Below are 576,716 nucleotides of genomic sequence, written 5' to 3'. Positions count from 1 at the left end.
GAATCACAAGCACCTGGTATTTCTATAGAACCTAGTATGAGATCTGCAGAAGCACTGGCCCTTTCAGGTATGTCTATGCATGTGGCATTTGCACAGTAGAAGTACTTAATCTATGCCTTTGTTACCTCTAGGCTTGACATTCGATGCTATCTTGGCTGGCATCCCATCTTCCACTCTCTATACACTTGAGCTCATCCAAAATGTCTGCTGCCTGTAATCCTAACTCACACCAAGTCCCGTTCACCCATCACCTCTGTGCTCACTGACCTATATTCACCCCTACTTCGAAATGCCTCAATTTTAAAATTCACATCCTTGTTTTCAAATCCCTCCATGTCTTTGCCCTCCCTATCTCTGTAACCTTCTCTGAGAACCTTCCGAGATCTCTGTGCTCCTCCAATTCTGGACTCTTGCACATTCCCAATTTCAATTGCTCCACAATTGGCAGCCATGCCTTCAGCTACCTAGGTCCTAAATTCTGGAATTCCCTCTCTAAACCTCTCCAGTTCTCTACTTTTCTCTCTTCCTTTTTTAAGATGCTTCTTAAAACCCATCTCTTCGACCAAGCTTTTGGTCACCTGTCCTAATGTTTTCTCATGTGGCTCAGTATCAAACTTTGTTTGATAATGCTCCTGTGAAGTGCCTTGGGACATTTCACGACGTTAAAAGAGCTGTATAAAAGCAAATTTTTGTTGTTGTTAAATGCTTTTATAATACTACGGAATTGATCCATGTGATCTCTAACTACGGGAGTGTGTCGAATGCAGTTGCAAACGGATAGGTACATCTTGCCTATTACAAATGGGAATGAGAATGCTATGGGAGGTAGTCATTTTTTTTTTGAGTAGTTATGTGGTGCTAGTTTTGCATGTTTTTACCTACACTGATTTTGTACACTGCATATTGAACCACTACTCAATTTATTGAATCGAACACTGCAGTTTTGGTCCTAGAAAATTGTTAAGGAGCATCATATTGCAACCATATAGAATGACATGAGGCTCCAGTAAATGGTATTTCAGCAAAAGTGGCTAGTCAGATCATCTAATTAAATGTGGCAAGTTAAATCATCCTCAGTCTTTGAGTTGTAGTATAAAATGTAAAAGGCATTTTTGGAAACAGTAGTCTGGTGGGTTCCTGCATTTGTATTGTTAGGGTAAGAATTATTGTTGTGGATTAACCCTAGTCTGATACTTCAAATGATTTAACTTATTTCTCAACAGTTATCAGCTAAGCTTTTATTAGAGTAGAATTTGGGTTGTAGGTGTGTGAAAAGTGAGGGATAGTGTTTAATCGACAACAGGTATTTCCTTACTTAATTAAACTGCTTGAAGCTCATCGTGTACAATTTTAAGTTTCTGTTACTATACATAGGTTGCTTATAAACAATACAGTAACTGATTGAGCACCTTGAAAATGCACTAGTCATATTTTCTGGCTGGCTTCCTAGATTTCTTTTCTTGCTACATTGGCATTGTGATCCCCTCTATTATTTCACCCATGACTAATTGCATTTCATTTTGCCCATTATCAATTTTTAAATGTGGATCAACACAGTTAAAGATCTGACAATAAAGCCACTGTCCTTGTGTCCACTGTTAACTCTAGCCATGCGTCCAACCATACAGTGGATGGCAGACTCTTCAGTTGGGTGCAGAAAAAGGGATGAAAGCTTTCTAAATTGGACAAGTGTGACCTCTGATCCTGCCTGGTATTTCTAAGACTTCCTTCCAGCCATCTCCAAGCCCCTGAATGTCCCTCCCTTCCCCCAACCCTGGCCGCAAGATTGGCCTGAAGAAGAAAACACACAGAAGATGAAGAAGAAGGGAAGGATGATTTCATTCATGAACAAAGACACGAAGACAAAAATTGAAAACGAAAATTGAATCAAAATACAAGCACCCAGAAAATGAAAAGATTAAGATGTTATAAGAACCAAATGTTGATTATAAACAACTCATTTAAAAAAAGGAGGGAAAAAAGTCAAAGGGAAGAAAGAAAAGCTAAAAGAGAAAAAAACAAGAAAAGGTTGACAGGTGGAAGACTTGCCAAATGTATCTTTGGAATCCTGAGAAATGGACTTGGGAGTCTAAATTTGGACTCCTTGAATTGTAACCTTAGTCTTACCCCAGCTCATGTCCGAGATTGGCTTTGCTGGTTTTAGAGGTTACCAGGATCTTCTGAATTTCAGAATGTGAGTTCTGCCTTTTGAACTCTGAAAAGCTGCTTGCCATTGCCTGACCCTAATGAAGCTACATATTTCCATATTAACTGATTGATTCAGTCAATATGTGTGGACAAAATACTTGGACCTGACAAAGGAATACGTCCAAGCACCTTGCAATTCCATTATCTTTTATTTGCTGAGAATTATGTCAATGACTTTCGGCTTGCTGATATACTGAACACATCAATTTGATTTGCTTTTGCAGACTGTCGGCTACAAATTTTTTTGTATTATCGAGAAACCCTGGTGAGAGAAGTGACAACAACAAGCCCTGAAGGTTGTAGAATAGCCCATGGCCAAGATGATAAGCTATTTGCAACTGGCAACATAGATCAGGTGCTGTTTCCTTATCCGGATAGCAATGCACAACGCAAGGGTATTGAAAAGCTGCTCAGTCACTTGGAGAAGGGAGTCTTGCTGTGGATGACACCTGATGGTCTCTACGCCAAACGATTGTGCCAGAGCAGAATCTACTGGGAAGGACCTTTAGCACCATACGGTGACAGGCCTAACAAGCTCGAGAGAGACCAAGTCACAAAACTTTTTGACACGCAACAGTTTTTAGCAGGTAACAGAGAGAATATATATTTTGTATGTTTTCTAAAAACTAATCGATAAATTTAATTCTGTTATGTGAAGCCACTTCCTACACTAGAAAAATTCTAAAACTTATGAGACAAAAGTCTTTCCTTTGTAAGTTTGTTCAAGTCATTAAAATGATTTTAATTTTGCAACATTTGTGGCCATCTATGTGAATGTGCATAGGAGCAGTGAAGGGAGAAGTTTAGTTCATCGGAGTTATATCATAAATGGTTATCTAATATTATAACAACTATTTAAACATAAATCTGAAAATGGTGGAAGTATTTAACTTGCAATTAGAATGTATCAATTGAAGATAACATATGGCTTGGATGGGTAACATGATCATTCTTAATTGTACTAAGTTGGGAAAAAATAGTTATTTTTGGGTTATCGTTGAACAGGTCAGGCATTTCCTTGTATATATATTTGAAACAGTTTATTTATGGTTGATGAACTGCAATAATAAGACCTTTTTTATTCTCCAGAACTACAAAGCTATGCACATCATGGCCGGTCACTCATGCCAAAATTCCAAATTGTGTTCTGTTTTGGTGAAGAATTTCCAGATCCACAGAGATCAAGAAAACTTATCACAGCACATGTAAGTTCTCAATAACTATATAATGTGAAAGAAACAGTCTATAAGTGGGGAAAACGGCTGGCATCTAGGCATTTTACACTGAGAATTGGTGAGGTGATAAGCAGAATACTGGTAATCATCAGTTGAATTGTGTGGTCTATTCTCAGTATGAAGTTATGACTGATATCCCAGTTAATCTCACACATCTCAAAAGTTGCAATCATCCCAGTCATTACTGTATGTTTTTATTGGCTTTTGTTGAATCACTGGCCAATTCTTCTTTATGCAGTTATCTCAGTGACATCTCAACAGACATTGTAAATAATCACTTAAAAATGAATATAATCAATGTCTGTGTCTGTTACAGAGGAACTTCCATGGTAATTAAAAGGAATGTGGGACTAAGACTGAATGTCAAAGCTTTAAGTGACAATGGGTGAAAGTCTATGTTGCTGGTGGGGACCCTTGGCCACTGGAAATGCAAATTGGAAATTGGACTGCTCATTAATGGTCAGAAAATCATGGACAATGCACAGCCAAATTTCTGATTTGTGCTGTTGGCTGATGAGGCTTCCTGCTGGCAGTGCAGACCTGTAAAATTACCCTTTCAGGAGATATTTGACTTTTGAATGTTTACATGTCCATATGACGTTACTTTGACACTCCCTTTTATACTATTTTAATAGAAGTCAGAACTCATTAATGTTACTAATATGGACAAAATGATTTCAAAGTTAGGTTAGCATAGTTAAGATTGATCTTAACATCACTGTAAAATTAAAATGATGGACAGGTGGTGATTACAGCAATGGTATGAATGGGCATATGATTTGTCTGGAGTCGCAATACATATTTATGTGAAAGAATGTGATGATAAAAGTGAGTTTGGGCAACTAATATGTATGGCAGTAACAATACACAGTTTTATCCTCACTTCAAACATGCACATTCTGTTCTTTGTGTGTGTGATTTGGCCTCTAAATATAACAGTTTCATGGCTCAATGTTTTGGTAACTGTATAATTTAACTAAAACAGAAGCTATTTGATGATTGGCACCATATGCAATTTGTATAATTTTGCAGATTTACTTCCAGAAAGTGTTCATGGTTGCAGGTTGTTTGTGTGTGTTGCACATAATCTTTTGTGATAAGAACATACGATCATACAAAATAGGAAAAGGTGTAGGCCATTCAGCCCTTCAAGCCCATTCCACCATTCCATGAGATCATGGCTGATCTTCTACTTCAACACCATTTTCCTGCATTGTCCCCGTATCCCTTGATGATTTTAATATGCAGAAATCTATTGATCTCTTGAACATAGTCAACAACTATGCCCTCTGGGGCAGAGAATTCCAAATATTCACCACCATCTGAGTGAAAAAATTCCTCCTCATCTCAATCTTAACTGGCCTGCCATTCTGAGACTGTGTCCCTTGGTTCTGGACTCCCCAGCCAGGGTAAACATCCTTCCTGCATCTACCCTGTCGAAGCCTGTAAGAATTTTGTATGTTTGAATGAGATCACCTCTCATTCTTCTAAATTCCAGAGAGTAAATAGCCAGTCTATTTAATATTTCCTCCTAGGATAATCCTTCCATCCCAGGAAATAGTTTGGTGAGCCATTGTTGCACTCCCTCTATGGCAAGTATATTTTTCCTTAGGTAAGCAGACCAAAACTGCACATAATACACCAGGTGCAGTCTCACCAATGCTGTATATAATTGCAGCAAGAGATCTTTACTCCTATGCTCAAATCCTCTTGTAATTTGGCCAACATACCATTTACCTTCTTAATTGCTTGGTGTACCTGCATGTTAGATTTCAGTGACTCCTGAACAAGGACACCCTTTGAAGTTCAACACTTCCCAGCCTCTCCCATTTAAGAACTCCTCTGTATTTCTGTTTTTCCTACTAAAGTGGAAACCTTACATTTTTCCACATTGTATTCCATCTGCCAAATTTTTGCTCATTCGCTTAGCCTCTCCAAATCCCCTTGAAGCGTCTTTGCATCCTCCTCACAATTTACACTTCCACCTAGTTTTGTGTCATCTGCAAACTTGGAAATATTACATTTACTCCCCACATTCAAATAACTGATATAGATTGTGAATTGTTGGAGCCCAAGCACTGATCCATGTGGTACCCCACTAGTCACAGAGAAATGCGAATCAAAGATATCTTCAACACTCTTTGCAACAAAATCATAAATGAAATTGTAAAGAACAAGGTATGATATCAGGCCAAATATCAAATAGAGCATATTTTCTCCGGAGAGATTTGTTAAAGTGGTAATAATATGTGGCAATTGATAATTGCAGCAATAACACTGGAAGATTGTAATCCAAAATAGATTTGTCTTTCCAATTCCGACAGGATGATGGAGAGACCACTTTATAATTTTTACCTTTTACTTAAAACTGGATTATAGTATTTGCAATATCTTTCTGACCCTAAAAAGCTTCTCAGTGACTCATGTACATATTTGATCTCCATATACTTTGCAGAAGCCTATCAATTGCTCTGGTGTCTACCTTTTATTGCAGACAGCAACTCCAGAAGGTTGGATATCGAAGCTACATGGGTTGCTTGTTTCTCATTGCACCATTTTGTTTGGCTGGTATATACCCTTCTAAAGACATATGCTGCCCGTCGACCCCCACTCCACCATTTTATCCCCCGTTATTCCTAAGTACCATCAGTACTGTTTTTAGCTAGCTATTGGGATGTAGGTTTAGGTGAAGCTTCTCTGTTCAGTATTCCTACCCCAATCACTTCAGGAGATGCTTGGTCTATGGGAGGGGCCTACCTGGAGCAGACTGACTGAGATAAGAAACTCAGCTAAGTGAGCAATCAACCCTATGTTTCTTGGTAGGTATTGGTGGTCCACTATGCTATCCCTGTGATGCCAGTTTATAAATTACTGTGGCATTTATGACCAATTGAGTGTAAGTCACCAGTCTTCAAAAACCAAGAACTCTGTGGACTTCACATTAACAATAAAGGGAGCGTACAGCATCTGTGCCATTGAGCATGTCTTCTGTTATTTTCCAAGATGAAGTTCCCCTCGGATTACCTTTCATCATGTATAACATATGGCATCCAATGTCTGAGTTGCTGAAGTTACCACATGATAAGACCCCTCCCCCACCCCCAACACACTGTGACCTATTTTGGCCTCTTTATTTCTTCACCAAGCAGCTCAAGAATGAAGAGGACTACTTGAGGCTTCACTGCATCCATCCTGCAAAAAAATTCCTATGACCGATATTGTAAACTAATGTGGAATTTAGGTTTCTGCCATGACATTGTGATAACATTTTAGTGATGTCATATAGTTTGGATTCAGAAGCAGCCTAAAACAATATACATTGTAAGCTTTAAAACCACATTTTCGAGTAATACAAATGTAACTATCATTTGTCTTTAGATCGAGCCAGTGTTTGCCAGGCAGCTTTATTTCTTCACTCAACAGAACAGTGGACACTTGTTTAGAGGGTTTGAAATGCCTGATCATGCGAACAGTCCAGAGGATTATCACAGATCTATTCGACATTCGATCCAAGACTAAAATTTTGAAGACCAATAATTTTTATTGTGCGACTCAAACTGACTGAATGAAGCCTCAAATCCAGCACCTTGTTCTGGAATTCCATTAAAGAGAATTATATGTTTTCTTTTCTGCTGCCCCACAAACAGCATGGATATCAGAAATAATTGAGCCTACTGCTGAAGACTGTGCCACGGCACTGTTCTGACAATATTACATTGCGAGTGATAATCGACTGTGACAAATTGACTCCCAATAGATGATTGCATTGGCCATCTTGCTGTTTAGGAATGAAAGCTGATGAATATGTCCACTTCTCATTGGATTATACAACAAAGAGTGCTCCAATGTGTTTTATTTGCATTTAAATGTATTTATTTTGGAGTATAAGATTCTCAGGGAAGCTCATAATTTTAATTTTTTACATCAGATGTAAAACAATTCTGGGATATAATATCCTAAATGATTATACATTTTAATTTTTTGAATTTTCTAAGCTGTTAAACAGTTATTTTTTTCTATTAAAAATAAATCCATTAAAAAGTCTAACTTTTAAGGAGAGAATTTAAAAGGAGTTATTTTAATGGTTAGGTATGAGTGAAATTTATTATTTCCCTATTCATTTTAATAATTATGCAAATCTTTTGAACATAATTATGAACAAGTTTCTTAAAATGCCAAAGAAAAACAAGATTCCTCAAAATTCTGTAAGTAACAGTCTGCAACAAAAGTTGGTAACTTGATATAACAACTGGTTAGACAGCAATTAAAATTAGCATCAGACCAGTACTAAGACTTCCTGTTTTCATGTTAGTCAAATGACCTTTTTAAAGTCCCATGTTTACCAGCTGTCATCAAGTCACAGGGGCAATTCCAGGCATGATGTGCAGAATCTGTTTCTTCCTGGTACATACTGCTCATTTGCAAAGGATCTTATTATGCTGCGAACCATTGCAAGACATATGGCATAAAAAAGTAATGCAAATAGGCATAATTATGTCAAAGGTGCACTTGCATTTGTTGAGTGCTTCAGCCACAGGTCACAACTTGTTTTTTGTTTGTGGGCAGTTAGGGGTAAGGAATGAGGCTAAAGTAACTGCATGATCATGAAAAAAAATGGTAATGGGCCAAAACATTAATTTTTTGTATAGAAATGTGTGAATTATTGCTCTTGATTTCAATACTTATCACTGTTTGATTACAGTAGAAAGGTTAACCTTATAGATTGAATGAGAATTAATAGAGAGTCATCTAAAATTATTGCCCCCTTTTTAAAGATATATTATTGTTTTAGTGTGAACATTATCTTACTGCTTCAGATTGCAGTAAAATCAAACTTGCCAAAGTGAGACTATTGGAAATATTGTACCATAATTTACTGTAGCAGGTAATCTAACAGTGTCTACCATCTGTTAGACTTGCTCTTGCATGTTTAAGTATTAAATTATTTTGCGTCACAAGTTGCTGAATGTATGTGCTGATAACATTTGCAGCAAGGGAGACAGGGCATCTGGGACATGAATGAACAGGTCAAGCAGCAGGGTATCCCCTTTACCAATCAGACTGTAGGATTGTGTAATTAACAATGCAAGGACTGAGAAGGAGGTATACATTAGAGTGAGTGAGTTCAATGGTTGGATTAAGAGACAAAATGCTAAAGCCAAACAAAATCTTCAACAACAATTAAAACTTAAAGGAATAAGACTCCACACTTTTAATGGTTAATGTTCAGTGCCAGAGAGGTTGTTTGGCAGTGATTAACATCAAAAGGGTACTTAGACTGAAATGGACAAGATTATTTTTTTCTGTGTTGAGTTTAGTTCATGTCTAACATGCAAATGCAGCAACTTCATACCATTCAATGCATTTCCAAGGTGAACCAGACAGTGAGATGCTGTTGTCACGAAGCACCCAAACAGCAATTTTTGTGTTTAACTGCACACCTGCTCCTGGTCTGAAGTTGCTGAACCATTCGCGCATAAATAACGGTTAGCACCATTAGCCTCACCGTTATTTTGGCAGGAAAATCCAGGCCATTGTGTAGCAGGTTGGGTTAAGTCCACAATGTTGACTGTTTAACAGTGATAAACGAAAGCGTAGTTGAGAAGATAAAGCTGTTCTGTACCAAGAAAGTGGAAAATTATGTCGTTTGCCTGTTATTTTGGAGCAGGGCCCATTGGTCAGCCCATCATTGCAAAGTCTCACTAAAAACATTTCAACTGAAGTCGTAAAAATGGTCTTAAACCAGCCAGTGAATATTGAAAAGGGCCTACATGTATATTGGACAATCTCCCAAACATCTGCAGTGTCTGAAACATAGAGGCCTTAATGTGGAATGGGGAACCTTGGGCTGATTAAGGACAATATTAACTGTCTCATGTAATAATCAGCATATTTTCTCCTGTTACAGTGTAAAATTTGCACAGTAAGATACCATAGCTCGAACTGTCTACACCTAAGTGTTATCTTTTATATAAATGGAAAATTAGGGAAAAGCAATATGGTCGATTGCTATAATGACCTAATATAGACTTTTAAAAATTTAGTATCTATCAGTTGAAGTCTGGTGCCAGGACCATAAAAGTTCATTCTAAGATAAAGTTACATTGCAGGAGGTAGACATCATGAATATGGTGGTGTAACAGAGGATTTGTATGCTGTCTTCACTGGTTTATGTCAGTTCTGATCTACTGAGAAATTATGTCACTTCAGCAAGTGACAATAAATATGATTTACTTTCAAGAACTAAATAACTTGATATTAACATTCCCCTCTACTCCCAGTTTTTTGCTTTTCTATGAAATCACCTTCCTGAGAACAAATAATATTAAAAACAATTAAATGCTACCTGCTACTATACTGATAAACATGAAAATAAATACAATGTTGAAGCAAAACCCTTTTTACTCATTTGAAGGTGTGGTGTTTAACATTTACTGCTTCCAAAGCAGAAATTGATACATATAATTTACAATGAACTGCGGGGAATTTCAAATTTGGTGGCATTCACTCAAGTCTAGGGTAAGTTTTAGAAAAGGGTCCTCTGGTAGACTAAAATCTCTGGACAGGAGGGGGTGGGGGATGGGGGCAGATGACCTGTTCACTAATTTCCGTCATTGTACTTGGGTATCCAGCTGATAGCAGAAATAAGATGGCATTTATTTCCCCCCTTCTACCCCCCACCCGCAATCAGGATCAGGTGGGGCGGCACAGTGGCGCAGTGGTTAGCACCGCAGCCTCACAGCTCCAGCGACCCGGGTTCAATTCTGGGCACTGCCTGTGTGGAGTTTGCAAGTTCTCCCTGTGTCTGCGTGGGTTTTCTCCGGGTGCTCTGGTTTCCTCCCACAAGCCAAAAGACTTGCAGGTTGGTAGGTAAATTGGCCATAGTATAGGTAGGTGGTAGGGAAATAGAGGGACAGGTAGGGATGTGGTAGGAATATGGGATTAGTGTAGGATTAGTATAAATGGGTGGTTGATGGTCGGCACAGACTCGGTGGGCCGAACGGCCTGTTTCAGTGCTGTATCTCTAAACTAAAGGTATTCAGAATGCAGGAAATTTGAGTGAAACCTTCAGTAAAACCATCAATCTATTGCTCCGTACATTGGTACCTTGGTGTTAATGTATAAAATCCACGAGGAAACATTCAAAAAGGAAATGGACAGATTTCTGATTCCACATGGAGCTGAGGTAGGGATGAAATAAAAATCGGTAGTAATAGTCCTAAGTGAAGGCTTGTGCATTGGAGTGAGCTAGATGAGCGGAATGACTTTATTCCTACATGTTTTTTTCGGCGCTGCCTTTTTCAGTCCTATTACAAGTTAATTCCATTTGCAAACTGGAAATACCTGATGCCACTGCACCTTTAAAACATCAGCTTGTGCAGGGATAGATAGAAGTATTGATTTATATGACAAACCAGCAGACTAGGACCCTCAGTTTAATTAAACCATCACTGCACTGAGGGCATACATTTAAATTAGGCTGTAATTAATACAATAAAAAAAATTATTTTACCATGTAGGTAAATCAATTAAGAAATTCACATTTCCTAATGAGCAGTTTATTATATTTGTGGCTAGAACCTCTTAGGCTAGAAATTCATCTCAGGCGATAGCGCAAAATGCAGTATCAAATCAGATGCCTGTTCTATGTAGCCCCATGATGTTTAATTCATTGACTGCAGTGCAACTGAATATCAGGCCCTGCGTATAACGGGCGGCCTGTCCAATATCCTCCATTTTGCGCCGTTGCCAGAGACAAATTTCTCGCCCCGTGTCTGGAGATAAAATTATTCTGGTTTTATATTTCAAACTGGCAGAGATTAAGAACAATAAGAATTATAAATAAAGACCACAAGAACTAGTAAGAACCATGTCACATCTATGTTAAAAAAGGGACAGTCCCTTTATTTGCTGAATTAAGGGCATATATAAATGACATTTGATGACAGGCCCTTTAGAAATTCATATAGTTAATTCTACAGGTGAACAGTTTTAGTACAAGTAAAATGAAAAGGCAAATCAGTTTGATGATGCAGATAGAATATAAATGTATTTCAGTTACTGTTGAGCAACAAGATAATGACACTCTTATGGTGAAGGAAATGTAGTTTAATTCACTGTTTGTGTCTTTGCATTTGCTGTGTAATTTTACAAGTGGAATAATTGGGAATTAACAAACCTGTCATTACAATCTGTTGTTCTCTCCAAATCTTTCCTTTTTAGAATGGAAATTTTAATTGGCTCCCTAATCACACTGAATTGGTGCAATTTACGATAAAACTGAAACCACAAATGTTAATATACCACAAGGCATATTTTAACATATAGGAAAACAGGATAGAAGTAAACCTCATGCCCTTTAACAACTTGGTTCTCAGAGATGATGTTTACATCATTAAGTGTAGGAGCGAGTGGAGGTGGGGAAACACCAAATACATCCTGTACGCACAATGGACTGAACAGGAAGCTTCCACCATTCACAAAATCAGCAGTAGTAACATTGCTTTTATAGCGGGCCCCAATCTCCACATCCGACATCAACCAGGTTTGTTTTGCAGTAGTGGTTTTTAATATTTTGTTGAATTGATGTAGGGACTTTTCTGGTTAGCTTTAGTTTTTTTTTTCTCCACTTGTAGAGTCCTAACCACTATGCATCCTCTTCAAACCAGGGTTCTTGCTTCAAACCAAGCGACCAGAGAGTTTGCTTAGGCAATTGTACTTCTCTGTTGCTATATAATTGCAAAGCATTCATATATTCAACAACAGAAGAACATGTTTGAACTGCACATAGAAAGGAAACCAACTAGATCAGCTGGATTTTGACGCCTGTTTCTACTCTGGTACAAAACAGTTGTCTTAGATATTCATAAATTGAAATGATGTCTTGAATTGCTTGCATCCCCCGAAAATACATAGAAAAGGCCCACCATAGTCTGAAAGTAGTGCAAGGAGGCAAGTTAACAGCCAGAATGGTAGTACAGCATACTCCAATAGGCCTCAGTACCATAGGTCCCTGAGGAAAAGTCAGGCATCATCTGGCTTCTGATCACTATCGAGTGACCTGTGCTTGAAAGGGCATGCATGTGGACAGGATCACATGCTACTCTCATGCAATGGATAGACGGTCAACACTCACTGTTTAGGCTCACAAGAGAAGACTGGGTCACTTGAGCAAAGTACTAGTCATATGAGTCAGCACTTTAGGAGAAATGGGGAGAAAATTGGAAAGAAAACAGAGTTCTACTGGGTTAGGGTAGAGAATGTCCATTGTTAGCTCACATTCCCAAAGAATGGCCTTATCTTCACATAGTTCTCTGTTGAGAAATATAGTCAGTATTGGCTATGCTTCCCTTTTCTGTTACTTAGCAAGAAGTGTATAGGAATTGTTATTTAATTTTTGGATGGGAGGTGAAAGCTACTTTCCATTTTTTTCATCTTCCTCATCTCTGGAATTTCCTCATCATGCCAAGATTTGTGTGTAATATCTGCAACCAAAAGAAATCTGTCCCCAGCTGTCTGACAGTGCACACTTGAAATATCTTTTCGGAGGAGGAAGCATCTTCTTTATTTTAAATCTATCTTGTGATCTTGTAGATGCTGGAAAGTGAAGATGGTATGGTTGGTACTCTGGAAGAAAGATATCAAATGGAACAAGTGCATTCTTCAGCCTAACCTATTCTGTAAACTTGGGCAGAGCTGTCCAGTCCATAGTTGCAACCATTCTCCTGGACATTTGAGAATACCCCAACCAACATTTTTCACTCTGAGTGTCCTCATAGCACATCTTGGGTACCAGGAAGCTTCAGCAATGTGGTGTTGCTCATGGTAGGTCATTTGTTACACTATTTTAAGTGCTGGGATATGGGAGGGAGGGTGTAGAGCAAACCTTCACTGAATAAAATTGAAAAGAACGTGTAAAACTGTGAAGTAAGTGAGTTTTGATGTTTTCCTAAAAAGAATTCATGCCAGAAATCTGTCTCAGGCAGTGCACAACATGGGCAGTGTTGGATCAGCCATTCATTCTATGCAGTACCTGATATTGTTCCATTCCAAACAGATCGGTAAATAAATAAATCTCTTCATGTAATATGGAGGAGCACCTAGTTACTTGTTTGGGACTTTTTTTTTATAGTGAATATCAAGCAATATAAAAAAGTGGGAACATTAAGCTATTTTACAATTTTATCTTTTTTAAAACAAACATTTATTCAGAAATATAGCAAGATATTTTACTTCAATATATATGCTTCTTTGTGGACATGACGCTTGGAGCATACGCCTGATCACATGCTATAAAAAAGACCCCAAATTTGTGCAACATTAATTCAAATCAAATAGATGAGCTGCCAGTGCTTGATTTGGGGAGGGAGGTGGGCACAGCAAGCATGAGTGTGGGGGAGGGCAGCCATTGGCAATTTAGCATGTTCTTCATACAATTTACGGACAGCCTACACCTTCTTAAGGGGCGGTGCACTTTGGCGACAGGCAGCTATCTCTGGAGAATGGAAGGTGCGGGAAAAGCTTCAAGGGCTTTGCTGAGGTTTGCTGAAAGAGGTCAGCAGGAAGAGGACATCTGTGTGCACAACAAACTGACTCATGTTACTGAAGTCATGGTGACCTTCACTGCCACAAGCAGTGCAGTGCATGGCCTGGTGTTAAGCTCCAATGCAAACTACAAGAAATGGCACAGGTATGTGTCTGTCTCACCTTAAACTCCAGCCTTAAACACTGCTCTGTGAGGCCCAGGTATGATTGGTTCCTGAATATCAGCATGCTATAATGCCTCCTGCCCCCTAGCCTCCTTCACCCTCGTTTGTAGCCTGAGCAAGTTGTTACTGCCTTCCTTGCTGATCCTCCTCCTCCTGCCTTAAGGATAAGTGTAGCAGCATGCTCACATTCAGCAATTCTGAACAAGAAAATTCACAGTGCTCTCTGCCAAACTACTTAACAGACAAACGGTAGACAAAACAGTCAAATAGTTGACCCCAAAACACCCATGCAGCCGACAACAAAAACTGGAGACTTAAATTAATGGAGGTGAGGATCCCTTCAAAGCTACTTCTGAAAAGCCGCTTCCCGACTTGTCCCCACTATGATGTACTGGGAGGATTAAGGAAGTGATGTTTCAGGCGCACGCGTAGACCAATTTCAGAAAAGGGCCCTGATTAAGGCGCAGGACTCTGACTATAATATATAAATGATGTCTGTATTTGTTGCAGGCAGCCAACTGGGGCGTCTATCGAGAACCTGAGGCAATACAGCGTTTCACTCCCTTCTGCCGCTTTTCCAGCGTGTAACATTGCACCCCTGAATTTGACTTTGTGGCAGCCACTTTGGACTTCGAAAATGTGTGAGGTGCATCACCATATCCATCCAAGCATGTATATGTAACTTGAAACTGAACCTCATAGCCGTCTCTGATGGTCTCATGGATGGTTACACCACTATTTTGTCCTTGGTAAAATGGATCAGTAAAAAGTACAAAACAAGGCATTAAAAAGGGTAATCCCACTGTAAAGGGGAGATTTTGGGCAGGCCAGTTCCAGGAATAGTTTTCTCTGAAAACTCCACTTTGGTTGCCTGGGGACGTTCATGTTACAACAGATGTCATTTCAAGCTTTTGCAGTGCAATTGTCCAATTTTAAACCACGATTCTAATAAAACTGTGATTTAAAAAAATTACACTGACAAACAGGACGTTGCTTCAATTGTTTATGTTTTCCTCACTTTTCTATACAAACTCTATAAAAGTGTTTTCCTAAAGACTAGAAATTCCATGGACATTATGGATGACAAGTGCATAAAACAAGTTGAGGAGGATGAAAGCAGATGCCTCCCCAAACTGAGGGGCTTTCTTTGTTATGTCTCCACTCTTTACTTCCTTTCAGGAATGCACTCAAGCACAACACCATAACACACTTACTGCAATGTCCAGTAAGCACTTTTTGAAGGGGTAGATCGCAACTTTGTCACAGCAGCCATTGCACTCCAAGTGCCATGAAATCCAACGGTACCTTGGTGCACCCTGTGTAACTTACTGCACCTGCCACAAACATCAGCACAACTATCTCCTACTATGGAGAAGGAGTTTGAAGAAGGTAATGGTCGGGTAGAGGGAGTCAGTGTTGGGACCACTACAATTTCCAATTCACACAAATAGTGCAAATTGATCAAATTTTCAGTTGGTACTAAACTGGGAGAGGTAGTGGAGTCAGAGGTAAGCAGATCAGAAGCTACAGAAAACTGGCCAAAATATGTAATTGGGCAGAACAATGATAATGGAAATACAGACAAGTACTCCATCACAGAAGGAAAAATAAGCAAGACCTTGAATTGTGCTGTAATAGTTAAGAATGAAGTTGAAAGAGATCTAGGAATTTTGGTAGTCTTAATGCTCAGCATGTTCAAGCAATGCAGAGCCACACTCAACAAAGCCAATGGAATGTTGTGCTGAAACAGGAGAATACAAATCGGAGGAAGACATGATCAAACTCTACAGTGCTCTGGTCAGACCACACCTTTAATAAAGTTCTCATCACTGAGACACAAAGGGAACATTCAAGCATTGGAGAAGTTCCAGAGAAGAGCCACGAAGCTGATTCCTAGTGTTAGAATTCTGAACTACGAGGAGATACTGGAGAAACCAGGGTCCAGCAATTCCTGGAGGCTCCACTGGTGTAAGTGCATTGGAAGTGCATTGGAGCAGAACCACCATCCACCCTAACCCATAGCTGGAGACATGATTTCAAATCCCAGGCATAGAGTGAGTTGCATAAATGTGGCAGGGGATATCATGCTGGCGACGGCAATTCAGCAGTGCTCATCTGAATATGTCTGCCAGAATGCAGCATGGCTTAAAGCTATTTGCTGGACCTACAAACAAAATCTGAAGAAGTCTCTGTTTCTAGTGAATAATATAGAATAAGCTAATTGAGCCCCTCTGGGATTGATTACGTCAGTCTAGTAAAGGATTGGGGTGCTCAGTAGGCTTTGAATGGAATTTCAGCTTCTTCTCAGCAGGCCTATGAGTACCACACCAAAGAAGTCCAGGAACTCCTCCAGACATTCCTCTATGACATGGAAGGGAAGGGTGGAAGCTTGTTCATGTCTCCTCCCTGTCGGAATGTAAGGACCATAGCTGTCAGGTAGATTCACAGTGGAACTGGATTTTGTCCAAATTTCTAGCCCTGCTCCAAGGCAGAAATCAAGCTTTCCATCCTGCCTAGTCCTAGGAATCTCTGGGCCTTGGACTTTCCCATTTGGAAGACGGTGTCTCAGGTGATCATATAGAAGTATATAAGAGAGCAAATAGTAAATTTAGAAAGCTACTTTAAATTAAATTGTAAATAGGACTGGGGCCATAGGGTCAAGCTAGTAAAAGGCAAATTTAAGGCAAATATCAGGAAATTATTTTTCACAGGAAGAATGAGAAGCATTTGGAATGAACTTCCAGGCAGGCAGTGGAAATGAAAGCACTGGAATCAGTTGGTAACTGCATTAAGTGGAGAAGAATGTCTACCCTCACACTCTCAAGGGTAACATGGGATGGAGAATAAATGCTGGCCTTGACAGAGATGCCCATACATCGAGAATTCATTTTTTTAAAAGAGGAAGCTTGCATTTACATAGCACCTTTCACAACCTCAGGACATCTGAAAACGCAATACAGTCAACAAAGTACATTTGAATTGTAGGCACTGTTTTAATGTAGGAATTTCGCAGTATTCTGAGTGAATGAACTAAGATTTTTCTATTTCCTCATAGAAAGTGAGCATCGTTGGCAAGGCCACCACTTACTGCCCATCCCTTGAGAAGGGGCTGGTGAGCTGCCTTCTTGAACTGCTGCAGTCCATCTGCTGTTGGTACACTCACAGTGCTGTTAGGAAGGGAGTTCCAGATTTTCACCCAGCAACAGTGCAAGAACAGTGATATTGTTCCAAGTTAGGATTGTGTGTGTCTTGGAGGGAAGTTGCAGGTGGTGGTGTTCCCATACGCCTGATGCCCTTGTTATTCTAGGTGGTAGAGGTCATGGTTTGGAAGGTGTTATTGAAGGAGCCTTGGCAAGTTTCTGCAGTGAATCTTGTAGATGGTATACATTGCTGCCACTGTGCACTGGTGGTGGTGGGAGTGAATTTTTAAGGTGGTGGATGGGATACAAAGCAAGCAGGTTGCTTTGTCCTGGATGGTGTTGAGCTTCTTAAGTGTTGTTGGAACTGCACTCATCCAGACAAGTGGGGAATATTCCATCAGACTCTTGGCATGTGCCTTGTAGATGCGGGACAGGCTTTAGGGAGTCAGGTGGTTGAGTTACTTGCCACAGAATTCTCAGCCTCTGACCTGCTGCTGCAGCCACAGTATTTCTGTGGCTGGTCCAGTTAAGTTTCTGGTCAATGGTAACCCCAGGATGTAGATGGTGGGGCATTCAGCAATGGTAATGCCATTGAATGTCAAGGCAAGATTTTCCCTTATTGGAGATGATCATTGCCTGGCACTTGTGTGGCATGAATGTTGCTTGTCATTTATCAGCCAAAGCCTGAATGTTGCCCAGGTCTTTCTGCATTTTGAAACAGACTGTTTCATTATCTAAGGAGTCATAAATAGAACTGAATATTGTGCAATCATCAGCAAACATCCTCACTTCAGACCTTATGATAGGAGGAAGGTCATCGATGAAACAACTGAAGATAGTTCAGCCAAGGACACCAACCTGAGAAACTCCTGCAACAATGTCCTGGAGCTCAAATGATTGGCCTCCAACAACCACCAGCATCTTCCTTGTGCTCGGTATGGCTCCTCGGTATGGAGAGTTTTCCCCCAATTCTCATTAACTTCAAGTTTACTAGGGTTCCTTGATGCCACTCTTGGTTAAATGCTGCCTTGATGTCAACGGCAGTCACCTCGGAATCCAGCTCTTGTTAATGATTGGACCAAGGCTGTAATGAAGTCTGGACCTAAATGATCCTGGCGGAACCCAAGCTGAGCATTAGAGAGCAGGTTATGGCTGGGTAAGTACCTCTTGATAGAACTGTCAAAGACACCTTCCATCACTTTGCTAATGATTGAGAATAGATTGATGGGAGCTATTGGCCAGATTGGATTTGTCCTGTTTTTTGTGGGCAGGACACACCTGGGCAATTTTTCACATTGTCGGGTAGATGTCAGTGTTGTAGCTGTACTGGAAAAGCTTGGCGAGGGATGCAGCTAGTTCTGAAACGCATGTCTTCAACAGTACAGCCAGGATGTAATTGGCCCCCATAGCGTTTGCTGTATCCAGTGCATTCAGCCATCTCTTGATATCATGTGGAGTGAAGAATGGCATCTATGATGCTCGAAACCTCAGAAGAAGGCCGAGATGCCCCATCCATTCAACATTTCTGGCTGAAGATGGTTGCAAATGCTTCAATCTTGCCTTTTGCACTGATATGCCGGGCTCTGGCATCATTCAGGATGGGGATGTTCATGGAGCCTCCTCTTCCCATTAGTTGTTTAATTGAGATGAGCCAAATGGCTTTGATTATTTATAATTATCGTGTGTGTATGATCCTTCCCTAGTGATAGGCTTGCTAAGAGGTAGGCTTGGCCATGGCAGGAAACTTCTGAGACCTTAGGCCTGGAAAGGAGCAGGGCACTGTACAATGTTAGGCTAGAAGGGATGCATTCTATGGGCCCAATGGCACTTCTCCTTTTTTGGCTTTTTTAATGCTGTGTGGCCTAATACTTCAAGTTTTTTGCAATATACTCATGTTTTTAGAAGAAAGGCTGTACCCATTTTCGACAGCGTCCACTAGCACCAGATACAGGATTAAGTTTTGCCTTCTGCATGCTCGAGAATTATGGTGAAAATGCTGATACTGTTGATTATACCAGATGTGTCCTTCTCACGAGCGTTGGCGCTTTTAAAAGTACCCGTATTAGACGTTGCCTCACACTAACTGATACTGAGATTTGTTCTCTACCTGAAATTCATTGCAGTACCTTGCTACCTCCCATCTATTCATTCCAGTTCTTCATGCTGGCTAGACTCACCTTTCTTTTGGATCATAATGGGTTTTTATTATTCCGATCCTGTTGCTGTTGTTGAGGAAGAATCATCTTTGGATAAGATTTTTGTTTAATTGGCACTGCTCTGTGCATGCTAAAGTGCAGAGAAACTGAGACAAAATATGTAGCTGTGATTGTTGCTGGCGATTCATCTATTTGCAGCTCTCCAACTATCTCAGAAAAGAACTATTACTGTTTGTACAGGTATGGTGATATTATAGTTATGGTATTGGATGAGCAACTTGGCAAGTTATGAAACTGAATTCAATAAATCTAGTAGTTTATGGGCTCAGTGGCATCAGAAGAAATTACAATGAAAGCTGCTAGATTATCACAAAACTCCAACTCATTCACCAATGTTCCTGCTTGATCTGCTCTACCCATGACTGCACTATGGGCTGGATTTTACCCAGTTCCCAACGTCGGGCCCATGGCTGCACCCACACCACACCGCCCCCCCCCCCCCCCCCCCACCCACCCCACACCCCCACCGCCCCTGGTTGACGGGACCTGCATCTAAATATGTAAATTAATAAAATTAATACATTAACATACAATAACATGTGCAGGCTGCCATTTTGTTCTGGGCACCACACTTTAGGAAGGATGGCATGGTCTGAGAGAAGGTGCAGAAGAGATTTACCAGAATGGTATGAGGGTTTTCAGTCAACTGATGAGACTGGAGAAGAAGAGTTTGTTCTCCTTAGAGCAGAGAGGGTTAAGAGGAGATTTGATAAGGGTGTTCAAAATCATGAACGGTTTAGATAGGGCAAATGAGGAGGAGGTTTTTCCAGTGGAAGAAGGGTGGGGAACAAAAGGACACAGATTTAAAATGTTTGGTGAAAGAACCAGGAGTGACATGAGGAAAACATTTTTTTATGCAGTGAGTTGTTGTGATCTGAACTGCACTGCCTGAGAGGGTGTTGGAAGTAAATTCAATAGTAACTTTCAAAAGGCAACAGAATGTGTATTTGAAGGGAAAAGATTTACAAGGCTTTTGGGAGAGAGCAGAGGATTGGGACTAATTTGATAGCTCTACCAATGAAATGGACACAAAGGGTCGAATGGCCTCCTTCTGTGTTCCCCTCTTTATTTCTTTTTCTGTACTTGATCTGACTCTTCCTTCTCAGTTTTCCCTCTATTTCTTTCCCAATCCTTCAACCTTGTTGGATAAAGAGATGCACAGTTGTTTCCACTGGTCGCTGAGGTCCCAGATCCCCACAACCCTTGCTGCACCATTATCAACTTCCAGAAAGTTACAGCGCAAAACATCTTTGAGCTGAAGGGTGCAGAAAAATATTCTAACTAGTTCGGCAAGCTCCACTCCATCTTATGGGAGTGGAATATGGATATGGGCGTCCTCAACATTTAACCCCAGATGCCATGAAGTCTCATAGATTCAATTAAACTAAATCTTCATTTTATTATCAAATGGCCTACAATTTTTTTTTCATCTGTTCTTTGCAAGTTATTGTATTAAATACTGTAAACACTGCCATGGACTAATAGATTAATAATCTGAATGATAATATTTAGTGTTAACAAAACACTTCGAGGCATAAATTGTTACATGCAAAAATTCAGTTTGTTGCAGATGGCGACACTAAAATAGTATTATGCAGGGCTACATTTTCAGAAGAAAGAATGAAATCACCCACTTTCTCAGCAACTGTGTGTATGACTCTTTTCTCTCGTTCCAGTAACTGATAAATGCAAATGACAACATTGATTAACTATACTCTTCAATCCGAGTGCATACTGAATGGAAACTCCGCCATTAATCAAAAATAATGAATGGGGGACATATATCATCAACTTTAACATTTCAGTTTTATGTGAAGATGGTCCATTCATCTTTTCATCAATACAGTCCTCTCTATAGATTTTGGTGCAACATGTTCTGGGATTATGGAGAAACCGGGTGCATATGAGTCCTTCTTCTTCAGGCAATATTCTTCAGTTATATCATGACTCCAAGCATCTTCCAGAAGACCTACAACAGAATTTTGATTTAAAGAAAAGTACTAATCCATGATAATTTTTCCTGTTGGAAATTAAGGTTAGAAATCCTTCTCAAGCAGTGGCGCAAATTGGGCAGTTTCGGATCTGCCACCTGTTATATGTAGCACCTGATAATTCTATTGGCTGTAATAGATCTGAATATCTGATGCTGCACATAATAGGCTACCATTATCGCACAATTTGTGGGACCACCCGAGATAAATATCTGCACTTTTCCATTGGATTCTGAACATTCCAATTTACCTTCACAATCTCTGCTATTAATCTCCAATTCCAATCGCTTTCTCTTTATAACTTAATAATACGTTCTTTTTTTTCAAATCAGTCTAATAACTTTACAAAGAAAGTTTATTTGCCTTGGTTGTCAATCCTCTGTTTCCAGTTAGGAAAAGTGCTGTAGGGCCAAATAGTTCTTTGATGTATTAATGACGCCGAAGGTTGCACCTTGCACTTTTCTATTGGTATTGGAGTACAATAAACAAGAAATGAAGCTTCCTCTATAACAGTAAAGAGGAACTCAATCACATTTAGATATAGTAAGTTTGAATAGTTTACACACAAACATAAAACTCTTCCAAGCACCCTGAACCATGAGCTTCTCTGTTGCTATCCAGAAATCTAGCATAAACACTGCACTGCAATAATACTGAAGACCTGTGCTCCAGAACTTGCCGCGCCCCTAGCCAAACTGTTCCATTACAGCTACAACACTGGCATCTACCCGGCAATGTGGAAAATTGCCCAAGTATGTCCTGGACACAAAAAGTAGGACAAGTCCAACCCGGCCAATTACCACCCCACGGGTCTACTCTCAATCATCAGTAAAGTGATGGAAGGTGTCATCGACAGTGCTATCAAGCGGCACTTGCTTAGCAATAACCTGCTCAATGACACTTAGTTTGGGTTCCGCCAGGGCCACTCAGCTCCTGACCTCATTACAGCCTTGATTCAAACATGGACAAAAGAGCTGAACTCCAGAGGGGACGAGAGAGGTACTGCCCTTGACATCAAGGCAGCATTTGACCGAGTATGGCATCAAGGAGCCCTAGCAAAACTGAAGTCAAAGGGAATTAGGGGGAAAACTCTCCACTGGTAGGAGTTATATATAGCACAAAGAAAGATGGTTGTCGTTGTTGGAGGACAATCATCTCAGCTCCAGGACATCACTGCAGGTGTTCCTCAGGATAGTGTCCTAGGCCCAAACATCTTCAGCTGCTTCATCAATGACCTTCCTTCAATCATAAGGTCAGAAGTGGGAATGTTCGCTGATGATTGCACAATGTTCAGCACCATTCGCAACTCCTCAGATACTGGAGCATTCTGTGTAGAAATGCAGCAAGACCTGGACAATATCCAGGCTTGGGCTGATGAGTGGCAAGTAACATTCGTGCCATACAAGTGCCAGGCAATGACCATCTCCAACAAGAGAGAATCTAACCATCTCCCCTTGAAATTCAATGGCATTACCATCGCCGAATCCCCCACTATCAACATCCTAGGGATTACCATTGACCAGAAACTGAACTGGAGTAGCCATATAAATACTGTGGCTACAAGAGCAGGTCAGAGGCTAGGAATCCTGTGGCGAATAACTCACCTCCTGACTCCCCAAAGCCTGTCCACCATTTACAAGGCACAAGTCAGGAGTGTGATGGAATACTCTCCACTTGCCTGGATGGATGCAGCTCCAACAACACTCAAGAAGCTCGACACCATCCAGGACAAAGCAGCCCGCTTGATTGGCACCCCATCTACAAATATTCACTACTTCCACCACCGATATGCAGTGGCAGCAGTGTGTGCCATCTACAAGATGCACTGCAGCAACGCACCAAGGCTCCTTAGACATCACCTTCCAAACGCACGACATCTACCAACTATAAGGACAAGGGCAGCAGATGCATGGGAACACCACCACCTGCAAGTTCCCCTCCAAGCCACACACAGTGACACAGTGGTTAGCACCGCAGCCTCACAGCTCCAGCGACCCGGGTTCAATTCTGAGTACTGCCTGTGTGGAGTTTGCAAGTTCTCCCTGTGTCTGCGTGGGTTTCCTCTGGGTGCTCCGGTTTCCTCCCACATGCCAAAGACTTGCAGGTTGATAGGTAAATTGGCCATTAGCAATTGCCCCTAGTATAGGTAGGTGGTAGGGAAATATAGGGACAGGTGGGGATGTGGTAGGAATATGGAATTAGTGTAGGATTAGTATAAATGGGTGGTTGATGGTTGGCACAGACTCGGTGGGCCGAAGGGCCTGTTTCAGTGCTGTATCTCTAAACTAAACTAAACTAAAAACATCCTGACTTGGAACTATATCGCCGTTCCTGAACTGTCGCTGAGTCAAAATTCTGGAACTCCCTTTCGAACAGCACAGTGAGTGTCCCTACCTCACATGGAGCGCAGCAGTTCAAGAAGGCAGCTCACCACCATCTTCTCAAGGGCAATTAGGGATGGGCAATAAATACTGGCCTGGCCATCAACGCCCACATCCCATGAATGATTTTTAAAAAAAAATTCCTTTGGTGGTTTGGGAGGAGTCGGAGATGATGTTGTTTCTGCAGCTTATTCTGGGTAATATTCCGAACAAAATTACTTCATAATAAATAATTGAACATTTTCATTTAGATCTGAAATATTTACAAATGATACAAACTCCCATTGCTGGATTTCTTCCTTTCAATTCTCAAAACTCTGCATTCATTGTCTGCCTTCTCCTATTTCTTTTTCAGAAAGCATGATACTTCCTCATTTTTCTCTAATAAGCTGGATCAGTAACTCAGAGTATGTATGCTACCAACCTATCAACATGCTGATTTCCATTCCTGCCGACAAATTTCTGAGTTTCAACCTGCATAACAACATGTCACTGACTCAGGGATAATGGTTAATGGGTTTACCCAAGCTATTCACAGTGATGGCCAATTTAGCCTGTTGAAAAGCACTCAGCAATGCCCAAATGTTTTCACTCACTGAGCTACTTAGCTGTGTATCTAGGAGCCTTATGGATTGCATATAAACAACTTTAATACCTAAGTACCAAATTCATAAATTACTTTCGAACATAAACTTTTAAGTTATTATGAAATGAGTTTTTAAAAACCTAGCACAAGTATTTAATGCTATTTAAGGCACTTTGTCTTCTCATCATTGCTGGATGAACTTCAAAGTAAATTCTATTTATTGTTTTATATAAATTTATGCATCAAAATACATGAATTATGCTGACAGTATATACTATTCCTTTCTATATGTTATTTTCTAGACTGGCCACTGGCTGTCCTATTTTGTCTAAATTTGCGTCTATAAATATTGTAAACATTACACCAAGTCCTGTTTCCTGTCACCCCTGTGCTCACTGACTTACATTGGTTCCCAGTTAAGCAACACCTTGATTTTAAAATTCTCGTCCTTGTTTTCAAATCCCTCCATGGCCTTGCTGTAATCTACTCCAGTCCCACAACCCTCTGAGATATCTGCGCTCCTATAATTCTGGTCTCTTGAGCATTCCCGATTTTAATTGCTCCACCATTGGTGGCTATGCTTTCAAATTCCTTCCCTAACCTTCTCCTCCTTTCTACCTCTTCTTTCTCCTTTAAGATGCTCCTTAAAGTCCACCTCTTTGACCAAGATTTTGGTCATCTGCCCTAATATTTCCTTATGCGATTCAGTGTCAAATTTTGTTTTATTATCTTCCTGTAAAGGGCCTTGGGATGTCTTATTGCATTAAACATGCTATATAAATACAAGTTGTTGTGTTTATGTATATTTATCATCATCCTTTAAATATGCTTTAGTGCTGCTGTTTAATATAATATGCTTGCCGCCTTAGCCCTTGAAATTCTAACAGAGAAGACCAGCAGCAGACTAAATGCAAGCAAAAATAGAAAATGAGTTGCTCAGTCTTTGCAGGTTGTTAAATGCTATATGAAAAAAGAACTGAACCAACATTTATACCAGTGCACAATTTTTCCTTTCTGAAAACATAATACTTATTGTTTCTATCTGGTAAGAATGAAATGGCCCTGGATGAATATTTTGCTTTGTATCATAAACCACTTTCAGCCTGATAAAACCAATTTTGGTTAAAACAGAAAGAAAAATTATCAATACTTCTATTCAACTGCTACTACTTTGCAGCTTGATTCTTATCAGTGACAGATCTGAATGGACTCTAACCTTACTCTACCACCCACACCACAAACCTTTGAAGGATTTAGACTGTACAATATAAAGAAACTGCATTTATCTGACCCCTTACAAGATCCTCCCTTGACCTTAGATACCCTAGAAAGAAAGTTTCTCACTAATGGAGGAAAAATGGAATAAAACATCACAGTCTAAAAAAAGTAGCAGAAATGATCTCTCTGTTGGTTATATTTGAGGGTGGTGTCTCGTGCTGTTTACGCATGCTTTAGAAGCAATCAGCGTGTTTTATGTGGCAGGAAAATGACACAGGAGCTAGATGTAAGAGTGGTATTATCTTTACCTTATGTATACTGCACTTGTGTTGCTTAAATGTCCAAACTGATTACTGAATGTTATGATTACATCCATATTTTTGGAGTAGGCAGTCGTACAATGACTACACATCAAAATCATGTAATTGTCTAAAGTGCTTTGCGATGTCCTGTGGTAGTAAAAGGCACTAAATAAATACAAGTTTCTTTTAATATTGCGAAGGAAACAGCCTCAGAAGTTATAATATAATAGCAACGATGAGAGCAAGCATCCAAGCAAAACTGTGCATATATTAATGCGATTTCTTTTAATTCTTTTATGGGATGTGGGTGTCATTGGCTAGGCCAGCATTTGTTGCCCACCCCTAATTGCCCTTGAGAAAGTAGCCTTCTTGAACCGTTGCTGTCCACGTGGTGTAGCTACACCCATAGTGCTGTTAGAAAGGGAATTCCAGGATTTTGACCCAGTGGCAGTGAAGGATCAGCGATATAGTTCCAAGTCAGGATGGTGTGTGGCTTGGAGGGGAACTTGCAGGAGGTGGGGTTCCCATGTGTCTTCTGCCCTTGTTCTTCTAGGTGGTAGAGTTCGTGCATTTGGAAGCTGCTGTCGAAGGAGGCTTGATGAGTGGCTGCAGTGCATCTTATAGATAGTATACACTGCTGCCACTGTGCGTCGGTGGTGGAGGGAGTGAATGTTGAAGGTGGTGGATGGGATGCCAATTAACCGGGCTGCTTTGTCCTGGATGGTGTTGAGCTTCTTGAGTGTTGTTGGAGCTGTACTCATCCAGGCAAGTGGAGAATATTCCAGCACACTCCTGACTTGTGCCTTCTAGATGGTGGAAAGGCTTTAGGGAGTCATGAGGTGAGTTACTTGCCACAGAGTTCCCAGCCTCTGACCTGTTCTTGTAGCCACAGTATTTATGTGCCTGATCCAGTTACGTTTCTGGTCAATGATGACCCCCAGGATCTTAATGGTAGGGGATTCAGTGATGGTAATACCATTGAGCATCAAGGGGTGGTGGTTAGATTCTCTCTTGTTGGAGATGGTCATTGCCTGGCACTTTGGTGGCACTTGTTTGCACTGCCTCACACATGGTGATGGGAACAGATTCAATTGTAGCTTTCAAAAGGGAATTGGATAAATACTTGAAGGAAAACAATTGGCAGGGATATGGGGAAAGTGCAGGGAGTAGGACTAACTAGATGGTTCTTCAAAAGTGCCAGAGTAGACTCAATGGGAAGAATAGCCTCCTTCATACTGTACTAATCGAAGATTCTATGGTCTGCTTCATTAGTTGTACAGGAAGGATTGGGAGGGCTTCAGCCACTCATAGAATAGAATCATAGAAAGTTTACAGCGCAGAAAGAAGCCACTTGGCCCATCGTGTCTGCGCCAACCAGGCTAATCCCACCTTCCAGCATTTGGTCCGTAGCCCTGCAGGTTAAGGCACTTGAGGTGCATATTCAGATACCTTTTTAAATGAGTTGAGGGTTTCTGCATCTGTACCCTTTCAGGCAGTGAGTTCCAGACCCCCACCACCCTCTGGGTGAAAAAATATTTCCTCATCTCCCCTCTAATCTTTCTACCAATCACTTTAAATCTTTGCCCCCTAGTCACTGCCCTATCTGCTAAGGTAAATAGGCCCTTCACATCTACTCTATCCAGGCCCCTCACAATTTTGGACATTTCAGTCAAATCTCCCTCAGCCTTCTCTGTTCCAAGGAGAACAAAACCAGCCTATCCAACCTTTCCTCACAGCTGCATTTTTCCAGTCCCAGCAACAGCCTCGTGAATCTCCTCTGTACCCTTTCTAGTGCCTTTGGTTAGTGGGAGTAAATAATAATTTCTTTTCAGAAAAATTAACAAAATGAGACTGTATCCTGTCAGTTGTACCCTAATTCTGATATTTCAGCGTGTTGTGTTAGGCAGCACCAGCTCACATGACTGCTAATGTCATCTTCTTTACCACAATGGGGAAATGCAGCAAGGAAATTGACTAAGGTAATAGATGGAGAGGACTGAGATTCATCTGTCAATTTGACTGTTGACTCCATCAGATGGAGGTGAAATCGTTACATCTAGAAGGTGTGTCCACTTTGATAACAAAAAACTAAGAACTTAAAAAGGGACAAACCACTAAGTTCCAACAATTAGTACACATAATTTAAAAATAGGAGTAAATAGGGAATTCAGACAGAACAATTTCACTCAAAAAGTAATAGACATATAGTGTGAAATTTTCTCAACTTGGTCCCTGCCGAGCTAGCAGGACTCGGGTTGGGAAGCCGTTGATAGCTTCAGTGGGCTTTTCCATGTCTCTTTAACTGGGTCACAGTATTAGCATCCTGCCTCTGGGTTCCTTGGCCAATCAGGAAGAAAGGATTTGTAATTAAAGTGCCCAGGCCATGGGTCAAAAAGGCTCAACTGCATCTGAATTTTTGAGGCTGCAGCAAACAGAGGAATGGAAAGGAGACCTAGGAAGGCTGCTCCCTACACCCCCTCTCCTGCCTGGGTCTCTGACTCTTACCTGGAGGTCCTGCTGCAGAATCTGAGGGGTTGCGGTGAGGTGATCTTTCCCAAGGATGGGAGGAAGAGTCCACTCCCTGGGTAGAGTTACTCTCAATGAGAACAAAGCTTGGAGAATTGGATACAGAGATCATGCACCCAGCGCAGGACAACAACCTAATCCATCATTAAAACAGATGTCATAAATGCCCTTATCACAAAAACTACAAGAACTTGGTATCACTCTTCACTTTAGTACCTCCTGCACCTATCTGCCCACTGACATATGTACGGTTCAGGTATTTCCATATATAATCCTATCATCTCCACTTTGGCAATCCCCATAGTCTTTTCCCAACTGGGGTAGATTCCAACATCTGACTATACATTTTACAGGCATAAGGCAGGTGCCAAAGCATCCAATAGGGCAGGCGGCATGCGCAGAAGTGCACTACCTATCATGCCGGTAAAGGTTCCTGCCTACACATCCAGGACCCACACCTGAAACAGGTTTTAGACCCTTTCCATTACCATTTGCATAACCAAATAATTGGCGTAATGCCTATCTGAGGCCTCCTTTCCAATATTCGTTAATAACCGACTGCAGCATGCACCATGTAAATTGTGGTCAGCATTCTCAGGTGTTTGGCAGCTAAACCAGTGGTTCTTAAAGTCATTGCTCGAGGCTGCAACTCAATAGGTAAGTTTTTATTGTTTTACTTACCTAACCGTGGAGCCCTTCTGCTCCTCTCGGCTTCTGCCGAATACCTTTCTCTCCCCCCTCCCAGTTCCCTGTCCCCCTTTTCTGAATTCTGTTTATCACAGTCGGCACTGAGCCAACTGATCTTTGTGACAATGGTGGATCAATTTCCCGTGGCCCTCCTACCAGCCTTATTTAAGTGTGCTGAACCGGGATTAGACCCCAATTTGAACACAATCCTTCTAGGCCATTATACCTGTTGTCAGAGGTGACCTACTTCTACCCCACCATGAGACATGGAAAATACAGTACAGTTAAGCTCAGTTTGTTTATAGCCACTCTGTGTTGGAAATTTTATTAACTGAATTTATATAGGTATCCAATCTCAAAATGCATGCACTTTATGAATAAAATGCTCAGTAACGGTTATTTTTGAATGATTTTGCCTGTGTAGCAGCAAATTACAAGAACAGGGTGGGTAGAGCTAGTGGGTGGGGAAAAATGGTACTGGAGTAAACATGGTCCCATTTTTATTAATAACTCAAAACCCCTTATTTATGAAACTTGGAGGATTTATTGTAGCATTGTATATAATACAAAATGAAGTAATTCAATTTATATATGGGAGTGAGAGTAATCAGAAAATACATTCCCTAATAATTCCAAACATGCACATATTGTTTTTGCCTATGTGACAGAGAATGACAGAAAACAATAAAAACTGCGAATGATATAATTGTGGAAGGTTTTAAGATTTAAGGAAATATTAAGCAAATTAGGCTTGGTCTTGTTGGAAAAAGAGATTTTAAGGTAACCTAATGCAATTTTTCAAAATGATGAGAGAGGTCTGTACTAGCTGATCGATTCCAATTATTCACCCTGCCAAAAAGCTTGAAAACTAGAGAATATAATTTAAAAATTAAGAGTTAATATAAAAATCAGGCAAAACTATTTGACACAAACATTCATAGACATTTAGGGCTGAATTTTTGCGGCTCCTTGATGGCGGGCTTGGAGGCGGTGGAGACGGGAAAATAGTGGGAGCCATGTTGGGACTGCTCCCTGATACATTCCCGCTGCTGGGGAACTTTCCAAGAGGTGGGCTGGGAATCGGATGAGCTGCCCGTCCATGGAGGCAGGCAGCTAATTATGCTTGCTAAGGTCCCCATTAGGGGTGATTTTGTGGCCTTGCCGGCATTTTGCCACTGTCAGAGCTGCTCTCTGCCATGTATGGAGGCTGCCAGCTCAATGGAGGCAGCCTCTGTGTGGCAGGCTGAGGGGCCATCAGAGCAGAAAGCTCCATGTCCCATTGATGGGGCTGTGAGCATTAATGACTGCAATTGCAGCCACACAGAAACCAGCAGAGGGATTTCCCCTCCATCCCTGTGGACATTCCATCCGAGATTTTGTTTATTTCTGCACTGCTGTGCAGCCGTGTTCTCCTGGTGGGGCTGCCAAGGCTCCAGAGGTGCTGGCCCTCTGATTGGGCCTGCAGCATCGAGAGACCTTAAGGACAGAGAGATTGGAGGTGGACAATTACGAGGTCTCCTCCCAGAAGATTGCTGAGCTGGTCTTGCTGCTGGCACGTGCGAGCTCAGGACCCCCATTTGGTCCTGGTGTCAGTTGCCATAAGCCTGCAGCAAAGTCCAGCCCACAGTCACAAAAGAGCAAGCTTTCATTCCTAATGCAAAGCTTTGTTTGACAGAAACACAGGACAGAGAATCGGCGCACAGCATTCGCAATAAGATAGATGATTTGAACGCACAAATAGAGGTAAATGGCTATGATTTAATTGCCGTTATGGAGATATGGTTACAGAGTGACCAGGATTGGGAACCTAATATTCAGGGATATTTGCCATTTAGGAGGGATAGGCAGAGGAGAAAAGGAGGTGGGGTAGTGCTGTTAATAAGGGGCGAGATCAGTACATTAGAGAGAGGATCTTAGATCCAAGGAGCAAGATGTAGAATCAATTTGGATGGAGCTAAGAAACAGCAAGGGGCAGCAAACATTGGTGGGAGCTGTTTATAGGCCACCAAACTGTAATGGTAATGTTGGGCACAGTACAAATCAGGAAATTAGAGCTGCATGTAGCATGGGCAATACAGTAATAATGGGCAACTTCAATTTACATATAGATTGGGTAAACCTAATTAGCACTAATGCTGTGGAGCATGAATTCCTGGAGTGTGCACGAGATGGGTTTCTGGAGCAGTATGTTGAAGAACCAACTAGGGATCGGGCTATTGTACATTTAGCATTATGTAATGAGAAAGGCCTAATTAATAACCTTGCTGTAAAGGAGCCATTAGGAAATAGTGACCACAATATGATAGAATTCTACATTAAGTTTGAAAGAGATATAGTTCATTCTGTAACCAGGGTCTTAAATCTGAACAAAGGCAGCTATGAAACTACGGGGGCAAGTTGGCTATGGTGGATTTGGAAAGTACATTAAAAGATTCGACAGTAGACAGGCAATGGTTAGTATTGAAAGAAGTATTTCACGGTTTACAACAAATATACATTCCTCTAAGACACAAAATCCCAACAGGAAAGGTGAATCAACTGTGGCTAACAAAAGAAGTTAAAGATTGCATTTGGTCAAAAGAATTGCCTTATAAGGTCGCCAGAAAAAGTGGTAAACCCTAGGATTGGGAGTAATTTAGAGTCCAACAAACGAGCATCAAAAAACTGATAAAGAAAAGGAAAAGAGATTATAAATGCAAGCTAGCTAGAAACATAAAGGCGGACTGTAAAAGCTTCTTTAGGTATGCAAAAAGGAAACAATTAGCAAGGTCCATTGCAGCCAGAGACAGGAGAGTTTGTGGTAGAGAATGAGGAAATGGTAGAGAGAACAAACAATTACTTTGTGTCTGTCTTCACAGAGGAAGACACAGAAAACCTCCCAGAAATATGAGGGAACCAATGGACAATGATGAGAGGTGATCTCATTGTAACTTACAAAATTATTACAGGGCATGAGAGAGTAGATGTGGATAGGTTATTTCCCTGGCTGGTGAGTCTAGAACAAGAGGACACAGTCTCAGAATAAGGGACAGGCCATTTAAGACCGCAATGAGGAAGAATTTCTTCACACAGAGGGTGGTTAATCTGTGGAATTTTCTACCCCAGAGGGTGGAGGAAGGTCAATCATTGAGTATGTTCAAGACATAAATCGATAGATTTCTGGATACTAATGACATCAAGGGATATGGAATAGTGGGGAAAAATGGTGTAGAGGTAGAGGAGTTAGAACAAGTTTCCTGTAAAGCTCATTGAAGAGACTGCGTAAATAGGTTCAAAAGCAGAATAAAGTTTCTGGAGAAAAATGTGGGGGTAGAAGTTCTTGGATGTGCTTGATTCTGGTTAATATCAAGACCACAGTCCCTGTTACAATGGAGGAAAACAGGGCAGGCAATTTGCGCACAGCAAGGTCCCACAAACAACAGTAAGATAAATGAGCAGATAATTTATTTTGATGGTGTGTGTTGAGGGATAAATATTGGTCAGTACTTCAAGAAAAATAACCCTTTGCTCTTCTTCGAATAGTGCCATGGGATCTTTTAGGTTCACCTAAGAGTACAGGCAGCACCTCAGTTTAATGTTTCATCTAAAAGATAGCACCTCTGCCTCCCTCAGTATTGCATTGAAATGCCAGCCTAGATTATGTTCTCCTCAAGCAATGCTAGAGAGCATGCTGGGCTAGACTGGTCCACCAGTCACAGAGGTCTGTCGAGCTCCTAGAGGTGACCGATAACAAGCACCGTATGACTGAACCACAACAGCCTTCCAATTCTCATGTTGTAACTATTGGGTGAGCACTTCAAAGAAGCAAGTCGGTAAAGTATCACTTCAGTCAGGTACTGGAAAGTCACACTGGGGTGACAAGTAACTGTGTGGCCTTCCTTGTCAGACAATAACCAAAACTGCTGTTTGAAGGCTTTGTGTACAGTGAGTTCCTGTAGTACCTGATGATTTCGCAATGTGAGGTGTCCAAAAGGATGTTTTGATAGTTGAACAGTTGTTATTGATTGTAGGGTGGAATGATTGGGATAGATCTGACTATTGATGCAAGGGAGCAGAGATTGTTTGACTGAAATTCTCTCTTTTTCAAACATTTGTGGTGGCAGGTCACTGTTGGACCCTTTGTGCTTCTTAAGCTTACTCTTTATAATCAGTGTCCTCTCCATCATCATACTGAAAGCCCTCATCCAGTGGTCTGTTTGAAGAGGGCTTCAGTTGAATTATGGATCTTCTTATAGCAAAGCTGTTGAGTGTGGGTTGCCAGGAAGTGTCATAAACCAGGTGTGCAAAGGATATCCATTTTTGCCAAACAGTCATCCTTTAAACAGTGAGAGAATTATTGACTCAAGCAATATAAAATGTGTCTTGACAACCGCCAGGAAAGCAGGCATTGATCTGCACGATGCTCTGCGGGTCATCACACAACAGTGAACATGCATAAAACATGCCTTTTTCAGCTCATGAAGGTCACTGCATTGTGGGAAAGTCCCTGCAGGAGTATGTGTGTGCAGTCAGTGATGCCCTCAACTTGAGGGAATCCAGCAATCTTGACAAGCCCTATTCTACTACTTCTGGATATCCACGTGGAAAGTGGGGAGTCTGTGTTCTAGCAAAAAAGCCAGGAGTCACCTGTTTAATATAAGTAAAGACTGCAGATTGGATAGTGTGTATTATATCGCCCATGACAGCTTGGAAGTTCAGAGCTGCAGTGACCTCGACTGCGAAAGGTAGTGCTGTGCTGTTCTGGCAGTCGGCTGAAGCTCTTGGGAATATAACCCCTCGAGCCTGTTCCACCATTCAACTAGATCATGGCTAATCTTTATATTAACTGCATTTACCCACCTAGGGCTGTATTTTACAAAGCCCCCAACGTTGGGCTCCATGGTGGGAGAGGCCAAAGATCGTTCTGGCAGAGACCCGCCACAAAGCCTGACACCGGGAGGGCCGGGCCCAAACTTCCCAGCAGCGGCAAGGCTCTGTGGCGGTCCCCCACTGCTGGGCGATGGGCCCCGGGCTTTGCATATTGAAATGAGCACCATGAATATATTTAAATAAACTTACCTGGGATCTTATGGGCCTGCCGCGATCTCCAGTGCGGCAGCCGGCACTCCAGCGCCTTCACTTCCCCATCTGGGGAAAGCAGGGGTGATACTGGTGGCGGGTGGGTGGTGGGGGGGTGCGGGGGAGGTTAAGTTTTTTAGTTTGGGGGGAGGGGAACGGTGTCAAATAATCTTCATGAGTGTAGGGGATGGTGGGAAGGAGTGAACTTTAAACTTTGTACAGTATGGGGGAAGGACATATTTCAAAGGTAAGTGTTTTGGGGGGGAAGGGCAAATAGTTATCATTATTGTTATTCGAGGGTGGGAAAGGGGCGACAGAATTTTTATTGCAAAAGTGGGATTTTAGAAATTTGAATTAACCGGCAGCACTGGCTGCCCTTTAAAATTGCGCCAGCACCAGCACACAGGCAACTGACGCCATTGTCACGTCAGACAGCCCGCCCCCTCGACATGATTAGGGGTGTGGGCTGACCTGGGTATTTAAATGAGCCGCTGCGATGTACTGTGCAGTGGCTCTGTTGTATATGTATATATTGTTATACTGTCTGTAAAGTGTTAGGAAATAATTAGCTAGGAACTAGTTGTTATGTATAAGTGTTCCAGTAGGGGGGCCACATTCACAGCTGCATTGGGGAGTCATGTTATATGTAACGCAAGAATCAGGTTCTACAGTACAAAGCATGGTGCTGTAATAAACCAGACTGACGCCAACCTTTTTCCAAGATTAAAGTGTGATTCTTTCCAACATCTGGGAAACAGAAACAACATAAAGACGAAACAGGCTTGGTGGCGCTTTTTCACCAGCCGCCAGAAGCGGCAATGAGCTCTTAATGTCCAACCCCTAATTTCCAATACCCTTAATACCCATACCTAAGAAAGTTGTATCAATCTCATTTTTGAAATCTTAAATTGACCTAGCTTCAACAGCTTTTTGGGGGAAGAGAGGTTCATATTTCTACCATTCTTTACATGAAAAAATGCTTCCTGACGTCACCTCTGAATGGCCTAGCTCTAATTCTAAGGTGATGCCTTTTTGTTCTGGACTCTCCCATCTGGCATAGTTTCTTTTTACCTACCCTATTAAATTCTTTAATCATCTTAACCACCTCAATGAGATCACCCATTCATCTCATATACTGAAGGGAATAGAAGCCTCATCTATGCAACCTGTCCTTATAAGTTAATTCTTTGAATCCAGGTATAATTCTGATCAATCTGCACAGCACCCCACCCAAGGCCATTATACCCTTCCTGAGATGCGGTGCCAAGAAATGAATGCAGAGTTTTATATAACCGTAGCATAACTTCCACCCACTTTGAGATAAAATTTCCAGCCTTCACCCATCTTTTCCCCACTGGTTGAAAGCACTTTTGTCAGCGAGAATTTGTTGTTCAAAATGGCCTTCCCTTTTCCTAAACTGCTCATGTGCAGCCACTCAATCAGCCTGTCCAAATTCAAAATGGCACAATGGCCAAAGTGACACTTTGCTGATAATTAATGTAACTAAAAAAGATAAGATAGAGTATTGGCGGCATCACAGCATAAATGAATTTGCTGCCATTAACACTAATTAAAACAGGCAGTTCCTTTTAAGGCTGCAGTAGTTTGTGAACATATATCAGAGGAAATGTTATTTTTAAAGTTGCAAAGACATTTCATTACTTAAAGGGTTCATTCCAACTTAAGAGGTTATTTTCAGTCCATCCCACCTGCAGGTTTCAGACAAAATGTTTACATTATCTTCCTGCTTCATTAGACATGTTTTGAACTTTAGACTAATTTGGTATGGGGAGAGTTGTACTTTTGCAGTCATAAAATATTTTTCCTCTGAAATGTCTTCACATCTCCAAAACTGTGAGATAATATCAGGGCAGAACAAACCAACAACAACAACAAATAATTTTTTTTACACTGTGGAAGTTTTTAACTCTTTACTTTCAGTACGATTTTCATCTAGTGTTGATGATTATAACAGTGTGCGGGAGGGTTTGCATATTTCCATTGAGTGGTAGATTTGAGACTGACAGTTGCCTTAAAATGTTGTTCCATTCAATAACATTCAATAACATCTGCAAAAACAGTCTGCCACAGCTATGGCATTCCCCTCACATTCAGTAGTACTGCTTTGCCGTCATTCAGTGCTACAGGCATGCCAGCCCCATGCCCCTCCCCTGCAGGAAAATCCTGCCATGCGCTGTTGCAATTTTATGTTCTTATCCGCATATTCACTATTTTTTTATCTGCACCTTAACATTTTTCTTTCTAATTCACACATTCGAATGTTCAATACTTTTAGGATTTTTGCAAGCTAAGTTATTCAAAGGGGGAAATTATGGTTTATTCAGCGAATATGAAAAAGACAATTTGTGGTTTCATGCACTAAAAATAATTGAATTACTCATAAATGTATTGGCCCGTAAAAAATAATAGATAATTGAAGGCAGGTATGTTGTGAATATTATTGTATCTTTACTCCACATGTTGACATCTCAATGAACTGGTGTCATTCCCTGCTGAGAAGGTGAAGAGTTGGGATACTGCACTTTTTTATTCATTCCTGGGATGTGGACATCGCTGGCTAGGCCAGCATTTATTGCCCTTGAGAAAGTGGTGGTGAGCTGCCTTCTTGAACCACTGCAGTCCTTGGGGTACACCCACAGTGCTGTTAGGAAGGGAGTTCCAGGTTTTTGACCCAGTGACAGTGAAGGAACAGCGATATAGTTCCAAGTCAGGGTGGCATGTGACTTGGAGGGGAACTTGCAAGTGGTGGTGTTGCCATGCATCTGCTGACCTTGTCCTTCTAGGTGGTAGAGGTCACAGGTTTGGAAGGTGCTGTCGAAGGAGTCTTGGTGAGTTGCTGCAAATGCATGCTGCCACTGTGCGTCGGTGGTATAGGGAGTGAATGTTGAAGGTGGTGGATGGAATGCCAATCAAGTGGGCTGCTTTGTCCTGGATGGTGTCGAACTTCTTGAGTGTTGTTGGAACTGCACCCATTCTGGCAAGTAGAGAGTATTCCATTACACGCCATACTTGTGCCTTGTAAGATGGTGGACAGGAATTGGGAGTCAGGAGGTCAGTTACTCGCCGCAGAATTTCTAGCCTCTGACCTGCTGTTGTAGCCACAGTATTTATGTGGCTGGTCCAATTCAGTTTCTGGTCAATGGTAACCCACAGGATGTTGATAGTGGGGGATTCAGTGATGGTAATGCCATTGAACATCAAGGGGAGATGGTTAGATTCTCTCTTGTTGGAGATGGTCATTGCCTGGCACTTGTGTGGCGTGAATGTTACCTGTCACTCAAGTTGGTATAAGCAGCATCACTGCCAGTGCTGGCCTCTCAGCAAATTCATCTTGTCTGATGTAATTGCTGGCTGGCATGTTTTTTTTTTAGAGATACAGCACTGAAACAGGCCCTTCGGCCCATCGAGTCTGTGCTGACCAACAACCACCCATTTATACTAACCCTGCAGTAATCTCTGTACATGGTTTGGGTAATAATTAAGGATAAAAATATTCCACCTGTTTCAAACTGGCCATTATGTCCATATGGTACTTATGAAACATTCTGCAGGTACAGTCCTTCTTTAACCAATCCATAATGCCAAGGTAAGTGTCCAATATAAATGGACTCAAATTGAATGATCTGGTTCTACAGATTCAGAGGCTGGACCCTGTATTCCATCAACATTGTGAACAAAGTATTAAGTGAAATGCAAAATTCCATCTAGAATGGCTCTACTTAATTTTGGGAACTTGGTTTATATGATGATCAAACTTGAACCAATAAATCAAGTGAAATCATTATAGTAAGACTTCTGCTTTTCCTGTGAAGTACAAAGTCAGCAACAATATCCAGATAATGAGTTGAAATCTTTCAGCCTTTTTCTTACTGTGCGACGGGAACGCTCTGAAATTTTAGCCAGGCGAACTTTCATCACATGTGAATTTAACCAATGAGTATGGGCAGTAATTTGACGGTGGGGAATATTACAATCAAGCTGAGTCTGTCCTCACCCATCTTTCACATGTATAAAATGTTCATCCCTTGTTACTGGGTAGCAATGAGGATCAGGGACCCTAGCTGATTATTCTTCCTCTTTCTCCAGTCCAGGGGCACTGAGGTCAGTTATTGCATCTAAACCACAACCTTACTTGAGGTCAGATAATATAGCACAGACCAGGTTATCAAATCTGAGACCTTCCTGTTCTGTATGGTGTGAGCAGTGAATTTACCATCAGAGCCTCTTCTTGTTTCTCTTTGCACTGAGTGAGTGAACAGTTGACCAACTATGAACCAGTGATTAGAAGGTATGTGTAGGCATCTTTGGCTATTTGCCCTATCTCTTGAGTGAATGCCCAAACTCCATTCCAAAGCTTTTTTCTGATAAAGTGGCACAGATTGGGAATTCATTTGTTGAGGAATTATAGGTGGCAAACTCCATCAAAGCAGCATATAACCATACCACCACCCCCCTATTATGAACTTTAACTCTGAGCCCCAGCAATATTCTACAATCGCAAAATTACATCACTATTCTGTCTTTCACTATGATGATCATCTTCCAAGTTAATACAAGTTTAACGAGAACTTTGTGTTGTGTACGTCTGCTCAATGGTAACCAGTTTGAAGTGTTCATTTCATTCAACAATCTTAACAGCCATTGGGGACTTTAGACTTGAGGTAATTCTCACCTTCACCGGCTAGGCGGTAATCTGGCGGAATGGATTGCCTGCCTGTTGTAGAACCCGGCTGATTGGGCAATGCACTCTGCCCGATCACTGCCCAGGTGCTGAAGGTGAAAACCACTCATCCGTTTGGTTTGGATTCGGAAGGAGTGAAATGAAACAATGTGTACACACAGACACTTACCTCAGCAATTCTCTTTTAGTTTCACCTTCTGATACTAGTTTCACAAGTTTGGACAATACCAACCAGAAAGCTCTCTGTACTTGCATTTATTTAAAACCAGGTCCATCAGTGGAAGTTTTATTTTCAAATTTGATGAAACAGGCACCAAAATACATTTTGAAAGAAAAAGGCTTAAAATCTTTGTGTAATTAACTGGTGTTTGCTTACAGGTAGCGTGGGGCCTGCAACATGCTTGTGATCTTTGTCTAATAACCGGCACTTTCCCGACGACTGATATCAAGCTAACTGGCCTGTAGTTCCCTGTTTCTCTCCATCCTTTCTTGAGTAGTGGGCGAACACTTAAAATGGAGTGACTGCATTTCCCATTCCTGCAGATTTTAATGCTGCTGGTTTTAACTGTGGATGAGGCACCTGCTAATTCAGGTGGGAGCCTCATGCTTATATGTTACTTGGGGTCCTATGATACCAATAGGACTCCACTAGCATTTTAATCAGAGCCTGAGCGGGGAAGCTGCTGTGGCTTTCCTGCCAAGTTGAAGCAGTTCTGCAGACAAAAGAGGCCCTCCCAAGCTCAATGTAAAACTTTCCTTTGTGGGGCCAGGAGTGGTCCATCAGCATGACCACCCGTGCACCATCGAGTAGCCTCCAAACCAGCTGAACTTCCTCTCCTGTCCGGTGGGCAGTTGCTATTTTCTGCCCTATTTGGGCGGGCAGCTGACCAGTGGCATGACAATTAGGGCCGGGAGTTAAAACACCCTGAGGTCTAAGATTTCTGATGGGGACGAGTGTGCATTACTTTGGATCTGCCCAAAACCCGTTCAGGGTTTAAACCCATTCCTGTGTCTATAAATCTTAGGCATAGAAATTGTCATCACTCTGTATAGTTTTCAGCTGACAAGAATAAGTTGCAGTGTTACAACCAGGTAAGAAAGGTGTCTAGGGGTCACTCTCAGCTGGTCTTACCATAACAGGATTTAATTTTAAACACCCCATGTTTTTACCACCACCACCCCCCCCCCCTCCCCCCACCCCCCCTGGTAAACCCTGTTCACCGCTTTCCAATTATAAGGCAAAGAACCAGCACAAATAGGCTTTCTTAGGTTTAAAGAAGAAAAGTTGAAATTTATTAAACTTGAACTTAAACTCTAATTGGGGTAACGCCTACGGATACACGATGCGCCCCACACTAGCATGCATACTCGATACACACATGCAGTTGGAGACAGGACAGAGCATAAGAATTAAAGTGGAAAATTTTGAGGCAATATCTGAAGAGTTTTTGTTATGGTTCTTTAAGCTCCCTGTAGAGTCCTTCATTGTAGGTAGATCTTGCTTTACGTTAGGGCCCAGTATTCTTCTTAAACCTTGTTCGCTGTGGGAGACTTTTCTCTCTTGGTGTTCATGTGTCTTCAGTGGATTCAGAGGCTTGTGAGAAAGAGATGGGAGCAGACAGGAGAGAGATCTTCTCAGTTGAGGAGGAAACAGACACTCTGAGTTCAAACTGTTTGTACAATTCAGAAAAACCCAGGTTGCCAAGCAGGTTAGTCATGTGACTAACTGGTTTGACCACATCTTGGATTGTATCACCTTAGCAGTTTCTGGAATGCTCCTCTTATACACAATACCTGGTGATCAAGGTCCATTGTGAGTTGAATGTGTCAGGGAATGGTCCTTTGCCCTTCCAATCACCATCTGTTAATATACAAATGTCTTTTCCAGCAACAGCTGATCTGTTTAACAAGTTCTTTCTTCACTCCAGTAACAGTTTAAAATCAATGAGCATGACAAAATTAATGTGCCTCATTCTTGGCACGTAGGGCCTAGCATGACATGCAGTAAAATACAGCCCTTTTATGATGTAAAAAGTTCTGTAAAACGGCATGGGAATGAGATGGTCCTCCAAATTACTGTGGCAAGGTGGATTTAGCTCCTTGAATTCCACAGTGGTTTTCCAACCTGAACTCCGCCATCTGGACCACACAAACAAGAAATGTTCCGGAAATGTTCCCTGCGGGAAGGAAGAGAAATAGAATGTGAATCGTCTTGGCTGGTCCCAGGAACTTCCTGACTTGCTCAAGAGCAGCATTCGCAAAGCTTGGGCTTCCCTCTCTCTCAGCTTTGGGAACATTCAAGGTGTGAGGAAACTAGAGAGACAAGAAATGTATTGATTCAATGGGCAGTAGTGACAAACAGGTGATAATGAATTTTCAGTCTCTTTTCCATCTCTCCTGATATTTATTTCCATAGCCTTCATCAGGAGTGATGTAAAGCAGACTGCCAATTCACTATTACCCATTTCACACGCACACAAAGTCAAGATGTACCCCAGTGTACATTCAGTTGATGGATTTGAGCAACAGGGCTCCAAAACAGAGCAAAGACTATCCCTGAAGAGCAATATTGAGTAAGTTTAAAAATGCATTTTTAAAAATTATATTCTAGATGTACCTGCTCAACCTACATAGGTCAACTAAAGTACGGAAAGAAATGCCAAAAGTATGAAAATACGTGCATCACACAATGAATACCATTTTTAAAAATGTAAAATTCTTGGAAAAACAGGAAGTTATTAAATGGAACAGATGACTTGGCCAGTGGATTAAATCAAACGGCTTTGAGAAAATGCCCCTACTTGCATCTGATTTCACTATTTTCACCTGACTTTAATAAGCAGAAAAGTTATTTTAGGTATAACCACACTTCCTGCTTTTGCCAAATCAAAGTTCTCTAGAACTTTCTGCACACAACCATCTACAACTCACAGGCATTTTATAATAGACTGTAATTTTTTCACACTGTAGCTTGTCTTACGTTCAAATTGTGCACCCTGACTTTTTTTTGTTCCTTTATGTGGCAGGAGGACATCACTCCATGTGCTCTGGTTAACTAAACAAATTTCAGTATCACAGCAGCCTGGAGGAACTGAGTGAGTCTGGCTTCAAAATGATTCACAACTTGACAAAAAGTTCATTCAAAATATCCCACTTGCTAACTTTGCCTCATATCTAATCAATACTTGGAAAAACGATTACAGGATGTGTGCAGAGTAACTGTAACAACACCTAAAATTTTCAAGTTGCTGTTTTTTTAAAAATTGATGACACTGTATGATGCTTCTCTATTACTTTGGGATGATCTAAACCCAGAAAAGAAAGGATAATGCATAACTAAAGCTACTCTATTTTCCCCATTCTCCTGTTCAGTTCACAAAACACCTCATTGTTTATTGTTTCTCTTTTTGCACTGCACATATTGGCTGTCATCAAGCCACAATTAGAAGTAGCTGTATAATGCAGTAGTCATTTGGCAGACCTGAGTTATACTAGGGGCTACCTCTCCCTGGATACTGCATTCTTGCTAAACAGACAGAGTTCTGCCCTTAAATGTTTGTGCACATGTGCAGAGCTCTGTTTCTGGTTGATGCATTTTCAATGCTATTGGAGTGAGAGAGACAATCCCTTTTCTTCCAACAATGAAACGCTTCCATTTTAAGGTTAAAAATTTCCAAGGTTATGCAGCGGGCCAACTGGGCATTTAAACTTGGCTTTGCAGCCAAGGTATACCACAGCCAACCTAACTCCCAAATTATAATGGCACTATGCAGCCATCTGTATCTGGTACAAAAGTGACAGTAAAACGGCAGCTTTAGATAAGGAAGTTCTGATTGACTAAGCAAGATGTCGAACTGATAACCATTTTACAGCCTGGAATGCAGCTTTTAGAAAGTTATTCTCCTATGCTCTGTGTGGTTCTTCATTTAAAGCAATAGCATTCCATGGTTGCCACAATAATGAATATTTTTGTCATGTTCTTTAGAATTAGAGAAACACTCCAGGAAAATGTTGTAGCAGCCTTATCATTTTCTGAGCCCCATAGCCAAGTATTCCTTTTTTTAAAAAAAATTAACTTATTTAAGTAATTTCCTTGTTCCTTGACCTTCCTCATGATTAACAATATCATTATTCTAGTATTCCTCTAAAGAAAGGCAGAGAAGAAGGCTACAATATCAGATGTACAGAAGAGTTGAAATTGGAATTAGAATTGGAACTTACAGCACAGAAACAGCCCATTCAGCTCAACAAGTCAATGCTGTTGTTCTGGGTGTATATGCTCCACTCAAATCTCAACCCACCCCATTTCATCTAACTCTATCCACATATCTTTCATTCCTTGCTCCCTCATTTGTTTATTTAGCTTACCTTTAAATGCATCTGTGCTATTGGCCTCAATGACACCTGGTGGTAATGAGTTTCACAGTCAAACCACACTGAGCGACCAAACTGAGTTGGCAGACAGTCAATATGAGGTCTGAATTGTTAGGCAGAGCAGCTTAAGGAGCCCTCAAACTATCTCTTGGGCCAGCAGTTTGTGGATGCTCCTGTACTACCTCTATTTGCTCCTCTTCACTCTTGCTCAGTGATTTACCAGGTACTGCCTTCTGCAGCACACTACCTGAACCCTTCCAGAAGGAATGCACTTGTGCTGGTACTTGCCAGCATAAAAGGGTGCTTTGGGTGTTTGATTCAAGGTGGCATTAGCCTCTGTCATGTCCTTCTGTTTGACACCTGTAAGATCAGAAGATATTTTTTGAATACTGGCTGTAAGGCTTTCTTTTTCACAGGGTTTACATTCTAGCGTGTTATGCTGCAAGAGAGAGTGCATGAGATAAAGAATAGTGCGGCACAGTGGCGGCACAGTGGCGCAGTGATTAGCACCGCAGCCTCACAGCTCCAGCGACCCGGGTTCAATTCTGGGTACTGCTTGTGTGGAGTTTGCAAGTTCTCCCTGTGTCTGTGTGGGTTTCCTCTGGGTGCTCTGGTTTCCTCCCACATGTCAAAGACTTGCAGGTTGATAGGTTAATTGACCATTATAAATTGCCCCTAGTATAGGTAGGTGGTAGGGAAATATAGGGACAGGTGGGGATGTGGTAGGAATATGGAATTAGTGTAGGGTTAGTATAAATGGGTGGTTGATGGTCAGCACAGACTCGGTGGGCCGAAGGGCCTGTTTCAGTGCTGTATCTCTAAACTAAACTAAACTAAAATGAAAAGTATGGCCATGGGCTTGGTGGAGACCTTTGTATCTTGCATTGAAGTTATGATAATAGGGAAAGGGTGCAATGTTGGCAGAAGAGTCAAGTAAACTCACGTAGAAAGAGCAGTTTCCAGCAGTTACTATACAACAGATTTAAGTGAGTTGGCTAAAAATGTTCATAATTTTATGTCCTTACTTGCACTGGAAAACTGTTGCATGGGTGGCAAGTTAGGTACCTCACCCTAACTGTCAGGTGAGCAACTTGCAGAGTCAGCTGATTAGCTTGTTCACTGAACTCCAAACCTGTATCAGTGCAGATCACGAAGACCGATGCCGAGGGATGAGAGGAGGCCAGTGCTGGAAAGTATGACAGATCAATGCAATCAGCTTCAGTGGATACTGACAGTGTTCTCCAGTACTGTTCACTCATCATGCCTGTCCAAGCTGACCTTACCACCCTCCGTGATCACTGCACTCTTCTGATTCTCACCTCTTTGTGCATCCCCAATTTTAATCATTCCAACATTGGTGGCCACGCCTTCAGCTGCTAGCCCCTAAGCTTTGGAATTCCCTCCCTAAGCCTCTCTACCTCTCTCTCTTCCTTTAAGATGCTCATTCAAACCTACCTCTTTGACCAATTTCTCCTTTTGTGTCTCGGTGTCAAATTTAATTAGATAACGCTCTGTGAAGTGCCTTGCACATTTTATCACAAGGACCAACATAAATGCAGGGTGTTGTTGTCGTCCCATGTTGCCACAACTGGTCCTCATAGCCAGATGTCAAGGATTTTCCCTCTACCCTGGTGCAAGATGTTTCAGTGATTGTATCTCAACTCCCTACTCAAGGAACGTCTGACAGGGCATTGAATTCAGTAAAGTTTGTTGATCACATATTCTGATTCATTTATAAAGTGCATTATAATCATACATTGTGTTCCTCATCTTTTTCTCCCTCCCCCCATAATGTGTCAGGGTTTTAGCATTTAACAAGTTCGAAGATCTGTGGATGTGAATTGACTACTTTTGCTTTTCACGTGTGAGATACCAATCATGTGGCTGATCAATTCATTCTGAGTGCTGTCTCAAAAGTTTCAGGTGCTGAGATACAGCAGCTCTGGGATGTTTTTCTACATGACAGAAGTTCTGTAAATGAATGCTGTTATTGTTGTTAAGTACCAAAGACTGTCAGTTCTTAGTGCAGGTTTTTAATTAACGATATGCGATTGTGCATCAATTATTGCAATTATTATTTTGCTTCTGTGAATGTGTTAGCTGTGGCAGAGTTTGTAGCACTCTCATCTCTGAATTTCTGGGTTCAAGTCCCACTCCAGGGCTTGAGCACAAAAATCAAGGCTGATGCTCTAGGGCTGCACTGTTGAAGGTGCTGTCTTTTGGATGAGATGTTGAACCGAGGCCCCATCTGCTTGCTCAGGTGGATGCAAAAGATGCCATGGCACTATTTTTAACAAGAGTAAGGAGTTATCCCTGTTGTCCTGGCCAATATATATCTCTCAATCAACATCATACAAAAAAACAGATTAGCTGCTCATTATCACATTGCTGTTTGTGGGAGCTTGCTGTTTACAAATTAGCTGCTGCGCTTCCTACATTACAACAGTGACTACACTTTAAAAAGTAATTCATTAGCTATAGAGTGCAATGCTCATGAAAGGCGCTATATAAATGCAAGTCTTTTTTAAAAAATTATTACTCCACTGAGCAGTGAAAAGGCAGTTCCTTTCTTTAAAAAGGTAGATTCAGAAAATGGACAAAGGAAAATAATAGCATAGAAATCGTTGTTGATGAGCATTTCTTTGCTATACTTTGACTGTAGATATTTTTAATTTCTGTATTTTACAGTACTTTCATAGGTGAGTCTGTTCCAGAAAGAATGTTTTGAAATATCTAGATAAATTGATAGTATGCCAATGAAACAACAAGGGACAATTTATTGGAGTTCTTTGAGGGAGTTACATGTGCTGTGGATGAAGGGGAACCGGTGGATGTATTGTACTTAGATTTCCAGAAGGCATTTGAAAAGGTGCCACATCAAAGGTTATTGCAGAAAATAAAAGCTCATGGTGTAGGGGGTAACATATTGGCATGGATAGAAGATTGGCAAGCTAACAGGAAACAGAGTAGGCATAAATGGGTCATTTTCTGGTTGGCAAGATGAACCGAGTGGTGTGCCACAGGGATCTGTACTGGGGCCCCAACTTTTTACAGTTTATATAAATGACTTAGATGAAGGGACTGAAGGTATGGTTGCTAAATTTTCTGATGACACAAAAATAGGTTGGAAAGTAAGTTGTGAAGAGGACATAAGGAGGCTACAAAGGGATATAGATAGGTTAAGTGAGTGGGCAAAGACCTGGCAAATGGAGTCTAATGTGGGAAAATGTGAAATTGTCCGTTTTGCAGGAAGCATAAAAAAGAAGCATATTTTCTAAATGGTGAGAGATTGTAGAGATCTGAGATGCAGAGGGACCTGGGTGTACTAGTGCATGAATTGTAAAAGGTTAGTATGCAGGTACAGCAAGTAATTAGGAAAGCTACTAGAATGTTATCGTTTATCGCAAGGGGAATTGAATACAAAAGTAGGGAGGTTATGCTTCAGCTATACTGGGCATTGGTGTGAGCACATCCGGAGTACTGTGTACTGTATTGGTCTCCTTATTTAAGGAAGGATGTAAATGTGTTGGAAGCAGTTCAGAGGAGGTTTACTAGACTAATACCTGGAATGGGCAGGCTGTCTTACGAGGAAAGGTTGGACAGGCTAGGCACGTATCCACTGGAGTTTAGAAGAGTAAGAGGCGCCTTGATTGAAACATATAAGATCCTGAGGGGTCTTGACAGGGTGAATGTGGAAAGGATGTTTCCCCTTGTGGGAGAATCTAGAACTAGGGGTCACTGTTTAAAAATAAGGGGTCGCCCACTTAAGACAGAGATGAAAAGAAATGTTTTCTCTCAGAGGGCTGTGAGTCTTTGGAATTCTTTTCCTCAAAAAGCAGTAGAAGCAGAGTCTTTGAATATTTTTAAGGCAGAGGTAGATAGATTCTTGATAAGCAAGGGGGTGAAAGGTTATCGGGGGTAGGTGGTAATGTGGAGTAATCAGTTCCGCCATGAACTTATTGAATGGCGCAGCAGGCTCGAGGGGACGAGTGGTCGACCCCTGCTCTTAATTTGTATGTTCGTATGAACACTCGAGTTTATTTTAGCTATTGCTTTTATCATGTGATCTCACATGATCCTCCTTATCTTCAGAGACCCGGCATAACATTGTGCCAAACTTCGACTTAGGCTCCAACTGTCAAACAAATTGTATTAAACAGTAGAAGAACAAGAGGATAGAGAGAGCAACACAATATACATCTTTATTGTCTTTTTAAACGGCCAGCTTTTTGTGTAGTAGAAATACTAAATAGTTCACGATGCTGAGCCCAAACTATGGTGCGTAATACTGGACTCCATCCCTCAACACCCCGGCCGGCTCAGTCTCGGTGCTGCTCCAGTCCGCAGCAAGGTCGGGAAAGCCATTCAACAGTTGAAGAATGACAAGGCCTCTGGCCCTGCCAGAATCCTGAAGCATGGCAGAGATACACTCCTGGCACAACTGCACAACCTCATATCCCTCATCTGGGATGAGGCATGCTTGCCGCCAGACTCAGGGACGCTGTGATTGTGACTGTATTTAAGAAGGGAGACAAGACCGAATGAGGCAGAGGAATCTCCCCATTGTCTGTCACAGGGAAGGTCATTGCAAAGATCCTCCTCAATCCCTTTCTTCCAGTGGCCGAAGAGCTCCTTCCGGACTCGCAATGCAGTTTTTGCCCATTGAGAGGAACCACAGACATGATAGTCACTATGTGGCAAGACCAGGAAAATGCAGGGAACAAAGCTAACCACTGTACATGACCTTTTTTGAGCTCACAAAAATCTTTGATTCTGTCAACCACGAAGGCTTATGGAGCTTCCAGCTCAAATTTGGCTGCACTTAGAAGTTTGCCACCATCTTCCATCTACTCCATGATGACATAGCAAGTCGTGATTCTCACCAATGGAACCATTACAGACCCTATCTCAGTCAAGCCAGGGTCAAGCAAGGCTGTGTCATCGCACCAACCCTCTTCTCCATTTTCCTCGCTACAATGCTACACCTCACCCCCAACAAATTACCCACAGGTGTGGAGATAATCTACAGAACAGATGGGAAACTGTTCAACTTACACCACCTTCAAAAACCAAAATCACTTCAACCTCAGTCGTCATGCTCCCGTACACAGATGATGCTTGCATGTGCGTTCCGTCTGAAACTGAGCTCCAGATCATTGTTGACTCCTTCTCTGAACCATATGAGAAAATGGGTCTTTCACTAAACACTAGGAAAATGAAGGTCCTCTTCCAATCAGCTCCCACAGCACAAGACCCCCCCCCCACGGTCAATCAAGATCAAAGCCGAGATCCTGGAAAATGTGGACCCTTTTCCATTACTTGGGAGCCTCCTCCAGGTGAAGGCAGACATAGATGACAAGATTCATCATCGCCTCCAATGTGCCAGCTCAGCCTTCGGCTGAATGAAAGGAGTGTATTTGAGGATCAGGATCGCAAACCTGAGACTAAGATCATGATTTACTGGGCAGCAGTGATCCCTGCACTCCTATATGCTTTGGAGACTTGGACAACCTACAGCAGGCACCTCAAAGCACTGCAGAAATACCACCAGAGCTGCCTCTGCAATATCCTCAGTCCAACAGCAGCGTCCTCTCCCAAGCCAACCTGCTCAGCATCGGGGTGCGAATCACCCAAAACCAGCTCCACTGGGCAGGACATATCATTCACATGACTGACACCAGACTCCCGAAGCAGCTGTTCTACTCAGAACTTGGTCACAGCAGGAGACTCCCAGGCGAACAGTGGAAATGCTTTAGAGACGTCCTCAAAGCATCCCTGAAGAGATGAAACATTCCCGTCAACTCGTGGAAGTCCCTGGCTTGTGAGTGAGCTCATTTGGGAAGACATTGTACACCTCGAGGGACTTCATTGGGAGCATGCGGAGACAAAGTCAAAGCATCAGAGGGAACACAAACCTCCAAACTATTCATCTATCTGATCCTTTGAGCACCACCTGCCCCTCATGTGACAGAGTCTGCAAATCACAAATTGGACTCAGCCCATCAAACCAGAGTTTTTGTATTTCAATTAAACAGATTATCACCTTTCCTTAACCAAAGCAACTAATTAGTGCAATAATCGTATCAAGTCAATCTGAGAGATAATTTGTTTTTGAGTGAATTTGGCTTTGACCCTTAAGTTACCGTTGCAGAATTAAAGAAATCAATGCCAAGCTAAAACTTTGACAAAAATACTTCAACCCTGAAATTACAATTGCTTAGTAGGATGTAAGCCTGGCGGATTAACCTTGGGGTTTAGAGTTTGAGACTTACACAGGTTTTATCGCACCTTTACGGTTCATCTGAAATTCCCAGGAAGTGAGGAAGGTTGTGTGATGCACTTGCCTGAGCTAAAGAATAGCCATGCTGTTACAACCAGGTGAGAAAGCGGTCTCGGTTTCCCTTTCAGCCGTCACCTGGTCTTACTGTAACATGGTTTAATTTTAAACACACTGTGTTTTTAGCTCCTCCTTGGTGAATCCTTGTTCACCACTTTCCAATTATAAGGCAAAGAAACCAGTACAAACAGGCTTTCTTAGGTTTAAAGGAGATAAGTTGAAATTTATTAAACTTAAACTCTAATTCGGTTGATGCCTACGGATACACGATGCGCCCACGCTAGCATGCATATGCGATGTACACATGCAAATAGAGACAGAACAGAGCAGAAGTAAAATAAAGTGGAAAAGTTTGAGGCAATATTTGAAGAGTTTTTGTTACGGTTCTCCGAGCTCACTGTAGAGTCCTTCATTGTAGATAGATCTTGCTTTTCGTTGGGGTCCAGTATTCTTCTTAAACCTTGTTCACTGTAGGAGACTTTTCTCTCTTGGGGTTCATGTTTCCATCAATCAACTTTGTATTCATGCTGATACCTTTCCTCTCATACCAGCTACCTAAATTTTAGTACTTTAGTACTGAGTTTGGGGTCATGCATTTTAATAGATTAATTTAGAATGAGTACCACATTGTTAAACTAGAAATTGAAAGTGGTGGTGATGAAAGTGGTAGTATCAGCAATATCTGTGGTCAGTCCAGCATTGAGTCATTATCTAATTTTTTGATCACTTCTACACATTTTAGCAATCCATTCAATCCTCAAGCCTGCAATTGCTTTAGTAGCACTTTCGCTGTGAGGAGACTCGTAACTTGAGTGACAATTCTGTTTAATTAATCTTCTCAGTCCTTGATAAGCTCCAGGCTCCAGGGAAATTCAGGACCGACCACTTTTTAGTTTTCAGCTCACACCCTGTGATTGTGAAACAGTCACAAAGTAGCTCAGATGTGTGGAGTAGCCTTATTCCTCTTATGTTCACGCTATATATGTCAAAAATTTAAGACAATTGAAAAAAAAACACTTTCTAATTTCTTTCATTCTGCTCATCGCATTTCCTGTTGTCTCTCTTACTTTGATTATTTTTATGCTTTTAATTTTTTTAAGCTTTATTTTTATTTTATACAGCAGTTCCATTATTCTTCTGCTTAAAAATAAAGGTTAAATGAGTAATTTTCTACTTTTGCACTCCCAGAAGCAGCACATCGCATATAGGAGAATATTTCAGAATGTTAGGCATGGTGGATAGTGCACTCATTGGATAGTGCACCCATTACACAGCATGAACTATATCATCTCAGTAAAATTATTGGTGAAAAATTAGATAGATTCTGAAATGGTGGGGCTATTCTGCACATCTCTGGTATTCCAACATGTGAACCTGCCATGCACTGCTCTGCAACAGGACTATAAACGCAGAAAATCATCCCTATAACTACAAAAACCATGACTCCCTCCATATATTTTATAAATGGAACTGAAAACTGGCCTCCAGCAGGAAAGCAGTTTTTAAAAAAAAAACATTAAGGCTTAAAAGTCTAAAGATCAACTTGATCATAATCAGAAAAAATACTAGATCTGCATTCAATGTGATTCTCCTTGTGTCAGCACTACCAATCAATGGGAGTAATATTAATTTTGGGTGATGTGCACTATCAGTTAGGCCGCCTGTTAAACTTCTTCACTTACTTAATTGGAAAATGAAAATCAGGAGAGGTGTTTAGCAGGTGGTCAAGCCAATATTGACCATTTTACACTGTCATCCAAAATCAAAATTACGCCAATGGGTTACCTTGTCAGTAGCCAATATCTCTGTTGTGCCCCAATAAGAGTTAGTGCTCAATAGTCGGGTTAATCAATACTTGACATATGTCTGACAAGAATTGTTTTGGGAGATTACCTTAACACGAGTACTCTTTCCAAATTGAAATGTCAGGAATAGGCAACAATTACTGTTTACAGCCTGTACTTTACATAGAAATGACTACAAAACAGGTAAAACAAAAGCAAAATACTGCAGATGCTGGAAATCTGAAATAAGAACAGTAAATGCTAGAAACATTCAGCAGCCCAACCAGTTCTGAAGAAACATTAACTTTCTTTCTTTCGCCAGACCTGCTGAGTATTTCCAGCATTTTCTGTTTTTATTGCAAAACAAGTAAGCCAGTGGGAAGATAAACCAACTAATAGTCAAGCAACAGTAACAATCAGTTAATTACCAACACCAGCTGGAAATGTGGACTATAGCCTTTATACAGTGCAGAGCAAAACAAATAGAAGAGAATTTAAAGGTGTGTTTTCCAGTTGCCTGCTGGAACCACATATCATGAATTGCATACCTACACTCCATGATTTTCTGTCCACTATGAATGGAGGATTTTGACCTGCAAGCAATTTATTGACACACATTCCCAGCGAGGTCCTGTGCTAGAGCATGCAAGCTATAAATTTACTCTGTAATGCCAATTGGTTTGGGCTGTATGTGAGTGCAGGTCCCTCAGAGGAAGAAGCAATGCACAAATTCAGTGCAGCTCCTACTCTCCCAGGATTAGATTTTGTCTCCAAGTGAAACTGCCTTGATAGTAATGTATGCATTCTGTCCCTGCCAAGTCCTGCTCACCCATATGCCCATGGTCTTCATTGACCTCCAATGCACTGATTTCTTTTTCTTGTTTAGCTGTCCATTCATGGCCTCACTCCTCTGCAATCTCTATTTGTTCTATATTTCATTCCTCTGACTCTGGTTTTCACTATGGCACTCCTACTCCCTGCTGCTCGTCTATTGATGTTAGAGTCTTCAGCAACGTACTCTATTGGAATTGCATACCTAAAACACTCATGGCCTTGATATTTCTCTCACTCCATTTAGGAGCCTCCTCTAACTCTATCTTTTCAACCACATCTTTGATCATGTCTTCCAGTTGCATTTTACTATGTGAAATGCCTTGGGAGTCTTTATTATGCTAAAATAGAAGTTTTGGTTATTGTTGAAACAAAAAATATCATTTTTGTCTTTAAATAAGCCATTAAGAGAATGCTGTTTACTAGTGTGAGTACTAGAGTATACACACAGGTTTGAGCATTGTCAATAAATCAATAAAACACTGCTGCCTATTTTTGGCCAGGTAAATTGGTCTGCTTTCATAATTTTGTGTCTTTTGGCTTTTCATCTGTTATATGATATTTCTATAAACAGCTTATTCTTATATTGGTAAATATGGATGCTTTAATGCAATATTGCACAGTGACATTTTTCTCTTGAGTAACAGTCTCTGTGATGATACCCAGGAACTGTTCCTCATTATAGAGGGCCTCCTTTTGTAATAATAAAACCAAAGAGTGAATAGATTGTGCATATTATACAAAATAACATAATGATGTGATGACTTAAACACGTGCACATGTACACAGTAAATTAAACTTCTACATGTGCTTGTAACTTGTGCATACCCAAATCAACTCAAGACTGTGTGCTCTGTAATTCATCTCTGACTATATAGGATATAAATTACATTTATATACCACATTCCATGTTCTCAGGACATCCCAAAGTGCTTCCCAGCCAATTCAGTGCTCTGCACAAGCAATAGTTTGCATGGAATTTTCCTGAAACTATGTTAAATGATTTTTCTGTAATCTGATGGTTTAATTCCCTTTTGTATAATGCTCGGACACAATAATTCAGGACCTCTGCTGTTCGGTATTCTAGGAAAGACAGACAATCTTCAGCAAAAAAGTTTTTAAAATAAACCATGGCGGTGTGAAATAGCAAATACCAACTGAAGAACAGAGAACTATAACCTAATTGTGCATTTCAAATGATGTTCATGAACTTTATACCTAAATCCCTAAAATAGCTTACGTTAAAACTGGTTGATAGTAAGATGGTGAAAAACCTTCAGAAAAGAAGTGTGAGCCATTTTATGTACAAATGTTATCAAATTCCTTCTGTCTGAGGCATTGCAGTGGAGGTGACAACACACAATAGGGAGCAGTTCGAAGTATGCCTGATCTATTCCGTTAATCTCGAGCACCTTCTTGTAGGGACTTACCAAATAAAAGCTTGACATCTTTCGATGGGAAAGAAAGAAAATCAGGTGGATGAATGCAGAAATGGGGAAAGAAAACAGCAAGTAGTTTCTGTACTCACACAGTTCAGAATAAAATAAAATTGATATGCTCATAAAACAAAATTATGCTTTTTTGTACAATAACATTTTGTACCAAAAGTAGTGCTCACTAGGAAATTACTGAATATGGAATTTAGTGTTTTTACAACAAATAACCTGAGTTTTTTGCTACCCCCTCACATCTCTAGTTAATTGGCAAAATATTGGTGGTAAAAATAATGCTATTTAGGTGTAATGATTAGATTAGATTAGAGATACAGCACTGAAACAGGCCCTTCGGCCCACCGAGTCTGTGCTGAACATCAACCACCCATAATGCTTCCTTGAAATTATAATTTGTTATCAGAAAACGTGTTTTGGAATGAAAAAACATTTACTTACTTTGACCTCACTTAAATCTTGGGCATCCAATTATCTCCATATTACTGATTGTTTCCAAAAAAAAACGTAAGCTTACAATAATGTTGCTCTGTTTACTGTGGTTAGACATTAAAAAGAATGTGTTTTACAGCTGGAAAAACTTTAGTGACCTGGTTGTGTGTGTAAAATTTCCCTATAGTAAGAAACATTCTTATTTACAGTAAATAGCTGAGTGCTGGATTACTCACTGTTAGGACAATACTGAAGCCCCCCACCTTCAACATCAATCATAGAAGATTCACAAACAGCATCAACACCACTCAAGGACAATAAGAAAACCAGCAAATCTCAAAGAAACTACTTATTCATGTTTTTACCACAACAGTTGAAATGATATTGTATGAGCTTTTTTTTATAATTATTATTCAGAAATCTTATTTTTTGTTAATGAGACTGGACAATTCTATAAACCACCCACTGACTTTCATTTTGTCTGTTCCATGACATTGACTGTCTGAAAAATGATTAACCACCTCTTGACAATAACAGCACAGGTTTTATAAGATCTGGCTGTTTGTAAGGCTTAAAATAATTTGAATGCAAAACCTCTTCTTTCACTGAATGAAATGGGTGTGACAGAATTGCATGAATAATCAGGCACCTTCTACATGTTGACAATGAATTTTTATTATAGAATCATAGAGGGTGAATTCTGATATTCACACCATTTATCAGGGTTTCCATAGCAGTGCATAGTGGGAGGGTCACTGCAGAAATTCACCCCCAAAAGAATTTTGTAGCACAGTTGGACAATTAACCCTTGGCACCCGTGCTGGGTTTCTAGAAAGAGCTCTCCGCTAAGGTTCATTCTCTACCCATCCCCTGAATCCTTTTAATTCCTGTTTTTTCAAATATTTACCTCCTTTCCTTTTCTCAAATATTTATCTACTTCCCTGGATTTTGCTTCCACTATTGCTTCTGGCAGGGTTTTTCCAGGTCCTATAATTTTGTTGCTTAATTCCTTCTTTCATTCTTTTCGTGATGATCTTAAATTTATGCTCTCTCGTTAATGACTTATTGGTCAATGGAAATAGTTTTTCCTCATCTACCTTATCGAAAGCCCCACCATCGTAATTGGAAAACCTTTCTTGGATCTACCCTTAGCCTCTCTGTTTTTCGCATTCCTCTTCAAAACTAAAGCCCCTCATCCCTAGCGTCATCTTAGAAAAATTCTACCGCACTATCTCCAAATCCCTGATATTCTTCCTAAAGTGAGGTCCCTAAACTAGACACAATTGGGATATTGTTCACTTTCACTACTTAGGCAGTAATCTTCCAGATTAATGGAATGAAAATTGGCTAGGTTTTCCAATGGGCAGACAATCTGCTCTGCCAGAGGACCACCCAGGCAGTGAAGGCGAAAATTATCTCTATATTGTAACTGCAGCTTATCCAATGATTTGTATAGGTGTAGCATTGCCTCTTTGCTTTTGTACTGCCTGAACCTATTTTGCAAAACCTAGGATCGAATTTGCTTATTTTACAGCTTTATCAAAATCTTGGTCTTGCTTCTTCACTTGCTGAGAAACCTAGAGAAATAGCTGATGCCAACTGTGCTTGGTATCACATTGGAAAGAGTAAGAGAGACAATGAGGCAAGCCAATAAAAGAGCAGGGGATTTCTGTCTAGTGCCTAGGCCAACACTTATCCCTCAACTAGCACCTAAAATCAATTATCACATTGCTGTATGTGGGACCTTGCTGTGTCCAATTTTACCACTGACTACACTTCAAAAGTATTTCATTGGCTGTGGTTATGACTGGCAATTACAGTGTTATGTAGAGGTGACCAGGACATGGTTACAGTGTGACACCGTGTAGGAGTGTCCAAATTATTAAAGCAGTGGGCTGCATCATTGTGGCACAAACTAGTGAATGGGCTGTATATGCTTGTAAGTTGCTTTTGAATCAGTAGAATCATGACTCATAATTAAATCCAATGACAACAACACACTGAATATTTAGACTTTTTGTTTACATTTATTGGAGAAGCATTTTATTAAAGTCTCAGTTTTCATTCCAAGATCTTGGATGACTTTTGCTTCCCCAGTTCTTACATTAGTGGTTCTTGAGTGGAAGTGAAACTTTTACAGGTTCATTTTCAAAAATGTACACGTACGTGCTGATGGCCATGTGATAGCACAGGCCTACAGGCATCTCCAGAAAATAGTCAGGCATTGGCAGCATTCCTAGTGCTTCAAAGTTGCTCTGAGCTGATCATTGCTATGGACCATAATGAAGTCTATCTGAATCTCCAGTGGGCCACTTATAAGGTTTATGCCAAAATGTTTTCAAGCATCTTCGGGTGCAGTGATTTGTAATGTAAGGCTTTGAAATGGTTGGAAAATCCGTGTGCCACACTTCAGGCTGGAAGTGGAATGGTTGCAGATGATAACTCCTCTGTAATTCCTCCCAAAAGATAGTGCACAAACAGAAGTTGGCTTTGGAAGAGATGGAGTTTGATCTGCAAAGCGCACGTTGCTGATCAGCTCTGCTACAAACTATGTATCCTCCTTGAAGCTTCTTGTTGAGAATGCTCATGTGGTCTGTAACATTCACTAGAATTGCAAGGTCTGCCAGTCATGTCTTGTTGCATGGCTTTGGTAGTAGTCTTCCCTGTCATATAGCTGCAAGACTGTTCTTGCCATCTGCTTCCAGAACAGTTGTATTCCACGTAGCAAACTGAAGAACTGCTTCTGTATGTCATAAGTGAACTTGTATTTGGCATTATGGTACAATAGGTTGTTGCACTGTGTACTCAATATTTTTACATATTTTTTCTTGGGATATGAGCAACACTGATAAGGCAGCATTTGTTGCCCATCTTAGGTGCTCTGAGAACATTGAGTGGTTCACATAATATGGGTCACATGTAGGCCAGGCACAGGTAAAGCTAGCAGGGCTCCCTTCCATGAAGGACATTAATGAACTTCTTGGGTTTTTATGACAATACAGCAGCTTAGCAGATTTCTTGAATTCAATTTTTCAACTTGCCATGGTGGGATTTGAACTCGTGGATCTCAAAAATTCAATGGAACCACGCACGTATTTTGGGTGTTAAATAAGCAGTTACACCCCAATATGGTGGCCGGGAAGGGCATGCTCATTATGAGCCAGAGGTGTGCCATCTTCCATATTGGTATTGGCAAAAATAAGCATTCAGGGCCCAAAACTGCAAGAGGTGTTAGACCTTTTGTGGATGCAAATAAGGGGCCTCAAGCCTATTCAAAGCCTATCTGTCCTGAATGCAGACCTTGTCAGTCTGGCTTCATTCAGGAAAACCAGGTCTACATGTGGCCTAAAAGGTAAAGCTTAAATGGACCGCTACAGGCTGTTAGCAGTAAGGCAGGAGTGCTCCTCCTGACCACCACTTGTCCCCTACCCCTCAAATAGTAGGCACTTACACCATTTCCCATTGGCTGCGCTCCACACTGCACCATGTCCCATTGGCTGCCATACACACTGTACCATTTCCCATTGGCTGGCCTCCACACTGCACCACTTCTGACGGTGGCTCTCAACACTGCGCTGTTTCCTATTGGCTGTCCTCCAAACTGCACTATTTCCCATTAGCTGCCCTCTATATTGCACTGTTTCCTATTGGCTGCCCTCCACACTGCACTGTTGCTCATTTATTAATTTCCTATTTTCAGAAGTTATACTATTATGTACAATTTAAAAATAAAACTTAAAGATCAAAGCCCAATAATTACCCCTTTATTGTTCGAACAACCTTCCTTTTTCAAAACAGAAAGTCACTGCAAGGTAAAAGCAGTTCCTTCACTAAACAGTTAAAGTGGTTTAATTCAACCACCTGTTTAGGAACTGAGCTTTCCCCTGCAGCTCATATCCAAACTGATTAGAATACAGCTGATTAGAATCCAGGACCAGCATGTTCCTGTGAGGAAGAAAGACAAGTTTCGGGAAGCTTGGATAACGCGGGATATTGTGAGCCTAGTCAAAAAGAAAAAGGAAGCATTTGTAAGGGCTGGAAGGCTAGGAACAGACGAAGCACATGAGGAATATAAAGACAGTAGGAAGGAACTTAAGCAATGAGTTAGGAGGGCTAAAAGGGGTCATGAAAAGTCATTGGCATACAGGATTAAGGAAAATCCCAAGGATTTTTATACGTATATAAAGAGCAAGAGGGTAAGCAGGGAAAGGGCTGGCCCACTCAAGGACAGAGGAGGGAATCTATGTGTGGAGCCAGAGGAAATGGGCGAACTGCTAAATGAGTACTTTGCATCAGTATTCACCAAAGAGAAGGACTTGGTGGATGATGAGCCTAGGGAAGGGAGTGCAGATAGTCTCAGTCATCTCATTATCAAAAAGGAGGAGGTGTTGGGTGTCTTGCAAAGCATTAAGGTAGATAAGTCCCCAGGGCCTGATGGGATCTACCCTAGAATACTGAGGGAAGCAAGGGAGGAAATTGCTGGGGCCTTGACAGAAATCTTTGCATCCTCATTGGCTACAGGTGAGGTCCCAGAGGACTGGAGAATAGCCAATGTTGTTCCTTTGTTTAAGAAGGGTGGCAAGGATAATCCAGGAAATTATAGGCCGGTGAGCCTTACGTCAGTGGTAGGGAAACTATTAGAGAGGATTATTCGGGACAGGATTTACTCCCATTTGGAAACAAACAAACTCATTAGCGAGAGACAGCATGGTTTTGTGAAGGGGAGGTCATGTCTTACGAACTTGATTGAGTTATTTAAGGAAGTGACGAAGATGATTGATGAAGGAAGGGCAGTGGATGTTATCTATATGGACTTTAGTAAAGCCTTTGACAAGGTCCCGCATGGCAGACTGGTACAAAAGGTGAAGTCACACGGGATCAGAGGTGAGCTGGCAAGATGGATACAGAACTGGCTCGGTCATAGAAGACAGAGGGTATCAGTGGATGGGTGTTTTTCTGAATGGAGGGATGTGACTAGTGGTGTTCCGCAGGGATCAGTGCTGGGACCTTTGCTGTTTGTAGTATATATAAATGATTTGGAGGAAAATGTAGATGGTCTGATTAGTAAGTTTGCGGACGACACAAAGGTTGGTGGAGTTGCGGATAATGATGAGGATTGTCAGAGGATACAGCAGGATATAGATCGGTTGGAGACTTGGGCAGAGAAATGTCAGATGGAGTTTAATCCGGACAAATGTGAGATAATGCATTTTGGAAGGTCTAATGCAGGTGGGAGGTATACAGTAAATGGCAGAACCCTTAGGAGCATTGACAGGCAGAGAGATCTGGGCGTACAGGTCCACAGGTCACTGAAAGTGGCAACGCAGGTGGATAAGGTAGTCAAGAAGGCATAGGACATGCTTGCCTTCATCGGTCGGGGCATAGAGTATAAAAATTGGCAAGTCATGTTGCAGCTGTACAGAACCTTAGTTAGGCCACACTTAGAATATTGCGTGCAATTCTGGTCGCCATACTACCAGAAGGACGTGGAGGCTTTGGAGAGGGTTCAGAGGAGGTTTACCAGGTTGTTGCCTGGTCTGGAGGGCATTAACTATGAGGAGAGGTTGGAAAAACTCGGATTGTTTTCACTGGAACGACGGAGGTGGAGGGGCGACATGATAGAGGTTTACAAATTTATGAGCGGCATGGACAGAGTGGATAGTCAGAAGCTTTTTCCCAGGGTGGAAGAGTCAGTTACTAGGAGACATAGGTTTAAGGTGCGAGGGGCAAAGTTTAGAGGGGATGTGCGAGGCAAGTCTTTTACACAGAGGGTGGTGAGCGCCTGGAACTTGCTGCCAGGGGAGGTGGTGGAAGCAGATACGATAGCGACGTTTAAGAGACATCTTGACAAATACATGAATAGGAAGGGAATAGAGGGATATGCGCCCCGGAAGTGCAGAAGGTGTTAGTTTAGGCAGGCATCAAGATCGGCGCAGGCTTGGAGGGCCGAATGGCCTGTTCCTGTGCTGTACTGTTCTTTGTTCTTTTGTTCTTTGTTCTTCCTACAAGTCCTCAAGGCCAAGCCAAGCGTTGCATGTGTTTTCTGAGTTGATTCTGCTGCCCTCACTGAAGTGGAGGCAAGGAAGTAATGAAGCCTGGAGTGCTTACAATGAACCTGTGGCAAAACTGGTGAACACAGTTAACAGGGAGCAGAGGTCAGCCCAAGGGCAGCGAGTGGCTTCAGCACTGGCATAGCATTCGCACTGGTGTTGGTAAATCTGAAACAAACTGCCTCCTCATCAGTCAGCCAGCGTGCATGATTCAAGGAATTTACAATGGAAGACTGTAATGGGCTAGATGAGATGGGCTGGATCCAATTTGCCGAGGTTACCTTCAAGCTAGAATCATCCCTATCGATGCCTTTCTTACCTCTAGACTTGACTATTCCAATGCTCTCCTGACTGCCCTCTCATTCGCCACACTCCATAACCATCCTGTTTATCCCAGGATAAAGAGCTGTTTCAACTGTACCTCAATATTCTACATTAATCCAAAATGCACCGAACACCAGTGGTAATGCCTCGCCAGACAATGAACATCTTTCCCAGACAGTGTTGTTGTCTGAAGTATTGAATCACAGAGATAATTACAATTGGCTGAACTAGGATTGCTAGAGCACCCTGTGTGACTAAAAAGAAATCAGTGACTTTACTGTTCCTACTTCGAAACAGTTCATCCTTCAGAATTCCCAACAAATACCAAGATTGATGTGTGTAATACCTTTATCCAAGATGCAGTTGTCTTTAACTGCACCTTGTTGTTATATCACTAAATATAACAAAGAAAATTTCTGTTGACATTTTTTGCAAGCAGCAGATATTCTTCTCTTCAGTGTGAGCTGGGTTTGAAGACTGTGGCAGAGGGATGGATGGATGATCCGCCCTGCCTTCTCATTATCTTCTAATCCATCATTTTTCCTTTCTTTCAGTTCTAGTCTGCTAATTTTGTGCAAGTTTGTGCCTGGCATTCCATATAAATGTCCTGGAATCATTTGAATGCTTTCAATTCTCAATATACTCATCCCCTATCTAAGTCATTGCTCTTATTTTGCACTAGGTATGAAGAGAATCGCTCTATTTCTGAATCATTAAGACATAATGGCAGCTTCTTTTAATAATGCAATAGCTTCTCATTTACTATGATTTCAGAACAATTGACTGGGGATGGTGACCTTTACAACAGAGTAGCATGTTTCTTTAACTCTTTGGCATTACGGGCTTGAAAGCTCACCTTTCAATGGGCAATGTGATAGCTGATGTAAATAAAGTGGCTTCACAGCATGTCGTGATCAAAACCTGGAACCAGTTCCGGGGAGCCCCTCCAGATCAAAATGTAAATGAGACTTAACGGACTAAATGTGTTGGTTATCAGATAACAGCTAAATGTTCCACTTTTCTCACTGAAATTAGAGAGTTAAACTTTGATGTTGTCTTGGGGGACTGAAAGATAACCTGGACTTTTTCTTTTGCCAGTATCCATCTATTTCATCCAACTAAATATTGGGAAGACCAAAGCTGTTGTTTTCAGTCCCTGTCACAAATTACATTTCCTGGCCACCGACTTCATCCCTCTCCCTTGCAACTGTCTGAAATTGAAACAAGCCATTCGCAATCTTGATGCTGAGATGAGCTTCTGACCCCATATCCACTCCATCACCAAGACCGCCTACTTATACCCCTGTAATATTGCCCATCTGCACACGTACCTCAGCTCATCTGCTGCTGAAATACTCATCTATGCCTTTGTTACCTTTAGGCTAGACTATTCCAATGCACCTCTGGTTGCCCTCTCATCCTCCACCCTCCATAAACTTGAGCTCATCCAATACTCTGCTGCCCGTATTCTAACTTGCACAAAGTTCAGTTCACCTATTACCCTTGTGGTCCCTGACCTGCATTGGCTAGCAATTCAGCAACGCTGTGATTTAAAAATTCTTATCCTTGTTTTTCAATTCTTTCATAGTCTTGCCCCTCCCTATCTCTGTAACGTCCTCCAGCCCTACAAACCCCCAAGATCTCTGTGCTTCACCAATTCTTGGCCTCTTGACCATCACTGATTTTAATTGCTCCACCATTGGCAGCCATGCCTTCAGTTGCTAGGCCCTAATCCCTGGAATGTCCTCCCTAAGCCTCTATGCCTCTCTAAATCTCTTTCCTCCTTTAAGACTCTCCTTAAAGCCTACCTCTTCATCTGTCCTCATATCTCTTTATGGGGTTTGGTGTCAAATTCTGTTTGATAATGCTCCAATGAAGCAGCTTGGGCTGTTTTACTACATTAAAGGCGCTATATAAATGCATGTTGTTGTTGAAAGTTATACTAGCATTATATAGTAATTTTTATGTATTCTTTCAACAGTTAGAAGGGTCATAGTGTAAAAGCAAATGGTGATCAATGGTGAATCAGTAAAGTGGGTCAACAAGTATATAGAATGGTGAACAAGAGGCAGCGCTTGGAGTGGAGACTTGTTAAACTGGGAGATTGTGTTCCTCAAACAGGCTTTCTTACCCCACAGTGTAGCTTGGACTGAATTATGCTTATCTGCTATATCCTGGTCCTGGTGATAGTTGAAAGCCAGCTGTACCCAAGTACATAAAGTACACAATCCTGTCAATAGTTCATTAAATCAATGATATGATTCTAAAAATGGATAAGCTTATATGACAATCTTAAGAGGCAGAATTTAAAAGAACAACATGTAATAAAATAAAAAATAAGAAGATTAAGAAATTAATTTCCTCCTAGTGAATTTTTTTTCTAGTGGCATTGTATGGGATTAGAACTCACTGGATTGCTGAGTATCTCAGGGCAAACGTATCTCAAATGTAAGTAACTTTCAATGAAAACAAATACTTATAATAATGTGAACTTTGAACTCCCGGACAAACATTTCAGGTCCATATTTGAAACTGAAAACTTCCTTTCACCAAGGTTTAGGATCTTCAGTCTCACCTAAAACTAAACTGTGTGTGACTTGCAGATATGTAGTACAGGCAATAATAAATGAAACAGCACAACCCAAAGGATTTAAATAAAAACAAGAAATGCTGGAAATACTCAGCAGGTCTGGCAGCATCTGTGGAGAGAGAAGCAGAGTTAACGTTTCAGGTCAATGACACTTCTTCAGAACTGCAAAGGATTTAAACCTCTGATAACAATCATATCATTCAATTTATATCTAGTCATCTGGCCGAGTCATAGTATTTTATTACACACTCTTTAGATGAATAGGAGAGAAATGACTGCTGTTTGGCAGGCAATGACCTGCAATGGGTTGCACCTTTAGAAGTGTCCAGCAATGGGTTTGAAGCAGTTTAATCACCTCTAGATTATTGTAACATGCTGAGCACAACCACCAGTCTCATTATCCAGAAAACAAATGCAGGGACCCAGGTTGTTTGGCTCAAATGGTTATCTCTTACCTGCTGCAGTAAGGAGGTAAAAATAGAAAATGTGAAGCCCACCACTGAATTTATTGCAAAAGTATCCTTAAAAAAATACAGCTCCAAAGAGTCATCTACAAAATCACAGCTTCAACAAATTTTTCTATTAGAATATCTTTTTAAACCATGATGTACTCCTGATCAATCAGCAGCATCTATTTGCACTATGACAAATCATTGCATTTCATCCAGTTTTGCCTCGTCTATAATGATAGAAAAATGATATAACGAGATATCAGGTACTGTTCAAGTTTTAATAGTCGTCTTATCTAAAAATGAGTAATGATGTTTATAGTTGCACCTGCCTGTGGGTTTGCACCATTTTGAATCTAGGCTTTTGAAACCAGGAGCCATACAGGTCTCTGTGTTCAACTTTCAGAATATCAGTATTGCACACAAGCAGGCCAATTCTCTGACAGCTAGGATCATTCCCACTGGCGCAGTTCAGATATTTGGGACTGGGGGATGGTGCAAATTCCACTTTTACCTGCTTCCTGTTGCACTCATGCATAAAGTGCTCTCATGTGGAATGCAAAGAAGTTCAATTTACTGATTATGAGGTTGGGGAATTTCCTGAGGTTAATGTCTGGATCACATCAGACTGCCCACACAAAAGCCCCGCTCCTGGACAAACCCAGAGTCGAGCAAGCATGGCAGAAGGCCTCAACAGGGTACCCATGGGAATGATCTCCTCCAAGGTAGATGATAGAAATGGGTAGGGGTGGGGTCCCAGTCCAGGCAATTACATGAAGTCCAACGATTCCTTGTGGGAACCAAAGGTGCAGTTCCTCTCCTTCTGGCTCACCAGGGAACTCTTAAAAATAAAATAATTTTACCTTTTTGACACACTTCTGGGCCTGCTAAGATCATCACCAGGCTTTCCTGGTGAAGCTGGCACCAGGGGCCAACCTCACTGCTGCCAGTTAAATTAGCACCTGATTGGTTTCATCATACCCTAACTTTTGAATGTGAGTGAGGCCCTTGCCTGCCTGGTGTGATGGCCTGGCACGCTGCTCAAAATCTGATTGTTAAAATGGCGTGTTGGCTCATGGCTGTGTGGCTGTAATGAGTACCATGTCACAGATACTTTAACTCCATGCATGCCCCATTCCCATTGGGAATAGGGGGTTAAAATCGGGTCTTTCATATTCCAGGAACCCATCCTTCATCTGTGTTCTCCTTCAAGCAAAGAACCTGCTACCCTGCTACCAGGGAAGTAGATAATAATCTGCATCATCCTGCAGTGTTAGTCAATCACCACTTGAGCATTGAAAAAATGGAGGCCCTTGTGGTTCACCAACACCCTAGTATTTTTTCTAGGGGCCGTAATCGTCACATGAATGTTATCAATAACCCACTGAACGTTTGAGAATCTAGTGACTTGAAATAATTATATTTCCTTGCTTTCCTGCTTGTGAAATAAAGTTCCAACAGTGTATCACCTTATAAGTGATCTGTAGATGTGTGTTGAGTGTTTTTTTCTGTGTTTTTCTCCTTGGTGACAGTGCATGATGTGCATTTTCTCGAATCTATTTTAGTGCTACTTCTAGGCGTTTCTACAAAGGAATGATTAAGTGAGGTGATGCTACTGAGCTGGTCTACTGCTGCAATGGCTTGCTGGTCCTGCCCACTTACCTGCAAAATGACTCTCATTTGTCATCAAAAGAGTGGGAACTGTCTACTAGGCTGTATATGGCATCATACTAAGAAAGTGCAGATTCATCTGAACCTGCTCCACTCATTTCCCTATTGCTGAACACTCTCTCGCTATATCCAATTATCTTCATGGGAGGAGACCTCTGGGCAGGTCTGAGGGAACAGGTGTCATAGCTTTCTCCATCCAATCTGGCAGCATGTTGAAGAGTGGAGCCTGAGATCTATATTGTAGCAGTCTGAGAATCTACAAGAAATACTTTCACTGTGTTTGAGTCCTCCGCCACTGCCAACTTTGCTGCAAATGTCTGCGGAGTTGTCACGTACTCAATAGTGCACTATAGTGTCTATACGTCTTCCTGCATGAGTGCTGTCTCCACATCAATGTCAAACTTAACATGGTCCTTTGGACATGCTCAAATGACTCCAGAAGACAATTTCACTCATGTGCCAATCTTCTTTAGTAAGTAGGCCTCATAAGGATTGAATCTCTGAACTTTGCAACTGAAGCCACAGGCCAGTACTCTGGGCAATAGGTTCCTTCTCCTTCCCTTGTTTCTGCTCATCATAGTCAGTGCTTTCCCCAGCACTCATTCCTTGAACTCACCACCTCAATCTCACAGTTTGTTTCATTTTCTTGTGGACAGGATTCTAGTTTCCTCTTAAGCACTGAGATCTGCAATTGACTTATAGAAACAGAAGGGGGATATATATTAGAGAGCTGGCTGTATGATGTGCCTTCAAATATTATTTACATAGCAATTATATATGTATATACATATATATGGCTGTTTGAAAGTGAGGACATGTCCAGAGCAAGAAGAAAGAAATTCGAATAGTAATAAGCCACAGCTTGGACATGCCTGCAGGCACTATCCTCCTCTATTCCCTCTATGGTCTCTTTCCTAATTATTACCATGGTGAGCTGTTCAAAAGAATTATGTAGACTCATTAGATTCATTGAAAGGCTTGTAGTTGTGGAGTGCTACTTTCTATGCATCTGCTCCATATAGTTATGTGCCTCCTTGACCTGCAAGCAAAGTAGGAGTGTTGAGATAGTGGAAATGGCAAGAGATATGAAGTGTTCATGGTGTAGCCCATCATGAGTGTGAGTACATGAACATGCATCGTACAATTTGGTTTTGTTAGAATGATTGGGTGCACCCAATTTATATAAATTGGGCAAATATCCAATGAAGAAATCTGTCTGATGGCAAAACTCCCTTCTCTTTAAAAAGCTGCTTCAGCCCTTTAAATAGCTCCCAGCAACTGGCAGATTGCACACTTTCAGCACATACATAAATAGCCCACAAAAATAGGGCGTTAGAGCAGAAGCTCCTGGTGCTGAACTCAGGTGGGCACAGACCTTGTTGTCTGCCAGAAATACATGAATTAGAAAATGTATCTCAAGGAACCCAGCTTGACGCAGATGTGATGTTCTTTCTTTACTTATATCATAAAGCTGATGCATTGACATCTATTGCAGTAACCATGGTTTTCATTGCACTTGTCTCCTGTGTCACTTGAACTTTTGAAATTCTGGGCTGTTTAACTGGAATATCATACATTCATTGCACAGTTGATATTAGACCTAATAATGATACAGGTTTAGTTGCACAAGATGCAGGACTTCACGTGATGCTGCTGCATGTAAAATAAGCAGAGAAGCCTTAAACTATCTCTATAAGTCTCACTCTAACAGTGGCAGATTATTCAGCAGTGTGCATACTTTCATAGCACAGGATTGCTAATAGAAGGAAAAGAAAGACATGCACTTAGATGGTGCCTTTCACAATGTCAGTGCATTCTGAAGCATTTAACAGTCAATGCATTAGAGTGTAGTCACTGTTGTAAGTAGGGAAATGGAGCAGGAATGTTTCAAACAGCAAGGTCCCATAGATAGCAGAGATAGCTTTCCAGATAATCTGTTTCAGTGATGTTGGTTGAGAGATAAGCATTGCGCCTTTTTTTTTGCAGCTTGGTGCAGAATACTGCAAACAGAATATAGACAGCACGCCAAGGTTGCATAATTATGGCAATGACTAAAAAACACTAAACTGTATTTATTTTTGTTTGCTCCATTAATAAAATATACACACTGCTTTTTTTCCACAGATGGAATGTAGAAGATAAAGAGATTCAAGTCAGGGTTCTCTTCTGTGACCCTTGAACCATATCACTAGCCTACAGCTGGAGCCGTGTGAATTTACCAGTTTAATAGAATGGATATCCTGCAAGATGCCAATTCATTTTCATTGGTTTATAGTATCAAACACACAAAAAGCATGACAAGTCATTTCCTTAGGCTGAAAGTGCTCTGTCTGAGGCGGTGAACTGGAATTGCACCAATCTCAGGTAGGCAGAGGACTAGTGGGAATGAAGCAAAACTGTCTCACTACAAATGTGCTGCAGCGTTGCATCTGTTCTATTTGGTACTGCCACAAGTCCAAATCTGTCAAAAGCAGGTACTGCTAAATCGCTTGTCGCATTATGGTTAACCATTTGACTGCAAACATCAAAACACGAGTAGTGAAACTTTGGAAACAAATTCAAATGCAGGCCAGATAGGAAAAGAAGGTTATTGTGATTGCTATCTCTCTGCTAGCTGTTAAGGGTCACAAGTAAAATGATTTTGGAATCCAACCATAGTGGACATGAAATAACAGCACCAAAAGCTTTGTATGTTGGCTATCTTATAGTCAAGTGATCAGTCAAAACATTGGAGCAAAATGCTCTCATATGCATCATGGAATCACACTCTCTTCAGACTGAAGTAGAATAAAATCCATACTGCTCTACTTTACAAAAGTCCCTATTGGAGGAGCTAGATGCTTTTGCAATGAAAATCATCCTTTAAAACAGTCATGGCAAGACTTTCTTCCAAGAAAACCTTACTTGTCATTAGTCATGAGATAGTGATACACTCCATTCATTTAGCACACTGTACCAATTAATTTTCAGTAATTTAGTTTTTTTAAATCTTACAAATATTTTTAAGTTAGAAGCATTGTATAAACAATAAATCATTGAAGCAAAAAGGATTTATTACACAGATTCCTCTGAAACATTGTGTTGGGGCAAAGAAGCAGCTTCTTCAGGCAAAATATCATGCAACCATTTCATTTATTTGCTGCTGCTAAGGTGATTACAATATTACATTTGTTATTTTCTCTTTCATCAGTTTGTTTATCTTTTTATTCGAATGATGTGGCCTTTGATTCTGTGCATCAAAGTAGGATCTTCTCGATCAATAAACAATGATCATAGCCACAATACACTTCATGTTATTTCACTAGTCCATTGAACTAAGGGACAATGGTGTACTTTGCTACATCATGGATGATGTATGGTTTAAAGGTGATGCAACTGTTGGAAATTTTAAAGAGAATGTATTTTCCTCTCCTGAAGGTACTTACTCTTAGGGTATGGTTACATGGCCAAGACCTGGTGCTTTGCCCAGCTGTCCATTCTTCATGTGTGAGCCTAAAACATGAGTGTCGGTAGATTATAGTACAGACTGTTAAAGCGGAACATAATCCTCTCCTCACCCGACCTCCACACATGCACATTTTCCAGCAGAGGTCACTTGATAGTGACGTGAAAACCCTTGCTTTTTTTTTCCCGCTCCATAACTCCTCAAACAATCTGGCTGCGATCAAGTCCCACCCACGACCTTAAACATTCACTCCCTCCACCACCGGAGCACAGTGGCAGCAGTGTGCATCATCTATGATATGCACTTCAGCAACACGCCAAGCCTCCTTTGACAGCACCTTCCAAACTCGCAACCTCTACTACCTAGAAGGACAAGGGCAGCAGATGCATGGGAACAGCACCACCTGCAAATTTCCCTCCAAGTCACACACCATCCTGACTTGGAACTATATCACTATTCCTTCAATGTCGCTGGGTCAAAAACATGGAACTCCCTTCCGAAACAGCACTGTGGGTTTATCAACCCCCCCTACCCCCACCCCATGGACTGCAGCTGATCAAGGTAGCACATGGACTGCAGCAGTTCAACAAGGCAGTTCACCACCATCTTCTCAAGGGCAATTAGGGATGGGCAATAAATGCTGGTCAAACCAGCGATGCTCAGATCCCAAGAATGAATTAAAAAATACCTAACTTAGAAAAGACTGAGGATTGAACTTGGAATTCTGTGCTTATGACCTGCTAGTACTCACTGCGCAAGACACTCACATCTAGGTGGGCACTTGCGCACGAAAGCACACCAGGCAGCAGACTTAACCATAGAGCCATAGGGAGAACTGCAGGTAAAGTGATTTTATTATATTTAAAAGGATTCAGCTATAAAGTAGTTACGTTCATCAAAAAGGATTTCCAGAGTTGTCGGAGAGACCTTGTCGTGATGACCACGAACTGCAGTCAGAAGTTCCTCTATCCTGGTCGCATAATGATTGTAGAAAATTATAACGAGGTACTCAACATAACTAGGGTTTTGGGGTCAGCAGCAGTGCACAGATAGTTGCACCAAAGGATTAATTGTGATATTTAAAAGTGTATAGTTATATAAAATATTCATGTATTGTAGGAACAATTTTGTTATGCATGCGTAACGTTATAACCAGCCTTTAACAGAGTTGACTACCATTATGGAGCAAGGAAAGAATGATTTGATGCCAATTTGTGTATTGGCTCTGTGGATTTGACAAATTGTGAAATAAAAGGTGAAGTATCCATGTTGAACCACATTTAGAGAGTTTGTCCTTTTCTCCAATTCGCTCTATCCTCTTACTTTGACAAATTACTTGCATCTTATGGCCAGAATTAATTTACAAGCATTTTTAGCAATGAATGGCGCAGGCTTGGAGGGCCGAATGGCCTGTTCCTGTGCTGTACTGTTCTTTGTTCTTTGAATAGATCTGAGTAGGCAGAAGTCACTGGCTGACTGAAAACATAAATTGACCTAAATTAACAAGTAGATTACTGAAACAAAGACACAGCAATTTTAACATCTTTTTTTCTCTTGGTATGGCCAGTCCTTTCTCACGTACCAAATAACTCAAGTCACCAAGATGACTTGCGTGGTAGACATTAAGGATCAATTGTTGGGCATTTTATGATGCTGGTTGGCATAACAATCAGAACCTTGTGAAACACACAGGAGATCAATTCAACTGGAATGAAGAAAATGTTTGCCTTAAAGATGTGATTTTGCTGAGATATTATATAGATATTGGTGACGAAGATGTTATAATATCAACAATAAAGTAAAATAAAAACAAGTGGAGGCTTATTCTTTTTAACTGACTTTGGAAGGAAAAACTAATTGTAAAAATATAACTGGTCTTTCTCTCCACCTAGCCCACAATCTTTAATCTGTACTGTCTCTTAAGGTTTCAGCAGCTGTGAGTTCTCTCCATGCTGCAGCTTGAGACCATTCTCTTCTGTGACACCTGGTGGAGTGGCAAAATGGCATAGGCTCAGCACGACATTTCTATCTCATGCTATAAAGGGATGGAACTGACGTAATGGCCAACATGCTATGATTGGCATTTAAGCCATGCTGTTTCTCTAAGGTCTGAATTGATGGAGTCACAAACAATAACTGGGCAGTTTTCACCCCTCTCTAGTCAGAGAGGAGGTTCACCTACAACTCTGATTTAGGAAAGTGAATGCCTTGAGTTGAAGGTTGACTGACTGCAGTACGCAGCAGTTGTTTCGTGCAATTTACCATTCACTGACAGCAACCACAGTTCGTGAACAATGGGCACACAAACAGTCTAAATACATGCAGTGTTACTGTGTCACCTCTTTTGTGATAATATTTAACAGGAAAGATATGATGTTCATTCAGCACCAGAGTATGTGGACATTCTCATCACATAGTTATTGACAATAGACATTTTGAATTAGAATAATGAATCAGCTTTCTGAGTAGTTGGGTATCAAAGTTCAGACTGGTTTTCTCCCCTATCGCTTCTGGGAAAATGACCCAGTTATTTGATCTTGAGGGCTATGACTAAAGTAATTTTACTAGGTTTGAAAATCGATGACATTTAAAAATAAATGGAGCACCAGTTAAGATATGGGTAAAGCCAAATATTAAACAGTACTTCACTTTTCACAAAAAACCTCAATCATGTTGTAGAAACAATAGACAGAGACAGCTAGAAAAAAATCAGACTAAGATTAGGTTTTATAAGATCTTTGCAGTGGTAATTGGAAGTGTTGCTATTGGGGAGATCACCATCACGAATAGGGCAAGTCCCCCCCAGTTTCCGTTTTACTAATAACTGTATGAATGAATCATAGAATGGTCACAGCACAGAAGGCGGCCATTCAGCCATTCGTGTCCGTGGCAGCTCTCTGCAACAGCACCTCAGCTAGTCCCACTCCCTGGCCTTTCCCCGTAGCCGTGCAATTTTTTTTTCGAAAGCCACGATTGAATCTGCCTCCACCGCCCTCACAGGCAGTCCATTCCAGATCCTGACCACGCGCTGCGTGAAAATGTTTTTCCTCACGTCACCTTTGGTTCTTTTGCCATTCTCCTTAAATCGATGTCCTCTGGTTCTCGAACCTTCTGCCAATGGGAACCGTTTCTCCCTATCAACTCTGTCCAGACCCCTCATGATTTTGAACTCCTCTATCAAATCTCCTCTCAACCTTCTCTTCTCTAGGACAACAGCAGCTGCTTCTCCAATCTATCCACGGAACTGAAGTCCCTCATCCCTGGAAACATTCTTGCAAATCTTTTCTACACCCTCTTTAATACCTTCACATCCTTCCTAAAGTGTGGTGCCCAGAATTGAACACAATACTCCAGCTGAGGCTGAACCAGTGTTTTATAAAGGTTCACCATAACTTCCTTGCTTTTGTACTCTATGCCACTATTTATAAAGCCCAGGATCCCGTAAGCCTTACTAACCACTTTCTCAACCTGTCCTGCCAAATTCAACAATTTGTGCACCTACAACCCCAGGTCCCTCTGTTCCTATACCCCTTTTAGAATTGTACCCATTAGTTTATATTTTCTCTCCAACGTTATCAAAGCAGCAGTTTTTTCAGAGATTCATGTGCAACCTGCAGCCAAAACTCATGTCAGTTACAGAGTGACACAGCTTTGGCAAGAAAGGAGTTGAAACTATTATGCAGTACACCAGGTGTCCTTGTCTCAAGTGGCTTATATTCCTTACATCTTATGACTCTGGTAGATTACAAAACACATTAGGAGGCTCTTTTTTAGATTTAAGCTTCTAAGAGTGTGTGAGAGCTTTTACATTTGCTTACCAGATAATACTCCAACATCCACAAGAAGAAACGGCCCCACCCAAATGGTGAATTAGCAAAAAATGCGTATTTCACTAATGTGTGAACTTTGGTTCAGTGTAGCATTTTCACTTCTGACTCAGAAGATTGTGGGTACAAGCCTCATTACAAAGACTTCAGCGCATAATCTGGACTGGCACATTTCAGTGCTGTACTGTTGGGAGTGCTGCCTTTCAGATGGGACATTAAATCAAAGCCCTGGACACACAAGATCTCATGGCACAATGAGTTCTCCCAGTGTGCCTCAACCAGCATCACTAAAAGGTTATCTAGTAATTTATCTCATTGTAGATCATGGGACATTGCTGTACACAAACTGGCAGCCATGTTTCCCTACTTTACAACAGTGACTACGCGGTGGGCCGAAGGGCCTGTTTCTATGCTGTACGACTCTATGACTACACTGCGAGCATTTAATTGGCTGTAAAGCACTTTGGGACATCTTGAGGTTGTGAAAAGCTCTATATCCAAGTGTCAGCTGTGGGTCAGTTGGTAGCACTCTCACCTCTGAGTCAAAAGGTTGTGGAGTCAAGCCCACGCTAGAGACTTGAGCACAAAAATCTTAGCTGACACTTGAGTGCAGTACCAAGGGAGTGCTGTGCAGTCAGAAGTGCAATTTTGTGGATTAAACTGCCCTCTCAGGTGGACATAAAAAAATCCCATAGCACGAAAACAAAGTCCAGTGTCCTTGTCAATATTTATCCCTCAACCAATTGGCCATTATCACATTGTATTTGTGGGAGCTTGCTATGCACAAATTGGCTGGGGCGGGTTTGGACATCCCGGCAAAGGGGTTGGGGTCAGCTGCTGATGTGTAAGTAAACTTGTCGGGCCGGGGGGGAACATTCTTGCTTCTCCTTGGTTCCAAAGCAGTGCAATGGAGTCATTTACCTCCAGGATCCAGGCCTTTTCACCTTCTTTCACCTCAGGAATCCCAGCCTCAATGAATTAACAACAATAAAGCTGTTAAAATAGAGGCACTCAGCCTTGTTAAAAGATTTCAGTGATTGACCCGCCTCCCAAGAGCAGATTGATCACCCACCACCCCACTTCTGTTAAATCTGGAAGTGTACAGATTGGGCTTGAGATTGAGAATGTAAAAATTTTTTACCTTCCAACCCAGCCTTTGGCAGTTAAAAATTACCCCCTTTTCATTTCTCTTACAACAGGGTGAATGTATCTATACATTTGCATTCTATCTCCTCTTGGAATATTTCTCTTTCCAGCTGTTTTGCTCAACAGGCTCTGTGATGAACACAGAATGGAGTACCAAAGTTCATTAATTTTTGAAGCTATGATTAGATTAGATTAGATATACAGCACTGAAACAGGCCCTTCGGCCCACCGAGTCTGTGCCGAACCTCAACCACCCATTTATACTAATCCTACACTAATCCCATATTCCTACCAAACATCCCCACCTGTCCCTATATTTCCCTACCACCTACCTATACTAGGGGCAATTGCTAATGGCCAATTTACCTATCAACCTGCAAGTCTTTTGGCATGTGGGAGGAAACCGGAGCACCCGGAGGAAACCCACGCAGACACAGGGAGAACTTGCAAACTCCACACAGGCAGTACCCGGAATCGAACCTGGGTCCCTGGAGCTGTGAGGCTGCGGTGCTAACCACTGCGCCACTGTGCCGCCTATATTTATATATAATGAATTCAGGTGGGCTGCACTAAACTTGTCTCGTGGTGTCCTATCACACAGTATCTAAAACTCACATATCCAAAGGAATTCTCAGGAGCTCAGTGGGAATTGATGGTGTCACACATGCTGCTGTCTCTGCATCGCTGTATGTACAATAGCAGAATTTCTTCTTTCTTACATATTAGGTGGCGTAGAATAAGAGGACAGCATACTGACTAGTGGCTACTGAGAACACTAAACATCCTGGAGGATTTGTTTTTGGAGGGCGAAGGGATGGGTCACAGACTAGTCCTAAAAACTAAACACATGCTCTAACAGCCCTGGCTCAGATGGCTGGTGCAGCACTTAAACCTTTGCTTAGATCAGAATTCTGGAGTAGATTTCTAACTTGCTGTCAGTGTAAAACCTGCATTGGCGATCCACTGCCTCTTCTATATGGTCAGCTGAGCTGCAGTGCGGGTTTTATGCCCCAGTGCTAAGTTGCACACCTATCCCCAGGCTACAACACCGTCTAGGAAGGGAGTTCCACAGGCACATGTGATAGGAACATAGGAAATAGGAGCAGGAATAGGCCATTCAGCCCCTCGAGTCTGCTCAGCCATTCAACTAGATCATGGCCGATCTTCTACCTCAACGCCATTTTCCCACAATATCCCCATACCCCTTTATCTCTTTAATATCAAGAAATCGATCAATCTCTGTCTTGAACGTACTCAATGGCTGAGCCTTCACAGCCCTCTGGGGAAGAGAATTCCACAGGTTCACCACCCTCTGAATGAAGAAATTCCTCCTCCTCTCAGTCCTAAATGGCCTAAGTCTTATTCTGAGACTGTGTTCCCTGGTTCTAGACACCCGTCCACTCCCATCCAGGGGAAATCCTTCCTGCATCAACCCAGTTGAGCCCTGTAAGAATTTTGTATGCTTTAATGAGATCACCTCTCATTCTTCTAAACTCTAGAGAATATCGGCCTAGTCTCCTCAATCTCTCCTCATAGGACAATCCCATCATCCCAGGAACACGTTTGGTGAACCTTTTGTTGCATTCCCTCTGTGGCAAGTATATTCTTCCTTAGGTAAGGAGACCAAAACTGTACACAATACTCCAGATGCGGTCTCACCAAGGCTCTATACAACTGCAGCACGTGAAGCTCTGCTGCCAGCATGATGTACAACAATCAAAATTGATACCAACATCGAGATGCAGCTGCAACAACTCTTCTGCTTCTGGCAAAAATAAATGAGGTCTGGTATAAGCACCGAGCACTATCAGTGTGCTGCTCTGGTTATAATCTCGCAAAGCAAGGTAAATTGTGAGACTTTTGTATTGATTTTTGTTCAGACTCCAACAGTTGGTAGTGTAATACAAACATTGCTGTGTTTCGGTTTTTTTCCAAATGGTAGAATCAGAGAATCGTATAGCACAAAAGGAGGCCGTTCGGCCCATTGTGACTGTGCCAGCTCTTTGAAAAAGCTGTCCGATTTGTTCCCACGCCCCAGCTTTCCCCCCTAACCATGACGATTAGTCCTCTTTAAGTATATGTCCAATTGCCTTTTTAAAGTTCCTTTGGTATCTGATTCCACCACCTTTTCACGTACAATGATAGAGAGTCTTAGTTTGGGATGCTGTTTACAAAAGAAGCAGAGGGAAATAGAGTTTGCTTTGCTGGAGTTTTAGGCATCCTATTATAGAAGGATATAAAAACAATGCAAAAGGATGCAGATAGACTCTTCCAGGGAGGAGGAAGTGAGACTTGAGAGGCTTTTTAAACTGGGGTGGAGAAGCTTACAAATCTGCAACCTTATGAAGGACTATTATAAGATAAATAGCGTTTGTTTCCACTTGTGAGTAAGACAGTAACCAAAGGGTATAGATTTAAGATAATCATAAAAAGAACTAAAGGAGAGGTTAGAAATAAGGCTGAACAGCCTGTTTCTCTGCTATACCATTCTATGATTCTATGGAGCAACCTGTACTGTACCGACTAGGTAGGCCACTAAAAGGATCTAGCCAATCTCCAGAACATGGCACTTGCTTTGCAGAACACATCCGCCTGGAAATGATGACTCTTAATTTCCTATAGTATGTTTTGGTCAGGTTTATTTTAAATGCACTAAGTAAATGATAAATGATTAGAAACTGAAAAATGAAAAACATTTCCTTCACACATTGCATTGATTCCTGTTAATTTAATGTTTTAGAGTCAAATTCCTGTTAAGTGAATATTTTTGGTAACTCAATCATTAAGTTTGCACCTTTAGCTGTAAATTCTTATGAACTGCTCTTTGTATTAAGATGATTTCTTCACATTCTATTTCACATTTCCCATTATATATCAAAGTCCAATTAAGATTGAGCAGCAATTAGAAACCAAATTCTGCACTCCACAATGAAGAGAAACTCTCTTAGACAACAAGGTGTCTGGATTAGGGATATTATTCTATTGCATTCTGTTGCCTCATGACATCAACAGCTGACTTCTGATTCATTCCTTGGGATGGACAAGCACTATTCTGCACTGACGAGGACAGCTTGTATATAACCTAGTAATTGGTCAGATCACAATGTGTACGAATGCTGTCTATCATACCAGTGGTAATCCTGCCATTCACAGTTATAAGGAGAAAATCCTAGATCCTTGAAAGTTTTTCTGAAAATGCATTTTCTGTTTGCCTTTTCCTCTTGCCCTGATTTTCCACCCTTTCAGTTTGTGATCCTAGTTGTAGATTTATTTTATTTTGAACAAGCTAAAAATCACTTTTTTGCAGTAAACTTAGTGTGAGTCTTCATGGCATCCATGAGCTGAGAGATTCGGTGTTGTTTGTCAGAGCAAAGTAAATAAATGATTTGAGCCATCTTCCAATGCAAGTCACTGCTACCTTTTTCCACACCACTGTGTGCATGGCATCTCTGTAACCTACTTTGCATCCACAACCCTCCAAGAACTGGGCACTCTTCCAATTCTGGCTTCTTCTCCGCCTTTGACACAATATGCAATCCAAGATATTGACCAATCATAGGTACATGAACACATCATCCAGAACCTCTTCACTTCCCCACCTCTTTTTCCTCCTTTAAGATGCTCCTTATAACCTACCTCTTTAACCAAGTGCTTGATCACCTTTTGTAATGCCGTCCTCATTGGGTTAGTGTCAATTTTTATATGATTACGCTCCCGTGAAACGCCTTGTGGCATTTTACTCCATTAAAGGTGCTATGCAAATTTAGGTTGTTGTTGTTTATGTTGCTGACCCTAGTATAATGGTCGACTTATATTGCCTCCCACTGTTGATCCAAGATGATTCAGGGCTGATCAGTAGGTGATTTTGTAGACCATTAGTGTTAACAGGCCAGCTGAAATCTGCTTCACTTCATTAATGACACTATTTAGACACAAGTACTTGCTTTAGCTTAGAGCAGAGTTGACAACTGCTGGCTTTGCATTGTACTGTGTCAAGCAAAGCAGAGCACTAGGCCTGCATGCTTACATCCATGAACCAAGCTCTAATTACTAGCATTCAACTAAATTTTTAATCCCAGCAGAAAAGAGTCAAAATATTAAGCTCAAACAGTTCCCAAGCAATCCTCTGAAGTTGAGGTGAAGCCAGAGCAGTGTCAAGACTGCCATCTTGGTGACCTCATGAAATCAATGCAGCATCAGATTGCTGACTTCATTCTGTAGTTGTTCCTTAATTTTCATTTTGATGTGAAAACCATATTGTATTAGCTTAAAACTGCACTGTCACGGGCCAATGTATCTGGCATTTATACTGTCATTTTGAAACAGGATTATGCAAAAAATGGGAAGCTTTTGTTTCCAAATGACCATTTTAACTGAGCATGACATGACTCCAACCAAGAAGGAGAACATATGGTTCACACAGTCAGATTAACACACTAAACATTTCTGGAAAAAACATCAAAAAGCTAAACATCAAAAAATCAGGCCAAGAAGTTCCATGATTTTTGCAAAAACATTTGAATTTGCTCCTACAGTCTTTGGAGGGAAAAGTATTATTTATATTTACAAATAGAAATGCCCATATATTTTCCCATACTTAAGCAAACAAGTTTCAATATGCAAAATATTAAATATTGGTGAAGAGAGACTCCTATTTTTGAAACCCCCTATCACAAATCACTTAAGTCATAAGACTATATTTGACACAATACTCAGACCAAGATGTTGACCAATCATAGGTGCATGTGCACATCATCTAGACTATCATAGAATCATAGAATGGTTACAACACAGAAGGAGGCCATTCTGCTCATCATATCTCTGCCAGCTCTCTGCAAGAGCAACTCACCTTGCCCCACTCTCTTGCCTTTTGCCTGTAGCCCTGCAAATGTTTTCTGTTCAGATAATTATCCAATTCTCTTTTGAAGGCCTTGATTGAATCTTCCTCCACCACACTCACAGGCAGTGCATTCCAAATCCTAACCACTCGCTCCATAAAATGTTTTTCCTCATGTCGCCATTGTTGCTTTTGCCAATCACCTTAAATCGGTGTCCTTTGATTCTGGGTCCTTCCACCAATGGGAACAGTTTCTCCCTGTCTACTTTGCCCAGACCCCTCATGATTTTGAAAACCTCTATCAAATCTCCTCTTAATCTTCTCTTCTCCGAGGAGAATAGCCACAGCATCTCCAACCTATTCATGTAACTCATCCCTGGAACCATTTTCATGAATCTTTTCCACACCCTCTCTAATGACTTAACATCCTTCCTAATGTGCGGTTCTCAGAACTGCACACAATGGGCTGAATTTTACAGACACCTTGATGTCAGGGTTCGTGGCGAGGGAGCCGGAAAATGCCTTCGGGAGAGGTCCGCCACGCACTCCGATGCCGGGAGGGTCCAGCCTGATATTGCCGGTGACGGCGAGGCCTCGTGACGGCCCCTCCGCCGCTCAGCAACGGGTTCGCCATTTAAATATTAATACAAATTAAAATCAATGAATTAATTATACTGATGCTGCCGCTTTCCATCCCGCTGTGATCATCCTGCTGCTGGCTGGCACACCCGCACCTTTGGATCCCTGTCCAGGGAAACGAGGCAGAACACTTGTGGGGAGAGGGGAGGAGGTAAGTTTCTCAGTGCAGTGGGAGGGGTAAAAAGGGCCAAAGGAACATCATTATTGTAGGGGATGGTGGGAAGGGTTTTAGGTTAAAGTTTATGCACTTTGTGGGGGGGGAATGGGGGAAGGTCAGGTGGACAAGGTAAATGTTTTCGGGGGAGAGGGCAAGTAATTAATTTTATGGTTATTTGGGGGGTGGGAGAGGGGCAAAATAAATGTATTTAATTTTTTTTATTCACTGTCTCTTTAAATATTTAAATTTAACGGTAGGGCTCAAAGCCCTGTAAAATGGCGTAAGTGCCTGTGCACAGGCAGCTGACACTATTGCTGGGGACGGCCAGCCTGCCCCATCCATGTGATCGAGGTGGGGGGCTGCCCCGGCTATTTAAATGAGCCGCCACGCTTATCGTGGCGGCTCCGCGATATGTGGCCCATTGTTTTCACCCGAAATCGGCGGCGGGAGTATAAATTTCAGCCCAATATTCCAGTTGAGGCTGAACCAGTGTTTTATACAGCTTTATGATAACTTTTTTTTATTCATTCATTGGATGTGGGCATCGCTGGCCAGGCCAGCATTTATTGCCCGTCCCTAATCGCCCTTGAGAAAATGATGGTGAGCCGCCTTCTAAAACCGCTGCAGTCCACGTGGGGTAGGTACACCTGGGGTAGGTACACCTGGGGTAGGTACACCTGGGGTAGGTGCTGTTAGGAAGGGAATTCCAGGATTTTGACCCAGCAACAATGAAGGAATGGTGATAGTCAGGAAATTCAGGATGGTGTGTGGCTTGGAGGGGAACTTGTAGTTGGTGGTGTTTCCATGTATTTGCTGCCCTTGTCCTTCTAGTTGGTAGAGGTCGCGGGTTTGGAAGGTGCTGTCTAAGGAGCCTTCCATGTTCTTGTATTGTGCCTCTATTTATAAACCCAGGATACCATATGCTTTATTAACCGCTTGCTCAACCTGCCCCGCCACCTTCAATAACTTGTGCACATATATCCCAGCTCCCTCGGATCCTGTACCCCCTGTAGAATTATATCCTTTATTTTATATTGCCTTTCCTCGTTCTTCCTACCAACATGAATCACTTCATGCTTTTCTGCATTACATTTCATCTGTCACTGTCTGCCCATTCCACCAGCCTATGTCCTCTTGAGGTTTATCACTATCCTCCCGAGCTTTGTGTCATCCGCAAATTTTGAAATTGTGCACCAAATTCTAGGTCATTAATATAGATCAAGAAAAGCAGGTGTCCTAACACCAACCCCTGAGGAATTCCACTACGTACCTTCCTCCAGTAAAAAAAACAACCGTACACAACTACTCTCTGTTACCTCTCACTCAGCCAATTTTGTATCCATGCTGCTTCTGTCTCTTTTTTTCCATGGGCTCTAACTTTGCTGACGAGCCTGTTATATGGCACTATATAGAATGCCTTTTGGGAATCCATGTACACCACATCAACCTCATTACCTTCATCAACCCTCTCTGTTACCGGATCAAAAAACTCAAGCAAGTTAGTTAAACACGATTTGCCCTTAACAAATGCGTCTGGCTTTCCTTAACTAATCCACATGTGTCCGAGTATTAATTTTGTCCCAAGTTATCGTCTCTAAAAGCTTTCCCACCACTGAGGTTAAACAGACTGGCCTCTAGTTGCTGGACTTATTCTTATTCCCTTTTTTGAAAATGGTGTAACATTTGCAATTTTCCAGTCTTCTGGCCACACCCCTGTATCTAAAGAGGATTGGAAGATTATGGCCAGTGCCTCTGCCATTTCCACCCTTACTTCCCTCAGTATCCTTGGATGCATCTTATCCAGTCCTGGTAACTTATCAACTTTAAGTACAGCCAACCTTTCTAATACCTCCTCTTGATCAATTTTTATCCCATCCAATATATCAACTACCTCCTCCGTTACCATGACATGTGCAGCATCTTCTTCCTTGGTAAAGACATGAGACCATTGTTCCAACTTCACATCTGTGATAGGATTATCAGGACTGTTAATTCAAATCTTGGAGCTGACCATTTAAGAATAAAACAGAATCACAGCATCTTACAGCACAGAAGGAGGCCATTTGGCCCATCATGCCTGCACTAGCTCTTTGATAGAGCTACGCAATGAGTTCCACTCCCCTGTTCCTTATCCATAGCCCTGCAATTTTCTCTCTTTCAAGTATTCATTCAATTCTCTTTTGAACTTTACTATTGAAACTGCTTCCACCGCCCTTCAAACAGTACATTCTAGATCTGAACTCGCTGCTTAAAACAAATTCTCCTGATCTCACCTCTCACTCTTTTGCCAATTACCTTAAATCTGTGTCCTCTGGTTACTGAGCCCTTCTGCCACTGGAAACAATTTCTCGTTATTTACTCTATCAAAACCATTCATGATTTTGAACATTTTTATTAAATCTCCCCTTAACCTTCTCTGCTCCAATGAAATATAAATATATAAAGAGATTTCACCCACTGTGGTTGACAGGGCCCTTGACTATGTCCATCCCATTTCCTGCACTTCTGTTCTAACCCATTCCCCTCCCTGCCAGGGTTCCCCTTGCCCTCACCTTCCACCCCACTGGCTTCCATATTCAATGGATCATCCTCTGCCATTTCCACCACTTCCAACATGATGCCACTGCCAAACATACCTTTCCCTCCCCTCCCCATTTCACATTCCGATGGGACCATTCCCTCCTCGACACCCTGGTCCATTCTTCTTCACCGTGCAAGGCCTCAAACACTCCTTCCAGATGAAACAGCGATTTATGTGTTTTGTTTTCAAGTTAGTATATTGTATTTGCTGTTCACAATGCAATCTGCTTTACTTTGGGGAGATCAAACACAGACTGGGTAACTGCTTTGTGGAACATCTCCATTCAGTCCACAAGCATGACTCCAAGTCTGTCATTTTAATTCTCCTCTCATGCTGACCTCTCTGTCCTTGGCCTCCTGAGGTGTTCCAATGAATCTGAACATAAGCTCGAAGAGCAGCACCTCAACTTTCTATTCGGCACTTTACAGCCTTCCGGATTCAACAATATCAAACCATAATCTCTACCCCCATTTTGTTTCCTTTTTCTTTGCAGGTTTCTGTTTTATTCTTTCTTCTCTCGTCTTTGCTTTTGGATGACAGCTGTTTATCATTCTGCCATTCACACCTCCTCTAGAGAAATCTTTTCTTTCTTTACTTGTCCCATTACCACTCCCTTTGGCCTTGCACCACCAACTCTTTTGTCATTTAATCTCTCCTGCCTCCCATCCTGGCACAGCCCTTCCCTTTTGTTCTTTTTCCACCCTTCCCTCTTTGCTTAAAACCGATTGAATTTTTAACTTTTCCCAGTTCTGATGAAAGGTCATCGACATGAAACGTTAATTCTATTTCTTTCCCCACAGATGCTGCCAGACCAGCTGAGTATTTCCAACACTTTCCAATTTTATTAAAGAAGTTTCACGTTATCTATGACGAAACAAAGAAAAACCTAGCCTTGGGTGAGTCACCACTAAATTAGATTCTCGTTATTTTGGATTGTTGATGTTACTTTAATTTCTACCTACTTTCACCACTGGTTATTTCACATAATCTTTGTCTATCAAACCTCCAGGAAACATTATAACAAATTCCACCCATCAAAAACATGTACACAAATAATTTTGAAAGATCATCACTTCCCATAACATTAATAGGAAGTTGAATTGATCCACTTTCAGTGGAATGGCAGTATGCTAATGTTCTCAACATAGAAAAAATATTTTAGGAGTGGTTTTGTTCTATTGTGCTGTTTCCTATTTCTTTTAGCGAGGTGGGGTATTGTCTGAATAAAAGAACTCATCTGGTGACTGACTACCTGGATCTGGAACGTCACAAGAGAATATTTTTGAGAAATTATAATTTAATACCTTTCATCTATAATCTGATATATCATTAGCCTAGCCAATATTTCTGAAAATCAACTTAATTGTCTTCCCAATTCAAGGGCCGGATTTTGTGGTAGTATTGACAGCAAAACTACCAGCATTAACAAAACTAAGGACTGCATTTTGTGCCGCCCCAGCGGGTTGGTTGGTGGCGTGGGGCGGTGTAAAATCGAACGGGAGGCTCCAGGAGGCCTTCCCGCCCCGCTCACGCATCCGGACAACTTCATGGCGGTCGGGTGGGGGGGGGGGGGGGGGGGGAGTGGGCGGGTGGTGGGAGGGGGAACGGCCCACCTGCCCGAGGCCAATCAAGGCCCTTAAGTGGCCTCCTCGGGTATTTTACCCATGGCAAGTGGGCATGCTGGAGACATGAAAGGCCGCCCAGTGATAGCTGCCGGCCTTTCCACGTGCCGGGGGGTGGGGGGGGGGGGTGCCATGGCGGTTGGGCACAGGGTGCCCGATTGAGGGCCTCTCCCGCCTCCCAACACACCCCCAGGACACAAGACACCCCCCCTCCCCCAACCCTTGCCTTGGCGGCACGACCTATCACTACCCCCGTCAAGGCAAGCCCCACTTACCTGCACTCCTGGCTCCATGGTGTAAAGGTCTGCAAAGGAAACCCAACCGAGCCGGAATGCCAGGCTGTGAAGTCCGACTCAGACCTGGCACATGTCTTCGGGTCCCGTTGGGGTCGGGTCGGGTAACAGGCCTTTACATCAGTACATGGGTAAAGGCCTGCTACCCAATCCGACCCTGACGGGACCCAACGACATATGTCAGGTTCGGGTTGGGAATTTCCCATATAAGGCTATCCAGCAGGGCATTGCAGTGCTTTACCATGGTGTCAGCTGGGCTGCAGTCCCAGCAGTGGCCACTGCTCCCAGTGGCGCTGTGGGGACTAAGAGCTGCTGGCCCACTGATTGGCCGGCAGTTTACTGAGGCGGGACCACCTCCCTCAATTGGCTGGAAGTCCCGCTTCGGGACAATTAAAGCCCGGGAACCTGTAAAATGCGGGTTGGATCCCCAGGCTAGGCGGAAGCAGGTTCCATCCACTTATGTTAAAATCCAGCCTTAAGTTTATCCATTAGGATAAAAATTCAACATATTTTTAAAATAATATATATCTTTAGAGTTTGTTTTTGATATTTCAGTTTCTACCTTAATCCCATGCATATAGCCCAATCTTTATTTCACTCTCTGTCAAATGATCTTTTCAAAATTTGAAGGACAATCAATGCTTTTTACTTCCTGATTTGCTGTCTGTGAGAATACATCGGTGTGATTGGCTGCTTACCCTGTTTGACGACATCACTGTTGCTGCATGCTTGAAGATCCCTTTGACTTGGCATCGGATTCAAAGTAACATCAGGAAATGGGAAATCCACGCCACGGAGATCGCTATATCTTCAAACGCAGTTCCGTCACATTCCTGACTTGGGCTTTGTAGATGATGGAAAGGCTTTGGGGAGTCAGGAGGTGAGTCACTCATCACAGAATATCCAGCCTCTGTCCTGCTCTTGAAATCATAGTATTTATGTGGCTCATCCAGTTAAGTTTCTGGTCAATGATAACCCCCAGGAAGTTGATGATGGGGGATTCAGCGATGGTGAAGCCATTGAATGTCAAGGGGAGTTGGTTAGATTCTTTCTTATTGGAGATGGTCATTGTCTGGTACTTGTGTGGCACAAATGTTACTTGCTGAATGTTGTCCTGGTCTTGCTGCATGCGAGCATGGACCGCTTCAGTGTCTAAGGAGAACCGAATGGTACTGAACATTGTGCAATCATCAGCAAGCATCCCCACTTCTGACCTTATGATGGAGGGAAGGTCATTGATGAAGCGGCTGAAGATGGTTGGACCTAGGAATTCTACGTAATTTCACTTAACACACCAGCATCCAGTGTTACATCGGGTCTCTTATGGGACAGGGAAACAGCAATTTCCAGCATAGGAAATCCTCAAATTCGTTCCCGCAGAAGCTTCACCCCATGAAATGTCAACACTGAATTCCCAACTAAAGTTAGGACTCCGCGTATCTGAACCACTTCACCAGATTCCTGTTTTTTTTAGATTTTTCTTGGCCTTAGCTATAAAAAGTCATTCTCTAAATAGATAGATATTAAAGGCTAAAGCTGGTCTCACGGGATGAAGTGGACATAATTGTGAATACATCATGATCTATTGCGGATTAAGAAATGGAGAAATCCTACTTCTCTTTCTCCACCATGAGTGCTGACTGAAATTGTGCTTCATTTCAGTAATTATTTTGAAAGTAATTTTATCTACCAGTTCGTAGAATGAAAAGAAGCTAAACTCCTAATTATTTCCTAAACTCCTGTTCAAGAAACACAGGATGGTACAATAAACACCTGTTTAATCTCCCCTTAACTTTCTCTGCTTTGAGGAGAACCATACCAGCTTCTCTAGTCTCTCCACATAACTGAAATCCCACATCCCAGAACTGTTCTAATAAATCTCCTCTGCACCCTGAACAAGGCATTGACATCCTTCCTAGAGTATGGTGCCCAGAATTGTACACAATTATTGCCTCACTTGCAGAATAATTAGCAGAACAGTACATTCATTGTTCTGAATCATCTCCTTTGAAAGTGGCCCAATGATAAAGAGGAGTAATAGTGATTTCTAACAGCTGAAATAAACAGTGACATTTAAAGTTTTATAAAACAATGCAGGGAAAGGAAACAGCATTTTTGGGAGCCTGAGAGAACTAATCCTTGTCCTGAAATTGCCGTCATTAAGGTGAGGGATTTAATGCTAGAAGCTGTCATCCAATGTCAATATCAGCCATTCCCAGGTCAGGTACAGTATACTCAAGTACAGAGTATTGCCCTCACTACTCTACCCAAACAATGTGCCTTAACACTAATCTCACTTTGATGCACCATGATGGTTTTTTTTTCCATTGTCCACACTAGGTAGCCTTACAAACTCACTGGGCAGGATTTTCCTTGCAGGGTGGGAAACGGTCGCTGGAACTACTTCAGGGTCCTGAACCCGCCCCCGGGGGAAATAGTCACTGGCCACAATTTTGATGGGGGTGCCCACTTAATTGGCTTGGAGATGGGTTTGACAGCCAATTAGTGGCCATGGGGATGGGAAGGGAGGTGGGACTGTGCAAGTGCAGACCCGAGTTAAGCAGATAAGGGCAGCGGTTAATGTGCCTGCCATTTCATTGCATTACCTGCTGTTGGAAAGATGTCTCAGGAGAGGCAGAGGCCTGGAACCCAGGGTAGGGCAGCCCCTCAATTTGCAATGCAGACCTGATTCCGTCCTCAAGGCTGTGAGGAAGAGGATGGAGGTCCTCTTCCTGGAAGGTGCTAGGAGGAGGCCACCCTCTCAGACCAAGCAGGCCTGGAGAGAGGTAGCTGACACTGTGAGCAGACAGAGTGTGTTGCGCAGAAATTGGGTTCAGCGTATGAAGAGGTTTAATGACCTTCTTCGCTCTGGTAAAGGTAGGAAAGTAAGTTGTGAGGAGGATGTAAGGAGGTTACAAAGGGATATAGATAGGTGAAGTGAGTGGGCAAAGATCTGGCAAATGGAATCTAATGTGGGAAAATGTGAAGTTGTCCATTTTGGCAGGAAGAATAAAAAAGCATATTATCTAAATGGTGAGAGATTGCAGAGCTCTGAGATGCAGAGGGATCTGGGTGCTCTAGTGCATGAATCTCAAAAGGTTAGGAAAGCTAATAGAATGTTATCATTTATTGCAAGGGGGATTAAATACAAAAGTAGAGAGCTTATGCGTAAGTTACACAGGGCATTGGTGAGACCACATCTGGAGTGCTGTGTACAGTACTGGTCTCCTTATTTAAGGAAGGATGTAAAAGCGTTGGAAGCAGCTCAGAAGGTTTATTAGACTAATACCTGGAATGGGTGGGTTGTCTTATGAGGAATGATTGGACAGGCTAGGCTTGTATCCATTGGAGTTTAGATGAGTAAGAGGCGCCTTGATTGAAACATATAAGATCCTGAGGGGTCTTGACAGGGTGGATGTGGAAAGGATGTTTCCCCTTGTGGGAGAATCTGGAACTAGGGGTCACTGTTTAAAAATAAGGGGTCGCCCATTTAAGAGAGAGATGAGGAGAAATCTTTTCTCTCAGAGGGTTGTGAGTCTTTGGGACTCTCTTCCTCATAAGGCGGTGGAAACAGAGTCTTTAAATATTTTTAAGGCAGAGGTAGATAGATTCTTGATAAGCAAGGGGGTGAAAGGTTATCGGGGGTAGGCGGGAATGTGAAGTCAAGGTTACAATCAGATCAGCCATGATTTTACTGAATGGCGGAGCAGGATCGAGGGGCCAATTGGCCGACTCCTGCTCCTAATTCGTATGTTCGTATGCAACCCCCAATCCTCAGGACAAGCCTCTGGGTATTCACCCTCCAGCAGACACACCGGTTGAGGAGTCTGAGGCTGCATGCTGCTCCTAAACATGGGAGGAGTGTGTGCTCAGGGCACTCACTGAACCCTGAGAATGTCTCAGAGCCATAGTGCTATTGACACACTGCCAGCACTGAAACATGCAGCTTCTAAGAGCTGGCATTGGCCATAGAGGCAACAGTGCCTTAGGAGTCATGGCAGCTGTGACCATAAGATGATAGAATTTTACATTAAGTTTGAAAGTGATGTAGTTCAATCCGAAACTAGGGTCTTAAATCCAAACAAAGGAAACTATGAAAGTATGAGTGGCAAATTGGTTGCGGTAGATTAGGAAACTACATTCAAAAGTATGACGGTAGACAGGCAATGGCTAGCATTTAAAGAATTAATACACGGTTTACAACAAATTTACACTTCTTTGAGGCAAAACAAATCCCAGCAGGAAAGGTGATCCAACCATGGCTAACAAGAGATGTTAAAGATTGTATTAGATCAAAGGAAGAGGCTTATAAAGTTGCCAAAAAAATAGTAAGCCTGAGGATTGGGACCATTTTAGAATTCAGCAAAGGAGGACCAAGAAACTGATAAAGAAAGAGAAAATAGAATATGAAGGCAAACTAGCGAGAAACATAAAAACAGACTGTAAAGCTTCTATAGGTATGTAAAAAGGAAAAGAGTAGCAAAGGGAAATGTGGGCCCACTACAGGCAGAGACAGGAGAATCTTTTTTTAATTAATTTTTTGTGGGATGTGGGCATCGCTGGTCAGGCCAGCATTTATTGCCCATCCCTAATTGCCCTTGAACTGAGTGGCTTGCTAGGCCATTTCAGAGGGCATTTAAGAGTCAACCACATTGCTGTGGATCTGGAGTCACATGTAGGCCAGACCAGGTAAGGACAGCAGATTTCCTTCCCTAAAGGACATTCGTGAACCAGATGGGTTTTTTCAACAATTGTCAATGGTTTCATGGTCACCATTAGACTAGCTTTTAATTCCAGATTTTTTATCAATTGATTCAAATTTCACCAGCTGCCATGGTGAAAGTGAAAATTATAATGGGGAATAAGGAAATGGCAGCTAAACAAATACTTTGTGTCTGTCTTCACAGAGGTCGATACAAAAAACCTCCCAAGAACACTACAGAAGCAAGGGACTAGCGAGAATGAGGAACTGAAAAAAATTAGCATTAGTAAAATGAAGTACTGAAAAAATTAATGGGACTGAAAGTTGATAAATGCCCTGGACCTGATGATCTTCATCCCAGAGTGTTGAAAGAGGTTGCTTTACAGATAGTGGATGCATTGGTGATCATCTTCCAAAATTCTATAGACGCTGGAACGGTTCCTGCAGATTGGAAGGTAGCAAATGTTAGCCCACTATTTAAGAAAGGAGTGAGAAAAGGGGGACTACACACCTGTTAGCCTGACATCAGTAGTAGGGAAAATGCTAGAATCTATTATAAAGGATGCGATAACTGAACACTTAGAAAATAATGGTAGGATTGGACAGAGCCAACATGGATTTATGAAAGGGAAATCATGTTTGAAAAAACTGTTAGAGCTTTTTGAGGATGTAACCAGCCGAATGGATAAGGGGGAACCAGTGAATGTGGCATATTTGGATTTTCAGAAGGCTTTCAATAAAGTCCCACACGGGTTAGTAAGCAAAATTAGAGCACATGGGATTGAGGGTAACATACCGGCATGGAATGAGAATTGGTTAATGGACAGAAAACAGAGAGTGGGAATAAACGGGTCATTCTCAGATTGGTAGGCTGTTACTAGTGGGGTACCACAAGGATCAGTGTTTGGGCCCCAGCTATTCATAATCTATATCAATGATTGTGGGGACCAAATGTAATATTTCCAAGTTTGCTGATGACACAAAACTAGTTGGGAATGTGTGTTGTAAGGAGGATGCAGAGAGGCTTCAAGGGGATTTAGACAGGTTAAGTGAGTGGGCAAGAACATGGCCGTTGGAATATAATGTGGAAAAATGTGAAGTTATCCACTTTAGTAGAAAAAACAGAAAAGCAGAGTATTTCTTAAATGGGAAGTGTGGATGTCCAAAGGGACCCGGGTGTCCTTGTTCATAAGTCACTGAAAGTGTGTAGGAAGCAATTAGGAAGGCAAATGGTATGTTGGCCTTTACGGAAAGAGGATTTGAGTACAGGAGTAAAGAAGTCTTGCTGCAATTATTTAGAGCCTTGGTGGGACTGCACCTGGAGTATTGTGTACAGTTTTGGTCTCCTTACCTAAGGAAGGATATACTTGCCATGATATAAGTGCAACAAAGGTTCACTAGACTGATTCCTGGGATGGCAGGATTATCTTGAGGAGAGATTGAGGAGACTGGGCCTGTATTCTCTAGAGTTTAGAAGAATGAGAGGTGATCTCATTGAAACATACAAAATTCTTACAAGGATCAACAGGGTAGATGCTGGAAGAATGTTTCCCCTGGCTGGGCAGGGTGGTGGGTGTGTGGGGGGATAGGGTGCTCTAGAACAGAATAAGATGTAGGTCATTCAGGACTGAGATGAGGAGGAATTTCTTCACTCAGAGGGTGGTGAATCTTTGGAATTCTCTACCGCAGAGGGCTGTGGAGGCTCAGTCATTGGTTATATTCAAGACAGAGATGGATAGATTTCGAGATATCAAAGACATCGAGGGATATGGGGATAGTGGAGGAAAATTGTGTTGAGGTAGATCAGCCATGATTTAGTTGAATGGCGTAGCAGGCTTGAGGAGCTGAATGGCCTACTTCTGCTCCTATTTCCTTTGAACGTGAGCATACACTTGGACGAAGCTCTTTTTGTTGTCGCAGACCAGTTGAACACGAGGGAGCGGAAGCCCTTCCTGTTGATGAATCTCACTGGGCACTCAGTCGATGTCTTGATGGTCACATAGGTGCAATTTATGATGCTCTGCACCTCGGGGAATCCAGCAATGGAGGCGAAACTCATTGCCTTTTGTGCCTGCAAGGCCGTGTCTGTCTGGAATTGATTGTACTGTCCAGCTGTCACAAAGAGGGCATCAGCAACCTGCAAAATGCAGTGGTGAGCAGCCATTTATGAGATGCCACCAAGGTCAGCAGCTGATCCTTGGGAGGAGCCAGAAGTGAAGAAATTTGAGGCCACAGTGACTTTGACGGCTACTGGCAGGGTATGGCGAGCAGCGCTGTGAATGTGAGTTCTTCGCCGACAAGGGCACAAATCTCTGTGACCATCTGCCTTGAGAGTCGCAGTCTCCTGCAGCACTGGTTCTTGGTCATCTCAAGGCAGCGTTATTTTCGCCGGTAGATCCTATGCTGAGGGCATGGCCTCCATTGCCTTCCTGCCCCTCATCCTTCTCCTCTGCCCTCAAGATGCTTGGGGCTCTGCCCTTCCTGAAGAGAATGTTGCTCCTTATCGTCACTGGACCCAAAGTCTGAGAGTCATGTCCCCATTGCCAGCTTCAGTCTTCCTTGTGCTCAGGTGATCCCAATTGTGCTTGGCAACCTTGTCCCCCGCTATGCCAGCATGTTGATGACCCCTTGCACTGCCCGAGCACTTACTGACCATTTTGCCCGCAACCGGCGCTGACCCAATGGCACCTGTGTGTCAATAGCTGAGACCCTTCTGAACCCTTCACCCTTTCATGGGGCCCACCTAATTCCCTAGGCCAGCCATCACTGGATCTCCGCTGTGTATCTGCCTCCATGCACCTGGTCTGCCCCAGAGCCAGCGTGCAGCCCGTGTGCCCCCTTCAAAATCTGATCATATCCCTCAGAGCTCTCAATGTGCTGGATTAGGCGGGTTCTCAGGGTTGCCCTTGCCCCACCCTGTGGAAATTCTCAGTGCTAGGAAACAGGCACACTGGCTGGCGCCAGTATTTATGACCTCCGCCTCCGTTCCTGGCCCCGGAGGGACTGAAAATTCAGCTCTCTGAGTGGGATTGGGAAACAAGAATCAATTTGTGTATCCATGTACACTAAGAAGTGTGTTGAGACTTCTTGGACTGAGTTGAGAGAAGGAAGGACCCTTACAGCTGGCAGAGAGATGGCTTCCATCACTTCAACCTGGGCAGTGTGTTGAAAGAGATGCAGTGGTTTTTGTCGAGGTTCATCCAAACAGCTCTTTAACACAGGTGTCTGTGCTCTACGGGCTATTCCTAGGGACGCACACCAAGATAAATATCAACTGCTACTGGAGGACGATCAATTCGGTAAAAGGCACCCTTTGTTCTGCCCGAAACTTGCTGGTCTTCCAGTGCAAAGAGTTGTCCATGACCAAATGTTGTAGACTGGCACATTCCAAGGTCCAGGACTACGTGCTGAGGGACGCACTCAAGCTAGGGGCAGCCGCGGCAAAGGCTCAATGGGGAAAGACCACTGTGTAAGGTCCCCCCCACCAAGGTGAACTGAGGGGCTGGATCCATGGAAAACCCTTCGAACTGCAGCCAGAAAATTTTTATTTGCTGTAAAATGTACATGGCATGTCAAATGAAATGGAAGGGTTGTGAGGCAACTCACTCCTGTATTGAAGGGAACTGATCTCCTTTGCACTCTTTGTATTGTTTGACTTTGTGCTTTTTGGAACTGTTTTGTAATATATTTTTTTACAGATTTTTATGAATAAAGTATATTTTGGAAATAAAAAAACTGGGCAGTGTGTTGAACCATTGCACTACCTACTATCTATTCAGTTTTAAAAAGCAACTGCGGGCGAGATGTTTCACTGGCTTTAGTTAGTTATTTTACTACACCCTCTTTATAAAAAGAATAGTTCTGCCTTATTTTAGTTTTTTTTTTGCACCCAATCCATGTGGATAGTCTACTTACCTTGCGGCCTCTACATTTTATGAGCAATCAGGTAGAACAAAAGCAATCGCAAACTGATCTCTCCCTTCCCACATTCGCAGGTTTCTGCTGGACAGCTCTTTTGATGACCAGATTCAGACTGGAAAATCTAACTATAAAAAGCTGTGAATGTAAATATAATTATAGTTTTGTGGTCCAGTGCAATGGGGCCACAGACTTTGATGGCTTCTATTGTTTGGAATGATTGCACCTGATTGCTTGAAATTTAAACTGATGAGATGCTACTGATGTAGACAATGGCATAGAGATGTCACTAGCAATATCAGAATCTGCACAGTACAGCTGTCCTCAAAAAGTGCCAAAGAATCACCTTGGTGCAGGAAAATATTTGTATTACTTCAATTGGACACAGGGATTTCTTAAAGTCTATGAAAAAAAATATTTTATGTACAATAACTCACAACACTTTGCTGCAGTTTGGTTACTATGATGAACGTGTAGTGAATGTAATTTTAATTTAAAAATGACTTGAGCCCAAATGTACTTCTCTTTTTCAGGTCAGTGCTTGGAAATGATTCATTGCTTTTCACTACTTTATGCAATAAGCAGATCACTTCTCTATTCTTTAATTTTAAATCATGCTACATGGTGACTTTTAGCTTTTAAACACAGCAGTTAAGAGACAAACTGAAATGTTCGCAATAAAGTGCTCATTGAAAGTAGGGTCTGTGGTCAGACTGCTAAAAATGGCCTCAATGTTGATAGGTTATGGGAGGGAACGATGAAATACAAGGCATGGTTCCTGCTTCTGATCACAATTCAGTGACTCCTGATGGGAAGTACAATCAGGTAAGGAAGAATTGGACTTGCTCTAGTCACGTAGCCTCATTGGATAAGCCCACATGTGGAGAATGGCCATGTGGGTGTGGTAGTGAAGGACTGCGGACACCCGAACAAAATCCCAACTTGAGTCGGTGCCTTCAGGAGAAAACAATATATATTATAAAATATATATCTATGGGATAAAGTTTCCACTAGGTTGCACTGGTATTGCCAAAATTGGCCAAACCAGTGCACAGAAATGAGGAATTTCATGCACAAGTTGCGTCGGGCACAAATCGAGTTTCAGCAATCCTTGCCCTAGTTTAGAAAACATTGCTGTAGAACTCAGCCCTGCTGACATGACTGGCCATGCCCCAGATCAAATTAATCACTGGCAGGTTTTCGCTAATTGTGCCCATTGGCAGGCCTTTGAGCAAGGTCTTAAAATTAAGCTTTTCCTTTAGGTGCAAGGCTCCTAAATAGATTAAAACATACATAATTTACTACAAAACTGACTATTGTACATCAATGAAATTAGTAAATAGCTCTGTATAGATCTTTGTCATTTTCAGTTATTTAAAATTGGGTTACTTGAGGGTGATGGATTAGACACTGATTTAAAAAATGCTTATTTTTTCTGATAAACCTATTTTCAGCTGCATTAAATAAAACTGCGCCAGACAACCACTTATATCAAGGAATTTTTTTTGATGGAAGAAAAATATTACGTTCTAAAGTGCTGCCTGATTGCTGGTTCATGGACGATGTTACATTTGCATTCATCTACACGAGTTTGAGCAGTAACTTGAACTATAAAATCAATTCTGAAAACTAGCGCAATGTTGCACAGGGATTTGCAATTGCACCCAAAGTGAAAACTCTACGTGTACACGTGGACTCATGGCAGCCATCAAATTGGTTGGAATTCACAATACAGAACTTCGATGAGTAACAATCTTTCATGCCAATTCATGCACACAACATTCGGAATTACTGAATCTTTGGAGGGTTCAAATAATTTAATTACCCTAGTTACATTTGCAATGATCAAAGTGAGAATAGTAAGCTTTAAAAAAATCCCACTGTTTGAAGGTAATGCTATTATTACACTATCAGGAAATTACAGTAATTTAGGACTTTCCTAAAATAGCAGCCAAGTAGTTTATATCTGCCTTATTTTGAACCTTAAAAGACTGGGTTTTCATTTTTCCACCGCTATTGATTTTCTAACATATTCTAAATAACTTAAAAACAAAAAACCCCATGATGAGCATTGTAGTAAAACACAACAAAGATCAAAGAACTGAATACAGGAAACCTGTCTTGTTTACAGCATACTAAAGGAAATGGAAAATCGCAATGTATTATTCTGAGACACAAAACACAGACTGTGATACTGCCATTAAGAGGTTAACTTAAATATTATCAACCTGTGCCCATTTTAATATGCACTAATTTTATATCTAATATAGAAAGGGAGTATTGGTGTATTGAATGAAGGCAGTCGTTTCCAGCTGAGTGAGCCCAAGGGTTCTTAATTTAAATAATGGGAACTCCAAACTGTACAATACTAATAAAATCCCCCGCAAAAAGAGAAATTAAAGACTAAAATTGAGACAACTTTACGTGACTTTGTAAATTGCCAAAAAGCACCAAAGTTAACTGCAAAAGATTTCAGTAATAATATTAGACAGGTCAAGATCTTGGGCAAAGGTTCAAGAGTCTGGTTCAAAATGCTATGGTAAAGGTAGACATTGCACATGGTCTCTAGGAAGTTTCCATTGGCTGCTAAAATGCAAATATTGACCATCCAATGTCGGTCAGCGATTACAGGGTGATGGGTGAATGGGACTTGGTGCAGGTTCGGATATGGGAAGCAGTGTGGTAGATGAGCTCAAGTTGATGGAAGGTGGAAGATAGGAGGGCGGCCAGGAGGGCAATTGAATAGTTTGAAGGGAGTAAAAGCATGGATGTGGCAATAGCAGACACAGGCAATGTTTCAGAGGTGGAAGCAGGTAGAATTTGCGATGAAGAGGATATGGGGTCAGAAGCTCAGCTTAAAGCCAAATGAAATGGCGAGGGTGCGAGAGAGCCTGAGACAGCAACCAGGGAGGGCAACAGAATGGATCATGAGGGAATGGAGGTGTGGCAGGTGGCAAAAACAATGGCTTTGGGCTTCCCAATGTTTAATCGAGGAAATTACTGCTCACACTGGACTGTCTGCCTTGCTTTTCATTTTTTCTTCTAAGACACTGAAGGCTGCTTTTCTGTGGTATATCCTTTCACACCATCACACAAAACATCACAATTTTAGCGATTTAAAAACCCAGCCCTTCTGAGTTTATGGGAATGAGCCAAGGCAATTAATCTGTACATACTATATTCTAACGCAAGCAGTATCATGACTTTGGATGAAACCAGCCACCAGAGGAGTTTCATCTCAGTAGCATACAGGCAGGCAGCATTTTGGTGGCTTATTGCTCACTGGCAAACTTGGAGGTAAAAAGGAAGGAGAGAGATAGAAAGAGAAAAATTAAAAGGATAAGTTTTTTAAAATTCTTAAAGGTTATGTATTTGTCATCTGCAATGTAAAAATTTTAACTACAGACCACCCAGAGCCAGAGAGAACTGAGGTTGAACATAGTTGGTTTCTCCCTTTTATATGCATTCTATTTCTAAAATGACTATATTTGCTTGTGAAGGGCAGTTAAAAAGCCTCATTGCCTTTAATAGTTTCTAGTGGAAGTGTGTCAGAATTATATTTTTTAAAAACCCACTAAACATGGCATATAAAATGTGTTTGGATTCAAGTACAAACATTTGCCAAACATAATACCTAACTCTCCAGCTGCAGAACTGTTATAGTAACAGTATAATCTGGTGAAGCCTTCTTCAGTCTCATACAGAGATTATAGCAGGTTGATGTGGGATTGAGAATTTCTCTGCCTCACTGTGGCACTGACAACAGTCTGAATCTTTCAGCTTTTAAAAATACTTGACTGTGCTTGCAGCTTTGAAGAAACTAATTTCTAAAAATTGGTAGTAAAATCTGAGACATATCCACTGTTATCTTTTATTTAATCATTCACAGGATGTGGGTGTCACTGGCAAGGCCAGCATTTATTGCCTATCCTTAATTGCCCTCGAGTAGGTGATGGTCAGCTGCCTTCTTGAATACAACTGTGTGGCTTTCTAGGCTATTTCAGAGGGCAGTTAAGAGTCAGCCACAATACTGTGGGTCTGGAGTCACATATTGGATAGACTGGGTAAAGATGGCAGATTTCCTTTCCTGGATTGCCAGTCGAGTAACATAACCGCTATGCTACCATACCCCATGCTAACGATGTTTTATATACAAAAGATCAGTAATCCTGTACAAAGATATTCATTAACCAATGAGGGTCACGATGATGAACAGTTACTTGGTTTGCTACAAACCCAGGATAAAGCAAAAAAACATGCATTTATTTAAATTCTCTTTCTCTCCCTCCTTCCACTTCTGGCTCCAGACTCCATCAACATGCTTGAATTGGCATGCTAAGTATCTTGGCCTAGGTCTGCTGTGGTGTATGAATAATTTATTCCACTTGAGTATTTGATGAGGGAGAAATCATTCACCATTACCTGTGAATTGATGTTAGCAAGATAACTTCTAAGAGTCACGTTCTGTGTTTTCCCCTCAATGTTTTTAAGCACTGTGTTAGTCTTTTAACTGTGAATAATGATTTCCCAGAGACTGTAGGTGGTATCTTATGATGACTGACCTAACAAAATCATTCCTTCTTTTTCTCACTTAGCTCATCTTCAAAAATTTAGTAAAACTTGAATTCACAAACTTCAAGTCTGATCTATTTATGTGTGAATCATGGAGGAGTGTTAAGTATGTAAAGAGCTGGGAAAAGACATATAAAGCCCTTGAATCTAGTACCATTCCACAAAGACCAAAGTACTGTTAGTGTTGAGTGCAAAACACTTGATTCTACAGTGGCAACGTTGATGAAGGATGTAGTGAAATAAGGACAGAAAACTAGAAATACTGGTAAGGTGATGGATTAAATTGAAACAGATAACATATATGACTCTAACATTTGGTTCTCATTTAAATCTTAAATTTTAGCCTTATTGTTTCCTTTTCAAGTTACAATCTGAGCAATGTTTGAGTAATCATTGCCCATGTAATATTGTGGACAAAAGTTGCCTGCAGTGGTGGGCAAAAGTAGATTTCATACCACAATGGCCAGAACGTGACTCTTACAAGTTATCTTGCTATCAATTCACAGGTTATTTTAAATGGAGGGTTAAGCAGCCCATTTTTTGGGCTATTTCATTTGAGATTCTCTTTACTGTTTTCAGTGTTTAAAGGAAGGTACAATTACATATTCCAACAAAATGTTTGTGTAGTAACTGGTCAATATTTTAATCTTAATTTCTTAAATCTGTTAATATTTCTTTAATTGTGAGGAAATCCTAAAGTGTAACAGCTTTCTTTAAAGAGAAATCAGAGGTTTGGTAGTGTTGTTATTTTTCTGGACTACAGTAACTCGAGGTCTAGGCTAATAATCCAGAGAACGTGAATCAAATCCTATTGCAGCAGTTTGAGAATTTGATTTCAGTTTAAAAAGTCTGGAAGTAAAAGCTACTCGTTGGCCATGAAGCTGCTAGATTGTCGTAAAAACCCAACCGGTTCACTATTGTCCTTTAGGAATGGATATCTATATGTGACTTTCCCCCCACGCCAACATGTTTGACTCTTATCTGTCTTCTGAATTAGTCTAGTTAAACCAGTCAGTTATGGCAACTAGGAATGGGCCTTACATGTCAGCCTTGCCAGTGAGGCATACATCCACAGAATGAATACTAAAAAATAATTCTGTTGTTAATCAGTATTTGATCAGAATAACACTACCTCAAGCAGTTGAGCTCAAGTTTCCAGGACTGTATTGTTTCCCTGAGCATGATACCTCAGTATTGCACTTAAGTGCTGGCCTTTGGCTCTGTAACTTCAGAACATAATCTCGGCTGACACTTGAATGCAGTAATGAGGGAGTCCAGCACTGTCAGAGGTGTCGACTTTCAAATGAGGTTATAAACCGAGGTCTTGTCTACTCTCCCAAAACACTAAAGAATAGCAGCAGGGTTTTCTTGGTCTTCTGCCAACAATCATCCTTCAATAAAGTTTCCTAACAAAGATTTTCTTGTCACTTTTCTTATTGTTTGTGGGACTTTGCTGCTTGCAGTTTGGCTGTTGCGTTCTGACTGTTTCAGAAAGTATTGGCTGTGAAGAGCTTTGGATTATTTTTAAGTCATGAAAAGCACTACATAAATTCAAAATCTTTCTTTTTCTTTTCATTAAGTCATTGCCCTTATGCAAGCTTTAATGGTTACCATCTAGGGTTTTAGATAGAGACCCTCATGATGATCAAGTGCCAATCCTTGCTCGTTATGGAACATTTTCAGTTCAATAAAATGTGTCAATCAATTACAGCCAAATAGCTCTGCATAAGATTCTAACACACCTTTTTATCCCTTCCTGACTTGAGGATAGTGTTTGAAAGGCAGCATATAAAAGAGAAAACATTTAAGTTTTTTTTAATGTTGTAGATAGTGGCAAAGTCTTATGCTACTTTCACTCAATACAGTTACAGCTTATCAAATTTATAGTTCAATTGTCACACATCAGAGCTTACACTTTAGCATATCTTTTGACTCACTGAGCAGTACAATGAGAGTTAATTAAAGAAGCATTAACATGTTTAATAAACAGATTAAAATGCTGACCAGTTACTATACAAACATTCTGCTGGAATTTGTAATTGCACCTTCCTTCAGAAATTAAAAACTACCATCATAAATTACTATTTGAAACTGTAAAGCTCTCCACATTTTCAGTTTGTGAGAATATGATGATAATATTGCAAAAGATGTGATTTACAGATGCAAAAATGATTCTACTTTTGCAAAATGGTGCAACAGCCTCCATCCAATCACCTGATCTGACATGACTTCCTGAAGTAGGTAGTGGAACTCTTTGGATATACTTTCTTACGACTATCAGGAAGCTTTTGGCTATTAAAAACCATGGAAATCCAGGGAAGGACATTGGACTGGAGAAATTGCAATTTAAAAAAAAACAGGAGATAGTACTCACAAGAGATGTAGGATCAAAAATGGGGTTTTGAGTGGAGTATTGCAGGAATCATCGCTTAGACTCTTTTATCTACAGAAATGATCCAGATGCAAAAACCTATTACAGACTTGTTAAATTTGCAGATGACACTACAACAGGGAGAGAATTAGTGTTAGAGGATGCAGTAGAATGATTTAGATCAGACAAATAATTTTAATACTGATTAATGAAGAGTATTGTATGCTGGGTGAAAAATGAGTCACAGAATTATCTAATAAACAGAATCAGTACAGGCAGATTTAGAAAGATTAGAAAAGCTTCACAACAGAAAGAAAATAAAATGAAGGGAGACCTCATTAAGAAATATAAAATTCCAGGACTAGAGAGCTTAAACATAAATTAGTGAAAAGTAAATGCCAAACAATAACATGTCCTTACAAAAAGGATAATATATGTTTTGAATAATCTACTAGTTAAGGTGGTAGAATATAAGAACATAAGAAACAGGAGCAGGAGTAGAAATAAAAATATTAGCAATAATTCAAAATATAGTTAGATACCAGCTGGGTGAATTGGACTATTAGGAGGAGGGGCTTCAATGAGCTAAATTGTCATCTCTTGTCCTTGATTTTGTCTCATGTTTCACAGAATATTCTTGGTAACATTTATTGCTTATAAACTTACAAATAGTCAGTATAGAGCACATGACAAAAATGATCTCATCAACTACATGTAAAAAATAAAAAGTGACTTAAAAATTCCAGAGAAACATATTATAGCTCAAAGAAAAATCATGTTTTTCCACCAAAATACATTCCAAACATGATGACAGAAAAATGCCATCTTTGTCTAAGTGGGTGAAGGAAAGAGATGCAAATCCACCAGTAAATGCAGAGATCGCAACATGCAGATAACAACTCTACTCTGAACAATGACTCTGTGTCCAGTGCACGCTGTTTCGCAATACGTGACACCACGCTCTTGACACAATCTGAGTAGAGATTCAGATTTAAAAATAAAATGAAAAATGCTCAAAATTATTAGAACCCATAAATATAGCACTGTGTCTTTGAGTGTGATAAGCAAATATAAAATTATTTTACAAACGTTTTCCCACTTCCCATTCCGAAATCCTCTGTCTAAAATACAAGTATTTATTTAAATATACAGGCAGGCTCATACGACTGAAATTATTTTTCTCACTGGCCATTAACATAATAGCTACAAAACCTTTGGAATCAATAAAAAGATATTACTCCACAGAGGACTTTTGACGAGGTCCTACCTTCATCAAACAGTTCCAGAAACAGAGGAAGCATGGATCTACCTGAATGAAACATGCACGGTTACCTCACTGAGCTTGTATCAGTTTTGTAAATTGCACAGACGATCAAGAGATTTTAATACAGCTGAAGTTTAGGACATTCTGATGGATCAGTTGCTAAATGTATTCTGTGATGTGGGACTGAACCATCATGTCCAGGGAAGTCCAAATTTGATCCCTGGTACTGAGTTAACTGACCTCAGCTGCAGGGAGGGTGGCAGGTCACTCTAATTGGCCTCAGTATCTACGAGATAAGAGTGTGCAAAAAAAAAAGCCAGTATTCCTATTGCTGGAAGTGCATACCTGGATGTTGGGTGAAGAGATGATCAGGTTCAACTGCGATGTTCTCCACAGTTCTTGATAAGAAAATAAGAAAAAGGAGGAGTAGGCCATAAGGGCCCTCAAGCCTGCTCCATCATTTAATAAAATCACAGCTGATCTTCTACCTCAACTACACTTTTCCATCCTGTCACCACCTCCCTTGATTCCCTTTGTGTCCAAAAATCTATTGAACTGAGTCTTGAATGTACTCAATGATTGAGCATCTACACAAGGTGAATTCCCACAAGTTTCTGACAACAAAGTTACAGCAAATACTGGAATTGGCATGAAAAAGGCAATGTCCATCAAGAGGTACTGTTTCCACACAAAAGGTAATGGGAATCTGGAACACTCCTCCGTAAGTCTGTCAATGCTGGGTCAATTGAAATTTTCAGAATTGAGATTGATAGATTTTTGTTAGGTAAGGGTGTCAAAGATTATGGAGCAAGGGTGGCTAAATGGAGCTGAGATACAGATCAACCATGACGTAACTGAATGGCAGAACAGGCTCAAAAATGGTGAATAGCATACTCCTATTCCCATCTTCCATTGGTTATCAGTGATTTACTATGTTGCTGTGCTACTTTCATTGGTATCAACAATGGTTTTCACAATTGAAAGAGACTTATTATTACAACTGTTCTTCATTAAACAATTCTATTCCCAATTTGTAGGAGTGAGCAGATGATTGATTTTTGAAACCATTGTATATTCAATTCCATGAGAGGAAATCTGTTAATTCCAGAAACTGACTGCAATATTATACAGTGCAGAAGCACATTACTATGCAAAGGAGTGATGTAGTCAGTCTATACTGAGGTCTTTTTCATTTACAATGCTTGAGTGGTAGTTAGAGATAAGGGAGGCCATTCAGCTTACCGAGTCCAACCACAGTTCCTCCCATCACAGAATCTAACTGCTCCTTGAATGATTCTTGAATTTCCGTCTCAACTAGATCATTCCAGGTACTAATCACAAGATACATAAATAAGTGTTTTCCAACATCAGTCCTGAGCATGCTATTATAGCTGGTCTCCAATGCCCAAAATTAACAGCTTAACTCGAAGCAGTGCTCCAGATCAACTTTATTTAGTATCTTAAATGCTTCATAATATCTCTTCTCATTTGTTTTCTTTCAAGGTTGAAGATTCCGAGTTTTTCTAATCTTTTCCTCATAACTCAAGTAACCCGACACTCGGGATCAGCATCTCTGAACCATTGTATTTTTCTGGACATTTTTCTTGTGCTTTGCTGACCATAGGTGAATAAATTATTCAAGCGCAAAGGAGCTTCAAATTTACAAATCTACTGATCGATCAACATAGTTTAGCATTGCGTTTGATTTTTGCCTCTCAATATAGCGCGACATGGTAAGTGTTCAGTCTAATTACCAGCTCTCTTTCAGCCTTCCCCTCTAACTAGATCAACACCACTCATGAAGTATGTCCCCCATTTTTTGTTGGTCTTTTTTCATCCTAATTAGGCAGTTTTGCTCTGGCCACTTAGGCAATTTGTCTTGGTTTTACTATGCGTTTTTGGCTTCATCAGATACAACTGTCCCACTCGCCTCCCCTGCTGCTGTCTAATTCAGTTAATCTCCTCTGCTGAGTCTTCCATTGAGAACTTCATCTATTATACTGGTTCCGGTTCACATTATACTGTGGCTCTGGTCTCTGCTAGAACTTAATTATTGGTCCTACAGTATCCACCCCTGTAACTCAGACACATCTGGCAGATTTTACCCAGGTGCAAAGAGTTACAGAATAGCTGCCTCTATCAATCCACGATTAAAAGCTGAAACTAAAGACAAACCGTGGGTGTGCAGTGCCGTTATGCTCACTACACTGTATGTATGTGAAACCTGGATCCGATATCATTAGGACATGAAGCAGTTAGAAAAATTACACCAAAGGCATATATTATATTTCATGAAAATTAAGTGGTAAGGCAGAGCAATGAACTGCAAATTTGTGCAGCACGCCAACATAACTAACACGAAAGTCAAAGATAGACAGGTGCAGCTCTGGTGGACTGGACATGTCTGCAGGTCAGACGAATGGCTTCCCAAGCCATATTCTACAGCCAGTTGATGACAGAAAATATTTCAGTAATGCCCTGAAGCAAAGATTGAAAAGGTTATGACGTTAATCCAGAAACTTGCAAAAATTTAGTAAAGGAATCTGCCTAGAAATCTGTTATGAAGCATGGTGTCACGCACTTTAAAGCTAACACTAACAGCAAATACGTATACGATTGAGGTGGCTGTCGATGTGCGTTGTGCATTGGTCTATGAAGGCAGTCTCGGAAATACGGACTAGGATTTTTTTTCCTCACTACATTTATTGCTTAGAATCTGTTTTTCCCCTATGATTGTATGTTGTAGAATTATAAACGTTTATAGCAGGTGCCCATTTGGCCCAGTGCACCTGCACTGGCTCTTTGAGTTATCCATTTAGCTCCACTTCCCCATCCTTCCCTTGTACCCTTTTCAATATTTTCTTCTTCAAATATTTATCCAACCTCCTTTTAAAAAATTACAGATTCTGGTTCTACCACTGTTTCTAGTAGAGTAGGTCATGTGTTAGCACTTGTTCTTTTGGTGATTGTCTTAAATTTATACATTCTAGCTACTAACTCATTGGCTAGTGGAAATAGTTTTTCTGTATTTACCTCATCAAAACCCCTCATATCATTTTAACACCTTCAGTAAGATCTTCTCAATGTTCATGGTTCTAGTGAAAAGATTCCCAGTTTCTCTTGTCTTTCCACCTTGGTATCATCCTAGTGAATGACTTCTGCACTGTCTCCATGACTTTCCCATCCTTCCTAAAGTAGAACATCCAAAACTGGACAAAATATTCAAATTGATGTCTAACCATGGACTTGCAAAGTTTAATATTATACCTTTACTTTTTCACTCTACACCCCTATCTATAAAACTAAAGATTGCATAAAACCATTTTAAAAAACATTTTATCAGTATGTCCTCCCACATTTTGAAGTGTATAATGTAATTTATTGAAATAAGTTTCACAAAGCAGATCCCTGAAGTTACTATACAAATGAAATGGAGCCATCGATCAGATGAAAGAATTTTTATAAAGAGAGATGAAGGAAAGAATTCTAGATCAACAGATACTGCAAAGAGACTAAGATAGGAAGCTGAAGTGAAGGGTTTTCGCCGGGTGCTCCGGTTTCCTCCCACAGCCAAAGACTTGCAGGTGATAGGTAAATTGGCCATTGCAAATTGCCCCTAGTGTAGGTAGGTAGTAGGGAATATGGGATTACTGTAGGGTTAGTATAAATGAGTGGTTGTTGGTCGGCACAGACTCGGTGGGCCGAAGGGCCTGTTTCAGAGCTGTATCTCTAAATAAATAAATAAATAAAAAATGAGGAGAGATTATAGCAGGAAGACCAAAATGATTTAAAAATGTTTGAAACATGTGAATATTCTTTCTTTTTAAATAAAATTGGAAAATGTACTTGATAAACAATCTGGCATATTAGAATTGAGATAATGTATAATTGTTTATTTACTCAAACTACGTTCTTTGTGTAATGTTTTAGTTTGAATTTAATTTCACAACTTTGGTAATTAAAATATTTTATATTAGCTCGAAGATGACTAGTTAAGGCAGATGATGATTTGAATACATTGTCAGGAACAAATAGAACTGCAACCTTAAATTCGTCCCCATTTTTGATCACAATGAATGGGCATGATTGGGATTTTTATTTTTACAGATGACTTTTGGTCACAACCTGAATGATCAAGTTCTGACTGCATTAGCCATAACTCTATAATATGCTAATACTAGATGATGTCTGCTTTCTTTATTTGATGTTTGATTATTGTTTGTAATTTAATGATTAAAAAGTTATGATTATACTTTCATGAAGCTGCAAAGAGATCGGTGGAAAAACTTCAAACAAAACAAAAATGTTGCACGGTATTTATTTAGTTTTGATTATTCAAGTGTTGAATACATAAAGACTTCATTAGCTTCATATTTTGAACACATGTAAATTAGCAGAAAATGCTCCCGAATGAATTCACTTGCATCAAATTAAGTAATGTAGCTCTAACGGTGTTCACAATTCTTGTTGTTTAAACCTAATGATGGCAAAGAATTGCACAAATACCGTGTGTTTAGGTGCATCACATCTTCTAACAGCCCTAAAAAAAATCATATGGGAAACACTATGAAAACTAACCAGGACAGCATTCTCTATTATATCTGAACTCACTATTGCCTTTTTTTAATCTCTCTTGTAATTTGTTTTTCCATGTTTGCAATTTAATTCACAGTTTGCATTAACGGGTTCAGAATGCGGAATATGCCACAAGACTAAACTACTAACAATTACAAATTTCAACTTTTCAAAGTGTACTTCGCAAATATCGATGAAACTATTAATATACTACAAGTAGCAATCTTTTTGGGATTTTACATCAGCCTTTTTAAGCAAGAATTCATTTGTTGGGAGAAACATAGAAAGTAGAACCATTTTGTAAAGAGCATTATATTTCCTCAGGCTGTGTGGTTCTGCAGTATAAAGAATCCACACATCTCTAGGACCTTTTCACCATTATGTCTTTACCATGCTTCGTGAGGAAGGTTGAAAGCAGGTGAGCTGTAAGTGCATGCTGCTCTTGAATTTGTTGAGGAGCTCTTCAAGTAACCTATAATGATGAAAAGGCAGTTGGTTTATAATCCATTCCCCATAGTGAACAATCACATTTTATTTTAATAAAGTTTGTAATGAGATCAATTCAAGCAATTAAAAAACATGTTTAATCTTAGTTTGCAATTGAACATTTTAATTAATTAATCTTGGTTTTAACTGCACATTTAATTAATCTATTACTGCACCATCCCATCCAAATTTGTTTTTATTATAGATGCAAGTATTATTTTCATCCAAACAAAAACAACCCAAGCATAAAAAGCCTGTTTTCCTATTTCTGGAAAAGCAGCTTAAAATGAATGGAACTTGTTCAGGAAAATGTATATTTAGAGAGCACGGATTCGGGCTGTGACATGGTGGGGGGTGGGGGTGGTTCTGATTCAGGCTATGACAGGGAGGATGTACATGGATTCAGACTGAGACTGAGATCTGGTCGGGTCTCAGTCTGTGAGCTGGGGAGGGGTTGGAGGTGGGGGTGCGCCAGACTCAAGCTGTGACCGGGGGTGGGGAAAGTTGGGCATGGGCTCGGGCTGAGACTGGGATGTGTGCTACATATTTAGGCCGTGACCCAGGCACAGATATGGGCCGTACATCCAGTACTGAATAAGCCGAAATTTTCTCCAATTAAATATTGTGAAGACTGAAGACATTGGGCTGAATTTTACCGGCCCCTCGCGTCGGGGGTCGTGGTGAAGGGGCCCGTAAAATACTTGCGGGAGCAGCCCGCCACGACCCCCCCGACAATGAGAAGGCCCTGCCGCATTTTACCGGCGGCAGCGAGGCCTCGGTGTGGCCCCCCTTCATTTAAATAGTAAATACAATGTAAATTAATTTACATATACTTACCTTGTCCTGGCAGCCTTCCAACAACCGATATTATGGCTGCCAGCCGCAACTCGCATGCCTTCAGAACTCTGTACGCAGTTCCGAGGTGAGTCACTGGTGGGGAGGGGGAGGAGTGAAATTATCAGGGCGGGGAACGGGGAAAACCTTTTTTATTGGTTGTGGGGATGTTGGGAAGGGGTTGAGGGTCAAAGATTCCGAAGGTGGGTGGGGGGGGGGGTTGGGGGTGAAATGTCGGCATTTTCCAAAGTGGCTTTTGGGGGGAAAAGTTAAATTTATGAAATGCGAACTCAGTTGGGGGCGGGGGGGGGGGGGGGGGTGGGAGAAAGAAGAGGGTAATCAAAGATAATTTACAATTTTATTCACTTTCTACCGAAATGGCACCTTTAAAAATGTAATTGAAGGGCCTGAAACCCTTTGAAAGTGGCACCAATGCCTGCGCAATGACGCTGGAGGCCACTGCCGGGGACGGAGCCGCCGCTCCCTCTACGTCATCGGGGGGTGGATGCTCCGCCCTCTCCACTTAAATGAGACCCTGCGCGAAATATCGCAGGGACTTAGCAACACCGCTTCTGTGTCTGAAGGCCGCCGAGTTCAAAGCACACTGCCGTGACGTGCAGCGCACTAATAAAATTCAGCCCATTCTCTTTGGTCCCCGGCACAAACTCTATACCCTAGCCACCAACTCCATCCCTCTCCCTAGTAACTGTCTGAGGCTAAACCAGACTGTTCATAACCTTGGTGCTGTATTTGACACTGGGATGAATTTCTGACTACACATCTGTGCCATTACAAAGACTATTCCCACCTCCATAACATTGCCTGACTTTGCCCCTGCCTCAGCTCATCTGCTGCTGAAACCTTCATCCATTCCTTTATTACCTCTCGACTTGACTATTCTGACACATTTCTAGATGATCTCCCATCTTCTACCCTCCATAAACTTGAGCTCATCTAAAACTCAGCTGCCCATATCTTAACTTTCACCAAATCCCATTCACCCATCACTCCTGTGCTCACTGACCTACATTGGCTCCTGGTTAACAATGCCTCGATTTTCAAATTGTTCTCCTCGTTTTCAAATTCCTTCATGACCTCAGCCCAACTTACCTCTGTAACCCCGTCCAGCCCTACAACCCTCCAGGATATCTGCACTCCTCCAATTCTGGCTTGTTGTGTATCCCCAATATTTATCACTCCGCCACTGGTGGCAATGCCTTAAGCTCTGGAATTCCCTCCCTAAACCTCTCCACCTATCTATCCACTTTTAAGACCCTCCTTAAAACTTACCACTATGACCAAGTGTTTGATCATCTTCCCTAATATCTTATGTGGCTCAGTGTCAAATTTTGTTTGATAAAGCTCCTGTGAAGTGTCTTGGGACACTTTACTAAATTTAAGGTGCTAAATAAGTAAAAGCTGCTGCTGTTGTGATCAAGATGTGAGCATGCATTCAGGCTGTGATATTCCTCTGATCTGGTAACTTACATTTCCTACACCTCAAACCTAATGGTATGTTTGCCTGGGCTTACAGTTATATCCACTCTATACCCCCTTGTAAGAGACATATACTGAGATCATTTTTGGATTGACTCCATCTTTCATTATAGCAACCGAATTTGTTTTTTTTGTAACCTTGTTTATCTACAAGTCTCCCAACTTTGAAATTATATTCTATTGTTCTACATTCATTTTTTAATTCATTCTTGGGATGTTAGCGTCACTAGCAAGGCCAGCATTTACTGCCCATCCCTAATTACCCTCGAGAAGGTGTTGGTGAGCTGTCTTCTTGAACTGCTGCAGTCCATGTGGTGCAGGTACACCCACAGTGCTGTTTTGGAGGGAGATTCAGGATTTTGACCATGTGATGGTGAAGGAACAACAAAACATCACTTACCTTTCGGTGTAGTATTCCTCATACATTGATTTGTTATTATCCACACTATATGTATGATTCAGTATATCTAACAGGTGAACCTACCACTTTTCAGAGATTTTCAAACTGTACTGCCTGATAACTCTATTAAAGAACAACATGGTTCTTCATCAGTCTCTTGACCATTCTAATCAGCAATAAATTAGGTGAGAAAATCCAAAAAGCAGATTTTCCCTCGGTTTTTATTTACTGAAACTTCCCAAAATCAACAGGTTATGAAACGTTGTCTGTAATGTATTACTTCCAAACTGTACCAATAAATTCAGTTTCTGGATTGGGGTGGAGGGGTGGGCTTTCAGAAGTATTCCGTCATTTGTAATATTAAAAGCAACTGTTCTGAGATCTGCTTTTGCCCTCATTCTGTAACCTAGGCAGTTCACAATTCAAGGTTTCTGTACATCTAGACAAAACTCCTTTGGCAGGGACAGGTAGCTTGCTATCTAGCTCTAGTAAGAAGGTTCCATCTGGGAACCTTATCTTAATTTGCTAGTTAACAAGGAAATGAGGTGAAAGTATACAGTAATTACATATTTGTTTTACTCTGGTGAGGGAGTTGAGTCTTGGATCTAGTTGCACCTAGTAAATCACCACCCAATACACACATTATGTTCCTCCACTTTCTCAGCAGAATTTAGCTGTTTAATCATACAACAAGTTCACTGAAAGATGTTATGGCCAGTGACAGCATCTTAGTCCCTCTCTTATTAGCAAAGAAATGACCCTTCCAAGTCTGATTCAGCTTTTGAAGACTCAAAATTCTGGCCCCTTTGACCCATCCTCGGAATTAGAAACCATGACCAGTAGAGCTAAAAGGTCACTGATTATCTTGGAGAAAACTGCTTGGATTTACATCCTCCTGATCTGTTACCTCAAGTCTAGCTGCTTTACTGTTGGCTACTCCACAGAAATTTTACTTTTCTGCTGGAATATGTATAGTTCGCACATCTGATTTTTGTAGGAAAGCAGTCGTGTAAACAATTTTAAAGCAGAACAGAAGATGCAAGACTATGATATCAAATGCCAACCAATTGACATCTATTCTTAAAACTAAGTTCTCCAGGGTGAATTTCAAAGTACAACAAGCTGTAGACACATCTGAGAAACTTACTTTTTATCTGCTCCATTGGGAAGTTGAGGCAATGCTTCAAGGGCCTGTTTGAAGCTGTAACTAGAGACATATTTACATAGAATTTAGTGCAAAACCTTTGGAAAATAACATTAAAATAGGTACAAATTTTAATGCAGCAGATTCAAATCCCATTTAAAAGGAACAGTATTGATGAAATTGAAAAATATTTGACTAGATGAGGTCAGACAGCACAAGAATGAAACAATAATTTAGCAAATTTTGCCTTAAAGACTGTACTAGGCAAAACTATACTGATAATAGATTTTGGCAGAATTCTTATGCACGAATCTTCCTTAATGAACACCTATTTTATAATAAGCAAGTTGAACAGATTTGCTCAAGAGTTCAGTTTGTTCTGAACTGAAATGTTTTAAGAATTTATATTTTGGCCAATATGCTAGATTGTCTACTCTAGATATGGTCATCTTTATTCTTTGAATGCAGTTCAGCACTCCATCCCATCCCGAACAAATAATTCTGGCAGCAAATAGTGGATCACTTGAGATGGCTGATGTTTTGGTGCAACTACAAACAAAGTCCTTAAGTAGTACAAAAGGGGGAGAATTACCTCACCAAGATGGCTACTGTATACCATCAATGGTTAAAAGGACAGCACCAAAAATGTTTTCTTTACCAATTTGATGGTGGAGTGTCAAGTTGCACTTAAGACATTGAATGAATGTGCCAGGATATGCAAGTCCTTGTAACAATTTAAAACATTATTTTAATTATTTGAACTAACTTTTTAAAAGCTCTGTTGAAAGTTGCAATAATCAAACTGATAAAAATATGACTTAAAGTTCCTTCTTACTTGCTGTCAGGAGTCAGAAATGAGGCAACAGCATCTCTTAAAGCACAAATTTCCAGTCTGGCCTAAAGAAAGAAACACATTTTACAGATGTGTTCTCTACATGCCTTGGGGCTTTAATTTCCACTTAAAATTGTTGATCTATTATATTGAATAAAGTTATTGTTTTGTGTAAGAAACTTTTTCAAAAATAAAAGGATTTTCAACAATTGATAATTATAATACTGTTGAGTACTGTGACACACAAGTCATCACAAAGCTTCTCAATATACATAATCACATGATGCACGAGTAACTTTAAAGTTTAAAGCAAAGTTCCCCAACTTCGTATTTAGAATATACAGCTTGAAACAAAATTATTAAACCTTACTTTTCAATCTAATTTATTTAAAATGTGGACGAAGTGCCAAATTCATACTGCATTAAACAGATGCTTGTACATTGTCTTGTGATGGCTCTGCATAACTTCCATTGAAAAAGAGTTAGCATGTCAACAGATGGATAACTAGTTTTGAATCAAGTTGGCACAGCAAATTTGATGCCTAAACTCTGTACCAATTATTGGTGGCATGTAGGTTGCAGCTTCATTTCTCCAAAAGGGGAGTTCCCAATCTCAGCTGCACCATCAGGGAGTACAAAGACAGGTGGCTTCCCCTTAGAATAGAATGGAGGGAAGGAAGGAAACCAATGGGTAAGTTAGCCAGAGATGGCCTTGTACACTTCTAATGGTCAGTTCCATATATCTAATGAGTGAAAATGATAAACACCATTAACTGGTACAAGAAAAGGAATATGTAGTTTTTAATAAATATATACTTTTTACAAACCCCATCTATCCCTACTTTCTTCAACCTACCTGATACACAATGATTAATATTAGGCTTTAATATGACCCTTCTTAAAAAAGTTTTTGTCATGGATACAAGTTAAAATACCTTCTTTTAAACATCACTTCCAACAGTGTTAAATCAACAATAATTGTATATTCTGTCCCACATCAATCTCATTTGCAGATTCATTGTTTTTGCTAATTAGGTGTCAGCTTTAGCAGTGGTAGCACTCTCCAGTGCCCTGGCCAATATTTATCGCTCAACCAACATCAGTTTAAAAAAAAAATTATTGGGTCATTATCTCATCGTTGTTTGTGCACAAATTGGCTGTCATCTTTCATACACGATAAGTACAGTGACTAAACTTCAAAAGTACTGAATAGACTGCAAAATGCTTTGGACTGTTCTGAGATTGTGAAAGGGATTATATAAATCCAAGTTCTTTTTTTAAAAAATATAAATCTTCAAGATTGAGACATATATGAGTGTTCAAAAGTACAGCCAATTCAAAATGCAATTGATGCTTGTAAATGTGATTAATGACTTACATTCTCACTATAATCACTAAAAGAGGCAAGCATCGGAGTAAAATATCTGAACTTGCCACTTCTGACAGGTGTAGTAATTCCTAAATTCTTGCTACATATGCAGCTTTGAATACTATTCAGGCTCCAAGTCTCAATGATAGTGTCTGACGTGTAAATCATAAGCTAGCTGCTTTGTGACAACAAACTATCAGGCACTGTATTAACAGACCCTGTGAAGCAACATAGACACAAATGAGTTTTGGCTGAAACTGAAAGCAGTGCCAATTGGATACCCAGTGTTTGCAACATCTCCATGTAGCCAAGACTGAGTCTGAGCTACTTCTTTGGATGATAAGGCACCAGTGAAATGCATGCATCAATCTTATCTTTTCTGGGCTGTTGTACCACAGACCACATATACAAAGGTAACAGATGTCATGAACCGTTACTTACTGCTCCTAATTTCTGATGAGTAAAGAAGATTTTTTTTGCTAATTGACACTTAATGCTACAAGTACTTGTGTAAAAATAAGGTCCTGTTCTTAATTATATAAAAAAAAATATTCAAAACACCTGAAGTGGCTGACCTTCTGACTGTGGCGAATCTTTTCTCAGGTTTCCAAGACTTGGAGAAACACGTGCTTTGCTGATTACTCTTGGTTCCCTACAATCCAACCGCTTATAGCTGTGTTAAGCTTATTTTACTACAATTTTGTTTAGTTACTGTCACTTTCAGTTTGCCAGCCAAAACACGACCACATGTGAACTGATAAGTTTTTCTCACAGTAATTTCTGTCACAAACTGCTTTTTGTTAAAACCACCATAGGATACATTGGACACTTGCCACTGTGACTACTGATGGGGATAGGAGATGGTTTTCTTAAATTTGCTTTTTTTTTCATAATAAGAGTTCCAAATACTACAAGCTAACTAGTATTTCACTATTATTGTAATCGACCTTTCTGATAGAATCTGCATTCCTTTTGGGATGCCTTCCGGGAACTAGAGGACAATCAGCATTTCTCGAGGAATGATCAGAGGCAGGCCTGCTTGCACTCGAGACTAATTTTAGGCCAGCCATTATCTACTTAGATGGGACAACAGATGACACCAGAGCTCCTTGATCATGTCAATGAAGATGTGACTTCAGCACCTATGCTTGAGCGAGGGACCTTTCCCAGGTTCAGACTTTGCTACCTTGCTGTACCAGCAGAAAAGCAGTTGTCAGAGGTTGAAAGTTTAAAGAGCTGATGCATGGTGACGCACAGGCTGCTCACCAACCTAGATGTCTGGAAATGATTTGTAAATTGTAAAGCTGCATGATGCACAATGTGTTACTTTATTATGGACTTGGAAGATGCGAGTATGGCAAAGATTTCAATTGTAGATTGCATCTTGAAGGTATGCATTCCTGAGGTATGAATTCACATGAGATGCAAAGACGAGTTGTAAGATTGTGTGAGGTCTTGCATGGGTAAGGAGACCTTATGAAAAAGACACCTTGTAGCATGCGATCTTGGACCAGCCATGAGATACAAGGTAGTGTTGGTTAGTTTCCTTTGCTGATTCCTGTAGGTATGAAGTAGAAAATTGAGGACAGTCAGTTTGCGTCCTGAGCAAATGCACCACTTTGAATGTGGTACAGAGTCGCAGTGATTGGAGAGTCATAGGTCATGGATTCTGTTGTTCTCTTTTGTCATTTGGAGCAGCAGCAATTGGCCTTAGTGTTCTTTGATAAGCAAGGGGAATAATCAGCTACAATATCAGCTGCAGATCACAATCCCATGATTCTTACAGGAAGGTGCACATCTGGTCATCAGGTGAGGACTGTATCAGGCTCAACTATGACATGGCACAGATGGGTAAATGTTCTTTATCTGTGTTCATAGAAGAATAATGGACAAAAGGATGAGATACCAAAGAGTTGTCAGCATCAACTTTCAGGAGAAGGAGAATGAGAAAAATGGAAAATAAAGAGAGACATGTGGAAGCCATCAACTGTTCCAGTACAAGGATGATCATAATTGGACTATAATTAATGAATCCAAATTGAAATCAATTCCATTAGCATTCAGTAATGCCCCTTCTCCCTATACTAGTAATTTAGACTATGTTAGATAGAAGAACATAAAGCTTTGCAGCCATTTCAGAACTCACATTAAGTGGTGTGTGACTGTAAAATGATATTCAGCTCAGGACATTTATTTTCCTCCTGAGGCAGAGCTGGTTATTTATGCAGGGTGGGTTTCTAGCAGGATCTCAACACCAAAAAGGAGCCTGCTACTGCTGAGAGGGAAGATGTGATGCAGCACCAAAAAAATAGCAAGAAAGGAAACAAGGAAAAAGAAAAAGAGAATTTATAAAGTAATTTATATATGTCCTCAGGACAGCAATGTTTCCTCTAATTTTTCTTCATTGTGTGCAGCCCATTTGCTTCACCGCACGGTCCCTTTAAGATTGCTATGTGGTCTTGCTTATACATGTTAAAGGGAACGTTGGTTGTGCATGGACTGTTTCACTGCCTGGTATGTTGCAGACTGCTGAGCAGCCATACTGCTTAGAGGGAACAGTACAGGACAGTCCAAAGCACTTTATAGCCAATGAAGTACTTTTGAAGTATAGTCATTGTTGTTAATTGGGGAAAGATGGGAGCCAATCTGTGCACGGCAAGATCCCACAAACAGAACTGCTTAAGGGATGTTGGTTGAGGGATAAATGTTGGCAAAACACTGGCTGAAATCTTGTGCTCTTCTTCGAACAGTGCCATGGGATCTTTTACGTCTACCCAAGAGATCAGAAGGTGTCTCGGTTTAACATTATCTCCGAAAGACATACCTCCGTCAGACCATCAGCCCTTCAGAACTGCACTGAAGTGTCGCCAGAGAGTAATTGCTAATCGGTGCAACCACCAAGCCAAGGTTGACACAAGAATAGGGAACACAATTAAAGGGGTAGTAGGACTCTGAAGAGCACGCCGTTGTTTGTACTGAAGGCCTTGGACTGGAACAGAGGTCACCAAGTGAATTTATGGGGCATTATGTAAGGAGAGGAGGACACTACCAACAAATTAGGGGGCTTACCACTGCTACCCCAGGGGCTACTGCTAATCCTCTGATGGAAATCCCTCGTGTAGGAGATAACATGGACTGAAGTTGGGGAAAATAGTTGGTTTGGCAAAACCCATCTCCTTGCCTTCATTTACATGTGGCGGACAGGAATGGGGCGGCTGACGAGAGGAAGATAAAAGGCCTGGGCTGGAATGTGGCAGTAGGCCTCGTCACCCAATTCCTCTGTATTTTGTGCTGATTTTTTTTGCCTAATAGAAGAGGAAAATCCAAGCCACAGCAAACTATTTTAGTGATTATAAAGTAGTTGTAGTGGTAAATGGATTTGCAGGATTGTGGGGTGGGGGGGAGGAGAAGAAATATAAAAAAAAATTATATTGTATGAACTGATCAAAAAAAATCAAAGGTTGAATGGACTAATTAAAGTTTGCAAAAAAGAACTAGAACAGTACAGATGCACTTTGCTGTGGGTTTTAGGAAGTTTAGGTTGTGAAATCTGTATGCAAGTGCACAGTGCATGATAACTGCACCACTGCATTTAGACAGATACCTTTCTCCTCATCTGGTTGAGATCTGCAAGACAGGAACTCTGGTTTCATTTTGGATCAACTATTGAACATCTGAACGAAAGGCAACCCGCAGAGAAACTCTCTGAGGGATGGGGGCGGGGACGTGGTTTAACTCTTGGCAATCTTAAATGTCCGACATTATAACACACAAAATAAAAATCATATGCAGGTATCGAAACGACTCTCAATCTGAACTTGAAAATAGATTTATTGCTGGATTATTACCTTTCCAGACACGTATTTAGACCCTATTAGTTTCATATACTTACTAAATTTACATTGTATTACCTAGGGACAAGAGTAATAAATTACACAGCAACTATTGAACTTTACCCAATATGAAAGAGTTCCCACACTATAATAGAGTCTAAATCACTAATTAAAAATGAATGTCAAATGAAAGTCACAAAATAATGCAATTTAATAGAACCCTTTCTGAAATGACTGTACATGTGAAGAGCTAATGTGGATAACTTCAAAACTAGGCCAAGTGAACTAAAACATAGACAAGGCACCATTAATCTGATGAAAGGTCATTGACCTGAAATGTTAACTCTGCTTCTCTCTCTCTCCACAGATGCTGCCAGACCTGCTGAGTATTTCCAGCACTTCTTGCTTTTATTTCAGATTTCCAGCATCTGCAGTATTATGCTTTTATTATACCATCAACCATTCTGAGACAGTGATCATTTCTTTCTGATGCATTATGAAAAAAGTCAAAGTAAATTTGGAAAAAAGTCAATGAATGAAACTCTGCTAATGCTTTGATACCTGCAATGCTCCATTTCTGCTAAAGGAAGACACGCACTGCATCAGTCGGCTCATTTCTTCGGCAACAGCTTCTATAATTCGTGAAAGAACCCTTGGGACGAGTTCCTTAGAAATTGTAAACACCTGTAAATTCACAAAAAGGTTTTGTTGAAATAGGATGTTAGATTACTTGATGTTGTTATGGCCTTCCTTAAGAGAAGTTCAACTTCCAAAAACAAATAGAAAAATACTGTCCTAACATGGGCAGGAGAAAGATATGTATACAGCCTCTTTAACAGTGATACATCATGTGTAGTCATACTGAATAAGTTATCATCTTTCATTCTGCTACATTTAAAGTCCTGCCTTCAATTATCCATATTTTTGTTACCATTATCCATACTCTTAATACTGGACATGGTAAGGAGGAACTTGCCGCTGCCTCCTTATGAGCAGAAACCCCAGATGCTCCATCCTACTCTCTTGCTGACCTTCCCACACAGCACACCTGCTGGGGGCTAATCTAGCCACTTCTTCCTGTCCCATTCACCCCTCCCAGTGCTGACCCTGTCAGCCAATCAGCTATCACTGCCCCTCTCCACATCTCCTTCCAGAATGTCTGTTCACTTGTGAACCAGACCTTTGCCGTCTATAAGCTCATGTTAGATGACCGTATTGATATCATGGCCTCAATGGAAACCTGGCTGAGGGTTGATGACACCTTCCCCTTTAGTGAAGTCTCCCTACCTGGTTATGCCTTCCAAGTGCCCTGCACAAACTAACGCAGTAGCTGTGTTGCTGTTACCACCAAATCACACCTTGGTCTGTCTCCCTACTCCTCCTTTCATCATCTTACCTTGCTCTACCTCTCTTGTCTTAAAATCCTCGTTTTCTACCGCCCTGCGAAGTCCCATGCCAAAGTTCTGAGAGATATCTCCACTGCATTCCTCCCTCAGCCCCTGCACCAAGCACCTCTCATCCTTCTCAATTGCCATCTCAACTCATCATGCCCTCTGTCCTCTGAGCTCACTGTCCTCCTAACCTCCCCTCATCTCTCCCTCAATATAAACTGCCCTTTTCATACTAACAGCTACCCTCTTGACCATGGCATCTCATGTTAAAGGCTTGGTACCCAACCCGAACCCGACGACATTTGTCAGGTTCGGGTTGGGTCAGGGCCACACTTCTGGGTCCGGCATTCGGGCTCGGGCCGGATCGGACACGCTCTATCACCATCTCAGATAAGTGACTTTAATGTTAATTTACTTTTTGAACTTTAAAGGTGGCTTTGCTACAGTTATTTTAATCTTGTGCAGGTAAGGAATAAAGTGAAAAATGGAAGGTAGATTAACTAATGGTTGGGTCGGGTGCAGGAAGAAATGGAAGGACTCGGGCTGGGTCGGGTCTCATTTGCAGACCGGAACAGGTCTTTATCTCATGTGTCCTCACTACCCACATCCTGCCAATCCCAGATAAGGTCATCCTCTGATTACTTCCTTGAATTCTTCTCCATCCACATTCCCTTTTCTCCTCCCAACTCTACTTCTATTCTGTATCCACCACTATAAAAAAACTCTTACCCCAAGACACAACTGCACTTTCAAATTCTTAACTGTCTGACCTTTGGTCCTCCATTCACCATGATACGTCTCCAGCCACCAAACTGTTCAATCACACTTTCATCTCCACCTTTGATGCCCTTAAACCCATTAAAACCATTACTCATTCTCACCCTGGCCATTAACCTGGTACAGGCCTCATCTCCACTCCCTTCAGTCCAAGAGACACAGTCTTGAACACCTGTACCATTCAGCTGTTCATTGACAGATCTGGCTGGACCACATAAAACACCATCAGGCTCCTGCTCTCCTCTGCTGAAAATGCTCTTTATTCTAGGATCATCCTGAAATGCTTCTCTTCTCCACTACTCCCCGTCTTCTTAAACCAATCTCTCCTGCTTCTTCCATCTTCAGCTCCAACAAGTGCTTGGTACAATGTTCGCTATAAGCTGTGCAACCTCGCAGCAAGCCGCACACAAGTTGGCCCCTTTAAGTTACTGTGCATACCCAACTGCACAGAAAGGTTTAAGGTTACCATGCACTTAAATAAATCACCCGCGCACTACAAAAAAGAATTAGAGGGAAAGTCGGCGAGGAGCTCATGGGTTTCTTTGTAAATAAGATGGCGATCACCTGATTAGCTACCTATCATTTCCCTCCCTTTCTCTAGCCCATTGGGCCAAACTTCCCCAGCTCTAGCTCTGAACTTGCATCTTTCTTTAGCTTCTCTCCTGTCATGTCCTTGCTGAGTTCATCTTGCCCATGAGACCCACCTCCTGCTACCTTGACCCTTTTCCCACCAAAGTTCTGACCACCCAACTTCCCTTCCTGGTCCCATGTTAGCTGATATTGTAAGCAGTTCATGGTCATCAGGTGCTGCCTTCCTCCCCTTCAAATCTGCCATTATCATTCCTTTCCTCAAAAAATCCACCATTGCAAACTACCACCCTATCTTCAACCTCCCTTTCATCTCCAAAGTGGCCTCCCAAATTCAGGCCAATCAATCCTGCAACTCCTTGTTTGGACCCCTCTAATCAGGTTTTGGCCACTGTCACAATACCAAAATGGCCTTTATCAAAATCACACATGATATCCTATGTAACTGTGATGTGGTAAGCTATCCCTCTTCATGCTTTTCGACTAGCTTGCAGACTTTGACGTGGTTGACCACATCATCATTCTCCAATGTCTCTCCTCCGTCGGTCAGCTAGGTGGGGCTGCTCTCGCCTGCTTCTATTTTTATCTATACAGTTGCAGCCACAGATTCACCTGCAATGGCGTTGCTTCCTGCTCCCACACCATCATCTCGAGTGCCCCAAGGATCTATCGCAAGTTTGTGCAGAAAGAGGCCAGGACGCAAAGGACTTGTATCTTTGCAAGTCAATGCATCAATTTTTCTGAGCAATGAAATCATGACAATACTTGGAAAAAGTAGGAAAACTTCCCCAGTCTGCAAGTGTGACGGAGCTTCCAGTCACCTGTCATTATAATTCCCACTCTGACCTCTCTGTCCTTGGCCTCCTATACTGTTCCAATGAAGCTCAATGTAAGCTCGAGGAACAGCACCTCATATTTCGATTAAGTACTTTATACCCTTCCAGACTCAACACTGATTTCAACAATTTCAGACTAGAACTTCTGCCCCTTTTTTTACTTCTCGTGTTTATTTTGTTTCTGGACAGCAGCTGTTGGTGATAATTCTGTTTTCTCATTAACTCCTCCTCTAGACACATCTTTTGCTTCTTTCCTTGACCCATTACCGGATCCTTTGCCTTGCACCATCACTTATTTTATCATTTAATTTCTCCTTCCCTTCTCCATATCACAGACCTTTCCTTTTTTCTCCAACACATCCCGCACCCCCATTTTCCCTGCCTCTGCACTTGCTTAAAACCTGTTACATCTCTAACTTTTTCCAGTTCTGATGAAAAGTTATCAGTCTGAAATGTTAACTCTGTTTCTCTCTCCACAAATGCTGCCTAACCTGTTGAGTATTCCCAACATTTTCTGTTACTTCCCATGGCACCTGCCTCACAGATTGCCTCAAGCCAACTCCTTCACATGTTGGCCAATGAAGAGGGCAGCCCATGATTTGAATGAGGTTTATCTTTGCCTCATGAATCCTATCGTGTTAGAAAGAAACAGACGCAATTGATCTCTGCTGCTCAACTTCTGAAGCAAGACCTTTGATACATCAAACAAAACTGTCAAATAAATGGAGTGGTGAAAATATCTTGTCCCATGTACACTGAAAGTTAAAACTCTGTGTATATCAACTAATGGATGAAGTATATGGTGGCAGGTAAAATCTCAATGCTCTCAATTTCTGAAATAAATGAAACTCATATAGTCTTTTAGAAATGAAGATGGGACCTTTGAACAGTTTTATCCTGTACGGAGAGCAGCCACCAAATGATGCAACGCATTAAATAGTGCAGCACTGGCATCTAGACAAAGGGTGAAGAAACATACCCTTTGTAGCTTGTGGATGTATGATCCACACTCATATTCTACATTTAGGTTTCCCTATTGTAACAATAAAGGGGTCAAATTGTCTATGAGTTCTGACTGATGAAAGGTACATCAAAGCTCCAGGGTTCGTTTTGATTTAGTTCTGCTTGACAACATGAATGAGAAGCAAACAGTTTTGTCCATAGAAAGCTGTCTGATGATCCCTTGCCCTCAACTAAGTCCACTTTTTTATTTGTCCATGGGATGTGGCAAGGCCAGCATTTATTGCCCATCCCTAATTGCCCTTGAGAAGGGAGTGGTGAACCACCTATTTGAACTGCTGCAGCCCATGTGATATAGGTACACCCACAATGCTTTAGAGAGGGAGTGCCAGGATTTTGAACCAGCGACAGTGAAGGTGATAAAGTTCTAAGTCAGAATGGTGTGCGACTTGGAGGGGAACTTGCAGCTGGTGGTGCTCCCATGCGTCTGCTGCCCTTGTCCTTCCAGATGGCAGAGGTCGCAGGTTTGGAAGGCGCTACTGAAGGAGTTGCTGCAGTTCATCTTGTAGATAGTACACACTGCTGCCACTGTGTGCCGGTGGCAGAGGAAGTGAATGTTTAAGGTGATGGATGGGGTACTGATCAAGTAGGCTGCTTTGCCCTCGATGTTGTTAAGCTTTTTGAGTGTTGTTGGAGCTGCACTCATCCAGGCAAGTGGACAGTATTCCATCACACTCCTGACTTGTGCCTTGTAGGTGGTGGACAGGCTTTGGGGAGTCAGGGGTTGAGTTATTTGTTGCAGAATTCCTAGCCTCTGACCTGCTCTTGTAGCCACAGTATTTATATGGCTGTTTCTGGTTAAGTTTCTGGTCAATCATCCCCAGGATGTCGACAGTGGGGGATTCAGCGATGTTAATGCTGTTGAGCATCAAGGGGAGGTGGTTAGATTCTCTATTGTTGGAGATGGTTATTGCCTGGTACTTATGTGGCGCAAATGTTAACTCATGACACAGAAATTATATTCAGTGATATGGTAATCCAGGCAATGCAACTCCACAGCATCTCTCTAAAGAATGAAGAGTTGGAATGTTATGGTACTATCTTCACAAAATACCTTTGTAGTCATGGCTTCCCCTGAACCTGCTGTGGTGTAAATATAAAGAGCTTAGACCCAAAATGAAAATGCACATTGTATCTGTGCAAATTAGTTTGAAGACCTTACCTCTGCATGTACAGCAATGATGTTAACTAAAGCTTCTTTTAAGTAAGTTCTGACACCTAAGGAAATAAGAAACAATGCTGAGTATAGCATTGACTTGTAAAAACATTGAATAAATTGTTTAAATTAATCCTAGATACTGAACCAAATGTAATAAAAATTCCAGATAATCAAGAGGTGACATTGCCTTGTTATGAGGACAGACATCTTTCTCCTCACCGTTTCTGCTCAAGGGGCTGAGGCAGATAGGTTCCATCCACTACTTGCAATGCCATTCTTTCTTAGTGAACCACTAGAAAGCATACAAATTTGGTCTCACTGGAGATACGCATCCAGTTTAACATTCTTAATCCATGCAATACAGAACCTGTGGCCGTATCCATCATGATCAGGAACAATGGAACTGTTTTCATAAGAACATAGGAATTGCTGGATGAAAAAAGACCGAGGTATTTCTAGTTTGCCTTCTACTATTCTGGTAGTTACATGAAACAATGATAATGGAGTTGTTGACTAATCATGGCAATCAATCAATCTCTATCAATTAGTCTACAACAGACCTAAAAATTACACAAGGAGAACCCCAGAAGTGGAGAGCGTATCCCTTTTTTGCTGTGAATTGCTGGAAACTTTTAATGAGTGATTGTCGCCCCCCCCACCGCTGCCCTGTAATTTCTGAACCCCATTATGTCCCTTTTCCATATCATCTCCAAAAAAAACAAACGCAATTCTTTAAGCTTGCACCACAAAAGAGATGATGCATTGCGAGGCACCTTTTCTGGTTTGATGCCTAAAAATATGCTGAATATTTACCTCGTTGCATCTATGAAACAATGTGGCAATCGTTAGATTTGTGACAACCGATTAACTGCACCGCTGGTATTTCAGGTTGGTTTGAAGCCAATTTTATCACTGTTGCTTCCAACTATGAAATGGGAGACTCAAAAGGCAGACAATGACTTTTTAAATAAAAGTTGGTAAAGTTAAAAGAATAAAAGGACCTTACGGAAAAGATGCAATGGAAAATATTAAAACAATCTTATTAATTTATACATAGGCTTTTACAGTAAAGCTACCCAACAATGAATAACTATTACTGTACCATAACTACTCTCTGAACTCTCTCATTTGCATCAACAACCTTTTGAAGGTAGCATGCAAAACAATGGACTCAAGTTGGCCTGTTGCAAGACACCTGAAGCATTGGTCATTGCCATCAGAAGATCCAACGGCAAATCTTACAAAGGTTGAAGGGAAACTAAGAGGCAATTTTTTGACTTTGTGCATCCGGCAAATTCTTTGCACAGAGAAATCTTCAAGAATGTCTTCTGATGGAAGAAGGAATGAAATCAAGGGAGTAGCCCCAAAGTTAGTAATTAAATGTAATATGTGAAAGTGGGGTGGAATGGGTCACATGACAGTGCACATTATGATTTAAAAATGCCTTTAAAAGTATACAGTGGCGTTCCAATTTTGGTATATTCTCTGGTCCATGCAATGTGAAAATTAAAAACAGCAGCTTTTTTTATATTCATTCATGGGATGTGGGTGTTGCTGACTAGGACAGCATTTATTGCCCTTGAGGAGGTGGTGGTGAGCTGCCTTCTTGGACAGCTGAAGTCCATGTGGGATAGGTACACCCACAGTGCTGTTAGGAAGGGAGTTGCAGGATTTTGACCCAGTGACAATGAAGGAAGAGCGATATAGTTGCAAGTCAGGATGGTGCGTGGCTTGGAGGGGAACTTGCAGGTGGTGATGTTCCCATGCTTTTACTGCCCTTGTCCTTCCAGGTGGTAGAGGTCACGGGTTTGGAAGGTGCTGTCTAAAGACCCTTGATGCGTTGCTGCTGTGCATCTTGCCACTGTGTGTCGATGGTGGAGGGAGTGAATGTTTGTGGATGGAGTGCCAATCAAGCAGGCTGCTTTGTCCTAGATGGTGTCGAGCTTCTTGAGTGTTGTTGGAGCTCCACTCATCCAGGCAACTGGAGAGTATTCCATCACACTCCTAACTTGTGCCTTGTAGACAGGCATTGGGGAGTCAGGAGGTGAGTTACTCGCTGCAGGATTCCTAGTCTCTGACCTGCTCTTGTAGCCACGGTATTTATATGGCTACTCCAGTTCAGCTTCTGGTCAATGTTAACCCCCAGGATGTTGATAATGGGGGATTCAGCGATCATAATGCCATTGAATGTCAAGGGGAGATGGTTAGATTCTCTCTTGTCGGAGATGATCATTGCCTGGCACTTGTGTGGTGCAAATGTTACTTGCCATTTATCAGCCCAAGCCTGGATATTGTCCAGTTCTTGATGCATTTCTACACGGACTGCTTCAGTATCTGAGTCATCGTGAATAGTGCTGAACATTTTGCAATCAGCAGCCAACATCCCCACTTCTGACCTTATGATTGAAGGTCATTGATGAATCAGCTGAAGATGTTTGGGCCTCGGACACTACCCTGAGGAACTCCTGCAGGGATGTCCTGGAGCTGACATGATTGACCTCCAACAACCACAATCATCTCCCTTTGTGCTAGGTATGATTCCAACCAGCAGAGAGTTTTCCCCCTGATTCCCATTGACCTCAGTTTTGCTAGGGCTCCTTGATGCTATACTCGGTCAAATGCTGCCTTAATGTCAAGGGCAGTCACTCTCACCTCACTTCTGGAGTTCAGCTCTTTTATCCATGTTTGAGCCAAGGCTGGAATGAGGTCAAGAGCGGAGTGGCCCTGGCGGAACCCAAATTAAGTGTCACTGAGCAGGTTATTGCTAAGCAAGTATCTTCATACAGAGTGATGGTCTGAATGTACCATAAGCTTTAACATCTGCATTAATCTTTGGTTATATACTTCATAAATTATTTCCAAGTATTATTCAATACTGTTATATCCATCAAAGAGTTATAATTGTAACTGTAATTGTAATTAAAAGAGTAAAAATGGACGTATTCAATGATGAACAAACTTCAGTATTTTGTCTGGTACCCAAAGCTGCCAGGGCTCTGTCCATCAAGAGAATAAACACACTTCAATACAAGAAACAAAGAGTGTCCATTTTTTTTGGTTCATTTAAAAGGAAGTAGAGAATAAAAATGCTGAAAACTGCAATAGCAATCAGTTTCTGTTCCCATAAGTAAGGAATGGAGATCAGTTTCACATTTGCTTCCTGTGATAATTAATATGCAGTTCCTGGGCTGAATTTTACGCTGCCCCAGTGGGTCGGATGCTGGCGTGGGGGCGTGTAAAATTGAGCAGGAGGCTCTGGGAGGCCTAACCGCCCCGCTTCCACCTCCAGCCAAGTTTACGCCACTTAACGGCCCTCGCCTGTCTCGACGGGTATTTTACCCTTGGCAAGCGGGCATGCTGGGGACATGAAAGGCCGCCCAGCAATAGCTGCCAGTCTTTTCCCGCCTGGGGGTGTCATGGCAATCAGGCACAGGGTGCCCGATTGAGGGCCGCCCCCACCTCCCAACCCACTCCCCGGGACCCAAGACGGCCCCCCCCCCCCACCAAAGGACCAATCCAGCCTCACCAGGGAAGGACCGATCCTCCTGGTGAGGCAACCTTAACTTACCTTCCCTCCAGGTTCCTTGGTGTCGGCTGGGCTGCAGTCCCAGCAGTGGCCACCGCATCCGGTGGCGCTGCTGGGATTAAAAGCTGCCGGCCGGCTGATTGGCCGGCAGCTCACGGAGGTGAGACCTCTTCCCTCAAGTGGGTGGAAGTTCTGCCTTGGAACAATTAAAGCCCGGGAATCCATAAAATACGGGATGGATTCCCGGGCTAGGTGGAAGCGGGTTCGCCACCAAATGTCATGTCGGTGGCGAATTCCCGTCTGCCAAAGGTAAAATTCAGCCCATTTCTATGCTGATTAAATGTTTAGCAATAGTTAACCAAAAGAGTTTATTAACAGAAATAGGACCTTGTTGTGAATTGTCTTTTCTGATTTCTAGAAGAAAGCAGATATAATTTCTATAGAATAGCTTGCTTTTCAAATCTCTGCTAAATTGTAGAAATTTTGACCAAACTATGAATATTTAACATGTTCACATAATATTCCTGTGTGCAATGTTTTACACAGGTGTTAATTTGTTTTAACCAAATTCACACCCATGCAACAACAGTTTATATAGGAATGCACTACAAACATGTTAAGCATGTACGTGTGAAGGTTGCCAAGTCGAATTTCTATCCTTCGTGATCTGACGATGCAAGAGTCATAAATGTTTACAGCGCAGGAGGAGATCTGACCAATCACCTCTGCATCATCTCTGTGCTGGAGCAGTTCAAAACTAATTCCACTGCCTTGCTCTCCCCCTTAAACCTATCCCCCTTTGCTTCAAATCTTTGACCACTTTTTCCTTAATAGATGCCATAATCTCTGTCTCTACTACTCCTGGTAGCAAACCATTCCAAGCTCTAATTTTTCACAAACATTTTTCCTAACCTTGCTTTCCTTCTCTTAGTGACAACTCTTAAGTCAATGACAGATGATCACTGACTCTCCACCCAAAGTAAATTGTCTTTCCCCAATTGCCTATCAAAGCCCTTCCACATTACAAAAAAGCTTCTATTAATTGTCCTTAGCTTTCTCTGCTCCACTGGAAATAGTCTCAATTCTCTCCTTATAATATTTGATTCTCATCTCTGGTAGCATTCTAGTTCCACTTTATTAATAAGATAAAGAACGATTTGCTACTAATCTATACCAGCCCACCCCATCCATCTACTTATCACACTTTCAGTAAAGAACTTCTTGGGAAACTTTCTGCATAGATTAATGTCAAATAAAAATTGGTACAAAAGTATTGATTTTGGTGGGTCTCAGCCATTCCTACATAGGTAAAAGTTCAGCCTTTTGTTACGACCAGGTGAGAAAGGTGTTTAGGGGTCTTTCATTGTCTTCACCTGGTCTTATTGTAACAGGGTTTGATTTTTGATTTGAGCTTCCCCTTGGTGAATCCTTGTTCACCGCTTTCCAATTATAAGGCAAATAAATGAGCACACTATGTTTTCTTGGGTTTAAAGAAGAAAAGTTAAATTTATCAAAACTTAAACTCTAATTCGGTTAATGCCTAAGGATACACAACACGCTCACACTAGCATGCACACATGATATACACATGCAAATTGGGACAGAAAAGAGAAGAAAAACGGAGAGGTGTGAGGCAATCAGAAGAGTTTCTTGTTTACTGTGCTTCGAGCTCACTGTAGTCCCTTGTAAGTAGTCTTGCTTTTCATTGGGGCCCAGTATTCTTCTTAAACTTTGTTCACTGTAGGGGTTCATGTGTCTTCAATTCCATGAGAAAGAGATGGGAGCAGACAGGAGAGAGGGGTTCTCAATCCAGGAGAGAAAAGCTTTGAGTTCCAAACATTCTGTGCCAAGTTCAGATTGAAACAACCAGTTAGTCATGTGACTAAGCTGGTCTGACCAGGTCTTCTGTGTATTGGAGAAGCAAGGACTGGGTCTCCTTTATTCCAACACTGTCTGCTAGCATGCAAAAAAGGGTCTTTCCGGTGAGGGGCCTGGCAATTCCTTGTGATAGGCTCTCTTTTCTTCCCAGCACCAATTTTAATGTTCATGTGGCAAAATAATGTGTGCTTCATTCTTGGCAGGTGGGGGCCTGCATGACACTTCAAACAAAACAGTATTGCAGTAGCTGTGACTGTTGTGACAAGATAATTGTAGCCAGGTGTAAACATTCATGCTGACCAACAGTTTACAGCTCACAAGGAACAAACCAAGAGATACGGAGAAGCAATTCATTAGAACAGTAGATGACCAGAGAAAAAGAAATAATGAAAGAGAAGGCAATTTTTCCCCCCAAAAATATACATTAGTCATCAAAATTTGTAAAAATACATTAAAAATCATTCAAATTGGACGTTTCATGAAGTGCAATAAAGATCAGTTTCTTTCAATACCGAATGTGAGGTGTCCCACTACTCTTGCCATTCCATTTTATATACAATGTACATTTGCAAAACATACCACAAAACATCCTCTGTGCATACAGCCGGAGGGGTTTTACACAATTACCCTTGGTATACTATGACGGAAGGACCTTACATAGTGGCCTTTCACCATTGAGCCTTTGCGGCTGCCCCAAGTTTAGTGCGTCCCTCAGCATGTAGTCCTGGATCTTGGAATGTGCCAGTCTGTAACACTTGGTCATGGACAACTCTTTGCACTGGAAGACCAGCAGGTTTCTGGCAGACCAAAGTGCACCTTTCACCGAGTTGATGGTCCTCCAGCAGCAATTGATGTTTATCACGGTGTGCATCCCTGGGAACAGCCCGTAGAGCACAGAGTCCTGTGTTACAGAGCTGATCGGGGTGAACCTTAACAAAAAAACGACTGCATCTCTTTCCAGACCTTCTTTGCAAAGGAGGTGTATGACAGTCAAATCAAAGAAACAAAGAAAGAAGAAAAGACAGATAAAAGTAGGAGAGAGAAAAGATTGGAACCCTTGGAGGAGTTTCAAACTTCTTCACAGTTTCTGTGACGCATGGTCATAACACCAGAGCAAGTCTCATCAGTTTTTTCCTTCACTGTTATGGCTTGCTTGCCTCCCAAGATCCCATAAAATGTCTTCATCAAGGAACCATGATTTTAGATAATTATTCTGCTAAGTTCTAACTTTCTAATTAGGATTGTAACAACTGATTCATCAGCATGATATCTTATTAGCCAACGTATAAAAAGCATATGCTTTTCATGTGTCTTTATATCCTTTTGATGCATTTTGTAGTTTTATCACAATATGATTGTTCTCATTTGTTAAATTATGTTGTATTCTGTTACGACTGACCACTCAAGTCAAAGCCCCAATCAAAATATACAATTCTGATTATGATTCAGTCCAGTCTCTCCACAGATCACCTAACATATTTTAAACTTTCCAAATTAAAGACTCAGCCAAATTATACCATCTATTAACCCCTGAATGAGGCTAACCAAACCAGATGTCTTCAGATCAACAAATTAACTGTTCAATTATAAAAACTAAATTCTTTAACACTACTAAGATATAAACAGCATTTAAAATAGAAAAATTAGTGTCCTTGCATATTTATGCTCCTGCCAAAGTGAAATCTTCCAATCTGGAATAATCCAAGGTTGCTTGAAGTGCTCACAGCTGTCTCATGAGGGAAAAAATGGTTCCTCAACAGTAGTCCGTAGTCTAGTTCAGCAGTTGAATTGATGCTCTTCTTTTCCAACGAGGATTTTCAACAATTACAGTTTGGTAGTTAAAGGAATTGGTTATTTTCTTTTAAGAAATTAATCCGGCTTGACATCAGAATTCTGAGAGTATAATAAATAGGGTTTAAATAAACTGAGAGTGCTCTCCCATTTCCTTCAGTATATGCTGATCCAGCTGTCTGTGTTTCAGAGTTAGAACAGTGTGTTTCCACTATAAGCCAGTTCAAAATTAAATCATAACACTGTATCTCTCAATCTTTGGTCCTGAGTGGCTGCATCCTATGGCAACAAGAATGCATTTTTTGATCAGTCTCTGGAGCTTGTTGCCTTAAAGCAGTATTCTAGCCTCAAAGGCATTCTTCCCGGAAAAATAAACTACAGGATCATAACAATTCCACATATCGAACAGCCAAAGTTGTCAACAAGGAAAACAAAAGAGAATCCTGAAATCCACACTCAATGCCATGTGCTGCCACATGCACATTCCTGAGCTCTCTTAAGCCGCACCAACTCACTATCTCAGTGCTGTCCTGGTCCACAATTTAGTTTCATCCTTCACATCATCCAACACGAACAAAAACCTTTTACTCTTCCTTTCAGGTGTGAACGATCACAAACTTCAAACACACTTGAACACTAACACCCCTCTGGATCCTTCGTTCCCTTCACTTCCCTCAGTCCCAAACCCTTCTTTGGACATCACCCCTTGTGTGTATTCATGATGCACTCTGCTCTTCCTCTCTCTGATTCTGAATGATCTGTCCTTTGCAAAAGCCTCAGCTTCATCCCCTTATACCGCACCCCCCCCACCCCCCCGCCTCACGTTTGAGTTTGGCAAGATGCTGAGATCTTCTTCCTTTGCCTCTACACCCACTTCTTTGGCTAGATGTCTTCCCCTGGCTCAGTAAACTCTTCTGCCCATCCCCAGTATTCTCCCTCCACCTGGATCCCCTCCCTTTGGCGTCTTACCCTCTCTAGATCTTTTTATTGAAAACTGCTAGTGTGATATCAGCCATCTTAATTCCTCTGCTCCTCTCAATCACTCTAAGCTATCCCCCTCTGAACTTGCAGCACTCTTGTTCTCTGGTCCAATCCTAACATGGTCATCAAACCTGCTGAATAGGCTGGTGCTGTTGTTGTCTGGACAACTGACCTCTACCTAGCCGAGGTCGAACGCCAACTCTCTCGACACTTCCTCCTACCTTCCCCCGGGACCATGGCACCACCATCGATAATTAAGCCATTGTTTCCAGGACTGTCAATGACCTCATGTCCTCTGAAGATGTTCCCTCCACAGCCTCCAACTTCATAGATCCCAACCATGAATAGCCTGCTTCTACCTCCTTCCCAAAATCCACAAACAGGACTCCCTTGGTAGACCCATTGCTTCAGCCTGTCCTTGCCCTACTAAACTGATTTCTTATCACGCCTCCATTTTTTCTCCCCTTGTCCAGTCTCTTACTACCTACATCCGTGACTCTTCCGATGCCCTCCAGTTTCCTGACCCAAACCAGCGCCTTTTCACCTTGGATCGTCAATCATTTAACAACTCCATCCCCCACCAGGATGGTCTGACAGCTCTCCGCTTCTGCCTTGAGCAGTGGACCTAACACCACCCCCCTCCACCTGGCTGACTTGTTCTCACATTGAACAACTTCTCCTTTAACACCACTCACTTCCTTCAAATAAAAGGTGTTGCATGGGTACCTGAATGGGTCCTAGCTATGTCTGCCTTTTTGAGAGATATGTGGAACATTCTTTGTTCCAGTCCTACTCAGGACCCACCCTCATCTCTTTTTCCAGTACACTGATGACAGCATTGGTTTATGCTCTTGCCCTGAACTGGAAAATTTGACCAACTTTGCTTCCAATTTCCACCCTTCTCTCATCGTCACATGGTCCATCTCTGGCTCTTCCCTTCTCTTTCTTGACTTCTCTGTCTCCATTTCTGGCGATAGGCTATCAATATTCACTATAAGCCCACTGACTCCCACCACTACCTTGACTACACTACCTCACACCCCACTTCCTGTAAGGATTCTATCCCATTCTCCCAGTTTCTGTGTCTCCGTTGCATCTGCTTGGACGATACTAGCACTTTGATATGTCTTCCTTTCTCCTCAACTGAGATGCCCCACAACCGTGGTTGGCAGGGCCCTTGACTGTGTCCATTCTATTTCATGTACTTCTGCCCTCACCCCTTCCCCTCAGAACCACGATAGTTCCCCTTGCCCTCACATTCCACCCATCAGCCTCCATATTCAATGGATCATCCTCCGCTATTTCCACCAACTCCAGCGTGATGCCAATACCAAACACATCTTCACCTCCCCTCCCCTTTCAGTATTCTGAAGGGACTGCTCCCTTTGCAGCATCCTGGCTCACTCCTCGGTCAACCCCCAATATCCCATCTCTTTCCTACGGCACTTCTCCATGCAAGCGCAGGAGATGCAACACCTGCTCTTTTACCTCCCCACTTCTCACCATCCAAGGACCCAAAGACTCCTTCCAAGTGGAACAGTGATTTACTTGCACTTCTTTCAATTTATATATTGTATTCACTGTTCATGATATGGTCTCTGCTACAGTGGGGAGACCAAATGCAGACTGGGTGACCCCTGTGCAGAACACTTCTGTTCAGTCCCCAAGCGTGACAAGTTTCCAGTTGTCTGTCATTTTAATTCTCCACCTTGCTTCCACTCTGACCTTTCTATCCTTGGCTTGTTAGTGTTCCAATGAAGCGTCTGAACGCAAGCTCAAAGAACTGCACCTCATCTTCACAGAATCACAGAATCATACAGTGCAGAAGAGGCCCTTCGGCCCATCGAGTCTGCACCGATGCATTAAAACATCTGACCTGTCTACCTAATCCCATTTGCCAGCACTTGGCCCATAGCCTTGAATGTTATGACGTGCCAAGTGCTCATCCAGGTACTTTTTAAAGGATGTGAGGCAACCTGCCTCTACCACCCTCCCAGGCAGGGCATTCCAGACCGTCACCACCCTCTGGGTAAAAAAGTTCTTCCTCAAATCCCCCTTAAACCTCCCGCCCCTCACCTTAAACTTGTGACCCTTCCTAACTGACCCTTCAACTAAGGGGAACAGCTGCTCCCTATCCACGCCCCTCATAATCTTGTACACCTCGATCAGGTCACCCCTCAGTCTTCTCTGCTCCAGTGAAAACAACCCAAACCTATCCAACCTCTCTTCATAGCTTAAATGTTCCATCCCAGGCAACATCCTGGTGAATCGTCTCTGCACCCCCTCCAATGCAATCACATCCTTCCTATAATGTGGCGACCAGAATTGCACACAGTATTCCAGCTGTGGGCTTACCAAAGTTCTGTACAACTCCAACATGACCTCCCTGCTTTTGTAATCTATGCCTCGATTGATAAAGGCAAGTGTCCCATATGCCTTTTTCACCACCCGATTAACCTTCTGCCTTCAGATATCTATGGACAAACACGGCAAGGTCCCTTTGTTCCTCGGAACATCCCAGTGTCAGGCCATTCATTGAATACTTCAGTGTCACATTACTCCTTCCAAAGTGCATCACCTCACACTTTTCAGCGTTAAATTCCATCTGCCACTTTTCTGCCCATTTGACCATCCCATCCAGTAACCTAAGACACTCCACCTCACTGTTAACCACTCGGCCAATCTTGGTGTCATCCGCGAACTTACTGATCCTACCCCCCACATAGTCATCTATGTCGTTTATATAAATGTCAAACAATAGGGGACCCAGCACAGATCTCTGTGGTACGCCACTGGACACTGGCTTCCAGTCACTAAAACAGACGTCTGTCATCACTCTCTGTCTCCTACAGCTAAGCCAATTTTGAATCCACCTTATCAAGTTACTTTGTATCCCATGTGCATTTGCTTTCTTGATAAGTCTCCCATATGGGACCTTGTCAAAGGCTTTGCTGAAATCCATGTAAACTACATCAACTGCACTACCCTCATCTACACACCTGGTCACATGCTCAAAAAATTCAATCAAATTTGTTAGGCATGACCTCCCACTGACAAAGCCATGCTGACTATTCCTACTCAAATTTTACCTCTCCAAGTGGTGATAGATTCTCTCCTTCAGAATTTTCTCCAATAGTTTCCCTACCACTGTCGTGAGACTCACTGGTCTGGAGTTCCCTGGCTTATCTCCACAACCTTTCTTGAATAGTGGGACCACATTAGCTGTTCTCCAGTCCTCTAGCACCTCCCCCGTGGCCAGAGAGGAATAAAGAATTTGTGTCAGGGCCCCTGCAATCTCCACCCTCGCCTCCCACAGCATCCTGGGACACAAATCGTCCGGACCTGGAGATTTGTCCACTTTTAAGCCTTCCAAAACCTCCAATAGCTTGTCACTCCCTATGACAATTTGCTCAAGAACCTCACAGTCCCTCTCTCTAAGTTCCATATCTATATCCTCTTTCTCTTGGGTGAAGACAGATGTGAAGTATTCGTTCAACACCCTACCAATGTCCTCTGGCTCCACCCACAAATTTCCCTCTTGGTCCCTAATGGGTCCTACTCTTTCCCTGGTTATCCTCTTCCCATTGATATACTTATAGAATATCTTGGAATTTCCCCTACTTTTACCAGCCAGAGCTTTCTCATATCCCCTCTTTGCTCTCCTAATTGCTTTTTTAAGCTCCATCCTACACTTTCTGTACTCCACTAATGCCTCCATTGATTTGCTCTCCTTGTATTTGCTAAAAGCCTCTCTTTTCGTTCTCATCGTACCCTGAATGTTTCTGGTCATCCATGGTTCTCTGGGCTTGTTGCTCCTACCTATTACCCTAGAGGGAACATGTTGGGCCTGTACCCTCTCCATTTCCTTTTTGAATGCCCCCCACTGCTCTTCTGTAGATTTCCTGACAAGTAACTCTTTCCAGTTTACCTTAGCCAGATCCTGCCTTATTTTACTAAAATTCGCTCTCCCCCAATCCAAAACCTTTTTTTGCAACTTGTCTATTTCTTTCTCCATAACAAGCTTAAATTGTACCATGTTGTGGACAGTATCACCAAAATGCTCCCCCACCAACACATCAACCATCTGTCCGGCTTCATTCCCCAGAATTAGGTCCAGCACTGCACCCTCCCTTGTTGGATCCTCTACATAATTGAGCTAAAAAGTTCTCCTGTATACATTTTAAGAACTCCACTCCATCTAAGCCCTTAACACGATGACTATCCCAATTAATGTTGGGAAAGTTGAAATCACCTAGTATAATTACCCTATTATTTTTACACACCTCTGCAAATTGCGCACATATTTGCTCGTCAATTTCCTGCTGACTATCTGGGGGTCTATAATAAACACCTAGCAATGTGGCTGTCCCTTTTTTATTCCTAAACTCTACCCATAAAGCTTCATTTGATGCCCCCTCCAAGACGTCATCTCTCCTTACTGCAGCAACTGACTCCTTAACTAATATTGCAATGCCCCTCCTCTTTTACCCCCCTCCTCTGTCTCGCCTGAAGATTCTATATCCTGGGATATTGAGCTGCCAATCCTGCCCCTCCCTCAACCATGTCTCCGTGATGGCTACTATATCACAATTCCACGTGTCAATCATTGCCCTTAACTCATCCGTTTTACCTGCAATACTGCTGGCATTAAAGTAGAGGCCTTCCATCCTGGTCTTACTCCCTTGAAACTTACTTCCGCTATATTCCCTCTGACTTGTTTGCTTTCCTGTGTTTAGCTGTGTCCCTATTCTGCTCGGAGTCTGCATCCCCTCCCCCTGCCAAATTAGTTTAAACTCCTCCCAACAGCTCTAGCAAACCCGCCAGCAAGGATGTTAGTCCCCCTCTGGTTCAGAAGTAGACCGTCCCGCTTGTACAAGTCCCACCTTCCCCAGAAACGGTCCCAGTGGCCCAGGAATCTAAAACCCTCCCTCCTGCAGTAACTCTTAAGCCACGCATTCATCTGTGCTATTCTCCTATTTCTATACTCGCTAGCACGTGGCATTGGGGGTAATCCAAGATTACAACCCGAGAGGTCCTGCTTTTTAGTCTACTGCCTATCTCCCTGAATTCTTGATGCAAGACCTCATCCCTCTTTCTACCTATGTCATTGGTACCAACATGTACCATGACCTCTGCCTTATCACCCTCCCCCTTCAGGATGCCCTGCAACCGTTCAGTGACATCCCAGACCCTGGCACCAGGGAGGCAACACACCATCCTGGAGTCACGTTGACGGCCACAGTAGCGCCTATCTGTTTCCCTGACTATAGAATCCCCTATTACTATTGCTCTTCCTCTCTTTCCCCCTTCCTGTGCAGACAGGCTGCTTGCGGTGCCAGAAGCTTGGCTCTGTCTGCACTCCCTGGAGGAACCAGCCTCATCAGCCTCCAAAATGGAATACCGATTTGCAAGCGGGACCCCAAGAGACTCCTGAACTACCTGCCTGATTCTCTTGGACTGCCTGGTGGTCACCTTCCTTCCTCAAGTCCCTTCAGCTGCGGTGTGACCACCTCTCTATACGTGCTATCCAGAATGCTCTCAGACTTGCGGATGCTCCATAGTATTTCCAGCCGCCGTTCCAGCTCTGAAACCCGAGCTTCCAGGAGCTGCAGCTGGACACACTTCCTGCACACATGCTGGTCCCGGGGACTGGAAATGTTCCCCGATTCCCACATGCAGCAAGAGGAACAAACCACGGCTTCATGCTCTCCTGCCATGACTAAACCCTTTAAATTTAAAACTTTAGAAGATTATAATTTGAAAAAAAACAACTAAGTCTTGCTAAAACAATGACTTACAATTCAATCCACTTTGAAAAATACCCACCAGGACTTACTCACCAGTCAGCTGTGCTCTTTGGAAACTCTCGGCTCCCCTCACTCTGAGGACAGGTAGGAAATGAAAGGAGCTCCTCGCTCCCTCCTCACTGAACTTCCTCAGTTACCAAACTTCCACTTTAACACTCTAATACAACCCAAGTCAGCACTCCTGTGTAAACAAGGTCAGCACTGTAAGATGGCCCACTTTTATACTGACTGACTCTAGCCCCTGAAAACTGGTTTAAGCCAATTCTCTAATTAACAAGGTGCAGCTGCAAGCAGAGCCTGAGTGAACTCTGTTTAAAGCTGGTCTAAAACTCACCTTCTCCAACCTAAACAGCAACTGTTAAGTTAATCTGCTAAATAAAAGACAGAAGAGACTTAAGATAAAATTAACCCTTAATTATCCTCAGTCATCAAACTTTCACTTTAACACTCTAATGCAACCCAAGTCAGCACTCCAGTACAAACTTCTGACTGGGGCACTTGCAACTTTCTGGACTCAACATTTATAGAGTTATTGTGCACAGAAACAGGCTCTTTGGCCCATAAGGGCAGCACAGTGGCGCAGTGATTAGAACTGTAGCCTCACAGCTCCAGCAACCTGCGTTCAGTTCTGGGTACTGCCTGTGTGGAGTTTGCAAGTTCTCCCTGTGACTGCGTGGGTTTCCGCCGGGTACTCCGGTTTCCTCCCACAGCCAAAGGCTTGCAGGTTGATAGGTAAATTGGCCATTGTAAATTGCCCCTAGTATAGGTAGGTGGTAGCAGAATTGAGGGAAGGTAGGGAATATGGGATTAATGTAGAATTAGTATAAATGGGTGGCTGATGGTCAGCACAGACTCGGTGGGCCAAAGGGCCTGTTTCAATGCTGTATCTCTCTATAAGGTGGTAGGGGAATATAGGGGCAGGTGAGGATGTGGTAGCAATATGAGATTAGTGTAGGATTAGTATAAATGGGTGGTTGTTGGTCGGCACAGACTCGGTGGGCCGAAGGGCCTGTTTCAGTGCTGTATCTCTAAATCAAATCAAATCAAATCAAATTCTATGTCCATGCCGGCCATCAAGCACCTATCTATTCTAATCCCATTTTCCAGCACTTGGCCCGTCGCCTTGTACACTATGGCGTTTCAAGTGCTTATCTAAATACTTCTTGCATGTTGTGAGGGTTCCTGCCTCTACCACCCCTTCAGGCAGTGTGTTCCAGATTCCAACCACCCTCTGGGTGAAAAAATTTTTCCTCAAATCCCCTCACCTTAAATCACCCCTGGTTATTAACATCTCCGCTAAGGGAAAATGTTTCTTCCTATCTACCCCCCTAATAATTTTGTACACCTCAATCAGGTCCCCCCTCAGCCTTCTCTGCTCAAAGGAAAACAATTTATAATAAGTTCAACAATCTTAGATCATAACCTCTGCCCCCATTTTGTTTCATTTTTCTTTGCTGGTTTGTTTTTTTCTCGTTTCTCTAGTATTTCCTTTACTTTGTGTTTGGACGTCTGTTATCCTGCCATTCACACCTCTTCTAGTGTTCCCTTACTTGTCCCATTAGCACTACCTTTGGCCTTGTACCATGAAACCTTTTATCATTTAATCTCTCTTGCCCTACACCCTATCACAGACCTTCCCTTTTGTTCTTCTTCCCCACTCCCACCTTTCACCGTCTCAAAACCTATTACACTGCTAATTTTCCCCAGTTCTGACCTGTTTGCACAGTGAGGCCGTAAGTTGAGTGTGGGTATTTTTTCTGGCTGGGGGGGGTGGTGGAAGGTGCTCTTTGGTCTCTTTCTTTTCTGCCTTCTCATCCTCAAAGGTACAGGGGATAAAGCGGTTTGTAAATAGCTGATAAGTTAATACACTAGCAAAATTTCATTGTAAAGTTATGTAATGGCAGGGCAGCTCGGCCAAGTGTAATGTGCCTCCTGTGCAATGTGGGAAGTCATGAACGTGCCATGTGACCTTGGCAAACATGTGTGCAGGAAGCGTCTCTGGTTGTAGAAGCTTGAGCTTTGGATTTCAGAGCTCGAAAGGCGGCTGGAGTCTGTGGTGCATCCGTGAGGTGGAGGGCCACATGGATGGCACATTTCAGGAGGTGGTCAACCCGATGCCTGGGCAAGCACAGTTGGGGGTGGGGGGGGGGGGGGACTGGGTGGCTGCTGGACGGACAAAGAAATCCGGGCAGGTAGTTCAGCAGTTCCCAGAGGACATCCCACTTTCCAACCGGTATTCGGGTCTGAGTACCGAAGGGAAAGAAGGTTCCTCTGGAAAATACACCGACAGTCATGACCGGAACACCATGGGTGACTCAGCTGTGCTGAGATGGAGGAAAAGGGACAATAGGGCAATAGCGGTATGGGATTCTATGGTTAGAGGTACAGATAGGCATTTTTGTGGTCGCAGACGTGATTCCAGAATAGTATGTTGCCTCCCTGGTGCAAGGGTCCTGGATATCACCGAGCGGCTACAGAGCATTCTGGAGGGTGAGGGTGCACAGCCGGAGGTCGTGGTTCACTTTGGTATCAATGACATAGGTAGAAAGAGGGATGAGGTCCTGCAACAAGAATTTAGGGAGCTAGGTAGCAGATTAAAAAATAGGACCTTGAAGATTGTAATCTCTGGGTTTCTCCCGGTGCCACGGGCTAGTGAGTATAGGACTAGGAGGTTAGAGCAGATGAATGCGTGGCTGAAGAGATGATGCAGAAGGGAGGGCTTTAGTTTCCTGGATCACTGGGCCTGTTTCTGGTGAAGGTGGGATCTGTACAAATTGGATGGGTTGCACCTGAACCGGAACGGGACCAACATCCTTGCTGGGAGGTCTGCTAGTGCTGTTGGGGGGGGGGGGGGGGGGGGTGAAACTAATTTGGCAGGGGGATGGGATACAGAGTGGAGGTACGGTAGGGGGTGATGTACAATCAAATATAGAAGAGAAACTAAGTCAGTCTGGAGGGCAGAGTAAAAATAGACCTGTTAAGGCACAAGCGAATAATGCAAGGCTGGATTGTATCTATTTTAACGCAAGGAGTCTTACTAATAAGGCAGATGATTTGAGGACGTTAACACATGGGAATGATATTATTGCCATCACCGAGACATGGCTGAGGGAAGGGCAGGACTAGCAGCTCAATATCCCAGGGTATAGAATCTTCAGACGTGATAGGGGAGGGTGTAAAAGAGGAAGTGGCATTGTTGATTAATGAGTCAATTACTGCAGTAAGGAGAGATGATATCTTAGAAAGTTCCTCTAATGAGGCCATATGGGTAGAACTTAAAAACAAAAAGGGGGCAATCACTTGGCTGGGCGTGTACTACAAGCCTCCAAACAGTCAGGGAGAGATAGAGGAGCAGATATGTAGGCAAACCTGAGAGGGGTGCAAAAATAATAGGATAATAATAGTAGGGGATTTCAACTTCCCCCATATTAGAGGAGATAGTATTGCAAAAGGCTTAAAGGGGGCGGAATTCTTAAAGTGCATTCAGGAGAGCTTTTTGAGCCAGCACGTAGAGAGTCCTGCAAGAGGAGGGGCGGTACTGGACCTAATCCTAGGGAATGAAGCCAGACAAGTGGCAGAAGTGGCAGTGGGGGAGCATTTCGGGGATAGGGACCATAACTCTGCAAGATTTAAGGTAGTGATGGAAAAGGACATAGAGGGACCGGAAATAAAAGTACTGAATTGGGAGAAGGCAGATTTTAAGATGATAAAACAGGATCTGGCCAAAGTGGACTGGGAGCAGCTACTTGTAGGAAAGTCTACATCAGACCAGTGGGAGTCATTCAGAAAGGAAATAGAGAGAGTTCAGAGCCAACATGTTCCTCTAAAGGTGAAGAGTAGGACCAACAAGTCCAGGGAACCCTGGATGTCAAGGGATATAGAGGATTGGATAAGGAAAATAAAAAGGTTTACGGCAGATTCAGAGCGCTGAAAACAGCGAAGGCTCTACAGGAGTATAGAAAGTGTAGGGGGTACTTAAAAAAGGAGAGTGAATTAGGCATTAGGAGAGTGAAGAGGGGGCATGAAAAAACACTGGCAGACAAGATAAAGGAAAATCCCAAGGCATTTTATAAGTATATTAAGGGCAAGAGGATTACCAGGGAAAGAGCGGTGTCCATTAAGGACCAAAGTGGCAATCTGTGTGTGGAGCCAGAGGACATAGGTGAGGTTTTGAATGATTACTTTTCATCTGTGTTCACCATGGACAAGGACGATGTAGGTGTAGAGATCGGGGAGAGGGATTGCGATATACTTGAACAAACTAGCATTGAAAAGGAGGAAGTATTAGCTGTTTTAATGGGCTTAAAGGTGGATAAATCCCTAGGCCCAGATGAGATGTATCCCAGCCTGTTATGTGAGGCAAGGGAGGAGATAGCAGGGGCTCTGACACAAATTTTCAAATCCTCTGGCCACAGGAGATGCATCAGAGGACTGGAGGACAGCGAATGTGGTACCATTATTCAAGAAGAGTAGCAGGGATAAACCAGGTAACTATAGGCCAGTGAGTCTAATGTCAGTGGTAGGGAAACTATTGGAAAAAAATTCTGAGAGACAGGGTTAATCTCCACTTGGAGAGGCAGGGATTAATCAGGGATAGTCAGCATGGCTTTGTCAGGGGGAGATCTTGTCTAACAAATTTGATTGAATTTTGAGGAGGTGACTAGATGTGTAGATGAGGGCAAAGCAGTTGATGTAGTCTACATGGACTTCAGTAAGGCTTTTGATAAGGTCCTGCATGGGAGATTGGTTAAGAAGATAAGAGCCCATGGGATCCAGGGTAATTTGGCAAATTGGATCTAAAATTGGCTTAGTGGAAGGAGGCAGAGGGTGATGGTTGAGGACTGTTTTTGCGAATGGAGGCCTGTAACCAGTGGTGTACCACAGGGATCAGTGCTGGGACCCTTACTGTTCGCAGTGTACATTAATGATTTAGATGTGAATGTAGGAGGTATGATCAGTAAGTTTGCAGATGACACAAAAATTGGTGGTGTCGTAAATAGTGAGGAGGAAAGCCTTAGATTACTGGATGGTATAGTTGGGCTGGTAAGATGGGCGGAGCAGTGGCAGATGGAATTTAATCCTGAGAAATGTGAGGTGATGCACTTTGGGAGGACTAACAAGGCAAGGGAATCCATAATGGATGGTAGGACCCTAGGAAGTACAGAGGGACCTTGGTGTACTTGTCCATAGACCACTGAAGGCAGCAGCACAGGTAGATAAGGTGGGTCGGAAGGCATATGGGATACTTGCCTTTATTAGCCGAGGCCTAGAATATAAGAGCAGGGAGGTTATGATAGAGCTGTATAAAACATTGGTTAGGCCACAGCTGGTGTACTGTGTACAGTTCTGGTCACCACATTATGGGAAGGATGTGATTGCACTGGAGAGGGTGCAGAGGGGATTAACCAGGACGTTGCCTGGGCTGGAGCATTTCAGCTATGAAGAGAGACTGGATAGGCTGGGGTTGTTTTCCTTGGAGCGGAGAAGGCCGAGGGGGGAACCCGATTGAGGTATACAAAATTATGAGGGGCACTGATAGGATAGATAGGAAGAAACTTTTTCCCTTAGTGGAGGGGTCAATAATCAGAGGGCATAGATTTAAGGTAAGGAGCAGGAGGTTTAGAAGGGAGTTGAGGAAATTTTTTTTCACTCAGTGGGTGGTTGGAATCTGGAACACACTGCCTGAGGGGGTGGTAGAGGCAGGAACCATCACAACATTTTAGTAGTATTTAGGTGAGCACTTGAAACGCCATAGCATACAAGGCGACGGGTCAAGTGCAGGAAAATGGGATTAGATTGGATGGGTGCTTGATGGTCGCGTAGATCCGTTGGGCCGAAAGGCCTGTTTCTGTGTTGTGTAATTCTATGACTCTATGATGAAACGTCACAGACCTGAAATATTAACTACTTCTCTCTTTACAGATGCTGCCAGCATATTTTGTTTTTAATTCAGATTTCCAGCATCCGCAGTATTTTGCTTTTGCACCAAAGAGAAGGCTGCTCAAAAAATTATATATCCTTTTTAGGGCGCAACCATTCTGTAAAGGCCAAACTACAGAAACAAGCCAGAGAAGACTGCTCAGAAAATTATATTTCCTATGAACAAAGAATTAGCTTGCATCATACCAATCCATTAAATACATATAAAAAAATTCTCACATCTTGCCCTGTCACTGTTACAACAGCTGTTAAATACAAATTAATTGAAAAGCGTCAGTTGGAACCATTCCCTTTTGTCCCTTGCTAATGCTGTCCACTATAATGTATGTGAACCTCCTTTCCACTCTTTTCCTGATGGTACTGTTGTTAGCTCTCCCAAATGGCAAGCTAAACTTTTTGGCTCACTTTTCTGCTCCAACTCTCATCAGGATGATCTTGAAAAAGATCGCACTTTCCCAGTTTTATCTATTCTATATCTGTTTTCTGCATGCCAACAAGAGCTGTTCTAAAGTTCTGCAAATTGTAATTAGTTACCATATTATCCATCACTTTTAATTAGAATTTAGAATTAGAATATTACAGCGCAGTACAGGCCCTTCGGCCCTCGATGTTGCGCCGATCATCTGACCTACACTATTCCATTTACATCCATATGTCTATCCAATGACCACTTAAATGCCCTTAAAGTTGGCGAGTCTACTACTGTTGCAGGCAGGGCGTTCCACGCCCCTACTACTCTCTGCGTAAAGAAACTACCTCTGACATCTGTCCTATATCTTTCACCCCTCAACTTAAAGCTATGTCCCCTCGTGTTTGCCATCCTCATCCGAGGAAAAAGACTCTCACTATCCACCCTATCTAACCCTCTGATTATCTTGTATGTCTCTATTAAGTCACCTCTCCTCCTCCTTCTCTCTAACGAAAACAACCCCAAGTCCCTCAGCCTTTCCTCGTAAGACCTTCCTTCCATACCAGGCAACATCCTAGTAAATCTCCTCTGCACCCTTTCCAAAGCTTCCACATCCTTCCTATAATGCGGTGACCAGAACTGCACGCAATACTCCAGGTGCGGCCTCACCAGAGTTTTGTACAGCTGCATCATGACCCCGTGGCTCTGAAACTCGATCCCCCTACTAATAAAGGCTAACACACCATATGCCTTCTTAACAGCCCTATTAACCTGGGTAGCAACTTTCAGGGATTTATGTACCTGGATACCAAGATCTCTCTGCTCATCTACACTACCAAGAATCTTCCCATTAGCCCAGTACTCTGCATTGCTGTTACTCCTTCCAAAGTGAATCACCTCACACTTCTCCGCATTAAACTCCATTTGCCATCTCTCAGCCCAGCTCTGCAGCCTATCTATGTCCCTCTGTACCCTACAACACCCTTCGACACTATCCACAACTCCACCGACCTTCGTGTCATCCGCAAATTTACTAACCCACCCTTCTACACCCTCATCCAGGTCGTTTATAAAAATGACAAACAGCAGTGGCCCCAAAACAGAACCTTGCGGTACACCACTAGTAACTAAACTCCAGGATGAACATTTGCCATCAACCACCACCCTCTGTCTTCTTTCAGCTAGCCAATTTCTGATCCAAAGCTCTAAATCACCTTCAACCCCATACTTGCGTATTTTCTGCAATAGCCTACCGTGGGGAACCTTATCAAATGCCTTACTGAAATCCATATACACCACATCCACGGCTTTACCCTCATCCACCTGTTTGGTCACCTTCTCGAAAAACTCAATAAGGTTTGTGAGGCACGACCTACCTTTCACAAAACCGTGCTGACTATCTCTAATGAACTTATTCTTTTCAAGATGATTATAAATCCTGTCTCTTATAACCTTTTCCAACATTTTACCCACAACCGAAGTAAGGCTCACAGGTCTATAATTACCAGGGCTGTCTCTACTCCCCTTCTTGAACAAGGGGACAACATTTGCTATCCTCCAGTCCTCCGGCACTACTCCTGTCGACAATGACGACTTGAAGATCAACAACAACGGCTCTGCAATCTCCTCCCTGGCTTCCCAGAGAATCCTAGGATAAATCCCATCTGGCCCAGGGGACTTATCTATTTTCACTCTTTCCAAAATTGCTAACACCTCCTCCTTGTGAATCTCAATCCCATCTAGCCTAGTAGGCTGTATCTCAGTAATCTCCTCGGCAACATTTTCTTTCTCTACTGTAAATACTGACGAAAAATATTCATTTAACGCTTCCCCTATCTCCTCTGATTCCGCACACAACTTCCCACTACTATCCTTGATTGGCCCTGTTCTAACTCTTATCATTCGTTTATTCCTGATATACCTATAGAAAGCCTTAGGGTTTTCTTTGATCCTATCCGCCAATGACTTCTCGTGTCCTCTCCTTGCTCTTCTTAGCCCTCCCTTTAGATCCTTCCTGGCTAGCTTGTAACTCTCAAGCGCCCTAACTGAGCCTTCACGTCTCATCCTAACATAAGCCGCCCTCTTCCTCTTGACAAGCGCTTCAACTTCTTGAGTAAACCACGGCTCCCTTGCTCGACAACTTCCTCCCTGCCTGACAGGTACATACTTATCAAGGACACGCATTAGCTGCTCCTTGAATAAGCTCCACATTTCGTTTGTGCCCATCCCCTGCAGTTTCCTTCCCCATCCTACACATCCTAAATCTTGCCTAATCGCGTCATAATTTCCTTTCCCCCAGCTATAATTCTTGCCCTGCGGTATATACCTGTCCCTGCCCATCGCTAAGGTAAACCTAACCGAATTGTGATCACTATCGCCAAAGTGCTCACCTACATCTAAATCGAACACCTGGCCGGGTTCATTACCCAGTACCAAATCCAATGTGGCATCGCCCCTGGTTGGCCTGTCCACATACTGTGTCAGAAAACCCTCCTGCACACACTGGACAAAAACAGACCCATCTAAAGTACTCGAACTATAGTATTTCCAGTCAATATTTGGAAAGTTAAAGTCCCCCATAACCACTACCCTGTTACTCTCGCTCCTGTCGAGAATCATCTTCGCTATCCTTTCCTCTACATCTCTGGAACTATTCGGAGGTCTATAGAAAACTCCCAACAGGGTGACCTCTCCTCTCCTGTTTCTAACCTCGGCCCATACTACCTCAGTAGACGAGTCCTCAAACGTCCTTTCTGCCGCTGTAATACTTTCCTTGATTAACAATGCCACACCCCCCCCTCTTTTACCCTCTTCTCTGTTCTTTCTGAAACATCTAAATCCCGGAACCTGCAACATCCATTCCTGCCCCTGCTCTACCCATGTCTCCGAAATGGCCACAACATCAGGATCCCAGGTACCAACCCATGCTGCAAGCTCACCCACCTTATTCCGGATGCTCCTGGCGTTGAAGTAGACACACTTTAAACCAAGTTCTTGCTTGCCAGTGCCCTCTTGCGTCCCTGTAACCTTATCCCCTACCTCACTACTCTCAACAGCCTGTACACTGGCACTGCAATTTAGGTTCCCATTCCCCTGCTGATTTAGTTTAAACCCCCCCGAAGAGCACTAACAAATCTCCCCCCCAGGATATTGGTACCCCTCTGGTTCAGGTGAAGACCATCCTGTTTGTAGAGGTCCCACCTACCCCAGAAAAGCCCCAATTATCCAGGAAACCAAAACCCTCCCTCCTACACCATCCCTGCAGCCACGTGTTCAACTCCTCTCTCTCCCTATTCCTCTCTTCGCTAGCACGTGGCACAGGCAACAACCCAGAGATAACAACTCTGGTTGTTCTCGCTCTAAGCTTCCATCCTAGCTCCCTGAATTTCTGCCTTAAATCCCCATCTCTCTTCCTACCTATGTCGTTGGTGCCTATGTGGACCACGACTTGGGGGTGCTCCCCCTCCCCCTTAAGGATCCCAAAAACACGATCGGAGACATCACGTACCCTGGCACCTGGGAGGCAACACACCAACCGTGAGTCTCTCTCGTTCCCACAGAACCTCCTATCTGTTCCCCTAACTATGGAGTCCCCAATGACTAATGCTCTACTCCTCTTCCCTTCTGAGCAACAGGGACAGACTCTGTGCCAGAGACCTGCACCCCATTGCTTACCCCTGGTAAGTCGTCCCCCCCAACAGTATCCAAAACGGTATACCTGTTGTTGAGGGAAACGGCCACAGGGGATCCCTGCACTGCCTGCTGGTTCCCTTTCCTTCCCCTGACGGTAACCCATCTACCTACTTCTTTTACCTGAGGTGTGACTGCCTCCCTATCTTCTTCTTCTTTGGCCTCCTTGTCTCGAGAGACAATGGGTAAGCACCTGGAGGTGGTCAGTGGTGTCAGTCGCTGCGAGGCAACTATGAAGTGACCTCTCCATGGCGCATGCCTGGGCGAATGATCCGAAGTTCATCCAGCTCCAGCTCCAGTTCCCTAACGCGGTCTGCGAGGAGCTGGAGTTGGGTGCACTTCCCGCAGATGCAGTCAGCAGGGACACTCTTGGCGACCCCTACCTCCCACATTCTGCAGGAGGAACATACACCAGTAGAGTTTCAGGGATGACAATTTTGTTGTCAATTTTATGAACTCAGGATCTTTGCTTTTTTTAAAATCTGCTCTTGGGATGTGGGCGTCACTGGCAAGGCCAGCATTTATTGCCCATCACTAATTGTCCTTGAGAAGGTGATGGTAAGTGGCTTCTTGAACTGTTGCAGTCCATGTGGTGTAGGAGGGAGTTCCAAGATTTTGACTGTGAAGGAATGGCGACATTGTTCAAAGTCAGGATGGTGAGTAATTTGGAGGGTAACTTGCAGGTGGTGGTGTTCCTATGTGTCTGCTGCCCTAGCTGTTCTATGTGGCAGAGATCTCAGATTTGGAAGGAACCTTGGAGGAACTTTTGAACAGTTTGTTTAATCATCTGTTATTGCCATAGACATTTCAAAAGCCTCTGACCAAGTTTAGCAACATGAACTTCTGAACAAGTCACCGTATAGTCTCCCACTAATTCACATTCATGGGTAACTAATTTTCTCAGAGGTCTGACCTCTTCTTTTCCTGCAGCTCACTTCTTTTGTTACTTCAATGATATCGTGCACTCATTGGCCACCCTTATTTATGTTTTTTTCTGATAATTCTGCCCAGTCAGCAATTTCTTACATATTGTCCACCCTCAGCTACTTACAATCTCCAGTCCCTCTTAGTATATTGGCTGCATAGCTACAAATTGATCTTCTCCACATCCCTTAGTTAGCAATACAAATTTTATATGTCAGTCTTTAGTCAGTATGTTCATCTCTCTTGCAGGTATAATTCAAAGCTACTGCCTCACCATTGATGGTTCATCCCTACCTTCACCTTTCAACATTTGTGGCCTTTGGCCTCAAAAGGTAAAAATTACTATTACTAAAGCTACCATCAATAAACCCAGCTTCCTCTTCTGATCCAAAAGCATCCTTTTCCCTCAACAGGTCTCCATTTCCACTCTCCTAAAAGGCCACGTCTGCCGCAGATTTGAATAGTCTCCAATATCTGGCAGGCTCTTTCAACTGTCTTATTATGCTCCTGGACAGGGTACAAGAGCTTGTGGTTTGATGGGTGGTCCCTCTCCCATCTTTCGTCTCCAACCTCTCTCTTCAGTGCAATCTTCTTACTTTTTTGAATTATACCCCTCCAAATACTCTCCTCTTGCAACTCCTAACCTGCAAATACTCTGTCCTACACACTCTCCTTCTTTCTACATTTTCAGTGTGTTACAATCAAGAATCACCACAAAGTCTCCTACTCTAACTCATTCTTTCCCAGGGCCTCAAATTGTGCAATCCTTCAGTCGTTCCTTTTTTAGCCTTCACGTTTTTAAAAATTAAAACTCACTTATCCTGATACATGTCCGTGTTTTTTTTTTTATTGTTTTCAACCAAATAGGTAATCTGCACCATGGGCCGAGGTAATTTTGTTTAAAAAGGGCCTGACTTCTTGGGTTGCTATGATTTTCCTGGAATGGGCAAGATATCAGGCCTTTAAATTTTTTAAGGTATGAGCCTGGGCTTAGTGGTAGCACTCTCATCTCCAAGCCAGAAGGTTGTGTGGTCAAGTCCCACTCCAGGGATTTGAGTAATCTAGATCTACAATGTAGTGTTAAGGGAGCATTAAACGCTTTCAAAGTCAAATGGGCCAAATGGCCTCGTTCACTGCTCTATGATTCTATGCGGTGCCCTTTTTCAGATGAAACATTAAACTGAGGCTCTGTCTGCTCTCTTAGGTGATGCAAAAGATCCCATAGGCCTATTTGAAGAGCAGGGAGTTCTTCCCACTGTCCGGCCAACTTTTATCCCTCAAATGACTACATTTCTAAAGCACTTTGGCTGCAAAACAATTTGGGATGTTCTGAAGGTATGAAAAGCACTATATAAATATTAGGTTAGTTAGTTGCTTTCTTTCTCTGCATAACTAATTAGATCCATTCTTAGATCTCATGAAGAGAGAAAAAACAGCAACATGTTAGTGAAAGCATGAAACTTTCTAGGACTAGAGTGCAGACCACAAGTCACTTTGATGCATTATTTATAGTTCGGAATTGGGAAAGGATTACAGTAAAAATTTTTAAACTGCTGACCAGAAGATTTGAAAACCCAGAAAGTCCCTGGCATCAGATATTTTGACGTTGTGGTATTAAGTAATTTCCTCAAAACACTATTTACTGTCGAATAAATGTTTTTTCTTAAGTATTATGCAATTCCAGGCTCAGAAATTTATGCAGTAGAAACTTACATACAGAAGCAAAAGGCTTGGATATGAAGGGGGCACGTGGAAGTAGGTCACTATGTTCAAAGAGGTGGGTTTTAAGGAGGAGAGGGAGGTGGAGAAGCAGCGTAATTTAGCAAGGAAATTCTGGAGCATGGGGTCTAAGCTATTGAAGGCATGAAGGCATGGCTGCCGATGGTGGGGCAAAAGGTGGAGGGGGGAAGGGGGTACACAAGAGACCAGAGTCAGCAGGCTGCTGAGTTCTAAGGGGTTGTAGGCCAAGAGGAGCTTACAGAGATAGGGCAGGGCAAGGCCATGAAGAGATTTAAACACAAAAATGAAAATTTTAAATTGGAGACATTTTAAGTCATAAGGAAGGAGATGGATGGGCAGGAAAGAATTGGATGAACTGACAGTTACAGAGTGTAGAGAAAGAAAGAACATCTTGGAGAGTATTGGAATAATTGAGTCTGGAGGTAACAAAGGCATGGATGAACATTTCAGCTCTTACAGAGGTAGACAGTCTTTGTAATGAAAAGGAAATGGGGCCAAAAGCTCAGCTTGGTGTTGAAGTAGATGCCAAGGTTACAAACAAACAATCTAGTTCAGCCGGAGAGGGTGGACTGGCAGAGAAATAGATTCGGTGACTACCGAGTCTGTATAGTTGGGCACGGGAGGGAGGGAGGGAGGGGGTGGGTGAGGTGCGGCACGAAAATTATGGCTTTGGTCTTCCCAGTGTTACACTGAAGGAAACTGCAGTTGTCCAAGACTGTATTTTGGAAGCAGTAGTGGGGTCATAGAATCATAGCAACTTACACCATGAAAGGGGGGGAATTTAGCCCGACGTGCCTGTGTTGGCTCTTTCAAAGAACAGATGTGCTTAGTCACATATCCCTGCTTTCTGTTCGTAACCCTCTAAGTTCCTCATCCTCAAGTACCTATCCAACTCCCTTTTAAAACTGTTTATAGAATCAGCGTCCATCATTTTTTCAGGTAGTCTGTACCAGATCCCAACAGCTCTCTGAGTGGGAGGTCATGAGAACTTGATGTTGTGGGCTGACCCCATGTCGGAGGACAATGTCATTAATCATCAGCATGTAGATGAGATCATCAAGGATGGTTCTTTGGGATATGGAGGCAATGTTACAGAGTTGGGAAGAGAAGCCATTTCTGAGAATGTTCTACCCATGATCTAATAGGTAGGAATCGAATGAAGCAATGGCAGTCCCACTGAGCTAGACAACAGAGGTGTTAGAATAGGATACTGTAGTCTTAAGGTGGTAGTGGGCTGTTCCCAGACTGAGGTAGTATGACCTTTCTGTATTTTGCAGTTCTGCTAATAAAGTCCTTAAAGATAATTTGGTGATGTGAGTTTAATTGCCTGGTGGCCAAAACCATAAGCTATTTTTATCATTTGTCAACAAGTAGGGGGGGGGGGGGGAGGGGGAAATGAATACTGGTCGGTAAGTTCATATGGAGAGACAGGTTTCTGAACGATAGGCAGGCAATGCATTCAGAGAAAGGACAAAGAAAACTGACATGGAGATTGAAATCATCAGGGATGCGTTATTGCTCAGTACAGAGGTCTAGGAGAAAAGACGGGATGATATCTTGGTTAGAAACAGGTGGGATTTGGGAGGAGTGGGGCAGATGACTAGCATTTTAAAGGAGATGCAAGGAAGTTGGGACAATGTGACATGCTTCATAGAATCATTGAAAGATACAGCACAGATGGTGGCCATTTGGCCCACCATGCCTGTGCTATCTCTATGAAAGAGCTATCTAATTACTCCCACTCCAATGCCCTTTCCCTATAGACATGCAAACCTTTCCCCTTCTTGTATTTACCAAATTCTCTTTTGAAATCCCTCTGGAATTTTTTCCTCCTTTGAGCATCTCACCTTGTTCCACCCCTTTCGCATCGCATCTAAAATCAGCATCTCTACCGACCACCCAAGTACCATAAAAGTTTTCTCAATGAGATATCTTCACTGCTTTCCTTCCTCAGTCTCTACACTGAATGACTTTTCACCTTTGGTGATTTCAACTTCCATCTCAATTCATCATGCTCTCTCTCCACTAAATTCACTGCCCTCCTATCCTCCTTTAATCTCTTCCTCCATATAAACTGCCTAAACCATATTCATAGCCACTACTTGTTCTTGCCATCTCATGTAGTCTCACTACTCCTATCGTGTTAATCACAGATAAGGCCATCTTTGATCGCTTCCTTGTATCTCTCTCCACCCACATCCCCATTCCCTCTCCCAACCCTATATCCTTCTGTCGACACCCATGGAAAAAACTCTCTCCCAATTCACTTAAAACTGCATTTCTAAAATCCCAACTGCTGAGCCTTTGACCCTCCTCCACCATGACATTTTTGCAGCAACCAGTCTGCTCAACCAAGCCCCAACCTTCACTTTTGATACCCTAGTTCCCATGAAAACTAATATACTGTCTCGCCCTGGCCGTTCCCCTGGTGCAGCCCACATCTCCGCTCCCTTAAGTCCAAGAGACGCAGACATGAATGAATATGGCAGACAGTTGGTTTAGCCATTGGCTGGTTCTGGCTGGATGACAAAGTGCTATCATGCCCTCTTCTCAGTTCCCACAACTACTCACTATTCCAAGATTATCCCGCATCACCTGGATTCTTTTCTTACCTGCAAACTGTCTTCTTAAACCCCTCTCCTCAGTCTCCTTCACCTACAACTCCAACAAGTGATAGGAGCTCATGGACTTGCTCACCACTAAGATCGAAACCGTCTGATCAGCTGCCTCTTCTGCGTCCCTCCCTTCCCCAGATCCATTAGGCAAAACTTCTTCCAGGAGTCCCTTCTGCCCTAGCCATGAACTCATATCTTTCTCTAGTTTCTCTCCTATCACTCCTCATGCCCTCTTCAAGCTCATCTTGTCCTTGACACTCCCCTCCTGCTCCCTCTACTCTATTCCCACGAAACTCCTTACCACCCAACTTTCCTTCCTGGCTTCCATATTAGCTGATATTGTTAATGGTTCTCTCTCCTTCGGTCCTCCTCTCCTTCAAAAAAAACACTTGAGCCCACCACCCTCGCAAACTACCTCCCCATCTCCAACCTCCCATTCCTATCTGAAGTCCTTGAACATGCTGTCACCTCCCAAATCGATGTCCATCTTTCCCAGAACTTCAGGTTTCAATCCCTCCAATCAGATTTCTGCCCCTACCACAGTACCAAAATAACTCTCAATGTCACAAATTACATCCTATGTAATCGTGACAGTAGTAAACTATTCCTTCTCGACCTGCCTGCAGCATTTGACACGGTTGACTATAATGTCTCTCCACCATTGTCCAGGTGATTGGGACTGCAGTCGTCTAGTTCCATTCTTATGCATCTAGTCATGGTCAGAGAACAACCATCAATGGTTTCTCTTCCCACTTCCACAATTTTACTCCGGTGTCCCCCTATGATCTATCCTTGGCCCCCTCCTATTTCTCATCCTTGGTGACATCATCTGAAAACATAGCGTCAGTTTCCACATATACTTTACTCCAACAACACCCAGCTCTACCTCACCACCACCTCTCTCGACCCTCTGTTGTCTCTAAACTGCCAGTCTGCTTGTCCAACATAGGTACTGGAACAGCAGAAATGTGCTCCAACTAAATATTGAGAAGACCAAAGCCATTACTTCAGTCCTCACCACAAATTCCACTCCCTCGCTACCGACTCCATCCCTTTCTCTGGCAACTGTCCGAGACTTAAACAGACTGTTTGCAACCTTGGTGTCTTATTTGATCCAGAGATGAACTTCCAACTACATATTTGTGCCATCACTAAGACTAACTAATTCCACCTCTGTAACATGCCTGTATCTGCCCATCCATGCCTTTATTACCTCTGGATTTGACTATTCTAATGCACTACCATCTGTAAAATTGACACCATTCAAAACACTGCTACCCATGTCCCATTCTCCCATCATGCCTGTACTCGCTGACCTACACTGGCTCCTGGTAAATTAACAACTTAATCTTAAAATTATCATACTTGTTTTCAAATCCCTCCATGGCCTTGCTCCTCCCTATCGCTGTAATATCCTCCAGCTCTACAACCCTCAGATATGTGCATTCCTCTAATTCTAGCCTTATGAGCATACCCGATTCTATTTGCTCCAGCATTGATTGCCGTGCCTTCAGCTGCCAGGGCCCTAAGCTCTGGAATTCCCTCCCTAAACACCTCTGCCTCTCTACTGCTTTCCTCCTTTAAGATGCTCCTAAAAACCTCTTTGATCAATTGACCTAATATCTCCTAGTGTGGCTCGGTGTTAAATTTTGTTAACACTCCTGTGAAGAGCCTTGGGGGGGTTTTACTATGTTAAAGGTGCTTTATAAATATAGGTTGTTCTTGTCCCACCACCCTTTCAGACAGTGCATTCCAGATCATCATAACTTGCTACATAAAAAGATTTGCCCTCATCTCTCCAGTGGCTCTTTTGTTAATTATCTTAAATCGGAGTTCCCTGTTTATTGACTTGGCTGTCACTGGAAACAGTTACTCGTTATTTACTTTATTAAAAGCTTTCATGTTTTGAACACGTCTGTTAAATTCTCCTTAACCTTCCCTGCTCTAAGGAGAAGACCACCAGCTTCTCTAGTCTCTCCACATAACTTAAGTCCCACATCCTTGGTACTATTCTAGCAAATTTCTTCTGCTCCCTTTCTGAGGCCTTGATATCATTCCTATAGTTCGGAACCTGGAATTGGACAATACTTCAGCGGAGGTATAACCAGTGTTTTATAAAGGTTTAGCAGAACTTCCTTGTTTTTACACTCTATGTTGGTCTATAAAGCCAAGGATCCTGTATGCTTTTAAAAAAAAAAAACTGGCTTTTCAACTTGTCAAGCCATCTTTAAAAATTTATGTACGTACACCCCAGGTCTCTCCGTTCCTGCACCCCCTGTAACATTGGCCATTTTGTTTATATTGCCTCTCCTCATTCTATCCAAAGGTATCATTTTAAACTTCGCTGGATTAAATTTTAGCTGCTACGCATCTCCAATTTCACCAGTCTGGCTATGTCCTCCTAAAAATCTGTTACTACCCTCCTCACTGTTTACTACATTACTTCAAAGGAGAAGAAGGTACCAGATGAGTAGGTAAAGAAACAAAGGTACAATTTGGTGGTATGGGGCAAAGTGACAATAGTCAAGTGCATTTTTTAAGTTTTATTTAAAATTGCAGTTTTGGTATTTAGATTAGCTATACAGTGTTGTTACGAAATAAAGCTTACCGCTCCTAAACTGCGCCTATAATGTTCTCTAAATTGCCATTAGATGGTGTACTAATGTCCTGAACTAACATACTCCCATTTTCTCTGCTCCATTCTCTCAGGGAAGTATGTTGTCTGTGCTCAAGATCATAGACCCGGATCTTGCAGTCGTATTGACAATAAAACTGTCAGCATTTGCTGTCATTACTTCTCCGAAACTAACAGCAACTTCTGAAGTCTACACATTCGCAGTTAAACGTGGAAAGCCAGAAACTGCTGTTCATGATTCCATGCTTCTCTATAGGGTGTGTTGTTGAAATCCCTGCAGACTGCAATCAAGTCGAAATCACTGAACTGATGAGAACTTCTCCTTTTATGCTGTAATATCGCTGTTTAAAAAAAACCCAAAAAGTTACATCAGCTTAATGCTGGGTTTTTAACAGTGTACTAAGTCATAACTACTGAAGAACTTCTCTGGTATTGGAAAAATAATTTTTTTTATATAACGTCAAATATTTCCACTTGATAAAAATTCTAAGTTTTAAAATTTTTTTAAAGGTTTGTTTATGATATTTCCATTCCTAATGTGTATATCCCAATCATTTATCTTCCTCTCTGCAATGTTTATTAAAAAGTAAAGGATAATCAGTGTACTTTACTTCCTGATTTGCTGTCTATGAGAATACTTCAATGCAATTGGCTGTTTACTCTGCTTGATGACATCATGATTGCTGGATGTCTGGAGATCCACTTGATTTGATACCATATTCAAACTGTCAGGAAAAGTGAAACCCACACTACAGTGATTGCAAGATCTTTATGGGCTTCTTCAGATTTCTTCAAGGTCAGCGGTGATTGCAGTTGCTTTGCCACTGACCATGAAATCTGAGCCATTGTGACGGTTAGGATCACAAATTGACCATGTCAAAATTGCAAAGCAAACTTCTATCTCATTACATTAACACAACACATTACTACATCAACGTGCATGCCTTTTAATATGCATATAGACTGGATTAACCAAATCGGCAAGGGTAGCCTCGAGGGAGGATTCATTGAATGTATTAGAGATTGTTTTTTGGAGCAATATGTTGTGGAACCAACCAGGGAGCAGGCTATTCTAGATTTGGTATTATGTAATGAGGTGGGATTAATTAATGATCTCATAGTTAAGGATCCTCTAGGGAAGAGTGATCACAGAATGCTAGAATTTCAAATTCAGTTTGAGGGCGAGAAACTGGAGGCCCACACTAGCGTTCTGGAGTTAAACAAAGGTAATTACATAGGCATGAGGACAGAATTGGCTCTAGTGGACTGGGCAGAAAGACTAAAAGGTAGGACAGTTGATGAGCAGTGGCAGATGTTTGAGATATTCAATTCCTCCCAACTTAGAACTTAGAACAATCATAACTAGGGAAAAAGTACTGAGCAAACTATTGGGATTGCAGGCAGACAAGTCCCCGGTGCCTGATGGCCTACATCCTAGGGTTTTAAAGGAAGTAGCAGCAGAGATAGTGGATCCATTGGTTGTAATATTCCAAAATTCCCCAGGTGTGGGGAAGGTTCCAGTGGATTGGAAAAATGCTAATATAATGCCCTTATTCAAAAAGGGAGGGAGGCAGAAAGTAGGAAACTATAAACAGTTTAACATCTGTCGTTAGGAAATTGTTAGAATCCATTATTAAGGAAGTGATAACAGGACACTTAGAAAGTCAAAACGCAATCCATCAGAGTCAGCATGGTTTTATGAAGGGTAAATTGCGTTTGACTAATTTGCTAGAGTTCTTCGAAGATGTAACAAGTAAAGTGGATAATAGGGATCCTGTAGATGTAGTATATCTGGACTTCCAGAAGGCATTTGATAAGGTGCCGCACAAAAGGTTAATACACAAGGTAAGATCACATGGGGCTAGGGGCAATTTATTAGCTTGGATAGAGGATTGGCTAACCAACGGAAAACAGAGTCAGGATAAATGGGTCCTTTTCTGGTTGGCAAGATGTAACTAGTGGGGTGCCACAGCGTTCGGTCCTCGGGCTCCAACTATTTACAATCTATATTAATGACTTGGATGCAGGGATAGAAGGTACCATAGCCAAATTTGCAGATGACACTAAAACAGGTGGGATAGTAAGTTACAATAATTAATAAGAAATTTACAAATGGATATGGATAGGTTAGATGAATGGGCCAAAATTTGGTAGATGGAGTTTAACGTGGATAAGTGTGAGGTTTTCCATTTTGGTCGAAATAGAAAGGCAAATTATCTAAATGGAGAGAAACTTCAGAGTGCTTTGGTGCAGAGGGATCTGTATGTCCTCATGCATGAATCGCAGAAAACTAGTATGTAGATGATGCAGGTAATAAGGAAGGCAAATGGAATTTTGGCATTTGTTGCTAAAGGACTAAAAGTAGGGAAGTGTTGCTGCAACTGTACAAGGCATTTAGTGAGACCGCATCTGGAGTATTGCGTACAGTTTTGGTCCCCTTGAGGAGGGATGTAGTTGCATTGGAGGCAGTTCAGAGGAGGTTCACTAGATTGATTCCGGAGTTGAGAGGTTTGTCTTATGAAGAAAGATTGAGCAGTTTAGGCCTTTACTCTTGAGTTTAGAAGAATTAGAGGAGATCTAATTGAGGTATATAAAATGATTAATGGGATTGACAAAGTAGACGTAGAGAGGATGTTTCCTGTGGTGGGGCAATCTAGAACGAGAGGTCATAGTTTTAGGATAAGGGGTAGCAGATTTAAAACAGAGATGAGCAGAACATCTGCTGGATGGCAGACACCGGTGCACTTTACATTTTAAAAATCTATTAAGAATGACTGGAGATTCCTGGATCAGTTGCCAGCTTTTGTGGCAAATGGACAATTAGGTGCCGGTCCTGTATCAATACTCTTCTTCTTCTTTGGCCTCCTTGTCTCGGGAGACAATGGGTAAGCGCCTGGAGGTGGTCAGTGGTTTGTGGAGCAGCGCCTAGAGTGGCTATAAAGGCCAATACTAGAGTGACAGACTCTTCCACAGGTGCTGCAGATAAAATTGGTTGTCAGGGCTGTTTCGCAGTTGGCTCTCCCCTTGCGCTACTGTCTTTTTTCCTCCCAGCTGCTAAGTCTCTTCGACTCGCCACACTTTAGCCCCGCCTTTATGGCTGCCCGCCAGTTCTGGCGATCGCTGGCAACTGACTCCCACGTATCAATACTGTTGGGTGTAAATGACCAATAAAAGATGCACAAGACATTGGATTTGACCTTCACACTGACTCTGCCTTCCCGCAGGGCAGAATCTATCCCATCTTTAACAGCTCATCAGAAATCAGGGACTTTTAGCATAATGTGCCATGGGCACTATGCTTCCACCTTTAATAATATAGCCAAGTAAATTTCCCCTCTTTCCAGTATTCTAACTGCCCAAGTAGGTGGCACAATTTTGTTTGAAGTAAAAGAGGACAATGTGGGTGTGCAACTACTGGAGAGACAACAAACAGTTCCATACAGCAGTGGAATGAATTATGTGTCTATGATCCTTGCACATCTCACCCCTCTGCTGCACCCCCACATTAAAACTCCGTCCTCAGCACTGCTGGGTACAACATTTAAAGTAGATATCCTGCCCACTTTCTAAGAAGGAAAATTGTATGGAGTTCAAGGATAATGTAAAATAAAAACAAGTAAAGAAAAGCAAAATGAGGAAGTGGGCATTGGGCAGAATGAAACAACTCTTACAGGTGGCATGGTGAGATGGTACATTGGAACAATAAGCTCTGGAATGGTCATGATTTCCCCCCACCTCATCCCCACACACTTCTGGAGTTCTTCCTCCCCAACAGGTGCCAGTTATTTCTCCACAAAGGGAAAATCCTGAATTTTGCATAATTTCTGCAGTTCCTCCCTCACAGCCACCTCAAGATTGGCAGAAACCATTAAGGCAAGTTGTCTCCTGCTCTCTTGCGTCCAGTTTAGTATGTGTTCCAGACATTTAAAAAAAGGAGGGCGAAAAACATTAAACAAAAATAGCTTAAAAATACTGTGTACACAACCTCAACAACAAAGACATTAAAACAAAAATGTCACCCATCTCGCATCTGCTGTGAGAGTACTTGATACTAAGTGTCTCATGACATTTTATTACGTAGGCACCAGAGAAAGTGTCCCCACCCACACACAAAAAGAAAACGCTTAGTAACTTGCTATCTTTTATATCACATGAGTGCAGCAAACGAATCAAGCCATTGACTGGAAATTCCCTTTGGACATAGTAATACCTGTGTTAAAGATCATTAACCCAATGAATAAACCAAGTCAATCTGAAGGCTGCCCCTAACTACTACACTTACAGTAACAAGTGGTCATAACACCCCAACATCCAGTAACACACTAACTCACTGCCTCAACAAAACATGAAATGCAAAGAAAGTCATGATAGTATGATTAATACATGAAACTTGTACAGCTCTATCAAAGGATTTTTAAATGAGGAGTATGAATGAAAAGGTAGACAGGTAAAAAGATTCCTAAAGTGGGTTGATTATCATCATTTAAAATCTAACAAGATACATAATCAGTGAAAAAAAGACCAACTATTCATCATTAAAAAGTTCAAACTATCTTTCTGATCTATGAGCATAAAACACAGTATTCACAGATTAATAAGCACCTACAACCGTAGTTTTTAAATTTAGGGTCCATGTGAACTCTCTGTGGGAGTTTAGAGAGGTTCCAGAAGGTCTGTAAGAATTTAAAAATAAAGCTCCAATAAATTCTCCCCACTTTCAAGCAACTTGATTCAATTTACATTCCCGCATTGAACTCCATTCACACTACTATTCACTTTATGACCACGCAAACTACAAAGAAGTAGGAAGGCAGCTGCCACTATGTATAGTAGAAATATTAGTAAATTGGATTAATGAAGATTCCTCTTGAAAGGCACCATACCATTCTGAAAGAAAACGTAAAAGATCTTTGAGGTCACTGAGGTAGGTGCTGGGAATTAGATTATGAAGCAATAAATGACAAAGGAAAAAAACTAAATAAAAATAAATTCCTGGTTTACCAGCAAATAAATAGGAGATTTTGATGGAATGGCATTAGAAGTGTCAGCTTGAATCAGTTGGTAGCACTCTAGCATTGGAGTCGGAAGGTTGTTTGCTCAAGTCCCACACTCTATGACTTGAGCACAGAGCCTAGGCTAGCACTTCAGTGCAGTACCAAGAGAATGCTCCATTGTTGGAGCTAGTTTTTCCAGATGAAATGTTAAACCAAGGCCATGTCTACTTGTTGACATGGGTCAAAAAAAATTCCATGGCACTTTTCAGTATCCTGGCCAACAGTCCTCCTTCAACTACTATCACCACAATCAGGTCATCCCCAACATGGTTGCAAAGACCCGATGTTTCCTAGGTGCAGGTGTAGGTCCACCATTGCGTGTGTGGAGGAATGAAGAGGACCCTGGCACATTAGTAACCTGAGGACATAAGAGTAAAATACTGCAGATGTTGGAAATCTGAAATAAAAACAGAAAGTGCTGGAAATACTGAGCAGGTCTTGCAGGAGAGAGAAGCAGAGTTAACATTTCAGATTGATGACCTTGCATCAGAACCTGAGGAACTTCAGATACATGCATGAGTTGGAAAAGCTGGGTTTATTCTCCTTGGAGGAGAAGATTAAGAGGAGAGTTGATAGGGGTGTTCAAAATCATAAGAGGTCTGGACAGAGCAGATAGCGGGAAACTGTTCCCATTGGCCGAAGGATCCAGAGTCAGAGGAGACCGATTTAAGGTGATTGGCAAAAGAAGCAATAGCAACATGAGAAAAAACTTTTCTACGTAGCGAGTGGTTAGGATCCAGAATGCACTGCATGAGTGTGTGGTGGAGGTAGATTCAATCAAGGCCTTCAAAAAAGAACTGGATAATTATCTGAAGAGGAGTTTGAAGGACTATGGGGAACAGGCAGGGGAGTGGGACCAGGTGAGTTGCTCTTGCAGAGAGCCAGCACTGACATGACAGGCTGAACGGCCTCCTTCTGTACTGTAACTGTTCTATGATTCCTTCTTTAACAGCTGTCATGTTTACCTACATAAGTCATATTCCAAATGAAGTAATTAAAGCTATTCAACAAGGCAAGTCACCTTATAATTGCATGCATTTATTTCTTCCTATTTATCTTATTCTGCTGATTCCACAGCGAATAACCTGTTATAATTGCATTTTCAGATCTGTGGGGTGATCAGAAATGCAAAATCCAGCAAAGTGATGAAACTTTGGTCTGCAAAGCCTGCACCAACAACTGTATCCCCACACATTCCTGGTACACCAGTAACAGAGGAACATTTTCAGCATGGGTGACAAAAGATAGACTTGCCAAATTCTTTTTTTATTCTTCATGGGATGTGAACATCGCTGACAAGGCCAGCATTGTTGCCCATCCCTAACTGTCCTTGAGGTGGTGGTGGTGATCTGCCTTCTTGAACATCTCGTGTAGATACAGCTACAGTGCTGTTAGAAAGGGAGTTCCAGGATTTTGACCCAGTGGCAGTGAAGTATAGTTCCAAGTCAGGATGGTGTGTGGCTTGGGGGTGGGGGGGGGAGCTTGCTAGTGTTGGTGTTCCCATGTGTCTGCTGTCCTTGTCATTCTAGGTGGTAGAGGTTGTAAGTTTGAAAGGTGCTGTCGAAGGAGTCTTGGCAAGTTGTTGCAGTGTATCTTGTATATGGCACACAGTGCTGCCACTGTGCACCAGTGATGGAGGGAGTGAATGTTTAAGGTGCTGGATGGGGTTCTGATCAAGTGTCCTGTCGAGATTCTTGAGTGCTGTTGGAGTTGCAGTCATCCAGGCAAGTGGAAAGTATTCAATCACACTCCTGTCTTGTGCCCTGTAGATGGGGGCAGGCTTTGAGGATTCAGAAGGTGAGTTACTTGCCAGTATAACCCTGCTCCAGGATCTTCACCAGGTACTCTCTCTCCTTCTCCACCACTCAACAGCTTTAAAAATTCTGCACATTTTTATCCTTAGCCTAGACCTACCATGGGCCAAAGGATTTCAATACATGTGTTAAAGGTTTGCCACCATTGAGCTATACTTTGTGGAATGATTTCCCTCCACTATGTACCTCCCTGCCCATCCTTTCAGCTCCTCTGGCTGATCTCCCACATTGTGCCTTTATGAGGAAAGCCACAATAGACTGTGCAGCAGAGCCTTAATGACTTTATCTCGAGATACTGCAAGCAGCTTGACTCTCTTGAAATAGTTTGCATTTTCTATCTGTTCAGCCATGTTGCAAGGTGCTGACTGTACGCTTTTATTTCAAGTTTCATTGTGACAAACCCATGCTGAATGATGGTCAGAAATATCAAGAATGCATCAGCCCTTACAAAAGTCAAGAAAGAATTTGGTCCTGGAAGCTGTGCTTTGGTACATGAGCTCAAAGGGAGTGAAAAATCAAAAATCTAATTGGTAAAGTAGAGTTGGCTCCAGAGAAAATATCTTTTTCACTGAGAGGGGGGGGAATTGGGCAGAACATATCTTTCCTGTTGCTCTGCTCAGAGCAAAGTCAATGAATTCCTAGAATTAATACAAGATCAACAGTTTTTGGTGCTGCTTGAGCTCAAGTACCCATAGATTTAATTGGTATTGCTAAAAGCTCTATCAAACACTTGCTGAAACTTGTTTTTTTAAAGTGAATGAGGATTATTGATTAAAAGGGAGCTAAGTCTTCATGGGTCACATATGGTTTGGTTAAAGCTCTCCAAGTCTCTTCCCTTGATGAGAATCTGTGGAGTGTGTTTGAAAAAGTATGCAACTCAATTTATGTACATGAAATAAAATGGATGTCAACATGGACCTACAAGTACTGAGATCTTTCTATAAACCACAAACCTCACTTTAATCATTCTTTTTCATCCTATGGTTAATACTGCACAAGTGCTCCAGGATTCAGTTTCAACTTTCACATCATCAGATTGGCTTAGTGAACTATTCAGCCTGAAACAGCAAAGACAGTTTAAAGGAGGATTCTCATTGTTTTTTGAAAATAATTTCAATGATTTCTATTTAACAATTTTACTTTCTGTTGTCCTGGATCTAATGCATTTGAGGAGGAGAATAACTTTCTACTAAGCTGCTGTTCTTAAGTTGCTGCTAAGGGCACACAACAGTAAAGGAGGGGGTGGAGCAGTATTTGCCCTCTGCTGGGTTTCTCTCTAAAAATCTCCCCTAATATTGGAAACACAGTCGAGTGGTGGGCTGTGGTATGACCCAATGTTCTACAACACCATGCACTGGTGTCTATCTTGCTGTACCAGAGACCCTCTTTGCAAGTGATATCTTTTGCTCAAACTCTGAAGATGTTACCAATAGTGCTGTTGATTTAAATTGAATAGTCAGGAGCATAAAGTGTGAATGAGCAAAAGCCTTTGGCCATTCAACCCATCATGTTCACTGCTTTGAAAGATCATTTACAACTACACTATCATGGACTCTTTCACCCTCCACTCCCACCCCGTCTTAGTTAACATCCTGTGGAAAAGTTCCGCATTCATTTTTACTAAGCCCCAGACATAGTCAAGCATAATTTTGAAATCTAGCCATCTCTAACATAAGCTTAGCAAGTTGCTTTCTCTTTGTTGATGTCTGCAGCACAGCACAGAAATCACTGCACTGAGTATTTGACACTTCTGTGCAGAGTTGTCTCTTTTACCTTCAAATTTATCCAATTATTCTTCGAAGGAATTACCCTACACATCATTAACTATTTATGCCGAGTCTGTTTCAGTCTACGGCAGGAAAGTTTTTTAATCACTTGTGTCATCTAGATTTGCACTCAAGATCTAAAACAAAAAGCATGCTTGCATCAACACTATATACAGCCTCTGAGCAATTTAAAGACCTAGATCATGTACAATCTTGAAGTTTAGTTCGGAGACCCTTAAGTACTACAATCATCCAACAAACCAAACTCTAATGATTCAGTAGATTTGAGATCTTATCAATAGCCCATAGGAAAACAGGGTAACCATTCTCTTGACATGCAAATTGAGGGGAATGAGAAACTAGTCTTTGGGAAATTCAAGATGACTAGTTACTTTCCTGGTGTTCATCATGTACCCATTTACATTAATTATATGCCAAAAATATTTTATATAATTGGTATGACCTCAGGAATGGGATCACAATACTTCTTTACAGTCCATTCTCAACAGTACAAGCTTCATCACTTGATGTTAAGACACACTCCTATTATCAATCTAGGTAAGAACAGGAGTTGATCTTTCAGTCCTTTGAGCCAGCTCTATTTCAAAGGTGAATTTGAGCGCAGTATGGAGCCCATTAAGATATGTAAGGAAATTACTGCATGTAGCTGTGGATTCAAATATAGCAAACATATCATCTACGTATCGGAAATATGCAAGAGGTAGATGGTTAGGTGTCATTCCATCAAAGACACATTTCTCATGGAATCCAACAAAGACGTTTGCGAGAACTGGGCCTACAGGGGATCCCATGGCAACGCCATCTATTTGGGCATACATGGTGTCATCAAAACTGAACACAACTGCGCGAGTTTCTGAGTTCATACGTTCAATGAATACTGATTCACGCAATGGTGGTGAGTCTAGATCGCATGATATAGTGCTGCAGTGCAAATATCTATGGCTTCCTTAAAAGTGGTACATCGATGAATAAGCTAGCAATGTCAAATGAGCACATGGACACAGCATTGCTATCGATAAGCAAGTCGATATGCAAGATATGGTCTTCGCAAATGTGAAGGAATCCTTCACCGTGTACGTGGAGAATGTGCTCAAAACTGGTTCTAACAATTCGCCCAACCATTTGGCCAATTCATGTTGTGCAGAACCGGTCATAGATAAGATAGGGCGAAGAGGGACATCACCTTTGTGTGTCTTGGGCAGCCCATGCATATGCGAACGCAGCGAGCCGTGGGGACGAACCCGGTCATATACATCAGCCGACAGACAGCTCATTGCTCTTACAGAAGTCCAGCAACCATTTTTTATTTTAAAGCTTCCTTTCAAACAAGGCTGTTCTTTGTAGACAGAAAGAATATGTATTAACATTGCGCCTGTTTCAGCTGAAAAAAATAAGTGACAGCCATTTGCTGGTTCATTCCTCAGGGCAATGCCTTGACCAAGCTGCCTGGTTGAAATTTTAAACAAAGCTTGGCACTTAACTGTCAGTCACCACAAACTGTGGCATTCGCCATGGCAACAACTCTACATATTAGAGTTCACTTGCCAACCATCAACACTCTCTTCTCATGCAGCATAAGTTGTTGTTTTTCCTTACATTGGTTATTCTTGTGATTGTCCTGATGAGTGTAAGACGGAAAGCTTTGATAACATGTTTCTATTTTCAGCAATTTCTACTATCCTTTGTGAGAATAGGTGCTGCCAGACTTCCCTCTTAAATGGCCTGGTTCTAATTATAAGATTACACTCCCTCGTTCTTGCTTCCCCCATTAGAAGAACCACAGTGGCGCAGTGGTTAGCACCGCAGCCTCACAGCTCCAGGGACCCGGGTTCGATTCCGGGTACTGCCTGTGTGGAGTTTGCAAGTTCTCCCTGTGTCTAAGTGGGTTTTCTCCGGGTGCTCCGGTTTCCTCCCACAAGCCAAAAGACTTGCAGGTTGATAGGTAAATTGGCCATTATAAATTGTCACCAGTATAGGTAGGTGGTAGGGAAATATAGGGACAGGTGGGGATGTTTGTTGGGAATATGGGATTAGTGTAGGATTAGTAGAAATGGGTGGTTGATGTTCGGCACAGACTCGGTGGGCCGAAGGGCCTGTTTCAGTGCTGTATCTCTAATCTAATCTAGTTTCTCTCTATCTGGTTTATCAAATCCTTTGAAGCATCTCGATCAGATCACCCCTCAATTGCTATATGCAAGGGAATTTATTCTGAGTCTACATCATTCATATTTCAGACAAAGGCGAATTTAAAAATTTAACTTAAAAATACATTAATGATCTTTTTCAAAAATAGATGATCTATCCTTAGAAAAAAGTACAATATAACTTCAGAAGCTGTATTCAAAGACTTCATAATTTGCAATGCCTTAAATGAGCAAAAAAAGCATAATCACAACTTATAAAAGTAAGAAAAATCTCTCAAAATTTCCTTGTGTAAATAGACACCACACAGGTTTGTGTGTGATACCACTTTTAAACCCAACCTCGTGGTCACACCCACTTAGGAACCATATGATATCTTCTATTTTACAGATTTACAATGAATTGCACCATCATCTTCAGCAACAAAAATTAAGAGAATTTCAGGGACCACAGAAACGCCTGACTAACAAACAGCTTTTTCATTCTGCTATTAATACAATGCTGGGAGGAGTTTTTGAACTTCATGATAATGCAAAAATGAAGCTCAATAGACATTCAAAATGTTGACAAAAGCAAAATACTGCAGATGCTGGAAATCTGAAATAAAAACAAAAAATGCTGGAAATATTCAGCAGGTCTGGCAGCATCTGTGGAGAGAGAAGCAGAGTTAACATTTCAGGTCAGAAGAAGTTTCTTCAGAGGAAGTGTCACTGACCTGAAACGTTAACTCTGCTTCTCTCTCCACAAATGCTGCCAGACCTGCTGAGTATTTCTAGCATTTCTTGTTTTTAATTCAAAATGTTGAGTTCTGTTCCAAATTACTTTACAATTGCACATGGTCAAATCATAATAGTGACCATTTAAATTGGTCTAGTTAGCAAATTTGAAGAACATAAGCCCCACAGTGGTTCAGTAGGTAAGTGCACAACTTTCTATGGTGCTGAATTATAAATATGGTTTTCTCTTGCAAAGCCATTTTGTATTGAGATATCTCCATCAGCATACCATTAGGGATGAAAAGCATCAACAAAACCGAACATACTTGTTGCTAGAAACAAAAAAGGTACAAAGGTGTTGGAGCTTAAGGTGCAATTCGAGAATGTCCCATGCAGTATTCTGTAACTTTGGTTCAACAACTGATGGCCAACTCTGTAGTTGAACTTCTTCACACGAAGGAAAAAGTTCAAGAGCAGAAATAATATGAAAGGTTTTTCTGTGGATATTGTGGACAAACCTTGGGATCAAGAAATCATGGAATGGGACTGTACAACAGCTGTGCCCTAAGCACAAAGATGGAAATATGGCATAACTACTAATAAATCGTGCTTCTGCTCCTTGATTACTCTGGTGGAGGACTGTCAACCAAGCTGCAGCAATGTTGTAGAGGCTGTATTTTGGTCAAAGTATGCTGCCAATCCTCATCTCAGTCCTCTGGTCCTAATGGCTTTGTACTGTACTGAATCCAGGAACAAATGGTTTCTCAGTAGACTGCCACTAAACACTACATTCCAAAACTAAGGCACAATTATACTATTTGCAAGGCCGAGTTATCTCAAGAGTTGCCACTCTACTACCAGCTTTTCCACTCACCTTACTATTTGCTGCAGTGCTGCTTACATGTATTTGCACAAATAATGAGCTGGTGGTTGCAGTTGAACAGGTGGCAATATGATGCTCAAACTTTTTTGCTAAGAGTTATTGTGTAGATCTACCTAACTCTGAAGTTAGCACATTGATTTTGCCCATCATTTTTCAAGTAGAAAGAGCAATTTCATATTTCATAGCATACTTCATGCCCTCAAGATGTCCCAATGAACAATTTTTGAAATGTAATCATTGGTAATATACAAACATGGCAGCCATTTGCACACAGCAAGGTCCCACAGACACTAAATTAGATGATTGAGCAGATGATCTTTTGTTAGTGGAGGAATATTGGCCAGGATACCAGAACTCTCCTCTCTTCATTGAACCGTATCTTAGCATCTTTTACATCCACTTGAGTAGGCAGCTGGGGCCTCGGTTTGATGTTTCATCTGAAAAGGTGACACCTCTAATCATGCAATACTCTCCCACTACTGCAGTAAAGTTTTAGCCGAGATTATGTAAAGTCTGGAAAGGGGGAATCATCTTATTCAGAGGTGACAGTGTTGACACAATTGAGTTAATCACTCTCTAAAGGCACTGACAAAAGAAGAAAACAATTACTTTCCATGACAACTATAAGATGATTGATGAGGACGAGGAACAGAGCATAGCCATACATCATTTTGATGAATCCCTGTACAAATGTTGCAGTGACAAATTCTCTTTCAACACACTCGAGTGTTGGCATTTTTTGGCATATCTCATTTAACAGGTATCCTGGCCAATATTCCTCCACTAACAAAAGATCATATAATCTGGCATGTCATTTAATTTTCTTATATTCATTCATAGGATGTAGGTGTTGCTGGTTAGGCCATCCCTAATTGCCCTTGAGAAAGTGGTGGTGAGCTGCCTTCCTGAATCGTTGCATACCCTGGGGTGTAGGTACACCACAGTGCTGTTAGGAAGGGATTTCTAGGATTTTGACCCAGTGACAGTGAAGGAACGGTGATATAGTTCCAAGTCAGGATGGTGTGTGGCTTGGAGGGGATCTTGCAGGTGGTGGTGTTCCCGTGTATCTCCTACCCTTGTCCTTCTAGGTGGTAGAGGTCGTGGGTTTGGAAGGTGCTGTCGAAGGAGCCTTGGTGAGTTGCTGCAGTGCATCTTGTAGATGATACACACTGCTGCCACTGTGCATTGGTGGTGAAGGAAGTGAATGTTTAAGGTCGTAGATGGGGTGCCAATCAAGTGGGCTGCTTTTTCCTGGATGGTGTCGAGCTTCTTGAGTGTTGTTGGAGCTGCACCCATCTAGGCAAGTGGTGAGTATTCCGTCACACTCCTGACTTGTGCCTTATAGATCGTGAACAGGCACTGGGGAGAGTTATTCACCCAAGAATACCAAGCCTCTGACTTGCTCTTGTAGCCACAGTATTTATGTGGTTGGTCCAATTCAGTTTCTGGTCAATGGTAACCCCCAGGATGTTGATAGTGGGGGATTCAGCGATGGCAATGCCATTGAACATCGAGGGGAGATGGTTAGATTCTCTCTTGTTTGAGATGGTCATTGCCTGGCACATGCGTATTCAGGATTTAGGCTAAATGTGGAGAGTGTTCTGGAATACCACATTGAGTGTATCACAATGGACAGCCCCACATTTAAGCCAACTGACAATTGAACAGCAGTTCATAGCAACTGGGATGGTGCAAAAGCTTCCATTTCAGTAACCATTGTGGTCACAAATAAAATACGATTTAGAATAAATGATCTCTTTCACCAATAGAAGCAACATAAAAGCATCATATTATTGGACAAAGCATTGCTGACAGAGGAGTTTGGGAAGAGGGCCATCTAAAGCACACAGGACGTAGAGCAAAATTAAAATCTCTTACAGGCCAGAAGTACTTCCCTTCCCCAAAATCCTGGTTCGATTGCTTAATTTAGCAGTGATATAGAAATGATAGTAACTGAAGAACTGCAGCATACAGGAAAAAAATTAAATAGTTGTGAAACCAGAAGAATGCAGTACAATATGCAATACAAATAAATCATTACCCTTAAACCAAAAACATTTAAAATATTCTAATTACGAGTGGAACTACTAGAAAACCTTCTATAACACAATTTTTGCAGCTAGTTTCACAATGATGTGCTGAAAGGTTGGGAAAGAAACTGGTTAAAAAAAAACTTTTTGCAATATTATTTCCTTCTTAGTGAAAAAATACAAAAACAATTTTAAAACAATGAATTAGGTTTAAATGTTTTAATACTTGCTTTAATAACAGATTAATTAATTCATTCGATTTCAATCCAAGCTGCTCCATTGGCCCACAAGGACACCTAAATACAATTTCTTTTCAAAACTTGCCCTGCTTAGCATCTTCTTGCCCATGATTCCGTCTGCTGACAAGTTTGGCCTGATGGGGAAACCATCAGTGGCCCCCCTCTCAGACCTGCAACAAAAGTTAAGATCAGATCATGGTGCCAGTAAGGCCGGCAGCCTAAAATTAATTCCTGCCAAAGAATGAGCTGCCTGTGGAGTCGCAACAGGTGCCAGTAGTTGGCCCACATTATTTCAATTAGGCCTGAGACCCATTTCAGGGATGGCATCAGGTCTCGCAGTTCAGCCTGGGCAGCACTATTTCTGGGCCTGAAAACGGGCCAAAGCAAATTTCTACTGCATTGTGTTCATGTTAGTTTCCAATGGTGCCATTTCAGAGCCCTTACCATTTTTTTTTTTGAATTTCCATTTATATAACCAGCATATTTGAGCAATTAAGACTAAACCTCCTAGTATTGGAGAACCTGTGATGGGGAATCTCCATTTGATCAACAATTAGTCATCCCACTAGAGAAAGTTTTGAATGACAATATGCCACTACCCAATTTTCCCAGCAGCAAGGGAATTTTCAGGAGAATACATCATGTTGTATCAATATTAATAGCCACAGAAGGGCAATCAAACTGCAAGGTGGTGGTAAAATTGATCATTTCATTAATGGGAAGATTCATATAATAATGATGCTTTTCAGGCTCATTATCCACTCTTGTTCCATAAAAAATGACTGACTAAGTTACCATTAGATCATGTAGACACAACCAGACTGTATATGAACTTCCTCATGGGCTTTCCATATAACTGCATCAAGTCTTGTAAGTCCATGAAGGTTGACACGTATCTGGTGGAAATCAACTATCTGCTAAAGGTCATATTGAAATCAACACACTTCCTCTTAGGCAAATATTCTTCTGTGGAAAACGTGAATTAGAGATATGAAGTATGTGGAAGAATATGCAGATTGGCCATAACAATCATCAATGCAAAATAGATATGGTAAGTAACTATTGTTTGAGGCTTTTGTTTTATGTATTTGCATTGGTTTTATTTTATATGGAGAATGGAGAATGTTAAATGCTGATTGTAGCAAATATATATTTTGTCAATATTAAGCACTATTAAGCGTTAAGCATATTTCAAAGTAAGTTTGAAAGATAGTAGATTGACATTTTCTATTTTTAAACACTCAGCCTCATTTGATGCTTTAACCATCTGCTAAGGTAGCACAATGAACTGTTTTTTTTGCAGCCATTCACTGAGGACAACCACTAAGGTTATGTACAGAATTGTGACACGAGAAAGTCACGAGCAGTAAACCTCATGTGATGCTACCATGACAATGTGGGAAGAGTAGCTATTCAGACCCATTGTGGAAGACTTAGATGGTTTAAATATTGCCTTTTATGAAAGACTGCTCCTTAAAAAAATTGGTCTGTTTCTTTCTTTACAAGCATGCTGTATATTGCTTTTAAAATACACAGATATTTACATTTTACAGGCTTGGTGAGGGCCAGCGTGGACTAAAACACTTGCCTTGTAAGAAGGAGGCCATGGGTTCAAAGTGTCCCAGAATCAGACTCTGGGTCAAAATTTAGGAGAGAAAATAGATTATTTTTTTAAAATGTGGAATGGCTGTCCAAGGAGGCAGACAATATGGAAATATTTCAAAGAGAATTGGTGGGATATTTAAGGGCTGTTTGGAAGGTTTGTGGACTTGCTCAGCATTTTTCAATCCTGTATTTTTCCTATTTGCCTATGCAGTTTACATCTGACTTCAAATGTGAAAAATGTTTTTGTGAAACTATTCTTCAAATGTAATCTTGCTATTGTTTCCTTTATTATGGTGCTGATTTTGTGCGACAATGATAGAAGAAAAACACAACTAAAATAAAACTGATCACCTGGAGATCAATTTGGTAACATGAATCTGCTAGGTGGATGCAACTTATTCCATTTGTCATAGTTTAATCCTTTAAAACTAATATAATCCCTTCGTAAGACTGATTCAATCAGGGCTGTTTTCCTGTATTGTACTTCTTCTTTCTTTGGCCTCCTGCACTCAATTAATGGGTCCCTTCACCCCAGGTATAAATTGTTGCTCATGCAAGTGGTGAAATTCCTGTTCATGGAAATTGTGAGAATGCTTGAATGTTTTAAACCTCTGCATTCCCCTATTTTGCTGGTGAACTGAATTGTAGAGAAAAAAAGGATTTCAAATTCACGCTCATCTAGATGGTAAGCATTAAAATATAGGAATTCTAATGATCCTACTCTGTCTTTTTACTGAAATAAAACAAAAAGTGCTTGAAATATTCAGCATGTCTGACAGCATCTGTGGAGAGAGAAGCAAAGTTAACGTTTCAGGTCTGTGGCCTGAAATGTTAACTTTGCTTCTCCCACAGATGCTGCCAGACATGCTCAGTATTTCCAGCAATTTTTGTTTTTATTTCAGAATTCCAGCATCCGCAGTATTTTGCTTTTATTTTTGCTGTCTTTTTACTGACCTGACATCAATGTCTTAGTAAAATCTATTTATTTTAAGATTGTCTAATGCTGTAAATTTAGAAACTGTATGGGTTTAAAATGTATTATTTTGATAAAGTATCTCCACAGTTGTGAAGATGGTTAGATGATGCCAACTTTCAGCTCAAAATAGTGCTGAATTTGTCAAGCAAAATTCCAAATCATTTTAGATGCATATTTTTTTCCCTAAATATTAGATTAGTTTCAACATCCAGTGTAACATAAGTTGCATATACAAATCAATATGTGCAATTTTCCTTTCTGAATATGGCAATCCAGGAGTTTAAGGAAAGCAAGTAGCCTATTGTAAAAAAAAGAGGCAGCACTATAATTTAAATAACACATTCATCGTCAATAAAGTAATAGTACAGCAACTTCCCAATTGGCACCTTAAGGAGAATCATTAGGGAATTTTGGAGCTAATTTACTGCTTGCATTGGAGAGCTTTAGTTAATATTATTGTGACAAATTAACTTTGAGACTCAATAGTAATGTAATTATACTTACTGATAAATGAAAATAAAAGAAACATACAATCAGTGGGTTTTAATGATTTGTTCTGTTTTGTTGCTAGTAGATTCACAAGGAAAAAAGATCGAAAGCAAAGAGACCTAAAGCTACCTCTCTGACTTAGTATAACACTGGAGCATGACATGCACCAATGCTACAGAATGTACAATTTAGACTACTTTTGTTGATTTCAGTTTAGTGGCTGTCAGGATGAGCTTTTTCTTCTTTCTCTCCCTGTAACTCCCCAAAGTTTCAATACTGGCTATGGGAATATTCAATTTTGCCTAAATCTGATGCGTTTCTTAAAAATGTAAATACTGAACTCTAGTCCTATAAATAGAAATGGGAAGTTTAGGAGCTAGGATCTGAAGTGTACATACAGTTTTATTTTGTAATTTTTTTTTTTTAAAACATTCATGTGGTCTGCAGTCATATTCCAAAACAAGTCTTTAGATTTTAAGCAGGGCAAAGCTAAAATTTAACAAACCTAATTAGAACAAAATGATTGTAATCCATTTAATATATAAACCTGAAAGACGTTCACATCTTTGAAATAATAACTTTTACTAAGCACTTAGAGAATTTTTTTTTTTAAGAATCTCATCTCTGATGCCTATAGAAATTTGATGCTCCTCAGGGTCTTAATTCCTGATTCTCTTTTTGTAAATTTATACTACATCCACAGAAAACAAATTATTTGGAACTGGATGCATTTTTGACAATTTACAGCATTGCGCCCCGAAAATTATTGTCTTCCAACACTAACAGGAGTGTCAAAAGCAAGGCTGGCAGAAAAATATTGCCAAGACAGATAAAACCTCAAGCAATGATTAGCTACCTGCTGGAGTGATACTGCACAGCTTCATGGATGGAGTGTCATATCGAGGCCATAAATTACTTAGATTACTGTGGCTTAATTGGCCCTAAATAGCTGTGGCAGGAATAATTTGAAATAACGTTATATATCTGGCAAATTCACAGTTGCCATTAAGTAAAATAGGAAGCCTCACAGCAAAAAAGGATCTTTATTGGGTTTGGCGATGTTAAATGCATTGCTGCCAAATTGCCCAGGAATTTGCAACGAATTGGAACTCGCAACCTTTCTTTTTTCATGTGAAAGTCACTGAACTGTTTTACAAATATTAATGGCGAGCACTGTTAATGCATCATTACAATGGCACAGCCTCCCAGCAATTTCTGCCCCCTTATTTTGCATATGTTTGCTTAAAATGGCAAAAAAAAAATCAAATGTCCTTGGAGACTACAGTGCTGGATCAAGGGAGAAAATTGGGGGAAGAGGGCGTTGAGGGTGTCAACACTTTGGGTATCATCTGAAATCCAAATCTGAAACGTGCAACTGTTCAGTGTGGCAGGACCATATAATTAGTCAGTGAGTCAGATACATCTTCACAACCAGTTGTGAAGGATGAACATCTGCTTTGTACTTTTGTAATTGCGCAAACAAAAAAAAGAGCCTGCAAAACAGATTCAGCAACTGTCAAGGAGTGAGACATTTAAAAAAAATTTTCTTGGGACCTGGAGAGGGTACAGAGGGCACTTAGTAGGATGATACCAGGAATGAGGGAGTTCAGTTATGTGGAGGGAGTGAAGAAGCTGGAAATCCTCTCCTTAGAGCAGAGGTTAAGAGGAGACCTGATAGAGGTATTCAAAATTATGAGGGGTTTTGAAAGATCAATTAGGAAGAAACTATTTCCTCTGGCAAGTGCATCAGTAACTCATAAATTTAAAATAATTGGCAAAAGCACTACAGGGGAAAAGGTGGATAAAGTTCTTCACACTGATGGTTGTTAAGACCTGGAATGAACTACCTGGCGGTGGACTCAGATTCTTTAGGAACTTCTAAAAGGCAATTGAACATGTACCTGAAGAGGACTAATGTTCAGGGTAATAAAAACAAGAAATGCTGGACCCTTCACTGACCTGAAACATTAACTCTGCTTCTCTCTCTACAGATGCTGCCAAACCTGCTGAGTATTTCCAGCATTTCTTGTTTTTATTTCAGATTTCCAGCATCTGCAGTATTTTGGTTCCAAATTTCAGAGTTATGGGGTAAAAACTGGAGCATGGAACTAAATTGGATAGCTCTTTCAAAGAGCTAACACAGGCATGATGAGCTGAACGGCCTTCTCTTATGCTGTAAGATTCTGATTCTAGAATTTGGACACTGCTGGCACCTAGAATTAAGTAATACCAAACATTAAATGCAGCAAGAAATACTATAGCACAGGGCAGTACATTTTGGGCAGTAATTCCTTAATCACAGCTGTGTCAGGCAGAGCATGAAGCACAGGCTAAACTGGAAGAAAATTAAATAAATTTCAGTGCATAAGACATCCCAAACAACATCTCAAACCTCCAAGCAGGCAACTGCCCCCATGGAAGAGGTTTGACAGCAGTTTGCCCATCTAACCTCTCAGCCCTGGGAAATAAATCAGATTATGAAGAAAGCATTAATGGTACTTCATGAAAAAAAGCTTTCATAATTACGTGTGCTAACAACATTTCACCAGCACTATTTTTTAATATTGTATGGTTCTGGGCTTTATATTTTTGCATTTGCATTGGTGAAATCAAAATGATGTTGCCATAAATAATAAAATTGCAAGAGATACTTTGCAAAAATAAAACAGCACCATTAAAAATGTTTAATTTCTTTAAGTACTTGCTAAAATAAGTGTATTACAATTAATATGAAAAAAAAAGAGGAAGGGATAGACTGAGTAATCACAGGCCAGTCAGCCTAACCTTAGTGGTCAGAAAATATTGGAAAAAATTCTGAGGGGACTGTATAAATTGTTATTTGGAAATGCACAGATTAATCAAGGGCAGTCAGCATGGATTTAAGGGAAGGTTGTGTCTGAATAACTTGATTGAACTTTTTGAGGAGGTACCAAGGAGGGTCAATGAGGGTAGCACATTTCATGCAGTCTACATGGATTTTAGCAAGGCTTTTGACAAGGTCCCCCATGGCAGACTGGTTATAAAAGTAGCAGTCCATGGGATCCAAGGGAAAAGAGGCAAGTTGAATCCAAAATTGGCTGAACGGCAGGAAGTAAAGGGTAATGGTCAAGGAGTATTTTTATGACTGGAGGGCTATTTCCAGTGAGGCTCCACAATCCTAGGCCCCTTGCTTTACATGCTATATATCAATGATTTAGAATTAAACGCCAGGGACATGATTAAGAAGTTTGAAGATGATTCAAAAATTGACTGTGTGATTAATAGTGCAGAAGAAAGCTGTAGACTGCAGGAAAATATAAATGGACTGGTCAGATGGGCAGAAAAGTGGCGAATGGAATTCAATCTGGAGAAATGTGAAGTAATGCATTTGGGGAGAGCAAACAAGGCAAGGGAATGCACAAGAAATGGTAGGATACTGAGAAATATAGAGGAAGAGGGACCCTGGAGTGCATATCCACAGATCCCTGAAGATAGCAGGACAGGTAGATAAGGTGGTTAAGAAGGCATATGGGATACTTTATCAGCCGAGGCACAGAATATAAGAGAAGGCAGGTTATGCTAGGACTATATAAAACACTAGTTAGGCCACAGCTGGAGTACTGTTCTGGTCACTTCATTATGGGAAGGATGTGATTGCATTAGAGGGGGTTCAGAGGAGCTTTAGGAAGATGCTGCCAGGCCCAGAGAATTTCAGCTATGAGGAAAGATTGGATAGGCTAAAATTGCTTTCTTTGGAACAGAGGAAATTGAGGGAAGATTTAATTGAGTATAAAATTATGAAGGGCCAAGATAGAGTGACTAGGAAGGACCTATTTCTCTTAACAGAGAGGTCATTAACCAAGGGTCATAAATTTAAAGTAATTGCAAGAATGTTTAGAGGGGAGTTAAGAGACTTTTTTTCATCCAGAGTGGTGGGATTCTGGAACTCTATGCCTGAAAAGGTGGTAGAGGCACAAATCCTCATTGCATTTAAAAAATTACTTGGATACGCAGTTAAAGTCCATAAATTACAGGGCTACGGACAAGAACTGGAAAGTGGGATTAGCCTGAATAGCTCTTTTTCAGCTGGCACTGACATGATTGACCAAATGGCCCTCTGTGCCACAAATTTTCTATGTTTCTATTGAAAGGGCAGAGTGTTACACAAGGGTGATATCTGACATACATAAATTAGACAATGAAAATGAGACTGCAAAGTTGTAATTACATACTTATTTCAGGTAGCTATATCTTAATTGGGGGATCTGTAAAGAGAGTTGTAGTGTCATTACAGCACAGAAGGAGGCCATCTGGCCCATTGAGTCCATGCCCACACAGCTCTCAATATGTCCTGCCACTTTCAAAGAGCTCTGCACATGAACCCCCAAGTCCCTGTGTATGCACACTCTTTAGAACTGTGCATAGTACCCCTTCTGCCAAAATGCATCACCCCACACTTCTCTATTAAATTCCATCTGCCACTTGTCTGCCTATTCGGCTAGCCTATGTCCTGTTGCAATCAATTGGTATCACCCTCACTGTTTGTCAGTCCTCCAGGTTTGGTATTGTTGGCAAATTTTGAAATTATACTCTGCATTCCAATATCTAAGTCATTTATATATATCAAAAAAGTCCTAGCACTGATCCTTGGGGAACACCACTGTCTACCACCCTTCAGTCTGAAAAACAACCATTTACCATGACTTGCTGTTTTCTGTTCTTAAGCCAATTTTTTATCCAAGCTGTCAATGACCCTCATATTCCGTGAGCCTCAATTAAAGTTTAAACAACATTTAAATTGTGTAGAATATTCTGGCTAAAATTGAAAGAATACTAATTGTGCCAGCTTGGCTCAGTTAGTAGCACTTTATAGCCTTGGAATTAGAAAGGTGTGGGTTACAGCTCTACTTCAAACCAGTCTTGAAACACTGCTGCATTGTCGGAAATTGCATCTTTTGGAGACAGTTATCCAGGATCTGCCTGTTGCAGTGGCTCAAGAGAACGTTAAAGACCCCATGGCACTACTTTCCCAGTGTCCTAACCAAAATGTCTTCCTCAATTAATGCCACAATAAATATATCTGGTTCTTCAACGTAATGATACTTGACAGTTTGTGCTGTATGTAAGATAGCTGGTGTGTTTCCTTACATAAGAATCACTCCCCTTCAAAGCTATTCATTGTATGAAGTCCTTTGAGACTGAGTGACATACTAAATACATGCTTTTTTTCCCCTCTACACATCTCAATAACCAAATGTAGAAAATAGTGAAAGTGATAGCAAAATAATCATAAATTGATAACCGATGTATGCAGCAAAAGCTTTTAAAATCCCTCAAAGTTATTATTCCACTACAATCTTGCACAAGCATAATTGTCATACTGCTTTGTTTTCTGAAAATGCATTTTCATTTATTACCACTAGAGGACACTTACGAGTCCAATACGTGTGAAGTGTCCATTTGTAACGAGTTATGGTCACCAGATTACTGTAAATAGACTCCCACACATTGCTAATTGGTTCATGTTTCCAGTAATTTCCTCTTTCAGAATGGATGTACCAAAGTTATGCAGAATCATATTCACAGTAACATTTCATACAGAGAGCAGTGAAAAAACCATTGTAGCATATGAACATGAAATGCACAAGTTCTAGGAAGCAGAGAATCGTTTAATGTATGGAAAAAATGCAAAATGTGACATTCATGTTATTTGCCAGCAAAACAATCAAAATTGATAGCTATTATTTAACATATATTGTACTGTAGATATCTTATGCATAAATATCCTCAACTCAGAAGGGATAAATTTTCAGCTTATTTATGAATAAAAAAAAATAAATGTTGGGCATTTGTTTTTCCTCCAACACAATTTTCATTAGTTATATCCATACCCAAATGAGATTTTTTTTTGTATTAAAAAATTAAAATGCAAGAAAGTTGGACAGAGGCCTTTCTAAACTGCAACAAGACATGCCTCAAAAGAAAACCTCCATACTGAATCCACAATCAGTTAACAACATTATCAACTGAACAAATCTTACTGAAGTCCCTATAGATTTCCTGGGGGAAATCACAGATAAAAAGGTACTTTTACAAATTCACAATCTGGGCATGAAACACATACCAGAAATTTGGGTGCATCCTAGCTCACAGCTTTCTGTCCATTGAAATTAATGGTTGGAAAATTATGGAGCACATACTCAAATTCTCAATATGTTTTTGGTGTACAAAGCCAGCAACAGAAGCAGATTCATCAAATTCATAAAAGATCCTTTAGTGTACCAGGAGAATGGATATCGGACACACAATATTCTGCTTAATAAAATGTGTTTGTTCCATACAATAAAATGTAATTTATTTAGTATCTTTCACGACCAGCGCCTCAAAGCACTTTACAGTCAATTAAGTACTTTTGAAGTGTAGTCACTGTTGTAATGTCAGAAACATAGCAGCCAATTTGTGTGCAGTAGGCTCTCACCAACAGCATTGTGATAATGATCTTCTGTGATGTTGTCTGAATGATAAATATTGGTCAGGACACTGGGGACCTGTTGTTCAAAATAGTGTCTTGGGATTTTTTAATGTCCACTTTAGGGGGCAGATGGGGCCTCGGTTTAATGCCTCATTCAAAAGACAGCACCTCTGGCAGTACAGCACTCCTTCTGGACTGCACTGGTGTACCAGCCTTGATTTTTGTCCTTAAGTCCTGGAGTGGGACTTAAACTGAGAACCTTAGAGGCAAGAGTGCTACCAACTGAGCCACAGCGGTCATTAGACAGCAAATAAGAATAGCAATAGGCCCAACAAGTCCTGTGGAAAAATGCTGCTAACCTTGCAGTGAGACACTGTTCAAGAGTCAGGCTATCTGAACTGAGATTTAGTAAAAATTTTTATTTTCTACCCACATTAATCAGAATCAAGCCAAAATGGAGTTTATTTCCACAGCTTGGTAAGATAGAATTTATATTAACTTTATTGTCTAATGCTTTGAGTTTAAGGGGCTATATTTTCTGGGCCTGGTGTTTGGACTACAGTACTGCTCCACTGTAAGCTTTGTGTTTGCTCAAAATCTTCTCAGGGTCATTTTCTAATTGGATACGAGAGCTCCAATCTTGAATTGGTCTTTCTGCCAACAGCTTGCCAAGGAGGAGAAGTGAATATCTCGCAGAGTTGTAGATCTGAAAAGGAAACTGTGGGGTCAGCAACTTTAGGTTGTCTGTTCAAAGGCTGCTGAAAAGAGAGAGGCTGGGAAGAGTAAATGAAGAGGCAGAAAATGGAATGTATGGGCAAGAAATAGAGTGGGGTAGCATCCAAATGCTCTGTTTCATGGTTCGTGAAGTAGAGATACTGATGCATGTGGTGGTGCGAGGTTTGCCCTATGTGGCAATCCTAGACAACCTCATCAAAGGGCAGCAGTACAGTGCCCCAAACAGGGAGGGGGTAGACAGGAATTGCTTGCATGGTCATGCCTCTGGTGATCATAGAATGATACAGCACAGGAGACAGTGGCATAGTGGTAATGTCACTGAACTAGTAATCCAGAGGCCCAGACTAATGCTCTGGGGACACAGGTTCAAATCCCAGCAGCTGGTGGAATTTAAATTCACTTAATTAATAAATTCAATCAATTAATAAATTCAATCAATTAATAAAAATCTGGAATTGAAAGCTAGTCTCAGTAATGTTGCCATGAAACTATCGATTGTTGCAAAAACCCATCTGGTTCACTAATGTCCAATAGGGAAAGAAATCTGCTGTCCTTGCCTGGTCTGGCCTACATGTGACTCCAGACTCACACCAATGTGGTTAACTCTTAACTGCCCTCGGAAATGGCATAGCAAGCCACTCAGTTGTCAAGGGCAAACAGGGTTGGGCAACAGCCTTGCCCGCGACACCCACATCCCATTAAAGAAATTTTGAAAAAAAGACTATTCGGTCTATTGTATCTGTACCAGCTCTTTGGTAGAGCTATCCAATTAGTCCCAATCCAATGCTGTTTCCCCATAGCACTGTTTAAAAAAAAAATCAAATATTACTATTGAATCACCTTCCACCACCCTTTCAGGCAGTGCATTCGGATCACAACTCGCTGCATAATTTTTTTTTCCTTATGTCACTTCTGGTTCTTTTGCCATTCATAGGAACATAAAAAATAGGAGCAGGAGTGAGCCTTTCAGCCCCTTGAGCCTGCTCCGCTATTCAACTAGATCACGGCTGATCTTCTACTTTAAATCTGTGTCTTCAGATTATCTACTCTTCTACCACTAGAAATAGCTTCTCCTTATTTACTCTGTCAAAACCATTCAAGATTTTGAACATCTCTATCAAATCGCTTAATTGTCTATGCTCAAAGGGGAACAATCCCAGCTACTCCAGTCCCATCACATAAGTGAAGTCCCTCAATCCCAGTACCATTCTAGTAAATCTCATCTGCACTCTCTCCAAGGCAGTGACCTCCTTCCTGAAGTGTGGTGCCCAGAACTGACCACAATTACTCTAGCTGAGGCCTAACTAGTGTTATATAAACACGGCACAGTGGCGCAGTGGTTAGCACCGCAGCTCCAGCTCCAATGACCCGGGTTCGATTCTGGGTACTGCCTGTGTGGATTTTGCAAGTTCTCCGTTACCGCGTGGGTTTTCGCCGGGCGCTCCGGTTTCCCTCCCACAGCCAAAGACTTGCAGGTTGATAGGTAAATTGGCCATTATAAATTGCCCCCAGTTAGGTAGGTAGTAGGGGAATTGAGGGAAGGTGGGGATGTGGTAGGGAATATGGGATTAATGTAGGATTAGTATAAATGGTTGATGGTCAGCACAGACTCGGTGGGCCGAAGGGCCTGTTTCAGTGCTGTATCTCTAAAAAAAAATAAAAAGTTTAGCATAACTTTCTTGCTTCCGTACTCCGTGCCTCTATTTATAAAGCCAGTATCACATATGTTTTTTAAACAGCCTTCTCAAAGTGCCCTGGCACCTTCAAAGATGTATGTACATACACACCCCAGGTCGCTCTGTTGCTACACCCAGTTTAAAATTGTACCATTTAGTTTATATTGCCTTTCCTCATTCTTCCTAACAAAATGTATCACTTTTCACTTCTCAGCAGTAAATGTCATCAGTCATATACCTGCCCATTGCACCATTCTATGTCCTCCTAAAGTCTGTAACTATTCCCCTCATTAATTACTGCATTTCCAAGCTTTGGGTCATCTGCAAATTTTGAAATTATGTCCTGTACACCCAAGACCCTATCATTAATATATACCAAGAGCAACGATCCTAATAATGACTCCTCGGGAACCCCACTGTATACTTCCCTAAAACTATTCACCGCTACTCTCTGCTTTCTGTCCCTTTGCCAATGTCATATCCATGCAGTCACTGTTCCTTTAATCCTGTAGTCTTTAATTTTGCTTTATTGGCCCATACTTTTCAAGTGACAATTTTGTGCTCGATTATTGTCTGTAAAAAATTCCCCACCATCGATGTTAGGCTCACTGACCTGGTAATAGGTTTATCATTCTCCCCATTTAAACAAAAAACAAGAGTATAACATTTACGATCTTGCAGATCTTCTCCCCATATTAGAGGAGGATTAGAAGATTGTGGCCATAACCTCTGCAATTTCCACCCTTACCTCCCTCAGTAGCCTAGGATGCATCCCATCCGGACCAGGTGACTTTTGTACTTTCGAGTATTGTCAATCTTTTAAGTACCTCTTCTTTATACATTTTTATGCTATCCAATATCTATATAACAGCAACAACTTATATTTATATAGGACCTTTAACGTAGTAAAATGTTCCAAAGTGCTTCACAGGAGCATTATAAAACAAAATATGACACCGAGCCACAGGAGATGATGTTAGGTCAGATGACCAAAAGCTTGGTCAGAGGTAGGTTTTAAGGAGGTCTTAAAGGAAGAGAGCGAGGTGGAGAGACAGAGAGGTGTCGGGAGAGTTTTCCAGAGCTTAGGCAACGGATGGCGCAGGCACCAATGGTGGAACGATTAAAATCAAGGATGCTCAAGAAACCAGAATTAGAGGAGCGCAGATATCTTGGAGGGTTGTGGGGCTGGAGGTGATTACACAGAGAGGGAGGGGCAAGGCCATGGAGGGATATGAAAACAAGGATGAGAATTTCAAAATCAAGATGTTGCTTGACCGGGAGCCAATTTAGGTCAGCAAACACAGGGATGATAGGTGAACGGGACTTGGTGCGAATTAAGACACGGGCAACAGAGTTTTGGATGAACTCAAGTTTACGGAGGGTAGAAAGTGGAAGAACAGCCAGGAGTGCATTGGAATAGTCAAGTCTACAGGTAACGAGAGCATGAATGAGGATTTCAGCAGCAGATGAGCTGAGATGGGGCGAAGTCCAGTGATGTTATGGAGATGGAACTAGGCAGTCTTAGTGATGGCTCAAATGAGAGGTTGGAAGCTCATCTTGGGGTTAAATGTGACACCAAGGTTCTGAACAAACTGGCCTAATCTCAGACTGTTGCCAGAGAGAGGGATGGAGTCAGTCGCTAGGGAACGGAGTTTAGAGTGGGGACTGAAAACGATGGCTTTAGTTTTCTCAACATTTAACTAGTGAAAATTTCTGCTCATCCAATAATGGATGTCAGATAAGCAGTCTGATAGTTTAGCAGCAGCGCAAGAGTCAAGAGAAGTGGTGGTGAGGTAGAGCTGGGTGTCGTCAGCGTACAAATGAAAACTAACACTATGCTTTCAAATGATGTCACCGAGAGGCAGCATGTAGAGGAGACATAGGAGGGGCCAAGGATAGTTCTTCAGGGGACACCAGAGGTAACGATGCGGGAACAGGAAGGGAAGCCATGCCAAGTGATTCTCTGGCTATCATTAGATAGATATGAAGAGAACCAGGTGAGAACAGTCCCACCCAGCTGCACAACAATGCAGAGGCATTGGAGGAGGATGGTGTGGTCAACAGTGTCAAAAGCTGGAGAAGGACGAGATGGGAAAGTTTACCTTTGTCAGTCACATAGGATGTCATGTGTGACTTTAATATGAGCTGCCTTGGTACTGTGGTAGGGGTGGAAGCTTGATTGGAGGGATTCAAACATGGAGTTCTGGGAAAGATGGGAATGGATTTTGGAGGTGGCAACACATTCAAGGACTTTGAAGAGGAAAGGGAGATTGGAGATGGGATGGTAGTTTGCAAGGATGGTGCGGTAAAGGGTTGGTTTTTTGAAGAGAGAAAATCATTAACAATATCAGCTAACATGGGGACCAGGAGCAGACGTTGGGTGGTCAGCAGTTCAATGGGAATAGAATTGATGGAGCAGGAGGTGGGGTCTCATGGACAAGATGAGCTCAGAGAGGGGATGAGGATAGGAAACTAGAGAAAGATGCGAGTTCATGGCTAGGGCAGGGTGCAACATGAGTGGAAATTTGGCCTGGTGGGCTGGTGGAAGGGAGGGATGCTGCAGAGGCAGCTGATCAGATGGTCTCGATCTTAGTGACAAAGTACATGAGCACCTCGCACTTATATTTGGAAGTGAAGGTGTACAGGACAGGGGAGAGGGGTTTAAGAAGATTGTTTGTAGTACAGAAAAGTAGTCAGAGGTTACCTTTGCATTCCAGGATGATTCTGGAAGTGAGCAATGTCAGCAGACAAAAGCAGGACCCGATAGTGTTTTACGTGGTCCAGTCAGATCTGGCAGTGAATGGCTCAACCAGTTGTCTGCCATATCCTTTCAAGTCTACATTCCATGGACTTAAGGGAGCAGAGATGAGGGCCGTACCGGGGAACGGCCAGGGTAAGACAGAGTAATGGTTTTGCTGGGTACTAGGACAAATGCAGATGTGAGGATGCGGTTGAGCAAATCAGTAACTGCAGAAATGTTGTGCCCAACAGAGGGCCAGCTCCTACCACTGCCTGTACTGCGGCACTGGCAGCATCCTTATTGCTAGTGAAGACAGATGCAAAGTACTCATTTAACACCTCAGTCAACCCCTCTGCCTCCACAAGACGATTTCCCTTTTGGTCCCTAATCGGCTCCAACTTTCCTTTGACTACCCTCGCATAATATAAACATATTAGTATGTTTAAAAAAAACTTTTGAATTCCCTTTAAATCAGCCGCTAATCTATTCTCATACTTCTCCTTTGCCACTTTTATTTTTTTTTTAAATCTTCTGGGAGCTTTCTGCATTCAGCTTCGTTTTCTACTGCATTAGGAACTTTACGTTTGTCATAAGCCTCCTTTTGCTATTTCATTTTAATTTATATGGGATACAGTTACCCCTCGGCTGCACTGTATTTTTTGGTCCAATTTGCCCCAAATCGGTGTAATCTGTAAAACACTGGGGAATTTCAAGCGCAAATTATGTTCAGCTAAATTGAGTTTTGTGATCTCTTGTGCTAGTTTAAAAAGCATTGCGTTAGAAGCCAGCCCCATAAACACCCACCACCGCCACCCCCCTGCCAATGAATTAAACACCATTGGGGGTTTCCACTCATAGCGCTCGTTGGCTCTAAAAATTGAACTGGTTCTTTCGTGTGCAATGATACTAAAGGGCACTTTTTAAAAGTTTCTGAATGTATTTTTTTAAATTACTAAGAAATTGATCGCTGTACCCCAATATAACTAGCAAATGGTTCTGCATATATTTAAAAATGTATTTTCAGTATTTTTAAATCGGTTACTCACAGGTGGTGGATTGAGACTCTGATTAATGATGCGTTTTTTTGTGATAAACCCATTTTCAGCTGTCTGAACCAAACTGCACTAAGTCATCACTATTAAATATATCAAGGAACATTTTTAAAGCAAAAACTTTTTTTTAAATTACATTTTAAAACACTGCTTGTGCTGGGTTTGGCAGATTTTGCAATCAGCAATTTGGAAATGAGTTTGAGTGGAATTTTGAAGGGAAAAAACTAAAAACTGCTGATACTTTGGGTGTAATTTGTGCCCGGATCACCAATTATGCTTGACATGGAAACTCTAACCCATACATAAATCTTTAGTCATCCATGGGGTCTCTAGCTCTGGATTCCCATCTTTCCCCGCCTTGTGAGAATGTATCTACTGCGAAACCAAACCACCTCCTCTTTGAAAAACTCCCACTGTTCAATTACAGTTTTATCTATCAATTTTTGATTCCAATCCACATGGGCCAGATCCCTTTTAAACTTACTGAAATTAGAAACTGATGAACCCCTGAGCGATTAAGAGGAAAAGGAGAACCAATCAAGAAGTATTCCATAACAACCAGAACCAAAATTTCAATAATTGCTGTACTGTTGAGGTATTCAGCAAGTTCAAAATTGACATGAGTCAAACTGCATTGAAGCTTCCTGGAGAAGTGCTGACAGTTTGCCTGCTGGCAAAGAAGCAGTTTATGTTCAGCCTCTGAATGACACCACACACATGACAGCTGGGAGCAAAATGTGGTAGAAACATTGGAAAAGTTTTAAGAGTTTAGGAATTATTCTTCTCTTCAATCTTATGAATATAGAAGGTTACTTGATGGTCCACAATCAATTATTTGACCTTCAGCATCTGTTGCTTTTATAAATCTGCAAGCTAGTCTATGAAATTAAATTATTACTTTGCTGAAAACTGAATGTCATCCTTTCTTTAAAGATCACTCAAACATTTACTGGAAATATAAACAGAAGTAGTCACAAGCTGAATGATACAAAAGGTTCAACTTCTCCAAGTGTTTTAAGACTAAAGACCAATCTGCCAAACAAGAGTACAGAATTAGTCTGTGGAATGGATAAATTATAAATTCAGGAGAAAGGGTAAGGGGAAAAGAAAACACACACAATCTTAGAGCAAGATGAAACACTGATCCGGAAAAGCAGGTCCATATCAATTGGAAGAACCAAACGGTTGGTTTTGTCCTCTGTAATCTTATATATTTACAAGAACATTAGCATATTTGAAATTATATTTTACAAAAGTAATTATGACATGTGCAACAAACTTACAGCCTAGAGACGACTGATGTTATTGATGGATGAATACTTAACACATTCTTACACTTCTGTGCCCGCCATTTTAAATTTACTTTAAACTGGGTTAATGTTTGCAATAGTTAACAGAGAAACTTTACAAATTGTAAACACTTGTTTGGTGATATGGTCTACAATGCAGTAATTTCCAGGCTTTCTTAAGAGGTATTACACCAAGCACAAAAGATACTTTACATGAACATGCAGAAACAATCTTTTGCGCAGCAATCCTTTCTGCACTACCTTTGTAATATACTGAAGAAAAATTAATTAAAGGTAGGCATTTTACTGAGACTTGAAATATATCAGTTTTTACAGCTGCAGAATGAGGGAAGAATACAACATACCTGTTGGTGCAAGACAGTCTTTCCAATCAAAATAACCAGCATATATCCCAGGCTCCAGAGAGCCAACAACTGGATCAGCTTTTAGTTCAATGTACGTTTCAAAAAGCCTCTGATCCAAGTGCTTCACTGCATCAACGCTAACCTACAAATATGAAATTGGATGAGGTCAGAAGGTCTTCCAAAGAATAATAAAACATGGAAAATTAGAAACATGGAAAATTAGAAACATAGAAAATATAGAAACATAGAAAATAGGAGCAGGAGTCGGCCATTCGGCCCTTCGAGCCTGCTCCACCATTCATTATGATCATGGCTGATCATCCAACTCAGTAACCTGTTCCCGCTTTCGCCCCATACCTTTTGATCCCTTTAGACCCAAGAGCTATATCTAATTCTTTCTTGAAAACATTCAATGTTTTGGCCTCAACTGCTTTCTGTGGTAGCGAATTCCACAGGCTCACCACTCTCTGGGTGAAGAAATTTCTCCTCCTCTCAGTCCTGAAAGGTTTACCCCATATCCTGAGACTATGACCCCTGGTTCTGGACTCCCCCACCATCGGGAACATTCTTCCTGCATCTACCTTGACAAGTCCTGTTAGAATTTATAGGTTTCTATGACATCCCCCCTCACTCTTCTGAACTCCAGCGAATATAATCCTAACCGACTCAATCTCTCCTCATACGTCAGTCCCGCCATCCCAGGAATCAGTCTGGTAAACCTTTGCTGCACTCCCTATATAGCAAGAACAACCTTCCTCAGATAAGGAGACCAAAACTGCACACAATTTTCCAGGTGTGGCCTCACCCTGTATAATTGCAGGAAGTCTTCCCTGCTCCTGTACTCGAATCCTCTCGCTATGAAGGTCAACATAGCGTTTGCTTTTTTTACCGCCTGTTGCATCTGCATGCTTACCTTCAGTGACTGGTTTACGACAACACTCAGGTCTCACTGCATATTCCCCTCCCTCAGTTTATAGCCGTTCAGATAATAATCTGCCTTCCTGTTTTTGCTACCAAAGTGGATAAACTCACATTTATCCACATTATACTGCATCTGCCATGCATTAGCCCACTCACTCAACTTGTCCAAATCACCCTGAAGCCGCTCTGCATCCTCCTCACAACTCACCCTCTCGCCCGGTTTTATGTCATATGCAAATTTGGAGATATTACATTTAGTTCCCTCATCTAAATCATTAATATATATTGTAAATAGCTGGGCTCCTAGCACCGATCCCTGCGGTATCCCATTAGTCACTGCCTGCCATTCAGAAAAAGACCCATTTATCCCTACTCTTTGTTTCCTGTCTGCCAACCAATTTTCTATCCATCGCAATACACTACCCCCAATCCCATGCACTTTAATTTTACACGCTAATCTCTTACATGGGACTTTGTCGAAAGCCTTCTGAAAGTCCAAATAAACCACACCCACTGACTTCCCCTCATCAACTCTACTAGTTACACCCTTGAAGAATTCTAGTAGATTTGTTAAGCACGATTTCCCTTTCGTAAATCCATGCCGACTCTACCACTGTTTTCCAAGTGCTCTGCTATAAAATCTTTGATAATGGACTCTAGAATTTCCCCCACTACCGACGTCAGGCTGACTGGTCTATAATTCCCTACTTTCTCTCTACCTCCCTTTTTAAATAGTGGGGTTACATTAGCTCCCCTCCAATCTGTAGGAATGTTCCACAGTCTATAGAATCTTGGAAGATGACTACCAATGCATCCACTATTTCCAGGGCCACATCCTTAAGTACTCTGGGATGCATACCATCAGGCCCTGGGCATTTACTGGCCTTCAATCTCATCAATTTCCCCAACACTAGTTCTCTACTAATACTGATTTCCTTCAGTTCCTCTCTCTCACTAAGCCCTGTGTTCCCCAACATTTCTGGTATGATATTTGTGTCCTCCTTTGTGAAGACAGAATCAAAGTATGCATTTAGTTGGTCAGCCATTTCTTTGTTCCCCATAATAAATTCCCCTGTTTCTGACTGTAAGGGACCTACATTTGTCTTCAATCTTTTTCTCTTCACATACCTATAAAAACATTTGCAGTCAGTTCCCCGCAAGTTTGCTCTCGTACTCTATTTTCCCCTTCTTAATCAATCCCTTGGTCCTCCTTTGCTGAATTCTAAACTGCTCCCAATCCTCAGGTCTGTTGTTTATTTCTGGCAAATTTATATGCCTCTTCCTTGGATCTAATGCTATCTCTAATTTCCCTTGTAAGCCATGGTTTGGCTATCTGTCCAGTTTTACTTTTGTGCCAGACAGGGATAAACAATTGTTGCAGTTCATCCATGCACTTTTTAAAGCTTTGCCATTGCCTATCCACCGTCCTCCCTTTAAGTAACGTTTCCCAATCAGTCATGGCCAACTCACGCCTCATACCTTCGTTGTTTCCTTTACGAAGATTCAGGACCCTTGTCTCAGAATCAACTATATCACTCTCCATCTTGATGAAAAATTCTATCATATCATGGTCGCTCATCCCCAAGGGGTCTTGCACCACTAGATTGTCAATTATTCCTCTCTCATTACATAATACCCAATCTAGGATGGCCTGTTCGCTAGTTAGCTCCTCAATGTATTGGTCCAGAAAACCATCCCGTTATACACTCCAAGAATTCCTCCTCTACAGTATTGTGATTGATTTGATTTGCCCAATCTATATGCAGATTAAAGTCACCCATAATTACAGATGTTTCTTCATTGCATGCGTCTCTAATTTCCTGTTTAATGCCATTCGCAACATCACCACTATAGTTTGGGGGTCTATATACAACCCCCAATAACATTTTTTGCCCCTTAGTGTTCCTCAGCTCTACCCACACAGATTCCACATCAGAGCTAATATCTTTCCTCACTATTGCATTAATTTCCTCTTTAACCCGCAATGCAACTTTACCGCCTTTTGCTTTTTGTCTGTCCTTCCTAAATACTGACTACCCCTGGATGTTCATTTCCCATCTCTGGTCACCTTGCAGCCATGTCTCTGTAATCCCGACTGTATCATACCCATTTACATCTATTTGCGCAATTAATTCATCCACTTTATCGTGAATGCTCCACACGTTAAGGCACAAAGCCTTAAGGCTTGTCTTGTTAGCATTACTTGTCCCCTTCCCACTATTTTTCATTGTGGTCCCGTTTGATTCTGGCCCTCAATTTCTCTGCCTATCACTTTTCTTATTCCCCTTACTGTCTTTTGTTCTGGTCTTTGATCCCCCCTCCTCTGACTCCTTGCAAAGGTTCCCATCCCCCTGCCATTTTAGTTTAAATCCTCCCCAACCACTCAAGCAAATACTACCCCTAGGACATCAGTCCCAGTCCTGCCCAGGTGTAACCCATCCAGTTTGTACTGGTCCCACCTCCCCCAGAACTTGTCCCAATGTCCCAATAATCTAAAACCCTCCCCCTCACACCATCTCTTCAGCCACGTATTCATCCAACATATCCTGCTATTTCTACTCTGACTAGCAAATGTAGAAATGGATGGTTTCTGCCAAATAATTGGAAAGTGACACACATTAGTAGGAAACAAAGCAGGTCAGTCAGTATCTGTGGAGAGCACAGGCAGATGATAACGCGTACCCGTCTTCAAAATGAAAAAGTGAAAGGCCAGCATATTAATATAATTGAGAAAGGACAGGGAAGAAAGCAAACATGTCGGTTTGCTTTTTTTAAAAAATCTATATTCGTCCCTCTGCTACTTCATCTCATCATATTAACACGCCTATCTGCCTCTTATTTTTCAGTTTTTAATGGTGTACACCTCGATCTTGTCAAATAGAAACACAGAAAATATACGGCACGGAAGGAAGCCATTTGTCCCATCATGACTCTGTCAACTGATAAAGTGCAATCCAGCCTAATTCCACTTTCCAGTTCTTAGTCTGCAACCAATGATATTAAAGAGAGAACTATGGATTCCAATATACTAAATGATTAATTCAATACACTTTTGACTCAGGTCAACTTTTACACTAAAATTAACCAAGAAATGAATTTCTGCATCATTGAGACCTTTGAAAAATGCTTTTCCCAACCATTCATTAATGGAGTGTGTATATATTAATCGAACATCACACTAGAATGAAAGTGAGCATCCTTATTTAACAACCTAATATTAGAAACTGTTAGTAATATATAGAAATTCTTTCAATTCGTAATTTAACAAAACACAAACAATAATTATATTCACTTAAATATAAAGAAGGACCAGAGATAATAGAGACAGAAGTCAGTGCAGCGATCAAAAAGATGAAAGCAAAGAAAGCACCTGGAATCGATGAGATACCAACAGAACAAAAGCCCTGAATGATGTTAACATTGGGATACTGACAGACATCTGCAATACAATTTACAGAACAGGAATATATACCTGAGGATCTTTTGCAGGCAGTGTTCATTAAGCTCCCAAAAAAACCAAAAGCCCTAGTGTTTAGAGCACAGGACAATAAGCCTCATGAGCCATGTGATGAAAATTATTCTAATCATCATTTTGGAAATAAATGACCAGTCTATAGAAGGAGAGACAGATGACAGGATTCAAATCAAAGAAAGGAACAAGAGAGGGCATCTTTAACTTGAGAGTGGTCATTGAAGGATTCCTGGAGGTGCAAAAACCTGTGTATGTATGCTTTATAGACTATGAGAGGCATTTGATAGAGTCTACCATGAGAAAATAATGGAGAGTGTAAAAAAAACTAGAAATTGACAGAAATGATAAAGCAGTATTTCAGAATCTATATTAGAATCAATCAGCAGTGATGAGATTTGATAACAGCTTCCCAATCAAAAGAGGAGTGTGCCAGGGATGTGTTATGTCCCAAAAACTGCTCAACCTGTACAATGAAACTGTCTTCAGGGACACAGAAGATCTACCAGGTTGCAACATTGGGTTGAATGTCAACAACTTGAGATACGCAGATGACACTGCACTGATTGCAGAGTCAGAAGAGACACTACAGGAAATTGTGAACAAAGTGAAAGCAAAGAGAGTGGAACATGAATTAAGAACGAATGTGAAGACCACCAAGACGATGGTAATTAGCAGAGACCTGATCTCGGAAGCAAAAACTGAAGTAAATGGACAAGCCCTGGAACAAATGAAAAGGTTCACATACCTTGGGCAGATTATCACAGATGATGGGAGATGTGATTGTGAGAATGGAGATAGTCAAGACCAGCTTTGTCAGAATGAAGCACGTGTTATCTAAGAAACTGAACCTGAATCTTAGGAAAAGAATGCTGAGGTGTTACATTTTGTCATCTGTGTTATATGCCTCGGAGACACGGTCAACACGCAAAAGAGACTATGGATAAGCTGAATGCATTCGAGATGTGGACATCTAGGAGGATGTTCTGCATATCTTACACAGACAAAGACTAATGAGGAAGTGCTGAAAATGTTTGGAGAACAGAGGAAATTAGTGCATTACATCAAAGAGAGAAAGATAGAATATTTCAGTCATCATTAGAGCAGAAGGTAGGCAGAGACAATTATTGAAAGGAAAGACTGACGGAAAACGTAGGAGAGGAAAGCAGAGAAGAAAATGGATGATCGATATAATAGACTGGATGCAGTTGATCTATGTGGAATGCATAAGGCAACACAGGACAGACAGAGGTGGAGACCCATGGCAGGCAACCTTCTAGGAAGAAGACAACACCAACGAACAAATGTAAAGAGGGAAACATTATACCTACTTCTGACCATTTGCATAACTCACAGACATAGGTAGAAGCCTGGGAATAGACAGATTATACACTATTATTTTGGGACTCAACTAGATAATTTCCTGGGTTCAGCATTCCTAGTCACTCAAGTGTATCCTATATCCCTTACCTTTACAGCTCATTATCTAGCTACTCGGACAGGAACAATAAGATGCCTCAAAGTGCAGACTGAACTCTGTGATCATGCGCATACCCTTGCATACACTTCTGGCAATTGGAAGGCAGACTTATGAAACAATCGAGTGAGACAGACCAATGGGAAGCTAACAAAGTGGTTCATTTTAGATGAAATATATGAATGAATAAAACCAAAGAACTGTGTCCCACTATCCCTTATAACATTAACGCTAATAAACAAGCATAGCAGATAAGGGAATTTAAATTCAATTAATTAATTAAAAAAATGAAATAAAATGCTAGTTTCATAAATAATGATCATGAAAATATCAGATTGACATAGAACCCATCCGGTTCACAAATGTCGTTCAGGGAAGGAAATCTGCCTTCTTTGCCTGGTGCGGCCTAGATGTGTATCTACATGCACAGCAATGTGAGTGACTCTTAACTGTCCTCTGACATGGCCTAGTAAGCCACTCAGTTGCATCAAATTGCAACAGAAAGGTTTAAGGTTAAAACTGGACAGACTACCTAGCATCGACCTAAGCACCAGCAATGACAATTGGAAGTATAAAGTAAATGGCAGAACCCTTACGAGTATTGACAGGCAGAGAGATCTGGGCGTACAGGTCCACAGGTCACTGAAAGTGGCAACGCAGGTGGATAAGGTAGTCAAGAAGGCATACGGCATGCTTGCCTTCATCGGTCGGGGCATAGAGTATAATAATTGGCAAGTTATGCTGCAGCTGTACAGAACCTTAGTTAGGCCACACTTAGGATATTGTGTGCAATTCTGGCCGCCACACTACCAGAAGGATGTGGAGGCTTTGGAGAGGAGGTTTACCAGGATGTTGCCTGGTCTGGAGGGCATTAGCTATGAGGAGAGGTTGGAAAAACGCGGATTGTTTTCACTGGAACGACGGAGGTGGAGGGGTGAGATGATAGAGGTTTACAAAGTTATGAGAGGCATGAACAGAGTTTATAGTCAGAAGCTTTTTCCCAGGGTGGAAGAGTCAGTTACTAGGGGACATAGGTTTAAGGTGCGAGGGGCAAAGTTAAGAGGGGATGTGCGAGGCAAGTTTTTTTTTTTACACAGAGGGTGGTGAGTGCCTGGAACTTGCTGCCAGGGTAGGTGGTGGAAGCAGAAACGATAGCGACGTTTAAGAGACATCTTGACAAATACATGAATAGGAAGGGAATAGAGGGATATGTGCCCCGGAAGTGCAGAAGGTGTTAGTTTAGGCAGGCATCAAGATCGACGCAGGCTTGGAGGGCCGAATGGCCTGTTCCTGTGCTGTAATGTTCTTTGTTCTTTTTGTTCTTTTGACAAAGGCACACACTGCTCAGTCACTCCTCCTCACTAACGTCTGGGGACGTGTGCTAAAATTGGGAGAGCTGTCCTACTGACTAGTCAAGTAACAGTCTGACATAGATATACTCACTGAATCATACCTTTCAGCCAATGTCCCTGACTCCGTCACCACCATCCCTGGGTATGTTGTGCCACACTGGCAGGAAGACCCACCAGAATTGGTGGCACAGTGGTTTACAATCAGGAGGGAGTAGCTCTGGGTGTCCTCAACATTGTCTCTGGACCTCATGAGGTTTCATGGCATCTGCTCAAACATGCGCAAGGAAACTTCCTGCTGATTACCACCTCTTGCCCTCCATGTTGAATACCAGTACTGAAGGTAGCAAAGCCACAGATGTACTCTGGGTGGAGGATTTCAAAGTCCATCACCAAGAGTGGCTCAGCAGCACCACTACTGACCAACTTGGCTGAGTCCTGAAGGAAATACCTGTCATACTGGGCCTGCGGCAGGCAGTGCAAAAACCACCAAGAGGGAGAAACCTACTTCAGCTCGCCCTCACCAATCTACTCGTCGCAGATGCATCTGCCCATGACATTACTGGTAGTCGTGATCACCACACAGTCCTTATGGAGACAAAGTCCCAACTTCACAATGAGGACACTTTCAACCATGTTGTATGACACTACCACTGTGTTAAATGGGATAGACTCGGAACAGATCTGGCAGTTCAAAACTGGGCATCCATGAGGCGCTATGGGCCATTAGCAGCAGAAGTGTATTCAACCACAATCTGTAACCTCGTGGCCCGGCCTATCCCTCATGCTACAATTACCATCAAGCCAGGGGATCAAACCTGGTTCAATAAGGGAGAGGAGGAGAGCATGTTGTCCACCAATATTATTGAAGTATTAAAGAACCTAGAAATGACTACCAACCTAGTGAAGCTACAACACAGGACTACATGCATGCTAAACAGCAGTGTAGCATGTTGTAGAGAGAACCAAGTGATTCCAAATCAGATCAAATCAAAACCCTGCAGTCCTGCCACATCCAGTCATCAATGGTGGTAGACAATTAAACAACCAGAGGAGGAGGCTCCATGAACACCCCCATCCTCAAAAGACAAGGCTGAAGCATTTGCAACAATCTTCAGCCGGCAGTGCTGAGTGGATGATTGATCTTGGCCTCCTCCTGAAGTGCCCACCATCATAGATGCCAATCTTCAGCCAATTCAATATACTCCATGTCATATCAAGAAACAACTGAAGGCACTGGATACAGAAAAGGCTACGGCCCTGAAAACACCCAGCTGCAATACTGAAGACTTGTTCTCCAGAACTAGCCATGCCCTTCGCCAAGCTGTCCCAGCGCAGCTACAATATTGGTATCTACACAACAATGCGGAAAATTGCACAGGTATACCCTGTCCACAAAAAGCAGGGCAGATCCAATCTGGCCAATTATGGCCCATCAGCCTACTCTCAATCATCAGCAAAGTGATGGAAGATATCTTTGACTGTGCTATCAAGCAGCACTTACTCAGCAATAATCTGTTCACTTGATGCTCAGTTTAGGTTCTACCAAGGCCTCTCAGCCCCAGACCTCATTACAGCCTTGGTCCAAACATGGACAAAATAATTGAATTCCAGAGCTGAGGTGAGCATGACTGACCTTACCATTAAGGTAACATTTTATCCAGTTTGGCACCAAGGAGCCCTAGCAAAATTGAAATCAATGTGGGCGGCACAGTGGCGCAGAGGCTAGCACCGCAGCCTCACAGCTCCAGGGACCCGGGTTCGATTCTGGGTACTACCTGTGTGGAGTTTGCAAGTTCTCCCTGTGTCTGCGTGGGTTTTCGCCGGGTGCTCCGGTTTCCTCCCACATCCAAAAGACTTGCAGGTGATAGGTAAATTGGCTGTTGTAAATTGCCCCTAGTGTTGGGAGGTGATAGGGAATATGGGATTACTGTAGGGTTAGTATAAATGGGTGGTTGTTGGTCGGCACAGACTCGGTGGGCCGAAGGGCCTGTTTCAGTGCTGTATCTCTAAATAAAAATAAAAATTGGGGGAAAACTCTCCATAGGTTTGAGTCAAACCTAGTACAAAGGAAGATGACTGCGGTTGTAGGAAGCCAATCCTCTCAGCTCCAGGACATCACTGCAGGAGTTCCTCAGGGTAGTGTCCTAGGCCCAACCATCTTCAGCTGCTTCATCAACGACCTTCCTTCCAACATAGGATCAGAAGTGGGGATGTTCGCTGATGATTGCACAGTGTTCATTACCTCTGCAGATACTGAAGCAGTCCATGCAAAACATGGACAGCATTCAGGCTTGGGCACAAATCAGGAGTTTGATGGAATACTCTCCACTTGCCTGAATGTGTGCATCCAAATAAGGGGCGGCACAGTGGTTAGCACCGCAGCCTCACAGCTCCAGCGACCCGGGTTCAATTCTGGGTACTGCCTGTGCGGAGTTTGCAAGTTCTCCCTGTGTCTGCGTGGGTTTCCTCCGGGTGCTCCGGTTTCCTCCCACACGCCAAAGACTTGCAGGTTGATAGGTAAATTGGCCATTATAAATTGCCCCTAGTGTAGGTAGATGGTAGGGAAATATAGGGACAGGTGGGGATGTGGTAGGAATATGGAATGAGAGTAGGATTAGTATAAATGGGTGGTTGATGGTCGGCACATCCTCGGTGGGCCGAAGGGCCTGTTTCAGTGCTGTATCTCTTTAAAAAAAACAACATTCAAGAAGCTCAAGACAAACCAGCCCACTTGATTGGCACCCCATTCAATACAGTAAACATTCATTCCCTCTCCCACCGACGCACAGTGGCAGCAGTCTGTCCCATCTACAAGATGCGCTGCAGCAGCTCCAGAAAACCGCTTCAACAGCTCCTTCCAAACCTGTGACCTCTGACACCTAGAACAAGGGCAGTATGGGAACACCACGGCCTGCAAGTTCCCCTCCAAGCCACATACTATTCTGACTTGGAACCATATCATCATTCCTTCACTATCGCTGGGTCAAAATCCTGGAACTCTGTCCCCAGGAACACAGTGGGGATTAAATTAAGGTGCAAGTTAAAAGTTCCATGGAACTGTTTGAAGAGGACCAGGAATGCCAACATCCACCTTGTAAACATAGCATATTAACTGGTACACTCCCTTATATCTATTTTGGTCTTTTGTACAAATTGGCTGCTGCATGTGCCTACTTTACAACAGTGTTTGCACTTCCTAATCACAGCGACAACTACTTATATTTATTCTTCTTTTCTTTTCTTTTTCTTTTGGGCCTCCTTATCTCGAGAGACAATGGATACGCGCCTGGAGGTGGTCAGTGGTTTGTGAAGCAGCGCCTGGAGTGGCTATAAAGGCCAATTCTGGAGTGACAGGCTCTTCCACAGGTGCTGCAGAGAAATTTGTTTGTTGGGGCTGTTGCACAGTTGGCTCTCCCCTTGCGCCTCTGTCTTTTTTTCTGCCAACTACTAAGTCTCTTCGACTCACCACAATTTAGCCCTGTCTTTATGGCTGCCCGCCAGCTCTGGCGAATGCTGGCAACAGACTCCCACGACTTGTGATCAATGTCACACGATTTCATGTCACGTTTGCAGACGTCTTTATAACGGAGACATGGACGGCCGGTGGGTCTGATACCAGTGGCGAGCTCGCTGTACAATGTGTCTTTGGGGATCCTGCCATCTTCCATGCGGCTCACATGGCCAAGCCATCTCAAGCGCCGCTGACTTAGTAGTGTGTATAAGCTGGGGGTGCTGGCCGCTTCAAGGACTTCTGTGTTGGAGATATAGTCCTGCCACCTGATGCCAAGTATTCTCCGAAGGCAGCGAAGATGGAATGAATTGAGACGTCGCTCTTGGCTGGCATACGTTGTCCAGGCCTCGCTGCCGTAGAGCAAGGTACTGAGGACACTGAGGATATTTATATAGTGCCTTTAACATAATAAAACATCCCAAGGAGCTTTGCAGGAGCATTATAAAATATCGAAACACAAAAGGAGATATTAGATCAGATGACCAAAAGCTTGCTCAGAGAGGTAGGGTTCAAGGAGTGTATTCAAGGGGGGGAAGTGAGGTGGAGAGGCGTAGGGAGGGTATTCCAAAGCTTGGGGCCTAGGCAACTGAAGGCATGGCCACCAATGGTGAAGTGATTAAAATCAGGCATGCACAAGAGGCCAGAATTAGAGGAGTGCAGATATCTTGGAGGGTTGTGGGGCTGGAGGAGATTACAGAGATATGGAGGGGTGAGGTTATGGAGGGATTTGAAACAAGGATGAGAATTTTAAAATCAAGATGTTGCTTGAATGGGAGCCAATGTAGGTCAGCGAGCACAGGCGTGATAGGTGAACGGGACTTGGTGCGAGTTAAGACACAGACAGCAGAGTTTTGGATGACCTCAAGTTTACAGAGAGTAGAATGTTACAAACCAGCCAAGAGTGCGTTGGAATAGTCAAGCTTAAAGGTAACAAAGGCATGAATGATGGTTTTAGCAGATGAGGCGAGACGGGACAAAGTCGGGCGATGTTACAGAAGTAGAAATAGGCCGTTTTACTGATGCACGAATACGAGGTCGGAAGCTCACCTCGGGGTCAAATGTGACACCAAGGTTGTGAACAGACTAGCTTAATCTCAAACTGTTGCCAGGGAGAGGAATGGAATCAGTAAGTGGTATAAAGCACTTTGAGAAATTTGAGAGATGTCATGAAATGTAATATAAATGCAAGCATTTTTTTCAACTCCCACAGAGATGTTACAAATGTGGGTAGGAAGATTTCCTCATTACTTAATTTAGAAGTCTTTTTAATACGAAGACTGGCAACGAGGTACTTCAGCTTGTAGGAGGACGATTGTAATAAGTTTCAGGAGTTTTCACGCTCTATTACCACAAAACAGGAAATCTGGAACAGCCTTTTTTTAAACTAATTAAGATAAGCAGATATCCACAAGAAAGTAGGGTTCGTGAAGAATAGAAAGCTTCATTACAGACAGAAACAATATAACCTGATCAGATTGCAGTAGTGCAAGCTGTACTGGTTGAGTTATGTGAAGAAATATAATAGAATAGACCTTTAAAAACAAAAGCACAATGGCATCACAGAGTGATGGAATGATGGTTCTATCACCCCCAATCCATTACTCAGTCTTACAGTCTGGGCAACAAGTCTCCAACGATTCGCACCCTCATTCTCTAGCTATATGTACAGATTTTTTTTTTTAGAAATGTTACATCCGTAAGCATCTACAAACTTTACTTCCAATTGTCACGCATTTCTGGTGATACTTTTGACCCAATTTTTCCTATTATAAATTCCTTTGTTGGCATTGTTCATTGAAACCTGCAATGTCAAAGCTGACATGCAGGTACAGCAAGTAATGAGGAAGACAAATGGTATGATAGCCTTTGTTGCTCGGGGGTTGCAGTATAAGAGCAAGGAACTCCTGCTGCAATTATACAGGGCTTTGGTGAGACCACACCTCGAGTATTGTGCACGGTTTTGGTCTCTTTACCCAAAGAAGGATATATTTATCCTACAGGGGGTACAACAAAGGTTCAGTAGATTGATTCCTGGAATGAGAGGGCTGTTCGATGAGGGGAGATTGAGTGGAATGGGTCTATATTCTTTGGAGTTTAGAAGAATGAGAGGTGATCTCATTGAGATATATAAAATTCTTAGCATCTGCACTGTCAAATCTAAGACGGTTTCCTCCAGCCAGAGACTCTGGAACTAAGGGCTGGATCTTCCTGTCTTCCTGACAGCAGATTCAGAGAATCTGAGGGGCAGCGGCGCCACAGAACGCAACACAAGGATTACTGGGGGCAGGACAGGCCAATGACGGCCTTCCCACCCAGAGGCCAACTGAGGCTCTTAAGTGGCCTATTAACTGCCACATAACGGCCTCTTCCCGCCACGCCTGGGGTCTGACGGTGGGGGTGGGACCTCTGCCGCTGCGGGGAGGACACCTTGGAAAATGAGGCACCCTCCGTGCGGGCTTGGGGGGTGGGGCCCTCCTATGTGGGCAATTTGTGGCCCACGGAGGTCTCAATCGGGAACAAATGCACCCCCGGAACCCCCCACCCCTTGGATCGAATGCCCAACCCCCCCCCCACCCCCCCCAAGCTGGGGCCTTTTGGACTGGCCCCCAGCTACCCCATCTCACCTACCTCTTCTGAGGTTCCACCGCTGGGCGTAGGTCCAATGCCTCTAAAGTTCCAGCAGTGGCCACCGCTCCCGGTGGTGCTGCCAATACTTTAGTTTAGTTTAGAGATACAGCACTGAAACAGGCCCTTCGGCCCACCGAGTCTGTGCCGACCATCAACCACCCATTTATACTAATCTTACACTAATCCCATATTCCTACCACATCCCCACCTGTCCCTATATTTCCCTACCACCTACCTATACTAGGGGCAATTTATAATGACCAATTAACCTATCAACCTGCAAGTCTTTGGCATGTGGGAGGAAACCCACGCAGACACAGGGAGAACTTGCAAACTCCACACAGGCAGTACCCAGAATCGAACCCGGGTCCCTGGAGCTGTGAGGCTGCGGTGCTAACCACTGCACCGCCCTGTGGAGCTGCCAGCTCTCTGATTGGCAGGCAGCCCTTGAAGGTGGGATCCCCGTCCCTATTGAGTGTTTAAAGGGATGGGGATCCCATCTCCTTAAACTTTGACCCCAAAACACTGGAGGATTGCAGTTCAGCAAAAACAGAGGCGGGGCACCCCTCATCTTTTCTGCTTGGCACCGGGAGCCCCGCCTTCTGCATAACATCTAGCCCCAAGAGTCATTGGGCGAAATCTTACTACCTATGAAATTTTTATGCCGTCAGGAGCATCACAATCTTATAGGAGGCGGACAATTAAGAAGCCTTCTCTGCATTCACTGTTCAATTAAGGACGGCGGGTGGGTTTCCGAGGCGGGAGGGTGCATCAAAATGTAGGTGCGCTCTGAAGACTTCTGCAAATTAAAAAATAAGGAGTTGCCATAGCTGTCAGGCCATCATTGCGGATGGGGAACCCGTCCACAGGAGAGCTTGTGGCTGCAGCTGTCTCATCTCCGCTGTTCCATGACAGGTGGGGGGGGAGGGAAAATCTGGAGGAGGCTTTGATGGCCCCCTGGCCTGCCACTGGGAGGTTGCCTCCAGCTACCGGTTGGGCTTCGGCCTCAGTGGGGGGCCCTAAAGTGACCTAATTGGCCACCCACCAGGCTGCCAAGCAGGCAGCCACTGCGGTATTGACCCCGCCTCCGGCAACATCGCTTGCAAGTGGGAATGCCAATCTGACAGGCTATCTTCAAATTTTACTCCTGGTCCTGCCTCCAGTCCAGCCTCTGCGGGGCCAGGAAGATTCCGCCCATAGTCTCAGGGTAATGGGTTAGATATATAGGATTGGGATGAGAAATTTCTTCACAGAGGAGCCTGTGAATCTTTGGAATTTTCTACTCCAGAGGGACATGGCTGCCATGTCATTAATTATATGCAAGACAAAGAATGACATATTTTTGGACACTAAGGGTATCAAGGCATAGATGATAGGGTGGGAAAATGGAGTTGATGTAAAAGTTCAGGAATAGCAGAGCCATTCAGCTTATTCCTGCTCCTCTTTATGTTCTTACGTCAACTGTCACAATTTAATTTATAAGCAATGGCCACAAGGTGGCACCATGATAATGTTTGCTGCAGTTCGGCTCCCGTATTTTATTTATTTGTTCTTGGGGTGTGGACATTTATGGACCATTCCTTTGTTATCCTGATGGCCTTAAAAGTCACCATATAGTGCGGGATTAGAGTCACATGCAGATCAAACCAGATAGGGGTAGAAAACTGCCTTCCCAAAAAGACAATCTGACAGATTTCAACCCACAAAATATCAGATTTATGGAATTCAATTTCACAACTTACCATGGTGGAATCTGAACTCATGACCTCTGGATTGTCAGCACACTACTATAGCCCCTCGTCCACCACACTTGTTGAGATCTTGCTTCTCTCCCAGTTGATTTTTCTTATTAGCCAAGTTAATTTTGAACTTAAGGTTTAAATGTAATAATATATAAAAGCAAAAATAAAGTAACAGATTTTCATCTCTTCACCCAAGTTTTTAAAATGAAAACGTGATTAATTCATCTTTTGCATGTCAATTATATTTAAAAATAAATTTTGTGACTGGCACTGGAGCACATAGTAAGAGATTGATGGGAACTAGTGAATAGAGTGTTATAAAGTTCTAAGTAAGCTGGATTTGCTATAAAATTATCTTAAGTTAAAAAAGAAACTATGAACAAAAGAGGGATCAATATTATTCAATGTGAGGAAAGCAAAATTTGAAGAAAATATTCAAATCAGCCAACCTGAGCAGAATTAGTTGATAAAGGATTCAAAGGCAATCATAAAAAGGTAACTGCAGAAGGAAAATAAGGCTAGCAAAGAGAGAATATGTGAATAGAATGGCAGTTATCATAAAAGGGAACCCGAACGTCTTCTACCGACACAAATAGTAAGCAGATAGTTAAAGGCGGGTGGGTCCTATTAGGGACAACAAGGGTGATAGATGCTTCGAAGTGCTGGGCAAGACTAGAATACTTCATGAGTACTTTGTATCGGTGTTTACTCAAGAAAAGGATGATGACAAAAAAAATCGATAGGCAGGATGTACTGGAAAGGCTGGCTATGCTTCGAGTGGATAAGTTGCCTGGTCTAGATGACTTGCATCTCAAGTTGCTAAAGGAATTGGGGGTGGAGATAGCAGAAGGGCTTGCCATAATCTTCCAATCTTCCCAAGATATGGGGAAGGTGCCAAAGGAATGGAGAGTTGCAAATGACACCCTTATTCAAGAAAGGGTGTAAGGACAATCCTAGTAATTATAAGTCAGTCATCAGCGGTGGGTAATGTTTTAGAAACAGTAAAGAGGAAAAAAAAAATCAACAGGCACTTGGAGAGGCTGGAGTTAATGGAGAGCCAGTACAGATTTGTAAAAGGCTGATCATGCTCGATTAATTTAATTTTTTTTTGACAAAGTAACAGAGAAGGTTGATGAAGAGAAAGCAATGGATGTTGTCTATATGGATTTTAAGAAATTGACCACATAAAAGTACCACATAAAAGGCTGGTTAACAAAATTGAGGTTCATGGAATAGGAAGGTCAGTTTCAGCATGGATAAGAAAATTGACTTCAGACCAGAAAACAGTAAATCCTAATAGTACTGCCTGTGCGGAGTTTGCAAGTTCTCCGTGTCTGCGTGGGTTTTCGCCGGGTGCTCCGGTTTCCTCCCACATCCAAAGACTTGCAGGTGATAGGTAAATTGGCCATTGTAAATTGCCCCTAGTGTAGGGAGGTGATAAGGAATATGGGATTACTGTAGGGTTAGAATAAATGGGTGGTTGTTGGTCGGCACAGACTCGGTGGGCCGAAGCGTCTGTTTCAGTGCTGTATCTCTAAATAAAAAATAAATAAATGGTTGTTTTTCAGACTTGAGGATGGTAGACAATGGTGTTCCCTGAGGCTCACAGCTAGGACCACTGCTTTTTTGATATAGAAAAATATATAAATGGCTCGGATATTGGAGTAGAATAAAATTTCAAAATTTGCCAATGATACTAATCTTGGAGGTGTGATGAACAGCGAGGATGATACCAATTGACTGCAACAGGACCTAGGTGAGCTAGCAGAATGGGCAGACTAATGGCAGATGGAATTTAATAGAAAAGTGTGAGGTGATGCATTTTAGCAGAAGAGATAGGGAGACACAATACAGGCTTAATGGCACAGTTCTAAAGAGTATGCAGGATCAGAGGGACCTGGTGTTCAGGTGCACAGATTTTTGAAGATGGCAGGACATATTGAAAGAGTAATTAGCAAAGCATATGAGATCTTGGGGTTCGTAAAAAGAGGTATTGAGTACAAAAAGAGGCAAGTTATTCTGGTTAGATCACAACTAGAGTATTGTGCCTATTTCTGGACAGCATACTTTCGGAAGGATGTGAGGGTCCTAAGAAGGTGCAGAGAAGATTTCCCAGAATGGTTCCAGGGATGAGGGAATTTAGCTACAAGGTTAGGTTTCAGAAGTTGGGGTTGTCCTTGCAGCAAAGGAAATTGAGATTTGATAGAGGTGTACAGGATTATGACAGGTTTAGAGAAGGTGGAAAAAGAAAAGGTGTGCCCAACAGCTGATGGTACAAGAACTAGGGGACACAGATTTAAGGTTTTGGGCAAGAAATACATGGGGGATGTGAAGAATAACTTTTTTACGCAGCGGGTGGTAATGACCTGGAACTCACTGCCTACGAGAATGATTCCAAAACAAAATTGGATGGACACGTGAGGGAAATAAAGTTGCAGGGCTACAGGAATAGAGCACGAGAACAGTACTGACTGAAATGCTCTACAGAGCGCCGGCATGGATTCAATGGGGTGAACAGCTTCCTTCTGTGCCATAATGACAATGGCTAAGGAAAAAGATGATCCAATAAAAAATGATTTTAGATCTAAATTTAACGACAACTTACTAGATCATTCAATATATACAAAAATACCCTTAGAAAAACAGATCAACTCTTTTAATGTATTATCACTCATTTATAAGAATTTTAAATAACATGATAGAAAAAGATACTTTCAAAATGAGCCAATGACTATAAAAGGTCTTATCAAGTTCAGAAATTTCAATGATGGGTTAACATTGTCATATTCTGTTAAGTTACATACTTTAATCATTATCTTATACATCAAATGGCTGCAAGCTTTGTTTACATTTTATTGCTACAATTAAAACCATTTTGATAACCACAAGCAAACCCTGTATTCTATTTATATTATAGCACCATGCCATAACGCTTTTCTTGAAAAAAAATTCTTTCAAGCTTTATTACTGATTAAGTTAAGCAAATCCAAGGAAAATTCCACAGTATGTGATTGACCATTCTATTATTTAAAAATACACTTCTCCATAAAAAGAATTTTAAGGGTCAATATTCATTTGTTAAAAATATACAGGATCAGCACACTGGAAGTGTGTGAAGTATTCATTTTATCATGGAATGCTTTACACCATGTGATTTCATGGCATTGCAATTGGAATAAAAATTGGCCAAGATGTGCAGCATGGTCACTATGCTGAACACAATCTGGTAATCTAAAGCAGGATAAATCAATTTGACTGTAAACCAGAATGCAATTTTGAACATTTTACATAAACTGTTCAAAACAACTATTTTGGGGCTAACGTCTAAAATATAACATTAGTGATAACTGACTTCCCTCTCTGACAAAAAAGAAAATCACCGGTTCTCATGAAAAACAAACATATTTACTTGAATCAAGATATATTTCCAATAAAAAAGTAACCAATTGAACAGTCACACAGGATAATCAAAACCACAATGACTAAAGTCTGACCGAAAGCCATTTAAGCACTACGGTTTTAGCACAGCTAACAACCAAGTAGAAGCTGGGTAAAACCATATAATTGGCACAGTGAGGAGGGCACATTCCTAATTCTGTAGATCTGTTAACACACTTTGAATTGCATTCATATTCCATGTCTTTAAGGGTTTATAGCAATGAAGAATGTAACTGCCCCATCTAAAATCATGTTTACACCACATCTGTTGGAATCTAATTTCTACTGCACACTTTTTAGGATAAAAACTGATGGTTATTTACAACTGAGTGGAAAATAAATCCAAAACTGAAGTGTTACCATTAAAAATAGTTCCCAAACAGGAGAAATACAGTCACAAAACAATTTAGAACACGTTAAAAAGAAATCATAGCAGAATTTATCACAATGTGTTTAAACAGATCAATTCAAAATTTTAATGGATTAAAAATTTAAATTCAGTCTTTACTGTCATGTTGCAAAGTATTGTTTGAAAATGTAATGATTATTTTTGAAAGAAAAACAATGGTTTTCCAATGGCTCAGATGTTTATGCAGAGAGTAGTAAAGCTACACAGATCAGGAAGGGCACATGTTCAATTGCTGGTTTGTGCTCAGTTAGTTGTTCCCAGCAAGAATTGATGCAGAGGAACAACAATTAGCTTATGTCCTCAAGATAGGAAGAGGAAAATAAGTGCCAGAGTTCCTATTTCTGATCACTCTGCAATGATGTGTGCTGGCATGTGCGCCTGTGAATGTAGGAGGACAGGATTGAGTTCAGCCTTTAAAGCTCGCACATTAATAATGGCATGAGGTACCAGAACTATCTCCCAGCAGGAGTCAGCACTCTCAGGAGACAAGGAAGAATCTATGTAAATTACTTAATTCATTAGATACACTCTTCAGGGGGAAAAAAGGGGTAATGTAATTCCAAACAAACAAAAATCAGAACGAAACAGTAATATAGTACCTTGTAACATATCAACATGAATGAAACCTGAGGATTTCTTGGTCTATATGGCTAATACTTGCTGGATGAACTTGAGCCATCAGGGAAACTCCTTCTCTGTTCTTAAGCAATGATCTTAAGTGCATTTGGCTGCAGTTTATTGAAATTGAAATTTCTAGTGAAGCACTTAACCCTCCAGAAACGAGATGGTACTTTTATTATTGAACACATTACACTGAGAGCTAGTATTAGATCGAGCCATGCATTCATGGGTTCTATGGATTAATTTGGGTACCAAAGACAGGGATCCATGGTATCCAAATTTGAAAATCTACCAATACAATAAAAGAAAAGATCTTGCAATATCATGTTCTTTCAAATAGTATAAATCATATCACATTCACAAAGTGTGATAATGAAATTTCAGGCACAGTTTTTATTACTAGACCAACTCTTTTGCTCCTGATGGGATACAGGACTCCTGAAAACTGAATAGAGGTCTCAGTGGGCTTGTCATTTTAGAAACATAGATGGAATTCTCAAAATACTTCCTAACAAAAATAGTTAGATTCTGTTTTGTGAAAGTTTCAGCCAAATCAATGATTAAAAGCAAAGTTTCTGCTGTTTATCATTTATAGTGAAATTGTGAAAGCGTCTATAAAGAACACATTTATAATTTGCACTTCATAGCCTCGCCACCCCCTACCCCCAGCTCTGTAACGTCCTCTAGCCCTACAATCTTCTGAGAACTCTGTATTCCTTCAATTCTGGCTTCTTGTGCATGCCCAACTTCCTTCGCCCCAGTATTGCAGCTGTGACTTCAGCTGTCAAGGCTCCAATCTCTGGAATTCCCTCCCTAAACTTCTCCACTCCTCCCTCCTTCTTAAAACCTACCTCTTTCATCAAGCTATCCTAATGCCTCCTTATTTGGCTTGGTGGCAACTTTGTCTGTTTACACGCCTATGCATTAACTTTGGAGGTTTTCCTATGTTAAAGGTGCTTATACAAATATAAGTTGTTCTTAAGCTGTATTATACAGTAGATATTATACTCCTAAAAACTTCACCTCACACGGCACTAAAATAACAGAACACTGTATCCATGCCTTATCACATCACAATTGAATGTAATTTGCACCAAGTTTGAATGGCAACTTCTTCACAAATCCTTTAAATTCTTACATCACCAACTCTCCCTGGATGAAATGATAAAATATTAAATCAATCCTAAATCTTATTCAAGTTTCATAGCAATGTTTCCAACACTGTATTGATTACATTTTGTAAGTCCCATATTGCACATTGTGTTAAATAAAACAGAATTTTAGAAAACTCATTAAAATTGCATTAATATGTTAAAAGAACACACACATCGCCAAGTTAAAAATCAACACATTCAAATAGGATCTTGTAGGAAAAGTGATCTTATGATTGAGTCAATATTTTAAAATGCAAAAATCATTGAGATAAAATATTTGTCTGAATAAATGCAGTTGATTGCACAAAAGCTTTACTACGAATAATTACTTATTGCATACTTAAATTATTGTATTTCCTTCTTTTAAGTACGTATTGCAACGTTTACCTACACTAAGATGCTGCATCTATTAGTGATCAGTTCTTTGTTGATTTTTCCATATTAATATGAACTGACAAAAAGCAAATTTTCTTAATGATCAGAACAAAAGGGTAATCAAGAGGCTACTAAGAGTGAGGAACCGAAGGTAATTCATATTAGCAGTGAAAAAGTATGAGAATGTCCTAAAGAACTAAGGGCTGACAAATCCCCAAAACTTGATGGCCAAAATTCTAGGGTTCTAAAAGAGGTAGCTGCAGAGATAGTGGATGTGCTACTTATGATTTTCCAAAATTCCCTCGATTCTAGAACAGTCCTAGAGGATTGGAAGCTAGCAAATGTAATAATGCTATTCAAGAAAGGAGGGAGAGAGAAAACAGGGAGCTACAGGCCAGTCAGCCGGACATCGGGAAAATGCTAGAATTTAGTATTAAGGAAGTCTTAACAATGCACTTAGAAAATCATAGTATAATCAGACAAAGTCAACATGGTTTTATGAAAGGGAGATCGTGTTATACAAATTTATTAAGAGTTTTTTTGAGTATGTAACTAGTTGAGGAGGTAGAGGGGAACCAGTAGATATAGTATATTTGGATTTGCAAAAGGCATTCAATAAAGGTGCCACACAAAAGGTTAATATGCAAAATAAGGGCTCATGGCATTGGGGGTAATATATTAAACATGGATAGAGAATTGATTAACAGTCAGGAAGCAGAGAGTAGGGATAAACAAGGCATTTTCAAGTTGGGAGGCTGTGACTAGTGGAGTGCCACATGGATCAGTGCTGGGGCCTCAGCTATTTACAATCTATATTAATGACTTAGACAAAGATACCAAGAGTAATATTGCCTAAGTTTGCTGACAATACAAAGCTAGGTGGGAAAGAAAGCTGTGAGGAGGACACAAAGAGGTTGCAAAGAGATATAGTTAGGTGAAGTGACTGGGCTACAAAGTGGCAGATGGAATACAACGTCGGGAAGTGTGAGGTTATTCACTTTGGTAGTAAGAATAGAAAAGCAGAATATTTTTAAAAGGCTTGAAACTTGTAAATATTAATGTTCAGAGAGATTTGGGTGCACTTGTACAACAAACACAGAAGGTTAGCACGCAGGTACAGCAAGCAATTAGGAAGACAAATGGAATGTTGGCCTTTATTGCAAGGGGATTGGAGTACAAGATAAAGAAGTCTTGCTACAATTGTCTGGCGCGTTGGTGAGGCCACACCTCGAATATTGTATACAGTTTTGGTCTCCATAATATAAGGAAGGATATACTTGGAGGCGGTACAACGCAGGTTCATTAGACTGGTTCCTGGGATGAGAGGGTTGTTCTATGATGAGAGGCTGAGTAAATTGGGCCTTTACTTTCTGGAGTTTAGAAGAATGAGACGTGATCGCATTGAAACATAAAAGATTCTGATGGGGCTTGATAGGATAGATACTGAGAGGTTGTTTTTCCTTGTTGGAGAATCTAGAACACAGGCAGTGTCTCAGGATAAGGGGCTGATTACTTAGGATTGAGATGCGAAGAAATTTCTTCACTCTTGGGATTCTCTAGCCGAGATGGTTGTGGATGCTCCATCATTGAATATATTTAAGGCCAAGATAGACAGATTTTTGGTCTCTCATGGAATCAAGGGAAATGGGGAACATGCGGAAGAGTGGAGTTGTAGCCCAAGATCAGCCATGATCGTGTTGAATGGCAGAGCAGCCTTGACGGATCATATGGTCTACTCCTGCTCCTGTTTATGTTCTTATTGCTGTACAACGGAAAACTTCTCACAAACTGCTTTTGCATACTTATGCCACTGTTCACTTCTGAAAGTTATGAAACAACTTTTACTTAAAATGACACATAAAACACAACTAATAAGTATACTGTGTCAGCTTCCAGTCAAATAGATGTAGCAACGAGAGAATGACACAGCAGACAACTGGTATTTGCTCAACTGTTAAACTCAATTGGAAAGAATTAGTGGTGAACATTTGTGTTACGTGGGCTAAATACTGGAAGTTCTACTTCTGGGAAAAACAGTTCTCATATACAACAACTGCTAACAATCTGTTTAACCTACACCAGATCCTGTTATTGTCACTATGTTATCATCCATTACTTTGTTGAAAAGGTAACATGTTAAACCATAATTACTCTTGGTGGTGTGAATCAGGAAACCCACCAGCCACAAACTTCAGTGGAAAATATGCTGTGGGGGTAGAACCAGGGTTGTAGGTAGACCTGATTTTCTGGAGGGGAAGGGGGAGTCCCTCAATACTTCTGTTTACCCTAAAGTTTAGATATGTTCAACATCATAAATTAATTAATTCATTCATTCACAGAATGTGGGTGTCACTGAAAGCCAGCATTTAATGCCCATTCCTAATCACCCTCAAGGTGATGGTGAGCTGCTATCTTGAACTGCTGAAGTCCATGTGGTGAAGGTACACCCACAATCCTGTTAGGTAGGGAGTTCCAGGAATTTGACCCAGTGGCAATGAAGGAATAGCGATTTGTTTTCAATTCTGAATGGTGCATGATTTGGAAGGGAACCTGCAAGTGGTGGTGTTCCTACGCACCTGCTGCCCTCGTCCTTCTACATGGTGAAAGGTTGAGAGATTGGGAGACGCTGTCGAAGAAGCCTTGGCGAGTTACTGCAGTGCATCTGGTCGAAAGTGCACACTTCGGCCACACTGCGTCAATGGTGGAAGAAGTGAATGTTTAAGATGGCTGATGGGGTGATCAACTGAATTGTTTTGTCTTTGATGATATTGAGCTTCTTGATTGTTGTTGGACCTACACTCATCCAGGCAAGTGGAGAGAGTATTCTGTCGCACTCCTGACTTGTGCCTTATTGATGGTGGAAAGGTTCTGGGGAGTCAGGAAGTGAGTTACTCACCACAGAAGGTGGAGATTGAGTCGGTTAGGCCTATATTCGCTGGAGTTCAGAAGAGTGAGGGGGGATCTCATAGAAACCTATAAAATTTTAACAGGATTTGACAGGGTAGATGCAGGAAGGGTGTTCCCGATGGTGGGGGAGTCCAGAACCAGGGTTCTGGTCTAAGGATATGGGGTAAACCTTTCAGGACTGAGATGAAAAATTTCTTCACCCAGAGAGTGGTGAGCCTGTGGAATTCGCTACCACAGAAAGCAATTGAGGCCAAAACATTGTATGTTTTCAAGAAGGAGTTAGATATAGCTCTTGGGTCTAAAGGGATCAAAGGGTACGGGGCGAAAATGGGAACAGACTACTGAGTTGGATGATCAGCCATGATCATAATGAATGGCGGAGCAGGCTCAAAGGGCCGAATGGCCAACTCCTGTTCCTAGTTTCTATGTTAGAATACTTAGCCTCTGACCTGCATTTGTAGCCACTGCATTTGTGTAGCTGGTCCAGTTAAGTTTATGGTCAGTGTTGTTTCCCCAAGACATTGAGAGATTTGATGATGATAATGCCATTGAATAGCCAGGTTAGACTTTCCTGCTGGACATGGTCATTGCCTGGCACTTGTGTGGTGCAAATGTTGTGTGATGAAACCCACACCTGCCGAGAATGAAGCATATTAATTTCGTCATATGGAACATTAATTTTGAACTCTTACTGGACTGAAAACATGGCTGCACCAGCATTCCAACAGGACAGTGGCTGGAAACATATGCATTCTAAGAGACAGTTGCCTGGAGAAGACAATGGAACTGCTGCCTGATTCAATTAACCCAAATGGATTTTGATCCATGTGTGAAAGCCAGCATTCCAGCCCCCTACTGAGGATGTCTACTAAGATTGAAAGAATCCACAAAACCTCACTGGGCAGGCTGACCCGAAAAAAAGCTAGTCACATGACTGGCCTGCTGGCCCAGGTTTGGTTTGAATTGTGTTCACAGAACAGGTTGAGATCAGACTGCAACTGAACTTCAAGAGACAGTATCTCCCTCTCTGTCTCTCGAAAAGAGGAGACTGCAACTGGATTTCAAGACGACAGAAAACTATCAAAACAAGTTTGAAAGTGTGCACTGGGTCCCAATGAGATGGCAAGATTTAACTGCAACCAACTTCGCCTTTACATCGAACTCAAAAGACAGTTAACTTCAGCTATTGTTTCAAACTTTTCCCCTTGATTCTTTCTCCTTTTCTGTGTCTGTGTGTTCATTGCATATGCATGCTAGCGTATTTCTGTTGTGTATTTTTGTAGTTTTAACTGAATTAGAGTTTTACGGTTAATAGATTTAAACAAGAAAGGTGTAAGTTTAAGAAAACCTGTCTGATTGCTCTCCAATTGTAATGGCAAAGAAATCAATGAACAAGGATTCACTGAGGGAAGCTAAAAACACGGTGTTTTAAAAATTAAACCCTGTTACAGCCAAACCAGGAAAAGGCTGAGAGGGAATCCCCAGACCCCTTTCTCACCTAGTCATAGCAACTGCTTGACACTCATCAGCCTAAGCCTGAATATTGTCCAATTCTTGCTCTATTGTAGGCACTGACTTCTTCATTATCTGAGGAACTGTAAATGGAACTAAGCACAATGCAATCACTGAACATCCCCACTTCTAACCATATGATGGCAGGGAGGTCATTAAGCAGTTGAAGACTGGGCCCAGGACACTGCCCTGAGGAACTCCTGCACCAATGTCCTGCGGATGAAGTGACTGGCCTCTAACAATCACAACTATCTTCATTTGTGCTAGGAATGACTCCAGCCAGTGAAGAGTTTTCCCCTGATTCCCTTAGACTTCAATTTTACTAGTGCTCCTTAGTGCCACACTCAGTCAAATACTGCATTGATGTCAAAGGAAGGAACTTTCACCTCACCTCTGTAATTCTGCTTTATTGTTCAAGTTTGTACCAAGGATGCAATGCGGCCCTGATCCAAGTGGTCCTCAGGGAAACCAAACTGAGCATTAGTGAGCAGGTTATTGGTGAGTAAGTGGCACTTGCCTGGATGAGCGTATCTCCTATAACACTCAAGCAGCTCAACACCATCCAAGACAAGGCTGCCTGCTCGATTGTTCACTCCCTTCACCACTGGCACACTGTGGCAGCAGCATGTACCATCTACAAAATGCATTGCAGCAACTCGCCAAGGCTCTTTCAACAGCACCTTCCAAACATATGTCTTCTACCACCTAGAACAAGGGCAGTAGGCACAGGGACCACCACCTCCTGCAAGTTCCTCTCCCTGTCACATAGCAACCTGACTTGGAAATATATTGTCGCTCCTTCAACATCGTTGGGTCAAAATCCTGAGCTACCTCCCAAACAGCACTGTGGATATATATGCGCCAGATGGACTGCAACGTTTCAAGAAGGCAGCTCACCACCACCTTTTCAAGGGCAATTAGAGATGAGTAAAAAATGCTGGCCTTGCCAGCAACACCCACATTCTGTGAACAAGTAAAAAAAAAGCTGATGGACAGAAATTGGCCACATTGGATTTGTCCTGTTTTTTGTGGGCAAGACATAACTAGGCAATTTTCCACTTTGTGGAGTAAATGCCAGTATTACAGTTGTACTGGAACAGCGTGGCTAGTTCTAGAGCCTGAGTCTTCAGCACTAAAGCTGGGATGTTGTTGGGGCCCATAGTCTTTGCTGCATCCAGTGTGTACAGCCATTTCTTGATATCACGAGGAGTGAAATAAATTGACTGAAGACTGACACCTGTGATGTTGGGGAACTCAGGAGGAGGCAGAGGTGGATTATCCTCTGGGCACTTCTGGCTGCATCTAAGTTGCACCTTCACAGAAATTTTATTACCTGAAAAGTTTGGAGGTGAAATTTACACTTCATTGAGAGTGATTTTTGCCCTTGGAAAGAATTGTGTGTGCAAACACGAGTTTTCACAAAATATGCATCACATAAAAGGGTCGTTAACAAGTGGCTGTTGTGGCAGCTTGATTGCTGACTAGTGTCAAGACGAGTAAAGATGAAAGACCAAGTAGACTGGGACGTGTTTAGAGTAAGTTGATGAAAATAATGTTAACACAGTGGACAGAATAAAAATTAAAATTACATTGTCATGCAAAATTAACCTGTCAACTTCTCCTTGCTGCAGCTCAGCGGTGCTCCAGTTTTTGGATTCACCAAGTCTATACAGTGGCTAGCTCAGTTCTATAGATAGGAAGATCTAGGGTTTGATCCACAGTCTGTGTTGAGTCAGATGATCTCTGTTATCATTGTGAAGGATGCTAAAATTGGCCTTAGCATTCCTGAGTTAATTACAAAAAGCATTATATCAACTAAAGCGGTATTTAAAAGTACCATCAACTGCAGCAGAGACCACTGCTATGGTATAAAAATATAATTTGTTATCCAACCACTTTTGCATTGACTATTGCTTGTGATTTAATGGTATTCTTAGATTTTTAGAATCTATGTTGCAATCGATAATTTCAAAAAGGAAATACAATAACCTAACACAACTGGGCTACAGTAAAAGTGCTTTCCCAAAAGCTAACAGCAGAGGAAAATAGGGATGAATTCTCTGCTTTTTGCAAAGTTAATTTACCACAAATTGAGACTTATTGTATGGGAGTACATTTACTTTTAAATATTAAGGATGGCCTATTATTAAAGAATACTACTGAATTAGAAAGTACTGTCAATATAGTTTCCCACCCCCACCCCACCCAAATTCATCTTTGAGTAGGTCAAAGGCTTCCACAGCACCTGACAGACAGAAAATTCATTGAAGCAAGACACATCATCTTGACAGCCACTCAAATTCTTTCAGCATACATAACGTAGCTGCTAATAAGCATTGCTTAAAGATCATCATGGTGAGCAAGAGCAGAACTCCCATAAATATTTTAGGGGGGAAAAGTCAAAGATTGTTTCCTTATGGAATTTGAGGGACGTGGGGTACAGTTTCTAAGAACAGCCTTATGGAGGGGACTGAATTTGGATATTTCTTCCCATTTCAGTACTTTATCTTGTTCCACCCTGCTCACTTCTCCTTTAGCATCTTCATTGTCTGCCACTCACAATCTTTTGAGGGAAATTGTACATTTAACAGTTCTTCTTCACCTTCTAATGGTAACATCCCCTTGTATTAGTCCAAGAAAAATCTATCAAGACTTCACTCTTCACTTGCACTTTTAACAAGATCCTGCCAAACTTCACTGTATTCACAGCTAACCAACAGCAAAGGTTGAAAAGGCACCTTTTCTAATGGGTGCATTATTTAAAGACCACATATATGGCCACTTATTGGTATGTTACGGACAGGTGGTAAGGGGTGTGGATGGTTCCCACTATTTACCTCCCAACTAACCGCAATTGTGTTTTGTTAAAATAATGCTTTAGCCCCCCACCCTTCTCTTTAGGGTCAAATAAACAGACAAATGACAGGTTTTCTCATAGGTAAAAAAACACTTCATTTTAGACAAATCCTTAAATGATCACAACACCACCCACGCACGCATTCACTCTCACGTGCACTGTCAAGAGAAGACAGATAGAAAAGTGCAGGGTAAGAGATGTTCAGAGTTCAGGTTGTAAAATTCTGTTATTTCAGGAATAACCTGTGGGATCCCCTCAGGAAGTGGGTTTTGAAGTTGCAGACCAGTTTGCTAGTTGTGAGATAACCACTGGGCTGTTGCAGTCTCCTGGCAGTTCACTTTGGGTTGAAGACGGTGCTGATGGCTTAGGTCACTTCGTTCTTACAAAGACACTTTGTCTCTGCCATGGCTAGCTTCCAACTTGTCTCAGCAGGGTTCAACTGTATTGGCCGGAACCAATTTTTCTCTCTCTCTCTCAGCCTTGCTTGAATTCAAAATGCCTTTTTGTTGTTGTACTGTGTGGCTGCAGACAGACCAGACTGATGACGCTGGCTGTAGTCCTGTCCTGAAAAGACTCCCCCTTTGGTCTTCAAAACAATTACCTTTTAAAGGTGAATTTTACAAGGGTTGATTTCAAGGCCGGAATTTTACGCCACTCCAACGAGCGAGATGGTGGCAAGGGGGTGGCGTAAAAATGGAGCGGGAGGTTCCAGAAAGCTCTCCCGACCCGCTCCCGCCTCTGCCACCCTTTACATAGGACAGGGGGAGGGGCAAAAATGGCCTGCCCCAGGCCAATCAAGGCTCTTAAGTGGCCACTTAAGGACCTACGCCCGCCTCGACACGGATTTTGTATGTGGCAAGCGGGCATCCTGGAGACAGGAAAAGCCACCTGGTCTGATCATCCTGGTGGGGGGGGGGGGGGCGCCTGCTCATCAGGCACAGGGTGCCCAATGGAAGGCCGCCCCCGCAACCCCCAACTGCGGCCCGACCGATTACCCCTGGCGAAGCACCCAAATCTTACTTTTTTCTTGGCTTCACGGCTTATATCCTCGGTTGGGCTGCTGCTCCCGGTGGCGCTGCTGGGACTGAGAGCTGCCAGCCCACTGATTGGCCGGCAGCTCAATGAGGCGGGACATCTTCGCTCAAGCGGGTGGAAGTCCTGCCTCGGAACAATTAAAGCCTGGTGACCCGTAAAATACAGAACAGATCCCCAAGCTAAGCAGAAGCGAGTTCGTCATCGACTTTTACGTAGGAGGCCGGCTCCCGTCTGTCCACCGTAAAATTCCGGCCCAGGTTTTAGTCCTAGCTAGGCTGTATAATAGCCTTGATGATGGCCCCATTCTGAGGAGATGAGGGTGGTTCACACTCCATTGTAATGGAGGTTATTCAGAGATGGAAAGTCTGAGAAAGGTCGTGTCTTACATTGTTTTGAGTATAGCTTACCATCCAGGTGTGATCGCCTGTCGCACTTCCATGCAGATGGGGCTTAATTGGTTTTCCGTCTTAGTAGACATGGATGTGGATTTAGTGCAAGAGATGCTGAGGCTCATGTATCTTGCCCTCCATTTTATTGACAGCACATGCATCGGTCTCTTTAAAATTGCTCCAATTTTTCATAGCTCTTCAGTTTGGTTCCATATTTTCATCGCTGCACTTCTTGTGTGCGTGACAGGTACCATGCCAGGCAAATTAGACAGAACATCTACTTTCGTAAAATGTGGCTTGGCACATTAATCCTTAACTGCTCAATTAAGCCTGTTCAAAAACAAGTACTTTACAGTGACAGTACTTCCCTTAAAGGTCATATTCTATTGACTGAGATAATATCTGTCTGAACTGTGTATGCTTTTGGAGAGGGGATTTTCACTTACCATTTTAAGAAAAATGTGTTTTTCCCTGTAAGCGTTCTAGCCTTCCTTGAAAAACAGAGATTTCCAGCGTTAATTAGAACACTGATATCATAAAATAACAACCCTGTCCCCAGGTCCCAGCAAACCTAAAGAAAACAGGCAAACCTTTAACTTCAAATAGAACCAAAGTTTCAACCAGCAGCAACTCATTTGAGATCTACAGCCACACAAATTCTGTTTAATAAGCAAGAATTTCAGAAAATGTAAATATGAAAACAAGAAAGGGAGAACGAACACATTGCAATTCCTATTCAATCCCTACTCTTCCAGGCACCCATTAGGATGGTTAGCAGTAATATTATTCTAGGAAACCCCAATAGAAGACAGCAAGGAAAGGAATTTTTGTAAACTGTGGAAGAGAACAGGTTCAAAAATGGAGAGCTTGGCACATACTGCAAGGGTTAGGAGGTTGCTGAAATTTGACCAAGTCTAAGTTTAATTTATATTAACGATTTTTTTTTTAAATTGGAAAAACTATCCTTAAAGAAACCATCATTTTTGAAAAGACGTTGCATTAAGACATGCAAAACTCAAACTTCAAATCAGTTTAGGATTTGGTCATAAACTTGGGCAAGGGGCATTAATAGTTTATTGGGTTATACTGTCAATTTTGTATTAGTGGTTTCATTTGCAGTATAATTCCAGCCATGGATATGAACTGAGTTTACCATTGTGGGTGACAGGGGGTTCGGGTATTAAAACACATACTTGACAATGAACCAGTAAGCAAGTCCTCATTAAGAAGTCTTGAACATTCAGAAGAGCCTCAAAAATATATTATGATTCACCATGGAACTGGCAGGCTCTTTAGACCCCCCAGATATTGAACAGTTTCAAATAATCTCAATGTTTTCAGGTGAAAACCTTAAAAGATTTGGTCGCACTCCAAAGCTAGAGGCATGGATTCAAAGATTCAGGGACAGATACAACTTAAAATGTTTTAAAACAGATCTAAAACTTCTTCACAGTAAGAGGCTATGGTATCCTGCTTTCAAAAACTGACAGATCAACTTGACTACACCATACTGCTGCTTTTGAACCCAGCTCAGGTACATGGGATCATTAATATACAACTCATCTGATAGGTTGCTAACTTCCAAGGGTGAAGGATAGTAAACAATACTGATCAAGTCGTATTTCTAAACTAAGTTGATGAAAAAAAAAGTCAGTCCATTGAAATGCATTCTTCATGTATGTTAACTTTCCCATTATAGAATCCAGCTGCATTTTAAACCTCTTAATGTTTTTGCTTTTGGTAATCTATTGGACACATGATTCCATCAGTTTAGTTTAGTTTAGAGATACAGCACTGAAACAGGCCCTTCGGCCCACCGAGTCTGTGCCAACCATCAACCACCCATTTATACTAATCCTACACTAATTCCATATTCCTACCACATCCCCACCCGTCCCTATATTTCCCTACCACCTACCTATACTAGGGGCAATTTATAATGGCCAATTAACCTATCAACCTGCAAGTCTTTGGCATGTGGGAGGAAACCGGAGCACCCGGAGGAAACCCACGCAGACACAGGGAGAACTTGCAAATTCCACACAGGCAGTACCCAGAATTGAACCCGGGTCGCTGGAGCTGTGAGGCTGCGGTGCTAACTACTGCGCCACTGTGCCGCCATTACATTGAACAGAGATCTTCCCAATACCGATTTAAAATTTTTCTTTACTTACAATTTAAATTATATTCCCTGGTCTTAATTTTCAGGGGTAATTTCATGTTATATTGGGAGTCTGGAAAAGTGTAGACTTTAGAGAGAACTGATTGAGATACTTAAAATCATAAAAGGGACAAGGGAGTGTGTGCATGGATTATTTGAAATAGGCAAGTGAGGGAGAACTAGGCAGATGGACGCAAGTTATCGAAGCATTCAACTAGGTTAGATGTCAAGTGGTTTTCTTTTCACAGAGGGCCATTGATTCTGTAGTGAGTGTAGATTCACTGGAAACATTTAAAAGCTTAACGAGCTCCTGGGTCAGGCAGATATACTGTACAAACGTTAGGTGGGATGTTGGTGATAAGTCAAATGGTCACTTCACCATTGTCTCCTGGAATTCATTTTGCTTGTCTTTGGGGTTGGAGAAGAATTCACTAGAATTACTTTTTTTCTCCTGAATTGGCATAGTTTTTTTTTTTAACAAAGTCTCCCTGGAAATTACATGGTTGCAGCAGGTCACAGTTTAATTGCAACATGACTATATGGGACAGGCTAGATGAACGAGCTATCATTTCATGTACATAATTTTCATACTTTTACTGTATTACTACTATTATATATATATCTTAATGAGATTCCCTCTTAACTGTTGTATGTCTGGTCTAGAGTTACTCGAAACTATCTCACAGCTCAAGTCCATTATATTTGAGGTCAATCTTGGTTGCTGCTCTAACACACCACCAGTTGATCATCAATACTGGTGTGTAGCTTGACATCAATACCAAAACTGCAGTATAACATTTCCTGTTAGATATCTGACAGCAGCTCTTCAACAGATCACACAAAACCAAAATGCATTTGAGTATCTGGGTGCGTGGGTGAGTGTGGGGTTTAGTAATGGGATAGATCCAATCTAAAGAAAAATTCTCGAGTTGTTCATCTGTGAAGCATCAATCCAAAGGATTTTAGTAATATTAACCTGTGAAACATGCCAACTGATTCACACGGTGAAGTTAATGGTATGCAGCCAGAGATGCCCAATGACTATTATAAGCCTACTGGCATACTCCAAAACTACTACGTTTGCACAATTAAACAAATTAGGTTAATCATGACACCACCAATGGCACTAACACTACCTATATTGTCTCAGCATTCAAACGGTAATATCTTTAGCATGTTGACTCATTATTGTACAAGTAACAGAAATATTTGTCAATGAACTATAAAATGCAAGGAAAGGTTAAAGCACTGTACTGAAAAGGCCCATCTTACTTGTAAACAGAAATTAAATTTCTGGAAACTACAATGAAAGTTACAAAGACCGGATGGATTCTCATTGACCAGAAAATGATTCATCTTTAAGAAGAAGAGGGAAAACATCACCACCCACCATGACCTTTCCTTTCTTCAAAAAACTCCCTGAACAATGATGTTGGTGCTGCTGCTGTACTAAAAGCAACATGACTGCATGGGTCAGACTCATTGGATGAGCTAGTCATTTTGTGTTCATCATTTCCATGCATTTACCGTATTAATACTATCTAATACAAAACCTTGTTGAATGAGATTCCCCCCTTAACTGCATTTGTCTAGTCTGGAGTTACTCTCGTCCACCTCACAGCTCAATTCCTTTACACTTGGGGTCAATCTTGGTTGCTGCTCTAACACTGCACCAGACCTTCATCAATACTGGTGTCAATACCAAAACTGCAGCATAAAATTTCCTGATAAATGTTTGACTGCAGCTCTTCAACAGGTTATACAAGACCAAAATACATGTGAATATCTGGGTGTAAGGGTGAATGTGGGGTTTAATAATGGGATAGACCCAATCCAAAGAAGAATTCTAGAATCATTTATCTGTAAAGCATCAATCCAAAGGATATTAGCATTATTAATTTGTAAAATAATCGTAGTTATTCCCAGGCCAATAATCTCACAGGAAATTACTCCCTTTCACAATAATGTCGTCAAGAAAATAGTAACAGCATCCTGGAGCTTGGAGAAGAGGCAGAAATTTAATTAGACTCTTTTTGGAGGATGAAAGACGCTAAACTTGGATTAGAACAATATTATTCAATAAACGTAAGATTTCAGCAATGTTTAATTGCCCTATTAATGGAAATATTTGTGTAAATACAACATGACTGTATGGGTCAGTTATCAAACTGATTGCGTCAAAGTTAGGCAAACTGGGAGAGTATCTTGAGGAGTTGGTCTCAGTTTCAGCTTCACACCACTGGTGAATCACTGCAACTAGTGTGAAGCAAATTTGAGAGAGGATCTGGTTGGACTACTTGGGATCTTTCAAAAACTTAATTTTTTTTGGCTTCTCAGGAGGTGACGGTCTTAGCTTTTGACATATTAAAAATTAATCAGAAAATGCATAACAGATCAGTCAGTGTCTAAAAAGACAGATTAGCAATAACAGAGTATCTCCTACGTCAGAACCAGGATAGACAGGCAGGATAGCCATTTCTCCCCACTGTTTCTGATGAAGGTTTTACCTTTTCTCTTTTCTGCTGCAAACAGAAACAGTGTACATTTGAAGCATCTTTTGCCTTTATTTCAGATTTCCAGCATTTGATGTTTTTTAAAAATCCTATTGAGATTTGGATTCTGCCGAACGGGAGCTCTGCACCTCAGTGTGTACAAATGCATTGATCTTCTTGTGCCTGACCACGGAGAATGATGGAGACAGTTAGGACACCATGGCCATAGTCATGCAGGATGTCATTTGTGACTTTGATAAGGGCAGTTTTGATTGGAAACCTGACTGGAGATGTTGAAATGTGCAACTGTGGATAAGATGGGCACGGATTTGGAATGCTTTTAGTGTCTTCTACTTTGAAGACAGATACAAAATATTTGTTTCAAGTCTCTGCCATTTTCTGGTTTCCCATTATTAATTCCCCAGTCTCATCCTCGAAGGGCCCAATGTTTAATTCAGCAACTCTCTTCCGTTTTATATATTTTAGAAGCTCTGGTTGTCGGTTTTTATATTTCTAGCTAGTTTACTTTCATAATCTATTTTCTCCCTCCTTTTTTTTTTTAAAGTCATCCTTTGGTGTTTTCCAAAATTTTCCCAATCTTCTGGCCTACCACTAATCTTTTCAAAATTGTATGCCATTTCTTTCAATTTGATACCATCCTTTACTTCCTTAGCCACGGATGATTCATTCTTCTCATGAGAGTCTTTTTTCTCAATGAAATATATCTTCGAGAATTTTGAAAAATCACCTTAAACGTCAGCCACTGCTTATCTACCATCTTACCTTATAATCCATTTTCCCTCTTCACTTTTGCCAACACTGTCTTTATACCTTTGCAATTGCCTTTATTTAGGTTTAAGACACTAGCTTCAGACCCAAGTTTTTCATCCTCAAAATGAATGTGAAATTTTATCATGTTATGATCAGTCTTCCCTAGAGGATCCTTTACTATGAGATCATTAATAAATCATATCCCATTACACATTACCACATCTAAAATAGTATGTTCCCTGGCAGGTTGCACAATGTATTCTTCTAAGAAACTCTCTCGAATACACTCTATGAACTTGTCTTCAAGACTACCTTTGCCGATTTGATTTGTCCAATCTATACGATAATTCAAGTTGCCCATGATTATAACGGCACCTTTCCTACAAGTCCCCATTATTTCTTGATTTATACTTTGTCCGACAGTGTAGCTACTGTTAGGGGCCCTATAGACTACTCCCACCAGTGACTTAGTTCCCTTGCTATTCCTTATCTCCACACAAACGGATTCTACATCTTGATCTTACGAGCCAAGATAATTTCTTCTTATTGTACCTGATCTCAACCTTTATTAACAGAGATACACCACCTCTTTTTCCTTCCTGCCTATCCTTCTGAAAAGCCAGGTACCCCTGAGTATTCCGTTCCCAGCCTTGGTCACCTTGCAACCACATCTCTGTAATGGCTATCCGATTATACTCATTTATTTTTAGTTGTGCCATCAATTCATCTATTTTGTAACAAATATTGTGTACATTCAGATAAAGAGCCTTTAATTTTGTCTTTTTACCATTTTTCCCTATTCTGACCCTATTTGTTGGTACACGCTTATGTTTGTACGCTCTGTCCCTTCCTGTCACACTCTAGTTATCTGATTGTTACCCACATTGCTACCCTGCACTATTGCCTTGTACTTTCTCTTTAAATTTCTAAATTTCCCCTCATAGGAACCCCACTTCAATCCCCCACCCACCCAATATTTAGTTTAATCCCCTATCTAGTTATTTGATTCACATGTCACTGGCTCCAGCATGGTTCAGGTGAAGCCCATCCCAAATGAACATAGAAGCAGGAGTAGGCCATTCAGCCCATCGAGCCTGCCCCACCATTCAATACGATCATGGCTGATCATCCACTTCAATGCCTTTTTCCCCACACTATCCTCATATCCCCTTATGTCATTTGTATTTAGAAATCTGTCAATCTCTGCTTTAAACATACTCAATGACTGAGCTCCCACAGCCCTCTGGGGCAGAGAATTCCAAAGATTCACAACCCTCTGAGTAAGAAATTTCTCCTCATCACGGTCCTAAGTGGCTTCCCCCTTATTTTGAAATTGTGTCCCCTGGTTCTAGACTCCCCATCCAGGGGAAACATCTTAGCTGCATCTATCCTGTCTATCCCTTTAAGTATTGTGTAGGTTTCAATGAGATCACCTCTCATTCTTCGAAACTCTAGAGAACACAGGCCCAGTTTCCCCAACGTCTCTTCATAGCACAGTCCCGCCATTCTGGGAGCAAGTCTGGTGAACCTTCGTTGCACTCCCTCTATGGCAATAATATCCTTCCTAAGGTAAGGGGACCAAAACTGCACACAGTACTCCAAGTGCAGTCTAACCAAGGTGCTATACAATTGAAGAAAGACTGCACTACTCCTGTACTCAAATCCTGTTGTGATAAAGGCCAACATACCATTAGCCTTCCTAATTGCTTTCTGCACCTGCATGTTAGCTTTCAGTGACTTATTGACAAGGACACCCAGGTCCCTTTGTACAGCTACACTTTCCAATCTCTTACCATTTAAGAAATACTCTGCACATCTATTTTCCCACCAAAGTGGATAACCTCACATTTTTCCACATGATATTCCATCTGCCACGTTCTTGCCCACTCGCTATGTCTGTCCAAGTCCCCTTGAAGCTGTTTTGCATCTCCCTCAACACACATTCCTACCTATTGTTGTGTTATCCGCAAACTTGGAAATACTACATTTAGTCCCCACACCCAATTCATTGATATATATAGTGAACAGCGGGGGCCCAAGCACTGATCCCTGCAGTACCCCAGTAGTCACAGCCTGCCAACGTGAGAATGACCCACTTATTCCTACTCTCTGTTTGCTGCCTGTTAACCAATCCTTAATCCATGTCAGTGCATCACCTCCTATCCCAAGTGTTTTAATTCTGCTAAATAACCTCCTGCAGAGGACTTTATCAAAAGCTTTCTGAAAATCCAAGTATACCATGTCCACCGACTCCCCTTTATCAATTCTGTTAGTAACATCCTCAAAAAACTCCAACAGGTTCGTCAAATATGATTTCCCATTCATAAATCCATGTTGACTATGCCCAATCGGATCATTACTATCCAAATGTCCATTTATCACACCCTTGAGAATAAATTCTTGCATTTTCCTAATGACTGATGTAAGGCCAACAAGTCTGTAATTCCCTGTTGTCTCTCTCCCTCCCTTCTTAAAATAGTGGGGTGACATTTACGACCTTCCAATATTCAGGAGCCCCTTCAGAATCTATAGAATTTTGGAAGATGATCACCATGGCATCCACTATCTCCATAGCCACCTCTTTCTGGGATGTAGAATATCATGTCCTGGGGACTTATCAACCTTCAGCCCCATTAATTTCTCCAATTTCCTTCAATTCCTCATTCTCCCTAATTTCTTTGATCTCTAATTCTGGGAGATTTCTTGTATCTTCCTCAGTGAAGACAGACACAAAGCAATCATTTAGCTTCTCTGCCATTTCTCTAATCTCCATTATAAATTCTCCTGACTCTGCCTGTAATGGACCCACATTTGTCTTAGTCAAACGTCCAAAACAACTCCCTCTTTCCCCAATACTGATGTCAGTGCCCCATGAATTGAAAACCATTTCTCTCACACCAATCTTTGAGCCATGCATTCAACTCTCTGATCTTTATTTACCCTATGCTAATTTGCTTGTGGCTCAGGTAGTAATCCAAAGATCATTACCTGTGTGGTGCTGCTTTTTTACTTAGCTCCTAGCTGCTCATACTCCCTCAGCAGAACCTCTTTCTTAGTCTTACCTATGTCCTTGGTACTTACGTGAACCACGACAACTGGATCTTTCCCCTCCCATTCCAGGTTCTTCTCCAGCCCTGAGGAGATGTCCTTAACCCTGGCATTGGGCATGCAACACAGCCTTCGGGACGCATGCTCTCGGCTGCAGGGAACAGTATCTGTCCCCTAACTGTACTGTTCCCTACCACTAATGCATTTCCTTATAATCCACCAACTTGAGTAGTCCTCAAAACCATGGTACTGCAATCAGTTTGCTCATCTTCCCTGTAGTCCCTGCTCGTCTTGGTTGGCGATGGAGTGGTAGTTTTCAAGGAAAGGATAGCTTTTATGTGTAGGAAGGGTACAGTGACTGATTTAAAAGAGCAAGGGACACTACCAGAGGAGAGGGGATTGTTTACAATATCAGCTTGCCTTAGGTTATGAATGGAATTAACAGCGTATTCGACTATGACCATACCATGCCAATCCAAATGGATTGCAGTGGGGAGCATGGAAAATAACCATGCTACCTAATAACCTGTCTCATTCAACACATCCCATGAACTTTTTTTTTAAAAAGCACATCCATATCTAACAAATAAAGCAATGTGACGCTCACACATTATTATATTACAAAGAATAAGTCACTCCTCTTGTATTCAGGTGCTTTAACATGCCCATGGGTTAAATTAGCAATTACCTGGGCCTTCAGAACTTGACAAGCCCAGAGTAGCTGAAAAAAAGCACATGGAGGATCCCACAATACTGTAACCTGCACTCATTTCTAAAGTAAAAGCATGGTACAAGACAGTCCTTGTAACATATATGGCATCTTGTGGGAGATTTACATTCCTTTGACCAATCTTGTTTCAGTGTGACATTCAGTAAATTCAGATTGTATAATTAGGGGAACAGACAGGCATTTCTGTGGCCACAGATGTGAATTCAGGATGCTTCCCTGGTACCAGAGTCAGGGATCTGACTGAGCAGCTGCAGAGCACTCTGAGGGAGGTGGGTAAACAGCCAGTGATCACAGTCCATGTCGGTACCAACGACATAGATAAAAAGAGGGATGAGGTCCTGCAGGCAGATTTTTGGGAGTTAGGAAGGAAACTAGCAAGCAGGACTTCAAAAGGTAGTAATGCCAGGTTATTCCCAGAGCCACACGCTGTTGAGTATAGGAATAGGAGGATAGAGCAGATGAATTTGTGGATGGAGAGATGGTGCAGGGAGGAGGGTTTTAGATTCCTGGAACATTGAGATCGGTTCTAGGGGACATGGGACATGTACAGGCCAGAAGGGATGCACCTGAACAGAGCCAGGACCAATATCCTTGTTGGGTGGTTTGCTGGTGCTATTGGGGATGGTTTAAACTAACTTGGCAAGAGGGAAGAGAGGAAAACAAGGTACACAAAGAATTGAGAGAGGCAGATAGCACTAGAATAAGAAATAGTAAGTTATTAGGTGGAGTCAGAGTAAGAGGAAATGCAATAAGTCCTAAATTGGGTTTACTGTGTATGTATGTGAATGCACGGAATGCAGTAAATAAGATTGGTAAGCTGCAAGCACAGGTAGCCATGTGGGAATATGATGCTGTGGTGATGACGGAGACCTGGCTCAAAAAAGGACAGGACTGGGTACTAAATATTCCTGGATACAAGGTTTCAGGAAAGAAAGGAAAAGGGGTGGCAGTATCGATTAAGGATAATATTATAGTGCTGGAGAGAGAGGACACCCTAGAGGGGTCAAGGACAGAATCTATTTGGTTAGAGCCAAGAAACAAAAGAGGTAACTTTTCTTTATATTCTTTCATGGGATGTGGGCTTTGCTGGCATTGTTGCCCATCCTAAATTGCCGTCGAGAAGGTTGTGGTGAGCCGCCTTCTTGAACCGCTGCAGTCCATCTGGTACGGGTACTCCCATAGTGCTGTTAGGATGTTGTGTATTCTTTAGAGCACCAACTAGTGGGAAAGATAGAGGAACAAATTTGAAAGGAAATTACAGCGAGGTGCAGAAACTATACAGTAATTATAATGGGGGACTTTAATTATCCTAATGGAGTCTGGGAGGTAATAGCGTAAGGGCAGAGAAGGGCAAGAGTTTCTCAAGTGTGTTCAGGAGAATTTTCTACATCAATATGTTTCTGGTCCAAGGAGGAAGGAGGCATTGCTGGATCTGGTTCTGGGAAATGAGGTGGGACAAGCGTGGATTAACTAAGGAAAGTCAGCGTGGATTTGTTGAGGACAAATCATGTTTAACTAATCTGATTGAGTTTTTTTGATGAGGTAGCAGAGTTGGTTGATAAGGGTAATACAGTTGATGTGGTATATATGGACTTCCAAAAGGCATTTGATAAAGTGCCACATGACAGGCCTGTCAGCAAAGTTGAAGCCCATGGAATACAAGGGACAGCGGCAGCACGTAACTGAAGTTGGCTGAGTGACAGGAAGTAGAGAGTAGTGGCGAACGCTTCTTTTTTAGACTGGAGGACAGTATATTGTTGGGTTCTCCAGGGACCACTGCTTTAGGAATGTATTAGGACCACTGCTTTTTTTGATCTAGATTAATGGCCTAGACTTAGGTGCGCAGGCACAATTTCAAAATTTGCAAATGACATAAACCTTGGAAGTATTGTGAACTGTGAGGAGGATGGTGGTAGACTTCAAGAGGACATAGGCTGGTGGAATGGGTGGACACATGGCTGATGAAATTTAATGTAGCAAAGTGTGAAATGATACATTTTGGTAGGAAGTATAAAGAAAAGCTATATAAACAGAAGGATACAATACTAAAGGGTGTGCAGAAGCAAAGGGACCTGGGAACATACGTGCACACATCGCTGAAGGTGGCAGGGCAGGTTGCGAAAGTGATCCTGGGCTTTATAAATAAAGGCACAGAGTATAAAAGCAAGAAAGTTATGGTGAGCCTTTATGAGCACTGGTTCAGCCTCAACTGGAGTACTGTGTCCAATTCTGGGCACTAAACTTTTGGAAGGATGCAAAGGCATTGGAGAGGGTGCAGAAAAGATTTATGAGAATGGTTTCTGGGATGCAGGACTTCAATTACAGGGATAGATTGGAGAAGCTGGGGTTGTTCTCCTTACAGAAGGAAAGTTTGAGAGGAGATTTGATAGAAGTGTTCAAAATCATGAGGGGTCTGGACAGATTTGATAGGGAGAAACGATTCCCATTCGTGGATGGGTCAAGAACCAGAGGACATCAATTTTGTGTCAATGGAGAATAAACCAAAGCGTACATGAGGAAAAACTTTTTTTACGCGAGTGATTAGGATCTGGAATGCACTGCCTGAAGGTATGGCGGAGGCAGTGGCTTTCAAAAAGGAATTGGATAATTATCTGAAAAGAAAAGATTTTCAGGGCTAGCGGCAAAGGCAGGGGAGTGGGACTAGCTGAGCTGCTCTCACAGACAGCTGGCATAGCCACGATGGGCTGAATGGCCTCCTTCTGCGTTGTAACCATTCTATGATATGAAATGATTTAAAGACTCATTTCATATATAAATCTTGATAAACTGCAATTCACTGAGGGAAGGTAAGTGATCATGAGCAGGTGACTTTATCAGATATGATGCAAAAAATTCATTATATGTATTCTCCAAGAAAAAAAAATGAACAAAGTTGTTTTCTACAAGAAACCTGATGAGCTTAATATTTCTAAAGTAAAGTCAAGTTTTTAAATCATTTCATATCATAGAATAGTTACAACACAGAAGGAAGCCATTCAGCCCATCGTGGCTATGCCAGCTCTCTGAGAGCAGCTCAGCTAGTCCCACTCCCCTTATCTCCCTTCCTTATCACCATATCTAACTTAAGATTTCCTGTAAAGAAGGGCAATCATGTTTTCAGAAAACCAGAAATAAGAACTGCTGAACGTTACTTAATGGATTATTTTCCTGACATTAAAAATATCAGTATTTTTATAATTCATAGATCTGCATAACAAACCAGAGCTCCAAATAACGAAAGTGCATCATGAATGCGTCTGGAGCGTAATTTAACTCGTATAAAGTCACACATATCAGCAGTATGATTGCATCTAAACTTTGTTCAGAAAATAAATTTGCAAGGCTATGGGGAAAGAGCAGGGCAGTTTGACGAATCGGATAGCTTTTTCAATTTTTTTTCAACCTTTGTCAAAAGGTCAAATGGCCTGTTCTATGCTGTATGACTCTAAGTGCCCAAGTGGTTAATCATATGCAACACAGGAACTGCAGTGGGCCATTCAGCCCCTTGAGCCTGTTCTGCCATTCAATTAGATCACAGCTCATCTGAACCTCAACTCGGGTCACATGCCTTTCTTCCATATCAATTGATATCTTTACTTAACAAAAATCTGTCCCTTTCAATTTCAAGTTCCATTTGACTCAGCATCCACAGCCTTTTGGAGAAGAGAATTCCAGGTTTCTACTACCCTTTGGGCGAAGAAGTGTTTCCTGATTTTACTCATGAATGTCCTCAGTCTAATTTTAAGATTATTCCCTCTTGTTATGGATTCCACACCAGTGGAAATAGTTTCTGTTTATCTATCCAGCAAACCCCATTATCATTTTAAACACCTCCATTAGATCACACATCGATCTCCAATACTCAAGGGAATATAAGCTAACTTTATGCAACCTGTTTTATAACTTAACCCTTTTAGCCCCGGTACAACTCTGATGAATATTCATCGCATCTCCTTCCTGAGATGTGATGTCAAGAACTGAACACAATATTTTAGAAGCATAGCTTCCTCCCCTTGTAATCTAGCCCGATTAATATAAAGGCTAAAATTTCATTATCCTTTTTGATTACTTTTTGAACCTATCCACAGGCTTTTTTTTTAAAGCTAATTTGTGCACAAGAACACCCAAATCCCTTTGCTCCTCCAGTTTCTAGTTTTCAATGATTTAGACAAATCAGCATATTTTCTTTCTTGGATCCAAAGTAGATTACTGACACTTCCCCTCATTGATCTCTATTTGCCACAGTTTTGCCCACTCACTTCATCTATCCATGTCTCTTTGTAACTCCGTGTTAAAGGCCCGCTACCCGACCCGAACCCGACAGGACCTGACAATGTGTGTCGGGTTCGGGTCGGGTCGCGCTTCCGGGTCCGGCTTTCGGGCTCGGGTCGGGTCAGATCGGACACGCTCTATCACCACCTTAGGTAAGTGACTCTAATGTTAATTTACTTTTTGGACTTAAAAGGTGGATTTGTTACAGTTATTTTAAGCTTGTGCAGGTAAGGAACAAAGTGAAAAACAGAAGGTAGGTTAACTGATGGTCGGGTCGGGAAAAGATGGAAGGACTCGGGCCGGGTCAGGCTCAGGTCGGATGGGGTTCTGTCGGGCTCGGGTCGGGTCTCATTTGCAGACCCAAGCAGGCCTTTACTCTGTGTTCCTGTTTGCACTACATATAGTGCTTCTTGTCATCTGTAAACTTTGATACAAAAATTTATGTTCCTTCAACAGTCACTGGTAACTGTAGTGAACAGTTGAGGTCCCAGCATTGCCCCTGGGAACACCATTTGTTACACTGCGCCAATCAGAAGAAAATTTTAAACTTTTCATCCTTTGTCCCTTCTCTATCTCTGTAACCTCCTCCAGCTCTGAGCTCCTCTAATTCTGGCCTCTTGCACATTTCCAATTCTCATCACACCACCAGTGGCGGCTGTGCCTTCACATGCCTAGGGCCAATTCTGGAATTCCCTCGCTAAACCTCTCCACCTCCCTATCCTCCTTTACAACGCATCTTAAAATCGACCTCTTTGACCAAGCTTTTGGTCACCTGTCCTAATACCTTCTTATATGGTTTGATATAAAATTTTGTTTGATAACGTTCCTGTGAAGTACCTGGGGCTGTTTAAAGTGCTATATAAATGCAAATTGTTGTTGTACTCTTTATTTTGGGCTCTGTCTCCTACCTCCTAAACAATTTTCAACACATGCTACAAAGTTGCCTCCAATACTGTATGCTTTTGTTTAACCCGGGCTTGACCCTTTCTTATCTGTCAGTGGGGTGGGGGGGGGAGGGGGAAGAGTTTGTTAAAATTAAGGCCACAATACTTGAGATTCAATCTTCCTCAGAACATTCGCTACTTAAATGGCTAAATGCTTTGAAGTGAATTATTATAGTTTAAAATTGGGACTGAAGGAAAATAAGATATAAGCCAATTCACTCCACATAAAGATGGTAGCATTAAACATCAGTGAATGATACAAAGTGACACTCAAAACTGCAGATACAAAACATCCTGATTTCCACAGCTATTTCCTGTTTTTATGTAATAGTACCAAAACATTCACACCAATTCATAGAAAGTTTGAATGGATTCACCTTTTAAAATAAAAATCAAAAAATTAATCTTGTATACAACAAAAAATGCTAAGAGTCTACACAAAGAAAGAAAATAACTTGCATCTCTTATGACCCCAGGATGTCTCGAAGTATTTCACAGCTAATTACTTTTTCTTTAGAACTGTTGTTATATAGACAAACATTGCAAACCGTTTGCATGCAGCAAGGTCCCATGAACAGCAGTTAATTTGTTTCAGTGGTGTTGTTTGATGCCTGCACACCATGAAAACAACCTGCTCTTCTTCAAAAGAATGCCATGGGATCTTTTATTTTCATCTGAATAGACAATAAGGGTATCGATTTAACATTTCTTTTGAAAGACAGCTCCTCTTAGAATATAGCATTCTCTCAATATTACACTAAGCATCAGTCTAGATCACATGCTTAAATCTGGAGTTGGGCTTTTGTTGCATAGAATTTCACATGTTTCTTGATCATCCAGTTGGAGGAATTGGTAGAGCACCTATTTGCTATTAGAACTAGGTAAAATGTGCTGCAAGAATAGGTACAACCTCATTGGATCTATACAGGAATGATATGGAAGGATATTTTTGGTCAATGAGCAAGCTAAAATAACTAACATTCCAAAGAAGAAAAATCTGGAGTAGTTGAATTCTTTGAAGAGCGAACAGAAAGGGTAGATCAGGCTAATGCAGTAGACGTAATATATTTGGATTTCCAAAAAACCTTCGCTAAGGTACTGCATAATAGACTTATGACAAAGGTCAGAACATGTGGTGTCAGGGGATAGGTAGAAGAATAGATGACAAGATGAAAACAGAAAAGAGAGTAGAGATTAAAGTTACACAGATCAGCAAATGGTGGGAAGTGGTGTTCCACAAGGATCAGTACTAGAAACACTATTGTTCACCATTTACATAAATGATTTGGACTCTGAGATCAATATCAAAATTGGCAGATGACACCAAATTTAGGGTGTAGGTAATACAGAGGAGGACTGCTACAAAACACAGGAAAACATTAATAAACTTGCAGAATGGACATGTAATTAGCAAACGGACTTCAATATAGCTAACTGTACATTTTGCTAAGAATAACCACTGACCACCTCCAGGCGCGTATCCATTGTCTCTCGAGATAAGGAGGCCCAAAAGAAAGAACATTTTGCTAAGAATAAGGAGGCCAGCATTCTCCTTGAAAAATAGTGCCAAAATGGGGACGAGGAACAGGGGAATCTGGGAGTAGATACATATAACACTAACAGCAATGATGCAGGTTAATAAAGCCATAGAAAAGCAAACAAAGCACTGGGGTTCATTCCTAGAGGGGCAGAACTGAATAGCAGAGAAGTTACGGTAAACTTGTATGGAACCTTGGTTAGACTACTTTTGGAATGTTTGCAACAGTTCTGGTTTCCATATTATAAAAAATATAGATGCACTGGACAAGGTGTAAAAACAATTACAAGAATGACACCAGAACTGAGAGGTTAAACCCACCAGGAAAGGTTGAACAGGTTGGGACTCTTTTCTCTAGAAAAGAGAAGACTGAGGGGTAACCGCAGAGCAGTCATCATGACTGATTGGGTAAATGTAGGATGAAACCAGAACCGGGGCAATAAATATAAGATAGTCACAAACAAAACCAATAGAGAATTCAGGAGAACCTTTTTTACCCAGTGAGTAATTAGAATGCGGAACTCACTTCCACAAGTAGTGGTTGAGACAAATAGCATAGATGCATTCAAGGGGAATCTAGATAAGTATGAGTGAGATATGTTGATGAGGTTAGATGAAGAAGGGTGGGAGGAAGCTCATGTGTAGCATAAACACTGCCATGGACCTGTTGTGCCAAATGGCCTGCTTCTGCACTGTAAATGCCTTGTAATACTCTGCAATAGTTTAAGTGTAAGCATTAAATTGAGCAGCAGGTCTAAAACTAAAATGAATTACCTCTGTCTACAATTAGTCATTAATACTACTACTTGAAATCTTCCACATTACTCAAGGATCATATTGTGCCTTTCAACAACCCTTTACAATTACTGTACCTGAGCAATTTTCTCTGTGCCTTGGAAAGCATGTTTCTCGAAGTGTTCCGCTAAGTTGTTGAAGGTGTGACATGCCAGGTACTCACAGTTGCTGAGAACAATCAGTAGTTTTTGTTCCTAATAAATTTAAAATACAAGTGCTTAAAGTACTAACCATTAATATGTATTACTGTGTTTTGACTTATAATGCTCTATTCCCTCCTAACTCAAAAATTCCATTTTTTTTCTGTGTTCTAAAACTTGCAAAACTTCAGCGTTCCTAATGCACAAGGACGGAGTGCAAGAAGATTCACTCACATAAGACGACATAGGGGCTACACGTTCCCTGTCTACTGCCAGAAAAGAGTTACAGGTACTACTACAATTTGAAGTTTGCAAGTGCTTGAAATGTGAAAACCAACATACAATGGCCAAGTGCTAGCTGAATTTAAAAGGTTGCTTAAAATAAAAGTTAAAGAATCTACCCTGTCCTCTCCGTTATTCCACATTTCATATATCTGGTATCCTGCTCTATTAAGGGCACAGCACTTAACTTCTCTGCTATTCAGTTCTGCCCCTCTAGAAATGAACCCATGTGCTTTGTTTGCTTTTCTATGGCTTTATTAACCTGCATCATTACTGCTATTTCCAGAAGGAAATTACTTCAAAGAAAACTAATTTTCCAGATGTGCAATAGTAGGACTGCTGTTTTGACCCCATCAGCACATCCATGTAAAGCTGGAATTAAAATATCTTCCTTGCCTCTGATGAATGTATTCCACCCATTATCTTCCTAGTTCCCATTTGAGGACCCAATGGAAAAACAGGATCTGTGTACAACCCCCACCACCTTTTTTGAGAAATGTATGATTCCTCCGCTACCCACATTAAATCCTCCGAACACTCACTTACTTATTTGGGGTGCCTTGTGTACATTCTACAATAAACAGGCTGACCATATACTACTGCCAAATTCCTATCCATTAGCTCAGCAGCAATGATGGGGCTGAATGTTAACCATATACCCAGATGATGCTCTGACTTTTTTGAAAGACTCAGTTACTTTGAGTGGATAGGAATGCCAAACTATTCCAAATTCATTTTGGAATTTGTGACTCAGAGAATCTACAAAGATGGAGTTTTAAGAAGTGGCATACTGATGTAATACTTGGGACTTGTCTGAGCTGAGCTACTGAAATATTTAACCATTTTAACGTACTGAAAACATAAAACATAATAAAACACTGAATTCTTGTTGATTGCTCATTTAATTGCTCTGCTCTTTTGATTTCCTCAATCTTAGTTTTCTCTGTATTCATGTTTTTAAAAAGAACTTCACCCCCATGTATTTTCTAATCTGCCCTTTTGTTAAGGCATACGCCTTAACAGTAACTTTTCTTTCTTGCAATTGCAATTTCTGTTTTTTCCTTTACTTTCTATTTATATATATATATCTTTGTGTGCATCCAGTCTCCATTTGAATTTCTATCTTTTGCTCTCTTTTCCATATCAAGCTCTGCTTACTTTTGCTAGCAACAAACAGAGCAAGGCTGGTTAATGCTTAAACATCTGCCTGCTTCTCAGCTGTACTATATATATCACAATACTGCTTTAGTTTCTTTCCATATATTAGGCAGAATTGGTTGAGTGTGAAGTCATTAGAATAGTGATTGCTTTGAGGCTGAACTGAACAGGGTGCAAAAAGGATATTGCTTGGCTAGAAGCCAGACTGTAGCTTATGACATTTTTCAAATCAGGTCTGAACTGGGTCTTGATGGATATTTATCTATACTAGGTTTGCATCAGTGTATTTTAGACTGAAAATGGTATATAGGAAGTTTCTAATGCAAACAGATTTATTTTTTACTCAAAGCAATTGGATTAACTTTACTACCCTAATAATTTCATGATGTGATTATGTGTAATATATACACACAAAAGCAGGAGCAATATTGTTTTAAACAGGAATACATATTATACAAAGTGAAATGAAGATCACTTAATGGAAATGGCTGTGTATGCATACAAACAACATAGGTAATTTTTTCATTTATATGATTGAAAATCCCACTTGTTTATTGATAGACAATGAATGAATGAAGAATAAAGTAATAAGGATCTTTTGGAAATGCTTTTGAATTAGTCACTACCAACACTGCACTTTCTAGCAGATCTTATGCTAAAACAAGGTGCTTGTTAAATTGTAGGGTAATAACTAAGTGGTTTTATTAATTCTTTGCCACATTCCAGTATAAAGTACTCATACAAATGTGCAAAGCCTGTAAATTAAAACACTCTTAACAACTTTACATTTGTCTGCCAAATAGAACAGTCCAAATTCATAACAATTAGATCAAAGTTTACTCAGAAGAAAAAAATCATTTTATACAAAGTAATCTGCTAATGAATAAAAAATCTGGGATTGAAAGCTAATCTTAGTAATGGTATCATGAAACTATCAACAATTGTCATAAAAACTCATCTGGTTCACTAATGTCCTTTAGGGAATGAAGCCTGCCGTCTTCACCTGGTGTGGCCTACATGTGACTCCGGACCCACAGCAATATGGTTGATTTTTGACTGCCTCTGAAATGGCCTAGCAACCTATTCAGTTCATGGGCAATTAGGGATGGGCAACAATGCTGGCTGGTCTTGCCAGCAATGCCCACATCCCACGAAAGAATAAAAAAAAAGCCATCAATTTGGCAGACTTCAACCTGAAATTGGGTAGGCCCCCTAAGTTTCTGAAGCATTTCCAATTAAGGAAGAAAGTCTGGGTGCTGAGCTATTACATAATAATCACATCAGTTTACTTCTCCCCACCAGATTCCTAGATTCAAATCAGCTAGATTAGTTTGATCGCCTGAAGTTCCCAGACCAAGAGGGTCCAATCTAAAATATCTGGTAGAATCAAAATAAAATGTAAAAAAAAATCAAGTTAAATAAATAGAATTGATAAGAGCTGCACATATTTTTACAAATAAACTCAGTGAAGTGCCACAGTACTTACTGGGGTTGGATTGAAGTTTTCATGCAAGCTTCCAAGTAAGTCTGGGGATGAAATATCTACAGAAAGGCTAGAGAGGCTAGAAAGAGAAGAAAAAAACACTTTTGATCTTTTGTAATAACTGGAAAATAATAAAGAAGTCTTAATTTCCATGTTTAATTGCACATGTGGGTATGCCAGAATCTGCTGTCAGTTTTACACCGTAGTAATGACGAGCACCAACAACCTTATGTCTTGACAATGTCTTAAGCATTCCCAATTTTAATTGTTCCGCAACTGGTGGCTGTACCTTCAGCTGCTTAGGCGCTAAGTTGTGGCATTCCCTCCCTAAACCTCTCTACTTCTCTTTCTTTCTTTAAGACACTCTTTAAAACCTATCTCTTTGGCCAAGCTTTTGACCATCTGCCCTAATATCGTCTTATGTGACTTGGTGTCTAATTTTGCTTCATAACACACCTGTGAAGCACATAGGAACATTTTATCATCTTAAATATATTACAACAGCTAATTCTGGGTCATTATAGCCTCCATGCCAGCTTTTATTAAATTCTCTTTCTCTGCCTGCTGGTGAGAAATATGAGGAAAGGATAGGCAAGACAGCATGTAGAAGGTGGCCAATCCATATTTTTACTCTCTCTCTAATAATACTGCCTTCCATTGCTCATCCTGCCCTCTGCACTACCTGCAATGTAGTGCCTACAGTTACCAATGCCAGAGTTTGGACGGTGGTGTAGTCAAGCATGTTAAAGGCTGCAAGAGGTCGAGTGCTGTGGCAGGGGCAGAAACCTCACTGGACAGGGTTTAAACATGAAATTGTAACAAAGAAAGGCATGGATTTGGACATTCAAATACATTCAAAGACTCTGGAGAGGAAAGGGAAACTGGAGAAGGGGTCATAGTTTGCAAGGACAGAAGGGATAAGGCTACATTTTGGTGGGGGTGGGGGGAGGTGGTGGAGTGGTGTGGGTGATGACAGTGGTTTTCAATACAGAAAATAGCAGGTTCTCCATACTACTATTTTTGTTGAGTATAGTAATGATACTTTCCATGTAATGCTCAAGTTGCATATTTCTGAATTTTAAAAATAACTGACCAACTTGTAGGCATTTCAGATTTTATTCATATACATAGAATGCTTGAAACAGGATACTTTATTGAATGACGATCCTACTGTTTTCATTGGAAATATACAAAAACATGACTTACATTTTACTCCTTGGTTGCACTTTTTGGTGAACTAATAATGCAGATTTTTTTTTTTTAAAGAGAGAGAATAAGAAAGAACCTGCATTTATATAGTCATAGAATGATACACCACAGGATATAGTGCCTTGCACGGTCCCAGGAGATCCCAAAGTGATTTCCAGCCAATGAAGTACTTTTGAAGTGTAGTCACTATTGTAACGTAGGAAACACAGCAGCTAATTTGCACACAGCAATTTCCACAAACAGCAATGTGATAATAATCAGTCATCAACCTTGTATCTCACTCCACAGATGCTGCCAGACCTGCTGAGTATTACCATAATTTTCTGTTTTCATTTCAGATTTCCAACATCTGAATCTGCTTTAGGTGTTGGTTGATGGATAAATTTTGACCAGGTTACAAGGAAGAACTCCCCTGCTCTTTGTCAAAATAGTGCCACGAGACTTTTTACATTCACTTGAAAGGGCAGATGAGGCCTGAGTTTAACATCTCACCTGAAAGACAGCACCTCAAAAAGTGCAGTACTCCCTTTGTAATGCACCAGAGCATCAGCCCAAATTTTGTGCTCAAGTCTCGGATGAAAAAATGATGATGGTGCATTATAAAAAAACTAAAAAGAGGTAAACGCAATTCTTAATAGGAAAAGATTTTTGCTAATCCATATTTATAGTAAATTTGTAAACTTTTATCATGAATGCATTACTGATTGCAGTATCAATAGCAAAAGTGGAAATATTCCCAAATATTAATTTACATGAATAATATTTCCCTTATTTCCAAAAGGGTGATATACTCACTGTATACTGTCTGCATCACCATCAGCTTTAGTACTCAAGTACTCCAAGGAATCAATAAACACCTTTAAGATGAAAAGAAATAAAGTTATACATGCCAAAAATAATAGCTACAAATATGCTTGACAGTCTATCCTAAGCAGTTTGTACTTTTTGGTTTAACTTGGACAATCTATTATTTTATAACAAATTAATTACCGAAGTTTGCGCATCTAACTTATTTCTGTCTTCAACATGCTGGATTTATCTGAATGTGCTTCAACTGTTATTTAAAAAGTGTTCTATTTAAAGATCAATATTCATCAGTAGTGATATACCTGCATATATCTTTGTATACTGTCTTGTTACACAAGCCCAGAAATCATACATGGGGTGGGGGGTGGTGGTGGGAGGGATGGAGAACACACATTTACAAAGCGACAATAAATTCTGCATTTGAGGAGTTAGAAACATCTTTTGAACTTCTACCCACCTTCATGATATTAATGGATAGTTCATATGCATGCTGCTGGTTCTTCTCATGCTGAAATATCTGTAATAAACAAATATTTATTGCTGTGAAATGTGACAATTATAGGATTTTCTGGCCATGCAAGATAAAATATTATATGTGCACCTCTGAACACTTGCAAGCTTAGTTAACTAACTGATCTCCAACTGATGTCAATACTACCCTACAAGGGACTTTTAAGTGTCGAACATGTTACCCATCAAGTATTAACTTGTTACATTAAATCATAACCAAAATGCTTGGCAACTTTTCCATCTGATACTTGCAGCTGATTGCCCCATATAAATTTCTTCCATCTGCTTCAATCAATTAAAATTGCTGCATTTTTATAAAGGAAAATTCCAAAGAAACCCAAAATTTATAGGTCATTTATAACATAACAGATGCAAGAAAATATATCAACTTTAAAGGTCACTTACACACTTACTCCTGTACTGCTCCAAATCCCTTTAGAACATTTTGTCAGAGGCTGATTCCAACATCAGAAGTTTAAATGTCAATTTGCAACATTTTCTAATGCTTCCACATCTTCTGCCACACACCTGACAACTGGTCCAATCCTGTTTCCTTGTATACAGCCATCTATCACTCCTCTCCCACTCCTGGCTACCATCCAACTCAAAACCTACTCCTTTCCTGTCACTATCTCAATTGTTCCAACAATCACTTTAAGCTCTTCTGTCTGCTTCTTCTCATCCCTCTTGTGCACGCATCATCTCCACTGTCACAATACATTCCCACATAGCTCTAGCAGCCAATCTATAACAAAAGAATACCTACCACTGACCTGCTCTTGTAGCCACAGAATTCATGTGGCTGATCCAGTTAAGTTTCTGGTCAATGGTGACTCTTCCCCCGCCCCCCCCCCCCCCGCCCCCCCACAAGATATTGATAGTGGGAGGATTTAGTGATGGTAATGCTATTGCATGTCATGGGGAGGTGGTTAGACTCTCGCTTGTTGGAGATGCTCATTGCCTGGCACTTGTGTGGCACGAATGTTACTTGTCACTATCATCCTAAGCCTTGTTACGACTAGGTGAGGAAGGAGTCTAGGGCTCCCCTGTCCCTGGTTTGGCTGTAACAGGGTTTAATTTTTAAAACAGTGTTTTTAGCTTCCTCTCAGTGAGTCCTTGCTTACTGCTCTCTAATTGTAATTGCAAATAAATCAACCAGGCAGGTTTTCTCAGATTTAAACAAGAAAGGTGCAAGTATATCAACCTTAAAACTCAAACTCAGTTAAAACTACTGAAAATACGCGACACGGTCACGCTAGTATGCATACGCGATAAACACACACGCGAATAGAGACAGGGGAGGAGAAAGAATTAAAGGGGAATAATAGATGGAGTTCAGTTAAGGGCATTGGGTTGGATGTAAAGTCTTTGATTGAAGTTCAGTCTTTCAGCTCTCATTGCAGCCCAGTGCACACTTTCAAACTTGTTTTGCTAGTCTTCTGTCTTGAGGCTGAAGTTGCTTCCGTGGCTCCCTGGAACTTCACATGAGAATGAGAGTGAGAGAGAGGGAGATAGATGCCGTCTTGAAGTTCAATTGCAGTCTCTTCCAAAAACTGTTCTATAAGCACAATTCAATTAACTCCAGGTTGGTCAGCAGGTTAGTCATGTGACTAGCTTTGTGCTCGAGATAGCCTTGCCTGTGAGGTTTGTGGATTCCTCACAGCTTACCAGACACACTCAGTTGTGGGGTGGGGGAGGGGGGGAATGCTGGCTCTTACACATTCAATGACTCTCAATGTCTCTTGATCATTGCTATTGGCAAAACCCAACTGGCTAATTGAATCCGGGGGTACTCCCATTGTCTCTCGATGCCACTGTCTTTTAGAATGCAAATGAGCAGCCATGTTTTCAGCCACTGTGCTGTGGTCTTTTTAAAACAAGTCATGTTCAATGTCCAGCAACAGTTCAAAAATAATGTTCCATATGACGAAATTAATGTGTTTTATTTAGGCAGGTGTGGTTTCCATCACAGCCTGAATGTTGTCCAAGTCTTGCTGCAAGCAAGCACAAACTGCTTCAGTATCTGAGGAATTGTGAATTAAACGTAACATTGCACAATCATCAGTGAACATCCCCACTTCTGACCTTATAATCCAGGGGAGATTATTGATGAAGCAACTGAAGATAGTTCTGCCTAGGACACAGCCAAAGGAGTTTTCCCTTATTCCTACTGACTACAATTTCACTAAGGATGCCTAGTCAAAGACAGTCACTCTCACCTCAACCCTTAAATTCAGCTCTTCTGTTCATGTTTGTACCAAGACTGAATTGAGATCTGGCAGAACCCAAATGAGCATCTGTGAGCAGGTTACTGCTGAGTAAATGCAGTTTAAGAGCCCTGTCGATGATATCTTTCATCACTTTGCTGATGTTTGAGTGTAGACTGATGGGGCAGTAATTGTCCAGACTGGATTTGTCTTGCATTCTGAGAATAGAACATACTTGGGCAATTTTCCACTTGGTCAGGTAGATGCTAGTGTTGCAGTTGTGCTGTAACAGCTTGGCTAGAGGCATAGCTAGTTCTGAATCCAGTTTTCAGCACGACAGCCTGAATGTTTTGGGGGCCATAGCCTTTGCTGTTCCCAGTGCACTCAACTGTTTCTTGATATAATGTGAAGCGAATTGAAATTGTTGAAGACTAGCATCTGTGATGGTAGGGGTCTCAGGAGGAGATCGGGATGGATCATCCACTCAGCACATCTGGTTGATGATGCTTGCAAACCCTTCAAGCCTTGTCTTTTGCACTCACTTGCTGTGCTCCACTATCATTGAGGATGGGAATGTTCATAGAGCCTCCTCCTCCTCTTAGTTTTTCAACTGTCCACCACCATTGAGCAGAACTTTGATCTGATCCGTTGGCTGTGGGATTGCTTAGCTCGGTCTATAGCATGCTGCTTCTGCTGTTAAACATGGATGTAAGCCTATGTTGCAGCTTCATCAGGTTGGGACCTCATTTTTAGGTAGGCCTGGTGCTGCGTGCTGCTTCTACATTCCTCACTGAACCATGGTTGGGTCCCCTGGCCTGACAATAATGGTAGAGTGAGGGATATGCAAGGCCGTGAGGTTACAGGTTGTGATGGAATACAATTCTGGTGCTGCTGATGGCTCACAATGCCTCATGGATTCCCTAGTTTGAGCTGCTAGATCTGTTTTGAATTTACTTAATGGAAGCAGCCTCTTAATTGACACCTGTACAAACCCAGTGTTTATTTAATAGCAAAACAGTAATTTGGAGCATTAGAGGCATACACCTATACGTTAAAATAGAGTAATACTCCCAACCTTATAAAGCAGCCCATGCTCTGCCTAGTCTGTATGATGCTATTGCAGTTACGTTAATGTGCCCTTTACACTTCAGACAGCATACTTCTAATTGTCAAATAAAGCTAGTTATTTCCTACTTGTTTTCGATACTTGCGCAGCAGCCAGGAATGAACAAGCAACTACCAATTTGGACAAAGAATTCCCTTATAATTGACCTTAGCATGAGGTCAATTCAAGCCATTCAAAAAAATGCTTTCCATTAACTTTTGCTGATATTGTTTAAAAGACATTTATGGCTTCCATTTACTAAGCAGGGTTTCTATATGAGTAACCTGTAAGATTGAGACAGGAATGGATAGTAAGAGTTTCTATAGATATTTAAAAAGAAAAGTTAACAAACTGAGCACTGGTCCTATAGAAAGTGAGTCTGGGGAAAATAAGGAGATGGCAGATGATTTGAATGTGTATTTTGCATCAGTCTTCACTATAGAGGATACAAGTAACATCGCAGAAATAGCTGTGAATCAGGAAATGGAAGGGAGGGAGGAACTCAAGACAATTACAATCACCAGGGAAGTGGCACAGAAAAAATTACTGAAGCTGCGGGCTGACAAGTCATCGGGTTCTGAAGGACTTCATCCTAGGGTCTTAAAAGAAGTGGCTAGTGAGATAGTTGATGCATTGGTTTTAATTTCCCAAAATTCCCTAGATTCAGGGGAAGGTGCCATTAGGTTGGAAAATAGACAATGTAACTCATTTATTCAAAAAGGGAGGGAGACAGAAAGTAGGAAACTACAGGCCAGTTAGCTTAACATCTGTCATAGGGAAAATGTCAGAAGCTATTATTAAAGACGTCATAGCAAGGCACTTAGAAAAATTCAAGGTAATCAAGCAGAGTCAATATGGTTTTGTGAAAGGGAAATCATGTTTAACTAATTTATTGGAATGTCAACCTTCTGTGAAAGATAACTTCCAAGGTACTGGAAGTGTTCCACATTTTCCAGGCACTCATGATGAATCCTCATCAGCCCGGGACAGCAACATGGACAACATAGAGGAGGCACCTCAAAACACTGGTGTCATATCATCAACGTTGCCTGCAGAAGATCCTTCATACCAAGTGGGAGGACAGGCACACCAACATCAACATCCTTTCACAAGCAGGCACCACAAGCATCGAGGGTATGATTATACACCATCAGCTTCATTGGGTTGTTCATATAGTTCGGATGTCAGATACCAGGCTCCCAAAGCAGGTCGTCTTCTCCCAGCTCAGGCAGTGCAAATGCACCAGAGGAGGACAGAAGCAGCGCTTCAAGGATGTGCTAAAAGCCAACATGAAAAAATGCAACATTGACATCAACGCCTGGGAGACCATTGCCCTGGACCGAACCAGATGGAGGCAGATGCTGTGGGAAGGATCCCAGCATTTTGAAATCCAACGATGACAAAATGAAGAGGAAAAGAGAGAGTGGCAAAACGAATAAGCCATGACCCGAACTAATAATACACAACCAGACAGGCTCTATGTGCCATAAAATCTGTAGGTCCCGAATCAGCCTCATCAGACATCTTCGGACTCACGAAAGACAATTTGCCTCGCCTGCAAGCGATAGCCAATAACAATATATTACTATAATTGGGACAGGTTGACATAGAATCGAAGCTTTACAGCACAGGAGGAGGTAATTCAGCTCCATGCAAGTTTCCACTTCTCTGCTCTTCTCAGTCATTTAAATGTTCCTTTTTAAAAAAAATTTTTTAATAAAAGCACAAAAAAAAACTCAACTACCTTTGTCCTGTTGACTACCTCAAAATAACACCCTCTATTCAATGACTCACCAATCAGTGGAAATAGTTTATCCTGATTTATTTTATCAAAACTCCATATGATTTTGACCAGATTCAGAGTAGCTTCGATAAAGCAAATAATTCAGTTCTTAACTCTCAACTAAAACTTTTCAACTTCAAACCAGATTGCATCAGAGCTTGTTTGCTTTTGTTAAGCATAGTTCTTTAGATTATTGTGCAATCAGTGAATGGATCACCATGTGGAAAAGGTGAATACTTTAGTTCACTTGGCTGGAACAAGTCCAGGATCCTGACTGTTCCATTCTTTCAGCTGAAGAAATATGCATGGTCATAAATGACATTCAAAGGGACAAAGATAGAATCTGAAAAAAAAAGGCAAGGTAGGTTTCAAGTGGCTTCTCCAGATAAGCTCCTACACCAACATTCCACAGCAACACTGCAGGGAAATTACTGGTCAAAGCACAAAAATTAAGTCAGAAATGTGAGACTTACATTGGTTTCTCCAGGCTTGCAATCTATGGTTTCTTTGAGAGTTTGTAGGGTTTGCACAACAAGATGTTCAAACTGAGCAGGCTAGAAAAAAGTGCATTACATTTTTATTATTTAAACACCACAGTGTCTTAAACGAAAGAGGAAAATATTAATAACATATCACAGTGCTTTGGGTTAAATGGTAGTCTTTAAGGAAGGCTATGTTTTGTCTCCAGAGCAAGAGCAAAATACTCCCTGAATTTTATGTATTTATTTTATTTAGAGATACAGCACTGAAACAGGCCCTTCGGCCCACCGAGTCTGTGCCGACCAACAACCACCCATTTATACTAACCCTACATTAATCCCATATTCCCTACCAGATCCCCACCATTCTCCTACCACCTACCTACACTAGGGGCAATTTACAATGGCCAAATTACCTATCAACCTGCAAGTCGTTGGCTGTGGGAGGAAACCAGAGCACCCGGTGGAAACCCACGCGGTCACAGGGACAACTTGCAAATTCCACACAGGCAGTACCCAGAACCGAACACGTGTCGCTGGAGCTGTGAGGCTGCAGTGCTAACCACTGCACCGCCTATGACAGGGTTATTTATACCCAACATTAAAATGCAACCAAAATTATACCACACTGGTCTTGGAACAATAGCTACATTTTTTTGAAGACTGCTTTTTCTTCCAACAGTTACAATAAGTGGGGTTTATTTTTGTCAACAGCTTTGTGAAAAATCTAACATTATCTCAGATGACCACAATAGTTGGCGAAATTTGAATTCAATTAATAAATCTGGAATAAAAAAAAATGAAACCATTGTCGATCGTTGTAAAAACCCATCTGGTTCACGAATGTCCTTTACAACGGTAAGCAGATTGCAAGCTGACTGTGGAGAGTCGAGTTTGGTTAGTAGTGAGTTCAGTGAAGGGGGGGGGGGGGGTGGGGGAGGTGCTCCATTTTCTACTTTTTTAAACCCTCTAGTATTTGGTTCTTGCTTCAGTGCCGTGGAAAGTGCCGTTTGGCGAGTACCTGGTAAGCTATTCTACTTAGAATAAATAGTCTGTAAAGTTAAGGTATGCCGAGTGGAATGTACAGCCTGTGGCATGTGGGAAGTCATAGACGCACCATGTGTCCTGGACAGACATATCTGTAGGAAGAAGAGTGGAAGAACAGTAATGATTCGTGAGTTAGGGGAATAGATAGGCGTTTCTGCGGCAGTAAACGGGACTCCAGGATGTTGCGTTGCCTTCCTGGTCCCAGGGTCAAGGATGTCACAGAGCGGCTGGGGGAGGGTGAACTGCCAGAGGTCGTGGTCCATGTTGGTACCAATGACATAGGTAAGAAGGGGGATGAGGTCCTGAAAGCAGATTTGAGAGAGCTCAGAAGGAGATTAAAAAGGAGGACATCAAAAGCAGTAATCTCAGGATTACTCCCAGTCCCACGTGCAAGAGAGCAAAGGAACAGCAGAATTAAGCAATGAACACGTGGCTGGAGAACTGGTGTAGGAGGGACGGCATCAGATTTCTGAGAAATTGGGACCGGTGGGACCTGTACAAGCTGGACGGGTTGCAGATTAGCAGGACTGGGATGAATATCCTCGCAGGGAGAATTGCTAGTGCTGTTGGGGAGGGTTTAAACTAAATTGTCAGGGGGGTGGGAACCTGAGAGGGAACTCAGATTGGAGGGAAGAAAAACTGGTAACTTGTTAGGGGTGTGGGAACCGGGAACAAGTATCAGAGAGGAATACCAAGGTGCACAGAATACTGGGGGAGATAGATAGCACGAGAGTAGGGAATAGTACGTTATTAGGTGCGGTCAGAATAAGGAAGAAAGTAATAAAGTCTGAATCAAGGTTAATGTATCTATGTGAATGCACAGAGTGTGGTTAATAAGAGTGGCGAGGTACAGATGCACATTAGTATCCATGTGGAAATATGATGTTGCAGCTACAACAGAGACCTGGCTCAAAGAAGGGCAGGACTGGGTGTTAAATATTCCTGGATACAAGGTGTTCAGGAAAGAGAAAAAAAATGGGGAGCGGTGGCGGTATTGATTAAGGAGAGCATTGCAGTGCTGGAGAAAAATGATGTCCCAGAGGGGTTGAGGACAGAATCAATTTGGCTAGAGTTAAGGAACAAAAAAGATGTGGTTACATTGCTCGGTGTTGTCTATTGGCCACCAGCTAGTGGGAAGGACATGGAAGGACAAATTTGCAAGGAAATTACAGAGAGGTGCAAAAATTATGGGGTAGTTATAATGGAGGACTTTAATTATCCAAATACACACTGGGATAACAGTAGCATAAAGTGAAGTGAGGGGCAAGAGTTCCAAGTGTGTGTTCAGGAAATTTTCTACAACAGTATCTTGATAGTCCAACGAGAAGGACGCACTGCTAGACCTGGTTCTTCGGAATGAGGTGGGCCAAGTGAATCAAGTATCAGTAGGAGAGCATTTAGGAGATAGTGATCATTGTATCATAAGGTTTAGGCTGACTATGGAAAAGGACAAAGAATAATCTAGGGTAAGAATAATTAACTGGGGGAAGGCCAACTTCAAAGGGGAAAGAATGGAGGTGGGGCAAAAAAAATCGGAGTCAAAAGCTGGCAGGAAAACCGGTAGATGAACAATGGGCTTCCTTCAAAGAGATAACTCCGGCACAGTTGAGGTACGCTCCTGCGAAAGGGAAATGTAGGGCAAACAAATCCAGAGCTCCCTGGATAACAGAAGAGGTAGAGATTAAGATAAGGAATAAAGCGTGTGCTTATGACAGATGCCAGGTGGAAAATACGATTGAGAACCAGGCTGAATATGGAAGGTCCACTGGGGAAGTAAAAAAGCAAATAAGAGAAGCAAAGAGAGAGCACGAAGAGAGACTGGCAGCTAGCATTAAAGGAAATTCCAAAGTTTTCTATAGGCATATAAATGGTAAAAGGGTGGTAAAAGGAGGAGTGGGGCCAATTATGGACCAGAAAGGGGATTTACACATGGAGGCAGAGGGCATAGCTGAGGTATTAAATGAATACTTTGCATCTGTCTTTGCCAAGGAAGATGCAGCAACCCAGGCAACGTTGAAAGAGGAGTTAAGGCAGACACTAGAAGGGTTTAAAATTGATAAAAAGGAAATATTAGATAGGCTTCCTGTACTTAATGTGGATAAAGCACCAGGACCAGATAGGATGCATCCAAGGATACGGAGGAAAGTGAGGGTGGAACTCGCAGAGGCACTGGCCATAATTTTTCAGCCTTCCTTAGACTCGAGGGTGGTGCCAGAGGACTGGAGAATTGCAAACATTACACCCTTGTTCAAAAAAGGGTGTAAAGATAAGCCTAGCAATTACAGGCCAGTCAGCTTAACTTCAGTGGTGGGAAAATTTCTGGAAAAAATAATTCGGGACAAAATCAATAGTCACATGGACAAATGCGAGTTAATTAAGGAAAGCCAGCATGAATGTCTTAAGGGAAAATCGTGTTTAACTAACTTGCTGTAGTTTTTTGAGGAGGTAACAGAGAAGGTTGATGAGGGCAATGCTGTTGATGTGGTGCCCATGGACTTTCAAAAGGCATTTGATATGGTGCCACACAACAAACATGTGAGCAAACCTGTAGCTCAAGGAATAAAAGGGACAGTAGCAACATGGATACGAAATTGGCTGAGTGACAGGAAACAAAGAGTAGTGGTTAATGGATGTTTTTCGGGCTGCAGGAAGGTTTGTAGTGGAGTTCCCCAGGGGTCAGTGTTGGGACCCCTTGCTTTTCCTGAATAATATTAATGGCCTAGACCTTGGTGTACATTGTACAATTTCAAAGTTTGCAGATGATACGAAACTTGGAAGCACTGTGAACTGTGAGGAGGATCGTGTAGAACTTCAAAACAACAGACAAGTTGGTGGAATGGGCAGTCAGGTGGCAGATGAAGGTCATTGAAGGTGGCAGGATGGTTGAGAGAGCAGTCAATAAAGCACACAGTGTCCAGGGCTTTATTAATGGGGCATACAGTACAAGAGCAAGGAAGTTATGCTGAACTTGTATAAGACACTAGTTAAGCCTCAGCTGGAGTATCGTGTCTATTTCTGGGTGCCGCACTTTAGGAAAGACGTGAGGGCATTGGAGAGTACAGAAAAGATTCATGAGAATGGTTCCAGGGATGAGGAATTTCAGTTATGAAGATAGATTGAAGAAGTTAGGACTGTTTTCCTTGGAGAAGAGAAGGCTGAGAGGTGATTTGATAGAGGTATTCAAAATTATGAGGGGTCTGGACAGAGTAGATGGAGAAAAACTGTTCCCACTCATGAAAGCATCGAGAACAAGAGGGCAGAGTGTTACAACCACATGAGAAAGGTGTCTAGGGGTCTCTTTCAGCCTTCACCCAGTCTTACTGTAACAGGGTTTTGTTTTTAAACACAGTGTTCTGAGCTCCCCCTTGGTGAATCCTTGCTCACCGCTTTCCAATTATAAGGCAAAGAAATGAGCACAAACAGGCTTTCTTACGTTTAAAGAAGAAAAATGAAATTTATTAGAACTTAATTCGGTTAACGCCTACGGATACACGCCGGGCCCCACACTGGCATGCACATGCAATACACACATGCAAATAGGGACAGAAAAGAAGAGAAGCAAAGTGAAAAAGTTTGAGGCAATCTCTGAAGGGGGTTTGTTACTGTGCTTCAAGCTCACTGTAGAGTCCTTGATTGTAGGTAGTCTTGCTTTTCATTGGGGCCCAGTATTCTTCTTAAACCTTGTTCACTGTAGGAGGCTTTTCTCTCTTGGGGTTCATGTGTCTTCAATGGATCTTCTGTTCCGTGAGAAAGAGATGAGAGCAGGCAGGAGAGGCTCTTTTCAATTCAGGAGCAAACAGCTTTCCGAGTTCCAATACTGTTTCTCCAATTTAAAACTTCCCTAGTTGGCCAGTAGGCGTTCACGTGACTGACTGGTTTGACCAGGTCTCTTCTGTGTATTGGGGATCAGGGACTGGCTCCTTTGTTCCAACACTGTCTGCTAGTATGAAAAAAATGTCTTTCCAGTCAGGGGCTTGGCAACCCCATGTAATAGGCCTTCTTTTCTTCCCAGCAACAATTTTAAAATTTAATGTGCATGTAGTGAAATATACGTGCCTCACTTTTGGCAGGTGGGGGCCTGCATGACAACAGATTTAAAGTATTTGGTAAGAGAAGCAAAAGTGACATGAGGAAAAATGTTTTCATGCAGCGAGTGGTTAAGTTCTGGAATGCGTTGCCTGAGAACATGATGGAGGCAGGTTCAATTGAAACATTCAAAAGGGAATTAGACAGTTACATCAAAAAGACGAATGTGCAGGGTTATGGGGAGAAGGCAGGGGATTGGAACCGAGGGAATTGCTTCTTCGGAGAGTCAGTATAGACACGATGGACTGAATAGCTTCCTTCTGCACTGTAACAATTCTGTGATTCTGTGACAAACCCATTCCCCTAAAGTACTACTTTAGTTTTGCACAAAATCATTACAAAGTATCACTTAATGTCAGCGCACAGAATTACAATGATTAAATTATTGTGTCAGGGTAATAAAATCTCACAGCCAACAGGGAGCTGGCTATGATTTTACAGCAATGATCAGATAAATACTGTTTTGCAGAATCTTGAAATTATATTTTTAAATAATACAACACATCTTGACAAGTGACATGGCATAATCGTCAATTACTAGGTGCCTCACATTGAATGTTTCACCCTGATGGAAGCAGTACTGAATTTGTTTTTGAGGGAAGCCAATTTATACCACCATGCATAATGCTTGTGAAGTAAATAAACACTGCAACGCACTAAAAAGGATTTATAGGTCAATAACACAATAGAAAGATTAATTCAACATAAAGGGAGTTCAGGTAATGTGATACTTTCATGCAAATAGGGCCACTGAAATTATCTATAGGAGGAAGCTGGGCAAAATGCAAGAAAATTAGGTATAGACACCAAAGGCGAAAAAAATAATGCAAATTGGTCGATTAGATAAATTCTTGTAAAGGGGCTTGAGAATGTGAGAATAGATAGAATGGCAGCCATTCAAGCTATTAAGCACATTCCTTCCACGCAGTATGTACAACGTTAATCAATAATTGCTTTACACATGCTTTTTCTCCCAAGGGAAGGTCCTAATCAGACCACCATTAATACTAACCAAAGAAGTGGTTCCTTCATTGTCAACAACCCAGTCTTCTTTTTCTGCAAGTCTCTTAACATCTACAAAAGATTTTTTAAAAATTTAGGACATGCATTTCAATATGAGAGGGAGATCCAGATTAATCCTTGATTATCACAATCTCAACAACTGTACTTTTCAATGTAAAAGGTAAAACAAACTATTACATTCTCTGAAAACATATGACCTTTAAAGTACACATTTGTATTCATAGCCAGGATAAACAATACCATTCAAACAAGACCAATTATTTTGGGCTGAATTTTATTTGCATGGCGCCCTTTAATCACAGCGGCATGCCCGCATTCAGCAGCCGGTGCCGAGCCCCCGCGATATTCCATGCGGGGCTCATTTAAAGAGGAAGTGGAGTGGCCACCCCCAAAGACGTAGAGGGGGTGACTGCTGCGTCCCCGGCAACGGCGTCTGGCGCCACTGCGCCGGCGCCATTTTTAAAGGGCTTTAAACCCTTACAATTACTTTTACTTTTTAAAGGGAAAACATTATTGCTTTTTATTAAATATAAAATTAAGTGCCCTAAATGACCATCAATTGATTTTTCAAATACCCGAAATTCCACCCCCCCAACCTTCAATCTTTTGCCCTTCAACCCGTTCCCACCGTTCCCACATCAAATAAAAATTGATTTGCCCGCTCCTCCACCCCTCCCGTCCTGAAATTTTTACCACCCCCCCCCCCCCCCACAGGTTCTCGGGGTAACATGTGGCGGGCCCTTCTCGGCATCGCGGGTCGAGGCAGGCCTCTCCCCGCAGAATTTTACTAGCCCCCGCACTGCGACCCGCGGCATCGAGGGGCCAGGAAAATTCAGCCCTTTGTGTGTATCAGTTTTAGAAACAAAACATTACTATTTTATTTTGTAAACTAGAAATGAGACAACCATCTATTTTAATTTGTCAAAAATCTATTGAATGTATAGATTTAATATATAGACAGGAAACCGTTACTTTTTAGGCCTTTACTAGCTTGCTTATCTAAATTATTTTGGCTCTTGTATATTAAATCACTCTCATAAGTGAGAATAATTGTGCATATCTTTAACCGTACCTATCCTTGCTTTAATATCTAGGCAAACTTTCAGTAACACTCGAGTAAATGAACAACAAACCCCATGGAAACAACAGAAGAATTAATGGGTGTGGACCCTTTGTCAAAACTGTTTTGAGCTGAAAAGTTAATACCTCTATTTTCTCCATAGATGTTACCTGGCCTACTGAATGTTTCCTTCATTCTCTGTTTTACTCAGTTTATTTGCTTTCTGAACAATAAATCGTCTAACAACAACTTGCCTTTGCAGTAAAACATTGAGACACTTCACTAAAGCATTATCAAATAAAATGTGACACCAAGTCATATTATCCAGACAGGTGACCAAAAGTTTATTCAAAGAGGTAGGTTTTAAGGAGCATCTTAAATGAGAAGAGAGAAGTAGAGAGTCAGGGAGGTTTAAAGAGGGAATTCTAAAGTTTAGGGCCGAGGCAGCTGAAGAAACATTCAACAACGATGGGGTGATAAAAATCAGGGTTTCGCAAGAGGCCAGAATTGGAGGAGTGCTGAAATTGCAGGCAGTTATAGGACTGGGGGAGATTACAGAGATAGGGAGGGGCGAGGCCGTGGAAGGATTTGAAAACAGTGACAAGAATTTTAAAATTGCTATTGCTGGATTGGGAGCCAATGAAGGTCAGCAAGCGCTGGAGTGACGTGTGAATAGGACTTGGTGCGAGTTAGGATACGAGCAGCAAAGTTTTAGATAAGCTCAACTTTATGGAGGGTGCAGGTTGGGAGGTCAGCCATGAAGTGAATTAGTATAGTCAAGTCTAGAGGTAACAAGGGTATCCATGAGTATTTCAGCAGCATATGAGCCAAGGCGGGACAGAGAATGGTGATATTACACAGGTGGAAGTAGGTCATGGTGATGGAGAGGATATGGGATCATGGGCAGCGACAGAAGACAATGGCTTTGATCTTCCCAATATTTAATTGGAGAAAACCTCTGCTTATCCAGTACTGGATACCAGCCAAATCAGAGGCAGTGGAAGGGTCAAGTGAGATGCTGGAGAGGTAGATGGCCATGCGGAACCTGGCATGTTTTCATATGATGTCACTGAGGGCCCAAGGGTAGATCCTTGGGCGCCTACAGAGCTGACAGTGCAGAAGCAGGAAGAGAAGCCATTGCAGGTGCTTCTCTGACTACGACTGGATAGATAAAAATGGAGCCAGGCAAGAGCAATTCCACGCAGCTGAACAATGGAAGAAAAGCATTGGAGGAGGATGGTGTGGCCAAATGTGTCAAAGGCTGCAGACAGGTTGCGAAGGATGAGGAGGGACAGATTACCATGGTCAGTCATGTAGGATATTATTTGCAACTTTGATTAGGGCCATTTCAGTGCTGTGGGAGGGGTTCAATCATGGAGTTGAGGAAAAGGTAGGCACAGATTTGGCAGTCGACATTGGACAGGAAAGAGAGGTTGGAGATGGGCAATAGTTTATAAGTACAGAGCCATGGTCAAAGGTGGATTTTTTGAGGAGAGGTGCAAGGATGGCACATTTGAAGGGGAGGGGGACAGTATCTGAGGAGAAGAAACCATCAACAATATCAGCTAATACTGGGACGAGGAGAGGAAATTGGGTGGTCAGCAATTTGGTGGGAACAGGGTTGAGGGAGAAGGAGGTAGGTTTCATGGGCAAGATGATCTCAGAGAGGAAGATAGGAAAGAAAAGATGCAAGTTCATGGCTAGGGTGGGGTGAACCTTAGAGTTGTTTGGATTGGTGGGCTAGGGAACAAGAGGGAAGTGGCAGGAGCAGCTGAACAGATGGTCTCAATTTTAGTAACAAAGATGTCCATGAGCTTCTCGCACTTGTTAGAGATAAGTAGGAAGAGGCAGGGGAGGGGGTTTAAGAAGATGGCTTGTTGTGGAGTACTATGAGCTACTGGTTTTATCCAATACCTCCATAAGATCTCAGTCTCGTCTTTGAAAGCAGATGATTACATCAGACCTCATTTTAAGTTTAAAATATCAAGCAAATTTATTTTGATATTTTAAATATGATCAAATACATAAGGAAAGCTTCTGAGAGAGATCGGGAATGGGTGCCACAGGACTCTGATGGAGGACTGCTGCCTTGTACTGTGTACATCGATGATTTGGATGTACGGCTCGCTAAAGGGAGCAGCATCTAAATTTGCAGATGATACTAAAATATGAGGCATAGTAAACTATTCTGAGTACTAAAGGAAGCTGCAAGAAGATATTGAAAAGATTATAGAAGGGCAGTATAATGGCAGATAGAATTTTGGTTTTAGCCTTGATAAAGTTTGATAAATCGGTGCGGCTTGCTAAGCCACTTCAGAGGGCCGTTCAGGGTCAATTGCACTGGTCTGCAACTGGAGTCACATAACAAACCAAGTATAGAAGGCAGGTTACCTTCCCTCAAGTACATTAGTGAATGTGTTGTCTATTTCCAACAATGAAAAATGATGAGTTTAAAAAAAAAAGTTAAAATTCTCAAACTGCCCTGATGGGATTTAAATTCAGGTTTGGATCAATAGTCCAGGAGTCTGGATTACTAGTCCAGTAACATAATCACTATGCTACAGTACCCTAGATAGAATTTAATGTCAATAAATGTGAGGTGGTACCACTAGGTTAAAAAAGTTTAAGTAATAATTATGCTTTGAATGGGTGATGTGGAAGAATAGAAGTATTTGGGGGGTACGGATGCACAGGCGGCACAGTGGCGCAGTGGTTAGCACCGCAGCCTCACAGCTCCAGTGACCCGGGTTCGAATCTGGGTACTGACTGTGTGGAGTTTGCAAGTTCTCCCTGTGACTGCGTGGGTTTTCGCCGGGTGCTCCAGTTTCCTCCCACAGCCAAAGACTTGCAGGTTGATAGGTAAATTGGCCATTATAAATTGCCCCTAGTATAGGTAGGTGGTAGGGGAATTGAGGGAAGGTGGGGATGTGGTAGGAATATGGGATTAATGTAGGATTAGTATAAATGTGTGGTCGATGGTCAGCACATACTCGGTGGGCCGAAGGGCTTGTTTCAGTGCTGTATCTCTAAATAAAAAAAATAAATAAATAGCAAATGCTAACAAAATACTGGCCAATGTGTGTACATGTTTTTTAAATGTGTGTTAGCGTATGTAGCTTCCAGTACGCGCAAATAGGCCGCACTGCGAGCCCGACTGACAATCTTAAATTGGTTGTCAGCGTAGTTCTTAGCACACTGAGGATTATTTAGCAAATAATTACTTAGCGCCTGTTTCAGCTAAACAAAATAAGTGACAGCCATTCGCTGGTTCATTCCTCAGGACAATACCTTGATCAGTCAAGCTGCCTGGTTTAAATTTCAAACAAAGCTTGGCAGTTAACAGTCAGTCACCATAAACTGGTGCATTCTCCATGACAACGTCTCTACCAATCAGAGTCCACTTGCCAACCGATCAGCACTCTCTTCTCATACAGTATAAGTTTGTTGCTTTCCTTACATTGGTACTTTTGTAAATTGTCCTGATAAGCGCAAAATGAAAAGCTTCGACGAATGTCTCTGTTTTCAGCAATACTCAAATTCTGTACTACCAAACGACTAATTATGATAAATAAAAGCAAAATACTGCAGATGTTGGAAATCTGAAATAAAAACAGAAATGCTGGAAATACTCAGCAAGTCTGGCAGCATCTGTGGAGAGAGAAGCAGAGTTAACGTTTCAGGTCAGTGAACCTTCATCAGAACTCAAACTAATTATGATTGCCTTCTATTAAGCTTTCAACATAGAGCCACTGTATTATTTGGACTACTTATGTGATTTGCATCCAACTTACATATATTAAATATTTAGTACTTAAGTATTTTAAAAGTTCCCTTCTTTTCTGTGGGGAGGTACTTAGATTTGGAATTTCATTGGAGGTGCTGCCAGTCCAGTGCCATAACTTTGCCAAAGGTGTTGTGGAAACCCCCTTTATGTTTGTCACTGCATTACAGCAGCGGATGGGAGCAGCTGAGAAAATTCCAGGCCTTAATGTTTGCTCAGAATATGCCTCTATGATAGTCTGACTGAGGTCAGGATTTACTCAAGTAAGGAGTGGGAATAAGAATGGGATGGGGGAATTAAAAGATGTACTCTTTGTTCTTACCATCAGCCGTCTGCTGTAACGTAATGATCAGACAATGCACTCGTAAATCTAAGATTAGTTCCTGAATCGCTTGCAGGAGATCATTTGGTATTTCCAGTGCAGTCAAAGACTCATAGTTAAGTCTGTCATTCAATCAAAAATAAAAGAATTAGGAATAAGACAACAGCTTCGATTTTACAACAAATCTATAGACTGGAAAATTACAAAAGGTTGGTTAAGAACAATTTGCAATAAAGTTAAATTGCACAATGCTGTCAACCTAAAATGATTGGTCAAGTCAGAATCACAAAAAAAGGAATCCCAGCAGAAAAAACAGCAATCAAGCTGTAGCTGATGCCAATTTTAGGATTTAAAAGGCTGTAGATAATACAAGGAAGGATTGTCAGAGAAGTCAGGAGATTGAGAGCACTCAAAGAATCAGTTCTTTTCAACATGGGGGAGGACCAGAATAGAAAATAATGTATTTGAAGCCAAGGAGGAACAAGGTTAAGGGTGGAGAATGTTCAGAGAACCAATGAGCACAGAGGTATCATAAAATTATACAGCGCAGGTGGAAGTCATTTGGCCCACTGTGCCAACTCTTTGAAAGAGCTATCCAATTAGCCCTATTCACATGCTCTTTTCTCATAGTCCTGTATTTTTTTCTTTTTAAGCATATTCCCTTCTGAAAGTTACGATTGAATCTGCTTCCACCACTCTGAGGCAGTGCATTCCAGGTCATGACATCTCCCTGTGTAGAAAACCTTAATCTCATCTGCCCTTGGATTTTTTGCCAACAAATTTAAATTCTCAAACTGGCATGGTGAGATTTGAACTCACATTCACTGTTTATTAGTCCAGGCATCGGGATTACTAGTTCAGCAACAAAATTACTACACTACTACATCACTAAGAGGGAGAACAATAAAAAGGTAGAAATCTACACACAAAAGTTGCAACTAGAATCTAAATAGAACAATCTGTCCTTAATACTTTCAAATGTTGGATTGGCTTGAGCTTAACAGTTGGCATAAAATCAAAACAAAATTCCTTAGGGTACAGCTTCAGCAATGAAGATGTAATAATTCAATGTGATTATATCCTTATTGTGGACTTGAATTTTTTCAAATTCACATCGGACAGAATGGAAAAATTAGACTGTCATGTTTTTTGGAGTTAGAGGAATTCAGAGAGCACAATTTGGCTGGAAGGAGTAGCATGTAAATGTTAATGCATCCTGCTCATGCTGACCAAGCTACATGCACTACACACAATCAACAGTCTTGTTTCCTTTAAAATTGAAGTGGCCTCCATTGAATTATGGAGAATTTCATTGATCTGATTTCAGTGTTAGCAGTGCTAAGATACCATTTGGCCACTGCTTTGTGTAATTCTTTGTGGAACCTAAACATTCATGTATTGTGGATCCAAAGAGCTCTACAGGGTCAACATCCAAAATGTTGCATTTTCTATGAGTTTCCAGTAACAAGTTAGAACAATTAGGAGACCATACAGCATCGTAAGCGTTGGTTTCCTGGAAAGGCATATCATTTAGTGTGCAGTGTGTCTTGACTAGCAGGAGCAAGCTGCACTAAAAACTGAGGTCCTACTCATGGTGGGCAAGTTACACTCACAGAATTCCAGCATAGATGCCAACTTTGCAAGTGATAATGGGGCAAATTTCATTCAAAGCACTAAATCTGAGGACACTTTCTGTCTATGCTGCTTGGTGACTGTTCCACTGAAGAATTCAAGTGTCTACATAAGACATGATCTGGATCAAATTTGTAAACCTCTACATCAACCATCCTATATTCATAGATTGCTAAAGATACTAGTCTCTTTCTTGAATCTGCCTGGAAGCGTTGACAAAATTTGTATAAATCACACGAAACATAAGAAAGCTACAAGAAAAAGCCTTCCTATAGTTAATAAAAATTTCGAAAAATATTGGAGCAAATTTTAAAAAGGGCGGGGGTGGGCAAGGCAAAAACAAAAGTGAACTTGTAAAAGAGAAAATGAGCCAAGACCAAACTTTATTGCAGGAAAGCTCACTCACTAACAGAAGAGGCGTACTGTTCACTGATGCTGTAAGAAAAATTACACATGTTGATGTGGTTGTACTCTTATACAAGGAATGGAAGATTTCAAGGGTTGCATGTGAAAAATCTAGCAAGTATTGTCAGCTGCACCGTTTACGTAACACATAAACGTAAAGGATAACAAATAGCAAATAAGATTTGGCTACTGTTTGTGTGCTAACTATAGCATTCCAGCTATTGGGGAAACCGGAACTGGAGTATTTCATATGATCTGTGTCACAAACAAAAGAGTCACTGAAAAAGAAGTCAATGATAACATGAACTTATTTCATGTGACATTAACTTTATAAAAGCAAACAAACATATTTGGCAATCATGGGGGAGACTTAATTGCTTTTGCTTTAATTAATGAGAATTTTATATAAGAACATGATAGTTTAAAATTGGCACACACATACAGGTGTCATATTTCATATGTTAAAACTAGCTTTTCTTGTTTTCCTAGAAAAGAATCAAGCTGGTGTGAAAATATCACTGACTTTTAGACAGATAGATTGTAGTGTACAACATCCTCAAGCCATCCCGAAGTCATAATGTGTAAGTTTAATTTAAAGATTTTTCTTAGTTAGGTAAACCCTACAGAAATCCTGGAATGCATTTATATAAATTAATAGCTGTATATCTAGGGGAAATGATGATCAGAAACAAATTGTAACATTCCTTTTTTTTAAAAATGTAAAATTTACAGTGATAATGAAACTTTATTAAGCTTTTGACATTTCTTTGCTCTTCTGAAGTTAACAGAACACCAATATGCATGTGCCATTCTCAGAGATAGATGCTCAATCTGCCATGCCACTAATCTATCAATCTCAGCTCTCTGTTGTGAGCAGTTAGGCAGATGTTCACAGCACCTTCAATATCAAACTCCTGCACACATTTCTCAGCAGCTGAGTTGAGCATCCCTGCTGGCGGTCCAGGAACAGAATACCTACCCTCGCTCCCAGATACAGGTATTGAATGGTCTGGAGAGATCAGTGGGACTGGTGAGAAAATAGAGGGAACTACACTCTCATAGAAGTTAGTGCTAAATTGGATAATTTGAAACTGGATAGTTGTGGTTCTGTGGTGTGAAATTATTGACACAATATTTATCAATCCGCAGCCACAAGAGATTCAGAAAGTTCTGTTAATTGTGCAGTGCTGTACATCAGAATTGCAACATGTAGCAGAGAATGGGAATGATGTGCTCACACATTAATACTTTTAATTCCCCAATAATGCAGAGGTTATTAAAATTTAAATTCTCAAAAGTTCATGTTATTAGAATAGAGCAGCTTACGTGTATAATTTCACCATCAGACAGCAACATCACAGTATTTGCAAACCCTGTTTACCTCAGAGTATGAATAATGTGGGTTAGCCACTGGCCTGAAAGTTCCATTTTTGCTTCCCATCCTCCATATTGCCTCAGCTCTATCTCAGCTATGCTGGATGGCAGAAGAGCTCCTCGGATAAGTTTCACAAGCGAATTTATGACCTCTTGAATCATTTTCTATATATAAAAAGAAATTCAATGCATCACTTCTGCTAGTACACTAGGATTTTTCTCCCCTATTTAAAAAATAAAATGCTTTGGCTGCTCTTTCAGAAAATGATAAAAACATGTGAAAACAAACATTTTTTGTACCTTGAAGTCATTTTGTCGGGATCTGGCATTTTTCTTCAATTTCTCAACTGGACCTGATTTTTCACCTGTCTTTGGTCACCAGATGAAGATTAAAATTAAAATGCAATCCATATGTAAGCAATGCAAATATGAAAGCACAAATACAAGTAAAAGAAATCACTTCCTCATAGAAATAGAAGCTATTTTCAGAATATTGCATACCGTACTTCTTAAAGCAAGAAAAACTACAATAAAAACTGATGTATGAGAGGGGTCTGGTATAATATAGTGTTATAAAACCATAAACATTGTACATTAACAATACACAGTGACACCTACTGGTCATTTACTATTCTGCAGAAATTCCATTAACTGTTTTCTTAGCTCGATATGAACAAAAGAGGCAATACAAACCAAGCAAAATAATTGATCAGCATTTACCTTTTTTTCCCCCGCAGGAACAAAATTAAAGGGAGAAACATTTTAAAATGAAGGAGTTTTTTTTCCTGAAGGAGGAATTTTACAGAATGGTTAGTTATAGATCTAACTGGTTTATAGAGTGCACCTGAAACAAAATTATATCTTAGTTGCTCCAATAAGTTATCTCTAAGTTATCTGATATTCAGAACAGTTAGAAGAAAAGTAATCACACAATTCCTCAAGATAACTACAGGATATCAACTTAAAATCACTTTAAAGGTGCTGCGTGGAAACTTTAATTTGCTTTTATGTTAATGATTAATGGGTGTACGGTGGTCATAATATTCTATAATACCCAGCAAAACCAGCTGGTTATCTGACATGCAAAGAAATCCATCACTATGTTTAAAAATATCTGAATCAAGTTACTGAGAAATTGGTTTGCCCTAATAGAATGCACACTTCCTCCACACTGAGACACAGCTATGTCCAAAGAGCTGAGGCTGATTCAATCAAGGCTTAAGTAACCCTAAATATACACAGGGTTTAACTGGCCAAAATTGCTCAGCTTACCAGTATAGAGCATTCTGTGTTGCATGTCCAACTAGGACCGTCCCACCTGTTAAGCATGGGCTTACAGGGTTTTCTGAAGCTCATTGAGAAGAATCCCAGATCCCAGCACCAGGATCCACTCTTGAGCTAGCCAAGCTCATCAATGGTTAACAGTGCGCCACAATACTGCTAATCTCTCTGGTTCAGGTATTGGACTATCAAGTCTGTCACAGATGGGTGACTTGGCTTTTAATTTCCATTGCTATGTGCATCACCTTGGTACGTCTTGGGCCACAAACAGACCCCATCACCACTTCTCCCCAAGAGATAGTCACTATTTGGTCATGAGAAAGGAAGATGGCACGGATAGTAGGCTTAACAGAAAATGAAGTACCGAAAATGCCCTCATATTCATGCCATGTGGGGCTGACTGGGACACACACACATTTTGCTGCCAGCTTAATTATGCATCACTCTAAACACAATTGTTCATCATTTACAGGAATTTTTTGGTTAGAGCTTTCACTGCACTGTGGCAGCCAACAAATCCTAGAAAGCAAAGCCAAGGGAAATATATGAAAATGAAGAAAATATTACTTCTAAATCTAGAAGTTATACAATGAAGTGACAGTCCCTTCGTACAAGTTTTGAATTCCAGCAATATGTACAGATGATGACATCAGTTTAAAGCATAAACTTAATATTACAAAGCATGAAAGATCAAATCAGTTTGGTTTAAAAACAGCCAAAATGGTGTGGGAGGGGAGGGCGATCTATAACAAACTGAAGAGAAAGACAAAAATAAACAAGATCAAGAGAATAACTAATTCAAGAAGTTTGGACTCATGTTGCATTTTTTAAACTAAATGATGACATTGGCACATGTGTTTTCTCCATTCCACGTCCACCTGAAGAAATTTACTTAACGCTGTCCAAACAGCTTTAAAAAAAAAACATGAAGTTTACACTTCCCTCCAACATTTGCCTTACAAGATTTGCCGGCTGCCATCTTCCTCTTGTGTTTTATAACACACGTGTGCTGAGCTCTGTACAGTTCAGCCCTCTTGTCTCTGTTTTCTCAGGTGATGCCCACAAAATCCAAACAGGGCTCTTTATGGGTTTTGAAATTCTTCATCTAAAACTGCAGCTGCTTCCACATCATTAATGTTTTCAGTCAGTGAAGTTAAAGCTCTGACCAAAAAAAAATCCCACAAATGATAAATCTTTATGTTGAGTGTGTTTGGACTACCTAGTAACTTGTTGCAGCAACTCAATAGGTTACTGGTACAATGTACCAGTCTCTTGATGTGTGAATCAATCAGAGTGGGCTGCAGAGACGCAGGTCCTAGTTACAAATTAATTTGAGTACAAATGCAGCAATTTAATAAAACAATAGAGGTGCAATATATGCTATTAGATAAAATTATCTGCGTTTTTAAACTACATGGGATCTGGAACCGGAAGTATATTTTCTCATCTCATTTCACCTCTGGTCAACATCTATAGGGTTAAAAAGTTAATTTTCCTTATATTTGAAACATGCAACCAAAGATATGCCCACCCATGAAGCTCTGTGGCTTTGGCTTTGCTGCTAATGTGCTATCCAACCTGTCTCACCAGGGTAAAAGTGCTCCATATCTCCTTCTGGCGATAGTTCTACTTATATATATTCAGTGTAGGAAGATCCAATACCAATTTAAATTGTTATAGAGGAAAGAAAAACGAGTGGCTTTGAAGAGGAGAATCTGGAGATCAAACATCTGCTTAGGGTGGCACAGTGGCGCAGTGGTTAGCACCGCAGCCTCACAGCTCCAGCGACCCGGGTCCAATTCTGGGTACTGCCTGTGCGGAGTTTACAAGTTCTCCCCGTGACCGCGTACGTTTCCGCCCGGTGCTCCGGTTTCCTCCCACAGCCAAAGACTTGCAGGTTGATAGGTAAATTGGCCATTATAAATTGCCCCTAGTGTAGGTAGGTGGTAGGAGAATTGAGGCAAGGTGGGGATGTGGTAGGGAATATGGGATTAATGTAGGATTAGTATAAATGGGTGGTTGATGGTCGGCACAGACTCGGTGGGCCGAAGGGCCTGTTTCAGTGCTGTATCTCTCTATGACTCTATAACACAAAAGCAAAATACTCTAGATGCTGGAAATATTCAACAGGTCATACAGAATCTACAGAGAGAGAAAGAAACTTAAAGAAGGTTGATGGTTTTTCATCAGAACTGGAAAATGTTTGAGATGTAACAGGTTTTAAGCAAGTAGAGCAGCAGTGAAAGGAGTAAGGGGAAAAAAACAAATGGGAATGTCTGTGATAAGGTGGAAAAGCACGAAAGATTAAATGACAAAAGGGATGATGGTGGAAGACAAAAGATGATATTGGGACATATAAAAAAAACAAAAGATGGGTCTAGAGAGAGATGTACATAGGAATAGCAGAATTATCAACAGCTGCTGTCAGAAAAAATGGGGGCAGTGGTTATAATCTGAAATTGTTGAACTCAATATCAAGTCCAAAAGACTACTAAGAGTCCAATCGAAAGGTGAGATGCTGTTCCTCGAGCTTTATTGAAACAGTGTAGGAGGCTGAGTTCAGAGGTCAGTGTGGAAATGAGGCAGAGGTTTGAAATGAAAGGCAATCAGAAGCTTGGGATCACGCTTACGGACTGGACAGAAGCATACCGCAAAGCAGTCGCTCAACCTGCGATTGGTCTCCTTAATGTAGAGGTGACCACATCATGAGCAGGAAATCCAGTATATGATACTGAAATAATGAAAATACAAGCTTTCTGGACTCAACATCGAGTGTTACAATTTCAGATCATAACCATTGCCCCCATTATTCCAGACAGCAGCTATAAGCAATGATTCTGCTATTCACATTTATACCTCCTCTCGACCCATCTTTTGCTTCTTTACTTATCCCATTACCATCTCCTTTTGCATTGCACCACCATCCCTTCTGTTATTTAATTTTTCCTGCCTTCCACTCTATAGCAAATCTTCCCTTTTGTTCTTTCCTTCCTTCCCCTGCCTCTGTACTTCCTTAAAATTTGTTACGTCTCTAACATTTTCCAGTTCTGACGAAAGATCACGGACCTGAAATGTTAACTTTGTTTCTCTCTTCACAGAAGCTGCCTGACTTACTGAGTAGTTCCAACATTTCCTGTTGTTACTGCTGATTCATAACTTGTCTCCTGCTAATAAATGGAGCCTCCAGGATCATTATCATAGAAACGCAAAAAAAGAGTAGGCCATTCCTATTTATCTCCTATTTATACTGCATATAGATTTCATGAAAAGGGTGGGGGGAGGGGGATAGGGGAAGGGGAAAGCATCTTCACTGCCAGCCATCTGTCTGTATTCTTAGTGATTTTAACAGTGCCCATCTTCCCTTGTGATTATCCTTTCACCAGCAACAGAAGTAAGCATGCGTGTGGGCACAGAGATTGTGGGGGGAAAACATAAACACTCACTCCACACACACAATTTTACTACGGCAAAGAGTGACAGAAGGCAGGTTTCTCTTAACCCAGGCAGACGAGCAGCAGCAATTGCTTTTTTAAAAAATAAAAAAATGTTAGCGTTTCTGTTTGGGTGATTTTAATCATGACACATACCTCCAAAGATTCTAAATCAAGGTTAAATGGATGTGCATTTACCTCACTGAAAAGGCTGCCATTAACATAGGATATCCAAAGCTTCCAGAAATTGGGCAGTTGGCTTATAACAATTTCTGTCAGATTGTCAACAAAAGTTACAGGCTGAGGGGCTTTAAAACGCCAAGCTGCAAAACAAAAACAAAACAAAAATGCATATACGCACATACGTAGAATAACAATCACTACTTTTTTAGATAAAACTCTAAAATGATAACTGACCTTCCTATCAGTAAGTTATATCCAGAACCCACTCTTGCCACGTAATGTCACTTACGTACCATACGACCATACGAATTAGCAGAAGTAGGCATTCAGCCTGCTCCGCCATTCAACAGGATCATGGATAATCGGTTTCTGTCTCGAATTCCACACTCCCACCAACCCCCGATAATCTTTGATTCTCTTGCCTAACAAGAATCTATCTACCTCCGCATTAAAAATATTCAATGACCCCCGCCTCCACCACCTTCTAGGGCAGAGAATTCCAAAGTCACACAACCCTCTGAGAAAAAAATTCGCCTCCTCTCTGTCCAAAAAGGGCGACCCTAATTTTCAAACAGTGCGCCCTAGTTCTGGACTCACCCACAAGAGGAAACATCCCCTCCACATTCACCCTGTCATGACTGTTCAGGATCTTATATACTTCAATCAAGTCTTCCCTCACTCTTCTAAACTCCAGTGAAAACAAGCCCAGTTTCTCCTACCTTTCCTCATAGGACAACCCGCTCATTCCAAGTATCAACCTAGTAAACCTCCTCTGAACTGCCTCCAATGCATTCACATCCTTCCTTAAATAAGGAGACCAAAACTGCACACAGTATTTGAAACGTGATCTCACCAATGCCTTGTATAACTGAAGCATAACATCCTTACTTTTATTTTCAATTCCTCTCGTAATAAAGGATAGCATTCCATTAGCCTTCTTTATTACTTGCTGTACCTGCATACTAACCTTTGACTCATGCACTTGAACACCTAGATCCCTCTGCACCTCGGAATTCTGCAGTCGTTCCCCGTTTAAGTAATACTCTGCTTTTTTTATTCTTTCTGCCAAAGTGAACAACTTCACATTTTCCCACATTATACTCCATCTGCCAGATTTTTGCCCACTCACTCAACCTATCTATATCTGTCTGCAACTTCCTTATGTCGTCTTCATAACATACATTTCTACCTATCTTTGTGTCATCTGCAAATTTAGCTACCATGCCATCACTCCCCTCATGTAAGTTATTGATATAAATTGTAAAAAGTTGAGGCCCTAGCACAGACCCCTCCACTTGTCACATCCTGCCAATCAGAAAAGGACCCATTTATGCATACTTTGTTTTCTGCCAGCCAGCCAATCTTCTATTCATGTTAATATGTTACCCCCTATATCATGAGCTCTCACTTTGCGCAATAACCTTTTAAGTGGCACCTTGTCATATAATCACTTATCTGGGACCAGAGTCCTGGCGAATCACATAACTAGGGGGAGGGTTTAGTTGCATGGAAAATTAGGAAGTCAAAGTTAGAGGAGAAGGTAGAAGTGCAGATTAGTGATGAGGCTGACTGTTACCAGAAAATAAAAGGAAGGAAGGGACAGAATGTGTGAACGTCATATTGCACCAAGGAATCGTATAAGAGTAAGGAAATTTGATAATAGAACAAACTTAAAGGCTTTGTATTTGAATGTACAAAGCATTTGGAATAAAAGAGTTAACAGTGCAAACAGAGACGAATGGGTATTTAGTGGCGATTACGGAGACATGGATGCAGGGAAACCAGGTTTGGGAAATGAATATCCAAGGGTACTCAGTATTTCGGAAGGGCAGGCAGGAAGGAAAAGGAGGAGGTGTAGCTTTGTTAGTAAAGGAAGTGATCAGTGCTGTATTGAGAAACTATATAGGCATTGGAGATCAAGACGTAGAATCAGTCTGGGTAGAAATAAGAAATAGCAAGGGAAAGAAGTCCCTGGTGGGAGAAATCTATAGGTCCCCAAACAGTAGTTCCGTAGTGGGGCACAGTATAAACCAGGAAATACTGGGGGCTTGTCAGAAAGGTACAGCAATAATCATGGGTGATTTTAATATGCATATAGACTGCATTAATCAAATTGGCAAAGGGAGCCTCAAGGGAGAGTTCATTGAATGCATTAGAGATTGTTTTTTGGAGCAATATGTTGTGGAACCAACCAGGGAGCAGGCTATTCTAGATTTGGTATTGTGTAATGAGGTGGGATTAATTAATGATCTCATAGTTAAGGATCCTCTAGGGTAGAGTGATCATAGCATGCTAGAAATAAAATTCAGTTTGAGGGCGAGAAACTGGAGCCCACACTAGCGTTCTGGAGTTAAACAAAGGTAATTACATAGGTATGAGGGCAGATTTGGCCCTAGCGGACTGGGCAGGAAGACTAAAAGGTAGGACAGTTGATGAGCAGTAGCAGATGTTTAAGGAGATATTCAATTCCTCCCAACTAAAATATAATCCAGAGAGGAAGAAAGATTGTAAGAAGGGGAAAAACATCCATGGCTAAGCAAGGAAGTTAAGGATAACAAAGACAAAAACTAAGGCATACCATATTGCAAAGGCCAGTGGCAGGCTGGAAGATTGGGAAACTTTTAAAGATCAAAGGGTTACGAAAAAAGTAATAAAAAGAGCAAAGGTAAATTATGAAAGAAAACTAGCACAAAATATAAAAACAGATAGCAAAAGCTTCTATAAGTATATAAAAGGTAAGACAGTAGCTAAAGTGAATGTTGGTCCATTGGAGGATGAGACTGGGGAATTAATAGAGGGGAACACAGAAATGGCAGAGACACTAAATCAGTATTTTGCCTCAGTTTTCACAGTAGAGGACATTAATATTTCCTTCTTCTCTGGCCTCCTTGTCTCGAGAGACAGTGGGTAAGTGCCTGGAGGTGGTCAGTGGTTTGTGAAGCAGCACCTAGAGTGGCTATAAAGGCCAATTCTAGAGTGACAGACTCTTCCACAGGTGCTGCAGATAAAATTGGTTGTCGGGGCTGTTACACAGTTGGCTCTCCCCTTGTGCTTCTGCCTTTTTTCCTGCCAACAGCTAAGTCTCTTTGACTCACCACTCTTTAGCCCCACCTTTATGGTGGTCCGCCAGCTCTGACGATCACTGGCAACTGACTCCCACGACTTGTGATCAATGTCACAGGACTTCATTTGCAGACATCTTTAAAGCGGAGACATGGATGGCCGATGGGTCTGATACCAGTGACGAGCTTGCTGTACAATGTGTCCTTGGGGATCCTGCCATCTTCCACGCGGCTCACATGGCCAAGCCATCTCAAGTGCCGCTGGCTCAGTAGGGTGTATATGCTGGGGACGTTGGCCGTGTCGAAAACCTCTGTCATGGAGATACGGTCCTGCCACCTGATGCCAAGGATTCTCCGGAGGCAGCGAAGATGGAATGAATTGAGACGTCGCTCTTGGCTGACATAGGCTGTCCAAGCCTCACTGCCATAGAGCAAGGTACTGAGGACACAGGCGTGATACACTCGGACTTTTGTGTTCCGGGTCAGTGCACCATTTTCTCATACTCGCTTGGCCAGTCTGGACATAGCAGCGGACGCCTTTCCCATGCGCTTGTTGATTTCTGCATCGAGAGACAGGTTACCGGTGATAGTTGAGCCTAGGTAGGTGAACTCTTGAACCACTTGCAGAACGTGGTCGCCGATATTGATGGATGGAGCATTTCTGATGTCCTGTTCCATGATGCTCGTTTTCTTGAGGCTGACGGTTAGGTGAAATTCGTTGCAAGCAGCTGCAATCCTGTCGATGAGTCTCTGCAGACACTCTTCTGTGTGGGATGTTAATCCAGCATCGCCAGCAAAGAGGAGTTCCCTGATGAGGGCCTTCCGTACCTTGGTCTTCGCTCTAAGATGGGCAAGGTTGAACGACCTGCCATTTGATCTTGTGTGGAGGAAAATTCCTTCTTCTGAAGACTTGAACACATGAGAGCAGCAAGGAGAAGATCATCCCAAACAGTGTAGGTGCGAGAACACAGCCCTGTTTCATGCCACTCTGGATAGGAAAGGGGTCTGATGATGCGCCGCTATGCTGAATTGTGTCTGGTCATGGAATGAGGTGATGATACTTAGTAGCTTTGGTGGACATCCAATCTTTGCTAGTAGTTTGAAGAGACCACGTCTGCTGACGAGGTCAAAGGCTTTGGTAAGATCTATGAAAGCAACGTAGAGGGCATCTGTTGTTCGCGGCATTTCTCCTGTAGCTGGCAAAGGGAGAACAGCATGTCAATGGTGGATCTCTCTGCTTGAAAGCCACACAGTGCCTCAGGGTAGAGACGCTCAGCCAGCTTCTGGAGCCTGTTTAAAACGACTCGAGCGAAGACTTTCCCCGCTATGCTGAGCAGGGAAGTTCCATGATAGTTGTTGCAGTCACCGCGGTCACCCTTGTTCTTATAGAAGGTGATGATATTGGCATTGCGCATGTCCTGTGGTACTGCTCCTTCATCCCAGCATAGGCAAAGCAGTTCATGAAGTGCTGAGAGTATAGTAGGCTTGGCACTCTTGATTATTTCAGGGGTAATGCTGTCCTTTCCACTAGCTAGAGAATCAATGACATCACTGAGTTCCGATTTTGTTGGCTGTTTGTCCAGCTCATCAATGACTGGCAGAGACTGGGCTGCATTGAGGGCAGTCTCAGTGACAACATTTTCCCTGGAGTACAGTTCTAGGTAGTGCTCCACCCAGCCATCCATTTGATTGCATTGGTCAGTGATCCTGTCCCCTGATTTAGACTTGAGGGGGGGGGGGGGGGGGGTGCAAACTTCCTGATGGTTGGCCCAAAAGCTCTCTTAATGCCATCATACATTCCTCTGATGTTTCACCAGTAGCTTCCTATAGTAACAGGTAATGCAGAGGTTATAGAAAGAGAGGAACTTAGAACAATCACCACCATTAGGGAAAAACTACTGAGCAAACTATTGGGATTGAAGGCAGACAAGTCCCCAGGGCCTGATGGCCTACATCCTAAGGTCTTAAAGGAAGTGGCAGCAGAGATAGTGGATCCATTGGTTATAATATTCCAAAATTCCCCGGATGCGGGAAAGGTTCCAGAGGATTTGAAAAAAGCTAATATAATGCCCTTATTCAAAAAGGGAGGGAGGCAGAAAGTCGGAAACTATAGACCAGTTAGTTTAACATCTGTTGTTGGGGAATTGTTAGAATCCATTATTAACGAAGTAATAACAGGACATTTAGAAAGTCAAAACGTAATCCATCAGAGTCAGCATGGTTTTATGAAGGGTAAATCGTGTTTGACTGATTTGCTAGAGTTCTTCGAAGCTGTGACAAGCAAAGTGGATAACGAGGATCCTGTAGATGCAGCATACCTGGACTTCCAGAATGCATTTGATAAGGTGCCGCACAAAAGGTTAATACACAAGGTAAGATTACATGGCATTAGGTGCAATTTATTAGCTTGAATAGAGCTCTGGCTAACCAATGGAAAACAGAGTCAGGATAAATGGGTCCTTTTCTGGTTGGCAAGATGTAACTAGTGGGGTGCCACAGGGTTCGGTCCTCGGGCTCCAACTATTTACAATCTATATTAATGACTTGGATGCAGGGATAGAAGGTACTACAGCCAAATTTGCCAAATGACATTAAAATAGGTGGGATAGTAAGCTGCAATAAAGAAATAAGAAATTTACAAATGGATATGGATAGGTTAGGTGAATGGACCAAAATTTGGCAGATGGAGTTTAACGTGGATAAGTGTGAAGTTATCCATTTTGGTCAGAAAAATAGAAAGGTAAATTATCTAAATGGAGAGAAACTTCAGAGTGCTTTGGTGCAGAGGGATCTGAGTGTCATCGTGAACGAATTGCAGAAAGCTAGTATGCAGGTACAGCAGGTAATAAGGAAGGCAAATGGAACTTTGGCATTTATTGTTAAAGGACGAGAGTATAAAAGTAGGGAAGTGTTGCTGCAACTGTACAAGGTGTTGGTGAGACCGCACCTGGAGTATTACATACAGTTTTGGTCCCCTTACTTGAGGAGGGATGTAATGGAGATAGTGGATGCAATAATGGAGGCAATTCAGAGGAGGTTCACGAGATTGATTCCAGGGATGAGGGTTTGTCTTATGAAGAGAGATTGAGCAGTTTAGGCCTTTACTCTCTGGGATTTGGAAGAATGAGAGGAGATCTAATTGAGGTATACAAGATGATTAAGGGGATTGACAAAGTAGACGTAGAGAGGATGTTTCCTCTTGTGGAGCAATCTAGAACGTGTGGTCATAGTTTTAGGATAAGGGGTAGCAGATTTAAAACAGAGATGAGGAGAAATTACTTCTCTCAAAGGGTCGTGACTCTGTGGAATTCACTACCCCAGAGTGCGGTGGATGTTGCGACATTGAGTAAATTTGAGGAGATGTACAGATTTTTAATTCGTACTGGGTTGAAGGGTTATGGAGAACGGCAGGAAAGTGGAGTTGAGGCCGAGATGAGATCAGCTATGATCATATTGAATGGCGAGACAGGCTCAAGGGGCTGAATTGCCTACTCCTGCTCCTAGGTCTTATGTTCTAACTTATGGCCTTGTAACATATTAATTAGAAGCATTGAACCTGCTCAGTCAGGAAAGGAAGGTAATCTAATCCATGGTATTCTATACCAGACCATCACTCTTCTTGGTCTCAACTAAACAGGTGAATTCCAAAAAAGTTGCTAAAAGGTCCCTTTTAGATAGAAACAATTTTCACTGTAAAAACTAAAATTTTAGTTTTTGCCATGCATCATATTACACCAAACTATAATTCAGAATAGACATAAAGCTATGTAATAAAACATAATTAAATACAAGTTTATCTCAATTACTCTACAAATCTACTAAAGATTATATTATTGCTACTCCTGAGCTATTTCACCCAAAAGGTGGGTTTATATCATTCAAACTGGCAAACTTAGTACCCAAATAAAGTTTGACCATGAATATCAATTGAAATGGATATTTGAACACAGGGCTCCCAGCAGAGGACACCTACATTAAAGCTGGAACTACTGGCTCATCGCCATTTGATTTAAACATTTCTAAAAAAAAAAACTCAGATGTGCATAAACAATCTAAAAATGTGTGCTGAATGACATTATGATTAAATAACTTATGGAAGGGTATGTGTTTATCAGGAGCAGATTACCTTACAGCTCACTGACTTTTAAATGAGCTATTTTAATAATGGAAAGTGCCGTGTTCATTAAACTGCTAAAGATTGGACTAGAGATTTAAATATCTGAAGCAGACTGCATTATTAGATTAGAAATCATCATATTTATCACTGTTATAGTACATCACAGCCTGAACAGTAATTAGGAAAAAATTGGGAAAAAAAGTTGTTTGTCTTCAATGTTGTGAAAACACCGGTCTTACCCTGGCCCGATTTTCTCTCCTTGTTACTAACTTCTCCCTGCTCCTGCAGGCCAGGCCCGATTGTATCAAAGAAGCCAAGCATGGAGCTGTTCCTGGCCACTTTCAATACTACCCTTTGCTACCTGCCAGGAGATACACAAGAGTGATACACTGGAGACCTCAAACTTCCTTTGTTTCATCTCTCAGGAGGCACCTGGCTTCCCCTCTTTGCTTCCGTATAGCAACTGGGCTGAGATCAATAGAGGGGGGTTAAAGCAAGGCACTCTGTGGCTCCACAGACTGGAGTTCTTACATGCTATTTCGTTACCACACAGCTTCTTTTTTCATTTTAATGTGGGTAAATGGTTTGAAAAAAATTCCTTGTACCTACAATTATACATGCAACATTTCAAGTCTTTCCTAATGCTCAGTAGATATTTTAAAGACACACGATTATGAAAATCAGAGACGAGATAACACAGCTACCAGACACATCACACTTCTTGGTCGTGACGATACAGGTAGATTCCCAAAAACAGTTACTAAAATGTCCCTATTTGAAACAAATTTCACAATTACTAAGATAAATTTGGATTATAAGTCACAGTATTACACCAAATTATAGTTCAGAATAGACAAAGTTATCCACATAATTACATCTATTTTCAGTTCAATTACTCTTCAAATTTACCAAAAGCTTCATAGTTGCTCAAAGAGCTCTCTTTTTCATTGTGTGCTCCTAGGGGTGAAAGGGAGAGACAAACAGAAGTGACAAAAAGAGAAGTAAGGAAGAACCATGGGAAAATAATTTTAAGAAATGAAAAAATACAAATTTTTTTGTTGCAAAAGTGGTTGTGACCAGTCATCACTCATGATACATTGCAAGCACCCACCCTACAAATGTAGAGTGTGGAACATCCTGCGAAAAAATCTAAAATTTGTTTCCCTGCTTTTAATATCGAAAAAGAAAACAATTATGTATTATACAATGGTTTGTGCTCAAGCCATTGGTCATTTCAACATTGTGCCAAATCCAGATAAGTAGCCTTACTAATAGATTTATAGGTTCGTACAAAATTATCTACACAGAACTAGTTTTCACAGCATAGATACTTAAATGGTGTCTCTGAATGAACACATATGAAATGTATACACGTGCTCTGCAATCCTTACAGTCATCCCGAGAAGATTGGAAACTGCTGGCCCTTTTCACTGAAGCAGTTTGAGTCAGGCGACTAATTGCAGAAGGCCGTACTTCACTGTCCAAGTCCAGCATTGGGCTATGGAGAAGGGTTGCACCTATGCAAACAAATAGAATAGTCAGTATAGTGCTGCCTTGCACAAGTTTCAAGTTTAATTTGAGTGGTATGTACAGTAAAGGTCTCACAACTATCAAATATCACGCCTGCACAGCATTCCCTTATGTGTCAAATACAGCTGTCAGTCAGTGGACTACAATTTATTCTAACAGGAATAATTCTGAGATGGCAGATTATCATTTTAAAATGGCTACAAAAAGAGCATGAATGCTGTAATTTGATCACAACTTAAAAACATATACCATGACCTTCACAATGGAACACACAAATGAAATGTAGAAAACAGTTACATTCCCAAAGTAAACGATAAATATAACTCTACATTGGGGAGACCAAGCGCAGACTGGGTGACCGCTTTGCGGAACATCTCCGCTCAGTCCGCAAGCAGGACCCTGAGCTTCCGGTTGCTTGCCATTTCAACACTCCCCCCTGCTCTCATGCTCACATCTCTGTCCTGGGATTGCTGCAGTGTTCCAGTGAACATCAACGCAAGCTCGAGGAACAGCATCTCATCTACCGATTAGGCACACTACAGCCTGCCGGTCTGAACATTGAGTTCAATAATTTCAGAGCATGACAGCCCCCCACTTTACTTTCATTTTTAGTTATTTTTTCTTCCCTTTTTTTTGGCATTCCTTTTTACATTTTTTACAATCTTTTTTTGTATTTATTTCAGTTCATCTTAGTTTGTTCAGTTTGCTCACCCACTGTTTTTTTCAGGTTGTTTTTCTTCAGGTTTGCACTTGCTGATGTTCAATATTCAGTACATTCACACCTAATCTGTACTAATGCTTTGTCTTTCAACACACCATTAACATATTGTTTGCCTTTGCTCCATGACCTTTTGGTCAGCTATGTGGCCTGGTCCAATCTGCACCTTCTCCTTTGTTATCTCTTGCCCAACCCCCACCTCACTTGTTTATAATCTGTGACTTTTCTAATATTTGTCAGTTCCGAAGAAGGGTCACTGACCCGAAACGTTAACTCTGCTTCTCTTTCCACAGATGCTGCCAGACCTGCTGAGTAAATCCAGCATTTCTTGTTTTTGTTTCAGATTTCCAGCATCCGCAGTATTTTGCTTTTATTTTAGTGTTTAATTCACTGCCACTTCTCTTCCAGGAATGCCTACCTTGAAGAAGTTCTGCTCTTCTCTCCGACGGGATTTTCGTTTGTCTCTTTTACCTTGTTCACCTTCATTGCTTTCTATTTCCCTCCTGGTGTTTGATAAGGTATCTACCAAAACCCGTTTTCACAGCCACATCTCCTTCCTCAGTGACTGTCTCCGGCTCCGACTGATTCCACGTGGATTCCAACTGCAGTTTCACCCATCATGCTTTGAAACCACCCAGGATCACAGGTATCTCCGAGAAATACAACGTTCCTCGGACTGCTACTCTCGCCGCATCCTGAGATCCACACTCAGTGCTATGCGCCGCCATATGCACACACTGGACCTCTCTCTCCAGCAGCACCGTCTCACCTTATCTCAAATTTGTTCTACTCCGCAGTTTCATCTCATCTTACGTCTCATCCGACGCATTAACAAAAAACTTTTTTTCTTCCTTTCAGGTGTTAAGGAACGCAAGCTCCAGCAGCTGATGGGGACTAATGCCCCTCCAGATCCTCCTTCCGCTTCACTTCCCTCTGACCCCACCCCTTCTGATCTGACCCCTTGCCATGTATTCACTATACCCTCTGACCTCCCCCTCTCTGATGCTGAGCGTTCTGTACTCAGCAAAGGTCTCAGTTTTATCCCCTTACGCCCCCACCTCAATGAATTTCGCGCTCGGCATGACGTTGAGCTCTTCTTCCGTCGCCTCCGCCTCCGGGCTCACTTCTTCGACCAGGAGTCCTCCCCCCGACCAGCAGACCCATTCACCCGCCTCCAGCATTCTCCCTCTACCTGGACCCCTCACCCTGGCCTCTTACCCGCTCTTGATCTCTTCATTGAAAACTGTCGGCGAGACATTGGTCGTCTCAATTTCTCTGCCCCCCTCACTCACTCTAACCTGTCCCCCTCTGAACTTGAGGCACTCCGTTCTCTCAGGTCTAACCCCGACATGGTCATCAAACCTGCAGACAAGGGTGGTGCTGTTGTTGTATGGCGTACCGACCTCTACCTTGCAGAAGCTCAACGCCAACTCACAGACACCTCTTCCTACCTCCCTCTGGACCATGACCCCACCACCGAACATCAAGCCACCGTCCAAAGGACTGTCACTGACCTCATCTCCTCTGGAGATCTTCCCTCTACAGCTTCCAACCTCATAGTCCCGCAACCCCGGACAGCCCGCTTCTACCTCCTTCCCAAAATCCACAAACAGGACTGTCCCGGCAGACCCATTGTGTCAGCCTGCTCCTGCCCAACTGAACTTATTTCTTCCTATCTAGACTCTCTCTTTTCTCCGCTGGTCCAGTCTCTTCCCACCTACATCCGTGACTCTTCTGACGCCCTACGTCATTTTGACAATTTCCAGTTTCCTGGTCCCAACCGCCTCCTCTTCACTATGGACGTCCAATCGCTCTACACCTCCATCCCCCACCAGGATGGTTTGAGGGCTCTCCGCTTCTTCCTGGAACAGAGGCCCAACCAGTCCCCATCCACCAACACCCTCCTCCGCCTGGCTGAACTTGTTCTCACATTGAACAACTTCTCCTTCAACTCCATGCATTTCCTTCAAGTAAAAGGTGTCGCTATGGGTACCCGCATGGGTCCTAGTTATGCCTGTCTTTTTGTGGGATATGTCGAGCATTCTTTGTTCCAGTCCTACTCAGGCCCCCTCCCCCAACTCTTTTTCCGGTACATTGATGACTGTATCGGTGCCGTTTCCTGCTCCCGCCCCGAACTAGAAAACTTTATCAACTTTGCTTCCAATTTCCACCCTTCTCTCACCTTTACATGGTCCATCTCTGACACTTCCCTTCCCTTCCTCGACTTCTCTGTCTCCATCTCTGGGGATAGGTTGTCTACCAATATCCATTATAAGCCCACTGACTCCCACAGCTACCTCGACTACACTTCTTCACACCCTACCTCCTGTAAGGACTCCATTCCATTCTCCCAGTTTCTCCGTCTCCGACGCATCTGCTCTGATGATGCTACCTTCCATGACGGTGCTTCTGATATGACCTCCTTTTTCCTCAACCGAGGATTTCCCCCCACTGTGGTTGACAGGGCCCTCAACCGTGTCCGACCCATTCCCCGCACCTCTACCCTCACCCCTTCCCCTCCCTCCCAGAACCGTGACAGGGTTCCCCTTGTCCTCACTTTTCATCCCACCAGCCTCCATATCCAAAGGATCATCCTCCGCCATTTTCGCCACCTCCAGCGTGATGCCACTACCAGTCGCATCTTCCCCTCCCTTCCCCTGTCAGCATTCCGAAGGGATCGTTCCCTCCGCGACACCCTGGTCCACTCCTCCATTACCCCCACTACCTCGTCCCCGTCCCAGGGCACCTTCCCTTGCAATCGCAGGAGGTGTAATACCTGCCCCTTTACCTCCTCTCTCCTCACTATCCCAGGCCCCAAACACTCCTTTCAGGTGAAGCAGCGATTTACTTGTACTTCTTTCAATGTAGTATACTGTATTCGCTGCTCACAGTGTGGTCTCCTCTACATTGGGGAGACCAAGCGCAGACTGGGTGACCGCTTTGCGGAACATCTCCGCTCAGTCCGCAAGCAGGACCCTGAGCTTCCGGTTGCTTGCCATTTCAACACTCCCCCCTGCTCTCATGCTCACATCTCTGTCCTGGGATTGCTGCAGTGTTCCAGTGAACATCAACGCAAGCTCGAGGAACAGCATCTCATCTACCGATTAGGCACACTACAGCCTGCCGGTCTGAACATTGAGTTCAATAATTTCAGAGCATGACAGCCCCCCACTTTACTTTCATTTTTAGTTATTTTTTCTTCCCTTTTTTTTGGCATTCCTTTTTACATTTTTTACAATCTTTTTTTGTATTTATTTCAGTTCATCTTAGTTTGTTCAGTTTGCTCACCCACTGTTTTTTTCAGGTTGTTTTTCTTCAGGTTTGCACTTGCTGATGTTCAATATTCAGTATATTCACACCTAATCTGTACTAATGCTTTGTCTTTCAACACACCATTAACATATTGTTTGCCTTTGCTCCATGACCTTTTGGTCAGCTATGTGGCCTGGTCCAATCTGCACCTTCTCCTTTGTTATCTCTTGCCCAACCCCCACCTCACTTGTTTATAATCTGTGACTTTTCTAATATTTGTCAGTTCCGAAGAAGGGTCACTGACCCGAAACGTTAACTCTGCTTCTCTTTCCACAGATGCTGCCAGACCTGCTGAGTAAATCCAGCATTTCTTGTTTTTGTTTCAGATTTCCAGCATCCGCAGTATTTTGCTTTTATTTTAGTGTTTAATTCACTGCCACTTCTCTTCCAGGAATGCCTACCTTGAAGAAGTTCTGCTCTTCTCTCCGACGGGATTTTCGTTTGTCTCTTTTACCTTGTTCACCTTCATTGCTTTCTATTTCCCTCCTGGTGTTTGATAAGGTATCTACCAAAACCCGTTTTCACAGCCACATCTCCTTCCTCAGTGACTGTCTCCGGCTCCGACTGATTCCACGTGGATTCCAACTGCAGTTTCACCCATCATGCTTTGAAACCACCCAGGATCACAGGTATCTCCGAGAAATACAACGTTCCTCGGACTGCTACTCTCGCCGCATCCTGAGATCCACACTCAGTGCTATGCGCCGCCATATGCACACACTGGACCTCTCTCTCCAGCAGCACCGTCTCACCTTATCTCAAATTTGTTCTACTCCGCAGTTTCATCTCATCTTACGTCTCATCCGACGCATTAACAAAAAACTTTTTTTCTTCCTTTCAGGTGTTAAGGAACGCAAGCTCCAGCAGCTGATGGGGACTAATGCCCCTCCAGATCCTCCTTCCGCTTCACTTCCCTCTGACCCCACCCCTTCTGATCTGACCCCTTGCCGTGTATTCACTATACCCTCTGACCTCCCCCTCTCTGATGCTGAGCGTTCTGTACTCAGCAAAGGTCTCAGTTTTATCCCCTTACGCCCCCACCTCAATGAATTTCGCGCTCGGCATGACGTTGAGCTCTTCTTCCGTCGCCTCCGCCTCCGGGCTCACTTCTTCGACCAGGAGTCCTCCCCCCGACCAGCAGACCCATTCACCCGCCTCCAGCATTCTCCCTCTACCTGGACCCCTCACCCTGGCCTCTTACCCGCTCTTGATCTCTTCATTGAAAACTGTCGGCGAGACATTGGTCGTCTCAATTTCTCTGCCCCCCTCACTCACTCTAACCTGTCCCCCTCTGAACTTGAGGCACTCCGTTCTCTCAGGTCTAACCCCGACATGGTCATCAAACCTGCAGACAAGGGTGGTGCTGTTGTTGTATGGCGTACCGACCTCTACCTTGCAGAAGCTCAACGCCAACTCACAGACACCTCTTCCTACCTCCCTCTGGACCATGACCCCACCACCGAACATCAAGCCACCGTCCAAAGGACTGTCACTGACCTCATCTCCTCTGGAGATCTTCCCTCTACAGCTTCCAACCTCATAGTCCCGCAACCCCGGACAGCCCGCTTCTACCTCCTTCCCAAAATCCACAAACAGGACTGTCCCGGCAGACCCATTGTGTCAGCCTGCTCCTGCCCAACTGAACTTATTTCTTCCTATCTAGACTCTCTCTTTTCTCCGCTGGTCCAGTCTCTTCCCACCTACATCCGTGACTCTTCTGACGCCCTACGTCATTTTGACAATTTCCAGTTTCCTGGTCCCAACCGCCTCCTCTTCACTATGGACGTCCAATCGCTCTACACCTCCATCCCCCACCAGGATGGTTTGAGGGCTCTCCGCTTCTTCCTGGAACAGAGGCCCAACCAGTCCCCATCCACCAACACCCTCCTCCGCCTGGCTGAACTTGTTCTCACATTGAACAACTTCTCCTTCAACTCCATGCATTTCCTTCAAGTAAAAGGTGTCGCTATGGGTACCCGCATGGGTCCTAGTTATGCCTGTCTTTTTGTGGGATATGTCGAGCATTCTTTGTTCCAGTCCTACTCAGGCCCCCTCCCCCAACTCTTTTTCCGGTACATTGATGACTGTATCGGTGCCGTTTCCTGCTCCCGCCCCGAACTAGAAAACTTTATCAACTTTGCTTCCAATTTCCACCCTTCTCTCACCTTTACATGGTCCATCTCTGACACTTCCCTTCCCTTCCTCGACTTCTCTGTCTCCATCTCTGGGGATAGGTTGTCTACCAATATCCATTATAAGCCCACTGACTCCCACAGCTACCTCGACTACACTTCTTCACACCCTACCTCCTGTAAGGACTCCATTCCATTCTCCCAGTTTCTCCGTCTCCGACGCATCTGCTCTGATGATGCTACCTTCCATGACGGTGCTTCTGATATGACCTCCTTTTTCCTCAACCGAGGATTTCCCCCCACTGTGGTTGACAGGGCCCTCAACCGTGTCCGACCCATTCCCCGCACCTCTACCCTCACCCCTTCCCCTCCCTCCCAGAACCGTGACAGGGTTCCCCTTGTCCTCACTTTTCATCCCACCAGCCTCCATATCCAAAGGATCATCCTCCGCCATTTTCGCCACCTCCAGCGTGATGCCACTACCAGTCGCATCTTCCCCTCCCTTCCCCTGTCAGCATTCCGAAGGGATCGTTCCCTCCGCGACACCCTGGTCCACTCCTCCATTACCCCCACTACCTCGTCCCCGTCCCAGGGCACCTTCCCTTGCAATCGCAGGAGGTGTAATACCTGCCCCTTTACCTCCTCTCTCCTCACTATCCCAGGCCCCAAACACTCCTTTCAGGTGAAGCAGCGATTTACTTGTACTTCTTTCAATGTAGTATACTGTATTCGCTGCTCACAGTGTGGTCTCCTCTACATTGGGGAGACCAAGCGCAGACTGGGTGACCGCTTTGCGGAACATCTCCGCTCAGTCCGCAAGCAGGACCCTGAGCTTCCGGTTGCTTGCCATTTCAACACTCCCCCCTGCTCTCATGCTCACATCTCTGTCCTGGGATTGCTGCAGTGTTCCAGTGAACATCAACGCAAGCTCGAGGAACAGCATCTCATCTACCGATTAGGCACACTACAGCCTGCCGGTCTGAACATTGAGTTCAATAATTTCAGAGCATGACAGCCCCCCACTTTACTTTCATTTTTAGTTATTTTTTCTTCCCTTTTTTTTGGCATTCCTTTTTACATTTTTTACAATCTTTTTTTGTATTTATTTCAGTTCATCTTAGTTTGTTCAGTTTGCTCACCCACTGTTTTTTTCAGGTTGTTTTTCTTCAGGTTTGCACTTGCTGATGTTCAATATTCAGTATATTCACACCTAATCTGTACTAATGCTTTGTCTTTCAACACACCATTAACATATTGTTTGCCTTTGCTCCATGACCTTTTGGTCAGCTATGTGGCCTGGTCCAATCTGCACCTTCTCCTTTGTTATCTCTTGCCCAACCCCCACCTCACTTGTTTATAATCTGTGACTTTTCTAATATTTGTCAGTTCCGAAGAAGGGTCACTGACCCGAAACGTTAACTCTGCTTCTCTTTCCACAGATGCTGCCAGACCTGCTGAGTAAATCCAGCATTTCTTGTTTTTGTTGTTGTGATAAATATAACCCCTTCTATCCATAGATTCCAGCATGAACATAGGAAAAGCTTAACTAAAGTGGTTTCATAAACACATCATTAAGTCATCATAGGAAGTGTAGTTTCCAAAATCCTATATGACAAAAAAGTTTAGGCTTCTTTTCTGAGTCCAAAGAGTTCGCTGTTTAATGAATGATGATATAAAATGAGAAATATAAAATGATGACATCCATGCCAAAACACATGCCCCACAAAAATTATGTTAATCCTTAGTTAAATTATGCTTTTACATTTACTGTACAAAAATTATTCAACTTAAAATAGCAATGTTAATTACATTTGCTTTAAAATCAAATCACAAATGACTTCTGAAAATTCAGATTTGCTAATTAGCACAGTGCAACGTAGGCATCAAACCAAATGGGAAACATTGCTATCACACAGTGAAGACCCTGGGCAGCAATTTACTGCAGCATTATTACTGATGAGATCACACAGCAATGTAAACTAATTGACGTGAATGCTTACCTAAATTATTCATAATTCAGATAATTTGTAGTGGACTTTCAATGCAAACCTGTATTTGGGATTTGTCCACCGGCTAGTTAGAAGGATGTAAATGAGCCATACAGACTTCCAGATTAAATTACCATGCTGATCTGTCAGATTACTAATAGGCTTTCTGATGAAAGGTCACTGACCTGAAACGTTAACTCCACTTCTCTCTCCACTGATGCTGCCAGACCTGCTATTTCCAGCACTTAATGCTTTTATTATAATAGGGGTACTTGAATTGACTTTCGGTTTGGGAGGATGGAATAAGATCAATCAGGAGCCAATTGCTATCAAGAGGATTACAGAAGGTGCATACGTGGAAGGACTAGGCTCTGCTCTAATGCTCCCTGTAATCAAAGGCCTGATGATACATACCATCTAGGTTTACACACGAAGAATCACCACTTCTGCAAGGTGCAACTGGCTCCAGTGGAACAATACTTTAATAAACTAATTTCAGGAGAGGTGTACAGAAGGGAGTATGGTGGCAGAAAAATGGAGACACAAAATCTGCAATTGTTTAACAAGGGGCTAAAGAATACAGTCTACATCTTTTGAATTCAAGTTGCTAAATTCAAATTCTAAGATAATTCAATTGTTTAAGCACTAAATCTCCACTTTGCTGTTATTTACATTGCTCAATTCAAACACTGGATGATTTTTTTTGAAAAAGAAAATTGGACTGGATTTTACCAGCCCTCTGGAGACAGAAAACCTTGTAAAATGGCGGCAGAAGGCACTGGGAGGGGAGCCCAATGTCTTCCTGCCACCTATTCTCAACAGCGGGACTGGCAGCAGCGCAGCCATCTGCCTGCCGACCGGATCCGCTTTCGGTCCCATTGATGGGACAACCTGGATTTGGAAAAATTCAACCCATTATTTTGAACCATAAGGAATTGATGATAAAAATACAGGGCAGAATCTTTTCACCTCCGTCTCTGTTCCAAGGGTGGGACCATTTTCGAGTTTGGAACCCAAATCTCTGCACAGTGCTCCCAGCAGCTGCTCTTTACTAGAGGTCAATTGACATCCCGCCTCTGGGCTCCACGACCAATTAGGGAAGGAAGGCAGGATAACGTGTCCATTCTGTCAAAGGAAGGGCTTCTAATTAAAGGAACTATGGCATGTTTCAGAAAAGCTCACCAGTACTTGGATTTTTTAGGATGCAGCAACCATGGGAATGGAGAGGAGACCAGGGAAGGCTGCTCCCCCACCCCCTGCAGATCTCTCACTCTTACGTGGAGGGCCTGCTGCAGGATCTGATGGGCTGCAGTGAGGTGAGCTCTCCCAAGGACGGGAGGAAGGCATGGATGGAAGTAGCTGAGGAAGTCAGCAGCAGTAGTGAGGTCCCTCCAACCTAGAGACAGTGTACCAAGAGGATCTAAGATCTCAGGCGGGCATGACAGGTGAGTGGCATAACAATTTCAGGTGCCAAGCCCCACACTTTGGGCTGGATTTTGTAGTCCTGCTGTGGCACGAAAAATGGTGGCCGGCCCCTACAGGACCCACTTTACATATTTACGGCGGCCACCACCACCCACCGCCCGCCCCCCACCGTCCCCCCACCAATCACGTGACGGGGGCGGCACTGGTGACGCTGTTCATGGTGTCACCGATGCAGAAGCAGGTGCTGACGCCATTTCTAAAAGGCTGTCACCTCTGCAGACATTTCAACAAAGTGCAGAGTTCACCCCTTCCCTAAACACACAGTACAGAGTTCACCCTTTCCCCCCCACCACCCATCAGAGTGCAGAGATCACCCCTTCCCCACCTTGGTGGCACCAGCTTTCCCTGTACAGGCAACTGAAGGTGCGTGAGTGCCACTCATCACGCTGAGGATTGGAAAGTGAAGGTGAGATCCCTGTGCTTTATATTTTAATTCATGCAAACGTGTTATTTAAATATGCTGTCGGGTCCCGTCGCAAAGCGGTGGAGGAGCCACCACAGAGCTTCCCCGCCGCCGGGAAGATCGGGCCAGACAATCCTGGGATTGTCGGGTTCCCTGGCAGCAGCTGCTGCTCCCATTTTCCGGCCCTCACCACCCCCCTCGCAACCACCATCTGCCACGGAACCCAACATCGGGCTGGGAACAAAATCCAGCCTCTGACTTGTCCAGCATTATCCTGCACAGCACACATCGGGTCAACACAACTTGCAGTACCACTCATTGCTCTCCCTGCAGGCCCCTCACATTTCCATCTCAGCAGCCAACCTCCCCTCTCAGCCTATTGCCTTCTCGCACCCATGCCTCACAGTCACCCTCCACAAATAGTGTCCTTCCCTCCTTTCTCACAAGCCATTTTGCAGACTCAAACCTATCTACTTTCTCTCCTTACCCAGAGAAGAGGGAAAAGAGAGCACAGAACGTGGTGAGAGGCATAGACCCAGTTTTTGAGGGGATGGGCTTTGGGGGCAGGTGGCCCTCTAGTAGCAGGCACCTTGTTGGCCACTGGCAATGCATGCCCACCAGCTGCAATGGGAAGGAGGGCTTTTTCCAGGAAGTTGCAGATGTCAGCATGACCTGCCGTGCGTGCCTGAACCTCCTGAGGCACTGGTGCTCAGACACTGAGAAAGCTGATCCTCTGCCTCTGGACCCTGTGTTGCGGGGGCAGGGAGAGGGGGGCAGTCTCGCCTCCTTCCAGCTGGATTTCAGCGTCCATCCCATCCGCCCTGTGGAGGGGCTTACGGATGAGGGGAACACAGCTGATGCTGCTGCTGGAGCAGGTGTCTGTGGTGTGGCCTCTGCTCTCGACCCTCAGCATAGGTGGAAGGTGGAGCTGCATAAGCTCCTCCCATGCCTTGTCGAAGGCTGGCAGCAGAGTAGTGCCACTGCAGGCGAGTGCAGTGCTAGACAGGTGAAGTGCATTCCAAGAAGTTGGCAATCATCTGTCAAACAGTGAAAACGCTCCAAGTAGAAGTGCTTTGAACAGCAGTCTCTCAATAGCCATAGCTGGAGCTCTTCCATGTAACTGATCAAAGCCCTCTTAGCTGAACAACCTCAACAATTACTCAATTGCTTACCTGACAAATCAAAGGGGTTCTGCCCAGGGAAAGCCAGATTAGGGCGGGAAGACATTGCGATCCTGACCCAACGTCTATTTCTGGGACTTTCCCACCCCAAGCCTGCTTCCAGTTCTACTGATAACATGCAAACAACCTACTTTGATAATAATTCCCCCATAGTAGATGGCAGAACGGAGTAAAATGTGCACAGCACAAAATTATGTTCTGGCTGTCCAGTCATCTTTTGCACAAAAGTGAGCATTTTTAAAGAAAAATGTATAAGTCAAAACCATTAAAACCATTAGCAAACAGGTAGGATTAAAAAAATATATATGAATATTCAAAATATGTACAACTTTACTCAATAAAGGTGGTGCAAAGGAAACTGATTAAGGAAAACATTAGAGTGCTGCAGAGAGAGAGAATGTCCTAGAGGGGGCAAGGACAGAATCTATTTATTTACAGCTACGAAACAATAGAGGTCCTTCCAGGTGCTCCGCGGGCTGGTCCAAAATGCAAAGCGCTGACGATGCAATGCCACGGCAGAGGCCGTATGAGAGAACAGGCCAGAACAGGGTGGTTGATGGTCGGTACAGACTCGGAGGGCCGAAGGACCCGTTTCAGTGCTGTATCACTAAATAAAAAATAAATAAACCCTCAACCCACCGCTCGCATGATCTCACGCAACCAGACTGGGTCCCGCGTGCATGGCACAAGTCATCATAAGCACGAGCAACAATATAGGTTGTTTTTTTTAAAGCAAGATTTATGTTGCTGTTGATTTTGTTTGATTAATACAGATGTAAGTATTAGCTTCTCAGAAAATTGTGATGATTTTGTAACATTTTAGAATGTTTCAAATAAACTTGTTCTCTTGTAGTTTATAGTATTAAAATGTCTATAGTTTTGTTTCTGGCATGAATTAATAAGTTACTTATGATATTTGATTTAAAAATAATGCACATAAATTTACTACATCCAGTAGCAAAAAACAGTGAAATATTTATAGTTTCCATAAGTGTATACACTATAGCCATTCTTCCCATTAATTCTGATAAGGTTTTTGTGGTGGCACTCGAAAGTGGGTGGGGTAGGACCATAGGTGGACCACGGGATCATTTGCCCTCAGTGGTTTGCGGATGACCACTGTTCTATAGGCCACCAACCAGTCGGAAAGATATAGAGGAATAAATTTGCAAGGAAATTAGAGAGGTGCAAAAACTATACAGTAGTTGTAACGGGGGGGGGGGGAGAAAGAGAGGGACTTTAAATATCCTAATATAGACTGAGACAGTAATAGTGTAAAGTGCAAAGAACAGAGAGGGGGAACAATTTCTCAAGTGTGTTCAGGAGAATTTTGCCGGCCCAATGAGGAAGGAGGCATTGTTGGATCTGGTTCCAGGGAATGAGGTGGGATAAGTGAATCGATGGAAGCAGGGAAACATTTAGACAGTGATCATAGTATCTTAAGGTTTAGGTTAGCTATGGAAAAGAACAAGGAACAATCCAGAGTAAAAGTAATTAATTGGGGGTGGGCTATTTTCAGTGAGGTAAGAAAGGATCTGATCCAGGTAAATATGAATCAAAGATTGAAAGGCACAATGGACTGCTTTTAAAATGGAGATGGTTTGGGTACAGTTGAGGAACATAAAGATAGGACAAACAAAGCCAGGGGTCCCTGGATGAAAAAAAGAGATAGAGAATAAGCTGAAACAGGAAAAGGGTGTATATGAATGATGTCAGGTTGATAATACAAGTGAGACCAGGCTGAATATAGAAAGCTCAGAAGGAAAGTGAAAAAAGAGAGAATATGAGAAGAGACTGGCAGCTGACATAATAGGGAATCCAAAAGTCTTCTGCAGGCATATAAATAGTAAAAAAGTAGTAAAAGGAGGGGTGGGGTCGATTAAGTACCACAAAAAGGGACTTATGCATGGAGGCAAAGGGCATGGCTTTAGTTCACAGTGGTTCCAAGTTTTGTGTCATCAGCAAATTTTGGAATTGTGCCCTGTACACCCAAGCCTAAATCATTAATCCAGATCAAGAAAAACACAGTCCTAATACTGACCCCTGGGGAATCCCACTGTACACCTTTCTCCATTCTGGAAAAGGAAAGGTTCACCACAACTTTGTATCCAGGCTGCCACTGTTCCTTTTATTCCATGCACTTTGACATTGCTGACAAGCCTGTTATGTGGCACTTTATCAAATGCCTTTTGGAAGTTCATGTACACCACATCAACTGTATTACCCTCATCAATTAAAGGACTCGGGCCCAGGTTGGCTGTTGTCGGGTGAGGCCCGGGTCGGGTTTTAATTTTATACCCGAGCCAGGCTTTACTGTGAACTGTGAGGAGGATAGTGACAAAGAGGATATAGACAGGCTAATGGTATGGGTGGACACATGACAGATGAAATTTAATGCAGAGAAATGTGAAGTGATACATTTTGGTAGGAAGAATGAAGAGAGGCAATACAAAATGAAGGATATAATTCTAAAAGGAGGTGCAGGAGCAGAGGGACCTGGACGTGTATGTATACAAATTGTTGAAGTTGGCAGGGCAGGTTGAGAAAGTGGTCAATAAAGCATATGGGTTCCTGGACTTTATAAACAGAGGCATACAATACAAAAGTAAGAATGTTATGGTGAACCTTTATAAAAAACTGGTTCGGCCTCAAATGGCATATTGCGTCCAATTCTGGCACCGCACTTTAGGAAGGATGTGAAGGTATTAGAGAGGGTGCAGAAAAGATTTACGAGAATAGTTTCAGGGATGAGTGACATCAGTTATGGGGATAGATTGGAGAAACTTGAGCTGTTCTGCCTAGAGAAGAGAAGGTTGAAGGAGATTTGATAGAGGTGTTCAATATCATGAGGCACCTGGACAGAGTATATAGGAGATACTGTTCCCATTGGCGGAAAGGTCAAGAACCAGAGGATACCAATTAAAGAACCAAAGGTGAGATGAGGAAAAATATTTTTATGTGTCATTTGATTAGGATGCACTGCCTGAGAGTGTGGTGGACGCAGATTCTATCACAGCTTTCAAAAAGAAATTGGATAATTTTCTGAAGAGAATCTAATTACAGGGCTGGGGGGGCGGAGGGCACAGGACAGGGGAGTGGGACTAGCTGAGGTGCTCCTGCAGATTGTCGGCACGGACACAAGGCCCATATGGCCTCCTTCTGTGCTGTAACCATTCTACAATTCTTTGGAAGATCTGTTTGGCAGTAATAAATTACCAATTTGCTAATGGTACCTGCATCTGACCCTAGACAATAAACAAGCATAGTTATAGCACATTTGTGCTTAGGGATATTTCTTTGGGATGACAGGCTGCAGGAAAAGGAAAATAGGATCAAATTAGCTCCAGTCTTTTTCTTCCCTTGTACTTATCTCAGAAAAGCAAAACAAGTTACTTCTAACAGGCAGAATAAAAATTAAGCCACTAACACATTTCAGGGAAAATATTATAACCCTAATGCAGGAACGAATGTCAACCATTTATGAAATACAGCCATATTCCAAAGTAGAACACAAAAAATATCATGGTGTTGCAGAGTTGTGAACACCAGGAGTGATCAATTAGTAGATAACTTCAACATACAACTTCTGATCTGAGCAGCTAAATTTAACAATTTGCATCATTACAGATGTATAACAAAGAAATATAAACTTGGCCAAATTATTGTGCTTAATACTGCATTTAACGTTGAACAAGCCTAAGTTATCTGCACTGTGCAGTTCTAAACTGTACCATGTATTTTAGACATTGATAGCTTCAGCTTAAAAGTGCTCTCCTGTTTCATAGGAAACCACAGCAGCAGTTCGCACTAGTTTCAGGAAAGGATAGTTTAATATGGAATAATTTTTAATTGAGTTATATAGTATTAATAACAACTTGAACCAGCAGCAGGGAACCACAACAACCAAGTTACCCTGAGGACTAATAAACATCTGGAACAAATTAAGAGAACATGACTTCAGCTCAGAATTTACCACAAGGTAGCGCTGGAACACTGTAAATGGAATGAAATGTCAAAAGTAGAATTTATCCCAGCTGCTAAACAGCAATTGAAAGGAGCTGACCTAACATGGCCTGCAGTGCTTTCTGATGCCACTCTCAATTTCCTTATGATCTATACCAGCACTAGAAAAGCAACATGCTTGCTCCACTAGTGCAGCAGTAAGAGATCTACATTCTTCTGACCCTCAGGAGTTCCTTACCACCCTAAACACCGTTGAAAATTCTTTCCTGTGCACAGTGGCTTGCTGCCATGTGCCATGTCCTGACCACCCACAGTATTTCACTGACCAAACAGGCAATTCCTTGAGTCTGCCTCAACGCAAAGACCTAAATGCAAGAGACTGATTTTTTTTCCAAATGCCTCAGTTCTAACCACTCCAATTTGTTTAGGCAACGAAGCAAGGAAGCACCCTAGCTTTTGGAATTTCTTTCCTTAGGCTCAGCCAATGTAAATGTGTTCAATAAACACTATATGGCTACAGTTAGTCCTTTTCCCACTGCTTATCACACTTCACACCCAGCATTAGTATTTCAATACACATGCAATGCTTTAAAATGTGACTAGGTTTGACTAAAGAAATCAATAATTTATATGTAGTTAAAACAATAGCTTTATAACTTATTAGGGTTTCTACCCAAAGAAATGTTTTCATTTAACAAATGCAGTGGAATGTTAGGCTCAGTTGCTTTGTTTCGCTTTTAACCCTGCCTGCAAAAAAAAACAAAAGAATTTGTTTAAAATCTATCTTTATTCTTTAGTATTGAAATGTCCCTATCTCCAAGAGAGTTGCATGCTTTTTGAAAATTGTTATTCTAGTACTCTGAGAAGTGCATTTAACTAGAATCGCCCATTTGTCAGGAACTATTCAGCTAAAATGGAACTCTAATGCTGTTCCCTGAAAGTGAACAAAAAGGTCCTTCAGCGTATCTAAAACTACTCGAAATGTACAAAAGGAAGTTATTAGCAATGGGGGACACATAGCAGATCAGGTTACTTTCAATGAAGGACATTTTGGTTACGTTATTAAAGAATATACTTTTGTATCAGTTTAGTACTGGGTAATTTTTAGATGGGCAATTTCAAGAGTCATGAGAAGTGCAGGAATTCTACCGAAGGTGTGGCATACACAAATGTGACATTTGGAACTTCAGAAGCTGCAGTAATCAATTTTACATCTTTTCAGTGTGAGTATTTTTATAAGGGATAGAGGGCAAGGGATGTGGTTTAGACATAAATGGCTCCCAGCTGCATGAAGCTTCTTTCAGATGTACAGTAAGTACAGCATATGGAAGAAAACCAGCTGCTAGGATAACAAATTAAAAAGGCCCTTTTGACAGAGATCCTGTTGCTCTCCCCTACGGAAACAAAGGAAGATCATTCATTGCAAGGTGAACAGAGTACTCAAAGTATGAAATACAGAAATGGTGCGAGCACTCGCTGCATCCGTCATTTGTTCTCAACATGCACAGCTGGTGTTATTCCGACACCACAAAGAAAAATACATTTTGGCTACAGTATTGGTATTATAAATGTAATCTTACGCTGCCCAATTTAAAAAGGGTCTGCCAATTTTCTTGTGGCCTCATTTGCTTCACTTATTGAAAAACAATAATACTTTTCTTACCCACAAAAAGAAGCCTGCACTAAATTTCCTAGCAAATACTGTGATTAGCAGCTGACTGTCTTTATGTACATTACCAGGGGATTGAGTCATGCAGCACGTTTTATAATTTTAAGATGTGCCAACAGAGATAGAGATTTTCATCCTCACACAAATGGTATAAAAATATGCCCTTTTTCGTGTGGCTTAAGGGGTCTAAGCGAAATGGAGAGAGTTCCCAGCGGAAGTCAGTTCAAAGCATATAGCTGCCTGAAAAATTTGGCATTACTGTAATCACGATTTATTTAGCAGCCCTACTTACTAATGCCTTAAGGGCAAAAAAAAAAAATCGAGGAAATTGAAATATCACACCAATGAACTCTACTGAGCTCTGGGTTGAACTGCATAATTAGTGTAAAATAGGGGATCCCAGCAGTACATCTGACCTTGATCATAACTGGCTTATGCCATCATTATGAGGTGCAAACTGGATAAATGATCCATTGTACAATGCCATCAAGAGCACATTGATGAACACATATACAACAAAAATATATACAATTAGGTCATGACATCTGTTGGATTTGCATACTAGTTAACAAGTACTGCACTATGACTGCCATTCCAGATGGATAATCTGAAAAAGGGTAATTCTCTCATTTAAAAGGAATTTTCCATTCTCCCCCCACCCCCCCCCCCCTCCCAGCCCTTTTGAATTTACACTGCAGCTCAGTAAAAAGACATTAAATAAATCTGCATTATCGAACAATATAGTTAATGATTTGAATTGCAACTATGCCTTGTGCTGGTTATCAAATCATGTTTCTGCTTTAATAGCATTTGTTATTTACAATAATTAATGCAATACACCTGCTATTTGTGCAATTGTTCAAATGTTTAAAAACTTGCATAAATCACATTTAATGCAAGCTTTTTAAAATAGTAACAAGTAAGCTATTACAACTGAACATAGTCATCAATTACTGTTACAGAAGGGAAGACTAATAAAATTCCACTTCAGTTACTGTGAATAGTCAGCACTAAAATGCTACTAACATTATTACATAATGTATTGTTTGATTGTCAAGTACTCTGCGACTTACAAGTGCTCGTTATTCACTATCTGAGTAACTGACAGTGCATTACAATACAGCTGTGTGGAAAATTTCAACCAGGAGAAGCCACAATTACATTACTATATTATTGAGTGCCTTTGATTATGTTCAATTACGAGCATCCCAGTTTTGCCACCAAACAACAACACTGACAACTAGTCTACCTAGTTTGCAGAAGAAATGTTTTCCTTATTCCCACTGCAGATGAACAGGTGAATCACATGCAATGCAATGCTGGTCTAGAGAGTTTTATGTTACCAGCATGTCTTCCAGTTGAAATTTCAGTTATTTGACTTTTGACATATATAGTATTTCACATTCTGCATTATCCTCTAATTATTCAATCCACCTATTATATTATAGCTTAAAAACCCCAAAACCAGTCATTCCATGAGGAGTAACATGATGTGGTCGGATGTAGATCAGCACCACTTACTCATTAAAGTTCCTGATCTCAGCCATCCTAACTTGAGAAAAGGCTCATCAGAGTCTTAGACTTTCCCATCACAGATTCTTCTACTGGAAACTGCACTAACTACCCATATTAAAATAATACCACATTTAAGGCACCAGCTGTCACAATTTTTTACTTGGTGAAATTAAAGTGAAGAGCCAAGGCCCGGAGGGCACGGAAAACTTGAAAGGCCAAGTTGAGTTAAATCTGGAAATAGTGACTAGGGCATGCATCTTAAAAAGCTGAAATTTGTAGCATTCAGCAAGTTTTGAGTCACTGAGAAAGAATAAGCTAGAATAGGAGATATGATTTCAACACAGCAAGGATATTAGAACAAAATTATGCAGGTCAGAGATAGGGTAGATAGGAAGAAATTTTTTCCCTTAGCGGAGGTGTCAATAACCAGGGGGCGTAGATTTAAGGTAAGGGGCAAGGAGGTTTAGAGGGGATTTGAGGAAAAACTTTTTCACCCAGAGGATGGTTGGAATCTGAAACTCACTGCCTGAAGGGATGGTAGAGGCAGGAACCCTCACAATATTTAAGTATTTAGATGAGCACTTGAAACGCCATAGCATACAATGCTATGGGTCAAGTGCTGGAAAATGGGATGAGAATAGATAGGCGCAATGGACGGTGTGGATATGGTGGGCCGAAGGGCCCATTTCTGTACTGTATAACTATGAGGAAAGATGACAGATAGAATAGTTGCGCCATAACAGCAACAACCAAAGGAAATGGGCGGCGCAGTGGTTAGCACCACAGCCTCACAGCTCCAGGAACCCGGGTTCGATTCTGGGTACTGCCTGTGTGGAGTTTGCAAGTTCTCCCCGTGTCTGCATGAGTTTTCGCCGGGTGCTCCGGTTTCCTCCCACATCCAAAGACTTGTAGGTGATAGGTAAATTGGCTGTTGTAAATTGCCCCTAGTGTAGGTAGGTGATAGGGAATATGGGATTACTGTAGGGTTAGTATAAATGGGTGGTTGTTGGTCGGCACAGACTCGGTGGGCCGAAGGGCTTGTTTCAGTGCTGTATCTCTAAATAAAAATAAAAATTCAGGAGACCATTGACTATAGTTGTATTAAATGAAATATCATCAGTGCAGCAAATAGCTTTTTATTATAATCAAGCTCACTTTGTTCACTAGAAAGGTTGTGATGGGGGAACGAGAGAGAGATTCAAGGCTAGAGATGAGAAGAGATCACTTATCAGATGTCAAGTGTTTTCTTGCACCTTGTCCAGGAATGCAAGAGAGATGCTAAGAATGTTGTCAGATATGAGTAATATTTCAACAGATTTAGACTTTATGGAGAATTAGAGTTGATGAGAGGAAAACTGTTCCAACACAAAACAGGAAATAGAATCTTGGAGCTAGCTTTGACAATAAAGGACCCATGAGATAAGTAAAGACAGCAAGGCCAAATATGTCAATAAATGAAGAACCAAATGTGGAACCAATGCAGCTGATGCTTTAAGGGAAGAACAGAACCAGAAAATATGAAGGAACTTGATAAATGTAGAATGAAGTTGATACCATCAGCTCACTGAAAAAGTGATTAATATGCAGGAGCAACATAATGGTATCAGGAAAGTCATGGAGAGCATTAGAAGTCAGCAGAAGCAGAGTGAGAGAATTGGTCACCTACTTCAGCAAAGACAGTGCGATGGAAATCACACCTGCCAAATAGAAACATATTAATTTTGTCATATGGGACACTACTTGAACCTTTTTTACTGGACATTGCACATAACTTGTTTTTAACAAAAAAAGAGCTGAACAGCTGAAAACATGGTTGCACATTTGCATTCTGAGAGACAGTTGAATAGAGAGACAATGGGAGTGCTCACTGATTCAATTAACAAGATTGGTCTGGGCAATAGTGATCATCTATCCTCTTTGTCTGTGTAAGGGCCAGAACTCCAACCTCCACTGAGTGTGTCTGGAAAGTTTTGAAATCAACAACTCTCCCAGAAGCTGCTGTTTCATACAAAGAGAGGGTCAGATGACCTGCTGGCCAGACTGAGGTCTTTTTGAATTGTGCTACACAGAAAGGACAGACTACAATTTGAACAGAAAGGAAAAGGAAGGTCTCCCTCTCTCTCCAGCAAAGTCCCAGGAAAGCCGCGGTGGCAGATTCTACGCTTTAAGACGACAGAACAAGCATATCGGCCTTCTGGTACCAGAGAAACCAGCTTGAAATTGTGCACCGGGCCCCAGCGACAACTCTAAGATGTTAATTTCAATTAAGGACACTGTCACACAGCAACTGAATTCCATTTATTACAAACTATACTTCAACAGCCACCCCCACCCAACTCTTTCTCCCCCTCTGTATCCGTGTGTGTTTATCTCGTATGCATGCTAGCATGATTGTGTCGCATATTTTAGAAATTTGAACTGAATTACAGTGATAAGGCTAATAAACTTGCATCTTTCTTGTTTAAACCTAAGAAAACCTGTCTGATTGGTTCACTTGCAATTACAATTAGAGAGCAGTTAGCAAAGACTCACTGAGTGGTAAGCTAAAATCATTGCGTTTTAAAAGATAAACCCTGTTACAGCCAAACCAGGAAAGGGGCAAGAGGGGAGCCCACGACCCCTTCCTCACCCGGTCGCAACAATAGAATGATTTGAAACTAGATGGCCATATACACAGCTTTGGTAGGAGAATATATGATCACTTGCTTACAAATGTGTGGTAACAAACCCTGCCAAAGGCTTCAGAGATCTCCATGGTAATGACATGATTCACACAAATACTCAAAAACAGGACTACAAGGAACTGCAACATAGCTAATGGAACCACCAGCTCAAATTTCAATGACATAAAAACAGAAAATGCTGCAAATACTCAGCAGATCAGGCAGCATCTGCAGAGAGAGAAACAGAGCTAACATTTCAGGTCTATGACCTTTCATCAGATTTCATCAAATTTCAATGATTTTGGTAAAGAATATCTTTATTGCACCTTTTAATTTTTATCCCCACATATCAGGTTTGTCAGACCTACAGTATATGGACATCAATATGACCTATAGCTCTTATAGCAAATTCATACTGGGGATTAATGGATTAGGCCAGAACTTTCAAATTGGTCGATAAATTGACAGTTAACAGCAACCAGCAACATAAGGACAACAGGGTCGTATTTGTCAGAAGAGATGTACAGGACAAGAATAAATTTGGAGGCAGACATTTTAAGAATAAGAGGGATGCCATCAGGTCCTGAGGTGTTACTGGAGACAATAATGTGTAGATCTGTTAAACCCAGGTAAAAACAAATTTTTATGTAGGCATAAAAATTGAATGATGCAGTGGAGGTTTTTTTCCAAAATCATTGAGAGTAGAATTGAAGGAGAAATTGAAGGGAGTTCATGGCATGTTGATGCCAAGACGATCAATGACTTCAAGAGGAAGTTGGATGGCCACCTGAGAGAAATAGACTTGCAGGGCTACGGGGTGGGGGGGGGGGGGGGGGGTGAGCTGGGGAGTGGGACTGACAGCATAGCTCCGTGGAGAGTCGGCATGGACTTGATGGGCCAACGGCCTCCTTCTGTGCCATAAATAAATGACTCTATGACACACAGTTTAAAAAAACCCCGCAATTTGCGACAAGGCAGAGATAGGCCACGAGTTGTGAAAGACCACAAAATGCTGGACAATTTGCACCACTCTGCTATTCACCTTGCAAAAATGGGATCTCGCCAAGTACCTCCCTATGAGTGTCCAGAAATTTCTGGATTTGTGATGTAAATACAAATTAAAATTCTTTGCAGAAAGTAAGAGATGTTACTTCATGGGGTAAGAACCCTGTTGATGGGATGATTTATGTTCCGAAAATGCCACTCAGCCTTGGACACCCAGAAAGGAAACAACTGAAATTATGGCTGTTATACTCCAAAAACCCAGGTGGTGAAGGATAGAACTGGAGCCAATGTTTACACACTTTTATAAGCATTTATTTACAACCACCACAGTTTCAGTCTGTTCCTTTTTAAAGGGGCACAAGTGAATACCTAGTTAAACCTACATATGATCAACAAACAATTAACAGTGGCCTCTCATCCTTGAAGGCAGTAAATTGTTCCTGGAGATCTTTTACATTTTCAATTTTTTTTTTTCTTACTTTGCTTTTCTCTTGCAATCCACTATGCATACAAGGCTACAGGCCAAGTGCTGGAAAATGGGATTAGAATAGTTAGGTGCTGGATGGCTGGCACAGACATGATGGGCTGTATCTCTTTCTGTATCTAATTTTCTTCTCCGTTGTTCACTCTGTTTCTTTATCTTTAAATTTAATTGGTTAAGAAGATAGACTGTTGGTCCCGTTTTTCACCAAGGTCCCAGATGCCCCACTGGCATCATTGTGCCATCAGCTCACACTTCCAGCAATTTGCCATGCAAAAATAATTGGGAGCTGAAGGGCGAGGATAAAAAGTCTAACTCATGGCACATGCTGCAAAATGCCCTGCTCCAGTAAATTCTGGGCCAGCCTCTCATAAATGGGGAACAAATTCAGATTTTTAGTTGCATGAGATAACATGCTTAATTCATATTTTTATTGCTCAAGCATACAGAAAATAAGCAAGGTAGCCTGAACGAACAATGAGCTTTTCCTAGGCTTACAAGTGTGCTGATGATCTTTAACCCTGGCTTCTTTTACACCACCATAATTAGAGGCCAATTTCAACATTCAGTCCTTTCAGGAATTCCATTACTCTCAGTGGCAGATGACAGAATATTTTTACACGTATCATTCAAGCTTACAAAATCAAATGGAGCATATTATTGGGTTTTAAAAACAATTTTCTACACGATAGAATCAAAAATAGAAACTGCTGTGAAACCTGTTGCTTAAATCAAACCTATTTATACAGATTTTCACAAGTAGTTTATGGGTACATGTGCAGTTGATTTTCAGTTAGCCACGCAGGATAAGAGTTGCAACATGACTTTTGCCCTTTAAAAAGAGATCAATTAAAAGGCGAGCACACTGTTATAAGGCAAGAAAGGTTGCAATATAAGTATACTAGGTTAGTTGCATAGTGATATATTCATGGCACAATTCAAAACAAATTGGTATGAGAACATACGAACATATGAATTAGGAGCAGGAGTAGGCCACTTGGCCCTTCGAGCCTGCTCTGCCATTCAATAAGTTCATGGCTGAACTGATTACTCCACATTTCCACCTACCCCCGATAACCTTCCATCCCCATGCTTATCCAAAATCTATCTACCTCTGCCTTAAAAATACTCAAAGACTGCTTCCACTGTCTTTTGAGGACGAGAATTCCAAAGACTCACGACCCCCAGAGAAAAAATTTCTCCTCATCTCTGTCTTAAATGGGCGACCCCTTATTTTTAAACAGTAACCCCTAGTTCTATATTCTCCCACAAGGGGAAACATCTTTCCTCATCCACCCGGTCAAGACCCCTCAGGATCTTATATGTTTCAATCAAGTTACCTCTTACTCTTCTAAACCCCAGTGGATACAAGCCTAGCCTGTCCAATCTTTCAGGTTTATGGGTACATTATGCATGTTAAATCTGACTTAAGTCAAAAGTAGAAATAGCCCATGAACATACAAAAAATACTTTGATATTGAATCTGGTTTAGAAGTTAATCCTAGTCTTGGACGTGAGGTCAAGATCAGAAAATGCACAATGCGTGGACAGCAAATGTGTTTCCAACTGCCAACAAGCACAAAGCAGACCATAAGATGTTAAGTAGACATCCACATAGTAAACATATAATTGGTGCATACCTACAGTTTTTGATTTTACAAATAATGCCCCAAACCAAATTACGAATGAAATTGAATAACACAGTTTAACTTTCAATTTTATTTTTAATACAAGCACAGGAATCTAACTTTAAATTAATGAGTTGTGACGAGCAGAGGTGCTTTAACCTGGATATGTTATGATATTCCGCAAACTCCATTATGACAAAAAATAGGATAGTTATGTAGAAATTATATAGAAAATATTTTGGCACTCTGAAATTCTAGGATAAGTGATTAAATACTATGGTAAAACTGTAGATGAACCACATTATGTGTGTTTGTAAATTTGAACATGCATGGGCTTGTGTTAACCAAGTGCTGGCCTCTGTTCATTTATCCAAAGCAGATCTTATCAGTGCTGATTAAAATGAATTACCAGCAATTATATCTGTCGATGGTGAAAAATGGAAAGCTATTTTTCTTTCCTCATTTCAAAAATGTCTCTGATTAAGTGAAGACTCCCAGCGGCTTTAAGGAAAACAAATCATTTTTGTTAAGGTTGTCTACAAATAGAAAAACTAGACATACTGAATATACGAAAAATGGTTTCTTGGAAAGAATTTTTTTTAATGATGGCTGCAAAAATGTATTGTATCTGCTAGCAAAATTGGTAAATTAGTTGCCACATTGAAAAGAAACCTTAAGCAATCTTGGATACCTTTAGGATACAATATTAATACCTGCTTGCACCAGAATGGTAACACAACTATGCTGTAACATTTAAAATTGCTTTCAATAAATGTGGAACAAACCTCCTTTCCTGAAAATGTTAATCCCCGGTTGTGGTACAATTCAACAGATGTCAGTCTTCTTCCAGTATCTTGCCCATAGGGTGAGTCTCAGCAAGCATTTAAAGCATGGGGGACTCTCAGCCATGCTTCATGCTGTACTTACCTGATGTTTACAGCTGTAATGCAAACAAGTATTGTTGCATAATGTTATGACAGTGCTTCTAAATTTAAGTATTTTTTTGAGGGCTCATATTTTAGAATTATGGACATTGTTTTATTTGGGAAAACTGAAAAGGATTCCATGGAGATTTTTCTTTTCATTGGGGTCATTGAAAGGACACTAAGTGGTCTTATTTGAAAACAACGGTTACCGGAAGTCACCAATCTTCAGATAAATACTCAGAAGGGGCTTTTTGACTTGGGAGAGATGTTTACAAAAAAGTACCAGGTCAAGATTTATAAGGGTTGGGGGCTTGACTCTTGAGGTATTGGGCTGAATTTTTATCAGCCCCTCGTCGCCACGGTTCGAGGCACGGGGGCTGGTAAAATTCTGCGGGGGTGGGGGGGGGGGGGGGAAGGCCTGCCTTGACCCGCAACATCGAGAAGGGCACCACAATCTCACTTATACCCAAAATTACAATCCAATGTCTTGTTAGGCACCAAGCTCTTGCTTCACTAAAAAAAAACTTAACTGTGACAAATAACTGAGATAAACAACTCCAAAACAGTTACAGTAGCTGTTAAAAATAGATCAAATTGCCTCAAATGATCAGTTGTAAACAAAACCAAAACTTTGCCTGCTGTGCTTTTTTATTGGGTACAAAATTCAACTCAGTTTTTAAAACATATTGGACCAGATTTTGCTGGAGCAGGGTATATCGTGGCACACTCAATTAGTTAGGCTTACAACTGTATGTTTAGATTTGTAAATGTTTTGCCCACTAAGTTGCTCAAAGTGCAAGCTGATAAATTAGAGATGGCAACAGGGCATCTGGGACCTTGGTGAAAGCTGAGACCAACAGGATATCTCCTCATCCAATAAGATTAAATAATTGCGATATAAACAGAGAAAGGACTGAGGAAAATGAATTAACTTGATGTTAAATTAGGTACAGAAGGAAAGATTAGATTAAGAGAGGAATAATAAACAGAAAAGTAAGAAATTAGAAAAAAAAAATCACATTTTAACATTTCACAAAATTATTCACAACCTGAAGGAAAGAGACCAAACACTTTTAATTGTTTACGTTCTGGGCAAGAGAGGATGATTGGGAATCGACATTTATCATAACGTTAAAAAGAGTATTTAAAAAGGTGCTAAGTGACAGAAATTTTCACGTGACTGGATTGCATGTTCAAATAATGTAAATTGAATACGCCTTTGTGTTAGTGGTCGAATAAATTCTTAATTAATACAGTTTTTTATGCCATTATTCTCAAGGACTTGGCAATAGGGTCCACACTTTTCAAGTGTAGTTAATTCTTTAAAGTAGCATTATAAATTGAAAGAATTAAGCAATTAAAATAGACAATGTGGAACACAACTCAACAGATGAAGCATCATCGAGGCAGTCCATCTGTCTTTCTGAACCTAAATAAAGTGTCCAGCATTCATTTGAAAAAATTATTGATAAATTGCCAAAATTCTAAATTGTTTACTATAGATGGACGAGGTTACCTTCCACAGGTTGAAAGTCTAGCTCAGTCCATGACTACATAACATTGAAAGGCTTGGCCTGAATAATTACACTTTTGTTATATAGGTCCTGTCTGAGACAAGATTCTAAACTCAGTGAATGTTTGCTGCACCTACTATAAACCTAAACTGTGTGTTGGCACTTGTATTTCCTTCCAGTGTAGTTTTAAGGCCACTATGCAGAAATTTCTCTTTTCATGGGCAGGATAGAAGAGCTGGAGACAGAATTTGCACAAGAACATAAGAAACAGGAGCAGTAGACCATACAGCCCCTCAAGCCTGCTCCGTCATTCAATACAATCATGGTTGATCTTCTGCCTGCTCCCCATATCCATTGATTCCCTGTGGGATCAAAAAATCTATCTATCTATCCCAAACTTGAATATACTCAACGACAGAGCATCCACAACCCTCTGGTAGAGCATTCCAAAGATTCACAACCCTGAGTAAAGAAATTTCCCCTCATCTTAGTCTTAAATAATCAACCCCTTATCCTGAGGCTGTGCCCCCATGTTCGAGATTCCAAAGTTAGGGGGAATAACCTCTCAGTATCTACCCTGTGAAGACACGGTCAATATTCCCACTCACCTCCATAAAACATTCAAGGAAGCCGGGTGAATTATATTTGAGGTGATAAAAGGCTTTCAAGTTCACAATCTGTGTAACCGATGTGTACCAAGTTTACCAAAAAAATTACATCATTCCATGGCATACTTCAAAATTGGTTCCCTGCCACCTTATCAGTACTTAATTTATCCAAAAGTTGCAAAATCAAGTATCTACAAACTCTTTGATCTGCCGTGATATTGCTCATGGAAAATAAAATATATGAGCAGATTTTCCTCTTTCACTTTGACACAGTAAATATCGGAAAATTGGGTAGGATTGAATGCATTCCTGGAAAGGAATCTACCTCATTTTCTGATATTCACTGCGCTCATGTCACCACAGGTCAGGGTAGACAAGTTAGTGGGGTCAAAACTGTGGGCAGAGATCGAATTAGAAGCTGGGATGGAGGGAGTATAACAGGGCCTGAGGCCCTAAGTTAGAGTGGGAAGGACTGCAGTGAGCTCAAGGGCCAAAGTAGAAGGGAAGTTGGTTGGAGTAAGTTATTGTGATGCAGCTCTCTACATCTGACAGCATGGAAGCATTGCTAGAGTGACTCAGAGACGTAGCAGGATACTGCATGCAAAACACGAGGGTGAGTTTTAAGAGGTTATATCTGCTGAGCTTGTAGCTTAGTCCAGTCCAGATTTTGAAAGCAAAATGAAGTAGATCTGGCAGCACTTGGGAAAGGGTACCGACGTGAAAATGTTCAGTAGAAGAGAGAACAGAGCCAGGGAATGGAGGAGATACTTGAGCTAATTAGTGTCTGGAAGTTAAAGAGGGGTCTGGACCCACTGGCACTCTGAAGACTAAGAGTGGGTGACAGTAAGTGGTAAAGTGGTAGCATGGAAGCTCGGTATACGAAGTGCTTATTCATCAAGCAGGAGACTTGATATTACACACATGTATGGTCAACATGACTGTGGGAAAGAGAGTGTGTTTTAGTCAGTGGGGAACGTAGCATTGGTTTGTGGTTTTTTATGATAATTAAGACAATCAGGATTTTCTGCCTGATGGACATTTTCCCACACTCTAGGCACTTCCCACGAGAGACACTTTTACCCCTTCTCTACAGATATGTGTGGGACTAACATTTAGATAGGGTGATATGTCTAGGGCCGAAAACAATTTAGTAAAATACAACGAAACGGGCTAAAAAAACTGAATATTTTTTAAAATTTTATTTAGAGATACAGCAGTGAAACAGGCCCTTCGGCCCACCGCATCTGTGCCGACCAAGAACCACCCTTTTATACTAACCCTACAGTAATCCCATATTCCCTACCACCTACCTACACTAGGGGCAATTTACAATGGCCAATTTACCCAACACCTGCAAGTCTTTGGCGGTGGGAGGAAACCGGAGCACCCAGCGAAAATCCACGCGGTCACAGGGAGAACTTGCAAACTCCGCACAGGCAGTACCCAGAATTGAACCCGGGTCCCTGGAGCTGTGAGGCTGCGGTGCTAACCACTGCGCCGCCCTATTGGCTAGTAAGCAGATAAAGATTTTCTAAAAATAGAATCTCTACTAGGGAAAATGTTTCACATTTATAGTTATGAATTATTCTACATAAATTAGTTATTTTGACCCATCATATTTAGATAAATATATACACTTTTGTTGAAGGTATTGGAATATCCCAGTAGCTATTTCCCATCAGTTGTTTTATTAAGAGTTTTATATTAACACACAACAGCGTTCCCTCTATCCTATTAGAACAGAGGTCCATAAGTACTATTAACCAATGAAGACAAGTAGTGCAATGTGTAAGGATTTAAGTTTTAGAAATATCCCAGTTACAATTGCTGCAATGCCTCCTGGAATGGGAGGCTCATATGATGTAGAACAGTCCCTGGGCAGCACATCTGCTCAGTAGCACCGATTATGGCCTGGTAGTAGTAATTTCTCTATTTTTTCCTATTATTCAGTCTGCCAAACTTTCCACAAAAATTGAACAAAATGAAATAACAGCCTTCTATCAGCCTGAACTTCAATTACACCTCACCAGCAAGTGGTCAATGTGGCTGCAAACACAGCTATACAGAAGAACCCTGTTAACTCAACTGTTTAAATATTAGAAATGAAAAGTCACTCCATTCTGCTGCAGTGAAGCTGAAAACCCACTGGATGAGGTAATTTAAATTTTTTTTTTAGGTAAAACTCAAAGACACAAACCATAAAACTTGAAACTTTTATCAGTTGTAAATTAACTTTTGAGGTAAATTGTAAGACATATTCATGATCTACAGTAGGACATATCCTTCTTACAGGATTTTCTGTTTATAAGCTCCAACCCTCCCTTTACCAAGTGATGCTAAAAGAATAAGACAGCTTCTGGGCTTGAAAGCAAGTTTTATTTTAACGTTGAATTAGCATAAGTCACACACATACACAAGTTGATCTTGGTCGCAATTGTGACAGAAAGCCCACATGCCAAATGGAAAAATATTAATTTTGTTGTATGAAACTCTACCCGAGACTTTTTACTGGACATTACAAATAACTTTTTAAAAAGCGGAACAGAACAGCTAAAGATGGCCACGCACAATTTGCATATGAGACGCCAAAGGCCGCATGGGAGACAAGAGGTGATTACCCAGTCTAGCCAGAACAATAGGGGTGCATTTTGATTCAATTACTTAAAATGGTTTTTGTCAATATTGGTCATCAAAAGCATTCGACACCCATTGACTTTGCAAGAGCCAAACCCCCTCTCCCCCACCCACCAAGTATGTTTGCACAGCTTGAGAGAAGAACTCTGAATTTCAAAAACCTTCCAGAAACTTTTGTTTTCAAACAAAGAGGTGGTCACATGACATACCTGCCTGTGCAACTCAGTTTGTGAATTGTGCCTCAGAAAGACAGACAGACAGTAACTGAACCCCCAAGAAAAGAATATCCCTCTCTCCTGTCTCCCTCTCCAGAAAAATCCCAGGGGAGCCTCGGCCACAGCTAAACCTCAAATCTCCAGACCCTCGCAGGCAACAACCAAGAGGACGGATAAAGCCTCTCTTCGGCCTTAAGGAACCAGAAAAGCAAGCCTGAATTGTGCGTAACCCAGCGAGGACTTCAAGACTTTAACTTCAACAAAGGGCACTGAAACTCAGTATTTGAATTTCATTTATTATTGACTCTACTTCAACCTCCCACCTTTTTCTCCCCCTTTGTATCTATTTGTGTGTGTGTGTGTGTGCCTCTCGTATGAATGTGAGCGTGGATGCGTCACGGATTTTAGTAATTTTAACCCATTTAGAGTGATAAGGTTAATAAACTTCCATCTTTCTGGTTTAAACTCAAGAAAACCTGTCTGATTGTTCCTCTAATTATAATTGTAAATGAACCAGTGAGCAAGGGCTCACTGACAGGGTAAGCTAAATCACTGTGTTATAAGAATAAACCCTGTTGCGGTCAAACCAGAGAAGGGTGAAAAGGGAGCCTGAGACAGCTTCCTCATCTGGTCATATCACAATGCACATGGGAAGTCAGAGAATATAATCTCTCTTGCTGTATTGGTGTTGCTGCTGCTCTGTATTTTCTTTAATGATTATGTGTAACTCTATTCTCTCCCCTGAACTCTCCAGTCTATCTTTCAGTCCTCCTGATTTTCCCTTTTCCTTCCTTTGTTTGGTGGTATGAAGTGGCGTTGTAGCAAAAGGAGATACCAATGGGTACATGTTGCATTTGAGGTAAGGGCTGGAGGTAAAACGCAGTGGCTGTTTTCCCATACTGTCTTCCAATAACTTGTATATCCACACTCCCACCCTCTGCCCCATCTTCTCCCTCCCACTGCAATCCTTGCCAGTTCCTACTTTGTTCTGCCCTTCTACCATCCCTTTAGTCCCACCATTTAAAAACTTATTTCTTCCCCTTCAACCTATGCACTCTCTATCCTCCACTTCACAGTCACACAACTCACCCTTTTTCCTACATCCACTTCCACCAAAAATGCCACTTGCACCCCCAAAGGTGGATCGCAACAGGCCAGAGGCTTCTTTGGTCTATCTTCCTCCTCGCCTCTTTTACAATCTATTTTTCTCAAAAGCATCCTTTCAAAATTGAACTTATTTGCTTTGTTCATCAGTCTGTCTCATAGATCTAAAGAATTAGCAATTACTTTTATCAACTATCAGCAAAACAAAGGATGATAATTAATTGGCGTCACAATTTAGCTTTCTCTTTCTTAGGGGTAGGTGCTGTTTGTGATGGAGAAGTTATGGGGTCGGGAACTCAGCTCAGGGTCATATAGGACGACAAGGTTGTGAATAGTTGGGTACAGCGTGAGGCAGTGGCCAGGGAGGGAGACGGAAATAGTGGCTAGGGAACACAGTTTGTTTTTAGTCTATCCAAGTTTAATTAGAGGAAATTTCGGCTGATTCAATTCTAGATGTTGGGCAAGCAACTTAACCAAGCATATTTTGCCCTGGGTTCACTCCACAATTGTATCTAGATCAGATAGTAATTTTTCTTTCTCCTCAAGGAGCCGGACACCAGCACAGATCTTTGCGTTATCTGTGAACTTGTCGACATCAAGACCATTGCCGTCATCCAGATTACTGATATCTATCGCATTGGGTAATGGCCCCAACACAGATCCCTCTGGGATTCCACTAGGAACCAATCACCATCCAGAGACGCTGTTAATCACAGATGCAAAGATCATAGGTGGTAAATGGGAACGTTATGATATTAACTATTAGAGACCACAAAACATTTGCAGTATTGTTAGGAAAGTGCTTCCATTTTTTAACATTTTTGAGGACTTGTGTTTTAAAAATTGTGGGAATTGATTCATTTGAAAGACTGAAGAGATTCCATAGATGCTGGACTTGGTTTTTTTTTTAAAAAGGTCACTGGAAACTTGGGACGTGGTTTAAAAACAAACCCTTACTGGAAGTCACACATCTTAAGTTAAGTAAACAGCAGGAGACTTGGTGAATAGGGGAGTTGTTTACAGAGAAATGACATAACAAGAGTTATGGTGGTCAAGAGTTGCTTTCATTTTTGGATATTGTTTTGGTTCAATGGAGGTAAGCCTGCTAAGAGAGAAGCCACCAGCTCATCCTTTTTCCACCTCTCTTTGAGAAACCCTGAGAGTCCAGTGTGATGGCTGAAACCCCTGATGCAGTGATTCTCCTGGAGGGCCTGCCGGACTAAGCCTCAGCACTGCCTGAGGAGAACTGCTCCAAAATCATCCCAGTGACAGCCATCTACGTGCATCTGGATGCGAGGCTAAAGGAACAGCTGAGATCATTCCATATCGTATCCCTTTTTTCTTCAAGAATTAACAAGTATTTGGCCAAAGTTTTTTTTTGTCTTTTTTGTAAAGAGATCTCTGCAGAAAAAACTTTTTCTTTAACTGGTGTGCGTGTGTTCAGTTAATTTAGAAGGGAACTTTCATATTTCAATCTGTGTGTTAATAAGCTTTACATCTTTATTGAATAAGTCTTGTTTTATAATAAATTCATCACTTTGTTGTTTATTAAAGAAACCTGGTTGGATTTTATTCTGAAACTAAAAATAGAGTATATAATTGGCCATATCAGTAACCGGGTAAAACATTTAAACATATATGTGACCCATTAAGAAGTGGAACTAGAAAAAGACAGTGCACTCCTCCAGCCTTGTTCGTAACAGTATACTTAACCAATTTCATCATCTCATTCACCCCTCCCATGCCATCCCCAACTCATGCCATCCTGCCCATGTCACCCCTCTCTCACACTCCTCCCATGGAATCCACAACCTATGCCATTCAATCCTTCCCATTTCATCCCCATCCCATTCCATCCTTCCCAGGTCATCACTCCAATGCCATGCCCCTCATTCCCACTCCTCCCATGCCATTCCCATCCCATGCTATGCCATTCTTCCCATGCCATTTCTTCCTGTGCCATCCTCATGCCAGTCCATCCTTCTCATTTCATCCTTCCCATGCCAATGATGCCATGCCCTCCCTCCCACTCTTCCCATGCCTAACCCATTACCTGCCATTCCATCCTTCCCATGCCATTCACTCTATGCCAACCTGCCGATGCCATGCCCTCCTTTCCATTCCTCTCTGCCATTCCCATCCCATGCTATTCCATTCTTTCCCTGCCATCCCCTACCTCCCATGTCATTCCCATCCTTTCATAGCTCTCTCATATCATTCCCATCCCCCATCCCACCGCTTCTTACGATGCCATTCCCATCCCTCACATGCCATCCCAGCCCTATTCCATAATCCATGCAATCTCCCACCCAGCCTCCATGCCACTGTCTTCCCCCTCCCATGCGTCCCCCAAGCCGTCTGGTGCCCTCAGCCTTCCCATGTTGTACCCGCCTCCTCCCCATGCCATTCTCCACGCAACCCACCATGCCACTTCCCCCAACACCCCCGTGCTGTCCCTCCCTCTCCAAACTCCTTTTCCCATGTCGTTCCCATCCCACCCACCCATCCTCGATCCCTCCAGTCACAATAACTGCTGTTGGGCTCCCCTTGCCTTCCGCCATTTCTTTTCTCCACCAAACCCTGTATGCTGCCACACCAACCCCACCCCACCACCACAGCTGCCCCCATCCCTCCAGCCAGGGTAACTTTGTTCTTGGGTTCCCCTTACCTTCTGCTGTTCTTTTTCTCGACCACCATGCCACCCGCCCCCCCCCCCCCCCACCACCACCCGTTGGCAGACATACGTGTCTCTGCGTGTGCCAGGCTCCGCTTACCAAATCAGCCCAATCAGAAAAGGGCAGACAGATAAAAACTGCATATTATTATTATTACAGATTATTTCTATCACCTGAATAAGACTTAGCATCTGCTAGGCAATGCAAGTAGCGAAGTCCTAAATGATAAATTGCATGTTTAAGATGATGCAATATATTATGACTTGCTGGGTAGTTGTCTAGAATTAATTGACAAAAAGTGAAGATTCATTTCCCTGAAGATGCAGACCACTTTGCGTATTGCAAACTTCTATTCAGAGAAATACAGACAGCCCTCCAAGAAACTAAACACAGTGGAGCATTTTAAAATTTGTCACAAAGTGGTAAGCTATAAAATTTCTATAAATATATTTAACCTAAAACAAGATAGACCCTTGGATCTGTCATATTCTTCATAAGACATGCAATAGCAATACACTAGCGAACACATACAATTTCATTTCTTGAAACTAAACCTTAATAATTTTAAAATAAACTTACCTTTTTGTCCTTTGACATAGTTCTCTCTGCAGTTTTGCATTAGTTGCAGGATCCACTTGTGCTGGGCCATAATACACTGCCAGGCAGGATCACCTGGTGCATGGAGATCAGATAGATATCTGCAGTCAATATCAAAATAATGATTAAAATCAGTGTCAACTGCAAAACAAAGAATTTCATTTCTTTCACCACCCATTTTGTCTTCTCCTGAAGGGAGTCATTTATTACTGGACACCGTTCCATGGCATCTGTTGCAGACTAGCATCTTCCCCAAGTGACCATTATTCTCATCATGTCAGTAACATTGGCAGGTTTTCCTACCATAAGGGTATGACAGCAGAGCCTGATCTTGTTCTCATTTGACATCCACACACACACATATTCACAACAGGGATTATTAGAAACCTATCAGGAGCGAAGACTCTGGACTATTTTCACCTCTGTAACTGAGGGTCAGTGTGATGAATTCTAGTGTCCTGACTTCTGTGATGGCCGAGAGCAACTAACACTGCACAGACTGGGTAGATCAGCCAGTTGTCATGAACGTAACGACTAGGGGAAGCTACACTGAAGTTTTAATTCTGCGTTGCTGTTCTTAGCGCTATCACCACTATTCACTTTCCATTCATATATTTTAATTATCCTTCATAATGTATGACCAGATCAATACATTATATGATCCTTCCAAAGAAGGGTCACTGACCCGAAACGTTAACTCTGCTTCTCTTTCCACAGATGCTGCCAGACCTGCTGAGTGAATCCAGCATTTCTTGTGTTTGTGTTGAATACATTATATGGAACTGCTTTAGTGTCTCATGTATGGATGAATGATGCAACTGAATCAAACCCACTCCCCAGCCACTGATGCAGGTAGAAACAGACTGTTTGCTACTTTGACGTCCTATTTGATCGGTCGCTGAATTTTCAACCCCGGAAGCAAATTCAACAACAACTTGCAAAAGGAAATTCGATAAACATGATTTTATACCAACCACTTCTTTCCCTTTCAAGAATTATTAAATTGGCTTCCAAGTTCAAATCTATCCAGCATTTGAAAGCATAAAATGGTGACCGTTCTATTAGAGTTTCCCATTGCAACATTGAGTGCAAGTGTGTGTTTTTCTCTCTCGCCCTCTTGATACAGTAGTGTAGTTATGTTGCTGGACTAATAATCCAGATACCTGACTAATGCTCCACCATGCCAGCCAGTTTGAATTTAAATTTGTTTAGATAGTTCGCAAAAAATCTAGGGGGAGATAAGGAGAATATTTTTTACACAGCAAATTGTTATGATTTAGAATGCATTGTCTGAAAGGGTGGTGGAAGCAGATTCAATAATAACTTTCAAAAGGGAAGTAGATGTACACTAGAAAAAGAAAAATTTGCAGGGCTACTGAGAAAGAGCAGGGGAGTGGGACGAGATAGATAGCTCAAAAGAGCTGCCACAAGCATAATGAGCCAAATGATCTCTTCAGGGCTTTTTACTGCCTCTATACTAGTCAATATATATGGATTTGAGCCAATGAACAACCGTGAAAGACTGTAGAAAAACAAATAAACAACAAACAGAAAATGCTGGGAATAAACAGAAAATCAGTCAGTGCCTCTATACATTTCAGGAGAAATGGATTGGCCCCAATAAATGTACTGGATCCTAGCCAAGATGTCCCAATACAGCTACAAAACTGGCACCTACCCGACAATGTCGAAAATTACCCAGGTACATCCTGTCCACAAAAAGCAGAACAAATCCAATCTGACCAAATACCACCCCATCAGTCAACTCTCGATCATCAGCAAAGTGATGGAAGATACCGTTGACAGTACTATGAAGCAGCACTTACTCACCAATAATTTGCGTACCAATGCTCAGTTTGGGTTCCACCAGGGCCACTCCACTCCTGACCTCATTACAGCCTTGGTACAAAAATGGACAAAGGAGCTGAATCCCAGAGTTGATGTGAGAGTGACTGCTCTTGACATCAAGGTAGCATTTGACCCAGTGTGCCATCAAGAAGCATTGACAAAATGGAAGTCACGAGAATGAGAGGGAAAACGCTCCACTGGTTGGAGTCATACCTAGCACAAATACGATGGTTGGGCTTGTTACAGGTCAATCATCTCAGCCCCAGGACATCAGTGCAGGAGTTCCCCAGGACAGTGTCCTAGAGCCAACCTCTTCAGCTGCTTCATCAATGACCTTCCCTCCAACACAAGGTTAGAAGTGGAGATGTTCACTGATGATTGCAGCGTTCAGTACTATTTACAACTCCTCAGATATTGAAGCAGTCCATGCCCGCATGCAGCAAGACCTGGACAACATTCTGGCTTAGGCTGATAAGTGATAAGTAAAATTCGTACCAAACAAATGTCATCCAATAACCATCTCCAACAAGAGAGAATCTAACCATCCCCCCTTGACGATCAACGGTATTACCATCGCTGAATCTCCCACCATCAACATTCTGGGAGTTACCATTGACCAGAAATTAAGTGGACCAGCCATATAAATACTGTGGCGATAACAGCATGTCAGGGGCTAGGAATTCTGCAGTGAATAACTCGCTTCCTATCTCCCCAATGCCTGTCCACCATTTACAAGGCACAAGTCAGGGGTGTGATGGAATACTCTCCACTCGTCTGATTGATTGCTGCTCCAACATTCAAAAAGCTGATCATCCAGGACAAAGCAGTCCGCTTAATCAGCACCCCACCCACCACCTTAAACATTCACTCGGTCCGCCACTGGCAAACAGTGGCAGCAGTGTGTACCATATACAAGACACACAGTAGCAACTCGCCAAGGCTCCTTTGGCATCCTCTTCTAAACCCGTCCCGTGACACCTACAATCTGGAAGAACAAGGGCAGCACACAGGTGGAAATACCACCTGCAAGTTCTCCTCCAAGTCACACACCATCCTGACTTGGAACTATATCACCATTCCTGCACTGTCACTGTGTCAAAATCCTGGAACTCCCTTCTTAATGTGGGTACACCTATACCACATGGACTGCAGCAGTTCAAGAAGACGGCTCACCACCACCTTCTCAAGAACAATGAAGGATGGGCAATAAATGCTGGTCTTGCCAGCGATGCTGACATCCCATGATTGAATTTTTAAAAATTGAAAACTGAAGATAAGTATTTTAGAAAAATTGGAAATGAGCAAATGAGAGTGGAAGAAACAGAAAGTTCAAACTCAGAAAGGAAGTGAATGGACTGAACATTAACCTGCTAGCAGTTTAAACTGTTTGCAATGCATTTATTTACAGCATCTTAACAAATGGAAGAATTCTTCCTTTTCTATCTTATTTCATAGGTACAAATATTAACTGCTGTTAAGTGCAACTTATGCTTAGTCTAAACAGCTATGTCACTAACTGCAGTCAGATTATGTTCAAATATGGTTGGTACAGCAGCAAATATTTCCAAAATTACCCATCAATGCCAGTTTTGCTAGACTAGACGTATTCCAAGAAAACCAGAGGAAGAGCAATAAACTTCCCTCACTTGGAAGAGCTTCCAAGTTACTGCATCTCAAATTCTACTCATAACTAATATTTGATGACAACATTGAGTTTAAAATCCAAAATGTACTTTTGCTTCTCTTTAAAAACAGCTAATGTTGTAGTTTTGTGGGTAAATACACTGATGAAGTACTGAACCATATAGGCTAGGTTTGTGCTAAGTTAACACATCCAGGATGGTGGTGGGTGAGGGTAACCCTGACTGAGCTAACAGAGCATAGATGACGGTCTGAGCTAAGATTTTTCTTGTTGGCCTCAATGTCCCCAGGTTAAGGATGGGAGGATGTAAGAGAAAAACAAAATCATCAAGAATTCCTCCTTCATTAGCTGTTTAGTAACCTTGCAAAAAATTTTGTGTGAGCATATCAATGAGGCAAATGGAAAATGGGTACTTGGAGAAGGCTGCCAGTTTCTATGGAACAACTTGCACCGATAAAGTACTTTTAGTCAAAGGGCACATTCCAATTGACTTCTCAGTTTCGGGTCAGACCAAGAGTGAATAACAGAAGGAAACTAAAGGCCTGGTCAAACAGATAGGTTCTAATGTGTTTTTTGTGGCTGGGGAAGGATAAAGCAAGGTAAAGTTCTGAAGGAAGAGAGTTTCAGAGTGTCACAGTGATCTGAATGAAGGTTCTGCTAGTGATAGCTAAGATATAGGAAGGAGAGAACACAAACAGAGATTGGAAGAGTGGAGGATGCAATGCTGGAAATGTTTAACGAGATAAGAAAAAGTAAGGTTGTGCAAATAGATGAGAATGAGGATTATAAAGTTGATATGCTGGCGGAAACAGTCATTGAAGAACAGCATATTGTTACGACCAGGTGAGAAAGGTGTCTAGGGGTCTTTTGCTGTCTTCACCTGGTCTTATTGTAACAGGGCTTTAGCTCCCCCCTTTATGAATCATTGTTCACAGTTTTCCAATTATAAGGCAAAGAAATGAGCACACCAGATTTTCTTTAGGTTTAAAGAAGAAAAGTGAAATTTATTAAACCTTAAACTCTAATAGTTAATGCCTATGGATATATGACTCGCCCACGCTAGCATGTCCACGCAATACACACATGCAAAAAGGGACAGAAAAGAGCAAAAGAAAAATAAAATGGAGAGGTTTGAGGCAGTCTCTTTAAGGGGGTTTCTTGTTACTGTTTCTGTGTTTCCAGCTCGCCATAGAGTCCTTGATTGTAGACAGCTCTTACTTTTTGTTGGGCCCATTATTCTTCTTAAGCCTTGTTCACTGTCGGAGACTTTTCTCTCTCGGGGTTCATATGTCTTCAATGGTTTCCAAAGCTGGTAAGAGCGAGAGGAGTTCTCAGTCCCGGAGAAAACAGCTTTCTGAGTTCAAATTCCTTGTTGGAAGCTCAAATTCAAAAAAACTCCAGTCAGTCAGTCAGTCGTGTGACCAAACTGGTCCAACCACGTCTGTTTGTGTATTCAGTCACCTTAGTAGTTAACCTGGAATGCTTCAACGTCTGGTAATCAAAAGTCCATTGTGGATTAAATTGGAGCAGGGAACAGCTCCTCTGTCCTTTGTAGTACTTGTCTGTTGATATGCTAATGTCTCTCTCCAACCAAAATCTCCAATTGTTTTTTTAAAGCAAGTTCTTTCTTCACCATCAGCAGTTTAAAATCAATGTTCATGTGGCGAAATTAATTTTTCTCATTATTGGCAGGCGGGGGTGCTTGCCTGACAATATATAGAAACAATACATAAGAGGGAGTTTGTGTGATACAAGATGGGAGCTAGTGTACTTCTGGATGAGTTGGAATTCATGCAGGATGGAGCTTGGTAGGCTTGTGAGGAAACTATTGGAAATAGTTCATGATGAATGCACAATGTTCAGCACCATTTGCGACTCCTCAGATACTGAAACAGTCCATGTGGAAATGCAGCAAGACCTTGACAATATCCAGGCACAGTGGCAGCAGTGTACCATCTACAAGATGGACTGCAGCAACGCACCAAGGCTCTTTAGACAGCATCTTCCAAACATCCAGCCTCTACCAGCTAGAAGGGCAAGGACAGCAGATGCATGGGACTACCACCACCTGCAAGTTCCCCGCCAAGCCACACACCATCCTGACTTGGAACTATAACCGACACTGGGTCAAAATCCTGGAACTCCCTTCCTAGCTGTACTGTTGGTGTACTTACACCCCAAGAACTGCAGTGGTTCAAGAAGGCAGCTCATCATCACCTTCTCAAGGGCAGTTAGGGATGGGCAATAAATGCTGACCTAGCCAGCGACACCCGTATCCCATGAGCAAATAAAAGAAAAAAATTGGCCAGTGCATCCACCTTAAGAATTAAACCTGCTGTGGCCAAACATGGAGAGGGAAAAGAGGGAAGCCCTTTGACCCCTCCTCAGCTGATCATAACAGGCTTGAACCCACAACCTTTTGATTTGGAGCAGAAGTTTCCTGCAATTAAATATTAAGAAGACCAAAGCCAATGTTTTTGCTCCCTACCATAAACTCTGTTCCCTAGCCACCAACTCCATCCCTCTTCCTGAAAACTGTCTGAGGTTGAATCAGACTGTTGGCAACCACGGTCACATCTGACCCCGAGATGAGCTTCTGAGCAACATCCACGCCACCACCAAGACCATCTATTTCTATCTCCATAACACTCTGTCCCTGACTCAGCTCATCTGGTTCTGAAGTCCTCACCAATTCCTTTGTTATCTCAAGGCTTGACTATTGCAACACACTATTGGCTGGCCTCCCACATTCTATCCTCCGCAAACCTGAGCTCATCGAAAACTCTGCTGCCTGTGTCCGAACTCGCATCAAGTCCCATTCACCCATTACCCCTGTACTCACTGACCTACACTGGTTCAAGGTTAAGTAACGCCTTGATTTTAGAATTATCATCCTTATTTTCAATATCTCCATGGTCTCACCCCTCCCTATTATTGTAATCTCCTCTAGCCCCACTCCTTCTGAGATATCTGTGCCCCTCTAATTCTGGCCTTTTGAGCAAGCATCCCAATGTTAATTGCTCCGTGCCTTCAGCTGCCAAGGCCCTAAGCTCTGGAACTCCCTCCCTATACCTCTCTGCCTCTCTTTTCTTCCTTAAGATGCTCCTCAAAACACACCTCTTTAACCAAGCTTTTAGTCATCTACTCTAACATCTTCCTACATGACTCAGTGTCAAATTTTGCTTTTTAACCCTCCTGGAAAGCACCTGGGAATTTTTGTGTTAAAGCAGATGTACAAGTATGATCCATTGTTATATTGAGCTGTAAGTTTTAATATCCATCATTTAAATAACAGTGAATACATATTCAGAAACAGAATTGGAAAAAAGCAGCTTTAATCTATTACAAGCTCTAGTAGAGTAAAGTGTTGCTTGTTTATGAATCATGAAGTATTTCATTTACCTTATATATCTTTTCTGGTCATGCAAAGTTGATGGCATCTCAAGTAACTTGTTCATCAGCAGTAGCCTCAGTGCATCAATACGTGTCTCTACTTCAGCATAAACTGTAGTGCAGGGAAGAAAAGTTTTTTTTTTTAATTTGCTACTATCAACAAGCCAAGCTATCAACTAGAGCAGCAGAACTGAAATCCCGTTTGTGTAACACCATCACCAGAGTATCACTACATCAAAGATTGCAACAGTTCAAGAAGGTGGCTCGTTGTCATCTTAAGGTAACTAAGGATGAGCAATAAATGCAACCTTGCCAGTGTTGCCCACATCCCAGGAACAAAAAAAAAATATCTGGCTGCTGTATTAACAACTTCAGATGACTGAGCTACATAAAATTGTGATACAAATCTCCAATTCCATTCTTGCAAAAATACTTTATATTACTTTATATCATTCAAAAAAAACCTCATTTGTCCTAAACTGTCATTAGTCCTTTTAAATAAAGCAGAACTTATCTGTGGACTTGTGTTCCACACATCCACTAACCTAACCTTGCTCTCAGATGGCGAACTTGATATTGTGTCTTCCAGTCCTATGCTCACTGTCTAAGTTTCACTTATATTTCAAACACAAAAGCTGGTAGTGAATTTCTACAAATTTTTGGCAGACTTACTTGCTAAGTACAGAATTGTATTATCCAAAAAGGTATTATAGGTTGGAGTCTCTGCAATTGACAGGATGGGTTGATTAGAAACATTCAAGTCAAATATTTGGGGCTCAATTCAGAAGCGCTGGAAATGAAGAATCCAAAGCAAACACCAACAAGGTAATATTTTGCTGGCAATCTCTGATATGAGCAAGTATTGCAATGGTTATTAATAAAGCACAGAATGACAGGCCATTAGCACCGTAGGCCAAAGACCAGCCCACAACCCATTCCAGGCCTCTTCCAATGAGGTTTCACAAGAAATTTAGAAAGTAACCTTTGCTATCCACCTTTTTATTTTCCCTTTGTTTCCTTCCAGGCTTCCTTTCAACTGTTCAGGCAATGTTGGGAACTTGCTTTATAAGAAAACTGGGGTCACAAACTCAAATCCTACTTCTGCAAGCTATGATGCTTAAAACAGAGCATGATATGCCAACTGGACCATAGTATTTTCAGGACAGAATAGCTTATTCCTGTTTCCTGTTACTATTAAATTTATAAAGATTGAAACTATCCAGTAATAAATTTTTGTGGACCAATTAGCTTCATAAATCATCAGCAGTTAGCTTGGCTAGTAGTGGTGAGCCTACTCTAAATCAAAGAGGATAAGGAGGTCTCCTAAACAAAGAAACAATTATATGGGGTTCCTAAGAACACTTTTTTCTCGAAACTTTTGTGCATCCTAAAATCTAAGGAGATTTTCAATTGATTTTCTGCAATTCAATGACGCCAGCTCTCTGATCAAAAAAACTCAACTGACCATTTTCAATGGTAGCAAAAAGTTCCATCGTCAAAGGACCATTATTTTAAAAAAAATCATCTTTAAGGCAGCATTAGTTCCTTCTGATGATGTATATCAGAGTCCCTTTAGGTGGTGAAACATTAGAAATCTCTTGCAACACTATATAATCTTTAGGGGATTCTATCAGAAGGTTAGGATTGTTTTCCTAACATTTAATTTCATTGCTGTTGTTCTGCATCCATATGATTTGGGACAGATGGTGTGATTGCTATAAGGGTCTACTTTAAGGGGCACCTAGATCTTTTGCCCAAAATAAATGCAAAATACTGCGGATGCGGGAAATCTGAAATAAAAACAAGAAATGCTGGAAATACTCAGCAGATCTGGTAGCATCTGTGGACAGAGAAGCAGAGTTAACGTTTCAGGTCAGTGACCCTTCTTCAGAACTGGCAAATATTAGAAATGTGAAAAGGTTATAAGCAAGTAAAACGGGGGTGGGGCAAGAGATAATAAAGGAGAGGGTGTAGATAGGACAAGGTCACAGAATAGCTGACCAGAATGTCATGGAGCAAAGGCAAACAATACGTTAATGGTGTGTTGAAAAACAAAGCATTAGCACAGATAGAGTGTTAACGGACTGAAAGTTGAACAGCCGCAAGTACAAACATGAAAAAAAAAAGTGGGTAAGCAAACTGAACAAACTAAGATGAAATAAAATAAACATGAAAAAAATATAAAAAGAAAAAATAAATAAAAGTAATATCGAGGGGCCCGTCATACTCTGAAATTATTGAACTCAATGTTCAGTCCGGCAGGCTGTAGTGTGCCTAATCGGTAAATGAGATGCTGTTCCTCAAGATTGCGTTGACGTTCACTGGAACACTGCAGCAATCCCAGGACAAAGACGTGAGCATGAGAGTCGGTGGGTGGGGGGAGTGTTGAAATGGCGAACAACCGGAAGCTCAGGGTCCTGCTTGCGGACTCAGTGGAGGTGTTCCGCAAAGCGGTCACCCAGTCTGCGTTTGGTCTCCCCAGGGTAGAGGGGACCACATTGTGAGCAGCGAATACAGCATACTACATTGAAAGAAGTACAAGTAAATAGCTGCTTCACCTGAAAAGTGTGTTGGGGCCTGGGATAGTGAGGAGAGAGGAGGTAAATGGGCAGGTATTACACCTCCTGCGATTGCAGGGGAAGGTGCCGTGGAAAGGGGGCGAGGTGGTGGGGGTAATGGAGGAGTGGACCAGGATGTTCCGATCCCTTCGGAATGCTGACAGGGGAAGGGAGGGGAAGATGCGTTTGGTAGTGACATCACGCTGGAGATGGCGGAGGATGATCCTTTGGATATGGAGGCTGATGGGGTGGAACGTGAGGACAAGGGGAACCCTGTTACGGTTCTGGGAGGGAGGGGAAGGGGTGAGGGTAGAGGTGCGGGAAATGGGCCAGACACAGTTGAGGGCCCGGTCAACCACAGTGGGGGGGGAATCCTCGGTTGAGGAAAAAGGAAGACATATCAGACGCGCTATCATGGAAGGTAGCATCATCAGAGCAGATGCGTCGGAGACGGAGAAACTGGGAGAATGGAATGGAGTCCTTACAGGAGGCAGGGTGTGAAGAAGTGTAGTCAAGATAGCTGTGAGAGTCGGTGGGCTTATAATGGATATTAGTAGACAGCCTATCCCCAGAGATGGCGACATAGAAGTCGAGGAAGGGAAGAGAAGTGTCGGAGATGGACCATGTAAAGGTGAGAGAAGGGTGGAAATTAGAAGCAAAGTTGATAATGCTTTCCAGTTCGGGGCGGCAGCAGGAAATGGCACCGATACAGTCATCAATGTACTGGAAAAAGAGTTAGGGCAGGGGGCCTGAGTAGGACTGGAACAAGGAATGTTTGATATATCCCACAAAAAGACAAGCATAATTAGGACCCATACGGATACCCATAGCAACACCTTTTATTTGAAGGAAGTAAGTGGAGTTGAAGGAGAGGTGGTGGAGGATGATTGCCTACCTCACCTTAAAAAAAAATCAAGTGGTGCTGTTAACATCTTTATAATGGGCGGCACAGTGGCGCAGTGGTTAGCACCGCAGCCTCACAGCTCCAGCGACCCGGGTTCGGTTCCGGGTACTGCCTGTGCGGAGTTTGCAAGTTCTCCCTGTGACCGCGTGGGTTTCCGCCAGGTGCTCCGGTTTCCTCCCACAGCCAAAGGCTTGCAGGTTGATAGGTAAATTGGCTATTGTAAATTGCCCCTAGTGTAGGTAGATGGTGGGGATGTGGTAGGGAATATGGGATTAATGGAGGATGAGTATAAATGAGTGGTTGTTGGTCGGCACAGACTCGGTGGGCCGAAGGGCCTGTTTCAGTGCTGTGTCTCTAAATAAAATAAATCATCAATCCCTTTTCTTATCCTTGCTGTTAAAGATGTCAACTGGCTGTGAAACAACTGGCTTCCTCAAGGAAGTCCATTTCACACATCAAATAATCTAGCCTCACTAACTAACTTGTGAGCATTGTACTTCCGTCCACTAACCTAAACTCATTGTTCAAGTTAGTTTGCTTACTTGGACTTTGTTTAAATAAAGAATGAGAGCTGGCATGGACTTGATGGGCCAACTGGCCTCCTTCGGTGTCATAATGACTCTATTATACTATATCATAACCAGTTTCCACCCCCACCGCCCCCACTGGTAGATGGCACAGCTACTCTCTGCCCTGTCCCCTGTGCAGAACTTTGAGGCCTTAGCCTTGTGATACTTTGGTGGGCAGCTTCAGGTGGAGAGTGGCATATGTGCACTATAGACCGCCTACGGCTAATTATGTATGTTTTCCACGAGCTACAGAGATATATTTAAGTTCGTTAATTTGTTAGCATGCAAAACGTGCACTGCACATTTGCTAAATTGTCAATAAGATACAAAGGATTAAGATACTATAGCTAGACATTGAAAAAGGACATCTGCATCAATGTCTAAGATTCGGTTCATGATCAAGATTGCCTTTTTTTTGTTTCATGATTCTGTAACATCAAGCTAGATTAAGAATTGAGAAATAGAATTCTGGCTTATGCACTGCAATCAACTTCCTTTCTACTGTTGCTCAGAGTATTCACCTTGTCAGATAAGGCCAATGAAGAGAAAGACTATTGAATTGAATTCTTATGAATTTTGCATATGTCTCAAAGACTTAAATTAGCTTTAGAACCTGTTGGGTCATTTTAGTTTCAAACCTCCCTAGAAATGTCAACATTCCTGCAAAATAAAATGCTAGCCTAATGGAAGACCCCTTACACAAGGCATGCAGACTGGTTGAAAACAAAGGTCAGTCTACAGTTACACATGTACTGTAAAATAAGGGCAAAAGTTCAAATTGACTTCAAAATTAGCTGAAGCAAAACAATTCTTAAGCCCACAAATTGAAGCTAACTGCAAGGGAGATGCATGTGGGATGGGAGAGCATATCCTGGGATGGATGAAGAATTGGCTGCATTCTCATACGCAGAGAGTTGTTATTAATGATAGCAGTTCGACGTGGAGACTGTTTACTAGTGGAGTCCCACTGAGATCAGTTTTAGGACCATTATTCTTTACTGCCCGTATTAATGATCTGGATGAAGGCACTGGGTGAACCTTCAGTAAGTTCACAGAGGACACTCAGATCTCTGTTGGTGTTGAAATGATGGCTGAGGAAATAAAAGACTTCAATCAAATCCAGATATGATGAAGAAGGGCCAGTGTCTGGCAGATGACATTTAATTTGAATAAATGTGGTGCTATTCAGAAGGGTGGGGTCAATGGCATGCATGGCTAAATATTAAAGCCTGCTGAGTGAGAAAGAGACTTAGGCATTATAATTGAGACACTAAAGTTCCTAATCAATGTCGTAAGACTATAGGTAAAAAACAGATATAGTACTGGGATATATCGTTAGCACAATCCAATATAAAACAAAGCGCTATAATGTCCTTTCACAACCTTTCAGTCTCATCTGGAATACTGTATCTACTTTCGGTCCCTTCACATGATGGTAAATATAGAAGCCCTGGAAAAGGTTCAGAGGAGTCACTAAAATGATCCCTAGTTTAAAAGCCCTTAGTTACCACAGTAGGCTTAGACAACTGGGACTTTTCACTCCAGCAAAGTATAGACTTCGAGGAGACTTGAGAAAAGACATTTCAAGTAACTTAGGAATTTGGCTATGCCTGGGCAGGTAGACATTTTGAATTATATAGATTAGACCGCCATCATTAATAACGAGCTCAGTAGACTCAATGTAGACATTGCAGCACTTCAGGAGACACGCCTCCCTGCGAGTGGATCTCTAGCAGAGCAAGACTACACCTTCTTCTGGCAGGGCAGGGATCCTGAAGAACCAAGACAGCATGGAGTGGGCTGCGCCATCAGAAACTCCTTGCTCAGCATGATAGAGCCTCCCTCAAATGGCTCGGAACGCATACTGTCCATCCGACTGCTCACCACCTCTGGTCCAGTACACCTACTCAGCATCTATGCTCCAACACTCTGCTCCCCTCCTGAAGCTAAAGACCAGTTCTACGAGCAACTCCATATCATTAGCAGCATCCCCAACACCGAACACCTATTCCTGCTGGGGGACTTTAATGCCAGGGTTGGGGCCGACCATGACTCATGGCCCTCCTGCCTTGGGCGCTATGGCGTTGGAAGGATGAATGAGAACGGGCAGAGACTGCTTGAGTTGTGTACCTATCATAACCTCTGCATCACCAACTCGTTCTTTCACACTAAACCCTGTCACCAGGTTTCATGGAGGCACCCAAGATCGCGTCGTTGGCACCAGCTAGACCTCATTGTCACAAGGCGAGCCGCCTTAAACAGTGTTCAAATCACACGCAGCTTCCACAGTGCAGATTGCAACACCGACCACTCCCTGGTGTGCAGCAAGGTTAGACTCAGACCAAAGAAGTTGCATCATTCCAAGCAGAAGGGCCACCCGCGCATCAACACGAGCAGAATTTCTCACCCACAGCTGTTACAAAAATTTCTAAATTCACTTGTAACAGCCCTTCAAAACACTCCCACAGGGGATGCTGAGACCAAGTGGGCCCACATCAGAGACGCCATCTATGAGTCAGCTTTGACCACCTACGGCAAAAGTGCGAAGAGAAATGCAGACTGGTTTCAATCTCATAATGAAGAGCTGGAACCTGTCATAGCCGCTAAGCGCATTGCACTGTTGAACTACAAGAAAGCCCCCAGCGATTTAACATCCGCAGCACTTAAAGCAGCCAGAAGCACTGCACAAAGAACAGCCAGGCGCTGCGCAAACGACTACTGGCAACACCTATGCAGTCATATTCAGCTGGCCTCAGACACCGGAAACATCAGAGGAATGTATGATGGCATGAAGAGAGCTCTTGGGCCAACCATCAAGAAGATCGCCCCCCTCAAATCTAAATCAGGGGACATAATCACTGACCAACACAAACAAATGGACCGCTGGGTTGAGCACTACCTAGAACTGTACTCCAAGGAGAATGCTGTCACTGAGACTGCCCTCAATGCAGCCCAGCCTCTACCAGTCATGGATGAGCTGGACATACAGCCAACCAAATCAGAACTCAGTGATGCCATTGATTCTCTAGCCAGTGGAAAAGCCCCTGGGAAGGACAGCATTACCCCTGAAATAATCAAGAGTGCCAAGCCTGCTATACTTTCAGCACTACATGAACTGCTATGCCTGCGCTGGGACGAGGGAGCAGTACCGCAGGACATGCGCGATGCCAATATCATCACCCTCTATAAAAACAAAGGTGACCGTGGTGACTGCAACAACTACCGTGGAATCTCCCTGCTCAGCATAGTGGGGAAAGTCTTTGCTCGAGTCGCTCTGAACAGGCTCCAGAAGCTGGCCGAGCGAGTCTACCCTGAGGCACAGTGTGGCTTTCGTGCAGAGAGATCGACCGTTGACATGCTGTTCTCCCTTCGTCAGATACAGGAGAAATGCCGTGAACAACAGATGCCCCTCTACATTGCTTTCATTGATCTCACCAAAGCCTTTGACCTCGTCAGCAGACGTGGTCTCTTCAGACTACTAGAAAAGATTGGATGCCCACCAAAGCTACTAAGTATCATCACCTCATTCCATGACAATATGAAAGGCACAATTCAACATGGTGGCTCCTCCTCAGAGCCCTTTCCTATCCTGAGTGGCGTGAAACAGGGCTGTGTTCTCGCACCCACACTTTTTGGGATTTTCTTCTCCCTGCTGCTTTCACATGCGTTCAAGTCCTCTGAAGAAGGAATTTTCCTCCACACAAGATCAGGGAGCAGGTTGTTCAACCTTGCCCGTCTGAGAGCTAAGTCCAAAGTACGGAAAGTCCTCATCAGGGAACTCCTCTTTGCTGACGATGCTGCTTTAACATCTCACACTGAAGAGTGCCTGTAGAGTCTCATCGACAGGTTTGTGGCTGCCTGCAATGAATTTGGCCTAACCATCAGCCTCAAGAAAACAAACATCATGGGGCAGGACGTCAGAAATGCTCCATCCATCAATATTGGCGACCACGCTCTGGAAGTGGTTCAAGAGTTCACCTACCTAGGCTCAACTATCACCAGTAACCTGTCTCTAGATGCAGAAATCAACAAGCGCATGGGAAAGGCTTCCACTGCTATGTCCAGACTGGCCAAGAGAGTGTGGGAAAATGGCGCACTGACACGGAACACAAAAGTCCGAGTGTATCAGGCCTGTGTCCTCAGTACCTTGCTCTATGGCAGCGAGGCCTGGACAACGTATGTCAGCCAAGAGCGACGTCTCAATTCATTCCATCTTCGCTGCCTCCGGAGAATACTTGGCATCAGGTGGCAGGACCGTATCGCCAACACAGAAGTCCTCGAGGCGGCCAACATCCCCAGCTTGTACACACTACTGAGTCAGCGGCGCTTGAGGTGGCTTGGCCATGTGAGCCGCATGGAAGATGGCAGGATCCCCAAAGACACATTGTACAGCGAGTTCGCCACTGGTATCAGACCCACCGACCGTCCATGTCTCCGCTATAAAGACGTCTGCAAACGCAACATGAAATCCTGTGACATTGATCACGTCGTGGGAGTCAGTTGCCAGCGTTCGCCAGAGCTGGCGGGCAGCCACAAAGACGGGGCTAAAATGTGGTGAGTCGAAGAGACTTAGTAGTTGGCAGGAAAAAAGACAGAGGCGCAAGGGGAGAGACAACTGTGCAACAGCCCCGACAAACAAATTTCTCTGCAGCACCTGTGGAAAAGCCTGTCACTCTAGAATTGGCCTTTATAGCCACTCCAGGCGCTGCTTCACAAACCAATGACCACCTCCAGGCACGTATCCATTGTCTCGCGAGATAAGGAGGCCCAAAAGAAGATGATTAGACAGAGCCAGGTGAAATTAATATGTGGTACCCAAGAACAGAACTAAATTAAATGTCAGGAGGTTTTTCTTTATCACAGTGGGTCACCGACCTCTAAACACATCAACTCATGCAATGAGTGGGGATTTTCTGCAAACATCCAAGAGAGACCTGAATGAGTTCCTGGGTGAGGCAGGTGCCAATACGTACAAAAGGCAGGCGAGTAATCAGGTGGCTTGCCCCATAGCTGCTGTGGTCTTCTGAACTCGTTGGGTTCTTTGGGTTTTTTTCCTACCTCTCCCAGGAGCTTATGTAGCTGCTGGTGGGCAGGAGCATTGAGGGTCATGATGCTTAATTGGAAAATATCTGTATGGGATAGGCTTAAAGGATTAGCTGGTATTTCCTGTCTGTCAATTTTGTATGTTGAATTTTGAAATAAGTTTGCATTCAGAAGGGAATTAGACTGTTATCTGCAAAGGAAGAATGTTCAAGGAGTTACGGGGAGAAGGCAGGGAGCTACACTAGGTGAATTGCTCATTTGGAGAGCCAGTACAGACATGATAGGCCGAATGACCTCCTTCTGAGCTGTAAAAATTCTGTGATAAGCTGTTTTGTACATCATGGCAACATAATGTCACCAAAGAATCCAGAAGCTCAGATGATGTTTTTAAGATGAGGTGAGGTGAGGTGAGAGTGACTGCCCTTGACATCAAGGCAGCATTTGACAGAGTATGGCATCAAGGAGCACTAGCAAAACTGGAGTCAATGGGAATCAGGGGGAAAACTCTCTGCTGGTTGGAGTCATATCTAGCACAAAGGAAGATGGCTGTGGTTGTTGGAGGTCAATCATGTCAGCTCCAGGACATCGCTGCAGGAGTTCCTCAGGGTAGTGTCCTGGGCCCAAACATCTTCAGCTGCTTCATCAATGACCTTCATTCAATCATCAGGTCAGAAGTGGGGATGTTCGCTGATGATTGCACAATGTTCAGCACCATTCGCGACTCCTCAAATACTGAAGCAGTCCGTGCAGAAATGCAGCAAGACCTGGGCAATATCCAGGCTTGGGCTGATAAGTGGCAAGTAACATTCGCGCCACCCAAGTGCCAGGCAATGACCATCTCCAACAAGAGAGAATCTAACCATCTCCCTTTGACATTCAATGGCATCGCCATTGCTGAATCCCCCACTATCAACATCCTAGGGGCTACCATTGACCAGAAACTGAACTGGAGTAGCCATATAAATACCATGGCTACAAGAGCAGGTCAGAAGCTAGGAATCCTGCGGCGAGTAACTCACCTCCTGACTCCCCAAAGCCTGTCCACCATCTACAAGGCACAAGTCAGGAGTGTGATGGAATACTCTCCACTTTCCTGGATGGGTACTGCTTCAACAACACTCAGAAGCTCGACACCATCCAGGACAAAGCAGCCCACTTGATTGGCACACCATCCACAAACATTCACTCCCTACACCACTGACGCACAGTGGCAGCAATGTGTACCATCTACAAAATGCACTGCAGCAATGCACCAAGGCTCTTTAGACAGCACCTTCCAAACCTGCGACCTCTACCACCTCGAAGGACAGGAGCAGCAGATGCATGGGATCACCACTACAAGTTCCTGACTTGGAACTACATCGCCGTTCCTTCACTGTCGCTGGGTCAAAATCCTGGAACTCCCTTTCTAACAGCACTGTGGGTGTACCTACCTCACATGGACTGTAGAATTAGAAAATATTTGGCCCAAATAGTTTTTTTGTCTTTTTTTGTAACAGACCTCTGCAGAGAAAATTTCTGTATTTTTTTCAGTGAGAGTTTTTTGTGTGGGGACTTTAAAAAGGGAACTTTCATATTTCAATCTGTGGGTTACTGCCTTGCTTCGTTACTGGTTAAGTCTCGTTTTCTAATAAACTGATAATTTTGTTGTTTATTAAAGAAACCTGGTTGATGTATTTCATTCTGGGATAAAGAGTAGAGTACATGATGGACCGCATCGGCAACTGGGTAAACATTTAAAAATATATATATGTTGTGATCTGTGGAGTAGTGGAATTAGAAAGGACAGTGCACTCCTCCTGCCTCATTTGTAACAAGAGTTTCACATCAATTTTGATTTGACAACCAATGATACAGACAGTGTTAACTACAAAGTGTCGCTAGTGCAGATTTTTTGGTGCTAGCCAATCATCTTTTGTTTTAAATTGAATCAGAAATTCTTATTAAGGTGATTGATTAAAATAGTGTGTGATGATTCTGAAAAACTGATAACATGATATATTTGTCAAATCAAACAGTGATAGATGTCATCCAAGAATCAGATGACTGCAAGATACAGATTCCTGCCTAATATCTGTTAGACTAACATTGGTTCTGAACTTGTAATTTAATTGCAGTATTCAGATTACATCAGAGAACACACAGCCAAATTTGAAATTTTGCCAGCAGCACTGTGCAGTGTAGTTTTTCTGAGGCCAAGTTCTTAAAATATATGATATATAAATAATAAGTTACATTACATTCCAGACTTTTACTGTATTTTCCAACATGTTTTTGCTGAACAGAATGCATTTCTTAAAAACACCAGAACTACTGTCACTTACCTTTTTGGAACACACGGACTTCAGTTTTCCCAAACAGTGACTTAGCCTTTTCATAGTCATTTATAACTACATCGTAATCACCCTGAAAAAAAGAAACATACATCATATAGAACAGTTGAATTCTGAAGGGGCCCTTAGCATATACTTTTCAAAAAAGTGTTAATAATCACACCTTTTGAATATTCCTTTCAATATTAAGAGGAAGATTAAAGAGAAACTTAAAACGCTGAAGAACATTTAGGGCATTTCTTGTAGAATCTGCTTTGTCTTTGCGTCCCAAGACTTCTTGGAACAGCGTATCTGCAGTGTTACTTGCTCCTGGAAAGAAATAAAAGATTTATGTAAATATATTACAGCAATCTAGAATACTGCTACTTTCAGAAGGACAACACACTGATGTAAGTCAGCAGTTTGACTTGTCAAAAGATTGATAGCTTCACGTCAAATTTATTTTAAAATTTTTATTACATAGGTAATTTCACAAAACCCGGGCCAATAGCTTGCATTTATGTTGCAACCTCAACTTCACTGCAGACCAATGCTATAGTTGTAATTTAAAGGTAGCTTCAATCTGTAATTAGGGCCCAATCTGACAATAAGGCTGATGTGACTCCTTCATGCAAGGAGTCTCACTCTGCTTCACTTCAGAGCAGGTAAGCCCTCAACTTTAAAAGTCCACTATAGAAGTTCAGTGTTGTAAAGTGGAAGCCACTTCACATAAATGCTAAACGTTTAATGTAAATAAAATTACAATACTCTTATATGAGACAGTCAAACTAAAGGAGCAAACTTAATTTAATGTCTGGTTTAAAATGTGTATCTGGAAATAAGAGGTAAATTCAGTTAGTAGGCAAGCTAGTAGAGAAAAATCCCAGTAACTATCTAGATCATGAACTACATGCTGGGAGGTGTTTTTCTTCCTATATGATAAAAGGTTTTAATGTTAAGGCCTCTTGTACAACTCACTTTAATTATTATTTTTATCTTTTTCAAACAGTTTGTTTTTCTTTACCACTGTGTATTGGCCCGCTGACTAGCATTTCTATACAAGCAAAGGCACATATTTTTGCCTCAAATACGAAAACAACAATCAGAAAAGGAGTTTATAAATTGTCAAGTATTTTGATCATTGTTCATGCATATGTCTCCAAAATACTTCTAAATGTTCTTACTCAACAGACTTGTGGAAGAACTTTCACCAATTATTAATGCCTACTTTGCTTCCCTTTCAGTTTTTAAACGAAAAAAATTAAATTTGGCAAAAACCAAAAAAAAAAATGTCTAAAATAGATTTGTTGTTTAGCGTTTCCAGAAAGGGTTTGCATTATTTGGTCTGGTGACTATACTTTAAGCAAAGATAGAAAAAAAAGCATGTCGATCACACTGGGTGGCTTGCATGCCATTTTCTACAGTCAGCTGCATGGGTGGCCCACAGAAAATTAAATGTAGTCTGTGAAATACCTACATTCACATTTAGCTGCAATGTGTACACTGAGTCTGAGATTTTTTTTATGCATCAGCATAAGCATCTAAGTGAAATTTATTTCTCCATTAAGGAGAAAAAAAAATTAACTTCATTGCAAAGTTAGCTCTCTCATTTAATAGCAATTGCAATATTATCCACTTTAAAGGAACCAGTCATTTATTCAAGTTTATTTACTTAAGTTAAAGGAAAAGTACTTGTTTATTTACTGTACATTATCATGATTCATTTCCCTTCCAGCAACTTGTAAGAATGTTAAAGAGATATGTCAAATAGAGTACTCCTATTTCAGTGATAAAGTAGAAAACCAGTGACCGGCCCCTTCATTAAACCTTGCTACATTTCCATTTCAGATTTCCTTCATCTTAATCTGGATGATACTGAATAAATTCAAGAAAAGAAACAAGAATGATGCAAGTTGGAAAAAGGCTGTTGACAATGCATGCTTTACAATTACAAGTGAGAGATCATTTCTATGCTTTATTTTTAGCAGAGGGTACATGATTAATAAATCAGGGCCATTAAAGTTGTAATTTTGCAATAGAATAAAGTTTTGGCTACTATTAAGCTATATTCAAATATCAGATCATTTAATTATTTCTTTACTGTTTTAAAATAAAGTTAGTTGAATTGCATAAGTTTCCACTGTGCTTTAGTTACAAAAATAGACCCTTTATCAAATTTCTCTTATTACTGTATTGAACACAGATACACTCTTCAGTTTCAGCAGCACAGATAGCTGAAAACAACAATCAGAAAAGGAGTTTATAAATTGTCAATTTACGCTGCTAAACAGTTTCAGGAAGCCTGCTTATTCATATTATATATTTGTGGAAAAAGTACTTCCAGGGCTGAATTTTACCAGCCCCTCGACGCCGCGGCATGGGGTCCGGTAAAATTCTGCAGAGGGAGGCCGGCCTCGACCCGCGACGTCGAGAAGGGCCCGCCGCATATTATTGGCAGCGGGGGGACCTCGGTGAGGGCCCTTCATCTCCATATGCACGGAGTTCCGAATCGAGAACCTGGTGGGGGAGGGGGGAGAAATAAAATTTTCAGGGCGGGAGGGGTGGAGGAGCAGGGAAATCAATTTTTATTGGATGTGGGGATGGTGGGAAGGGGTTGAAGGGCAAAAGATTAAAGGCTGGGGAGGAAAGTTTGGGTATTTGAAAAATCAATTGATGGTCATTTCAGGCTATTTAATAAAAATCTATTATATTTTCCCTTTAAAAATTATAATTATTTGTTAGGGCTTAAAGCCCTTTAAAAATGGTGCCGAACGTCATTGCCGGGGACGCAGCGGCCGCCCCATGTCAACAGGGGTGGGTGCTCCGCCCCCATTATTTAAATGAGCCCCCACACGAAATATCGCAGGGGTTCCTCGGCAACCGCTGAATGCAGGCACCCTGCTGAATTTAAAGGGCGACACCGCACAGCAGGCGCCCGAATAAAATTCAGCCCTTATTGTGTAAAATGGATCTTGTGTCCCCACATTATAAGACATCCACCATCACTGATATGAGTTCTTCTATACAAGACTTTGTCAATTTTACAGTCTTTATTTCTTAATATTTACACACTGAACCCAACAATCATACTTTTCAATTATGGAAGGCACTAATATGCACAAATTTGAAGAAACATCCCCCACGCCCTTTGTGTGTCGATACAAGTTGAGAGATATGATGACAAATCACTGCGCATCTTTTTAAATAGGATGTAGACACTGCAAGCTTTAATCTGAAAATCCCATTTGCAAAAATGAAAATACACACCAATGTAATTGGTGTTCATTATCATATTGAAACTTGGATAAATTTCTAAATATCAAGATTACAGGTCACTGCCCATTTACAGCAATTTAAGGAGAGATCCAATTAAATTGTTTAACCATTTCTTTACATAGATATCGCTGGAAAAGCACAACTTACTGTTGAGTACATTCTCCAGTCTCTGCGTCATAGATCCTTCCACTTTTTCCGTGCCATCTACTTCCAGTTTTTGATGAATTGCTGGAATAAAATATGCAGTTAGCTCAATGAGCAACCATTGATTTTAAGGCAAAAAAAAAGTACAACTTTAAACACCACTTTTTTTCCACAACCACTTTACATTACTTCACCACTTTTGGTTCCTGGACTTAATACAAAAATAACTTCCAATTTCCTCTAGATAACTAACAAAACTAAGAGTAGACAATTTTATAAACTGTAAAATAACTGATCTAACATATAGCATTATTTTGTTACAGAAGCATTCTGCCTAATAAATTTATTTTGAGTGAATTAAATTAAAAATACATCTAAAGCACATTTTCAGTACTGACAAGTAATATTTAACAAAATCAGAGCTAAATAAAAAGAGCAAACAGATGGTAACAAAAAAGTGTAAACTTAAAATTATGAATCAAATTCTCTCAGCTGAATTTCAAATAATAAAAAAAATAATTTAAAAAATACAATTAAAAAAAATACAAATGACAACTGTTCATTGAAAATCAACAGATTTGAGAAATCGTGACCTAAAAGATAGATTACCTATCTGGTAGGGTCTTTTCTCAATCCTTAAATTATATGCATCCCAAAAGCACTATAACAGTACTCACTGGTTTGGCAGGTTCCAGCAAAGCAACATGCTGAGTGCACACATGGAAATTTCATGATTTTGTAGATAGCCAGTACTGCACATGGCCTCCCACCACCATGTCAAAGCAAACAGGATCTATTCCATTCAAGCCAATTTGTTGCCACCCAGTTTTTTGTGTCAGGCCTTACATGCCCTAAACATTCTACAGAAATAGGTTGGATCAGACAGCATTAAACATTGTTAATTAATCTGGGCCAGATTTTATAAGCTCCAAAATGGCAGCCCAAAGCGCCGCGGTGATCTCAAGTGCGGTGGCTCATTTAAATAGCCGGGATAGGCCGCCGCCCCCCCTCCCCCCCACCCAATCACGTACAGGGAACGGGCTGTCCGTCCCTGGGAATGGCGTCAGCTGCCTGTGCACAGGTGCTGATGCCATTTTTAAAGGGCTGTTAGCCATACTGGCTTATTTAAATATTTAAAGATAGATTGAATTAAATAAATGCATTTCTTTTTCCCCTCTCCCACCCCCCAATAATATTAATTATTTGCCCATTCCCCCCAAAACAATTACCTTTACCATCCAACTTCCCCCCCCTCCCCCACCCACAAACTTTAAACTATAACCCTTCCCACCATCCCCTACACCCATGGTGTTAATTTGACCTCGTGTCCACCCCTCCCCCTGCCCCACACTGAAACTTGAGACCTTCCCCCTCCCCACCAGTGTTGCACCTCGTTTTACTGGATGGGGATCTGAAGATGGGCGAGTGCTGGCCGCCAGTACAAAGATCATGGCGGGCCATCAAGAGGAGGCATAAGTATATTCAAGATCAATTAATTTAATTGATTTAAATATTCAAATTGTGGTCCTGTCACCCAGCGGCAAGGAGGTCACCACAGTGCCTTGCCACCGCCGGGAGGTTCAGGCTGGGCCCTGCCAGCGTCGAGATCCGTGGTGGGCCTCGTCCGGAGTAATCTTCTTGCACCGCCCCCCGGCCACGGATCCCAACGTCGAGGGCTCCCTAAAATCCAGCCCAGTGTTTTCTTCTTTAGCTTTCTCAGGAGTCCAAAATGTTGACGATAGTTGGTATGATGATGGTAAAGCCCTGAATAGATCATACTGGGCTGTACTTTTCAGGATAATACAAAAGAAAGCTAGGCTTCTTGTTCCCCGCATCATGGGCTGAATTTTATACAGTCCTCAATGTCAGGAACGGTGGCGGGGGGGGGGGCATGAAGATTACTCCGGATGAGGTCCACCACCAACCTTTATGCCGGCAGGGCCCATCCTGATCTCAATGGAGGTGGAGAGGCCTCGTGGAGGCCCTCATGCCGCTCGGTGACGGGACCACAATTTACATATTTAAATAAACTACCTTACCTGAATTAACGAAGGTCCTGATTTGCCGCCACGATCTTCATTCTGCCAGCCGGCACTGCCGCGTCTTCAAATCCCTGTCCAGGGAAGGGGGAGGAGGCAGGTTTCTCAGTACGGGAAGGGGGAGCGGAGTCAAACTTACCTGATTGGTCGGTGGGAAGGGGTAAAGGACAAAGGTTCTGAACTTTGTGGGGTGGGGGATGGGGAGAGGTGGTCATATATTCAAGGTAAGTATTTCGGGGGAGGGGATGAAGGCCAGGAATGACATGTAATGATATTGGGGGGGGGGTTGGGAGGGGGCCTGGAAAGATTTTCGTATTCATTTTTATTGACTTTAAATTCACTGTCTCTTTAAAAATCTCAACTGTCATTTAGGACTCTAAGCCCTTTAAAAATGGCACGGCTCACTCGCGCCCGCCACGCGATCAGGTGGTGGGCCACCCCGGCCATGCTAATGAGCAGCCGCATTTGGAATTGCGGCGGCTCCGCAACATGCATCCAGAGGATGCAGGCCATCATTTTTTTCAGCTCAGAAATATAGCTACAGGCTGGAGCAAAACTGGAGAAGCAATAACCATCCAGGTGGTTATATCTAACCTATTAAAAAGAGATTGGCGACTTTTTGGTTACCTAAGCAACAAAGTATCTTTAGTTGGGGGGAAACAAACTGGCACAATGGTGCAAGTTCTAGGATTTTAAACAAAGCAGGAGTACGAAAGCACATGCCCCACTCCTCACCTTCTAGGACATAATATTTTCATGTGGGTGCTCAGCATCTCCACAGTGTATTAAGACAGGCTAATGTGGCAGATGCAGAATGAAGACTATGCAATTTACTACCTCAAGATCAAGATATACATTCATCAGCAATAATCTTTTGCTATGTGCTCTACGATTTGAATTAATTTTACCTAAATGACATATTTGCCGACTCCTACAAATAATCGGAGTCTCAGAATTTGATTTGTCTGACTCTCAGTTGATCATAGTAATAGCATCTGGTGTGACTACAGTATTTCCCCTTACCACCTCTTCCTGCTGTGATGGCAAGCGACAAGGTTCTCTCGTCTCCCTTCTCTTCCCCCTTCCTTTGCATCATAGTTGCAGCCACCACCCTGTTGAATTTCAGCTTGATCTAATTCAAAAGCTACTGCTTCAGAGAATCTCTGAATTCAAATCCCCTACTTAGGGGAAATTTTTTAATATTGAAAACAAACTGTCTACTTAAAGAAAACAATTATTTGGGTTACAAAGCTCCTCACCCACATTTCATTTTAAACAGGATTAGAAAAACTATTTTTAAACTATACAAGAAATTAATTGAATGGCACTTAAACATTTTTGCTGAGATCTGCCACTATCACTTACTTTCTCCCAGAAAAGGCAATTCTTTTCCTTCCTGAGTGATTATTTAGAAACCAAAAATTCTGTTAAATAACATCTGCATTTATCCAACATTTTATCACTTTGAAATCTAGCAAAGCAATTCCTGTAATGAATTACTTTTTGAAGTACAGTATCTTTTATATTGATGGTCTTGATGTCAAGTGTATGGAAATTCAGACATAACTGGCATAGTTATCACTAGATATTAAATGTCAGACAAGTAGCAAAAGTCCCTACAGTAGCTATATACTACTACAAAAACAGACCATGAAAAACAGTTTGTAGAAATTTTTGAAATACCTGCATGTTTTTCCAAAAGAAATTGCTCTGCCAAGTAAGTAAAACATCAGTCCTCTCAACCTCAACTCACCACCAGTGGACTGACCTTGCATCCAGACATAAAAGACCACCTCTAATGTGACAATTCTAATAATACATTTGATATTGATCCACGCCTTGGCACTCAAGATTACTCCCTTACAAAGAGTTTTTTTTTTAAAAGATACTGGTACTTTTATCTAAACTATTCGGACATTATTCTGCTACATGTGTTCTATTTTTATATTCATTATGAATTACATTTTGTATGTTTTGTGTTGCAGAATTATGCATACTAAGAACTTGGTTGAAATGGCCCGTATAAAATGTCCTTTGAGTAATCAAACCACAAACAAAAAAAAGGCAATTATCCAATCTCTCTGTTCTGGATTAAATCAAACCCAAGCATTTCCAGCAGAAAGGATCTCTACGCTACTCAAATAATGATAAATTTCGAAAACTGTATTTTCTAAAGTTACAAAAATGTGATAATTTACAGATTTTAGTATAAAATGTAGACGTACTGGCTCTCCATTTAAATAGTAAATACAGCTGAAACGTGAATTGACACAAGTTGCAAATACATTTAAGAGCAGAAATTTCAGTCTGCAAATTCTTTTTGGTCCTTAGAATATTGAGCTGGATTTTATGTGGCTGCCATCGAGTACGGTGGCAGCCGTAAAAGATGGCGGCCCGCACCCGCAGCATTCACTCCGCAGAGTCGCCACAATCGGGGGGACGGCTCATTAACATGCCCAGGGTGGACTGCCCCCCAACCTCCGCCCCACCAATGATGTGGAGAGGGCGGGCGGGCGAACCGTCCCCGGCAATGGCGTCCGGCACCACTGTGCAGGCACCAGCGCCAGTTTTAAAGGGCTCAGAGCCCTAAATGACAATTCAAATTTTTAAAAAGGAACAGTTAATTTACAATTATTAAAAGTAATTAAAAAAAATCTTTTCAGGCCCTCTTCCACCCGCCACCCTCCCCCCTCAAATAACACTATCATTTCTGCCCTTCCCCCCTCCCCCGAAATATTTACTTTTACTATATGACTTCACACCCACCTCCCCCCCAATCCCGCAAAGTTCGGAACCTTTTACCATTACCCCTTCCCATCACCCCCGAGACTAATCAAGTAAGTTTGACCCCGCTCCCCCCCACCTCCCGTACCTATAAAATTTACCTCCTCCTCCCTCCCTCCCCGCCCCACAGCTGTCGCGCCTTGTTTTCCCAGACGGGGATTTGAAAGCACGGTAGTGCCGGCCGTCGGGATGAAGATCATGGTGGCATTTCAGGAGGCGACGGGAACTTTATTACCTCAGGTATGTAAGTTAATTGGAATATTTAAATGGCGTGCCCATCGCCAAGCGGCCCGGGGTGGGTGTGCCGCCATGAGGCCTCACCGCTACCAAGTTCCAGATGGGCCCTGCCGCGTCGAGGTCAGCGGCAGGCCTCATCCGCAGCAATCTTCATGCACCCCCCCCCTCCCCCAACGTCAAGCACTCTATTAAATTCAGCCCATTAAATACATAATTAAAATGCTTTTCCCGCTCTATCATTTTTTTTTTAATTTCTTGATTTGCAAAATCCTGGACGGATGTAATACATATTAATCGCATTATGAACCTAAAAGAAAAGCTTTTATTAGCCATTTCTAACTTGAGATTTTATTCCGACCGCTTTGTAGAATGTAAACCACATTACTGCCCGCATCTAGTATTTAAAACTACCAGAATTGCAATAACCAGCAAACACAGCTTTTTGCACTTCACAATGTTATAACATTGAAAGAGCATTTTAAAGAAATCAAATCATAAAATATGCAATTTCTAGAAGTAGTCTAGGACGGTTTTGAACAATTGCATAATAACTGTTTCTGACCTATTCAGCTGGCCCAGAATTAACATGACACAGTTTTGTAACTGCAGCCTGAGGCCCTTCTCCCTCCCTCACTGACAGTAATCTCAAAACACTCTCTCATTTATATAACTGTCAGCCATTAACAGACAGACTGCATCATCAATGGAGAGGCAAAGACCTCCAACTATGCTTTTAAGCTTTTTACAACCATTTTTATACCTTTAAAAAGACAAAAACAGTTGCCATAAAATTTAGAAATTGAACTGTCTCACACTTCGACTCAATTCCTAGTTGTGATCGTCTTTCACCTTTCCTCATTTCAAACAAACATGATTTGTTCCATTCAATCTAGATTTATTCCATTGGAAGTGGCTGTTTGCTAATAGATTTATGGACACTTAGGGTGCATTCTTATATATAATTCTAATTCTGGACAAGGTAATTTTTTTAAATGTCATTTTTCACTGCTTCTATTTTAAGCAGTTGTACCAGGCAATCAGTAAATGACAGCATCATTGAAATGCTAGTATATTGCCCATGGCATTTCTCACCACGAGTTGGGCCCACCAAGCTTCCTTCTGTTCCCAGCAGGTTAAGAGATGTCCGACACAATGTACTTACTCTCCCTCTCTCAATTCTATTGCTCCCCACTCAACAATGTCTGCTTTGCCATTCCATCCCTCACAAGACTTCTTCCGCTTTCCACATAAACAAGGTGACTACCCCTCCTTCTTCGGGGAAGGCATACAAACAAACTGGAGGTGGAGATAGTTGGAGAGTGACTGCACAAGGTTTGTAGTTAGGCAAAATACACAGTGGATCCTCTGAATTCCTCTGTTGATGAAACCCGAATTGCAGTTGTAAGGATTGCAGCATACCAATTTACACATTTGTCCTGGTTTGTTGTAGGCAAAGAAGAATGTGTACCCTAAATTTCATGGCGTTTAGCAAGTCACATTAAATTCCTCTGGATGGGGAACAGGGAAGCAGCAGGAAGAGTTGTTTGCCATTTGTTGTGTGTATGTTATGTAAGTAATGTTAATTTTAGGGATTTATAGTAGTGAGAGAGAAATTATCATGGTGGCTGCATCTTGAATTTTTTTTCTGGGATAGCCTTGGATAGAAAGCTGAAATATGGAGAAAAATTGTGTAATATGACTGGATAAATAAAAATAATCAATTAAAAAGGAGAAAAAACAGAGGAGACGTAAGCAGAGGATGGAAAGAATTGAGAAACAGACTCAATCATAATTCATTGAAAAAATCCGTGTAAATTGCAAAAAACCTTATGAAACAGTGTACCTAGACTTTTAAAAACATTCACACAAAAAGCTATCCATTAAACGCAAAGCTGTGGAATACAAGGTCATTGATACAGAACTGATGAAAGGTCACACAGACCTGAAACACTGGGCTGAATTTAATGAGCGCGCCGCACTTTGCGGCGGTTTGCTCGCGCGGATGCACCGTCACGGAGCCCCCGCGATATTTCACGCTGGGGCTCATTTAAATGGAGGGTCGGAGCAGCCGCCCCCAATGATGTCATCAGAGGCAGCCATTCTGTCCCAGGCAATGACGTCTGTCGCCACCACGCAGGCACCGGCGCCATTTTTGAAGAGCTTCAAACCCTTCAATCTCATTTCAATAATTAAAGGTATCGCTTCACCAGAACCTACTGAACACTTTTATTTCAACTTAGATCCCCCTCTCCCACAACCCCCCCCGCCCGCCCCACTAAATCCTCAAGTCTAAGTGGGTTTCCTCCGGGTGCTCCGGTTTCCTCCCACATGCCAAAGACTTGCGGGTTGATAGGTTAATTGGCCATTATAAATTGCCCCTAGTATAGGTAGGTGGTAGGGAAATATAGGGACAGGTGGGGATGTGGTAGGAATATGGAATTAGTGTAGGATTAGTATAAATGGGTGGTTGATGGTCGGCACAGACTCGGTGGGCCAAAGGGCCTGTTTCAGTGCTGTATCTCTAAACTAAACATATTCCCCCCACCGCCCCCCCCAAAGAAAGCACCTTTTCATTTTGTGAATTTTCCCCCTAACTTCAGAACCTTTGACCCTCAACCCCTTCCCATCATCCCCACAACCAATTACAATAGTTCTCAATAGTTCTCCCCCTCTCTCCACCCCGGCCCCACCAACCCACCCCACCCCACGCTGAAATTTTTACTCCTCCCCACCAGTGCAGGACTTCCATTTGGCAACTGTAATATCGGCGTGGGACTACCGCCGGGACAAGTTAAGTTGACTTGCATGTTCTTTTAATTCATTTTAATACTTAAATGAAGGCCCCGCTGCCAAGCGATAGGGGGACCGTACCGAGGCCTCGCCACCGCCGGTAAAATGCGGTGGAGCTTTCACGGCGTCGGGAGTCACGCTGGGCCACTCCAGCAATTATTTTTATGGGCCCCTTCCCCCAGCCACGACTCCTGACGTCGAGGGGCTGGTAAAAATCAGCCCATTAACTCTGCTTTTCTCTCCACAGATACTGACTGCCCTGCCGAGTATTTCTATCATTTTCTGCTTTTGAATGCAAGGTCAACCCTAGTAATGAATAAGAAATGGGAAGGGCGGCAGAAAACAACAAAGTACTTGTTAAAGGAATTTTGTTGGAGTGAGGAGGGAGAATGTACTGCGTGGAGTACCTCACAGCTCAGTTTTGGGACCACTGCTGGCTCTAATCTACAAAATGATGTGGATTCAAAACTTCAATGCAAAGTGGTTACATTAGAAATTGGAGGAGGCAGCTCTAAAGTTGAGTAAATTGCACAAAATATGTATACAGGCAGAATAATGGAAAATTAAAGTTAAAACAGACAAGTGCAAAGTCCTACACATAGGAAGGAAAATTAAGTAGCATAAGTACTCCAGAACTGGTGTTATAATAACTAAAAATAAAGTTGAAAGAGACCTAGGAATCTTGATAGACTTGACAATCCACATGTCCAGTAAATGCAGAATAGCAATCAACAAAGCAAACAGAATATTGGCCTATATAGTCAAAAGATTAGGAGGAAGGCTTGGTCAAATTGTACAGTAATCTTGTAAGACTGCACCTGAATAATTTGTCTGGTCTGGCTGCTGAGTCCCGAGGGAATTATTCAAGAGCTGGAGGCACAGAAAAACTACAAGATTGATCCCGACAGTCAAAGGTCTTAATTATGAGGAAATACCACTGAAACTGGATCTTTTAGGCCTCGGAAGAGGATGTCTGAGCAGTGACCTTTTACAGGTATACAAGATATTTAAGGGACAGAAAAGGTAAAACTCAAATATTACGTTAAATTAAGTTACTAGATTAGAACAGAGTGTTCAAACGAGTAAAGGCTAAATTTAGGACTGATATCAGATAATTATTCTTCATACAAAGAGTGATCAATATATGGCATAGACTTCCAGATAGAGTAGCAGAGATGAATACCCACAAACCATGTCAAAAACAATTGGATTTGGCATTGGGAGAGCTTTCAAATCATTCTGGATGAATGAAATGAATGAATTCAGATGGGCCAAATGGCTTTTCTCTTCTGTAAATATCTTATGAATATGGACAGGCACACAAAAGATATGCAACAAAGCCAGAGGCTGCTTTACGTATAGAAGCAACATCAATGAGTGCAATAGGATATAATTTCTCTAGTTTTTTGGTTTTCCAAAAGCAGATTGTTTAAACATTCTGGTTCCCTTTCAGAGTTAACAAAATGTTCAGCTACCTTTTTGTTTTAAAAAACTGTGCTAGCTCCATTAATTTGACAAGGATGAAATCGGTGTTAGTGCCAGCCTCTTCCGAGGCCTGAAAGCTTACGTTTTGCCGGTTTCACCCTTGCCAAATTGCCGATCCAACAAGGATTGAAAGCACAAAAAAAAACACAAAACTAATCCATTCAAAAGAATGTGCTAGCCTTAACTACATGATCTTAGACATGTACATCACTCTAAAATTGCTCTTATACCAAAATATCACTAGAATGCCACTCAAATCAAGAATGTTTGTAACAATATGCAACGTTAGATAGGTATATATAAAAATGAGTTCTTAAAATGAACATTTAAAACTATATAACTTCAAAATAATTACTGTATAAGATTTAATTTCCCAGTAACTCCAGGCTATTTCTCAATAGATCTGTAGTAATATCACAATCATTAACACATATATGTAAACACCTCAAAGCTATAAAGCAAATTTAAACACTGTCCACTGTTAATATCTAAAATGAACAAAAGCAGGAGTACCCTCTATAAACTTTAAGTTACACAGCAAAATGTTATGAATACAAGGGAATAATTGAGTGTAACCTAATTACAGAGTTCAGATGACAATTATAAATCACTCAAACTTCATGTTAGAGGTTCATGCCATTTGAACTCTTCGATTAGATCTCATAATTAGATGAATTAAATTAGCATCATGTAATCATTCCCAAATATCTATTCCATTTTACAAACCAATAGAAACCTATTAATGCAAATTCACATATAGTGTACTAAACTAAATCATAATCCATTTTTAAATTATATTTTAAAATTAAATGACTAATTTACAGACAGTCTAATCTGTGATAGATTTGTGCAGTCTTAAAGGGGGCTAGAGGTTTACATAGAAATTTTGTATGCCTTCAAGAGAACAGCAAGTACCACTGAATTTGCACTACACTCCAAAATTTGTTCCAAAGAGGAAACGCCAATTTGGTCAAATACCTTTAGCTAAAAAAAAACTGCAAAGATGGTGATGAGCAGAATTCATTAACTAATGCAAAATATCTTAATGACTGTTCTTGAAACATTTACAAATATTGCTTCAATCTACACTGTAATACCTCACCCCAATTCATCTGTTTTGCTCAAAATATACCAAAGATCAGTTGTCCATGATTATCAACTGGTTCTTGTTTCTAGTTGTAAAGAAAGTGATTACATAAGATGCTGGCATTTCATCTAATTCCGATTTTCAGCATAATATTAGAAACAGGGTAAAATTAAAAGGAAACTTGAATTTAGGGATTAAAACTGAGGAACAGCATAGACACCAAATTCAGCCCTGTATATTCAGTTACATTTACAATAAATGGATTCCTGTGCAAATTCTACTGGCATGGATGCATAAAATTACTTGCAGCTATGCGGGCCTTGTTTTTGTCATTGTTTACAAGTCTGTCCCGACCTCTCCGTCCCTCTTTTCTCAAATCCAACTAAATATTTGTAGCAAATACTCAAACTGAGACAAAAAATATATTGACAGCAAAATCTGTAAACAGATGTCTTATGTAGAGGGGAGGTATTACAAATAAATCTCTGTCATACATTACCCTCGTGTTTTTATTTCAGTGAAATTAATTTCTGGAGTACTCCATCAAGGAATTCTGATTACTGATACAGTCCAAAAACACACATACAGGCAGAGTGCTGATTTGAATTTAGTACACATCATTCATTGTACACAATTCCCAGCCAGTACTTAGCTTTATATTTACATTTAAGCACTAGATGCAATTTCAGTACTAAGGATGCTGATCCTCACTTAGATCAATGGCAACCAGCCAGCCAGACAGACCTAAATACATTATTCAAGTACCTCATTTCTCTGAACAAAGCAAGTCTACAAGAGACTATTTGCATTCCAAAAAAATAAGCATCTTTTCAAATCATGAATAATCCTTTCCATGCAACTTTTTGGTCTATAGGAAAAAAAACCTCAAGGTCAATTTGACTAATTCGAATTCTAAGGTGTGAGACCTATGAGTTCTCAAGCATTTAATTACTCCATTTAGCTACTGCATTTGGTAAGTTGAAGTAGAAACACAAGATCTATGCACCACTTTCAAACTGTACTGGCAACATGGTAGCTCTACTGTACTGGGATCTGATCTCAGCCACATCTCTCAGCAGAAGAGAGGGAACATCGGTTGAGAGTTATTCTGGGTAAGGCATTGCCACCTCCTAGGTGAAGGGTGGTGGCGGGGGGGGGGGAGGAATCAACAAAAGGGACACTGGCAATAAAGAACAAAGAACAAAGAAATTTACAGCACAGGAACAGGCCCTTCGGCCCTCCAAGCCTACGCCGATCCAAATCCCCTATCTAAACCTGAAGCCTATTTTCTAAGGGTCTGTATCTCTTTACTTCCTGCCCATTCATGTATCTGTCTAGATACATCTTAAAAGACGCTATCGTGCCCAAAGAACAGCCTAGGAGCAGACTGTGCACCCATCTTCTCAGCTGCAGATATGTTCGATCAGGCAGATAAATAAAGAGGATAAAATTAGTTTTCAAAATTGCTACTGCACATTCATGCAAGAGTAACATATTAACTCATTTGTACCATATTGCATCCTGCTCACAACTTATTACGTACAACAATGTGCCAGAGGCACTATCATTAGCAAAAATGTATTTTAAAGTTGTCAAAATTATTGACATTTATTGCTATTTGTAATTCCTCAGACCAGCAGGTCAGTTTAAGGTGACTGTAACTCCTCTGACTTTATACAGCTTGGTTAAAATGATGAAGTTCAATTCCTTTTGTACATCTGTCTGCAACAACAACCCAGAGTTGGTAAAGATACTATCAAGCTGTCAGCCAAACTTACTGACGGAAAGATGCACTGCCATGGTTTCATTTTCTTCTTCTTGGGATCAATTCAATACGCAAGAACCTCTACAACCTCCTAAGTTTAAGTTACAAGCTCAATCTAATTTCTAAGATTGTCAGATGCTTTTAATTTTTTGTATGAAAAATCTTTTTAAATTTAAACTCAGACATCTGAATAGGCAGCAGATTCACGAACTAGTCTTAGAGTTATAGAGTCATAGAGAGATACTGCACCGAAACAGGCCCTTCGGTCCGAGTCCGTGCCGACCATCAACCACCCATTTATACTAATCCTACATTAATCCCATTTTTCCCCTCTCACATCCCCACCTTCCCTCAATTCTCCTATCACCTACCTACACTAGGGGCAATTTTTTTTTTTTACAATGGCCAATTTACCTATCAACCCGCAAGTCTTTGGCATGTGGGAGGAACCGGAGCACCCGGAGGAAACCCTCGCAGTCACGGAGAACCTGCAAACTCCGCACAGGCAGTACCCAGAACTGAACCGGGGTCGCTGGAGCTGTGAGGCTACGGTGCTAGCCACTGCCCTTCCTGCATTAGTGCAATAAATTAATATATCAAACTGCAAGGATGTCAAATTGACTCTTTCCTAAATTGATTTGTACATCATCTTTTAACACATCTATGCGGTTCTGCTGCCAGAGCCCTCAGGAAATGTCAAATCTGTAGCAGTTCATTTTTGGAAAATGTACTGAAGCTGGAGAGTTTGTGCTTTTATGTCAAATTCATTCAAAAGCTGAGCACAAAGAAAAGCTTTATTACTAAATTCAAATTAAATTCCATTAGGTGTAAGCCTGCTCTATATTTCTTCAGGGGAAGGTGGTCTGAAACCATTCATCGGGAATCTTGTGGTCTGCAGCTTCAGTCTTCACTGGAAATACTACAGCTGACCAGGCTGGGTAAAGTATGATCTCTGCTGCCATTTATCCTGGCAGCCTGTTTATTTTGGCTCAGGCAACAGCTGTAAGGCTTCCAAAAGTCTTAAGTTTCTGTTTCTTGCAATGGGTGAAGTCGAGGGTGACATATTCTCATAAACTGCTCTGGTTCAAAGCAGTATTGATTTTAAATGAGGAAAAAGTTTGGAATGTCTTCTTGGCAGAATTATCCCATCCGACAGAAAGCTAAAGAAGCTAAAAAATCTTTCACTCCAAGCAAAACTTTAGACAAAGCTGCATCATCTGTGCTAATGGAAGTGGGAGCTACTCCAGAATAAGTTGAGTAACCAATACTTGGAAAGTTAATTTAACTTGGTTTATTTGTACAAAGTTACACTTATAACCTTTAATTTGCTTACTCTTGATCACAATGCACATTTGTTCTGAGCCAAGAATAAAAACAAAAAAGTACAATCAAGTCAACTCATCCATTGCTTTTATAAAAATTCACAGTCCAAGATTTACTCAGAATAAAAGCTTGGTTAAAGATATTGGAAGTACTTGAGGTGCTTAATTCATAGGCTTTGGAGTAAAATGAGATCTTGGAATAATTTACCCTCACTGACTATTAATATTACCACTTACATATATAGTACCTAGGAAACGTACTAAAGCTGGAGTGTTTGTGCCATTATGTCACGTGTACTCAAAAGCCGAGCACAACAAAAAGACTTATGACTAAAGGCAAATTCAATTTCATTCGTCTTAAGCCTGATCTTTATTTCTTCAGAAGGTGATCTGAAACCATTCATCAGGAATCTTGTGGTTTTCATCTGCCAGCCTAAAATGAATGCACAATCCCTTTAAAGGGACTGACATTCCTCAAGTAACATTGATTAGAGTTGGAAACATTAAAATTGTAACACCTGAAAATGTGTGTAAAACAAAGATCTGCTACCCTGATAAAGCCAGTATTTTAAACACGCTCGAGTAGATTGCTTCAAAACAGCTATAATGAGACCCCCATGGGACAATTTGCGGCAAAACTGACAAAAAATAAGCATAACATAAAAGTTAAAGTGCATAATTTTAAATGTTACCTGCACCAATGAAACAGATTTATTTTTAATTACAATTAGATTTATTTGAAGTAAAAATATATGTACAATAAAACCTGCAAATTACAAACACCTTGGGGACTGGCACCAGCTGCCTTTTTTTTTTGCAGGTGTCCTTATTTTCAAAATGGTTATTGTATGTGCTGTCAAAAAAGCTGGGATCATGATCAGCACCGTATCAGCTGCAACAATGCTAAGAACACCAGCCCCACTAAACCCCTCCCCCCCCACCACCCCCCACAATGTACCAGTGTTCAGCTCTTAACAGTTTCACCATCTAAATTTGTTTTATTTCACACCACTCTCACTTGGAGCAGAGTATAACTACATTAATGAAATGTGTTTCTCAATTCTAATCAGCAGCATTAGGGCAGTTACAGAGCATAAAATGGAGAAATCTATTGACAGGTTGTGGTGGTATACTGAAGCTTCCAAAGAACAGACTGAGAACATTTAAGAGGGAAAACACAACAGGTTGCGTTATGTGTGGGAGTGAAACTGTAGTATCCCACTTGAGCAGGGGGTCTGCAGGAAGACTGACTGATAGCTGGGACTCACCAGTCTTCCCATCTCTCTATAGAGCCGCAGAGAACGAGAGACCCAAGAGAATCATCTATCCTCATTCCCCAAAACCAAAACTTCGCAATGAAGCAGATCCATCATAAGAAGCTGAGGAAAGGACGACGATGATGGGGTTGGTGGAGACGAGCTACCAGCCGCTGAATGGACATGGCGCTAGCGCAGAATGGCTCCTCTCACTGTTAGCACACATTTTCCTTGATCTGGGAGGCTGCTGAGGTCAGTGCATGCAATTCAGTGTGAGACGGCAGAAGGTTTTGTGAAAGAAATGGCTTTTGTTGAATGGGAACTTCTTTACCCAACACCCATAGCAGCAGAGAAACGATTCTATCCCTGGGATAGGGCCATTCAAGTGTTCAGTACAGGGTCAGGAACTCCCCATTCAACAAAAGTCCTTTCTTTCACAGCCTTGCGCTGAACTGCATACACTGACCTCAGGGAAGTGACAGGCCCAAGAGAATTTGGGGACAGAAAGGAAGCAAACTGCCAGGGAATTGCCAGTGATCCTGAATCAGTGAAAGTTCCACATACAGCACCTTTGCAACAGGCTGCGTCGCATGTTTTAAGTTGGAAAAGAGCTTAGTGTGTTGAAGGCTATCCGTAGTTCATAATTTGTGAGTGTCTGTGGTTTCAGAGTCCCTCTTACATATTTTAACATTTAAGTTATTTGGCTCTCTCAATAAGAGCCTATTTTCTTGCAAGTGTCCATTTATTCAGCTTTTACTGCACTCAGGTAGTGAAATATATAAACCAAATTGAAATGGGGTAGTTACCGCAGTCTGGAATTGTAACTTTCAAAGTTATAAAGTACAGAGACTAGAAAGTTTAAAAAGACACGAGTCGAGGTAATCCTTTTGCCCAGCTACCTTTTAAAAAAAAAAGCACCATCTCTTTCAAAATAGTATTGAAAGTTGCAAGCATGTCTTCTGCAACTAACTGTAAAATATTTAGGACCAGGCCATTTCTGATACTAAAGCAACAAAGATGGTTAACACTTTGAAATTATGAAGATCAAGTGGCTAATTGGGCACTTAATAGACTGAACTGCTGTTTATCACATGACAAAGTTACTGTTATAATCTTTGTCATTTCACTAGTTAGAAACAGAGTCTTTGGAACTCGTCCTCAGCTCAGGGCTATTCAAATGATAGACCATGGTCTACAGAGGGTCAGGTAGTCTTTATATCCATATGACAAACTGGCACATGACCAATCATGTACTACCCACCTGTTAAAGGCAACAAGTGACAAAGGTAGGAGGATAGACAGATTTATGCAATTTGCAGCAACAGTCTTTCTGTTCCTACACCCTTTTAGAATTGTACCCTTTATTTTGTATTGCCTGTTCTTGTTCCTTCTACCAAAATGTATCACTTCACATTTCTCTGCATTAAATTTCATCTGTCACATGTCTGTCCATTCCACCAGCCTATGTCCTCTTGAAGTCTATCACTATCTTCCTCAAAGTTCACAATACTTCCAAGTTTTGTGTCATCTGCAAATTTTGAAATTGTGTCCTGTACGCCCAAGTCTCGGTCATTAATACATAACAAGAAAAGCAGTGGTTCTAATACTGCCCACTGGGAAGCCCCAATGTACAGTATCTTCCAGTTCAAAAACAACCATTCACTACTACTCTGTTTTCTGTTACTCAGCCAACTTCATATCCATGCTGCCACTGTCCCTTTTATTCCATAGGCTTCACCTTTGCTGGCAAGTCTATTATGTGGCACTTTATCAAGTGCCTTTTGGAAGTCCACGTACACATCAACTAATTGCATAATACTCATCAACCCTCTCTGCACCCTCATCAAAAAACTCAATCAAGTTGGTTAAACACAATTTGACTTTAACAAATCTGTGCTAGTTTTCCTTAATTAATCCACACTTTTCCAAACGGCTGTAAATTTTGTCCTGGACCATTATTTCTAAAAGCTTTCCCACCATCAACTGGCATGTATTTGCTGGGCCTATCCTTACATCCTTTTTGGAACAAGGATGTAACATTTGCAATTCGCCAGTCCTCCACCCTTGTATCGAAGGAGGATTGGAAGATTATGGCCAGTAGCTCAATGATTTCCACCCTTACTGCTCTTAACATTCTCAGATGTCATCCTACACCTTTCCCTACATGTGATTTTTCCCCCTCCCATTCTCCCTTTTTAAATACAGTTCATCTGCAATATCGAACAATGTTTGCACATTTGAAACATTAACTTTGTTTGCTCCCTGCACAGATGTTGCCTGGCCTGCAAATACAGAATCCCTTGAAAGTGTAATTATGAATAAATCCATAAAAAATTCAATTGCAGTTTGGGTTGCAAATAGGAATATAAAAGGGCAAAACCAAAAATTTATAATGAAAATGTACATGGTAATGGTTAGGCCACAGTTAGTGTACTACAGGTAATTCTGGTAGACACATTATAGAAAGACTATTAAAGCCATAAAGAAAAGAGACTTACCAGAGATGAGAAACATCAGCTTTAATGAAAGAATGATGATACTGGAACTATTTCCACTGGAGCAGAGAAGATTTAGAGAAAATATAACAGAGGTTTTTAAAATTAAGAAAAGTTTTGAAAGAGTAAATGGAGAAAGATTATTTCCTCTGGTTGGAGATTCTCAGGTGATTCTTAATTTAGATTTTTTTTTTAAGTAAAGGAATATTTCAAAATTTAGGAAACAAGATTGCAAAGTTTTTTTTCACCTCTGACCTCTACAGTTGGAATAGTTTATGCTCTTGTACTGTATCCTAGAAAAATAAATGAATTTGAGACAAGGTCATACCAAAACAATTACCTGAAAGTGCGTCCTGGGCCTCAAAGAATGTACTGAGGCCTCCTTTCACATAGGCTAAGCTCCCCTCATTCTTCTTGTTTGCCTGCTTCCTTAAAAAATTTGCAGCAACTTTCAGCTGATCAAAGCTGGAAAGTAAAAGAGAGGAAAAAGTAGCATATTAATGCAAAAGAAAGAAAAACAGAACACAAATGGTATTGTGATAAATTGCCTCAGTTCTTCCAAAATCTTTAACAGTAGGAAACTGAACATTTAAAGGAAAACGACCAAAGTTTATTTTTAAGTAAACTCAAAACACGCATAGGTACCTTCAGTCTGTGCACCACCCCCTACCCCCACACACAAAAAAAAAATCAGAACACAGTATTTGTGCAGTTTTTAAAAAATCCATTCTTGGGGATGGGACCATGGCTGATAAGGCTGGCATTAATGCTCACCCCCTTCAAAAAGTGATTTGCCACCTTCTTAAACAACTGAAATCTATGTCAAGGACTGACTGTGCAATGCTGTTAGGTAGGGAGCGCCAGCATTTTGACTCAGCAAAAATGAAGTAATGGCAATATATGTCCAAGTCAAGATGACGTGTGGTGGAGGGAAACTTGGAGGTGATGGTGTTCCCGAGCACCTGCTGCCCTCATCCTTCTAGGTGGCAGAGGTCACTGGCTTGGGAGGCTTGAACTACTTAAGACCATAAAAAGCATTTCAGGTGATGAAACACATTATTCAACATTTAGTTTTCACATTTTAATGGAAAACAAATATTCTACACTTAACAGTCAAAGAATCTTTTATAAAAGATATTTCAAATATCCTCTGTAGTTCTGAAGAAGTGATTTAAAAAAAATGTCAATCTAAATAATTGAAGTCAGACATCAGCATTGTAAAAACCCAAGGAGATCTGTCAGCCCGATCTGGTGTGGTCTGCATGTGACCCCAGTCCCAGACTACATGATTGATTCTTAAAACTCTGAAGTGGCCTGGCAACCCATGCTGTTTCAAAGTTGGACAATTAATGCAGCCTCGTCAACATCACCCACATTCAAAAACACAAACTTTGAAAAAGATTAAAAATAACACAAGTATGTCAGTGGATCAAAGAGTTCATAGGTGGGTTGCAGAACACAAGAATGGAAATATACTTCAAAAGGGTACTGAACAATTTTCAGCTATGACAGATTACTCCAAAACACATGAAATCTCCCTTCTCCCCCTGTTAACATGGCAGATTATATTTTTCTTTCTTGATTTTTGCTTGAATGATAAAATTTAGTCAAGACAAAACAAATTAGGTGCAGATCAACAATATAACATTACCAGAGAATCTTACAGTATCTCTCTCTCTCTTTACACACTTAAATCCTTTCTTATCCAGCCAACAGTTTCACTGTGCACCTACCGATAGGAGCATATGTGAATGTCCAGTTAATGCCCGACAGTTGAATATAATTAAATATGCAATACTGTTTAAAGAATAGCCGGAATTTTACCTTCTCAAATCGGGCATCTTCAGAGCCGGCTGCAGTGCAAAATGGCGGGCGATGACATCGGAACTGATCCCCGATGGCATGATGCCAGATCACCATTTTACAGTTACATGACAGGTGGGGATGCTGCTCACTGTTTGACTTAAGGCAACTGACAGCCAACTAAAGTGATTAAAAAGCCAACTGACAGCCATTTTACGTTGCCTGGGCCATTTTATGTTCTGCGCACGGCTCACACTGGGGGCAGGGGGGGCGGTCGCAGACCCAACAGCAGCAATTGCTCTCTCACTGAAGGAGTGTGGTACTGGAATTTTCTGTTTTGTGTGTTTTATTTAGCAGCAAATTCAAAGGTCGGGCTGATATTGCTGGCACACCAGGGCTCACGAGTGAGTAATACTCCTGGTAGGGCCACAGCGCCTGTGATTTATCCCGGGTAGGGGAGGGGGTTGCGAGTGCCTGTCCTTGCAGCAGGAAACAAAAAGCTGTCCCCAATACATCTTTGGAGCGCTATTGCCATGGGCATTATCCACTCTGGAGGAAGGTCCTCCAACGAGGAAGAGAACGGTACAAGGAGGGACAGGCGGCCAAGTGGCCAAGGAAATCAGCTATCTGCTGGCCAGCTGCAGCCTAGTAATGGAGGAGGGGCAGAATGCCACAGAGTGCAACAGGAGCAAACACCACCTATGAGACAAGTCTACCCGGACGGCAGGGTGTAGCAGCAGAGGTTGAGCTCCTTGCAGATGTCAGAGAGCCAATGCCTTAGAAGACTGCGACATCTCTGTGGGATGATGGCAGCAGAGGGCAGCTCCAACTGCGTGGGTGGTCATCCAATGTCGGTGGCTCTGAACTTCTATTCATCAGGCTCTTTCCAGGCTTCTACAGGAGGCATCTGCAGAATCTCACAATTATCTGCACAGCACCCCATAAGGCTGGTAATTGATGCCATATTCAGGTGGGCCAACCAGTTCATCAAGTTCAAGACTGATTCAGACAGCCAGTCAGCCCAAGAGAGCCAAAGGCTTCAGCACCATCACTGGGTTCCCCATGGTCCAAGGACTGACTGTGCAAATGTGGCCATCAGAGCTCCTGCAGGCCAGCCAAGGGCCTTCATTAATTGAAAAGGATTTCATTCGTTGAATGTGCAACTTGTCTGTGACCACAGTAAAAGTATATTGCAGGTGCATGCTCATTATCCAGGAAGCAGTCACAACGCATTCATTCTCCTGAACTCCCAGGTGCCAAGGCTTTTCAACCCCACTGAGTGCCTGCAAGGATGGACACTTGGTGACAGGGGTTACACCCGTTGAAGAGATGGCTGATGACACCCGTGAGGAACTCACAGAATGAGGCAGAGTAATGCTACAATGCAAGCCCTGCAACGATCAGAGTCACCACTGAACAGACTACAAGTCTTCCAAAGATCAGCTTTAGGTGCCTGGACTGCTCAAGTGGCGTCCTTCAGTTTTCGCCAGCAAGCGTACCTCGCATTGTGGTTGCCTGCTGCGCCTTACATAACCTGGTGCTGCAGAGGGGGGGGGGGGGGGGGGGGGGGGGGAGAAGCCCTAACCTGAGGTTCATGAGCCATGCGGTCTGCCAGTGACTGTCATGTCGATCTGACTTCAGGCATTCACATCTGCTGGAACCCCAAAATCACTCACTGCAAGGGCTAATCTCAGCTGCTATGGTCCACCTTTCCTTCCAACACACCATGGCCCACTGGTGCAACTCCCGCAAGTCTCCATCTCGTGCAGAAGAAAAAGTTCGCCTCATACATCATCAGTTACTTGAGACATAAATAAGCAAAAGGAAAACTTTAATAAAGTCTGCGGAAAGTTGCACAAAAATTAACATGGATCAAAATCACACCAGTGAAACACTAGTGTAGTTACAGTGATCTCTTAAATCGTTTCCGAGTACTCAAGCCTGTCAATTCCCCTTTGCTGCCAGCTATGGCAGAGGCAGGTGGCTTATCAGGCTGCCCCGTGGCTTGGGATGACCTTGGAAGCTGTCCTCTGGCTGCCCGAGGCCGTGAGCACCCTGGCATGTTGAGGCGACCTTGAGCAGTCTCAGGACCACCCTCTGTCATCCTAGCATTCAGAGGTGCTAGTTTTACTAGCAGAGGGGCCAAGGAGCCACTGTCTGCATCAGAAGCAGTCTGAGAGAAGCCCCCAGATGCAGACTGCTGTTGCTCCTCTGCCATCATGAGGTTCATTTGGGCCTCCCTGCTGACCCGAGAGGGATGATCACCTGGAGGAGACCCCAGGTGCCTCGTCCCTCTCACGCATTGCCATGATACATGGAGCTCACTGACACTATGATGTTGTGCAAGTCTCTGCGCATCTCCAGGCACTGGGTGGCCTGCTGGAGCTGACTCTCCACAGCAGTCGCCAATCTGTCAATGGAGGAAGCCAGTCATTCAGATGACGGGGACTGTGCAGAACTCATGGACTGGAAGGATTCCTCCAAAGTCAGAGCCAGAGCACGCATAGTCTCTAGTAACTCCACCAGATCATCACACACCTCACGCTGCACCTGCAGCGTCTGCCACCGAATGGATAACCTCAGAGGCTCATCATCAGCATGGGGCTCAGCACTGGCCTGGCCTCCCACAGTCCTCTGAGCGTCAGAGGCATCTGCCGAAACTACCTCTGGCAGCTGGTCCGGCACTTATGCAGTGCAAGATCCAGGCTGTGACCACGAATCTGGATGTGCTATTATCCCAACTGAGGTGACTATATCTGAGCTGGTGCTTGGTGCGGGGAAGGCATGTGATGCTGAGGGCCCCTTCTCCTACTCAGAGGTGGCTGTATGTCCCCTAGATACATCGCCTGGCAGCAACTGTGATTCACCTGCAGTAGAAAACAGAATGATCAGGTCTGCGACACTCCAGACTGCAGTCTGGCCACATGTCTGAACGCACAAACAACCTACATTGCTTGAAGCCACTGACCCACCCCGCCCGCACTGAGGAACTCTCTCTCCTGGCCAGGTGCTCCAGCCTCACTATCAGCAACTGACTGGCCTCCATCCTCATCAGCAAATAGCATTGCCTCCTCCTCTACAGCAGTGAAAATAACAATGATCGGCACACCTCCACCGGTCCGTGCCCTCTCACATGCATTCTGGGCCCTCTTCTCCTGTGGAGACACAGGACAATCATTTCAGTTACTTAACTCGAAGGCGCACCCACTCATCACTCTTGCTGCGTGCTGCCTCTGGGACCATTGTCATTCAAATGTAAGGTTGGCACCCTTGTGCAGGTCAAATGTGCCTGGCATAAACCCCATGACAGAGCTGCAGCCATTCACTCCAGATGGATAGCTTCCACTTTCAACACCTGGATACCCACCCATATGAGTACAAACAACAAAGACTGAGATATGCCACTCACCCTAGCAGAGTGGAGAAGGTCGTTGGCCCACTTGTGGCACTGGATCCACGTCCTCCTCACAACCCCGCGGCGGCTGGCCTCCTCCGCAACCTCCATGCAGGCCTTCCTGGTGATCTGGGGAGGCCTCCTCCTTCTGTCTGGTGGGAAGAGGACCATCCGCCTTGCCTTAGCCACCTGAAGGAGGATATTCAGGGAATCATCGGTGAACTGTGAGGCCATCTGGTTGGTTCTCGCTGTCATTGCCGCAAGCGGGTACTGGTCCTCCAAGGTTTCAGGCTGGTATCTGTGAAAATCCAGTGGGTCGCCCTTTAAGGTCAGAGGACAGCTCCTGCTTCATGTGTCCTCAATGTAGCTCCTGCTCCTTTCACTGTCCTCTGAGAAGCTCTTTAAAGGTGCTGATAGCCCTTTTAAATGGCTGTCAGCACCTTCTTCCGGCTCTTGCCCCACCCCCGCCGATGCAGATCTTCCCAGCCGCTTGCACCTTTTCTGTTCAAAAGTCCGCCGGCAAGACGCTCATTGGATATCTAGTGCTCGATCGCGGCAGCAGTTGAGCGCACAGTGGGAGCACCTTCGGCACCCGCCTCCGCTTCCCAGTCCTCGGCCCCACTGGGTCATGTTAAATTCCAGCCAACTTCCTGCTTAACCCAATTGAACAATGCCCATATTTGAAATATTTAATATACAGTAATTTTTTTTCAGCCACAAAACAGTTGTGGAAATTATTTCTGCACAGAGAATACTAATACTCAGATACTTTCTAATACTCAGAGAAATGCAGATAAAATTTAGCAATAAATCTATGATATTCTGTGAGTAATTTAATAATAGCTGTTACTCTATTATTCAACAGAGAGATTATGGTTTCCCTGGAGATAGTGGCATATAATAGGACAAACATTGCCAGGGCTATGGAGAAATAGCAGGGAAGTGGGACAAATTGGATAGCTCTTTCAAAAAGAGCTGGTACAGGCACGATGGGCTGAATGGCCTCCTTCTGTGCTGTATCATTCTATGACTCCAGGTAGAACTTGTGCACCATAAGACAATATGGATAATGTTATCTCCTGAAACACTCAACTATCTGAAAAAATTAAACCCTGTATAAGGTCCAACTTTTCACTGTACCCCATCACCATCTCAAGGGCAGCTGGGATGGGCAACAAATGTTGGCCTTGCCAGCGCTGCCCACATCCTATGAAATAATTTTAAAAAGTGATATATTCGCACCAGACAAGCCTGTGACACATTTGTTCTTTTACCTAATTTTCCGCTCATATTTCACAGAAAATAAAATGTTTAAACAGTCCAATACTACCGCTTCATTGCGGAAAACATCACATTATCTTACATAAATGAGTCATTCGGACAGAGAGTTAGGAGAATCCACACCACAAATTGCAGATAACCAAAATTTCACTCCAGCAGCTAAAATCACAGAACAAGGAAGGCACCACTGCTCACACTGAGGTTGTAAGTGTGGTGCAAATCTTTCATTTCAATGATTCTCAAAGCCGATTTCAGCTAAAAAGCAGATCTTGCTTTCTGACTTTTTTTTTTAAGAAAAGCAGAATACTCGAGAGCTGTACAAGGGCTGCAGGAGTGGGGCTACTAATTAATTCTGATCCTCATTTCATGCTAATCACCTGCAGTTTCTAAACACTCAATCATCTCCATTTCTTGCGTGACAACACTCCAAGACAGGATATTTTTTTCAGTAAAAGGCTGTTCCAGATTGCTTCCCATACTCAAGAATTCAACCCCAAGCTCAACAAAGATCAAAATAGTATACAGTGTTACTGTTTTTATGACTCCTTTTATTCGCTATTGCCAGCTACTGTTCTTTAATCAATTAAGAGTGACTTATTTGGGGGGGGGGGGGGGGGGGGGGGAATGGTGCTTTCAAGCAAATATCATTTAATGCTTTTACAACAAGGCTATGCTGTCTGTCAGTTGCTTCTTCTATATTTTGTTGTTTTATAGGTGGTTAGAGCTAAGACTAGACTTCCACTTCCTGTTACCTGCATTATAAATTTAGAATGTCGAACTTTATGTTTATTTTGTCACAAGTTTCAGGCAGGAAAGTAATTTTAAGCACAAATCAATTTCCTTTAGGGGAGAAAACAGACAAAAGTTAACCAAAACAGCAGAATTCTCAAAGTTCATATTTCCCTGCACCTGGGTTAAATAAAGTACAGTTTTTTTTTTAAGTTATTGTGGTTGAATCCATCTATTAATTTTTCTCTGCATGCAAACTACGTTCTCTGTTGCACAACTGTCTCAGAAAAATCTCTAGTATCCTGGATTATTGTGTTTGAATTTTTTTCTTCCACATATTTGAAAATAATAAGGAGTCCTGGCTCCATGAGCTCTACAACCTGAGCATTTGACTCTTCAGGCCAGTTTCGGCAAGGGAAGTTGATATTTCAGACAATGAGCTCTTCCTCTGAATAAGACAAAATGATGCACCACCCAATTCTGGCTGCTGACATGCATAACGAGGCTTTAGATTTTTTTTTAAAAATCAAACTTTAAACTGTTGCTAAATCCTTAAAAGCATGAAATAATTCAAAACAATGGCAAGATATCTTCTGTTATAAGATTACCCATATACTATCATGTAAGAAACAAAGAATTGCACCAGAGAGACATTCATTTTAAATCTTGGTGAGGAAGATTTCTCTGGACGTTAACCCACAAATATTCTCTCTGTAATCAATTAATCATAGGAGGATTCCATTTAAGTGTAATGCGATATTTAGTTTACAGAGACCACCTATGGAAAACAATGTCCATAGCAGGCTGCACCGAATATTACAAATTTATCTGAAAATGCATGTATGAAAATGAAGAAGGCAGGCTCAAAAGCAACAGAAGGCAATGAGATTTGGTAGTGTGCAGGTGGTCCCATTGATCTGCTGAGGTGGCTCACTAAGTTAAGAATTAAAAGAACATTCCTTTTTTCCTTTTGGGCCTCCTTATCTCGAGAGACAATGGATATGCGCCTGGAGGTGGTCAGTGGTTTGTGAAGCAGCGCCTGGAGTGACTATAAAGGCCAATTCTGGAGTGACAGGCTCTTCCACAGGTGCTGCAGAGAAATTTGTTTGTCGGGGCTGTTGCACAGTTGGCTCTCCCCTTGCGCCTCTGTCTTTTTTCCTGCCAACTACTAAGTCTCTTCGACTCACCACAATTTAGCCCTGTCTTTATGGCTGCCCGCCAGCTCTGGCGAATGCTGGCAACTGACCCCCACGACTTGTGATCAATGTCACACGATTTCATGTCGCGTTTGCAGACGTCTTTATAGCGGAGACATGGACGGCCGGTGGGTCTGATACCAGTGGCGAGCTCGCTGTACAATGTATCTTTGGGGATCCTGCCATCTTCCATGCGGCTCACATGGCCAAGCCATCTCAAGCGGCGCTCACTCAGTAGTGTGTATAAGCTGGGGGTGTTGGCCGCTTCAAGGACTTCTGTGTTGGAGATATAGTCCTGCCACCTGATGCCAAGTATTCTCCGAAGGCAGCGAAGATGGAATGAATTGAGACGTCGCTCTTGGCTGGCATACGTTGTCCAGGCCTCGCTGCCGTAGAGCAAGGTACTGAGGACACAGGCCTGATACACTCGGACTTTTGTGTTCCATGTCAGTGCGCCATTTTCCCACACTCTCTTGGCCAGTCTGGACATAGCAGTGGAAGCCTTACCCATGCGCTTGTTGATTTCTGCATCTAGAGACAGGTTACTGGTGATAGTTGAGCCTAGGTAGGTGAACTCTTGAACCACTTCCAGAGCGTGGTCGCCAATATTGATGGATGGAGCATTTCTGACGTCCTGCCCCATGATGTTTGTTTTCTTGAGGCTGATGGTTAGGCCAAATTCATTGCTGGCAGACGCAAACCTGTCGATGAGACTCTGCAGGCACTCTTCAGTGTGAGATGTTAAAGCAGCATTGTCAGCAAAGAGGAGTTCTCTGATGAGGACTTTCCGTACTTTGGACTTCGCTCTTAGACAGGCAAGGTTGAACAACCTGCCCCCTGATCTTGTGTGGAGGAAAATTCCTTCTTCAGAGGATTTGAACGCATGTGAAAGCAGCAGGGAGAAGAAAATCCCAAAAAGTGTGGGTGCGAGAACACAGCCCTGTTTCACACCACTCAGGATAGGAAAGGGCTCTGAGGAGGAGCCACCATGTTGAATTGTGCCTTTCATATTGTCATGGAATGAGGTGATGATACTTAGTAGCTTTGGTGGACATCCGATCTTTTCTAGTAGTCTGAAGAGACCACGTCTGCTGACGAGGTCAAAGGCTTTGGTGAGATCAATGAAAGCAATGTAGAGGGGCATCTGTTGTTCACGGCATTTCTCCTGTATCTGACGAAGGGAGAACAGCATGTCAATGGTCGATCTCTCTGCACGAAAGCCACACTGTGCCTCAGGGTAGAGTTATAGAACAGCATAAAAGGACAAATGCTTGATTAACAATTCCACTAAGCTCAATTGCTCTATAATGGGAATGATGGGCAAAACGTTGGCATTTTCCAAGGCAAAAGTGTGTGGATGTCATCATTGTTATCTACATCCTTGCAATGTTAAAAATGGCACTGGAAGGCGGCTATGAGCAAGTTACCAATTTGAACTGCTCATCCATGATGAGGGGGGCAGTGGGAAAGAGAGATAAATTACAGAAGTTACAATAACTGGTTGCTGGCTACATATAAGCACTCATGAACTTTAAAAATAACAATTAAAAATACACTTTGTTACGTAATTACTAAGTAAGCCTGCTATGGTATAAGGACATGAATTTCATATTTCATTAACAGCTGGAATATTTGACTCAAGTCAAAATAGTTTAATTATTCCTATGAGGACAGCAATAGCATCTTTATGCCAGAAAAAAAGCATTATACATGGCAATAGTGAGTGAATTCCATGTTGTGCCCAGAATTTAATTTGAGTAAACTAATTATATCAACAAAAATAATTATTTTTCAGAGCTCCACAAATATTCAAGGATTGCAGGTCAGGAAATGTAGCTTAAAAGGAGCACGGACCTGGTAACTACAAGCCCAGTAACAACACTTGTAGTGGGAAGAATGCTTGGCAGCTTTGTACAAAGTGTTACAAATGAACAATTAAGTAGCAAGAGTGTCATAGAGAACAGTCTGTGCAGTTTCGAAGAGATAATGCTTCATAAACCAACTGCAATTCTTTGAAGGTGCAACTAAGCTGGTGGGCAAGATAATCCAGTAAATATAGTTTGTTTAGATTTTCAAAAGGGTTTGACAAAATGCGTCATGTGAGATTAGTAAGGAGGCTTAACAGCTAACAAATTGCATATATGAACTGGCAACAGAAGAGGAAAGTTATTAATAAATGGACAATGCTCACAGAAAAAGAAACCAATGGAGTGCTATAGAATTCTAATTTGGAACCCCTGCTATTTATAAGATATGTAACAGGGTGCAATAGTTCTATTAAACTTGTTTATGATTTTAAAAAACTGTATGCAGGTATTGAGTAGAAGGGGGCTTGACTATTTTCAGAGAGACTTGGACAAATTACATTGATAGATTGAGATACGGCAGATGGATATTAATGTGGTTCCACCTTCCCAATTATCTATCAGAATTTTCAGGAGAAAAATGATTTGCTGACACCTCTAATGTATCTCTAATATTTCTTTTGCTATTTGTGTTTTGTTCCTTTTCCTTGGTAAATAAAGCAGCATAATTTCCTTCGGTTCTGTAATTTGCATTGTATTTTTTTATTCAATTACCAAAGGTAATGGTGAAATATGGGTAAGGCTCTTTGGGATCTCTGTTATCCGACAATTTCTATTATGATAGATAATGGTGATTCCACTGCCCCAGGAAACAACAACGCAAGTCTTTTCAAGAGGTTTTAGTATGTGTGATGTATGGTACCTCAAAACTTTTGCACATAGGACAAGAAAACTAATTTTTAATAAAAGGATTGCAGAATGTTTCCATATCAAAATATTACTTATCTAATTTCATCAAAAAATTACTTATCTAATTTAGACACTACCATCCCTCGGCTCCATCCGTTTCTTATGTTTGCTTTATAATTCTCAGCATTAAAAATTTCTGGAAAACCTTCTTACAGAATTGAAAATATGTCTGCACAATAGCTCTACCTACCTCACAATCTGATGCTCAATAGCCTCCACTTTAAAATATATTTAAAATATATACCAGTTCTGAAGAAGGGTCACTGACCTGAAACGTTAACTCTGCTTCTCTCTCCACAGATGCTGCCAGACCGGCTGAGTTTTTCTAGCACTTTCTGTTTTGATTTCCGGTTTCCAGCATCCACAGTAGTTTGCTTTTATTAAAATATATTGTGTCTAGTTTTTTCAGGAACAGAAAATACTTTTACAAATCTGCTGCCTGTAATATATGACCACTTCTAAAACACGTTTCTTTGTAGCTCCCAAAAGATGTTTTTATGCTGCACTTATCTGGTGCCAAGGCCAATGCTTTCTGCCTTTATTAAAATAAAAACACTGATCTTCCTAACATCCGGCTTTGACAAATCTGGCAATTTTATTACAGGGTTGGCACAAGCTGTACGTCAGAAGCTGCAACCCTAGCACACCACCAATCACAAATAAAGGTAGCTAAACACAGGAGTTGTGGGGGGGTTTTGAATCACCTTGGGGAGAGGGGGGTCGCCCAATCTCCTACATTAACTTTGGTAGACTAACTGTAACCCCAGAGAAACAGTGTAAATGGCCAACTGTGCTCTTCCTCCGGGTTTCTGCCGAAGTAATGGTGGAAGGTTTAGAACGCCATGACAATTACAAAGAAGGGTTTCTTTTTAAATTTTGAAGTTTTTAATGAACAATGATTATTCGAGAAGTTAGACTCATTGTACAACATGAGAGATTCGAACCAAGCATCAGGACACTCGTTGCAATGATGCTTTTTCACTAACCTCGTAGCAGAGTGATTTTCTATCAGATACCAGGTGGCAGAGAAGTTTTCACTGGTAAAATCACCACTCATACCCTGAAATAATCCTTCCAGGTCCTTCTGAGGAATTTTGCCTCTGCAAAAGGAATTAAGTTAAATATTTATGGGAATTCTTAACTGGCTTGTTAAATCTACAATATAGCAAATTTACAGCTGCAGTACTTCTAAAACAGGCAAATTTTAAGACTGCATTTCATCAACTATTTAAATTCACGGGTTACTACTGACAAAACATACCTTGCAATCACTAAAAAATTGATTTTAAATAAGGTAGTTATTTTCCAGAGTCAGAATTCTCAACTAAAGCTGTAAGAGAACTTTCGTACAATATTAAGGAAAAAAGATTCACTACTGAAGTATTTCACAGTAATCTATTAATGCAATTAGACAATTACTTTGCACAGCACTTTTGCATACCTGAAATTCTGCTAAACTTAAATTTCCATCTGCTTAAATTGCAATAGGTTACTGAAACCTACATTTTAAAAATATAGGCCGAGATTTTGCACAGCAATGAACGAACGGTGCTCGCCATTCATTATAACTGCACTTGCCCACAGGCTTTCTGCAGGCTTTTGCACTGCAACTTGCAGTAATTAGAGACCAAAACAGTGCAGCACCCACTACAGGGGATCTGGGCCCATGTGAACAGGGCAAGCAATGGCATGTCTCCCTAATCATTCAGATTGAAGAACCTTACTGAGACGTGGCGAGTCTAAACCAGAAAGTGCAAGTTAGAATATTTCATTCAATGCAAAATCGCGCATAAAAATGTTAAAAAGTATGTTAAATTCCCAACAATAAGTAAAATCTTAATAATTGAGACTTCACACTTGTTAAGTAAATCTTCAGTACCAGAGAGGTTGCTTGGCATGAATTAAGACTTACCATGGCATTAAAAATTCAATTAGATTTGAATGGATAAGCGCTAACTTTTTCTGGCATGTTTAGTGAGTATTTAGTGGCTCGGTATCACAAATTCATAGCAATCCACATTTTTTTTTTATTCGCTTGTGGGATGTGGGTGTCGCTGACTAGGCCAGTATGTGAATGCCAAATCTCTCGGCAAGGAACCGTTACAGCACAGCTTGTGCAGGAGCAGGGAATCTCAGACAGTAACCTCCTGATTTCCACATTTAACTGCGCGTGTGCGGATGCCAGAAGTTGCTGCCCGATTTAATCCATAATAATGGTGAGCACCGATGGCCTCAACATTATTTCTACTGCAAAATCTAGACCAATAGTGTATATATTTATAGACTGAGACAGTGACAGAAACACACATGACAGAAGCATAAAATTTGAAATGCTATTTGGCCCTAGCCCACCAACACTATTTATGACATCTTACAAAAGATTGACTAAGAATTAAGTGAAATCAATACATTCACAATGAAGATAGGAGCGGAAAAAGGGCTGTGTCATAACACAAGGGCAATAACCTCTTGTGTACAGCACAGAAGACAAGTACGCAATTGTTACGCAACTACTCAAGAATAAGTATAACTTTTCATCATTTAAAACATCAGTGGTTTTTTTTATATAAAAGGCTTTATGTTACCCATTCAAATTATATTCCAAAAACAAAAGATTTCCATTTCAGAAGATTTTCCAAGCTTACAGATCCAGGAGTAAAAGAGCTCTTAAGTCTTCAGAAGTTTGCATTAGCTCTGGCACAGCTGCCTGCTTAGTAATTTCACTCACTGCATCTATAACACTAGTTCTGTTTAAACTTGCCTCTCTGGCCGCATATTTGAGCAATTTTGTGATCTACAAAAGGATTTTTTTTTAAACCTTGAAAAGAAAGCAAGCTATCCAAATGCAGAGTTTATAAACTTGATGAAAGCTAGAGTGGTATGCATTAATAATGTATTCTAGCCCACAAAGATCAACTTGACACAAGACACAAGCGCCAGAAACTATCACAAATGTAAGTTCATTTGGAGTTCACTTTTTCCATTATATTACCCACTGTCATTTGACTCTGGAATGGACTAAGTACCAAGGAAATGCAATTCCTCATCTCTGACTGCATCATGTTAAACTCTCTCCAGCACTGAATTAACCACCCAAGACTTAGATCTTTCAAGTAGCAACATTAGTCTAAATGGCACCAAGAGAAAAAAGGTACAAGGCTGACTTGTTCCAGTATTTTTTAATTACACCATTTGACTTGGAATCCAATTCACAATGCTGAAAGACTGAAAACTAAAATTGTAGTGTTTCAATGGATTAAATAAAATGCTACCACTTTGCTTGGCATTTAAGCATGCTACAATTCAAATCAGACCAACATTAAAGTTGGACAAGCATTAAAGAAAAGTACTATACACAATCTACCTTGAGGTGGCACTGTGATATCAAATTTGTTCTGACAATACGATGAAATAATAAACAGAAGATGTGAAATGCTGCATCAAAAATGCTGCAGTAGGTGGAAAACTTGCTTGGTGGGACCCAATATAATTTATATGCTGAATTCCGCTCTGGGATACAAGTCTGATCTGTGCAAATAATCTGCAGAACACATCAACATCACAACATACACTCCTACTATTAGTCTGTGCAAAACTTCTTCTGCTTATGCAATTCTGACATGTGGGTCTGCCATAATCTGCAAAGACAATTCAAACTAAAGCAATACTTAAGTTTATAGATCAGTTTAAATGGTAGAAATAAAAAGTATAAATGCAGATAAATAACATCTTGCTTCGTTTGGAGCAAGAACATTTTGTAAATGGAGGCATGAAGGTATCTCAAAATGAAAATGTTACTATCTTCCTTTATTTTGCATTTCTTATTGTGACACTAGGCAGTAGGTTTTACATAACTAGCACACTGACCAATACACTACAACTCTAATATATATTAAACCTCAAAGAGATGCAGGATTCCTCTGCAGAGAGAGGCAACATTTTTTCTTTTTCTAATCTCTAGGCTGGTCAAAAACTAAATTTCAAATGCCTGCTCTTTGTCCAACTCACTGACTTTTTAAAGGGTCCGAAGTGAAAGCAAAACTTTCCGAAACAGGTCACATGTCCAGACAGAGTCTCCCTCGTCCAGACAGAGTCGCTCTGAGGTCAAACCCCTTGCTGGTTTCCTTGAAATTGCCTGTTTTCTGTCCTTATATACAAGTTCAGCTTCCTTTCAAAACATTCACAAATTTCAGCAATTTGCAGGTGTCCAAATGTCCACTGTAAAATCTTTTTCAGTTTTTTTTTAAAAAACACAGAATTCTAAGTTGTTAATACAAAAACCTTGTAATAATGTGCTAAATTTAATAGAGGGTGAAAGTTGCAAGGCTGGTCAAAAGAGCATTGGAATAGTCAAAAATGAAGTGACAAAAGTCATGGATGAGGGGTTTTGCAGCAGATGGTCTGAGGTAGGGATGGTGGTGGATGATGTTATGAAGGTGGAAGTATACAGCCTTTGTGATGGAGAGAATAGGAGGTTGGTACCTGTGGCAAATAGAATGGGCAGGTTACCAACAGTTGACTGAGGAGGAAGACATAATTAGGGGCAAGGACACAGAATTTTTGGTGGGGTCATAGACAATAGCTTCAGTCTTTCCAATGTCACTTCTTGTAAAAACCCTATTAAATTTGTCAACATGGCTTAGACTGGCTACTCTCCAGTTCCACAGCACAATGTGTCAGGTCTGACTCAGGTGGTAACACTCACCCCTCTGAGTCAGAAGGTTGTGGGTTCAAGTCCCACTCCAGAGACCTGAGCACAAAAATCTAGGCTGACACTCCAGTGCAGTACTGAGGGAGTGCTGCACTGTCGAAGATGCCATCTTTTGGATGAGATGTTAAACCGAGACCCCGCCTACCCTCTCAGGTGGATGTAAAAGATCCCGTGACACTATTTCGAAGAGGAGCAGGGGAGTTACCCCGGTGTCCTGGTCAATATTTATCCATCAATCAATATCACAAAAACAGATTACCTGGACATTGCTGTTTGTGGGAGCTTGTTGTGCACAAATTGGCTGCCGCATTTCCTACATTACAAAAGTGACTACATTTCAAAAGTACTTCATTGGCTGTAAAGCGCTTTGAGATGTCCTGAGGTCATGAAACATGCTATATAAATTCAAGTCTTCCATTTTTATTTTCTTTTTTCAACCTTGAGGATTGCAAAATGTTGGCTTAGAGTCTTTATATCAAGACTTCCATCAAAATCTTTGGCTGCATATCAGCTTAGGTTTTGCTAACTTTCTCTAGAGTTATCTGTAACAATTATTCCACATCCTCCTCATATACCTATACATTCTCATTTCCACCATTATTTGTAATACAAATCTTAATATCTCTACTATAACTTCATTGCCAAAATCAGACTATCTCCTTCATCCCTGAACAGCCCTGTCCTCACTTTACTATTTATATGCCTAACAGTCCTGTTGAGTTTCATATCATTAGCTGGCCTTATATTTTATTCTCATTTAATCCTCCAATCTTGCTACTACTCTTCATATCTCTGATAATTATCTTTAGTTTTGTTACTCCTAATTTTTATCACAGCAAGATCGCACAAACAGCAATGAAATAAATGACTAGGGAGAATATAAAATGGTTTTTGTGGTGTATATTTTCGATGCTGCCGGTGACATGCATCTCGAACAATCTCCTGAATGGGCAGATAAAGCCTAAATTTTAGCGTCTCCTCTAAACGTTGGAAACTCAGTACTGTGTGGACAGATTGGACTAGATTTTATATTAAAGTCATGTAATGAGGCTTGAACCAATGACCTTCTGACTCAGAAGCAAGATCGCACTGAACCAAGTCGACATGGGATGGGAGTGGAAGAGGAAGAGAGAGAAAAAATGTCGAGTGCAGAGAGAGAACACGATCGGGAACACAACCAGACGAGAAATCTACAGATGCACAACAGCTTGGATTTTGTGGTGAACAGTGAAGTGATGGCTCTCGCCACTGAACTCAAAGAAAGCTGCCCAGATAAATCTCATGATCTCCGTGGCGTGGATTTAGCCTTTCCCGATTTTAATTTGAATATGACGACAAGTCATGGGTGTCTATAAGTGTCCAGCAACAGTGATGTCATCAGCAGGGTAACTAGCCAATCACATTGAAGAATTCTCAAACAAACCAGGAAGTAAAATACATTGATTATCCTTCACTTTTTATAAATTTTACAGAGCACAAAATAAAGATTAGGACATACACATTAGAGGCTGAAATACCATAAAATATATATTTTTTCAAAGCTTAAAATTTTAAAAACTATGGAATGTTCATCATAATGGGGGAAAAAAAACAGCATTACATAAATAGAAAATTAGTTTTCCAGGGCCAGAAAGGTTCTTCCGCAGTAGTTATGACTTTGTACGGCATTTGGGGGTTTTTAACAGCAAGATTACAGCTTAAAAGCGAAGCTCTTGTCAGTTCAGTGATTTCTAAAGATTGACGTCTGCAGGGACTTCAAAGGCGTACCCTGTGGAGGAGCAGGGAATCGTTGATAGCAACTTCTGAATTTCTGTGTTTAACCGTGCACATGCGGATGCCAGAAGTTGCTGTCAGTTTTGTAGGGTAAGATGGCGAATGCTGACAGTTTCACCGGCATTACAAAATGTGGGCCACAAGGATACAGAGAAAGAGCCATAGACACACAAAATGGATTTGGTCAGTTACAGTCAAAAATAGATGGCATGTGAAAGCATGTCTACTAGATACATCAAAAATAAAATAATGTTTCTCTCAAGTTTCTGGATTTTGCTTTACACTTAATATCAACCTCTGCAGTACTGGACTACCACTGTTGGCAAACATGAAGCATCAATTTAAGTTTAGCTGGATGCCGTCACTTGCCCTCTTTTTCTAGCTTTCCACAAAGAGGGAGAAGGAATACTCAATGACAGAGTGCAGCTACCAAAAGCAACACTCAATGCCTGCTTCCTGCTCAGAAGAAAACACTGCAAGTCCTCGTCCTGGCCAGTGAGACCAAACACTTTAAAACATATATCTTCACTATGGAGGATACAAAAAACATTCTAGTAATAGCTGTAAATCAGGAGGTGGAAGGAAGAGAGGAACTTGGTGAAATTACAATCACCAGGGAAACGGTACTGAGCAAACCGATGGAGCTGTGGACTGACAGGGCCTATGCCTGCAGATGATGTGGCTGAATAGCATCACCAAAATAAAGAAGAGGATAGAGTTTGAAACATTGGAGTATTCTGAAAGAGAAGCTACAGTTGGAGATGTGCCTGCTGCATTGGGACTTATAGGAGTAGAAGAATAACAGAGTATCAGAGAGAAGAAAAGAGGGAGTTGCATTCATGTAGTGCCTTTCATGACCTCAGGAGTGAATCACTCCCGAGTTTGCTTTGAATTTGGAGTTTGGGTATGGAGACCTCTTCCAAACTAGATCATACTTCCTAAATCTAAATCTTTCCACAGTTTGTTGACAATATTATGTCTTGTTCTAGTTATGACGACGACACAGGTCTGCAACTAGTGGATCTCCCATCATACTGCCCATGAATACTAATTTAGTTTCAAATTCTGCATATAAAAAGAGTTTTCTCCTCACCCACTGCAGTTAAATAAACCGCTGTTAATAAAAGAATTTGTACCCCGTGCACAATTATCTCATTAATTCTATAAGTGCAACATATTGTAAATATATAGGTGTATATCTGGTTTTCACAAAATACAATTAAACTAATAAATCTGGCTAATGTTAAAGTAAATTACTTTCAGGCCACTATATTAGCAATGAAAGATTCTAATCCTAAAGGTTCTAATGCTCCAACACTGGAGACAATTAGCTTCTAGCACTCAATGTAATAATTCAAAATAAAATAGATGGAGAAACATTTTTCGAAACATATCAGAAATACAATATATGTATGCATTATATATCAAAAACGATGACTAGCCCTAATGTTTCATAGGCATTGAGCCTGTAGGTGATGCAGTAGGTCACAGTGAGAATAAACTAAAGTTACTGTGGCAGTGTCACTATAATTGACTCCCTATCAGCCAACTGTAACAACCAGTGCTCAGACTTCATAGATTTAATAACTTGACAGAATTTCCATGTAGTCTTGTGCTTCGAAGGATAGCGGCGGGGGAAATCACAGCTGCCCCTTGGCCGAACCGTTACGCAGAAGCGCAAATGGCTAGTATGAGTATTTATCACAGCAGTGGCTGTGTGTTCAATGTGTGCATAACTCAAATCAAAACCTCCTGCCTTCACATACCCAGAAAGGAAATCATATCATCCATTCCTTCTCCCTCCCCATCTCCCAGGCCATTAACTGCAGATTTACACAATTTGGTATTTCATTCAAAGCCATGGCCTCACAATGACATGTTTGTAGTCCAGTTACACCATTTGCCAATATGCTCCAAATGCTGGGGATAAACAGATTCTAAGACAAAGTCAGGTCCCTCATTATGTTCACCACAACCTGATTGAGAGTGTTTCTCAGCTGTGTTATCTGCCTGATGGTTGTGTGTCACCCATTCCTCTGACATCTCACTCCTTACATACACCCTAACAACCTCAGCAGTGGCTCAATCAGCCTCTCAACACCCCTCTCCCCATCATTGAGCATTTTCCTCTTGGACTGGCTGCCCTAAATGAGAATTAATGACAAAACTTGACACTTGTCTCTTGCATTTAAATCCCCTCTCCCTCTCACTTCCTCTCCCCTTCTCTACTATTCCAATGCCCTCCTTCCCTCATTTGGGTTGTTCCTTTCTCTATCTCCTCTACATTTGCTCAACTACTCCCTCTGCCTGTCTCTCCCTCCTTTCTACCTCCCTTTGCTCTGCCCACCCCACTTTCACTCTCACTGCCCCCTTCCACATCTAACTGGTATTAGCACAATAGAGAGGGATGACCTAAGTTCAGCAGACCAGGATGTAAAAGCAGTTTGGGTAGCGATGAGGAATCATAAAGGCAAGAAGTCACTTGTGGGAGTGGTGTACAGGCCACCTAACATTAACCACACTGTGGGACAGGTATAAAGGAAGAAATTATGGCAGCCTGTCAGAAAGGTACAGCGATATTTATGGGGGATTTTAACCTCTATATAGACTGAAAAAATCAGATGGGCAGAGGTATCTAGATGAGGAATACATAGAATGTTTTCCGGATAATTTCTTGGAATAATACGTTCTGGAGCCAGAGAGCAGGCTATACTAGACCTGGTATTGGGCAAAGAGATAGGATTAATTAATGACCTCTTGGTTAAGGCACCCCTAGGTAGCAACGATCATAATATGATTGAATTTTCCATTCAGTTTGAGAGAGAGAGAAGAATGGTTCCAAGAAAAGTATTTTAAAATTAAATAAGGGCAATTATGAGGGTATGAAAGCGGAGCTAGCTGAAGTGATCTGGCAAATCAGGTTAGGGGATAGGTCAATAGAGATGCAGTGGCAGACATTTAAGGGGATATTTCAGAATACACAGAATAGATACATTTCAACGAGAAAGAAAAATTCCAAGGGTAGGAGCCGTCATCAGTGGTTAACTAAAATAGCTAAAGACAGTATCAAACTTAAAAAAAAAGCCCATAATTGTACAAAGGTGGGAGGCAGATCAGAAGATTGGCCAGAATATAAAAAACAGCAAAGAATGACTAAAAGATTGATAAGTAAGGTAAAATTAGAGTACAAGAGAAAGCTAGTTAGAAATATAAAGACAGACAATAAGAGTTTCTATAGATATTTAAAAAAGAAAAACGAGTTAACAAAGTGAGCGTTGGTCCTATAAAGAGGGAGTCTGGGGAATTACTAATGGATAATGAGATGGCAGGTGAACTGAACAGATATTTTGCATCGGTCTTCGCTATTGAGTATACAAGTAACATCCCAGTATTAGCTGTAAGTCAGGAAATAGAAGGGAGGAAGGAACTCTAGAAAATTACAATCACCAGGGAAATGGTACTGAACAAATTGTTGGAGTCCTGATGGACTTCATCCTAGGGGTGTTAAAAGTGGCTAGTGAGATAGTTGATGCATTAATTTTAATTTTCCAAAATTCCCTAGATTCGGGAAAGGTTCCTTTAGATTGGAAAATAGCGAATGCAACTCCTTTATTCAAAAAGGGAGACAGAAAGCAGGAAACCACAGGCCAGTTCGTTTAACATCTGTCTTAGGGAAAATGTTAGAAGCTATTATTAAAGATGTTATAACAGCGCATTTAGAAAAATTCAAGGTAATCAGGCAGCGTCAACATGGTTTTGTGAAAGGGAAATCGTGTTTAACCAATTTATTGGTGTTCTTTGAGGAAGTTACATGTGCTGTGGATAAAGGGGAACTGGTGGATGTATTGTACTTAGATTTCCAGAAGGCATTTGATAAGGTGCCACATCAAAGGTAATTGCAGAAAATAAAAGCTCCTGGTGTAGGGGGTAACATATTGGCATGGATAGAAGATTGGTTAGCTAATAGGAAACAGAGAATAGGCATAAATGGGTAATTTTCTGGTTGGCAAAATGTAACAAGTGGTGTGCCACAGGGATCTGTGCTGGGGCCCCAACTTTTTATAATTTATATTAATGACTTAGAAGGGACTGAAAGCATGGTTTCTAAATTTGCTGATGATACAAAGATAGGTAGGAAAGTAACTTGCGAAGAGGACATCAGGAGCCTACAAAAGGATATAGATAGCTTGAGTGAGTGGGCAAAGACCTGGCAAATGGAGTATAATGTGGGAAAATGTGAAATTGTCCACTTTGGCAGGAAGAATAAAAAAGCATATTATCTAAATGGAGAGAGATTGTAGAGCTCTGAGATGCAGAGGGATCGGAGTGTCCTAGTGCATGAATCACAAAAGGTTAGTTTGCAGGTACAGCATGTAATTAGGAAAGCTAACAGAATGTTACCTTTTATCGCAAGGGGAATTTAATACAAAAGTAGGGAGGTTATGCTTCAGCTATACAGGGCATTGGTGAGACCACATCTGGAGTATTGTGTACTGAACTGGTCTCCTTATTTAAGGGAGGATGTAAATGCGTTGGAGGCAGTACAAAGAAGGTTTACAAGACGAATACCTGGAATGGGTGGGCTGTCTTATGAGGAAAGATTGGACAAGCTAGGCATTCATCTGCTGGAATTTAGAAGAGTAAGAAGCGACTTGATTAAAACATAAGATTCTGAGGGGTCTTGACAGGGTGGATGCGGAAAGGATGTTTCCCCTAGTGGAAGAATCTCGAACTAGGGGTCACTGTTTAAAAATAAGGGGTCGCCCATTTAAGACAGAGATGAGGAGAAATTTTTTCTCTGAGGGTCGTGAGTCTTTGGAACTCTCTTCCTCAAAAGGCAGTGGAAGCAGAGTCTTTGAATATTTTTAAGGCAGAGGTAGATAGATTCTTGATAAGCAAGGGGGTGGAAGGTTATCAGGGGCAGGGGAAATGTGGTTTAATCAGTTCAGCCATGAACTTATTGAATGGCGGAGCAGGCTCGAGGGGTCGAGTGGCCTACTCCTGCTCCTAATTCATATGTTCGTATGTAACTTTTTCCTTCTGCTCCGCCTCCCCTTCCTTTTTCCTTCTCTGTCGCCCTAAATATCCAGGTCATACCTGAATTTTGGTCTTATGACAGAGGGCCTTGAATCGACACTGGGACTATACAAGTGAACAGATTCAAGAAAGGAGGTGAACGAAAATAGTAGATAGAGAAAAACTGGCAAAAAATGGAGGACTGGATTCAAATGTCCACCAAAAGCCATATAAAATTGTTCAAAATGTAATATTTGGTTAAAAAACAAAGACATTGGAAATACAATTTTCTGTTATTTTTGCATTAAATAATCCTAACCCTTGAGAAAGATTTGGTCCTTTATTTTTGTGAACATTACCACAATATTCTCTTGTTTCCCTCTCTGCCTGCCTCCCTCCCTCTTGCCAGGCAAAAAAAAAATGCACCAGCTTCCCTCAGGCAGGAGGGTGGGGTGTCTAATATGCAGAGTCAGGAAGGAACCACTCGGGAAGTTTTCCTCACTTGCTCCCTCAAACAATCTGCCATGCTTTTAACAAGGTGGTGTAAATACAAATAAGTAAAGGTTTGTAGTGCTGTTATTTCTCGAAATGTTCCTTAACTCATATCCTGTAAAATAAATTATCTTCTGCCATGAAATATTTGCTATTTAAAAACCTTAACTGCAGAATTTAGTACCTACTTGTCTATGTCTATGCCAAGAGGGTTTGCTGGACGCAGAGACAAGGGAGAAATCCCTTTATTCCTATCAGTGCGCATGTCGTAATAGTTCATTTCTTCAATCCAGACAGCTGACTGATCCAGGATACCTGTAGGAAAACAAAAATGTACAACAAGTATTAAGGTACTGTATTAAAAACACAGATAGGGGTGAGTGCATTTCAACAGTCACTGTCTTTTGAAGAGATTTTCAAGAATGGCTTCAGGGATGAGGGACTTGAATTATGTGGAGAGACTGGGGAAGCTGGGTTGTTCTCCTTAGAGAAGGTTAAGAGATTTGATCGAGTTGTTCACAATTATGTACAGTTTTGATTGAGTTAATGAGGGAAAACTGTTTCTAGAGGCAGAAGGGTTGTTAACCAAAGGACACAGATTTCAAGTGATTAGCAAAAGACCAGAGGCAACTTGAGGAAATGTTTTTTATGCAGCGAGCTGTTGTGATCCAGAATGCAATGCCTGAAAGAGTGGCGTTAGCAGATTCAATACGAACTTTCAAAAGGGAACTTGATAAATACTTGAAGGAAAAAATACAGGGCTATGGGGAAAAATTAAGGGAGTGGGACTAATTGGCTCTACCAAAGACCACAGGTACAATGGGCCAAATGGCCCTTTCAGTGGTGTATCATGTTATGATTGTATGATCTAACAACTTATACACAAGTACCTCCCTATAGTAAAAGTTGGGGTGATGGGGTGGTGAGGAAGGAAAAATCAAAGAGGAAGGTCTCTGACAGGATGGAAGGCAACAGTGTTTAAATAGAAGGGATGATGGTGCAAGGCAAAAGGGGGTGATAATAGGACAAGTCAAGAAACAAAGGATGGGTCCAAAGGAGGTATAAGTGGTTACAGCAAATAGCAGAGGGGGAGCAAAACATAAAATCTGGCAAAGAGAAGGCTCCTGTGACCTGGGAATGTGCCAAAGAAAGGTGGGTCTGGACCAACCCACTGGTCGTTTAGTGATAGGGGCCATCTACACCGCAAGCACCAGCCCACACCTTCTCCACTCCCAGTGGCTCTGGTGCAGCCATCCTCCATTACCAGCACGTAGTGTACAATAAAAAGGGAGCAGTGGTTAAAATCTGAAATTACTAAACACAGTTTTATTACATTTGAAAGTCAATCTGGGGTGACACTTTTCCAAAAATGTTTTTTGTGATACTAACATGACAAGGTTATAATGTCAAAACATGTCCCTCAGTTAAAATAAGAGAAGCTACACGTTTGGTGATTAAAATTGAGCAATTACATCCTCCAGTTGCTTCTTCTCTCTGCAAGTCAGTGCCTTGTACTCAGGCATGTTTCCACAGGTGGCAATGACCTTATGGAATCTCACCAAGTAGTTGCTTTTCATATGTGAATACAGACAAGTGTTAACAGGCTGTTCAATCATAAGGATATGGAAGCCAAACTGAATACTGTTCTTACTCAATATGCATCTGCAGCATAGGGTCACAGGACAGGAATGCCAACCCCAGCCAACTTTCAACCTCTCTAGCTTTGGGTTACTAAAAGACGTTGTAACACACCTAACACAACCCTGAAATCAGCTAACTCAGTACAGATATAACAAAATCTCAGACCTCACTGGTCCAAGCCATTGGAGGAAGCTGCAACAATATTGCATCTTTAAATTCTTGTGTTAATTCATGACTCAACCTTTACTAAAATCTAATTTTATATACAACGTAAACAGTACATTCCTGTCAAGGGTATAAATGATGTCCCACCATTTGTATACACTTATTAGGAGTCCTTATAAAGCATACTGTGGTACAAAAGCTAATTTGGAAAATAATCTGTTTTGTATCTACAATGGGACAGTTTGGGACTTCTTAACCCATTAGCACCACTGTGCCACTTTGATACAAAGCACCAAAAAGAACAAGATAATTTTCTGTAACTTAAACACAGAGTATTTTATAAATATACAAATACACAGAAATCTACAGCAACCTTATATGAAGATGTGCACTTGTCAAGGCGAAAAAGATCTTTCTGTTGTCAAAACTAAGAATCTTATCAATAAAAGCAAAATAAAAGCAAAATACTGCGGATGCTGGAAATCTGAAATAAAAACAAGAAATGCTGGAATCACTCAGCAGGTCTGGCAGCATCTGTGGAAAGAGAAGCAGAGTTAATGTTTCGGGTCAGTGACCCTTCATCGGAACTGACAAATATTAGAAAAGTCACAGGTTATAAGCAAGTGAGGTGGGGGTGGGGCAAGAGATAACAAAGGAGGTCTAGATTGGACCAGGCCACATAGCTGACCAAGAATCTTATCAATGTTGATACAAATTGTAAGTGAAGAAAACATCAACCATAATATCCTTGGCAGAAATCATCCTTGGAAAAAGGGGATTTCGTTTTTAAACATGGAAGTAGAAGAGACTTAAAAATAATTTACCTATTTTCTCTTGTTTCATCAGTCTAAAAGAGACAGTTGAAGTTCCTCTGCCTCCTGATTTAGTGGTAACAATGATGCTTCCCTTATCATCTTTTGCTGGCCCAACTCGACAGACTATTTTACTTGCAGACATCCATTCTGCGGTCAGCAAACAGTTGTGTCCACAAATCGTTAGGCCTTAAATAAAAGAGACAGATCGTGAGCCTTTCATTTCAAAATATTGCTAAAACTTATAATTTGATGAATTACATACACACAGCAAGATATGCAAGGAGATATGAGGCAGTAATTCAGTCCAGCAGTTCAGAGAGCATCATAAAGATGGAGTGTTTTGTAATCATCTGAATCCAAAAATCATGTGACAAGCTTTACTGCCATCTCACATATACATACTTGTAAAAGCTTTTTAAAAAAAAGATAAGTTAGTTAAATATTAAGACATAATGGGCACAGTTTTAAGGGTTGAGGTCACATGATATGAGAAATTGTTTACTAGAAATTGCAACCCTGAACCTCAAATGTACACATCACCTATCACTAGACCAGTCCTATACAAATACAACATAATTTTATTTTTCCATAATGATTTATTATTGACAATGTGGTGGGACAGAAAGATGGAGCTGCAGCATACTTCCTGTAAAATGACAGGATAGAGTTTGTATCTACAATTCTCCATTCACTGAGTCCCTGAGTACACAGGGAGAGAAGAGGAGGAAAAATTGAAGGTGGTCATTCCAGGCTATTCTGGCAGACAATTTATCAACCTTAGCGAGTCATGTTAGAAGGGTTGAAGCAAGTTGGTCCCTCACTTGGCTGCGAATGGTTCAATGAGCTCAACAAAGGGACACAGGAGAGATGAAAAAACTTTTTCAAAAAAGTAAAATAAAATTCATGGAGGCTTTAGTATGTGCAACACATGCCAGGTAAAAGCTGATAGCACGCTCACATCTGGTATCCTACAGTTTGTATACGTCTATCTACTCCAGCACATGCATCCTGTACAATAGCTAAGTTTTACAGCAAGCATTACAGATAAGCAACATGTAAAAGGCATAACAATCTGTGCTTCTAATAGGCTTATTAGATAAGTTCACTAAGGTAATAAAGATATCTGCTACATACATATCATTCAACCAATTATTCAATAGGTAGGAGCAATTAGACATTGTGAAACTAATCACTGATGGATATAGTTCTAGGAAACGGTGAAATTCATAGTAACAATGATACTTGTTCTCACCCTGTCCAATTGAATCCATCAGTTCATGTTATTATAGCACATTCCTTTGAACGTTTGGTACAGGTAAATGATTTGAATTTGTAAATATAGGTGTTCTGCACTGTTTACATATTTGAGGTAGCAACCCATTTATCCGGTTATTAGATCAAGGAGATATCTTGCATGTATGCACTCTTCTCCCAGTGAAAATGAGTCAGTCATCATCCTTCTGAGGACAATTTGTATTGGTGCCTGTTGTGTCTGTCAGTCTAACTGCTTTTTGGTTGCAGCACATATGAAAAAGGATTATAAAATTTAAACAAAGGTAAAATACTGCAAATGCTGGAAATCTTAAACAAAAACAGAAAATGCTGGAGGATACACCAAAGGTCAAGCAGCAACTGCGATAACCTTCATCTATGATGAATGGGGCTTCATCAGAACTGGTCATCCACCTGAAATATTTGCTCTGTTTTTCTCTCCACAGATGCTGACTGACTGCTGAGTATCTCCAGTATTTTCTGCTATTGTTATAAAATTAAAATATTGCTGGAATGTAATACTAGGTGCTCTTCTGAAATTGTAGTCAGAATACAGTAGGATGATAGCAACATTTCATTAGCATAGAATTAACGTGTGCACTAAGCACACCCAACTAGTTTAGAAAATTTATATTGCTTGCAGAAAACTGCAATTTAACTTTATTTCAAATGAGCTTTATGGTCTGAAGAAAATAAACCAACAAAAAAAAATGTTATTTGGAAACAAATGTTAGCCACAAGTCAGCTGTTATAAAGCCAAAAACTAGATAGAGAACAAGTTTTATTTTCTCACCAATTTTCTCTCTTCCCCTTTGTGAAGCACTAACATTTCAGTAACATACAAATCCTCAGGCCCCAGTGATAAATGTCATTTATATTTACACCTAGAGTGTGTTAGCAAACTATCTGGCATCAGTGGCAACACAATTGACTGCAATTCTGTCCTCACTTGATCACGTGCACTTCAAGATGAAATCATTCAATATTCATTCGGGGCAGGGCCCATGGTCACTTTGCTTCTCCTTATACAAGATGGTAGTTCTACCACTATCATTGGCAATCCCTCATGTAGAGGATAATTCTTCCTCAAGATTGGCTAGGTAGAAGTGAGATTTCGGTGTTGGCTGTGGGTTTGTAGATGGCTTACTCGCCCTATCTTAGCATCACAGGCTCTCCCACAGTGATGATATCGGCTGTCGACCGTCAGTGTGGTGGCAGATTATTGGCTCAAGGAGCTGGCCTCTCTTTCGGTTTCTCTCGATGTTCTCTCCCAATAGTTGCTTTTGTTGATTGGAAGGTCTTGACACATTTTGGTTTTGATTGGGCATTTGCTTCCCATGTGTTGATGTTAATTGAGCAGACCTTCATAGAGACTTCGAGATGGACTTTGAAACATTTCTTTGGCACCCATGTAAACAGGCTCCCTGGCATAGCTGAATAGAGCACCTGTTAGGGCAAGTTTGAGTCAAGCATTCGGACAACATGTCCCATCCATCTCAGCTGATGCGAGATTATCATGGCCTCTATACATGGCATTTGTGCATCTTGGAGGATGTTCATGTTTGTTCTTTTGCCCTCCGACATGATTCACAAGATCCTTCTAAGACAGCATTGATGTTGTTCTAGGGCCTTGATATGGCATTGACAACTTGTCCAAACTTTAGCACCACAAAGAAGCGTGGAAAGAACCACTGCCCATTAGGCACTGAGTTTAGTGTCAGGTCTGATATCATGATTCTTAAAAACTAAAAGTACCTAATTTACCAGAGGCTGAGCTAGCACATTGAAAATCGGTAGTGTACCTCTTCATTAATGTCAGCGTTTTGGGATAGATAGTTTCAAGATACAAGAAGTGAGGGACATTTTCCTCCACTTCACCATGAATCTTAATTGAAGGTGTGAATTTGATACCTTTAGTGTGGGTTGATAGAGGACTTTGGTCTTCCTGGTGTTCAGGGCAAGTCTCATGCTCACGTAGGCTTCAATGAATACGTCAACTATCTGTTGTAGCTCCTCTTCAGAGTGAGCACTAACTTGCACATTGTCAGCATACCTACCTGAAAAGGTGCTGGAAGCTGATTCCACAAATAATTTTAAAAGGGTGCTGGGATGGGCAATTGCGGATCAGAAACTTGCACAGTTATGGACAACAAGCAGGGATGTGGTAATTAGCACGACTTCTTTCAAAGAGGCATGACAGGCTGAATGGCTGCTTCCTGTGCTGTAAGTTTCTATGATTTCTCATGCGAGGCCCCCACATGCCAAGAATGAAGCACATTAATTTTGTCATGACCATTGATTTTAAACTGTTACTGGAGTGAAGAAAGGACTTGTTTTAAAAAAAAGTTGCCAGATCTTGGCTGGAAAGACATTTGCATATTAAGAGTGTTTGGAAGGACAAATGACCATTCCCTGACACATTCAACCCACAATGGACTTTTGATCACCAGATATTGAAGGTGGGGGAGCTTGCATTCTATGTTGACTGATAAGATGGCAGAATACACAAACTGACACGGTCAAATCAGCTAGTCACATGACTAACCTGCTGGGCAGCCTGAGATTTTTGAATTTGTACAAACAGTTTGGGTCAAAAGCAGAATGCTCCTGGATTGAGAAGATCTCTCCTGGCTGGCTCGCCACAGCCTCTCCTGTCTGCTTACTCCCATCTCTTTCTCACAGAACTCCAAATCCACTGAAGACACATGAACCCAAAGAGAGAGAAGTCTCCTACAGCGAACAAGGTTTAAGAAGAATACTGGGCCCCAACGAAAAGCAAGGTCTACCTACAATCAAGGACTTTACAGTGAGCTCGAACAACCATAACAAAAACTCTTCAGATATTGCCTCAAAACTTTTCACTGTTTTTCTTCTGTGTTCTTTCTGTCTCTATTTGCATGTATCGCATATGCATGCTAGTGTGGGCGCATCGTGTAGGCATCAACAGAATTAGAGTTTAAGTTTAATAAATTTCAACTTTTCTTCTTTAAACCTAAGAAAGCCTGTTTGTGCTGGTTTATTTGCACTTTAATTGGAAAGCGGTGAACAAGGATTCACCATGGGGGAGCTAAAAATACACTGCTAGGCCTATTGTTTTGAGTATGGAGCGGTAGCCCTGTGACTCCTTGGTCCCTACGATGCCGATTATACCCATGCAGGAATTGAGTTTCAGTCACAACATCGCAGCCTATTTGCAACATGGTGCGAAAAAAGTTACAAAATGCAGAATCTTTGATGATGGTGTATTTTAATAGAACACTTTATGTTAATGTAAGTCGCCATGCAGGATCCTTCACAGAATTTGGTAAATTGGTGAAAATCAGAGCCAAGACAGAATAATCCTTTAAAAAATGCACAAAATTCTAAGTACATACATGGCATTTTCTTTATACATTTGTATAAAAATTCCCTCAGTCAGTTCAAGAACTACACTTTCATCAAACAAATTTCATTTAAAATAGCATTTTTCTTTGGCAAACAGCAAATGCTGTCTGTAAACACAGGGATATTCTATCACATTTATGATGCCAAAATGCTAACATCTCTCTGCAGCATATTGGTGAAAAATAGTTAAAATCACATGAACTTCATGTTTTATAAACAATAATTGGCAATCAGAATCCTCATTATTCACATTTACAAATGGATAATGAAAAATGGGCTCTGTAACTGCAATGCAACAGACAAGTACAGTATTTACAGTTAAGTTTTCTTCAACATATATTGAACAGAAAAGCTTTAAAAATGTTCATCTCATTGAAGTGTATGATAAGTAATAGTTTAGTTCCAATTCAAACAATAGTGTCACGCACACCAGAAGTGACATGATACAGCAATCATGGACTAATTCTGAAGAGTTATGAAAAATGGACTTTGTCTTTAAAAAAAAAAGAATATTCTAAAAAGTGAACAATGATCCAAAATGGCTGCCAAAGAAAAAGGAATTGGCATTTTGTGTATTCAAACTATCTGACAAAGACAAAAGAACAAATCTTCAAAGCTAAAAGATGTTGATGGAAGCCATCCTACACCTATCCTAAACACATTCCAGAATTGAATGTCTTCATCTGGAACAAAGGAGGTATGAAGTAGCCACGTTCTAGGCTATCGTGCGATCACCACGGGGAAGAAACCAGAGCGTCTCCGAACAGGAGGTGAGAACAGCTTTACCCTCAGAGAATGATAGAGGGACAGACGCAGAGAGCGCAGGACCCACACACACAAGTTTATCAAAACCTGTCTTCCCCCCACCCCAACTAAAAGTCACCTTCCTTTTTTCCCTTCACAAAAGAACACAAAAGTCCGAGTGTATCAGGCCTGTGTCCTCAGTACCTTTCTCTATGGCAGCGAGGCCTGGACAACGTATGTCAGCCAAGAGCGACGTCTCAATTCATTCCATCTTCGCTGCCTCCAGAGAATCCTTGGCATCAGGTGGCAGGACCGTATCTCCAACACAGAAGTCCTCGAGGCGGCCAACATCCCCAGCTTGTACACACTACTGAGTCAGCGGCGCTTGAGATGGCTTGGCCATGTGAGCCACATGGAAGATGGCAGGATCCCCAAAGACACATTGTACAGCGAGCTCGCCACTGGTATCAGACCCACCGGCCGTCCATGTCTCCGCTATAAAGACGTCTGCAAACGCGACATGAAATCCTGTGACATTGATCACAAGTCGTGGGAGTCAGTTGCCAGCGTTCGCCAGAGCTGGCGGGCAGCCATAAAGACAGGGCTAAAATGTGGCGAGTCGAAGAGACTTAGTAGTTGGCAGGAAAAAAGACAGAGGCGCAAGGGGAGAGCCAACTGTGCAACAGCCCCGACAAACAAATTTCTCTGCAGCACCTGTGGAAAAGCCCGTCACTCTAGAATTGGCCTTTATAGCCACTCCAGGCGCTGCTTCACAAACCACTGACCACCTCCAGGCGCGTATCCATTGTCTCTCGAGATAAGGAGGCACAAAAGAAAGATCTGTTTTTTCTTGCGTATGTGTGCGCGCGCGCACGAACGAATGCACGAGTGAATGTGGTTGCGACAATTTCAGGATCAGGCTTATTGATCAATAAACAATTGATTTTCTGGTTTTTAAAAACCTACAAGTAAACCCGTCACTCTTTATGTGAAAAAATAAAACACCAAGGGGCTAAACTCGAATAGAAATACACTTGCTGCAAACAGGTGGGGAGTTGAACAGTGGAACCACCCATGTCACACCACATGATCATACCAATAGCAAAGGTTACATATTTTAATATCTATGAAATGTGACTGATCACATTAAATGTCTTATATTGGCATTGTATCTCTGGGTCGAAAATAATCTACTTTCCGTAGATGTGGCTAAACATTACATTGTGAGAGAACACTAGTCCACAGACGAGCCAACCACATGCACCTGCAAAGACAGTAGTTGGCCTTCAGGTGTTTTTTGTTAATTCCAAAGTCAGTTAGTGTTTCTCTCACCAAAAGTACCTCCTATAGTTTTTGTAAATTGACAGCCTATTAATCAAGTAGATTGTCCCATGTCACTTTCATTAGCTGAAGATAAATACCACGAGAGCAGCCCCATGTCTTGGTAGTTCTCTTGGTGGCCAGCTTATTAACCAGAAACGGTTGATCCCAAAGGATAAATGTGACAGTCTTCCCTAGTTTGAGAGTGCTTCTTAAAACTGTACTTCAATCTGCATGGAGATAGCATATAGAGACTGTGGTGGTTGGACAAAATCTCATATACAAGTGTTGTGTTCTTGGTTTAGTATTACTAAGACAGTCAGTAAAGGGCCATGTTTGCTTTTGTGTTCAAGGTATAATTTCAAAATTCTGTCACCAAGTGTATTGATTTTGTGCTATTATTTAACCTTTATTTCCATTAAATAGAATCTGCTAAGACCATGTGAAAAAGAGGTGTAGGTTTCCCTTTCAGCCTTCACCTGGTCTTGCTGTAACAGGGCTTTAATTTTAAACACACCGTGTTTTTAGCGCCTACATGGTCAATCCTTGTTCACCACTTTCCAATTATAAGGCAAAGAAACCAGCACAAACAGGCTTTCTTAGGTTTAACAAAGAAAAGTTGAAATTTATTAAACTTAAACTCTAATTCGGTTGATGCCTATGGATACACGATGCACACATGCTAGCATGCATATGCGATACATGAAAATAGAGACAGAAAGAACACAGAAGAAAAATAGTGAAAAGTTTGAGGCAATATAGAGTCATAGAGAGATACAGCACTGAAACAGGCCCTTCGGCCCACCAAGTCTGTGCCAACCATCAACCACCCATTTATACTAATCCTACATTAATCCCATGTCTCCTACCACATCCGCATCTTCCCTCAATTCTCCTACCACCTACCTACACTAGGGGCAATTTTACAATGGCCAATTTACCTATCAACCTGCAAGTCTTTGGCTGTGGGAGGAAACCGTAGCACCCGGCGGAAACCCACACAGGTCACAGGGAGAATTTGCAAACTCCACACAGGTAGTACCCAGAACTGAACCCGGGTCGCTGGATCTGTGAGGCTGCAGTGCTAACCACTGCGCCACCCAATATCTGAAGAGTTTGTATTACGATTCTTCGAGCTCACTGTAAAGTCCTTGATTGTAGGTAGACCTTGCTTTTCGTTGGGGCCCAGTATTCTTCTTAAACCTTGTTCGCTGTAGGAGACTTCTCTCTCTTGGGGTTCATGTGTCTTCAGTGGATTTGGAGTTCTGTGAGAAAGAGATGGGAGCAAGCAGACAGGAGAGGCTGTGGCAAGCCAGCCAGGAGAGATCTTCTCAATCCAGGAGCATTCTGCTTTCGACCCAAACTGATTCAAAATTCAAAAAATTCAGGCTGCCCAGCAGGTTAGTCATGTGACTAGCTGGTTTGACCGTGTCAGTTTATGCATTCGGCCATCTTAGCAGTCAACATGGAATGCAAGCTCCCCCATCTTCAATATCTGGTGATCAAAAGTCCATTGTGGGTTGAATGTGTCCGGGAATGGCTGCTTTGTCCTTCCAAACACTCTTAATATACAAATGTCTTTCCAGCCAAGATCTAGCAACTTTTTATTTTAAAGCAAGTCTTTTCTTCACTCCAGTAACAGTTTAAATCAATGGTCATGACAAAATTAATGTGCCTCATTCTTGGCATGTGGGGCCTAGCATGACAAATCATAGAAACTTACAGCACAGGAAGCAGCCATTCAGCCTGTCATGCCTCTTTGAAAAAAGTCCATAACCGTGCAAGTTTCTGATCCACAATTGCCTATCCAACTCACTTTTAAAATTATTTATGGAATCAGCTTCTAGCACCTTTTCAGGTAGAACTTTTCAAATCCCAACAACTGAGTAAAAAAATTCTCATCTCTCCTCCATGTCTTTTTCCAATGATTCTGAATCCATGACATTTAGTTATTGTCCCACTCACCAGAGGGAATATTTTGTCCTTTTTCACAATCAAAACCTCTCATCATCTTGAAAACCTCAATTAGGTCACTGCCTGTCCATAACTTCCCTCTCATCTTTTATTATATTATGATCCTCATCACATGCGTCCTTTGCGAAGACAGATACAAAGTACTAATGTAATACAAAAGCAAAATACTTTGGATGCTGTAAACGTGAAATAGAAACAGAAAGAGCTGGAAATATACAGCAAGTCTGGCAGCATCTGTGGACACAGAAACAGGGTGACATTTCAAGTCTGTGACCTTTCATCAGAACTGGGAAAAGTTAGAAATGAAATAGGTTTTGAGCAAGTGAAAGTGGGGGGAGGGTAGATCATAACCTCTGCCCCCATTTTGTTCCTTTTTTTCCTCTTCATTTCTCTTATTTCCTTTTCATTGCTTTTAAGCAGCAGCCATTCAACATCCTGCCATTCACACCTACATTAGACTCATCTTTTGTTTCTTTACTTGTCCTATTACCAGTTCCTTTGGTCCTGCACCATGAAACCTTTCGTCATTTAATCTTTCCTGCCCTTCACCCAATCACAGACCTTCCCTTTTGTTTTTTGTACCACCCTTCCCCCCTCCCCGTAACTTTCACTTGCTCAAAACCTGTTATATTTCTGATGAAACGTTAACTCTGTTACCCTCGCCGCAGATGCTGCCAGACCTGCTCAGTATTTCCAGCATTTTCTGTACTCATTTAATACTTTTGCCATGTCCTCTGCCTCTACATGAAGATTTCTCTTTGGGTCCTTAATGGGCCCAATCTTTTCCCTAGCAAACCGCTTGCACTTTATATGTTTATAAAATATTTTACGGTTGGATTTGTTGTTGCCTGCTAATCTTTTCTCAATCTTTCTTTGCCTCCTGTATTGACTTTTTCAACTTCATGTAGTTTCCATAATCTTCTTGGTTATAAATTAAATCTTGCCGCTAAAATTTGTCATAACCTCCTTTTTCTGTTTTATTTTAACTTTCATTTCCTTTGTCATCCAGGGTGCATTAGCTTTGGATGCTCTACCTTTTTACTTCAAAGAATTATGTCTTTTTTGTACCTGATGTATCTCTTTCCCGAACACACTCTATTGCTCCTTTATTTTTTTTTTTACACTGGTATCACTTTTTCCAACCTACCTGTGCTAGGTCCCTTCTCAAATCAATGAAATTAGCTCTTCCCAGTTGAGAATTTTTACATTCCATATTTTCCAGTCTCTTTCCATATTTACTTTAAACCTAATAATGTTGTAGTCACTGTTATCCAGATACTCTCCTAGTGTAACACACTCCCCTTGCCTTACTTCATTTCCCAGACCAGATCCAAAACCGATTCCTTCCTTGTTGGACAGGAGACATATTGATTGAGAAAGCTCTCGTGCACATAACAGAAATTCTTCTCATTCCTTCGCACTATGTTTTTCCCAGTCTATGTTAGGGTAATTAAAGTCTCCTAAATACTACTCTATTTTTGTTACACGCCATTGAAATTTTCCGTCAAATTTACTTATCTATCTCCTTCTCACTGTTTGGAGCTCTATAAAAAAAGCTCCCTCAACTCAAGCTAAATAGGTTCAGTCCTAGAACCATCTTGTCAGTAATTCTTTTTATAACTATCATCCTTAATCACTATTCTCCTTTTTCCTTCTCTATCATTCCAGAATACTTGGTAGCCAGGAATATTAAGAACCACCCATTTCTGACATTGCTAAAGAAGCCATGTCAATTCCATGTAGCAATTTGTGCATGCACCTCACCAACCTTATTAGTTACTCTACAGTCATTGACATACATAGAATTAAATACCTCCATCATCACTGTTGCTATTTCCCTCAACCTGGTCCCCACAGTTTGAGATATTTTTAATTTTATTGCTGTTTATTTCTATCTGACCTTTGATCTAACTTCTGCTTCCCTCTGCTATTTTCTCGTTTGTAGTACATAAGCTAGCTCATATGATCTGATAAAATACTTATTCAAAACCTCGGAGAACACAATAATCTATTATGGTAATAAATCTTTCTGTCAATGGGATGTGTCACCAGGAATTAAGATTCCTTACCCCAGATGACCCTGCAAGCTAATAATCTAGTGGATAGAATGGTCCTGGTTGGGCAAACAGAGGAACGTTTCTCAGTGCTCTATGCTGCTAAGCTTTGTGATTGTAATGGGTTAAACTCCTGAAGTAACATTGTGCACACTTCGGTCCCTAAGCCTCGGCCCTTGCCAAGCTGCTCTTTACTTAGATTCTGTAGGCTTAGGTTAACTGAGTTGTACCCCTACAGGGAGTGAGTGTGTACATATCAGGCCAATGGCAACTATGTGGATTCCCACTTTGGAAACAACAATTTGCATTTATACAGCACCTCCAATATAGAAAAACATCACAAACTACTTCACAGAGGCATAATCAAAAAAGACCAAGTCCAAAGGAGGAATTAGGGGTATTACAGAATCACAGATTGTTACAGTACAGAAGGAGGCCATTCAGCCCATCGTGTCTGCACCGGCGCTCCAAATGAGTAATTCACTTAGTGTCATTCCCCTGCCTTCGCCCCGTAATCCTGCACATTTTTCCTTTTCATATAATAGTCTAATTTTCTTTGAATGCTTCAAGTGAACCTGCCTCCACCACACTCTCAGGCAGAGCATTAACCACTCGCTGCATGAAAAAGTTTTTCCTCATGTCACTTTTGCTTCTTTTACCAATTATTTTAAGTCTGTGCCCTCTCGTCCTTGATCCTTTCATGAGTGGGAACAGTTTCTCACGGTCTACTCTGTCCAGACCCCTCATGATTTTGCATGCCTCTATCAAATCACCTCTCAGCCTTCTCTTCACCAAGAAGAACAGTCCTACCTTCTCCAATCTATCTTCATAGTTGAAGTTTCTCGTCTCTGGAATCATTCTCGTGAATCTTTTCTGTACTCCCTCCAATGCCTTCACATCTTTCCTGAAGTGCAGCACCCAGAACTGGATGCAATACTCTAGCTGAGGCTGAACTAGTGTCCTATACAAGTTCAACATAACCTCCTTGCTCTTGCACTCTATGCCCCTATTAATAAAGCCCAGGATACTGTATGCTTTATTAACCGCGCTCTCAACCTGCCCTGCCACCTTCAATGACATGTGCACATATACACTCAGGTCACTCTGCTCCTGCACCCCCTTTACAACTGTACCACATTTTATATTGTCTCTCCATGTTCTTCCTATCAAAATGAATCACTTCACATTTCTCTGTATTGAACTTCATCTGCCACGTGTCTGCCCTTTTCAAGTTCTACACTATCCTCCTCACAGTTCACAATGCTTCCAAGTTTTGTATCATCCGCAAACTTTGAAACTGTACCCTGTACACCAAGGTCTAGGTCATCAATATATAACAGGAAAAGCAAGGGTCCCAACACTGACCCCTGGGGAACTCCACTACAAACCTTCCTGCAGCCCAAAAAACATCCATTAACTACTAGTCTTTCTTTCCTGTCACTCAGCCAATTTCATATCCATGTTGCTACTGTTACATGAGCTATAACTTTGCTCAAAAGTCTGTTGTACGGCACTATATTAAACACCTTTTGGAAGCCCATGTACACCATATCAACTGCATTGCCCTCATCGACCCTGTTACATCCTCAAAAAACTCCAGCAAGTCAGTTAAACATGATTTTCCCTTAATAAATCCATGCTGACTTTCTTTAATTAACCCACATTTGTCCATGCGACTATTAATTTTGTCCCAAATTATTTTTTCTAGAGATTTACCCTCGACCGAGGTTAAACAGACTGGCCTGTAGTTGTTGTGCTTCTCTTTACACCGTTTTTTGAACAAGGATGTAACGTTTGCAATTCTCCAGTTCTCTGGCACCACGCCCGAGTCTAAGACTGACTGAAAAATTATGGCCAGTGCCTCCGCAATTTCCACTCTCACCTCCCTCGGTATCCTTGGATGCATCTCAACAGGTCCTGGTGCCTTATCCACTTTAAGTAAGGCAGCCTATCCAATACCACCTCCTTATCAACTTGGTCAAAGTGGTTTTTAAGGTTGGTATTAAAGGTGAAGGAGGTGGAAAAGTGGAGAGGTTGAAGAAAGAAATTCCATGATGCCTAAGCTGCTAAAGGCACAGTTTCCACCGGGGAGTGGAGGGCGTGGAGAGTAGGAAAAGGTGGAATACACAAGAGGTCAGACAGACAGAGACACAGTCAGAGAAATGGAAAGTTCAGGGGTGCTGGAGGAGATTACGGGGAAAGACAGGATATGGGTTGCAAAGTTTTGGACGAGCTGAATTTTACAGAGGATGAAGTGAAGATGACCAGGAGAGCACTCAAATAGTAAAGTCTGGAGATAACAAAGGCACAGGTGAGGGTTTCAGCAATAATATAGGCTGTAGTAGGGATAGAGGTGGATGCTGTTAAGAGTTGGAAATAGGAAGTCATTTGGATGGAGAAGATATGGCATTGGAAGCTTGGCTTGAGGCCAAATAGTATGCTAAGGCTACAAATAGTGAAGTTGAGCCAGAGACAGTGGTCGAAGAGGTGGGTGAAATTGATGGCAAGGGTACAAAGGTTTGTAGCAGGATCGGAAGGCGATGGGTTCAGTCTTTCCAATGTTTAGCTGGAGGAAATTGCAGGCATTCCAAGATTCAATGTTGAACAAGCAGCCTGACAATACAGAGTTAGTGGAGAGGTTGAGAGAGATGTTGGAGGTGTAGAGTTGATGCCATCAGGAAACTGACCCCATGTTTGCAGGTGATGAGCCAAGGAGCAGTATGTAGATGAGGAACAGGAGGGGACCAATCACAGGTTCTTGGGAGGTTTCAGGAGATGACAGTAAAGGGGCAGGAAGAGAAGCCATTGCTAGAGATGCTCTGGTTACGAGCGGATATGTTAGAGCGGAACAAAATTAACGCAAATGCAATATGTTTTAGCATAATTGTTTAACTACATACAACTCTGCTCAGGAGGCTAGCACTGAAAACAAAAAGCTTCACAATTAAAAAGTATAATTCTGTGGCGGTTAAGATTCTACATCAATTTGAAATTTCTACTCGAATGCCAAAAAATCTGGAGTTCAAGTCTTTGCCCTGTTTAATTATTCCCATTTTGGCAAAATTCCTACAAGATCCACCAGTTTATATACTGTTTCATAGAGGGCAGAAAGATATGCCTATAGAAGTGCTGTATGCACTAATTATTACAATGTGCTCTAATATTAACATTACAACCCCACCAAATTTACCTTAAAGGTCGTTTCAGATGTACTTTTATAAATCAGTTTTCCCTGAACAAAATTGGACACTTACCTATAAGATCCATGGGTCCTGTTCCCAGATTTTCTCCTCTGATTGTTACTTTTGTCCAGGGAAATCCCTCATTTGGAGAAATCCCAGTTACCAGTGGCGGCTGTCGTGCTCGCGACATGGTCACTCGTCAGTTATGGATTTTGTTTTAAAAATTTCTCAAGGTACAGCAGACAGCAGCCTGTAAATACAACACAAAAAGAACACGCAATTGAGTGTCTTTTTTTGGGAGAAGATGCAAATAACCTTAGCTTTAAATATTGTTTGATCACTTTAAAAAAAAAACTGCTTAAGGCATATGAAGTTGCAAATTCTGCAAACTGGATCCTGACTTCAATTTACTAATTATCAAAAGGTTTCATAAATATGCCATGGTAGTATGTACAAATACTTTGATAGTAGTGTTTTATAAATAAGGATTTGGGTAATTATTCAGCCTTGTTAAAACATTGATCCATTTTATACAGATCCTGAAAAAGCAAGCTAAGCTGAAAATTACTTGCATTGCACAAACCACTGAACTTTTATTATACTGAGCCAGTGTTTACAGTTAGCGACAACACAGACACATGCACAGAGATGGACAGAGACTGCCCATACTGTCTGCCGTACTTGAATATTTTTCCATTGTGTCTACAATGCTTAACTGCTACGCAGCAAATTGCATTCAATTGTTTACCCTTGCCCCTCCATCAAAGAACACCCTTCCTAATATATATGAGATTGCTGCTACTTCACTGGAAAATTTTCAAAGCAAAGTTCCCACAAAACTTCACAACTTCCTTCACTGAAATGTCTGCTCCACTCACAGTAAGCTGCAATTGAAACTAAGGTTGTGATTGTGGCTTTGAACATTTGTACGGACTTAATGAAAAATATATTATTGACGTAAGGGAAAGAAGAATATTCTGACGTTCTGAGTTATTTTTAAAGGGATAAATCTGAATAGGCCAAATGGTCTTTGCTCACCCTGGCTTCTTGAATATGTTTTGTAATTTATGCAGATGTAAACAATAAGCGAATAAAGCAAATAATATTTGGGATCATGCAGGACCGACTCAGATTTTCTCTAAAGAAAAATAAAACCAATAAATTTATTCTTACAGAACCAATATTGAAAACTTAGAGCCGCTCTCCAAATGCAAGATACTTTTTAAAATGAATTATACTGCAGTGCTAGGCAGAGTGGTGAAAATGTTAAATTCCAACTTGGAACATTACACCTCAATTCCATTTACAACCTGGATTAGCTTGTCTCTGACATGTTGAAATTGATCTATGAGCTGCGAGGGTGATTAGCACAAGCCCAACGTTTCAGACTGTTCAGCAGCTGTGATGGACTGGCCACTGCTTATGGAACCAGCACACCAGAAATGTTGGGCACAGTTCCTGCGTCCAAGCAAATTAAAGTAAACAGACAAGGTCTTTCTCATCCACCCTGTTAGCAGCCTCTCAGCCGGCCTGGAGACCACACACCCAGACCACACAGCGCCAGCTGAACTCACTTGCACGCAAAGTCTAGGAGCTGTCAGTTTACTAGGGTGGTGAGAAGGTGGGGGTTGTAAGCAAAGGCACTGGGCTCCTAACATTAGGCTTGGGGGAGGTTAATCCATCCCTTGCTGGGGAAACATACTGGTCATGGCCTTTCACCATTCACTCCCCATTTGCTTACCAAATGACTGATGAATGGTGATTCTAACACTTGCTTCTCCTCCACATCACAATTGCAAGAAACACTAGCTGTGTAAAGGAGTGCTTGCTGAACAGCAAAATTAACATAGCACTCTGAGGCTTTTGTTAACATTTCTGGAATAAATTACTCATGCTAACTACAGCCATACCTTTGCACTTCATTCAGTCAGCAACACACTGTAAACCAAAAAGTGATTTTGTAATACTGAATAATACAAACGTATTTCTCACATCGATAATTTATTCAAAAGTATTTCATTCTTTAATTGTTTCTCAATTTATGAGAAAAACTCAACTGGCTTTAAATCATGGATATATTGCAATTAAGGTCTTACATTCACAAGTTACTTTTACTATAAATTACTTTATAAACAAGGTTGGATTTTGACAAACTGGTATCTACCTTAAGATAGACAAAGAAATCAACGTTATGAGCAGTGCTTATTAACAGATTTCAAATTTCTACAAAAATTCATTATTGAGCAGTATTATTAATTCAGTCAATGTCATAGTGAAGCTTCAATCACAAACTACACTATTTTTGAAAAAAAGACTTCATAAATTAAAAATCATATACCAAAGGGCATGATGTAGTTTATGCATCAAAACACAGACAGCATAATGTACATGAGGATACAAGATTAAAATTTAGACTCCTGAAGCTGGGACGTGCCAGGCCATCTCCAGTAGGTAATCTCACTTTACTCAGCCTTCACACCAAATGTAACTCCAGCCTGTTGCACAGCATATTTTAGGTGTCTCACTGGCCTTTTGGAGTCCCAGACTTTGTAAAATTAACATTGAATTTTTTTTCAATGTAATGGGAGAATCACTGCCTCCACACAATAAAATGGTTTGATTGATAAGTGCCTCTTTCATCCCCTTCAAGCGTACCTGTTTTTTATATAGATTATGAACCTCTACCAATACTGCTCCAAAACTATAAAAGAGTACTGGATAGTAACGCGAATCAGCTCCTGCTTCTCAGGTTCCCCTCCACCTTGTCTGACTATTCTTAAGAAAGAACCTGCATCTATATAATGCTTTTCATGTTCTTAATTCACCCCTCTGTACTGCAATGAAGTGACAGCCTTAAATGATGAGCTTGAGTGCCAGGAGTGGGGCTTGTACCCACAACTTTCTGACTCAGGAAAGATATACCATCACTGAGCCAAGGCTGACACTAGCAATCATTATATGAGAATTTCAATTTTGAACCCAAATCCTGCAGCTCAATGGCATTTCATACTAGCAAACGAGCATGTTGCTGAAGCTGAAGACGACCATTAGCTCATGAACAATTATTTTGCCTGCAGAAATAAATTATTTTGAACAGAACTATAATTTGTGCTGCAATATAGAAGACACTGAATGGCTATTAGAGAAATATAACACACTAATCCAGATCCGGAGTTATGATGCCATAAACCATGAGAATAGAACACTCATAGAAAATAGGAGCAGGAGTTGGCCATTCGGCCCTTTGGCCTTCTCCACCATTCAAAAAAGATCATGGCTGACTGTCTAATTCAGTACCCTGCTCCCGCTTTCTCCCAATATCCCTTGATCCCTTTGGCATTAATATATCTATCTCCTTCTTGAATATATTTAATGACTTGGCCTCCACAGCTTTCTGCGGTAGAGAATTCCACAGGTTCATCACCCTCTGAGTGAAGAAATTTCTCCTCATCTCTGTTCTAAATGGCATACCCCGTATCCTGAGACTGTGACCCCTGTTCTAGGCTGCCCAGCATTGGGAACATCCTCCCTCATCTTGAACTACTTCAAATTCACCAATCATCTTTATTTTATAAAATGGAGTAGATAGGGAGTTTTTAAACATAAAACAATGTTGACAAAACCAACATGTGTTTAATGTCAGTGACATAGACCTTCACAAAATAGAAGTCTTCCCTCTGAGTCGAGAGGTTAAGAGGTCTAGCTCCACTACAGTTGCACTGCAGTGCAGCATTGAGGGAGCGCTGCACTGACATAGCTGCTGTCATTTGGTTGAGACGTTAAACCAAGCTCCCATCTGTCCCATTAGGTGGATGTAAAATATCCCACAACAATATTCAAAGAAGAGGTGTGTTCTCCCAGTGTACTGGCCAATATTTACCCTCAACCAACATCAGTAAAGCAGATTATCTGGTCGTTAAGACATTGCTAGTTGTGGGATCTTGCTGTGTGCAAATTAGCTACCACATTTCCAATATGATAATGACTAGGTTTCAAAAGTAGTTAATTTTCTTTAAAGTGCTTTGGGACGTCCTGAGGTCATGAAAGGTGCTACATAAATGCAAATCTTTACTGTTTTCTTTGAATGTCTCTTGATTTAGTGACAAAATATTCAACTGCCAAAATAATTGGCTGACATGGAAATAAGATTTTCAACTACAAACTTCAAACACGATTCCTTATAACTATTCATACAGTTCTTCAATTTTATCAGTTTGAATTGTTTTTTCAAATTATTAAAATATCTGCATCAAAAATCCCCTCTAATCATGTTCAAGAAAGCTTTTGTGTACAGTAATGCTAGTGACATCAATGCTTTTGCTGTACTTTATAGATTAATAAAGAAATGCAAGGGAGAATGGAAATTAAAATTTTCAAAATTTCAAAACCAATTACAATATTTTTATGACTCCTGATCTATGAACACAGACATCAAAAATTGCATTTTTCCCCATATGTGGTTGGTGCAAATGTTTCATACTGTCATGCAAGTAATTAAAATAAATAACTGCCTAGCCTCAACGTGCATAGATAACTGATGTAATCTTTCAAGCGTCCCTGATAAACCTAATGACTTGTTGAAAGGAACAGAAAAGATTGACTGAATAGTCCTCCAGTGGGCAGCCAAACTTAGCAAAAAAAACTCAAAGCCGGATGCAAACTTGTAAGGTTACGTTACTAGTTGCAAGATAGATAGATAAGAACCTACTTTAGTCATCTGCTCTAATACGGATTCCAAATATACTCACTAAATAGAAATTCCTATGAAATGCACTGCAGAAAAGCCTTTTATTTAAATTAGAAAATTCTATTGTGTGACTAAGGTATAAAGATTGAAGAAATTTTGCAGCCATCGGTCCAGTTAGGGCAGCCTTTTCACAACCACTTTTCTGCCAGTGCTGAGCGGTTGTGGCTGCACATCGACACGATAGCAGCAGTTTGAATTTGACTTAACTCCCAATATGACCACAAGTCCACTGAAGCTGGGAAGTGCCAGGCTATCTCCAGTAAGTAATCTCACTTTACTCAGCCTTCACACCAAATGTAACTCCAGCCTGTTGCACAGCACATTTTAAGTGCCTCACTGGTCCTTTGGAGTCCCAGACTTTGTAATCTTAACATTGAATTTTTTTTCAATGTAATGGGAGAATCACTGCCTCCACACATTAAAATGGTTTGATTGATAAATCCCTCTTTCACCCCATTCAAGTGCGTCAAAATTACTGACTTCGCCTTTGCAAATGCGCATACTGCTGCATCCAATAAGATCTCTGAAAAGACTAGAAAAAGACCTTGACCTCCATACGCCATCAGGAACCTGCCATGAATAGAAGGCCTGCACAACAATGGAAGGTAGCACCAATACCTAACATTCAGAATGAATAATATGCATTAACCCAAAGCAGGTAGTTTTTAATAGCTGACATCCAAATTCTACAGACTAAGGGTATAAGAAGAAGCTACTGCTGTCTTCTCAGTGAGTCTAAGTGCCCAACTCTGTCCCCATTTCTCCCCAAGGATTAGCCTGCTTACTTTGGAACTTACAGGGAAGATTTCCTCTGTTATCTGTAATAAAGTCATAAACCAGCTCTTTACAAACGTGTTTATGATTTGATCACATGTAGCAAATAAAAGAAATCTTCCGTAATGGTTTTGGTCCAAATGCATGACCTGGTAGACCATACAAGAGATGCATCCGTTAGGTTATGAACTCAATGTTTTTTTTAATTCTTTCATGGGATTTGGACATCACTGATAGGAATGAGCAGCAAATGCTGGCCTATTTGCCCTTGAACTTAGTGGCTTGCTAGGCCATTTCAGAGAGCAGTTAAGAGTCAACCATATTGCTGTGGGTCTGGAGTCACATGTAGGCCAGACCAGGCAAGGACAGCAGCTTTCCTACACTAAAAGGACATGAGTGAACAAGATGGGTTTTTATGACAATTGATGATTGTTTCATGGCACCATTACTGAAACTAGATTTCAATTCCAGATTTTTATAAATTGAATTTAAATTCCACTAGTTGCTACGGTGGGATTTGAACCAGTGTCCCTAGGACATTAGCCTGGGCCTCTGGTTTACTAGTCCAGTGACATTACCACTATGCCACTGTCTCCATCACCGAAACACCATTGCACTGTTGGAAACACTAATAAGGTAATTGGGTCATCTTAACATTCTACCATATACATTTAATTTTTTTAAATTTCTAGTTTTATTTTCTACATCACAACAGTGAAGACACTTAATTGGCTATAAAGTGTTTAGGATGTTCTGAGGTCATAAAGGCACTGTATAAGTGCAAGTCTGTCTTTCTTTCAGTTGACTGAAATAATTTTTTTATGTACAACTAATGCAGCTCCTGTCCATAAAGTATGAAAAATGCTTAAATAATTAAGGAATCAGTTCTTTAAATTTTATAAATTGATAACTTAGCAAAGGTATATTGAACCCCAGAAGTTGCCTAAGCATCAATACCATTTCAACAGTATTAGCGCAATACGGATTATAAAAGTTGAAATATTTTAAGAACAAAAATTGCTATTTAATGGGTAGGTCTGCCTCCTATTCTGTCTTATGGTCAGTGGAACTGACAGGTAAATGCTGATCCTGCTGCTTATCATAATAACTGCTAGGAGTCATTGAAAAGGAGCATCGGTATGAAAGTTTACTAACTTGCAAGATACTAGTTCTAGCAGAGTACCAGGGCAGATAAAACTAGTTATCTTGCAAGCAGGTGTGATGACCAAGTACTCCTCCTCCCACAGCACATGTTACACAACAACAAAAATGTATATTTATATAATGCCTTTAACGTAATAATATATCCCAAAGCACTTCACAGAACACTATAAAACAAAGTATGATATCAAGCAATAAAAGGAGATATTAGGTCAGATGACCACAAGATTGGTCAAAAGGTGTGTTTTATAGGAGCAAAGCGAGGTGGAGAGGTGTATGGAGGGTATTACAGAGCTTGCGGGCTAGTCAACTGAAGGCGCAACCACCGATCATGAAGCGATTAAAATTGGGGATGCTCAACAGGCCAGAATTAGAGGAGTGAAGATATCATGGAAGGCTGAGGCTGGAAGACAATACAGAGATAAGGAGGGGCGAGGCTATGGAGGGATTTGAAAACAAGGAAGAGCATTTTAAAATCAAGACTGGGACGAATGTAGAATCAGCGAGCACAGGGGTGTTAGAGAAATGGGACTTGGTGCGAGTTAAGACACCCTGCTTCTAACTAAAAAATATGGTGAACACATTCAACATCCAACCACAAAATAACACTAAACCAGATCAATCAAAATGATATTGACGCAACAAACATCCTTCTGAATAACTCATTGTACTGCAGCATATTTTATACTCACCCTCAACTCCCTGGAAAAAAACTCCTCAAAAGTTCTCAAAGTATTTTAGGTACATTAGGCTTGAATAGTCAATCTTATCAAAATGAGAAGTTAGTTTTTTTTCATTTTATGTTGATAAATCATTTTAGTCTCTAGTGTTGACAATGGCCTCAGCTACTAGCTCCATGTGGGAATATTAATGACTGTAGGCCGCCTGGAAGCAGAGGCCACTTCAGTTCAACTTGTAAAGCTCAACAAATATAGAAGCTTTAACTATGCTGCTGACATTCTTTTCCTGACTCACACAAGTCATAGATCACACTCCCATTGCTCAGCATGGGCCAGAACCTGCAGTATTGATTAGTGTTCTGCAGAAGAATGTAATGCCAACTGATTTATAACTGAATGTCAATAGGTTTCAGCTAGTTATACAGAAATTTACACTAATAATCTCACAAACTTTCTAACAGTAAGAAGATGGAAGAGGGGGACCAGGAATCTAACTTCATGGGCATGTAACCAGACAGCATTGGGTATGAAACAAAAACTATACATAAAAATGAAACATTATATTTCATTGTTTATATCACAATAATCTGCAGCCAAGAAAGTAGTGATATAGACACTAAGATACATGGAACCAAATGCAGCTTTGTACATTGATAAGAAAAATTAGACTTAAGCCTATTAATGTGATCAAGTCCTGAAGCAGGGCTTGATCCCTCAACCTTCTGACTCAGAGGGGACAATACTGCTAAATTGAGCAAAGTTGACACTAGATAAACATCAGTTAGTGTAAATGCAATAGAAATCCAGTCAGAGCCCAGCCTAACACTGGAGCAAAATGGAGTGAGATAATTGAAGAAGACAGACATTATCCCGAAACACTTTTCACAGTACAACTATTTCCCTTAGCAAAATCACATAAGTTATACAAATACTTTGCACAAACAGAACATTGAATATTTGTGAAAATTCTCGATTAATTTTTGTGGTTTCCTCCACGCATTAAAGTATTGTATTCAACTTCATAGCCAATATAAGGGCAATAAGTGCCACTCATTTACACACACAAATAAAACTCTTATGAGACAATCAGCTCATGCAAATTGTTCAGTAAGGCTCACTTGTGGAGATCATAAGCCGTGAGACATTTGCATGTCACTTTAGAAGTTTCCCATAATTCTGCTTTAGAATAGTTGAATAATTCTCTCACTGGACTTTCCTGCCAATCATGCAGTTACTCTGTACTGATGATATCACATGTTGTGCATTCAGCTTTAAAAAATTCTAGCTTTTATTTCAAGAAGTATAGAAAACAAAACTCAAGAATCAATGATTTGTCTGTATAAAATCTTAAGATCTTAGTACTGTGTACAGTATTGGGATCCATACTACAGAAAGGATATTGAGGCTTTGGAGAGTGTATAAAGCACACTCACTTAGATGCTGCCTGGTATGAGGAAATACAAATACAAAGGAAGGATGGAGAAATTGGGACCTTTATTGTTAGAGCCGGGGCACTATAATGGAAGTGTTTCAAATTATGGAAGAATGGGACAGGGTAGATATGAGCAGACTGTTTCCACTCATTGAGGGGGTCAAAAATGAAGGGCCACTGACAAGATTAAATATAAAAGACACATCAGAGAGGAGGATAAATTTCTTCACAGTTGCAAGACTGGAATTCACTACAAGGATTAGTGATTGAGACAGAAACTATGACTACAAAACATTACATTGAATATGTGAATGAAGGAAAAGGGGTTGAAGAGACATAGCAACAGGGTGGGTAAATGTGATTAGAACGATTTGCTCGCACGGAGGGTAAATACCAGGTGGGTCAACTGGCATGATTCTGTATTGTAACTTCTCACATATTTCTAAGACTTTTACCTCTTTTCTGCTTAGACACTTAGAAAGTCATGGTTTAGATCATCTTAATCATAAAATAATTGTAAATCTATATAGGGTGCAGAATTCCAGACATTCACGACCCTCTCTGAGAGAAGAAATTCCTTCGCACCTCTGTTTTAAATGTGTGCCCCTTATTCTGTAATTATGTCCCTTAGTTTGAGATTCCCCCACTAGTGGGAACATCCTCTCAACATCTACCCTGTCAAGCCCACTCAGAATCTTGTACGCTTCAATAAGATCACCCCTCATTCTTCTAAACTCTATTGAATAAAGGCCCAACTTGTTTAGCCTTTCTTGATAAGTCAACTCAGCCAAGTGCTGGAAAATGGGATAGGTGCTTGATGGCCGGCACAGACATGATGGGCCGAAGGGCCTGTTTCTGTGATGTATAACTCTATGACTATGACTCATATATATATATTAATATTAAAGAGAGACAGAAATAAAGATGTTCAGTGCTCATATTGCTACAAAAAAACTGCTGCTCTTTTTCAGTATAAAAGAGTATGAATGGCCAATTTGGTTTAGAGATACAACACTGAAACAGGCCCTTCGGCCCACCGAGTCTGTGCCGACCATCAACCACCCGTATATACTAATCCTACACTAATCCCATATTCCTACCACATCTACACCTATCCCTATATTTCCCTACCACTTAGGGGCAATTTATAATGGCCAATTTACCTACCAACCTGCAAGTCTTTTGGCTTGTGGGAGGAACCCGGAGAAAACCCACGCAGACACAGGGAGAACTTGCAAACTCCACACAGGCAGTACCCAGAATTGAACCCGGGTTGCTGGAGCTGTGAGGCTGCGGTGCTAACCACTGCGCCACTGTGCCGTGCAAGATATCTGTTTTATACTGGCTGGCGTAATGGTATAAATCCATTCTTCATGTTGCACTATAACTGATTAAAAACAGAAAATACTGGAAATACTCAGCAGGTCTGGCAGCATTTGCGGAGAGTGGAAAACATAGTTAACGTTTCAGGTCGATAACCTTTTATTAGAAGTGTAAAATGTTAAATATGTAACAGGTGTAAAGCAATGCCAGAGGTAGGGAAAGGGGTGAGGGGAGGACAAGAACAAAAGGGAAGATCTGTGAGAGGGTGCAAAACAGGATAGATTAAATGACAAAAAGAGATGATGGTGCAAGGCAAAAAAGAGGGTGGTAATGGGACAAATAAAAAAAACAAAAATGTATGTCTACATTTGTTGATGAGGTGTTGATGGGAAAATGCAGAATCATTACCAATAGCTGTTATACAAAAACAAACAAATAAAAAAAAGGGAAGCAGAGGTTATGATCTAAATTGTTGAACTCAATGTTGAGATTGGAAGGCTGTAAGTGCCTAATCGAAAGATGTGCTGTGCCCTGAGTTTACGTTGAGCTTCACTGGAACACCGTAGGAAGCCGAGGACAGAGAGGTCCAAGTCGGAGTGGAGTGGAGAATTAAAATGACAGGCGACAGTTCAAATAATACTTGATACTTCATTACTCCCAATTAGGTTCAATAAGAACATTCTAAAGATTATAAGAAATGCATTTATATTGTAACCATGTAGATCTTGAAGTGTCAGCAAGTACCTAACTTGTAAAATCCTAGTGAAATCCCAGACAACCCACAAATGCTTGGAATCCCTCCTCTTATACATCCTTGTGAGATCTCACAACTTTCAGAATCCCCTGAATGTGGGTTCTGGGAATTCTTCTAAGCAGCATGTGGGAACCAGACAAAAAAAAGTCACCTATACTGTATTATTACAGGAGTTACTGACTTTACCCAACATTTCAGGAATTAACAAAACTAATGTTTTAAAAGTTCTGCAGTCTGAGGGATTTATTCACAATATTAGAATTCTCATATGCTCCTAAAGCTACGGAAATAAGAATCAGGTTTCCACATGAAATGTCAGCAGAATACTCATTCTCATTTCCCAGAGTTGAATAATCCATTGAAAATCATTTAAACAATTCAAATGAAATCCTTTACACTACTGATATGACTAGGATACTTCAGAGATGCAATATGGTTCTCATTTCCACTTGAGAAGGGTTATCTCTCGTATGGAAGTAAACAAATTATGCATGGGCCTCCATGAAGTAACTTATCCTCTCCAAAACATTTCCTCAAAATGTTTGCTCCACTGCACATCTATTGCAACTATTGAAACATCCCTATCCAAATACAAAAATGGAAGGTTTTGCCATCCAAAATTTAAAAACTATCATGCTCAAAAGAAAGTTTCATAGTCCATTCATGTTAACAGTTTAGCCATTCATTTTGTAAGCAAATATATTCCAAAAATTGTTTTTCCTTCTATCAGTGAATAAAAAATCATTGTAATGCTTTTCAAGCTTCCTTTAAAAATGCAGTCCTACATGCTTTCCTGAGTTCCATACTGGTTTCTTTCTGCATGAAAACTAAAATAAATCTGGTTACTATTTTTAGTTTATTAAAAGGAGAACACATTTCACAGTCAGTCAGTCACCGGTCCGTTTCTGCACATTATTTTGGAAAATCTTCAGGTCTCTTTAAATTTACAAAATGATCAAAGTTAAATTTTTTGTTAAATAGAAAAAAAGTCTTTGGAGATACACAATCAGGATCACATTAAACAGTAGCTAGACACACTGTAGCTTACAGCGCACTCTCCTCAAAACATACTCTTAACAATTGGTAAAGACGAGTGCTGAAGAACGGCTATTATGTGTAATGGTGTGCTGTATATTGCAAAGTTAGAAAGTTCCAAGAAAGCTAAGTTCCACAATAGGAATTTGACTTAATGTATTTGAAGCTCCATCTGTCATCACAAAACTTCCAGAGGTTTTGTTTCCTATTGTTTTTCAAAGTATATCAGACAACAGAATACATGTTTAATGTTTAGAAGTTTGAATAAATGAATAAAGCCTGGAAACTATCGACCATCTTCAGAGATTTTTTTTTAATTGGACTTCACATTCCACTACTTTTAATTTGACACAAATGTACAGTACAAAGCAGCACTTGAATAAAACTTTTGCTGCCTAACTTTAAGTTCTGTAAGCTACAACATATTAAATTTACAGTTCAAAAGTACAGTGATAAATTACAAATCAAACAGTTTTACCAATGATAACCCAAAAAACAGTTTATGATTACTGCCTTTTGCTCCATTATCGAATGGGAAACTAATAGTTTCACGCCTGTGCACTGCAACATTAGAGTGAAATAGCTATTTGTCATGTTGAATGAAATTTATTGTCCAATTGTATGAAATCCTAATCAACAAACAAATCTCTCACTTGACAGTTACTCAATGAATCAATAAAGGTAGCTCCATAACTTTTCACAGCTAATGCTACCCACAAATTAAAACTATAAAATGACATTGCAAGTTTACTATAGTGTATGAAAACCAGAGTGTAGTCTATAGAATGTTTTTAATCTATATTTATTTTTTTAAAACCTCAATTATACACAAATTTATCCATACTGAACCATTAATTACCTACTAATTTGTGAGCAAATACATAAATATACCCTTCCGCCAAACATGGCAATAACACAACTTACTAGCTTCTGATAGGTTGTTTTCAATGATACAAATCAAATCATTTAAAAGCATTATTTCACAAGGATAATGAGCAACTGTTAAACTTCCAAATTACAACAAATATATTTGGTGCATGCATTAAGTAAAAAATGTCAGGAGGGAGTCAAACTATAAATTCAAAACTGGGGGAGTTCTGCTCACACAATAAGCTGCTGGAGTTATGCTTTTTGTAATTGAGAAGATATACAACCATACAGCACTCAAGCCATTCAAACTGTGTATCTGCTGTACAGTAATTACTTTAGAATCCACAGAATATCTGTGCGTCAAAGTGGCTACATGCCCATTATGCTATAATTGGAATTGCACAAAAGCTCACAATATTAACCACATCATTTCTATACTGTTCTAGTATTCTTCTCAAGGAGAAAAATATCCAAAATTTAAGCTGTGATTAACAGTTTTTCTATGCCACGATATACACTGCTACTTTGAATTATATTTAAATAAACATGATCTTACAAATGGACAAGGTTCTTGTACTTTTTGTGACTTATAATGTAAAAATCCAGGTCACTATACATGTTCAGTGAACTGTGGCACAAATATATGTAGCAAGGATTGAAGTCACAATTAACCCAATTTAATTTGTGCCCAAAAAGTTTCTAAAAATATTAATTGCATTTTCAAGACTTTTCACTGACAGTTTATTTTCCAACTACAATACGAGAACATTTAAGTACAACTACACACAATAGGTTTTTGAAATAATTTTAAGCTTTAACCAACACCTTAAGAATTTCTCAGATCTTAAAAATCATTCCTCATAAGTTTTTAAAACAGGCTTAGCAACTCGCACAATTTTCTGGAAACTTGCAGCAGCAAATGAACAGGCTATATGGTTCGCAATTCTTTTCCTCATCTCTCCGCCAGCACATCAACAAAACATACATCATACAAGTGAGAATTTGATTAGATCAAAGATAAAAGTATTAACGGAACTACATAAGTAGTGAAATAAATCCAAGAATTGTTTGCTGAAGCTTCTGTTACACAGGATTCTGCCTCCACTCCACCAATTTCCACCCAGAAAATACAACATTTATTCTTTTCCTACATTCTAACAGTGACTACACTCCAAAAGTCCTTCATTGCCTGCAAAGTGGTTTGGGACTTCCTGAGGTTGTGAAAGGCATCATATAAATGCAAGTTCTTTCTTTACCCCTTGATATTTAGGTGGATTAAAAGATTTATGTCATTTTGTAAATAAATTAAGAATATTACTGTAGGCTTCATCCAAAGAACACACAAAAGCCAAGCAAAAATGTCATAACAAAGGGGCCATATTTTTGATAATTAATGTATTAGAAACAGAATTGTAACAAAATATAAAAACTTCCATGCAGAAAAGCAGGCAAAATATATATTTTAACTGTAACTCAACCCTTTATCCCCATTTACTGCAAGTAAAGATGTAAAATTATGTTGCTAAAAAAACTGAGCAGTTGCATAAATGTTAAAGTCTACAAAATACCAAGGAAAGACATTAGAACGTGGTATGTATAATTGCATTTGTATACATTTTTTAAAAAACAGATTTTGCACAATCACTTCAACGCACAGAATGTATGCAATATAGAACAATACAGCAGGGGGCAGTAGCATTAGATTCTGCTGGCACTCTGCACATGGTTTTTGCAAATGGAGAGCTTTTTATAAGCAAACTGTGAGGGGGCTCGCACAGTGTTGATCCCAAAACAATGAACTGCTCCTTGACAGAGCACATCTAACTGAAGTGTGAAGTAACATTTTCCACGTAAAAAAGAAATGAGCAGTGGAGACGTTTCATTCCATCATGCTCAGAAGGAGCCGTGATGAAATAAACAATGAACTGGAGGAATTATGAAATAAAAGTCAACTGTTGAATTGAACCACAAGAAAATGGGCACATTAGTACCACAGATAAAATGGAGTAGAGGTCAGGTGACCCCTCCTGTACTGTCAATAAACAAGCCTGTCTGAAAAGATGAAACTCATTATCACCTAAATTAGTTTTGAGGAAAACAAATTGAAATGGAAAGAAGCCCATTTCATGTTAATGACTCCTACCTACAGAAATGGGACTATCATAGGTTCTGTAGACAAACTGACCCCACAGCCCAAACCAAGATGAATAAGTCTGAAGTAGCACTATTGTAACCGAATGGCTCCCACCCAGATGCCAACAGATAGCAATGATTTCCAGATCCTGGACCATTGTGTGGTCACACAAGGGGACAGGGCCCTGTATCACCTGACAGACTCAAATGTGACTAATTTTCAACTTAAAAGGTAGCTCTGGACAGAGAGGCAAGATCAACCAAAGACCACAGAAAGCCAGTTCCAGCCTGAGGCTGTGAGATATGGTCCAGCTAAACAGAAGAACCCTGCTGCATAACAACTTGAACAAACACTGCAGCAGAGAAATTGCAAGGTGACTTTAAGACTCTCCATCTGTGAAAGTAAACCAGATTCACACCCCCAACTTTGGGCTGAGTTTTAACCACAGAAGACTACAACACTTCAGCAACTCCAAGACAAGGAACATTCAGGCCTGCAACACTCATAAAATTTCCTTCCGAAAGAACCTCTGAAGGTTCTTTAAGCAACAGACTCTTGTACAGTAATTTGGGCTTTAATTGTGTCCTACCCTTATCTCTCTGTCTGTCTATTGTTACGTCCAAGTGAGAAAGATGTCGAGGGGTCCTTCTCAGCCTTCACCTGGTCTTACTGTAACAGGATTTTATTTTTAAGCGCACTGTTTTTAGCTTCCCCTTGGTGAATCCTTGTTCAACACTTTCCAATTATAAGGTGAAAAAACGAGCACAAACAGGCTTTCTTAGGTTTAAAGAAGAAAAGTGAAATTTATTAAACTTTAACACTAATTCGGTTAACACCTACGGATACATGATACGCCCACTCCAGCATGCATATGCCATACACATATGCAGATAGGGGCAGAAAAGAGAAGAAAAATAAAGTGGAAAGGTTTGAAGCAATATCTGAAGAGTTGTTACTGTTCTTTGAGCTCACTGTAGAGTCCTCGCATGTAGGTAATTCTTGCTTTTCTTTGGGAGTCAGTATTCTTCTTAAACCTTGTTCACTGTAGGAGACTTTTCTCTTGGGGTTCATGCGTCTTCAATGGATTCTGAAGCTGGTGAGAAAGAGATGTGAACAGACAGGAGAGGCGGTCAGCTTCAACCCAGGAGCTTTCGGTCTTCAAACACTGTTTCTCCAATTTAAAACTCTCAGTTCAAACTCTGCAACAGCCAGTTAGTCATGTGACTAAACTGGTCTGACCACGTTTGTTCTGTGTATTGGCAGCAGGGGATAGTTGCTTTATTTCAACACTGTCTGCTAGTATACAAAAATATCTTTCCGGCCAGGGACCTGGCAATTCCTTGTAACAGGCCTTCTCTTCTTCCCAGCAACAATTTGAACTTTAATGTCCGTGAGGCGAAATTCTTGGCAGGTGGGGGCCTGCATGACACTATTCTTGTGTATGCATGTGGGAGGGTGAATGCACGTGTGTGTGAGGTTGCAGCGATTTCAGGAATTGTTTTAAAATAGTTATCTTTCCTTTTTTAAGGAACCTGAGAAAACCTGTCATTTATCTGTTTATTTTACCCTAAAAACACTCGGACTAACACACCATTTTAACAAAAACACCATCTGCGGCCAGGAATTTCAGTGCTTGAAAATGTAATATTTCTTCACAATGTGAAGATAGATTAGCACCAAGCTCCTTCAGCTCTACAGATCCTAACCCATCACCTCATGAAATCCATGAAACTCACAAAAATGACCTCTGCAAAATAAAGAATCATAATTTAAACCCTTGGAAGTACTTATTTACATTTTGGTGTACTGTTTTAAAATAATTATTTCATTAATTAGATCCAGTTTATATTTCAGAGAGAGGAGGAGAGAGAGGAGGAGAGAGGGGAGGAGAGAGGGGAGGAGAGAGGGGAGGAGAGAGGGGAGGAGAGAGGGGAGGAGAGAGGGGAGGAGAGAGGGGAGGAGAGAGGGGAGGAGAGAGGGGAGGAGAGAGGGGAGGAGAGAGGGGAGGAGAGAGGGGAGGAGAGAGGGGAGGAGAGAGGGGAGGAGAGAGGGGAGGAGAGAGGGGAGGAGAGAGGGGAGGAGAGGGGAGGAGAGGGGAGGAGAGGGGAGGAGAAGAGGAGGAGAAGAGGAGGAGAAGAGGGGAGGAGGAGAGGGGAGGAGGAGAAGAGGAGGAGAGGGGAGGAGGAGAAGAGGAGGAGAGGGGAGGAGGAGAAGAGGAGGAGAGGGGAGGAGGAGAGGGGAGGAGGAGAGGGGAGGAGGAGAAGAGGAGGAGAAGAGGAGGAGAAGAGGAGGAGAAGAGGAGGAGAAGAGGAGGAGAAGAGGAGGAGAAGAGGAGGAGAAGAGGAGGAGAAGAGGAGGAGAAGAGGAGGAGAAGAGGAGGAGAAGAGGAGGAGAAGAGGAGGAGGAGAAGAGGAGGAGGAGAAGAGGAGGAGGAGAAGAGGAGGAGGAGAAGAGGAGGAGGAGAAGAGGAGGAGAAGAGGAGGAGGAGAAGAGGAGGAGGAGAAGAGGAGGAGGAGAAGAGGAGGAGGAGAAGAGGAGGAGGAGAAGAGGAGGAGAAGAGGAGGAGAAGAGGAGGAGAAGAGGAGGAGAAGAGGAGGAGAAGAGGAGGAGAAGAGGAGGAGAAGAGGAGGAGAAGAGGAGGAGAAGAGGAGGAGAAGAGGAGGAGAAGAGGAGGAGAAGAGGAGGAGAAGAGGAGGAGAAGAGGAGGAGGAGAAGAGGAGGAGGAGAAGAGGAGGAGGAGAAGAGGAGGAGGAGAAGAGGAGGAGGAGAAGAGGAGGAGGAGAAGAGGAGGAGGAGAAGAGGAGGAGGAGAAGAGGAGGAGGAGAAGAGGAGGAGGAGAAGAGGAGGAGGAGAAGAGGAGGAGGAGAAGAGGAGGAGGAGAAGAGGAGGAGGAGAAGAGGAGGAGGAGAAGAGGAGGAGGAGGAGAAGAGGAGGAGGAGAAGAGGAGGAGGAGAAGAGGAGGAGGAGAAGAGGAGGAGGAGAAGAGGAGGAGAAGAGGAGGAGAAGGAGGAGGAGAAGAGGAGAACAAGAGAGAAAAGTCACCATTTATTTCATTCCGAAAGCCTTTGCTCCCTTTCTTTGGATATCCCAGAACATACATCACCCAGCTGAGGAGACTACCAAGCAACCAGCAAACCAGGCTTTTGCCAATACCATTCTAACAGTTGTTAGAAAGCCTATATATTTATTTATAAGTAAATATATATTTATAAGTAAAAAGCCTATATATTTGGGCCGTTTAAAATAACTTACTTTTCATTGCAGCAGCTTATTCGGAAGCAGAGAGTGCGAGCGAGTGATCAGCTGGGAAAGGCAGTTTCAACTTAAACTTAATTTCCTTTTGTTTTCGGCGGACCAGGGGGCTTCTGGGTAAGTAAAAAGCCTATATATTTGGGCCGTTTCTGAACCCGAGACACTACACGTGTAGTGTCTCCCACCCGCCCTCCTCTAAACAAAAAAAAAGGACTCGGTGGTGTGTAGATAAGGTAAGGCTTTTTCTATTTCTCTTTTTTTTTAAACCGTGATTGGTAAGAACTTTTCGTTCCTTTTTCATTTATCTAAGTTAAGACTAAGTTAACCTTAAGATTAAAAATGGCAGGAGATCTCAGAACCGTGTTACGCTCCTCTTGCTCAATGTGGGAGCTCAGGGACACGGCTGATGTCCCTGACTCCTTCACGTGCTGGAAGTGTGTCCAGCTGCAGCTCTTGTCAGACCGCATGACGGCTCTGGAGCTGCGGATGGACTCACTTTGGAGCAGCTGTGATGCTGAGGAGGTCGTGGATAGCACGTTTAGCGAATTGGTCACACGGAAAATTAGGATTGCTGAAGGAGAAAGGGAATGGGTGACCAAAAGGCAGAGAAAGAGCAGGAAGACAGCGCAGGTGTCCCCTGCGGTCATCTCCCTCCAAAACAGGTATACCGTTTTGGATACTGTTGAGGGAGATGGCTCACCAGGGGGAAGGCAGCAGTAGCCAGGTTCATGGCACCGTGGCTGGCTCTGCTGTTCAGAAGGGCGGGATAAAGAGTGGAAGGGCTATAGTCATAGGGGATTCGATTGTAAGGGGAGTAGATAGGCGGTTCTGTGGTCGAAAACGAGACTCCTGAATGGTATGTTGCCTCCCAGGTGCACGGGTCAGGGATGTCTCAGATCAGCTGCAGAACATTCTGAAGGGGGAGGGTGAACAGCCAGTTGTCGTTGTGCACATAGGCACCAATGATATAGGTAAAAAGCGGAATGAGGTCCTACAAGCAGAATTTAGGGAGTTAGGAGCCAAGTTAAAAAGTAGGACCTCAGAGGTAGTAATCTCAGGATTGCTACCAGTGCCACGTGCTAGTCAGAGTAGAAATGAAAGAATAGTCAGGATGAATGCGTGGCTTGAGAGATGGTGCAGGAGGGAGGGGTTCAGATTTTTGGGACATTGGAACCGGTTCTGGGGGAGGTGGGACTATTACAAATTGGACGGTCTACACTTGGGCCGGACTGGAACCAATGTCCTTGGGGGTGCTTTTTGCTAACGCTGTTGGGGAGGGTTTAAACTAATGTGGCAGGGGGATGGGAACAAAATGAGGAGGTCAGTGGACAGTAAGGAGATAGTAACTAAAGCCTGTAAGGAACTAGATAATGAAGTCAGCGTGACTAAGGGAAAGAGTAGGCAGGGAGCAGATGATGAACGCAAAGGGACTGGTGGTCTGAAGTGTAGTAGGTAAAGCAGATGAACTTAGGGCTTGGATTAGTACCTGGGAGTATGATGTTATTGCTATTACTGAGACTTGGTTGAGGGAAGGGCACGATTGGCAACTAAATATCCCAGGATATCGATGCTTCAGGCGGGATAGAGAGGGAGGTAAAAGGGGTGGAGGAGTTGCATTACTGGTCAAAGAGGATATCACAGCTGTGCTGAAGGAGGGCACTATGGATGACTCGAGCAGTGAGGCAATATGGGCAGAACTCAGAAATAGGAAGGGTGCGGTAACAATGTTGGGGCTGTATACAGGCCTCCCAACAGCGAGCGTGAGATAGACGTACAAATATGTAAACAGATTATGGAAAGATGTAGGAGCAACAGGGTGGTGGTGATAGGAGATTTTAATTTTCCCAGCATTGACTGGGATTCACTTAGTGTTCGAGGTCTAGATGGAGCAGAATTTGTCAGGAGCATCCAGGAGGGTTTTCTAGAGCAGTATGTAAATAGTCCAACTTGGGAAGGGGCCATACTGGATCTGGTGTTGGGGAATGAGCCCGGCCAGGTGGTTGAAGTTTCAGTAGGGGACTACTTTGGGAATAGTGATCACAATTCCGTAAGTTTTAGAATACTCATGGACAAAGACGAGAGTGGTCCTAAAGGAAGAGTGCTAAATTGGGGGAAGGCCAACTATACCAAAATTCGGCAGGAGCTGGGGAATGTAGATTGGGAGCAGCTGTTTGAAGGTAAATCTACATTTGATATGTGGGAGTCTTTTAAAGAGAGGTTGATTAGCATGCAGGAGAGACATGTTCCTGTGAAAATGAGGGATAGAAATGGCAAGATTAGGGAACCATGGATGACAGGTGAAATTGTGAAACTAGCTAAGAGGAAAAAGGAAGCATACATAAGGTCTAGGCGGCTGAAGAAAGACGAAGCTTTGAAAGAATATCAGGAATGTAGGACCAATCTGAAACGAGGAATTAAGAGGGCTAAAAGGGGTCATGAAATATCTTTAGCAAACAGGGTTAAGGAAAATCCCAAAGCCTTTTATTCATATATAAGGAGCAAGAGGGTAACTAGAGAAAGGATTGGCCCACTCAAGGACAAAGGGGGACAGTTATGCGTGGAGTCAGAGAAAATGGGTGAGATTCTAAACGAGTACTTTGCATCGGTATTCACCGAGGAGAGGGACATGACGGATGTTGAGGTTAGGGACAGATGTTTGATTAATCTAGGTCAAGTCGCATAAGGAGGGAGGAAGTGTTGGGTATTCTAAAAGGCATTAAGGTGGACAAGTCCCCAGGTCCGGATAGGATCTATCCCAGGTTACTGAGGGAAGCGAGAGAGGAAATAGCTGGGGCCTTAACAGATATCTTTGCAGCATCCTTAAACATGGGTGAGGTCCCGGAGGACGGGAGAATTGCTAATGTTGTCCCCTTGCTTAAGAAGGGTAGCAGGGGAAATCCAGGTAATTATAGACCGGTGAGCCTGACGTCAGTGGTAGGGAAGCTGCTGGAGAAGATACTGAGGGATAGGATCTATTCCCATTTGGAAGAAAATGGGCTTATCAATGATAGGCAACATGGTTTTGTGCAGGGAAGGTCATGTCTTACCAACTTAATAGAATTCTTTGAGGAAGTGACAAAGTTGATTGATGAGGGAAGGGCTGTAGATGTCATATACATGGACTTCAGTAAAGCGTTTGATAAGGTTCCCCATGGTAGGCTGATGGAGAAAGTGAAGTCGCATGGGGTCCAGGGTGTACTAGCTAGATGGATAAAGAACTGGCTGGGCAACAGGAGACAGAGTAGCAGTGGAAGGGAGTTTCTCAAAATGGAGACATGTGACCAGTGGTGTTCCACAGGGATCCGTGCTGGGACCACTGTTGTTTGTGATATACATAAATGATTTGGAGGAAAGTATAGGTGGTCTGATTAGCAAGTTTGCAGACGACACTAAGATTGGTGGAGTAGCAGTTAGTGAAGGGGACTGTCAGAGAATACAGCAGAATATAGATAGATTGGAGAGTTGGGCAGAGAAATGGCAGATGGAGTTCAATCAGGGCAAATGCGAGGTGATGCATTTTGGAAGATCCAATTCAAGAGTGAACTATACAGTAAATGGAAAAGTCCTGGGGAAAATTGATGTACAGAGAGATTTGGGTGTTCAGGTCCATTGTTCCCTGAAGGTGGCAACGCAGGTCAATAGAGTGGTCAAGAAGGCATACGGCATGCTTTCCTTCATCGGACGGGGTATTGAGTACAAGGGTTGGCAGGTCATGTTACAGTTGTATAAGACTTTGGTTTGGCCACATTTGGAATACTGCGTGCAGTTCTGGTTGCCACATTACCAAAAGGATGTGGATGCTTTGGAGAGGGTGCAGAGGAGGTTCACCAGGATGTTGCCTGGTATGGAGGGCGCTAGCTATGAAGAGAGGTTGAGCAGATTAGGATTATTTTCATTAGAAAGACGGAGGTTGAGGGGGGACCTGATTGAGGTGTACAAAATCATGGGAGGTATAGACAGGGTGGATAGCAAGAAGCTTTTTCCCCCCCAGAGTGGGGGATTCAATTACTAGGGGTCACGAGTTCAAAGTCAGAGGGGAAAAGTTTAGGGGGGATATGCGTGGAAAGTTCTTTACGCAGAGGGTGGTGGGTGCCTGGAACGCGTTGCCAGCGGAGGTGGTAGACGCGGGCACGATAGCGTCTTTTAAGATGTATCTAGACAGATACATGAATGGGCAGGAAGCAAAGAGATACAGACCCTTAGAAAATAGGCGACATGTTTAGATAGAGGATCTGGGTCGGCGCAGGCTTGGAGGGCCGAAGAGACTGTTCCTGTGCTGTAATTTTCTTTGTTCTTTGTTATTAGGTGGTCTAAAAGAGTGAGTTCTGTTTCCCACCTGTGTGGAAAAACAGCAATGCTTCCTGCGTTGGCGGTCAGTATCTCAGTCGAGTGAGGCATGGAGAAAATGAGAAAATCACAGGTGCAAACTTGTTGAAGCTTCCCCAGTTCATTCCTTTTTTAAAAAAAAAATTAAAATCAAGATTCACTCTGGAGTTAAGCTACAATTGCTGTGGGCAGTTCTGCACAAATGGAAAAGCTTCAATGTGGGAGAAAATAAACAAAATAGATCAGCACGCTATCTTGTGAACATGTTTATCAGACATTTCTTATAATACAGCACTCAAATAGCAATTTCAATTAGGGGCCATCCATTATTGTTATTTTCAACATGCAATGTACTCAAGGACAAGGAAATCAGAGAGAGCTCATATTCATTCTTCTAATATGTATTAACAATTTTGAGTTCTGATGAAAAGGTCACTGACCTGAAATGTTAACTCTGCTTCTCTCTCCACAGATGCTGCCAGACCTGCTGAGTATTTCCAGCATTTTTTGTTTTTATTTCAAATTTCCAGCATCTGCAGTATTTTGCTTTTATTAACCTAATTACAGGTTGCTATTCAGTACAAGAATTGGTTCTAATGGGTTTTGTTCAGTTCTGAAATAGAAATGGTCTGGCTGCTTCATTCCCAATCTCAAGGCAGTTTTTTTATATTAATCGGATGAGAAATAATCACAAAGTAAATTCAGAAACCCACCCTCATAACTTGAGAAGAATCACAAAGTAATTATTAAAAATAATTAGGTCCTCTTTAAACCAATATTCATCACCTGTTGCCATATAATTTTAATTCAAGGAGAAGCATGTTTCAATATATTCAACACCTTCCTTCATCCCCTCAGTTTTCTTTAAAATACATTAAGATCTGTTAGCGTAATGCATCTAAACTCAGCTGGTTCTGCTAGCATCAGTGCAGCCTGTAGATCAGGTACAATACTATGTCCACTGTATCTGTGCCTTTAGGTTCAAATGTCTTTTTAAAAAACTCTCACTTCAGATGGAGGTGTGGGGAAGTGAGCAGCATACAACTTAAGGCTCCTCAGTTCACCTAGTTACAAGTTGTAGTCCTGGTAGACGAGCAATGATGCCTTTCCAATTAACTTTCAACAACAAAGAGAAAGAAAATCAGCAAATTAAATATAACAGAAATTACTGGAACTACAAAGCAGGTCAGTCATCATCTGTAAAGAGAAGACACAAATTAATGTTTCATCATCCTTTTGATGAACATGTCTTTTCCCTTTGCAGATGCTGTGTATTTCAAGCAATTTTTGTTTAGATACATAATTTCGAAAAGTTTCAAATTCTATAGCAAGAAAAGCTTTAAATATTGAAAATATGGAATTAAATCAGAAAAAAAACTCAAACTGCTCGAAAAGAAGCTCAGTCACCAAATAAGAGAGAAAGAACTAACATTTCAGTTGTGACATGTTGGAATGTAATAGTGAATTTTGTGAAAGTGTCGCACCTGAAACGTTAACCCGTTTATTTTGCTCAAACTGAGCTGTGCATTTCCAACAATTTTTTGTTCATAGTTAACCTCTCTAGCAATTCCAGTATAGGGGCAGTGTCAGAGTTTCATTGCGAAAGCAGAATTGCGAGGCTGACATTCTTCAACAACAAAGCTCCTCATGGTATCAGGGTGAAAGATTAAAGAGTTATTTATTAAAAGCACATCTTTTATTGTAACTGCCAAAGCCCACCAATGCTCACTTGGTTATAGGAAGTGATCACTACTATTTTCAAACGATTATTCATGAGCTCAGTTACAGATCTCTACTGCCATAAAGATTTAAATGGAGTTACCTAATTGTTGGAATAATGTAGCTAACATTATAACTGTAGCTCCCTATAATAAGGATGCAGCGAGATCTGTTGTAGTACAAGTCTCATCTATAAAACAATGCTAAAACCAATGTAATGTAGCTCATTTTTTTTTTAAAAGATGATCACTTATTCATAATTATGAATTAATGGTGCACCAAAACTTCAACTGGCAATTGAATACTGGTTGTTTGATTTAAATACAGCAGAGCTATCCTCAATTGGCTTATAAAATACAAATGTGTTTTTTTACTATTTATTCACATCTTCAAAATATTAAACATTTTGATTTAACTTGATAAAGTAAACAGCCATAGATATTTTACTTTTTTTTTTAAAAAAGACTGCCGAATTTGCCTTTGGCTTAAAGCCATCCACAGTGAATTGCAACCATGTAACATTTGAAAGCATGGTTAAGAGGCAGAAGATAGGATTCTTCACAGCTATAATGACTGACTGCAGAACTTCTAACCAGTCAAAAATCACTTACTTCTAGTCTCAGCAAGACTCTCAATAAGTAAAGAGCCTAGTATACAAAGGTTTAACCAGAGAGCCTTTTTTTTACTATGGCAGTGGTCCTTAAACTCAAAAGATTTAATAATGGCATTCACAGACATTTACCTCTTCAAGACCCTTCCACTCAAAGATACAGCAAGATCATTCAGTTAACGGACCATAGTTCTACAACGTTGAAGGACACTTCATCAAGGCTAGTATTTTTCAGTTGTTCCAAATTTAAACTGCACACAAATAAAATTAATTCTTCTAAAATGGTGACAGCCCAATATTACAATTGTGGCAACTGCTAGGATGTTTACAAGAATAGTTCAGGATGACTCGCATGCTAAACTCTTTTCCTTTTCCCCCACTAAAATCCACAGTGACTCTCAGAGCCAGTACAGCCGGCATCAGGAACTTAACATGTGAAATTATAGGCACAAACCATCGCCTGCCACTTTGCAACAATTGTCCACCGTTCTTTATCTCCATTGAGAATATATTCCTCAGAAATGGAGAGTATGTATTGTGAGATAGTAAGGTAATGAAGTTACATTCATAATATTAATAACTCTAATCCACCTTATGTAACATAAAGAAATAGTCATGCAAACTGGATACTGTTGGGATAAGAGGTGATGCCCTAAAATAAATATCTGAAAAATACTGAAGTAATGCCAAAGTTCAAACATACATTCACTTAGTGTCTAATTAAACAAGATTATCTGTAAGTTATGTTTTAACATGCATCAAGTGTCGCATCCTGAGGTATTTTAAGTGGAGAGAGATTTTGTGATGCCATTTACAATTAACTTCTACTTAAAAATACATTTTTTCCCAAAAAAGTATCCCACGTGGTAAGCTTTGAAGAAACATAAAACAAAGGTTTATCAGATTTGAGCAAGTTAAAAGTATTTGAATATTGAGAAAACAACTGGATTATGCGGTGAGTCATCACAAATGTTCATTCATCATGTGCCCAAATACAACGCAAATTGAGTAGATGAAGCTTCCCCTCGCTCCTGACTATGTGAATCTTGCATGAAATGCATTTGGCCATCTCAATCCCATTCCTCATGGTGCCACATGGAGTTCCACTGTGGAAGGATTTCAGTCTCCCACTTCTGCTTTCACAATGCAACACCAAGCACTGCCACAAACCTATAGCACAATCTCTCAGAAAAGCCAGAAAGAGCTGGTGAGATAAATGAAAATGGTACATATGGCTTCAGGCATAGTGTTAGGGCAAAGTAAGGAAGCGGTATTCTGTTTTTAGTTGCATCATAACACACACGAGATTACAGAAAGCTAACAAACTGACGTCCAAACTATAAAGGTACTTCACTCCACAGCAGGAAATCTGATGAGAAGAGGAAAAAAATACAAATAATACATATTATATTTAATAAGTTAAGATTAACCTAAATGTCTCCTTCACTCTTGCTATGCTCTAAAAACCAAGGCAGCATTTGACCCAAGCGCGGCATCAGAGAGACCTTGCAAAATTGAAGTCAATGGGAAAACTCTCCACTGGTTGGAGTCAGACCTAGTACCAGGACATCAGTACAGGTGTTCCTCAGGGTAGTGTCCTAGGCCCAACCATCTTCAGCTGCTTCGTCAATGATCTTCCCTCCATCATAAGGTCAGAAGTGGGGATGTTCACTGATGATTACACAGTGTTAAGTGTCATTTGCATCTCCTCAGATAGTGAAGCTGTCTATGCTTGCATGCAGCAAGACCTAAACAACATTCAGGCTTGGGCTGATGTGTGGCATGCATGTTACTTGCCACTTAAGTGCCAGGCAATGACCATCTCCAACAAATAAGAATCTAACCATCTCCGTTCGACATTCAATGGCATTACCATCACTGAATCCCCCACCAACATCATCCCGGGGGTTACCGTTGACCAGAAATTTAACTGGACCAGACATAATGTGGCTACAAGAGCAGGTCAGAGGCTGGGAATTCTGTGGCGAGCAACCCATCTCCTGACTCCCCAAAGCCTGTCCATTATCTACAAGCACAAGTCAGGAGTGTGATGAAATATTTTCCACTTGCCTGGATCATGCAGATCCAACACTCAAGAAGCTCGACACCATCCAGGACAAAGCAGTCCGCTTGATTGGCACCCCCTCACCACCTTAAACATTCATTCCCTCCATCGCTGGCACACAGTTGCAGCATTGTGTACTGCACTGCAGCAACTTGACAAGCTTCCTTCAACAGCACCTTCCAAATCTGCATCCTCTACTACCTAGGAGGAAGAGAGCAGCAGACACATGGGAACACCATCACCTGAAAGATCCCCTCCAAGCCACACACCACCTTGACTTGGAACTATATTGCCATTCCTTCACGGTCGTTGGGTCAAAAAATTGGCATTCTCTTCCTACCAGCACTGTGGGTGTACCTGCACTACATGGACTGGAGCAGTTCCAGGAGATGGCTTATTACTACTTTCTCTAGGGAAATTGGGGATGGGCAACAAATGCTGGCCTTACCAGCATCGCTCACATCCCATGAACAAATAAATTAAATTTTAAAAAGCATATATTATAAAAAGAAAAGACTTGCCTTTATATAATACCTTTCAGAATCTCAAGACATCCTAAAGCACTTTTCGAAGTACAGTCACTGTTGTAATGTAGGAAACACGACAGCCAATTTGTGCAAAGCACGTTCCCAAACAACAATGTGATAATGACCAGTTTTCTTTTTAAAGTGATGTTAATTGAGGGATAAATATTGTCCAGGACATTGGGGAAAGCTCCCCTGCATTTCTTCTAAATAGTGCCATGGGATTTATGTCCACCTGAGAGCACAAATGGAGCCTCAGTTTAACACCTCATCCGAAAGACAGCATCTCAGACTTTGCAGCACTCCCTCTATACTGCACTGGAGTGCCAGCCTAGGTTTTTGTGCTGAAGTCGTTGGGGTGGGACTTGAACCCATGACCTTCTGACTCAGACTACTACCAAATGAGCCACGACTGACAGCTAATAATGAATGAATGCCTAACCCAAGCTTAAAATAATAATTCAAACTTAGGGTCCTAACTTTGCATTCATAGAGCAGGGCACTTGTAGAATCTTGAATTAATGTCTTATAATTCAATTACCAATTATTGACCACTCTATATTCTAAAAACAGGAATATAACACATTATATATACAATTTTAGGCTGTTATTGGATGAGTTCTGATAAAATAGATATTGTAACAATATTTTGAAACCGCTAGAGTATCCAGATACATTAAGAACCATCATAAAATGGTAATCTTCTTGCTCAGTACATGTTCAATGCCTTCCAGATATATGCCTAAATTACATCTCAAGTCAAAATGTTAAAAGTCCACGAATATATATTTATATAGCACCTTTAATGTAATAAAACATCTCAAGGCGCTTTACAGGAACATTATGAAACAAACACGTCACCAAGACACATAAAGAGATATTAGGTCAATTGATCAAAAGCTTGGTCATAGAGGCAGGTTTTAAGGAGGAAAGCAAGGTAGAGAGGCAGAGAGGTGTAGGGAGGGTATTCCAGAGCTTAGGGCCTAGGCAACTGAAGGCAAGGCCACCAATGGTGGAGCAATTAAAATCAGAGATGCTGAAGAGGCCAGAATTAGAGCAGAGCACACAGCTCGGAGGGTTGTTGGGCTGTAGGAGATTACAGAGATCAAGGAGGGGCGAGGGCATGGAGGAATTTGAAAACAAGGTGAGAATTGTAAAATCAAGACATTTCTTAGCCAGGAGCCAATGTAGGTCAGTGATCACAGGGGTGATAGAGGAACAGGACTTGGTGCGAGTTCAGACACTGGCAGCAGAGTTTTGGATGACCTCAAATTTACAGAGAGTAGAATGTGGGAGACCAGCCAGAGTGCATTGGAACAGTCAAGCCTAGAGGTAACAAAAACATGAATGAGGGTTTCAGCAGCAGATGAGTTGAGACGGGGTGAAGTCAGGCAATGTTATGGAGGTGGAAATAGGCAGCCTTAGCGATGGCGCAAATATGAGGACGGACGCTCATCTCAGGGTCAAATGTAACGCCAAGGTTGCAAACAGACTGGCTTAATCTCAGACTGTTGCCAGGGAGAGGCATGGAGTCAGTAGCTAGGGAACGGAGTTTAGAGCCAACGAAATAAGCCAAAAATACAATTGTGACGCATTTTGTTATGGAAGCTTTATTTTTTGTAGATTAGAATCTCAACAACTATGTTAAATGCAGCTATCTGTGCCCTGTAAATGCCAGGAAATGGAATATACTAAATTTGACTTTTTTTTAAAAAGCATATTATTTAATTACTTTAGCATGGTTTAACACTTTCCACACTTAATGTCTTGACAATATCAGTGATTCCACTGCACATCCAGTACATCAATAAATGCTAAGTTAAATCAAAATTATAAACCATTACAAATTTTCTGATTTCTAAAATGCTGTGCAATAATATCACTAAAAATTTATACGCAAGTTAAGCATGAAGTTCTATTCAATAGTTTCTACTGCATCACATTGCCAGCAGCCATTCTGGTGGTCATGGAAACTGCATATTTGGAGTCGGTGATTTTGGGAAAATGGCATTCTAGCCAAATACAGCCTTTAACAAGAATGTCTAACCTGGTACATTTTAATATTCAACAGCTGCTGATGCAATTCTTACTGTCAATTAACAGCAATGATACAATGAAAAATGAGCTTAATATCTGAATGGGAACTGATACTATGCTTTGCTAAATGTTCCTCAGGCTTCCCTGCCATAAACAAACTAGTCCTCTCAAATTAAATTTCTGTAACATACCCTATTTACCATACACTACACACAATATTTCACAAACCCAGCAATTGTAGCAATACAGTAATATACACCTGACTGAAATAAAAACACCTTGAAATCAGCTTATGGAGTATTCCTAATTCATTCCTTGTAAAACAACCCTTCTAGAGAAACTGTTAAATGAGTTCCTTCAACATAGACTGTACTTTCTAATAAACAGCAGTTTCATCAACAGCAACCATTCGCACATATAAACATGGACACTACATAATTATCAACTCCAATATACATGACTGAAGCATTTTCACTCACCCTGCTACACTTGCACATCTTTTGTAGATGTACAAAGGGACCTGGATGTCCTTGTCAATATTTCACTGAAAGCTAACATGCAGGTGCAGCAAGCAATTAAGAAGGCTAATGGTATGTTAGCCTTTATCACAACAGGATTTGAGTACAGGAGTAGTGAAGTCTTGCTTCAATTGTATAGAAGCTTGGTTCGACAGCACCTGGAGCACTGTATGAAGTTCTGGTCCCCTTACCTTAGGAAGGATATTATTGCCATTGAGGGACTACAACAAAGGTTCACCAGACTTGTTCCTGGGATGGCAGGACTACCCTATGAACAGAGATTGGGGAAACTAGGCCTGTATTCTCTAGAGTTTCGAAGAATGATAGGAGATCTCATTGAAACCTACAAAATACTTAAAGGGATAGACAGGGTAGATGGAATACAAATATTTAAAACAACTGTGGACTGTGATATACAGACACATTAAAAAGTGTGTTAATGGTAACTTAATCACTAGAATTTGATCAATAAAATCATGGAATGATATCATACAGGGAGCTCATTCAGCCCATCGTGCTTGCAGCAACTCTTTGGTGCTGCTGTCCAATTAGTCCCACATTAATACAAAATTATGGCTAAAAAGAAACTCAGTTCTTCCTAAATTACCCGGAGTAGTCAATTATTCTTATGTAAAGAACCCTGTGACGGAAACCACACCTGCCAAAAAGAAACATATTAATTTCTTCATATGGAACACTATTTGAACGGTTACTGGACATTGAACATAACTTGTTTAAAAGAGACCACAGAGCAATGGCTGAAAACATGGATGCACATTTGTATTGAGAGACACCTGCCTAGAGAGACAACGGGAGTGCTCCCTGATTCAATTAGCCAGATGGGTTTTGTCAATAGTGATGATCAAGAGACATTGAGAGTCATTGTCATCACAGGATGTGTTCATTGCTCAGTGCCTTTGAGAAGGTAGTAGTGAATCTTCTTCCCACAATGCTGTTAGGTACAGAGTTCCAGTTTGTTGATCCAGTGACAATGAAGGAATGACAATATATGTCCAAGTCAGGATGGCATGCAACTTGGAAGGGAACTTGGAGGTGATGATTTATCCATGCACCTGCTGCCCTGGTCCTTCTAGGTGATGAAGGTCATAGGTTTACAAGGTGCTGCCAACAAATTGCTGCAGTCAATGCCTTAGGAGAGAAGAACCATTGGTGGAAAAAATGAGGGGAAAACAAAATGTCTATTCCTATTCTGCTACAGATGAAAAGTCAATACAAGAGTAGAAATTATTTATGTGCAACAATTCAGTAAGGAAAAAAAACAAAGAAGGATTGAATGCCCTTGACAAGAGTTTGTTTTTTTCACTGGAAGGCAACTTGTTCCTAACTAGTTAATAAATGGGATTTTCTTGCACTACACCGACAAGTCCATAGTAAAGTTCACCAAGTTGTGTCTTTTATAAAATATAAAAGCAGAATGCTGCATATTGTAATTTGTTTAGAACTACAGAAGTTTAAGTTGATTGCAAATCAACTTTCTATTTACTTGCAAAAGACAAAAGGTGAATTCCCAACATGAGCAATTTTGTTGGGAAAGTATTTGCTCTCAGGAGTTCGCAGACTATTCTATTAGGTATTGTTTTGATTTTATTTAGTTTTCCATTTAAATCTATTTGTTTACATAAAGTATTTTTATGCATAAACATATTACATAGTTTACCAAAGACAAGGTCTTTCAAATAAAGCATTTCAAAAATTCACATCAAATGCACTGAAGCTCCACACAACAGCTCTGTTGACACAGAAATATAGTATAATTCAAATAACGTTACAAGTCTTAAAGAAAACAGAGGTTGTTTATGTTGCTAAAGAATTTTCAGAAAGGCTTTAAATGATATAAAATGTCTAAATCAAATTAGGCCTCCCAATCTCATTTTTTGCTTTCAGTGATCTAGAGACTGAAATGCTGCACTGCTGAGAAACTGCCATGAAAATATAACCCATTGCATTCCTTCAAAATAAATAAGCAAGGCCACCCAAATTTTCAATTAGTGTTAGTGTATAGCACAGGAAATGGCTAGCTATCCGTCAAAAGACGCCCTAGGCTAGGTCGTGGATACGGAACAGTGACAGGAAGACTTCAAGCAGGAACACAAGCTCAGCGTGAAAATGGCTCGCCTCCAATGAAAACTGGATGCTAATAGGTTAATACATATTTCCTTAAACATACAGCATTGACACCACTGATGTGTAATTTAATTCTGACAAAGATTACAACCTAGCTCCCATTTTTCTTTTATTGAAACACCACCCAAAGGACTACATCAACACCACTTCTTTTTAAGAGGGGAGGGAGGGGGTAATGAATAAGGCGTGAGTAAGCTGACTAAATATTTGAACTGCTGACTGTGCTGATTACTGGATTTCAAACTTATTTTAAACATAAATATGAGAGAAACATGCATCGCATCAATCCCTAGTGCTGTTGGGCACCCCTTTAACAGATGCTTATAGTGAGTCGGGTCGGGGGGAGAAAAAGAGACAGGAAAAATAGAAAAAAGGGAAGCCAGTGAGCTATTTCTTTTACTGAGAAATAAAATGCGGCATGCACTGGCAGAAGACAAAAAAAGAAATCAAAAGTAGTGAAACTGGTAGCCCCAGTTCCTGTTAATCTGAAGGGAGGAATAAAGAGAAGTTAGGCATTCCCCTAAAGGTTGGGGGGAAAAACAGCATTTTTCAAGTCTCCTGGCAGCTTTTTTCAGAGCAGTAATAGGGGATTCATGTGAAATGTCACTTAACGGTCCATCTTAATTTCCAGAATAGCAGTATTTGGGAAGAATGGGCAGAGAGTGGGAGTGGTGGGGGAATAATAGAGAAGAAGCAAATATGATTTTATAATAGTGGTGGGGAGGGGAGAAATCATAATAAATTTATATCACCAAAAACAATAAAAATTTCAGATAATTATCCTGGCAGGACATGAGCTATTCAAGACTGTTGTTCATGGGTTTTGCAGTTAACTCATCACCACAATCACCTGCCACATACCCCTCGCCTTTGTTTATTATTTTATAAGGTCCAGGCTTTGATTTTTGTTTTGAAAAAGGATAAAATGACGGCAATATTCAGTGTAAATAGAAAGGTTGAAGAAAGCCAATATATACACGATGCAGAGTGATATCGTTTAGGCAATTTTTAGAAGGCTAAACAAAGTTAACAGTGTTTTTTAGCCTTTGCAGCAAACTTAACAATTCACTGTAAACTAACAGTAGTTTTCTAAAGTATTTGAATTTTTTTTTCATTTTACTGTAAAATATTGTACAAGAACATCTATACTCAATATAAATGGCACATCTCCTTATTGATATCTTTCTAAATATGCTTACCAAAAAAAATCAAAAATAGTACTTCAGTCCTCCAAACGGTTAACAATTATTGCTGATACAAATTATTTTAGGACTTAACAAGACGCTCCCAGTTATCTAAAGAACAGCCAAATTCAGTCAACTTCAAAGCATCAGCTATAAATGTATTTCGGAATGCCATGGTTCAAAGTGAGGCCATTATAAAACTACAATGGTGAATTTTCGGAAGGAAATCCTTAACAATGCTTTGCAGCTCTTTCAAATACAAATACATCCACAAAGGCTTAAAGCTCTACTATCGTGAAAATGTACAGTACATGTTTGAGACACATTTTACAAGTGTATGAGAAAGGCAAAATAAAAACATTAACTGAAGGAGACTGGGGAGATGGTGGCATAGTGGTAGCGTCACTGGACTAGTAATCCAGAGGCCCAGGCTAATGCTCTAGGGACACAGGTTCAAATTCCACCACAGCAGCTGATGGAATTTAAATTCAATTAATTAATTTTTAAAAATCTGGAATTGAAAGCTAGTCTCAGTAATGGTACCATGAAACTATCAATGATTGTTGGAAACACCCATCTGTTTCACTAATGTCCTTTAGGGAAGGAAATCTGCTATTCCCATCTGGTCTGGCCTACATGTGGCTCCAGACCCACACAGCATTGTGGTTGACTCTTAACTGTCTTCTGAAATGGCCCAGCAAGCCACTCAGTTGTCAGGGGAACGGGCAATTAGGAATGGGCAACAATTGCAGTCCTTGCGACACCACATCCCTAATAAAGAATTAAAAAAAAGTTCTCCCCACATTCCATTTCTATTTGTATCCTGAGACATTAATCAATTAAGCTGCCTCCTTTAATTAGGACTGTGGTGTGTAAACTCCATAACTGCTGCTGAAACCAGTGACTGGTTAACATGCAGGGGTGGGACAAAGAATCAATGGCAACAACACACCCACCACCTTCACCATCCCCTCCCCCCCCCCCCCAAACAAAGAGATGACATGTTTAGTTTGATAAAGTATATCAATACAGCTAATTATCTGTGACAGCTTTACCTTAGCAACAGGCTGCCTCAAAAGCCTTCTACTTGCTTTATACAGAACAGCAGCAAATATTCGGCTGTATGCTGCACAGCTGGAGATGAAGCTTACAGTCTAACCGATTTATTCTTTGGTTTCAGCTTGGCTCAGTGGTAGCACTCTCACCCGAGAAGGTTGTGAAGCCCCATTCCAGAGACAAACATCTAGGCTGATACTTCAGTGCAGTGCTTGAGGAATGCTGCATTATTTTTCAGATGTTTGTTCAGTTGGGCATAAACGATCCCATGATACTATTCAAAAAAGAGCAGGGAAGTTCTCCCAGTATCCCAATTAACATTTACCCTTCAACCTAAACCACCAAAACAGATGAGCTGGTCATTTATTTCATTTGTTTGTTTGACCTACCTGCTGTTTACAAAGCCCTCCCTGGCCTCACAACCACCACCACTCCCCCCCCCCCCACCCCCACCAACCCCCCACAATCACTGCCAGCCCGCCAACCCTTTGAGATATCCGTGCTCCTCCAACTCTGATCTTGAGCATCCCCAATATTAATTGCTCCACCAATGCGGTCACGCCTTCAGCTGCCAAGGCCCGAAGCTCTGGAATTCCCTCCCAAAAACCCCTCCACCTCTCTTCCACTTTAAGACACTCCATAAAATCTACTTCTTTGACCAAGCTTTTGGTCATCAGCCCTAATATCTCCTCATAAGTCTTAGTGTCAGATTTTGTTTGGTAGCACTCCTGAGAAGCGCCTTGGGACGTTTCACCATGTTAAAAGTGTTATATAAATATTGTTGTTGTTACTGGGCCTCCAAGACTGAGTGGCATGTCAGGACCATAAATTACATCATTAACAATGTCCTTATGACATGACTTATCAGCCCCAAATGTTTGTAGCGAGAGTCATTCTTATTTACGGCTCAAATCCATCAATTTCCTGAAACTCATGGGGAGGTTTATGGTGGGTTCCCGTTGTTATGAGATCAACAGTGGAATGGTGTAAACCGTCCTGCAATTTGTGGCGATTCGCAATTCATGGTGAATCTCTTCCTCACGACAAATTTATGGGGAGTTTTTGTGTACTAATAATGACAAAGGTGAACTCACTGTTACTTTTCCATTAATTTCTGGCCTATATGTAGTCACATTTCTTCAAAGGAGGTGTAGACTTAAATGTGATTTAATTATATTTAATTTTTTTTATAACAATTTGCATTAATTTCCATAGAAGACTGCAGTATTTAACAGCTAGAACATGGCATTCTGAACTAAAACATGCTCAGAGAAAATACTGTATTAATACATGATTTATAGGAAATATTGTACAAAATCTATACAAAAAAAACCTTGCGTGGGGTGTGCATCGCTTGTTCATATTAATCTTTACCGTTCTAAATTACCGATAAATGTCATGTAATTGCAGTCTCTGGCCACTAAGTGGCTCTTCAGAAAGGGTTTCTGAAGTCTTCCTCAACTCAATTATCTTATTTATCATAAAACATATTCATTAACTGATCATAGGAAACAGCACAGGCAATTTATTAGTTAAATTAAAAGTTAAACAAAATAGTTGATTTATGTTCATCATACTTAACAAGACTGGAGTAAGAACTAGGCTGATTCCTGGGATGAAGGGGCTGCCTTATCAAGAACAGCTAAACAGGTTAGGCCTTTATTCATTGGAGTTTAGAAGAATGAGAGGCGATCTTATAGAAACATATAAGATTTTAAGGGGGCTCAACAGGGTAGATGTTGAGAAGATGTTTCCACTAGTGGGGGAATCTCAAACTAGGTGACATCATTACAGAATAAGGGGGCACACATTTAAAACTGAGACATGAAGGAATTTCTTCTCTCAGAGGGTGGTGAATCTCTGGAATTCTCTGCCTCAGAAAGTTGTGGAGGCTAGGTCACAAAATGTATTTGAGCAGGTAGATAGATTTTTAAAATCTCGGGGAGTCGAGGGTTAGGCAGAGCAGGCCCGAAAGAGGAGTCGAGTCCTGGGACAGAGCAGCCATGATCTTATTGAATGGCAGGGCAGGCTTGAGGGGCTGAATGGCCTACTCCTGCCCGTATTTCTTATGTTCTTATTCCAAATTTGTTTAATCAAATGACAAACTACCTTTTGTTGGTAAACAAATGCAAACATCAAATCCATATCAAACAATTAAATAAAGTGAAAGAAGCTCATTTGCATCTCGTGTGACTTTTTCCCAGACTCTGTCTCTCCACACAAGCCTCCAGGTTGGTAAGGATAGACAACTTGCAAGATGCATTACCACTGTTGTATTACAGGAAGAGATGTAGAATTTTTAGCTGTCAAGGCATCTTGATTGTAGGAATGCTACCATCATCATGATTCTTCTCCACCACCACATCTACTGTTCTGTCTTGCAATACAATCTCCAAGTCAGATAGGTAAATACATGCCCTCAGTGATCAGCCATCAAGTATGCATCAAAATCCAATTTGGTAGGGATGTCATGCAACTCCATAAGGTGTCCCAAGGGCTGCTCAGGAATGAAGTCAACTAGTGATTCCTCTGATGCCCTGCACATTGTCATCTTTGCTGCGGCCTGCTTTGAACCTGCAATAGTAAAGGTCTGTGGCGAGCAGGGGGCATGATTAAGAAGTTCGCAGATGATACGAAAATTAACCGCGTGCTTGTTAATGAAGAAAGCTGTAGACTGTAAGAAGGTATCACTGGACTGAGCAAGTGGGAACAAAAGTGTCAAATAGAATTCAGTCTGGAGAAGTGTGAGGTAATGCATTTGGGGAGGGCAAACAAGGCAAGGAATGCACAATAAATGGTAGAATACTGAGAAGTGTAAAGGAACAGAGTCCACAGAACCCTAGGTAGTAGGACAGCAAGATAAGGTGGTCAAGATGTGGGATACTTTCCTTTATTAACCAAGCCATACAATATAAGAGGAGGGAGATTATGCCAGAACTATATAAAAGACTAGTTAGACCACAACTTCGGTGCTTCAGTGGATTGGACACGTCCACAGGATGGAAGACTGTCGCATACCCAAGGACCTTCTGTATGGTGAGCTAGCGGGGGCCAGATGATTATTATGAGGAGCCTAGATAGAGTGGGTCGGAAGGACTTATTTCCCTTAGCAGAAAAGTCAATAACCAGGAGGCATAGATTTAAAGTAATTGGTGAAAGATTAAGAGGAGTTGAGGAAAAATGTTTTCACTCAGAGGCTGGTGGGGGTCTGGAACTCGATCTGAAAGGGTGGGAAAGGCAGGAACCCTCATGGTATTTAAAAAGCAATTGGAAATGCACTTGAAGTGCTGTAACCTGCAGGGCTTCAGACCAAGATCTGGAAAGTTGGGTTAGACTGAATAGTTCTTTCTCATTGGCACAGACAAATGGACCGAATGGCTTCCTTCTGTGCTGTAAATCTTTATGATTTTATAATCTTGCACCAAGAATGGCAAAGAGGTCCATTGCTATATTAAGCTCAAATTTTGGCTTTTAGCTAGCGTTGCAAGTCAACACCTAGCACTGGTGGAGACAGGTGCAAGAATCTGCCTTAAAATTTTTGGCAACGATTGTATCTTAAAATTGCATTTTTCTACATTTGAAAAAGATAAGAAAAGACCATCCAGTCCCTCAAGCCCACCTTACCCACAAACAATGCAGCTATGTACAACATCGATCCATCCCTGAACCATGCAATATTCTAGATAAGGTGAAAAACCGGAGATCAATTTAGGAATAACGCTGGGATTTTCCTCTTCAACTCCTGGAGGCCATCAAGCCAAGCTCCAGAAGACCACTGTAACTCATATTCTGCTTGTCCTTCTAATCCTTGGTAACCTGTAATTTACCCTTTACAATTGGAAATGTTCTCCTTTCTCAATAACATGTCCAGTCTGTTTTGAAGAACTTCAGGGCGTTCTTACTTGCCACATATTTTAATAATCTACTCCAAAGGGAAATAGCACTTTCTGAAAATAAATACTTTCTAACATGATACATAGCCTTTGCCAATGCAATTGTATACACATCCCAACTCACTCCCAGTTCTCCCATCCTTAACTATCTCAAATAACCTACCCAAGTGAACAGAAATCAATTTCATCATTCCAAAACTTTCAATCATATCTGATGTTGGTGGCAGATGTGAGTTGTAGACATTAGGCATTTAGTTCAATGTTGCAATGAAGCAGGAAAAGTAATTGCAACCTTCGGCATGCATCATCTTATTCAGATGCTTCACCCTGATCTTGAACAGTTTAGAGATCATTCACAATTCAAGGCACAGGAGGTTATTTCTTGTCTTGCTGAATCTGAAGAATGTGGTAGTTATGAACAAAGAACAGTACAGCACAGGAACAGGCCATTCGGCCCTCCAAGCCTGCGCCGATCTTGATACCTGCCTAAACTAAAACCTTCTGCACTTCTGGGGACCGTATCCCTCTATTCCCTTCCTATTCATGTATTTGTCAAGATGCCTCTTAAACGTCGCTATCGTACATACTTCCACCACCTCCCCCGGCAGCAAGTTCCAGGCACTCACCACCCTCTGTGTAAAGAACTTGTCTCGCACATCCCCTCTAAACTTTGCCCCTCTCACCTTAAACCTATGTCCCCTAGTAACTGACTCTTCCACCCTGGGAAAAAGCTTCTGACTATCCACTCTGTCCATGCCGCTCATAACTTTGTAAACCTCTATCATGTCGCCCCTCCACCTCCGTCGTTCCAGTGAAAACAATCCGAGTTTATCCAACCTCTCCTCATAGCTAATGTCCTCCAGACCAGGCAACATCCTGGTAAACCTCCTCTGTACCCTCTCCAAAGCCTCCACGCCCTTCTGGTAGTGTGGCGACCAGAACTGCACGCAATATTCTAAGTGTGGCCTAACTAAAGTTCTGGACAGCGGCAGCATGACTTGCCAATTTTTATACTCTATGCCCCAACCGATGAAGGCAAGCATGCCGTATGCCTTCTTGACTACCTTATCCACCTGTGTTGCCACTTTCAGTGACCTGTGGACCTGCACGCCCAGATCACTCTGCCTGTCAATACTCCTAAGGGTTCTGCCATTTACTGTATACTTCCCACCTGCATTAGATCTTCCAAAATGCATTACCTCATACTTGTCCAGATTAAACTCCATCTGCCATTTCTCCGCCCAAGTCTCCAACCGATCCTGCTGTATCCTCTGACAATCCTTATCACTATCCGCAACTCCACCAACCTTTGTGTCGTCCGGAAACTTACTAATCAGACCAGCTACATTTTCCTCCAAATCATTTATATATACTACAAACAGCAAAGGTCCCAGCACTGATCCCTGCGGAACACCACTAGTCACATCCCTCCATTCAGGAAAGCACCCTTCCACTGCTACCCTCAGTCTTCTATGACTGAGCCAGTTCTGTATCCATCTTGCCAGTTCTGTATCCATCTTGCCAGCTCACCTCTGATCCCGTGTGACTTCACCTTTTGTATCAGTCTGCCAAGAGGGACCTTGTCAAAGGCTTTACTGAAGCCCATATAGATAACATCCACTGCCCTTCCTTCATCAATTATCTTCATCACTTCCTCAAAAAACTCAATCAAATTAGTGAGACACGACCTCCCCTTCACAAAACCATGCTGCCTGTCGTTAATAAGTTAGTTTGTTTCCAAATGGGAGTAAATCCTGTCCCGAAGAATCCTCTCTAATAATTTTCTTACCACTGACGTAAGGCTCATCGGCCTATAATTTCCTGGATTATCCTTGCTACCCTTCTTAAACAAAGGAATATTGGCTATTCTCCAGTCCTCTAGGACCTCACCTGTAGCCAATGAGGATGCAAAGGCCCCAGCAATTTCTTCCCTTGCCTCCCTCAGTATTCTGGGGTAGATCCCATCAGGCCCTGGGGACTTATCTACCTTAATGCTTTGCAAGACACCCAACACCTCCTCCTTTTTGATAATGAGATGACTGAGACTATCTCCATCTCTTCCCTAGGCTCATCATCCACCAAGTCCTTCACTTTGGTGAATACTGATGCAAAGTACTTATTTAGTACCTCGCCCATTTCCTCTGGCTCCACACATAGATTCCCTTATCTGTCCTTGAGTGGGCCAACCCTTTCCCTAGTTACCCTCTTGCTCTTTATATATGTATAAAAAGCCTTGGGATTTTCCTTATGAAATAAATGATCTTACCACTGCCACCTATGTTCGCACACAGTAGCAGAACCACTAAATTTCTTACTTATCTTGCCACCTGTCCACATCTCCAGAAATGCAAGATCTTATCAGGTACTCTAGACCAAAAGAGGTCTATTCACCAACGTCAAAAATGTTCATGGCTCATACCAGGAAAGAAAAAGTAAACCTACCCATCAGCCATCCACAAGTCCTAAATCCATGGCACCTATTTTAATATAGATATCTTGCAGTTAAATGTTGCGGCATCGCCATCATCTCCATACCCATTTATTTGTCATCTTGAAGTCCATCATACAATGTTGTTGGGACACGGTGACTGCTAGTAATGGACCACTAACTGGCAGGCTAATGCAAAATAACTCTGCAACCTTGATATTTTCATTCTTTCCCTCTGTTAAAGCTTGTAGAATTTCCATGTTCTTCATATGTAAAAGTCTTGGGCATCACTTTGGCCTTCAACTTCTTTTCTCTTTGCATGCCAATTTGTAGTTCAAGGTTACAATAGTGTAAGCATATAGAACAGGAGATACTTAACTAAAACTTTGTCCTATCCAACCTTAAAGTGTTATCAGGTCATCCTTAATAAGCAATATCTCACCTTCACCTATTTCATCTCACACAGGTTTTAGGTGGTGCAAAACAATGGAACATTGAGAAACAATATTGCCACATGGGATATTTTGTTAAAAAAGATGGCTAGAAATAGGTGTGACTACTATTATTTCTCACATTATTCCAATACCATGGAATACTCCAATCTGAGAATACTTTGTAAAGCTGAGTTTACATTTTTGTCAATCTTATAGTGAAAAAGACCAGATGCCCACTGCGATGCCATGTACACCATGCTGGCTGAACTTCATCATATCCCTCTACATACCCAAAGAGCACCCCAACTCTAGTCATATTTTTCTGTGCAAAAAAGATCCCAACCACATAAATGTGCAGTGCAAATATACAGAATTGCATAAGATCCTCAATGCTAGCATCTGCTATTACAACCTTTAATGTAATCCATTATAGACTACAGGAAAAGAATGTAAACTTTTCATAACAAGACTCTAATTTTAAAACTTTTCATAATAATAATCTAATTTGGCTGAAGTGCTGTACTGTAGGTTGGTAGAATGGGTTTATGGTAGTGATTTCCCACACAGTGAGCATCCAATTTCAACCACCCTTTCACAAATAAATATCAAGCATATACAAAGCACTTCCCCACAAGGAGGAAGAAAAATTAGAAGCTGGGAATAACACTCTCATGCAACTCCAATTTACAAAGTGAAAATGTCAGGAACGGGTCCTCCGTTCAATCCCAGAACCAATATACGAAACAGGGAGAAAACAAAAATAACTAAAAGATAAACAAGTTTAAGTGACAATTCCAAGGAAGGTTCAAACAGTCATATTTGTATTCATTCCTCTTTTAGCCAGTATTTCCCAAGATCTAGATTAAGTAACTTTACTCGTGCAAAGGACAACTTACTAGCGTAAAGGAATGAACTGTTACCTCAGGATTCCCACTGATTTCTGGAACACTACAACTTCCATAAATGGAATGCAATAGGAGATAGAAGTCACTGCCTTATAACACCTTTCAGGGCATTCCAAAAAATTACACAGTCAATGAATAATTTCTGAAGTATAGTCACTGTTGTAATGTAGGAAAATATGACAAGACAATTTGCACACAGCAAAAGCCCATAAACAACAAAATAAAAGAACAATTGATATGCTTTTGACAGTGTTGGTTGAGGTATAACTGCCAGGACACTGGGAGCATGCTCCTGCTCCTCTTCAAATAAAGCCGTGGGATCACCTACGCCCACGTGAACAACAGGTGGGACGTCAGTTTTTATTTTAATTTATTATCTGGGTGTGGGTAATGCTGCAATTTATTGCTGGTCTACTGTTGTCTTCTAAAGGTGGTGGGTTGGTGATGGGCTCTTAAACTACTACAGCCCATATGGTGAAGCTGCTCCCACAATGCTTTCAGAAAAAGAGTTCTAGGATTTTGATATAATGACAATGAAGAAACAACGATATTTAGCCAAATCAGGATGTTGTGTGGTTGGCGGGGGGGGTGGGGGGGGATGCGCAGGGGGAACCATGACGTGATGGTTTAGGAGATGCTGCTAAAGAAAACTTGGCAGGTCACTGCAGTCAGTGCTTCAGGAGAGTGGAACCATTGGTGGAGAAAACATGAGGGAAAAACAAAATGTTTTTTTCCTAAACTGATAAAGATACGGAGTTAATACAAGAGTAGAAACTAATCATATGCAAAAATTAAATTAGGAAAAACAAAGAGGGAGTGAAGAATAAAGGATTAAAAAATTGGAAGGAACTTCTTCCTGACTGCTTAATAAATGGAATTTTCCTGCCCTGCACTGACAAGTCCATATAGTACAATAATGTGCTTTGTAAAATATAAAAAGCACACCCTGCACATTATAATTCACAGGACTATAGAAGTCTAAGTTAAATGTCACAATTGCAAATGAAACATTCAATATATTGGCAATAGACAAAAGGTAAATGCCTGACAAGAGCAGTTTTATTGGATAAAGGGTTGCTCTCGAGTTACCAGAGCATTTTATTAGGTAGATTTGGGAGGTGATGCCGAATATGCCTTGGCAACTTTCTGCAGCACATCCTGTAGATGGGACAAACTGCATCCAAAGTACACCAATGGTGGAAGTAGTAGCTACTTAGGCTAGTAGATAAGGAGCTGGCCAAGCAAACTTCTTTGTCTTGGACCCTGTCAACCTTCGAGTATTCTAAGAGTTATACCCATCTCGTAAAATGGAGATTATTTCTGCATAGCTCTGACTTGGGGTGGAGGGGCACTGACGTGTCAGGAGATGTGCCACTTGCCGCAGAGTACCTAACCTTTGACCTGTCTAGCAGTCATGGTATTTATACAGCTAGTCCAGCAAGTTTCTGGTCAATGGTAACACCCAGGATTTTAATAGCGAGGGATTCAACAATGACAATATCATTGAATGTCATGGGGAAGTGGTTTGACTCTCTCTTGTTGGAGATGGTTATTGTCTGGGCACTTGTGTGGCATGAAACTTGCTTGCCACTTATCAGCCCAAGTCTGGATGTTGTCTAGTTCTTGCGAATGGAGACGAGTATTGTGCAAACTGCCTCAATTATGACTTTATGATGGAGGGAAGGTCATTGATGAAGCAGCTGAAGATTATTGGGCTGAGGCTGCTGCCCTGAGGAACTAGTGGCCGATTATCATGGGGCTGAAATAATTAGCCTCCAACAACCACAACCATCTTCCTTTGTGCCAGATAAGACGCCAGCCACTGGAAAATTTCCTCCCTGATCCCATTATCTTCAGTTTTATTAGGATGCACTTGGTCGAATTCTACCTCTTGATGTCTAGAGTAGTCACTCTCACCTCACCTCTGGAATTCACCTTTTCAGTCTATGCTTGAACCAAGGCTGCAATGAAGTCTGTAGTTGAGTGATCCTGGTGGAACCCAAATGAGCATCGATGAGCAGGTTACTGGTTCTAAGTGCTACTTGATGGCACTGTTCACAACTCCTAACACTTTGCGGACGACGAAGTAGGTAACAAGGCAGTAATTGGCTGGATTGGATTTGTCCTGGATTTTGTGGGCAGGGCATACAATTTTCCATTGTTGGTAGATGTACTGGAACAGAATAGTTAGGTGCACAACTAGCTCTGGAACACAGGCTAGAATGTTGTCAGGGCACATTCATTTTGCAGAGTCCAGTGCAGTCAGCCATTTCTTAATGTCACAGAGTGGATTGAATTTGATGCAGACAGCCATCCATGATGGTGGGGGCCTCAGCAAGAGGCCAAGAAGGATAATTCACTTGGTAATTCTGGCTGAGGATCATTGCAAGCACTTGAGCCTTGTTTTCACATGCTGGGCTCCACCATAACTGAGGATGGAGTTGTTCCATTAGTTGCTTAATTGTTCACCACCATTCACAACTAGATGTGGCAGGGCTGTAGAGCTTTAACCTGATCTGTTTATTGTAGGATCACTTAGCTGTATATAGTGAATGCTGCTTTCACTGTTTAGCATGCAGGTAGCCCTGTGTTGTACCTTCATGGCACTGCATTTTCAGGCATGTCTGGTGCTGCTCCCGGCATGCTTTTCCACATGCCTCACTGAACCAAGGTTGTACATTGAAGTCCCCCACCCAGAGTACATTTGAGTGCTCATGCTACTCTCTGTTTCCACCAAATGGTGTTCAACATGGAGAAGTACTGATTCATCAGCTGCAGGTGGTAAGTGATAATTAGCAGGAGGCTTCCTTGACCACGTTTGACCTAAAGCCATGAGATTTAATGGGGTGAAGTCAATGTTGAGGATACCCAATGTCTCTCCACTGCACCCCCCTCCACCCCTCCCAACTGTACACCACTGCCTCCTCCCATCTTGTTGGATCCGATCTACTGCTGAGACAGGATAATGATGGATGAGCTAAGGGTGTTAGCTGATAGGTACGAATTTGTAAGACTAAGTCAGGCTGTTGCTTGACTAGTCTCTGGGACAGCTCTCCCAACTTTGACATCAGTTCCCAGATGTTAGCAAGGACGACTTTGCAGGGTTTTCTGGGCTGGGTACGCATTTGGCCTAGTATAGAAACAGAAAATGCTGGAAATGCTCAGTAGATCTGGCAGCATCTGTGCAGAGAGAAACAGAGTTAATGTTTCAGGTCGATGGCCTTTCGTCAAACATCGGAAACATTAACTCTGTTTCTCTCTGCACAGATGCTGCCAGACATGCTGAGCATTTCCAACATTTTCTGTTTTTGTTTCAGATTTCTAGCATCTGCAGTATTTTACTTTTGTATTAGTGCATTTGGCCTATCCTGATTCAATGCCGAACTTGCAGCCACGCCCAATTTAACTCCTTTTTTTCCTTTCTAGCAGTTTGATACAATTTACTGGACGATTTCAGAGGGCAAATTGTGTTGGCCTGCATTCACGAATAGGTCAGCCCGCACAAAAACAGCAGCTTTCCTTTCCTAAAAGGTTAAATTCAATTTCCCAAGCTGCCATGGTGAGATCTCAACTCATCTTCCCTGGACAGCTTCTCCAACAATACAGTACTGCACTGCAGTGTCAGCCTGGATTACATGCTAAAGTTGAGCCCACAATCTTCTGACTGCCAAGGTGAGAGTGCTACCACCAAATCAAGATGGTTGCCCAATTCCACCCTCACTCCACCCTTCATCCAAGAGGCAAGCATCAACAAATAATGACAGATTATAAAGGGTTCATGATCCTGTATCAGAAATTATTTTGACAGTTATCAAATCATGGAAAAATACTGTCTGTGGCAGGGTAGCACACCCTTATTGTAATGCATTTGCACTATCGGCATTCAACATTCCTACATCGTTGCGTATCATTTTGAGGCAGTGGAAACACTTTCAAAAGAACGCCACATTCAAAAATAAAAACTGAACAGAAAATATGAAATTTTCTGTATTGAGCAAAAACAAACTAAACGACAAAATCTTTTAGATTAAAGATGACAAAAATGTTCCCTTTCCCTCACCATGCACTGTGTCTGAATGTATGACTCTTATTCCACCTGCAACTAACCTGCCTAGTAGAGTGGGGTTATCAAGAGTCCTGATAACATGAAAAAATGTTTACAAGCATTTTTCCCATACAATTTTAGCAGGATCAATCACCACCACATGGTACCATAATACACTGTGATTTTAAAAATGCTTTTATCTCTAAAGTGAGGCCTTCCCCCACTTCCTAAAACACTTAAAATTCAAGTTAAACATTTTCAGCTGTTACATCCCAACGCTTGTGGAAACGTTGTTGGTTGTGAATTATAAATCTTTGAAGAAAACTGCCTGAGCGCGCGCGCACGCACACACACACACAACCCCCCCACCCCACACAGCTCCCATTAAACAAACATTTTTAAATCTCAAATTTTAAGTGTAAACCAAGCTATGGAACTTAAAATTTTGATTTGCTCGGTAACTATAAAGTCACATTTTTGAGTCTCCAATAATCTATAAAAAAAGACAAGGGAAAGTTTAATATAGAATTAAAACAGCGGTGGAGAAGGAAGGGGTGTGAAAATAACCCTAACTTCAATGCTACAGCCATAAAAATAACTTTGACTTCATGGTGTTAGCAGACCACACAAGTAGTGCAAGTAACACATACAAAGTATTAAACTTGATGAACTAAAATTGAATCTGACTAGCTTACAAATGATTCACCTTCTGAGAAACCCCAGCAACTGTAAATGAAGTGTGCGTACACTTGACAATTTAATATTTCCCAAAGGTTAAAACAACAGCAAAAGATAGTCTGATCATTGTAAATATAAATATATCGTGGGTCCAATGACAAGTTCAGTACAGTTCCGCATCAGGCTAAAAGCTAACATCTGTGCTAATCATGTTTCTAAACAGACCAGATGTTCCTGATTATTACTAAGAATGTTTTTAAAATTGTAAGCATAGGTCAAAGACCTGGAAACCAAAAGCTCAACAAAGAATTCTCTCAGCGACTATAAAACATAAAATGAAACAGCAGGCATTTTCTTAACCTGAAGTTGGAAATGATGCTCATCCTTTAACCATATAGGAGGTTTTGAGAGGAGAGCAAGGTGATCCTGGTAGGCCCATTCACATCATCAGAAGGAATCTTTTCCTCAATCACCCAGCCTTACTGACCAAGGTATTGGAGGTTCTTGCTCAGACTACAAGATGGAGCATTATGAAGAAGCTGCCTACTCCATTTGAGAGGCACAAAATATGGACTCATTCAGCCCTTGTCAGTCAATTCCAGAATGGAACTGATACAACCCAGATTACTACACCCAGCCACTGCCTATTTCCCTACTAAAGGGTGGCAGAAAAACAGTGAGATGGGAGGGGGGTAAAAAAAAAGATGGGGGAAAAAATGCACATTGCTAAAATACTGTTCAGGTTAAATGGCTTAATCACAGATGCATAGAATGGTTACAGCACGGAAGGCTCACCATGCAAGCTTGTTGCTGAAATAGGGCGAATCAAAGGCATCCTGATCAGATCATTTCTTGCTGTATATCGCACAAACTTATGAAGGGGCCTAAGGCCGTCATTTTCGTCCCTGAAAATTGCCCAGCCTACTTCAGATTACCCTGGAAGGGTAATGTATCTCAAAAATTTGAGCAACAGGTGAAGCTAGCTGTTTCACGCTGCTACTATGCAGTAGCAACACGTGTGGCGTTCGCCACTAACAGAATGCTACCGTCAAGCCAAAGACATTCTGCCTGTCACACAAATGAGTAATGTAATATATGAATTTCAATGCCAATGAGATGCTAGGTATATCGGCCAAAAGTCCCAAAGACTGGCGGATCGTATCAAACATGTCCCTTCCGCTGTTCACAATGGGCAAGGTACAGGCCATACCCAACCAGCCCGTGCTTACAAAACTCAAACACAGCGTCCAACATTAGATGTTATTCTGCAATTGGACAGCATTTGTTAAATAACACTCAGTGTGCTAAGAATTATGCTAACAACCAATTTAAGATGGTCAGTTGGGCATGCAGTGTGGTGCATTTGCACGTACTGGAAACTACATATATTAATACACAGGGCCCTGTTCTTTGCAGGCAGAAAGAACATGTACACACACTGCGCCTTTTACAGTTAAACAAAGTAAGTGACAGCCATTCGCTGGTTCATTCCTCAAGGCAATGCCTTGACCAGAGTCAAGCTGCCTGGTTGAAATTTCAAACAAGCTTGGCAGTTAACTGTCAGTCACCATAAACTGATGCATTTGCCATGGCAATGCCTCTACCAATCAGAGTCCACTTGCCAACCAATCAGCACTCTCTTCTCATAGTATAAATTTGTTGCTTCCCTTACATTGGTATTCTTGTGAATTGTTCTGATGAGTGCAAGACAAAAAGCTTCGACAAAATATCTCTATTTTCAGCTTTCACAATCCTGGTATGTCACATCTTACCAAAAAAAGGTTGATCAAGTCAGGGCCTCCTTCCCTTTCTGAATCCGTATGTTTTACTAATTGTAGCAGGAATGCCCTCATTGGTTACATAACCTGTTCATCCCCCAAGCCGAGCTTCAGATTCCACATCCTTTATCACGAAGAACCTTACTTCCACTTCTAACATGACACTCAGCTCCAACCTTACCTTAGCCCATCTGCCAAAGAAAGCCTTATCCACATCTTTAGCTTCTAACTCAATTAATCAATTGTTCTTCTGGCCAGCCTTCTATCCTTCATAAACTTTAGCACATCCAAAACTCTGTATCCTATCCTGTACCATGTCCTACTCGCTCCTTGCTCCTGTATGACACCCAGTCTCCCAGTGCCTCAACTTAAAGTTTCCATCTTTGTGTTTAAATCCTCTACCTCTCTCACCTCCTCCAAGCCTACAACTTTCCAAACTCAGTCTTCCTTTGCCCAAACTTTTGTGCATGCCCCTCCCTTTGCTCTACCTGTGGCACTGTTCCTTCCACTGCCCGAGTCCAATTCCCTGGAATTCCCTCCCAAGCTCCTCTGTCTCTCCAGCTCCTGCTTCTTCAACACCTCCATAAAATTTAACCAAGTTGGTGGTCATCCCTCCTAACCTCTCCTTCTTTGGCTGAGATTGTCCTTATGCTTTTGAAGCACTTGGAATATTTTTTCTACATTAAAAGGTGATATATAAGTGCAAGTTATTGTAAATACCAGATCACAGACTTATTTTACTAATTACAAAATGGAAAGTATAAAATGCTGTGGCAATCAAATTTCAGGACTTTGTAGGACCACAGAAAGCACATTGACTCGAGGATTGACTTTTTTGGGAGGGTGGGGGTAGGTGCAGGAGAGGATTAACATATTTAGAAAAATTTTAAAACCAAGATTTTAAGTTCCATATATACAGATTACAAGTTTAAGAAAAAAATAAACACTTGCATTTATACAGAGCCTTTTCATGACCAGACATGTCAAAGCACTTTACAGCTAATGAGGTACTTCTGAAGTGTAGTCACTGTTGTAATGTAGGAAACGCGGCAGCCAGTATGCGCACACCAAACTCCCACAGCAATGTTGTAATGACCAGCTAATCTGTTTTTGTGATGTTAATTGAGGGATAACTATTGGCCAGGACACCGGGGATAACTTCCCATGGCACTATTTCGAAGAAGAGCAGGGATCTTTTTCTTCTTTGGCCTCCTTATCGCGAGAGACAATGGGTAAGCGCCTGGAGGTGGTCTTTTACATCCACCTAAATAGGCAGATCGAGCCTTGGTTTAACGCCTCATCCAAAAGACGGCACCTCCGACAGTGCAGCACTCTCTTAGTACTGTACTGGAGTGTCAGGCTTGATTTTTATACTCAAGCCCTGGAGTGGGACTTGAACCTGGAACCTTATGACCAGAGGCAAGAGTGCTACCAACTTAGCCATGGCTGACATAAGTTTAGACAGCACATATGGTTAAGCTTCTGTCATTTGATGCTATCACACAATAGAATAATTGACAAAGATTTGGAAGTTGTTAAACGTTCCAATCACATTAGCACAAAATACATAAACTGGAGTACAACTTTATTCAGCATAGCTTCCTGAATTTGTGAAGTGCAAATTTATTCATTGCTCTTATAGATCTGCAGAAAAGGCTGATTTATCACATATTAAAAATATTTCAAGTTAAAGCACTTAGGAAATTACAACTGCATCCATTTAATTAAACCAAAATTGGAAACAGTCAAAATTTGATTCACGTCCATGCAAGGAGACCTATCATGACAAAATGTTTGGCACACTATTTCATATATGGAAAGAGAAGGCCTTTTTTTACATACCATGTGAACCAGCAATGGACCAGTTTATTTGTTTGTTAACAACTCAAGAAAAAAAAAAGAGCTGTCAAACACTCCTGAAAATCACATCCCTTGAAACAAATTCCCTTTGAATATTTACAGTGTCACAGTCTAATTAGGTTAGCTGTATGGCCTTTCCCCTCAACAGTAAATGGTCCCTTTTTCAAAAAAAAAATAACTGGTTTGTTATTTTGTAAACAGACAGGCACAATGATTAACAGGTTTAATACATTATTTTCAATAACTTAAAACTCAAGCTAATTATAGGGAAGTCCAAATTTCCAACCAACCTACAATTTCTGGAAGTCCCAATGATCCTGCCACCCTTATACTAAGCAAGGTTAATTTCTTAGATATTGTCTTAATGCAGCTACCAAAACACTCCATGACATTTTGACATCTGTCAACTGTACAGTTATCAAAAGATTGATTTCTGAGAGCAACTGGACTGTACATCAATATTGCTCAAACTATGATTGATCTTCCATTGTATGGGTAGATTCAATAGATTACACTTTTCCAAAACCTTTAATACAGTTTAATAAATCTATTGAAGTCATTACAACATGCATTTATATTGCAATTTTAACATGGCAAAATGTCCCAAGGTGGTTCACAAGGACATCAAACAAAATTTGAAATCGAGACACAGAGATATTAGGGCAGGTGATCAAAAGCTTGGTCAAAGAGGTAGGTTTTAAGAAGCATCTTTAAAGGAGGAAAGAGAGGTAGCGAGGGAATTCCACAACTTATGGCCTCAGCATCTGAGATGATTAAAACTGGGGTGCACAACAGGCCAAAGTTGGAGAAACGTAGACATCTCAGAGCTTTATAGGGCTGGAGGAGGTTAGAGATAGGGAGGGGCGAGGCCATGGAGGGACGTGTAAACAAAGATGGGAATTTTAAAATCGAAGCGTTGCTTAATCAGGAGCCAACGTAGCGCAGCGAGCACAGGGTCAAAGGGTGATCAATACTTGGTGTGCATTCAGACATGGGCAGCAGAGTTTTGGATGAGCTCAAGTTTATGGTGAGTGGAAGATGGGAGGTCAGCCGGGGTGCTCTGGAATAGTAAGTCTAAAGGTAGCAAAGGCATGAATGCGGGTTTCAGCAGCAGATGAGCTGAGACAGGGGCAAAGTCAGGCAATATTATGGAGGTTGAAATAGGCGGTTGTGCGGATATGTGGTTGGAACCTCAGCTTGAAGTCGAATACAGAACCAAGGTTACCAAGAGTCTGGCTCAGCTTCAGACAGTTGTCAGGTAGAGGAATGGAGACACTGGCTAGAGAACGAATTAATGGCAAGGTAAAAGACAATGGCTTCAGCCTTTCCAATATTTAGTTGGAAGATATTTCTGCTCATCCAGTACTGGATGTTGGACAAGCAGCATGATAATTTAGAGATAGTGGAGGTGTCGTCAGCATACGTGTGGAAACTGACACTGTGTTTTCAATGATGTTGTCGAGGGGTAGCATATCAATGAAAAATAGGATGGGGCCTAGGGTAGTTCCTTGATGGCCACCAGAGGTAACAGTGTGGGAGTGAGAAAAGAAGCCATCACAGGTGATTCTCTAGCTACGACTGGATAGATAAAATGCAACCAGGTGAGTACAGTCCCACCTAGCTGGATAAGGAGGCACTGGAGGATGATGGTGTGGTCAACTATGTCAAAGACTGCAGACAGGTCAACTAACAAAAGCTGTTCTCATTGTATATAATGGATAGGCTTTTCACATTACAATTCCATATATCTATGTGGTGACACACTGTACAGGCATACAGAATAATCAGTTTCCTCATTATGTATGTCCCCAAACTAGGCAGTTATTTCTCCCAGGTGTAGTGATCAGGAGAACTCATTGACGAAACATATTCTTACCAATACCCCTTACGTTAAACATTAAGAATAATTTTAAATAGTGTTTTCTAGCAAGAAGTAGTTACTTTTTTTTTTAATTGGGTTTAAAACCCCCAAAAATCACAGCAGTAAGCTAGCAATTAAAGTAAACCAGCATAGAAATTACATAAAGTGCCATCAGTCTGAAAATTAAAAAATATACATCTCTCCCCAAATGACAGGCAACCAAGGGTACTTTAAAGTTTTATCACTTAATACAAATCATTACAACTAACTTGCCAAGTCTCCAGTAATTGTAAGTCCAACGTTCACACAACGAGTTTCAATGGTACTTATCTACTCCTTAAGTCAGACTGCCGCGAGTTTAATCAAATGATTAGACAGTGAATCAGTCACCCACTTTCAAAACACCGAATATGAAGCACTTGCACATACTAAATTGAACCTGTCAGTACACTCCCATTCGCTGGGGCACTGTACAATATCTAGGGCAGCACTAGCCAGATCTTCAATCCAGCTAATTTATCTGTTTGAAGGTTAAAACAAGTGTGCAATGCAGAACAGGGAGCTGGCCCTCACGCTGGGCTGGAGTCTAACTCTGTCCCCTCTCGCTCCCATTCCCCGTCCCATTTAAAAGGAGCTCGAAGCCAACCGCCTGTTTCCGGCCGGTGCAGGAGGCACGACATCAAACTGGCTGCCGGAGATCCAACACACAGCGCAAGCCGGGCCCTGCCACCAGCCACACCGGTAACCATCGCCCCCGGGGGCCTGTTTGCACTTATTGTCAACAACATGAAAGCGGGCGGATTCCCCCGACTCACCCATTCACTCACTCCACCGCTGTCACTCGCTCTCCTCCAGAGCAGCCGCCAGAGAAACAACATCCGGCTCAGGCTCCAAATTACGTCCGGGTCACTGAGGAGCCACGTGATCGCCTCATGCTATTTGGTTGTGATCACTGAAACCAAGTGGAGTGACACCTGTGACTTAGTTGACAGCACTTTCACCTCTGAGTCAAACAGTCGTGAGTTTAAGTTCAATTGTAGAGACCAGCACTCACATTTAAGCTGACATTTCAGTGCAGTGCCGAGAGAGTGTGGTACTGTTGGAGATGCCATCTTTCAGCTGCGATGTTAAACCGAGGCCTCATCTTCCCTCTCAGGTGGATGTAGAAGATCCCACAGCACTATTTCGGAAAAGAGTAGTAGAGTTATTCCTGGTGACCCGGCCAATAGTTATCCTTCAAACAACATCGCAAAAACAGATTATCTGGTCATTCCCACACTGCTGTTTATGGGAGCTGGCTGTGTGCAAATTGGCTGCCTCAACTCCTAAATTACAATAGAGACTACACTTCAGCAAGTACTTCCTTGTTTGGTTGCATTTTGAGACATCCTGTGGTTGTGAAAGGCGCTATATATTTTTTAAAATCTTTGTTTTAATCATCTCACTATGTTATGGTCTGTTCACTGAGGAACCAAATTATCATCTAGTGAAGAAAGGGTCCGGTCACCGAGGAGCCAAATTATTGTCTCATAATGATAATATTTATATATAAAATATTAAACACATTTTTTGTCAATTTCCCTAACAGTTTTCTCCATTCGCCTCCTTGCACATATCTACCCATTTATTTTAGCTTATATTCTTTTTTTTTCTTTCTTTTGGGCCTCCTTATCTCGAGAGACAATGGATACGCGCCTGGAGGTGGTCAGTGGTTTGTGAAGCAGCGCCTGGAGTGGCTATAAAGGCCAATTCTGGAGTGACAGGCTCTTCCACAGGTGCTGCAGAGAAATTTGTTTGTTGGGGCTGTTGCACAGTTGGCTCTCCCCTTGCGCCTCTGTCTTTTTTCCTGCCAACTACTAAGTCTCTTCGACTCGCCACAATTTAGCCCTGTCTTTATGGCTGCCCGCCAGCTCTGGCGAATGCTGGCAACTGACTCCCACGACTTGTGATCAATGTCACACGATTTCATGTCGCGTTTGCAGACGTCTTTATAACGGAGACATGGACGGCCGGTGGGTCTGATACCAGTGGCGAGCTCGCTGTACAATGTGTCTTTGGGGATCCTGCCATCTTCCATGCGGCTCACATGGCCAAGCCATCTCAAGCGCCGCTGACTCAGTAGTGTGTATAAGCTGGGGGTGTTGGCCGCTTCAAGGACTTCTGTGTTGGAGATATAGTCCTGCCACCTGATGCCAAGTATTCTCCGAAGGCAGCGAAGATGGAATGAATTGAGACGTCGCTCTTGGCTGGCATACGTTGTCCAGGCCTCGCTGCCGTAGAGCAAGGTACTGAGGACACAGGCCTGATACACTCGGACTTTTGTGTTCCGTGTCAGTGCGCCATTTTCCCACACTCTCTTGGCCAGTCTGGACATAGCAGTGGAAGCCTTACCCATGCGCTTGTTGATTTCTGCATCTAGAGACAGGTTACTGGTGATAGTTGAGCCTAGGTAGGTGAACTCTTGAACCACTTCCAGAGCGTGGTCGCCAATATTGATGGATGGAGCATTTCTGACATCCTGCCCCATGATGTTCGTTTTCTTGAGGCTGATGGTTAGGCCAAATTCATTGCAGGCAGACGCAAACCTGTCGATGAGACTCTGCAGGCATTCTTCAGTGTGAGATGTTAAAGCAGCATCGTCAGCAAAGAGGAGTTCTCTGATGAGGACTTTCCGTACTTTGGACTTCGCTCTTAGACGGGCAAGGTTGAACAACCTGCCCCCTGATCTTGTGTGGAGGAAAATTCCTTCTTCAGAAGATTTGAACGCATGTGAAAGCAGCAGGGAGAAGAAAATCCCAAAAAGTGTGGGTGCGAGAACACAGCCCTGTTTCACACCACTCAGGATAGGAAAGGGCTCTGATGAGGAGCCACCATGTTGAATTGTGCCTTTCATATTGTCATGGAATGAGGTGATGATACTTAGTAGCTTTGGTGGACATCCGATCTTTTCTAGTAGCCTGAAGAGACCACGTCTGCTGACGAGGTCAAAGGCTTTGGTGAGATCAATGAAAGCAATGTAGAGGGGCATCTGTTGTTCACGGCATTTCTCCTGTATCTGACGAAGGGAGAACAGCATGTCAATAGTCGATCTCTCTGCACGAAAGCCACACTGTGCCTCAGGGTAGACGCGCTCGGCCAGCTTCTGGAGCCTGTTCAGAGCGACTCGAGCAAAGACTTTCCCCACTATGCTGAGCAGGGAGATTCCACGGTAGTTGTTGCAGTCACCGCGGTCACCTTTGTTTTTATAGAGGGTGATGATGTTGGCATCGCGCATGTCCTGGGGTACTGCTCCCTCGTCCCAGCACAGGCATAGCAGTTCATGTAGTGCTGAGAGTATAGCAGGCTTGGCACTCTTGATTATTTCAGGGGTAATGCTGTCCTTCCCAGGGGCTTTTCCGCTGGCTAGGGAATCAATGGCATCACTGAGTTCCGATTTGGTTGGCTGTATGTCCAGCTCATCCATGACTGGTAGAGGCTGGGCTGCATTGAGGGCAGTCTCAGTGACAGCATTCTCCCTGGAGTACAGTTCTAGGTAGTGCTCAACCCAGCGGTCCATCTGTTTGCGTTGGTCAGTGATTATGTCCCCCGATTTAGATTTGAGGGGGGTGATCTTCTTGATGGTTGGCCCAAGAGCTCTCTTCATGCCATCATACATTCCTCTGATGTTTCCGGTGTCTGAGGCCAGCTGAATATGACTGCATAGGTGTTACCAGTAGTCGTTTGCGCAACGCCTAGCTGTTCTTTGTGCAGTACTTCTGGCTGCTTTAAGTGCTGCGGATGTTAAATCGCTGGGGGCTTTCTTGTAGTTCAAAAGTGCAATGCGCTTAGCGGCTATGACAGGTTCCAGCTCTTCATTATGAGATTGAAACCAGTCTGCATTTCTCTTCGCACTTTTGCCGTAGGTGGTCAAAGCTGACTCATAGATGGCGTCTCTGATGTGGGCCCACTTGGTCTCAGCATCCCCTGTGGGAGTGTTTTGAAGGGCTGTTACAAGTGAATTTAGAAATTTTTGTAACAGCTGTGGGTGAGAAATTCTGCTCGTGTTGATGCGCGGGTGGCCCTTCTGCTTGGAATGATGCAACTTCTTTGGTCTGAGTCTAACCTTGCTGCACACCAGGGAGTGGTCGGTGTCGCAGTCCGCACTGTGGAAGCTGCGTGTGATTTGAACACTGTTTAAGGCGGCTCGCCTTGTGACAATGAGGTCTAGCTGGTGCCAACGACGTGATCTTGGGTGCCTCCATGAAACCTGGTGACAGGGTTTAGTGTGAAAGAACGAGTTGGTGATGCAGAGGTTATGATAGGTACACAACTCAAGCAGTCTCTGCCCGTTCTCATTCATCCTTCCAACGCCATAGCGCCCAAGGCAGGAGGGCCATGAGTCATGGTCGGCCCCAACCCTGGCATTAAAGTCCCCCAGCAGGAATAGGTGTTCGGTGTTGGGGATGCTGCTAATGATGTTATGGAGTTGTTCATAGAACTGGTCTTTAGCTTCAGGTGCGGAACAGAGTGTTGGAGCATAGATGCTGAGTAGGTGTACTGGACCAGAGGTGGTGAGCAGTCGGATGGACAGTATGCGTTCCGAGCCATTTGAGGGAGGCTCTATCATGCTGAGCAAGGAGTTTCTGATGGCGAAGCCCACTCCATGCTGTCTTGGTTCTTCAGGATCCCTGCCCTGCCAGAAGAAGGTGTAGTCTTGCTCTGCTAGAGAGCCACTCGCGGGGAGGCGAGTCTCCTGAAGTGCTGCAATGTCCACATTGAGTCTACTGAGCTCGTTGTTAATGATGGCGGTCTTCCGAGAATCGTTGATTTGTGTAAGGTCTTCCGACAGGCCAGGACACATAGTTCTGACGTTCCAGCTTGCAAAGCGAAGGGCTGGTACCTTCTTTCCTTTTTTCATGTTGTTTGGTGCGGTGTATCAGTCCACCTTTCGGGCAATGACCCTGAGCTCCAAGCACCCATTGAAGCAGGCAGACTGTGGCGGGACAGAACCTTATTGACCGGGGGCTGCCCGGTTTGAGGCGGGCGGTAGCTGTCCAGTGAGGTGCAATGACCTCTCCCACCGACAAAGGCAACCCGTGGCGCCCAGTTTCTACGCCAATTTATCTGGACTTATAACCCGTAACTGCTGCCTTCCGTGTTGTTTCAGTCGCTGTGAGGCAACTATGGAGTGACCTCTCCATGGCGCATGCCTGGGCAAATTTATGGAGGTTGAGAGTTGCCCAGTCGTCAAAACCCCTATATTAGTATATGCATATTCCAACAAAGGTTTCATGCAGACTAAAATTAATTGAACCAATTGTTAAGGAAGGGGGGCGATCAATTGATTTAAGTCACAATGCATATTGTCATGCTAGGCCCCACCTGCCAAGAATGAGGCACATTAATTTAGTCATAAACATTGATTTTAAACTGTTACTGAAGAAGGGACTTGTTAAACAGATCAGCCGTGGCTGGAAAATATATTTGCATATTCAGTGTTTGGAAGGACAAAGCAGCCATTCCCTGACACGTTCAACCCACAATGGATTTTTGATCACCAGACGTTGAAGGTGGGGGAGCTTGCATTCCAGGTTGACTGCTAAGATGTCCAAATACACAAACAGACATGGTCACACCAGCTAGTCACATGACTAACCTGCTGGGCAACCTGAGTTTTTTTGAATTTGTCCAAACAGTTTGGGCAAAAAAGCAGAATGCTCCTGGACTGAGAAGATCTCTCCTGGCTGGCTCGCCACAACCTCTCCTGTCTGTCTGCTTCCATCTCTTTCTCACAAGCCTCTGAATCCACTGAGGACCCATAAATCCCAAGAGAGAAAAGTCTCCTACAGGGAACAAGGTCTCCTACAGGGAAGAATACTGGGCCCCAACGAAAAGCAAGATCGACTGACAATCAAGGACTCTACAGTGAGCTTGAAGGACCTTAACACAAAAAAACCTCCTCAGATATTGCCTCAAACTTTTCCACTTTATTACTTCTGTTTTCTTTCTGTCTCTATCTGCATGTGTGTATCACGTGTGCATGCTAGCGTGGGCGCGTTGTGTATCCATAGGCATTAACTGAATTAGAGTTTAGGTTTAATGAATTTCAACTTTTCTTCTTTAAACTTAAGAAACCCTGTTTGTGCTGGTTTCTTTACCTTATAATTGGAAAGTGGTGAAGAAGGGGGAGCTAAAAAGACGGTGTGTTTAAAATTAAACCCTGTTACAGTCAGACCAGGTGAAGGCTGAAAGGGAACCCTAGACCTCTTTCTCACCTGGTCGTAACAGAAATTTGGGTGCTAGCTTCCGGAATTGACTCACAGACAAATGAGAAATTGGAAGTGGGAAGCCAAATTGTTCCCAGTCAAAAAAGAGCAAGATTTCAATACAGGTTTTCTTGTGGTTGTGTGTGCTTGGAAACTAACATGTCTGCAACTGAAGCTAGTAGCTCGCCAAGCCAGGATGATGTAACTTGGGATAAGTTAAAAGCACTGTTTTTGGGAGGAGTTGAGGAAAATGGCTGAGCAGTGTGGGATCACTGTACGTGGCATGGCTAGGAAGTCTGAACTCCTAAGGCTAGTGGCCAACCATTTTTCCCATGAATCTGAAGAAGCAGAAACAGGGTTAAAAGCAGACTCCGACAGGGTATTGTGAGCAAAGATACAATTGGAATAGAGGAAACGTGAATTTGAGGAGAGGGAGAGAGAAAGAATATTCCGGAAGGAATGCGAAGAGAGAGAGTTGAAGCAGCTTGAGTTAACTAGGGGGCGACAGAGTAACCCCATTGAAAGCATGGCCAATATGGAGGAGCATAATTCAGGGCTGGGTACAAAATTGTTAAAATTAGCTCAACTAATGCCAAAATTCAATGAGAAGGATGTGGAAGAATTTTTTGTGTTCTTTGAGAAACTGGCAAGGCAGCTAAAATGGTCTGTTGATACCTTTTACTATAAAGCAAGTTAACTGGAAAAGCCCATGAGGTTTATTCCCTGTTGCCAGATGAAAGGTCATCAAATAATGAACTGACCAAAAATGCTATCCTCGGGGCATATGAATTAGTACCCAAAGCCTATCGCCAAAAGTTCAGAACCCTCAAGAAGCAAGCTAATCAAACTTACCTGGAGGTTGAAAGAAGTAAGCAGCTGGCTTTTGACCAATGGCTGAGGGCTTGTAAAGTACAGCTCAGCTATGAGAATCTGAGAGAAGTAATTCTCTTAGAGGAATTTAAGCACTCTCTCCCACTCTCCATAAACATAGATACATAGAAAAATAGCAGCAGGAGTAGGCCATTCGGCCCTTCAAGCCTGCACTGCCTTTCAATACGATCATGGCTGATCATCCAAACTCAGTACCCTGTTCCTACTTTCTCCCAGTATCCCTTGATCCCTTTAGCCCTAAGAACTATATCTAACTCTTTCTTGAATATATTTAATGATTTGGCCTCAACTGCTTTCTGTGGTAGAGAATTCCACAGGTTCACCACTCTCTGGGTGAAGAAATCCCTCCTCATCTCAGTCCTAAATGGCTTACCCCTGATCCTTAGACTGTGACCCCTGGTCCTGGACTCCCCCGCCATCGGAAACATCCTTCCTGCATCTAGTCTGTCCAGTCCTGTTAGAATTTTGTAGGTTTCTATGAGATCCCCTCTCATTCTTATAAACTCTAGGGAATACAAGCCTAATCGATGCAATCTCTCTTCATACGTCAGTCCTGCCATCCCAGGAATCAGTCTGGTGAACCTTTGCTGCACTCCCTTCATAGCAAGAACATCCTCAGATAAGGAGACCAAAACTGCACACAATACTCTGGATGTGGTCTCACCAAGGCCCTGTATAATTGCAGCAAGACATCCTTGCTCCTGTACTCGGATCCTCTCGCTACGAAGGCCAACATACCATTTGCCTTCGTAACTGCCTGCTGCACCTGCATGCTTACTTTCAGTGACCAGTGCACAAGGACACCCAGGTTATCGCTGTTCAGATAATAATCTGCCTTTCTGTTTTTGTCACCAAAGTGGATAATCTCACATTTATCCACATTATACTGCATCTGCCATGTATTTGCCCACTCACTCAACCTGTCCAAATCACGCTGGAGCTTCTCTGCATCCTCCTCACAGATCACACTCTTACCCAGCTTTGTGTCATCTGCAAACTTGGATATATTACATTTAATTCCCTCATCTATATCATTAATATATATTGTGAATAGCTGGGGTCCTAGCACTGATCCCTGCGGTACCCCACTAGTCACTGCCTGCCATTTGGAAAAAGTCCCGTTTATTCCTTCTCTTTGTTTCCTGTCTGCCAGCTATTTCTCTGTCCATGTCAGTACCTTACCCCCAATCCATCTGCTTTAATTTTGCATGCTAATCTCTTATGTGGGACCTTATCGAAAGCCTTCTAAAAGTCCAAATGCACCACATCCACTAGTTCTCCCTTATCTATTCTAGTTACATCCTCAAAAAATTCCAGTAGATTTGTCAAGCGTGATTTCCCTTTCGTAAATCCATATTGACTTTGTCCAATCCTGTCATTGTTTTCCAAGTGCTCTGCTATTACATCTTTTATAATGGACTCAAGCATTTTCCCCACTACTGATGTCAGGCTAACCGATCTATAGTTTTCTGTTTTCTCTCTATCTCCTTTTTTAAGTAGTGGGGTCACATTAGTTACCCTCCAATCTGTTGAACTGTTCCAGCGTCTATAGAATTTTGAAAAATGACCAGCAATGCATCGACTATTTCTAGGGCCACTTCCTTAAGTACTCTGGGATGTAGATTATCAGGCCCAGGGGATTTATCGGCCTTCAATCCCATCAATTTCCCAAACACCATTTCCCTACTAATACTGATTTCATACAGTTCCTATTTCTCACTAGACCCTATGTTCCCCAACATTTCTGGGAGGTCATTTGTGTCCTCCTTTGTGAAGACAGAACCAAAGTATGTATTTAATTGGTCTGCCATTTCTTTGTTCCCCATTATAAATTCCCCCGTTTCTGACTGTAAGGGACCCACATTTGTCTTCACTAATCTTTTTTCTCTTCACATATCTATAGAAGCTTCTACAGTCAGTTTTTATGTTCTCTGCAAGCTTACTCTCATTATCTATTTTCCCCTTCTTAATCAATCCCTTTGTCCTCCTTTGCTGAATTCTAAACTGCTCCCAATCCTCAGGTTTGCTGCTTGTTCTGGCCATTTTACATTTCTCCGCCTTGGATTTAATATTATCCCTAATTTCTTTTGTAAGCCACCCTTCCTGTTTTATTTCTGCGCCAGACAGGAATGAACAATTATTGTAATTCATCCATGCACTCTTTAAATGCTAGCCATTGCCTATCCACTGTCAACCCTTTAAGTAGCATTCCCCAATCTACCATAGCCAACTCGCGCCTCATACCTTCATAGTTTCCTTTATTTTGATTCAGAACCCTAGTCTCGGAATCAACTCTCTCACTCTCTATCTTAATGAAGAATTCTATCATGTTATGGTCACTCTTCCCCAAGGAGACCCCACACAACAAGATGGTTAACTAATCCTTTCTCATTACACAATACCCAGTCTAGGATGGCCTGTTCTCTAGTTGGTTCCTCAACATATTGGTCCAAAAAACCATCACGTACGCACTCCAGGAATTCCTCCACTACAGTATTATTGCTAATTTGGTTTTCCCAATCTATATGTAGATTAAACTCACCCATAATTATAATTGCACCCTTATTGCATGCATCTCTAATTTCCTGTTAAATGCATAAAGACCCATGTAGAGGAGCAGCGGGTCCAGAGACCCGGCAAGCGGCCGTCCTGGCCGATGAGTTTGCTTTAATTATATAGTCAGTGTCCCGGGGAGAACCTTTCCTAGTCACCCCCACAAATCCGAAAGGGACAAAGGGTGGGAAGGTGATAGGAGCCCAAGCAGTCCTGGGAAAGAAAGGAAAGCAGGAGACTTAGGGGGGGCCTCCTCTAGCCAAAAAGAAAGGTGCTGTGAGCAAGAGTGAGACCCAGAGACCTGTGTGCTTCTATAGTAATAAAGCAGGGCATTTAAGAGCTGACTGCTGGAAACTAAAGGGAAAACCTGTAGGATGAATCAGGCACACCGGTTCAGCGAAGGAGGGAATCTGATGGAAAGCACAGCAGAACAAGCTGTGGCTTTAACTGCAGTAAGAGTGAGACCCAGGAAGTCTACCGCTGCAAGTACAGGAAAATTTAATAGGGTTCCTGAGGGCTATTAGGGTTTTGTGTCTCCCCCTTGGTGAATCCTTTAACATAGTAAAGCATCCCAAAGCACTTCACAGCCACGTTGTCAAACAAAATTTGACTTTGTGACACTTAAGTAGATATTGGGCAGATGACCAAAAGCTTTTGTCAAAGATGTAGGTTTTAAGGAGTGTCTTAAGGTTTATAGACAAAATTCCAGAACTTAGGGCCTCAGCAGCTGAAGGCATGGATGCCAGTAGGGGAACCATTAAAATTGTGGAAGTACAAGAGGCTAGAATTGGACAGATATCTTGGAGAGTTGTAGCACTGGAGGAGGTTGCAGAGATAGGGACAGCAAGGGCCTGAACAAGGATGAGAATTTTAAAATTGAAGAGTTGCTCAACTGGGAGCCAACGTAGGTCACTGAGAACAGATGTGATGCGTAAACAAGACTTTGTGCAAGTTAGGATACGGTTGGCTGAGTTTTGAATGAGCTTGAGTTTATAAAGGGTGAAAGAGCATTTGAATAGTCAAGTCTAGAGGTGACAAAGGCTTGGAAGAGGGTTTCAGCAGCGGATAAGCTGAGGTAGTGGCGGTAAACCAAGGCATTATCAGCTTACGTATAGAAGCAGATCCCATGATTATAGATGTTCCCAAGAGACAGCATATAGATGAGTACTGTGCAGATTCTGAGCCAATTAATTTCCACAGAATCTTCCAGCCAGTCGCATTTGAATGTATTGTGTCAAATTGTTTAGGGGTACTAAATCTGGCCTAATAACATAAACTTTTCTTTCTGTTCAATAATAATACACTTGGTAAGGATTGGAAGACTTTGGCTTGAGGATTGTTATTTCACCCGGGGACCTGTGTTAAAATTCAGCCAAACTGATAGCATAACAGACTCCTCTGCCAGGCTCGTAACTAGTATAAATATTCACTGGAAAACTTTCCACAATTCAACAAGGTTACAAGGATAGCTGATGTAACAAATGAAAAGTTCACATTGATACTGAAGTATAAGGATGTAAAGGGTTAATACAGAAGACAGTGAGAGATACCCTTCCCACTGTAAGAGTGATGATGTAACAGTGAAAGGAGATAGGCTGGAGAAGAAGGAGAAGCAGCACAGAGGATGCCAGCTTAGGTGGTTTGTAGAGTGTGTATATAGTATAATGTAAATAATAAACATTTGAGTTAGCCTTTACCTGAGCCTGAGACTTTCTCTCGAATGCCCTGCAATTCTACTAATACAACAACATGCAATTTAGTGGCAGCGGTAAAGTAAAAGTAAAACAGCGGTTAAAACAACCAAGAAAATTTGAAGATCTCCCTACATTATGGGGAAGCACCTTGAAAACAACAGATCTAGTCGGAGGACTGCAATGAACTCAGGAGCTTCTCCATAGCCGCAGATGACGCGGACAGTCAGTCAGAAAGCCCTGCAGCCTCTAAGACCACCCCACAGAAGCGTAGGGTTCTGCATCGGTACATCCAAGTCAAGCGATCGGGTCCAAGTTTCAACAACAGGTGTCGGTCCAGGATCAGATGAGAGATTTTGTACGGGGGCCAGTAACAGTTAACGGCGCACTGGGCCAAAACTATGGGTAGAGGAGTCAATCTCGAGTGAAGCGACAACTTGGGATACGGGTGGAGTCGGCAGCCATTGCTCAGCCGGGCCGCAGAGAGACGGCGCGGGAAAGGTCGGAAAGCACAGGAAATCCCAAAAGACTGCGAAAACCTTCATTCAAGCCTGCAAGCTTTTAAAACAAAGGGGAACACCCTAGAAAGCCTTATTAAAGCAAAGAAAGTAATACGGATTCAAAATTTGGAATGCCAGAAAGCTTTCAAGATCTAGAAGGACCCAATCAGGTTCAAAATTGGTCTATTTGGAGGGAGAGAATCCTAAGGTTTAAGATTGCTTCCCAACTCCATGCAAAGTCAGAAGTTAAACAGTTCAGCACCCTTTTATGTTCAGTAGGTGCGATTGCAGACAATGTAATTGTCTGACAAGGGATCAACAAGGCTTCCGATAAATTTGATGATGTCCTTCAAGCCTTTGACAAATATTTTAATCTTCACAGCAATGAAATCTTGGAAAGAGTCAAATTTAATAAGTGGGTGCAGAAGATTGGTGAATCTGTAGATTCCTATATTAATGATCTGTGTAGATTGGCAGGAGGTTGCAAATACAGCGAATTAAAAGCAGAACTAATCAGAGACAGGATAATCATTGGCATTGCGGATGAATCCATGTCAGATCTGTTGAAATCCAAGGAAGACCTTACACTGGAAAAAGCCATTCAATTTGTTATTCAGGCTGAAGATTGCAAACAGAATAGGGACATCCTACGAGCTGAACACAAGCCGTGGATGAGAAGCAGTCCAATGCCCGTACAAATAGTTTAGCCAAAACCAGGGAAACACTTTGTGGAATAAAAAAACATACAGGTGAAAGGGCACATGACACAAGAAAACCATGCCAACCTTGTGAAACCAGGAAGGTCCACAGACAAGAGCAGTGCCCAGCAAGTAAAGCTGAATGTTTTAATTGTGGAAAAACTGGGCACTATGGGAAGATGTGCCATAGCAAAATTTCTTCACTAAGGGTACAAAGCAGAAGACCTTTACTCAAAGAGTACAGCAATATCCACAAGAGAAAGGACCAAGAGATTTCTTGGGAGAAATCAGTAACCTATACCAAGATTTCTGGACAGCAGATATCTATCTGAATGGACACCTCAAGAATTTTAATCTTGGCACAGGGGCTAGTGTCACGATATTGTCTGCCCAAAAACCATGGGTTAGGAGGCATTACCTGCAACCAACAGATATACAGTTGCATGGTCCAGGTTGGACACAACTGAGCGTAAAAGGCAAACTCCAAGCAACTCTTCATCATGCAGGGAGACAACTGGTAGAGACCTTATATGTCTTACATAATCAAGAATTTTCCTTACTAAACAGAAATGCATGCTTAGAACTCCAGTTGATTAAGAAGGTAGCCGAAGTCGAGCAAACAAAGGAAAACAATTCCTTCCAATTGTCAGCCAATGCGTTATCGAGGGCAATGGTCGATCATCCAACACAGGAAGATGTGAAAATGGGCTTTCGACATCTTACGAGCTCATCATGGTATCTGCAGTCCAATGGTGAGGCAGAATGAGGGGTGCAAACTATAAAATCTTTACTCAAGAAAAATGAAGACCTTCCTATCTCACTCTTAATTTATCGTTCAGTGCTGCTAATGTGTGGATTATCACCAGCTTAATTGCAATTGGAAAGAAAGCTAAAAACACATATATTATATATTATATGAACAACTGTAGGGAACACATGAAGGAATTGGAGGAATATCATTCCTATTCTGCAAAAACAACAGCCAGTAATCCATCTGCAAGATACAGATGAAGATGAACAAACCCAAACTGAATGAAATAATACAACCCATAGAAACAAAAAACCAAGTCAACACCTAGACTTACTACGAAGACGGAATACAACCAGATCAGGGAGAGTTGTCAAACCACCGATGAGACGGAATCTGTAAAGTCAGAGACTTGGGGGGAGAGAGAATAGTAGAGAAGCCATAAATGTATATATGTTTGGAAAAATGTTGGATAAAGAATTAGGAGGAGATGATGCGTAAGGATGTAAAGGGTTATTACAGAAGAAAGTGAGAGAGACCCCTCCCACTGTAAGAGTGATGATGTAACAGTCACATGAGATAGGCTGGAGAAGAAGAAGGAGCAGCACAGAGAATGCCAGCTTAGGTGGCTTGTGGAGTGTGTTTATATAGTATAATATAGATAATAAACAGTTCTGAGTTAACCTAAACCTGAGCCTGAGACTTTAGAATGCCCTGCAGCTCTATTAATACAACAACATGCACTGGTACAGTATTTTCTGGCATGCATAGAAGCCCATCACCATGCTTACCAGACCTCTGCTTAAAATTGTTTCAACTGATCTACCCAGAAAACTACAGCCTCATATGGAATGCACATTCCCTTCCCATAGGACCACACCCCACTCAACTAAGTCCAAAGAATAAGGTGCAGGTTGGCAGATCCACGGCTTAAGGACCCTGAAGTATGTGCAGGATTACTGTGAAAGTTTAACCAGCTAAAATTGCGTGGCTTACTAGTATTGAGCTCTGGTACACTCCATGCTGTTTGTTCAACAGGACTACCCCACTCAGTGGAAGATTGGCTTTCAGCATTAACTGTAATCAAGTCGGGAGAATCACAATACCCAGTGACAGATCTTTCTCTTCGCTTTCCATTGGTAAGGCAGACTGGCCGGCCGATTATTAACAGTATCCTGGCATGCTGCAGTCCTATTTAATTCGGATATCTGGTTACTGAGCCGGTCACAGATGGTTTTCTTGGTAAAATAATTAGCATAAAGGAGCAATTCTCAATCTGTAAGCTGCTCCTCTCTGGGCAGCCACAGACTTATCGAAATGCAGTGCAACCACAGCATTTTAAACAGCAGCTTGTGGTACCTGCTGCTTGGGCATGAAGTTGATTGGCAGCCATGTTCAGACACTCATAATTTCATAGCAAGATCAGAATCCCCTGCCTGCAGCATGTTGTAGCCAAGTGACAGTTTTATGCAAAAGTGAGGATTGGCAGTGAAGACATATACGAGTAGATTCTACAAATGTTACACTCTCATCGCAGAGCTTCACCAAGAGTGCCCACCGGGAATTGATTTTAATAGCAGGGCTTGCAGCTCCACACCCAAATTCCTGATTTATGATTCGGTACCATGCAGGAAAGTTTATAAATCTACCCTGTCATGTTTCTAAGCCAATTAAGCTGCATAGTGTGAGTTGGTTAAACTCCAGCAATATCCCGGCTCCGCTTCAGGATCTCAGAGCAGCACTGACTACTTTTCGGAGAAAATCTCAGGGGGAAAGATGTCTTTAAGTGCCTTTCTAGTGTTCCTAATTGATCTATGACCTGATGATATTAATGATATATTTCGAACACAGTAAATCTGACAGCTAAAACTGTTATCAAACAGCCTCATAGTATTCAGAGGCCTCACTCTTATAAAAAGGGGTTACACAAAACCAACTGATTTGCTAAGGTTCTTGGCACTTGTTAGTGGCCATTTCTATATAAAAGGTCTCCTCCCTAAAGTTTCCCTTGATGTATTCCTTTCTTCTGTTGGTCAACTATGAATATCATTGGCAGCAGTGTGGCTCTCTGATATGGCAGCCACAGAGGTGCCACTCTGAAGCATTTTCAGGGAATCAGCACCCAGGCTTAATGCTGCATTAGAAACAGCCCTAGATTGAGTCCAGGATTTTCAAAAGAGACTGGAATTTTCTGAATAGTAGGAAAAAGCAGGCAACATGACGAATTGGGTGTGACATGAAGAGAGTAGAAGCAAATAAAATGGAGAGGGAAATCTGGTAATTACGCTATGGACCAAGGTCAAGATAATTCAGCTACAAAATTATGTCTTATTGTTAATAATGTATTTTAGATTTTCCAGCTTTGTAACCCATACCCTGTTCCAGTATAGCTACAACACTGGCATCTACCCTGCAATGTGGAAAATTGCCCAGGTATGTCCTGTACACAAAAAGCTGGACAAGTCTAACCCGGCCAGTTACTGCCCCATCAGTCTACTCTCAATCATCAGTAAAGTGACGGAAGGTGTCGTCAACAGTGCCATCAAGCAGCACATGCTTAGCAATAACCTGCTCAGTGATGCTCAGTTTGGGTTCCGCCAGGGCCACTCAGCTCCTAACCTCATTACAGCCTTGGTTCAAACATGGACAAAAGAGCTGAACACAAGAGGTGAGGTGAGAGTGACTGCCCTTGACATCAAGGCAGCATTTGACCGAGTATGGCAACAAGGAGCCTTAGCAAAACTGGAGTCAATGGGAATCCAGGGGGAAAACTCTCTGCTGGTTGGAGTCATACCTAGTGCAAAGGAAGATGGCTGTGGTTGTTGGAGGTCAATCATCTGAGCTCCAGGACATCACTGCAGGAGTTCCTCAGGGTTGTGTCCGAGGCCCAACTATCTTCAGCTGCTTCATCAATGACCTTCCTTTAATCATAAGGTCAGAAGTGGGGATGTTCGCTGATGATTGCACAATGTTCAGCACCATTCATGACTCCTCAGATACTGAAGCAATCCATGTAGAAATGCAGCAGGACCTGGACAATATCCAGGCTTGGGCTGATAAGTGGCAAGTAACATTTGTGCCACACAAGTGCCAGGCAATGACCATCTCCAACAAGAGAGAATCTAACCATCTAACCCTTGACATTCAATGGCATTACCATTACTGAATCCCCCACTATCAACATCCTAGGGGCTACCATTGACCAGAAACTGAACTGGAGTAGCCATATAAATACCGTGGCTACAAGAGCAGGTCAGAGGCTAGGAATCCTGCGGCGAGTAACTCACCTCCTGACTGCCCAAAGCCTGTCCACTATCTACAAGGTACAAGTCAGGAGTGTGATGGAATACTCTCCACTTGCCTGGATGGGTGCAGCTCCAACAACACTCAAGAAGCTCGACACCATCCAGAACAAAGTAGCCCATTTGATTGGCACACCATCCACAAACATTCACTCCCTCCACCACCGACGCACAGTGGCAGCAGTGTGTACCATTTACATGATGTACTGCAGCAATGCACCAAGGCTGCTTCGACAGCACCTTCCAAACCTGTGACCTCTACCACCTCGAAGGACAAGAGCAGCAGATGCATGGGAACATCACCACCTGCAAGTTCCCGTCCAAGTCACACACCATCCTGACTTGGAACTATATCGCCATTCCTTCACTGCCACTGGGTCAAAATCCTGGAACTCCCTTCCTAACAGCACTGTGGATGTACCTACCTCACATGGACTGCAGTGGTTCAAGAAGGCAGCTCACCACCACCTTCTCAAGGGCAATTAGCGATGGGCAATAAATGCTGGCATAGCCAGTGACGCCCACATCCCATGAATGAATTTTAAAAAAACAAAAAAACTTTGAGACGTCAACTGCTGTGCTCACTGACCTACTTTGGGTCCCAGTCTGCCAACACCTCGATTTTCAAGTTCTTCTTGTCTCTGTGACCTCGTCCCTCCCTATCTCTGGAACTACCTCCAGACCTACAACCCTTCGAGATCTCTGTTCTTGCCTCCCCCCCACCTGCCCCCCACCCCCCAACCCCATCCCTGCAATTTTAATCACTCCACCATTCGCAGCTGTGCCTTCAACTGTCTCGGCCTTAAACTGTGGAATTACCTCCATAAGCCTCTCTGCCTTTCTACCTCTCTCTCCTCCTTTAAGATGTTCCTTACAAACCTCCACAGCAGTCCTAATATTTCCTTAAGTGGCTTGCAGTCAATTTTTTTTACTTCTTTCATGGGATGTGGGCATCATTGGCAAGGCCTGCATTTGTTGCCCGTCCCTAATTGCCCTTGACAACTGAGTGGCTTGCTAGGCCATTTCAGAGGGCAGTTAAGAGTCATCCACATTGCTGTGGGTCTGGAGTCACATGTAGTCCAGACCAGGTAAGGACAGCAGATTTCCTTCCCTGAAGGACATTAATGAACCAAATGGGTTTTTATGACAATCAATTATAGTTTCATGGTACCATTACTGAGACTAACTTTCAATTCCAGATTTTTTAAATTCATTAATTGAATTTAAATTCCACCAGAAGTATGATGACAAGGAAAATTTATTTCAGTGTTTTTTTAATCCTTTTTTGAGAATGTGTAACAACCATTTTTTGCTTTCTCTTTAGGTATTGTGATTCATCCACCATTTTCCAGCAGAGAGGATAGGGAAGCAACCCACAGTTTCATCAGAACTGATGGAAGGTCATCAACCTGAAATGTTAACTCTGTTTCTTTCTCCACAGATGCTGCCAGACCTGCTGAGCATTTCCAGCATTTTCTGTTTTTATTTCAGAAGCATGTCTAATTGTTTTAATATTTTATTCACAATGGATATTCTCTGAAACAAACCCACCATGATATGCAAACTTTTCCATCTGTTCAACTGCATCCCTTACAACTGTAATATGTACATATTTTGATGCTTCCCAAATGACGTCACCTTTGTTTTCCTTATGTTAATCTGTAATCTAAAAGTTCTACTCTCCGCCTTATCAGTTAATCTCTTCAAATCTGTTTTGTTGTGCTATAAGGTCAATGCATCAGCAAATCTGAGATTGTTTGAAATCTTGCCACATAAACAGACTCCTCCAATTTCATTTTTTAGTATGTTACGATCGAGGCGGGAGGAGTGCGCTGTCTTTCTCTAGTTCCACTTCTCCACAGGTCACAACATATATTTAAATGTTTACCCAGTTACCGATACGGCCAATTATATACTCCATTTTTATTTCAAAATAAAATCCACCAACCAGGTTTCTTTAATAAACAACAAAATTATCAATTTATTATAAAACAAGACGTATTCAGTAAAGATGCAAAGCATTAGCACACAGATTGAAATATGGAAGTTTCCTTCTACCTTAGCCCAATACACACACACACACCAGTTAAAGAAAAAAATAAAGAATTTTTCTCTGCAGAGATCTTTTTTCGAAAAAGACAAGAAAAAAATACTTTGGCCAAATACTTGTTCATTCTCGAAGGAAGAGGAGAAGATTTGGAATGATATCAGTCGTCCCTTTATTCTGGCATCCCAAATACATGTAGACGGCTGTCACTGGGATCTTTCTGGAGCAGTTCTTTTCAGGTGGCGTTAAGAATTAGTCTGGCAGGCTTTTCAGGAGAAATGAGGTATCGGGGTTTCAGCTATCAAACACTGGATTCACAGGGTTTCTCAGAGAGGTGGAGAAAAGATGAACTGGTGTCTTTTCTCTTAGCAGGCTGCCCCCCAACTGACTTAAAACTCTGTCCAAAACAAAACCAACTCCTGACCACCATAAATCTTGACATGTCACTTTTCTGTTAACAACTCCCCCTAGTCACTAAGGCTATTGCTGTTTACTTAGCTGAAGACATGCGACTTCCAGTAAGTGTTGTTTTTAAACAGAAATGTCAAGTCCCAAAGTCCTTCCAGTGACCTTTTAAAAAAAAACAAAGTCCAGCATCGATGGGATCACTTCAGTCCTCCAATGACTCCATCTCCACAATTCTAAAACACAAATCCTCAAAAAATGTTTTAAAATGGAAGCACTTTCATAACACCTCCATCCTTGGAGGAATGAAACACCATTTTTAAATGTGTTTCTTTACAAAGTGTGGTAAAGAAACAGAAGATGAAAAAATATTAAAACACATTTATACACACATTCTCATATGATCCACTGAACCATGCTTTCAGCAGTTCGCCCTGTAAAGGCAGTAATACTAACACCTCAACCCCTGGTTGAAATGTTCGGGTCTTGTCATGCTTGTCTGCCCATTTCTTCATAGTTGTTTGGTAAGCTTTCAGGTGTTCCTGAGCCTCTTTGTGGGCTCTCATGAGCTGCTCCCAGAACATGGATGCATAATCTAACACGGAAGATTCGTCCTTCTGTGTGAAAAACTTTTCTTTCATTAGTTTTAGAGGACCTCTTACCTCATGTCCATAAACTAATTCAAAAGACTAAAACTGGTAGACTCATTAGGTGAATCCCTAGTGAAAAACAAAATAAATCCCAACCGTTTATTCCAATCATGGGGATATTCATGGCAATATGCCCTGATCATCATTTTGAGGGTCTGATGGTACCGTTCTAAAGCCCTTGTGTCTGTGGGTGGTATGCTGAAGACTTTAACTGTATCACACCCAGATTACTCATACATTTCTGGAAAATTATAGAAATAAAATTGGAACCTTGATCCGAATGGATCTCAATCAGTAATCCATATCTAGTGAAGAACTGGGTTAACTTTTCTACCACTACTTTAGCAGAAATTGTTCTCAAGGGACTGGGCTCTGGGAACCAAGTAGACATATCCATAATGGTGAGTATATATTGATGTCCTGCTTTTGTTTTTGGTAAAGGTCCCACACAGTCTACCAATATCCTACTAAGTGGTTCCCAAAAAATTGGTATGGGAATTAGAGGTGCTGGTTTTATGGCAGGTTGCAGTTTTCCTACAATCTGGCACGTGTGGCAAGTTTTACAAAACTGCACCATGTCCTGGTAAAGATCTGGCCAGTAAAAATGTTGACTTATATGTGATTGGGTCTTCCAGACCCTCACACGTCCTGCTAGAGGAATTTCATGGGCTATCATTAATATTTCCTGGCTGTACCAGTCCATTCTTCATCCGCAGATCTGTGAGGAGGTCTCCACTTCCACATCAGAATCCCATTTTTAATACAGTAGCCTTCCAGAACTCCCTTTGCCTCAGCTTCAGTTAGAGCTCTTTGTTCCACTTCACTTAACTCTGGATCGGCTTGCTGAGACTTGATCAGAGAAGACTTACTGAATATTTCCTTCGGATTATCCAAATCCCCAAAGAAAGTTTCAGATATTCGTATGTCTGTGGTGCCAATTTGACCTCAGACAATAGAACTTGTTTAGCCATTGCTTGGGCCAAATCATTCCTGGGGAGTAGGTCAACTCCATCTACAGGCAAATTATGGACAACTATGGCTACCATTCCAGACATGCCTCTGAGTCAGCGGGTCATAGGTTCAGAATTTTAAGCACATAATCTCATCCACACTTCAGTGTAGTACTAAGCGAGTGCTGCACTGTAGAAGGTGCTGCCTTTTGGATGAGACATTAAACTGAGGATCCATCTGTCTTTTCACATGGCTGTAAAACTTCTCATGACATGATTTGAAGAAAAGCAGAAATGTTTTCTTCACCATTATCTATATCTCAACTAATGTCATTAAAGTGGATTATGGGCTTATATATTTAATTGCTTTTTGTGGGAACTTGCTTTATGCAAATCAGCTGCTACATTTCCTGTTCTAACAGTGACTACATTTCAAAACTAATTAATTTGTTGTGAAGCACTTTGGGATGTCCCAAGGATGTGAACAGTGCTATATAAGTGCAAGTTCAATCTTCATTCTTTTCTTTCATGCCTGTTCTTCTCAACCAATCATATTACAAGTCGGAAGCATATTGTTTTTCAATGCTTGTCTTAGAGCTAATGGGTTCAGAGTTGAGGGAGGGACAAATAACAATGTTTCTTGCTCCTGATTGGAAAGTTTACATATGTGGACATGGTTGAGAACAAGACTGGCCTTGGCTGTGAGCCCTCCAAAGTCAAATATGAATGGCTGTTAATTAACCTTAACATGGTCGGGATTCAGGCTAAACCCTGGGAATCGTTAAGAAAGTTGTTGAAGTGTAGGAAACAATGGGCGAATTGAGGCCCTTAAGGAACCAATTAAGAGCCACTTATGGGCCTCTTCCCGCTGCTGCCTCTATTTTACCAGCAGCGGGTGCACCCTCCGTTGCATGGGCAGACCATCTGGTAAACCCTGTGGGCTTGGGAGGGTGGGGGTGCCATAATGATGGGGCACTGCTGGCGTACGGAGGGGCTCCCAGTGGCAATAGATGCCCCTGCCCCCACCAACGATCCACCTCTCCCCTTTGCTGGGGCTTGCCTGACCCCACCTACCTTTTTCTGAGGGAGGTGTCCATGCTGGTTCTCCAGGTTGGGTGCATTCCCAGCAGTGGCCATCACTGTTGGTGGTGCTGCTGGGACTGAAGACCTGCCGGCCCTCCAATTATCCGGCAGCTCTTGGAGGCAGGATCTCGGCCCCTAAAGGGTCACATGCCACAGACTCCTGAAACGGCCGAGGCGGGGTTGCCCCGGCTTTCTGGCCTGCCATCAGCGCCACCGCTTCCCCAACAAAATCCAGCCCAATGAGTGCACCTTAGATGACTTGTGTTAGAGTGAAGGGAATGGGGAGGCAGCGGAGCACTGAATGGGGTGCGTCAGGACTTAGTACTGGGATCAGATTGTATCTAATTTACATAGTCGGCCTGTACTCAGAAACTCAATGCAAAGTGGTCAAATTTGCAAATGATATCAATTTAGGAGAGGTAATGCGATAAGATGAGGCAACTCAGTATTTACAGTATGAGTTGGAAAAGCTACGTAAGTGGGCAGATAACATTTAGTGCCAAGTGTAAAGTTCTACACATTGGACGAAACAATGTGTGACACACTCATTCCATGAATGGTGTTGAAATAACTAAGGATGTAACTGAAAGAGACCCAGGAATCTTAGTAGTCTCAATGCGAAACGTGAACAAGCAATGCTAAGCAGCAATCAACAAAGCCATGTGCACTTATTTCTCCAGTCTTCTCTTAGCTGATACACATCTCACTGAGGATTAGCCTTGTGGTTCTTCTCTGCAGTGCCTCTAGTGGTTGACGGTCTCTCTTGTTTCTTGGCCACCGAAACTGGATGCAATATTCAAGGTACAGTCTGAGTAGAATACTGTAAATTTTGATGACTAATTTCTCTGACATATTCTACAGATTCAGCTGTGTGGTTCAAGACTTTTGAATTCTTAGGAAACATTTTCCTTTCTAGTAACCAAATCATCTGGAAAGGGAGTTTGAAATAAAAACAGAAAATGCTGGAAATAGTCACCAGGTCAGGCAGCAGCTGTGGAGAGAGAAACAGAGTTTTGATTTCAGATTCCCGCATCCACATTATCTTGCTTTTGTAGGAACGAGATTTGTTCCTTCCTCTTCAGTTTCATGATGGATTTCATAAAAGAATGAGTACTGTTGAGAAATTCTTAAAATTTTCTGAATTACTTTTGCTGTGAAACCATACTCCAAAATGCCCCATCTACTCACCAAAGTGAGAATTTGGGTCTTGTAGGAAGTTTGTGTTTTACATTTACAGAGGACTAGAAGAAGGTCATTTAGCCCCTCGAGCTTGTTCTGTCATTCAATTAGATCATGGCTGATCTTTATCTTAGCTCCATCAACCCACCTTGGTTCTATAACCTTTAACACCCATACCTAATGAAATACATTAATTTCAGTTTTGAAATTTTCAGTTGACCTAGGTGCAACAGCTGTTTGGGGCAGAAAGTCCCAGTTTCCACTACCCTTTGTATGAAAAATTGCTTTCTGACAACAACCCTAAATGGCCTAGTTCTAATTTTAAGGTTATGCCCCTTTATTCAGGATTCCCTCACCAGATGAAACAGTTTCGCTATCAAATCCTTCAATCGTCTTAAGCATCTCAAATAGATCATCCCTTAATCTTTTACATTCAAGGAATACAACCCTAGTCTAAGCAACCTATCCTCATAATTTAACCCTTTAGCCCCAGTATCATTTTCTGGTGAATCTGTGCTGCATACTCTCAACGTATTTTACTTGAGGTGCGGTGCCCAGAATTGAATGCAGTATTCCAAACAGGGGTCTAACCAAAGCTCTGTACAGCTTTAACATAACTTCTACCCCTTTGTATTCCAGCCCGCTTGAGGTAAAGGTCAATATCCCATTACAAAAGCAAAATACTGCAGATGCTGGAAATCAGAAACAAAAACAGAAAATAGTGGAGATATTCAGCAGGTCTGGCAGCATGTGTGGAGAAAGAAGGAGAGTTAATGGCTGGGATGTTACCGGCACACCGTGAATCCTGACGTAGGAACCAAATGTGGGTCCCAAGCCATGTGGGTAAACAGCAGGACCGCAGTGGCAATTTTACTGACAATTTTACAGGACCGGCAGTTCAGCAGAGCCACTGATAGAGGTAGCCTCTGCTGAGGCTGCAAGGGGAAAGAGAGGGAGCCTCGTTATTGAGGCAGGTAGGAAAAATATTGACGTGCCGGGGCCAGGCAGACGGAGGGGTGAACCTTCCAGCAGCGGTGTCAGGGTTGCAGGGGCATCCATTGCTGCCGGGGATCCCTCCTTGGGCCATGGAGCCTCCAGAAAGGAAGGCCCCTCCTGAGAAGCCACTTGGAGGCTGCCTCAATGCAGCTGCGGACTCCACACTTGGCAAGGAGGGCCATTCCGATGCCTGTAAAATCCCCGGGGCCTGATAAAATGGTCATCAATAGGCTAATTAATTCACTGCCCGCCTCTGGTCAGTGGATAGCCGAGTTGCTGCCGTTCCCGCTGCTGGGAGTATCAGCTGGCAATGGGAACATGTCAGGCCTCCCCCTTGACACCTTTCACCATCATTTTATCACCCCTCCCACCTGACAGCCCATCTCTAATGGACTGGTAAAATTCCAGCCAACATTTCAGGTTGACGACTTTTCATCAAAATTGGAAAAAGTTAGAGATGTAACAAATTTTAAACAAGAACAAAGGCAGGGAAAGGGGTCGGCTGGGCAGGAAGAATATTCCATTACCCTTTTAAATGATTTTTTGTATTTGCCCATTAGCTTTTAGTCATTTCCATAATTGGAACCCTATATCTCTTTCATCCACAGTTCCTAGCTTTTTGTCATTTTGAAGATACTCTGAACTATCTTTCTTCGGTCCAAAGTTGATGCCCTCACACCTTCATTTGTGGAACTACATCAGCCACAGTTTTGCCCACTCACTTAAGCTAGCAAAGTCCTTTTGCAACTTTCTGTTCCCATCACCACTATTTACTGTGCCACTTAGTGTCAACAGCTTTCTATTCTTTCATGCAAGTCATTTCTAAATACAGTGAAAAGTTGAGACCCCAGTTCAGATCCCTGGGGGACATCTCAAATCACATCTGCCAATTTGACTACACACCCATTATCCTCTCTGTCTCCTATATCCTGATCGATAACCCTATCCAAACCAATAGATTGCCTTCAATTCCATATGCTCTCATATTTGTTAACAGTAGCTTATGTGGAACCTATTTGAATACTTTCTGTATGTCCATATAAATAAGATCGATAGACACTTCATTATCCACCACGTTAATTATCTCCTCATAAAATTCAACTAGATTTGTTGGACATGACATACCCTTTACAAATCCACGCTAGCTCTCTGATCAGCTCATATTTGTCCAATGCTCGATCAATCTGAGCTCAGAGTATACAGCTCAAAAAGCATTGCTTTCGTAGATTATGGAATCATTAAAATTTAATACAAAAGTTTGACTTTGTTAAAAAGAACATTAGGTGCTTTCAGATGTTTTTTCCTTATTCTGAAAAACAGTATTGAAGCTCAAGTGAAATAGATAAAATTAAAGATCCTTTTGGAAACTATATGATAAATCATGGCAAAAATTACAGAAATAATAAGTTCTAATGCAAAAAAAATTGTTTGCAATTTTTATGACTAAATTTGGATTCAATATCCACCTGTTTAAAGAAATAACTTGAAGTCATAACATAACTTTGAATGATCAATTGATACCAGTTTCACTTTATTGTGGCCTAACAGACATTTTAAATTGCAGCAATACTTTTAAGTAAATAGGCTTTCATCAGTATGAAGCGTCATTCTTTTTTGATGTGAAATAAAAGGTTTTAATGTTATTCAGTATAAATATTTTTACTTTGCTTGCAGTTTTATCTTTCCACAGAGACTTCCTTTTCACGGCTTCAAAGATCTGAAACTGTTTTGGGAAACTGCACAATGCCATTACAGTGATGTTGGTGAAGACCACCCAGAAGCATAACAAATGACACATAGAAATACACCTACTTAATTGTGCAAATCTGTGCATTTACCTTATAATAGATAATGTAACCTCTCGAGGACTGTATTTCTCAATTATGACTAGTTAATAGGATAACTGTCTGATCAAAAGCTGATAATACAATTGGCAATCTTTCTATCGCACCATTCAAGCTCCGCAGATGATTGTAGTTAATCAGAATACTATTGGGGCTATTTGCGAATGTAAACATATAACTTATCCTAATTACTCTAGAGAGAGTCTGTTATTGCCTAAATGCTAGGACAGTAATTATACAATCCTTTGAGGTCCTCATCGTGAGTTATCAAGTTTAAGGATCAATCAACACAAACGTGTATTACAGACCCAAACCTTTGTGATTTCAACAATTACAGTGGCTGGATATGGTTAGAGCAAAATTTCAGAACATTTCCTGAACTGCTGCACACCAGCATGTTAACTTGGGGAATGTGAAACTTCCGTTAAATATTTCAGCACTCTGCAAATTTTAAGCTGTTGCCCATTTTCCACCATATTTACTCCACCAAACTTTTACCATCAGTTATTTTCATTACTGTCAAATTAAAAATGCCAATCTGTCCACTTGGCATGGTGGTCCTCATTTAACTGTGTAGTTACATATTTTAGTGTGAAAGATATTGCTTCTTTCCATTTTCAGAATTTCAAATATCTTGCAATTGTACCTTGTCAATCAGAAAGTCTTACTTGAATTAATTACAAGTCATCCAGGAAAATTAACCCTCTGACTGCCAAATTTTCTAATGGTGAATTGATACAGTACTATAATAAATGTATATATTAGAATAATAAACTAGAGCTGGTACCAAACATTACATAACAATTAAAGTGAACAGAAATTAACTATTCCTGTGAATTTTAGCAGAATAAGCTTAAGAAAAATGCAATATTAAAGTTTATCATTGTTTCAATCCTCCCCAGTTAACTATTATTTTCTACCAAACGTAAATACTTGTCAGTGGACTTTGCAAAAAGGCCACTTTGGTATCCAGGTTTCAAGCAGCTAATTGTGCCTGAAACCAATGGAGTTCCCATTAGGAGGTGACAGCTGATCGATGTGCCAGGAACCAGGACAGAAAAAAAAGTATACTGTGACAAGTAATCCAAATAGAACACTTCAACTTTTTATTGTTTCAGCAACTTAAAAAAAACTGAATCACTCAGGGCTTTATAAACTCCCTTCTCTCAACACATGGTTGATTAACAATCCCTAGTTACTTTTTAAATGCCATCAACAAAGTCACATTCACTTGTCCTACTTGAAAAATACACATGGCAGTCCATGTCTAGTCCTTATTGAAGTCTAATATAATTGGCTTAAGTTGACATTGCACAGGTTTGTGTATACAATGACCTAGCTCCTGAGAGTGGAAGTCAGTTCTCTAAATGAGAGACATTACGGAGTACAGAACAAAAAGTGCTGGAAATACTCAGCAGGTCTGGCAGCATCTGTGGAGAGAGAAGCAAAGTTAATATTTCAGGTCTGTGACCTTTCATCAGAACTGGCAAAGGTTAGAAAAGAATTAGGTTTTAGGCAAGTGAAGGGGAGAGGGCTGGGGGAGAGAACAAAGTGTTTGATAGGGGAGAGGGAGGTTAAATAACTAAGCTGTCCTGGGACAAAGGCAAAGAGTGTGTTAATGCTTGTGGTGAAAGACAAAGCATTAGTCCAGAGAGACTGTTAATAGTGGAATAATGAGCAGCTCTGACTACATGAAAAGCAGGCACATGATTAAAATATAAAATATTAAAAAAAGGTCAGTCATGCTCTGAAATTATTGAACTCAATGTTCAGTCCACAAGGCTGTAGAGTGCCTAATCGAAAGATCAGGTGCTGCTCCTCGAACTTGCGTTGATGTTCACTGGAACATTGGAGCAGGCCAAAGGCATAAATGTTGGCAAAAGAGCAGGGGAGAGTGTTGAAATGGCAAGCAACCAGAAGTTCGGGGTCATGCTTTCAGACTGAGCAGAGGTGTTCTTCAAAGCGGTCACCCAATCTACCTTTGGTCTCCCCAGTATAGAGGAGACCACATTGTGAGCAGCAAATACAGTATACTAATTTGAAAGAAGTACAAGTAAATCACTGCTTCACCTGAAAGGAGTGATTGGGGCCTTGGATAGTGAGGAGGGAGGAGGTAAAAGGGCAGGTATTACACCTCCTGCGATTGCATGGGAAGGTGCCATGGGAAAGGGATGAGGTGTCAGGGATAATGGAGAAGTGGACCAGGCTGTGGTGGAGGGAATGATCCCTTCAGAATGCTGATAGGGGAGGGAAGGGGAAGATGCATTTGGTGGTGGCATCATGCTGGAGGTGGCGGAAATGGCGGAGGATGATCCTCTGGATTTGGAGGCTGGTGGGGTAGAAAGTGAGGACAAGGGGAACCCTGTTGTGGTTCTGGGAGGGAGGGGAAGGTGTGAGGGCAGAAGTGCAGGAAAAGGGCCGGACACAGTTGAGGGCCCTGTCAACCACAGTGGGAGAAAATCCTTGGTTGAGGAAAAAGGACGACATATCAGAGGCGCTGTTGTGGAAGGTTGCATCAGAGCAGGTGCATTGGAGACACAGAAACTGGGAGAATGGAATGGAGACCTTACAGGAGGCAGGGTGTGAAGAAATGTCATCGAGGTAGCTGTGGGAGTCAGTGAGCTTATAATGAATATTAGTGGACAGCCTATCCCCAGAGTTGGAGACCGAGAAGTCGAGGAAGGGAAGGGAAGTGTCGGAGATAGACCATGTAAATCTGAGAGAAGGGTGGAAATTGGAAGCAAAGTTGCTAAAGTTTTCCAGTTCGTGGCAGGAGCAGGATACGGCACCGATACAGTCATCAATATACCAGAAAAAGAGTTGTGGGAGGGGACCTGAGTAGGACTGGAACAAGGAATGTTTAACATATCCCACAAAAAGACAGGCATAACTCGGACCCATGCGGGTACGCATAGCAGCACCTTTTACTAGAAGGAAGTGAGGTGGAGTTGAAGAAGAAGTTGTTCAATGTGAGAACAAGTTCAGCCAGGCGGAGGAGGATGGTGATGGCTGGGGACTGGTTGGGCCTCTGTTCAGGGAAGAAGCGGAGAGCCCTCAAACCGTCCTGGTGGGGGATGGAGGTGTAGAGAGATTGGACGTCCATAGTGAAGAGGAGGCAGTTAGGGCCAGGAAACTGGAAATTGTCAAAATGACGTAGGGTGTCAGAAGAGTCACGGATGTAGGTGGGAAGAGACTGGACCAGCGGAGAAAAGATAGAGTCAAGATAGGAAAAAATAGGTTCAGTGGGGCATGGACAGGCTGAAACGATGTGTCTGCCAGGACAGTTCTGTTTGTGGATTTTAGGAAGGAGGCAGAAGCGTGCTGTCTGGGGTTGCAGGACTATGAGGTTGGAAGCTGCAAAGGGAAGATCTCCGGAGGAGATGAGATCAGTGACAGTCTTGTGAACAGTAGCTTGATGTTCGGTGGTGGGATCATGGTCCAGGGGGAGGTAGGAAGAAGTGTCTGAGAGTTGGCACTCAGCCTCTGCAAGGTAGAGGTCAGTACGCCAGACAACAACAGCACCACCCTTGTCTGCAGGTTTGATCACAATGTCGAGGTTAGATCTGAGAGAATAGAGTGCAGCAACTTCAGAGGGAAACAGATTAGAGTGAGTGAGGGAGCAGAGAAATTCAGACGGCCAATGTCTCAGCGACAGTTCTCAATGAAAATATCAAGAGTGGGCAAGAGGCTAGAGGGAGGGATCCAGGTGGAGGGAGAATGCTGGAGATGGGTGAATGGGTCTGCTGGTCTGGGGAGGACTCCTGGTCAAAGAAGTGAGCATGGAGGCGAAGGCGAGGAAGAAGAGCTCAACATCAAGCTGAGCGTGAAATTTATTCAGGCGGGGATATCGAGTACCATCTTCACAGGAAGATTCAACAGTTTTAATTAAGCCTACCTTTTAAAATAACAGCTTATATTTATAGAGCACCATTCACATCTTGTCAATGTCCCAAAGAGCTTCAAAACCAATTAAGTACATTTGGAATATATCTGATATAATGGTGGCAGATGTGACAGCCAATTTGCACACAGCAATGTCCCACCAACAGCACTGAGATAGATGGCCATATAATCTGTTCCAGGTATAAATTTAGCGAGGAAACCCCCTCCCCCTCCCAATTACTTTTCTTCAGATAGTGCTCTTGGATCTTTTATGTCCTGATCAGGGTAGATGGGGCCTTGGTTTAGCATCTCATCCAAAAGATGGCACCTACAACAGTGTAGGATGCCCTCAGTACTGCACTGAAGTGTAAGTTTAGACTATATACTCAAGTCTCTGAAGTGGATCTTGAAGTCATAACCTGCTAATTCAGGGCTAAGAGTGCTACCACTAAGCCAAGTCTGGATTCAGCTTGATGCAGTTTCTACTGTAAATGTAGTCCGAGACATAGTGAGCACTAATTAATGGTTTTTAAATAAGCTTTCCACAAAGTACTTACCTTAATGGAATCTAATGGACAGTTATACTGCACATAGTGGATAGCCTTCAAATACATTACAGTCTGGAATAACATTGACTGGACTAGTCTATAATCTACAGACTAGAATTATAAAGCCATTCTCCAGTCTTGAAATTTTTATGAGATTCGGCTCTAGATTTTTTTTTATTCTTTCATGGATGTGAACTCCACTGGCAAGGCCAGCATTTGTTTCCCATCCCTAATTGCCCTTGAGAATGTGGTTGGCGAATCGTCTTCTGGAACCGCTGCAATCCATGTGGTGTAGGTACACCCACACAGTACTGTTAGGAAGGGAGTTCCAGGATTTTGACCCAGTGACAGTGCAGGAACAGGGATATAGTTCCAAGTCAGGATGATAAGTGTCTTGGAAGGGAACTTGCAGGTGCTGGTGTTCCCATACATCTGCTGCCCTTGTCCTTCTGGGTGATAGAGTTCACAGGTTTGGAAGGTGCTGTCAAAGGAGTTTTGATGAGTTGCTGCATTGCACCTTATAAATGATACAATAATAAAAGCAAAATACTGCAGATGCCGGAAATCTGAAATAAAAATAGAAAGAACTGGAAATACTCAGCAGAATATGGCAGCATCTGTAGAGAGAGAAAGAGAGTTAATGTTTCAGGTCCTGTGACCTTTCATCAGAAAGTGAAATGATTTCTGATGAAAGGTATTACTTAAATAAGCATGACGGGCCCCCCATTTTATTTTTATTTTTAGTTATTTTTTCTTTTTTCTTTTTTTATATTTGTTTGTGTTTATTTTATTTTACCTTAGTTTGTTCAGTTTGCCTACCCACTGTTTTTTTCATGTTTGTGCTTGTGGCTGTTCAGTTTGCAATCCATTAACACCCTATCTGTATTAATACTTTGTCTTTCAACACACTATGAACATATTGTTTGCCTTTGCTCCATGACCTTTTGGTCAGCTATTCTGTGACCTTGTCCTATCTACACCTTCTCCTTTGCTATCTCTTGCCTCACCCCTGCTTTACTTGCTTAAAACCTTTCACATTTCTAATATCTGCTAGTTCTGAAGAAGGGTCACTAACCTGAAATGGTAACTCTGCTTCTCTCTCCACAGATGCTGCCAGACCTGCTGAGTACTTCCAGCATTTCTTGTTCTTATTTCAGATTTCCAGCATCCGCAATATTTTGCTTTTACTTAAATACCGATGCTGCTGTCAAGCCAAAAAGACGTTCTGTCTATCACACAAATGAGTAATGTGAATTTCAATGCCAGTGTGATGCTATGTAAATAGGCCGTACGTCCCAAAGACTGGCAGATCGTATCAAACAACATGTCCCTTCCGCTGTTTGCAATGGGCAAGGTACAGACTGTACCCAACCAACCTGTGCTTGCAAAACTCAAAACACAGTGTCCAACATTAGATATATTTAAAACATAATGGAATTAGTGCTACACTTTAGGACAAATTTTCTCAGTCCTTAGACCTACACTGCCTGCTAACTGCTGTTTTCCGATTTACTGATTTGAAATGAAGCAATGGAAAATTGTAGAGTTTGAACCCATTATTTTATGACACATGCTCACAGTAGGCGTGTTACCTCAGCACTTATCAAGAACTTGATAAACTTATCCTTTTACCTTTAATTATGGCTAATATAAGTGGCTTTATAGCCACTCCAGGCGCTGCTTCACAAACCACTGACCACCTCCAGGCGCGTATCCATTGTCTCTCGAGATAAGGAGGCCCAAAAGAATGGCTAATAGTAAGTAAGTTATAGGGTTAAAGTTGTGCTTGCTAAAAGTCTTTTTGGAGAAAATCTGACAAAACACTTGCATTGAGGAAATATGTTTATTCTGTTTCATCAAAAAAATTTACCAAGATCAACAATTGAATTATGTGTACAAGATAGCTGAATCACCATGTTAGACTTGCATTCATATCTATGCTGGCATGTGAGCCAGGGTTCAAAATCTTTTAAGGACCTAACAGATACAAACATGTAAGACTTGTGGAGGCCCTGCAGGATGTAGAATCAACAAAAAGGGTTATGTAAAGATTGAACCACAAAGCATCCTCTTTGTTAGGTATCTTTCAAAGACTGAGCTGGCTTAACTCCACAATACTGATTACTGTCCAATGGGGGTTGAACCCAGATTTTTATCTTATATTTGCCTAATTGATATTAAATGTATATTCATGTTAGCCACTTCCTTTCTTTGTCCATTTTGTTTATTTCTTTAGTATCCTCTGTTTTTAGACTTGGGTTTCTGGATCAAATTTTTGAGAAGTATTGAAGAACTATAGTGTAAGACTAATAACTTGTTAATCATCCACCCAAGAATGATGGCAAGTTTCTCACCAAGTTATCTTCACTGCTTTCCCCTTTCAGCCTTGGCACTGAGCGTCTTCTCGTCCTTGGCGATTTGAACCTCCATCTCAATTCATCATGCCCTCTTTCCTCTGAATTCACTGCCTTCATATCCTCCCTCACACTTTGTCATAGAGCCATAGAGTCATAGAGTTTTACAGCACAGAAACAGGCCCTTCGGCCCAACGTGCCTGCACCAACCATCAAGCACCCGTCCTAACTAATCCCATTTCCCCGCACTTGGCCCGTAGCCTTGTATGTTATGGCATTTCAAGTGCTCATCTAAATATTTCTTGAATGTCATGAGTGTTCCTGCTTCTACCACCCCTTCAGACAGTGTGTTCCAGATTCCAACCACCCACTGGGTGAAAAAATTCCTCCTCAACTCCCCTCTAAACCTCCTGCCCCTCACCTTAAATCTATACCCCCTAGTTATTGACCTCTCCACGAAGGGAAAATGTTTTTTCCTATCAATCCTATCAATGTCCCTCATAATTTTGTATACCTCAATCAGGTCCCCCCTCAGCCTTCTCCGCTCCAAGGAAAACAACCCCAGTCTATCTAGTCTGTCTTCATAACTGAAATGCTCCAGCCCAGGCAACATCCTGGTGAATCTCCTCTGCACCATCTCCATTGCAATCACATCCTTCCTATAGTGTGGCGATCAGAACTGTACACAGTACTTTGTCTGCATATAAGCTCGCTTATATTCACAGCCATCCCTCCCCACTTGACTTTGCCACAGTACTTTGTCAATTTCCGATCACTTCTTTGTATCCCTCTCCACTCATATGCCCCTTCCTCCCTCCCAATCCCAGTTCCTTCTGTGTCCAAGCTGGAAAATAAAATTCTCCCCCAAGTTAACATCAACAGCTTGCACATATACAGCACCTTTAACATAATAAAATATCCCAAGGCACTTCACAGAAGAGTTATCAAACAAAATTTGACACTGAGCCAAAAAATTAGATATTAGGAGAGATGATCAAAAACTTGATAAAAGCGGCAAGTTTTAAGCAGCGTGTTAAAGAAGGAAAGGCAACCAGAGGGATTTAGGGAGGGAGATCCAGAGCATCACTCCTAGGCAGCTGAAGGCACATAGGTGGAGCAACTAAAATAGAGGATTGGCAAGAGACCAGATTTGGAGGAGAATAGAGATATTAGAGAGTTGGAGGAGGTTGCAAAGATAGGAAGGGATGAGGCCGGGGAGGGATTTGTAAACAAAATTGAGGCATAGCCGGACCAGACACCAATATAGATCAGTAAGTGCAGGGCTCAATTACACCAGCACTTACAACTTCCCAACTGTATAGCCTTTGGCTCTTCATCCACCTCAACATTTATGCAACTACCAATCTGATCAATCACACCCTTACCTCTACCTTTGATGCCCTTGTCCCCATTAAAACCATTACTCTCTCTCACCCTGATCATTGGCCTTGATATGCCCACATCTCCACTCCCTTATCTCATCATCACCAAGGCAATCTATTTCCACCTCCATAATATTGCCCATGTCCATCACTGCCTCAGCTCATCTGCTGCTGACCCTTAACCATGACTTTGTTAGCTTTAGACATGACTATTCCAACGCAGTCCTGGCTGGCCTCCCACATTGCACCCTCCATAAACTTAATCACATCCTAACTCACACCAAGTCCTGCTCACCCATCAATCCTGTGCCAGGGATAGGTACCAACATGTTGCACCACGGACATTTGACAAGATTATTGACTCAGCTACTGACATGGGGACAATTAATTTGTATATAAAGTGTATAGCCAACCGAATGCCATCAAAACACAGTCCTATTTAAAACAAACTTCTCCTTATTTAGTGAGTACCTGGCATTGTTTTTTCTTGCACAAGTAGTCAATGTCTGTCCACACACTTGATGTAGCGATGTGGAGAATCCATCTGTCAGGTGTGATCATGATCTCCTCACCCCACCGCTTTCTCTCTCTCTCTGTCAATCCCTATCCCCTCTCTGAGTCCATCTCTCACTCCCATCTCTCTCCCCTCTCTGTGTCCATCTCTCTTCCCTCTCTCTCCCCTCTGTGTCCATCTCTCTTCCCTCTCTCGTGTCCATCTCTCATCCCTCTCTCTCTCTCTCTCCCCTCTCTGTGTCCTCTCTCTCCCCTGTGGCCATCTCTCTCTCCTCTCTCTCTCTCCCTTCTCTCCTCCCTCTTTGTCCAACTATCTCCCTCTCTCTCCCGTCTCTCTCTCCCTCTCCCCCTGTCTCTCCCCATCTCTCACTCTCCCCTCTCTCTCTCTCCTCTCTCTCTCCCCCTCTCACTTTCCCATCTCCCTCTCTCTCTCCCCTCTCTCTCTCTTCCCCCTCTCTCTCAGCCCTCTCCCCCCTCTCTTTCCACCCTCTCTCTCTCCCACCGTCTCCCCCTCCTCTCTCTCCCCCTCCCCCTCTCCTCCCCTCTCTCTCACCCCTCTCTCTCTCCCTCTCTCTTTCCCACCCTCTCTCCCTCTCTCTCCCCCTCTCTTACCCCCTCTCTCCCTCACTCTCTCCGTCACTCTCTCCCTCACTCTCTCTCTCTTCTCCTCTCTCTCTTCTCCTCTCTCTCTCTGACAGTTGTAGACAGCAGGAACTCTCCCCTGAGCTGTTTTGTGATTGGTCAGTATTTTTTTAAATTCACAGCCATCAGTTTCACAGTTGACAGGTTTTTAGAACAGGAACAGTGGCTTCCAATTTTGGCAAGATTGTGGTTTTCTGGCGGGCTTTTTAAAAAATTTGGAAACCACAAAAAACCCTGAAATTGTCCAGAGTTCGGAAGCCACTCTGTCAGCTGTGAAACTGACAGCAGTGAATATTTTTAAGTTCAGTCTTGACTGGAAAGAAGAAGTCAATGGGAAATTTCTCATTCCTGAAATTACCGGTCATAGACCTCAAAATCTTTACCATGGACATTTTGCGACCCTTGCCCTGTTCTCTCTGATCTACATCGGCTTTCATGCAGAGAGAAACTGTATTAACGTTTCAGGTTGATGACCTTTCATCCGAACCTGCCTGAAATATTAACTTTCTTTCTCTCTCCACAGATACTGCCAAACTTGCTGAGTATTTCCAACATTTTCTGTTTCTATTTCAGACTTCCAGCATCCCCAGTGCTTGTACATTGGCTTCCAGTCCAGTATTGCCTCGAATTTAAAATTCTCACCTTTGTTTTCAAATCCTTCACAGCCTCACCCCTTCCTATCTCTGAAAGCACCCCCCCCCCCCCCCCAACCCTACAGCCTTCCAAGACATCCAAGTCTGTCTTCTTACACATCCGTAATTTTAGTCATACAATGGCGGCTGTATCTTCAGCTGCCTTGGCCCAAAACTCTGGAATTCCCTCCCTAAACCTCTCCACCCCTCTACCTCTCTCTGCCCCTTTAAGACACTGCTTAAAACCTACCTTTTTGACCTGTGCTCCTATGCAGCTGGGCGTCAATCTTATGTTTGATAATGCTCCTGTGAAGCTCCTTGGGTTGTTTTGGTATGTTAAATGTGTGGTATAAATGTAAGTTGTTGTTGTTGGATCATCCAGCTATCTCCACACAATCAGATTTAGGATGTAGTTTCCATAGTGATGGAAATGCATCCCACTCTTTCTTCATCGTTCTTATTTGGCTGTGTATTGGATATGGCCTGGGAGACACCCTCTTAAAAATTATCAATGATGTTATGTCATGGTCCTGTAGTTTTCTTTCTCCGGGGAAATATGTGGTGTGTCTTTAAGGCTGGAAAAGGAGCTTTAAGAACCAGCAAGCCTCAGAAGTTAGAGAAAATGCATTTTGGTTGCTGTTGGATATAACCATATGGAGAGGGAACCAACCAGCTTCAGAGAATGCATCCTGGTTACCCGGCAACAGCCATTCAGGGACCTAGGACTGGATATACAATGTTGCAATTATTTTTTGAACTGGCTTTTTAGTTGAAGACAGTCTGTTCTAACAGGACACAGACAGACAGTTGGTGTTAGCACCTGAAAGAAGAGCTCTCAGCCATTTAAACTGAAGGAAGAGAATTTAGTCTGTTTAATTATTATCTCTCAAAATTCTGAAAAACGGTCAAGCCAGAACAGAGATCTCTGATAATTTAAACTGAAGGAAGGGAAGTTAGACTGTGATGATCTTTTATCCCTCAAAAATTCTAAAGTCAGATTGATTCTATTGAAAGTGTTTGCAAATTGTTAATTGTTGAAATCCATTGAAGGTAGTAAATTCTACTGTTCTGTCTCTTTAGTCTGTGAAGTGTATGATATTCTTACAGAACCATAAAATCTTGCAGTACTAAGGAGGCCATTTGGACCATTGTACCTGTGCCTACTGTTTGAAAGAGCTATCCCATTAGTCCCAAACCCCTGTTCTTTAAAACATTTATTATAATATTTTTAAATTTTCCTGAATCCTGATTGTTTAAAAAAATTGATCTGGATAAAACACTGACAAAGCAAGCGAATGCTAAATGTATATGCTCTCAAGCTGTGAGAGGCCAGTGCAGTGTGAAGTGGTAGAAGAACGTAGAGTTTAGTCTCAGTGGGAGTTCAGTATTGAGGTGCAAACTGGACAGCAGCTTGTTTTTATCTATAACTAATACTTGTATGAAGCGAATAAGGAGAATGTGATCCTATTGGGAGTTCAGGCTAACAGCATCACCATTTTAAAGTTAGAACAGGAATACAGTGCAACAAATCATTCGAACATGTCTGAAGTGCAAGGTATGGGATATCTCAAATCATCAGTGTATCCAGAGACAGCAAAGAAAATTTAATCGCAGGAACAGACATTCTTTTTGCCATTACATAGAAAATTGGCCACATTCTGCAGCATGAGAGCGTGAAAGCATAAGAGATTTCTGAATTGTACTGTCCAGAATTTGGTCACTTAAGAGCCACTGCTGGATATGTCAGGACATAGGAAAAGTGTGGAAAGAGGAAATTCATGAATTTGGTCTGCCATAGATATATTCTCAGGTTCACCAGTTTCTGACTGACCACTTTCTTAAGTGGTTTGTGTAGTGTTCAATGGTTTGATTGATTTGGATTTGATTATCTTAATCTGTGCAGTGGCCTAATTACATAAACTAGAATTGATGAAATTGAAACTAGATGCTGAAGGGTTCTCTTAAACAGAGACTGTTCTGAGAAAGACATTGTACTGAATTCTTGTAAGTACTGGGATATTTTAAAGTACTGTAAATAAATTAGTTGTTGATTAGAACTAGTGTCATCTCTGCAATTCGCTGAGATAAATCAGATATATAAAATATTCGGCAAACTGGCGAATACATAACAGTTTGAGCATCTTTTATAGGAGTTGATTCACTCTGCCCTTATTCTAATTGTCCAATAACTTAAGCCAGAGATTTAAAAATAGCATGCTCTTGTGATCTAAACCAAATACTTATGTCGTTTGTAATGCATTTCTTCAATCTCTCCAAAGATGGATTGAGATAATATGAGCTAAGATTTTATATAAATCAATAAGATGCTTTATTTCCTATCAAATAAACATACAGAACCATAGTTATGATCAGATTCACATAGGTTCGACAATACAATTTGTCTTTGCATGATAATATAAAAATAATGAATACACTTCATCGGGTCAACTTGCTTCACTTAAAATTGTTTATCTAATTCCTCTCTCCAACATCCCATCCTTCTTGCAGCCTTTTGCTGCCTGATTGCCGTGCCAGTTCCTGCTTCTGAAAGTCAGACTCCATTATCAGCTTTCAGTCAAACTGTCTCCTCCTTTGGTTCCCTCATCCCCTATCCCCCCGCCCCCCCCCCTCCACCCACCACCACTTACAGCCACCAACCCCCAACCTGAGCAGTATCCTCCAGTCTACTTTGTCAGTAACCCAAACTAAATTCAACTGAATGAAGTTGACACAGGAGCAGTGTGTATGAATGCTCACTGGAATGTTAAACTACCTTTCATTATCACAGTTTGCTCGATCAGAAACCCCACCTGAAATCTAATTTACAACTGCCATCCTAGCTGTCCTGTGAATTTAACACACTGTGAGCTAAATCTAGCTCCATAGTAGTATTTTTAACATGTATTACACCAGAGTCTCCCCCATGATAACATATACCGAAGCATCAAAATGTGTCACCACCTACAGGTCAGTAGTGGGAGACTGGACTCACAGTGGCAAGGAATTCATCAGATACTGGAACTGCCCAGTCAATACTTTGTTTTAGACAGATAAAAGATAGACAGTGATAAAAGACTCAGAGAAGGGCAGTTTTGAACAGCATTGTGGCACCATCTGGCAAGGACTACCCATGGCAGTAGACTACAGCAAAAGGAGAGTAGCAGTAGTGAAACATTCCATAATCAGGAGAACATAGAGACTTTTTATGCAATCATGACCAGGAGTCTTGAATTATATATTGCCTCCTTGGTGCCAAGGTGTAAATTTATGGAGCTGGGGAGTGGGGTGGGAATAGCTAAAAGCCATGGTCTATGTTGGAACCAATAACATTGATAGATGTAAGTTTGAAGACTTGCAGAGGGAGTTTTAGGATATAGGCATTAGATTGACTAATAAGACCTCAAGAGAGAAAATATTCAGCTTGCTTCCTGTTCCACACTGTGGTCATGTTAGAGAGGAAGATTAGGAAGGTGAACACATAGCTGCAGTACTGGTGCAGGAAAGATGGGATCACATTCTTGGGGAAATTGCAATAATTTCTGTAACAAGTAAAGAATATGTCAAAGGGACAGCCTTCACCTGAACCAAAACTGTATTGACGTCCTTGCAAAGAAGGTAAATAGAGCAGTGGAGGAGATTTTAAGCTAATATGACAGTGGGTGGGTAAAGTCTAGGTTTAAGACTAACGAGTGAGAGCAACAATGAAAAATGCTTTGGAATAGATTCAATTGTAGTGACAGCATATTATCAGAGGAGAAAGGGAAAGAAAAGTAATGAGAGATTAAAAATACTGTTATAGAAGAGGCAAAAAATATCGCAAAATAAATAAGAAAACCAGGAAGAAGAATAAGGGTAAATGTTCCAAAAATTTGAGTGTGGCTTTTAACTCAAAACCAGTTTTGGAGAAGGCATAGAGCAAGTGCAAAATACACCCGCTGACAGAAATTTCAGGCCTGGGTTCATTAACATTTGATTAGCGGGTTTCCCACGTGATCACATCGAGAATGGGTACCTGCCCACTTTCTGGGCATGATTTCTAGTGGATGTCCAGAGCACTAGTTAAAGTGGGAATGCACATTTTAAAGGGAGAATGCGTTCACTTTACTGATATTGTTGTCTTTTCGAACTGCAAACTGGAAGAAAGCTCAAAAGTTGCTGTAGACATAGTGACCACAATTCAATGTAAGAACAACAAGGGACAATGAATCATAAAAGATGAGGATGCTGGATTAGAAAAAGGCAAAGTTCATCATGTTAAGAAGACTTCTGGCACAAATTATCTTGATGGAAAATTTAGTAATACATCAACAATATGAAATCTTCAAATATGAGATGGATAAAGTAAAAATTAAATATATTTCAACAGCCAATAAGTGGCTACATCAAAGAATAGAGTTTCGTGGAGAAGTAGAGAGATTAAAACTAAACTGAAGCTTTAAAGGGAGGAATGCAATAAAAATTTGAGTTATCGAAACCAATCTTCAGGAATTTAAGAAGTATGATGAGCAGGTGAAAAGGGAATATGAAATAAGTCTAGAATATTAAAGAAAACAAAGTAGTAAAAAAAAACTTGCATTTATATAGCGACTTACATGTTTTCAGGACGTCTCAAAGCACTTCTGAAGTTTTGTCACTTTTTTAATGTAGGAAAGGGGCAGCCAATTTGCAGACACCACAAACAGCAGTGTGATAATCTGTTTTAGTGATGAGGTTGAGGGATAAACTTTCCAGAGGAATCTCTGATATGGTCTTTGTTGCCCGACAAATCCAAGGAAAATGTTGAGAACAACACCAGGAATTCTTCATTGCATTCACGACCTGGCCAACGCATTTCACTCAGTTAATTGCAAATCTCTGTGGATTGTGCTCCAAAGATTTGGATGTCCAAGAAACTTCATCACAATCCTGCAATTGCTTCATGATGATATGACTGCAACTGTCTTGAGTGGGAGATCTGAAACACACATCATAAAACCGGACTGGGGTCAAGCAAGGCTGTATGATAGCCCCCATACTATTTGCAGTCTTCCTGACAGTGGCTATTCACATCATCAAAGATCGGCTGCCCTCTGTGTATTAAATACCACCTAGATGGAAAACTCTTTAACCTGGGTCGCCTCAATGCCAAAACTAAACTGACCACCGTAGACATACATGATGTACAGTTTATGGATGACTGCAGTGTCGTTGCCCACTCTTGATGTTTTCAATTGTGCGTACAAGCGACTCGGCCTGTCCTTGAATTTTGCCAAAATAAAACTTACAACAACTCACACCTGGTCAGCTAAATATTCCATCTCCCATGTTTGTTGAAGGAGAGACTTTGGAATATGTTGAGCACTTCTCATACCTTGGCATTCACCTCTCAAAGGCCACCATTGATGAGGAGATCCAACACCGGATCAGCTGTGCCAGCTTAGCCTTCTACAAACTACGACAGCGAGTGTTTAACAAAGACTTCCGCAAGTCAACAAGAATCCTAGTGTAGAGAGCAGTTGTCACCACACTTCTGTACTGCAGTGAGACCTGGACTGTGTATCAGTGACACATAAGAGTGCTAGAGAAATTCCATCAGCAATGCTTCTGCTGCATCCTCTGGATTAAATGGGAGGACCGTCGAACAAATGCTAGCGCTCTTCCTGAAGCCAGCTCCACAAGCATTCAGGCAAAACTCCTGCAAAACCAACTTTGATGGACTGGATGCTGTCTGGATGGCTGAAAACAGTCTTCCCACACCAGGTCCTGTTTTCTCAACTCTTAAATTGCCAATGATCCGGGGAGGACAAAGAAAATGTTTCAAAGACACTCTGAAGTTCTATTTGAAGTGCGGCAGCATTGACATTGATGACTAGGAGGAGCCTGATACCGATCGTACAAAATGGCGACAACTTGTCCATCAAGCTGCATCATGCTCTGAATCCAAATGCCTTAATGATGAGGCAGAGCGGCGGCAGAAAATGAAGCAAATCCTGCACTTCTGGATCCTACTATCTCGTGGGACATCCTGTTCCATGTGCCCAAAGTTCTGTGGGTTGAGAATTGATCTGTCCAGTCACCTGAAGACCCATGGTAGAAACTTACGTCCTTGAGTAGACATCATCCTCAAATCGAGGGACAGCTGACGATGATGACACAGCAGAGTCTAGCAGAATTGAAAGGGGGATGAGGAACCTGGACCTCACGACAGCTGCTCCTTCCCCTCAGGGAGACAGGCAGGTGCCACCATGCACCCAGATGGAGGAGTGTGTGCCAGCTTTCCCATGGCCTTCCTCTGAGGACACCCCTAGGGTAAGCAGTGTCTTGTCCTCCTTGCTGGCATTGATCCCCTTGTCTCCAGCAGGCGAGCACAGGGGGAATACTCAAGCACCCTTGCGAGAGAGCCCCAGCAGGATGGAGCTATCAAGGCCCCATTCCTCCAGAGAAGGCCCGCTGCAGTCATCCACAGCAAGGGGGCAGTGCACTGTGGACTTCCTCCACTTCAGCTGCTAATGTCGGGGTAGCACCTAGATGTAGTGGCAGAAAAAGAAAATTGATACCATTTTGAGCATGAAGGTGGCATGGGTGATGTATAGATTGTGATAATAAAAGATTTTTCAAAACATCTTTTTCATTTAAAATCTGATCCATTCTCATTATCCTTTGTTTGGTTTCCGATGGAAACAAAGATGTTCTTTGGAGTAAAGCATTGATGTTTGAAAAGCATCTCAGAAAATGTCCATTTTCCATTACTCATTAAATTTTGAACCTTCAGTCTTCAATAATAGCTGTTTTCCTATTGACAATTAATTAATTTTTCCACTACTGTCATGTCTTACTTTTGTGCTTATGCGGTCATAATGCTGCTTGCAGTGGTGTGTAGCCACATCTATCATAGCCCATAGATGATTTCAAGTGCCACTCACATGAAAGTGCAGCAATGCTTTGTTAAGATTGCAGCGATGAATAAGACCTCAGGCAAAAGTTGAATTTCTGTGGGGAATTTTAATGTTTCTCCTCCCAACATTCGTTCATGATGTGGATTATTGTTAGTTGAAACATGCATCAATAAGGTTCTCCCTGATGTCCATTGCATGTCTCTCTATGGTGCTCATATCGATAACGGCATTGTTGGCATTGTTGGCCTCCTCCACCTCACCCTCTTAATAGTAATTCTCATCTGAGGAGGACTGGTGTTCCTCCTGTTCCTCCGCCTGTAGAATGTTGTTGCATCTATTTGCAAGATTGTGCAAGGCACAACAGACAACAATTATTCTTGACCCCCTCTGTGACGAATACTGAAGAGCCCCTCCAAACCAGACAAGGCAGCGGAATCGCATTTTTAACATGCCAATGGTGTGTTCAATGATGGCTCTGGTGGATGCACTGGCGTCATCAACTATGTACAAAGGAGGTAACCCTTGTCACCCAGGATCCAGCCGTCTACTTCGGCTGGTTCCTCAAACTGCTGACAGGTGGAAGTTCCTCAAATTGTATGAGTCATGACAGCTCCCTGGGAAATGTGTGCAAACATATATGATTCTTCCCCTGTGGTTGCAAACCAGTTGAACATTTAAAGAGTGGAAGCCTTTGAGATTCGCAGACAGCAGGCTGGTCCCAGGGAGTTCTAATGCCACATAAGTACGGTCGATTACCCCTTCCACTGTACGGAACCCAGCAATGGCACCGAAGGCTGCAGACCTTGCTGTCTAGCTGGCCTCGTCTACAGGAAAGTAGATGAAATTATTGGCACATTGGCACTTTGATCCACCTGTGGGTCGCAGGCTGTGATATGCCACATATGTTGCCCGTAGATTCCTGGAAGGACCCGCTAGCATTAAAAAAAACGAGTGCAGCACTCACCTTTTGGGCAACTGGCATGGGATTCCCACCAAACCCAAGCACATGCAAGTCATGCTGCAGGATCCTATAAATTTCTGTGTCCATTTCTCGAGACATCCTTGGGCATCTCTGGCATTGCCTCTCTGACATTTGTAGGTAATTTGTCCTGTGATGACATGCCAGTGCCCGTCTTTGATAAGGCCATTCCTGGATGTCATTATTCGGAGCATTCTGACCATGTTCTGCCTGTTGCTAGTGCTCAGGCAACATAATTTGAGGGAAAAGAGCCCTCCTTAGTCGCTCCCATTGCTTTTAACCCATGGTACTAGACAGATTGGGTGTATGAGACCCATGTTACTGCAGTTTTTCTGAACAATAAATAAGCAGAGCATGGCATTTCAGCCCTCTGTTGCCAGTGAGCTGAAATGTCGAAGCAATGAGCAGGCCCCTTAAATCTGCCTTAGAATTGCAGCCAGGTGAAAGACAAGCCCGCTATCATTTGTCTCCTCCCACTTTCCTTGCTATCCTTGAGTGGCAAAGTGATTTGCATTTTGTTTGAGAAAATGGTGCACACGGAATTCAGGGCAAATCTCCCCACCTTCCAACCTCCTGCCATCATCCTTGATCCACCCAGTGTTACCGTTACCCTTCCCTCCGTTAGCATTGAGCTTTCCCCATTACCGTGCACAGTGTAATCATCAATTAATTTATGCCATCCCTCCTTCCCGTTCCTATTTCCGTTACTATCAACATGCGACTCTGACGCTTGATCCTCTTCACATCGACCTTAACATTCTTGCCAAGTTCCATTCCCCTCCTTATGATGTTGAGCACCCAACCCAAAATCTGGAACTTCCATCCCCGCCACAGAATCCAACTGCCCCCATTGACTGTGACCGTTCCCGCTGTCAGTCCGTACCCTGAATTCGTCCCACAGGTTCCTGATGTTGACAGCACTCCTCACTCCCTTTTAGGCCAATGCCAACTCAGATCTGACTGTAATGCTCTAATCAACCCACCACCCCCGCAGCCGCCCACATCCAGCTTCATCAGCAATAGAAAAATATACGCACCCTGGACGCTCTGCTCCTCCCTCCCCTGCTCCTCCATGCACCCTATCAACCCCACCCTTCCCTCCCCTGCTCCTTCATGTAGCCCCCTCCCCACATGCCTTCGCCACCATCCCCTGAAAAGATTCATTCTTGCTGGTGCCGAGCCTGGAGGCAAACATCCATTTCAATGCTGGCGTTAGTTTTGCGGATGAATTAGAGAGAACAGCACAGACCTAAGACTCAACTGCATAAATCCGACTGCTGCGTGCCACGGTTAAACAATCGTGAACTGGATAGCATGGGAATAGCGCTCGCCATTCACTTAATCTGGAAGGTAGGACTGATTTGTAACTATTGTTACGACCAGTTGAGGATGGGGTCTAGAGCTCCCCTCTCAGCCTATTCCTGGTTTGGCCGTAACAGGGTTTAATTTTTAAAACATGTGTTTTTAGCTTCCCCTCAGTGAATCCTTGCTCACTGCTCACTAATTGTAATGGCAAAGAAATCAGCCAGACAGGTTTTCTTAGGTTTAAACAAGGAAGGTGTGAGTTTATTAACCTTAAAACTCTAATTCAGTTAAAACTACTAAAAATATGCAATGCAACCATGCTAGCATGCATACACAATAAATACACATGTAAGTAGGGACAGAGGAGAAAGAATTAAAGAGGAGAGATTTGAAGTAATATGGAGTTCAGTTACTCATTTTGGGATTCAGTGTAGAGCCTTTGATTGCAGTTAAGTCTTGCAGTTCTCGTTGGGGCCCAGTGCACATTTTCACTTGTTTAGCTGGTATCAGAAGGCTGCAGGAGTCTTCTCTCTTGAGGCTGGAGTTACTTCCGTGGGTCCCTGGAACTTTGCATGAGACAAAGGGAGATAGGTGCTCTCTTATTCAAGTCCAGTTGCAGACTGTTCTCCAACTGTGTGGCACAATTCAAAAAACTCCAAGTTGGCCAGCAGGTTAGTCATGCGACTAGCTTCTTATCTGGAACAATTTCACCATGAGGTTTGTGGGTTTCAAAGCTTAATAGACACATTCAGTGGTGGGGGGGGGGGGGGGGGGGGGTTGTCTCTTACACAGACAAGATATGGATCATCACTCTTGCCCAGACCAATCTTGCTAATTGAATCAGTGAGCAGTTCCATAATCTCTCTTATTCAACTGTCTTTTAGAATGCAAATGTGCAGCCATGTTTTCAGCTACTGTTGTGGTCTGTTTAAACAAGATATTTCAAATCCAGTAACAGTCCAAAAATAATTTTCCGTGTGACAAAATTAATATGTCCCATTTTTGGTAAGTGTGGTTTTCATCACACTATGCATAGGCAAAGCTGCATTCCATCACTGCGCTGGGGAACCACAGAATGCCAACTTAATTTCTTTAAAAATCCCACCGTCAGAAATCCAAGAAACACCTCCTACCTAATTATATCACCTAGCAAGCCACCAAATCTGCTCTTGCATAACCCATAAAGTTCCACCTATGGTGTCTGTGTCGGCTCATTGAAAGAGCTGTCCAATTAATTCCACTCCACTCCCTGCTCTTTCCCAATAGCTTTGCAACTTTCCGTTTGCGAGTACATATCCAATTCCCTGTTGAATCTGCTTCCACCATCATTTCAGGCAGCACATTCCAGATCATCATAACTCTATGTGTAAAAAAAAAACTCAATTTTTCCCTGGATTTTTTGCCAATTATTGTAAATCTGTGTACTTTGGTTACTGAGCCTACTGCCTATCTACTGTATCGAAACCCTTGCTAATTTTGAACACCTCGATTATATCTGCCCTTTATCTTCTCCACCCAAAGGAGAACAATACCAGCTTCTGCAGTCTTCACATAACTGAAGTCCCTCATCCCTGGTACCATTCGAATAAATCTCCTCTGCATCCTCTCAAAGTCCTTTACATTCTTACTAAGGTGTAATGACCAGAATTGCACACTATACTCTAGCTACGTCTACCCAGTGATTTATAAGGATTTAGCATAACTTTCTTGCTTTTGTACTGTCTCGGTTTATAAAGCCAACGATCCCGTATGCTTTATTGACAGACTTCTCAACTTGTCCTGACGTTTTCAAAGATTTGTGTATGTGGACCCTGAGGTATCTCTGTCCCTGCACCACATTTAAAATTGTACCATCTAGTTTATATTGCCACACAAGAACTAATCTAAAATACTTTTGCCTGAAGACATTTGGGGGAATTTTATGCTCTCCCCCATGGTGGAGGCAGGAAGAGCATATAATCGGAGGGGAGTGGGGAGCCCTGCCACCTTCACATCTTTGACAAAATGACGGCCATCCCACCCTGCCATGAGTTGAGGCCCTTAGGTGGGCAATTAATGGCCAATTAAGGGCCTCATCCTGCTGCTGGCAGCGGGCAGGCCTGTTGTTGCATGGAAAGCACAGCAGGTAAAACCATGAAAACTGCTTGCCGACTCTGCGGGGTGGGAGGGGGGGGGGGGGGTTGTGTTGTGGGGGGGTGCCTCATTAAAAGGCACAGTACCTGAACGAGGGACCTGGCAATGGGAAGGGGCCGGACCTGCTGAGAGTCACCTCCTTGCCATTGCTGCTGACCCCCCTGCACCACCCTCCCCTGTGAGACTCCTCCCGCCCTGACCTACCTGTGGCCTGGGTCCAGCGTCGCTACCCTGGCAGTAGCCACCAGCTCCACGGTGGCGCTGCTCAGTGGAAGAGCTGCCAGCCTCTGATAGGCCGGCAGTTCTCAGAGGGTCGGACTTCCGTCACCTGGCCCTTGATCCCGTTGAAGGTCTGCTGCTGTCCGGTTGAGTTGGCGGGCCTCTCACAGAAGAGGCTACGAAGGGTTCTTGATGTTGCTTTTGCCGGATGTTGAGACACCCGTTATCCGGACAAAATCCCGGCTTTGAAGTTTCACAATACATTATTGTCCACGGATGCATTTTATGATTCAGCTCTGTTTCATAGGAGATGAGGCAGACTGTATTTAAATTTTCACTGTGTGACGTTAGTAACAAATGCATTAACGCATTCCTATTCTTCTATAGTAACCCACATGCCTGTAGAAACAGGAAGTAAGGGAATTTCAAAATAATGTATCCATGACTAATATTGTACAGCAAGATTTCAAGCCATTGCTGTTCCAGGTTCTCTCTTTTTCCTTGTTGGCAGACTTGGATTTCTTTCTCATGAACTTGCAGTCAACATGAGGATGTAATTCTTATAAATAATATGTTCAAATCCTGTTCGCCCTTTAGAAATTCCAAAGTGGCCGCATGAACCCTGTTTGACACATTTCCTTCCTATTGCAAAGCTTTAGAGTGAATCCAATTGGCTTTGTACCACTAAAGTGCTTAAAGGTGAACTCAACTTAAATTTTTTAAATGGTACATTTTTAATACTGCAGAACATGATCCTCTATCTAAAAATAAAGCAATGGCTTGCAAAGTAATCTAACATTGCGTTTTGGAATGCCTATTTCAAGCTCTCCTTGCCACATATTTTTGATGGGGGAAAACTATTGGGATCTGTAGTATTCTGCAGCTGTGGAATCTAACTTTTTGTAAACCTAGTTCATAAATAAAACTATTATTCTTAAATAAAGTAAATGTTAGAATAATGAACAAATTGTATATACAATGTTACTTTAGACATCAATGATTACCTGCCTTTGTAGGTACTTTAGGATAGTTGGTAACATAAAGAATGTGTATCAGTCACCTTGGCCAGGTAGAATTCATTTTCAAATTTTTTTCATTTCCATTATTGAACATGTTGGATGAAGTAAAACACTAGTTCAGGATTCCATTCCACCACATATTCACTAATTATTTGCTCTGTTCCCGGAGAAGTATCATGTAATGAATACACTTGCATTCACTAGATGGGGTCTTGATAGCTCAGCTTGGAATTTTACCACCCTTTTTTGTGACATGTTCAGTTCTGCAAGCTTCACAAAGAAAATGTAAGCTTTTATACAACAAAAGCAGAGTTTACATGACAAACTGGTACTACGCTTGACCTTCCTTGTGTTTGAAACTTCAAATATTTAACATCTATTTTGTAATTCAGATAGATCCATTGCTGTGAAGTATGATTCAATATAGCTGAACATGAATAATTAAAGTAGTGATACAGCTTGACTTGTGTTTCTAAGAACATAAGAGCAGGAGTAGATCATATAGCCCCTTGAGCCTGCTCTACCATTCAATAAGATCATGGCTAAACTTTTACATAAACAGCACTTTCCTGACCTATCCCCATATCCCTTGATTCCTGTAGTGCTTAAAAACCTATTGATCTCAGTCTTGAACACACTCAGCAACTGAGCATCCATCATGCCCATCTTTTCTGGAACTCCATGTTTGAATCCCTCTAATCAAGTTTTAGCCTCTGTCATAGTACTGAAACGGTTCTTAACAAAGTTACACATGACATCCTATCTGACTGTAACAAAGGCAAACTAACCCTTCTTGTTCTTCTCGATCTGTCTGCCCCCTTTGACACAGTTGAAAACACCCTCCTCTGCCTCTCCACCGTCATCCAGCTGGGAGGGACTTCACTCGGCTGGTTCCATTCCTAGCTATCTGTTTCCAAAGAATCGCCATCAGTGGCTTCTCCTCCCACTCCCACACAGTTACCTCTGGTGTCCCCAAGGGTCTATCCTTAGACCTCTCCTATTTTCATCTACATGCTGCCATATTACCACCAAGCATATGTGTAACAACTAAAGGCCTGCTACTCGACGACATGTGTCAGGTTCGGGTCGGGTCGGGCAGGTCCGGGTCGGACACACACAGTACTCCACAGTACTCCACAGTACTCCACAGACTCTGAGTCTCTGCAGTGAGCGAGTAAGCGTCTCTATGACATCATCGCGCTCATGTTGCAGCTGTGCAGCTTCCTTCCAGTCCATCCATCCAAAGATGGTAAGTACAGTGAGTGCACTATGGTCGGGTTGGGGTCAGGTCGGGCGCAGGTCGTTTCAGGCGCAGGAAAAAATGGAAGGACTCTGGCCAATCGGGCTTGGGTCCGGTGTGGTACTGTTGGGTTCAGGACGGGGTTGTTTTTCCAGACCCGAGCAGGCCTTTAGTAACAACCTCTTGTGTGGCACCTTATTGAATGCCATCTTAAAATCCAAATACACTACATCCACTGGCTCCCTCTTATCTACCCTGCTAGTAACACCCTCGTAAAACACTAATAGGTTTGTCAAACACAATTTCTCTTTTATAAAACCATGTTAACTCTGCTTAATCATATTATGATATTCCAACTGATTTGTTACCATGTCCCTAACAGATTCTAGCATTTTCCCTACCATTGATGTAAGGCTAATTGGCCTGTAGTTCCCTGTTTTCTCTCCCTCCTTTCTTGAACAGCAGAGTCATATTTGCTACCTTCCAATCTACGGGGACAATTGTAGGGTCTAAGGAATTCTGGAAGATCTAAACCTATGCATCAACTACCTCTTTAAAAACCCTAGGATGTAGGCCATCAAGTCCATGGGATTTGTGAGCTTTTAGTCCCATTAATTGCTCCAGTACTTTCTCTTCACTAATTAATTACTTTACATTCCTCAGTCTCATTGGACCAATGGTTCCCCACACTTTCCGATATGTTCTTTGTGTCTTCTAATGTGAAGACAGGCAAACAATATTTATTTAATGTTTTTGCCATTTCCTCATTCCCCATTATAATTTCAACAGTTTCTGCCTTTAAGTGACCCTTGTTTACTTTTGATAATCTTCTTCCTTTTCACATTAGATTAGAGATACAGCACTGAAACAGGCCCTTCGGCCCACCGAGTCTGTGCCGAACATCAACCACCTATTTATACTAATCCTACACTAATCCCATATTCCTACCAAACATTCCCACCTGTCCCTATATTTCCCTACCACCTACCTATACTAGTGACAATTTATAATGGCCAATTTACCTATCAACCTGCAAGTCTTTTGGCTTGTGGGAGGAAACCGGAGCACCCGGAGAAAACCCATGCAGACACAGGGAGAACTTGCAAACTCCACACAGGCAGTACCCGGAATCGAACCCGGGAGCTGTGAGGCTGCGGTGCTAACCACTGTGCCACTGTGCCGCCCTGTTACATTCTTGTAACAGCTCTTACAATTTTTTTTGTCTATTTCTTGCCAGTTTACTCTCATTTTCTCCCTCTTTATCACTTTCTTGGTTATCCTTTGCTGATTTTTAAAATCCTCTCAATCCTCAGGCTTGCTACACTTTGACAATGTTGCAAGCCTTTTCTTTTAATCTAATACTATCCTTAACTTTGCTAATTAGACATGGCTGTACCACTTTTTTCCAGTGGAGTTTTTATACCTCAAAGGATTATATGTCTGCTGAGAATTATGAATTATTTCTTTAAATGTTTGCCATGGCTTATCTAGCATCATATCTTTTAATTTCCAATTTCACAATTTCAACATGCCTCTGTAATTGGCTTTGTTTAAATTAAAGACACTAGTTTCGGACTTTACCACATCACTCTCAAACAATATGAAATTCATCATCTTATGATTACTCTTTCTCAGACAATATTTTATTATAATATTACTAATTAGCCCAATATCATTGCACAATACTAGATCTAAAATCGCCTGTTTGCCAGTTGGTTCCTCAGTATATTATTTTCGAAAACTGTTTTGAGTGCATTCCATGAACACGTCCTCCAAGCTACTTTTGCCAATTTGGTTTGCTCAGTCAATTTTAAAGCCCCCAGGATTATTGCATTACCATTGTTACATGCTCCTCTAATTTGCTGATTTATACTCTGTGCAAGTCTATGATTGCTGTTAAGAGCACATGAACTACTTTCACCAGGGTTTTCTGCCCTTTGTTATTTCTTAGTTCCACTCATACTTTTTCTACATCCTGATTTTTCTGGGCTAAGCTCCTTTCTCATTGTTGCTTTTATCATATCTTTTATTGTCGGGGCTACCCCATCTCCTTTTCCCTTTTGCCTATCTTGTCTAAAAGTCAAGTACCCTGAAATATTTAGGTCCCAACTTTGGTCACTCTGCAACCAGGTCTAAGTGATGACTACTAGATCAAACCTATTTATCTCTATTGGCGCAATTAATTCATCTGTCTTGTTATGAATGCTTCATCCATTCATATAAAGTACCTTTAATTTTAATCTTTTACTATTTTTCCCCGATATGAACTTAGTTGTTCATGTCCAATTATCGTTGTTAAACTCTCTGTCCCTCCTGACACAATCTGCTTGATTTTATCCAAATCAGTACTCTGCTCTACAGACTTGACTTTTCTCTTCAGATTTATAGACTTACCCATACTTGAAACTTCCTTTTCAACTTATTGGCTTAAAACCCTATCTGTTGGTTGAGTAGTTGATATTGAGAGTTTCTCCATAAAGAAGTCTGACAAATAAAAACGTAGAGCTGCAGCATGTGGTATCTTGACCTGTTGTGTAGTAGATTATGCTCTTGAACCTATCACAATTTTTTTATTCACTCTTGGGATGTGAGCATTGCTGCCAAGGCCAGCATTTATTGTCCATCCCTAATTGCCCATGATAGGGTTGTGGTGAGCTGCCTTCTTGAAGTGCTGAAATCCATGTGTTGTAGATACACCCGCAGAGCAGAGTTGAAAATGTATACAATATTCTGCATTTTCTTAAAAGTTATCCTTCGCTAAAGTCATTAAAAATTAATAAATAGGTAGATCTTTTGAGTTCTTTGATAATAAAACAACATTGGTTCTGAAATTAGGCTACAACATTGGCTTATTTGGACACTTTGTCCATTCACTCCATTATTCAATGAATATGTGATATATTTGCATCATAAATTTAGACCTAAAACATTTTTCATTACCGTTTGCTCTTGAAACACAAAAGAAAACACGTAATGTTACTGAGAAAGTTGTCTTGGTATGTGCAAAAATATTTGACCATAAATACATTTGTTTGAAATCATCTAATACATATATTGCTGTCAGTCACAAGCTTTCAGCATCACATTAAGCAGACAGTATTATTAAATCACATGCACAGTTGTATCAAATAGGAAATAAATTTGGTTGTTTAATTCAGAATTCCATTTACATATGCATTAGATTATGACCAACCGGGGGTGGAGGAGGGCATGGCCTATGCCACACCACTAAAGGGATAGAAGTCCCGTTGCCAGGCAGTTAACTACCTGATGGACATACAATCATGTTGAAGCTTCCGAAGATGGCCGCGGCAGGGTTGCCCCTGACATTTTGGCTGATGGACAGGGCCACCACTGCGGCCATTAAATTCAACCCCTAGGGGTTTACAGATAGTTACTCAAATTGGCAACATTTTGGACATTCAGCAATGACTGATATGGATTGTCAACAATTATTCATGTTAATTTATTTGTCTTTTGCCTGGATTCACCAACACATAGAAATGAAAAAACATTGCTCTTGTTCTGTCTTTCATCATTGTGGAGCTTTTTTATGATACATGCCATTTAAGAAGTTTCACTGTATCATGCAGTTTGAAATTACACAAGAACTTTTAAAGTTTTTGATTGTAAAAGGAATGTTATTACAATATGATTACATTGTACCTGATTCAACAATTTACACAAGTTCCTGAAAAGTAACGTAAACACTAAGGGCTCAATTACTTTTTTTTGTGCATGGTGCCAACACATTGTCCACTTTCATGCATTGTGACAGAAAACGTGCTATTTTAGTCATCAACATGGCAGAATTACATTTCAGTTCCCATGAGGAAACAGCTCCTCAGGTTACAGGAAGACTGAAGAGGTCATTTCCTGCCTCATTGTGGATTGACCACAGATTTAAATATGATCGAAAGTGCAGTAAACCATTTGCTGAAAAATAACTTTTAAACTAGGTAACAGTGCATTATGTGCATTTGGTCATTACACTGAGATGGTGGTGATGATGGAGAGATAACAATGGGTATAATCTAAGGGGTTTAGATTAATTTAATTAAGCACTGTGGTCTCACTCTCGTGATTTACAAAGTCAGCTAGTCTGCAAATGTAAATCGTGGAGTTATTACTGCTTCCTGGTAATTTGTACTGTGGCCTATCATCTGAAGTCACAAAAGAATGGTGCTGGAGAAACAGTTTTTTTTTCAGGTTTATTTACCATGCATATGGGAGCAAATATTTTTATCCTAGTGCGAAGCTGCCTATCTTTGACCACTGATTGAGTAGATGCGCCTATGTTGACATCTTGATGCTCCACTCATTGATTAGACCAGACACTTATTAAAATCTTCAAAACAATGACCGTCAGGAATATCCAGTTCATGAAAGGTTTTTTTTTCTTCCCATTTTAGTAAGTTATTTCATCCAGAACTTCAGCTCCCCTCATGTACCACCATCTGCACCCTGATTGAGGAAACTACACCAAGACCCTAAAAAGAGATCTAAACACCAAGGACTCAATTACTTCAATTTAGTGCATCAGTGCCAACACATTGTCCACTTTCAGTTATTTGTGACTGAGAGAATGGCATGGCCCTTCCCTATATCTGTAATCTCCTCTAGCCCCACAGCCTTCTGAGATATATGTGCTCCTCTAATTTTGGCCTCGCGAGCATCACTGATTTTAATTGCTCCACCTTTGGCCATGCCTTTAGCTGCTTGGGCCCTAAACTCTGGAATTGTCTACCTAAACATCTGCCCCTTTCTACCTCGCTTTCCTCCTTTAAGACACTCATTAAAACCTACCTCTTTGACCAAGCTTTTGATCATCTGACTGAGTATCTACTTATGTGGCTCGGTGTTGTAATTTGTTTTATAATTCCTCTGTGAAGCACCTTGGGATGTTTTATTACTTTAAATATAAGTTGTTTTCTTCCAATTCTTAAACTGACTATTAGGAAGAGAGTGAGAGTTGTGTAGGTTAAAACAACATCAGAATTTCACGCCCCACCTTTTGAAGAACTACTTTAGCTCCTCTTGTAATATTCCTCCCCTCTACTTTGGTACCTTCCCATGGGGCTTAGTTAAGATAAGGGATTTACGAGAAGGGGATTACTATATGAGAAATCACAAATTCTTTAATTTACTGCTGTTTTTGTTTAGATTACAGCAGATTAGCATCCGTGAGCTGTTTCCCATCATTTACATTGCATATTCCTTTGTCTTGGTGACAGAATCAGAGATACATAGGAACATAGGACTTAGGAGCAGGTGTAGGCTATTCGGCCCTACGAGCCTGTTCTGCCATTCAATAAGATCATGGCCAATCTTATTGTGGTCTCAACTCTACTTTCCTGTCTGCCCCCCATAACCCTTGACTCCCTTGTCTATCAGAAATCTATCTAACTCAGCCTTGAATAAATTCAATGACCCAGCCTCCACTGCTTTTTGGGGAAGAACATTCCACAGACTAATGACCCTTTGAGAAAAAAAAATTCCTCATCTCCATCTTAAAAGGGAGACCTCTTATTTTTACACTGTGTCCCCTATTCCTAGCCTCCTCCACAAGAGGAAACATCTTCCCGGTATCGACCCAATCAAGTCCCCTCAGGATCTTGTGTGCTTCAATAAGATCACCTCTCATTCTTCTGAACACCAATTGGTATAGGCTCAACCTGTTCAACCTTTCTTAAGATAAGCCCTTCATCTCTGGAATTAGTCAAGTGAACCTTCTCTGAACTGCTTCTAAAGCAATTCTATCCTTTTCCAAATAAGGAGAACAAAACTGTACACAGTACTCCAAATGTGGTCTCATCAAGGTCCGATACAGCTGCAGTAAACTTCCTTACTTTAATACTGTATTCCCCTTGCAATAAACGGCAACATTCCATTTGTCTTCCTAATCACTTGCTGTACCTGCATACTAACCTTTTGTGATTCAAGTACCAGGGCACCCAGATCCATCTGTACCACCGAGTTCTGCAATCTCTCTTTATTTAAATAGCATACAGCTTTTCTATTCTTGCCAAAGTGAACAAGTTAACATTTTCCCATTTTATACTCCATCTGCCAAATTTTTGCCCACTCAATTAACCTATCTATATCCTTTTGTAGACTCTTAACCTCCTTTTAAGAACTTACTTTCCTTCCTATCTTGGTGTCATCGGTGGTGGTGGAATCCCTCTCCAGGACAGCCTTTGGCACCCAGGCAGGCAGGTAAGACCTGCAGGCCTGTCTGGAGCACAGGCACCAATACCTGCCGCTGGCTGTCTGCCTCCAGGCAGTTGAACAGCCCCCCGTTTATGTCAGGAAACTGGTGGCCTGCTGGAAAATCCGAGTCGGCCTCCTTTAACAATCATCAACAAGGCTCATAATGAGCCTAATTGGCTGCCCACCTCGGAGCGGCCTTGAACCCGCCTCATCCAAAATAACCGGTGATGATGTTGGGAAACCAGCACGCCAGCTATCGCCAGTATTTTCGGGCCCTGTCCTCCTCTGTTCCCAACCTCGGCAGGGCCTGAAAATCCTTCCCTTGGAGTCTGCACTTGGGCAGAGCCAGTATAAAAGCAGCAACAGGGGGCCAAACTATTCTTACCAACCTGTGACACTGCACATTAGTGCCCCGATGGGATTCACATCTGTGTTTCCTTTTGCTAGTGAGATTTTAAACCAAAAATAAGAAATTAGACAACGTTTTAAGTTTTGGCAGTCATGTGGTTAAATTCACTGCATGCTTTGACCAAACGCTTGGCAAATGTTTTGGAATGAGACACATCTGGTTCATAGGACGTGCTTCTACATTGGGAACAATGAACTTGTTCATTGCTGTGTCAAGGGAAGCAACTCTTAACTGCACAGTGTAACCCGTTCAATGCAGATTCCCCAATGGTTTAATTTAATAGTTGATATTTTTGTTTATTTTGTCATGCACCGGAGAACTAATGTGATTTGCCGGAATAGCCAGCACATGTCAGAAAATGGTGCTCCTTGCTACCAGCTAACTGACATCAGCGGGCAATAAGTTCCAGCAGCCCTGTTTACACTAAGGCGATAAAACTGGTTGCTTTGTCAACCAGATGAACTTAGTCATAAATCAGAATGATGGATGTTCTAGTCCATATTCATGTTTTGTCGACTCACGGCGTCAAAAGATTTGTTGACAAATCTTGGCATATCAACCAAATCTGGAATTTCCTGACATCTGGTGTCTACATGAATCCAGAAAGCTGTATGACTAGCATATGCCATGTATGAAATCTGACAATTTAATAACTAGTTTCCATAATTGGTTGTTATATAACCAGAAGCAGTCAGTTTTTATTGACAAGTTTTTATTGACCAATTTAGAGTACACTTTTCAGAATTTGTCAACAACTGGCAGTAGATTCCCAGATCTAGACTAAATAGCTCCTAAATTACTGTGTTTCATCATGTGGGTTAGTTTAAAGTATTAGTTAGAAGAAACATGAAAACTAGCTGGCAGACTAGCCAACTGTATACTGCATGATAATTTCATAAAATGAGTAATATCAGTGGTCAATCAAATATGGATTATTACTTGCTGATGTTACACCCACAGCTTAAAGCCTGTACAAACACTTAGCAAAAAGGAAAGAAACTATTTTTTATATTTATGATATAGTCTTAGCTTGAAGAGAGATGAGGAGCATCCCATCAGAAAGTGGGAAAACTGAGGAGGGAGTCAATCTTGCTCCCTGTAACTCACCTCCAGTGGTTGGTTCAGAACCAGCATTTGCAAAAACTTGTTTGTCTTCAGAAAGAGGGGAAAAAAGTAACATACAAAAGGGGAATAGCTGCAAATAAATAAAACAAAAATACAATTAAGACAAATACTTTTTTCTGTTTTGAGGGTATAGTAATAAACTCCCAGCAATAGTAAATAGTCAGTGAACTAATCTAAAACAAATTGGATAAATATCCAGTTAAGAACATAATGACGGTTAAAATGATGCGTAAAGACTTAGAGTCAATTCTATGGTTCTGGGAAAATGGCCTTCGGGGTGGCTGCATCTGTCACCACATACTTGAGTTGGAATGGGGAGCTACCTCCCTGATTTCAACAAGGTAAGCTAATTTTAATAATGTACATGTACTCCCTGTGCAGTTTGATCTTTGCGCAGAGAACATAATAAAAAGGGAGCCCTCTGAATCTGATGCATGTAGCCCTTAAAGGGTTGCTGCTCAAAATTAAAGAATGCTTTCACATTACAAGCTTATTATTAATGCAAAGTGATTTCCGCTTTGTAAAATGTTAAAATTGTGGAATGTAAATCATGTGTAAAAGTCCAGGTTAATTGAAGCTAAATGGAATGAGACAACCTCCTCGAGGAGATCTCACTCTGCTTTGTTCTGGAATCAGGTTAGGTCCCGGCTCCAGTTTCAGGCTAAATTTACACTCTAACTGCAGGATCGGTAATAAGCAAAATTATTTTGCACCAAAATATAAAGATTAGTGAATACGGATTTCGAAAGGGAATTCATGGCTGACCAACCTTATTGAATTCTTCGAAGAAGTGACAGGAAGCGTAGTCCAGGGTAATGTAGTATGTAATATATTTGGATTTTCAAAAGGCCTTTGATAAAGTACAATATTGACTCATGACTAAGGTCAGAGCATGTGGAGTCAGGGCACAAGTAGAAAGGTGGATAGCAAGCTGGCTACAAAATAGAAAACAAAGAGTAGGGTTTTAGGGTAGCCACGTAGACTGGCAAAAGGTGGGACGTGTTGTTATACAGAGATCAGTGCTTAAAACTATTGTTTTTTACAATTTACATAAATGATTTTGACTTGCGAATTGGAAGTACAATTTCTAAATTTTCACAACAAAACAAAACGACAGCATAGATAATACAGAGGAAAAATGCAACATAATACAAGAATACATTAATACGTTTGGAGAATGGGCATGTAATTGACAAATTAATTTCAATATAGGTAAGTATGAGTAGTGCATTTTGGTGGTAAGAATAAGGAGGTCACATGCTGCTTGGATAATAAGAGTCTAAATGGGGAAGAGGAGCAAAGTGATCTAGGGGTACAGATACACAAATCACTAAATAGCGACTCAGGTTAATAAGACCATAAAAATGCAAACAAAGCCCTGGGGCTCATTTCTTATGGATAAAATTCAAAAGGAAAGAAATTATATTAAACTTGTATAGAACTTTCACTAGACCATACTTGGGATACTGTGAACAGTTCTGGTCTCCATATAATAAAAAGGATATAGAGATGCTGCAGAAGGTGCAAAAAGGATTCACAAGGATGATACCAGAACTGAGTGGATATACCTACCAGGAAAGGTTGGGTAGGCTGGGTCTCTTTTCTCTAGAAAAGAGAAGGCTGAGGGATAGACTGATAGCAGTCTTCAATATTATGAAAGGGTTTGTTAGGATAGAGTGGAGAGTCCATTTCTGGGAGAGTCCAAAACTCAAGGTCATAAGTATAAAGTAATCACTAATAAATCCAATAGGGAATTCAGGAGAAACTTCTTTACTTAAAGAATGAAAATAATGTCAGAATTCACTACCACAGGAGTAGTTGAGGTGAATAGCATGGATACATTTAAGGGGACTCTAGATAAGCATATGGCGTAGAAGGGAATAGAAGGATATACTAGGGTTAGATGAAGAAGGGCATGAGGAGGCTCATGTGGAGCAGAAAGGCTGGCATGAGCCAGTTGGGCTGAATGGCCTGTTTCTGTGCTGCAGACTCAATGCAACACAAACGTAAGTGTCTGCATATCGGGGTATAAAAATGTTTCAGCCTATTTCAAGGCTAAAAAATGCCACAGCAGCTTTCAGCCTTTGAAAAGGTTGTATGGGGCCAATGGGAAGAATGCTACTCTGGTCTCCACAGAAGTATTGTGGGCTGCTGCCACCCTAGGCCCTGTGTTATGGGTCCCACTCCGAGGATATACCTGCCTGTTGCCCGGCATGGCCTCCAGGTCGCCCACTGTTGCACTGGCCTGCAGCTGGTGAGCAGCAGCAACACTTCCTCTTGGGACTTGCAGCTCCCTGGGGGCATGATAATGAGGTCTGGAAATGAACCAGGCTTCCTGCTGACAGGGCCAGGTGGCATTCCACTGTTGCCCACCTATTCCATACATGGAGTTAGAACCTACATCAGAGTTTCTGAGCAAATGGTTACAGCACAGAAGGAGGCCATTTGGCCTGTCATCTCTGTGCTGGCAGCTCTCTGCAAAAGCAACTCAGCTAGTCCCACTCCCTCTCCTTTTCCGCTTAGCCCTGCAAATTTTTTGCTCTTCAGATAATTATCCAATTCCCTTTTGAAATCCATAATTGAATCTGTCTCCACCGCACTCTCAGGCAGTGCATTCCAGATCCTATCCACACTCTGCATTAAAAAAAAAAATGCCCCATGCGCCATTGGTTCTTTTCCCATTCTCTTTAAATCAGTGTCCTCTGGTTATCAACCCTTCTGCCAATGGGAACAGTTTCTCCCTATATGCTCTGTCCAGACCTCTCATGATTTTGAACACGTCTATCAAATCTCCTCTTAATGTTCTCTTCCCTAAGGAGAACAGCCCCAGATTTGCCAATCTATGCACCTAACCCGCGTCCCTCATCCCTGGAACCATTTTCATAATTTTTTTCTGCACCCTCTCTAATGCCTTCATATCCTTCCTAAAGTGCGGTGCCCAGAATTGGACACAATACTCCAATTGAGGCAAACCAGTGTCAAAGGTTCACCATAACATGCTTGTTTTTGGACTCTATGCCCCTATTTATAAAACCCAGGATCCCATATGCCTTATTAACCGCTTGCTCAACCTGCCCCGCAACCTTCAATGATTTTTGGACATATACCCCCAGGTCCCTCTGCTCCTGCACCCCCGATAGAATTGATTTCTTTATTTTATATTATTATTTTCATTATTTTATATGTTCCAAGGGCTCAGGCTGGACACATGGCAGCCATCAATGGCCAGCTCCAATTTAATTGTACTCAGTGCAACTATAATGGTCTTCACTAAGAAAGGAAATAAAAGTGCTGGCCATACTGTCTGATGCATAAGTCACCTTTTTGATCTTCACAGGAAGAACTCGCCAGGAATGAGCAGAAGACATAACAAGTGCAGGTAGTGGTGACCTTTCCAACCACTGGCAGTGCTGTCCCTATGTTGAAGGTTTGCTGCAGGTGTCCATGTTGCAGATGGCTTAAGTCTGACCTGCTTACCTACTGCAAGCTAAGCTAGTTATCCTGGTCACTGACAGGTAAATGTACAAGTCAAGTTTCTCACGCCAGCAGGGTTGCGAGGTATAACATCAGCTGAAGATGAGGTACTGAACTGACCATGAAGAAAGGGAAATTGGTGGATCTGTTGCATTTCAACACCCCTACTTACTGACTATGTAGCAGCATTAGTGGAAGTAGCGGAAATATACTTAGTCATCCTAATCATCCTCCCATCCTGAGTCTATGTTGCGTGGCAACAGCAATCTACAAGAAGAATTAAAATTAGGATAATTTTTTTAAGTTGCTGATAAATGAGACATTGTATTCATTTCTGGCAAAATTCCACTTATTGGGTGAAAAACTCTAATAAAAGCCATTCAGAGCTGAAGTATTAGATAAAATAATATTTTTCTCATCTGGTTTGTGACCTGGCACTGATTTTGTTGTAGTTTTAAATATTATAGCACTACTGAAGCAGGCAGATTTGCCCCATAGTTTAGCAGTTGTTCGTGAGCTATTGTCAAAAAAATTCTAAAGCACACTTAGAATTCATCGACTGACACCTCATTTTCTGCCTAACACCATCAGGATTCTTAAAAAATATTTTCAACAAACCCAGAGAGTGCAAACAATGTTATCAAATGATGTTTAAATATGGCGTAAAACGTTTGCATTGACCTCTGGTTTTCACAGCCTAGTTAAACTGTCAGTAAGTACAACTAGAAATCCCATCTGGACCGGTAAAGCAAAAACTGACTGGGGAATTTTGAAGATAGACATTTTCTTCAGTCCTTAAAGGAGAGACAGGTTACTCCTTTCTCTATTGCCATCATAGGGGCGTCCCCATGCTGACTAAAATCATTTGCATTGTCATTCTTAATGTCTTTTTCCAAACAGCTTGATTTTTAAAAATTGGCTCCTCCATTGTACTTTTTATAAAAATGTGTTTATGTTCAATGCCATTCTGTGTTGACAAAACTGTGATTACATCATAGATACCAATCTCAGATCTATTAATGCAATAGATATGCATAGTGACCATCTAGATTGTCATCTAGCTGTTGCTCAGATGATAGCACACTTGTCTGAGTCAGAAAACTGTGTGCTTAAGGCCCACATGAGCATAAAGTCCAGGCTGACACTCCAGTGAGGTCCTGAGGAAATGCTGCACTATTGGAGGTGCTGTCTTTCAGATGAGAGGTTAAAACAAACGTGATATGCCCTTCAGCTGGATGCAAAAATTCCACAGCATTATTTTGAACAAGAACAAAGAAGTTTTCCCACTCCCCTACTCATTATAAACCTAGACCTGGCTGATATTTATCCCTCAACCAATGTCACTGAAACAGATTGTGTGGTCATTATCACATTGCTGTTTGAGGAACCTTGCCACTTGCAAATTGGCTGCTGCCTTTCCTATATTACAACAGTGAATAGACTTCAAAAAATGACTTAGTTGGCGATAAAGAACTTTGGGACATCATGAGGTCATGAAAGGCGCTGAATCAACATCCTGAAGGTTACCATTGATCAGAAACTTAACTGAACTAGCCATGTAAATACTGTGCTACAAGAACAGATCAGAGGCTGGGAATTCCGCAGTGTGTAACTGACCTCCTGACTCCCCAAAGTCTGCCCACCATCTACAAGGCACAAGTCAGGAGTGTAATGGAACACTCTAATTTCCTGGATGAGTGCAGCTCCATCATCACTCAAGAAGCTCAACGCCATCCAAGACAAAGCAGAACACTTGATTACCACCTTAAACATTCACTCCCTGCACCACTGGCACACAGTGGCTGCATTGTGTACCATCTACAAGATGCACTGCAGTAACTTGCCGAGGCTCCTTCAACGGCATCTTCCACACCCACAACCACTACCACCTAGAAGAACAAGGGTAACAGACACATGGGAACACCACCCCCTCCAAGTCACCCACTATCCTGACTTTGAACTATATTGTGTTCCTTTACCATCGCTGGGTCAAAATCCTGAAACTTCCTCCCTATCAGCACTGTGGGTGTACCTACAGCACATGGACTGCAGTGGTTCAAGAAGGCAGTTCACCACCACCTTCTCAGGGTCAATTAGGGACGGGCAACAAATGCTGACCTTGCCAGTGACACTCACATCCCATGAATGAATATTAAAAAAGCAAGTCTTTTTATCCATGTTCTGGGACATACAGCTGGCAGACCTGAGTTACTCAGCTTGCTGCAGATTGCATTGTGATGTGAGACAAAGGAGCTCTGAGAATGTGTGAAAATGTTTCTGTGCAATGCTTCACTCCTGGGTGGCTTTTTCTTAATGTTAGGAGAGCCGGGGAGATTTGTGCCTTCTTCCATAACACTAAAATCAATCTATACTAAGCTTGTAAAGTGCCAGGTTGACAATTAACCACTTGAGAGTGCTTTTAAAACATTACTTTTACCAGGATTGCATTTCACTTCATTCGATGCAACTCCTAATTGGTGCCAGAGTACCCCTATGAGAAGTACTTTCATACTGCAGTGCATTTGAGAATCAGGTTGGAACCAAAACTTGAGCCTGAGCTTTCTTGTTAATATGCAACAAAACAATTTTCCATCGCCACAAAAGTGATGGCATGTTGGTTACCTTAAGTATTCTCACATTGTGTGCCTCATTAATGATAGTGCCAACATGGTAGTTGGTAGAAAACATGGTCTCTGAGTCAAAGGTTCAAACAAATAACCTGGACTGATGCCTTGCTGCTGCATTCTAGGTGCTTCAGTTAATCTACCTGGTACTATTTGCAGAAGTGCAGGTGTTCTCCTGGTGTCTTAGCCAAGATTCCCTAAACACCACTACCAAAAAGAAATGATTAATTGGTCAATTTAACTGTTGTTTATGAGATCTTGCTATGTACAAAATGGCTCCTGCATTTGAGTACATAAGGGCAGTCACTGCACACTAAAGTAATTCATTGCATATGAAATAATTTGGAGCATTTCTGAGAGGCATGATCAGGCACTACATAAATGCAAGCCTTCTTTTTAAATCAGACTGCCGTTGAACTACACCTACCAGTGTAGATTGCGGTGGCTGCCCCATAAAACAAAGTGATCCTATGGGCTATACATCTCACAATTGAACTCAGCCAGGAGAGAGCTCAGCACATACACTGTTCCATACATGGTAAATTTTGATGCTAATTTTAAGATCGTCGGCCAGCGTGTCAACAAGCATATATTTTAAAAATTTGCTTATTTTGACGTTTCTAGGTTGCTTACTGACCACTTAAACACTTTTTCAAAGTGTGTTTTGCAGCAGACCTGAGTTATACTGCACCCAGTGCAATGCCTGAAGGTTGACAAAGATTTGCTGATGATTTTACTTCATGAGCCAAAATACAGAAATCTGCCTTCTGACTTATACTGCAAATTTTGAATTGGCTGCAATAACTACTTTCAGCTGATGAAAAGCGATCATATAGTAGCAACTTACACCTTCTGTCATTGTTTACTTGTTTGTGTGTGTGTGTGTTATACTTTTTCCTCCTGACACAAGGTATTGGAGGGAGAGGCAGGATAAAGGTGCTCATGTGATTTTTCACACAGCATAGTCATTGTCCCAAGAGTGAGGAAAATCACATAAACAGTTATTCTGCAATGTTAAGGAACAACAATAAAGTGGCATTTTTAGAGCCTGCCATTTTCAGAGACCTGGCTGCCAATCTTGTTCCAAGACTACAACATTACACAGGAAATCTAACAAATTAGCTCTAAAAAGATTAAATTAAGAGGAAAAATAGTGCATAGGTTGCAAGGTATCCAACCGTGAAAATACTGAAGAATTAATTTTCTGATGAATTGCCCACTGGAGGGAGTGATTTGCATTTGAGATCTTTTTTTTCACTTTCACGATTTAGAACATAGAACATAGAACAGTACAGCACAATACAGGCCCTTCGGCCCACGATGTTGTGCCAAACCTTTAACCTACTCTAAGATCAAACTAACTACCTACCCTTCATTCTACTATCATCCATGTATCTATCCAAGAGTCGCTTAAATGCCCCTAATGTATCTGCTTCTACTACTACCGCTGGCAGCGCATTCCACACACCCACCACTCTCTGTGTAAAGAACCTACCTCTGACATCTCCCCGAAACATTCCTCCAATCACCTTAAAATTATGCCCCCTGGTGATAGCCCTTTCCACCCTGGGAAAAAGTCTCTGGCTATCCACTCTATCTATGCCTCTCATCATCTTGTACCCCTCTATCAAGTCACCTCTCATCCTTCTTCGCTCCAATGAGAAAAGCCCCAGCTCCATCAATCTTTCTTCGTAGGACATGCCCTCCAGTCCAGGCAGCATCCTGGTAAATCTCCTCTGCACCCTCTCTAAAGCTTCCACATCCTTCCTATAATGAGGTGACCAGAACTGAACACAATATTCCAAGTGTGGTCGAACCAGGGCCTTATAGAGCTGCAGCATAACCTCGCGGCTCTTAAACTCAATCCCCCTGTTAATGAAAGCCAACACACCATACGCCTTCTTAACAACCCTATCAACTTGGGTGGCAACTTTGAGCGATCAATGGACATGGACCCCAAGATCCCTCTGTTCCTCCACACTACCAAGAATCCTGTCTTTAAGCCTGTATTCCGCATTCAAATTCGACCTTCCAAAATGAATCACTTCACACTTTTCCAGGTTGAACTCCATCTGCCACTTCTCAGCCCAGCTCTGCATCCTGTCAATGTCCCGTTGCAACCTACAACAGCCTTCCACACTATCCACAACTCCAGCAACCTTCGTGTCATCGGCAAACTTGCTAACCCAGCCTTCCACTTCCTCATCCAAGTGATTTATAAAAATCACAAAGAGCAGAGGTCCCAGAACAGATTTAGCTCCATTTTTAACAGCGGGACAAAACCACAGAAGGAAAATGATACACCAGGGTGATCGCCAACATTTTTACAATAGAAGTACAGGCTGTAAGTCTGCACTGCTCAATGGCTTCAATCCAGCACACCAGTCTTCCACCAATGCAGTTAAACAAATACACAGCATTATGTAGAATCTATAGGGCAGAAACAGGCCATTTTGCCCAACTGGACCATGCTGGTGGTTAGACTCCATACAGATCTTCTTAATTGCCTCTTCCGACTCTGCCCCCTATGTCCCTCTATTTCCTTCTTCCTCAACTATACATCAAGTCACCCTTTAAAAATATCAATGCTATCTGCTTCAATGGGAGATTCATATTCTCACTATTCTTTGTGTAAATACATTCCTCCTGGATTCTATATTTGATCTATTAGCAGCCATCTTACATTTATTTGTGACCCCTTGTTTTGGACTCACCTCTAAATGGAAATACTTTCTCCACATCTACCCCATTAAAAACCCTTCATAATTTAAAAAACCTACATCAGGTTTTTAGCCTTCACTTCTCCAGAGACAAGAGCCCCAGCCTGCTCAGTCTTTTCCCTCAGTTGCATCCTGTCAATTCTGCTAACATCTTTGTAAATCTTTTCTGCAGCTTCTCCAGTGCTTCAATATACTTTTTAAAGTGTGGAGATCAGAACTGCATGCAGTACTCTGTGTGATCTAACCTAGGTTCCACATACATTTAACATTGTCTCCCAACTTTTGTATTCTATTCCTCTCAGAATGAACCCCAGTACTTTGTTTGCACTCTTTATGACCATATCAACTTGTCTTGCCAACTTTTAACAATTCATTTATCTGTATTCCCGGATCTCTTTGCTCCTCAAGCCCATTTAGTTTCTTTACTTTGAAGGAATAGGATGGCTTAAATGGAGAGCAATGCACAGCAAAGAGGAAGCAAGAGCTGATCCAGGGAGAAGATCAAATGCATAATCAGTGAGGTATGTCTTAAGGATATTTCTGGAGGTGGGGAGAGAGAAAGCGAGGCAGTAAAGTTTCAAGGAGAGAGTTGTGAAATGCAAGAGTGTGCCAACTGAAGGCTCTGCGACTGATGGTGGAACAGAGGGAAGAAGGATTGGATCCACAGTAAACAAGGTTCAGAAGAGTGGTAAGTTGGGACAATATTGCAGAGATAGGGGGAGGTGGTTATAGACAGGGTTGAAGAAGAGGACAAGGATTTGGAAGGCAATCCATTGAAGGACAGGGAGCCAGCAGGGCAACAGCAATGATGTAGCATGCTGCCTTCTGAATGAAAGTTTGAATCCTTTCAATACATAAAAACTTGTGCAGTTTTAAAGACGCTAACTGATGCCTTCAGCAAAAATTATTTTCAGAATAACTAAATATAAAATATGGTTGGAACAAGGTACAGCATTACACACTTCTTAATTTAGAACTTTTTTCCAAAAACTAAAGTTTTTTTTTTACTTCTGGGGTGTGTCGATGAGCTTCAACAAGCACTTTCAACCATTAAAACAGAACTAGATTGCGTAGAATAATGTCTTTCATTTTCCATGTCACTCCATTTTTCCAGATGGTTCAACAGCTATCATTATTTATTTAGCCTTAATAAACAAATGCTTACATTATACTTTTCAAAAAATATTTAAACTAATATCTGGATTATTTTGAGGCAATTTTGTTATCATAATCTTTAATTGCTTCCTGCAAGGAACACTTGGGGTATGTTTAATAATTTTGGGACATGTTCCAGTAATATGTGAAGTATTACCAGCAGGGGTCACTAGAGAACAGTTGTTAAATCACAAAAAAGCTCTCCAATCTCAGACACATATATTGTTTCAATTACCAGTAACCTGTGATACTTCTTAGGCTGCATTTAATCTACAACTGGAGCTGTTTCACTTTGCACCAGTGCATGGAAACAGCGAGTTGGGATAAATGGGGCATTTTGAGGTTGGCAAACTAGTGGAGCGCCACAGGGATCCATGCTGGTGCCTCAACTATTACAATGTATATTACTGAATTCGATGAAGGAACCAAATGTATTGCAGCCAAATTTGCAAATGATACAAATATGGGAGGGAAAGCAAGTTTCAGGAGGACACAGTGTCTAAAGAGATACAGATAGGTGAAGTGAGTGGGCAAAGATTTGACAGATGGGGTATAATGTGGGAAAATGTGAGGTTGGCCACTTTGGCAGGAAGAATAGAAAAGCAGAATATGATTTACATGGAGAGAGACTGCAGAATGCTACGGTACAAAGGGATCTAGGTGTCCTTGTCCATGAGTCACAAAAGGATAGCAGGCAGGTACAGAAAGTATTTAGGAAGGCAAATGGACTGTAGGCCTCTATTGCAAGGGGGATAGAGTATAAAAGTAGGGAAGTCTTGGTACAACTGTTTAGGGCATTGGTGAGACTGCACCTAGAGTACTGCGTACAGTTTTGGCCTCCTTACTTAAGGAGGGATATACTTGCATAGGAATCAGTTCAGAGAAAGCTCACTAGGCTGATTCCTGGGATGAAGAGGTTGTCTTATGAGGAAAGGTTGAGCCTATACCCAATGGAGTTTAGAAGAATGAGAGGTGATCTTGTGGAAACATAGAAGATTCTGAGGGAACTTGTGTGTGGCAAGGGTTGCAGGTGCGAGTTAGAGAACAACAGGAAGGGTCCATCTCATACAGCAAGCAATTAGGAAGACAAATGGTATGTTGATCTTTATTTCAAGGGGGCTGGAGTATAAGAGTAACAAAGTCTTGCTGAAATTGTACAGGGCTTTGTGAGATCATCCCTGGAGTACTGTGTACAATTTTGGTCTCCATACTTAAGGAAGGGTATACTCACTTTAGATTGGGTGCAACTTAGGTTCATTTGATTGATTCCTGAGAGGGTTGTCCTATGACGAGGGATTGAGTAGAATGGGCTTATATTCTCTGGAGTTTAGAAAAATTGAGTGATTGCATTGAACTATATAAGATTCTGAGAGGGCTTGACTGGGTAGATGCTGAGAGGCTGTTCCTCCTGACTGGAGAGTCCAGAACAAAGTCTCAGGATAAGCGGTCAACCATTTAGGATTGCAATGAGGAGAAATTTCTTCATTCAGAGGGTTGTGAATCTTCAAAATTCTCCCTTCCAGAGGGCTGTGGATGCTCAGTCCATCGAGTATATTCAAGGCTGAGATCCAATTGAGTTTTGGACTCTAAGGAATATGGTGATCAGGCAGGAAAGTGGTTTTGAGGGCAAGGATCTGTCATTATTTTATTGAATTGTGGACCAGGCTCAAGGGGTTATATGGCCTACTCCTGCCCCTATTTATGATTTCATCTGTATTTTCATCTGGAAAATACTTACGTATTATACAGGTATCAAAATATTAATTTTAGGTACTTCTGTTAGAGTTTTCTTTGTAATGAAAGTTCAGGAAACTCTTCCTTTTGAGACAAAACTGATCAACTGGAGCGCAAATGTCACAATCAAGGCCTGCTCAGGTCAGGAAATAAAAACCCGACCCGAACCCGACAGAACCACATCAGACCCGAGCCCAACTCCCTCATCTTTTTCCCACGCCTGACCTGAACCGAGCCCGACCCGACCCAACCCGAGCCCGACCCGACCACCGGAATGGTCACCTACCTTGATTCCATAGTGCCCTCACTCACTGTACCACTTTTGGATGAAGGAAGCTGCAGCATGAGCGTGATGACATCATTGAGATGCTCACTCGCTCACTACGCAGACTCAGAGTTTCCCTCCTTGACGTCCCAAACTCCCAGCTCAGGTAAGCTTTTCAACTTTTACACTCTCCACTCCAGCAGAGCAAAATACAAAACCTCCTGTGTGTGTCTGACCCAGACCCGACCTGGCCCGACCTGACCCAAGCCCAAAAGCCGGACCTGGAGGAGCGACTCGACCCGAACCCGACACATGTCGTCGGGTCCGGGTTGGGTAGCAGACCTTTATGTCACATTGCATTCTAAAGTAGCTAACAGCATATACCTACAGGGTATAATTTTTGAACGGAGCATGGATCAGGTAGCGCTCTCGAGTTTCCAAGCTGCACTCATGACAGGCCAAGCACCCTTCAATATTTAAAAATATTAAATTGTCACAAAGCGTTTATCGTGTCATGTTGCTTCAGTGAAAAACACATTCCAATATTCTTTCCATATCTCTCCATCATAGTTCACCATATAACAGTAAATCCCACTCATTACTGCCAGAGATTTAAATATGATACAATTCTACTTGCTGTCTATGCATGACAGCACAAACATCATTTAGTTTTATACTTCTGTAAGTAGTATGTTTTTATTTAATGATTTGTTTATGTAATAATTTGATGCTGTGGCACAGAACCACCTGCCTCTAAATGGATTGCTTTCTTGAAGATTTTCTTCCACATTCTGCAATTGGCATTAGCTGAGAGGATTGATTCTCTGGAAGAGATCTGAGAAAAGGTACTCTCAATGTGAAGTTAACTACCTGTTAGAATGAGCATGCATTCCAGCTAAGCTGGTCCCCCTCAGTCTATATTTTGGGACATCATAATATTTTTATAAATCAGTCCATGTTGAGATTATGATTAAGTAATTACATCATTAAATTTTGCATGTGAATTTCTTCAATCCTGACAAATCAATTCACAGATAAACATAATGATGCAAATAAGAAGCTTTTGATTGAGTAGATTTCATCAGATTTGGGGTCCAAAATTCCAAGGGCACGGTGGCTCCATCAGAACTAACCCTTAAAGCTCACAAGGCTCCTAAATAAAGTAAAAGCAAAATACTACAGATGCTGGAAATCTGAAATAAAAACATATAGTGCTGGAAATACTCAGCAGGTTATGTGGCGAGAGAATAAGAGTTGACATTTCAGGTCTGTGACCTTTCATCAGAACTGGCAAAAGTTAGAAATGTATTCGGTTTTAAGCAAGTGAAAGACAAAGCATATCACCACAACCACTAACACTCCCTTTGCCTTTGTCCCATGACATCTTTGCCATTTAATCTCTCCTGCCCTCTGCCCTATCACACACCTTCCCTTTTGTTCTCTTCCTCACCATGCCACCCCTTCACTTGCCTAAAACCTCTTACATTTCTGACCTTTGCCAGTTCTGATGAAAGGTCACAGACCTGAATAGTTAACTCTGCTTTTCTCTCCAGAGATGCTGCCTGACCTGCTGAGCATTTCCAGCACTTGCTGTTTTTATTCCTGAATAAAGTATTGGAAAGCACTCGGGACCAGTAAGGCATCAACAGGATAGGAAGAGGAAATGGTACAAAACTGGTGCAAGAAGGAGGAAAGAAACATGAATGTGTGTAAGTAATGCATGTGCGTGCATACCAATGTAGACCGACATCTAATTCGGTACATCCAGGAATGAACATACCCATACGTGCACACACAACTTCATAATCAAAAGAGCAAGTTAACATGAGGACACGCCTGATGTAAGCAAGTTAGTAATTCCCATTATTTTAACTCACCATGCTTGTCAGGTTTCTCATTTAAAATGAACTGATGGGTCTCAGTTGTTATGGGTGCGCTGATCCTGGACACACATATACGGCTACACATATTGCATTGAAAGGCAGGCGAGTTGGCTTGTGAATAGGAGCTTGGCAGCTAGATTTATAACCTCAAAATGATTCAAACCGACCGAGCTGTCATGCTGCCATCACATTCATCCAAAACTCTGCTGCCCATATCCTAATTCGCACTAAGTCTTGTTCACTCTTGAGCACTCCTGTGCTCAGTGACCTACATTGGATCCTGGTTGAGCAGTGCCTCAATTTAAAAATTCTCATCCTTATTTTCAAATCCCGCCATGGCCTTTCTTTTCTCTATCTCTTTAATTCCCCCCTCTACAACTCTCCGAGATCTCTGCATTCCTCCAATTCTGTCCTCTTGCCTGTCCGCAATTTTAATCAATCCACCATTGGTGGCCATGCCTTCAGCTGTTGAGGACCTAAGCTTTGGAGTTCCTTTCCTAAATCTCTGTCTCTCTACCTATTTTTCCTCCTTTTAAGGCACTCCTTAACATCTAGCCCTTTGACCAAGCTTTTTGCCATCTGCCCTAATATCTTCTTAAGTGTCTCGGTGTTAAATTTTATTTGATACTGCTTCTTTAAAATGCCTTTTACTATGTTAAATGCACTATATAAATTCAAGTTGTTGTTGTCTGTCAGTGGCTGTGTGTTCCCAGGTTTTGGGGTTATTATTGCGAGACTTCAAGGTAGCCTTTACTGTAGATTGCCGTAGAAGTTAAGTTTGATGATTTTATAACCAGGCTTGTGGGCAATGTGTCCTGGCCAGTACAACTGGACTTTTTGATTGGGGCCTCAATTGCAGTTATATTACAGTTGTCAGGAAAACATGTTATGCTGAATGAGAATTTATCATTCATTGGTTGGAAACCTACATTAAACCTTTTAAAAAGAAAGTTGGAATCCTACATTCAACTTTTAAAAAACTGGCAGCTAGGATTGCCACCACAATTTGCATTGAATACCTCACATTCCAAGGCATCGAAGTAGCGACGTATGTCTAAATAGCTCTCATTCAGAACAACGGCTTTAACAGTTGAGTGAATTATCTGGTATTGCTCTCGCTAGCAAGACATTGAAAGCCATCTTGAAGCATTCACTCGTAGAGATGAACCTCCAGGAGGTAAACATTGAAACAATAAGACCTGAGTGAAATTTGGGATTCTTAGACTGGAATCTTATTAAAGTGGATAAAAAGAATACACTGTAAGAATCATGTTTCAGTCTCCCCAGTCTGTGTGAAAAATTGGAGTTTCTGTTCTGCACAGCAGACAAGCTTTGAGAGCTAATCAGTGCAGGACCCCATTGGGCTCTCTCTCTTTCTCTTTTCTTTCTTTTTTCTTTCTTTCTTTCTCTCTTTCTCTTTTTCCTTTCTTTTTTTTCTCTTTCTCTGTCTCTTTCTCTCTCTCTCTTTCTTTCTACACCCAGGTAACAATGCAATTTTTGAACCATGTCCCAGTCTATCATTGCTACAGAGAACCTGGGGAGAAAACCATTTTCATCACTGTCTCCAAGAAAACCCTGAACCAGGTGGACCAGCTGCAAGTGTCCTTCTACCAACCAGAAACTTAAAGACCAGGAATTCAGCCAGAAGACAATTGAATTACCAGACCCCACAGACTGTATATTATTTTTATTTGTCCTGGGCTCTAATCCAATCAAACTATTCTTCGGCATGCCGTAACATATTTGTGTGTGCGTGCGTGTGTGAGAAAGGTGGAGCATTATTTATTGTTTTATTTAGATCAGGTTTTGATTTTAAGTACAATAAACTAACCTCTTTCTTGTTTAAACTCAAGAAAATCTGTCCAATTGATTCTTTTCATAACACATAACACACAAAGGGTTAAACACTCATTGAATTGGTAAGCATATCCACTGTTTAAAAAGGAAATAACCCTTTTACAGTCAAACAAGGAGAGGGACGAGAGGGGAGTCTTTCGGTCCCTCCTCACCTGATCATAACAGAGTGCTTGAGGACATCAGTGTTTGACACCTTGTCCTGCCACTTGAAGGTAATTTTGTAATAAACAATAATCATCAGGACCAAAATTTTCTCTGCAGCACCTGCAGGGCATGAGCTTGCGTGATTTTTTGCAGGGAGTCAATCCAAGTGAATAAACAACACTCAAAAGGATCAAATTGCAGCCAATGTGTCAGTTCCAGTTTGCCTGAAGCTAAACAGCAAGATAAACTCATGAATATTAATTGTCATATACCCTACAAAATTTTCTTTTCTCTAACGAAATCTTTGAAAACAAACCTTTGTATGAGGAAATGAGTCTGGAAAAAACCATGGCTTTTAAGAGAGCATTCTCTTTCTGGTTACTTAAACCTAAATGCTGCAGCGTTTAATAAATTAGATGGACACAAATCAATGAGTAGCAGGATTCTCTTTTGAAGAAAATCCACAAGTACCAGATCCACGCAATATGCAGAAATATTTTCACAAAAATTAGAACCTAGCGACATTCCTCACAATGCCTGCAGAATCATAACGATTTGATAAAAAAATTAAACATTGGGCAATATTTTCTTAACACCATTTACATCGGTGAGGGCACTAATGAGCAGTAGACGTGGTTCCACAATGTGTTAAAACCTGTTCCTTTAAAATCATGGGACAAATATTTGAGCACGAAAGGCGATGGGGAAAACAAGTGGGCAAGATTGCACATGTGTCTGAATAAAAGTTGTTATTATTAGTGACTCTCATTTTCAGACTAATGACTGTTCTCATAGGTGGGGAAGGACTACAGAGTCCAGCAGTGTCAAAACTGTATGCTGCTTTACACAGGTAACTGAGCACCCAGTTCGTCCATGGGTAGAAAGAATTTTTAACAATGGCCATTTCTATAATGCTTTGTCTTGAAGGAAGCTTGGAAAACCATAACTTGAACATATTTTTGACTTTTCTACCAATAATGAGCTCCATTGGTGCAGCACTGCCAGCAAGGACTGGATTTTATTTGACCCTTGGAGATGGGCTGGGAGGCCAGGGGCACACAAAATAATGTGGGGCGGCATCAGGGGGTGTGTCTGACCTTGTCCTGCCCCTATGCCATTTTGTCTATGGTAGGCACCATAGTGGACGGGAAATCCACTGGGAGGCCACTTAAGGGCTGCCTCCTGGCTCTGCTGGCAGTTCGCCAATGTCAGTAGAGCCCACCACTGCATGCAGACATCACCAGATGAAATCTGGTGGCCAGCTAACGAGCTTGGGGAGAGGGTTTCTCCTCTGGAGACAATCCGTGGCCCATGGAGTCCCCTCCCCACCGCTGGCGATGGCCACCACTGCGGCAAGACCCCCACCGTCCTCACCAACCACTCCCCCACCCCTCTCTGGAGCCTGCCTGACTGTCCCCGGTGACCCCGGCCCCACTTACCTTGGTCCTGGGACCTCCTCCATGGCTGCTGCTCTGTGTCTCCTGCAGTCCTGGCATTGGCCACCACTCCTGGTGGCGCTGCTGGTATTGCTGAGGTGCTGAGCTGCCAGCCCTCTGATTGGCCGGCAGGTCTAGGGATGGGATTTTGCCCCTTAAAGGAACGGAGTCTCCGATGGCAGTTATTTAATTACCTGCCTGCCGTTGAAATTGGATGGCCCAAGGTGGTGTCACCACCACCCCCACCCCATCCCCCCAATCTCCTGGCCCATCACTGATATAAAATTCAGCCTCAAGTGTCGGGCTGCCATCAGCAGACATCCTTGAAGGGGCATAAGTACAGGCTTAAAGCACCATGATCAGTGGCATTAATAATGGAATAAGGTAAATCCTATTTTGATTTTATGGGATTCTAGGATTATTACCGGGTTTTTAAGGATTATGTTCAATGATTCCATCCATTTTCCGCAGAAAACGTGAATCAGTGACTTTTTTTCCTCAATGGCATTCTTCAAACATTCTAGACTAGCAAATAAGAGGATAGAAGTCATACTTCAGCAATACAAAGCCCTGGTTTTACCACACTTGGAGTACTGTGAGCAGTTCTGGGTCACCACACCTCAAGATATGTTGGCTTTGAAGGGAAACTGGAGGTTAAGGGGTGATTTGATCAAAATGTTCTAGCTATTAAGGGGAACAGATAGGGTAGATAGAGAGAGATACTGGCTGGAATTTTACGGTAGGCGGACGGGAGCTGGCCACCGACAGAAAAGTCAGTGGCGAACCCACTTCCGCCTTGCCCTGGGATTCGACTCATATTTTGAGGGTCCCTGGGCTTCAATTGGTGTGAGACGGGACTTCCACCTGCTTGAGGGAGGAAGTCCTGCCTACGAGAGCTGCTGGCCAATCAGCGGGCCGGCAGCTCTGAGTCCCAGCAGCGCCACCAGGAGCGGTGGCCACTGCTGGGACAGCAGCCCAGCATGAAAAGAAGATGCCTGGGAGCCGGGAAGGCAGGTAAGTTTTGGTTGCCTCGCTGGGGGTAATCGGTTCGGGCCCTGGTGAGGCAAGGGTGGTCAACTGGGGGGAAGGGAGGCGTGTTGGGTGTTCAGGGTGGTTGGCGTAGTGGGGGCGGTCCTCCATTGAGCCCAGGGCTGTGTTCACGCACCTACACTGTTTGGGATCTTCTTCTCACTGCTGCTCTCCATTGCGTTCAAGTCTTTAGAAGAAGGAATTTTCCTCCGCAGAAGATCAGATGGCAGGTTGTTCAACCTTGCCCGTCTTAGAGCAAAGACCAAAGTACGGAAAGTCCTCATCAGGGAACTCCTCTTTGCTGACGATGCTGCATTAACATCCCACACAGAAGAGTGTCTGCAGAGACTCATCGACAGGATTGCAGCTGCCTGAAACAAATTTGGCCTAACCATCAGCCTCAAGAAAACGAACATAATGGAACAGGACATCAGAAATGCTCCATCCATCAATATTGGCGACCACACTCGGGAAGTGGTTCAAGAGTTCGCCTACCTAGGCTCAACTATCACCAGTAACCTGTCTCTCGATGCAGAAATCAACGAGTGCATGGGAAAGGCATCTGCTGCTATGTCCAGACTGGCCAAGAGGGTGTGGGAAAATGGCGCACTGACATGGAACACAAAAGTCTGAGTGTTTCACGCCTGTGTCCTCAGTACCTTGCTCTACAGCAGCGAGGCCTGGACAACGTATGTCAGCCAAGAGCGACGTCTCAATTCATTCCATCTCCCCTGCCTTCGAAGAATCCTTGGCATCAGGTGGCAGGACCGTATATCCAACGCAGAAGTCCTCGAGGCAGCCGACATCCCCAGCATATACACCCCACTGAGCCAGCGGCGCTTGAGATGGCTTGGCCACGTGAGCCGCATGGAAAATGGCAGGATCCCCAAGGACGCATTGTACAGCGACCTCGTCACTGGTATCAGACCCACCAGCCGTCCATGTCTCCGCTTTAAAGACGTCTGCAAACGTGACATGAAGTCCTGTGACATTGATCACAAGTTGTGGGAGTCAGTTGCCAGTGATCGGCAGAGCTGGCAGACAGCCATAAAGGCGGGGCTAAAGAGTGGCAAGTCGAAGAGACTTAGCTGTTGGCAGGAAAAAAGACAGAAGCGCAAGGAGAGAGCCAACTGTATAACAGCCCTGACAACCAATTTTATCTGCAGCGCCTGTGTAACAGTCTGTCACTCTAGAATTGGCCTATATAGCCACTCCAGGCGCTGCTTCACAAACCACTGACCACCTCCAGGCGCTTACCCATTGTTTCTCGAGACAAGGAGGCCAAAGAAGAAGAAAATTTATATAGCTCCTTCAACATAGAAAAACATTCCAAGACACTTCACAGAGGCATAACAAGATAAGAATTAACGCCAAGCCAAAGGAAGAGATATTAGGAGGGAGTAACTGAAAACTTGGTCAAAGAGATGGGTTTTCAAAAGGGGAGAGAGGTGACATGACACACACATCTGACAACTATGAAACTTTCAACTGAGTTTTTTTTTCTAAATTTCTCTCCAGTCTCACAAACCTTTAATTTAAGTCCCTCCATAAGCCCTCTCAGGAGACTTCGTGCAAAACGTTCCCAGGTCTGGTGACTCAGAAACCACTTGGTGCAGAATGTAGAAGTCATCTAAACATTCCTTTTTCTGTTTCTGTACAGCTGTGGAACTACTTGAAAATCTAAAATTTTTCAATCATCAATGGTCCCAGTTTAACGCTGACCTCAAACAGCAGGGTGAGTCTATCTTTTGAACTTAAGCTTTCTTCTTCATCTTTGTAAGCCTGCGTTCTCCGTTGCAATAATTTCCAAAATAATCCAATGCCCTCATGTTGTAAATCTGCTCCTCCAGTTAAGACACAGTTACACTGAGAATGCTTAAGGGGTGCCTGGTTGCTTTGGGTACCTTAAAGGGACATAACACTTAAAATGTATTTCATGAAAATAGAAAATATGGGCATCTCTCTGTCATTATGTCTTTTTCTTGGACTGGTACCATATCAGGGAGCTGCAGTTGTCAGTTCCATTCCCTATTGACCATCGAGGTTGTTGGTGTCAAAAAGCCATTTGAAGCTGTATCATATCGAGATATAATTGAAACAGGGCATTTATTTAAAATTCAGAACCACACAAAGATATGGAGAAGAGGAAGCAAGAGGTCACTGTGTAAATGTTTTCTTTTGCATAAAAGAACAATTTTGCATAGAATAGATAGTTGGCAAATTTCCTTTAGTTCAAGGGGAAAGAGCTACGTGCCTGTCAATTTGCCGCAAAAATATCAAATGCGACAACAATGTGTTTTGCAAAAAATTTACATTATGATATTATGGGCAGCATCACCGTGACAAAAAGGATACCTAGTTCTGCTCCCCCTCCCCTTAAAACTGCTGATGCAATATGCCTCCCACCAGTACCAGAACAAATCCTCACTGGAAAATGCCTGTGCTTTCAAAATTTGGATTGCCAAGCTGCACAATTTCCATCTGTCACTGGCTTATGAACAAAATACTGTTCTCCTGATCAACTCAGGAACACATACATTATGTATCAAACTGCTTAGTGTTTGTAGCTGATGGTCCACCAGTGTCACCAGGAATCAGACATCTGTCTGCCATCATTAATTTTCCAGCCGGTACGTAGGAACACTGTTAAATCCTTACCACTGGTATCACAGTTTCAGGCTACTTGCCTGATACCCACAGTCATAAGAGAGGGAAGGAATGAAATCAAACTTAAACAGTTCTTCTTCCTTGAAAGTCAAGCTAGTAGTAACAGGAGAGTTATTGTTAATAATTTTACAATTCTATGTGAGGACTCAAACAAATTCTTCATTCTGATCATCAGCAGCCAGCTATCAAAGGTAACTTTGAGTTATAGAGTAAATGTGATTGATCTGAGAGTGGTCCCACATTTAATTGTGTAGCTATAGCTCAGCTGGTAGTTATTTGTCTACAAGAGGCATTTAGTTATTTATTAGAGTAACTGCTTTAGATTTTAGCATCTTTCTCCCCTCAGCCTCCTTTGGGCCTATACTGAAACTCAGTATTGCATGTTACTACATGTGGTAATCCTTGCAAGGTGTTACAACTGAGGTGGGAGGAGTGCACTGTTTATTCTCATCCCACTTCTCCACAGGTCACAGCATATATTTAAGTTTTCCCAATTACCGATATGGTCAATCATATACTCTATTTTTTCCAGAATAAAACTCACCAACCAGGTTTCTGTGATAAACAACAAAATTATCTGTTTATCATAAAACACGTCTTAACCAGAAATGAAGTAAAACATACACACACAGATTGAAATATTAATTTTATTTATCTTAGCCCCACACACACACACATACACCAGTTAACCAGAAAAATAAAAGGGATGGTTGTTTACAGCTGATACAAAGAAAGCAACAACAAAAAAAACACTTAGGCAGAATACTTGTCTTTGTTTTTGGTTTGGCATCCAAAATGCATATAGACGGCTGTCACTGAATCTTCCTAGAATAGTTCTTTCTGAGTGATGTTGAAGATCAGTTTGGGTAGGCTTTCCAAGAACTGCAGCTATAGAGGCTTCAGATAGGTCTTACAGCAGAAATGCAGCAACAGGGATTTCAGTTCCCACACATTTGATACACAGGGTTTCCTCAAAACAGTTGGAAATAGGAAACTGACACATTGGAAATGCAGGATTTCTTTTCCAGAGAGGGAGAGAGAAATGAGCTGGGTCTTCTTGGCAGGCAAAAACCAACTGTCTTTTGTAACAGTTCAAATTGAAACTAAAAAACAGTCCAGAAGTCAAGCCTCCTGACCTCTGCAAATGTTGACCTGTCACTTCTTTGAAAACATCTCCCCAAATCAAAACAACCCCTGTTGGGTGATTATCCAGACAGGTGCCTTCCAGTAAGACTTGTTTACAAGCCAAATCCAGGAACCTTCTGGCGATTTCTTTTTTTAAAAAAAACACAAAGTTCACTATCTCCTCAAGATTCCAGATGACTCAATGTCCATGATCCAACTATAAGTCCGTAAAACATATTTTACCAAAAAAAGAGCACTCTTGTAACAAAGGACAAGGTTGACGTCCAGAAACTCTGAAACACGAATCATAAGATGAGGTACCAAATGAGTCATTCTCTTTGCAGAGGTAGGAATATAGTCCTTTATCCTTGAAAAGATAGATCTAGCTGGTACCTCACTGTCATCTTCATATGTAACAATGTATGAGATAAGACTTCTGACAGCAAGACCATTTCCATATTGTATAAGTCGCACTGTTCTGTGCATCATAATCCCTCATTTCCTCTTAAAGATGCACTTGAGTGGGTTTATCTCCAGCCAATTAGACCATCACCAGGGAGCTGCTATTGACTTGGCCTAGAATTAGCATCCTTCTTGATGCTGAACTTTACATTTGCATTTCAATCATGGGATTCTGCTGTAGAAACAGGAAGTGTATAAACATTGCTTCATGGTAGCTGAGTAGAAAAGATCCATTGGCCATATTATCCATTACAGGCACAAATGCACCTTAAATATAGTTGGCAATGTTTGGGCAGACAGTTCTGGCTGCTAATCTGACTATATTCCTGGAAAAATGCAAATAATACTGTATGGGATTAGGATACGGCATAATGCATCACTGCCCATTTTCTGGCCTCATCTGCGCTGAAGCAACCCAAAATTAAGCAATAAATAAATTGTAAGAAAATCCAGTCCCTTATCTTGGAGGTAAGAATGCAGCTCTTTAAATGGTTGGTCAGACCCTTTAAACTCCTATCATCTGTATTCCACATGTACTAGACAGCCTCTGTCTGTGTGGGAGTTCATATGGACTGGTTAATGTATTCAAATTCTGAATGTTAGGGATAAATAACTGTGCAAGGGCAGCATTTAGAATATGTTACTTATGCTCCAGTTGCATGCATTCAGGAAGTTCCAGGACTGGCACAGTAAGATACTATTATAAGTAAATCTTGTTAGCACGGTAAAACTTAACAGCATCAGGAGCAAAATGTCAGTGAAGTACAATAATGACAGGCAGGTAGAAAAGGTAGACGAGATCAATATTTACTTTCAACCACGTAACAAAACTGGAATTAACTCTTTTAATCATTTTAGTAATGAAAACTGCAGCCCTGTAAGAGCTGCTGCTTCGATGGATTTTTCACTCCTCACAAGCCAAACGCTCTTACCAAGATTTTCATGTACAGATTACCTATTAAAATCAAAGGGAACTATTCCAGTCACTGCTGTCTGAGGTGCTGGCTTAATGCCATTTCTTTCATTTATGGAAAATTGGGGCTTCAGATTCTGCTGGCGTGAATGCTTGGTACTTTGTAGTAATTGGAAATCAACCCCATCATAAATTAACTTGTATATACTTGTTTCTTAATAGGCTTACAGTAAACTGGGTGCCGAGCCAATTCGACTTTTAATACTCAGCTGCTTAAAAAAAGATTTCTAACATGTCACCCTTTACAATCAGGTCATTGTCACTTTGTATCCTTATTCAATTAATCAATGAAACATTGCAATATTAATGCATCATGCACACCAGTGACCCAAGGTGGTGGTTTCTAGTGCTGGTTTCTAGTGTATTATTAAATTTAGATATAAGAACAGGATAGCAAGCTGCCTAATTATCACAATCTTTGTTTCAGGCATGTAGCGCTGTAAAAGCTCCAGTTTTCAAATTGAAATGCATAAAACTGTATTTATTTCACATGAAGTGTGTGAATCAGCAAGTTAGCGAAGTTAATCTCTTCACAATTTAGTTAAACAGCCTTTCAGCAATACTGTGTCAGGTGTTGCCTTGGACGCTTGGCTAGATATCAAAAAAAAGTTTCCATCAGCCTGTGGTGCAAAGAGCTGATCTCATCAACTGTATGTCACAGCTGCTCAGTCTGGGGCAAGCAACTGTTTCCTCAAACAAGGATCTGAAGAGGCAGCATATTAGCACATCTACTCCAGCGCACTACATGAACTTATTGGCCTTTTATACTACATGTTTTGTGCCCTGCAAAGTAGTTTTGTGTCAGAGCAGATCAAGTTGCAAATGCTATTAAACATTGCAACACTGTCACATTAGGGAGTGAACAGAGTATGACACATGTATATAGAAATATCCAAGTGCTGGTAGATTTTTTAATGTGAAGATGTGGCAGGATAGACAGTGTTCAAAAAGCTCATTTTATCAAATTTCATCAAATACCAGGTGGTTTCACACCCGACACTACAAATCCAAATTGAGGCCAGCCTAGTGGTGGAAGTGGTGGCGGCAACAAAAGCTTGAATCAATGCAAATCCAACATAGTAAACATCCCGTGGTGCTTCAAGAGGTAAAATGGGCACCAAGCAGTAGTAAGAGAGGAATCAGGGAGGTGACCCAAAGAACTAAGTTTTGAGGAGGCAGTGAGAAGTGGGGTGAGAAGAGTAAAGCAGTGAGGAGTTTGGGGCCAAGACAGCTGAAAGCTGTTGGGATCAGGTGAGTGGAGGAGGGGGAATGGGGGTAGCCAGCTAGATGAATCAGAAGACGGGAAGGCATGCATTTGCTTGTATGACAAGGGGAGTTTGCAAAGGTACAGAGTGGTGAGGTCATGGAGTGATTTATAAACAAGTCTCTGGACTGTGAATTCAGCAGGAGAGATATTCTTGGTTCTGCATCCAGTCAAACTGTGTCAAAAAACATGGATAATTTTTAGAGGCTTTCATTCTGACCTGCCTCATATTCTGATGTTTGCTGCGCCCCGATGATCTAGTGTTACGAGGCATCCACTCAGCAAATTCTTCCATAATGTGTCAGGGAATGAAGAGCCAATGGAGGTTGGTGAGTATAGGTGTAGTATGGGATTGGGACTTAGTGTAGAAATGGATGGAAATGGCAGTGAGGCTTTGGACAAGTTGGAGTTTATGTGAAGCAGAGCACATGATGCTGACAAGGAGAACATTGCAAAAGTCGATCCTGGTGTTAACAAAATTGTGCATGTGGATTTCATGAGTGGTGGAATATTAAAGGCAGAAGGCGAGAATGATTTAAGGATAGGGGGAGATCTCAGTTATACTGCAGCATCCATATCAAACTAATATCTGCTATATAATGACAACACATGTCTGTGGTTATTAGCCAGCACATTTGCATCGGACCAGTTGGTGCCCCGACTACCTTGGGTGCATCTCAGGTTACTGTCTGCCCCATATTGCTGGAAACCACCACCACTACCTTCTCAAGGGCAATTAGGGATGGGCAACAAATGTTGGCCTTGCCATCGATGCTGTCATCCCATGAATGAATAAAAAACAAAAACGCCAAGGCCTGTGAGATTTCTAGCTGGGTTGCCCAGAGCTCTGCATGCCCAAACCACCCACTAACAACACCACCCCCCTCCCACCATCCCCCCCCCCCCCTCCATCACCGCAGAGACTCCATTCACAGCCCTCTTTGACTCACTGTGTAAGGAGGATAATACTGAAAAGTTTTTTTTTGCTAAATTGGTCCTCTTAAGGGGTTCAAGTTGCTTCCCTGACTTGGGACTCCCTTGCCTGACTGGGGCCGAATTGTGCCCTTATGGAGACTGGCGCATCTCGTCTCATTGGACATACTGGTGTCGAGATTTATGCCAGGTTCCATATGAGTCAGACAAGCAAGGAGTCCTTGCCCTTGGCCCCACCTACTCCATGTCAAAGCCTCATAAGGTGCTGATCAAATGGGAAATCTCAAATAAAAACAGAAAGTGCTGGAAATACTCAGCAGGTCTGGCAGCATCTGTGGAGAGAGAAGCAGAGTTAAAGTTAAAGTTTCAGGTTGGTGACCTTTCCTTGGGAAATCCCAAATTTGATTAGTATGCAGTGTGCCAGGTCTGACCAGTTCCTGAGCATTTCTGAGCACTCCCCTTGACATGTAACTGGAGTTACAACAGGACTCTAATAAAATGGCTGAGTAAATTGCCCTAATATATTTATTAGTGCTCAATAACAAATATAATGTGCCAGAGACTCAACAAATAGAATGCAAAATTCAAAAATATGATGATTGGTAGAAATCTTATGATATTGGTGATGCTCTAGAATCATTCTGTGGATTCTCCTAGGATCTGGGGATTCCCCTACATACCAACAGTCACTGGAATGGCAAAAGTAATTTCACTGTGTGTTAAGCGCTTTGAAATGTTTCTGAGAGTGACGATAAGTTACTAAATAAATGTATTTTTTTCATTTTGAGGAAAAAGCAGCTCAGGCACCGCTGTAACCCATGTCAACAATCACAGTTACACTCAAAATTCCACCAATGGATCAAATTTTTTGTTGGCAGTAAACTAAGGCAGATGAATGCACAATAAACTATTCTTGATGAACACAAAGAGCAGGAAATGACCTATATAAAAAACATTCAGAGATTCCAACTGCAGAACTGTGTGGAAAATGGTGATTAAGATGACATTTGAGTGGAAACTTAAGTAGTACTTTCTGCTGAGGAAATTACGCCAGGACTGTTTGAGAGCAACATAATAAAGATCACAAAGATATGTTCAGATAAGAGGGGCTAGTCAACCAGCTCATCCTTCCATAGAAATCTATAGTCCGTCATCACAGCATCTGTTTCTTGAATGACTCCAGAAGCTATGTCTCTGCTGCCTGACCTGGACGACCATTTCAGGTATTAATCACTCTTTGCCTGAAGAACTGCTTCTTGGCATTAGTCCTGAACTTGTCTACTGCCAGTTTTTGCTTAACTCTCCTTGTACCATTTTCAGTGTTCAACTTGTTGCAGTTTAACCTTTTTTATTCTCTTGGTATAACACACAGGTGTCAGCTTGGCTCAGTTTTAACACTTCCACCTCTGAGACACAAGGTCCTATGTTCAAATGTTACTTAAGTTAATACAACTTGTTAACACAACAAGTTAATACAGCGCCTTTAACATAGTAAAACACTCATAGTAAAATATTAAGACAGGTGACCAAAAGCTTAGTTAAAAGAGACAAAAGCAAAATACAGCAGATGCTGGAAATACTCAGCAGGTCAGGCAGCATCTGTGAACAGCGAAAAAGAGTTAACATTTCAGGTTGTAAACTTTCATCATTTTCTGTTTTTTCTTAGTTAAAGAGGAAGGTTTTAAGGATCTTAAAGGAGAAGAGAGAGTTAAGAGAGGTGGAGGGGTTTCGGGAGGGAATTCCAGAGCCTAGATCCTAGACGGCTGAAGGCATGGCTGCCAATGGTAGAGCAATTAAAATTGGGATGCACAAGAGGGCAGAAATCGATGAAAAAAGAGATACCAAAGGGTTGTTGGGCTGGAAGAGGTTACAGAGATAGGGAGGGGGAGGCCATTAAGAGATTTGAAAACAAGGATGAAAATTTTATAATCGAGCTGTTGCTGGACAGGAGACAGCATCGATCAACAAGGACAGGGGTGACTGGTGAATGGGACTTGGTGCGAGTAAGGGCACTTACTCACAGCAGATGACTTTAAGGGTGATAGCGTGATTTGGTGTGATTTTGGATATGGGCCGCTGAGTTTTGGTTAAGCTCACGTTTGTGGAGGATTCAACGTGAGAGAATGGCCAGGAGAGCAATAGAATAGTTGAGTCTGGATGGAACAAAGGCATGGATGAGGATTTCAACCGTAGATGATACTTCAGTAAAGTGCAGACCTAGAAATGTAATTGCACAGTGCAAAATGAATACTTCAGAGCTCAATATGTCACATATGTGCTCAGTTCACACTGATAGTGCACCTCACAGAATATTGGTTCAGGTATCCGGGACTTGTTCAGAGTTCCCACCTGAAACTGGTGAAAGACCAATTGTTTATGCAAATTGGATGCCTAACACCTATTTCAAGCCCTTTGTGAAATTCATTGGTGACTGATTGCAGTATGCACCATGCATAATGTTGTGTATTGTTGTAGCGTAGATCGAGTTTTGTCTAAAGAAGTCTTTGTCGGGCTAAAGAATAACTCTTATATACAGATATAACTATTTACACTCTCCACAAGCCTGTCTAGCAGCACGCTTCATGCTTTTTCTAGCTTCTTCTCTGCCTAATCCCATGTGACTATTACATCATTCCATTAGTGGGAGGGATTTACTCTCACAGTCTCCAACATTAACCCTTTCAGACCCTTATACTACATCTCCCGCCGCCTCTCCCCAAGTCTTTGTCCCTATCTATTTTTAATATGTACATTCATTCATTTTGACTTTACATACTACCCCATCTCCCTGCCAAGTCTCTGTCCATCACAGATTCAGTCTATCAGGAGGCTTCATGACTCTTTCTGATCTTGTTCTTATTGGGTTCAGAAGATCGATAGTCTTGCTTTAAAGTCTTTTTTGACAACTTGGATGGCCTTGACCAATGTTTATAATATCCTCTTGGCTCTGATTTTCTTGATCATCTCGTTCATCCAGATAAATGACTAATTGATGCTTCTGTGGAATAGGGATAATGTTTCTTCCATTTCAGCATATAGTACTCACTGCCATACATACTAGATACGATCTCTGATCATTTTCATCCTTTTGGATGACATCACCTTCCCGTTCTAGGTCTCGTATCCATATCTTCTCACCTTCCTTTCGCTGAGGCAAGTTTCTGGTATGAAATTTTTTGGTATAATTGCAAGCTTGTTGGTACCTGTAGTACTTCTCTCCGTCTTGGATTTTTTTGGTAGTCTTTGACGTTTAGCCACGGAAGTAGTTTTCTAGGCAAAATGGGAAGTTGGGTTTTTATCTTCCTCCCCATCAACAGCTCAGAAGGTGATAGTCCACACAACATTGGAGTAGATCGATAGTTAGCAATGTGGTTGGAAGATCTTTGTTCTTCTTCAACAACTTCTTTATGGTTCTTCCCCCTCTTTTGGCCTCGCCGTTCAACTGAGGATATCGTGGTGAACTCGTGAGATGTTCAAATCCCCATTTTCTTGCAAATTGTATAAAGTATTCATTTGCAAACTGTGGTCCATTGTCTGACACAACTTTGTCAGGGATACCATGCATCGCAAAGGTCTCCTGAAAATTTCAGATAACAGATTTTGTTGTTGTTGAGTACAACCTTTTGACTTCAATCCACCATGAGAAATAATCAATTACGATTATATAGGATTGTCCATTGTGCATAAATAAAACCATCCCTAGCCATTCCAAGGGTCTGGTTGGACATTTTGCTGTAATCAGAGGTTCCCTCTATGTATCGCACATAATGGCAGTTCCTGGCCACTACACTAATGACTGAACCCATGCTCTACACTTCATTATGCCCATGTGGCCCTGATGTAAATGTTCCAAGATATCTGATCTGAGTGAACTTGGAATGACTAGTCTGTCGTTATACGCCAGCAAATCATTGATGGCTGTGAAGTGTTTTCTGAATTCATAGCAAGTTTTCATGATCTTACCACTAGGACGGTTTTGAGGCCAACCCTGTGTGCAGTATTGATGTATATGAGTACATTCTTCATCCTGCTTTTGGGCGCGACAAATTTCTTGCAGTTTCTGTATACTTGCAGGCCACTATTGTGCAGTTTACTGTGAATATGACGCTATTTCCTCCACAAAGTTCGTGTTCTGTTGAGTTGGATGGTCTACTTTTGCTCTTGATAGCGCATCAGCGGAAATTTGTATCTTTCCCTGAACATATATGGTCTTGTATGTATAGTCTGCTTAAAGGCAACTGTTTGACATTGGCTGTTTGACTTCATCCACTGTTTCATACGAACATATAAACATACAAATTAGGAGCAGGAGTAGGTCGCTCAGCTTTTCGAACCTGCTCTGCCATTCAATAAGTTCATGGCTGAACTGATTACTCCACATTTCCACCTACCCCCTGATAACCTTCCACCCCCTTGCTTATCAAGAATCTATCTACCTCTGCCTTAAAAACATTCAAAGATTCTGCTTCCACCGCCTTTTGAGGAAGAGAATTCCAAAGACCCATGACCCCCTGAGAGAAAAAATTTCTCTTATTCTCTGTATTAAATGGGCAACCCCTTATTTTTAAACAGTGAGCCCTAGTTCTAGATTCTCCCACAAGGGGAAACATCCTTTCCACATCCACCCTGTCACGACCCCTTAGGATCTTACATGTTTCAATCAAGTCGCCTCTTAATCTTCTAAATTCCAGTGGATACAAGCCTAGCCTGTCCAATCTTTCCTCATAAGACAGCCCACCCATTCCACTTATTACTCAAGTAAACCTTCTCTCTACTGCCTCCAATGCATTTACATCCTTCCTTAAATAAGACCAGTACTGTACACAGTACTACAGATGTGGTATCACCAATGCCCTGTATAGCTGAAGCATAACCTCCCTACTTTTGTATTCAATTCCCTTCGTGATAAATGATAACATTTTATTAGCTTTCCTAATTACGTGCTGTACCTGCATACTAACCTTTTGCGATTCATACACTAGGACACCCAGATCCCTCTGCATCTCAGAGCTCTGCAATCTCTCACCATTTAGATAATATGCTTCTTTTTTCTTCTTCCTGCCAAAGTGGACAATTTCCCACTTTCCCACATTATACTCCATTTGTCAGATATTTTCCCACTCACTTAACCTATCTATATCCCTTTGTAGCCTCCTCATGTCCTCTTCACAAGTTACTTTCCTTTGTGTCATCAGCAAATTTAGCAACCATACCTTCAGTCCCTTCATTTAGGTCACTTAAATAAAAAGTTGAGTCCCCAGCACAAATCCCTGTGACACACCATCTTGCCAACCAGAAAATGACCCATTTATGCCTACTGCAACACTGATCATGTCTATGGGTCTTTCTGGTTCCACAGCACTGACACAGTTTCCCGGTGTCTTGCAACCTCTCACCTGTGTGTACCTTCTTATCTGGAGATAGCTTTGCCATCCTGGGCTTCAAGAACTGCACTGTCATTAGATTTTTTCTGATCAGCGTCTCTCTTCAGGCCACAGAATAGATCTGTTTTAGCTGCAGACATCTGCCTGTCGCACCATCTGAATTGCTTTCTCGAGTGTGAGCTCATCTTTGGACTGCAAGAGGTCTGACAAGGACTCGTCAGTTATTGCCACTATTATTTGGTCTCTGATCAACTCAGACTTCAGTTCTCCGTACTCACATCCCTCAGCCAATCTGTACAAATCATTCATGAAAACATCCACAGATTCGCCTACGTTCTGGACTCTTGTACAAAATTTTGCTCTTTCCAGGATCTTTTTACTTCTCATATTCAAACATTTGTTGAATGCTTATAACACATCTTCAAATTTGTCTGAAGCTTCATTTATGCCTTGCTTTATGTGACGGAAACCACATCTGCCAAAGTGAGACATATTAATTTTGTCATATGGAACATTATTTTTGAACTGTTACTGGACTTGAAATAACTTGTTTAAAAAGACCACAACAGTGGCTGAAAACATGGCTGCACATTTGGATTCTGAAAGACAGTCGCATGAAGAAGACAATGGGAGAACTCCCTGATTCAATTAGCTAGATGGATTTTTGTCAATAGCGATGATCAAGAGACTTGAGGGCTGAATTTTATTGGGGCGCTGTCGTGGACGGCCGCCCGTTCAACGAACAATCTGGCAATGTCGGTGGAGAGGCGGCTGGCTGCATTATCAGCATAGGTCAGTAAGCATAACCATATGCTAATTGTGATGCCGCCACTGTGCGGCGTGGGGGCTGCACCGAGTTCCCGCCGCCGCTGGTAATTCCACCCCCACCACCCCCCCACACCACCCCCCCACCGCACCCACTGAGAGTGTCTGGTAAGCTTGAAGGAATCCACAAATCTTGCTGGCGAGGCTGCTCTAAACAAGGAGCTAGTCACATGACTAACCTGCTGGCCAACCTGAGGTTTTTTGAATTGTGCCTGACACAGAACAGTTTTGGAAGAGACTACAAGTGAATTTCAAGAAGACAGCACCTCTCTCTGTCTCTCTCTCGCATGCAAAGTTCCAGGGACCCCCGGAAGTAACTCAAGCCTCAAGACAGAAGACCAGCGAAACAAGTTTGAAACTGTGCACTGGTCCCCAATGAGAACTGCAAGACTTAACTGCAATCAAACACTTTACATCCCATCCAAAACCAGTAACTGATCTCTAGCTATTACTTCAAACCTTCCCCCCTACTTTAATTATATCTCCTTCTCTGTCTCTATTTGTGTGTGTTTATCGTGTATGCACGCTAGTGTGGTCGCGTCATGTATTTTTAGTAGTTTTAACTGAATTAGAGTTTTAAGGTTAATAAACTTACACCTATCTTGCTTAAATCTGAGAAAACCTGTCTGGTTGATTTCTTTGCAATCACAATTAGAGAGCAGTGAGTGAGGACACACTGAAGAGAAGCTAAAAAGACAGTGTTTTAAAAATTAAACCCTGCTATGGTCAAACCAGGAAAAGGCTGAGAGGGGAACCCTAGACCCCTCCCTCACCTGTTTAACACTTACGATCACGCATCAGCAATGACACCCACGGAGTATAAAAGAGTATTAATGTGCTCAGCCTCTGATTTAGTGTATAGCTGAGAAGCTATTCTAAATCTTAGAAATCTTTTTCTCCACATTGTCCACTTCTGTATCTGATTGGGCCCTGCCCAATTCTGGAAGCTGTCATGTTGATCTCTATGTGAAGTCTCAATATCTCCATCTTTCCACTTGCAGAATAAGAGGGCCAACAACTGGAGGGAGACGTCCCAAAGAGGCGAAGACATTTGGGATCTTTGTCCTCTCACCATAGTCGAGGAAAAGGCCTTAGAATCGGCAGGGACTCAGGGCTGCTGCTCCAAATCAGATGGAGAGACTGGAGTCTCCACGCAAGAGAGTGAGGATTGGTTTCCATCAACATACAGTTCACTTCTGGAGACCGATATCACGTATGGTTGGCATGACGAGATCGGCACAAGTCTAACCCACGCAAGTTTGTGTTTTCTCATGCAGGTTGGCGTCTGCAGAAGACACAACCAGAAGAGGGCCAGACATCCATCTCCGAGAAAGAGAAGCATTCAGAGGATGCACCATCACATGACTCTCCTACACCTTCCACCAGAGTAGATATTTTCACCTCTGTGGTACCCGCTCACCTGAAGAATCAGGGTCACTGCACGCACACCCTAGCAGCTGGCTGAGGCTGAGACAGCCGAGGCCTCTGACAGTCAGAGGACTGTGGGTAGCCAGGCCCATGCTGCACCCAGGTTGATGATGAACCTCAGGTGTTGACAGTACAGGGTGTGCTAGAGTGGCAGAGAGAGGTACGGCAACATCTGGCGAAGATACCTGAGGCAATGCACAGCCATGAGTGGACGATGGAGATGTCCATCCATGCCATGAGTGCTGCCATGTCTCAGGCATGTGAGTGCCTGGTTTCCTCCATCATGAGGTTGGCGACCCTCATGGAGAGCTAGATCCCACAGATGTGCCCATACCTGAACATCATTGGATTGGCCATGCAGCAGTGGCAAGGCAAGAGGAGGAGCAGGCGCCTGGAGGCTTCTGCAGCTTCTCGATCTTTTCTGGTGAGCAGGGAGGTTCAAGTGAGCCTTGAAAAGGAGGAGGAGAGGCTAACCTCCACATCTGGGGGCTCCCCTCAGGGCACTCTGAGTGTGGACACTGGCTGCTCAGCCCCTCCGCCTGTTAGCCCAGCTCCAGTAGCTGTGACACCTGAGGAGAGTCCTGCACCAGTGCAGAAACCCCTCAGGCAGCCGGTACCTTTCAGACCTCAGGCAACCAGAGGACAGCCGCCAAAGTAATCCCAGGCCAAGAGCAGCCTGATCAGCAGCCTGCCTCCATCCATTCTTGATAAGCAAGGAGGTGGAAGTTATTGGGGGTAGGTGGAAATGCAGAGTAATCAGTTCAGCCATGAACTTATTGAATGGTGGAACAGGCTTGAAAGGCTGAGTTGCCTATTCCTGCTCCTAATTCGTATCGTATGTTTGGGCTCCATACCTTGCTAGACATTTTTTATAGTTTGGGGTGTTGATCTTTCTTTAAGAATTTTTCTTTTCTTTTTAGGCTTGCTTGCTTTAATGGAGGTCTCCCTGCTCTGTTTGGGAGTTCCCATGCTTTTTCCCATTCTTCAGCAGTTCCGGCGCTTTCCTGAGGTTTTCCCACTCTTCACCCTCGCGTTCAGTCCGAGTTCAGGATTTGTTTTCTTCCCCTTTTTTTTCTCTTTCTGTACACAATGGCATTCGAAAATTACTGCAACCTTTTCAAAAGGCTTCTTACCTGATCCCCAACTCTCGGTACTGTGACTCACCTGATCGCTGGATTCTCTTTGCAGGCCACCATGCTTATGTGGCCTGTATTTCTGTGCACTGACTCTTCAACTGTTCATGTTGGAGCAGCTCTGGAACTCTTCACAGCCTCTTCTGCAGGTAAGCATTTTTCTTCAGTCTTCAGGCTGTACTGTACCAGCAAGTATTTTTCTTTAAATTCTTTGGTTATTTACCAATGCCACCACTGCCACCATATTGTGTATTCTTGTAGCGTAGATCAAGTATTGTCTAAAAAAAGTCTTGGATTCTTTGTAGGGCTATAGAATTACTCTTCTATTATATACATATAACTATATACACTCTCCACAAGCCTGTCTAGCCAGCACACCTCGTGCTGCTTCTAGCTTCTTCTCAGCCTAATACCCATGTGACTATTACATCATCATCACTACAGTAGGAGGGGTTGACTCTCACTGTCTCAAACATTAACCCTTTCAGGCCCTTATATTACACATACTGTGGTCAGTTTTCTTAAGTGCACAGCAACCAAACAAGCAGATCCATAAAAGGAGACTGGAGGATTAAAGTGTGCTCCTTCTGGCTTTACATTGAAAGTGTAGACTGCTGTTGCCCTGCACTCACCTTCCACCCTCCTTCCTCCTCCCACCTACAGGCCCTCGGCTGGCATCCCATCTGGGCAATCGTGCTTACCTCCTGGTGACCTGTTTCTGGGGCCTAAACACATTTGAATGAGGCCAGTGAACTAATTTGTTGTGGCCCTGTGTGCCTGAGTTTGGGCACAATCAACTTTCTATCTTCTGAATGAGACTCCATCTGGCGGTTAAGATCAAAATAGGGCACTTTTTGGAGAGGAACACTGAGATCCCCTCACGTCCTGTCCAATCATCGTCTCCCAACTAGCATCACCAAAGAGATTTAACTGATCATTTATGTCATTTGCTATTTGTGAGCCCTTGTTGTATGCAAATTGCTATGTTTACCTACAAAACCACTTCAAAACTACAAAAAGTCTGCACTTCAAAAGTGACTCGTTGACTATGCAGGGCTTTTGGATGTCCTGAAGATGTGAAAGGTGCTATAAAAATGCAAGTTTTTTTCTTCCTCTATATGTTGGCCTTCAGAATTTGGGATTTCTGTGTTCCTTGATTAATGAATGGTGTAGCTAGGGGCGGCACAGTGGCGCAGTGGTTAGCACCGCAGCCTCACAGCTCCAGGGTCCCGGGTTAGATTCTGGGTACTGCCTGTGTGGATTATGCAAGTTCTCCCTGTGACCGCGTAGGTTTTCTCCGGGTGCTCCAGTTTCCTCCCACAGCCAAAGACTTGCAGGTGATAGGTAAATTGGCCATTGTAAATTGCCCCTAGTGTAGGTAGGGAATATGGGATTACTGTAGGGTTAGTATAAATGGGTGGCTGTTGGTCAACACAGACTCAGTGGGCCAAAGGGCCTGTTTCAGTGCTGTATCTCTAAATAAATTTTAAAAAAAAATAAACTGTGAGTTTGGCAGTGTAAGATTGATGTCCCAGCAGATCAGTAATTAATAAAGAAATGTGAAGCTATCTTGCTAAACCAGTGCAGTAAAATCTATGTTTATCTATGTCTGATACTGCTGTATTAGGGGCTTTTCCAAGGTCAAAGATTCTGCCAATAGTTATCCATTCTTCTTATATCCTATTCCAAACAATCACAATGGCAAGAACTCAGTTCTTGAGATTCATTTTGCTGTTTTAGTCCTGTCACATGTGGACTGAATTTCATATATCTCGATATGATGGAGTCATAGTTGAAGTGCAGGTCAAATCTGCTGGTTCTTGATTTAATCAATTGATATTGTGACTGTCCCAGGAAGAACATTCTGCTCAACTTGCAAACTAGCAAAAACAGGAGCAACGAAGCCCAATTTTCAGCCATAAGCTTAATACTATTCCTGGTTGAAACCAGACATAGAATTTATTAAACATCTGTATCTATTTTTATTCCCCATCCGTTTATAAGCCTCTCCAAAAATCAGTGGAGGAAAATCCATTGGGAAGTACATTCCACCATAAGTGTCATTATGCACCTCCCTGCGACCTCCACTGGTGACTCCACCAAAGGTCATGAGGTCAAAGAACATTGTTTTATTTGCATCTGAATGGCAGGCATCTGCATCACTAGACATGCCCCTAGGGGACTTGGTTGCTCCCCACAGGCTGCAATTTACGGTGTAACTTGCCAACTCCAGCACAAGGTAGTTGGAATTTTGATGTATCCCCAGCTGTCTCCTTTGTAAGGGGGCTGCGTTTAAATAATTTCAACAAGTTGTACTTTCTCTTTGAGGGTCCAGGCAATGGTTCCAGCCTGGGTTCACGGGTGGGGCTCACTACTGGTAGGAGGCCCAGTAGCAAGCATGCTATCATGGATCATTCGTCAGGCCCTTTAGGAACCAGAGATGTAGGAATTCCCAATCTTTTGAGTTCCAACCCCTGGCGGGCCCCCTTTTTGTGAACATCTACTCCATTCAGGCCTCATGAAATCCTGATATAAGGCCAAGGTCTGACATATCTGGGTTGTGGCCTAATTTCTGACCCTTCCACCCCACTCCCACCAGCCTTATGGCAGGAATGCACTGAAAGAACCATCGATTTTTAATCTTATTGTTCTCTGAGTGATGCTGCAGCTCATGAACTGTCCACGAGGAGGTGCACAAGAGAGGTAACTTTAACTGAAGTCAATAGAAGAGAAAATTGAGCAAGATGGAAAATGGGCTGCTGATTCCCTATCTCACGTTTTTCACCCAGCAATAAAGGTTAAAATGATCCCCGACCACCCCTGGGCCACCCCTTTGAATTTTGTGTTTCACCCAATGTTTCTGTATGTGGAAGAATCCGAACCATTTCAAGTCCTACCAACCAGAATTCAGCTGCTGAGTATGTGGAATGCGCCTTAGACAATACTTCAGGTGCAGTGTTCAACTCCTTTTAAGATGGCATTATGATGCAATTAGCCTTCACTGGACCTTTACGATATAATGAACAAAAAGATCCCATTTTTGTAGTTCTTTGAAAAATGTTAGCATCAGCACAGTGCAAATTAACATGGGCTTAAACTCAGGGAAAGAGAAATAGAGTGCTTGTTAACAATTTTATTTCATCACCAATTTTCTTTGTTATCCTCCTCTCCTTTGTATTGTATCCTTGCTGTGCTTTAGATCCACAAGCACAGGGCAACCTCCGGTCTCTAGCCTTAATGTTCTCATTCATGCCTCTTGAAAGTGAACACTCAAGAGTCTTGAGCAGATAATAAGGCTAACACTTTCGTGCAGCACTGAGGCAAAGATGGACATAAAAGATCCCATGGTACTATTCAAAGAATTGCTGGGGATTTCTCCCAGTGTCCTGGCCAACCTTTATCACTAAACAGATTATCTGGTCATGTATCTCACTGCTGGTGTGGGACCTTGCAGTGCACAAGATTGGCTGCTGTGTTTTTTTTAAAATTCCTTCATGGGATGTGGGTGTTGCTGGCAAGGCCAGCATTTGTTGCCCTTGAATTAGAATTAGAATTAGAATTAGAATATTACAGCGCAGTACAGGCCCTTCGGCCCTCGATGTTGCGCCGATCATCTGACCTACACTATTCCATTTACATCCATATGTCTATCCAATGACCACTTAAATACCCTTAAAGTTGGCGAGTCTACTACTGTTGCAGGCAGGGCGTTCCACGCCCCTACTACTCTCTGCGTAAAGAAACTACCTCTGACATCTGTCCTATATCTTTCACCCCTCAACTTAAAGCTATGTCCCCTCGTGTTTGCCATCCTCATCCGAGGAAAAAGACTCTCACTATCCACCCTATCTAACCCTCTGATTATCTTGTATGTCTCTATTAAGTCACCTCTCCTCCTCCTTCTCTCTAACGAAAACAACCCCAAGTCCCTCAGCCTTTCCTCGTAAGACCTTCCTTCCATACCAGGCAACATCCTAGTAAATCTCCTCTGCACCCTTTCCAAAGCTTCGACATCCTTCCTATAATGCGGTGACCAGAACTGCACGCAATACTCCAGGTGCAGCCTCACCAGAGTTTTGTACAGCTGCATCATGACCCCGTGGCTCTGAAACTCGATCCCCCTACTAATAAAGGCTAACACACCATATGCCTTCTTAACAGCCCTATTAACCTGGGTAGCAACTTTCAGGGATTTATGTACCTGGATACCAAGATCTCTCTGCTCATCTACACTACCAAGAATCTTCCCATTAGCCCAGTACTCTGCATTGCTGTTACTCCTTCCAAAGTGAATCACCTCACACTTCTCCGCATTAAACTCCATTTGCCATCTCTCAGCCCAGCTCTGCAGCCTATCTATGTCCCTCTGTACCCTACAACACCCTTCGACACTATCCACAACTCCACCGACCTTCGTGTCATCCGCAAATTTACTAACCCACCCTTCTACACCCTCATCCAGGTCGTTTATAAAAATGACAAACAGCAGTGGCCCCAAAACAGAACCTTGCGGTACACCACTAGTAACTAAACTCCAGGATGAACATTTGCCATCAACCACCACCCTCTGTCTTCTTTCAGCTAGCCAATTTCTGATCCAAAGCTCTAAATCACCTTCAACCCCATACTTGCGTATTTTCTGCAATAGCCTACCGTGGGGAACCTTATCAAACGCCTTACTGAAATCCATATACACCACATCCACGGCTTTACCCTCATCCACCTGTTTGGTCACCTTCTCGAAAAACTCAATAAGGTTTGTGAGGCACGACCTACCTTTCACAAAACCGTGCTGACTATCGCAAATGAACTTATTCTTTTCAAGATGATTATAAATCCTGTCTCTTATAACCTTTTCCAACATTTTACCCACAACCGAAGTAAGGCTCACAGGTCTATAATTACCAGGGCTGTCTCTAACTCCCCTTCTTGAACAAGGGGACAACATTTGCTATCCTCCAGTCCTCCGGCACTACTCCTGTCGACAATGACGACTTGAAGATCAACAACAACGGCTCTGCAATCTCCTCCCTGGCTTCCCAGAGAATCCTAGGATAAATCCCATCTGGCCCAGGGGACTTATCTATTTTCACTCTTTCCAAAATTGCTAACACCTCCTCCTTGTGAATCTCAATCCCATCTAGCCTAGTAGGCTGTATCTCAGTAATCTCCTCGGCAACATTTTCTTTCTCTACTGTAAATACTGACGAAAAATATTCATTTAACGCTTCCCCTATCTCCTCTGATTCCGCACACAACTTCCCACTACTATCCTTGATTGGCCCTGTTCTAACTCTTATCATTCGTTTATTCCTGATATACCTATAGAAAGCCTTAGGGTTTTCTTTGATCCTATCCGCCAATGACTTCTCGTGTCCTCTCCTTGCTCTTCTTAGCCCTCCCTTTAGATCCTTCCTGGCTAGCTTGTAACTCTCAAGCGCCCTAACTGAGCCTTCACGTCTCATCCTAACATAAGCCGCCCTCTTCCTCTTGACAAGCGCTTCAACTTCTTGAGTAAACCACGGCTCCCTTGCTCGACAACTTCCTCCCTGCCTGACAGGTACATACTTATCAAGGACACGCATTAGCTGCTCCTTGAATAAGCTCCACATTTCGTTTGTGCCCATCCCCTGCAGTTTCCTTCCCCATCCTACACATCCTAAATCTTGCCTAATCGCGTCATAATTTCCTTTCCCCCAGCTATAATTCTTGCCCTGCGGTATATACCTGTCCCTGCCCATCGCTAAGGTAAACCTAACCGAATTGTGATCACTATCGCCAAAGTGCTCACCTACATCTAAATCGAACACCTGGCCGGGTTCATTACCCAGTACCAAATCCAATGTGGCATCGCCCCTGGTTGGCCTGTCCACATACTGTGTCAGAAAACCCTCCTGCACACACTGGACAAAAACAGACCCATCTAAAGTACTCGAACTATAGTATTTCCAGTCAATATTTGGAAAGTTAAAGTCCCCCATAACCACTACCCTGTTACTCTCGCTCCTGTCGAGAATCATCTTCGCTATCCTTTCCTCTACATCTCTGGAACTATTCGGAGGTCTATAGAAAACTCCCAACAGGGTGACCTCTCCTCTCCTGTTTCTAACCTCGGCCCATACTACCTCAGTAGACGAGTCCTCAAACGTCCTTTCTGCCGCTGTAATACTTTCCTTGATTAACAATGCCACACCCCCCCCTCTTTTACCCTCTTCTCTGTTCTTTCTGAAACATCTAAATCCCGGAACCTGCAACATCCATTCCTGCCCCTGCTCTACCCATGTCTCCGAAATGGCCACAACATCAGGATCCCAGGTACCAACCCATGCTGCAAGCTCACCCACCTTATTCCGGATGCTCCTGGCGTTGAAGTAGACACACTTTAAACCAAGTTCTTGCTTGCCAGTGCCCTCTTGCGTCCCTGTAACCTTATCCCCTACCTCACTACTCTCAACAGCCTGTACACTGGCACTGCAATTTAGGTTCCCATTCCCCTGCTGATTTAGTTTAAACCCCCCCGAAGAGCACTAACAAATCTCCCCCCCAGGATATTGGTACCCCTCTGGTTCAGGTGAAGACCATCCTGTTTGTAGAGGTCCCACCTACCCCAGAAAGAGCCCCAATTATCCAGGAAACCAAAACCCTCCCTCCTACACCATCCCTGCAGCCTATCTATGTCCCTCTGTACCCTACAACACCCTTCGACACTATCCACAACTGGGTGGCTTTGCTAGGCCATTTCAGATGGCAGTTCAGAGTCAACCACATTGCTGTGGGTCTGGAGTCACATGTTGGCCAGACCAGGTAAGGACAGTAGATTTCCTTCCCTAAAGGACATTAGTGAACCAGATTAGTTTTACAACAATTGATAGTTTCATGGCACCATTACTGAGACTAGTTTTCAATTCCAGACTTTTATTAATTAATTGAATTTAAATTCCACCAGCTGCCATGGTGGGATTTGAACCCATATCCCCAGGGCATTAGTGTGGGCCTCTAGGTTACTAGTTCGGTGACATTACCACTACTCCACCATCTCCCCTATGTTAGGACCATAACTACACTCAAAAGTACTTAATTGGCGGTAAAGCACTTTGGTACGTCATGAGGTTTGTGAAAGTGGCGAGAAATGCATGTTCTTTCTTTTCTTTTGTGTTACAGAATTATTTTACTGCAAAAATAATCATAGACACACTCATATTATCTGCACCTGATGTCCACCTGCACATTTAGCATATTTGCAGATGCCACTGGATAGCAGTGAGAAGAGGCTATCCTGCCTGGTTTTTCCCTACTCAAGGGCACTGGTGCTAACAGTACAGCCTTACAGCCACAAGGCTGAGGCGAGCTAACTCAGCACAGACCAGGCTTCAAACATGAGATCGTCCTGGTTTGTATGGCTCAGCTACTCGTATTGGTCACCTACACTTTCAGTAGAAAAGCAATTAACAAATTGCTTTAAGACACTTCATCAAATGTTTCTATTAAATAATGAAACTAAAGGGTTCAATTCTATGGTAAGGCCAAAAATGCCCTATGTCCTTAGCACTCACGTGCGACCCATGCTACTCCAGTGGTATTCCTTGGGGCTCCACATTCCACAGATCAATTAGATAATGATATTATTTCAGTTTGAGGGTGATGGCATTGACAGTGCAGCAACTTTTAAAGGGCTGTTGCACGTTAAAGGGATGGAGCATTTCTTTTTTGGCAGGGTAACTAATGAGACAGAATGAGTGGAGAACTCCCAGAACTTCCCACTTTTGTAAAGACAGCTTGCAGCTTTTATTTCAGGAGGTGACCCTGAGCAAAGTGATAATTGTTTAGGCCGAGTTAAAAATGGTGGCACTTGCAGCTCAATGTGTTTTTCATTATGATATGCAATAACAACATCAACTTGTATTTATATAGCACCTTTAACGTAGTAAAACATCTCAGATGCTTCACAAGGGCATTATAAAACAAAATATGACACTGAGCCACATAAGGAAATATTAGGACAGATGACCAAAAGCTTGGTCAAAGAGGTAGGTTTTAAGGAGCCTCTTAAAGGAGAAAAGTGATGTGGAGAGACAGAAAGGTTCAGGGAGAGAATTCCAGAGTCTAGGGCTTAGACAGCTAAAGGCACAGCCACCAATGGTGGCACAATTAAAATTGGGGATGCTCAAGAGACCACAATTAGAGGAGCAATGAAATGCACTGCAACCTAGTTACAAGTACCCTGGCAAATGCAGAACTCATGCAGGATTTAGGATATTTGGCTAATATATCTTCAATGATATTGTGGATATGACAAACAAACCTGTGAATTAATTTAATAAATCTCATTATAGAAGTTGCTGTAATTCAGTAAAGAATTGCTATTTCAATACTTGTGCTGCTAAAATGATTCAGAGGCTCTTCAGGGAGGATTCTATAATTTATTATGAATCAATTATATGCCATTAAGTTGTTTACAAGGTTCAATGCTTATCGTTCATCTGGCAAATGTTAGGATTTCTGTGATTGCATTAAAAGTTAGTATGGAGGATGGAAGTTTCAGCAATGAAACTAGGGATAGTGAGGGTTTGAGAAATAGCAGTAAGTCCTGGGATGGGAGAAGTGGCGGTGAGTCCTTTTATTATTTACCTGTCCTTGCGATATGAGCATCGGTGGCAAGGCTATCATTTATTGCCCATTTCTAATTGCCATTGAGAAGGTGGTGGTGAGCCACCTTCTTGAACCGCTGCAGTTCATGTGGTATAGGTACACCCACTGTGCTGTTAGGGAGGGAGTTCCAGGATCTTGACCCAGCAACAGTGAAGGAACAGCGATACACATCCAAGTCAGGATGGTGTGCGACTTGGGGGAGAACGTGCAGATGGTGGTGTTCCCTTGTCCTTCTCGGTGGTAGAGGTCGCAGGCTTGGAAGGTGCTGTCAAAGGAACCTTGGTAAGTTGCTGCAGTACATCATATACATGGTACACACTGCTGCCACTGTGCACTGGTGGTGGAGGGAATGAATGTTTAAGATTGTGAATGGGGTGCCAATCAAGCGGGCTGCTTTGTCTTGGATAGTGTCAAGCTTCTTAAGCGTTATTAGAGCTGCGCCCATCGAGGCAAGTGAAGAGTATTCCATCACACTCCTGACTTACCAACATACGAACATATGAATTAGGAGCAGGAGTAGGCTACTCGGCCCTTCAAGCCTGCTCCACCATTCAATAAGTTCATGGTTGAACTGGTTCCTCCACATTTCCATCTACCCCCGATAACCTTTCACCCCCTTGCTTATCAAGAATCTACCTACCTCTGCCTTAAAAATATTCAAAGACTCTGCTTCCACTGACTTTTGAGGAAGAGAATTCCAAAGACTCATGACGCTCTGAAAGAAGAGATTTCTCCTCATCTCTGTCTTAAATGGGCAACCCCTTATTTTTAAACAGTGACCCCTAGTTCTAGATTCTCCCACAAGGGGAAACATTCTTTCCACATCCACCCTGTCAAGACCCCTCAGGATGTTATATGTTTCAATCAAGTCACCTTCTACTCTTCTAAATTCCAGCGGATACAAGCGTAGCCTGTCTAATCTTTCCTCGTAAGAGAGCCCGCCCATTCCAGGTATTAGTCTAGTTTGACTTGTGCCTTGTAGATGGTGGACAGGCTTTGGAGAGTCAGGAGGTGAGTTACTTACTGCAGAATTCCAAGCCTCTGACCTGTTCTTGTAGCTACAGTATTTATAGGGCTGGTCCAGTTAAGTTTCTGGTCAATGGTAATCCTCGGGATGTTGATAGTGGGGATTCAGCAATGGTAATGCAATTGAATGTCAGGATTGATGCTGAGATTCTCTCTTGTTGGAGATGGTCATTGCCTGACTTGTGTGGCACAAATGTTACTTGCCACTGAATGTTGTCTAGGTCTTGCTGCATGCGGGCATGGTCTGCTTCAGTATCTGAGGAGTTACGAATGGGACTGAACACTGTGAAATCATCAGTGAGCTTCCCCAATTCTGACCTTATGATGGAGAGAAGATCATTTATGAAGCAGCTGAAGAAAGTTGGGCCTAGGACACTATCCTGGGGAACTCCTGCAGCGATGTTCTGGTGCTGAGATAACTGGCCTCCAACAACCACAACCATCTTCATTTTTGCAAGGTATGAGTCCAACCAGTGGAGAGTTTTCCCCCTGACGTCATTGACTTCAATTTTGCTAGGGCTCCTTGATGCCACGCTCGGTCAAATGCTGCCTTGATGTCAAGGGTCGCCACTCTCACCGCACCTCTGAAATTCAGCTCTTTTGTCAATGTTTGGACAAAACGAGGCCCTAATGAGGTCAGGAGCCGAGTGGCCCTGGCGGAACCTAAACTGAGCATCAGTGAGCAGGTTGATGCTGAGTAAGTGCCGCTTGATGACATTGTCAGCGACACCTTCCATCACTTTGCTGATGATTGAGAGTAGATTGATGGGGCTGGATTTTTAAAGTTGATCAGGGTTCGGATTGGAGGCGGGCAGGCGCACCGTTTGACCCCTCCTGCCCAGTGCTGGTTCGCCGCCACGAACCCATGCCATTTTGAATGAGGGTGCCCGGGGTCGGATTGGGTGCCCATCGCTTCCTGGCAGGCAGCCAATTGAGACCAATCATTGGTAATTACAAGTCTGTTAAGGCCCTGTTCCAGTGCTGATTGGAATGATGTGAGGGACCTCCCACCCTGGGCCCATAATGGCTGCCGAGGCATAGCTGTGTCCACTGGCCATCTCCTGGAGGGGGATTGCCCCTTCAGGATCATGGCCAGGCAGCTGTGGTTTTTTAAAATATCAAAAAAAAACTTACCTAGCCTTCTCCCTCTCTCTCTCCACCTTCAGATCAGCAGCTCCCACCCTGGATGGTGGGGCTGCCAATCACTGAGTGCTGGAGGGCCTCCCATTGACCCTTCAGTGTCAGGAGCCCATCTGCCATCCCTGGTTGGCTGCGAGCCTGCTCCCTGGCCTTTAATTGGCTGTGTATTTGAAAATCCCAGTAGGCATGCTTAAAGCATGCCTTGAGGAGACGGGACCCAGAACCAGCTTCCACTTTCGGTTCCCAACCCCTGTTTGCATGGGACGGTAATTGGCCAGGTTGGATTTGTCATGCTTTTTGTGAACAGGATATATCTGGGCAATTTTCCATATTGGCAAGTAGATGTCTATATCATAGCTGTACTGGAACAGCTTGGCTATGGAGCACGCCTTCAGTACTACGGCTGGGATGTTGTCGGGGTCCATAGCCTTTGCAGTTTCCAGCCATTTCTTGATATCATGTGGAGTGAATCGAATTGGCTGAAGACTGGCATCTGTGATGGGACCTGAGGAGGAGGCCAAGATGGATCTTCCAATTGGCAGTTCTGGCTGAAGATGGTTGCAAATGCTGGGCTCCCCCATCATTGAGGATGGGGATGTTTTTGCAGCCTCCTCCTCCAGTTACTTGTTTATTGTCCACTACCATTCACAACTGGATGTGGCAGGACTGCAGAGCTTTGATGTGATCTGTTGGTTGTGGGATTGCTTAGCTTTATCTATCGCATGCTGCTTCTGCTGTTTAGCCTGCACGTAATCCTGTATTGTAGCTTCACCAAATTAGCACCTCATTTTTAGGTATGGCAGCTGCTGTTTCTGGCATGCTCTCCTACATTCTACCAGCCCCTTGGATGTGAGGAGTGGCAGTGAGTCCTGGGATGGGAGGGGTGGCAGTGAGTCCTGGGATGGGAGGGGTGGCAGTGAGTCCTGGGATGTGAGGAGTGGCAGTGAGTCCTGGGATGGGAGGGGTGGCAGTGAGTCCTGGGATGTGAGGAGCGGCAGTGAGTCCTGGGATGGAAGGGGTGGCAGTGAGTCCTGGGATGTGAGGAGTGGCAGTGAGTCCTGGGATGGGAGGGGTGGCAGTGAGTCCTGGGATGTGAGGAGCGGCAGTGAGTCCTGGGATGGGAGGGGTGGCAGTGAGTCCTGGGATGTGAGGAGTGGCAGTGAGTCCTGGGATGGGAGGGGTGGCAGTGAGTCCTGGGATGGGAGGTGTGACAGTGAGTTCTGGGATACGAAGAGTGGCAGTGAGTCCTGTGAAACGAAGAGTGGCAGTGTCCTGATATGGGAGGAGTGGCAGTAAGTTCATGGGACAGGAGGAGTGTGTATTCTGGAAATATAGGGCCCTGGACTTTCTGTCTCTATGGAAAGAAGATCAAGAACTGATGACCTCAAACATAGAAGGCCCCAGCTCTGGTGTCTATGAAAATCCTGAAGAAGTGTGAATGTTGGATCAAGGAAGGGTGGGGTAAATTTTCATCTTCACCTAATAGGCAGTAATCTGGCCGAGCTGTTATAAAACCTGTAAGATGTTCATTCTGTTGAACTCTGTGAAATGAGAAGATGAATGGGTTTTATAATATGTGGACTATCTGCTCCACAAAATTACAATCCATGTGGTGTAGATGAAAATTTACCACCCCCCCCCACCCCCCCACCTCGCACCCCCGTACAACCAGTCTAGGGAAATAAAAGGAGTGCAAAGGTGAAGTAGTTACAAGGTCCAAACATTAGGGGAGTCAGAGCAAGTCTTGGGCATGAATATAATCAATGTGAATTCTGGAGATCAGGGAAGTGTATGCAAATCCCAAGAGCCCGTTGATTGAATGTGTGTCTTGTGAAGGGGGATCTGTGGGCATGGTGAAAATAAATTCTGATAGCTCATGTTTTTTTCATTAACAGCCTGGATATTTGTATAAAGAAATAGTTGATTTGATGCTGTATTCTCCACAGGACTTTGCTATAAAATTAGTATTTTTGTTTCTATAATTTTAAAGTTTACCATTTATGAAAACAGCTTAGAGCAATGAACACTAAGTTACTGCCACAGTACAAGCTTCGTCTTTTTCTTTCCTGGGATCACTAATTTGCCAGAGGCCAATCATTGCAGCAGAAGACATAAACAACATATTGGAAATAATGGGAAACCAAGGGTCTAATTAGAGTGAGGAACTTAAAGTAATTAATGTCAGCAAAGAAAAAGTACTAGAGAAATTAATGGGACTAAAATCCAACAAATCCCACGAACCCAATTGCCTACATCCAAGAGTTTTAAAAGAGGTGGCTGCAGAGATAGTGGATGCATTGATCTTCCAGAATTCCATAGATCCTAGAACGGTCCCCATGGATTGCAAGATAGCGAATGTAATCCCACTGTTCAAGAAAAACCGGGAGACAGAAAATAGGGAATATAGGCCAATTAGCCTGAGATCTGTAGCAGGAAAATGCTAGAAGCTATTACTGGAGACATGGTAACAGGGCACTTAGAGAATCACAATATGATTAGGCAGAATTAATATGGTGTTATGAAAGGAAAATCATTTTTGACAAATCTGTTAGAGATTTTTGAGGGTGTAACCAGCAGCGTAGATAAGGGGGAACCAGTGGATGTAGTATATTTGGATTTTCAAAAAACATTTGTGAAGAGGATGTTACGCAAGATTAGGGCCCATGGGATTGGCGGTACGATATTCACATGGATTGAGGTTTGGTTAACAGACAGAAAATCAAAAGTAGGGATAAATAAGTCATTTTCAGGATGGCTGGTGGTAACTAGTGGAGTGCCACAATGATCAGTGATTGGGCATCAGCTATTTACAATCTAAATCAATGACTTAGATGAGGGGACCCAGTATAATGTATCCAAGTTTTCTGATGATGCAAAGCTAGATGGTAAAGTAAGCTGTGAGATGGAGGCAAAGAGACTGTAAAGGCATATAGACTGGTTAAGTGATTGAGCAAGAAAGTGGCAGATGGATGTGGAGAAGTGTGAAATTATCCACTTTGGTAGGAAGATTAGAAAAGCAGAATATTTTTCAAAAGTTGAGAAACTGGTAAATGTTGGTATGCAGAGGGATTTGGATGTCCTTGTACATAAACCTCAGAAAGTTAACATTAGTCCAGCAAGCAATTGGAAGGAAAATGGTATATTAGCTTTTAGTGCAAGGAGGTTAGAGTATAAGAGTAAGGAAGCCTTGCTGCAGTTATAAAGGACTTTGGTTAGACCACACCTGGAGTACTTTGCACAGGTTTGGCCTTACCAAAGGAAGGATATACTTGCCTTACAGGAAGTGCAACAAAGGTTCACTAGATTGATTCTTGGGATGAGCGATTGTGAAGCACTCTGGAGTTTAGAAGAATGAGAGGTGATTTCGTTGAAACGACTATAATTCTTAGATGGCTTGACAGGATAGATGCTGAGAGGCTGTTTCCCCTGGCTGGAGAATATAGAGCCATGGGACATAGTGTTAGGATAAGGGGTAACCCTTAGGACTTAGAGGTTGCGAATCTTCAGAATTCTTTACCCCAGAAGGCTGTGGATACTCAATTGCTGAGTTGGTTCAACACCGAGATTGATCGATTTTTGGAAACTAAAGGAATCAAGGGATATGGGGATAGGACAGGAACTTAGCATTGAGGTAGACCATCACCAATGATCCAGTTGAATTGAGAGGCCGTAAGGCCTAGTGCTGCTGCTATTTCTTACATTGCCAAGTTCAAGTTCTCATTTTAAATGTGAAAGATCGATATGAAAACATAATACCAAAATGAAACATTTGATTATGAAAACTTTTACAGAATCTATGGAATTGACATGTCCAATGGATCTCTATTGGCCCTTGCTTGAGGACTGTTTTTTTGCCCATCTTGAGAACTTAAAATAATCCAGTATATATGGAAGGGAAATGCCAAAAATTGGATTTAGACTCATGATTATCAATCACAATACTCTGTCTAGGTGCATGTGTTCTTTCACTACACAACGACAGTGTATGCAGGAATGTCAATTGTATTGATATCAAATTACAAGACCTTGACAGTTAATGGAAAAATTTGCATAACAATCTTGTCACTTGCAAATTAGCTATTCTGCAGTTGTTTTATATAAATAGAACATCGTTTTACATAGACAATGAGGTGTGTTAATGCCACATGAATCATGAGACATAAGAGTGTCATTGGGTAAACATGTGCATAACTATCTCAAAAATATGATAGTTGTCAGAATGAAGAGATGCAAGCCAGCTTTCCTGAGGAATTATTTTGTCTTTGTTTATTGGTCGGTGTGTCACTATCTTTTTATTTTATTGCATTTGACCTACAGAGATTTTTGCTCATCAGTTGATTACATTGGGTTGAATTTTATTCGAGCACCGCACTCCCATGCGGCACCCTTTAAGTTCAGCAGGGTGCCCGCATTCAGCAGCTGCTGAGGAGCCCCCGCAATATTTCATGTGGGGGTCCATTTAAATAGTGCGGGTGGAGCGCCCACCCCAGATGACTTGTTGGGGCAGCCGCCACATCCCCGGCAACAGTGTCCGGCACCTTTTTAAAGGGCTTTAAGCCCTTACAATTAATTTTAATCTTTTAAGGCAAAACTTAACTGATTTTTATGAAATATAAAAATAAGTGATGGAGGCCCTTCCCCAACCCCGACAATGGCCATTTCATTGCCCTAAATGACCATCAATTGATCTTTCAAATACCTGAACCTCCCCCCAACTTTCAATCTTTTGGCCTTCAACCCCTTCCCACCATCCCCACATCCAATAAAAATTGATTTCCCTGCTCCTCCGCCCCTCCCGCCCTGAAATTTTGATTACTCCCCCCTCCCCACCAGGTTCTCAGCTCGGAACTCTGTGCGGATTCCAAAGGTGCACGAAAGTCGAATGGAGTCTGTAAAATCAGCGTGGGACGGCAGGTAAGTTATTTTGAATATATTTATTGGCAATCTGCATGTGGAGATGAAGGGCCCGCTGCCAGGTGACAGGGATGCCGCACCGAAGTCCCCCCGCTGCTGGTAATATGCGGCGGGCCCTTCTCGACATCACGCGCTGCGACCCGTGGCATTGAGGGGCCGGTAAAATTCAGCCCATTATGTTGCCATAGATCTCCTAACATGTTAATGTTGTTGCCATGTATTGATTGATGTGTTGAATTTCTGTTCCTGTGACACACTCGTGAATAAAAACAGAGATTATTGCATTTGAGCTCACTGCTCTTGAATCATATGCAATAACTTCAATGATTGATCATGTAGCTACTGCCTGACTAATATAAATACACACAACAGAGGACCTAGTGTCGGTCACACTACAAAAGAAAATCTAAAAAGAGAACTGACGACAGACAGATGACATTCTAAATCTGCAGCTTAGCGTATATGTTGCTTATCTATTGAGTCTGAGCATTTATTTTCAGTCAGAGCCATTAAACTATACTGAGGATGGTTTACACACGGTGGGCTGGATTTTAAGCACCCGCCGCCAAGAGGCGGCAGGCGAAAAAAATGGCGGCCCGCCCATGTGGGCCGCATGCTGCCGTGATCTCCTGTGCAGCGACGCATTTTATAACCCGGTCAGCCCGACCCCCCCCAATCTCGTGGAAGGGGCAGGCTCTCCAACACTGGCAGTGGTGTCAGCTGCCTGTGTGCAGGTGCTGGCGCCATTCTTAAAGCACAGCCAGCCCTGACAGCTAATTTAAATTTTTAAAGGGAACTACCCGCACCCCCCCCCCCCACTGTTCAAATTAGAATTCTGTCATCCCTTTCCCTGCCCCCAATAACAATAAAACTAATTATCTGCCCTTCCTCCCAAAACACTTATCTTTCAAAATGACCTTCCCCCCTCCAAACTGTACAAGATTCACAGTTCACCCCTTCCCACCACCCCCTACACTAATGATGAGAGTTTGATCCCGTTCTCCGTACTAAAAATCTCACGTTCCCCCATTCCCCACCATTGCGGCACCTGCTTTTCCCAGACGGGAAAGCAAAGGCGCAGGAGCTCTGGCTGCTGCTCTGAAGATCTCGGCCTGACTGTAGGATCACTGGTAAGTGTATTTAAATGTATGCTTTATGCTCATTTCAATATGGTAAGCCAGGTCCCATCCCCTACAGCGGGAGTGCCGCCACAGAGCCTCGCCTCTGCCGGGAGGATCGGGTCTGGCCCTCCCAATTTCAGGCTCCATGGCGGGCTGCTGCCAGAATGATCTTCAAGAACTCTGCCACTGCCACGGCGCCCGATGTCGGGAGTCCTGTAAAACCTCAAGGCACAACATCATCATGTAACTCTGTCATTCTTTCGTAATGTGAACAATGTTTTAACTTGCCAGCTTCTGTAATGTTTTCTCTTTACAAAGACCAGATGGAACCTAGTTTTAATTGCTCTGGGAATTTGTTCTACTCTATTTAGGAGCCATTTGCATGTGGAGCAGATTTTGCACCATTAGGCTCCTCTCATTAAGGTATGCAGAAGGGAAAACTGTGCTCGAAGCAAAGCACAAACTACGCTACATTAGTCAGAAGCAGAAAATAGAATGCAATACAAAACACAGCATTTTGCAATAAAGATCACCAAAGTAAGTATGCATCTTTGTGCAATGGGTAGCTTTGACACAATCAATGTCAGTAGGTGAGCAGCTTGTGATACCATCATGGTTAAAATTATTACAACAGTGCTATTATATGCCCGTTAGTGTAAATTTTCCTGTGTCCTGATTTCTTCCTGGATGGACTTCATTTGGGTAATTAGTTCTCTTCTAGTGATTTGTGAGAATCTGGCCACATTTCCCTTTTGCATTCACATCTTACCACTCTCATTTGTCTCTGATGTCCCTCAATGAATATATCACTGTAGTTGCCAGCAACCCAGCAATTTTGCGCCATACTCAATGTAGATTGTCCCATGGAGGCAAAGACATAAATTAGTTAGTAATGAATGTTAAAGAATACATAAGATTATTTTTTACTCATACTGAGCCACCGCCTAAGTGTGCCAACAAAAATGATGTAATCTGTTTAAATTAATAAAGTTTTTGCTTTTTAATAACTGATAATGTATTTGAAACAGTTACAGAGTTCGTTCAATGCTGATATAGTAAAGTGTGATAGCAGAGAAATATATCCAGCACTATTGGGCATATTTCTCACACACAGGTGTACAAAGTGATAAACTAGAGAATAAACATTTGTTCAGATAAGCTGAAGATTGTAGACTGTTGTCAGATATGAAGGTTATAGGTATTGATACGTGCAATTTTTCACACCAATTCTGCACTTGGAATCAGTCATAAAACAAGCCAAGTCAAACCTATGATGAAACTTGCCATTTTAAAAGGTACAAATGGAGAGTTCCTTCTTAAAATAATGCATTTTATCATGAAAACTTCTTCTTTTAAAGGAAATGAATTCCAAGTGCAGTGAATATGTTTACCCTAGCCAGAAATATTTTGAATGAACCAAATGCGTAATGAAGATTCAAATTATATCTATCATTAAGAATGGAAAATTGGATCAAGATTACTCTGAGCCCAGAGATTTCAAATCCCATAATCTTGTTTCCTGAGGTCTCGTCATCTTTTTTCAATTTTTTATTTCTCTGCCACTCAATACTGAACCTAATTTTCTATATTTCAGTTTAAAGCATTTGCACATTTGTACACAAATGAAGCTTTGCATTGTTCCATGATTTGCGTCTGTTCAGCAGCACTGGACAGATTTAATACATTAACATATTAAAAACCTCAGAGCTGCACACTTTACTCATCAAAAAACATTTTCTTCAATAGAAAACAGGAAGGAATGGAGCACTTCAAAGCAAACTGTATTCAAGCCTCCTTCGATAGCACCTTCCAAACCTAGAAGGATAAAGGCAGCAAGCACATGGGACCACCACCTGCAAGTTCCCTCCAAGCCGCACACCATCCTGACTTGGAACTAAATCATCGTTCCTTCAAGGCTACTGGATCAAAATTGTGGAACTTCTCCCTCCAAAAGCACTGTGGGTGTACCTACACCAGATGGAGTGCAGTGGTTCAAGAAAGTGGCTCACCACCACTTTCTCAAGGGTAATTAGGGATGAGCAATAAATACTCGTGGCACTCACAATGCATGGAAGAGTTTTTAAAAAGGGATTTCGAATAATTTAGGTATATTTTAAATTGCCCAAAGTACAAATATTTTTTGTCTTCCTCCTCAGTGCAAATGGAAAAAAATAAGTTTGGAAAATAATTCTTAAGCCATAACACAAAGGCACTGAATTTTAATTTGTCTTAGTGGCAAATAAGATCCCTCCGGTTGCTAGGTGTAGCACACCATAAATATAGTTGCACAGATTTTTTTTCTATGTACTGAAAAAACATATTTGGTAATTTGCTAGATTGCTCTAAGTCATAAAGGAATTCTCACCCAAATCTGTCCAAAATGGGAAAAAAATTAAATGGAAAATGCATATAGCCCACGTTCACCTGGAATTTATTTGACTCATTTTCTGCCAAGTTTCATAGGGCGGTATTTTAAGCCCCCATTCCACCACCACCACCTGCCCACTCTTTTGGCAGGCGTAAAATGGAGAGGGAGGCTCAGGGCGCCCTTCCCAACCTGCTCCCGTCTCTGCCGCCAATTTACGTGGGGCGGCGGCAGGAAACGGCCACTTAAGGGCCTCTGCCCACCGTCACGGGGAATTTACAGTTGGCAGGCGGGCGGCTGAGGCCTCAGAAAAGCCGCCTGATAAAAGTAGGCAGCCTTCTGACTGCCTGGGGTGGGGGGGCTGGTGTGCTCCTGATCAGGCACCCTGTACCTGATGGAGGGACGCCCCCAAGGCCCAACATGCAACCCCCCCCCCCCACCCAATCAACCCCCCTTGCCTTGCCAGGGCCTGACCAATTGCCCGCAGCGAGGCCCCAAAAACGTACCCTTTTTCCGGTGCTCCCCATCATCTTCATTTTTCAGCTGGGTTGCAGTCCCAGCAGTGGCCAACACTCCCCGTTACACCGCTGGGACTATTGGCTGGCAGCTCCATTAGGCGGGACTTCCTGCCTCAATGAGGTGGAAGTCCCGCTCAGACCAATTAAGGGCCTGGCGACCATAAAATCCGGTTTGGATCCCCAAACCTGGTACAGGCGGGATCCCCAGGCTCGGTACAGGCGGGATCCCCAGGCTCGGTAGAGGCCGGATCGCCACCAACCTTTTGGTTGGTGCACGGTTCCCTCCCCGCCCACTGTAAAATCCAGCCCATAGAGTCAATGAAGTTTTAGACCAAAATCTCCACTGGCAAAATCTATCAGCAGAGCCCATCGGCCTCCTCCTGTGCCGTAATGACTCTGACTCTGATTCAGATGGTCCACCCATGAACTGTACCAATGCTTCTTCAGTTCTCTAAACTTTTGTTCCATTTAGATTCTATCAGCAACATAAACAGAACTTGCTGGAAACACTCAGCAGGTCAGACATCATCTGTGGAGAGAATAGAGCCGTGTGGACCATTCTTCTGAACCTCTATTCTGATGAAGGGTTCACACCACAAGCCTTGTATTATCTGTTCCCTCCACAAATGCTAGGTGTTTCTGGCATTTTCTGACTGTGTTTCAAATTTCTAGCATCTGTTGTGTTTTCCTTTTTCTTTAGATTCAGTCAGGTTCTGATTATTCTGTTCTGTTCCTTTTCGAACAAAAATAAACATAGAAGGTGAAAATGGTCAATGGTAATAATTCAAATAAATGGTCAAAAAAATTGGGTGCGGCATAGAACAGGCTGTTTTGAACTACCGTCATTGACCAATTTCACCCGCATATGCTTTTCCATTGAGATCATTGTGTCATTAATAGAAAAAAGACAGTGGATGTGTCTTCAGCAACAAAATGAGGTGAGTTTTAAAAATCACTTTAAATTTGAAAAATAACCAAGCCTTTGTCTCTTGGCAGTCTAGTAGGGGCATACAATTCATGTTCCTCTGTCAGTAAATCTGTTTTCTCAGGCATTCTTGTGTGGGGAAGGGTAAAATCCCAGTCGAAATAGTTGTGGAGAATTTACTCCAACTTCTGGCAGTCCAGTGAAAGAATATGTGCTTATTCTACTAAGAAGTAACAGCTAGCAGTACTTCCATGGAGAGCTGGAAAGGGAGGTAGGATGGAGGTGTTTTGAGAAGAATACATATCCAGTTTTCCCAGTGGTGCTGTGCGATAGTGGGATTGTGAGAGTCATATACCAAGGTTCCTGGAACCTCTGGAGCAGAAAAACCAATTTTGCATCCTTGTTCAAATGTGTACTTCATGATAATCTAAGGATGACTCAATGGAAAATGAGCAGGATTTAGAAAACTCTGCAGATTGGCATCTCTGCCAGCACCTCTGAAGCAATCTGCAGTCCCACCCTACTAGCTGAAGGAGTCGGAAAGGCTGAGGTCAAAAGTAGTTTAAGTGGAAAATGAGATATAAAAGAGAGGATAATGTTTTAAAAAATTAAAACCTGCGAGTTTTCGTACATCTGACACTTTTTTCCCTCCTTTTTAAAGGCAAAAGGAGCCTGGGAGCCATTTCTAAAGAGATCCACAAATGCCATGTATGAAGAAATGTGTAACTTAATCTCATCGTTGCTATTAGTGTTAAATATTTGGACTCCACTGTTATTATAAGCATACATTGATATAACACCTAAGCAATTATTTTCTTTTAAATTTACAGTTGCTTTCCCAGAGGCAAATCTTCTGATACAGTTGTTTGGTTAAGGTCAGTTTCTACACCAGCATAAGCAATCGCAATGTAAAAATAGATGTTACTGCTCTATGTTTATAGTGCATAAAAATCTTGTCCTGCTAATTGCAATTTAATATTTTTATAGTTTAGAAATGTATTCCTTACTAATATTAATTGGACAATAAAGTACCTTCCATCTAATCACTTGTTGATTCGGAATTCACTGCATCCAAAGTACATGAAAAGTAAAGCATGTGCTTCAAAATAACAGATAAGATAAAGTCGTTTTAACAAAATTTGTAAGAAAACAGTTCCATGGGTGTTAGTAGGGCTGAGATTTAGAAGTCTTACAGGCTGACGTATATCAGCGCAGGAAGTTGCAATTATGATTAGATTGAATGAAGTTGGGGTTGAGGAAAAGATGTCAAGGGTATGATTTGAAGGTCAGTCAGCCATGTTCCACTTCCAGCAAGGTAGGTTAGGATCAATAGCAAAGAGGCTAACAATCTGTCTCCACAATCCATGGCACTTGGTCAAGTGGGAATACATATTTGTCTTTAGTGCTTCGAGCACTTTGTGTACATGTCTAGTGCATGTGTACAGATTGATGTTATATGTTGTTGCAATGTTCAAAGACCTTCTCTGTTGCACCTACCTTTCTCATCTTTGGATACCATCTTTGCCTCAATCCATGTAATCATCGAAGGAGATGATTTAGCAGATTGAGCCTGTGCCACTGCTAGCATTAGCAACTGGAGCTATCTCCTTTAATCACATTTTCCTGCACTTTCCTGTCATGTTCTTACTTTTCAAACATTTATCCAATTGCATTTCAAAATGTTATTATAATCTCTGCCTTAATACCACTTGTGATGAGGCACTTGGGCAGAATTTTCTTCTGCTATCCCACCCAAATTTGGGCAGGATAGCCATGGAAAGGGCAAGAAAATGCTGTGTGTAAAAGCCAATGTTGAGCAGAGGCTGGATTTTAACACCCAGGTCTCATCTGCATAATTGCTGTCAATCTTGCGCTGGACCTCTGCACCAAAGCAATACCTGGTTGATGGTTGGGAGCAGAATTTCAGGTGACAGAAAGCTGCCACTGGTGAGCTGAAGGAACAGTTCCCGGCATGAAGGAAAGTGGTTGGGTGGTTGCAGAGGGATGGAAACCCAGGACAGGAGAGGTCCAAGGTTTCCTTGTCGGGACCGGAGAGGTACTCCTGCCCCTTCTGGCCCACAAGGAAACAAAATAACTTAAAGAAACATACATTCCTGGGCCTTCTCTGGTCTCAGACTGTCCTCCTGACAGATATTGCTTGGCCAGAAAGCCCTGAGGGCTTCCCCCGGTAGCCTGGGGTCAGATTGCAGTCAGGCCCTAATGACATCATCAGAGTCTGATCTGCATATTTGAACCAGGTCTCCACTGCCTTCTGGGGTTGTCCTGCTCACCTGCTTAAAAAAAGCAGGTTAACATTGAGACCTAGGGGAAAGTAGCGGAATCGGATGTCGCATGGGACATTTTAACTGCCTGCTTGCCCTATTCCCACTGTGAGGGGTGGGGATAAATTTTCCCCACATCTGTTTATAAAACCTTGAGATATATGAGGCTAGAAATTGTTGGCGATAATAACAGAGCCGCTTAACAAGTTTGTTAACACATTCCTGTGTCTGCTGTTTTAAAATGCCTGGGTTAGCCCCTCATTAAAATAGTGGACAGAGGAGTTTTCCATATTAGCACATCCAGCGCAGAGCTTCGCGTGATAGGCATGCACATGGGGAATCTAGGCATGGATGTGAAGCATGTGCTTTTCCACTCATTGAATGTATTACCATTTTTCTTGCCTATGGAAATAAATAATCATAAATCAATGCAATCAATAATGAACCAGTAACATGCACAAATATGATTTGCAGGAACTGGCCTGGGGAGTAGAACTATGTGCTGTCATGTAGATCTGACTCCAGGATACCATTTGTAATCGATTGTACTTTTATTGATTATTAATGTTACTCTTCACATTTCCCTGTGGAGGTAGACCACTCTAACTTGGGTGTTGTGCACTACTACTCTTGGCTACTGCAAAGTAACAGAGGGACCTCTTTACACAGAGGGTGGTGAGTGCCTGGAACTTGCTGCCAGGGGAGGTGGTGAAAGCAGATACGATAGTGACGTTTAAGAGACATCTTGACAAATATATGAATAGGAAGGGAATAGAGGGATATGGGCCCCGGAAGTGCAGAAGGTGTTAGTTTAGGCAGGCATCAAGATCGGCGCAGGCTTGGAGGGCCGAATGGCCTGCTCCTGTGCTGTACTGTTCTTTGTTCTTGTTCTTTGTTCCAGCATAAATGTGTAAACAAATTGTAAACAGCTTTCAAAGACATAGAACATAATGAAGCATTGCAATTCATTCACAAACAAGTCAATGGTCCATATCACAATACCACACTGTAGTGGAATTTTAAATATGGGACTTTGTGTAAATTTTTCAATTTAGCAAAACTCATTATCCATTCCATCCACTTTCTGATTTATTTCCAAACCCTGATAATCCCATAAGTAAAGTTTCAGGAATGTTCAAACAGAACCAGTTAATGCATTTGCAGCTGGGAGCATCCTGGCTATTGCAAGCTAGCCCCTGCAAATAACACTGAAAAAAATAAATTTTCACATCAAACACCTGAGTATTGCACAGAAATTCCTTTGAGAAAAATGGAAGGTTTTTAAAAGCTGTTTTTCCAGCAGCTTATTTGTTACACTGCTTGTTCAGATTGAATACTAAATAAGCAAACAGGGTAACTCTTACTTTCAGAAACCTTCAACTCATCTAGAGTAATGGTCAATGACAATAAAGGAAAATTTTCAAACAGGTCCATTCCCAGGCGCTCCCATGGCCTGGACGGAAACAAAGTTGATATCTGTGGCTCTCTGGAGTCTTGTCTGATAGTAGCGCATGTGACACACCTGGAAATCATGTCTTCGATCTCCTTGGAAACCACCGTCCACCATACTGAGTTCCTCACTCTTGCTCTACACTTGATGATTTCTAAATGCCTTGGGTGTAGTTTCTCTAGGATGTCTAAACTTAAAGCCCTTGGAATAACTAGTGGCACAATGGCGTAGTGGTTAGCACCGCAGCCTCACAGCTCCAGCGACCCGGGTTCAATTCTGGGTACTACCTGTGTGGAGTTTGCAAGTTCTCCCTGTGTCTGCATGGGTTTCCTCCGGGTGCTCTGGTTTCCTCCCACATGCCAAAGACTTGCAGGTTGATAGGTAAATTGGCCATTAGCAATTGCCCCTAGTATAGGTAGGTGGTAGGGAAATATAAGGACAGGTGGGGATGTGGTAGGAATATGGAATTAGTGTAGGATTAGTATAAATGGGTGGTTGATGGTCGGCACAGACTCGGTGGGCCGAAGGGCCTTTTTCAGTGCTGTATCACTAAACTAAACTGGTCTTTCATCGTAGACTAGTAAGTTGTCTATAATAGTAAGATGACTTTGTTGCTCATGCTAACTCAGTTCTGAGAAAGTATCAGGCATATATTCTGTCCAACCCTCTTGGCAAAACTGTTATACTTTTTCACAGATGTTGTCCTCTTTCAGTAGGTTTCTAATTTGACGCAATCTGTGAGCAGTTGCTGGCAATTCTTTGGTTATAGCTAAAACAAAGACTTTCATTTCCTCCAAATATGAGACATCTCCCATTTCAGGTAGATCACTTGATGCTCTCGCCAACGCGTCAGTTGTCACCTGATGCTTCCCTGGGACATATTCAATTGTTGTGTCATATCTCATTAGTCATAGCTGAAATGTCTGTACCCTTGGGGGTAATTTTTCTAACTCCTTTGAATTAAGCAATAACACCTGTGGCTTGTGGTCAGTTTTAATCTTGACCTTGAGGCCCAGTACATAGTCCAAAAACCTTTCATACACCCATGTTGCTGCTATTGCTTCCTTTTCAATCACTGTGTACCTTCATTCTGTCTCTGACAGTGAACGAGAGGCAAACTACATAGGCCTGTGTCTTTTTAAATCTGGACCAGGACTGCACATAATCCTGTTGACGACGCATCTGTTGCAATAATGGTCACCAGTTCCAGATCATAATGCATTAAAATTTTTCTGGCAGTCTTCCCAGCACCAGGCATTGCTGTTCTTTAGCAGTTGTCATAGACACTTGTTAATAGTGGCTAGATTTGGTAGGAATTTCCCTACCTGGTTAACACTATACATGATTCACTATAAGTCTGTTATATTCCTTGGCTCTGGAAAATCTTTGTCTTCTATGGATCTATCATTGATTCCAGATCCATCAAATATGTGGCCAAGGAACCTCACTGTCAAATGAGAGAATATACTTTTGTCATTTAATGTGAGCCCTGCCTCTTGTAGTCTGTGTAATACCGCACTCACCCTTGCATTGTGTTCTTCTTGGTTTGCTCCATGAATCAGATCATCCATGTCGTAGATGATTCCCTCAAAGCCTTCTAACATTGTTGATATTGTCTGCTGGAATATTTCTGGTGCTGACACAATACCGAATGGCAATCTATTGAAGCAGAATCTACCGAAGGGTGTGATAAAGGTTAACAATTTTGACTCGTCATCTAAAGGCAACTGCCAGGACCCGCTATTTGCATCCAATTTGGTGAATATGCAGCTTTTTCCCGATTTGGCAAAGCTGTCATTGACTGATGCATTAGGGTGAATCTCTCTCTCTCTCTCTACAGCTTTATTGAGTTGGTTAAGATCCACACAAATCCCAATAGACCTGTTTGGTTTCCTTACTGGAACCAGCCCAGAGCACCACCTAGTAGTTTTAGTCACTGTGGAGATAACTCCTTGGTTTAGCATGGCATCAATTTCCTTCTTCACCTTTTCTAGGGGCGGGTGTAGGATCTTTCTCGGTGTGAGCAAACATACCGGTTCTGCCTCTTTGTTGAGAGTAATGTGATTCTCTGTTTTTAATTTCCCTAAACCTTCAAATAATTTGGGGAATTCAGGTCTAAAATCGCTGAGCTGTTTCTCCTGTCCCTTAATCTTTTCCAACCTGCATAACAGCTGTAAGGCTAAATAAGTTTTCTTGCTGAGTGATGAACAGGCTTGGTTCCTTATAGCATACAGGGTTTCCAAAATTGTGTCATTTCTGTGTGTTAATGTTGTCTGTATTTCTCCTAAAACCTTCAACTGAATCCCTCCTGGCCTGTATAATTTCTTCTTGGTTTTCCTAAGCCTTTCCTTCCTCAGCCAAGGTATTTGGTCAGATTGGACAGAAACTGCTGCTCCTGTATCTAACTTGAAGTTGGTTTTATTTTCCTCCCACTAAGATTTTTGCTTACCAGCAATCTTTATTTTTCTCTTGCACTTCCCAAGGAAGGTAGTGTTGACTGTTTGTTTCTCATTTATTTCCTTTTTTTGCTGGTCTGTAGTGTTTGTTTTCTGCTGCAACAGACCTGCTAAAAGTACCCCCTTTTCTTGCACCAGAAACATTCAGCTTCCCAGACTGGGCAATTTTCCCACCGATGCCGCTCCTGGTCACGCCTACTGCAATTCAGTGTTGCTGCCTGTAGGTGTCTTTCCCATCTCTCAGGCTTTCTGACACCATTATTCTCTGTCTACTCCAGAGACTCAACTGATGCTGGAATTTTAGAAGTTGGATCCCCCCGAACTAGTAGTCAATTAAGTTTTCGGACCTCTGCCTGCCTGCTCAACAGAATAGCTTTTTTCACAGTCAAATCCTCTTTCAACTGAAGCTGGTCTGACAGTGTTTTGTTTATAACCCCGACTATTATTCTGTCCTGAATCAGCTCCTCTCACAAGCTCCTGTAGTCACAATGCTCAGTTAATTTATTAATGATCTATATAAAGTAATTGATACTTTCACCATCCTTTTGGGTGCTTTTGTTGAACTCCGCCCTTTCCACGATAACATTCTTTCTGAATATCCCTCCAATGCTTTTATTACTTCGCCATAAGGGGTTTCCTTTTCATTGATCCCCAGGGTAGTTAAAATGCCATCCGCACTGTCTCCCATGGCGTAAAGTAAAACATGGACCCGTTCTCTGCCCGGTTGAGCCGTTAGATCCGACGCAGAATGGTACCTGTTGAATGTTCGAATCCCTCTCGACCACCCGTCGGCCTGGCTGGGCCCCAGTGTTCACTCGAAGCTCTCTGGTAAGGGTATCGACTTCTCCATGCTTCTCTTTGATCTTTTTTGTTTTTTATGCTACAAAAGTCATTTTTACCGCTGCCACCTTATACTATATTGTTAATGTGCTGTTAGTATTAAATGAGGATAGTAGACTTTGGGTCAAAATAACAGGAGTTTATTTATAGGGGTCTTATTTCTAAGGTATTTCCATGAACACTGAGCAACACGAGGTTCAAACTTGTGACATCCTGTGATGATACTTAAGGTCTAAATACATAATCTACCCAGCAACAGCTTATTTGCATTATACTGCAGTGAACAGGAGCTGGCATCAGCGAGGGCAGAGGCCAGAATGGAGGGAAGGCAGCAATTGGGATCAAGAACAGCAGAGCTATGAAGAGGGGATGACAGCAGCAGGAATGGGGGAAAGGCAGAGACTGGGATTGGGGACAGCAAAGACATGGATCAGGCCGGGCAGAGGCTAGCATGTGGAGCAGGCAGAGATCAGTACAGGGATGGCAAAGGCCAGGATCTGGGAGGGCAGAGTCCTCAATGGAGGGAGGGAAGCAGCTGGGATCAGGAACAGCAGAGGCTGCAAAGGTAGGGGGAAAGCAGAGGGAGGAATTGGGGAGGACAGAAACCAGGATTGGGGCAGGAAGAAGCTGATATGGGGGAAGGTAGAAGCAGGAATTGGGGAGGGCAGATGTCAGGATGGGGGTAAGAGCGGAGGATGGGATCGGGGAGGGCAGAGACCAGAATGGAATGAGGGCAGAGGCCTGGTTTGGAGGTGGCGATGGGCAATGGTGGGTAACAGCAACCTGCTTGGTTTTAATGCGGAATCGAGAGGATCATGCCCATTCTTCATGGCTCTACATTCAAGTACCACATGTTAGGCCATAAGTAAGCCTCGTTTACACACTGGGCCGCTTGATTTTAGAGCAACACAATATTGCAGAGGTGGCTTTTAACAGCCATTAACTCCTATTTGAATATGCAAAGGGCCTGACAACTGTTGCATGTGTGGGCCCTGCACACCAATCATTTTGTCAACACCAATATATTATTTTGCAGAAGGTAAACTATCATTCTGTACTTATTCAGCTCCTAAATATCTGTAGTGGGGCTAAAAAGGAACGTCTACCCAACTTTGAAAATATTATCATGCTATCCTTTGTTGATTAATATAGGTTTCTTCTCACAAAGTACTCATACTTGTAGTTTTATATCCCATTTCAACAGCTAGATAACTTTAAATTTGGGTTAGGTTGGTGGATATACATTTGCTGTACTACATCTGTCTATTAATGGCTCAGATGACATGTTTTTGTTTTACCTAATTCAGCAAGTGCCCTGTGGCTGTGGACACAGGTGCTATAGCAGGTTTTCTATCAAAACTGTGAATAAAATTGGTTATATTATCTTCCAGGTTACACTGAAGTCACAATACTAATTTACTCGTTAAAGTTGTACAAGATTCATCCCAGGAGTATATGCAACTTAATAACCCTTGGGTCCTTGAGTAAGAAAGTCTTGAGGGGTTTAATAAGGTCATGCTCACCAGTACAAAAATCTCCTAAAACAATCCTTATGAGGTTTTCTGAACTCAAAATAGAAAACCATTTTTAACATCGGTCGTGTGGGAATTACAGCACGTTGAAGGCAGCAAATACTCTTATCCTTAAAACAGGGTGCGACTTTTGCAAATATTTGACACTAAATTAAAAGATTGTGAAATTACCTCAGTATTTCACTTGTTATACTTCACTGCTGATCTCACTAACAAATGCAGAGGGTAAGGAGGGCGCTGAACCTCCTACTCTTTCTTGGAGGTACCTGAGAGATGCTATCCTCCAAGGACTGTACTCTCTTCATCCCCTGGCAGACTGTTTATTGTTCTAAACACCTTTTCTTAAAAAAAAGTGATATCTTGCAAAACAACAAATCCCACAATACTGTAATTATTTGGAAGCTGCTGTACACAGCCGTTGGCCAACCTACAAACAGTTTTGTTTGGCCTGAAACATGACTTAATATATCACAAGGCATTGTAGAACTGAGTGGGTAGGAGAGGAGAGGCCTTGCCTACCTTTTAGATTCAGTGTAATACCTTGGGACTGGATCTTTAGCCCCGCTGAGGCCGGGAACAGAGGCAAGCGGGCACGGAACTTTGCGCTGCCGGCCTGCATGCCGATTCCCCGGCTCTATCCCTCCCCGGGCCATTTTCCCAGAGGCGATGTGGGGGTGAGGGGAGTGGGGTGGGGGAGCGTGAGAGATGGTAGGATGGCCCAATTAAAGCCAAAGGCTAACTGGGATATTCCAGTCGGCCTCCAAGTTCCCGAAGGCAGCATGGGTAAATTCTTCGGTCTGGAGACATTCTCCCAGCGGCAGACCGGGATGGGGTGGGGGGGTCCTTCCAGGCAGGCCTAGAGGCCCTCCCTGCCCATCTGGGTGCAGACCACCCTGTGGGGCACCCCTCACCTCTCCACAGTGGTGGCCCAGCTGCAAAGGACATTTTTAATTTAAAGTTTGTAAACGTTGGAGAGAGGACGCCTCCACTTTGAAGCGGCCTCTCCCTCACTTACCTGCCATGGCATCCTGCTCCTGCTGCTTTCAAGTTGGAAGGCCTCTTATTGGCCCTCCAGTTTCGAGACTCCCCACCATCCTTAACTGGATGGCAAGCCTGCCTTCTGGCCATTACATGGCTGCTCCAGGGAAAATCACATTGAGTGACTGTTTCTCACACGGCGAGGTTTTCTGACCCCCATTTGAGCCTGGCAGCGGGTTCTGAAGCCCACAGGGAAATTCCTGTCCTTTGTGTCTCGGATCATCTTTCATAAACAGTCGCGTACAAATATTTTTGCTGAAGCAGAGGTGATACTTAATTCCTTCACATTTGCATTTTTAAAGTATTCATCAAGATCTGTCCCAATATGATATTGATAGCTGTTTCATTTGATACTTGTACATTGATAATATTTTAGTACCTTGAGATTAATCTTGTAATGCATTGTTTGAAAATATAGGACGCAATCCTCGGATCAGCTGGTTTGGCTGCTCCGTGCGTGTTTTTATACAGGCAGGTTGACTGATGTAATAAAAGGAGGGAGAAAACATTTGGAGAGAATAGGATTGAGTCAGTGGATTAAGCTGCTATAGAATCACCAGCAGGAAAAGGCTAGTCAATGAAAAACTCATAACTCTGCAGTTAAAGCACGAGTAAAAACTGGCTAATGTTTGCTGTGAAAATGTGTCATCTCAGTTGGATTTTTGATGCAGATATTACGACTTGTACTTCTATGTAGGTCTGAATTCCCATAAAAGCCAGTGTTAAATTAATTAAAAATGATTGTTCTTTTAAGACCGTCATTTGTGCAGTTTTGCACAACTGATTGGAGTGGCGACAGTCCTGGTTTCCCTCCTTCCCCGCGGGTACTATTTGGTTACTCCCATGCAAATTTTCCTTCTGGAATAGCAAGGATCATGAATGTCATGGGTGTAAATCCTGATCCAGTTCAACACAAGTTTACTGACACTCCAGAAAACTACTGAGTCATCCCAGCTTGTCATTAATTTTATTGCAGGTGACTGATTCATTTTCAGAGATTATTTATTTGGAAAAGCAATGAGCTGACCATGAGACCAAGCAGAAGCGTGAATGGAGATGGTATTTTTATTAAAATATATATAAGCAGAGATGCAGCAATAAGGAATATACAGGATAGTTATGCCACTGCTTTTCAATTGATGCTGAGCCTTTTAGATTAGAATTGACACAAAATTGGTAGCATAACTTGGAAGTCAGTCTGATTACAACTGCACTGAAGGAGAGCGATCATCTCCAGGAGATGGTTGGACATTGCTTGTGCAATGTTAATTGTGCAAACCTGGTAGTGTGTGTAGCCTAATTTAATGACGTTTTTTTGTTAATGTTAGCAGAAGACTGTTGGTTCACTCCTCTTATTAATATTTAGCAGTATTAGAAACCCAGTAAGAGCACCTCCACCAGTGTCTGGCTGTGATGGAAACCACACCTGCCAAATGGAAACATATTAATTTTGGCATATGGAACGCTATTTGAACTTGTACTGGACATTGAACATACTTGTTTAAAAAGACCACAGAGCAGTGGCTGAAAACATGGCTATAAAATTTCTGAGAGACAGTTGAATAGAGAGACAATGGGTGTGCTCCCTGATTCAATTAACCAGATGGGTTTTGTCAATAGTGATGATCAAAAGACATTGAGAGTCATTGTCTGTGTAAGAGCCAGCATTCCACCACCAGCAACACCGCTGCCCCGCCACCACCCCCCCACCCCCCCGCCCCCCAGTCCACTCCCACTGAGTGTAGTAAGCTTTGAAGAATCAACAACCCTCACAGGTGATGCGGTGTCAAACTAAGAGCTAGTCACATGACTAACCTGCTGGCCAGCCTTTGACTTGATTGAATCGTGCATCACAGAAAAGTTTTGAGGCAGACTCCAATTTTGAAGACCAAAGAGAAGCAAGGTCTCTCTCTCTCTCTCTCTAGCAAAGTTCCAGGGACCCACGGAAGTAACTTAAGCCTCAAGACAGAAGACCCCTGCAGCCTTCTGGTGCCAGCAAAACAAGTTTGAAAGTGTGCACTGGGCCCCCACAAGACCTGCAAGACTTAATTTCAAAGACTTCACAGCAAAACTAAAAAACAGTAATTGAATTCCATCTACTACATCAAACCTTCCTCCTTTCATAAGATCATAAGAACTAGGAGCAGGAGTAGGCCGTCCGGCCCCTCGAGCCTGCTCCGCCATTCAATAAGATCATGGCTGATCTTTTCGTGGACTCAGATCCACTTACCCGCGCTCTCACCGTATCCCTTAATTTCTTTATTGTTCAAAAAGATATCTACCTTAGCTTTAAAAACGTTTACTGAAGAAGCGTCAACTACTTCACTGGGCAAGGAATTCCATAGATTAACAACCCTCTGGGTGAAGAAGTTCCTTCTTAATTCAGTCCTAAATCGGCTCCCTCTAATCTTGAGGCTATGCCCTCTTGTCCTAGCTTCACCTGCCAGTGGAAACATCCTCTCTACTTGTATCTTATCTATTCCCTTCATAATTTTATATGTTTCTATAAGATCCCCCCTCATTCTTCTGAATTCCAATGAATATAATCCCAATCTACTCAGTCTCTCCTCATAAGCCAACCCCCTCAACTCCGGAATCAACCGAGTGAACCTCCTCTGCACCCTCTCCAGTGCCAGTACATCCTTTCTCAAGCAAGGAGACCAAAACTGCACACAGTACTCCAGGTGCGGCCTCACCAGTACCTTATACAGCTGCAACATAACCTCTCTGCTTTTAAACTCAATCCCTTTAGCAATGAAGGACAAAATTCCATTTGCCTTCCTAATTACTTGCTGTACCTGCAGATCAACCTTCTGCGATTCATGCACAAGGCCACCCAGGTCCCTCTGCATAGCAGCATGCTGCAACTTTTTACCATTCAAGTAATAATCCTTTTTACCGTTACTCCTACCGAAATGAATGACTTCACATTTATTAACATTGTATTCCATCTGCCAGACCTTTGCCCACTCACTCAATGTATCTATGTTCCTCTGCAAAGTTTCACAGTCATCTGCACATTTTGCTCTGCCACTCATCTTAGTGTCATCTGCAAACTTTGACACCCTACACGTGGTCCCCAACTCCAAATCATCTATATAAATTGTAAATAATTGCGGTCCCAACACCGATCCCTGAGGCACACCACTAGTGACTGATTGCCAGCCAGAATAGCACTCATTTATCCCCACTCTCTGCTTCCTGTTAGTCAACCAATCCTCTATCCATGCTAATACTTTACCCCTAACGCCATGCATCCTTATCTTATGCAGCAGCCTCTTGTGCGGCACCTTGTCGAAGGCCTTTTGGAAATCTAGGTACACCACATCCACTGGGTCCCCATTGTCCACCTTGCTCGTAATGTCATCATAGAATTCCAAAAGATTTGTCAAGCATGACCTGCCCTTCATGAACCCATGCTGCGTCTGCCCAACGGGACAATTTCTATCGAGATGCCCTGCTATTTCTTCCTTGATAATAGACTCAAGCATCTTCCCCACTACAGAGGTTAAGCTAACCGGTCTATAATTCCCCATCTTTTGTCTACCTCCCTTTTAAACAGTGGCGTCACATCTGCTGTTTTCCAATCTGCTGGGACTACCCCAGAGTCCAGCGAATTTTGGAAAATTACCGCCAGTGCACCTGCTATTTCTCCCTCCATCTCTTTTAGTACCCAGGGATGCATTCCATCAGGGCCAGGAGACTTATCAATCCTTAGCTCCATTAGCTTGCCCAACACTACCTCTTCCGTAATAATGATTGTTTCCAGGTCCTCACCTACGTTCGTCTCTTTGTCAATTACTGGCATGTTATTAATGTCCTCCACTGTGAAGACCGATACAAAATACCTGTTCAATGCCTCGGCCATTTCATCATATCCCATAACTAAATTCCCCTTCTCATCCTCTAAAGGACCAACGTTTACTTTAGCCACTCTTTTTCGTTTTATATATTTATAGAAACTTTTGCTATCTGTCTTTATATTCTGTGCTAGTTTTTTCTCATGTTCTATCTTACTTTTCTTTATAGCTCATTTTGTGGCTTTCTGTTGACCTTTAAAGTTTTCCCAATCTTCTAGTTTCATGCTGTTTTTGGCCACTTTGTCTGCCTTCTTTTTCAATTTGATAGCCTCCCTTATTTCCTTAGACACCCATGGCAGATTACCCCTTTTCTTCCAGTCCTTCCTTTTCACTGGAATATACTTTTGCTGAGCACTTTGAAAAATTGCTTTGAAAGTCCTCCACTGCTTGTCAACTGTCCCACCATAAAATCTTTGTTTCCAGTCTACTTTAGCCAAGTCCTCCCTCATTCTATTGTAATCCCCCTTGTTCAAGTGCAGGACCCTGGTATTGGATTTTATCTTCACACTCTCCATCTGTATTCTAAATTCAACCATACTGTGATCACTCCTTCCAAGAGAATCCCTAACTATGAGGCCATTAATTATTCCTGTCTCATTACACAGGACTAGATCTAGGATAGCTTGCTCCCTCGTTGGTTCCATTACATACTGTTCAAGAAAACTATCACGGATACACTCAACGAACTCCTCCTCAAGGCTACCCTGACTGAGCTGGTTCGACCAATCTACATGTAGATTAAAATCCCCCATGATAATTGCCGTACCATTTTTACAGGCATTAGTTATTTCTTTGTTTATTGCCCGCCCCAATGTTATTATTTGGTGCCCTATAGACTACGCCTATCAATGACTTTTTCTTCTTAGAGTTTCTAATTTCCACCCAAATGGATTCAACCTCATTCTCCATAGAACCTTAATTGACCATTATAAATTGCCCCTAGTATAGGTAGGTGGTAGTGAAATATAGGGACAGGTGGGGATGTGGTAGGAATATGGGATTAGTGTAGGATTAGTATAAATGGGTGGTTGATGGTCGGCACAGACTCGGTGGGCCGAAGGGCCTGTTTCAGTGCTGTATCTCTAAAACTAAAACTAAACCTATACCATCTCTCAGCACCGCCCTGATGTCGTCCTTGAATATCAGAGCTACACCACCTCCCTTACCTTCCTGTCTGTCCTTCCGAATAGTCTGGTACCCCTGGATATTTAACTCCCAGTCGTGACCAACCTGTAACCATGTCTCCATAATGGCTACTAAATCATATTCATTCACGATGATTTGTGCCGTTAACTCATCAACCTTGTTACGAATGCTACGAGCATTCAGGTAAAGTGCCTTTATGCTAGCTTTCTTACCCTCATGATTTCCAACATCTCTAATAATAACTCCTGAGTAATCCTTCCTTTCTGCTTCTTTCATAGTCTGCCTTGAACTTAAAGCCTCCTGCACACATGTTAACCTGCTGCTTACCTTTTTATTTACCATCATACTCCCTGTCATTTTCCCTTTCCCTTCCCCCCCGACTCACTAGTTTAAAGTCCTAGAGACCACCCTATTTATCTGTTTCGCTAGAACACTGGTTCCAGATCGGTTCAGGTGGAGACCGTCCCATCGGTACAGATCCCCCCGGTTCCAAAACTTTAATTCTTTCTCCTCCTCTGTATCTATTTGTTTAGAGATACAGCACTGAAACAGGCCCTTCGGCCCACCGAGTCTGTGCCGACCATCAACCACCCATTTATACTAATCCTACACTAATCCCATATTCCTACCACATCCCCACCTGTCCCTATATTTCCCTACCACCTACCTATACTAGGGGCAATTTATAATGGCCAATTAACCTATCAACCAGCAAGTCTTTGGCATGTGGGAGGAAACCAGAGCACCCGGAGGAAACCCACGCAGACACAGGGAGAACTTGCAAACTCCACACAGGCAGTACCCAGAATTGAACCCGGGTCGCTGGAGCTGTGAGGCTGCGGTGCTAACCACTGCGTCACTGTGCCGCCCATTGTATGTGTCTTTATCACGTATGCATGCTAGCATGTTTGTGTTATGTATTTTTAGTAGTTTTAACTGAGGTATAGAGTGTTCAGGTTACTAAACTTACACCTTTCTTGTTTCAACCTGAGAAAGCCTGTCTGTTTGATTCTTTTACAATTACAATTAAAGAGCAGTGAGGAAGGACTCACTGAGATGGAGCTAAAATCACCGTGTTTTAAAAGTTAAACCCTGTTCCAGCCAAACCAGGAAAGGGGCAAGAGGGGAGCCTGAGACCCCTTCCTCACTTGGTCATAACACTGGCTCTCACTAAAAAAAAAGTGTGTGAAATGGGGCCAGTAGCAAAAATTGGGTCTTCTGGGTCTGCAGCATATTGCATAATTAAACCATAGATCTGAGATCAGTGCCTGTGGTATAACATGTCCCTTGGAGACCGAAGTGTGTAAATCAGTAAATGTACATAAATGATGAACAGGCAAAAGAGAAAGGTTGATAATGGACAAAACACACTGAAGCACCATTGAAAAGTAAAAAAGACTTGCATTTATATAGCACCTTGCATGACCACTGGACGTCTCAAAGCGCTTCACAACCAATGAAGTACTTTTAAAAAATCATTCATGGGATGTGGGCATCGCTGGTTAGGCCAGCCTTTATTGCCCATCCCTAATTGCCCCTGAGAAAGTGGTGGTGAGCTGTCTTCTTGAACCGCTGCAGTCTATGTAGGGTAGGTACACCCACAGTGCTGTTAGGAAGGGAGTTTCAGGATTTTGACACAGCGACAGTGAAGGAACGGCGATATAGTTCCAAGTCAGGATGGTGTGTGGCTTGGAGGGGAACTTGGTGGTGTTCCCTTGCATTTGCTGCTCTTGTCCTTCTAGTTGGTAGAGGTCACGGGTTTAGAAGATGCTGTCTAAGGAGCCTTGGTGCGATGCTGCAGTGAATCTTGTAAATGGTACCCACTGCTGCCACTGTGTGTCGGTGGTGGAGGGAGTGAATGTTTGTGGATTGAGTGCCAATCAAGCGGGCTGCTTTGTCCTGGAAGGTGTTGAGCTTCTTGAGTGTTGTTGCGGCTGCACCCATCCAGGCAAATGGAGAGTATTCCATCACACTTCTGACTTGTGCCTTGTAGATGGTGGACAGGCTTTGGGGAGTCAGGAAGTGAGTTACTCGCCGCAGGATTCCTAGCCTCTGACCTGCTCTTGTAGCTATATAAATACCATGGCTACACCAGTTCAGTTTCTGGTCAATGGTAGACCCAGGATGTTGATAGTGGGGGATTCAGCGATGGTAATGCCATTAAATGTCAAGGGGAGATGGTTAGACTCTCCCTTGTTGGAGATGGTCATTGCCTGGCAATGTGTGGCGCGAATCTTACTTGCCACTTATCAACCCAAGCCTGGATATTGTCCAAGTCCTGCTGCATTTCTACATGGATTGCTTCAGTATCTGAAGAGTCGCGAATGGTGCTGAACATTGTGCAATCGTCAGTGAACATCCCTACTTCTGACCTTATGATTGAAGGTTGGGCCTAGGACACTACCCTGAGGAACTCCTGTAATGATGTCCTGGAGCTGAGATGATTGACCTCCAACGACCACAATCATCTTCCTTTGTGCTAGGTTTGAGTCCAACCAGCAGAGAGTTTTCTGCCTGATTCCCATTGACTCCAGTTTTGCTAGGGCTCCTTGCTGCCATTCCCAGTCAAATGTTGCCTTGATGTCAGGGGTAGTCACTCTCACCTCACCTCTTCAGTTCAGCTCTTTTGTCCATGTTTGAACCAAGGCTGTAATGAGGTCAGGAGATGAGTGGCCCTGGTGGAACCCAAACTGAGCGTCACTGAGCGGGTTATTGCTGAGCAAGTGCCGCTTGATAGCATTGTCAATGACACCTTCCATCACTTTACTGATGATTGAGAGTAGACTGATGGGGCAGTAATTGGCAAGGTTCTATTTGTCCTGCTTTTTGTGTACAGGACATACCTGGGCAATTTTCCACATTGCCAGGTAGATGCCAGTGTTGCAGCTGTACTGGAACAGCTTGGCTAGGGGTGCGGCAAGTTCTGGAGCACAGGTCTTCAGTACTATTGCCGGAATATTGTCAGGGCCCATAGCCTTTGCAGTATCCAGTCATTTCTTGACATCATGCAGAGTGAATTGAATTGGCTGAAAACTGGCAACTGTGATACTGGGTCCTTCAGGAGGAGGCCGAGATGGATCATCAACTTGGCACTTCTGGCTGAAGATTGTTGCAAATGCTCCAGCCTTATCTTTTGCACTGATGTGCTGGGCTCCCCCATCATTGAGGATGGGGATATTTGTGGAGCCACTTCCTCCAGTTAGATGTTTAATTGTCCACCACCATTCACGGCTGGATGTGGCAGGACTGCAGAGCTTAGATCTAATCCGTTGCTTATGGGATTGCTTAGCTCTGTCGATCGCATGCTGCTTAAGCAGTTTGGCATGCAAGTAGTCCTGATTTGCAGCTTCACCAGGTTGACACCTCATTTTGAGGTATGCCTGGTGCTGCTCCTGGCATGCCCTCCTGCACTCTTCATTGAACCAGGGTTGGTCTCCCAGTTCGATGATAAGTGTAGTCACTGTTGTAATGTCGGAAACATGGCATCTAATTTGCGCACAGCAAGCTCCCACAAACAGCAACATGATAATGACCAGATAATCTGTTTTTGGTGATGTTGATTGAGGAATAAATATTGGCCGGGACACTGGGGATAATTCCCCTGCTCTTTGTCATAATAGTGCCATGGGATCTTTTATATCCATCCAAGCAAGCATATGGGGCCTCAGTTTAATGTCTCATCCGAAAGGCGGTACCTCCGACATTGCAGCACTCCCTCAATACTGCAGTGGAGTGTCAGCTTTGATTTCTTTCCCCAAAAAACATACTTTATTCATAAAAATCTGCAAAAAAATACATTACAAAACAGTTCAAAACAGCACCAAGTTGACATTCCAAAAAGTGCAAAGGAAATCAGTTTTCTTCAATACAGGAATGAGTTGCCTCACAACCCTTCAATTCCATTTTACATGCCATGTACATTTTACAGCAAACCCATATCTGGTGTATACAGCCCGAGGGGTTTCCCATGGGTCCAGCCTCTCAGTTCACTTTGGTGGGAGGACCTTACACAGTGGTCTTTCCCCATTGAGCCTTTGCTGCGGCTGCCCCAAACTTTAGTGCGTCCCTCAGCATGTAGTCTTGGACCTTGGAATGTGCCAGTCTGCAACACTCGGTCGTGGACAACTCTTTGCGCTGGAAGACCAGCAAGTTTCGGGCAGACCAAAGAGCATCTTTCCCCAAATTGATGGTCCTCCAGTTGCAGTTGTTGTTGATCTCTGTGTGCGTCCCTGGGAACAGCCCGTAGAGCACAGACTCCTGTGTTACAGAGATGCTTGGGATGAACCTCGACAAAAACCATTACATCTCTTTCCACACCTGCTTTGCAAAGACACATTCCAGAAGGCGGTGGATAACTGTCAGCCTTGATATTTGTGCTCAAGTCCTGGAGGGGGACTTATACCCAGAACCTTGTGATGCAGAGGCAAGAGTGCCACCAACTGAACCACAGTTGACACAATGAAAAAACATAAACAAGAATTGACTGGTACAATTGGTAACACGCCTGTAATTGTGTCACTGAAGCATTATTTCAGGTTGAAAGGTCAAAATGATCCTTTCAGATTGTTGTGTATTTGACAACTTCTGTCGGTAATATCCTCCCTACTGCTCATGATGGAAAGCGGAGGGGTGATCATCAGCATTGCTTATATTAGGTTTAGCAATACCAGTACTGGCAGGTTAGAGATTGCAGCACTGCTATCAATGTACACCAATAAATAGGAATGCAATTCAACTCTATGCAGCTTTGCCGGACAGAGCAGTTTCACCTACAGTAATGAACAGAATGCCAGTACCACAAAAATACTGTGAATACTGGAAATCTGAAATAAAAAACAGAAAATGCTGGAAATGCTCAACAGGTCAGGCAGCATCTGTGGAGAGAGAAACAGAGTTAACGTTTCAGGTTGATGGACTTTCATCAGAACTTCTCTCCTTCTTCGTCTTAATTGATTTCCGTTTCCCTTCTCGTGTTTGATCAGGTGTCTACGAAAACTCACTGTCACAGCCACATTTCTTTCCTCAGCATCTGTCCGTCCCAGGTTCAAACATATTCCATGTAGATTCCAACTGAAATTCCACACTTCAGGCGGTATTTTCTGCTCTTGCCCGTGGCGGGTTTGGAGGTGGGGAGGGCATTTAATTGGGTCGGATGGTGGCGGGTGGGAACCCCGCCACTTTCCTGCCTCCACTCTGATTACATCCGTGGTATGAAGGCCCTGTGGATGGCCTTCCCACCCCACCGCCAATTGAGGCCCTTAAGTAATGCCCAATTAAGGGCCTCTTCCCGCCACCACCGATATTAGCTCAGCTGGGTGGGGGTGGGGGGGGCCGGGCCTCTCGTCACACGGGGAGCACAACGAGCAAACCTGTGTGGGTTGCTTGCCAGCTCCTGGGGGTAGAAGGGTTGGGGGTGGTGGGGGGGGTGGGGGGGGTTGGTCCCTCATTCATAAGCACTCAGTGCTTGATCAAGGGACCCAGCATTGGGAAGGGAGGGCCCGCTGAGAGCCACCCCCCTGCCCTTGCTGCCGACCCCTTTACACCCTCCCCATGACCCCACCCCATGAAATCCCTCCCACCATCACTCACCTGTGGCCTGGGTCCGTTGATGATCCTGGGCCTCGGGTGGGTGCATTAACAGCAGTAGCCACCTCCTCCATGGTGGCATTGCTGAGTAAAAGAGCTGCTGGCCTCTGATTGGCCGGCATCTTTCAGTGGGTGGAATTTCCGTCCCTGGGATGCTTAATCCTGGGGAAGGCCCACTGCTCCCCAGTTAAGTGCTTGATTGGCATGTAATGCGGCGGACCTTCCCACAATGAGGCGACGTGGGGCTTTCGCCAGCTCTTCAGCCAGTGGCCGAGATCCCCATCACCTCCATTAAACACTGCCCTTCATGTTTAGTTTAGTTTAGTTTAGAGATACAGCACTGAAACAGGCCCTTCGGCCCACCGAGTCTGCGCCGACCATCAACCACCCATTTATTCTAATCCTACACTAATCCCATATTCCTACCACATCACCACCTGTCCCTATATTTCCCTACCACCTACCTATACTAGGGGCAATTTATAATGGCCAATTTACCTATCAACCTGCAAGTCTTTTGGCTGTGGGAGGAAACCGGAGCACCCGGAGAAAACCCACTTATTTATTTGTGGCAACAGAGTTGCCATTCATCAAAACTTTTCCAATGAAGTTAACTCTGTTCCTCTCTCCACATATATTGGCTGACCTGCTGTGTATCTGAGCCATGTTCTCTTTATATTTCACCTGCATTAAGACACTAATGATGGATATTCATAGGTGAACTGAGAACCAGGAGAGCGTTTGACTTATTTACCACATACTTGCATTAGGCCATAAATTTTGATTTCTCTGAATCTATAGTCTGAATTTATCTGATCAATCTTAATGTCAGCACATCGCACTTATAATTCTGAATATAAAATTATGTTCTCACCAAATTGAGAATCTCATTTCTAATCAAGACAAAAAAAGGAAAGCGACAATGCCACATCTGCAGTATAACTTACTGGCTAGGAAAAACAGGCTGCTACATTTCCTGCAATAATAGTCCCTGTGGAATCATTGTACAAACCAATAAATGTTAGGTATAGTGATGTTTTTCTATCTCATGAGTCAATATTGTGCACTGTAGACCAACCAGTGGTTATACTTGTGTTATTTTTAGTTTTGGAAAGGTGGTTGTAGAATGAGGTACTGTCATTAAAATGAATAGGACTAAATCTTGCACTAATGAGCCTTGATGCATTTTCCATTTGTGAGCAGTATTTTGACATGTTTTGCAATATGCGCCATTGTTTGATGTGCACTGTAACCTAAACATGCTTTCCATTCACATTTCTCAAGCATTTTGGAGTAGCTGATACTCCAGTCGCATAAAATGGATTTTAAAGTTTCTCTGATTTCCGCAGTGGTCCTTATTCTGCTCTGCAATGGAGTGTAAGCCTGCTATAAATTGAAAGGCATTATCTTTCTTCTTCTGGAGTTCAAAATACTTGCTGTTTATTGCTAGCAAAGTCTCTCATACGTAAGTGTAATGAGTTCTTTATGGTGTCTGATGCAACATAAATGAGATGCATGGAGTCCATTCTGCTGAAGGTCTCAAACAGGTTTATTAACAGATAAACTATTATATACAGTACAAGACAAACTATTTAGAGAACCTTCGTCTGGGTGTTACAGTTGCAGAGTGACTAAGGACTTCGAATCGCATGACTACATCCTGGTACTTAGCTCATTAGCATACTGAGATCTTAAAGGGACATCACCCTTCCGGCAAATCATACAACAGTAAGAACTCGTCATTTTTATTCTCAGAGTCAGCACCCTCCTGATTGATATATTACTGCCTGGCCTTACTAAATATGGGCTAAATACCGCTCACAATACTGCAGATGCATTTAACCTCATTTAAGCAAGGCCAGGTAGGCAGTACAACCTTTAACTGTTGCTCCATATTGTATGACAATGATATTTTCTGAAGGACAGATTTGGAAAACTAAGTGGAGTCTCTGTGATAATCATAAGCAGGATACTAAAGCAATGACGTGCCCCAGACAATTCCTCAACAAATGTCACCCTGTGGCAGGGACTAACGTCTGGTAGTGGAAAAGTGGCCTACACCAGAGGCCAGAGTTAGAATGGGAATCTCAGAGGAATTTTGGGCCAGATGCTTTTTCACCCAATAACTGAAAAGAAGGAAAATCTTTTCCTTTCCATCACAATCTCTGTCAGGTTTAAGGTGCCATACTAACAGGAATGTGACAGGCACAATTTTAACCAAATGGGATCAAATGGAAAACTGGACTTATACCCTGCGCATAACCAACAGTAAAATTAGGCGGGATATAGAACAATGTTGCACCTTATCCTGCCAGTTTCTCAGCTGACGGATTAAGTTAAAATTACTCCTCTTGATTCCCTGAGTGATCTTATCATCACACTTTTATGAAGAAAAGGAAGAAAATCATGGTTGTGACATGAACAATGGAGCAATCCCACTCAGTTTCATCCAGTGTTTACTCAAGAACAATTAGGCATTGTGCTTTAAATTACACCAATCCATCTTAGCAGCAGAGGGATACATTCCGCATTACATGGTCTAATATAGTTTAGATAAAACAGTATAGCATCCAACTACCATGGGCAATGCCACAGGAGATACTTGTTGTAAAGGTTTTGCAATCTATCATGCATCTGTCCAACTCCAGATCAGATAACGCATAACATACATCACAAACCAGAATTCACTTCCTGAGTCACTGGTTGAGGCAGAAATGGTGGGAACATTCAAGATTGTATTGAACAGGTGGATGGAGGTAAAGGGGATGAAGGGATACAGCAAAAGGACAGATAAATGTGACTTACTCATGTGGATGGTGAATGCTGCCAAGAGATGGTTGGATCAAATGGCCTGTTTCTGCATTGTGACTTCTTTGTATTTCTGTATATAAGTGTACGTATACTGATCGCTGGCCACTTACAGATGCTTATCTTTAAATTCTGCTTTTGTGACTCATGAAAGATATTTCTAACTATTCGTTTTGCCAGTACCTTCAAATTGCAAAAGCTAAACAAACTGCAAAGATTATTCTGGAATCGTAGGCGGGTTTGGGTGGGGATGCGTAAGTTTCGTGCATAAATTTGATGTTGCAAATAGAAGGAGATGTAAAGCCAAGATTGATTGATGGTTTGTGGTATTGCCACCTGAGATTTGACTTGGTCAGTTAGGCAATACATGCAAATGTCTCAGACAAGCACATATTCCACTTTCAATGACTAGAACCACAGTGAATCATAAAATTCAGTCTCTTACACAGCTTTTCATGTGTACTGTCCAATTATCTTGTTGATGCTTGAATATTGTTGGACACCTTTTCTTCTATACACTTCAAAGAGCAGAAACATTGCATGCAAAGGTTGGCTTGCTTGAATTATCTGCCCAAATGCTGTAGCAGAATTGTAAAGAAGATTATTCCTACCTGGGGGCTTGTTGAATGATACAGTGATTGAAAAGTTAATGGTCTTTCAGTATTGAACACCACCTTATGTAAACCACCAAACAGGTGCAAAATCTAACTTACAGTATTTTTACATTTAGTGAGAGATCATTAACTTTACGCTATGGCGTGACAGGAGAAAACAGCTGTCTGAAGGTGTGGAAAGTACTCTTGCTTGCCTGGTGTTCACAGCTGTGTAAACAGTCAACAATCTGCAATGAAATATCCCCCATGGGAAGCAGGAGAAGGAACCAGTAAACTGGCAGCTGAAAGGTAATTGATTGACATGAGTTTGTTTCTTAGTTAGTAAAGGTACAAATTGGTAGAGTGAAAATGATTGGGTGAGGGTGAATACTACCTGCACTTTGTTAGGGCCTGAAAGACCATGAATCCGCAAGTTGAATGGATGGAGGCAGGTCATGATCTTTTAGGTTAATAATAAGGACAAAACCAAGAAAAAGGTGAAAGATTGTGTATGTACAGTTTGCATAAAGTGAAGAGGAAAGGAACAATGTGAGAGGTTATTTCAGGTACTTTGAAGTATTTATACAATAGTCCAATGCTGAAAGAACTGAGGGAGGCTTGCAATGAAACAAAAACTCCAGCGGTCTTACATGCAGGTTTTACAGACTGAGGTTAACCTGTAGAAGTACTATTTGAACTCTTTTCATTGGTGACATTGGTAAACATTATAACACGTGAAATAAAAGCTCTGATTATGAAAACGTACTCTAAAGAGTTGAATAAGTTCAAGATACATTCAATTCCATGCACTCCTTGGCATAGCAGCAGATTTTTAAAACTACATTAAAAACTTTCCTTAACGAGGATGAACCAAACATTTGCGATTATTAACTTTTGTAGAATTATACTTAATTTTGGTATTTTGCTTATTTCTAAAAATAAATCATAGCTTTAATTCATCAGTACTTCCACATTAAAGACCATCTATCCTGATATGCAAAGTTCTCTGACAGGTATTTTCAACCACACTGCTACGCTGCAAAGAAATACAACTAAAATTGTTGCATTTTCACTCTCCAGTGGGATACCATTTCTTCATCTTCAAATATTGCATTTATTAAATACTTTATAATAATACAGTCAGTTTCTTAAATGAATGGGAGGAGGACAAAGCTGGCATTATATTCTTGGGGAATTTCTGATCAGTGATTTTATGTGCTCTGCCAAGTCTTGTTGCTATGTAACTATATTTGTCTTAATAATATGTGGTTGATATTTCAAAATGAATGGCATGATATAGTAGATAAAATTAAAACATGATTTTCTAGTAATAGTATTGCACCACTACCCGGGATCTTGCTCCAAATATTCAAATGATTCCCTAACTTTGGGACTTCGGATGCATTTAGTATCGAGTTAAACAATGAGTGCAACCACCTCCCCCACACCCCATCACCTCACTACACACTCAAAGGGCTGGATTTTGTGGTGGAGGCAGGGCTGCTGGCATCAGGCTGAAAAGGCAGGGAGAGCCCCAACTCGACCTTTTCATGTCCCCCAGAGCGATCCTCTGGAGTTTTGAAGCCTAAGTACATGACACTGGGATCTCGTCGCTTTAAAGGTGGGGATCCCGCCTCCAAGAGCTGTTGGCCAATCACAGGACTGGCAGCTCAGCAGTGCCACCAGGAATGGTAACCACTGCCGGTACTGCAGAGGCCTTGGACCCAGGACCAGGGCTGGAACACCAGACCTCAGGTAAGTGAGGCAGAGTCAACGGAGCCAGTCCAGAAGGCCCCAGCGAGGTGGGTGGGAGGGTGAGCGCGAAGTCTAGAGGGAGGGGGAGCCATGGAGATGGAGGTTTTGCCAGCGTGGGTCCTCCATGAGGCACAGATTTCCTACGAAGGAGGGACACCCCAAGCCCGCATCGAGTGTGCCTCGTTCTACAAGGCCGCCTGCCCGCATGGTGGAGGCACCCTCCACCACTGGCCCTCCACCCCTGTCACCCGTCACGATTCTGTGGGCCCCCTCAACTCTGGCCCTGCCTCAGGGGGCCTATAAAATCCAGCCCAAAGGGTCAGTGGAATTTCCAACCTCAACTCTTTCCAAAGACTCTCTGATTAAAAGCTCTGTATCTTATGACTTCTGCAGTTATCAATGACTAAAGGGTTTAAGGTTTTCCTCTCATTCTGCCACTGCCCTGGAGAAAGAACATAATTTTCTGACAGTCATTTGATTCTTTTTCTGACATATTACTTGGCATTTTATTGTAAGACGTTGTCCAGCAACCTCTTCCAAGTGGTAGTCTGGTGGATTCATGGTGGTCTGAAAGAGAGACTCTTCCTCATCAACACCATATACAATGACCAGTTTAACTTGCTTAGGTTTTCAAAGAGAGATCATCCGATCTAAGTGGTCTGGAAGGGGATTCAAAGGATTTGCAAAGTTATTGAATTTCTGTCCATTTGTTAAAAGATTTCTATACTTTTCTGCATTAGTTGACTTACTGCTTTGGTTCCTGACATTGTCCTTCAGTGGACAGGAAGGGCAGCTGCTGTGAGACTAAAATTTGTAGGAGGTCCCCCATGGAGAAAGGTTTGAAAACCACTGAGTTAAACATTAAGCATTGTTCCAGTTTTCTTCCTCAGAACATTGTGCATGCAATAAGCCAACTCATGTTTATAATTAATGGCTCAGCATTTGATATTTTTGCAATAAGTTCCTATATGTGCTTGTGATATAAAGCATATAAAAGCTAACTTACTCACAACAAACCTCAAGTACCTAGCCTTAGGTTATATAGCTCAATGTCAACATGAAGTAAACAATGTGGCATTGCTGTTTCAGTACATAAAACTATAATCTGCTGGTGTTAATTCTGAAAAGCAGGAGAATAAGATGCCTTTTATAACAGATTCCAAAATTAAAAAGTTAAACAGGTTCCTTAAGCAGAAAATGGTGTCACACTGTCAATTTTCCCCAATTTTCTCTTCAGTCCCTTCTATTATGATACCTCATAACCGGAAATGATGGTTGTTTGGACGGTATTCTCTCCTATGAACAACAGCCATTACTCCTGTGTGGCCAACCAAACAAGCAGCTAAGTAACTTGAAATGGGTCAAGACAAGCAGAGGCCATTCATTGTCTGTATCTTATTCCGTCTCCCATCTGATTGGAAAAGATTTATTATCTTGGGGAAAGGGTGGGGGAAGGAATCAGAGGATGACTTCTTATTTATGACATCATCGGAACATACAGCCTTGCGATCACTTCCAGCTATCCATTATTTTCCATTTGGTTTAGGGCACATCAGCAGAACAAAACAGCAGAATACTGGGAATGTTTTCACACGTTCACACTCACTTGGTTGATCATTAAATGGCTTATTGAACATAGCTACAGCAGTGATGAAGAACAATACACATTGAAGTACCAAGTTGGTTTAGAAGTAAGAAATTCAATGTTCTCCTACACAACATTCTGATTATCCTACCTCAATTCTAGATTAAATAATCATAGTTCAGGTCTTCACTACTTAATGCTACTGGATTCCAAATGACCTGGTGCCAAGTGGTGTAATGGCTGTATTCGGTTCTTCCACAGCATTTTAATTACAGATATCATGTTCCAATCATGATTAATTTACAAGGAGACCCCAATTTTTCCCTTCTCTTTAATCTTGAATAATTGAACAAAGTTTGCTGGGTGCTCCAATGCGCTGTGCCATGGAATAGGTCGATGTGGCTAGTTCCCTATATTGCCTATGCCATAATAAAGGAGGAACAGCGAAGAGATCATCTGCTTTTCTGCAGAATTGGGGAGGTGGTGCGGGTGCAGGGAAGAAGAATCGGAGATGTTATTGCAGAAGAGTGAGATGGTCAATGTTAGAAAAACGTCCAAGCCTGTTTGTGAAGAATAACTGAGACTAGGATGCTTTGGTGGAGACTGTTTATTGCTTGCCACAGAGCTTACTTCTCCACTCCGAGCAACACCCAGCCAATAATG

General features: G+C 41.8%; 2 protein-coding genes across 3 annotated transcripts in view; one reads left to right on the top strand and one right to left on the bottom strand.

The window, feature by feature from the left end:
- LOC137382841 (interferon regulatory factor 4-like) overlaps positions 1-8,404 on the top strand; it is a 15,041-nt gene extending 6,637 nt beyond the window's left edge. Inside the window, exons 6-9 of the mRNA XM_068055341.1 lie at positions 1-67; positions 2,433-2,795; positions 3,298-3,413; positions 6,822-8,404. The exon at positions 1-67 is cut by the window's left edge and continues 41 nt beyond it. Coding sequence (XP_067911442.1) covers positions 1-67; positions 2,433-2,795; positions 3,298-3,413; positions 6,822-6,962 — 687 coding nt within the window. The 3' untranslated portion in view covers positions 6,963-8,404. The remainder of the gene's footprint in view (positions 68-2,432; positions 2,796-3,297; positions 3,414-6,821) is intronic.
- Positions 8,405-104,934: 96,530 nt separating this feature from the next.
- Positions 104,935-437,602, bottom strand: exoc2 (exocyst complex component 2). Of its 2 annotated transcripts, XM_068055321.1 has the most exons (28): positions 437,516-437,602; positions 384,545-384,722; positions 370,552-370,728; positions 368,110-368,236; positions 356,916-357,029; positions 345,093-345,217; positions 327,496-327,576; positions 324,257-324,402; positions 324,085-324,166; positions 312,696-312,798; positions 305,786-305,904; positions 271,249-271,374; positions 262,694-262,818; positions 258,084-258,152; positions 257,791-257,948; positions 254,373-254,494; positions 249,199-249,260; positions 243,048-243,128; positions 237,427-237,486; positions 236,958-237,019; positions 234,957-235,032; positions 231,968-232,084; positions 185,344-185,485; positions 121,368-121,423; positions 116,155-116,277; positions 110,395-110,456; positions 109,563-109,622; positions 104,935-105,670 (listed from the first exon to the last, which is right to left on the bottom strand). In XM_068055321.1, the coding sequence occupies exons 2-28, from the start codon at positions 384,660-384,662 to the stop codon at positions 105,577-105,579; spliced, it is 2,787 nt and encodes a 928-aa protein (XP_067911422.1). In that variant the 5' UTR covers positions 384,663-384,722; positions 437,516-437,602; the 3' UTR covers positions 104,935-105,576. The 2 variants fall into 2 exon arrangements, with proteins under 2 accessions (XP_067911422.1, XP_067911430.1); XM_068055329.1 differs by lacking the exons at positions 104,935-105,670; positions 109,563-109,622; positions 110,395-110,456; positions 116,155-116,277; positions 121,368-121,423 and adding an exon at positions 153,281-153,641.
- Positions 437,603-576,716: the final 139,114 nt, after the last annotated feature.

Source organism: Heterodontus francisci, chromosome 2, assembly GCF_036365525.1.
Source record: "Heterodontus francisci isolate sHetFra1 chromosome 2, sHetFra1.hap1, whole genome shotgun sequence".
NCBI classification, from domain to species: domain Eukaryota; kingdom Metazoa; phylum Chordata; class Chondrichthyes; order Heterodontiformes; family Heterodontidae; genus Heterodontus; species Heterodontus francisci.
Note: the sequence above shows the minus strand (reverse complement) of the source record. Positions and strands in the feature narration are given on the sequence as shown.

What these genes read in the sequence shown, in the direction of transcription:
- exoc2 (XM_068055321.1), bottom strand. Translation starts at nt 384,662, where the DNA reads ATGTCGCGAGCACGACAGCCGCCACTGGTAACTGGGATTTCTCCAAAT. An exon ending in AGGACCCATGGATCTTATAG is followed by an intron (nt 370,729 to 384,544) that starts GTAAGTGTCCAA and finishes CTTTTATTTAAG; the next exon opens with GCCTAACGATTTGTGGACAC. An exon ending in TTGAAAGGAATATTCAAAAG is followed by an intron (nt 324,167 to 324,256) that starts GTGTGATTATTA and finishes TCTTTTTTTCAG; the next exon opens with GGTGATTACGATGTAGTTAT.